This window comes from Pelodiscus sinensis, chromosome 18 (assembly GCF_049634645.1).
Source record: "Pelodiscus sinensis isolate JC-2024 chromosome 18, ASM4963464v1, whole genome shotgun sequence".
Lineage (NCBI taxonomy): Eukaryota > Metazoa > Chordata > Testudines > Trionychidae > Pelodiscus > Pelodiscus sinensis.
Window position 1 is genome coordinate 31,009,690 of NC_134728.1, and position 511,514 is coordinate 31,521,203.

General features: G+C 48.4%; 5 protein-coding genes and 1 long non-coding RNA gene across 31 annotated transcripts; 3 read left to right on the forward strand and 3 right to left on the reverse strand.

Annotated features, from left to right (window-relative positions):
- The first annotated feature begins 31,755 nt into the window (after positions 1-31,755).
- On the forward strand, positions 31,756-35,450 carry LOC142818798 (uncharacterized). The gene is made up of 3 exons (XR_012896450.1): positions 31,756-32,241; positions 32,802-32,932; positions 34,364-35,450. It is a non-coding gene; the product is annotated as an uncharacterized LOC142818798 (long non-coding RNA).
- A 13,028-nt stretch (positions 35,451-48,478) lies between these two features.
- Positions 48,479-145,020, forward strand: ERGIC3 (ERGIC and golgi 3). Of its 6 annotated transcripts, XM_075901423.1 has the most exons (16): positions 48,479-48,811; positions 50,929-51,062; positions 62,832-62,902; positions 64,883-64,970; positions 65,510-65,590; positions 70,887-71,006; positions 71,857-71,950; positions 75,205-75,370; positions 79,443-79,500; positions 102,574-102,588; positions 125,783-125,814; positions 126,265-126,361; positions 130,876-130,940; positions 139,851-139,987; positions 142,910-142,965; positions 144,220-145,020. In XM_075901423.1, exons 3-16 carry the CDS (start codon positions 62,855-62,857, stop codon positions 144,297-144,299), a joined length of 1,137 nt encoding a protein of 378 aa, XP_075757538.1. In that variant the 5' UTR covers positions 48,479-48,811; positions 50,929-51,062; positions 62,832-62,854; the 3' UTR covers positions 144,300-145,020. The 6 variants fall into 6 exon arrangements, with proteins under 6 accessions (XP_075757538.1, XP_075757539.1, XP_075757534.1 ...); XM_075901419.1 differs by lacking the exon at positions 50,929-51,062 and having other exon boundaries at positions 48,480-48,811; XM_075901420.1 differs by lacking the exons at positions 50,929-51,062; positions 102,574-102,588 and having other exon boundaries at positions 48,489-48,811.
- Positions 144,145-168,084, reverse strand: LOC102448658 (CMP-N-acetylneuraminate-beta-galactosamide-alpha-2,3-sialyltransferase 2-like). 2 transcript variants are annotated; one of them, XM_006126691.4, is made up of 8 exons: positions 167,932-168,084; positions 158,357-158,671; positions 155,587-155,777; positions 154,736-154,915; positions 153,720-153,765; positions 152,170-152,289; positions 149,374-149,541; positions 144,145-144,281 (listed from the first exon to the last, which is right to left on the reverse strand). In XM_006126691.4, the coding sequence occupies exons 2-7, from the start codon at positions 158,606-158,608 to the stop codon at positions 149,374-149,376; spliced, it is 957 nt and encodes a 318-aa protein (XP_006126753.1). In that variant the 5' UTR covers positions 158,609-158,671; positions 167,932-168,084; the 3' UTR covers positions 144,145-144,281. The 2 variants fall into 2 exon arrangements, with proteins under 2 accessions (XP_006126753.1, XP_075757540.1); XM_075901425.1 differs by having other exon boundaries at positions 158,357-158,717; positions 167,932-168,080.
- A 5,532-nt stretch (positions 168,085-173,616) lies between these two features.
- LOC102448900 (arf-GAP with SH3 domain, ANK repeat and PH domain-containing protein 1-like) lies at positions 173,617-274,392 on the reverse strand. 8 transcript variants are annotated; one of them, XM_075901426.1, is made up of 29 exons: positions 274,317-274,390; positions 272,639-272,856; positions 250,578-250,650; positions 249,001-249,146; positions 242,002-242,076; positions 235,607-235,656; positions 235,377-235,506; positions 231,309-231,394; positions 230,810-230,885; positions 229,464-229,550; positions 228,454-228,554; positions 223,172-223,241; positions 222,559-222,646; positions 221,000-221,048; positions 220,099-220,262; positions 217,531-217,664; positions 214,191-214,282; positions 210,470-210,656; positions 206,681-206,766; positions 202,232-202,347; positions 184,025-184,092; positions 182,883-182,990; positions 181,979-182,180; positions 181,190-181,366; positions 180,583-180,646; positions 179,944-179,999; positions 179,502-179,647; positions 178,102-178,224; positions 173,617-175,157 (listed from the first exon to the last, which is right to left on the reverse strand). In XM_075901426.1, exons 2-29 carry the CDS (start codon positions 272,774-272,776, stop codon positions 175,083-175,085), a joined length of 2,967 nt encoding a protein of 988 aa, XP_075757541.1. In that variant the 5' UTR covers positions 272,777-272,856; positions 274,317-274,390; the 3' UTR covers positions 173,617-175,082. The 8 variants fall into 8 exon arrangements, with proteins under 8 accessions (XP_075757541.1, XP_075757542.1, XP_075757547.1 ...); XM_075901427.1 differs by lacking the exon at positions 242,002-242,076; XM_075901432.1 differs by lacking the exon at positions 274,317-274,390 and having other exon boundaries at positions 272,639-272,866.
- A 5,581-nt stretch (positions 274,393-279,973) lies between these two features.
- Positions 279,974-448,008, reverse strand: CEP250 (centrosomal protein 250). 13 transcript variants are annotated; one of them, XM_075901439.1, is made up of 34 exons: positions 447,368-448,008; positions 446,900-446,982; positions 442,190-442,375; positions 440,117-440,176; positions 439,360-439,442; positions 436,706-436,871; positions 433,487-433,593; positions 430,033-430,278; positions 428,803-428,899; positions 425,399-425,476; positions 411,221-411,382; positions 410,405-410,583; positions 405,323-405,505; positions 385,785-385,929; positions 385,071-385,217; positions 384,288-384,518; positions 373,551-373,744; positions 370,471-370,598; positions 370,107-370,276; positions 359,123-359,302; positions 339,538-339,669; positions 339,052-339,195; positions 335,948-338,541; positions 330,364-330,523; positions 329,479-329,803; positions 322,597-322,724; positions 322,195-322,315; positions 318,713-318,867; positions 311,740-314,160; positions 297,946-298,053; positions 297,479-297,634; positions 285,046-285,159; positions 284,880-284,927; positions 279,974-281,019 (listed from the first exon to the last, which is right to left on the reverse strand). In XM_075901439.1, the coding sequence occupies exons 3-34, from the start codon at positions 442,373-442,375 to the stop codon at positions 280,726-280,728; spliced, it is 9,642 nt and encodes a 3,213-aa protein (XP_075757554.1). In that variant the 5' UTR covers positions 446,900-446,982; positions 447,368-448,008; the 3' UTR covers positions 279,974-280,725. The 13 variants fall into 13 exon arrangements, with proteins under 13 accessions (XP_075757554.1, XP_075757550.1, XP_075757553.1 ...); XM_075901435.1 differs by having other exon boundaries at positions 425,378-425,476; XM_075901438.1 differs by having other exon boundaries at positions 425,378-425,476; positions 446,879-446,982.
- A 22,012-nt stretch (positions 448,009-470,020) lies between these two features.
- GDF5 (growth differentiation factor 5) lies at positions 470,021-475,600 on the forward strand. Its single transcript, XM_006111596.4, has 2 exons — positions 470,021-471,499; positions 473,777-475,600. The coding sequence occupies exons 1-2, from the start codon at positions 470,866-470,868 to the stop codon at positions 474,643-474,645; spliced, it is 1,503 nt and encodes a 500-aa protein (XP_006111658.1). The 5' UTR covers positions 470,021-470,865; the 3' UTR covers positions 474,646-475,600.
- The last annotated feature ends 35,914 nt before the right edge of the window (positions 475,601-511,514 follow it).

The window sequence follows — 511,514 nt, forward strand, 5'->3', positions numbered from 1 at the left end:
CTTCAGTCTTTGTCCCCCATTTCCCGCTCTTCTGCTCCTGGATGTAGATAGCAGAAGATGTATAACACTAGGAGGTGGATGGAGAATGCTTCAGAGTTGGCTTCCTGAGTTGCATTTGCTCTGGCGGCACCTTTCCTCCTACAGTCTCAGCTCACTTGATAAACTTTGTGGGATTGACCAAATATTTAATATATTGCAGACGGGGAAACCGAGGCACAGAGTGGTGATATGACTTGCTTCAACGTTCATTGTAAGTGAGTAGCAGCTTGGGATAGAACCCCCCTCAGCTCTGACTGCTAAGCCACACTGCCTTTTTTTAGATTAGACTGGAGAGAGGAAAAAGATGGAGCTGTTTCTTCTTGCTCCTCCTCTTCTGACAAATAGTAGTAATGATCACTGTCTGACTATCTAGCTAACTAGTCTGGAGGCTTGAAACACAGAAAGATAGGAGATCCACACCCAACAGAAGTAGGTTCTGAGCCCAGTGGAAAGGTGTGGGATAAGCAAACTGTTCTACATTCAGCCTTGCTTTAAGTTGGAACCATCCCATGGCAGAAAGTTGAAAAATTTAGTGACAGCTGCATATGCAGTTGTTTCCCATGCAGTACACAAAACAAACAACACCCCACCTCCAGGATAATGGCAGCATCAACAAGTCTGGGGAAATTACCTGTAATGGAAAAATCCTTAAACAGCTGGCCCACTTGTTGTGAATTATTCTGAAAAGAGCAATTTAGCAGCAAAGTTTAAGGCGTTTGCCATCTCTATAGTGTACTAAAGAAAATGAAACTGATCATTTCATAATCTGTCGTGTTGTTGACTGTGGGATTTGTTTACAGGAGGTTTGGTGGTTGACCCATCTGGTAATAATCCTCCTGGAGGATTGCTGCAGGGGATTTTGACTCTCTGACTGACATATCTGGTTCCAGAGCCAAACTCTGCCCAAGGCTTCCCCTGTGTCCTAGGGGATCTGCCCAGCTGTGTCTCAGGGCAGAAACTGGTGTCCAGTTATCTGAGCCCGTTGGAGAACTGAGGCCTTGGACCCACTGATAACGGGATTTTGAACTGACCTGAATGTCCCAAAGGAAAAGCGCCTCCATTTTAAGGGGAGCTTCTCTGTCACCTGTTGATAACTAAAAGGCCCAACCTCAGGCTAGGTTGGTCCATGTTTACAGCTTCATGGCAAAGCTGTTTTGAGTGACCGTAGGCCTGTGCAGGGTTTCTCCTTGAAATGTAGCAGAGGTTTAACCTAACATCAGATGGAATTGGGCAGTTTCAGCCGAGGTTTGGTTCATGTTTGGGTGTGAACCCAACACTAGAAGCAAAATGCAGGGAGTGAGGAGGAGAAATAAAGTTGAAGACTGGCACTTCATTGTAATGTACATGCATTATGAGACTGTTAATAGCCATGGACACCTTATTTTCAGTTCTCCTTTTTAGCTCATGTAGAGGGACGGAGCCTGGCTCGGTGGATAGGTCAAAGGCAGCATGGCTTAGCAGAGTGCCGAATTGAGGGGGGGGAAGGGGAGGCTCTCCGCAGCTTTGCCATTGCCTTGCTGTATAACCTGGGTCAAGACGTTTAACCTTTCTGTGACTCAATTTCCACAGCAGGGAGAAAGCTGACAATGATGCTTCCCAAGCTGTGGGACGTGCAGGGCGATCTCTGGAAGAAACGTGTGAGCTATTGTCATCACTATTCTAGTTTCAAACTCACAACCACATCGTTTGAACTAGTGATCACGGCAGGGTGTGTCATGTGCATTGTTCTGAAGACAAAGAGCCTCTTGTCTTTTTCTGGAACCTCCCTGGGCTTAGAAACAACACAGGCCACCTGGGATCCCAGCAAAAATGAGATCTCCACAGTACTGGAAACTGAGTGGAATGAAAAGCGGGAGAGAAGTGCCTGGCAATAAACAGGCCTGTTTAGTATGGGCGGCGTTGCTAACAGGATGAAATCTGAACAAACAGAATTTCTGAGTCTTCACCGGGAAGGGGAAAGGCTCGGGGACAGATATATATGCTGGTCTGATTTGACTGAAAGGCTTAAATTTTACTGATGCCCGTTAACATGGGAGGAGCACAGGTATGCTCGTGATTCGATTAACTCAGCAAGGTCCCTAATAAACTCCAGAGAGACATCTCCTTTTCTCCACGTTCTGCTCAGGTTAGTGTTGTAGAGCCTCTGTTTATTGGGGCAGGGTGTGTGTGTGGGGGGGGGGGGGGGATTACACTGGGGAAGCCAGGGGCTGCTGGGGATGTCGTGTTGCTTAGGCGGAAAGGCTTGATGTGCCGTGTTCCCTCCAGATACTCAGCGGCGCAATCCGTCCCTTCTGCTCTGGCAGCTCATCCCGCAGCCCATTGGCTGAGAACCCGACTGGCTTGTTTGAGGCCCGGCTCTGTGCCTGGCACTGTGCCCCAGGAGCCCAGCTGGTTCCCGCAGCCGTGAGCCGCAGCGGAGGGCCTGTGAGCAGCTCCTGCGAGAAGCCCCTTTCCCCCAGTTTCTGAGACTCAGCTTTTAGTCTGCCCTGTGGGGGGGGGGGGGGCTCACCCCCGACTCCAGGTGAGGCAGGGTCAACACGGGCTCAGTGGCTCCCTTCCCACCTGCCCATGCTGCATTCGTTTCCCTGGGCTCAGCTGGGTCCGCTGGGGAACCCAACCCAAGGGATTCCGGAGCAGCGTATTTGTCGGCTGGGGGCTGGCAGCCAGGCCTTGGTCGGGGCTCTCCCGAGAAGGGGGCTGGCACTTTGAGGGACTCCTGGGTCTTTTTACAAGCAGGAGCTCAGTCCCAGCTCAGGCCTCGGTTGCTTGGTGCCAGGCAGGAGCAACTCCGCTGAAGTCAATGGCGTTCCACCTGGGGAAACCTGACCCAAGGGAGCTAGGGGCGGGGCCTGCATTGCACTACTACCCTGGGGCAAGGGGCAAGCCTTAAATGAGGGTGGGAACCCAAGGCCCGAGGGCCGGATGCAGCCCTTGGCTTGCGTGGATCTGGCCTCCGGAGGCTCAAGACTCCTTCCCCAGCATTGGGGAGCCTGTGTTGGCCATCCAACCCCTCCACTGCCCCCATGGGGCTGGAGCACACAGTCTACTAGCCTGGGCCCCCCAGGCTCTGGTGGGGGGGGGAATGTGGGGAGTGTCTTCTCCTCCTCAGTCGGGGCCATGTCAGTGAGGGTTTGCTTGGCTTTATTTTTGCTTCTCCTGTGCAGCTCCCGACTGATTTTTCTGTGGGTCAGCGGCCCCTGATCCAACCCCTCTGCCCCCACTGCCTTAAATCAATCTGTAAGGAATGGAACCTGCAGCGAATCTGCAGTGAAAAGGAGCCATTGCTTGGACGCTGCTTTCCAATCCAAGCATGACTGTTCCGGGAGCGTGACCCCCTGAGTGACCTGCTCTAGCACGTGGCCATGGGACACGAGCCACACCCCCTCCTGCTCTGCTGGTTCAGTTCTAGGGTCAGTTGGGTGCCAACGCAGAGAACAGTCGCCATAGCTCTGCCAAGCACACAGCCGGAACGGCAACACGCTTGTAGGGGTAGGCAACGCAGAGAACAGTCGCCATAGCTCTGCCGAGCACACAGCCGGAACGGCAACACGCTTGTGGGGGTAGGCAACGCAGAGAACAGTCACCATAGCTCTGCCGAGCACACAGCCGGAACGGCAACACGCTTGTGGGGGTAGGCAACGCAGAGAACAGTCGTCATAGCTCTGCTGAGCACACAGCCGGAACGGCAACACGCTTGTAGGGGTAGGCAACGCAGAGAACAGTCGCCATAGCTCTGCCGAGCACACAGCCGGAACGGCAACACGCTTGTGGGGGTAGGCAACGCAGAGAACAGTCACCATAGCTCTGCCGAGCACACAGCCGGAACGGCAACACGCTTGTGGGGGTAGGCAACGCAGAGAACAGTTGCCACAGCTCTGCTGAGCACACAGCCGGAACGGCAACACGCTTGTGGGGGTAGGCAATGCAGAGAACAGTCGCCATAGCTCTGCTGAGCACACAGCCGGAACGGCAACATGCTTGTGGGGGTAGGCAATGCAGAGAACAGTCGCCATAGCTCTGCTGAGCACACAGCCGGAACGGCAACACGCTTGTGGGGGTAGGCAACGCAGAGAACAGTCGCCACAGCTCTGCTGAGCACACAGCCGGAACGGCAACACGCTTGTCGGGGTAGGCAACGCAGAGAACAGTCACCATAGCTCTGCTGAGCACACAGCCGGAACGGCAACACGCTTGTGGGGGTAGGCAACGCAGAGAACAGTCGCCATAGCTCTGCTGAGCACACAGCCGGAACGGCAACACGCTTGTCGGGGTAGGCAACGCAGAGAACAGTCGCCATAGCTCTGCTGAGCACACAGCCGGAACGGCAACATGCTTGTGGTGGTAGGCAACACAGAGAACAGTCGCCATAGCTCTGCTGAGCACACAGCCGGAACGGCAACACGCTTGTGGGGGTAGGCAACGCAGAGAACAGTCGCCATAGCTCTGCCGAGCACACAGCCGGAACGGCAACACGCTTGTGGGGGTAGGCAACACAGAGAACAGTCGCCATAGCTCTGCTGAGCACACAGCCGGAACGGCAACACGCTTGTGGGGGTAGGCAACGCAGAGAACAGTCGCCACAGCTCTGCTGAGCACACAGCCGGAACGGCAACACGCTTGTCGGGGTAGGCAACGCAGAGAACAGTCGCCATAGCTCTGCTGAGCAAACAGCCGGAACGGCAACATGCTTGTGGGGGTAGGCAATGCAGAGAACAGTCGCCATAGCTCTGCTGAGCACACAGCTGGAACGGCAACACGCTTGTGGGGGTAGGCAACGCAGAGAACAGTCGCCACAGCTCTGCTGAGCACACAGCCGGAACGGCAACACGCTTGTCGGGGTAGGCAACGCAGAGAACAGTCACCATAGCTCTGCTGAGCACACAGCCGGAACGGCAACACGCTTGTGGGGGTAAGCAACGCAGAGAACAGTCACCATAGCTCTGCTGAGCACACAGCCGGAACGGCAACACGCTTGTCGGGGTAGGCAACGCAGAGAACAGTCGCCATAGCTCTGCTGAGCACACAGCTGGAACGGCAACATGCTTGTGGTGGTAGGCAACACAGAGAACAGTCGCCATAGCTCTGCCGAGCACACAGCTGGAACGGCAACACGCTTGTGGGGGTAGGCAACGCAGAGAACAGTCACCATAGCTCTGCTGAGCACACAGCCGGAACGGCAACACGCTTGTGGGGGTAGGCAACGCAGAGAACAGTCGCCATAGCTCTGCTGAGCACACAGCCGGAACGGCAACACGCTTGTGGGGGTAGGCAACGCAGAGAACAGTCGCCACAGCTCTGCTGAGCACACAGCCGGAACGGCAACACGCTTGTGGGGTAGGCAACGCAGAGAACAGTCGCCACAGCTCTGCTGAGCACACAGCCGGAACGGCAACACGCTTGTGAGGGTAGGCAACGCAGAGAACAGTCACCATAGCTCTGCCGATCACACAGCCGGAACGGCAACACGCTTGTGGGGGTAGGCAACGCAGAGAACAGTCGCCACAGCTCTGCTGAGCACACAGCCGGAACGGCAACACGCTTGTGGGGGTAGGCAACGCAGAGAACAGTCACCATAGCTCTGCTGAGCACACAGCCGGAACAGCAACATGCTTGTGGTGGTAGGCAATGCAGAGAACAGTCACCATAGCTCTGCTGAGCACACAGCTGGAACAGCAACATGCTTGTGGGGGTAGGCAATGCAGAGAACAGTCGCCATAGCTCTGCCAAGCACACAGCCGGAACGGCAACACGCTTGTGGGGGTAGGCAACGCAGAGAACAGTCGCCATAGCTCTGCCGAGCACACAGCCGGAACGGCAACACGCTTGTGGGGGTAGGTAACGCAGAGAACAGTCGCCACAGCTCTGCCGAGCACACAGCCGGAACGGCAACACGCTTGTGGGGGTAGGCAACGCAGAGAACAGTCGCCACAGCTCTGCCGAGCACACAGCCGGAACGGCAACACGCTTGTGGGGGTAGGCAATGTAGAGAACAGTTGCCACAGCTCTGCCGAGCACACAGCCGGAACGGCAACACGCTTGTGGGGGTAGGCAACGCAGAGAACAGTCGCCACAGCTCTGCCGAGCACACAGCCGGAACGGCAACACGCTTGTGGGGGGTAGGCAATGTAGAGAACAGTTGCCACAGCTCTGCCGAGCACACAGCTGGAACGGCAACACGCTTGTGGGGGTAGGCAACGCAGAGAACAGTTGCCACAGCTCTGCCGAGCACACAGCCGGAACGGCAACACGCTTGTGGGGGTAGGCAACACAGAGAACAGTCGCCATAGCTCTGCTGAGCACACAGCCGGAACTGCAACACGCTTGTGGGGGTAGGCAATGCAGAGAACAGTCGCCATAGCTCTGCCGAGCACACAGCCGGAACAGCAACATGCTTGTGGGGGTAGGCAATGCAGAGGACAGTCGCCATAGCTCTGCCGAGCACACAGCCGGAACAGCAACATGCTTGTGGGGGTAGGCAATGCAGAGGACAGTCGCCATAGCTCTGCCGAGCACACAGCCGGAACAGCAACATGCTTGTGGGGGTAGGCAATGCAGAGGACAGTCGCCATAGCTCTGCCGAGCACACAGCCGGAACGGCAACACGCTTGTGGGGGTAGGCAACGCAGAGAACAGTCGCCACAGCTCTGCTGAGCACACAGCCGGAACGGCAACACGCTTGTGGGGGTAGGCAACGCAGAGAACAGTCGCCACAGCTCTGCCGAGCACACAGCCGGAACGGCAACACGCTTGTGGGGGTAGGCAATGTAGAGAACAGTTGCCACAGCTCTGCCGAGCACACAGCCGGAACGGCAACACGCTTGTGGGGGTAGGCAACGCAGAGAACAGTCGCCACAGCTCTGCCGAGCACACAGCCGGAACGGCAACACGCTTGTGGGGGGTAGGCAATGTAGAGAACAGTTGCCACAGCTCTGCCGAGCACACAGCTGGAACGGCAACACGCTTGTGGGGGTAGGCAACGCAGAGAACAGTTGCCACAGCTCTGCCGAGCACACAGCCGGAACGGCAACACGCTTGTGGGGGTAGGCAACACAGAGAACAGTCGCCATAGCTCTGCTGAGCACACAGCCGGAACTGCAACACACTTGTGGGGGTAGGCAATGCAGAGAACAGTCGCCATAGCTCTGCCGAGCACACAGCCGGAACAGCAACATGCTTGTGGGGGTAGGCAATGCAGAGGACAGTCGCCATAGCTCTGCCGAGCACACAGCCGGAACAGCAACATGCTTGTGGGGGTAGGCAATGCAGAGGACAGTCGCCATAGCTCTGCCGAGCACACAGCCGGAACGGCAACACGCTTGTGGGGGTAGGCAACGCAGAGAACAGTCGCCACAGCTCTGCTGAGCACACAGCCGGAACGGCAACACGCTTGTGGGGGTAGGCAACGCAGAGAACAGTCGCCACAGCTCTGCCGAGCACACAGCCGGAACGGCAACACGCTTGTGGGGGTAGGCAATGTAGAGAACAGTTGCCACAGCTCTGCCGAGCACACAGCCGGAACGGCAACACGCTTGTGGGGGTAGGCAACGCAGAGAACAGTCGCCACAGCTCTGCCGAGCACACAGCCGGAACGGCAACACGCTTGTGGGGGGTAGGCAATGTAGAGAACAGTTGCCACAGCTCTGCCGAGCACACAGCTGGAACGGCAACACGCTTGTGGGGGTAGGCAACGCAGAGAACAGTTGCCACAGCTCTGCCGAGCACACAGCCGGAACGGCAACACGCTTGTGGGGGTAGGCAACACAGAGAACAGTCGCCATAGCTCTGCTGAGCACACAGCCGGAACTGCAACACGCTTGTGGGGGTAGGCAATGCAGAGAACAGTCGCCATAGCTCTGCCGAGCACACAGCCGGAACAGCAACATGCTTGTGGGGGTAGGCAATGCAGAGGACAGTCGCCATAGCTCTGCCGAGCACACAGCCGGAACAGCAACATGCTTGTGGGGGTAGGCAATGCAGAGGACAGTCGCCATAGCTCTGCCGAGCACACAGCCGGAACAGCAACATGCTTGTGGGGGTAGGCAATGCAGAGAACAGTCGCCACAGCTCTGCCGAGCACACAGCCGGAACAGCAACATGCTTGTGGGGGTAGGCAACGCAGAGAACAGTCGCCACAGCTCTGCCGAGCACACAGCCGGAACGGCAACACGCCTGTGGGGGTAGGCAATGTAGAGAACAGTTGCCACAGCTCTGCCGAGCACACAGCCGGAACGGCAACACGCTTGTGGGGGTAGGCAACGCAGAGAACAGTCGCCACAGCTCTGCCGAGCACACAGCCGGAACGGCAACACGCTTGTGGGGGGTAGGCAATGTAGAGAACAGTTGCCACAGCTCTGCCGAGCACACAGCTGGAACGGCAACACGCTTGTGGGGGTAGGCAACGCAGAGAACAGTTGCCACAGCTCTGCCGAGCACACAGCCGGAACGGCAACACGCTTGTGGGGGTAGGCAACACAGAGAACAGTCGCCATAGCTCTGCTGAGCACACAGCCGGAACTGCAACACGCTTGTGGGGGTAGGCAATGCAGAGAACAGTCGCCATAGATCTGCCGAGCACACAGCCGGAACAGCAACATGCTTGTGGGGGTAGGCAATGCAGAGGACAGTCGCCATAGCTCTGCCGAGCACACAGCCGGAACAGCAACATGCTTGTGGGGGTAGGCAATGCAGAGGACAGTCGCCATAGCTCTGCCGAGCACACAGCCGGAACAGCAACATGCTTGTGGGGGTAGGCAATGCAGAGGACAGTCGCCACAGCTCTGCCGAGCACACAGCCGGAACAGCAACATGCTTGTGGGGGTAGGCAATGCAGAGGACAGTCGCCATAGCTCTGCTGAGCACACAGCCGGAACGGCAACACGCTTGTGGGGGTAGGCAACGCAGAGAACAGTCGCCACAGCTCTGCCGAGCACACAGCCGGAACGGCGACACGCTTGCAGGGGGCAGTAGTGCGAGAGGCGAAGGAGAGCAGGCCGCACGGCCCAGCGGAGCGCTTACACAGTCCTGCCAGGCTGCCTCCTTCTACTTTAACTCGCTTGCAGCTCCAAGCTGGCAGGATGCCCCCGGAGGTCCACCAAGTGTAATTACAAACAAATAACATCAGGCTTACGTCTTCCATTTCCTGGCCCTGGTCTCCCAGCCGGTGAGAAAACCGTGCAGCTCTTTTGAGTGACCTGCTCCGGTGCTGATTTCATCCAGGCTCAGGCCTTGGCAGGTTGCTCTGCTCAGCAGTCTCAGGCATAACAACGATCCGCTCGCATTCTCTACAGCACCAGCCGGCCAGAAGAGCCCAAAAGCATTTTACAAAGGGATACCTCAAGGGCTTGCTTCATTTGCCACCAAAATGCAGCTACCTCTGGGCTAGAACCACACCCAGTGCTCTGCAGCTCCCAGGGACAGTGCGGCCGGGTGGAACGGCATGTGGTGAAGTCTAGGATACGTGTCCACATGTAAGGCCAGGGGGAGCTACGGGGGCAGGATTTAGTTGCCCAGATACAAACATGACCAGGAGATGGGAAGGGAGAGCTCTTCTTTTTCTAAAGCAGCATGTGCTATCTAATTATTGCATCTGAAGGAGGGTGGTTCCAAGTGCTCAGCGTCCATTGCAGGGATACTGGCTCCGTTTGGACTTGGAGGAAAGCCCCGTACCAGGCCAGTAGCCACTGCTGCTTTCTGTAGCATCTGGCTTTTGCCTGGAAGGCTCCTATCCTATCTCACCAGTGACCTGGCCCAGCCCTGCACGCTGGCAAGATCCCAGCCCCAGGGCACTCGCTAGAGCGGGGTCGAGAAAGGTAACGGTGCTTCACAGTGGCTCCAACTCTTCTGAAACTTGGTTTCACTCTGACTTGGACTCAGACCCCAACGGTTTGAAATCCTCGGTGGAAAGGCACTGGAGGTCCCGCTCTCCGGCAGTCCACCGGGTGGGCTGTCATAGAGTCAGGGATGCTGGACCCCCTGGAGCCGTGGGAAGCCCTGGGTTCCCACCTGAGCCGCGAGGCAACTTCGTCCCAGCAGAACCGTCCCACAGAACATTTTGATTTCAGCCGTCCGGCCAAGTCTTACCCCAAATGTTTGTCGGAATTTCTCTGACCAGCTGAGGCATCCGAGCTGCTGCAGCTACACTGCTGGCTTTAGCCTGCTGAGGGCTAGTGCTGTGTGTCTCCCCCAGCTGGGAATCCTAGAATCCTAGGTCTGGAAGAGATCTCAGGAAGCATCGAGTCCAGCCCTCTGCCCAAGGCAGGACCAACCCAACTCAATCAACCCAGCCGGGGCTTTGTCCAGCCAGGACTTAAAAATCTCTGGGAATGGAGATTCTACCCCCTCCCTAGGGAACCCATCCCAGTATTTCCCTAACCTCCTAGTGAAATACTTTTTCTAATATCCAACCTAGACCTCTGCCACTGCAACTTGCGACCATTGCTCCTTGTTCTGCCATCTGTCACCACTGAGAACAGCCTCTCGCCATCCTATTTGGAACCCCCTTCAGGGAGTTGAAGTCTGCTCTCAAATCCCCCCTCACTCTTCTCTTCTGTCGATTAAACAAGCCCAAATCCCTCAGCCATTCCTCGTAGGTCATGTGCTCCAATCCACTAATCATCTTGGTCGCCCTCCCCTGGACCCTCTCCAATGCGTCCACATCCTTTCTACAGTGAGGGCCCCAGAACTGGACACAATACTCCAGGGGCTCGTCTACATTGGCCCCTTTTCCGGAAGGGGCATGTTAATTTCACAAGTCGTAATAGGGAAATCCGCGGGGGATTTAAATATCCCCCGCGGCATTTAAATAAAAATGTCCGCCGCTTTTTTCCGGCTTTTAGAAAAGCCGGAAAAGAGCGTCTACACTGGCCCCGATCCTCCGGAAAAAGCGCCCTTTTCCGGAGGATCTTATTCCTACTTCAAAGTGTAGACGCTCTTTTCCGGCTTTTCTAAAAGCCGGAAAAAAGCGGCGGACATTTTTATTTAAATGCCGCGGGGGATATTTAAATCCCCCGCGGATTTCCCTATTACGACTCGTGAAATTAACATGCCCCTTCCGGAAAAGGGGCCAATGTAGATGTAGCCCAGATGTGGCCTCACCAGAGCCAAATAAAGGGGAATAATCACTTCCCTAGATCTGCTGGCCGTGCTCCTCCTAATGCATCCTAATATGCCACTAGTCTTCTTGGCTACAAGGGCGCCCTGTTGACTTGCACTTCCCATGTAGACGTATCCTTTGTGCAGCATTGGGGCCACTTGCTGTTTGTCCCCCTCTTCAGGTGAATGCAGACAGGCTCCTTACAAAAAGTGGCATTGGAAGGGGGCAGCGTGACACAATGGGACTTACATTTGGTACAAAAGCCCTTTTCTGGGGTGGTCCCACAGCTGCCACGAGTGAGACCTGAGTTAAAATTCTGAGCCTGCCCCTCGATTCTCAGCAGGGGTCAAAGGAAGGGGCAGATGGGGAGAGCATAGCTCCATCTCCTCCCCTGGGCACAGCTGAGCAATCCACCTCCTTCCTTCCTCCCAGGCTGGTGCCACTGGTTAGCAGGGCTGGAAAAAGCGCTCGTGGCAGCATGTGTGACTTCTGGGGATGGAGAAGGAGGAGCAACTGTCACTGCTCTGCCATGTCTTTGCAAGGGCAATGCTGAAAGGCAGGGTGGTCCCATAACATAAGAACTAGGGGTCACCAAATGCAATGAATAGTAGCAGGTTTAAAACAAACAAAAGGATGTTTTTCTTCATGCAGCACACAGTCAACCTGTGGAACTCCTTGCCAGGGGATGTTGTGAAGGCCAGGTATTTAACAGGGTTTAAAAAAGAATCCCAGATAGATTCATGGAGGTTCAGTTCATCAGTGACTATTAGCCAGGATGGGTAGGAATGGTGTCCCCAGCCTCTGTTTGTCAGAGACTGGAAACAGATCACAGGGGAGGAATCACTTGATGATTCTCTGTTCTGTTCACTCCCTCTGGGGCACCTGTCATTGGCCACTGTGGGCAGACAGGACACTGGGCTAGATGGGCCTTTGCTCTGACCCAGTGTGGCTGCTCTTATATGTCTAGTGAGTAGGGCACTGAATGGAACTCAAGATACCTGGCCTCTATTCCCGGCTTTGTCATTGCCTTGATCTCTGACTGAGGCATGTCACTGCCCTTCTCCTTCCCCACAGATCTCATGACAGCGTTCTCATAAGGGGCAGGGACCATCTACATCAGGCCTCTGACATTACCATCCAATTAGCCTTAATAGCGCTGCTGGGATCCTAGCCAGCCTCATCCTCCAGGAAGGAAGGAACCAGGAAAGGCGGAAACCAGACTGAAATATGGAAAAAAACATCCTTGGGGTCTGCAAAGAAACTGAGGAGAAGGGGAAACGAAGCCCTTTCTGCATGACCTCTCTCGAAAGGCTGGGTCCTTCCCTCCTCGTCGAGCAGCCCCAGGGGGCGGGACTGGCGCTCCGAGGTACTGCCGAGGCGCCCTGTGCGGCCGTCACCTGTTTCCAGCTCATGGTCACCTTCAGGCCAAGCCTCCAGCCCCACTGCTGGTGAGACACACGTGCGTGCACGGTCCCGGGGGAGAGACACGCCGGAGAAGCAGGCAGCCGTTCAGGCACCTGGGGAGCTGTAAAGGTCCAGGTCTGCGTAGCCTGCTCCACTGAAAAGGCAGGAAAGGAAAATTAAATCCCTCTCCTCACCCAGCAGCTGCTTGCGCTGTGAAGATAGGAGCAGAGCGTCTGTTGGGTGCGTCATGCGTGCTTGCTGGCGTGTGTGTGTGTGTGTGTGTGTGCGTGTGTGTGTGTGTGTGTGTGTGTGTGTGCATGCAAACTCCCTTCACGCACACCCAGCACACACATGCCCCCGCCCTGCCTGAGCAGAAAAATGTAGCACTGTGGGACTAAAATTAACTTTGGAGCGTTTGGCGTCGTGCCAGTGACATTTCTCAGCTGTAATAAAAATACCCGAGGAAATGCACTTTTAACCCCTGCTGAGCAGGGCCGGCAGGTCCTAAAAGGGGGAGATCACGTCTGTGGGTGTTTTTAAAGCGAGGTCCTCAAAGGGATTGGTCCTGCCTTGGGCAGGGGCTGCACTTAATGGCCTCCTGAAGTCTCTTCCAGCCCTGGGATTCCAGGAGCTGGGGGCCTGGTGGGCTGGCCAGAGGTTGGGGCCCAGGAGAGATGGTTCTGTCCGGACCCCTCACTGACTTGCTGTGTGACCTTGCATGGGCTGGGGGGGCCTGGACTCCAGCCTGGGGCGGAAACAGGGGGAGCCTTGGGTGGAAGGGGTGGGGGTGGGGCTAGCCCCCCCCCCCCACTGGCGGTTCATGCACTGCCCACGCCCAGGGCAACCATGCCCTGGTTGAGCCCCCAGGAGTCAGCCTCCGGCGATTTCCTATGCAGCAATGGGGGAGGTGGGGGAGATCCCGTGGGTGTGGCGGCTGGGGAGGTTGGTGGGCTGGGGCTGAGCGCTGGACAGTTTGCAGCGGTAGCTCAACAGCTCAGACCCCGGGCTAGGCCTGGCCAGGAAGAGTCACCCCGCAGATGGGCACACTGAGCCGGCTCAGGGTCTAATAGCCAGGAATGAGCCGCTGAGTCCCAGGCGGGCAGGTGAGTGGGGGCAGGCGATGCTGCTCGCTCACGTGGGCGAGACAGGCCAGCCGAGCAGCCTGAGGAACGCTCGCGCTGCAGCTGCCTGCGCTGGGCTCGTTCCAAGGAGAAAGCAAGGGCAGGACTACGTCTGGGCAGGGCCACATGGGGCCGCCCCATCGCCGGGTGTCGAACCAGCCCAGCTCCACACAGGTGGGGGCCAGACACCCCTCTGAGCCTGGGCTGGCCAGAGGACAAGCACCCTGGAGGTGGCAGCCTCCCCCATGGGCCCCTTGCCCGAGTCAGTGGAACAGCCAGGTCCCTGCGGGGACGCAGCCCCGCCCCACAAGCTGGTTCCTATGCAGCTAGGAACACTGGGCTCCCTGCACTCGCCTCTAGCACCCCAGGGTGGGACTCGGCCGCGGCCTGGGAGTCCCACGCAAGCGCCTGCTCAGCTCGGTGGCTGTGCGTGTGAAGCCCTGGACACCTCTCAATAGTTCTACCTGCAGACGTGGTGCTGCGGGGGGCCAGATGCGGGCAAGCTGCTGCCTTTGCCAGCCTTCCCAGAAGGACGCTCGAGATGTCGGGCTGTCCTCACGCCCCTCCTGGTGCTTTGGGCCCACTGGCCTGTTTGTCTCTTTATTTGACAGGGCCAGATCCTGAGGCCCAGGCTCAGCTGTTACTTGTCTCCTCCTTCAAAAGACTGGGACTTTTCGGCTTAGCAAAGAGGAGACTAAGCAGGGGGATGCTAGAGGTCTGTAAAATCATGTCTGGTGTGGAGAAAGTGAAGAAGAAAAAGTTATTTACTTGTTCCCATAACACAAGCACTAGGGGTCACCAGATGAAATGAATAGGCAGCAAACCAAAGGAAGGTTTTCTTCACACAGTCCACCTATGGAACTCCTTGCCAGAGGATGGTGTGAAGACCAGGATTTTAACAGGGTTCAAAAAGAACTAGATATGTTCATGGAGGACAGGTCCATCACAGGCTGTTAGCCAGGATGGGTAGGAATAGTATCCCTAGTCTCTGTTTGTCTGGAAATGGGTTACTGGGGGGATCATTTGAGGATTACCTGTTGTGTTCCCTCCCTGCTGCATTGGCCACTGTCGGCAGACGGGACTGGATGGGCTTTTGGTCTGACCTAGTGTGGCCGTTCTTATGCTCTTATGTTTGCCGGTCGACCTTGACTGTAGGGGACTTCGTGGGCTTTGGGATTTGGACCAGAGGGAACAACTGGACGGGGGAGGAGGCTGTAGATCACCCCAGCACTCCCCGGCCCATGGGGCGGACTGGCGGTGCCCCAGCTCTGGGACGCTGCGGGCAGAGAGTGAGCCCTGGGGACTCCCAGGAAGCGTTTTCAGCGAGCAGCGTTTGCACAGCTCTTCCAAGTGGATCCAGGCAACGAGATCCCGGACAGTGACTGTCCCTGGCACCCAGCAGCAGTGAGCGTGGGCCAGACTGCACAGGCCACCCTGCTCCATGGAAAGGAAACGTCTGGCCATTGTGTAAGGGCTGCCCCGGCCCTGACAGCTGCTGAGCTTCTCCTTCACAGGCAGGGAGGAGCTGATGCACCTGCAGAGCCGGGTGTGTGCAGTCCCTCAGCAGAGCTCAGCAGCACAGGGGGTGATACATGGGTCCCGCATCCTGCCAGCCTCTCTGCATGGGAATGGCAGCTACTCCCCATGGATCTGGAAAGGGGTCGGCCCTGTTATTAGGCACTGGCACCGAGCGCCCTTTTAGCGTGTCCTCTGCCTTGAACCCCGCCAATGGCTGTGTGTCACTGCGAGCAGGCTGACATGCTGTCGCCAGGTCTGACATCTCCGGCTGCCCTTGTGTGTTCCCAGCCAAAGCAGAAGTGTTCAGGGATTGAGTGTCCCCTGCGTATCCAGTGTCATTTCTATCAGCTGCTCGGCTCAGCCACCCAGAATGTGCTCTGGTAGCTTGGAAAACGAACATAACGGCCCTGGGAAAAGAGGGGGAGGCTGCTGCCCCAATTCTGGGCCCCTCACTGTAGAAAGGATGTGGCTGCATTGGAGAGGGTCCAGTGGAGGGCGACCAAAATGATTAGGGGGCAGGAGCACATGGCCTACGAGGAGAGGCTGAGAGATTTGGGCTTGTTTCGTCCGCAGAAGAGAAGAGTGAGGGGGGATTTGAGAGCAGCCTTCAACTTCCTGAAGGGAGGTTCCAAAGAGGATGAAGAGAGGCTGTTCTCAGCAGTGACAGATGGCAGAACAAGGAGCAATGGTCTCAAGTTACAGTGGGGGAGGTCTAGGTTGGATATTAGGAAAAAATATTTCCCTAGGCGGGTGGGGAAGCACTGGGCTGGGTTCCCTAGGGAGGGTGTGGAATCTCCATCCCTAGAAGTTTTTAAGTCCAGTTTGACAAAGCCCCGACTGGGTTGATTTAGCTGGGGTTGAACTCAATGACTGCTGAGGTCTCTTCCAGCCCTCGGATTCTATGATTCTATGCTGAACACAGTGGCTGCGTCTAGACTGGCAAGTTTTTCCGCAAAATCATCTGCTTTTGCGGAAAAACTTGCCAGCTGTCTACACTGGCCGCTTGAATTTCCTCAAGAACACTGACGATCTCATGTAAGATTGTCAGTGCTTTTGCGGAAATACTATGCTGCTCCCGTTCGGGCAAAAGTCTTTTTCCAAAAATTTTTGCACAAAAGGGCCAGTGTAGACAGCAGAGATTTGTTTTCTGCAAAAAAGCCCCAATTGCGAAAATGGCGATCGGGGCTTTTTTGTGCACAAGCGCGTCTCGATTGGCTACGGACGCTTTTCTGCAAAAAGTGCTTTTGCGGAAAAGCGTCCTGCCAATCTAGACGCGCTTTTCCGAAAATGCTTTTAACAGAAAACTTTTCTGTTAAAAGCATTTCCGGAAAATCATGCCAGTGTAGACGTAGCCAGTGTGTGCTCTCGTTCTTTGGGACACTACCGCGGAAAGGGATATTGAAAGGGCTGGTTGTGTTTGGTACAATCCAGTTCTTCCCCCGGGAGTCTTCTTAAGCAATTGCAAACGTTAGTCTCACGACATGCCTGTTAGCTGGGTAGGAAGGGGGAAACTGAGGCACAGTGTGGTGACATGGCTTGCCCCAGTCATGCAGCCTGGGGCTTAGCTGGAGGCTGAAAACTCCATTACCTGTTCTAACCACTGGCCTGTGCTGCTTCCTGTAACTAGCGGTGGCTGTCAGGGCTTCTCGTGACATATCCTGGAGCAGCCGGGACTTTGCAAACATGCCGTGCCTGGCTGGCAGGGGCTGCTCTAGACACAGCACAAGGCAGTTGCTCAGCAGTCGTTTTTCTCGGACAGCTGCGACCCATGGAATGCCGGTTGCCGATGTTGGGGCCAGGCTGTAGGAGCCAGGGTCAGGTGGTGGCTACGCACAAGCACGTCCGTGTTCCCAGGCCTCCCACATAACGCAACCCCGGTGCAAGACTGAACGCCCCTTCCGCCTACTGCCAGCCCTGGGGCATCCCCGGTCCAAGGGCCGGCTCAGCGCTGGTGTAACTCCTTTGGCGGCGCTGAAGTTACACTCGGATCCCGGTAGCCCCGTGTGTTTAGAATGGTGTCCTGGGAATGGCCACGGCCCATGGGGCTGCCATCGGTAGTGCTGTGGCAGGCCCCCTGTGGAAATGACGAGACAAGGGGCATGCAGGGGACACTGACTGAGTGCCCCGAGGAGAAACCCCAACACTCCTCTGGAGATTACCCACAATGCCTAGCGGTCTCACAGCGAATCCCTCTTTGGCCCCGGGGCAGAGCTGTGCGCGAGGGAGGCCTGCTGCTGCCCCTGCTTCCACGGACTCTGCATGGAGGAGTTGAGACTTAAAAAGCAAATGGGGGGGGCATGGGAACAGGGTCCTCCACCAGCCCCATGCAGGCAGCCCAGGGCGCTGCCCCCCCGGCGTGTTTGACATGGGAAGCTGCACTCCCCAGAAGAGCAGCAGGAAGTGGCGAGGAACTGGGTTATTAGCATCGTTTCTTGGATCTGAGAGCCACGGGGCCTGGGAGTGCTGCCCGGTTGCGCTCTGTCGCTTCCCTTACGCCCCTGGGACGTGTGTGAGCTTGTCACGGTCGGGGGCCCTAACATGACGACACTTACGTCCCTCCCGGTGTCGAGACACGCGCCTTTTTTATCCTGGGCTGCTGTGTGCGCCGCTGCAGCCTCTGAAACCAATGGCGAGCGAGCCCGAGATGTCGGGGGGGGGAGGCCATGCCCTCCCTGGGCCTACCATGAAGGTCACTAGTATGACAGTATCCCAGGAGACGCACCGACGCCATGAGGTGCAGCCCTCCCCCTGCAGAGCTTAGGACCTGAACAGAGGAAGCAAGGCCCAGTGGCTAAGAGAATGGCTTGTAATTTCCTGCTTCCCCACAGACCTTCTGCCTGGAATGGGGCCAGTCGTAGCCTCTTGGTGGCTCTGTTGCCCATTGGCCACATGGGGATGATCGGCCCCACAAATGGATGAGAAGTTCCAAGGAGCTGGGCTGGGGGTTGCTAAATGGGACAAGAACGTCTGGGAGAAAGGAAGTCAGATTTCCATTTTACCCCCGAGTGCGGGGCGAGCCCTGCTCTGCCGAGAACTGAACCGGGTTTATCCTGTGACGATGACAGGAGTGTTGCTATTCATGGCAGTGGAAGCAGGATCGGGCCCAGTGCTTCTCAGGATCAGGCCCCACAAGCTTTCACTGCCACTCTGTCTGTGAGGGCAGATGCTGTGATCCACGTGTGCAGCGAGGTCATCGCCGTGCAGGGCCCAGGATCTCAGCGAGACAAGGGGGCGGTGGGGATACTGTCTCCCAGTGGGGGGGGGGGGGATACTGTCTCCCAGCAGAGGGGGGGGGGGATACTGTCTCCCCAGCAGAGGGGTGGGGTGGGGATACTGTCTCCCAGCAGAGCGGGGGTGTGGGGATACTGTCTCCCAGCAGAGGGGGGGGTACTGTCTCCCAGCAGAGGGGGTGGGTGGGGATACTGTCTCCCAGCAGAGGGGGGGGGGGATACTGTCTCCCAGCAGAGGGGGGGTGTGGGGATACTGTCTCCCAGCAGGGGGGGGGTACTGTCTCCCAGCAGAGGGGTGGGGTGGGGGGGGATACTGTCTCCCAGCAGAGGGGTGGGGTGGGGATACTGTCTCCCAGCAGAGGGGGGGGGGTGGGGATACTGTCTCCCAGCAGAGGGGGGGGGGATACTGTCTCCCCAGCAGAAGCTGGTCCAATAAAGGACGAGCTTCCGAGCTGACGACCTATGTGGCGCTTGAGAGCTTGTCTATTCACAGCCGAAGTGGGTCCACGAAAAGACATTATCTCACCCAGCTAGTGCTGCTCCTTGGTATTTCAGAATGGCCACAGCGCCTCCCTTCACTTGCACAGAGAAATGTGATAATGAGGGAGGATGCAGCAAAACTCCCAAAGGGTTCAAGGTCAGTTTGAATCATGGGCTGATTCAAATTGTAACCAAATTACACCTACAGCCAAACTTTCCGACTTGGGCGCCTAAGGCAGGGCGCCTAGTTCGACCGTGGGAGCTCAGACTGGATTAAGCAGGAAGGCTTTGATTTTTTTTGTCTGCCTAAGTGACTTGGGTGCACAACTCAATGGGACTTTGCTCGCAAGTCGCTTGGTGCTTTTGAAAAGCCCATGCCAAACGGCTTGTGCAGGGGGCTACCTGCCACGCAGAGAGTCTCTGCAGAAGTTGGCACCTTTGCGTGCTGCATATAGAGCTTTATATGCAGGCACTGTCTCATTGGCACAAGACCTCTGGGAACCCGCGGGCTGTCACACTGCACTGAGGGACTCCGAAGCACAGGGACAGAAATCAGGCTCAAGGTCACAAGGGAGGTCTTGGCCCGGCTGTGATTAGAACGCAAGATCTCAGGGTTATTGACACTCTGGCTTTATAGTGTGACTGTTCAGGGCAGAGACGGTTACTTTCTGGCCCGTACAGTGCCTAGCACTGATTGTCACTGGGGTCTGTGACAGGGCATCTGCCCCGCACTGGCCCTTTAAGGGTTAAAACCCAGCCCTGGCAGAGGGCTGGGGCTGTGGAGCCAGCAGCTGAGGCAGGAATTAGCCAATTAGGGCCCAGCTGGGGCTATATAAATAAAGTGGAAAGACTGATTCATGTTGCTTCAGCTATGGGGCAGGGGGGACCTGGCTGCCAGGGAAGTTAGAGGCTGCCTAGTGCAGGGCTGGGGAAAGGCAGGTAGAGCTCTGGCCCGGCCAGCTTCTAGGCTGCAGGTTTAGGGTTGCCAGATGGTTTCAGAAAAAATACCGAATCCCCCCTGTAACTCCTTTTAAATCTGCATGGTGAGGCTTTTTGGCCTGCTTGCCTTCCTGCGCCAGGCCGGGCAGCTCCCCTGGGGAGCCCGGTAAGCACTAGGGTTGCCAGGCTGCCTCTGTATTGAGCCAGGCAGTACCGGACATCTTAGGTGTCCGGTATTTTCTGAATGTTTTTACCGGACAGGAGGTGAAAATACCAGACTGTCTGGGTCAGTACCAGGCACCTGGCAGCCCTAAGGGCCGGAGGACTGGCTGGGACCTTCCCCAGCCCTACTGACAGGGCCAGGATGCTGCAGCCTTCAAATCAAGAGCCCTACTCCCAGCTCTTTGTTGGGCTTTGGAGCTAAATAAAACACAGGTCCCCTCCCCTCCCACTTCAAAGAGTTTGCACAGCACTATCGTCCCGTCGCTGGAGCAAGGGTTGCTGGGTTAGTACCTATGATGCTGCCACCCTCCTAGTCATCCATAGGAACGTCCAGGGGAGACAAGGAACAATTGACTTCCTGTTTGGCCTTCTCTGTACATTATGCAGAAGCCCCAAACAGCACAGAGCCTATGTCCTCTTCCCCTGTCAAATCATTGCCAGGCGTTTCAATAGAGGGAGATTGGAAGGCCACATATGCTCTGGTACAAGGCAGCAAGGCACAAAAGGGCCAGTAAGCCGGGGGGGGGGGGGGGGACTGAAAATAGAACAAGAGGGTTATCTTAAAAATGCACTAAATATAGACGATCCCGTCAAAGCTCTAGCACTGAGGAACTCGGCTGCCTGCTGGCGTGCGGTGAAATGTCACTTGCACACACACACACCGATCTGCACACACACACCGATCTGCACACACACACCGATCTGCTGTACTTGTGTCCTCAGAGGGTAAACAAGAAGTTGTGAATGTGAACCATGCAGGGGTTTACTCATGTCCCCAGAGCCTCCTGCCGTAACTGGCGAGGGACGGGGGCAGACTGCAAAGTCACACCAGATACATCAAGCCGTGACGAGCAGGACTTTAACAAGGTTTAAAAAAGAGCTACATAGATTCATGGAGGTTAGGTCCATCAGCGGCTGTTAGCCAGGACGGGCAGGGACGGGGTCGCTAGCCTGTTTGTCAAGGGCTGGAAATGGGTGACGGGAGAGGGATCACTTGAGGAATCTGTTCCGTTCACTCCCTCTGGGGCATCTGGCACTGGGCACTGTGGGCAGACAGGAAACTGGGCCTCATGGACCTTTGCTCTGACCCAGGACGACTGTTCTTATGTCCTTACAAGGTTTGCTAGAGTTCACATCCCCGAGGCTGGGTCCCATTTCAAGCAAAGCTTGGATTGCTGAGTGTGGGAAAACCCAGCAGCTCCCTCCTGGAGCTTTGGGCTGAAACGGAACATGTGAATGCATGTGGGTCAAAACAAAAAGATCTTCCCAGGTGCCTGTATAAAAACATCTGATTTCGTCCCCCTACCCATCCCTCCTCTTGCCCCGGCTAACAGCAGTGGAGTTGATGGATGATGAGGGGGAGGTTTCAGAAGATTGTGTTAGGATAAGACCTGTAAAGCCACATACTGCTCTCACAACTGGTCTGAAATTAGCATTTCTCTGCGAGTTATCCAGCACTTCCTGGCAATGGTCGGAGCAGAAGGGTCATAAGTTGCTGTTTCACATTTTCATCCTGTGCTCTCACGCTTTTAACAACAGTGTCCCCATTTCACAGAAGCAGGGGGACAGAGACAGGCTAAGGCCCATGTTTGCCAAAGGAGCCACGGGTTTTGGGCCCCAGCGTAAGGCACCTTGAAACAGTTTGATTTGCTGATATTCTGAACTCTCCTCTTTGCCTCTCCCTGGAGCTGAGCTGTGTTCAACACATCTCAAAATCAGGCCCAAAGCAGCTCAAGTTGAGCGCCCAGAAATGGAGGGATTTTCAGAGACACTTGCCAGCTGTGACACTCACCAGACCTTTGGTGCCAACTACCAGAGGGCACAGAGGCTACAGGGATCCTCAAATTATAGTTCAGCAGCATATCATGCAAGTTTCCTTCTGAAAGCCTGTCTCATGCCACGTGTGACGTAGTGGGGGTACCTGGCTGGTTTCTATGCTGCTGGCTCTGGGGTAACCCCCACTGGCTGCCGTGGGTACCACGACCCAGCAAAACAGGATGAGTCACTATGCAAACCAGTGGCCAGACACCCCCCATGGAGAGGAACAAAGGCAGGTGGAATGCTGCCCTGGCTGGGGGGCAGAGCTGGAAGAGAGTTAGTTAGTTGCTGTCTGAGAGCATGGAGGAGACAGCTTAGGGAAAGGGGCTGGAGTTTAGGGGCCCAGTCTCCCCCATCTCAAGGGGGCCTGAGGCATCCTAGCCCAGCTCTGTGACCAGATTACATCTGTGCTGTGCTGTATCCTGGAGAGGCAATAAACTTCCTCTATTCCACCGGCTGGTGCAGTCTGTGTGTGCCATTTCGGGGTGCAGGAGACGGGGGACCCCCAACGCGCCGTCACACCACGCATCCCAACCTTTGCACAATGTTAATAGGGGAGCAGAAACGGGTCTGGCAATGGGGTTCCCAAGGCAGGTAATGCAGCAATAACAGGCATCATCACAGGTTCCACCGGGCAGGAGGTGGGAGACATCTCCTTGGCTGACCATTACGTATTGTGTGTGATTTATATACTGAGTCGTATGCCGGTGGAGAAATGACGGGGATTTCAAGAGAAGAAATGAACAAGAAAAGGTGACCAGCCAGGAGGGACCCCTGCTTACCAGTACAGAACAAAGGACTTGCCTAATACAGCAAAGAGTGCAGCAAGATGCCTTGGCAGCCAGCATCTTGGGAGCCAAGCTGCCAGCGGGCCTGATACTGAGAGAGGAGGGTCGCAGCACTTCTGGCTGAAAAACACAGTGGCTACGGCTAGACTGGCATGATTTTCCAGAAATGCTTTTAACGAAAAAGTTTTCCGTTAAAAGCATTTTTGGAAAAGAGCATTTAGACTGGCACGGACGCTTTTCCGCAAAAGTGTCCGTGGCCAATCTAGACGCGCTTTTGCATAAAACAGCCCCGATTTGCCATTTTGCGCTAAACAAATCTCAGTTGTCTACACTGGCCCTTTTGCACAAAAGTTTTGTGCAAAAGGGACTTTTGCCTGAACGGGAGCAGCATAGTATTTCCGCAAGAAGCACTGATTTCAGACAGTAGGAAGTCAGTGCTTTTGCGGAAATTCAAGCGGCCAGTGTAGACAGCTGGCAAATTTTTCCGGAAAAGCAACTGATTTTCCGGAAAAACTGGCCAGTCTAGACACAGCCAATGAGATGAGGACTTTGGGGAAGCAGGGCCTTATTAGACCAGAAGGCTGTGTCTACACTGGCATGAATTTCCGGAAATGCTTAAAACGGAATACTATTCCGTTTTCAGTTTTTCCGGAAAAGGATCGTCTACACTGGCAGGCTGCTTTTCCGGAAAAGCCCTTTTTCCAGAAAAGCGTCTGTGGCCAATGTAGACGCGCTTTTCCAGAAAAGAGCCCCGATTGCCATTTTCACGATCGGGGCTTTTTTCCAGAAAAGACTACTGGGCTGTCTACACTGGCCCTTTTCTGGAACAGTGTTCTGGAATAAGGACTTATGCCCGAGCGGGAGCAGAATAGTTTTTCCGGAACAGCGGCTGATTTTGTACAGTAGAGTGTCGTTGCTTTTCTGGAAATTCAAGGGCCAGTGTAGACAGCTCGCAGCTTATTCCGGAAAAGCGGCTGATTTTCTGGAATAAGTGGCCCAGTGTAGACACAGCCGAAGGGTTTGTGTTACTAGGCCTAGACCACAGTATCTCCCACCACTGACCTAACCTACATCACTGCAGCTACACATATATCCTAGCTGAAGTCAACGTCCCTGCCGGGGCGTATTCTGCATGGTAAAGTCGGCAGGGGCGGCTCTCCCATCAATGCAGCTACTCTTCTCGTCCTGGGGCGGGGGGGCATCGGAGTTGATGGGCGGTCGATTTATCGTGTCTAAGCAAACATCATAAATTGACAGCCAGTGGACTGATCACGGAGACAAGCCCTCAGTTCAGTTTAAGATCTAGAATGTGTGTTCAGCTTTGATTATAAATTTAACCCTTTGCTTCCCTGCTCCTACCCCTATTGTTTAATTCTCTGTTTGTTCACTAAACTTCTTTTGTTTTCTCTGTCAGCCGATCCAAGTGCTGCCCGTGGAGCGGAGTGGTCAGCCAGGTGTAGCTAGCAGCTGTGGTGTGTTGTGCCTCGGGAATGGTGACACTGGGAGTGTACAACGGGATGTGTACCTGGGTGTCCTGGAGAATACTCAGACTCAGATTGGAGTGTGTCCATCCCTAACCTGCATGAGGGCAGCAGAACCCCTGTGGGCTGAGGGGCCCAGAGACGCGTGGAGCTGAGCCCTGCCAGACACGCACGGGGGTTCCTCCCACGATGGGGCAGATGGTAGCAAGATGCTTCACTCCCCTGCGGACCCTTGGGAGCGTGACAGTAGCACAGTCAGCAGCATCAATCAGCAGATTGCTGGCTAGCTCAGGGTCACCTTCAGGCACCTACCTAGCAGGTAACCTACATGGTGAGAGATTCACAAGTGAGAAGGTTGGAATCAAAGAAAGAAAAATGCTGGGCTGTGTTATTTGCTGTGTGTTTATTCCAGGTCAGGAAATAGAAAAGAGGGAGACCTGGGCTGGGCAAACCTGAGACGTACGCTAAGCCAGCAGCCAGGAACTGCTGGGTCTCCTGCCTCCTACTGAAATGCTTGAGCCACTAGATCAGGGCTGGACAAGAATCGGCCCCAGGGCCGGAGCCGGCCCATCTAACACTGATCCAGCCCACGGACTGTATTGGATGCTTTCTGATCCTATCCTGCTGCTCATGCCACCGAATTCCCATGCGGTAACCACTCAGGCAGCAGGATCCTAGATAAATGGCTCCCGGCTCCAGTCACGGTGCTACCCTGGCGGAGGCTGGAGCCGCAAGCCCTTTAAATAGCTGCAGAAGCCCAGTGCAGCTGCCAGGGAATGCAGTAGCAATGGGGCCAGGAGCTGCAAGCCCTTTGCTGTATTTTTATTTCAAAGCCTCTGGCCCCTTCCACCTCAGGCCTCGCCCCTTCTGGGGTGGAGCAAGCCCATGACCACTTAGCAAAATTCATGAAGTCCCCCCCCCCCAGCAAATATTATTGCTCCCCCTGCACTGGATTCTTCACCTGCTTGCACTGGTTTTTAGCAGCCTTGGCTTCTAGTCCCAGCTTGCCCATGAAACGTTAAAGCCCAGACAGGGAAATGTTTCCTCAACCTATTAGCAACTCCCAGGGTTGGTGCCAATGTCTGCTTGACCTAGGGGTGTAGATCAGGCTGGTCCCCATTCTGAGTCAGTTCAGCCAGTCCTTCTACAGCATGTAACATCACCCTTTCCATATAGATTTCTGTTATACAACACACACAGTGCACGTCAACAGAGCCCTGGGCTATAGAGCCTCCAGTGCAGGAAATTCATCATAATCTGCACTGAGCACAAGGTAACTTTATGATCCTCTTTACGTGATTGTAAATAACTTTAAGGTGGCATTTCAGATTAGAGTCAGCTCTGCTGATTCTTTTGTCCCTTGGGGGATCAGCTTTCCGTGGCCTTATAAAGTTCCTATCCCCCCTCCCCCCCAGCTGTTCCATGGAAAACGTTGGTTTCCGCAGTTGCACGTTGGTGTATAGTTGTGTGGGACGCGCTGCCTGGAGGAGCAGAAGGATGCGGCGAGCTGCGACACAGCGCGAGCGGCTTTGCAATCAGAGGTGCATTTGACCTAAATAATCCCGGATGGCTGGGGCTGTCGGGGCCCTCTCTGCGGGGCTGGAACAGGAGCAGCTTTGAGTTTCTCAGGGTGGTTGGATTACAGCCCACAGGATGGCTTGCCTAGCCTCATCTCACCCCGCTCTGACCTGGCTCCTTATCTCTCCCTCCAGATGCCCCTTTGGCTGCTACCCAGTCATTGGAGATCCGGCTCCAAGTGCTGGGGCTGTAGGAGGCTGCGTGTAGAGACACTGGGCTGGATTGCCAAAGTAATTAGAGCCTGAAGATCCAGATCGGTGCTTGGGAAAACCCACCAGGCACTCAGCTCCCATTGAAATCAATTAGTGGTAGGTGCTGAAGTGCCGTTTGAAAAGCTGCCCCGGCCATTATGGGGCTCTTAGGTGCTTGTCAGTATTGCCTGGGTCTCAGTCCGCCTGTGAGTGCGGCTCATGTCAGCTGGGTATGGGATTCATAGAACCATAGAGCTGGAAGGTCATCAAGTCCAGCCCCCTGCCCAAGGCAGGACCCATCCCAACTAAATCAACCTGGCCAGGGCCTTGTCAAGCTGAGACTTAAGCACCTCTAGGGATGGAGACTCCACTACTTCCCTAGGTAACCCATCCCAGTGCTTCACTACCCGCCTAGGGAAATCGTTTTTCCTCCTGTTTCCCAGACAGCACGGAAGGCTTCACCTGGTGGAGGGTCCAGGTTCCTGTGGGAGAGCAGGGAGTAGCTACCCTGTGCAACCCGCCACCAGGATACGGCTGATTTTAGATTGCTAGCGGCACTTCCCCTCCCTCACATTGGTACAGCCCGCATGTGCTGGGGCTGTGCACCTCCATGTTGGTGCATATAACAAAATTCATTCTGCACATGGACAGTCTGGTGGGGGTGGGGCAGAGGGATTCAGAGTGTGGGAGGGAGCTCGGGATTGGGGGGATGAGGGCCCTGGCTGGGGGTGCAGGCTAGGGATGAGGAGTTTGGGCTGCGGGGGGGGCTCAGGGCTAGGGCAGAGGGTAGGGTGAAGGCTGTGGCTGTGGGTGTGGGATCTGAGATGAGGCTGGGGATGAGAGGGCTCCCCACCGACCTCTCTCATCACTGCATTCGCTCCAGGCCAGGTGAGAGGTGCTTCTCTGGTGGCCTTGGCAACTCTGATGATGCAGGGTTGAACTGGGGAGGGGCTCGTCTCTCTCAGCTCAGCTCAGCTCAGCTCAGCGCTGTTGGGGATGGTGGGGGAGAACTTGTTTCACGAGTTATAAGGGAGCGGTCGACAAAGGCATTCCCTGTCGACCGATCCACGTCTTGACTGCCGCGCTGTGCTGACGATCAGCTGAGCTGGCACAGCGCGGCAGCCATTTTTATTTTAACGTAGCGGGGGATATTTAAATCCCCGCTTCATTGACTATGTCGGGGAGTCTAATTTACGTGCCTCTGTCGGCAGATGCATGTAGTCTAGACATACCTTATGCTACCACTTATGTCAGTATAACTTTTGGTGTAAATAAGCCACCTCTCGGCGTGATGTAAGTGACCCTGATCTAAGTGCTGATGTTGACAGCGCTATGTCAGTGGGAGAAGGTGCCACCAACATAGCTGTGGCTGCTGGTTGGGGGTGGATTAGTTAATGAAGAGCTCTCTCCAATCAACAGTGGCGGATTCAGGGCAGGCTGAGCGGGGCGGCCGCCCTGGGCCCCGCTCTTCTAGAAGCCCTGCCCTGCGCATGCGCCGTGTCAAGGGGGGGGCCCTACGAAACTGTGCTGCCCTGGGCCCCGCAAAATCCTCATCTGCCCCTGCCCATCAGGTTAGCGCAGATCCATTGGAGAGCTTGCAACGGTGCCATTGTGTCGCTGTAAGCTCTCTGTGTAGCTCTCGCCTTAGGAGACAGACAGACAAGAGGGGGTGGTCTTTGTACAAATATTCTCTCTAGCAAAAGAGAAAGGGAAGGAGGGTTGCTATAAACTGGCAGCCTTACTTCATACTAAGGATGGTAAGAGGCAGGTAATTGGCTAATCGCCTGCCTCCTACAACATTTAAACTGCAGAGCCGCAGCACGATAGGTCCAGAAGCTGGCGCAAGCCGGGACTGAGTAGTCCTGGCTCACACCAGGTCCTGGACTGCTGCGCCTCTGCCTCTCCTGCCCCACCCCATGGAGTATTGGCACTGGCTTCTGCTTCCCCTCCTCTCTTGCTGCCTCTGATACAGAGGCATCAAGGGGAGGGGAAAAGAAGTAGCTGAGTAGTGACTTGACTAGTCATTTACATCCCTACTTTGTATCTTACATTTCAAACATTTACATTCTTTCCCCCTCTTTTTCTGACTCTTTAACCAAGTCGAAAAGCTCGCTAATGGTATGTTTGCCGTGGTACTAACCAGGCACCGGTCTCGGGGGGCCACACCGGGAAGATGCTGTGTGGTGTTGGACAGTCTCAGGGTCATATGAACAGTGTTGACTCTCTGGGGCCATATTCTCCCTCTGAATTGATACACCTCTGTGGCACCTGCTGAAGCTGTTAATCAGCAGGGCGAAGCCTTTGCCTTGAGACCCTATCCAGGGAGTTACAGCCGTCATGCCTGGCATGGATATTTTGACTGTGCTCACCAGGTCTGTGTCTGAGCGGAAAGGCGTGGAAAGTGCTGAGTTACTGGCAAGGGAGCTCCAAGGAGCTGGGGATTTTCAGACTTTCATCCTCAGCAGGCCCCGTGGAGGTGGGATCATTGGGCCTGGTGCGTCTGTTTGAGTCTAGTTGGAGGACAAGGATGGGTGGCAAAGCCCAGCCCTACTCCTTAGCCCTTATCTGTACCTAGTGTGTGCGCCTTTGCAGATGGCCCTTCAAATTCTATAGTCCACCCTGCAAGTGCCTCCTGCCTGCCGCTACTGCCTGTGTGCAGGAGGAATGCCTGGTTCCCTACAAAAGGGTCTCTGGGTCTGGTATGAGCTAGGGCCCTGGTGTTTGCAATGTTTCTTAATTGTAGCATGCATGAACACCTCTATACCAGGGAGTGCATTATTCGTAGGTTTGAAAGAATTAGATTATCATCAAATATCAATTTCATCATGCACACCCAAACGGGCAGGAAAATATTTCCATCACTGATCCTCAGAATGTTAGAATGTCAGATAGGCAAAGTAAGAAAAACGCTGCTTGTGAGCTCATCTGTGTTTGAGTTAAGGTTATTGACTTTGTATATTATGCCATGTGCTATTGACAATTTGGCTACGTCTAGACTGGCATGATTTTCCACAAATGCTTTTAACGGAAAAGTTTTCCGTTAAAAGCATTTTCGGAAAAGCGCGTCTAGATTGGCACGGATGCTTTTCCGCAAAAGCACTTTTTGTGGAAAAGCGTCCATGCCAATCTAGACGCGCTTTTGCGCAAAAAAGCCCCAATCGCCATTTTCCCAATCAGGGATTTTTTGCACAAAACAAATCTGAGCTGTCTACATTGGCCCTTTTGCGCAAACGCTTTGCACAAAAGGACTTTTGCCCGAACGGGAGCAGCACAGTATTTCCACAAGAAGCACTGATTTCAGACAGTAGGAAGTCAGTGTTCTTGCAGAAATTCAAGCGGCCAGTGTAGACAGATGGCAAGTTTTTCCACAAAAGCAGCTGCTTTTGTGGAAAAACTTGCCAGTCTAGACACAGCGTTTGTATTTTAACAGTTATCACCCTTTAACATTTTGATTCTCAGTCTCTTCTGGACTTCTAACACTCCCATCATCTGAAGAAGAGGGCTGTGCCCACGAAAGGTCATGATACCATCTCCATGTTTTGTTAGTCGTTAAAGTGCTACTAGACAATTTGTTGTTGTTTAACTTTTTCCTGTTACAGACTAACTCGGCTCCCCCTCTGAAGCTTTTACTCTCATTAACTAATTGTTGTTTGACACCACCCATGCTTCCCCACAGCTGTGACAATTTAAATATATAAAAACTGGAAAAAATTCTTAAAACCCAAACTCTTGCACAACTCTGAAAATGTAAAATCAAAAACTGAAAAAAACCCATATAAACGTCCATGGATCTGCTGCGATTTAAAAAAAAATCAAATTCTGCAAAGCTTCATTAACCTTTACTCTCAGTTATTTCCTACTCAACACTTTATGATTCCTCTGTTTAAAATGTTCCAGGAACCAGAGACAACGCCATGAGACTGAGGTGACCATTCAAGGGCGGCAAATAACAAACAGCTAATAGCAACGAGCAGTAACCCAGTAGGAGCAAATAGACCAACAGCCCAATGTCTGGAATTTGTTTACATGAACTGTTTGCTAGTGGATGATTGCCACCTGTAGCAATCGGGCTTGTTCCTTGAGTGAGTCAGAAACAGAGAGAGAGGCTAACTCAATCAGTTCCAGAGGGGGAAGCCGTCTTAGTCTGATTCAGCAAAGACAAGGAGGAGACCTGTGGCACCTTAAAGACTCACACTTTTATTAGGGCAAAAGCTTTCGTGGGCTGCAGCTCACTTTGTCAGATGCATGAAGGGGAAGCTTCAGCATGGCAGGGATTTATGTATCCAGACAAGGATGGGAGTGTTACACTGCTATGTGGCAGATCAATGGTAATTAGGCTAATGTTGAGACAGCGAGAATACCCAAAGGGGGGAATTACTTTTTGCAATGAGCTAGCCATTCCCAGTCCCCATTCAGACCCATTCTGCTGCAACTTACATTTATGTAGGCTCTTTACAAACCTATTTTTAAGGAAAGAAATCAGTCTAATTTGGACCATGCCATCTGCAGCCATGTCTTTTATATTGTCCTAAGCAGGCAGGTAGCGCTAACAAAACATGCATCCCCTTATGATAGCTCTCTGAAGATGGAAGCCCTGTCTGTGGACGGGGATGTTTCGGATGGCTCTGTATTCCTATACATTGGTTGAAATGTGTGTATACTAAGGAGTGAATGATTAGAGATGAGGAATGGGCAGCAGGCTCTGCTGAGATCTAATTCTAGCTCAGTGGTTCTCAAACTGCCTAAGATCCCTCTAAACTGCGCAGCAGTGCAGCTGCTTAACAAGCCCGACACAGGGGCTCAGAGCTCCCACCCAGAGCATGGCTTCTGCCCCAGCACTGAGCGCTACCTCTAGCCACCAGCTCCAGAACGGCTATGGAATTTCATGGCCTTCCTCCTGGCTGCGGCAGCTCAGTGCTTGGGCTGGAGGAGCATTCCTCTCCCCTGGCCCTGACGCCCAATCCGAAGCTGTCCCAGAACTGCTGCAGCTGTGGGACAAACTCCCCGCCCCCAGTGGTGACGCTGGAGCTGGGTGGCCATGGAGAGGCATTTCTCACCTGGCCCCAAGCAGCTGTGATGAGAGAGAGCTAGACTAGTCCCTTCTCCCTGGGGCACCCTGAACCCCTTATCGTTGGCTCCACCCCAGAGCTCACCCTCTAGCCTGGGCCCTCACCCCACACACCAACCCTTCACCCCCAGCCCTGAGCCACATCCTGCACCCCAACCCCTCAGCCCCACCACACATTGCCCGTGTGCAGAATGACTTGTTAGATGATACATCACCTCCATACTGGCGCACAAAACAAAAGTCATTCCGCACATGGACACATTGGACGCAATTGTCACGACACCCTTTTAATGGAGTTTCCAGAGCTTGCCTTATACTTGCTGAGGTGTAGGGCTCCCCACCCGCGGCAGTGGGGCTGCTCAGGCTTTGGCCCACATGCGAGGTGGCAGCCTGGGCTTGGCAGACCCTCGTGGATTCACTTGGCAATTTTTGTTGTCAAAAGAGGTAGCTCTGCAATGAAGTTTGAGAATCGCTGGTTTACAGCTTAGGACAGTCTGTGGTACTTGGTGCCCAGTCCACCTCTTTGCCAGAGTTTGCATGTCTAAAAGAGGGCGGATTTCCGGACCTCCCTGCTTGGAAGATGAAGTGCTCTGGGGATGGTGGTGGCGTTATTGCGGCAAGGCAAAATGTTTTGAATTCTGAAATTGCATTTTAAAAAAGCATCCAGAGGGAACAACTGAAGAAAAAATCCCCCCTCCCCTCGTTCTTTACCACCTTTTGGTAGCTTTTGGAAGCTTCTGCTGACCCTTCAAGCCCTGAAGGGCTGTCCCCACAGTTTGGCAGGAGGGAGGGGTTGTTTGTTCTTTTCAAAACCTCCTTGAGGTGAGGTGAGGATTAGCTCACACTCTGGGTGAATTCTGGCAGACATGCCTGTTCTTGTTCTTTCTGTCAACAGTGCAACGCCCTGTAATTATATGAACCCTAGGAAAGAATGTGACAGGAGGCAGTGGCTGTGTGGGCTGCCGCTTGTTACTGGCCCTGCTCACCTGCCAGTCACCCAGCCGCATTGTGCGTAGCCGAGTTACTGTCCCACAGGTATTTGACAACCAGAGGACATGCACCTGCAATAGGGAGAAGGCACTGGTGGAGAAAAGGGGAGATAATTCTTAGTCACTCTAACAAAGCCAGTGCAAATGTCTATGCCGTGACTTGCTGTGTGGCCACACGCAAATCTCTTCACCCCAAAGACAAAACCAGGAGTCTAAGGGCACGACTACACTGTGTGGAAGATTGATGCTGCCGTGGTCGATCTTCCAGGGTTCGATTTAGCAGGTATAGTATTAGACCCACTAGATCGCACTCAAAGGGTGCCCCCGTCCATGCCGGTACCCCTGCTCTTCGCGAGGAGGAAGGGAAGCCTCCCGCTGCGTGGATGGCACGAAAATGAGATGTAAGATACATCAAATCTCGCTAGGTACTTTACGGATCTTACTTTCCATGTAGTGTAGCCCAGACCTAAGAGCTTGACAGCACCCCAGGGTGCTGCGAGATTCGTTCCTGTTTGTGTTTGGGGATGCACGGGCCCACTTAGTGTGGGTGGGGCAGTAGCGTCAGTAAGTAGCATTGTAGGATGTGAAATTCTAGATGGAGAAGGGGATTGTCTGCAAAACTTTAACCAGTTGGGCTTTGTTTTTCAAAGCCAACACTTGGGGTGATTTGAAAGCTGGACTCTCTTCTATTCCACCTCCACCACGGGGGAGAGTTTTTTGGGGTGAAGGGTCAGGTGGGCTCTTGCCTTCCACAGAGTGGTTCGCCCGTCACTGGTTTCCACCCTGGTCCATCACTCTTTGACATTATCTCCCTTCTTCCATCTCACCTTTGCTCTCCCAAAGGGCGTGGTGCTGCGGTGGCACGCTACACGGAGTGGAATTGAGTAAACAGCAATGAAACTTGAAAGGCCTTTCCTCTGTGGAGCGCGAAGTGTTCACTGAGGATCCTCCCTGTGCCCTTGTGAGATTGTTAGGTATGTTGTTGTTATCGCTGGTTGTAGGCACAGGATGGGGGAGTGACTCACCCCCAGACACTCAACAAACGCCCACCTGAGACAGAAATAGAACCGGCCCCGACTCCTCCACCTTTGAAAAGTTGGGCCTGATTCTCAGAGCACTCTGGCCCCAATGCGGCAAAACACTAGCAAGAGCGTGATCCCTCGGAGGTGCTGGCTTCAGTGGGCCCACGCTCATGCTTGGTGGTGAGCAAGTCTGTTTTGGGTAGGGGCAGGATAGTTACTTCTCATTTGTCGTGCAATGGATTCTGCAAAGGCCAATGTGCACCTGCACTGTGCTTTACTGAGCTGGGGTAGAAAAAAGGGGCAGCCCAAAGGGGAAAGCGATTGCAAGAGAGATTCATTCAAAATCAGGGAGTCCAAAGGAAAAAGAAGGGCCCAGTCCTTGGCCCCCACTTCTGGCCATTTTATGCAGCTCCAGCACAAAGCTGCTGGAAAACTGCCTCTAATTATTCTGTAATGTGCTTTTCGAGTGTTAGCACGGACAGGGCTCGCCTCAGGGCTATTCGCTTTGCACATCCTCGGAATTAAAACAAGTACACTGGGGAGCTGCTGAAAGAAATGCACAAAACACAATTCCTGGGACAATACTGACTTCAAACCCTCCCACTTCTGAGCAGCGTTCCCTATAAGCTGTGCACTTCTGGCCACTCAGGTTCTGTGTCTACTGGTGGTGCACATTCGCACATGCCTTGGTGCATGTAAACATTTATATGCACATGGATGGAAAAAATCCGCCCATGCATGGATGGAAAACATTAGCGGAAACTTTGCTCTTGAGCCAGTGCAAGCACACGGGCATGGACCTGGAACACTGCCCTGCCATCCTCAGTTGGCATGTGCCCTGGGAAAAGCAGAATGGCCAACCCCAAATGTTCAGTAATCACGAGTGAAGCTCACCAAAAACCATGCGACCAGCTTGCCAGTCATCAGATTACGGAAAAATAAGAATTTGGTCTTTTAATTTGCCTTCTGATTTTTGAGCCTGTAGGGTGCACTGGGGTTGCATTTGGAGTCATAGAATCATAGAATACCAGAACTGGAAGGGCCCTTGAGATTTCATCTAGTCCAGTCCCCTGCCCTCACAGCAGGACCATGTACCGTCTAGACCAGTGTTTCCCAATTTTATTTGGCCACGGAACCCTTTTAAACTCAAAAGAATTTTGTGGAACCCCTAACAGCAGTCTTATATATGGAGCTGAAAAAGTAGACCACAAGTAAGTAAGGATAATAATGAACAAATGCTAAACAAAGTCATGAGATCAACACAAATGAAAACTGGTTTCAATAAAATTCATAAATGCTTAATATTTATTATTATTATTATTTTAATAACAACATGTTATTGTAATGGAATATTCTCGCAGAACCCTTATTTTTACTTCGCAGAACCCCAGGGTTCCCCGGAACACCATTTGGGAAACACTGGTCTAGACCATCCCTGACAGGTGTCTGTCTGACCAGAACTGGACACAATGCTCCAGTTGAGGCCTAACCAGCGCAGAGTAGAGCGGAAGAATGACTTCTTGTGTCTTGCTCACAACACTCCTGTTAATGCAGCCCAGAATCATGTTTGCTTTTTTTGCAACAGCGTCACACTGACTCATGTTTAGCTTGTGGTCCACTATGACCCCTAGATTCTCTTCTGCGGTACTGCTTCCTAGACAGTCACTTCCCATTTTGTGTGTGTGAAACTGATTGTTCCTTTCTAAGTGGAGCACTTTGCATTTGTCCTTATTAAACTTCATCCTGTTTACCTCAGACCATTTCTCCAGTTTGTCCAGATCATTTTGAACTGTGACTCTATCCTCCAAAGCACTTTCAGCCCCTGCCAGCTTGGTATCATCTGCAAACTTCATACGAGTACTCTCTATGCCATCATCTAAATCGCTGATGAAGATAGTGAACTGAACCGATCCCAATACAGATCCCTGTGGAACCCCACTTGTTATGCCTTTCCAGCATGAAACTGTGAACCATTAATAGCTACTCTCTATGGGTACGTCTACACTACAGCCCTAATTCGAACTAACTTAGTTTGAATTAGTTAATTCGAACTAAGCTAATTCGAACTAATGCGTCTAGAACTAAAAACTAGATCGAATTAGCATTTTGCTAATTCGAACTAGCATGTCCACATTAAGTGGACCCTGAAGGATGGCCGGAAGCAGTGCCGGCAGGGCATCAGAGGAGGACTTACAGCGTGGAGATGCTGTCTCAGGCTAGCCGAGGGCTGCGCTTAAAGGGTCCTGACCCCCACCCCGGACAGACAGTTCTCAGGGGTGCCCCGCTTGCAAAGCAGTCCTGGCTTGGATTGCCCGGAGTACCCACACTGGGCACATCGCAGCACTCGGCCATCAGACCGGCTGCACTTGCCGCAGGCTGCCATCTGGGGAGAGAGGGCAATTGGGGGGCTGCAGGAGAGCTTCCACCCCCAGAAGCCCGCAGAGCCAGCCCAGTCCTCCCCATAGGGGGCTCGTACCCCATTCCTCCCTCACCTCCTTCCACTTACCCTTCCCTAGCCCCTTTTCTTGATGTACAAAATAAAGGACAATTGTGTTCAAAAATGGAATCTGTCTTTATTGAACAAAACTGGGGGAGACTGGGAATAGGAGGTGGGAGAGGGGAAGAGAGAGGGTGGGAGAGGGGAGGGCAACTACAATGATCAGGGGTTGGGAACAGGTCCCATATGAAGAGAGGTTAAAGAGACTGGGACTTTTCAGCTTAGACAAGAGGAGACGGAGGGGGGACAGGATAAAGGTCTCTAAAATCAGGAGTTGGGTGGAGACAGTGCATATAGAAAAGTTCTTCATTAGTTCCCATAAAGAAGGACTAGAGGACACCAAAGGAAAGGAATGGGTAGCAGGCTTCAAACTAGTAAGAGAAAGTTGTTCTTCACAAAGCAAAGAGTCAACCTGTGGAACTCCTTGCTGCAGGAGGCTGTGAAGGCTAGAACTAGAACAGAGTTGAAAGGGAAGTGAGATCAAGTCATGGAGGTTGGGTCCATGGAGTGCTATTAGCCAGGGGGTAGGAGTGGTATCCCTGGCCAAAGTTTGTGGAAGGCTGGAGAGGGATGGCACGAGACAAATGGCTTGGTCACTGTCGTCGGTCCATCCCCTCCAGGGTCCCTAGGGTTGGCCGCTGTTGGCAGACAGGCTACTGGGCTAGATGGACCTTTGGTCTGACCCAGTACGGCCATTGTAAGCTCAGGGCTCAGGATCGGGGGTCTCAGTGGACCCCCTTGATTTTCATGCACACCTGCTCCTGGGTGGCCAGGCTGGCAGCTCTCCTGCCCTAGACGGCCACTTTCCTGTGCCTAGTGCGGAGATCGTGGATGAGGTCCACGATGTCCGCACTAGCCCAGGCGGGTGCCCGCCTCTTGCGGTCTCGGGCAAGCTCGCGGGAGCCGCCAGCCTGGTCCTGGGAAGAGGGGGAGGGCTGGGGGGCATCGGGTGGCTGGCTCGAGCCGTGCCAGGTGCAGGGTCTGCTGGCTGGGTGCTGGCAGGCTTGCACCTGGCATGGGCACTGTAGCCAGTCCGTGCCCCTTTAAGGGGTCTGGGGCCGGGAGGGGGGCAATAGAGTTTCCCTGGTGTTGGCCAGAGTGGCCACCAGGGAAACCTGGGGAGGGCTAGCCTCCCACTAGTTCGAATTAAGGGGCTACACACCCCTTAATTCGAACTAGCTAGTTCGAACTAGGCTTAATCCTCGTAAAATGAGGTTTTCCTAGTTTGAACTAAGCGCTCCACTAGTTCGAATTAAGTTCGAACTAGCGGAGCGCTAGTGTAGCGCCTATGAAAGTTAGTTCGAACTAACGTCTGTTAGTTCGAACTAACTCTGTAGTGTAGACATACCCTGAGAATGTTAATCCAGCCAGTTATGCACCCACCTTATAGTAGCCCCATCTAAGCTGTATTTGCCTAGTTTATTGATAAGGTCATGCAAGACCATGTCAAAGTGTAGGTATACCAAGTCCACTGCTTCTCCCTTATCCACAAGACTTGTTAACCTATCGTAGAAAGCTATCAGATTGGCTTCACATTATTTGTTCTTTACAAATCCATGCTGGCTGTTACCTATCACCTTATTATCTTCCAGATGTTTGCAGATGAATGCCTTAATTACTTGCTCCTTTATCTTTCCTGGCACAGAACTTAAACTGACTGGTCTATAGTTTCCTAGGTTGTTCTTATTTCCCTTTTTATAGATGGGCACTAGATTTGCCATTTTCCAGTCTTTTGGACTCTCTCCCGACTTCCATAATTTTTCAAAGATGATTGCTAAAGGCTCAGATACCTCTTCTATCAGCTCCTTGAGTATTCTAGGATGCATTTCATCGGGCCCTGGCGACTTGAAGACATCTAACTTTTCTAAGTAATTTCTAATTTTTTGTTTTATTTTAACTTCTAACCCTAGCCTGTTTCCACTAGCATTCACTATGTCAGGCATCCCGTCACCATCCATCTTGATGAAAACCAAAACAAAGAAATCATTAAGCACCTCTGCCATTTCCAAGTTTCCTATTATTGTTTCTCCATCTTCACTCGGCAATGGGGCCTACCCTGTGCTTGGAAGCTTTCCCTCCAGCCACGAAGGCTAGAAATTTACATTTTCTTTAACACTGAAGGCTGAAATCATCGCATCTCCATTTGACTCCAGGAACTGGGGTTTGAAAACAGTAATTATCATGTGACTCATGACAAAGCCATGAGAGATGGCAACACCGTAAGGGGTCAATTAGGTTTTCCCCTTGCCATGATCCACACACAGTGACTTGTCTGTGCAGAGTTTATCCAGCTGATATGGCCACAGTCTAATTGTTTGAGTGTACAACTTTAATTCAAGTCTCTGGGAAGATTCCTTTTGCTTCCTGTTGTTCTTTAACTGAAGCCCCACCTCAGGATTTGTCTTCGACTCTCTGCATGATGCAAGAAGTAGCTTTGGTTGCAGGTGTCAGAGATACACCAAGTGCGATACCAACCCGACTTTGGCAATCCTGGATTTGATTAGCACTGCAGAAGGCGAGTCCTACAACACTATAGTTCTCCTCTGTGCTGCTAAAGCTGGGGATAACCATGTGATCGACGCCATGCGTGAGGACAGACAATCTACTTCGGGATTTCTGATGCACCATGCATCCCATTACTCTTCATCTGGCCTCTGATTTCCTGAATGGCACTAGGCTCTGAGCAAATGTGGTATCACACGTGTCCTTTGTCCAGGGATGGGCACAGTGATCTGTTCATGCCACCTCTAGAGCCTATGAGCCTATCTTATTTTTTGCTTGCAATGTTTTATCTTGTTGTGGTTGCAGACCACAGCCTAGTAATGAACCAGGAGCTAGAAGGAGTGACACATGCATATTTATTTAATAGAACAACTCTAACTTGTGGCAGGAACTAGGAGACACATCCACCCCCAGCTAATCTCAGGATTAAGGGGGTGTGCAGTAACTTGCTTCCCTCGTTCTCTGCCCCTGTGCTAGGTCTAGTCCTATGCTCCTGAAGTGATACAAGCAAAGTGAACAATCCCTCGCTGAGGCTTTGATCCAACGCCCACTGAGTCAGTGGAAAGACTCTTGTTAATTTCGGTGGGCATTGGATCAGGCTCTCCACTAGCCAAGAAATGAGAGCACTTGCTAGCCTCCCTGCTTTGCACTGTTTTGCGCCCTACATGGCAGTGTTTTGCCGATGCCTCTAACCTCACAATACAACGGAAAACCAGACAAAACAAAAAAATCATCCAGTAACTGACTCCTTTCAAAATGCATCCGGGAATTGGTTTTGATTGACAGTGGAGCCAACACATGCTTCCGGTTACAGACTAACTCACTACCCCTCTGAAGCTTCTTCGTTCTGACAGGGCTGCATTATCTTAACCAGGGTCCTGGTGTGGGGTATAGATAGACATCTGTCTCAGCATTCGGCTAGCCATCTGGAAAGCGCCTGGATGTTTGGAATTAATCTAATGCAGCATTAATATGGGAGAGTAACATTTGTCACTTCCCGTAACATTGTCATTGGCTCATATTAGGCTAATGTCAGGAGCTCTTCAGAAGCCATCAGTGTTCAGAACAGCACTTTAATATATGCTCAGCGTTAAGCACATTCATATGACGCCAGTGGGAATTATAACACTTGCTTAAACTTAAGCTTGTGTGAAAGTATCAGCCTAAATCTCAGGCACATGCCATACAGAGCAATAATAGTGTTCATTGATGAAGCGTGTGTCTTTCCAAGATCTGGAGGCAAGCTGTAAGAGGAGTGAATTTCCAGGCACCCCCTAGAAAGTGTATCCAGGGTGTTTTTACCAGCTACCATGCACAGCGAGGCAAATGTCACAAAGCTAATTAGTGATGAAGCCAGGACTTTGAACCTAGTTACTAGTCACCAAACCAGCACTGCTACTTGGGGTTGTGTGCTGTTCAGTCTGTACTAAAACTTTACACATGGGCAGCCGCTAGGACACAGCATGAGCACATGTAACAATACCTCCATTTTCCCTTGTACAGCACTTGTAGGAAAGTCAGCATCATTATCCCCCTTTTACAGATAGGGAAACTGAGGCACCAGGAAGGGATAGGAACCCAGGTGCTCAGCCAGGAACAGAACCAAGCGCCCCTACAGGCCAGGCCAGCATGCTGGATCCTAAGCCATGTTGCCTCCCTGCTTCTCCGTGAATAGAACCAAAGTCCAACGACAGGCTCAGCAATGTCCTTTTGTTCCCCTCCTCCGTGGCAGTGCTGCAAACATTGACTGGTGCAGGCTTGGCATGCTGCCATCATCAGCTGAGAAATGTACCAACAGGGTCAGCTGGTTTTGGGTACGGCTGAATTTATACAGATGCAGGCTCATGCCCAATTTTCTATCTCCTCCGAAGGAGAAAATAAGCACTAGTGGAAACAGCTGTCCACCGCTGATTAATGACTTGTACTTTACGGCATCCGTCACCCGAGGCATGTGGTAAGCTGGGTCCCACACGGTGTCATAATAGAAGTAGCCTGCACTGCGAAGCCCTGCATTCTCAGGTAGCGCGAGCCTTCTTGTGAGTAACCTTCCCTGTGAGAGCAGGTCAGTGCAAGGGCGACAGAGCCAGGCCCTCAAAAATTAAACTTCACCCCGTCTGCGGGAGGGACAGCAGTATTATTATTCCCGTTTTACACGGGTGTAACTGATGCAGAGGAGCCTGCCGACCGAGTCAGTGGCAGAGACAGGCTTAAAGTGCTGGGATCCTGCCTCCCTTCCCTGTGTGCTGCACCAGCCACTAGGCCACACTCCAGTCCTGCCTAGAGGAATGTTGCGTCCTGATGTAGAACTGACATGCAGCACCTGGCCTGAGACCAAGCCTGCCTGCTCCTCCAGCTGGGACATAGATGTCACTGCTCTTTCCTCGAGGCCTCATCCCTCTGTCATGGAGGTAGTGGGGGGGGGGGGGGGGGGAACCCAGGCCCCGGCCTCCTGAGCCAAGGAGGATTCTCATTACTAATGGATCCCACTGGGTTTAATGTGCTGGGAGGCTGGGAGTGTCACACAGAAGTCCATCCAGCAGAGGGCAGCAGTGCACAGGCACCGTCAGGCAGGGCATCTTCCCACAAGGGCGACCGGACTGGCTCAGAGCAATGGTCCAGCTGGCCCAGTTTCCCGTCTCGGAGAGTGGCCGGGGCCAGCTGCTTGAGGGAATGACCAGAGCAGGGCACTTAGCCAGTGGTCCATTCCCTGGCCCAGGGGCACCCAGGCATGGGGCTGCCTCTCTGACCGTCTTGGCTAACAGCTGCCGATGGACTTGTCCCCCGTGAATGTATCTCCCCTCGCGCGCTCAGAGATCAGGCTCCATGGGCTTCCCCCTGGGGACCAACATGAGATTTCAGCTGACTGAGCCGCTGAGTCAGCAGGAGTCCCACATCCAGCTGACCTCAAGGCCTGCAAGGACACAGCCCAGGCTGAAACCCAATGCACATGCTTCCGCATCTCCTGGCTGTGCGGGCAGGAGTCCATGGTCGGCCTGCACAACATATTCTGGCCACAGGCAGGTGAGTGCCCAGAGCCATCTCCATTGCCCCCCAGGGGCTGGTGGGTGGATCGCCGCTGTTACTGCACAGGCCTGGTAATCACAACTCTGAGGAACATGGGGGCCGACGCGCCATCTTTGCCCAGTCTCTCAGGATACGTGACCCACTAAACATGTTCATCAAACCCTCACCCCCACACACCCCAGTGTATTGCTCCCCTGCTCGTGCATGTGGGTGGCTGTCTAAGAGACATGCCCTGCACAGTCCCATGTCCTGGGCTGGCTGCAGGAACTGCCCAGGGACATCCCAGGCCTGTGCTGTACGGCAGCTCTGACTAGATCCTTTCTGACCGTAGCACTGTTCTGTGGCTAGGAAGAGAACTCAAGGCCTGTTTCCCCTCAGTGCCTGTCCCTGGGAATCCTTTCAGTCCACCGCAAAGGGCTCCCCTGCCCTTGTGTGTCCAGCTCCTGTCCCAGCAAAGAGTCCGCACCCCAGGGTTCCAGCTGCGGCCTGTCCCAGGGCCAGGGGCCATTCCAGGGACTGGAGCTCGACTGCCCCAGCCCAGGTTAGGCAGCTCCCCACAGAGCCAGCCCACACCATTTTGGCACCTGAGGCGGGGAGCTCAAATGACGCCCCCAGGCCTCCTTGCTGCACCAGCAGCAGACACAACTTTCTACACTCTGGGTCCTAGTGGCACCCCCCACAGTCTGGCACCTCAGTTTACCTCACGGTAAGGCCAGCCCTGACTCCCCATGGGGCAGCGGGTAGCTGGGAACCAGGCTGCTGGGAGATCTCAGGACAGCCCATCCTCAGGCAGGAGAGAGACAGTGAGGAGCAGGCCAAGGAGAGGCAGGCTGAGCACACAGCGCCAGGCCCAAGCAGAGAAGGGCAGGGCAGGTTCGCACACAGTAGTCTGTGGCACAGCCAAGCTGCAAGAGCTGGGAGCAGGATGCCTAGGCAGAGCCAGGACCCCCAGCCCAGTACGCTGAAAGGAAGGGTTGCCCCATGAGACTGTCCTCATGCTCTGCAAGCCCAGCCCACAGATGGAGGGAACAGGGGCAGAGGCCGTCCTGCCCTGGGACAGAGGGGGAGGCTGCTGATCTGCCTGTGGGTGGGAACATGGTGCAGGGCAGCGCTCAGGACTCATGGTTGCAGCGCCAGGCCCAGGGCAGCTTCCGTTTGCTGGCAGGGGAGTGTGTGTGGGACCCTGAAGGGCGGGGTGAGACAGAGGGATGTTACATTGCATTTAACCAGCTAATCCACTAGTCAGTCAGTTGATAAGCAAGGGAGCCACAGCAGGGCCTGGAGCTAATCCCGCTGCAGCTCTGCCTGTCGGCTCTTAATACCTTTAAAAGGCTAAAGCACAGCAGGAGGCACCCAGCTTCCTGGCTCACGGCCAGTCCCCAGTGCCTCCCTGCCTCTGCTGCCACCTGCAGAGATGGTGCTGGGGGAACCAGCTTTTAAGCACCGGCTCCTGCTCTGCCCGCACTGCCTCTGACAGAGGCAGCAAAGGGGGGGGGGAGAACGACTAGTCAAGGGACTAGCTGACTATCCGTTAAGCTTTTGCTTATTGGATTGTTGTCTAGTCACTTCCATCCCTAGTGAGCCAGGCACTGCCCTGGGCACGGACATTTGGGGAGCAGAGCAGAGGCTGGGGCTGAGCCAGGGGAGCAGGGGCTTGGGAAGCAAGAGCTGAGGAGAAAACGCTTTTTATGGGGGGGGTCAGGATTACTCCCACTTCCGAGAGGGGGATGGGAGGCGCTAAGTGGGAGCAGGGCCTGGCCAGCTTGGCTGGGCATATCAATAATCGCTGCCAGGAAAGTGGAAAAGGTTTGAGGTGTCAGGAGATCATTCCCCAAGGAACTGGAGAGTTTGGGGCTGGCCAGGAAATGTGTCCCATGTGGCACAAACCAGCTCACCCTGCCCCCTCCCTGCCCTTGGAGCCAGGGCCTGTCTCCTGCCCTGAGGGGTTCAAGGCTCTTGCTCTCAGACGCACGTGTCAGGAGTTTGCAACACAAACCCCGTCTGTAACCCGGCTCCCTGGCCCTGCCACTAACTCCCCCTCTGACGCAGGGCCAGGAGCCCCACTTTCCTGCCATGGCTACACGCCTCTGTGCCCCGCAGACATGGCAGCTGCCATGGGCACAGGGGCTGATATGGGACCTGGATGCAACAGCCTTCCAACCTGTCCCCCAGCAATGGGCTTTGTCCCTCTCCTCCGTGGCTAGTATGACAGCCAGGTGCTTTCTGCTCCTTGCCCCAGCTCCTAGCTCCTGCATGGTCCTTTTCCTCCTCCTCCTGGCCACTGGTAGCCCCGTAGTGGCAGGCAACAGGCGTGGCCCAGCAGGTGTGGAAGTGGCATCCAGTGGAATCCCAGGAGCTGTGTTCATTGTATTGCCATGGGAGGGTGAGGGGAGAAAGAACCCCCCCACACACACCCTTTGCTTTGTGTGTGTCCACAAGACTGACTGCCTATGTGCTGGGATGCTTCTCTACCCCTCATTCATAAATTCTCAGGGCCGGTCCATCTCCCTCCTCTCCTGGGCAGATTTACACCCGCACATGCCCAGCCAGTGCCAGGGGCTCGTGGCTGAGGCGGGAGAGCTGGGGGTGGACATATACGCTATGGGAGGGAGCTATCGGTTAAGAAGAGAGGCATTATTAGGAAAGTACAGGTGATTCTCAGAGTTACCAGCTTCTTAGGAACGGGGATTGTTCATAACACTTTAATGGTCTGGTGGTTCTTTCAGAAGTTTTGAACTGAACGCTGATTTAATGCAGCTTTGGAACATTATGATGCAACAGAAAAATGCTGCTTTCCCTTTTGTTTTGCTAGTAGGTTTGGTTTAACACAGGACTGTCCTGCTTTTGCTTTTCTCTCTGTCTGTCTCCTGCTGTCTAATTGCAAATTGTTGGTTCCAAACGAGGTGTGTGGTTGATTGGCAGAGACGACACATGTATGTGGGAAGGCACAAGAGGTCACATTCCCCAAAACACCACACGATCCCAGAGGGGGAACTGTAGACTGAGCCCACCCGAACGGGGAACCAAAGCTCGAACCTTAGGGCTTCTGCCCTGGGCAGGGGGCATGTAACCGTAGCCCCAGGTGGGGGGGCATGGGCTTGGCTTTCAGACTTGCTGGGACCCAGCACCAACACCAGCCTTAGCGGCCCGCTTTGGGGTCCCGACGCACAGTGTGAGAACACCGGGTCCAGTGAGATCTGTGTGAACAAAGCCCGAGCAAGCCTTATGGAACTGGCCTTACCAGTTTTGTGTCAGCAGAGGGCACCAGAGCCCAGCCCTGGGCCACAGCAGGACCTAGGCAGGGCTTGGCAGGGCTGCTAGCACACTGCACGGGGTGGGGTGTGTGTGTGTGTGTGTGTGCGCACGCACGCAGGGGGGGTGTGAGTGTGCAGAGGGGTGTGTCTGTGTGTGTGCGTGCACGCAGAGGAGTGTGTGTGTGTGCGCGCAGAGGGGTGTGTGTGTCTGTGTGTGTGTGTGTGCAGAGGGGTGTGTGTGTGTCTGTGTGTGTGAGTGTGCAGAGGGGTGTGTGTGTGTGTGTGCAGAGGGGGGTGTGTCTGTGTGTGTGTGCACAGAGGGGTGTGTCTGTGTGTGCGTGTGCGCGCAGAGGGGTGTGTGTGTGCAGAGGGGTGTGTGTGAGTGTGTGTGTGTGTGCGTGCAGAGGGGTGTGTGTGAGTGTGTGTGTGTGTGTGTGCAGAGGGGTGTGTGTGAGTGAGTGTGTGTGTGTGCAGAGGGGTGTGTGTGTCTGTGTGTGTACAGAGGGGTGTGTGTGAGTGAGTGTGTGTGTGTGCAGAGGGGTGTGTGTGTCTGTGTGTGTACAGAGGGGTGTGTGTGAGTGAGTGTGTGTGTGTGCAGAGGGGTGTGTGTGTCTGTGTGTGTACAGAGGGGTGTGTGTGTGTGTGTGTGTGTGTGTGTGTGTGGGCTCAGCACGGCATCGCCTCCCCAGCCTGCTCGCTTTGGCGCCAGTGTCAGTGGAAGTGGCCTGAGACGTAGATCACATAGTCCAGCCACAGAAATGGCAACCGTTGAACGGAGCCTATTGCTAATGCTCCCGAGCCGGGCAGCCCCCCACGCGTGGGCGCCCGTAACCAGGCTCCGACTGGACTGTACCCACTACAGGTAGCTAATACTGAGTTAGCTCGGTTCGTTTGGGTCCCAGGGCCGCTGCCCCTTCGGGAGCCTGAGAGCCCAGTCTGTCTCACGAAGGCCCCACCAGGCCTTTGATTAGTAACCCAGCCCCTGGCACTAGTGAAAGTTACCCAAGCTCAGTCAGAGGGGCCCAGGGAGAGACACAAGCTGCTGCCGAGAGAGGCCCGAGTCCGGGAGCGAAGGGAACCAAGCGGGTGAGGGCTCTGGGGAACCCACCAGATTGGGGAGCCTACAAGAGGTGCCCTTTGAGTGGGAGGAGCCTCCTAGGTGGTCGGCAGGTGTCTAAAATGGCCTACTCCCAGCCAGCAGGTCTCCCTGGGGTTGGCTGGAAGCCTTGGCCAGGCTCAGCTGCTGTCCCTGGAGAAGCATCGCAGTGACAGATCTCCCCGACGGGGGCCTAACCCCAGGGGCCCGCGGAAGAGCCTGGACAGAGGAGAGCTCTGGCCTCCGGTGGGGGACGAAGACTGGCCTGGCCCCCCAGCTCAGCTGCAGGCGGGAAAGCTTTGTGTGCCTTGTGCATTAGTTCTTCTGTCAGGAAAAGAGGCCTGCAAAAGAGGCAGGCACCTAGTGGCCAGTCTGGACTTGATGCCCTAGCTGAGGGACTGTGATGGGCTGTTTGCTCCCTACACTGGCCCTGAGGGGGCAAATCAGGCCTAAGTAAGTGCCCAGGCTGTAGGTGGAGGAGGAGGCGGGGAGCAGGGACTGATTAGATCCGAGGCTCAGTTGGGCAGGGACAGGCAAGGCCTATAAACCAGGCAGCTGGCGCCAGATGGGCTTGCAGGGAAGGAGCCTGCAGTCATACCCTAGCAGAAGGGCAGGGTGTCTGGGCTGGAGGCACTTAGTCTCTGGTTAGTCCTTGGGAGGGCAGAGTCTGCACTGGCAAACCCAGAGAAGGGGGAGAGCCAGAGAGGTGAAAAAGGCTCAGGGAGGTTATGGGGTTGGTCAGTTCTTGGCTGCTGTTGAGAGGGCCCCTGAGCTGGGACAGGGATTAGAGAATGGGGCTTGGGTGTTTCAAGCACAGGCCTGGGCAAAATACTGAACGCAGAAACGCAACTGCGGGGCACTGTCTCTTTATGAGTCCGGAGGGGAGGGGGGAAGATTCAGATGCTGCTTCCACCCCCAAACACAATCTCATTGACCAGTTTCTGGCCAGAAACCGGCCAATAGGAGCTGCTTGTTTGAATAACAGGCAGCCAGGAAGCAAAACCCCTCTCCCCTCCTGCTCAGTTACTCGCTTAAGCACAGGGCTGAGCAGGCAGAAACATTTTAAGCTCTGCAGGTCTTTAGCTCTGCCGGCAGGCAGGCTGGTTTGGCTGCTGGCTGGTAAGTCTCCTGGCCAGAGCCTGCCTCCGGCACTCCAGCCCCTCCCTGCCCCAACCGTCTGCCCCCAGCTCCTGCCCCGCTACTCACACCCACACCCCTCCCAGATCTGGCACCCTAATATTCTGCCTGAGATTACAATCCCCTCCTACACTAGATCACATCTGGCTATGGAGATGAAAATCGATGATTTTCGTGGAGGCTCAGGTAACTGGGTTTACAAATTTATGAGATGAAACAACCTTTCAGTTCAAGCACGGACAAGTGTTGGGCAATGGCTTCCTGATGAATAGGAGAAGATGGATGATTTCAGAGATTTTATCCATCAAGAAATTAACCAGCTGGGCCTGAAACCAAATGGCAGCATTAACATGGACGAGGTGCCCATGTCCTTTGATATACCTGCAATTCGGTCGGTTGCTGCAACTGGAGTGAAGACAGTCAGTGTAGCAATCACAGGTAATGAATGCGCCTGTTTTAGTGTCGTATTGGCATGTAGGGCAGGTGGTGAGAAATTAAAACCGATGGTAATTGTTAAGAGAGTGACGATGCCTCAAGAAAAACTACCAGCCGGCATGTCTGTGGTCTGTAACAAGAAGGGATGGATGAACACAGAGGTGATGAAGATGTGGACAGATAGCTGCTTTCATGCACAAAAAGGCGGGTTTTTAAAACCCAAATCTCTGCTACTTTTTGATGCCTTGGCCGCCCATAAAGAAACTTCAGTTCAAAAACGTATAAACACTGATTAGGCCTCAGTTGGAGTATTGTGTCCAGTTCTGGGCACCACATTTCAAGAAAGATATGGAGAAATTGGAGAAGGTCCAAAGAAGAACAAGAATGACTAAAGGTCTAGAGAAGATGACATATGAAGGAAGACTGAAAGAATTGGGCTTGTTTAGTTTGGAAAGACTGAGAGGGGTACATGATAGCGGTTTTCAGGTATCTAAAAGGGTGTCACAAGGAGGAGGAAGAAAAATTGTTCTCTTTAGCCTCTGACGACAGGACAATCAGCAATGGGCTTAAATTGTAACAAGGGAGGTTTAGGTTGGACATTAGGAAAAAGTTCCTAACGGTCATTGATTAAACACTGGAATAAGTTGCCTGGGGAGATTATGGAATCTCCATCTCTGGAAATAGTTAAGAGCAGGTTAGATAGACATCTATCAGGGATGGTCTAGACAGTTCTGGGTCCTGCTATGAGGGCAGGGGACTGGACTCGATGACCTCTTGAGGTCCCTTCCAGTTCTAGTATTCTATGATTCCTGAAGAGAGGTTCCAAAGAGGATTGGGAAGTAGTGACGGATGGCAGAACAAGGCACAATGGTCTCAAGTTACAGTGGGGTGGTCTAGGTGGGATATTAGGAAAAACTATTTCACTTGGAGGGCAGTGAAGCACTGGGATGGATTACCCAGGGAGGTGGTGGAATCTCCATATTGAGAGGTTTTTATGTGTCGGTTTGACAAAGCCCTGGCTGGGTTGATTTAGTTGCGTTTGGTCTTGCTTTGGGCAAGGGGCTGGACTTGAGGACCTCTGGAGGTCTCTTCCTGCCCTAGGAGTCTATAAAGGAGTGTGGGTTACGAAGGGAGGAGACAGAGGCCTGAGGGGTTCTGCGGACTGGGAAAAAGGAGGGATGGGGCTGTGGAGAGAAGGCGGGGGGGCTGCAACTTTCCTGGCTGCTTTCTCCAATCCCTTCTCACCACAGTGGCAGCTTGGGCTGGAGGACACAGGGTCTGAGGGATCCCATGGCTGGCGGGGTAGTGGTGTAGGGGGAAGGGAGGGGCGGGGGTTGGGGCTGAGAGATCCCCTGAGATCTCCCACTTGCTGAGACACGCAGGTCACAAGGTTATCACAGCAGGCAGCACTTTGGAAACTACAACTCCCAGGATGCATCGCGGAACGAAGTGACTCCCCTGGCGTTCCGCGTCCAGACTGCTCACGTCACTTCGTCCTTCACCAACTTCCGTTTCGCTAATGGAAGCTACTCGGGGCGCCCAGGGCGGCAGCATAGGGAGGGAGAGTCCAGTGTGGGATTGAGGCTGCGCGGGGCCCGGCAGTCTGGGGGGGGGGTGATGCCCGAACCCATCAGGGCTGAAGCGGCCACCCCACTGCCGCACCGTGGTCCCGGCCACGCCCCAGCACAGGGCGGGCTCCCAGGGTGCCCTGCGCCGCGAGGGGCTCCGAGCGGTCCTGCCCGGAAGTAGGGTCTGGCGCCCGGAAGTGGTTTTAGTTCCGGGTCGGGGTCGCTTCACTATGGAGTCGCTGTGGAGGCTGAAGCGGTTCGATGCGTTTCCCAAGACCCTGGAGGATTTTCGGGTCAAGACCTGCGGGGGCGCGTTAGGTGAGGGGGGGGCCGGGCAGGGGGGGGGACGGGCGGGGGGACCCGGCCGGTCCGAAGTTGTTCTGTGGGCTCAGGCCGCCACTTCCTCCGGGCCCATGGCTGCTCCAAGCCGGCGCCCTGTGCGCGGGAACGGGCTTCCCGGCCTCCCGCCCAAGGCAGCGGCGTCGGGAGCCGCTGGAGTCTGGCTGGCTGCAGCGCCTCCCGTGCCCGCAGGGAGCTGCCGCACTGCCCTTGGAAGGGGCCCGCAGCCCCTGCCTGCGCTGTCCCTGTAGGTCACTTCACCGCCACTCACTGCTGGCGCCCTGCGCCTCCTCCCCGCCACCATTACAGTGCAGAGTGTTTGATCATCTCATATCCAGGCTGGTGTCCCCAGCTGGAGTTTGTGGGCTGGTGCCACATGGGGTAGGAGGGACATAGATCCCTGCTTTCAGTCTGGTATGCACACATGCCTTCCTCCTGACTGATTCTTTCTTCCCTGCTTCCTGTTCTTATTTTTCTCCATTCCTCTTGTTTTTACCACTCGGAGGCGTAATCTGACCAGTGCTAGCTCAGCCAGCGACAGCAACAAGGGATGGAGTAGGGTGGAAGCTGTTCATTCTTTATTCAGGCCCCAGAACTTGGCCTAGAACCTGTTTCACAGTCATATGGTTCCTATTTTAACTCTGAAGGTGATCAGTGGGCACAGTACTTGACTCCTCCTCAGCTTTAAAACTTCAAATAAAGGAAGCTTTGGGGGTAGCTGAGTTAGTCTGTACAGGATAAACTTAAAAAACCACAAATGGTCTGGTAGCACTTTAAAGACTAACAAAACATGTAGATGGTATCATGAGCTTTTGTGGACACAGCCCACTTCTTCAGATGACCAGAGTTTTACTTTACAAATAAATTGTGTGCTTCCTTCTGCCTATGTCATCCTTCCAGGCAAGATTCTGCAAGCTCTCGGTTTTTTTGTTAGTTGTTTTGTTTGGGACGTTTTAGGCAAACCATTGGTGTTCCACTTGCACCCTTATACATCTTACCCATTTGAACTAAGACATGAGAGACTGTGTTGTGCTTTAAGACGTGCCTATTTGTATCTGTGTAGAATACCCAAGTATTTATATGCAGAGGTTCTGTAGTGCAGAAATGTAGAGCAAAGTAGTGATTCAGTCAGTCAAGTAGCCTGTTGGTGACAGTAGCCAGTACAAACTAGTTCAGAGCAAAGAACAAGAAACCTCCCAATGGGTTATTCTGGAATAATCAACATATAGGGAAGTTATTGCTGAGTCTTGCCAGGTGTTGGCTGATGCCGTAAAGCAGGAGGGTTTGCCTTATGCAAATACATATGTTTAAATAATAAAGTCAAAAGCATCCTATAAGAAGAATATTGAAGTAGCAAAGTCAATTCCTTCAAAATTAGGAAATACCAGAGTCAAGGTTGCCCATGACATCTTAATGCTGTCACCTCCCTCCTCCCCTGCCAGTGGTCTGTTATGATACTGTCTTTAATTATATGAGCCCATATGGTTTTCCAAAGGATCCTGGCCTTGTTCTGGAATAAGTAGTGTAATGGAGCCACAAAATAAATGCTATCCAGGTTTGAACAGTCTCTTGGAGGAACCCCTTGGATGTACCAGATCCCCAGGAATCTCATCCTTCCCTCAGGGTAGGTCATTTGGCTTGACTGCCTTCAAAGATTGAACCATTGAGGCTTCAGTACTGCTGCTTTGTACTGTGAGTTCAGAGAGTTCACATCCTTGAAGATCTCCTGAGTAAGTCAGGGTTGTCTCTTGCCATCTTTCCAATGTTTCCTCCTCATTGGGATAGTTTTCTTTTGTGCAATTAATAATGTGTCTTTAAAAAACTGCCTGCTCTCCTGAGCACTTTTTCCTTACACTTGCTTCCCACAGGATAATCATAGAATTTGACGAGACCTCAGGAGGTCATCAAGTCCAACTCCCTACCCAAAACAGGACCAACACCAACTAAATCATCCCAGCCAGGGCTTTGTCAAGCCGGGACTTAAAAACCTCTAGGGATGGAGATTCCACCCCCGCTCTAGGGAATCTATCCCAGTGCTTCACCACCCTCCTTAGGAAATCTTTTTTCCTGATATCTAACCTAGACCTCTTCCACAGCAACTTGAGACCACTGCTCCTTTGTCTGTCATTTGTCACCACTGAGAACAGCCTCTCTACATCCTCTTTGGAACACTCTCCCCACCCAGAAGTTGAAGGCTGTTATCAAATCCTCCCTCACTTTTTTCTTCAAGGTGAATTTGATTTTAAATAAAATTTATTTAAATCACTACTCCAGGAAGACTGGATTTAATCATGGTATTCTATATCATAGAATCATAGAGCTGGAAGAGGCCCCGGGAGGTCATCAAGTCTAGGCCCCTGCCCAAGGCAGGACTCCATCCCAACTAAATGAACCCAGCCAGGGCTTTGTCAAGCTGAGACTTAAAAACCTCTAGGGATGGAGATTCCACCACCTCCTTAGGTAACCCATTCCAGTACTTCACTACCCTCCTAGTGAAATAATTTTTTCCTAATATCCAACCTAGACCTCTCTCACTATAACTTTAGACCATTTCTCCTTGTTCTGCCATCTGTCACTACTGTGAACAGCCTTTCTCCATCCTCTTTGGAACCTTGCTTCAGGAAGTTGAAGGCTGCTATCAAATCCCCCCTCACTCTTCTCTTTTGCAGACTAAACAAACATAAATCCCTCAGTCTCTCCTCATAGGTCATGCGCTCCAGCCCCGTAATCATTTTGGTTGTCCTTCGCTGGACCCTGTCCAATGTATCCACATCCTTTCTGTAGTGGGGGGCCCAAAACTGGACACACTAGTCCGTATGTGGCCTCCCCAAAGCCGAATAAAGGGGAATAATCACTTCGCCGGATATGCTGGCAATGCTCCTTATAATGTACCCTAATATGCCATTAGCCCTCTTGGCTACTAGGGCACACTGTTGACTCATATCCAGCTTCTCATCACTGTAATCCCCAGTTCCTATTCTGCAGAATTGCTACTTAGCCATTCGGTCCCCAGCCGGTAACAATGCTTGGGATTCTTCCATCCCAGGTGCAGGACTCTACACTTGTCCTTGTTGAACCTCATCAGATTTCTTTTGGCTCAATCCTCTAATCTGTCCAGGTCACTGTGGACCCTATCCTGCTCTTCAATGTATCTACTTCTCCCCCTAGCTTAGAGTCATCCGCGAATTTGCTGAGGGTGCAATCCATCCCTTCATCCAGGTCTTTAATAAAGACGTTGAATAAAACTGGTCCTAGAGCAGATCCTTAGGACGCTCTGCTAGAAACCGACTGCCAACCTGACATCAAGCCGTTTGTCAGGCCCAACGGGTAGTGATCATCTAGCCAGCTTTCTATCCATTTTACAGTCCATTTATCCAATCCATATTCCTTTAACTTGCTAGCATGTATATTGTGGGAGACCGTGTCAAAAGCTTTGCTTAAAGTCAAGGTCTATCATATCCACTGATTTTCCTATCTCCACAGAGCCAGTTACGTTTATTCTTGTTGTTTTTTCTACCCTTAATACATATTTTTCACAACTCAGAGATAGATGTAGGTTTCATTTTTAGAAGGTACACACTACACATTTTAAATAGTGATTTATTTTGAAAATTTCTCAGATAAGTTTTATAGCTACACCTGAAAATGAATGATTTCATTTACCAAAGGTAATTGAAGCAGACATTTATGAATCATTGGTGAGATCTTTTTGAAGCTTTTCACAGTCTGCTTTGGTCTGAACTATCTTGAGTAGTTTGGTATCATCTGCAAATTTTGCCACCTCACTGCTTACCCCTTTCTTTAGATCATTTATAAATAAGTTGAATAGGATTGGTCCGAGGACAGAGCCTTGGGGGGGGAACCCCACTAGTTATCTCTCCACTAGGAAAACTGACCATTTATTCCTACCCTTTGTTTCCTGTCTTTTAACCAGTTCTCAATCCACTAAAGGACCATCCCACTTATCCCATTATAACTTACTTTACTTAAGAGCCTTTGGTGAGGGACCTTGGCAAAGGCTTTCTGGAAATCTAACTATATAATATCTACTGGATCCCCCTTGTCCATATGTTTGTTGACCCCTTCAAAGAACTCTAGCAGATAAGTAAGGCGTGATTTCCCTTTACAGAAACCATGTTGACTTTCCCCCAACAAATTATGTTGATCTAAGTGTCTGACAATTTTATTCTTAACTATAGTTTCAACTAATTTGCCTGGTACTGATGTTAGACTTACTGGTTTGTAACTACTGGCATCACTTCTGGAGACCTTTTTAAATATTGGCATCATATTAGCTATCTTCCAGTCATTAGGTATGGAAGCCAATTTAAAGGATAGGTTACAAACCACAGTTAATAGTTCCGCAATTTCCCGCAAAACTCTTGGGTGAATGCCATCTGTTCCCAGTGACTTGTTATTGTTGTTTATCAATTTATTCCAAAATCTCTTCTAATGACACCTTAATCTGGGATAATTACTCAGATTTGTCACCTAAAAAGCATGGCTCAGGTTTGGGAATCTCTCCAGGTTAGTTGTGCAGTGCTGCCCCTTGAAATGCCTCCTCGGCATTTGAAAGGGATAGCGCCACATAGCTGAGCCAGGGATCAGCTGTGTGGCACTGTCCCTTTGAAACACCGAGGCAGCGTTCAAAGGGGCAGCGTCGCACAGCTTGTCCCAGGATCAGTCGTGCGATGCTGCCGTGTGTAGAGTCCAGGGTAAACTGGGGAGTCCCCAGCTAACCCCAGCTGCAGTCATGTAGGGACTCCCCAGCTAATCCCGGGTTCTACTGAAATGCCACACGGAGCCGGGGATCAGCTGGGGAGTCCCCACATAACCGCAGCTCTGCGTGGCATTTCAAGTCGGCAGCGAGGCATGGAGCCTAGGGGCTCCATGCTGTGCTGCCACTTTGAAATGCGTAAGAGCCCCCACTGGGGACTCTTGTACATTTCAAAGACGGCACACCATGTGCAGCCCGGAGTCAACGGGACTTCCTGCTGGCCCTGGGTATGACCGTGTTCCATTGATTGTCCTCATTCCACTAAGTTTCGATGATGCCTATTTTATCAGTATTTTCCTTAAATACGAGGCAATCTAATTCATCCATCTTATTATTTAGACTTCTAGCGTTTGTGTATAAGCACTTCAAAAATGTGTTGCTATGTATCTATCTGCCATTTCCTGATGTGTTAGACTTTTTCATTTGATTGTGTCTCATTTGATCTGATCTATACTTCCATCATCTCCTCCTGAATAGAATATAGCAAATCTCTATTAATAGACCCTCCTTTAAGAGCTGTCTCTGTGCAGTCCATGTGCTCCTCAACACCCATTGGCTTTCCCCCAGCCCTTAGTTTAAAAACTGCTCTACAACCTTTTTAATGTTAAGTGCTAGCAGTCTGGTTCCATTTTGATTTAGATGAAGCTCAGTCTTCCTGTACAGGCTTCCCCCATCCCAAAAGTTTCCCCACTTCCTAATGAATCGAAACCCCTTCTTTCTACACCATCATCTCATCCACGCATTGAGACTCTGAAGCTCTACCTGTTCCTGTGCGTGAAACTGTAAGCATTTCAGAGAATGCTACTGTAGAGGTCCTGGATTTAATGTTTAATGCACTAAACATTAAAAAGGCCATAGAGCAGTTTTTAAACTAAAAGATGGTGGAAAGCCGATTGGTGCGGAGATGCACGTAAATTGGATGGAGACTTCTCTTAGAGGAGAATCCGTTGATAAAGATTCTCTAAGCTGTAGTCAGAAAGAGAGGAGGGGAGAGGACAAACCATGGGCCAGAGAAGACAAACAACCGCATATAAAGGAATCCAATGCATCAGGGAAGGGCAGACAAATAAGCAGGGGCAAATTTCTAAAGTGCTTCTACACAAATGCTAGAAGTCCGATTAATAAGATGGGTGAACTAGAGTACCTCGTATTAAAGGAGGAGATTGACACCATAGGCATCACTGAGACCTGGTGGAATGAGGAAAATCTGTGGGACACAATCATACCGGGATATAAAATATATCGAAAGGCTAGAGCAGGCCGGCTGGGTGGTGGAGTGGCACTGTATGTGAAAGATAATGTAGAATCAAATGAAATAAATCTTAAATGAATCAACATGTTCAATAGAATCGCTATGGATAGAAATTCCATGCTCCAATAATAAGAAATTAGCAGTAGGGATATATTACCAACCACCTGACCAGGACAGCGATACTGACATTGAAATGCTGAGGGAGATTAGAGAGGCTACCAAAATAAAGAACTTTATAATAAAGGGGGATTTTAATTATCCCCATATTGACTGGATACATGTCACCTCAGGAAGAGAAGCAGAGATGAAAATTTCTCAATAGCTTAAATGACTGCTTCTTGGAGCATGGATGAGCATCGTTAGGAATAGTCAGCATGGATTCACAAAGGGCAAGTCGTGCCTGACCAATCTGATTAGCTTCTATGATGAGGTAACTGGCTCGGTGGACATGGGGAAGTCAGTGGATGTTATATACCTTGACTTTAGCAAAGCTTTTGATACGGTCTCCCACAATATTCTTGCCAGCAAGTTAAGGGAATGTGGATTGGATAAATGGACAGTAAGATGGTTAGAAAGATGGTTAGAAGGCCGGGCCTAGCAGGTAGCGATCAACGGCTCGATGTCAGGATGGCGGTCTGTTTCTAGCGGAGTGCCCCAAGGTTTGGTTCTAGGACGGGTTTTGTTCAATATCTTTATTAATGACCTGGATGAGGGGATGGATTGCACCCTCAGCAAGTTTGCGGATGACACTAAGCTGGGGGGAGAGGTAGATATGTTTAAGGGCAGAGATAGGGTCCAGAATGACTTGGACAAATTGGAGGATTGGGCCACAAGAAATCTGATGAGGTTCAACAAGGACAAATGTAGAGTCCTGCACTTGGGACGGAAGAATCCCAAGCATAGTTACAAGCTGGGGACCAACCGGTTAAGAAGAAGTTCTGCAGAAAAGGACCTGGGGGTTACAGTGGATGAAAAGCTGTATATGCGTCAACAGTGTGCCCTTGTAGCCAAGAAGGCTAATGGCATATTAGGTTGCATTAAGAGAAGCATTGCCAGCAGATCCAGAGATGTGATTATTCCCCTTTATTTGGCTTTGGTGACGCCACATCTGGAGTATTGTGTCCAGTTCTGGGCCCCCCACTACGAAAAGGATGTGGAAGAGGGTCCAGCGGAGGGCAACCAAAATGATTAGGGGGCTGGAGCATATTATTTATGAGGAGAGGCTGAGGGACTTGGGTCTGTTTAGTCTGCAGAAGCAAAGATTGAGGGGGGATTTGATAGCAGGCTTCAACTTCCTGAAGGGAGGTTCCAAAGAGGATGGAGAGAGGCTGTTCTCAGTAGTGACAGATGGCAGAACAAGGAGCAATGGTCTCAAGTTGTGGAGGGAGAGGTCCAGGTTGGATATTAGGAAAAACTATTTCACTAGGAGAGTGGTGAAGCACTGGAATGGATTACGTAGGGAAGTAGTGGAGTCTCCATCCCTGGAGGTGTTTAAATCTCGGCTTGACAAAGCCCTGGCCGGGTTGATTTAGTTGGAATTGGTCCTGCCTAGAGCAGGGGGCTGGACTCGATGACCTTCTGAGGTCTCTTCCAGCTCTATGGTTCTATGATTCTATGAGCTGATACAGGAACCCACAAGGGGAGAGGCAATTCTCGATTAAATCCTGAGTGGAGCTCAGGATCAGATCCAGGAGATAACCGTTGCAGGACCGCTTGGGAATAGTGACCATAATGTAATAACATTTAACATTCCTGTGGTGGGAAGAACACCTCAGCAATCCAGCACTCTGGCATTTAATTTAAAAAAGGGGAATTATGCAAAAATGAGGAGGTTAGTTAAACAGAAATTAAAAGGCACAATGACTAGAGCCAAATCCCTGCAAGCTGCATGGAAACTTTTTAAAGATACCATAATAGAGGCCCAACTTAAATGTATACCCCAAATTAAAAAACATAGTAAGAGACCTAAAAAAGAGTCACCGTGGCTTAACCACCATGTAAAAGAAACAGTGAGGGACAAGAAGGCATCTTTTAAGAAGTGGAAGTCCAATCCTAGTGAGATAAATAGAAAAGAACATAAACACTGTCAAATCAAGTGTAAAAATGTAATAAGAAAAGCAAAAAAGATTTTGAGGTACAGCTAGCCAAAAACTCTCAAAGAAATAAAATGTTTAAGTACATTAGAAGCCTGATAAAAAACCTGTGGGTCCCCTAGACGATTGAGATATAAAAGGAGCAATCAAGGACGATAAAGCCATTGCGGATAAACTAAATGATTTCTTTGCTTCAGGCTTCACGGCTGAGGACTTTAGGGAGATTCCCAAATCTGCACTGTCCTTTGTGGGTGATGAATCTGAGGAACTATCCTGGATTGAAGTGTCATTAGAGGAGGTTTTGGAACAAATAGAAAAACTTAATGTTAACAAATCTCTGGGACCGAAAGGCATTCATCCAAGGGTTCTTAAAGAACTCAAATGGGAAATTGCTAAACTATTATCTGTGGTTTGTAACCTATCCTTTAAATTAGCTTCCATACCTAATGACTGGAAGGTAGCCAACGTGACACCAATATTTAAAAAGGGCTCTCGAGGCGATCTTGGCAATTACAGACCGGTAAGTCTAACGTCAGTACCGGACAAATTAGTTGAAATAATAGTAAAGAATAAAATTGTGAATCATGTAGAAGAACATAATTTGTTGGACAAAAGTCATTCTGAAAATTTACCATTCATTCCTACCTTTTGTTTCCTGTCTTTTAACCAGTTCTCAATCCAAGAAAGGACCTTCCTTCTTATCCCATGGCCATGTAATTTACACAATGGCCTTTGCTGAGGGACCTTGTCAAAGGGTTTCTGAAAATCTAAGTATACTATATCTACTGGATCCCCCTTGTCTGCATGTTTGTTAACCCCTTCAAAGAACTCTAATTGATTAGTAAGACAGGATTTCCCTTTACAGAAATCATGTTGACTTTTGTCCAACAAATTATGTTCTACCGTATGCTTCACAATTTTATTCTTTAATATTGTTTCGACTAATTTGCCCGGTACTGACGTTAGACTTACCGGTCTGTAATTGCCCGAATTGCCTCTAGAGCCCTTTTTAAATATTGGTGTCGTTTTGTCCTAGCCTCAGATGCCAAGGAAAACAATTTGTCTCCCTCCTCTTTGTAACACCCTTTTAGATACTTGAAAACTACTATTATGTCCCCTCTCAATCTTCTCCTTTCCAAACTAAACAAGCCCAATTCTTTCAGTATTCCCTCTTAGCTCTTGTTCTCTAGGTCTTTAATAATTCTTGTTGCTCTTCTCTGGACATTTTCCAATTTCCCCATATCTTCTGGACACAATACTCCAATTGAGGTTAATGCATCCCAGAATCATGTTTTATTTTTTTGCAACAGCGTCACACTGTTGACTCATATTTAGCTTGTTGTACACTGACCCTTAGATCCTTTTCTGCAGTACTCCTTCCTAGACATTCACTTCTCATTCTGTATTGTGAAACTGATTGTTTCTTCCTAAGTGGAGTACTTCACATTTGTCCTTATTAAACTTCATTCTATTTGCCTCAGACCATTTCTCCAGTTTCTCCAGATCATTTTGAATTATTACTGTGTCTTCTAAAACACTTGCAACCCCTCCAGGTTGGTGGTATCTTTAAAATTAATCGTACTCTTTATGCCAATTTCTAAATCATTGATGAAGATATTGAACAGAAATGGTCCCAAAACAGACCCCTATGGAACCTCACTTTTTATGGCCTTCTAACATGATTGTGAACCGTTAATAGCTACTCTCTGAGAACGGTTATCCAGCCAGCTATGCACCACCCCATTTACGTTGTAGCCCCATTTACGTTGTATTCGCCTAGTTTATTGATAACAAGATCATGCAAGACTGTATCAAATGCCTTACTAAAGTCTAGGTATACAGTGTCCACCACTTCTCTTATCCACAAGACTTGTTATCCTACGAAAGAAAGCTATCAGATTGGTTTGACATGATTTGTTCTTTACAAATTCATGCTGGCTGTTACCTATCACCTTATTTTTCCCATAATATTTGCAGATGAATTCCTTAATTACTTGCTCCATTTTCTTTCCTGGCACAGAAGTTAAACTGACTGGTGTGTAGTTTCCTGGGTTGTTCTTATTTCCCTTTTTATAGATGGGCATTATATTTGCCCTTTTCCAGTCTTCTGGAAGCTCTCCTGTTTTCCATAATTTTTCAAAGATGATAGCTAGAGGCTCAGATACCTCCTCTCTCAGCTCCTTGAGTATTCTAGGATGCATTTCATCAGGCCCTGGTGACTGTGGACATCTAACTTTGCTAAGTAATTTTTAACTTTTTTTTATTTTATCTTCTAAACCTGCCCCATTCCCACTAGCATTCACTATGTTAGGCATTCCTTCATCATCGGACTTCTTGGTGAAGACTGAAACAAAGAAGTCATTAAGCACCTCTGCCATTTCCAAGTTTCCTGTTGTTGTTTCTCCCTCCTCACTGAGTAATGGGCCTACCCTGTCTTTGGTCTTCCTCTTGGTTTTAATATATTTATAGAACATCTTCTTGTTACTCTTTATGTCTGTAGTTAGTTTGAGCTCGTTCTGTGCCTTGCCTTTCTAATCTTTCTCCTTCATTCCTGTATTGTTTGCTTACATTCATCCTTTGTAATTTGTCCTAATTTTCACTTTTTATATGACTCCTTTTTTATTTTTAGATCATGCAAGATCTTCTGGTTATGCCAAAGCAGTCTTTTGCCATACTTTCTTTCCTATGCAGTGGAATAGCTTGCTTTTGGGCCATTAGTAATGTCCCTTTGAAAAATTGCCAACTCTTTTCAGTTTTTTTTCCTCTTAGTCCTGCTTCCCATGGGACCTTACCTACCAGCTCTCTGAGTTTACCTAAATCCTTACAATTATGAACACTATGATTTCATGATCACTTTCGCCCAAGCTGCCTTCCACTTTCAAATTCTCAACCAGTTCCTCCCTATTTATTAACATCATTTCTAGAACAGCTCCCCAGTAGCTTTTTCAGCCTTCTGAAATAAAAAATTGTCCCTCAGTGCAGTCCAAGAACTTATTGGATCGTCTGTGCCCCACTGTGTTAGTTCCCCAATGTATGTCTGGATAGTTGAAGTCCCTCATCACCACTAAATCCTGCGCTTTGGATGATTTTGCTAGTTGTTTAAAAAAAGTCTCATCCACGTCTTCTACCTGGGTATGTGGTCTATAGTAGATCCCCTAGCATGACATCACCTTTTTTTTTTAAAACACCTTTTAACCTAACCCAGAGACTCTCAACACATCTGTCTTGTATGTCCATCTCCACCTTAGTCCAAGTGTATACTTTTTTAATATATAAGGCAACACCTCCTCCCTGATTACCTCTGAGTAAGTTGTACCCTTCTGTACCAATATTCCAATCGTGTGTATTATCCTGCCAAGTCTCTGTGATACCAACTATGTCATAGTTGTGTTTATTAGCACTTCAAGTTCTTCCTGCTTATTCCCCATACTTCTTGCATTTGTATTAGGGCTGTCAATTAGTGGGCATTAATACCTGCAATTAACGCAGGGTAGAATTAATCTGTTAAAAAAATTAACTCTAATTAATCACAGAGATCAGCAAACCAGCATGAGCTGCTCAGGAGCCTGTCTGTGGTAAGGTGCAGTAATGCAAACCGCCACCAGAGGGCACATGGAAAATAGAAGTAGCGAGAAAGGGGAGAAAAAAAACCCTGAAGACATCTCAAATCCAAAGGAGAAGTAAACAAGAAAAGTAAAGATCCTGACACCCATCCCTCTCCCCTCCCGATGACCATATTTTTTAAAATAAAACAGCCTGGGTGGGGGGGGGGCGCTTGCCCAAGCTGTCCCCCCCCCCACAGGGCTCACTCAAGCCACCCTTTCTTTGCCTCTTTGGGCTGGGACTGACCCTCCCCCCACATCTGGTTCTGGGGCTGAGTCCTCCCTCCTGAACTCTGCACTGCCTATGGGGGGGAGGGTCTTGCCCCCCCAGTCCAGGGGCTAAACCCTACCCTGAGCTTGGGGGCTGACCCTGACCCCGGAGCCCTATGCCACCTGCAGTTGGGGGCTGAACCCTCCCCCCCCAACTCTGCACGGCCCACGGCAGAGTCTACCCTTCTCTGGCCCTGTGCTGTCCACAGCTGGGGGTGATCGAAAAAAGGATTCTTTTGAATAGGACACAAATATATTGATTATATAAAAGAATTTAAGTTCAGCTTTCATGATAGAATTTGCACTACAATACTTCAGTCAGGTGAACTGAAGTTTTTTTTTTACCATGTAAATGTTTTGTAATAAAATATAAATATAAAGTGAGCAGTATACACTTTGTATTCTGTATTGTAATTGAAATCAATATGTTAGAAGATGTAGAAAAAAATCCAAAAATATTTAAATAGATACAGTAGACTTCCGATAATCTGGAACCTTTGGGATCTAGGTGGTGCTGGATTATCAAATATGCCGGACTATCAGGAGGTACTGTAAGCTGGTTATATACTGTATCCAGTATATACTGTATATACAGTGTTTTAACCGTTTTTATTGTACATACTGGATACAGTATACTGTAATGTTTTATTTTTTTAACCCTTTTTGCTCTGTTCAGCTGCTGCTGCTGTGTTGTGACTCGGTTTTACCGAAGCTCACTCACTAGGCTCTTGCCATTTTGATGCCGGACTATGGGGAGTGCCATACAATTGGATGCCGGACTATTGGAGTTGTACTGTAGTATTCTTATTATTGTTTTACAGTACGATTAATTATGATTAATTTTTTTAATTGCTTGACAGCCCTAATTTGTATATAGGCATCTAAGATACTGATTTGATTTTGCCTTTCAGTTCTGCCTTGTCCCGCTTTTTTTCTCTGCTATTATAGCCCATGCTCCCTCCCATTTCCAACCCAACTCCCAGGTCTCCATGTTTTTCACTTACCTGTGGGCTTTGGTCATCTGCCCCCATCGAACCTAGTTTAAAGCCCTCCTCACTAGGTTAGCCAATCTGCATCCAAATATGGTCTTCCCCTTCCTCGAAAGGCAGGAGAGTCCCAACTATGGGATCATTTATCTTTGCTCCAGTTGACTGTTCTTCCCTGAGCATTTTATCCTCCTTAACAGCACAAGGGCAGTTTGAGTGGAGGTGGAACAGTTCTACAGTGTCCTGGAAAGCCTCATCTACTTACCTCTATGCCTCCCTTAGCTCCTTCAATTCAGTCCCCCTAGCCTCCAAAGCCCGTACACAGTCTCTAAGGGCCAGGAGCTCCTTGCACCAAATACATACATATGCCACCCACCCTTAGGGCAGGTAATCATGTAATCATATATGCTACAATGGGTGCAGTTAACAGGATAGCCCCACAATAATTAGATTATTGATAGGATTTTTATTTAAATTAGGTAGTTTGGGATTTAGTTTAGTTTAAACGTTTTAAAGAATGTCAAGTGTACCTAGCCCCTTCTAACCCCCCCTCTAAACTCCCTCACAAAACTCCATTAGCTGCCCCTGACTATATTCACTCTGGCTATGGATGGTCTCATCAAAATAAAGATTTAGTTGTGGTCAGGTTGGGGCTGCACCATAGTAGAAAGCATCTCTTCTATGTTAAATGTTTCCTTTCGTGGCTGGGAGAGGAGGATTGTGCCTGAATGAATGAAAAGAGCTCCTATATTGGGATTCAGTACTGGTTCACTTTCCTCTTTTATAACTTTGAAATGCAAGGATTAAAGATTCACTTTGTGGCTTCAAGATCTCCTGTCTAACTGATATTTATGTTGATTTATAAGTGTGGTTTTTTTATAGCGCACATGAGCAACCTAGTTTCTTCTCATCTGCTGTAATGCCAGCTGCTTTCTTCTCTGGAGTCAGGCAATGGATTAGTGAGTCTCAGGACTGCTCCACCGTAGCCCATGGTAATGCTTGTCATTCTCTATTTGCAGTGACAATAATCAGTGGACTTATCATGCTCCTGCTTTTCTTCTCAGAGCTGCAGTACTATCTCACCAAGGAAGTAAGTAGAGATTTGTATTGCTGTCTTTTTGGGTTTGTTTTCCCTGTCTCTTGTTGGAGCCCTACAAAACAGGTAGGGCCACATATTCAGCCAAGGTCCGCCATTTGTAATTTGATGCCAAGCTTCAGAGTTTTGTAAGACACGGGGCCATTCTGTATCTACAGACTGTCTTACCTTTTCCATAGTGTGACATGGCATACATACACCAGGCAGGAAAGAGCAAGTCCCGCCCCTCACACCATGTTGGACATATGCTAGTATAAAGGGAGACAGCCCAGTTTATTTTGGGTTTATCACTAGGAGAAAGGATGTTTGGTAGATGTTCCAGCTTAGGAGCCGTTACAGTCCTTGTTTGCCGGAGCTAGAGATCCTGAGACCTAATGGGAATCCAGGGAGTTGCTTGCACTGAGGAAGTCAGAGACCTTAACACTGAATGGACTGTTGCTTCAGGAAGCCCAGTAGAAAGTGACCCAGAGAGGTGGAGTGTGTGGTATCTCCCACCTGTAGAAGGTCAGTGTGTTGTGTTTGGATTTCCTCATTGAGTGGCAGACAATTCTGTCCCTGTTAGGGCCCAGGATCAGGACCAGGTGGAGTCAGGTAGGCTCAAATCCCACTACCCCAGCTGCCAGCCCATGTGGTGATGACCCAGGATATGGCCATGCAGTACACTCAAAGGCTGCTGTATCGACTTTGGCCACTAGGTCATGTAGCCCTGCACTCAAGGACCACTGTATTAACTCTGGCAACTCGCATGGTAGCTAGAATTTCATGTATGTTCCTGCCACAAAGAGCAAGATATTTCTTCTGTTTGCAGTGCTAGGTCTAGTTCTTTTGTGAACCAGACAAGAAAGCAGGATCAGTGACTTTCACTAAGATTTCGCTTTACTGTGTTTTGAGCTGGCACCAATCTGCTGGCAGCCATTCTGGTGAGATGAGTGAATTGTTCCTTTCTTCTTTACTCCCTGCATATTTCAAAGAAGATGGGAACTAGCCCTGCAGGGAGGAGACTCCTCACTCCCTCTCCCCCAACCCCCACCGATCACCCTTGTATTGGCTTCCTGTGCCTCAGATTGGGCTTGTTTTGTCTGTGTCCATCCACTAAGGCCTAGATCCCCCTGCTAGAGAAGACAGGAGAAGTCCTACTGGGCTGTTGGTTCCTCCAGCTTCTGCTGTGGACAGAGCACTCTCCTGTGTCACTAGTAGGAGATAGCCACCAGTTTCCTGCTTGTAGGCTCCCTAGTGGTGAAGAATTTGCAAAAAGTAAAATATTTTAAATTGCTTTTATTTAATTTAAACCCCAAAATTATCTCTTTTCTGGCTGGGAGCATCACACATCGTAAAAGCATGACTAGGGGTGTGTCTAGACTACATGCCTCCTTCGACGGAGGCATGTAGATTAGCCAGATCGGAAGAGGGAAATGAAGCCGCGATTAAAATAATCGCGGCTTCATTTAAATTTAAATGGCTGCCCCGATCTGCCGATCAGCTGTTTGTCGGCAGATCGGGGCAGTCTGGACGCGACGCGCCGACAAAGAAGCCTTTCTTCATCGGCACAGGTAAACCTGGTTTCACGAGGCTTACCTGTGCCGATGAAGAAAGGCTTCTTTGTCGGCGCGTCGCGTCCAGACTGCCCCGATCTGCCGACAAACAGCTGATCGGCAGATCGGGGCAGCCATTTAAATTTAAATGAAGCCGCGATTATTTTAATCGCGGCTTCATTTCCCTCTTCCGATCTGGCTAATCTACATGCCTCCGTCGAAGGAGGCATGTAGTCTAGACACACCCTAGGTGTGGAAATCATGTCAACTGCTCTGTCACAGCATCTTGTAAGGTGCCAGCTTGGGTCCCACTTGTAGAGGAGGCCTTTGGCAGTATGGTGGCATAGCACCTGTAGAGAAGCTCCTGAACCGGAGAGAAGGCAAGTGGAAAGGCCTAGCAATATATTTCTAGGTGCAATAAGACTTTCTTCTTTGTTCCTAGGTTTATCCTGAACTGTATGTTGACAAATCAAGAGGAGACAAGTTGAGGATTAATATAGATGTTGTCTTTCCACATATGCCTTGTGCTTGTAAGTAAGTCTGCTAAAGTGTTGGGGGGGAAAAAAGCAGTTTTCACCCTCTGCTAGAGATTGGGCATGCTGGCCAGTCAGTGCACCCAGCATTCGGATTTGTTAGTCTCCTGTCAATAGGAAGGAATTACATTTCCCAGTAGTTAGAGCAGGGGATTCAGTCAGGGCACCTGGGTTCAGATCCCAGAGTTGTCATTGGTCCAGTTGCTTTATTTTTCTTCAGGAGTTTCCTAATTTGTACAATAGGATAAAGCTCTTTATCCATTTCTGTAAAGTACTTTGAGACCTAATATGTGGAGAAGAGGAGCCTGGTATGAAAGGGATATCATGCCAACGTGCTTCCAAAGGCTTATCCCAGTTGCCATTAGTTTTTATAATGTGCATTCAGTGCATCCTATGGAATCACTGTAGAAGAGGTCTTGGGACCAGCTACTTCAGAGAAAGGTTTGTTATCCAGCACTCATGGGAAATGGGGGTTGCTAGTTAATTGAAATGTGCTGGATAACAAAGCTTTTTGCTCTGTCTCCTCCCCTTACCAGCAGATCCAGTTCCCATCAGCTTGAGGGGAAAGGAGGTGCCCGCTGATGAGGTTAGCAACCCCGAAATGGCCAGCTGGATAGGTAGGAGTCAGGTGCATGCACCTGAAGATGTGGCGGTATTGTGACTGGGGGCTGTGTTAGTTAACAAAGTGCCAGATGATAAAGCTTTCACTGTACAGGTTGGACCTCTCTGGTCTGGCACCCTTGGAGGGATTTTTCCCAACCAGGAAAAGTAATTTCTAGGCCCTCCCCCAGCCATAGCCTCACTGCCAGCCTCCCCAGCAGCACTTCAGTGTAGGGCTCATGGCCCCACCATGGTAGTCCTGCCTCAATAAGCACAGGGTCACAGCCCCACGGGGCAGCCTCCCTGCTGGGCTCCAGCTGCGCCACTGGGTGGCAGCCCCGCTTGGGCTTCAGCCTTCCTGGGCAACACTGCTTCCTCCTGGCCTCACTAGGCAGCTCCACTGGGCAGCAGCAGGGCTGCTGGGCTCTTTGCTGTGCCGCTGGCCAGCCCCATTCCCAGGTTGCGCGTTCAGGCTCCAAGCCCCACAGGGCAGCTCTGCTGCCTTTTAGTCCCACTGTGCAGCTGAGACATTGGTCGGCATCAGGGCTGCTGGGCTCCTTGTTATGCTGCCCAGCAGCTCCTCTGATGGGTTCCCGGCCCACAACACCAAGCAGCCCCACTGCTTTCTGGTCTTGCCTGGTAGTTTCGCTACTAGGCAGCAGCCCTGTTGCTAGGCTACCAGTTTTGCTGCCACAGGGTAATCCCACTACAGGGCTCCAGCCACTAGCCCTCCACGAGACTCTCTGGTCCTGGAACATCACTGGTCCTTCTGGACCAGGGATGTTGACAGACCAGAGAGTCACAGTTAAGAGAGGTTCAATATTTATTTCTTCACTCTTGTGTTTAAATTCTGATCATGTATTCTAATGGAACCAAATCAGTTATATTACTGATATAATCCAATGTTTCTTCTAATTTTTTCGATCCATGTGCGGTATGAATTTTTTAACGTGTACCAGTATCAAAGTAGTGTGGTGTTGTGTGCCACCAGTAGAAGTGAAACAAAAGAAAAAGCACATTCGGTATAATATATGTATGGTGACCATATTTTCTGAATCAAAATTAGGGACATGTTAGCTACACCCCCTGACTCCCATTAGGCATGCCTCCTGCCACAAGAAGTCCCACCCCTGGATGTAGTGCTCCCAGGATCAAGATAGACACATGACCAGTGTCTTGTGATCCCTCTAAAAACTCCTTTCACCGTCGTCCTGCCAATAGGGATGGGTTTGGTCCCTACAGAACCCTCCATGCAACTATCCTGCAATTGCATTAACCCAACTTGCATTGCATTAACTTGGAGGAAAGGCTGGGGGAAGTGTTCCCTCTATGATTTTCTTCCCATGAGCAGAGTGAATTTTGTCTTGTGCACCAGTATTGAGTTCATTTGTGCTTCTTTGAATGTGTGCCACTGGGGCACCCAAGTTATTAATAAACATCTTATAAACCTCTCCTCTGCTGCCATGTCTCCTCCCCTTCCCTCACCCCATCTGCTCTTCTGGTGCCTGCTGTCCTGTCTCCTGCCCTTGTCACTCCCTTCAGCCCTTTGGGGACCTGCTCTCCTCTCCTGCACCAGTTCTTCTCTTCCTTCTTGTCACAGCTCAATCCCCCAACCTGACACTATGCGTGCGGAGATGGGGGGGCCAGCTAACTGAATAAACTCTGCAATACTTGTCTCTGTGATTCCCAGACAAATTTATCCAGTCTCAGTCCCTCTGAGATTAAACAAACAAAACAACCCCAAGACTGATTCCTTGCTGCCACCACCCAAGTGATTCCAAGAAAATATAAAAATAAACCCTTTTTCCAGGGAAGAGATCTCTTGGGAAATCCCCTCCATAAGGTAAAGCCCTCTCCACCCTCCACCCCCCCGCCCCAACTTCCCTTTTGTTTGGAGTTGGGAAAAACAGAGGGAATCCACAGACAACAATGGACTCTACCCTTGTAACTAGGCTCCAAGGCAGCCCGGAAGAGGAGTAGGCAGTGCCACCGGACCAGGACCCTACGCAGCAAAGGCAGTCCTGTGGGGGGAAGGAGAGAATGGGGAGAGGGAGGAGCCGCATGACACTGGAAGCCAGCCTGGCTGCCCACTGTCAGAGCTCCAATGGAGCTGCCTACACGCCCTGCTGGGGGGGGAGAAGGTTGCTGCCCTGTACAAGGAGCAATGGCACAGTACCATTTCTTGGTTGCTCCTTCCCACAAGCCAGCGTCCCGATCAAGTAGTGAAATATCTGGTGGGGCTTTCCGGACATTTCACTACTTGATGGCACACCAGGACAGAGTATTTAAATTTGGGATTGTCCTGGAAAAATCGGAATGTATGATCAGCGTAAATACATGTGTTGGAGTGAGGTCACAGACGACCCCTTAGGGATGATTTCCGGGATGCTGACAAGGCCACTGCCACTTGCCTTTGTGCTCTGTGGAGCTTCTTGTTACTGGGCCAGCTCCCTGGTCTCCCCCAGCCAAGGCACAGAGCTGAGAATCATGTGCCCCTCCCACCCCCCCAAGAAGTAATGGAGACACTAAATCTCTTCAGGTCCAAGGAGAATGCAGTTTGGGCCCAGCTTCCTGGGATACCACTCCCCAGAAGTGATCAAAACCTCCGGTGAAATATTTAGGAAAGCCCCCTTTAACAACGAAAGGGGGAATGTACACACTGATTACTCCCCCAGGTAATTATTTACACTGGGTTTGATAGAAAATAGAAGTGATTTTTATTAAGTACAAGCAATAGGATTTAAGTGATAAGTGAAAAAAGGCAGAGCAAAGCAGAATACAAACTCAAAATAACAGAAAACACTTAGTTATATCTGCACTAAAACTTCAGTACAAATTTACTACAAACTCACCCGAAAACTGTTTCTTTCCAGGCCAAGCCTTCCAAAACCAGAGCTGTTCCTCACCCTGGAGTCTTTGGTTCATATCCTTGGGTGTGCCAGCTTAAGACCAAAGACTCCTACTTTCCTATTGTTTTTAAAGATTCCTTTATTGCATGGGGAGTCACCTGGACCGTTCCTACCAACAACGGCTAAGACTTAAGGACAAAAGGCTATTTGAATATGTTTGCCCAAACACTGAGGCCTCCCTTGATTACGGATGTGAAGGACTAGTCGTTTCCCCCTTCTGCTCCCCCGCATTGCTGCCTCTATCATAGAGGCAGCGAGGGCAGGGGGAGAGCATGGGGTACTTCAAAGTGGCAGCACTGCTTGAAGCCTGGAGCCAGACCCTGGGCTCCATATGGCACTGCTGCTTTGAAATGCTGCGTGCAGCCTGGGGCTAGCTGGGGTGTCCCCAGGCTGCATGTGGCACCTGGAGCCCAGTGTCAGGCTCATCATGGCATTTCAAAGAGGCAGCACCGCATGGAGCCTGGGCTCCGTTGGGGACTCCCTCACTGACCCTGGGCTCTGTGCAGTGCTGCCGTTTTGAAACACAGCGGGGAGCCTTGTGTCAGGCTTCCTGTGGCATTTCAAAAAGGCAGCACAACATCCCCAGCCCACTCTGGGCTCGATTGGGCATATTCACCTTTGAAGTGTAGCAAAAACCCTAGGGCAGGGGCCCTAGGGCAAGTTGGAGCCACCCTATTGACTAATGATCAAATAGTTGATGCAAAAATGCATCAACTATTTGATTAGTCAGTCGATACTTAACATCCTTACCCTTGATGATGACATTCATTCACACATTTAAAACGCATAAAGTATTCCCTACTCCATACATCTAATTTTACGCACAGAAATGATACATACACCAAAATAAGATAAACAGATCCAGCAGATTACTTGATGTAATCTATCAATCTTCATGTCTTAATTTGCTCAAAGCACCTTTGAGTTAAATATATTTACGTCCATAAGTCCATTTCATAAAGCATGGTGGTTGGTGAACCGTCACAATGTATATTTTTAAAAAGTAACCGTAGGGGTAATTACTCCAGGACAGATTTAGGCATTTTAGAACTCAATATTCAAAGAATTAAATTCAATCATAAGAGAAATAAAGCTATGAAATGCTTAGACCAGTGAAACTAAAATAACAGCACTTTGAAAGACTAAAATTACAGCGAATATATGTGCATTACAGGAAGTACCAAGAAGTAACAAAAATACAAATATGTGTTTGGAGGTGAATGTCAGAGACTGTGTGCGCACGTGTGCGTGCATGCTTGCTCTGAGAGAAACCGGGTGTATGTGAGAGACAGATACACATACAAAGTGTGTGTCTATGCTGGCAGCTGGGGAAGTCTGAGAGATCATGTGTTGTCTTTTTAAAGCACTCACACCAGAAACCTCAGACACCAGCAGCTGAGTTCTCCTGTTCGTGAGCTCTGTCCTTCCTTCTCCCCTGCTGTGTGGAGATAGGGTACCTTGACAATCATCACCTTTCTTCCTCATCCCCCCTGCTCCTCACAGCAAACAGGAGGATCCCAGGAACAGCTGGCCAGAGGCCCCAAGGCAGAGGACAGGAACTGTGTAAGAGCAGAGGAGGGGGTAGTGGATCCTGAACACATACTGTTGATATATTGCTAAAATATTTTTACACTTAAAAAAAAATATTTCAGACGCTTGATTAGAGAGAGCTCAAGTATTAGTACTGGAGTTTCACGTTTCCATTAAGGGGTAGTGATTTAGTAGTTTAAAACAAGTGCTCTGTCTCCGATCACCCCACTGAAATGTATCTGCAGAAGATACCGCCACTCTGGGGAGGATTCTTCTCTTACTCCAAGCCCAGACATCCTCTCCTATCATATTTAAGATGGAGTGTCTAGTCCAATAAGTCTAGCAGCTTCTTTCCCCTTCCCTGTAAAGATATTGACATTGTGTCCTCAAGTAGCTGGCGAGTTCCCTGAGTGATATATCAGGGCCCAGCAAAGACTCTGTGACACAGGGGACAGTTGCTGGGATTGGGGGAGTTCTCCACATGGATTCAAGGTTGATCAGCTGAGTGAGATATTTGCAAATGTTTGGTTTGGTTATTTAGCCTGAGATCTGTCTAGATGCAAATATAACAGCTAGCTGAAGACAAATCCCTTTTGGAAAGGACCTCAAGAACCTTGTTTGCAGAATAAAGTAAAATGTAGGGGTGCAGTTTTAAGTCACTTTGAGGTTCTCAGCTATCATGGTGCATCTTCTTATTCCATTCCTCTTCCACTCCTTGATTTTCTTGTAATCTGGAGATCTTCCTCTTAGACTCCTGCTTCTGTGCTCTTCCTCTTGTCAACAGACTTGTTGTTTCTCACTGCCTTGCTGCTTCAGTAAGCCATCTCAGAATCACAGACAATCTGCCTTAATTCTCTCTGCTTGCTGGTTTCAGATTTGAGCATTGATGCAATGGATGTGGCAGGAGAGCAGCAGCTAGATGTGGAGCACAATCTCTTTAAACAACGTTTGGATAAAGATGGAAATCCTGTTACCCCTGAGGCTGAGAGACATGGTAATTCAGTGTCCTGCTGTCTTCCTATGATAGATGCTCTAATAGCCTGACTGCCGTTGAACCTCCTCAGTTATCTTATAAAGGGAATCCCAGTGACTTAAGTGGCAACTGAAGAGTATTTGAACTCATTCACAGCAGTGTAATCTTGCTGTCTAAAGTGCAGTGATATGGGATTGCAGAGATGGTTGCTCTTCAAAGACTGAGCCTGCTTTTAGGTGTTCGTTGCCCCTTGACATTTGTTTTCTCCTTTATTTTGTCTTTGGGATTTTACAGGGCCTGGGCTTGGCATTGCTGGAGTACATTATTGGCTGCCCTCAGCTCTGGAGCTGATACAGCTGCACAGAAGCTATGGCCACTCACCTCTAAAATGTTTTCCGTTTGGTGCTCCCTTTACTAATGTTAGCAATGTGGACGGGATGTTGGCGGGCTTGGACCATTATTCCCAACTTTGCTCAGAGTAAATCTAGATGATGTGCTCATTATCTCTATGCGCATGTTCAAACTTTTGATACTGTCAGTGGAGCTCACTGAAGTTAGTAGTAGGGGAAATCTTAGGGATATAAAAGCTAATATGGGAGTGGCCCCAGTGCTTGAGTGTCCTTGAAAAACCAGTCATTTATGGGAATTGGTTCGCTGAGTCTTCCTGTGTTCGTTGTCCCCAGCTTATTATACATCTCAACAAACTACATAATCCCAACACAACTGACTCTACACTGGGCAAGAGTGGAATTTGATAAAAAGAGCATTCTAATCCACAGTGAGAAGTGTGATCATGAGTAATACAAATCATAAGGTGACAGACATGCTCATAAAATCATCACATCACTTGGAAGTCTTATTTTGTTTTTAGAGCTGGGAAAAGAAGAGGAGAAAGTGTTTGATCCAGATTCCTTAGATGCTGATCGCTGTGAGAGCTGTTATGGAGCAGAGTCAGAGGACATCCGGTAAATGAAGGCTTCTCTGATCCCCTAATCTAGGGAGTGGGGGGGCTGTATGCTAATCCTGATCTGACAGGAATGGGCTGTGTGCACATTCCTAATCTCCAGAATTAGAGGAGGAAAGTGGAATGACACATCTGTGGTGTTCTGACCTGGTGGAGAAGTGAGATACCAGTGTGTTTTTTCCCTAAGGGTATGTCTACACTACAGTGTTATTTCTAAATATCTTATTTCAAAATAGTTATTTCAAAATAACGCGTCTACACACAAAATGCATTTCGAAATAGCATTTCGCTATTTCGAAATAGCACATCCACACTGAGTGGACTGTAAATAGCATTTAAGGCTGGTCGGAACCAGTTCCAGCAGGGCACCAGGTCAGGACTTACTGTGTGGGGCTGCTGCCTGAGGTCTGTGCTTAAAGGGACCCCCGGGACAGCCAGTTCTCAGGTTTCCCTGCTTGCTTATCTACCTCGACGAGGGACAGCAAAGCATTTTGTCTCTGTGTGCTCTGATTGCCCTCACTTGGGACACCACAGTACTCTGAACATGGATCCAAAGCTCCTGGGTGCACTGGTGCTTCTCGTGGACGCATTGCTGTGAACCTGGCTGCACTTGCTGCAGGCTGCCATCCGGGAGGTCCATCGGGGGGCTGTTGGTATCTAGGAGGCCCTGTGGGAGAGCTTCCACCCTGAGGAGCACTAAGAGCCTCCCTGGTCTGCCCCACTGGGGGCTTGTGCCTCATTCCTCCCTCATGTCCTTTCACTTATCCCTCCCTAACCCCCCTTCCTGATGTAAAATAAAACACATGTATTTTCATGAACACAAACTCTTTATTTAACAAAACTGGGGAAGAAGGAATGAAATTCTAGCGAGACTGGGTAAAGGAGGTGGGAGAGGGAAGAAGAGAGGGTGGGAGAGGAGAGGGGGAAACCTGGGAGGAGGGAGCTGGAAGAGGGAAATAAGGAGAAGAAGGGGGAGGGGAAGCTCAGGTTGGGGGTCTCGCCGGACCAACTTGATTGTCATGCAAACCTGTTCCTGGGTTCACATGTTGCCATTGGTGGCCAAGCTGGCAGCTATCCTGCCACAGACAGCTGCGTTCCTCTGTCTAGTGCGGAGATCATGGACGTTGGGGGCATCCCCCTCAAACCTGAATAAGGTCCATGATCTCCACCCATGGAGGGCTGGGTGGCAGTGTTTTGGGGCCACTGGGTCAGGGGCAGTGACTGCTGGCTCTGGGCTGGCAGGCTTGGAGCTGGCACAGGTACTGTGACCAAATTCTACCCCTTTAAGGGCTCCGGGGAGGGGAGAAGGGATAAAAGTGTTCTTGCTTGAGGCCAGAGTGGCCACCAGGGCACCCTGGGAAGGCTGGAGGTGGAGGCCCCCTATTTCGAAATAAGTGTCTACACAGCACTTATTTTGAAATAGCTATTTCTAATTTGGCTTTATTCCTCGTAGAATGATGTTTACCAGATTCGAAATAAGCGCTAGAATTTGGCTGTGTAGATGCTACGAAAGTTATTTTGAAATAACTTTGCTGTGTAGACATACCCTAATATACTGATCTAGATAGCAGGTGGGTGGGAGAGTCCATGCTTCCATAACCCCCTGGTTTGTAATAGGCCTCACATACTTCCCTGTTCTTCTGATGTGAGGGTGGGGAAGAGTGTAGATGTATATGTGCCCCATTCTCTGGTATCCTAATCTCAGAGAGCAAGTTGGGGTACTTTTTCCATAACCTCTCAGCAGCTTTTGCCCCAAATGTTGAATGAATCCTTATTATGTGTGAGTCCTCCTTCAAGAATTCCCATAAGGATCTGTAGTTTTGGGCTTAGCACATCTCTGTGTGTGAGCTCAGAGCAAGCTGAATAAAAGTGTCTCTTGGGGGCTCTCCATTTTGATTGGGCTCCTAGAGTAGCACAGTCAGGGATAGTTCATCATGTCTGCCTGCAGCTGTCTTTGTGGGGTGGTCTAGTTCTGTATTGCTTTCTTCTCCCCTTGCTCATTCCTGCAAGAACAGATCAGAATCTTGCCTACAGGTGTCTTGGACACACTCCTTTCCTATTTTTCTTTTCTGGATTTAGAATAATCTGCAACCTGACAGACCTTCCTGGAGATGCTGTCCTCTGGAGTGTTAACTAACAGGGCCATGGATGAACAGGATAATGGATTTGCTTGAACACAGAGTTAATTAAGGATAGTTTGTTTTATTAGTCTCACTACGTCACAGCTACTACAGAGTTAATGTTGCTGAATTGTTGTTATACAGCTATTACAGAGTGCACATTAGCAAGCGCTGCAGAGCAATGCATACAAGAGTAAAAGGCACTTGGAATGCTTACTTCCCTTCTACTAAGGGGAGTCCCGTCCCTGAGCCTCGCTTCAAAGGCCGCAGTCTAGATCCCTGGTGAAACTCACCTGGAACGGTACTCCCCACACTAGTTATATCACAGTTGTTTACCGGATGTGCACACTGGCCGCATGCCACTCTTAGCATTCTCATGAATTTGAAGTCAAGGTCGACATGATTTATTCCTCACTACATTCCCAGCTCAGCTGCATGGTCTGCAGCTTATAAGGGCCATCTAGTGTTTGCGTTTGCAGGGTTCAAGGCTGTACTAGGCTGTGTAATCCAAGGCTGGAAACTTCCATCCCAGCCCTCTGGACTGCAGGCTCTGCATATGGCTACTTATGACATGGAGGATTCGACCCTCCAGCCTCCCCTTCTTGGGTAACAAAAACATAAAAAAGTAAATCAGTCCTGTGATCAGGATCCCCCACCATCAGGTCTTCATGATTGATGCAGTGGAGTGAAGGGGGTTCCCTCCTTAAATCTTTGGAAGCCTTGGCTAAAGACCTGTAGACTAGTGGGAGTGCACTGCAGGTGCATTAACAGACATGTTTATGGGATGTCTCTGGTTGGTTAAGAAGTGATATTACCATGTTCTATTGGGGGGGTCTAGTTGATTGGAAAGATCCTTAGAGTTGTTCTGTGAATGCAGAGATCCTCTGGTGGTGCAGAGGTTACAGTAGCAACTTCTCCTTCCTGCTGGGGTTACTAGTCTCTCTCAGCAGATAGTCTCTGGGTCAAGGGAAAACTAAACTCCCAGAAGTGAAGCTGTCCATTCACCTAGCTGAGCAGCTTTGAGTCCCCTCCTTCTGCAACTGATCAGAGAGATGGTTCTGGATTTTGTGGTGTCTGCTCTTGATTTGTTTGTCCTCCATTCAAGTGAAGTGAAATGATGCCTGTGCTTTTGCAGGTGCTGTAATTCCTGTGATGACGTGAGAGAAGCATACAGGCGGCGTGGCTGGGCCTTCAAGAATCCTGACACTATAGAACAATGCAAGAGAGAAGGGTTCAGCCAGAAAATGCAGGAGCAGAAGAATGAGGGCTGCCAAGTGTATGGATTCTTAGAGGTCAACAAGGTGAGAGAGAACTTCACTTTAACTGTGAGCTATGCCAGGCACCTGAAATCCGAGCACTGTCAGTGACCAGGAAGGGGCATAAGTTGGGAATTCCAATCCTTCCCCCACTTTGCATATCTCCACAGTTTGTACCCTAATCTCTGAATTTGTGGCTTTATTGCCTATCTTGGGCACTGAACAGTTTTGGGCCACTCACTGTTAACATGGTAAAAAAAATGAGAAGAAATGGACAGAAGGGCTATGCAGGACTAGGTGAAGGGGGGCCCAATGGAGCAGGGCAGGCAAGACTGGAGAGACTAGGGAGCTTCCTGAAGACCCAGAGGCAGAGGCTGGGGATTCTTTACAGGGAGAGTTCCCTACTCTGTCCCTTAATTTAACCTCCAGATTATAATTTTGTACTTGTCTGAGCAATCACTTGAAAGGCCCAGAACAGAACACACATGGCAGGTTCTTTCTGACTGTCCTTTGAATTAGCTTTTGTGTACCCAGGATGGTTGAAATGTTCATAACAATAGCCATAGTGGGTCAGACCAAAGGTCCATCCAGTCCAGTACCCTGTCTGCCAACAGTGGCCAATGCCAGGTGCCACAGAGGAAGTGAACCAAATAGGTAATGATCAAGCGATATCTCTCCTGCCATCCATCACCACCCTCTGACAAACAGAGGTTGGGGACACCATTCCTTACCCATCCTGGCTAATAGCCATTTATGGATTTAACCTCCCTGAATTTATCTAGTTCTCTTTTAAACCCTGTTATAGTCCTAGCCTTCACAACCTCCTCAGGCAAGGAGTTCCACAGGTTGATTGTGCGCTGTGTGAAGAAGAACTTCCTTTTATTTGTTTTCAACCTGCTGCCCATTAATTTCATTTGGTGACCCCTAGTTCTTATATTATGGGAACAAGTAAATAACTTTTCCTTATTCACTTTCTCCACACCACTCGTGATTTTATAGACCTCTGTGATATCCCCCCTTAGTCTTCTCTTTTCCAAGCTGAAAAGTCCTAGTCTCTTTAATCTCTCCTCATATGGGATCCATTCCAAACTGCTAATCCTTTTAGTTGCCCTTCTCTGAACCTTTCCTAATGCCAGTATTTCTTTTTTGAGATGAGACCACCACATCTGTATGCAGTATTCAAGATGTGAGAGTACCATGGATTTATATAAGAGCAATAAGATATTCTGTCTTATTCTCTATCTCATTTTAATGATTCCTAACATCCTGTTTGTTTGTTTTTTTATTGCCGCTGCACTTTGGCGGACGTCTTCAGAGAACTATCCACAATGACTCCAAGATATCTTTCATGATCAGTTGTTGCTAAATTAACCCCCATCATATTGTATGTATAGTTGAGGTTATTTTTTTCTAATGTGCATCACTTTACCTTTATCCACATTAAATTTCATTTGCCATTTTGTTGCCCAATCACTTAGTTTGGGGAGATCTTTTTGAAGTTCTTCACAGTCTGCTTTGGTCTTAACTACATTGAGCAGTTCAGTATCGTCTGCAAACTTTGTCACCTCACTGTTTACCCCTTTCTCTGGATCATTTATGAATAAGTTGAATAGGATTGGTCCTCAGACTGACCCTTGGAGAACTCCACTAGTTACCCCCCTTCATTTGAAAATTTACCATTTATTCCTACCCTTTGTTTCCTGTTTTTTAACCAGTACTCAATCCATGAAAATATCTTCCCTCTTATCCCATGACAACTTACTTTACGTAAGAGCCTTTGGTGAGGGACCTTGTCAAAGGTTTTCTGGAAATCTAAGTACACTATATCTACTGGATCCTCCTTGTCCACATGTTTGTTGACCCCTTCGAAGAGCTCTAAAAGATTTGTGAGACATGATTTCCCTTTACAGAAACCATGCTGACTTTTGCCCAACAAATTATGTTCTTCTGTGTGTCTGACAATTTTATTATTTTCTTTTGTTTCAACTAATTTGCCCGGTTCTGACATTAGACTTACCGGTCTGTAATTGCTGGGATCGCCTCTAGAGCCCTTTTTAAATATTGGCATTACATTAGCTATCTTCCAGTCATTGGGTACAGAAGCTGATTTAAAGGATAGGTTACAAACCATAGTTAATAGTTCCGCAATTTCACATTTGAGTTTTCAGAACTCTTGGGTGAATGCCATCTGTTCCCGATGACTAGTTACTGTTAAGTTTATCAATTTGTTCCAAAAGCTCCTCTAATGATACTTTAATCTGTGCAAATTCCTCAGATTTGTCACCTACAAAGGATGGGTCAGGTTTGGGAATCTCCCTTACATCCTCGGGCGTGAAGACTGAAACAAAGAATTAATTTAGTTTCTCCTCAATTACTTTATCGTCTTTAAGTACTCCTTTTCTATCTCGATCGTCCAGGGCCCCCATTGGCTGTTTAGCAGGCTTCCTGCTTCTGATGTACTTAAGACATTTTGTTATTACCTATTGAGTTTTTGGCTAGCTGTTCTTCAAACTCCTTTTTGGCTTTTCTTATTACATTTCTTCACTTAATTGGCAGTGTTTATGCTCCTTTCTATTTATCTCACTGGGATTTGACTTCTACTTTTTAAAAGATGCTTTTTATCTCTCTCTGCTTCTTTCACATGGTTAAGTCATGGTGGCTCTTTTTTAGTCCTTTTGCTGTGTTTTTTAATTTGGGGTTTACTTTAAGTTGGGCCTCCATTATGGTGCCTTTGAAAAGTGTTCATGCAGCTTGCAGGTATTTTATTTTAGTCACTCTACCTTTTAATTTGTTTAACCTCATTTTTGCATAGTTCCCCTTTCTGAAATTAAATGCCCCGGTGTTGGGCTGCTGAGGTGTCCTTCTCACCACAGGAATGTTAAATGTTGTTATATTATGGTCACAATTTCCAAGTGGTCCTGTTATAGTTACCTCTTGGAACAGATCCTATGCTCCATTCAGGACTAAATCGAGAATTGCCTCTTCCCTTATGGGTTCCTGTACCAGCTGCTCCTAGAAGCAGTCATTTAAGGTGTAGAGAAATTTTTTCTCTGCCTTTTGTCCTGATGTGACACGTACTCAGTTAATATGGGGATAATTGAAATCCCCCACTATTATTAAGTTCTTTATTTTGAGAGCCTCTCTAATCTCCCTTAGCGTTTCATAGTCACTATCACTATCCTGATCAGGTGGTCGATAATAGATCCCTACTGTTATATTCTTATTAGAGCATGGAAGTACTATCCATAGAGATTCTATGGAACATGTTGATTCATTTAAGATTTTTACTTCACTTGATTCTACATTTTCTTTCACATGTAGTGCCACTCCCACACCCACACGACTTATTCTGGCCTTCCAATATATTTTGTACTCGGAATGATCGTGTTCCATTGATTGTCCTCACTCCACCAGGTTTCTGTGTTGCCTATTATATCAATATCCTCCTTTAACACAAGGCACGCTAGTTCACCCATCTTATTATTTAGACTTCAGTAAATTCAAAGGGTCCTAAAGGAGTTAAGGGTCCAATTGCTATCAGAAGTTTGGGGAACTGGCATCTAACTCCCTTCAGCCCCTTGGCTGACCTTCTAGTTATCTATTCTTGTTTGTTCAGTGCTTTATTGTCACATTTAACCTCACTCTGGAAATATGCATTACCTTTTAGGGCCAACACACTTACTCTTCTTTAGTTTCTTTTCTTCCTCATCTTCCTTTTCTGTTTCTCTTCCCCTTTCATAGGGGTCTACTCTCATCAGCCCTGCAGTACCTTTCAGTTCCTACCACTGTGGACTTCACTCTCATATCTTCATGGTTGTGTCTGGCAAAAATGGTCAGTCGTGAAATAGTTAATGTTGATATTAACTTATTCTCTTGTTTTGATATTCTGGTGAAATTCTGGTGAAATTCTTGCCTCTCAGAGTCATTATTTCAGGCTTGCTGCATGTTGCATTGTTACTTTTTGGTCACATTAAGAAGATTATATCCATAAGCAGGAAATATTGTATGTATTTTAAATGTGAACTTAGATTCTGCTCAATCTGCATAGCCCCCACACACATCAAATTTGGTGCATGAATACGATGTCTGACATCTCGGCTCTATGCATTTCCTGCAGGTAGCTGGAAACTTTCACTTTGCACCTGGAAAAAGCTTTCAGCAATCTCATGTCCATGGTAAAGTATGTCAGTTTTTTTTTTTCTTTTGGCTTCCTGACTTTCTGGCGTATTTGTTTTCTCTGAATATTTCCCTCTGATTCCCATGTATGAACTAAGATGAATAAAGTTGTCTGAAGTAGCACTGCCATTAATTGGCAGAAGTGTCATGATAGGAGGGGAAAACCATCAGAAGCAAGTAGAGAAATGTTGGGTGGAGGAAGAACTGGGAGGATGTAGGACCAAAAATGAGCCACAACTAAGTAGAACCAGTTTGTCTCATCTAATTAAGCACCACTTTTCTGCTATAATAAGCTCTGTGTGTTCAGTCCAAAAATGTTACATGAAGAATTTTAAAGCAATTCAAGTTATTTTATATGGAAGTTAGGCAAGTTAGTATTTCTGTAATAATAGTGTTTTAATTTATGCCTTAATATATATGGCTTTCAAACAAGAATATTTAAAATAGATTTAAGATGAGAAGTATTTATGTAACTTAATAAAATGTTGCAGTTCCACAAACCTAATATTGTAAATTCTAGTGTTCAGAATTAAGTTTTTGACAAAGACTTTTAATCTCTACCCTTATCTGCTGCACCATGCAACAATCCATTATGTGGTATATGCAGATCCATATTTATAGATTTAAAATAATGTGAAGTGCCTTAAAAGCCAATATTAACTTCTCTGTGCACTTGGGGGGCCTTCTGCATCAGGGGGATGTGAGGCCTGGGCAGAGTAGGGGGGTGGGCACCAGCATGACTGGCTCCACTCCACTCCACCAGACTCCCAGCCTTGCTCAAAAGAGGAGGGGTCAAGGGCTTTGGGGAAGATTGGGAGTGGGGTGGGGCGGAGCAAGGGCAGGAAGAGATGGGACGGGACAAGGACTGGGACAAAGAGAGGGGGATTGTCTTGGGGGTTCCCGTGCATCCCTAGGCTTGGCCCTGGCATTAGGTGTGAGCAGAGACTAGTTGACCTACTCTAGTTAGGACACATAATTCCCTTTATATACAGTGGATGAATTCAGCATAACTATCTGATTATATGCGTCTGATGAGGTCTTGTACCCACATCAGGAGCATGAATACGATGATAATGGCTCTAGTCAGTATAGAGAGGGTGGAAGGGATAGAACAGTCTTGTAGAATGTTGGATAGGGCTGTGTAGTTATTGCAAACTGTATGCAGAGGATAAGCTTTATGAAACTATGCCTTTAACTATAATAGGAAGGTTGGGGAGGAGTTATTTAGTGCCACAGAATGCTGCACACCTCTTTCTTTTGAGGAGTTCCTTCAAATTAAAAATTGTTGAAGGAGAAGGGATTTGGTTGTAACTGAAAAACTTTTTTGTTAAAAGATTCTTTTTTTTTTCTTGGTCCAAAAAAAGAAAGGGGTGCCTATTTGAAATCTGAAAAGACTCAACTAGCCTATTAGAGCTCAATTCCACATGGTAACTGCATATCAGAATTCTCTTCGTAAATTCTCAAGATTAGTTCAAACACTTGTCTTTTCAGATAAGTACTTCGACACCTCAATAAGGCAGTTGCACTAGTGATGTCTCAAGTTCAGACTGAGGGATAATCTTCAAAACAACGTGCTAACTGCAGCCACCGGGGTTTTCATCAGATTTCTGGCATTGCTTGTGGAGTATATTCACTACCATGTGTTTTTCAACCTACCCAAGTTTTTACAGTTATAGGAGCAATCCTAGATATACATACTGCTTCAGTTTTCCTTTCTCCACCCCACTTTGAGCTTTCTGGAATCCATGTTGCTGCTGAAAAATGAGGATCCTGGAGCTAATGGCCTTATACATATTCATTGACAAGTGAGCCTGCTCCAGTTAGGTTAAACAGCCATTACTTGCCTGGTCTCAGTGTGGCGGTCAAGCTTCCTCAGCCAGTTCAGAAGGCATTAGGTGGTGGTCAGTTTCACAAAGTGTCTTGCAGAATTTCTAATGCTGTGCTTTCTCAGTCTTGAAGTGCTTTTGTTTTAGGATAGGGAGCTGCAATAGACCATCTAATTACTGAAAACTTATGAAAAACGAGACGTTGGGGTTGGTATACTGGCACTTGGGGCAATTCCGATGTCACTCAGCTTTCTCCCTGTGATTATGTACAGGCTATTGGATACTTGGAACCCAAGTTAAACAAATTATCGATAGGTTCTATCAGAAAACTGACTTTTCTACAGAAAAAGCTGAAATTATTTTTTATATATTAAGGCTAGAAGGAACCATTATAATAATCTAAACTGACTACTTTTCTAACCCATCCCAAAGAACTTTACCCAATCATTTCTGCATTAACAAAGACATCCAGTCTTGATTTATAGATCTGTTGGAGAATCCATGATACTCCTGTACACTTATTATGAATAATAAGAACATTATTTCTAGTCAAATGTGTCTAGCTTCAGTTTCCAATCATTGGATTTCTTCATGCCTCTTTCTGTTGGAATAAAGAGCTGGCTACTATCAGAAATCTCTCTGGGGACTGATGGGCTGTGCTCAAAGCACCCCTTGACCTTTTGTTGGATAAATTAAACAGATTGAATGTCTTTAGCTGCTGACTGCGTAGTAGGAATTCTGGACCGGAGCACATTATGTCAACACAGTTACCTTTATCAACCAAACTTGCAATCCAATCAAAACAAATACAGAGTTTTTATAAGACCTATTTTATATAAAATTATGTTGAATCACATTAATTATGCCACTATCTTTTATTCTTCATTCATTGCACCTCAAATTCACTTTTCCACGTTCCAGATCATGCTAACCAGCATATGTTTTCTGGATCATCCTGTTACCCTTTTAAAAAGCTGGCATAACAATAACTTTTTTTTAAAATTCTCTGGAACTTCTTCACTGTTCTAAGCTTTGTTAAAACTCAACATTAATGGTTCAGAGAGCTCTTTGGACAATTATTTTAATCCTGAATCAAATTTATCTCCATTCCTATAGATTGTTAAAACAGCAGTTATTGAATATTATAAAAAATCTCCCTAATTACTGATTGAATAGAAAGTGTTTCATCTTCTAATATATATTTGAGGGAGTTTGTGCATCTGTGTGTGTGTCTGTCTGTCTGTTCGTCCGTGAGTCTGTTTGTTCAAGGACTCTGCCTACATGGTAAGAGCTAAGACCATCAAATTTGGTATGCAGTTTCCTCTTCTTATAATTTAAAGCAAGGTCAGGGCTTGGTTATGCCAGGACAATGGGATGTTCATGGAATGCGATTGTTTCTCATCAAATGGAAAGGTAGGACTGTGGGAAGGGCATAATAAGTGGGATTTGACAGGGGTGTGTTTTGGGACCTGTTCTGTTCCATATCTTCATCTATGATTTAGATATTGGCATAGAGAGTATGCTTATTAAGTTTGTAGACGACAAGAAGCTGGGAGGGGTTGCAAGTGCTTTGGAGGATAGGGTCATAATTCAAAATGATCTGGACAAACTGGATAAATGGTCTGAGGTAAATAGGATGAAGTTTAATACACACAAATGCAAAGTACTTCACTTAGGAAGGAACAATCAGTTTCCCACATACAGCTTGGGAAGTGACTGTCTAGGAAGGTTAATTCTTTTGCTTTGCTCTGCACTGACTAGGCCACAGTTAGAGTATCCAGTTTTGAGAGCCACATTTCAAGAAATATGTGGAGAAACTAGAGAAGGTGCAGAGAAGAGAACAACAAAAATGATTAAAAGTCTAGAAAACATGACCTATGAGAGAAGACTGAAAGAATTGGAACTTGTTTAGTTTAGAAAAGAGAAGACTGAGAGCAGACATGACAGCAGTTTTCAAGTACCTAAAAGGGTGTTCGAAGGAGGAGGGAGAAAAATTGTTCTCCTTGGCCTCTGATGATAGGACGAGAAGCAATGGGCTTAAATTGCAGCAAGGGAGGTTTAGGTTGGACATTAGGAAAAAAGTCCTAACTCAGGGTGGTTAAACACTGGAATAAATTGCATAGCGGGGGTTATGGAATTTCCGTAACTGGAGATATTTAAGAACAATTTGGATAGACATATATCAGGGATGATCTAGATCAGTGTTTCCCAGTTTTATTTGGCCACAGAACCCTTTTAAACTCAGAAGAATTTTGAGGAACCCCTACAGCTGGGGAGGAAATTTGTCAAGCAAAAAAAAGAAAAACCCGCCACAGGGGAGTGGACCTGGGGGCCAAAATGCAATCAGTCATGTTCCGAGCAGGCTTTGGAAATGCAGCATGGCAGTGATGGAAGGGAGGTGCTGGTGGGAAACTGGAGAAGGAGCCGGCGTCTCTGTCTCTTTAAGGGGGGGGTGATCAGGTTCTCGCAGAATCCTTACTTTCACTTCGCGGAATCCCAGGGTTCCGCAGAGCACCATTTGGGAAACAGTGATCTAGATGGTGCTTAGTCCTGTTGTGAGGGCAGGAGACTCCAAAATGACCACAATGGGGCATCAAGCTTGGGGGCAGTTATACTGCTGAATACCACAGGGGGTAGCAAAGAAGTGCACCCCACTGTCCTGACAGCCCCAAGGAACACCACTACTGGCTGGTCGTGCACCCATCCTCTGGCTCTGAGCTTCCCACCTCCTGCCCTAACTTCTTCCCTCCCCAATCCCTCCCTGTGCCCGCTACACCTCCCAAGCTCTTGCCCTGACTCCTGAACTCCTTGTCCTGCCTCCTGCACCCCTCCCCCTATTCCCAGCTTCCTTCCCTGGAGTACCTAAGCAACACAGGTAAATCATCTAGTTACTTAAGAACATATAGGAACATGGAACAGCCATACTGGTCAGACCAAAGGTCCATCTAGCCCAGTATCCTATCTGCTGACAGTGGCACCACTACAGATGCCCTAGAAGGAGGGAACACAACAGGTAATCCTCACGTGATCGCTCTTGAGTCATTCATTTCCAGACAAACAGAGTAGCCATTGATGGATCTTGCCTCCATGAATCTATCTAGCTCTCTTTTGAACCTTGTTAAAGTCCTAGTCTTCCCAACATTCTCTGGCAAGGAGTTCCACAGGTTGACTGTGCACTGAGTGAAGAAAAATTTCCTTTTGTTTTAAACCTGCTGCCTATTAATTTCATTTGGTGACCCCATGTTCTTATATTGGAGGAATAAGTAAATCACTTTTCCTTATTTACTTTTTCCACAGCAGTCATGATTTTATAGATCTCTGCTATATCTCCTCCCCCTTAGTCTCCTCTTTTCTAAGCTGAAAAGTCCTTGTCTTTTTAATCTCTCTTCATATGGGACCCATTCCAAACCCCTAATCATTTTTGTTGCCCTTTTCTGAATCTTTTCCAATTTCGGTTACAACTGTAAGATGTGAATACATCCTTCAGCTTCTTTGTTTTATCCAGACAGAAATATTCATTGAATACTTCTGCCTTTTTTTGGTCATGATTGATAATTTTACCATCCTTGTCTCGTTTCAGATCTTTACCATTGTTAAGATATTGTTTATTCGTGATATGTATTTAAATACAGGCAGTCCCCGGGTTACGTACAAGATAGGGACTGTAGGTTTGTTCTTAAGTTGAATTTGTATGTAAGTCGGAACTGGTACATATTGTAGGGGAAACGCTAGCCAAACATTTCTCCAGAGCTCAGTTTTATTCTCCCACACCTCAATTCCCTCAGTCCTTTATTCTCAAGCTGAGGTGTCTGCTGAGAGAAGCTGCTCCGCGTCTCCCTGGTCTGCTGGGGGGAAGCAGCTAGTGCAGGGTTGCCTCACCCCGTTTGTAAGTAGGGATCCGATGTAAGTCGGATCCATATAACCCGGGGACTTCCTGTAATTCCTTCTCATTGTCCTTAACCCCAGTGGCCATAGAATTTTCATTGATACTTTTAGCTTCTCTTGTCAGTTGACTGCATTTTTAATTGCTCATTGGTATTCACTACTATCAGCAAAGCACTAATATACTCTTATATATTAAATTTCTGCTTTTGCCTCTCTTCTTGGCTATGGTGAGTTTTTAAACCAAAGACGCATTTTTGCTTCTTCATAATATCTTGCATTTTGAGAAATCCAGTAAAGCATTTCCAAACAGTTCTCAACTGTTCACATTTTTATGCTTAAATAGTTCTTAATTCTCATTTTACTCATGATTGTTTAAAGTTTTTGTAATTTTACCTATTGAAAGCACCAAGAATGTATTTATATATATTAGTGAACAGGGCACTGTTATATTCTGTTAGCATTTAGCAAATGAAATTAGATAGTGATCACTTGCCCCTAGACAACCTAATTTTTATTGCAGTCATCAATCTACCCGATCCATCAGAATAAGATCTAATAGAGAATTACCCTTCAGTGTTTGAAACACTTTTTGTGTTAGAAAATTATCATCCATCAATTTTAGGAGCGCTAAAGATGTTTTACTAGTGACTTCCTGAGCTCTTAAACATGGTTTTCCCGGATTGACATCCACCATAGTACAAATGGCACAAATGTAATATCTACACATTATAGATAGATGAGGGAACAGGGAGTAGCTCTTTATAACAGACCACTACCCTGACTTGTAATTTATCCTGTTCTTTCTAATTGTAAGTAGTTCTAAAGCAAGTAATGGCATTTTTTAAGGTACAGGCAGTCCCCGACTTACGTGGATCCGACTTACGTCGGATCCCTAGATACGAACGGGGTGAGGCAACTCCCGCACATGCGCAGCAGCATTCCCGGGGCTCGCTCACCTGGGTCCTAGGATCCTCCTCCTCCTCGGGCCGGCTCCGACTGGGGTCCCGCAGAGCTGCCGGGCAGAGGAAAAGTGCCTCCCCACGCCCACTGCCCCCCCCCACCCCTGTGCCAGCAACAGGCTGCCCCCTCCCCTGAGCAACAGGCTGCCGAACAGACAAAAGCAGCCTCTCTGCCCCTCCTCCCCTCTATACATGCCGGGCTCCCGGAGCGCAGCAGCGTCCCCGGGGCTCGCTCACCTGGGTCCTAGAATCCACCTCCTCCTCCTCTTCGGCCGGCTCCAACTGGCCTCTGCCTGCAGCAGCTGGCCACAGGGACAGGGATCCCGCAGAGCTGCCGGGCAGAGGAAAAATGCCTCCCCACGCCCGCTGCCCGCCCCCCCCCCCGCAGCCTCACATCCTGCACGCCTCCCCCCTCCCCCCCGCCAGCAACAGGCTGCCGAACAGCAGACAAAAGCAGCCTCTCCGCCCCTCCTCCCCCTATACATGCTGGGCTCCCTGGGCAAACAAAGACTCCACCAAAACAAACAAAGTGCTGGCCTCATTGTGTTAGCAAAAAAAGGACCCTCCTCCTAGAACCCTGGGTGGTGTGTGGAAATAAAGCTATTAGCTCAAAGCATGGTGCAGAGCTGTTTGGTATTTGATGAATTACTCCTTTAGTCCTGAGTTTGTCACAGGGACAGAAATAGATGTGAAATCTTCTGAACAGGGGAACAGACAGCAAAACAAACATTAGAGGGGAGTTAACCTTTCCCTATGCTATCCAAAACTAAAAAAAATGTTTGGCTAGAGTTTCCCCTACAATATGTACCAGTTCCGACTTACATACAAATTCAACTTAAGAACAAACCTACAGTCCCTATCTTGTACGTAACCCGGGGACTGCCTGTATAATGCCATCATACCTCTTCTACACACTCTTCCTTTCCTATCATACCCCAAGGGTGTCTAGACTACAGGCTTTTGTTGACAAAAGTGGACTTTTGTTGACTAAACTATACCTGCGTCTACAGTACTGCCGAGTTCTGTCGACATAATGTTGACAGAACTCGGCAGTTTTGTCGATGGCAATAAACCTCATTCTACAAGGAATAACGCCTTTTGTCGACAGAGTTCCATTGACAGAAGGCGTTATTGCATCTACACTGTCCTTTGCATCTACGCTCTCATGTCGACAAAACGGCTTGCTTTGTCGACAGAACTGGATGTAGTCTAGACACTCTTTGTTGGCAGAAGCTTTGTTGACAGTACAGGCAGTCCCCGAGTTACGCGGATCCGACTTATGTCGGATCCGCAGTTACGAACGGGCCCTTCCTCTCCCTGGTCTCCAGCAGACCAGGGAGAGGAAGCAAAGCGGCGGAACACGCGGGCAGCGGACAGGGCTGACCAGGGGGACGGGGGGGGGGGGGCAAAGCAGAGCAAAGCCACGGAACCCGAGGGCAGCAGGACAGTCACGGCGCGTCTGGGCTGTCCTACTGCCCCCGTGCTCCGCGGCTTTGCTCCGGACACCTGTGGTACAGTAGCTGGGGCGCTGCCAGTTGGTCCCGTAGCGCCGCTTTGGGCGCTACTGGACCAACCGGGCAGCACCCCAGCTGCTCTGCCCCAGGCGTCCTGATTCAGCCACTGCTGGTCAGTTTCAGCAGCGGCTGAATCAGGACGCCTGGGGCAGAGCAGCTTGGGTGCTGCTGGGTTGGTCCAGTAGCGCCGAGGAGCGGCGGCACTACTGGACCAACCCAGCAGCACCCCAGCTGCTCTGCCCCAGGCATCCCCAAGTCAGCCGCTGCTGAAACTGACCAGTGGCTGACTACAGGAAGCCCCTGCCCCGGGCTTCCTGGAATCAGCCGCTGATCAGTTTCAGCAGCAGCTGACTTGGGGATGCCTGGGGTTCTTAAGTTGAATCTGTATGTAAGTCAGAACTGGCGTCCAGATTCAGCCGCTGTTGAAACTGATCAGTTTCAGCAGCGGCCGAATCTGGACGCCAGTTCCGACTTACATACAGATTCAACTTAAGAACAAACCTACAGTCCCTATCTTGTACGTAACCCGGGGACTGCCTGTATCTGTCGACAAAGCCTTTGTTGACAAAAGCCTGTAGTCTAAACATACCCCAAGACAGATATGCCTTAAGGTGGAATCAATCAAGATTATTCTTTCTAGATTTCACTGATGACATTGCTTTTCTATATAATAATGCTTAAGGACTTCAAGCATGCACAAATGAAGTTAAAGAAATGATGGAGAAGGTAGGACTGTGATTCTATATAAAGAAATGTAAAACTATTGTAATTTGATATATGGGTTTAAACATCAAAATCGACAATGAATAAATAGAGAGGGTAGATTGACTGAAATATCTTGGAAGATTAATAAGGCAAGATGATAATTGCTCTGAGGAAACCAGAATAAGGATCAGAAAGTGAACACAGCCTTTGGTAAGCTTAGGAACTTTTGGAAATTTAATGCTTATCCCCACATACAAAACTAAGCATTTACTCAGCTGTCGTTGTAGCCATAGCAAGCTATGACAGTGAAACCTAGCACCTTAAGAAAACAGATGTTCAGAAGTTAAATGCATTTCATCGTAAGTGCTTGCAGAGAATATTAGGAATAAGCTATGAGGAAAGAAGAAAGAACAATGAGGTAAGAAAAATGGCTAAAGCATGATCTCTATCACAAATAATTTGTAAGATAAGTCATCAATAGCTAGAGCATATGTTATGAATGGAGCATAACAAATTTCTGATTATAGCTCTCAGTTGGAAGCCAGAAAATCCAGCAAGAAATAGGGTAGACCTAGATCAGGGTGGGCAATAATTTTTTGCCGGGGCCACTTCAGAAATTTTTAAAGTGGCCCTGGACTCCACCAGAAAGAGCAGGGCCTCAAGCAGAAGGGGCGGGGCCAATATACTTCCCTGCTTCCCTACCCACAGATCATTATTGGTCTGGTGGGGGGGAGGGGGGGCCCTCAGGCCCCGGGGGGGTGGAAGGAGACTCCCTACCAGGAGTGTGTGGTGCTTCCCCCCCAATTGGCCTCGGGGCAGGGGAGTGGTGGGGCCTCTGCGGGCTGGATCAACCCACTTGGCGGACTTGATCCGGCCTGCGGAGGCCCCTTTGCCCACCTCTGACCTAGAATGCCTTCGAAATGTACAATTATCAACAACATAGAAAAAATTAATTTGAAATGGCAGGACTTAGGTCACATGGCAGCTGATAAGCAAGTATGGAGAATGTGGATAGCTCAGTGTTCTGAAAAGTGCAGGATGGACTAAGGTCTAAGGCTCTAAGGATTCACTTTTTCCACACTTTTCATGATTTTGTAGACGTTTGTCATTTCTTCCTAATCACTTTTCTAAGATGATTAGTACCATTCTTTTTAATGTCTTCTCATATTATTCTTGGTGGAATTCTGGCCATTGCGCAAAGCAGAATTGGTGCAGAATTCCATGTTTTTCACACATAATTGGAGTGCAGAAATTCTGACCATCACTAGGGGCCACTGGACTATGCAAATCCCAGTTTTCAATGAGTGGAGCACCCAGCTCGTTGGAGATGAAAGATCTGCATACTCTGGCTGTCTTGCTTGATCCTTATTCTCTTGGAGATGGGAGAGAGCTCAGGAGATCCAGCTCAAGCAAAGAGTGAGGAAAAACAGGGCTACACCACACTATGTTCCCCAGATGGACAGTAAAGAAGCTGTGGGGAGGAGTAAAGGTTCTGGAAATATAGGTATCTGAGCTAGGGGCTGCCCCATGGCTGGGCTCTGGAAGGTCCCATGGCTGGTCTTGAGGCAAGGAGAGTGCTGGTGTCTGGACTCTGGAAGCTCCATGCCGCTCTGTCTAGCATCCCCAAACTGGAACTGGGTTGTCATAGGGGGTTTCTTTTAACTCTCTACTTTGTGGAGGGGCTCTTTTTATTTTAGTGTGATTTGTTGATATACTTGTTTTAAAGTATTTTAAAATAAATAACCAAAGTAATTAAAATTGGAGTGATTATATTGTTATTTTGATAAATGAATTTTTCCAGAATTTTCAATTTTTGGCACAGAATTCCCTTTCCTAATAGTTCTTAACATTCTGTTGAGATTATATTTTCCAATGTGTATTACGTCATATTTATCCAGATGGAATTTTATCTGCCATGTTGTCAGAAGTATGTTTATTCACAAAAGATCTGTAAGGGCATGTCTGCACTGGGAGCCAGCTTCCTAACCCAGGTACACAGATCCATTCTTGTGGGACTTGAGCAAGCACACTAACAAGAGCCATGTGGGTGTGCAGTTTGGGCAGCCCCATAAGCTTTGAAGGTTACCAGACTCCTCAGCTCTGAGCTCAGATGGCTAGTCTACATCAGAGCTACAATGTCCACACACCTATTTTTAGCTTGCTAGCTCAAGCTGTGCTAGCGCTTACCTGTGTGTCCGGAGTGGGAGGCTCACTCCCAGCTTCAATGTAGTAGACCCTAATAGTCACCTAAACATTCTCTGCTTAGTGACTAAAAGGGATGGCAAGAGCCAAGTCTTACTAACATCATACATCACTCATGTCTGTATTCTAGAATACAGACATACCTGGCAGGAATCAGTGACAGTCTTGTACTGGCAATTTGAAATAAATAGATGTATCTACTTCTGTGCACCAGTTTTTCTTTGAGTGATTGTTCATGTCCATTGCACATCAGCTGTGCGTGCTCACCACATGCGCTGTGCCAGAAGTTTTTTCCTCAGCAATATCTGTGGGAGAGTAGCTCTGGTATCTCCCTGGAATGGTGCCGCTATGGTGCGATATAAGGGGTGTTGCATGTTCCCCTCTCCCTCAGTTCCTTCTTGCCACCAGTGATGGTGCAACAGAACTGCTGTGGCGTCAGCCAGTCTTGTTCTCTACTTGTTCTTGCAAATGCTGTACTTTTCTTGTATGTAGTTCTACTTAACATTATAGTTTTAGTAATAGTTTGTAGTTGTCCTGCATTGTACTTAGCTTATGAATGGGCATGGCCCAATCCTCAGACTTCAAACTTTGCAAAGAGTGAAGGTGTCCTATATTTATTAGTGACCCACATAATAGTTGCCCGAGACATCTCAGTGTGGGGTACATTAGTGATAAGTGCCAAATTTGAAAATCATTTAAGCACTGGACTAAAGCGGAGAGAGACATTTGCCTTTGGGATCTCAATGGAGTTGAGGCTAACCCTGATGCTGGTGTAGAAGTCGACCTTGAGCACCATGGCTTTGGTGCACAGTGCCCCATTGCTGCTATTTTCAAGCTGGCATTGACCAAGAAACTGAAAGCATCATTGAGGGGTTGAGTTGACATCACATGGATAAGTCAGGAGGAAAGGTAAGACCCTCATCACCTCTGTTTGGGAATTGGGCCCTAGATCAAGTAAAATGGGCCAGTTAAACTTGGACGCAATGAAGGTCTCTGTCACTTCGACATGCTGTCAACCCTGGATGCCTTGTGCGTGGCACAGAACTCCAGTGGCACTAACACCGATGGTATCAGTCCATGACAGCTCCTGGGACCATTGAGGAAGTCATAGTGCGCAAGAACAGCTGTTCTTCTTCGAGTGGTTGCTCATGTCCATTCAAATTAGGTGTGCGCACTGTGTGCACAGCATTTTCCCTAGTGGTACCCATAGTGCCAGCAGGGCGCCCCCCTGGAGTGGTACCGCCATGGCGGGGCATAAGTACCCCTGCTGGTGTTCCCCCACCTCAGTTCCTTCTTACCGCCCGTGACAGTCGTTTGAGCGTGTCTCTCTGTTAGTTCAGTTAATGGTTTCCGTTTCTCTTAGCATTGTAGATAGTTCAGTTAGTTAGATAGTTACTGTCTCTTTGTTTTCTTCTCCCCCTTTGGGGGTGAGGAATGCCAGGGTCGCAGGGCTTTAAGGCGTGCGCTGTCTGCGCAAAGTTTATGCCCAAAGGAGACCCCCACGACAGTTGTCTGAAGTGTCTGGGCGAGCCCCATCTTACAGATGCCTGTATGATCTGCAAGTCATTTAAGCTGCACTCTAAGAAGGAAAGAGACTCTCATCTAAAATTTCTCCTCATGGAGGCGGCTTTACAGCCGGCACCGGCTGGACATTCTGCGGTGCGCAGTGCACCGGCGTCCACGCGTGAGGCTCCATCTCGAAACCGAGCCTTGGTATCAAGGGTTTGGTATCAGCCTCACTCCCTGGCACCGAAGAGGTCAAGAGCGTCCCATGGTAGGTCTCCGAGCCGGAAGTGTCTGGCCTACACTGCAGTGCGGAGTCTCCGGGGCGCACGTCCTCGTCCACCACGGTGCACCATAAGCAAGAGGGACGCCCATCCAGTCCAGGGCAACTACCCTCGCACCGCCCTTCCGTGCCGGACTCTTTTGAGGCGGCACATGATCTTATTAGCCTCACTACCTCCCCTCCGTCGTCGGTTGAGGTGGAGAGGTCGAGGTCGCCTCCACCAGAGGCCGTGTTGGCACTGGTTTCGCCACAGCACCAGCACAGCCGGACGGCACCAGTCGCTTATGCAGTGGGACCATCCCCTGTGGGACCAGTACAGCTTGCCTCTTCATCGGTGCCTGCCTCGACACAGGCCAACAGGCTTCACTCGGCGCTTGACTGGAGTCGACCTCCCTCGACGCTGGGACCTCTTCCAGACCCCGTCTTGGTTGCTCCGGTGCTGTGTCACTCAGACCTTGCAGCACAGTCTACGGTACCATCACCGGTATCAGCGCTGAGCCGCTTTCCCGGGGCGCCGTTTTAGTCGTCGCCACCAGACCCTTCAGCATCAGCCTCTTCAGCACCGATGCAAGTTGCAGCACCGTTTCAGGCACCAGCATCGACCCCATGGGCCATGCCAATGCCGCCATCACCGGTGATGTCGGCCTCTTCGGGGCTCGTCTCACAACCGATTCCGACTTCGGCACCACAACCGGCACCGGGACCTGTCCTCCCGGTGCAGCAACCTGCTCCAGTCCGACCACTGGGCTCTGTTCTCCTGGCACCGGGTCCGCTCCCGGCACCGGGACCTGTTTTCCTGGTGCCGCAACCGGCTCCACCCTTGGCACCAGGACCTGTCCTTCCGGTGCAGCAACAGACACCACATACGGCACTGGCACCGGGACTGGTTTTCCTGGTGCCAGCACACCCCTCATTGCGTGCACGCGGGCAAACCTGAGTCTATGGCCAGGTTTGTGCCCCCTTCTCCCTTCTCGGTGGCAGGATGTTCGTCATCTGCGCCTCCCAGGCCTGAGTTAGACTACTCATCGTATTCCGATGCGGCGTTGTTCAGGTCGGAGCCCTCAGGATCTTCCTCGACTCATAGATCCCATTCTCGGCACCGACGTGATCGTTCGCGGGTGCAGCAAGCTTGGCCACCTCAACCGCAATGGCCTTTCTGGACGCCGTGGGCTTACCACCAGTGGCAGAGGCCTGTGCCCTCCTCTGTGGTGTCTGTCGTACCTCAGTGCCTCCGGTGGTCTGGACTGTCAGTGTCAGCGTCGTCTGGTCAGGGTCGTCCTGGCGCGCTCCTGACAGGACCTCTACTCCGTCGGTGATGATAAACTTTCAGCTGCATGCGTAACAATCGGTACTCCCTTTATCTAGAGTGTTAGACCCCGTGCACTTGGGTCAACACAAGAGATCTCTGAGAGGCCCCGGAAACGACAGATGCAGGCAAGGTTTGAAATCAATCGAGCAGGTTTATTGTTAATGCGAAGCTCTACCAGTTGGTAACAGAGATCAGTACAATGTTACACCACTGGGCACTATGGCCCACGTTGACAAGGTACCAACACCGGGCAGGCCTATTGCCATATATCAGATATTAACAGCAGTTAGTCAAAGTTAAGCTACTGTGCAGTCTGTAAGTTTAGGCAATGACACCTGCCGTTCAGGCGCCTAGTGCACCCCCCCAAGGTCGGCCGGAGAGCACCCTCTGCGGTGTCCTTTTATAGACAGGTACAAACAACTTACATCACTTCTTTACGTACCAGGTTATCACCCTCTGTTGCCTAGCTACCACCCCTCACCTTATGGAAGGGGGGCTTACTTACTATCCTTCATGCTGTCAATCCCGACCTGGTCCTGAATGTAGGTCGGTATGTGCATTAGTTTTTAGGGAGTTTTTGTATCAAGACATTTCTTATTAAGATGTTCCATTACTCCCCTTTGGCTCACAGTCTGTACCCAGTGCATCCCTGTGTCCTTCCATGCTTGACCTAACTTACACAATCACACAGTTATCAGTAGGGCCTCTTTCTTGGCTCCTATGTTACTGAACCAAAGTTTTGCTCATTAGATTGCATGCCTGTTGCTGTTTCCATGTTGCAGGCCTTAGGCCTGCTGACTCCATGTTACTGACCCTCCACTTACTACAGTGTCCAGTGGCTTGGGGCACCGTGCGCAACCGTTGGCATCGCTTTCACGACCCTTTCCTTCCCCCCCAGAGGTCGGTTGCTACGGATGCCGCTGCTGAGCCACAGGCCTCGGTGCCGGATCCGCTTCCGCAAGTGGTGCCGCCTGCCCAGCCGGCTCTTCGACCGGGCCCTACACTGGATCTGGTACCTGTCCAGGAGTCGTCATCATCGTCTCCTGATGAAGCCTTGGCGGATCCCACACCGGCGCTGCCTACTATGGATGCTCAAGCGCATCAGGATCGGCTTAAGCGTCTGGCCTCCAATCTGGGTGTCCCAGTGGAGCCAGTAGTGGAGGACACGGATCCCATGATTGACATCCTCTTGGATGATGCGCCCGCCCGCTTGGCTTTACCACTTAATAAAACCGTGGCCAAGATTGCCAATGCCCTGTGGCAGATCCCGGCGACCCTGATCCCTACCTTAAAGGGAGTTGAGAGGCACTATTATGTTCCCCAGTTGGAGCACGAACACCTGTACTCCCAACCTGTCCCGGGGTCCTTGGGCGTTCAGGCTGCGGCTCAAAAGGAGAGGCTTCCCCAGCCGGGGCAGTCCCCAAAAGCTAGGGAGCCTAAGCGCCTTGATCTGATGGGCCGTAAGGTGTATGCCACTGGCGGGGTGCAACTCCGCATTGCGAACCAGCAAGCGATGCTGAGTCGTTATGCATATAATACTTGGCAGGCCATGGATAAGTTTAAGGATAAATTGCCTGCTGAGACCCGTCAAGAGTTTGCGGCCATGACTTCGGAGGGCAGAACCATTGCCTGCACGGTCCTTCAGGCTTCCCTGGATGCTGTTGACTCTGTAGCCCGCACCATGGCCTCAGGTGTGGTTATGCGCCGTGGTGCCTGGCTGCAGGTGTCTGGAATACCTCCAGACATCCAAACCACGATCCAGGACCTGCCATTTGATGGAAAGGCCTTCTTTTCGGAGCAAACGGACTCCAGGCTCCATACGCTTAAGGACACGAGGTCTACACGCCGGCCTCTCAGCATCGACAGCTGCCCTACAGACAGCAGGGGAGACAACCGGGATAACCTGGCCCCAAACAGGGGGCTAGGGTGGAAGGCTGGTGCGCGACTCTCTAGCAGCCCATCAAAACTGGTGCTTGGGTTGCTGGGAGGAACCTTGACCAACCCCACAGGGGTTGTCTCCTCTTGGGCAATGTCGACAACCCCTTGCAGACTAGGGGCCCGCAACCGCCCCCGCAACCGTCCTCGTGCCCACCGTGGGAGTGCGGGGGCGGTTGCGGGCCCCTAGTCTGCAAGTGGTTGTCGACATTGCCCAAGAGGAGACAACCCCTGTGGGGTTGGTCAAGGCTCCTCCCAGCAACCCAAGCACCAGTTTTGATGGGCTGCTAGAGAGTCGCGCACCAGCCTTCCACCCTAGCCCCCTGTTTGGGGCCAGGTTATCCCGGTTTGCCCATGCCTGGGTAGAAATCACCACCGACGCCTGGGTTCTAAAAATAGTCAGAAATGGCTATACCATCCCCTACCTGGGCTCGCCCCCTTCCAACCCGCTCACCCCGTCCCTTTTCAGGGACACCTTTCACGAAGGCATCCTCCGTCAGGAGGTGCTAGTGCTCCTCCAAAAGGGAGCCGTGGAGAGGTTCTCCTCACATCTGAGGGGCAGAGAGTTTTACTCCTGGTATTTCGTTGTCCCAAAACCCAAGGGCGGGGTTTGTCCCATCTTAGATCTCAGGGATCTCAACAAGATGGTGAAATCCAAGTTCAGAATGGTAACCCTGGCCTCTGTTATCCCGGTTTTACATTTAGGAGACTGGTACGCAACTCTCGATCTCAAAGACGCTTACTTCCATGTGGCAATAAGACCCAGCCACAGGAGGTTTCTCTGTTTTATTGTTTCCCGATGTCACTTCCAATTTGTAGTGCTCCCATTTGGCCTTTCAATAGCACGCAGGGTGTTTACAAAATGCATGGTGGTCGTAGCGGCATGTCTCCACAAAAAAGGAATACACGTTTTTCTGTACCTAGACGACTGGCTGATTCGTGGTCGTTCCTACAAACAAGTGGAGGCCCATGTTTCCCTCACAAGGGCCCTCTTCGTAAGGCTGGGGCCCATGCTAAATGAGGAAAAGTCATCGTTGACTCCCAGCACCTTGAATTCGTAGGTGCCCTCCTGGACACCAGGGTGGCGAGGGCACTCCTCCCCAGAACCAGGTTTCTGTCCATAGTGGAGTTGGTCTCTGAGTTAACCCGGTTAAGACCTATCACGACGGCTCGGGTCTGCTCGAGATTGCTGGGACACATGACGGCATGTACGTATGTGGTACGCCATGCCCGAATGAGGCTCAGGCTTCTCCAAGCCTGGTTAGCAAGGGCGTTCAACCAATCCAGGGGTCTCTGGGACATGGTTCTCTCAGTGCCCCCGGAGGTGATAGCCTCCTTAAAATGGTAGACCCAGGAGGCGGTGGTATGCTGCGGGGTTCCGTTCACTATACCTCCTCCCTCGCTCACGCTGGTCACAGATGCTTCAGACCTGGGTTGGAGAGCACACCTGGGGTGTCACAGAACCCAAGGTTTGTGGTCTCCTGCAGAGCGGGCTCTGCACATAAATATCCAGGAGCTCAGGGCAGTCAGGAGAGCCTGCGAGACCTTCCTGTCGAAGCTGTCTCGCCGCACTGTCCTGGTCCGCCTGGACAACACAGCAGCTGTGTTTTACCTCTACAGGCAGCGGGGAGCCCAGTTGCTTCCCCTCTGCCGTGAGGCTTTGTGGTTCTGGGATCTGTGCGTAGCATACAACATAGTTTTGTAGGCAGAGTACCTGCCGGGGTGCAAAAACTTGCTGGCCGTTGCTCTGAGCAGGTCCTTAGGAGCCCACGAGTGGTCTCTTAAAGATTTGGCACTTGGTCAAATCTTCCGCTGGTGGAGTTGTCCCCTACTAGACCTGTTTGCCTTGGCATGCAACACCAGGTGTCGGAGCTACACTCCAGGGGGGATGCCATGACCGTCCTGTGGCCGGCGGGCATCCTCTATGCTTTCCCTCCATTTCCCCTAATTCCCAGGGTTCTGACCAGGGTCAAGACCTTCAGGTCCACGGTCATCCTGATAGCCCCTCCGTGGCCCAGGCAGTTCTGGTTCCCTATCTTGGTGGATATGCCCAGCGAGGAGCCTGTAACGCTCCCACTGGTTCGGGATCTCCTTACCCAACCCTGGGACGGGGTACCATGGTTCACCTGAATCTCAGCTCTCTCCACCTGACGGCCTGGTTTATCCGTGGCTGACCCCACCGGAAAGGGAATGTTCCCAGGAGGTACAGATGGTGCTCCTACATGGTAGGAAACCGTCTACCAGGCAGTCGTACGCAGCCAAGTGGCAGCGCTTCTCGTCTTTGGCAGCCAGAAGGGGAGTGCACCTGTCCCGTCCATTCTGGACTACCTCTTTGAACTGAGGTCCAGTGGCCTCTCTACCTCCTTTATCAAAGTCCATGTGGCATCTCTCTCCGCCTTCCATGTTGGTTCGGCAGGAGTTTCTCTGTTTTCTGACCCTGTGGTCAAAAGGTTCCTTAAGGGTTTGGATAAGTTGTATCCCTCAGTTAGACCACCTCTTCCCGCTTGGGACCTTAACCTCGTGTTGTCTAGATTTGTGTCCCCTCCCTTTGAGCCACTGGCCACGTGTTCTTTGAAGCACCTCTCTATGAAGGTTGCGTTCATTGTGGCCATTACGTCGGCTCACAGGATCTCAGAGCTGAGGGCGTTAACTGTAAACCCACCCTACCTAGTGTTTACTGACAATAATGTGAGGCTCCATCCTTATCCGGCATTTGTCCCCAAGGTGGTGTCACCATTCCATTTGCCCCAAGAAATTTACCTCCCAGTTTTCTTTCCAAAGTCCCACGCCTCCCCTAAGGAGCAAGTGCTCCATTCCCTGGATGTTAGACGTGTGCTAGCTTTTTATATTGATAGGACTAAATGCTTTCTCAAATCCACACAATTGTTTATTGCTGTCTCTGACAGAATGAAATGGCTCCCAATATCGACCAAGAGGTTGTCCAATAGGGTTGCAGGGTGTATCAGGGAGTGTTATGTCCTGGTCGGGAAGGTCCTGCCCCGGGTTACAGCACATTCCACCAGGGTGCAGGCGTCCTCTGTAGGTTTGGGGGCGCAGGTTCCAGTCACTGCAGGGCGGCCACGTGGTCATCGTTCCATACCTTTACAGCGCACTACATGCTGGTACAGCAGGCCAGGGAGGATGCAGGGGTGGGTTCTGCGGTCCTCAGCTCTGTATTGTAAATATGTTTATCTGTGTCACATTGCACTTTCTACAGTTTTTTCTGTGTTCGCTTAGTTGAATAAATTTGTTTGCATTGTTCAACTTTCGTGAACTTCTTTTTCTGAGTGCTCCGACCCTTCCTCTTTGAAGTGGGGTTAGCTTGGAAGTCACCTAATTCGAATGGACACGAGCAACCACTCGAAGAAGAAAAGAACGGTTACTTATCTGTAACTGCTGTTCTTCAAGATGTGTTGCTCATGTCCATTCAACTCCCTCCCTACCTCCCCTTCATCGGAGCGTCCGGCAAGAAGGAACCGAAGTGGGGGAGCACCAGCAGGGGTACTTATGCCCCGCAATGGCGGCACCACTCCAGGGGGCACCCTGCCGGCGCTACAGGTACCACTAGGGAAAACGCTCTGGAAGACGCAGTGCGCACACTTAATTCGGATGGATATGAGCAACACATCTCAAAGAACAACAGTTACAGGTAAGTAACCATTCTTTTCTTGCGCAAAAACTTGCAGAACGTCTGCAGTGCATGCACGTTCTTGTGCAAGTAAATTTACAGTACAGTGTCAGAAAACACGAGGAATAAGCCCTCTTGCACAAGAGCTCTTCCACAAGAAGGCAGTGTAGACAGGCAACATGAATTTCTTGCACAAGAAACCCCTATGGCTAAAATGGCCATCAGAGCTTTCTTGTGCAAGAGAGCGTCCACAGTGCCATGGATGCTCTTGCGCAAAAGCACATGGCAGTGTGGACATGCTCTTGTGGAAGACCTTTTCCACAAGAACTCTTGCGCAAAACAGTTCTTGCGCAAGTAACCTGCAGTATAGACGTAGCCAGAGAGATCCTCCTAGGCCCGCACCACTCACCACCCTCCCATGCACATAATAAGTGCTAAGCCTCAGATACTGGCTTTGAGAAGAGCTCCTTGCCACTAGCTAAGACCTGTTGCCAATGGAAGAGCTTGAGAAGCTGGCAGATACCCTGTTTGATGTACTGAGCTCCACTGCTCCCACCCATGGCTTTACTTCTGCACAAGGGGGTTTTGAAAATCAGAAATGTCCTTTGGAAAATCCCTGTTCTCTTCAAAATCCTAGCCATGTATCAGTTCTTGGGTCTTCTAATCAGTGACACAAAGTCCGTGTTAGTACGTTTTCAAAGGACGGAATTCATCAGAGTGGTGCTCAACTCAGCTTGACTGAGTATTCCTGCCCATAGATGGATTTCAGGCACCAAGGAGCTCCATCACAGAGGTGTCCGAGTTTCCCCTGACCACAGCCACGGTCTGTAAGTGCCTGTTGGGCCATATGGCAGTGTGTATGTTGTGACGGTGTATTGGGGTTTTCCCGTCTCCTGCCCCGCCATAATGACACAGACAGACTCCACCAGCCAGTAGAATAGAGGGAGTTTATTGCTTCTCCAGGATACAGCACAGATGTAATCTGGTTACAGGGCAGGCCTAGGATGCCTCAGCCCCCTTGAGATGGGGGAGACTGGGCCCCTAAATTCCAGCCCCTTTCCCTAGGCTGTCTCCTCCATGCTCCCAGCCAGAAACTAACTCCCTCACTTCCAGCCCTGCCCCCAGCCAGGGCTCCACTCCCCTTCTTCCCATTGTTCCGCTCCCTGGGAGATACCTGTCTGACGAGTTTCGAAGCCCCCTTTGCATAATGACTCATCCCCTGCCCTGCTGGGCCATGCTACAGACAGCAGCCAGTGGAGGTCGCCCACTGCCCAGCATAGAACCAGCAAGGTACCCCCACTGCGTCACATATGTGCATGGTCCATCACACCAGAGTATACATGCAACTGCTTTAGCAGTGGCAGCATCAGCCTACTCCCATCCCCCTGGCAGTACTTACTTCCCTGTGGTGTTGGATTAGTCCAGAGAACATCCTGTTTAACACGTCCACTGGTGTCAGATGGCTCAAATCTTGGTTGGCTGGTGTATCTCAGATCTCAAGACCCAAAGGATGTGGACCCTGGAGGAGGTGACCTTACACAAAAGTCAAGGAATTCAGAGTGGTCTGGTTACCCTCAGGGGTCTTTCTGCTGCACCTGTCAGGAAAATAGTGAGTCCTTACTGACAACACAGCCTCATTGTTTAACATCAACAGGCAAAAAGGAGCATGCTCATTGGCTTTCTGCCAAGAGATACTGTTTCTGGGATTTGTACATCAATCATCACATCCATCGGGAACCAGGTCACCTCCCTGGAGCCAGAAATGCCCTGGCAGATCACCTGAGCTGGGACTTCACATGGACCTCCTGGTGGTCTAAGCTCTTCCAAAGGTGGAGTTTTCTCCTGGTGAACCTGTTTGGCCCTAGGCACAACAGAAAGTGCAATTGGTTTAGCTCCTCCAGGGGACTAGTCAGGGTTTCCATCTCCGATGCCGCCTTCCTGTTGTGGTCCGAAGATCTGATGTACACATTTCCACCAATCCCTCCCATCAGCCTGGTTCTGGTAAAGATCAAAATAGAGAAAGCTTGGATTACTATGATCGCCCAGTGTGGCCTCACTGGCACTGCTCTGGGGGCGAGGCTAATATTGGGGTCTGAGGGCTGGCACGTGGGGGAGGGATTTGGGTGCAGTGGGGCTCTGGAAACAGGAAGCTGGAACTGGGGTGGATGGTGGGGGGCTGGGGGATTCTGAAGGTGGGAGGCTGGCACTGAGGGGTTGGGTGCAGGGGACTCTGGGATCATTGGCTGGCACTCGGAGGTAGTGGAGGGGGTGAGGTCTCTAGGTATTAGGGCTAGCATAGGGGCTTTTGGTGAATTGGTAACATCATATTTGCATATTCATTATTTATGTAATGAATATGCAAATAAAATGTTAACGGTCTGCCAAAAGTTTGTGAATGGGTTTGCCAGTCCCTGGTATCAAAAAGATTGGGAACCACTGTTGTAAAATGACCACAGAGAGGCAGCAAGGAGCCAGAGATGAGGACTGTAACAGTTGTAACTCCATTGGGCCAGCAAGGGGGCAAGAGTGGAGAAAGGAATTAAGTTTGGAAAGGAGAAGACTTGAGAGGGGACAGGCTAGCGGTTTTCAGGTATCTAAAAGGGTGTCACAAGCAGGAAGGAGAAAAATTATTCTCCTTAGCCTCTGAGGATAGGACAAGTAGGGAGGTTGTGGAATCTCCATCTCTGGAGATATTTAAGAGTAGGTTAGATAAATGTCTATCAGGGATGGTCTATGCAGTACTGGGTCTTGCCATGAGGGCTGGGGACTGGATTCGATGACCTCTCGAGATTCCTTCCAGTTCTAGTGTTCTATGATTCTATGATATATTTCAGAATTTGTCACCCCTTCTCTGGTTGTGCCCCTGCAGTAGCCATGGATAGGCACTTCTCCCTGGCCCTAAACTGCTGCATTGAGAGAGGGCTGGGGTTTTCTCTCCCCAGGGCAGCCTGCATACTGAACCCCTCATCCCTAGCGCCACCCTAGAACAAAGATTTAAATGAAGAAAAACAAAACTTATTTGAGTTAAGGACCCAAGTAATGCCAGGCAAATCTAGTAATAGCATTAAGGCACAGATGCTAACATTTCGTTCTCCTTTTTAACTATTACTTTCTGGTACTTTCCCTTCTCCAGTAGTCCTTGGTAAAACACCACAGCTGATTTGTGAGACCAATTTACATGGGCTCAGTACTGGTTAGAAAAATAATTAGTTTTTGTCTTCTTGAAGATGTCATTTCGAAATTCAGCCTTACCTGAATATATGCTTTTCAGTATAAAAATCTGAATGTTTCTCTTTTCTTTCCCTATCCTGCCTTATTTGAAGTGCACGCAATTGAAAGTAAGTAATGCTTGCTTCTTTCCTTTTCTTACACTGTTCACTATGTAATTAATCTAATTTCTGTTATTTGCTATTTCCATAAATCCTCTTGGTGAGGGTATATAGTGCACTGGCTTAAGTTCTTAGACTGAAATTTGTGAATAGGTTTCAGAGGGCATGACCATTATCTCTTTCTTTATGGCTAGATAAGAGGGTACATCTGTTATAACTAGGGTCCCAATTTGGCAAGGTTGAAAAGCCTGGATTATTTTAATAAATCTAAGAGACAGTAGGTAGGTGTGTGTATTTAGGTTGGCAAACTAACTGAAAGGGGCCTTGTAACAGTTTGGAGGGGGTGAAGTGGATAGACTTTAAGACCAGAAGTGATGATCATCTAATCTGTCCTCTGTCCTCCTTCATACCTCAAGACAGAGAATTTGTGCCAGTGATTGCTGTTTCCAATCCGCTATTTTGTGATTCAGGATTGGGGTTAGAGCAGATTGAGGATTACAAATCATGTGTTTCATTTTTAGATGTTAATTACAAATAATTGATGTAGAAGATTTTTAATAGTAAAATGTTACAAACAATAAACACCCTCACTAAAGATTGTGGTGGATTATCAATCACTTAGGAGTTCTTAAATCAAAATTGGATATTTTTCTAAACATGTTCTAGTTCAAACAGCAGTTAATTCAGGGAAGGTCCTATGGCAATCCTGTGTGAGTTGTATAGGAAGCCAGAGTAGATTATCAATGTGATATTCCCCAGAGTGCTGTTTGAACCCCTGGACTGCATCCCCCTAGCTGTCCATTTTAGGGTGTTGTTTACACTGCACTGATGAACATCAGCTCCTCCAGGCTTTGATCACTGATGGCTGCCAGCGTGCAAAGTCACTCCCAGCTGAAGAAGTGGATTGTGCCCATGAAAGCTCACGATACCATCTACATTTTTTGTTAGTCTCTAAGGTGCTGCAAGACTCTTTGGGGTTTTTTTCAGTTACAGACTAACAGGTTTACTTACCCCTCTGAAACAGCTAAATACATGAATGCTAATGTCGAGCCATCCATGAATTACATACAGGATGATACCTGCATATCCCTCACTCCCAGCCTTGCTCCCCAGAAACGTGCATCGTGTACTACTCAGTAGCCCACCAGACAGTACAAGCTCACAGATTCTTTATTCCACTAGTGGGTCATGATTACACATCTGGCTTGTTGACCTAAGCAGAGATTCCCAGGCACTTCAGTCAAAATGCACTGGTTTAAATAAAATAAGTTTATTAACTAGCAAATAATATCAAGCGATTACATATAAGAAGATACCTTGGCATTGGAAAAATTTCAGAATAGGGCAACAAAAATTATTAGGGGTTTGGAACAGCTGCCGTTGGTAGACAGACTAAAACTGTTAGGACTTTTCAGTTTTAAAAAAAAGACTAAGAGGGGATATGATAGAGATCTATAAAATCATGACTGGTGATTTTTTTACTTGTTCCCGTAACACAAGAACTAGGAAAAATTATTTACTTGTTCCCGTAACACAAGAACTAGGGGTCACCAAATTAAATTAATAGGTAGCAGGTTTAAAAAAATAAAAGGAAGTATTTTCTTCATGCAACGTGCAGGGTTCAAAGAAGAACATTCATGGAGAATAGGTCCATCAATACTTAACAGGGCTTGACAAGCGGTGGCGAGCCCCGCTCGCCAGGCGCGCGGTTTGGCGTGCTGTGCATGCGCTGATCGCGCTGTGGCGCCATGCCAGGCTAAAATCTACTCGCTACAGGCGAGTAGATTGCCCTAATTGTCGAGCTCAGCTCATTAACTAGAATGGGTAGGAATGGTGTCCCTAACTTCTGTTTGTCAGGGGATGGAAATGGTTAATGGAGGAGGGGGGTAATCACTTGATTACCTGTTCTGTTCATTACTTCTGTGGCACCAGGCATTGGCCACTGTCAGAAGATAGAATACTGGGCTAGATGGACCTTTAGTCTGACCCAACATGACCGTTCTTATGTTAAGATAGGCAGGTGACTGCAGGAAGGAAAAGAGTGGTTAAAGTGGTTGGGAAAACTTGGTTTTGTATCTACTTCCACCTCTGTGATGTTGGGCCAGTAATTTAAACCAATATTTTATAAGTGGTCAGTGGACCTTTCCCTAGGTGAAAGTATGTGAACATTTTCTGGCATTAACACTGCAATCTTCACCTTGTATAAATATTGTTTTTTGCATTTAGTAAGCTCTTTTAAATTCATATAATTTAATTGGAATACTTCTATTATTTTACTTGAAAATCTTGAGTGTAAGATGTGGGTTTTTTCATATTAACACCAATTTAAACAAAAATGTAAAAAAAGGCTGTGAAAATCAACTTATCTTTGTGGCTTTTCTTTCCTTGAGATGCTGGGTGTATTTTGGTGGCCCAAAGAATGTATAAGGCAGGCAACATAGCTGCTCCCTTAACTTAAAACTTAACATAATTTAAAACTAACTTAAAAATTTCTTGTGGAATGGCACAATTTTATGTTCAGATTTAGAGTTTGAGAGTAGAGTTTTCCAAGAACATAAGAACATATAAGAACATAACGGTCGTACTGGGTCAGACCAAAGGTCCATCTAGCCCAGTATCCTGTCTACCAACAGTGGCCAGCACCAGGTGCCCCAGAGAGGGTGGACCGAAGACAATGATCAAGCGATTTGTCTCCTGCCATCCCTCTCCAGCCTCTGACAAACAGAGGCCAAGGACACCATTTTATCCCCTGGCTAATAGCCTTTTATGGACCTAACCTCCATGAAATTATCTAGCTTCTCTTTAAACTCTATTATAGTCCTAGCCTTCACAGCCTCCTCTGGCAAGGAGTTCTATAGGTTGACTACACGCTGTGTGAAGAAGAACTTTCTTTTATTCGTTTTAAACCTGCTACCCATTAATTTCATTTGGTGTCCTCTAGTTCTTCTATTATGGGAACTAATAAATAACTTTTCTTTATCGGCCCTCTCCCCACCACTCATGATTTTATAGACTTCTATCATATCCCCCCTCAGTCTCCTCTTTTCTAAACTGAAAAGTCCCAGTCGCTTTAACCTCTCCTCATATGGGACCCGTTTCAAACCCTTAATCATTTTAGTTGCCCTTTTCTGAACCGTTTCCAAGGCCAAAATATCTTTTTTGAGGTGGAGACCACATCTGTACACACTATTCAAGATGTGGGCGTACCATAATTTTATACAAGGGCAGTAAGATATTCTGGGTCTTATTTTCTATCCCTTTTTTAATTCCTAGCATCCTATTTGCCTTTTTGACCGCCGCTGCACACTGTGTGGAAGTTTTCAGAGAACTGTCCACGATAACTCCAAGATCTCTTTCCTGATTTGTCGTAGCCAAATTAGCCCCCATCATACTGTACGTATAGTTGTGGTTATTTTTCCCGATGTGCATTATTTTACACTTATCCACATTAAATTTCATTTGCCATTTTGTTGCCCAATCACTCAGTTTGGTGAAATCTTCTTGGAGTCCCTCACAGTCTGCTTCTGTCTTGACTATCCTAAACAGTTTTGTATCATCTGCAAACTTTACTACCTCACTGCTTACCCCTTTCTCCAGATCATTTATGAATAAGTTGAAAAGGATTGGTCCCAGGACTGACCCTTGGGGTACACCACTAGTTACTCCTCTCCAATCTGAAAATTTGCCATTTATTCCTACCCTTTGTTTCCTGTCTTTTAACCAGTGCTCAATCCAAGAAAGGACCTTCCCTCTTATCCCATGGCCATGTAATTTACACGAGCCTTTGGTGAGGGACCTTGTTAAAGGCTTTCTGAAAATCCAAATATACTATATCTGCTGGATCCCCCTTGTCCGCATGTTTGTTAACCCCTTCAAAGAACTCTAAGGCTACGTCTAGACTGGCCACAAATTCCGGAAAAGGGATGCAAATCAGGTAAGTCAGCATAGGGAAATCTGCGGGGGATTTAAATATCCCCCGCGGATTTAAATAAACATGTCCGCCGCTTTTTTTCCGGCTTGGGGAAAAGCCGGGAAAAAAGCGTCTAGACTGGCGCAATCCTCCGGAATAAAGCCCTTTTCCGGAGGATCTCTTATTCCTACTTTCTAATGACACTTCAATCCGGGACAGTTCCTCAGATTCATCACCCACAAAGAACGGTGCAGATTCAGGAATCTCCCCAACGTCCTCAGCCGTGAAGACTGAAGCAAAGAAATCATTTAGTTTCTCCGCAATGGCTTTATCGTCCTTGATTGCTCCTTTTATAGCTCAATCATCTAGGGGACCCACAGGTTTTTTAGCAGGCTTCCTGCTTCTAATGTACTTAAACATTTTGTTATTTCTTTGAGAGTTTTTGGCTAGCTGTTCCTCAAAATCTTTTTTTGCTTTTCTTATTACATTTTTACACTTGATTTGACAGTGTTTATGTTCCTTTCTATTTATCTCACTAGGATTGGACTTCCACTTCTTAAAAGATACCTTTTTGTCCCTCACTGCTTCTTTTACATGGTGGTTAAGCCACGGTGACTCTTTTTTAGGTCTCTTGGTATGTTTTTTAATTTGGGGTATACATTTAAGTTGGGCCACTATTATGGTGTCTTTAAAAAGTTTCCATGCAGCTTTCAGGGATTTGGCTTTAATCACTGTGACTTTTAATTTCTGTTTAACTAACCTCCTCATTTTTGTGTAATTCCCCTAATTGAAATTAAATGCCAGAGTGCTGTACTGTTGAGGTGTTCTTCCCACCACCGGAATGTTGAATGTTGTTATGTTATGGTCACTATTCCCAAGCGGTCCGGTAACGGTTATATCCTGGACCTGATCCTTCGCTCCACTCAGCACTAAATTGAGAATTGCCTCTCCCCTTGTGGGTTGCTGCACTAGCTGCTCCAAGAAGCAGTCATTTAAGCCATTGAGAAATTTTATCTCCGCTTCTCTTCCTGAGGTGACATGTATCCAGTCAATATGGGGGTAATTAAAATCCCCCATTATTATAGAGTTCTCTATTTTGGTAGCATCTCTAATCTCCCTCAGCATTTCAACGTCAGTATCGCTGTCCTGGTCAGGTGGTCAGGTGGTAATATATCCCTACTGCTAATTTCTTATTATTGGAGCATGGAATTACTATCCATAGCGATTCTATTGAACATGTTGATTCACTTACTATTTTTATTTCATTTAATTCTCCATTATCTTTCACATACAGTGCCACTCCGCCACCCACCCGGCCTGCTCTATCCTTTCTATATATTTTATATCCCGGTATGATTGTGTCCCACAGATTTTCCTCATTCCAGTAGGTTTCAGTGATGCCTGGAGAGATCCGCAACCTTCGCACCAGGCAGGCAAGTGACCATACGGTTCTCCCGGTCATCACAAACCCAACTATCTATATTTCTAACTATCGAATCACCCACTACTAACACCTGCCTCTTCCTAACTGGCATTCCCTCCCCCTCAGAGGTATCCTCAGTGCGAGAGGTTACCGCAACATCCAACTACGGGATGGTTTCCCTCTGTTCCCATTAAATGCTCTGTTCCCTTGAGACTTTCATCCTCCTTAAGAGCACTGGGGCTCTCAGACTGGAGGTGGGACAGTACTACAGTGTCCCGGAAAGTCTCATCAACATAGCTCTCTACCTCCCTTAGCTCCTCCAGTTCAGCCACCCTGGCCTCCAAAGCCCGAACTCGGTCTCTGAGGGTCAGGAGCTCCTTGCAACTGGTGCACACATATGCCACCCGCCCACAGGGCAGGTAATCATACATATTACACTCGACGCAATAAACAAGATAGCCCCCACTCTGCTGCTGGGCTTCTGTCTCCATTTTTCTAATGAATAAGTTTAAGTATAAACTGGAATTCTTTTTAAACCTCTGGAGTATAGATTATTCTAAGAGTTATGTTTTAAAGAAGGTCAGAAGTCACTAGTGCCCTCTAAACTCCCTCTCCAAACTCTCCTGTTAGCTGTTCCTGGTCGCACTCTCCCTGGTCGCTGAGTCACAGGCTTATATAGCTCTCGTAGCCCCTCCCCCTGACTGAGGCTCAGCCAATTAACAGAGGCTTCTAGATTTCAACCCTTTTAGAAGCTCCTTCAAACAAACAAAGCAAACAAACAAACAAACCAAACAGACAAACACAAGATCAGCACACTGCAAATAACTCCCCCACACACAAACACACACTCCAGACAGCCACTTACCACAAGGGTCCCGTTTTTACTCCTCTTTTACCTGGAGAACTCCCTCTCCAAACTCTCCTGTTAGCTGTTCCTGGTCGCGTTCCAAGAAGCTGAAAGGAATTAGGTACACAGCTCCCAATGACATCCAGTGGCATTTGGATGCCTCTTTCTTTCAGATTCCATTGGAAATCCCAGCCTGTGTGTTTCCTTCACATTTGAGAGAGTTAGATCCTGGGTCCCTATTTAGTGGAAACTTCCTCTTCAGACCTAAAGAGGTGACACAACCTGTTAAATGTCCATTTTCACTATGAGGAGTCACAGATTCTAAGGTCAGAAAGGACCAGTGTGCTGGTTCTCTGTGACCTTCCTCCAAGGAGAACGGCCCCCAAATAATCCCTAGAGCATAACTTGTAGAAAAACATCCAATCTTGATTTAAAGATTACCAGTGATGGAAAGACACTTCAGGGGGTAGCCGAGATAGTCTGTACAGGAAAAAACAACAAATGGTCTTATAGCACTTTCTGTTAGTATATAAAGTGCTACCAGACCATTTGTTGTTCTTTCAGAGATGGAAAGTCCATCATTACCTTTGGTAAATTGTTCCCATGGTGATGGTCCCTAACAGGCTAGAGATACCATCTCTGCCCATCCAGACTAATAGCCATTGATAGATCTATCCTCCATGAATCTACCCAGTTCTTTTTTGAACCCTGTTATAGTCTTGGCTTTCACAACAACCTCTAGCAAAGAGTTCCACAGTTTGACTGTGCATTGTGTGAAGAAATACTTCATTTTGTTTGTTTTTAAACCTGCTGCCCTATTCATTTCATTTGGTGACTTCTTGTTCCCCTTTTGTCCTTTTGCTTCCCTCATCAGCTTTCTACAGTTCCTAACTTTTGATTTATATTCATTGCTATCAACTTCTTCTTTCTTCCATTTGTTCTATATATATTTTTATTTTCATAGCTGCCTTTGTAAGCCCTGATGGACACATTTCATGAAAGAGATGCAGGAATTTAGACATAATCTGTGCCTCATTCTGCAACTACAGCTTGTAAGCCTAAGGAGATAAAGCTGAATTGGGCAACTTTTGGTTCCTTTTCATATTGGCAAAAGCATAAATAAAGTGCATCATGCTATTTCTGATTGAGCAGTGCTCCTAGTAATGTGGTGTCCAAGTTTTCTGTCAAGGTCTGGCAATGCTAAAATTATTTCAGATCAAATCAGATGCTGGTGACCACCCAAAGTCAGAACCCAATCTGTTTTCTTCTTTGAGTGCTGGTCCACCATATTTGTATTGGGATTGATTCTGTTTTGAGCAGGGGGTTAGATTGGATGACCTCAGACCTCCTGAGGTCTCTTCCAACTCTAATCTTATATGATTCTATTCCCCACATGGGTACACATGTGCTGTCTGCACCTGAGTCTAGAAATTTTTACAAGCAGTATCCATTGGCCCGCACATGCACGTTAAGTTTCTATGTACTCCTGACTGAGGGTTTAAGAGCCAGTGTGTATTGACACCTCTCCAGTTCCTTCTTACTGCTGCACTTGAGTTGCAATCCTGTGTCCTTTCTTCTTGCAGCTGCTTTGTAGACCTTATTAATACATTTGTAGATAGTTTTATTCTTCTTAGCTAGTTAAAGTTTATAGTACAGTAGTATAGTTTGTGTAGTAATTTTTCCCTGGCCGGGGTTCTGTCCCTGGGTCTAGGACTAAGCCAAGCATTTCAGGTTTCATGCATTGTATCTCTTGCCTTCACTCCTTCATTAGCTTCTGCAGTCTGAGTGAAATGCATATTTCCTCTTTGAGGAGTGTCCCTGTGGGTGTTCCACCTTAGGTGTTTTGGCACCGCAGCGCGCCTGGCTGGAAGAGTTTTAGTAGCAGTGGCTTTGACAGCTAGCTTGCCCATGCTCAGACGTGCCACAGTACTAGGCAGCTAATCGCATGTGTGAGATGTGATCCTTCAGTTCCTTCTCTGCCGCTGGCAGCATCAGTCGGAACCCGCAGTGCGTGCTGCAGTTCTTGTTAGAGAGACAGCTAGTCTTACTTTTTTCTTTATTTTCTTTATTTAATTAGCTTTTCTTTACTGATTATAGTTATACTCAAAAGAAGAAAACAACTGCCGTCTCCCTCACGGAGACAAGCGCGGACTCCGCACCTCCAGCGTCCTCTCAAAGGCAGTTTTGAGAGGGAGTTTGGAAAGTGAGTGGGAAGGCGGAGAGGTACACTCGCCAGTCTTTAAAACCTTTAAACTAAACTATAATCAAAACTTCCTGATTTAAATAAAAACCTATCAATAACCTAGGTAGCTGGAGACAATGCAGACAGAAGCCCAGCAGCTGAGCGGGGGCTATCCTGTTTATTGCACTCAATGTAGTATGTATGATTACGTGCCCTGTGGTCATGTGGTATATTTGTATGTATGCGTTTGGTGCAAGGAACTCCTGGCCCTCAGAGACCATGTACGAGCTTTGGAGGCCAGGGTGGCTGAACTGGAGGAGCTAAGGGGGGTTAGTAATGGGAGAGTCGATCATTAGAAACATAGATAACTGGGTTTGCGATGACTGGGAGAATTGTATGGTGACTTGCCTACCTGGTGCAAAGGTTGCAGATCTCTCCAGGCATCTAGATAGACATATGTGTAGTGCTGGGGAGGAGCCGGTGGTCGTGGTACGTGTAGGAATCAATGACATAGGGAAGGGTAGGAAAGATGTCCTGGAGGTCAAATTTAGGCTGCTAGGAAAGAGACTGAAATCCAGGACCTCTATTGTGGCATTCTCAGAAATGCTTCCAGTTCCACGCGCAGGGCCAGGCAGGCAGGCAGAGCTTCAGAGTCTCAATACGTGGATGAGATGATGGTGTAGGAAGGAGGGGTTTAGATTTGTAAGGAACTGGGGAAACTTTTAGGATGCGGAAGCCTATACAGGAAGGAAGGACTCCACCTAAACCAAAGTGGATCCAGACTGCTGGCACTTAACATTAAAAAAGGTTACAGAGCAGTTTTTAAACTAAGAGATGTGGGAAAGCCGATTGGTGCAGAGGAGCACGTGGATTGGACAGAGACTTCTCTTAGAGAAGAGGATTGATAGAGATTCTCTAGGTTTTAGTGAAGAAGAGAGGATGGAAGAATATAAAGTGTGGGACAGATCAGACGAGAAACATTCACATAAAAAGGAATCTGACACATCAGAAAAGGGCAGACAAATAAACAGTGAAAAGTTTTGAAAGTGCTTGTACACAAATGCTAGCAGTCTAAATAATAAGATGATCTTGGAATTATCGTGGATAGTTCTCTGAAAACTTCCACATAGTGTGCAGCGGCGGTCAAAAAGGCTAATAGGATGTTAGGAATTATTAAGAAAGGAATAGAAAATAAGACACAGAATATCTTACTGCCCCTGTATAAAACTATGGTATGCCCACATCTTGAATACTGTGTACAGATGTGGTCTCCTCACCTCAAAAAAGATATTTTGGCCGTAAAAAGGGTTCAGAAAAGGGCAACTAAAATGATTAGGGGTTTGGAACAGGTCCCATATGAGGAGAGGTTAAAGCGACTGAGACTTTTCAGTTTAGAAAAGGGGAGACTAAGGGGGGGGATATGATAGAGATAAATAAAATCATGAGTGGTGTGGAGAGGGGGAATAAAGAAAAGTTATTTATTAGTTCCCATAATAGAAGAACTAGAGGACACCAAATGAAATTAATGGGTAGCAGGTTTAAAACTAATAAAAGAAAGTTGTTCTTCACACAGCGCGTAGTCAATCTGTGGAACTCCTTGCCAGAGGAGGCTGTGAAGGCTAGGACTATAATAGAGTTTAAAGATAAGCTAGATAATTTCATGGAGGTTAGGTCCATAAAAGGCTATTAGCCAGGGGATCGGAATGGTGTCCCTGGCCTCTGTTTGTCAGAGGCTGGAGAAGGATTGCAGGAGACAAATCGCTTGATCATTGTCTTCGGTCCAGCCCCTCTGGGGCACCTGGTGCTGGCCACTGTCAGCAGACAGGTTACTGGGCTAGATGGACCTTTGGTCTGACCCGGTACGGCCATTGTTATGTTCTTATGATGGGTGAAGTAGGGTGCCTCACGTTAGAGGAGAATATTGATGTAATAGGCAACACAGAAACCTGACAGAGTGAGGACAATCAACGGGACACGTACTGGGAAACAAAATATATTGGAAGGACAGAAAAAGTTGTGCAGGGGGTGGAGTGGCACTATACGTGAAAGAAAATATAGAATTAAGTGAAGTAAAAATCTTAAATGAATCACCATGTTCCATAGAATCTCTATGGATAGTGCTTCCATGCTTTAATAAGAATATAACAGTAGGGAATCTATTTTCAACCTACTGACCAGGACAGTAATATTGACTATGAAATGCTAAGAGAGATTAGAGAGGCTATCAAAATAAAAAACTCAATAATAGTAGGGGATTTCAATTATCCCCATACTGACTGAGTACATGTCACCTCAGGATGAAATGCAGAGAAAAAAATTCTCTATACCTTAAATGACTGCTTCTTGGAGCAGCTGATACATAAGGGAGAGGCAGTTCTTGATTTAGTCCTGAGTGGAGCACAGGATCTCGTCCAGGAGGTAACTATAACAGGACCACTTGGAAATAGTGACCATAATATAACAACATTTAACATTCCTGTGGTGAGAAGGACACCTCAGCAGCCCAACACCGGGGCATTTAATTTCAGAAAGGGGAACTATGCAAAAATGAGGTTAAACAGAAATTAAAAGGTAGAAATTAAAAGGTAGCCCTGCACGCTGCATGGACACTTCAAAGGCGCCATAATGGAGGCCCAACTTAAAGTAAACCCCAAATTAAAAAACACAGTAAAAACTAAAACAGAGCCACCGTGGCTTAACAACCATGTAAAAGAAGCAGTGAGAGATAAAAAGCATCTTTTAAAAAGTGGATGTCAAATCCAAGTGAGGTAAATAGAAAGGAGCATAAACTCTGGCAAATTAAGTGTAGAAATGTAATAAGAAAAGCGAAAAAGGGGTTTGAAGAACAGCTAGCCAAAAACTCAAAAAGTAAGAGCAAAATGTTTAAGTACATCAGAAGCAGGAAGCCTGCTAAATAGCCAGTGGGGCCTCTGGATGATCGAGTTAAAAAAGGAGCATTTTAAGACGATAAAGTCTTTGCAGCTGAGGATGTCAGGGAGATTCCCAAACCTGACCCATCCTTTGTACATGACAAATCTGAGGAATTCTCACAGATTGAAGTGTCATTAGAGGAGTATTTGGAACAAATTGATAAACTTAACAGTAACAAGTCACCGGGACTAGATGGCATTCACCCAAGAGCTCTGAAAGAACTCAAATGTGAAATTATAGAACTATTAACTATGGTTTGTAACCTATCCTTTAAATCAGCTTCTGTACCCAATGACAGGAAGATAGCTAAGGTAATGCCAATATTTAAAAAGGGCTCTAGAGGCGATCCCAGCAATTACAGATCGGTAAGTCTAATGTCAGTACCGGGCAAATTAGTTGAAACAATAGTAAAGAATAAAATTGTCAGACACACAGAAGAACATAATTTGTTGTGGGAAAGTCAACATGGTTTCTGTAAAGGGAAATCATGTTTTACTACTCTATTAGAGTTCTTTGAGGGGGTCAACAAACATTTGGACAAGGGGGATCCAGTAGATATAGTGTACTTAGATTTCCAGAAAGCCTTTGACAAGGTTCCTCACCAAAGGCTCTTACGTAAAGTAAGTTGTCATGGGATAAGAGGGAAGATACTTTCATGGATTGAGGTAGAAATGTAGTCGTGTTAGTCTGGTGCAGCTGAAACAAAAAACAGGACTGTGTAGCACTTTAAAGACTAACAAGTTGGTGTGGGGGAAATCTCGCTCCCCTGGGGTACAGAGCCCCCAGAAGGGTCCGAGGCTGGACGTCAAAGCAGTGAAGCAGGAGAGAAACCTAGAAGGAAAACTTTATTATGCATGCATGCAGGCTGACAGCAGAGCAATAGCAGTCAGCCCTGAGAGACAGATTTAGGGGTCCTTTATACAGTATGCTCAGTTTAGTTGTTTGTTTTCTTTAACATCTCAAAGTCTCAGCAGAAGTACTCTGAGACGTTTCTGTTCACACCAGGAGTGCTAGAAGTAAGTTTTACAGTACAAAGCCACATCAGAACTTGACTGGAGAAGTCTACAAGGCAAACTGTGACAAAGATAAGGGTTTACATGACAAATTGTGACAGACTAGGAGTATCCATGAACTTGAAATAGGCGTTGTAAGGGTCTTGATTAGAGTTAATTTGATTTCAGTCTGATACAGGGAGAGAGGTCTGGAAAACTTTTAACCCTTACAGCAGTTTTCTTTTAGAGAGTTTTGATTTCTGCACAGTCCCCCCTTAGACACAATTGGAGTTCTTTGATTTTTTTCTCCCACAATGGTTTAATAGGTGATGAGCTTTTGTGGGCCAGACCCACTATTTGACCCACTATTTGATCTGAGGAAGTGGGTTTGGCCCACGAAAGCTCATCACCTATTAAACCATCTTGTTAGTCTTTAAAGTGCTACACAGTCCTGTTTTTTGTTTCATGGATTGAGAACTGGTTAAAAAACAGGAAACAAAGGGTAGGAATAAATGGTAAATTTTCAGAATGGAGGGGGGTAACTAGTGGAGTTCTCCAACGGTCAGTCCGAGGACCAATCCTATTCAAGTTATTCATAAATGATCCAGAGAAAGGGGTAAACAGTGAGGTGACAAAGTTTGCAGACGATACTGAACTGCTCAATGTAGTTAAGACCAAAGCAGACTGTGAAGAACTTCAAAAAGATCTCCCCAAACTAAGTGATTGGGCAACAAAGTGGCAAATGAAATTTAATGTGGATAAATGTAAAGTAATGCCCATTGGAAAAAAATAACCTCAACTATATACAATATGATGGGGGCTAATTTAATTTAGCTACAACTAATCAGGAAAGAGATCTTGGAATCATTGTGGATAGTTCTCTGAAGACGTCCATGCAGAGTGCAGTGGCAGTCAAAAAAGCAAACAGGATGTTAGGAATCATTAAAAAAGGGGTAGAGAATAAGACGGAGAATATCTTATTGCCCTTATATAAATCCATGGTATGCCCACATCTTGAATACTGCATACAGATGTGGTGGTCTCATCTCAAAAAAGATATACTGGTATTAGAAAAGGTTCAGAGAAGGGCAACTAAAATGATTAGGGGTTTGGACTGGGTCCCATATAAGGAGAGATTAAAGAGACTAGGACTTTTCATCTTAGAAAAGAGGAGACTAAGGGGGGAATATGATAGAGGTCTATAAAATCATGAGTGGTGTGGAGAAAGTGAATAAGGAAGAGTTATTTACTTGTTCTCATAATATAAGAACCAGGGGTCACCAAATGAAATTAATGGGCAGCAGGTTGAAAACAAATAAAAGGAAGTTCTTCTTCACACAGCGCACAGTCAACCTGTGGAACTCCTTGCCTGAAGAGGTTGTGAAGGCTAGGACTATAACAGGGTTTAAAAGAGAACTAAATAAATTCATGGAGGTTAAGTCCATTAATGTCTATTAGCCAGGATGGGTAAGGAATGGTGTCCCCGGCCTCTTTTTGTCAGAGGGTGGAGATGGATGGCAGGAGAGAGATGGCTTGATCATTACCTGTTCGGTTCACTCTCTCTGTGGCACCTGGCATTGGCCACTGTTGGCAGACAGGGTACTGGACTGGATGGACCTTTGGTCTGACCCAGTATCGCCATTCTTATGTTCTTACCCTCCAGTCAAAACCCCGGCTCCAGCCTGGCACCTCAATTTTGTCCTGACAGCCTTAACACAGAAGTTGTTTGAGCCTATGGTGACTTGTTCTCTGCTACACCTTTCCATGAAGGTGGCTCTACAAGTGGCAATAACATCCACCAGGAGAGTCAGTGAAATTGCAGCCTTTATGGGAGACCCTCCCTTCAAGACAAGGTGGTCTTCTGACCTCACCCTAAGGTCTTGCAGAAGGTGCTCTCGCCATTTCACTGCAGTGAACTTATTAACTTACCAGTCTTCTTTCCTAAACCTTACGCCAACCAGACAGAAGCCACGCACCACACACTTGACTTACAACGGGCCATTGTATGCTACCTGGAAAGAACTAAGCAAACCCAGAAAACCAACAGGTTATTCGCGTCAACTACTGGATGATCCCAGGGACCCCCCCTTCTCCTCCCAGAGGATCTCCAAATGGATCGTAGAATGCATAAGACTAGCATACTCAATTTTTGGCAAAGACACCTACTTGCACAACTTCGTGCACAGTCCACCAGGGCCATGGCGACATCAACTGCTTATACACAAGGCATCTCAGTGTCTGATATATGCAAATTGGCCACGTGGTCCTCTACTCGCACATTCGCTACTCACTATGCTCTGGGCTCTTACGCATCCAGGGAAACCACGTTCGGACACACAATCCTCACCACAGCCCAGAAGGGTACTACCCTGTCCGCAGCTCCCATCTCCAGTGGATAAACTGCTTGGAGTCACCTAAGGTGGAGCACCCACAGGGACACTCCTCGAAGAAGAAGAGAGGGTTACTCACCCTCTGCACTAACTGACATTCTTCGAGAGGGCTGTCCGTGTGAATGCTCCACCACCCACCCTTCCTCCCCTCTGCTTCGGTACTCCCCCTTTTTTTTCTCTGGGGCAGAGAAGGAACTGAAGGTATTGCATCTCGTGCACCTAGTCCTGAAGCGCGTCTGCACGTGTCAAAGCCACTGCTACAAAAAAATCTTCCAGCCAGGGGCATTGCAGCACCAAAACACCTAAGGTGGAGCACCCACAGGGACACCCATTTCAAAGAACGTCAGTTACTGCAGAGGGTGAGTAACCTTCTCTTCTGAAAAATGCAATATTTCTTCTTGTTCCTACACAGAATTCAAGAACTTCACTCAAGGAAATACCTGATGGGGAAAGGTGTGAGGCCCCTCTCCTGTCTGCACCAGGGAGACCCCCATCTACATCAGCCTCAACTGATTAGCAGTTTCCTTTCGCATACATGCTTAGGAGCAGAACCTCTAATACTTAAGCTCAAAGATTCTTCCTCTAGGACTTACCCTTAGCAGTACCCATTGGGCCAGCAGGGGAACCCCCTGGACTGGTGCTGATATACCGGCCAATATATACCCCTGCTGGCCCTCCACCCCTCAGTTCCTCTTTACCACCCGTGAGAGTTGTTGGAACATGCTCTTGCTGTTGCCTAGCAAGTGCCCTTTAGCAATCACTCGTTTCTAAAGTTCTTTGATCTCGTTTCAACAGTTAGAGTTCATATCAGTTCTCTAAATAGTTAAGTACTATTTTCTAGTGCTAAGGACCCACCGCGGTTCTTGCTCCATGTGCCCAGCGCGTGTGGCAGAGCATGCCCGGCCCTCGGCTTCAAACACTGTGAAAAATGCCCGAGGCCTGTGCCCTCTGGTGCCCCACACTCTGCTTGCCTTAAGTACATGGGAGAGGATCACTTGTCCAAGGCCTGTAAAATTTGTAAGGTGTTTAAACCGTGGACGAAGTGGGGGAGAGAGTTGTGCCTGAAAATCATTCTAATGGAGGCAGCTTTACATCTGGCACTGGCATCAGACCTGGCACCGACAACGCAGAGCACACTGGCCTCGGTGCAGGAGGCGTCAGGCCACTTGTGCACCTCCCTGGCACCACGCAAACCTAAGCACCTGGTACCTCAGAAGAAGAGGAGATATAGTAGGGGTAGCCCACCCCCACGACATGTGCCCTCCATGCGCCCTCAAGTGGGGCAAGTGGCACCATCAGGCAGCGAGCCCGGACCTTCTCGCCCGGGCAAGCAACCAAATCCACACCGGGACGCCAGCCCAGTGGGGGACTTCCCAGAGCCCTCAACTCCAGGGACTTTCAAGGCATCCAGGGATATGATTGAACTGTCCCCTTCTCCTATCCCGGGACCAACCACAGGAAAGGATCGGGACCCCCGGGCGGCACCAATCAGAGCCTAGGGCACTGGGCACCCTGGCACCGGATCCTAAGAAGCACTGCTCTGCTACGGTCACCTTCCACACTATTCCGGGCCCATGTGTGGCACCGCCTATGGGGCCAGCACTGACAGCGACCTCAACCCCGGCCTGTGCCTTGGCACCGGGGCAAGGGTCTTGACTGGCACTAAGCATGGCACCAGCTACCATGACCATCAGCTCCGATCAGAACTTCCCGGGCCTGGCCTGGCCTAATCCCCCACCTCATCCCTACCGGCACCAGTGTAAACTGGAGTAGATGGCTTGGCATGCCCTGTTAGCAAGATTACCAACTGAGTCTGCCTCCGCCCCGCCATGGTCAGCGTCTGAGTATTCAGCCGTCTCAGAGGTGGAGAACATGTGGTTGTCTAAGGGGTCCGGGCACTGGTTCCACTCCCACCAATCATGGCACCAGAATACCTCCGCTCATCAGCAACAGCATTAGTGGGCGCAGCCAGTAGTAGCAGCAGTAGTAGCACCCACAGGCTCCAGGCCTGTTTTAGTGGCTGTTTTGGACTCCATGGGCCTACCACCAGAGCCAGGGCATGGGCCCCTCTAGGCCGGAGTCGGTCCTTTCTGGGTCCAGGGTGCCCCCTTCGGCAATCCCACTGACCCGATTGCCTACGTTGGGGCAGTCACTTCCCCCAGGCCAAACCTCCCCACAGCCCTTGGAGACCGAGGGTCAGGTGCACCAGCCACCCACAGGGCCCTCACCGGCAGCCTCTCAGGTCTTCTCCCTTCCATGCCCTCAAGGGGACATCAGGACCTCCTTCGATGCCTGGCCCAGAGCCTCATGGTCCAGGCTGAGAGGGTGTCAGAGTACTCCGACCTGACTGTCGACATCTTGCAGTCTGATATTCCCACCAGATTTGCCCTCCCCATTAACAAAACGGTGGCCAAAATATCTAAGTTGCTCTGGCAAACCCTGGCCTCTATCCCACTGATGGACAAAAGGGCCGAGCATCCCTGGAGCCGTGTTCATTACTACACCTGTCCTACAAGGTATCTCTGCTGGTGGTCATCACGTAGCCAGGCACGTGTCCGAGTTGAGGGCTCTGACTTCGGACCCCCCTTATACAGTTTTCTTTAAGGACAAAGGTTACGCCCCCACCCTTCTTCCTGCCTAAGGTAGTGTCAAACTTCCATGTGTGTCAGGACACTTTCCTGCCAGTCTTTTATTCCAAGCTCCATGCATTGGGTAAAGAACAGGCACTACACACTTTAGATGTTAGGAGGGCTTTAGCCTTTTATTTAGAGAGAACAAAGCCCTTCCGCAAGTCACCTCAGCTGTTTGTTGCCATTGTGAAGTGGCTGAAGGGTCAGGCGGTCTCTGCACAAAGGATCTCTTCCTGGATCGTGGCATGTATTAGGGAATACTATGGGCTGGCAAGGATCTCAGCTCCTCCCTTCATGGCCCACTCTGAGAGCACAGGCCTACTCTGCAGCTTTTGTGGCTCAGTTCCCAATCCTGGACATCTGCAGGGCTACCACTCAGTGGAAGGCTAGAACTCTGATCCTGCCTCTTGGGGTTTCTGCCTTGGAGTCACCTACATGGAATGGACATGAGCATGTAGAAAGAAGATGAAAGAACGGTTACTTACCTCGAACTGTTCTTCGAGATGTGTTGCTCATGTCCATTCCAAATCCCGCCCGCCTCCCCTTCCCTGGAGTACTCCAGTAAGAAGGAACCGAGGGGGTGGAGGACCAGCGGGGGTATATATTGGCCAGTATACCAGCGCCACTCAGGGGGCTCCCCTGCTGGCCCAATGGGTATTGCTAAAGGAAAAATGTCTGACGCATTCACGCTGCATGCACATACCTACATGGAATGGACACAAGCAGCACATCTCGAAGAACAACAGTTACAAGGTAAGTAACCGTTCTTTCCCACTCCAGAAGGAAACACCAGAAGCAACCCTATAGGCCCCCTGCTCATAGGCATTTTATTAACACTTGCCTAATCCTTCATGAAAATGCCAGAGAGTTCAAAAGCCTTGTTTATTTGTCTCCTCTACAGCCATGACTTTAATCTGAGATGGCCTCCAAAAAATGATGGGGGAAAAGGTGAGTGGCATCAAAGGTAATAGATGGGTCTTGATCATATGTCAAAAGTGACCCTCAGCACATGGCTAGGAATGAGTTAGTCACCCATAACTGGAAGCTGATAATGGTAGAGAGTTGGGTCTTGAAGATTATCTATATCAGTGGTCCCCAACCATTTGGGGTTGCCGGGCGCCAGGGGGCGTGGCCGTTCGCCCGCTGGGCGCCCGGGGGGGCGGGGCCCCCCCATAGCCGCATTCCGGGGGCCGGCGCTCTCCCCTCAAGTGCTGCGCGCCCGGGGCCGGCGCTGGCGCTCTCTCCCCCCCCTCCCCCAAGCGCCGCGCGCCCGGCGCTCTCTCCCCCCTCTCCCCCAAGTGCCACGCGCCCGGCGCTCTTTCCGCCCTCCCTCCCCCAAGCGCCGTGCGCCCGGAGCCGGCGCTAGCGCTTCCTCCCCCCCCCAAGCGCCGCGCGCCCGGGGCCGGCGCTGGCGCTCTCTCCCCCCTCATGCGCCGCGGGGGGTGAATCCGCGGCGCCCCCGGGGCCGGCGCTCACCGTGCGCCACGCGCCCGGGGCCGGCTCCGGCACCGCGCATGCGCCACGTGCCTGGGGCCAGGCCAGCCCTGAGCACTTGGCGGGCGCAGACAAATGCCCCCGCGGGCGCCATGGCGCCCGCGGGCACTGTGTTGGGGACCACGGATCTATATAGTTCCTCTTCCTTCCTCACAACCTGCCTTCATGGACCATGAGGTGATTCTTCAACAGGAAGCAGAATCCCTCCTATGCTGACAGGCAGTAGAATGTGTCTGGCTTCAGTATCACAGGAGAGGGTTCAAATCATATTTCCTAGTCCCCAAAAAGAAGATCCATGATGGACCTTTGGCAACTCAACATGCTTATTCAAAAGTTGCAAGTCAGCACTAATCCTTTCCCTTCAGGAGGGATATGGTTTCAGCTCTCAACATGAAAGACATTTGCTTCCATATAGACATTCACCCCACCAGTAGGAGGTTTGTACATTTTATGGTGAGCTAGGAACCTTTCCATTTTTGAATCCTCCCTTTTTAACTTGTGACAAAACATAGTGTTCACAAAAAAACTTCCATGTGGTGGCAGTCAAGATCAAATGCCAAGGTTACTCGGTTTTACTTGGCTCCTGGTAGACTACTTCTGCCAGAGATTAAGTTGACAAAGAATTTCTCATACAGAGCCATACAATCCTGGATATTTACATAAACAGAGGGCCCACAAGGACAAACTTTCAGAGACATTGTACTCCATTATTTAAGTGAGAGTTCTCCCCATCCCTGCCGAAAAATTTCAAATAGTGAGCAATCTGATTGCACAAATTACCCTCCAGCATATGAAGTACAGTGTTGACACATCTTTCATTTTTAGGCCATATGGCCAGGTGTACCCACATGACATCATACACCAGGATACATCTATGATGTCTGCAGTCCTGGCTCTACTCAGTCTCTTTACCAGGCAAGGATCAACATCAACTTCAAGGTGGCTATTCCCACAGGCATTATCGCCTCCTTCTTGTGGTTGATCTCAGAAAAGGTGAGAGTGGAGGTCCCTTCAGTACTTCAGCCCACAGTGCCACATTGTGCCCACCTGAACAATCACACTTCTGGCAGGTACCGGAACCCCACAGGAGGCCAGGTTGTAAATCAACTTACTAGAACTGAAAGCAGTCTGCCTTGAGTGCAAAGCCTTTGTCCCACTAATATACTCACTCCACAACCAACTGATGTTGGACAATATTACCACTTGGGAGTGACATCTCTTTCACTCTGCCTGGAGGCTGTCAGACTCTGGAACTGGTGAATCAGAAGCCACATCACAATCCAGGCCACTTGCCTGCTAGGTATTGATGACTCTTTAGCAGACAACCCGACAGGGGTTTCTCAGTGAAATACAAGTAGTAGACCCACAAGTCAATCCTGACTGAAATATTCACAGTGGGGTACACTTCAATAGGACTCTGTGTCCCAAATGAAGAGAGAACTTCCACCGTATTGCTCCTGGACCAATGACTTTAAATATGCCTTTCTTCCCATTCCCCTGCTTTCACAGGTCATAAGAAAGGATTGTCACAACAGAGCCATTATCACCCATTTCTAGCACCCAGCTGGCACAGACAATTTTAGTTAACAGCACTACTGACCATTTCTGCCCTCCCCCCCTCAGCCCCATCAAGATCTTCACCTATTAAAATCTCCTGACTTAGGAGAGGGCAGAATCCAACACTTCAGTCAGAGGTCACTGCACCCTTCAGTCTGATGTTTGGATGGAACATTTCTGTTCAGCTCCTGTTGAGGCTATTCTTACCCAAACTGGGAATGATTCAACTGGAATCTGCTGCCTGGCCAAACAAAGGCTTTGTTCTGCCTCAGCACAGCACAATGAACATTCTCCACTTACTGCAGCTATTCCATTAACCCTAGGCTTTGTCTACACTGATAAGTTTAAAGTGCAGCCATGAGAGTGCTTTAATGTGGCAGTGTGGTCATGGCACCAATGCTGAGAGAGAGCTCTCCCAGCACTGTAAGTAAACCATCTCCATAAGGGGAATAGCTAATAGGAGTGGGAGCACGACCCCCAGCACTGGGAGCCTGATTACACTGGCGCATTACAGCACTGTAACTTGATGTAATTGGGAGTGTTTTTTCACACTGCTGAGCAAGAAAATTACAGTGCAATAAAGTGCCAGTGTAAACAAGTCCTTTGATTATCTCTTGTCCCTAAAAGCCTTTGGTGAAGGTCCACCTTGCAGTAATTAGTGCCTAATCAGGACCTTCCCACCACTGATCAAACCTACACTTATATGGGACTTTAATTTTATCTTGTTGACACTGACCAAGCCACAATATGAACCCATAGTGACACTGCATGTCTCACTCCCCCATGAAGGCAACCTTCTGGTGGCTATCATTTTGACAAGAAAGATGATCAAGCTGGGAGCCATTTTTTCACAGAGGTTTTTCTTCACTTGCATCCGAAATTTCTCTCCAAAGTTGTTTCTGAATTCTACATCAACCAAATTATCCATTTACTTGCTTTTTCAAGCACCATGCTTCTCCTGAAGAGACTTCACTCCCTTGATACCTGGTATGCCCTGGTGTTCTGTGTGCAGAGAACCAAACTAGTCAGAAAAATCACCAAGTTTTTTTATCACCATAGCAGAAAGATCACATGGGCAAGCTGTATCCTCTAAAAGGATCTCTGCGTGGGTTTTGAGATGCCTCCTACAGCACTACAAGATGGCATACTCCCGCCCTGTGGTGATGTCATGGCTCACTCCACAGCATCCCTGCAGGTCATGAGACAAGGCATTTGCAGGTGGCCACCTGGAGCTCCAGCCACACATGTTCACTACACGTATCGGTGGGATTAGAATCTGTGTTGCCAACTTCCTTGCACTCACCTCCAGTGTGAGCATTGCTTGCAAGTCACCTATGTATGGAATACACATAGGGACCGGTGCTTGAAGTAGTGGAGGTTACTTTTTGTAACTGGAAGTTGTTTGAGATGTATGATCCCTATTTGTATTTCACTACCACCACTCCATCCTCTCTGCTTTGGCTCCTGTTGGATTTGCAGGAAGAAAAAGAACTGGATAGACATTGCCCCACACTGGTGCTTATGCCTTTAGAGGCAGGAGAATGAAGAGACCTATGGAAAATATGCAAGGCTATGGACATTGCTTGTAAGATTTTCCAGACTAAGGTTTGTGGTGTGCATGCATACTCATATGCAGAGTATAGATAGGGACCACACATCTCAAAGAACTTCTAGTACAGTAAATAAATTCCATTTTTCCCTTTGTGCTCTCTTAGCTTCAGGGAAGAACAGATGGGGGCTGTCTGCTATTGGGAAGCTGACAGTCTGTTTGGATGCTTCATCTGTTGAATTTTTTACAGTTCTGTAGGCAAATGCTTTGTTCAGTCACTGGTGCAGAATGGGTGTAAACATTATTCTACCTTCACATTCTATAGCCATCTGAGGAGCTAAGAGTTGAAGCCAAACAAGTGAACACGGATACCAGCAGAACTCTCATAGTTGACCAATAAACCCTAAACATTTGCTTTCTAAAGCCATGGGCAAATAGTCTGATGATGAATGATGTGTCTTTTAAATAATGCCCCTAGTTCAGGTAACTCCATCAGTTTTTCTGGAGGCATTTAGTTAAGGTTGGTGTGACAGGGCGGATCCGCCCCACACTCAACTCGCGTTCCTCGGGAAAGGCCGGAGAGCACTGATCAGCTGTGCCCGTTGCTCGGCAGCAGCGGCACAGCTGACGGGCGGGGGCAGGGCGAGCATGCAGCATCAGGCGTATGCCAGGGCACGCCGAGGGTGGGAAGATGCCCTGCTCGTCGGGGGGGTCAGCGGGTGACGTTATCAAGGCTGCCGGCAGACGGAGGTTAAAAGGTTGCCCAGACACAGAGTTGGGGGAGGGACAGATGGTGAGTCGTGTGGTAGGGTGGGTGGAGACGCCGCTGGAACTAGCGTGGTAGGAAGCAGCCCAGGGCAGGACCTTTAGGTATAAAGGGGCCGGCAGGCTGGTGAGTTTCAGGCTGTTCCCCACTGGCCAGACAGGACTAGGTGAACCTGTCCTTAGGCCCCTGGGCTGGGGCCCGTGAGAGAGGGCAGGCCCAGGCCCTCCTACTCCGCGTTCCTGAACGGGGAAAGCGATGGAATCTGGCATCAGGACCGCCACTTGCCTTCAGGGCGAACAGTGATGCAGACAAAAGGGCAAGCACGGGGGCGAGCACAAGGCCGCCGATGTATAGTTGGGAAGTGGATTTTCAGTGTTGTTCTGTCACATGCCCTTCTGCATGCAGATGAGAAATCCAGGGTGTTTTCTCAATGCTTTAGATAGCAGTAGATATGATGGGAGTTCCTTTTTTTTGACAAATGTCCGTGGGTCCAGGGTCAAGATTATTTTAACATGCTGTTTTTCTATTGCAGTTCATGATTTACAGAGCTTTGGACTTGATAACGTAAGTGTTGTAAGAGCATGCATGTAGAGAGGGTGGGAAATGTTCTTTTAAAAGACTGCATGTCTCTCTTCTTCCTAATTTCTAGTCTTCTCTGTTCTCTTTTCGCTTATCACATGTCTTACAGCCATATAAATGCTGTTTTAGAGGGGACATGGACTCTACTGTGCCCCCAGTTGCATCTGAATTGGCTCTTCTTTGTCCTGCACTAGGAGAAAGGAGACACTTGCACCTCAGAGCCTCTCCCTAAAGGGAGGTTTCCACTGTGGGAAGGATGGGGAAAGGTGCCTACACCTTGGAATTTCAGGGGCATCAACATTGCAATTTCCCATGGGAAAGAGAGAAGAGATGCTCACCAAAGAAAGTGGTTCATGCTCTGCAAACCCAAGGCCATCATCCTGCCCCTGGGTAGATGTTGTGCCAGCTATATGAGTGTCAGTGTTTCTGTTTCAGATCAATATGACACATTACATCAAACATCTCTCATTTGGGAGGGATTATCCAGGCCTTGTCAACCCTTTGGATGGGACAGATGTCACTGCACAGCAAGGTACAGCCTTGAGGACAATTTCTTCTAACATTTTTTTTATCAAATAAATGTTTCAGAGCAGCCTAAAAAGCAACACAGACAGAGTAACTTGTACAGGCTGCTGGGAGAATCATGGTGGGGCTGCATAAGGGGCAAGACTTACTGTCCTAGCAAAAATTACACTTGTGCTCTCCCTGATAGTTGCTCATTTGCTGCTAGGGGCTGGGGCATACATAAATAAGTGTCTTTTTCCGGCATAGCATACTAGAAGATTACCTGTTACTGCTTGGGTCCTTCAGGTCAGGAGGCTTCGGGTGTAGGTGTTAGGGTTGGGAGTGACGAGGGGCTCAGGGCAGGGGTGGAGGTGCAGGAGTTAGGGCAGGGGTTGGGAAGCGTTGCGGGGGGGCCCAGGGCAGGGGATGGGGGTGGTGGGCAGCTGCTCCCCAAGGCCAGCCCGAGGCAATGGGGCCATGCTGCCCAGCCACTAGCTGCTCCCTAGGGCCGATGGGGGGCCAGGTGGCCCACTCACTGCCTGCTCAGGGCCATGCTGGCTGGCTGGTGGCTGTTCCCTGGTACTGTGGCGCTTGTTGCCCCCTGTGGTCATTTGGCAGTATAACTGTCACTGCTATCACAGCCCTTCCTTTCTGTTTGATGAGAAACAATAACATTCCTTGCACATCCTATTGTCTTGGCACAACCAAATCCTCACCTTGCTTTAATTTACAATAAGAGGAAGTTGCACACCAAATGTGGTGGTCCTAGCTCTTACTGTTAAGGAGGAGTTCTTGAACAAACTAACTCATGGACGGACACACAGATGCACAAACTCTCTCAAATATATAGTAGATGTGACTTTAAAGACCCATTTTCCCCCTTTCCTCTCCTCCAAGTTCTCATGCCATTTGTATTTTCTTACATTCCTCTTGCTTACAGAAACACACACCAGTTTCCTCTTTCCCTCCAATGGCTCATACACATTTCCCTGCACACATGTATGTGCTCACACAGTCCCTAGCCCCGCCCTCACTAATGAGTAGATCTGGTAATTTTTGCCATTATTTTTAATAAATGAAGAATTGTCTTCTTACAGAATAACTGCCACCTTCCATTGCTCTTAATGGGATTGATGTTTGAAACTGACTTCAGTTAAGATGCCTTCTTTCCAATTGGTGAGCACTTTCTATTGCTCCCAAAATTAAATCTACAGTGAAAGTAAGAAGTTCTTAGGCCTTGTCTTCACAGGAAAGTTATCTAAGTCACACCATTATAGTTGTACCAGTATAACTCCTCATTTGGACACTTGTATTCCACCATAAAGAGTATCTCTTTGATTTAACATAAGCCCCATTCACATTCAACATAAACTGAAAAGGACACTTATATACCAGAATAAGAAAGTCCACACAACAGTTATACTTGTAAACAGTATCAGTTTAAATTTTCATTTTGAATTATTCAAAAAATATTTTCTGTGTAAACAAGGCTTCAGGTGGCTATCTATGCATCAGAATGTAAAAGGCAACACTCAGACCCGTTGAGCTGGAAACCGATAAATTCCATTTTCAAAATGGAAAAAACAAACACACAAATGGTCTGGTAGCATGTCTTCAGATGCCTGGAGTTATGAGTTTGGGATATGTACACCCGTAATAAATAGAAGAGGGGAAGGGGAGAGGGAAGAAAAACGGAGAGGGGTGAAGACACAGCATTGGTAAGTATCTGTAGATTGGATAGTTAAACTGAAGCTGATAAAAATCAAACTCAATAGGCTGACTCCCATGTCAGGAAGGATATAATACAGAGAGCTGTTTGCACCTTCAATGGTTGTTAAATTGGTAGTGTCCCAACCAACTTTCGTCACGATTGAGTCCGTTAGTATGTGAATTGAATTTTCGGATGAACTCTAATTCCAATGCTTCCCTGTGGATCTGGCTTGTAGAACTGGTTTGTGACAAGACAGCTACTAGGAGATCTTTCAAAGAGTGATTTGAAAGGTTGAAGAGCTCTCCAATAGGTTTCTGTATGTCTCCTTGGCATATATCTGATTTGTGTCCATTGATTTTTTTTTTCCCGCAGAGACTGTCCAGTTTGTCCAATATATATAGCAGTGGGGCACTGATGGCATAGATCAGATTACTGGATGTGCAGTCAAATGACCTTTTGATTTGGTGGCTGATGTTGTTGGCGCCAGTGATGAATTTGCCAGTATAGACATGTGGGCAGAGTTGGCATCTTTTTTTGATTGCAGGGCTGAGTTCCTGGAGGTTTATGATGTGGTAGTGTGGCATGGTTACCAGAAAAAATTTGTTTCAGATTTGGGGGTTGTCTGAAAGCAAGAATAGGCTTTTCTCCAAAGGCCTCTGAGAGTGAGGGATCATTTTCCAAGATGGGTTGTAGATTGTGTAAAATGCATTGGAGGGGTCTGAGTTGTGACTATAGGTAACAACAAGAGGAGTTCTGTTGTTTACTCTTTTGGGTCTGTCTTAAAGTAGTTCATGTCTGGGTACTTTTTTGGCTCTGTCAATTTGTTTTTTCAGTTCTTCAGGTGGGTATTTCAGTTTTAGGAATGCTCTGTAATGATCCTGTAGGTGATTGTCTCTGTCTCTGGGGTCAGAACAAATCCAGTTGTATCTTAGGGCTTGGCTGTATACAATAGATTGGAAAATGTGTCTGGGAAATATCTCCAAGTCAGCGGAACAGCCATGGGCACTCGCATGGCACCACAATATGTTAACATCTTTATGGCTGACCTTGAACAATGTTTCCTCAGCTCTCACCCACTCACATCCCTACTTTACTTACACTACGTTGAAGACATCTTCATCATAATGGACCCACAGAAAAGAGACACTTGAAGAATTCCACAAGTATTTCAACAACTTCCACTCCACTATCAACCTCAGCCTGGACCAGTCCACACAAGAAATCTACTTCCTGGACACTACTGTACAGTTAAATAATGGACAAATTTCCACCACCCTATATTGGAAACCCACCAACCGCTACACTTATCTTCATGCCTCCAGCTTCCATCCCAGACACATTTCCCAATCTATTGTATACAGCCAAGCCCTAAGATACAACCGGATTTGCTCTGACCCCACAGATAGAGACAATCACCTACAGCATCATAACTCTGGTCATCTGAAGAAGTGGGCTGTGCCCACGAGAGATCATGATACCATCTACATGTTTTGTTAGTCTATAAAGTGCTACCAGACCATTTTTTTTTCTGTAACAGACTAACTCGGCTACCCCCTGAAGCTTCATTTTCAAAATGGTTACCTGAAGGCAATGTGTAGCTTTAGTCTTATCCAAACCAATGGGATACGGCAGTCATTTTGAAAGATGGCAGTTCTTCATGGAATTCTCTGTAATAGAATATTAATTCTTCAGCTCTTGCTGAAGGAGAAATTCTCAGTTATAACCCACCATGAGCCATAGGAAGTTTGATGGAGCATGTGTCCTCTAGGGAGGACAGGAAACATCCCCTGCTCTTTCCATCTTCCTTGCAGAATAGCTGCCTCCAGAATTTTTTACTAGGTTGGATAGACATATATCAGGGATGGTCTAGACAGTGCTTGGTCCTGCCCTGAGGACAGGGGACTGGACATGATTTCCTCTCGAGGTCCCTTCCAGTTTTAGTATTCTGTGAATTTGGCCATTCACTTTTTGAGACAAAGCTTGGAAAGTTTCATCCCCAATGATGAAAGCTTTCTAAACTAACTCTAGCCTCCCTGAGAGGGCAAGGTCCCTTGGGAATCCTCTGTGGCAACAGAGCACCCTCTGTGGCATGCGGGTACAGATTTATTTGGATTGTATTTCAAGCCCCAATCCTTTGCTCTAGGTGCCATTCACCAAAATTAAAATATTCCCTGTAAACAATTAAAAGAAATATCTGTATTAGTTCCTTCATCCTTTAGAGATTCAGCTCAGCTTACCATTGCCTCAGAGAGATATATGCCCTTCCTAGATCTTTCAATCTAACCCTCACCCTAAATGCCTGGAAAAAAGAGTGATCATGGCATACAGAAGGAGTTCCATGGCCAGTATCCTGTGTGGAAAATGTCCTCCCAGGACACTCATCTGGCTAAACTAAGGGCCTCTAGATTAAGCAATGATGTCACAAGGAGAGAAGTCCCTCTTAGGTAGGCAAGTTTCTAAGAATTTAGAGATCAGCATATTTTAACTTAGCTTCATGATTCTACCACCACCCTCAACTATAGCTAAGAAGTATGTCATGGCCATGCAACATGTCTTTTACAGCATGATTTGGCAATGCTTTGTTGTGTCTATTTTGTGTGCTGTGGTTATTCCACATATACTATAGCTAATCAGAGTTCTCCTGGCCTGTAACACATCTAGGTAGTTCATAATGATGTGGCTGTTTCTTCTGCTGTCTGTATTGGCCTTGCAAAGTATTTACATTAGCATTTAAAAGAAAAATATACTAATAAATGTCACTAAAGTTCAGTATGAACACCATCAGTGTCTTTTCTGATTATTCACAATGGCTCTTTGTCTTCTGCTACTAGCTTCCATGATGTTCCAGTACTTCGTCAAAGTGGTCCCTACCGTCTATATGAAAGTTGATGGTGAGGTAAGCACCAGTTTTTGTCTCTGTATACACAAGTGAATCAACAGGTCTCTTTCTGCAGGCCCAATTCCAGAAACACTTGCATGTATATATGCTTCCTGTACTTTAGTAATTTTGTTTTAAGGTCTCTCTTCTCTTTGAATGTGTGGAGCCATTTCAAACTGTGATTGGTGGAGTTCTTGCTGCAGAGCACTTGTTTGCTTTTCCTTCTGATTATCCATTACCTACACAGTAACAGCGAGGAACACAAACCATACATATCCTATTTGTGGTTTTACACCTCCCCTGGGAACCTTCCAGTCAGTTCCTGAATAGCTAAAAGTGAAGGCAGCCCAAAAAACAACAAGCCAATCCCAAAAGCAAAAATGATTGAAAGGTTAGTGCTTCCAAAGTGGAACAAGGAACACAAAGATGTAAATATGAAGAGCACCTCAGAACATTTCTGCTTCAAACTGAGAGGAACTATTTTCAGAGAACCAGAATTAGCAGGTGAGTAATTCTCATCTCAAAATACCATGTGTGTAAAATACTCAGTGCTTGCCAAAGGCACTGTACTTACAGAAGTCTCCACAATCAGAAGCTAAGCAATAAGTGAGAGGGCTCCTCTCTTAAATAGTCAGGTGCCCTCATTCTGATCAATCATCTGAAGCCACATTCTTATCATAGAACCAGAGGGCTAGAAGGGACTGCAAGGGTTGTCTAGTCTGCACCTGACAAGATGAAGGATTTGTTGTGTCTAAACCACCCAAGACACATGGCTATCCTGCGTTCCTTTGAAATTTTTCAGTGAAGAATTCCACAACCTCTCTAGGCAGTCTGTTCTATTGTCTTACTGTTCTTACAGTTAGGAGGCTTTTCCTGACACTTAATCTAAATCTGCAGTGCTGTAGTTTGTACCCATTGCCACTTGTCCTATCATCTGTAGCAAGAGAACAGCTTTTCTCCTTTTTTATGGCAGCCTTTCAAGTATTTTTCCTCTTAATCCCCTCTTTTCCAAACTAAACAAAGTTCCTTTACCCTTTGCTCATATGACTTGCACTCCATCCTTTAGATCCTCTTTGTTAGTCATTTCCTGATCCTTTCCAGTTTCTCTGCATCATTTCTATACAGTCTGTAAAATTGGAGACTTCAGCAATGCTTAACAAGTACTGAGTAGAGCGGTGCTATCATTGCAAAGCCTCTGTTAACACAACCCAAAATTGCATTGCTTTTTTTGCAGCAATATCATATGGCTGACTCGTCTTTTGCCAGTGTGCTGTCGTCTTGTTCAGTGAATGGTGAAGAGTATAATTCTGATGTTCTCAACTGAAAGTTCCAGAGACCGCTCATCATAAGGATCAGTCTCAGATCTGCTCAGGTTGTCTATAGACCTGGTCTCTTCAGCCAAGTGACCAGAGATACCTTGTAGGATGCAGCCCTCCTCCATATCCATAGGCTTCCTGACACAGAAGTGAACTCCCTAGTCAGATGGGACACATCTATGATCCTCACAATTTAAGTGGGAGAAATGTGGAAATCTCTTTGGCCAGGTCTACACTAGGACTTTACACCAAATATAACCCCCCACAGTCGATTATCTAAGTGATTCATCCACAGCACCAAGCCTGTTGCGCCATCCTTAGGGGCTGCGGAAGTTGAATCCTGTAGTCCTGCTTTTCCTGACTGTGCATGGCTGAAGTTATCTAGTGTAGATGCTGCATTGCCAGAACTCCAACCCCATTGGCTGCCAAGAGGCCTCCTGTAGCTGTCCACTATGTCCGCTCTGGCCACACTTTGCATCTCTACAGCTCTCCTGCTGAGCTCAAAAAGCCCCAGGAACTATAAAATGGCCTGTCTCATTTGGACAGCTTTGTGAGCCCTTTGTGAGAAAGCAGTACACTGTGAGATACGTGGAAATGACTTCCATCTCCAGTCCATCCAACACTGCGACAATCGCGACTTCTTGTACTTCCACAGTCTCCACTTTCCAGGAGCACAGAAGAACTCCAGTCTTGAGTGGCCAGGAGATCCTGGACTTCTTTGAGGTATGGGGGGGATGAAACCATCCTCAACGATCTCAGGACCAAAAAATGGAATGCCATATCAACAGCAGGATCGTAGCCAGCCTTGCAGTGAAAGGCCATTCCAGGACCTTCGTGCAGCGTAGGGTGAAAATCAAAGAGCTGTGGCAGTCCTATCAGAAGGCTAAGGAACAGAATGGACACTTTGGGGCAGTATTTCAAGTGGCCGAGTGCTGTGGTGTCCCGAGTGCGGGCACTCAGGGCACTCCAAAACAGGACTGCTTTGCTGTCCCTCATCGAGGTACACAAGCAAGCAGGGAACCCTGAGAACTGTCTGTCCGGGGTGGGGGTAGGGTCGGGTCCCTTTAAGAACGGAGCTCAGTTAGCCTCAGGCAGCAGCCCCACACACTAAGTCCTAAACTGATGCCCTGCAAGCACTGGTTCCGGCCAGCCTTAACTTCGGTTCAGGGTCCACTCAATGTGGACATGCTATTTCGACAGTAACACAGACAGGGTCAGTATTTAGGTGGCTAACCACGAATGGATGAGTTGGCCACAAGAAGGTACTTGAGAAAGCAGAGGTTCAAGAGACAGAATTAGCAGACAGAGAGGAGCCGGGGTTGAGAGGGAGAATTAAAATAACAGAGAGGCGGCAGAGTCAAACAGAGAGGGCTGAGGAATTTGTAGATACACACCATCTGTGTACAGTAGATGGTGCAGCCGAGCTTGCATAGTAAGTCATGACTCAGCAGGTTAACCGGAGTGGAATCAGACAACAGAAATGCATGCTCAGCTAAGAGGGAACCAACTTGAACAGGCAGAGGTTCAGAGAGGGGATAGGGAGTTGGAACCCCCATAATACCTACAGCAGATACAGTTTTTCCAGATTGGGGAACCGCAGGCAAATCGGTGGTATGGACTGCAGAAGGTGAGGCTCCCATGTTGACGAGGAAAGGAAGTGAAAGGTCATTGACAGTCAGGACCCGTAGGAGAGAGCGGTAATAAGGGAGCTAGAATTTCTTGAGGTTCCCCTAGATCCCATCATTGCCAGGGAGCAAAATATGGTTGGGGACCGGCGGGCGGCATGTAGCCTTGTTGATCGCTTATGGGGCCATTACGTTGGCTTGGACACTCGTTTTTCCAGTGCCCAGGTAGTTTACAATAATTATAAACACCTCCAAATCCCGAAAACCGAGACCCACGGCCTCTTCCCTGACCTCTTCCCCTTCCTTGGAAACCCCCATGGTCCCTGTATTGCCCGCCCTCTGCCTGAGAAATGCTGTATCTGGAGGGCCATCAACTTTTGTGAGGATTGTTCCTCCTTCCCTTTGAGTATGCTGGCAATGCTCTGCCACCGTCTGTAATTTATCCATGGTCTCAGTTTCCCAACCAACACTAACTCATTTTAACATGCTGCCAATAGCAGGGGGGAGGAGACCATTAACAAATGCATGTGCCAGGGCACCCTATCCATTTTCATCGGACTGCTATATTCCCGAATGCTGTTTGAAAACATCGGTCAGTCGTGCTCGGTACTCTCCCGGACTTTCCCTTTGTTTCTGTTTACAACAATATATGGCTGCCCAGTTCATTTTTGGGGTCCGCACTTGGGGAATGGCGTTGAATAGATTTTTTCCAAATTTCTCTACAGTGGACTCTATATGCGACTTCTGGACCAGTATCTTTCATGGTCGAATGGCGATCTGCAGCTGGCCAATTTGCTGCAGTCAGCCATTTCTTGTACTGGCTGGTAGAGACTAACAGTGTACACAATTGAAGGAGGTCCGTCTCAGAGGGTTCATAGGTTTCACAGACCAGTGAAAATTCTTCAGCGAACTTAGCAGGATTTTCCTGTGGCTCAGGGAAGCCTTTAATTATTGCCTAAAGTTCTGCACGAGTCCAGGGATTATAACTCCAAAAGGGACCAGCTCCCCTTCCCTCCACATGAAGGACCCGCAAGGATGCCTGAACAGCAGAAGGAGGAGATTGCATACGGGTAGGACGTGGAGTTGGGGGACCTTGAACATTTTGCAGGGCTGCAAGGCCAGTGAGGGTATTTTCCTCGTCTTCGTTATTGGAAATTAATGAAGGTCCTCCTTCGCCTTCCTTCTCAATGGGGTGAGAATACGGAGGGGGTCGGGTTCAATCCAGATCACTATGCAAAACAAGGTATAAGGGAGCACTCGGACCGGTAGCGGGAGAGGTTTCATCCAATTGGGTTTTTAGTTTATCATTAGAATTTTTAAGGGAGGCGAATTTCGATTCAGTCCATCTACAATTTGCCTCTTCCCACCACTGCATGAAACAGTCAACCTCCACCTTTGCCAATTTAGTTTTTTTGGTTGACCGAGTTTCTTTTAAGACGTCCACTTGGTCTTTGTCCCCTGATCCTAACAGTGGCCACTGCGTTTTGGGATCCCCTTTAGTTAACCTAATCCATCTTTCCAGAAATTTACAGGAGTCCAGACCCTTTCTAAAATACATAAACTGAGCCGACGTCCCCTTAGGGAACTGCCCCGACTTAGATGTCTGATTTCCCATACAGGAGGACTTAACACACATAACTCGCACAAGAAGGAAAATCGGGTTCGTCAGAGTGGTGCCCAGTGCAACACACAAAAGAAGCCCACGGGCTACTGCCTCAATCACCCTTGCGTTCACTCCAAGGATTTTATCCAAGGCATGGTGCAGCTGCAATTGCAGATTCCAATCACGCAGACCACTGGGACAGGAGCCCCTTGGTCGGCCAGTCCCCGGACATGGACGGCTCCCGGACTCACTCACACCACAGGGAAGACGGATAGACACAGAGACAAGACAGTCCTCGGTCCAGACCGAATACCAGAGGTAATTACCTGACCAGATTCCAGATCCCGGGATTCACCAGAATAGAGTGAGAACCAACAGGTTCAATGGCGTAGACTTCACTGCGGTCGCGCACCTTCCCGTTCCGGCGGAGGACCGTTCGGGCCAAACGCCCGGGTGCCAGCTACCACGATGGTCAGGAATTACATGGCCATGAATTACATGAAGACGGTTGCCATCTCAGTGGAACCTCCAAATTGGCAAAGTTAGACTAGGGACTCACAGTTTAGCTGACCACTCTGTTTATTAGCAAAGCGCTTCGCCAATACAGACAGGAGAGTGAGTCTCTCTAGCAACACCCAGGCTATCTCATTTATACAGTTAAAAAGAGCGCAAAACAAAGAGAGTGAAACTAACAAGATTACCTGGGGCCAGTCACGTACCCTATTTCCTTATTAAGTATCACCAATCACCTGTTAATGTCTCACTGCAACCTTAAATGGAGCCTTTGTTCACTGCCTAATATCCTCCTTTCTGCTCTTGCTACACGTAGGCACACGTGGCCTTACTTTGGTTCATTCTACTTTTTCAAAGTATAGACATACCCTAAGAGATTAGGGGTAGGCATCACACAAAGTATGTCATGTGATGTCTGCCCTTGTAACTTTTCCTTACCCATCTGGCCCAGTAGTATGTCCTACACCTCCTACTGCATCTGCCCGCCTGGTTCTCATCCATAGGCAAAAACGCACCCGGGATGAAATCTTCACAGAGCAAATGGATTGTTTGCACTTCCTTGTGCAGGAGATCCAGGCAGAACAGCAGGACCAGGTCACTGCATGTGAGGAGAGAAGGGCTGAGCGGGAGGAGAGGAAGGCCACTGGGGAGCAGCTCACACACCATTACGAGATAATGTTCTCCACCCTGACATCTGTGATGGGAGTGTGTGATGACCTGCCTGGAACAGGCCACCAGCTATAACCTTGCCCGCCCACCCTTCAGCATGGATACCCAGTTTACAGAACACACACACACACACTAAGCTGCATGGGCTAAAGGACTCCCACACCTCTCCATTGAAGGGCCACTATGCTACAATTCTCTGTTTTCATGGCTGCACCTGTATTAATAGAGCCTAAGGATGCCAAGATCCCAGCAGAAGCAGGCCTCTTGCACCACACTTGGGAAATGGACAACTTCTCTGTCTTGGTGGCAGTCCAAGTGTTGGCCCTGGCATGTGCAAGACACAGCAGAAAGCCAGCCTACCCCTTCTCACTTCCCCTCCCCTACCACCACTACCTGCAGGCTCCCAGACTGGCTGGGAAAGTTGCACTATCCTGAGAAGCCACGTGTGGTGTACACAGTGGGAAGCTACACTCTGGTACCACACCCCTCCCACCTGCAGGGTTGTGGCCTGGCTTTCCCCTTATCATGGCTGCCTGCCTCCAGACTGAGTGTGTCCCAATGCTCCCCTGAGACATTTGTGTACCTGCTCTAAAGTGCCCCTTTTAAAGCAAAAATGTGGCCTTGCATGAAACACATCGCCATTGTTTGAACCGAGATCTTTGTGTACACTAAGGGTATGTCTACACTCGCACCCTAGTTCGGGCTAGGGATGCAAATGCAGGCATTCAAAATTGCTAATGAAGTGGGGATTTAAATAACCCGTGCTTCATTAGCAAGATCTGGCCGGCGCACTAGTTCGAATCACAGCTGAATCGAACCAGGAAGTGCACGCCGGGACGCGTTAGTTCGTACCAAACCCCTTGATTTGAACTAACGTTACTCCTCAAAAAATGAGGAGTTAGGGTCCTGAATGGCGTTCTATGCCTCCAAAGAAAGTTCTGAAAGGAGGAGCCAGACTGTGCATGCTACATGGAGATGGCTGATGCCATGGAATGAGCTGCTGAGCCCCCTGAAGCTTTGCCACTGCTACTGAAGACCCTTCCTTCACCAGGGCCTTCCATTCCCTGCACGGCCCGTGCTGTAGGGAGGATTTGTACTTGACCAATGCCTGCATCGTATTAACTTCATAGCGGGTGAACAGTGCCTGGTGGTTCGCCATTCTCAGCTGAAAACTGGACAAAGAATAAAGTTTTCTGCCAAATAAGTCTTTATGAGGGTGTGATGGGCCGGGTCTGGGCACAGCTGAGGGCATCCACTCAGGACGAATTGCTCAGACTTGGGCTCTGTACAGCCCCAGACTGGAGGCCCTTCCCAAATAGGCCACAAACCAGTCACACTGAGCGCTTCAGCTGCCGATCTGGCCAGCCAGAAACCTCCCGAGCAAAACCCCTGTGATATCCCAGCTCTATCCGTACCCCAATCAGCCCCGGGGCTAACACACAGGTGTGGGGTTTTAGAACCCAATCTCACCTACCCAGAACGGGTTCTTCCAGTCCCAAGAAACTAGCCACAGGTCCCAATCAATTTACAGTCCGGATCTTACCCACAAATCATGCTAAGCCAATCCTTTAGAATCTAAACTCTAAAGGTTTATTACTAAAAGGAAGAAAAGCATGAGAGTAAGGTTGTTGAAGGATAATACATTACATGCATCAAATCACCCAGTTCTCTATACAGGCTCCTAGCAGAGATGTTATAACCACTAGTTTAAAAGTCTCTGGTGTACATCCTATGTCAGGATGGGTCCACAGTTCTTTCCGGCTCATCTTTTCCTGCAAGGCTGCATCTGGGATTAGGAGCAAAACTGAAGACAAAAAATGGAGGATGCCACATGGCACTTATATACTTCCTTGGTCTCTTCCAAGCTGGAGAGTCACATGGTCAGCGGCCAGGCCTATAGCTTTATTCCCCAGGTGTGTCTTTGGCATTTAGAGATCTATTGTCACTGGAGCCTCGCTCATCAGCATAATCATTGAGCAAACGTTCCTGGCCCATTGCTCTGCCTCAGACAGAGAATTTTCCAGCATCAATACAGAGGACATATTTATAACTCCACACACAGACAATATACAAGTATATGAATAGCATATACAGAATCAGTAAAAGGGAAGTCTTCGTTTGACACCTCGCATGGCCCCCTGAATACCTGCTTTTGGGGCAAACACCCCCCCATGGGTGCAGCAGTGAACTGGCTGCTCTCCTAAAATCCAGCAACGTGACAGAGGGGACTTGTCTCTGCCCGGCTTTCTCAAATGTTTCACCAGGGCCGCATCGATACCAGCAGTGCTCTGCATACCAGTGTTCAGTGCCAAGTCCTACCTTTGGTCTTGTGCAGCAAATGCGGACTCCATTAGTAGCACCTGGAGCCAAATGCCCCTTCCTTTAATGGTTCTGGGACAGAAGGACCTGCAGATATGACACTTGTCCAAAACTTGTCCTCCCCCCACTTCCCTCCAGGCAACACAGACAGCATGCAGATTGCTGACTGGCATAAGCCTGAAGCATGCAGTGTAGGCTTTGAAGCCAGGGGAGCTTGGTATATGTATGCCACTCCACGGGGTTATGAGACCCCAACCTCTAAGGTACTGCTTAGGGAAATGCTTCTGGCACCAGTGCATGTGGCAGACATGCACACCTATGTTGAATGGACATGGGTGACACATCTCAAAGAACACCAGTTATGGAACAGGTAACTGTCTTTTCTCCATGGCCTACAAAGACTAGAGGAACTACTAGCAGCTGGGGAACCAAAGGGTCACCAGAATAAAAATTCCAAAGACTGGAAGGCAGAGAGGAATGTTAGGGGAAAATACACTGAGCAGGCAAAGCTGAGGGGTTGAGAAGTGCTGCAATAGTGGCTGGAATGGCCCAGCTCCTGAAGGCAGCCCTAAAGAAAGAACTATTAGCAAGGTTCCAAAGATGTTGGGGGTGGAACTAGTTCCCACCCATTATCACCACCATAAGTGGCCAAAAATTGCAAAGCACTTGGGGGCTTATGCTTCTTGTTCCCAACTCTCAGTTCTGTAGAATCTGTCAGGGTATCGTCTTTAGCGAAAAAAGGGTTAGTACTGGGAGTATCCCTTCTGGTATGCTCTATGGACAGGATGGCCTTCAGCAGGGACTCCAAAGTGCAGTCCACACCATTCAGTCTTTTTGTTACTTAATTAATGAAATAAGATTTCTCCCATTTGTCTCCTGGCAGGTGGTGAGGACTAACCAGTTTTCAGTTACCCGACATGAGAAAATAGCCAATGGGCTAATAGGAGATCAGGGCCTCCCTGGTGTATTTGTGCTCTATGAACTTTCTCCCATGATGGTGAAACTGACAGAGAAACACAGGTAAGGGCATGTTTCTAATTGCCTCATTCACCTTACTTGGAAGATGTCTGTGAGGCCAGTTCTTGTGCAACCTGAACCTCTCCAGATTCCCCAACATTTTAGAATAGAGCCTGTAGTGATGGTAACATGCAGTGTATAAGCAATGTGTGCTTTAGGATGTTTTCAGGAGGGTTTCTATGAATTTATTACAAGAAGCGATCTTGGGGATGGCATATGTAGGTTTACAGTGTAACACCAACTATTCCTAACCAGTATTCATTAAGTAAAACACTGTCGGTGTTTAGCTTAATTCAGCCAAGCTTTTAAATCAGTTTTCTGGAGAATTCACAGCATCTGTGTTGCAATGAAATAGTTTTGATGGATGGATGAATTAAAGTTGCCATCAAATAAACTTTCCAGGAGTTATGTCTTTTGTGTTAAAAACATTAAAAAATGTGATCACAGTATACAGCATGGTTTATCTGTTTTGGGGAGTGGGCTTTTGTGGTGCTATCTCTCAGCAGAGTCTCTTATATTTGCATGCAGTGTTGAAAGTACAACAGCAAAGAGTTAAGATATTAATATTTGGTGGTAAATATCAAACACAATCACATCAATGCAACATGAAGATTGTATTCCATCCATTACAAGTAAATTATAACAGAAGTACTGAGAGTTCCCTTTTCATTGGAACACGCATTTTAAAGCCTGGCTTCATTAAACAAAATCATCCAGAATTGAGCAAACTGAAAAGCCAAGGGTCCTATTTTAGCTGCATTGAACATAGTCGTTCCTGAACCTATTTCTCTTATAAAAGAAAAACACGTATTACTGTTGGTTAAATAGACACCCTCAAACAAGCAGACTATGCACTGTTTCTTAGCTTTATGATACCAGAACTTTTCCATGGTCTTCATGTTAATCATATATTAGGGGGGTGGGTGGGTTGGTTGTTTTGGTTTTGGAATTTTTGCTTGTCAGTGCAAATCGGTGGTGCTGGTAAATTATTTGTGATAAAGACCTGTGTGGATTTTATGTTTTAAAGGAAGCATATGAATTCATGAATAGTGTCATTCAAATCAATGGGCCTATTTGCAAAATATGGCACTACTCAGCCTGAATACATTCTCTGAATGTACATCCACTCAATGTGCAGCAGCAGTCAAAAAAGTTAACAAAATGTTAGGAATAATTAAGAAAGGGTTAGAGAATGACAGAAAATATCTTATTGCCCCTATATAAATCTGTGGTACACCCACATCTTGAATACTGCATACAGATGTGGTCAATTTATCTCAAAGGTATCTTGGCCCTGGAAAAAGTTGAGAAAAGGGCAACAAAAATTATTAGGGGTTTGGAACGGCTGCCATATGAGAAGAGATTAATGAAACTGGGATTTTTCCGTGTGGAAAAAAACAACTAAGGAGGGATATGAGAGAGGTCTCATGATTGGTTTGAGAAAGTAACAAAGGAAAAGTTATCTAACTGTTTCCAAAATACAAGAAGTAGGGAATCAATTAAATTAATAGGTATCAGGCTTACAACAAGCAAAAGAGAGAATTTCTTCACACAATGCACAGTCAACCTGTGGAACTCCTTGCCAGAGGGCATTGTGAAGTCCAAGACTATAACAGGGTTTAAAAAAGAGCTTGATAAATTCATGGAGGATAGGTCCATCAGTGGCTATTAGGAAGGTGTGTCCCTAGCCTCTGTTTGTGTGAAGCTAGGAATGGGCAACTGAGGATGGATCACTTGATTACATCTGATAATTCTCATAATGTTCTGATAATTCTCTCTGGAGCACGTAGCATTGGCCACTGTCAGAAGACTGGTTATTGGGCTAGATGGATCTTTGGTCTGACCCAGTATGGCCATTCTTATGAACTAGCCAATTAGCCCATCATAAGAGGGAATTTTTAGGTCTCTCCTCCACGTCAGTTTTCTCTCCTGAGCCTCTGGTCTCTCACTAAGTCTCTCTCTCTCTCTTTCTCAGCTCTCCTCCTCCTCCTACCTCTCTCTCTGTCTCTTTCTCTTCTCCTCCCCCTCCTGCCTCTCACTCGGGGGACCGCGGAGCCCAAACGGCAGTTTGCGCCACTTGCTCCCAAGCAGTGGCCCGGCTGAGTGCAGCAGAAGTCAGCCGAGCACCACTGCGGGAGGCGAAGGGGGACAGGGTGGTGATGTTCACGTGCAGGGTGCGGGGCCCGGAGTCGCTGTCATGCCGCACGTCACTGCCCTGCCCCCCTTCGCCTCCCGCCTTGGCGCTCAGCTGACTTCTGCGCCACTCAGCCAGGCCGCCACGGAGGAGCAAGTGGAGCGAGCGGCTGTTTGGGCTCCCCCATGGTGGCCCGGCTGAGCGGTGCACAATTCAGCAGAGCGCCACGGCAGGAGGCCAAGGGGGGCGGGGCGGTGATGTACACAGCCAGGCCACGCCCCCAGGCCATATACGTCGCCGCCCCACCCCCCTTTCTCTTCCGCCATGGCGCTTGGCTGACTTCTGCACCGCTCAGCTGGGCTGCCGTGGGGGAGCAATCAGTGCAAGCAGCCATTTGGGCCCCGCGCTCCCTATGCAGCACGGGTGCTGCATGGGGAGCATTGACCCAAACGGCCGCTTGCGCCACTTGCTTCTGCGTGGCGGCCCGGCTGAGTGGCGCAAAAGTCAGCTGAGCGCCACGGCGGGAGGCAACAGCGCCGCCCAGAGGGAACAGCCAGCATTTCAGTGTTACGGAGTCACAGACAACGGGCTACTATATATATGATGGTGGTACCAGAATCTGACCTGTACTGATAGAATTTTGGGATTTCATTTTCTTCGCCTTCAAGCTCTTCCTTTTTTTTGGTTTAAACTCCATATTTAAAACTTTCAAGTGATCTGTTTAGGTATTGATCTATAATCATGGTGCCTGAAATTGTGGGGGTTTATTCAACCTGATTTCCTCTCCCCAGGCCCTTTACACACTTCCTGACAGGAGTCTGTGCCATTGTTGGAGGAGTATTTACAGGTATCAGAACTTTTCGTTCAATTTTTTTCCCCTAAAATGTACAAGCATGTCACCCTGCTTATGCTAGATCTGAAATGTAGGTTGAAGATCCTTTGGGCAAAGATTAAGGATTTTGTCACCTTCCCAGAGCTACTGCACATCATTTGAAGCGATAATCATTGGAATGAAAGTTAATTTATTTACAGAAATCCAGGTTACAGTGTAAGTATAAATACAATAATGTCTAATTCCCCCATAAGTGGCAGTACGAAAAGAAGCTGACTTTACACAGAATTTCCACTTGAAAGAATAACAGAGTTAAAGAAATATTACGGAATCTCTGTTGTTACTACATTTGAGTCATATTTGTCTAGAAAATTTGCTTGACTCAGGGAAAAGCTTTCCAGAAGCAATTCCTTTAGTAAACAGATCTCAATCTTGTTTTAAACAGGGTGGTTGGGTTTTTGAGGATATGAAAAAATGCTTGAAAATAAATATGCACAATGAAACACACAGTACTAGGAGCCCACCTGTCAACGGAGGGGCATTTTGTTTTTATTCTTTTGGCTCTTTAATTCTTCAGTGCATGTGTATCTGTCTTAGGGTATGTCTACACTAGCTCCTTAATTCGAGCTAGGTAGGCAAATCAGGCAACCGGACTTGCAAATGAAGCCCGGGATTTAAATATCCCGGGCTTTATTTGCATGTTCCCATCCAGTCGCCATTTTAAAATTTCACTAGCCCGAAGTAACTGCCGCACGGCTGCACGTGGCAGTCAAACGGTAATTAAAGGCTTAGTTCAAATTAACTGTTACTCCTCATTCCATGAGGAGTAACAGTTAATTTGAATTAAGCCCTTAGTTCAAATTACCGTTTCACTGCCGCGTGCAGCCGTGCAGCAGTTACTTCGGGCTAGTGAAATTTCAAAATGGCGACCGGACGGGAACATGCAAATAAAGCCTGGGATATTTAAATCCCGGGCTTCATTTGCAACTCCGGTTGCCTGATTTGCCTACCTAGCTTGAATTAATGAGCTAGTGTAGACATACCCTTATTGAGGATGCTCTTTGTTCTGAGAAGCATAATCACATCTTGTCTCCATTGGAGGTCAGGGTCTCCACACTTTTCCAAAGGGTTGTTAGGGTTCTAGTCTCTGTGCTGTGGAGCTGGAACTTTGTAACTGGGGAAGATTTCTATGCTTATCCCATGCGATAAGGCATTTTCTTCACTGCAGTGTGGAATGTCTGGGCTGATTCTTCTCTTTTCTTCTTTCAGTGGCAGGCCTCATAGACTCCTTGATCTATCACTCTGCTCGTGCCATTCAGAAGAAAATTGAGCTTGGAAAAACAACATAGATATGAAATTACTGCAGCCATGAAGAATGCAGAGAAGAAAGAAATCCTTCAAGACACAAGTGACCCGCTGAGTGTGCAAAAAGAAAATACCTGGAATTGCTGGATGGCCCCACCCATCCTTCCATCATTATCTCATCATGTTTTATTTAACATTGATTTGTGGATGGGACAACTCAACCCTTGTTCCTGTGAGGATTTTTCATTAGCCATTGTCAGGCTGCACAGACTCTCTTGAGGGCAGCCTTTCGTACTCTTCACTGTTGAATTGCTGTTGCAGGAGGAGCAGCATCCTGTCATGGGATGCTGAATGGATTGAAGTTGCCATTAAACAACCCGCTCTCCCCCATTATTACTTTTATGTTCAGAATATTTACAAATATGTTCACAGGATACAATATCAGATGTGTGAGAATAGGCAGACCCCTCTTGTTTTTCCCTGCAGAAGCTCTCAGGTAATAAAGTGTAAGGCCTAGCACACAAGAACCACATGTTTGCATAAGGGCAGCTCAAAACTGCTCTTTCAGTGCAAGAAAAGTGATCTGTGTTAATAAGAGACCGGTCTTGGCTGTTTTAAAAATATTTCAACTTTTTTAACTGGATCATATTTTCACTCCCCATGTCCTTACCTTTTTGTAATAAATACATCATCTGTGGTTTTAGTAAAGCATTTGGTAGAGTGACTCAATGTAACTTAATTAATTTATTAAAATGTATTCATTGACTTTGATCCAATAGTGGTTCATTAATTGAAAACTATGTGCAGGAGCACAAAGTTAATGATGAATGGCAAAGTATACTGGCAGGGTGACACATTGGGTCTGATCTGATTGTTTATATTAGTGATTGGCCAAACTGCATGTTAAAGAAGCTAGCAGATGATACCAAATTAAGAACAGTTGAAAAGCAAATTTAAATAGGGGTACAGGCATAACTCTGGGACAAACTGGAATTGTAACCGGGGACATCAAGATGGAGTTACGTTTGCAAGCACATAGCAGTAATTTAGTGTAGACTATGTTGCAGGGAATTATCCCTAAACCAAACGTTGCCAGCCCAAGAAATCTCAAGTATTTAAGTTAAAATAATATGGTCTGTTCAGGCTATGGGAATGCACCATTAAGGCACCTTAGAGCCAATGTGATGGCACCCTTAATTCAATTGTTTCCTCTCTGGGACCGATGGGAAGGAGTGACCCATGGCTCGAAGCTGAAGCTAGACAAATTCAGACAGAAATAAGATGTAAAAATTTTAGCTGTGAAGTTTAAATCATCCTACCTTCCTAAACCAAATACCTCATGTGGGGATTGGACAGTGTTCCAACCTCATTGAGGGTGTCTCTGAGCTAAGGAACATGGACTCTGAGCTGGGTATGGCAAATGCTCAGCAAGTGGGATGGGACAGAGGTGAAACCTATGCCAAGGTCTGACTCCAGACACAGAGGCTATGTCTAGACTGGCATGATTTTCCACAAATGCTTTTAACAGAAAAGTTTTCCGTTAAAAGCATTTGCGGAAAAGAGCATCTAGATTGGCATGGATGCTTTTCCGCAAAAGCACTAGAACTAGGGCTCTTGAATGATTAAAAAAAACCACACACACCGTTGCGAGACTTAACCTGCAATTATCTGCTACTTTTTTTTATTCACACTGCTAAGCAAATACCAGCTGAAATTTATTATATTTTTCTACAGTTTCAAATCTATTAATTTCAGTGTTTGCACTGTGAAAAAAGAAATAATATTTTTAGTGCACCCCATAGAAGTTCTGAAATGAAATCATTTTATGGTGCCACTTAAAATGTGTCTGCACCCTCAAAAAAGTCCATTGGTCAGAAGCAGCCCTCTTTCCCCTGACCATGACTGGTGGTTTTTCCCTGGATACTCCTTTCTCGCAGATTTTGCAATATCTTAATTGCCATCTGGTTCAATAGACATCACTTTGAGGCAGCCAAATGCTAGACAGGGATTTATGTCTGTCTCCACCTTCTCCCCCTACCCCAATAACCCTGTCTGAGGTGGCACCTCCAGGGGACCTGATTTCACATCAAGGCTTTAACATGGTAATTTCAGGTATGGATCTAGAAGGCCTTAAATATTATCCACCCATACAGGTCACAGTGCTGGTGACCAGAAGGGGTTACTGGTAGGTCTGGCTGCTGGAATGGTGGCCAAAGCATGAAGTGGCATACAGTTTAGCATATTTGGCAGTAAATACCTTCCATGCTGACTACAAAAGTGGTATTTGAACACCTGATATTACTTTAAATAAGAAGCAGATAGCCGTATCTTCCCAAATCTGTTTGCCTTAGTGAACCGTGGAACAAGAAGTAAGACTGAATGGAATGTCAGGTTCAAAAGTTTTACATGGTTTTGAGTGCAATTTTGTAACCAAATAAACAAAAAGTAAAGTTTGTACAGTTGTGCATTCATGAGTTTGCACTCCTGCACTTATGAGGTAAACTGAAAAATAATAATTTTGTTTATCATTTTACAGTGCATTTATTTGTAATAATATAAAGTAAGCACTGTACACTTTGTATTGTTATAATTGAAATCAATATTGAAAATGTAGAAAAACATCCACAACTGTAACTAAATGTTAGTTGATATTCTGTTGTTTATGCAGTTAGTTACAGTTAATTTTTTTAGTTTAATCACAGTTAACTATGAAATAATCGACAGCCCTAGTTCCTGGCTGTCTGTAAAGCATTTAGGCTATGTCTACACTGGCATGATCTTGCGCAAAAACTCTTCCAGAAGAGAGTGTCTACACTGGCATGTGCTTTTGCGCAAGAGCATCCATGCCAGTGTAGACACTCTCTTGCGCAAGAAAGCGCCGATGGCCATTTTAACCATAGGGCTTTCTTGCACAAGTAATTCATGTTGCCTGTCTACACTGGCCTCTTGTGCAAGAACACTTGCGCAAGAGGGCTTATTCCTGAGCGGGAGCATCAGAGTGCTTGTGCAAGAAGCACTGATTTCATACATTAGAACATGTATACATTCTTGCCAGTGTAGACAGGCAGCAAGTTTTTGTGCAAAAGCAGTTGCTTTTGTGCAAGATCGTGCCAATGTAGACACAGCCTTACATGCTGGCTATTAGTGACTTGCTATGCATACAGCTGACCTAGGGTTCCCAGTAAAACCCTGTGCCTCAGGGAATGGCTCATCAACTTCACTTTGCTGGTTCATATTCAAAGGAGCAAGCAAGCAGGTCATAGGCAACCTAAATGTGCTGCACTGCAAGGTTGTCCTTGGCAGCATCACATTGCATCGCTCCTGCTCTGCTGCAGCCTTTCTGCGTCACAGGACATGTCCTTGAGCTGCTGTTTCTCAGCTGTCCAAAGGGAGTTTGACCCTGTCCAACCTCCAGGGGCTGGGATTGGGGGTTGAGTGACGATAGCAGAGAGCGAGGGGGGAGAGAAGAGAGGCTTGCTACCCAGCTAGACAAACACCCTCCCCCGACAGCGTCTCCTCTTGGTTAAGCAAAACGAAAGAAATGAGGCATTATGAGGATAAATTGGTGCCACTGCAACACTGAATAGTCTTGTTCCCAGTGCCATTGGACATGCAGGATAGTCATACACCCATGAGAGGCAGTGCTGTTTCCTACGGTATGTCTATGCTGCAACACTATTTCGAAATAACTTATGCTATTCCAAAGTAACTTAGTCCATGTATACATAGCAGGCAGTTATTTCAAAATAGTGTCACAATACTGGCAAGCTGGAAGATTTCTTACTCCGACTCCTGTAACCCCCATTGTACAAGGAATAAGGGAATTTGGTGGAGGAGTGCTGTATTTCAAAATAAGTGCTGTGTGGACACTCCCTATTTTGAAATAAGATATGCATTTGATGTAGCTCAATTTGCATAGCTTATTTTGAATTAAGCCTTGAACTTGTTAAAAGACAGGAAACAAAGGGTAGGAATAAATGGTAAATTTTCAGAATGGAGAGGGGTAACTAGTGGTGTCCCCCAAGGGTCAGTCCTGGGACCAATCCTGTTCAACTTATTCATAAATGATCTGGAGAAAGGAGTAAGCAGTGAGGTGGTACAGTTTGCAGATAATACTAAACTGTTTAAGATAGTCAAGACAGAAGCAGACTGTGAAGAACTTCAAAAAGATCTCACGAAACTGAGTGACTAGGCAACAAAATGGCAAATTAAATTTAATGTGGATAAGTATAAAGTAATGCACGTTGGAAAAAATAACCCCAACTATACGTACGGTATGATGGGGGCTAATTTGGTTATGACAAATCAGGAAAGAGATGTTGGAGTTATCGTGGATAGTTCTCTGAAAACTTCGACACAGTGTGCAGCGGTGGTCACAAAGGCAAATAGGATGTTAGGAATTATTAAGAAAGGGATAGAAAATAAGACCCAGAATATCTTACTGCCCCTGTATAAAACTATGGTACGCCCACATCTTGAATACTGTGTACAGATGTGGTCTCCTCACCTCAAAAATATATTTTGGCCTTGGAAAGGGTTCAGAAAAGGGCAACTAAAATGATTAGGGGTTTGGAACGGGTCCCATATGAAGAGAGGCTAAAGTGATCGGGACTTTTCAGTTTAGAAAAGAAGAGACTGAGGGGGGATATGATAGAGGTCTATAAAATCATGAGTGGTGTGGAGAGGGTGAATAAAGAAAAGTTATTTATTAGTTCCCATAATAGAAGAACTAGAGGACACCAAATGAAATTAATGGGTAGCAGGTTTAAAACTAATAAAAGAAAGTTCTTCACACAGCATGTAGTCAACCTGTGGAACTCCTTGCCAGAGGAGGCTAGGACTATAACAGAGTTTAAAGAGAAGTTAGATAATTTCATGGAGGTGAGGTCCATAAAAGGCTATTAGCCAGGGAATTGAAATGGTGTCCCTGGCTTCTGTTTGTCAGAGGCTGGTGATGGATAGCATGAGACAAATCGCTTGATCAGTGTCTTTGGGTTAGATGGACCTTGGGTCTGACCCATACAGCCATTCTTATGTTCTAAGCCCTGCAGTGTGATGCACCTCTAGGCTGATGTGTGAGACAGCAGTGACTGAAGAGACCTGGATCAGGTCCTTTACCTAGTGGTAGAAGAAGATTTTTCCTTCAGTTGCCAGTTTCTTGATGAGGGTTATTTCGAAATCAGCACTGTGCACGCCGGTTCTGCGGAAGGCTCCTGCGTAACGGTTTCCTTCCCAGTAGTGGTGCCAGTTCCCACTGCTGTCTGCGCCGAAGCCAAATACTGCAACCTGCAGGGGATGGCAGCAGAGCCCCAGAGTTTTGCAATTGCAAAATTAATAGGAAAAAAACATAAAATTAAATATCCTGCATGGGTATGTGTGGCTGTACCCACCTGCACACACTGGCAGCGCTTGACCAAGCCAAACCAGAGTGACATGGAAACACTGCTCCATCAGACAGGAGCTGCCACTATTGAGTGAATACAGAGCAGGTGCATTCTGTTCCCCGTGCTAGGCCAGGTACCCTGCCCAGGCACCATTCTGAGATGCCCTGCACCATGCTGAGCAGCTGATGAAATAGATGTGCCTCTCAGATCTATAACTGGTTAAAAGTCAGGAAACAGCGGGTGGAAAGAAATGGCCAGTTTTCAGATTGCTGAGTGATAACTAGTGGTATTTGCTAGGGCAGTGATCCCCAATCTTTTGGGGCTGCCAGGCACCCAGGGGCAGGGCAGGGGCCACGCATGTGCTGCGTGCCTGGGGGCAGCACTGTGCATGCGCCGTGCTCCCGGGGCGGGAGCCGTACATGTGCTGGGTATCCGGGACCCGGGGTGCAAGAATGGCTCGGGCCGGCCTTGGTCACTATGTGGGCGCACATAAATGCCATGGCGCCCGTGGGCACCGTGTTGGAACCACTGCTCTAGGGGTCCGTACTGGGACCAGTACTGTTCAAAATATACATAACTGATCTAAAAAGAGGTGTAATCAGTGAGGTGGTGAATTTTGCAGAAAATACAAAACTACACAGGAGCATTAAGTGCAAAGTAGACTGTTAAGTGTTACAAAAAAGGATCAGGCACAACTGGATGATTAAGCAACAAACAGGCAGATGAAATTCAGTTGATTACTGCAAAGTAATACACCTTGGAAACCTTAATCCCAACTATATGTATAAACTTATGGGGGGGGGGGTCGCAATTAGCTATTACCACTCAGGAGAAAGATCTTAGTCACCCTAGCTAGTTCTGTGGCAACATCCACATAATGTATAGCAGAAGTCAGAAAAGCAAACATAATGGGAATCGCATTATGGGACAGAAAATACCAAATCTCTGGTATGTCCACCCCGTGCAGAGGCTGTTCCCCCTTCTAAAAAAAAGATACATTACAACTAGAAGAGGTTCAGAAAAGCACAACAAAAGCTATTGGGGGGGGTATGGCACAATTGTCGTGATGCACGATTAATGCGATTGGGCCTGTTCAGCTTGGAGAAGAGCCGTGTACGGTTGTATATGATGGAGGTTTATGAAATCGTGACAGTGTGGCAACAGTAAATTAGACTGCAAAAAATAGGGTCACCCAATGAAATTATCCGGAAGCAGGTTTAAAGCAAACAGAAGGAAGTATTTCTTCACACAAAGCACAGTCAACCCATGGAACTTCTTCCCAGGAGATGTTGTGAAGTCCTAGCTTATAACAGTGTTAACAAAGACCTAGGCAAGTTTCAGGCTAAGTCCAGACTAGGCAGGGATGCAGCCCCAAGCTCTGGGTGTCCCTTTTCTGTTTATTATAAGCTGGGAGTGGACAACAGTGAATGACTCACGTGACGATTTCCTATTATGGTCATTTCTGCTGAAACACTTGGTATTGGCCACTGTCACAAACAAGATACTGGATTAGCGGAACCATTGTTCTGACCCATTATGCGCTTCCTGGGTACCACAGTGAGCTGCCCAGGTACTTAGACAGAAGAATCCTATGCATTGCTAAAGCTAGCGACTGCCTGGCTAAGCAGCAGTTCTGCAGAAAAGGACCTGGGTATTACAGTGGCTGAGAAGCTGGATATGAGTCGTCAGTGTGTCCGTGTTGCGAAGAAGGCTAATGGCGTAGTGGGCTGCATTAGTAGGAGCATTGCCCGCAGATCAAGGGAAGTGATTCTTCCCCTCTATGTGGCACTGGTGATGCCACATCTGGACTATTGGACCAGTTCTGCTCCCCATTACAGAAAGGATGAGTCCAGTGAAGGGCAATGAAAATGATTAAGGCCTGGGGCATGTGATTTTTCTGAGAGGCTGAGGGAATTGGGCTTATTTAGGCTGCAGAAGAGGGCTGTGATAGCAGCCTTCAACTACCTGAAGGGAGCTTCCAAAGAGGATGGAGAGAGGCTGTTCTCAGTAATGGCAGATGGCAGAATGAGGAGCAATTGTCTCAAGTGGAGATCTAGGTTGGATATTAGGAAAAACCATTTCACTAGGAAGGTGGTGAAGCACTGGGACAGGTTGCCTAGCGAGGTAGTAGACTTTCCATCTCTAGCTGGTTTTAAGGCCTAGTTTGACAAAGCCCTGACCAGGATGATTAGTTGGAGGTTGGTCCTGATTTGACCAGGGGGTTGATCTAGATGGCCTGCTGAGGGCTCTCTCAACCTCATCTTCTATACCACGCTGAGCTGACCAGGTACGATGCTGCAGTTTGGGGGCAGAGGTCACCAAGCTGGGGGGGCAGGGGCAGCCTATGGGCAGCCAGCTGCATTGGCCATGGCATGTGAATTGGCTATCTATCTATGGGCTCAGCATGCAGACTCGACCTAGCAGCTTCTCCCCACTCCTCTGAGCCTAGTATCTGGCTGACAGCTGTCTCCAACTTTTCCTGTCCTCGTCACAGGCCATAGGTATTGGCTCCACCCACTTGGACTTTTACCTGATCACAGGTGTGCAAGGCAAAGAGCAATGCTGTGAAGCCAGTGGACGGATACCTCCCATGATGCTGTGTCCATTTGTCATGGATATATTTGAGAAAAGCAGGGTTCAAGATTAGCACCTGTGAAGAAGAGAACAGGTTGACACAATGCAATGGGATTCTGCTATTGTCCTACCCAGGGCTAACGGGCCCCTGTTCACCTCCACTTGCATCTCTGCTCAGAAGGGGCTAGCGACTATACCAGTGAGAGCCCATCTCTCACTGTGCAGAGCTGGGTGCTCACTGGCGGGGAACTCAGGGCAGGAGCTCTATTGGATATGATCTGAGATGAGAGCCCGTACTGGGTCGTGGGCATGCTGTGGGCAGTGGTTATCACTCAGTGCCTGGCAGAAGCACGTGCCAGAAGAGGGGCAGTCCCCTCCCTTGGACCTTCTAGGACACTGTAAGCAGCTACTTCTGGAAATGGCCAGGAAGCACTAGCAGATCTTGCATGGCCTGTGCTGTTTTTGAGGAGCGTCGGGAGTTTATAGTTCTGCACGGGGCAGCTAGGAAAGGTGGAGTGCTCCTGCACCCAGTTCTGGGGGGCTTTGAGACTGGGCTGGTTTCTTTCCAAAATGATTGGATGCCTGGCATGTTTCAGGGATCTCAGAGCACAATTGGCCCGTAGGCCTTTAACATGCTGGAAGCCACGTCACAAGCACCTGCCCCAGACTCCAACATACAGAGGTGGTGGCACCTACTGCCCATGCAGCTGGGTTCCAGTGTTAGCCCTTGGCCACTTTATGAATGATTTCCCCCACCCACCCCGCCACCCATTCAGAGCATCAAGCAATGGTAACGTTCTGGCAAGGGCTATATGAGAATCACTCGCCCTGAAGACCTGGCCATCCTCTCCCAGACTCAGGATGCAAGAGGCCAGAATGTGAGGTGGTGGGTTTGTCGCTGTTAGATGTAGGATGAGGTGTGGGCTCTGAGAGGGAGTTTGGATGCAGAAGGGGGCTCAGGGCTGGGGCAGGAGATTAGGGGGGTGGGCACTAATTTTTGTTGTGGGGGGGCACTCCAAGATTTTGGAATGCAGTTAAGGGCTGCACTTATCTGTGATGCTTAAACAAGATGGTTTATTAGATGATGAGCTTTTGTGGGCCAGACCCACTTCCTCAGATCAAATAGTGGAAGAAAATTGTCACAACCATATATACCAAAGGATACAATTAAAAAAATGAACACACGTGAAAAGGACAAATCACATTTCAGAACAGAAGGAGGATGGGGGAGGGAGGGTAAATGTCTGTGAGCTAATGATATTAGAGATGATAATTGGAGAAGCTATCCTTGTAATGGGTAAGATAATTGATGTCTTTGTTTAAGTTTAGGTGTAAAGTGTCGAATTTAAGCATGAATGAACTGTCTGGCCCACGAACGCTAATAAACTATCTTGTTGAGCAAAAAGGAACTGACCTAATAAACCATCTTGTTAGTCTTTAAAGTGCTACAGAGTCCTTTCAGCTACACCAGACTAACACGGCTACATTCCAGTCAAAACCCCTTACCTTGCTCCTGTCGGCTTCAACGAACTGTTTGACTCGTCTGTATGTGCTACAAAGGGAGAGGAAGCCCAGTCAGTGCAAAGCATGAGGGGATGGGAAGCATCGTCAGTGTAAAGCACTGCCCCCAGCAACATGGGCATGGCTTTCTTCTGGCCCCAACCAGGATAGCTACAATCCAGCAGGGGTGAGGCCAAGGCCTGTACAACCCTTCGCAGGAGCTGAGTTGCTGCCTTGTTATCAGTGCAGCTGCTGACCCTGGCTCAAGAGCCAGCATGGCTTTTAGCATGTCATGAAGCCACTGAGCCTACCCCTGCTCAATGGAGCATGCCTGGATGCCACTGCTGGTGCCAGCAGCTGTAAGACATGCTCCTTCCCTGAGGTCTGTGCAAATGTTCTTTCCCTCTCTACCAGCGGCCAATCTGCAGTCTCCTTTGGTCTGCAGTGAGGCAAGCCAAACACCATGTCTGAAGTGCTCCCAGCCAGGGGCGGATATAGGGCAGGGCGAACGGGGCAGCCGCCCCGGGCCCCGCGCTTCAAAAAGCCCCGCGCATGCGCCATGGCAAAGGGGGGGGGGCGCAGAATTATGCTGCCTGGGGCCCCGCAAAACGGTCATCTGCCCCTCCTCCCAGCTTGAGGGGAAGCAGACTCACAGAACCCTCATGGACAAGGGGAAAACAATCTAGCTGCCAGAGCAACCCCCCTCCCCCCTCCCGAGAAGAGAGGGCACATTAACCGGGGCTCTTCCAGCTCCCATTCTCTGGGTGGGCCTCCCAAGCCCCCGTCCATGGACAAAGGTGTGAACCATCTTGTGTGGGGATGTGGGCTCTGGTGAGCCGCTGCCCAACAGGATGAACCAGCACCTACGGAGCCCCCTAAGGCCCTGCACCATGGGACGGCTCCAGCGAAAACACAGCCTCCTCCAGGGGCAAGTGAGTTATGCCCCTCCAGGGTCTCCTATCCAGGAGACTGCCCCTGAAGGAGTCATACACACGTCCCAGCAGATCAGGCCCCACGCTCACTGGCGCAGCTCCCCCGTGGAGAAGGCACTTGTCACCCATTTCAAGTCCAGTGGTTTGAAGGGGACTAGCACCAGGTGGACCCCAGGCTGGAGGTCCACTGCGCTTTCTGGGTACATAAAGTGGTGAGTTGTCCTCATTCCAACATCCTCCTCAAACCCGACAGTCTGCGCCCTGTTCATCCTGGGGAGAGGAGGAGAGAGCACAGTTCAGTCTGCTGCAGCTTGCCTGGCCAGACATACTGGGACCTGGCACTCCCAGCCTCACAGGGGGCCTGGCGTGGCTAGCAGGAGTAAAGGGGCTTGGGCACCCACCCTGGCTGGCTGAGGGCTTGGGGACATGCCCTGGCTGCAAGGGAATGCTAGCACTCAGGATTTGCAATAGCTGGCAGGATGGGCTGGGGCACAGGACCCTTCCTGGCTGGCAGTGAATGGGGTGGGGGAAGGCTTGGAGCTGGAGTTGTCCATCATGGTGGCCAGTGCTCACAGGCTGATTTTTAGGTTTAGCTGGAGTCCCAGAGCTGTGCCCCACTCTCCTCCAGCAGTTTCCAGACAAGCTGAACATGGCACATGTGCCACAGCAATACAAATTCCAGGGCCTGCCTCCTGCCCTGCCTGGGAGCTCCCTCCTGCCCAATGTCTAGCTGGCCCAAGAGCCACTGGGCCTGAGCTGCCTGGCCGTAGTGGGGGCACCTCCTCCCTGTTTGTTGGCAGAGACCAGTGCCGTGAGATGCCCCCAGGGCAGGACAGGGTCCCGCATTCATCTGCACCCCAGGCCAGTGGGCAGAGAGTGGCCCTGCCTGAGCAGAGTGGCTGCAGGGGGCTGATGGAAGGCAGGAGGTGAGCCCCACTCACCTCAGAACCCAGTGGTGGGCATCAATCGCTCGCCCGTAGAGGGAGCCCCTCAACCACCCGGAGTTGCCCACCACGGCACATGTCCTGCAGCGGGAGATGGGCCGAGCATCCATGGGTGGAGATGGCAGAACATCAAACACGTGCGCGAGTATTTCCTGGAGCTGGGCGCTGCGCTCTGAGCCCTGAAGCCTCTGAAGAAACACAAACAAAGATAGGGTGTGCCTGGAGAGCCACCAAGCCCAGCGTCCAGCAGGGCAGGCAATTCGGGCTCTGACAGAAGGGCTGACACGTCCTTGTTCCTGCTGTGCTACATCCTCCGCTTGCAGGCTTGGGGCAGTTCTTCCCACCCTGCCTGTACAACTTTACCAAAGGCTGCCCCAGGTGTGTGCCTCAGGGTTTTTAATGACCCTGGTGTGTGCCTCAGTTTCCCTGATGCATTGCATGATTACCCCAAAGGGGACAAGGGTGAAGTTTGCTTTCAGGGCAAACCAAGGGACGTAGGACTGTGCGGCCACCTCTCCAGGCTGCGTGGCCTGAAGAGTCAATGAGGGACTGAAAAAGACCCAGTTCAAACGGGGCCAGAGACGCAAATCACGCCCCACTGCCTCATGGCTTTCACTGCCTCTCAGCAGGGGCGGCCAAAGGTAGGCATTCTGGAGGGAGCGGGGCTTTCACTCAGCTGGGAACTGCCACAGACGGTCAAACTGACAGAGCTGAAAACAGGTTCACTACAGCATGGCTGGGGCTCTGGGACTGTGCCCTAAACTTCACTTCTCCATGTAGGGCTAAGGGCTGCCCATGCTGTGGGCCAGGGAACTGGGGAGTGTAAGTACTTGGGGAGGGGAATGAATCCCTGCAGAGCAGATACGCCTCCGCCAGCAGGCTGCCTCGGCCGGACTCACTGAATTCTCTGTGATCACACAGAAGCAGCAGGGCTGACGCCCCAGAGGGTCAATCGTGGGAGGCAGGGAAGCCCATCCTGCATCAGACGGGAGCCCCGTGGAGCTCCTCCAAGAGACTGTTCCAAGCCTGACATGCTCATGGCGCCATGACGATTGGTACCTTGACACAGCTAATGCACCATCACATCCAGATGCAAACTAGGCCTGCGGCGCAAACAGGCTGAACTCCACGGCATGGGACTTTGGGGAATCCCTCCAAACAGCCCGGCCTTCCTGGGGCGCTACGTAACTCTGTGTGTGCTAACTCCTAGGCTACGGCTAGACTGGCAGGATTTTCCGCAAATGCTTTTAACGGAAAAGTTTTCCATTAAAAGTATTTGCGGAAAAGAGCATCTAGATTGGCACGGACACTTTTCCGCAAAAGCATCTGTGCCAATCGAGACGCGCTTTTGCGCAAAAAAGAGCCGATCGCCATTTTAGCAAATCAGCACTGTGCTGTCTACACTGGCCCTCTTGCGCAAATCATTTGCGCAAGAGGGATTTTGCCCGAACGGGAGCAGCACAGTATTCCCACAAGCAGCACTGATTTCAGACAGTAGGAAGTCAGTGCTCTTGCGGAAATTCAAGCGGCCAGTGTAGACAGCTGGCAAGTTTTTCTGCAAAAGCAGCTGATTTTTGCGGACAAACTTGCCAGTCTAGACACAGCCCTAGTGAAGACAAGGCCAGAGTTCCAGCTCAGCTCACACTCCCCACTGCTGCCCCTTTCAGCTTACATGCCACATGCTGCACTGCACCCCCAGAATTGCTCCTGGCTGAGCTGATTGCAGGGGGACTGGCAGCTGCAGGGGTGGGAGCAAGGAGCTGCATGCAGGGGCCAGAACTGCTGGTGATGGTGGCTACCTTTTTCCACCCCAGGCCGCTCTTCCCAGCAGCATCTTGAGGCATGTGAAAGCGCCCTGACCATAGTCACCCCAGCTATGGTGCTGGAACCCCCCTTCACCAGCCTCTGCCCCAGTCCTCTGCTTTGCCATGGCCCTGAGGAGCCCCAGGATGGGCTCGTCTGCCAAGGGTCACAGTAGGAGGAGGTGCAGGTCCACTGATGGGAGGGTAAGGGAGCAATTGCCCAGGGGCTCAGGCAACATGAAGGGGCTGTAGTGGCAGCTGAGAACCCCACTGGGCCCTTTTAAATTGCCCTGGCAGGTCAAAGGCCTGGGTATATGGATGGCAAATGCCCCCCCCCCCCATGGGAGGCTAGTCCCTGGCTCTTCTCCTCCCACCTACACTCTCCCCCCAAGTCCAAAGCTGTGAGCCCCCCCCCCCATGTACCCTCCCTCAGCTGGAGCCACAAGTCCCTCCCCCCCAGAGAAGTCCTGAGTGCCTCCTGCTGCAGCACAAGGAGCCCTGGGCTAGCTGTAGCTGCACCTCCCTTCCCTTCCCCAGATGCACTTTGCTCTGGGGAAAAGCTTCTCTTCAAAGATGCGTTTGAAATGCCCTATGCTGGTTCCAGGGTGGCTGAGGATCAAATACTACTGAGCTGGGCCTGGGGAAGAGAGGGAAGGAGCGGCTGCAGCTGGTGCAGTGTCCTCCAGGCAGGTGGGGTGGACGGGTGCCTCTGGTCAGGCAGGGGAAGGGGCTGTGGCCAGCCCAAGGCTGCTCTGGGCAGGTTAGAGAGAAGGGTTCCTCTGGACAGGCAGAGAAGGGGACTGCAACTGGCCAAGGGGCTCTCTACTCATGGGGCGAGCACTCAGAGTGGGCGGGGGAGAGAAGCAGAGGGCTCATTGATTGGTCTATCATGGGGCCCAGAATTGCTCATGGTGGGCCTGAAGAGGTGCCTTCATTGGTTTAATTGCTGTGACTCTGTAACTCACCAGCCACCATAAAAGGACATCTGGGGTGATCTTGGCAGTGTGTTTTGTCAGCAGAGGACTTATCGCTGGATCATACCGTTCATTAAACCAGGCTGAGCTGTTGAGTGCCACAATACAGCTGGCACAGCCACAGGACTTGGCCACCGAGATGGTCGCAGGACCTAGCCCCAGGCACATAGACTGGTAAACCTTCCACAGCAAAGGTACCATGCACAGGGCTGTAGCAGTCCACAACGTCCTCCAGCGCAGCATCCTTCACCCCACCAGCTCCTTACTGCTGCTCTTCAGTGTGACCAGTCAGCCTCACTTCAAACCCTGGAAAAATCATGGTGGGGATCCTTCAGGAATCAATTTTGAAGCACTTGGAAGAGAAGAATAGACAACATGGATTCACCAAGGGCAAGTCCTGCCTGACAAACCTGTTTGCCTTCTCTGGCAAGGTAACTGGAGCTGTGGATATGGGCAAAGTGGTAAACGTGAGATACCTTGACTTTAGCAAAGCTTTTGATACGATCTCCCACAGTATTCTTGCCAGCAAGCTGAAGAAGTATGGATGGAATAGATGTACTCTAAGGTGGATACAAAGCTGGCTAGCTCATCGGGCTCAATGGGTAATGACCAACAGATCGATGTCTGGTTAAGCAGTCAGTATTAAGCGGAGTGCCCCCCAAACTTGGTTTTAGGACTGGTTTTGATCAACATCTTTATTGGATGGGTTACACCCTCAGCAAATTTGCAGATGACACTAAACTAGGGGGAGAGGTAGATATGCTGGAGGGCAGGGATAGGGTCCAGAGTGGCTCAGACAAATTGGAGGATTGAGCTAAAAGAAATTTGATGAGGTTCAACAAGGACAAGTGCAGAGTTCTGCACTTGCTCCTGTCGGCTTCAATGAACTGTTTGACTCGTCTGTATGTGCTACAAAGGGAGAGGAAGCCCAGTCAGTGCAAAGCGTGAGGGGATGGGAAGCATCGTCAGTGTAAAGCACTGCCCCCAGCTGGGGACAAACCAGCTAAGTAGCAGTTCTGCAGAAAAGGACCTGGGAATGACAGTGGATGAGAAGCTGGACATGAATCAACAGTGTGCCCTTGTAGCCAAGAAGGCTAACCAACATACTGAACTACATTGGTATGAGCATTGCTAGCAGATCTAAGGAAGTGATTATTTGGCACTGGTGAGGCCACATCTGGAGTATTGCATCCAGTTCTGAAGCCCCCATTACAGAAAGGCTGAGAGAGTCCAGAAGAGGGCAACAAAAATGATTAGCGGGCTGGAGCACATGACTTATGAGGAGAGACTGAAGGAATTGGGCTTATTTAGTCTGCAAAAGAGAAGAGTGAGGGGGGATTTGATAGCAGCCTTCAGCTCCTAGAAGCGGGCTTCCAAAGAGGATGGAGAGAGGCTGTTCTCAGTACAGGCAGTCCCCGGGTTATGTACAAGATAGGGATTGTAGGTTTGTTCTTAAGTTGAATCCGTATGTAAGTCGGAACTGGCATCCAGATTCAGCCACTGCTGAAACTGATCAGTTTCAACAGCGGCTGAATCTGGACGCCAGTTCTGACTTACATACAGATTCAACTTAAGAACCCCAGGCGTCCCCAAGTCAGCTGCTGCTGAAACTGATCAGCGGCTGATTCCAGGAAGCCCGGGGCAGAGCAACTCTGCCTTGGGCTTCCTGTAGTCAGCCACTGGTCAGTTTCAGCAGCGGCTAACTTGGGGACACCTGGGGCAGAGCAGCTGGGGTGCTGCCGGGTTGGTCCAGTAGCGCCAAGGAGCGGTGCTGCGGGATCAACCAGCAGCGCCCCACCTGCTCTACCACAGGCCCCGGGCTTTGCTCCACGTCTCCCTGGTCTGCTGGGGGGGCACTAGCTGCGTTCCCCCCCCCCCCCCCAGCAGACCAGGGAGACGCTGAACAAAGCCGCGGAGGACCCAGCCGGACCCGCGGCACTTCCAGCTGATCTGGAAGCGGCCGCGGGTCCTCCCCGGGTCCTCCGCCGCTTTGCTTCCCGTCTCCCTGGTCTGCTGGCTCCCCCAGCAGACCAGGAAGACGGGGAACAGCTTTTCTCACCCCGGAGGAGGCAGGCGGCGGGACCAGGCGTCCCGCCACTCCAGTTTTCCGGGGCGAGAAAATCCCCGTTCGTAACTGCGGAAGTCGGATCCGCGTAACTCGGGGGCTGCCTGTAGTGATGGATGGCAGAACAAGGAGCAATGGGCTCAATTTACAGTTGCGGAGGTCTAGGTTGGATATTAGAGAAAAAACTCTTTCCCTAGGAGAGTGGTGACGTACAGAAATGGGTTACCTACAGAGATGGTGGAATCTCCTTTCCTAGAGACTTTTAAATCCTGGCTTGACAAAGCCCTGGCTGGAAAGATTTACTGGGGATTGGTCCTGATTTCAGCAGGGGGTTGGATTCGATGACCTTCTGAGGTCTATTCCAACCCTGATTCTATTATTTTGTGATTCTATGCTCCTACTAAAGGACTGACTGTATGCTCTGTTTGCAGTGGAATTTCACTGGAGACAGGTTGGCATGGTTTCTACCCCTCAAATCTACATTTTATGCAGAATCCAGGTGGAGAATTTAAACCCAAGCCAAGAAATTCAAACCTTATAGTTCCTCCCAGAAGCATTAATTCAGTCCTCTTTTTCAGTTGTGATATATGCACCAAGTGCAGTCCCAGCCTCAGAATCGCTGGGACAATCTCAGTCCTTGTCCTTGTTCTCAGCCTTTGTGTTCCAGTGATATGGGCTTCCCAAGCAATTTCCTTTGAAAAGCAGTGGCTTGCTCAGCTCTGGCAGAGTGAGATCCAAAGACAAGTCCCTGAACGGCCCCAGGAACAAATCGCCCCATGCACCTCCAGCCCAGATACATGTGTGTGATCCCCCCCGTCTCCTCCCAACAGAGGAGTTCAGTGTGTTACGTGACAACCCTGCGCTCCAAGCTTTGCAGTGGCAGGAACACTCAGCGATGCCACAGAGGCCAAGACTAGGGCTCGGCCATTTTAACTGCTAGTTACTTGGGGGCCGTGCCAAGGCCAATTCTCACCTGTTGACTCCTGACGAGTGTCTCCAGCCAATACTCCCCCTTTGAGCGGAAGGCCGGGCCTGAGCTTGCTGGGGCAGGATGAGTGAGATTACCACTGTGACACGATCGCACTGCTTCTGCTGTCCAGGGCTCAGCATCCCTTTACTGCCCCAGTGTAACACCCCTGCTGCAGCCTTCACCCTCGCCTCATTCTACCCCTTCTCCCAAGCCCCACCTCCCTTCTGCCCTGTCTCTTTCCGCCCCTTCCGGCTGCTGAGCTCCCTTGCCTGAGCTCCCCTCCCCAGAGTGATATGAGCCAGCGGATTACCTGCAGGGCCTGGCATGGAGCAGCAGCAGGGGTCAGCCCCACTGTGCTCACCACAGCGATGGGAGCTGGAGCTACCAGCAACCTGCTCGGCTCTGCTGCCCATCTCCTAGCCCACTGTGCTCCATGGTGGGAGGAAAAGGTGCACTCGGGCCATAGCTTGCTCCCTCTGCTCCATGCATCTCTCAGAAGGGTGGCAGAGCCCGGTCATTCTGCTTGTCGTCGCCACAGTGAAGCAGAGCATAGTGGCTGGGAGGTGACGGGCAGGCAGAACAGAGCAGACTGCCAGGTGACTCTGGCTTCTGCTGCCAGTGAGTGCGAGGTGGGACAATCCCTCCTGCCATCCTCCCACCTGCCCCCAGGTAACTCCCAGGCTACCCTTTACCCCCCAGCTATAGTGGGGGACTGTCCTGTCCATAGGATGGTTGAGGCGGCTGCTCAGGTGGGCCCCCCAAAGCACGGACCCTAGAGCAGCCACCCTGAACCAGCTTATAGATGGGACAGCTCTACTGCTACTGCTTCTCCCCAGGGCCTGTTCCCACAATGCCTCTTTCCACCCTCAAAATGCCACCAACAGCTCAGGCATCTCCGCCCCCTTCCTGCTTCCTCACTCTGCCTTAAGGACATAACCCTAACACTTTTAACCGTGATGGGGCCATGGCCTCCCAGCCCCATTCCTGCCTCCCTGCCTTGAGGAATCTCCATGCTGCCTCTTTCCTCTCTTGAGACGTTGCACTATGTATTTGCCACTAACAGGGTCATGGACTGAGGGTTTCCCAATGTTTTGTAGGTTGGAAGAGACTTTACAAGCCAGCAGTCTGTAACATCGCTGCTACAACCTGCTTGAAGGGCTTGAGCTCATAGTAGATACGTGGGTTGTTAATCATTTATAACACTGGTTTGTATATAAGCCTTTCGTGTCTAAGCACAAAAGGATTGGCAACAGCATGAATATTGGGTAAGATCTGGCTTCATAGAATATGAGTGTTGGCAGAGACGTCAGGAGATCATCTAGCCCAGCCCCCTGCCCAAAGCAGGACCAACCCCAACTAATCATCCCTGCCAGGGCTTTGTCAAGCCGAGACTTAAACACCCCTAGGGATGGAGATGCCACCAGGTAACCCATTCTAGAGCTTTACCAAACTTCTAGTCATTTTTCCCATTATCCATATCAGACCCCCACTGCTCCTTGTTCTGTCATCTGCATCCACGTAGAACAGCCTCTCTCCAGCCCCTTTGCAACCCACTTCAGGAAGCTGAAGGCTGCTAGCAAATCCTCACTCACTCGTCTCTGCCGCAGACTAAATGAGCCCAGTTCCCTCAGCCTCTCTCCATAAATCATGTGCTCCAGCTCCCTAATCATTTTTGTTGCCCTTTGCTGGGCTTTCTCCAATGCATCCACAGCCTTTCTGTAATGGGGAGCCCAAAACTGGACGTAATACGCCAGATGTGGCCTCACCAATGCCAAATAGAGATGAATAATCACTTCCCTCAATCTGCTGGCAATGCTCCTCTTAATGAAGCCCAATCTGCTTTTCTGGAGTCCAGGGTTTGGATTCTGCTGCGCTGCTTTCTCCAGTGGCATAGTCACAGTGGGCCCGAGTGGGCTGTGGCCCACCCCCTTTTCATCCAAGCCAAACCCACACAGATCAGATGCGGGGGCTGACCCCACGCCGCCTGGAGCTCCAACCAAGAAATGGGGCTTGAGTGCAGGGGCTGACTCCACTCCACAAGCTGCCCAGTGCTCCCGCTGCCCCCGCTCTGCCCTTGTTTTGGCACCTTCCACACAAAATTCTGGCCAAGGAGCAGGGCCAGGGCTGACCCCCCTCCCTCTGGCACTCTGACCAGGGAGCGGGGCTGAGGCTGATCCTGCTCTGTCCAGGGAGTAGGGCCAGAGTGTGGGAGCATACTACCCCCCTGTGCTCATCCACCCAATGTCAGGCCCTTCTGGATAGGCCACTGTTGTGAGCAGCAGGTCAAGGGCATGACTCCTAGTTGGTTCGGCCATCATTTGCACCAGGAAGCCCCTCCCCCCCCCGAAAACCAGGCCCTGTGATCTAGAAACTTGTTAGTTGTCTGAAGAAAGCTTCATCTGCCTCCTCCCTGTAGTCGTATGGTCTCTAGCAGGCCTGCAGCACAACATCACCCCTGTTGCTTTCACCTCTTCTCTTAACCCAAAGACTCTCAACAGGCTTTTCTCCAGCTTCATACTGGAGGTCTGAGCAACCCTACTGCTCTCTTAGGGTATGTCTACACTACCCCGCTAGTTCGAACTAGGGTGGTAATGTAGGCATACCGCACTTGCAAATGAAGCCCGGGATTTGAATTTCCCGGGCTTCATTTGCATAAGCCGGCCGGCGCCATTTTTAAATGCCGGCTTGTTCGAACCCCGTGCCGCGCGGCTACACGCGGCACGGGCTAGATAGTTCGAACTAGCAAGCCATTCCGCACTATCTGTACACCTCATTCCACCTCCGTACAGATAGTGCGGAATGGCTTGCTAGTTCGAACTATCTAGCCCGTGCCGCGTGTAGCCGCGCGGCACGGGGTTCGAACAAGCCGGCATTTAAAAATGGCGCCGGCCGGCTTATGCAAATGAAGCCCGGGAAATTCAAATCCCGGGCTTCATTTGCAAGTGCGGTATGCCTACATTACCACCCTAGTTCGAACTAGGGTGGTAGTGTAGACATACCCTTAGGCTGTGTCTATACTGCAATCCTCTTCCACAAGAGGAAATACGAATGGGGAGCTCATTTGCATATGTCACGCTCACATTTGCATTTCCTCCTCGGATCCCTTTTGCGTAAGAGGTTTTTGCACAAAAGCTGTGTAGACGGCTCCTTTTTTGCACAACTCCCCCGCCCTTTTGCGCAAGAGCCATTTTTCGTGCCAGGACTTCCTGTAATTTATCCCAACCAGATAGAGATGAAAGCCCACAAGAGGTTGTACCTGGTAGGGCTGAGTCAAGCCATGCAGGAGCACTGTGAAAACAGCTTGAGCTGCGCCTGCAGAAGGAACTTTGAGTAGAACACAGGACCTGCCTCCTGCTAAAGGAGCCCAGGTCTCCTTAGAGCGGATAGCACAGGGTCACTTGAAGGTAAAGCTAATCATAAATTCTGACTCCGAAGGATCGTTACACCAAGTTCCTGCAGAAACCCTCGAGTGCTACTTTGTCTCGCCTCTGGCTACTGAACCAAGGTGTTCAAGGGTCAGACAAGCCAGGTACCGATACTCATACCAACGCTATCATCTGTGAACAAACTGTCAGATACGGTTGTTCCTCCTTGTAAAAGTTCTCTGTAGCGAACGGGAACAGGGGAGGTTTTCGGAATTAAACCGTTGTTTAATACTTTATCCTTCAAATGCCTAATGGATAATCTTCCATTTGGTATTGTTAATAAAATGGTGGCATGATTTTTAATGATGTGCACCACTGACTGTTTAGAGCCGGTGTCTCAACCTCAACTTTCCTTAGGGCCAGTGCCAGTCCTCAAATCCTTGTAGTGGGCCTGCAGGCACCTCTCTGGCAGGACTTGGGGGGAGTCTCTGGGCCTTCCGTGTCCCCCACCCCCTGAATATCCCCCAGCCCCATCTGCCACCCCCAGCCAATTTGGCCCCCAGCAGTAGTGCAGCAGGGCTAGAGCAACTTCTGGCTGCTAGCTCTGCACCATTGCTGGCACCATTCTGTGGCCCAGAGATGTGTGCAGTGCTATCCTGTCCCTCAGCATGCGACTCATAAAGCCAGCCACCTCAGCCAGCCAGCAGGACATGCTGAGGTGGTGTGTGGGACATGGATCCAGCCCCTCTCCTGAGGCTAGGCGTCTCAGCCAGGTCAGCTGCAGCCTCCCTCCATAGCGTCAATAGTTAAAGCACTGAACCAGGGCATCTGGACTCAGAGTGGTGCCTTCCCCACCAACTGCAGGCTACTGGCTTGGAAGCAGTTCCCAGTTTCTCTTGTTGAAGCAATTCCACTTTGCATGTGTAAGCAGGGCCTGAATCAATACTTCCATTTCAGCCAGCTGGCATGGGAAAGGGTGTTCATTCAGCTGCTTAGCCCTGCAAGGTATTCAACTATTATGTAAATATAGTTCACACTGGAATGGGAAACAAATTCTGGGTGTGGTTATGTAAATAGAGTTCATTGAGAGCGCATCTACACAGTAGGGCTTAACTTGAAGTAAGCTAGCAAACTGAGCTACGTCAATTGCATAGCTTATTTCGAAATAGCTTATTCTGAGTTTTGGTGCTGTCTACACAGCACTTATTTTGAAATAGAGCGCTCTTCCTCCGACTTCCCTTACTCCTCATACAATGAGGGTTAAAGGAATCAGAGTAAGAAGTCCTCCAGCTTGACAGGATTTCAACATTATGTGGAAATAATTGCCAGCTGTGTAGACATGGACTGTGTTATTTCAAAATAACGCTAGTTATTTTTCAATAATGTTGCTGTGTAGACTAAGGCTGTGTCTAGACTACATCCCTCTTTTGACAGAGGGATTTAAGTTAGACGCTTCGAAAGTGCAGATGAAGCAGGGATTTAAATCAGTAAAGGATCTTTCGAAAAAGCAGGCTGTTTTCGAAAGAACCACATCTAGACCGTGGTTTTACTTTCAAAATGGCATTTTTTCAAAAAAGCGCCATGACACGATTATGCAAATAAAGCACATGATATTTAAATCCCTGCTTCATTTGCACGTTCAAAGTGTCTAATTTACATCCCTCTGTCAAAAGAAGGATGTAGCCTAGACACAGCCATAGTCTCAGTTGCTTAGGCCTGATAGATAGATAGTCAATTGTTAGAATGGTATTTTGCCTATTGTAACCACTTTGGCTGTTGTGGGGTCACAAACCACGTTAATCCTAAATGCAGGAATTGTAAAATATGGCCACCAATGCTTGCAGTTATTGGGAATGCAGAAAAGCAAACTGTGTTTAATTCAGTTCAAAAGAGAGACACTGTCATTGTAAAGAATCACGGATAGCAAAGACTTTCTCTTCCAAACTCTGTGAAGTCAATTGTGGGGAAGGGCAGTGCTCTGAACCAGCAGGCTAGATGCCCTCCATGCGTCGGCTGTGAGACTGGTTCAACCTGTCCACTCCCTATCTAATAATAGAACTAAAATAGACTCCATAAGGAGCCTGTTTATTTATTTTAAAATGTTATTCCAGTGGATACTTGAATCTTTTGGCTGGACTGTGCTGCAGCCCAAGAGTTGAAATCACTGAGAAGCTGACATCACAGAGAGCTGAAATCACTAGGTTTGGCCTAGAACCAAAACCATCACGAGCAGCTGGCAGGAGCAAGCAGCTGGCGGGAGTGGCAGGCGACTGGCAGGAGCAGCGGCAGGCAGTCAGCAGAGCAGTGCCAGAGGGCACCGAGCCAGTGGATGGTGAGTGACCAGCAGAGTGGGTGAAATGCCTCCTACCCCCCCCCCCCCCCCAAGATGGCAGGTGAATTCTGCAGATCACCTCTCAACACTGGTCTCCCCTAAGGGCAGCAACTTTGCGTAGGGTGCAGAGAAGGGCTGGGCATGTGAACGGGACACGTACATTGGGACCCTGAGGGGCCAAGGCCACTGCCAAACCTACTAGAGCTGGGATGTTGACTCGTGCTTTGGTTCTGAGCTGTGGTTGGGGTGTTTCCCCACATGAATGTCACGTTACTTCTCTCCCTCTTTTATGAAACGTTTCTTTTCTACACTAAGACTCTGTGCTTGCGAGTGGGGAAGCGTTGCCTCCCATGTGTGCCCGGGGTGATGTGTGCATTTGCCAGGTTACTGGGTGGGGGCTCGAGCCAGTTCTGTGAAAGGAACCTTTAGATATTGAACCCGGCCTTGGCTGCTGCCGGTGCTACCTGGCAACAGGGTTCCACGTGAAATACTCCTTGGAGCATAAGAACGGCCAGACTGGGTCAAACCGAGGTCCCTCTAACCTAGGTTCCTGTCTGCTGACAGTGGCTAATGCCAGGTGCCCCAGAGGGAGTGAACAGAGCAGGGCCTGGGCTCACTCTCTTGCACTGGCCTGGGGTGCTGAGGCTTTGTCTGCGCTACAGGACTGACATGGCATCCAGGAAACTGCTCCCTTTCCATGTGAGGCTGCAGCCTCCCTGCCCCGCTCCCCCAGCTCAGCCTGTGCGCTGGCACCCATCCCTGCGGCCTGTGCTGCAAAGACACGTCTGTGTCAGAGCAGAATGTAGGCTCCACACTGCGCTGCTACACACTCACCTGTGGGGTGGGGGAACTCACGGGGCAGCACTGAGATGCGAAGGCAATAAGTGAGCTTCTCAGCCCAGGGGTGGGTGCTCCAGTGTGTGTCGTGCAGCTCCCAGCGCTCTCCCTACTCGCTCACTGGGCTCAACGAGTGCACTTCCGCTCTTTGAACAGGAAATCTGCAGCCCGCACACCCCGACCACAGCTCACCCTGTGCAAAGAGCTAAGGAGCTATGCACTCTGGGGTCTGACTGATAGCCATGAGCAGGGCTCCAAAGACCTTATGCTGGGCTTGATAAGCAACAGGGGAGCTGGAGTGTTTACTGCATGTGCCACCTCTCAGAGCAAGTTCTACATAGGCTGGCCTCCCCAGGCTCCCTCAGGTCAGAAGCAGCCAGAAATCCCTGCAGAGCAACATGAATCTCAGACCCTCATCTGTATGGACCCATGCAGCAGGGCTCCCCAGACAACCGCATGGGGCCCTCTGCACTAGGAGGAGGTAAACCTTACTGCTCCTGAACCAGTCCTGCCCCCTCTGGTGATCCAGACCAAACAGGATCCCAGGAAACAGCTCATGCCTGGGAGGTACTGTCCCCTTCTCCAACCCCATGCAGGAGTGCCAGGGTGGTGGCTCCCGTGGCATAGTGTCCAGGCCTGTAGATGACTCCTGGGAATTTAAGCAAATAGGAGCTGAAGGCCTCAGTCCCACAGGGATAAACGTCAATATGCTCCTGCCCACAGGTGTCTCGCCTGCTCTTAAATATCTCCAGTAATGGAGATTCCACAACCTTCTCCCACTCCCAGTCAGTTTATTCATGTTTAACCACCCTGACAGGAAATTTTTCTTAATAGAATCATAGAACTATAGAGCTGGAAAAGACCTCAGAAGGTCATCAAGTCCAGCCCCCTGCTCTAGACAGGACCAATCCCAACTAAATCAACCCAGCCAGGGCTTTGTCAAGCTGAGACTTAAACACCTCTAGGGATGGAGACTCCACTACTTCCCTAGGGAACCCATTCCAGTGCTTCACCACCCTCCTAGTGAAATCGTTTTTCCTAATATCCAACCTGGACCTCTCCCACCACAACTTGAGACCATTGCTCCTTGTTCTGCCATCTGTCACTACTGAGAACAGCCTCTCTCCATCCTCTTTGGAACCTTGCTTCAGGAAGTTGAAGGCTGCTCTCAAATCCCCCCTCACTCTTCGCTTCTGCAGACTAAACAGACCCAACTCCCTCAGCCTCTCCTCATAGGTCATATGCTCCAGCCCCCTAATCATTTTGGTTGCCCTCCGCTGGCCCCTCTCTAATGCCTCCACATCCTTTTTGTAGTGCGGGGCCCAGAACTGGACACAATACTCCAGATGTGGCCTCACCAGAGCAGAATAAAGGGGAATAATGACATCTCTGGATCTGCTGGCAATGCTCCTCTTAATGCAACCTAATATGCCATTAGCCTTCTTGGCTACAAGGACACACTGTTGACTCATATCCAGCTTCTCATCCACTGTAACCCCCAAGTCCTTTTCTGCAGAACTACTACTTAGCTGGTTGGTCCCCAGCCTGTAACAATGCTTGGGATTCTTCCGTTCCAAGTGCAGGACTCTGCACTTGTCTTTGTTGAACCTCATCAGATTTCTTGTGGCCCAATCCTCCAATTTGTCTAAGTCATTCTGGACCCTATCTCTGCCCTTAAACATATCTACCTCTCCCCCCAGCTTAGTGTCATCTGCAAACTTGCTGAGGGTGCAATCCATTCCCTCATCCAGCTCATTAATAAAGATATTGAACAAAACCGATCCTAGAACTGAACCTTGGGGCACTCCGCTAGAAAGCGACTGCCATTCTGACGTCAAGCCGTTGATCACTACCCACTGGGCCCGGCCTTCTAGCCAGCTTTCTATCCATCTTACCATCCATTTATCCAATCCACATTCCCTTAACTCGCTGGCAAGAATATTGTGGGAGACCGTATCAAAAGCTTTGCTAAAGTCAAAGTATATCACATCCACTTTCCCATGTCCACAGAGCCAGTTACCTCATCATAGAAGCTAATCAGATTGGTCAGGCACGACTTTCCCTTTGTGAATCCATGCTGACTATTCCTAATCACTTTCCTCTCTTCCAAGTGCCTCAAAATAGATTCCCTAAGGATTCCTTCCATGATTTTTCCAGGAACCGAGGTAAGACTGACCGGCCTATAGTTCCCTGGATCGTCCTTCTTCCCTTTTTTGAAGACGGGCACTACATTTACCTTTTTCCAATCATCCGGGATCTCTCTCGATCTTCACAACTTTTCAAAGATGATGGACGAAGGCTCCTCAATGACATTTGCCAACTCCCTCAGTACACTCGGATGCATTAAATCCGGACCCATGGATTTGTGTACGTTTAGCTTTTCTAAAGAGTTCCTAACCTGTTCTTTACCCACCAAGGTCTGTCCATCTTCATCCCATCTTGCATCACTTCATGTCCAACCTAAACCTCCCTTGCTGCAGTTTAAGCCCATTGCTTCTTTTCCTATCATCAGAAGCCAAAGAGAACAATTTTTTCCCCTCCTCCTTGGAACACACTTTTTGATACTTGAAAACTACTATCCTGTCCCCTCTCAGTCTTCAATTTTCTAAACTAAACAAGCCCAATGCTTTCAATCTTCCCTTAGAGCTTATGGTTTCTAGATCTTTAATTATTTTTGTTACTCTTCTCTGGACCTTCTCCAGTTTTTCCACATCTTTCTTGAAATGTGAAAGAACTGGACACAATAATCCAACTGAGGTCTAATCAGCGCAAAGTAGAGCAGAAGAATGACTTCTTATGTCTTGCTCAACACTTCTGTTAATGCATCCCAGAATCATGTTCGTATTTTTGCAACAGTGTCACACTGTTGACTCCTATTTAGCTTGTGGTCCACTATGACCCCTAGATCCCTTTCTGCAGTACTCCTTCCTAGACAATCACTTCCCAATCTGTATGCATGAAACTCGTGGTTCCTTCCTACATGGAGTACTTTGCATTTGTCCTTATTAAACTTCATCCTATTTACCTCAGACCATTCCTTTAGTTTGCCCAGATCATTTTGAATTATAACCCTATCCTCCAAAGCACTTGAAACCCCTCCCCACTTGGTATCATCTGCAAACTTAATGGCTACATCTACAGTAGGAATAAGAGATCCTCCGGAAAAGGGCTTTATTCCGGAGGATCGCGCCAGTCTAGATGCTTTTTTCCGGCTTTTCCCCAAGCCGGAAAAAAAGTGGCGGCCATGTTTATTTAAATCCCACAGGGGATATTTAAATCCCCCCGCGAATTTCCCTATTCCCAAGTTCAAAATTAGCATGCCTCTTCCGAAGAAGGGGCCAGTGCAGACGTAGCCAATAAGTATACTCTCTACGCCATCATCTAAATTGTTGATGAAGCTATTGAACAGAACTGGTACCAAAACAGACCCCTGAGGAACCTAACTTGTTATGCCCTTCCAGCATGATTGTGAACCATTAATAAGTACTCTCTGAGAATGGCTATCCAACCAGTTATGCACCCGCCTTATAGTAGCTCCATCTAGGTTGTATTTCCCTAGTCTATTGATAAGAAGGTCATGCAAGACCGTATCAGATGCCTTACTAAAGTCTGGGTATACCACATCCACGACTTCTCCCTTATCCACAAGACTTGTTAACCTATCAAAGAAAGCTGTCAGATTGGTTTGACATGATTTGTTCTTTACAAGTCCATGCTGGCTGTTCCCTATCTTCCAGATGTTTGCAGATGAATTCTTTAATTCTTCTTTGAGTGGTTGCTCATGTCCATTCGAATCAGGTGTGCGCACCACGTGCACCGTGTCTCTGGAGAGTTTTCCCTAGTGGTACCTGTAGCGCCGGCAGGGCGCCCCCTGGAGAGGCGCCGCTATGGTGGAGCGTAAGTACCCCTGCTGGTGCTCCCCCACCTCAGTTTCTTCTTACCGCCCATGACGGTCGTTGGACTGTGTCTCTCAGAGTAGTTAATGATTCCCATGTCTCTTAGTATAGTGTTTGTAAATAGTTATAAATAGTTTGAATTATTTAGATACTTAGCGAGTTCTTTGTTTTCCTTCCCCCCTTCAGGGGTGAGGAATGCCAGGGCACCCCAGCCCGGCTCCCTCCCTAGCGTGGTGCCTGAGGGCTTCTGCCCCCCTGGCCTCTCTTCACTACGCCTCTGCTGGGTGAGCCCCATCCTAGTTCTGGCCTTTTGTTTAAAAAGTTCTAACTAGTCATGTTTCTCTAGGCATTTCAGCTGCCACTTTTGCTAAGGGTCCATTGAATTGTGGCTTCAGCTCCACCATGTACTGGTCTATGGAGCTGCTGTACCCAAGGCAGGCCCTTCTCTAAGAAGGCCTCTGCCTTGTACCCGGGTATCTCTTGGGCTGTGTCTACACTGGCCACGAGTTCTTGTACAAGAACACTGACGTTCTAATGTATGAAATCAGGGCTTCTTGTGCAAGAACTATGATGCTCCCGTTCAGGAATAAGCCCTCTTGCGCAAGGGGCCAGTGTTGACAGGCAACATGAATTTCTCGCACAAGAAAGCCCGATGGTTAAAATGGCCATCAGGGCTTTCTTGCACAAGAGAGCGTCTACACTGGCATGGATGCTCTTGCGCAAAGGCACATGCCAGTGTAGACGCTCTCTTCTGGAAGAGTTTTTGCGCAAGAACTCTTCCGCAAAAGAGTTCTTGGGCAAAATCATGCCAGTGTAGACATAGCCTTGGATTGGGAAGCATTAGCTGGAGGAGGGTAGTTAGCTGGTATAGCTGATGACTAGCTTCTCAGTTTTCTCCAATTCAAAGCACTTCTCTGTCTTTTGTTCTCCTCTGCCCCAAAGTGCCTCTGCTTTCCTTTTCCTCTGCATCAATTTCTAAGTGCCTCATCTACAGGAAGAACTCCACCTTCTCCTTGATGAGAGATCTACCTCTGTAAAGGACACCCTCCCCTCTTGTGCCTGTAGTATGGGAGGGACATGGATGCCACCATCTGCTTCTGCCCCCACAGGAACATTCTCCTGCTCCTCATCCCTGGGCCACATGGATGTTTTTGCCTGATCTGAGACTGTTTTCACGTTGGTGTGACTCTCCGGGAAGGTTGGTTGCTCTAGGCTACCCTGCCTCTCTCGCCCTGCAAATGCATGCACTGGGCTGCTTTTCTACCCTATTCTAGCCTAGCTAGCCCATTGCCACAAAAGCTAGAAAAAAATAAAAATAAACTGACCCCCCCCCATACACACAATAGGCAACAAAAGAAATAATCCCAAAACTTCCAAACAGCCAAAAAGGAAAAAAATAGGGTCTCTTAAAATCCCGAGGTTTGTGCTCATGGTTCATAATTCCACCAGTGCTGCCATCATGTCAAGGCTGTTCCTCGCTCTGGTACATTGAGTGCAGAAGGTGGAGGCCCGCAAGAGACTTTAAAATACACTGTCACTAAAGGCTTCTCTTAAAAACTCCCCAAGGTCATGGATTCCCCAACTTTAGATGAAATGCTGCCACCACCAAAATGCAGAACCCCTTTGAGTATCCAGGAAGACACATTGGGGAATTTCTTCCTGTGGGGTACCCTAAAGCTCCTTTCGAGAGAGCTTGAAAACAAACTATAATTTTCCTATTAGCTAACAGTGCAGTTTTAAGTGCATGCACACAAAAATGCTTGCCTTGTAGGATATAGGAATCAGATTATAGTCTTTAAAAGGTGATTTTTATTAACAAAACAAAGAAGACACACTTGGTAAAGCATTACTTGGTCGCTAGGTGTTATAGAGCAAATGAAAAAGGGCAAGATTTAAAACACAGAAAATGTTGCCTCCCTGGGATTCAGTTTAAAAGTTACAATGAGAGGGGGGCAGAGAAGAAGGCTTAGGAGGAAGAGGACATGGACTCAGCACAGAGAAGTCTGACAAACTCAAAGTAAAGAAAATAACCTGATCGCGTCTGACTACACATTCCCTGTTCTACTCACATATCTGGTGTTCCAAGGTTTAGTCCTTCTATAGGCATGGATGTCACTGGAAACGTTACATCTTTCTGCCTGGTTTAACTCATCTCCCAGCTTTTCTCTGCTCACACAAATAAGGTTTTGCTTTCAATTAAAAAAAATCCTACACTTCGGTTACATTGGTTCTCCTGGCTTCCTGCCAACACTTCCTGGAGACTTTCTAGACCCCATTGTCTGTGGTTTAACTTTTACAGGCCATTTAGATGTCCAGAAAAGGGTAGTACTCCTCCCATTCATCACAACTGCATAAATGCATTCAAGGAAACGCACGGGAGATCTCACTTCCCAGAGACGTGCAGTGTTCTAGATGCACGCACAATGATGTGGGTACCTATTTCCTGTAATCAGGCCTCATGGCTCTTATATGAAGGTAGAGAGGTGCCACTGTAGGATGTACTGGCATTATGTAGGCAGAATAGCAAACACATTGCTAAACATTTCATTTTACCAGGAGCGAATGTCATATTTTTGTTTTTAGAAATATCTTAGAAACTGACTTTAAGCCTGAGCTTGATAAGTTTATGGAGGGGATAGTATGACGGGACTGCCCACAATGGCGGGTAGCCAATCTGTGGCATTTCCATGGCTGGGGTAGTGGAAAACTTTGACTGAAATGGGGCTTGGGACCTGTTTGAACCCAAGTTAACATGTACAAATTGGGAGGAGAGTGAATATTAATCTGGACACTATGGGTGAGCGTGGAACAGATACTTATGGTGTGTCAAGAGTGGCATTTACTTCCCAGTTAACCAGCAGGCAGTTATCCCATGTTAAAACAGTCCTCAAACTCTGGTGTCCCTCAACTAGCATTCTCCCACCTTTGGTCACCCCAACCAGCCCCAAGCAGGAATGAGAGCCCCATGGCTGGGCAGAGGGAGGGAGAAGCCTGCACCCTTGGAGCTGAAAACAGGACTGAATAGTACCTAATAGGACACTTCATTGCAATTCAGGAGACATGAGAAGACATGGCCTGCCAAGTTCTGCTCTGGGCCCCATGGGCAGAGGCACCTAATATGGGCCTAAAGGTGAGAGTGACAGGGCACAAGAGATGAGAGAGCACAAGCGTGCAGCAGGAAGCCTGCTGAAAAGAGGGAGTCTGAGGGATCTGCACTTTGAGCAGCTGAAAACTTCTTTCTTCCATCAGGTCCTAATCACTGAACACGCGCACAAACGATGCTGGGAAGACACCTTTCCTGTGGGGTTGCCCTTCAATCCAGCCGCTCTGTGAAGAGAAAGGTCAGCAGAGGCTTAGTCAGCCGTGGCTCTTCCATGGGTTGGGTAGACAGTGGAAAGGAACTAATTATTACATTCCTAAAGCAATGCCGGTATGTTGGGTGCTCCATTACCAGGTAAGGAACAAAGCCAGGCCACATCTTTTGACAACCAAGAGCACAATGGCTACTAAATTTATCTGCAAAGTAACAAGCCTGAGGAGATAACGCCAAGCGTATTTTCCATGCTATCAAATGTATCTCCAAAAGGCTTGGCAGATGCCCCTCGATTAGCAGAGTGGGCTGCGACCCACACAGCGCTAGGTGCTATGGTGAACATGGGTTCCCAGGGAGATGCTGTGGCTAAAAGGGATGAACCAAGGGGAATTTCAAGCAGGACTAGGGAGGTAGTATAACCTCTGTGTATGGCAGACGCTCACTGACTTCTGTCCTGGACCCCCGGACAGAACAGTCAATGGGATCCCTTATCACCACAACCTCCCTCATGCAGAGAAGCCCCAAGTTCCCTGCTGGGCAGAGTGCCCCCGGATGGTTGCAGCCCCGTCTCCCACTTGCCTGGAGAAGCCCTGAGCCAGGCTCTGTCTAGACTACACTGATCTATCGGAAAAAGGTTTGCAAACTGCCCTCTGCTCATCTACACTGGGCCCAACTTCAGAAAAGCCTCCTCTTTCAGAAGAGCCCTTCTTCCTCAGGGAAGGAGAAAGACAGGGCTTCTGAAAGAGCGTATGTAGACATAGCCCCACTTGACAAACCAGAGGAGCTTCAGGCTGGCCACAGCTCCTCCCTCACCCTGCCTAGAGGAGCCCCACACCAGCTGCAGCTATGCCTCCCCTCCCTTCTCCAGGCCCAACCCAAGCCACTCAGCAGACCCCGGAATCTGCATAGGGCATATTAACAGCGTCTTTGGGGAGATGCTTTTCTCCAGAGCAGATTCAGTCTGGGGAGGGGCGGCAGCAGCCGGATGGGGCTCCTCTGGCGGGGGGCAGGTTTGTGGTTCTGGGTGAGGGAGAGGGTAGGGGGAGACTCATGGCTCTGGCCCTTGGGGGCTGGGGGGAAGAAGGGTATGGGTGGAAGGAGTGGAGCCAGGGACTAGTCTCCCCCTGCAGCCCACATGGGTGATTTTAAAAAAGGCCCAGCAATTGACGCCTTTGCTCCCCCCCGCCGCAACAGGCCTGGTATGGCACAGAGATCATGACTGGGACATTGTCCAGTATAGGTGTCCACACTTCAGTATGGAACTGTAAACCTGGAAAGAACTGAGAGAGAGCAACAAGAATGATCTGCAAAAGCGGCGAGGAGTCCTGTGGCACCTTAGAGACTAACTGAAGTGTTGGAGCAGAAGCTTTTGTGGGCAAAGACTCATTTCGTCTATTTGCATGCATCTGACGAAGTGGGTCTTTGCCCACGAAAGCTTATCCTCCTACACTTCAGTTAGTCTATAAGGTGCCACAGGACTCCTCGCCGCTTTTGCAGATTCAGACTAACACGGCGACCCCTCTGAAGAATGAGCTGAAATCTAGAAACCTGACCTAACCGGAAGAGACTAAAGCACCAACAAGACTTGATCGAGGTCTCTCAGCAACTTCCCAGGCAGAGTTCTGAGAACAGAGGGCTCTTTCATGTAACAGCCAAATACAGAACAAATCCAATGGGTGCTGGGCTGGATTGAGACATGCTGAGGTCCTGAGTTATGTTAAGTTTAAGAGGTCCCAGAGCATTACCAAAATATGTATATTATGCTATCAGAAAGAGCAATGAACACAGAAATAATAAAGTTTTACATTTGCATATATATCAGTACATAGGCAAAGGATGCAACTATAAACTAGCTTTTTTTTAAATGTAGAGGCCCCTTGTAATCTGAGGTCCTAAACTGTAGTTTATTTAGCTTATGTATAAATCTGGCACTGAATGGCTGGACGCTGGCGTTAGATAAATTCTGACTAGAAATAAGGAAAAAATGTCTGAGGGTAATGAAGCCCTGGAACAAGTTACCAAGGGACATAGTGCATCCTTGGTTATCTGAAGTCTGTAAATCCAGATTAGATATTTCTTTCAGGAAGCTCTGCTCTAGCACAACCCCAGGTTCTGGGCTGGATGCAGGAATTCTTAGAGGAAGTGCTCTGAATTGTGCAGGAGGTCAGACTAAATCACAATGACCCTGTCTGAGATCTACATTGATCAGCACTCCAGGTTTGTCACAGACACTGGTTCTGGGAATTGGAGGGTTTTTTCTAAGAAGTCTTGATCTTTGGCTTGGCAGCCAGCCTGCTACTGAACAAGACTTCACAAATCTTGACCTATGTCTGGCTAGTGCAATGGGGCACAGGAATTTGAATGGTTTAAAAAAAACCACCTGACTTTTCCCACATTCCTCCATTACAAACAACTTAGTGTGCATGAAAACAGCATGGGTCAGCTCTGCTGCTTTCTTTATCAAAATATTATTTTTAATAAAATGGTGACATTTGTCCTGTTTACCTTGGCAAAGCACCAGCCATACGTTAGATTTCTAGATGCCCAGGAGAGCTGAGACATGTGCAGCCGATTTCCAAGATTCTCACTTTACATTTCAAGTTTGTAGCTGGTTAGTGCAACAGGACACCCTGAAATGCTGCAGGAGAGTAAGGTGTGACAGGAGCAAGATGACTAATGGGTATCAATGCGAGTGTCAGAGGGAAAGAGGGAAAAGTGACTGCTTGAGTGCGTACATCAGAATGGAGAGTCCAGGTCTGATGCAGACTCCAGAACTTAACAAGGCAGGAGTAGAGTTGCTCAGCTCTGACCAGAAACTAGGAAGACAAGAGGGCAGTATTCCAGGGAAGGCAAGGGAGGAAGGCTTAGCTAAGGATCTGGGAGTTGTGGCTAGAGACACAGACACCTTTGAGTACAGACACCCTGCAGTGTCATACTACAGTGTAAGCAGATACCTACCCACCAATTGCAATCCTCCTCTTCAGCCACGATGATGATCTCTCCCACGCAGAAGGTCAGCTCATCCTCGCGGTCAGCCTGACAGTCGTACACGGCTCGGACCCGGCGGAGGCGAGGCTTACTCTGAAATCAGAACAGAAGAACACCATCAAGCCTGCATTTCTTTGCCTGGTGCATCCTGCACCATGCTCTTTGGTAGCCACAAACACAGCCTGAGTGTGGGGGGGTGCATATTGGCCCCAAGCTCCTGTGAATTCAGGGCAGGATAGAATCCCCTGCAGGAATATGGGTGGGGGCAACGACCAGCTTGGAATCACTGCACAGAGCATGTGAGGGAGGGACATGCTAAGGGCCACGGGAGATCAGGCTGGCAGAGGGTTGTGGGAGTTGGGCTGCAGGATCCAGACATGGAAGACCCTGTAGTGTGGTTCTGGCAGCTCTATTTGCAGGGTTCTTCCATATAATTGCCAGCTTTCTGACTTCTGAAAACTGGACCCCTGATCTGAAAACTGGACCCCTGATCTACCTGCCCCACTGCTTGTTACTCTCCCCCTTGCTTGATCCTCTCTACCTCTTCCCCTACAGCTGGGCTCCCTCTGCTCCCCCCGGGTTGGGACAGACCTGTGCCTGATTCAGTGCCTGTCACCGGCCTGCCGGCCTGCCCTTGAGATGCAGGTATGAAGCAGGCCTGGCTGGGCTCAGACTAGCATGGGTTGATTGCCCAGCCAGGGTTCCCAGGTGTATGGCTTTGTGTTGAACCCTCCCAAGGGCAGGGACCCTGGGGATAGGGTTGGTGCCAGTCATGATGCTGAGGGACATCAAGGCAGAGGCTCTGGCCTCCACAGGGCCCCAACGGGGCACTCCCAGGAGAATGAGGGCTTGATTTGCGCCAATCACTGCATGTACCTTTCTCCTCCCCCACAGCACACACCTGTATCTGCTCAGGTTCCCGGGAATACATGCTGGAGTGACTATCCCCATGGTAACTGTTCCCGGAGGTGGCTGGCATGTCCCTCAGCCCCTGAGAGAGGCAGAGCAGGGGTCTCCACATGCTGCCCTTGCTGCAGATCCCATTGGTCAATAATGGAGAACTGTGGCCAGTGGAGGCTGTGGGTTCGGTGCCTGTAGATGAGGGGCGGTGCACGGAGCTACTGGGGAGGGAGCAGGCCAGATGTATGGGGATACCAGTCCCTCTCTTCAGAAATTAAGCACTATGGAGCGGCTGGGGACTCAGGCTAGCGCTCTGCTCCCCACAGTGCTGTCCATGCCCCTGCAGGGTGAGGGCTCCATCCATTTCCACACAGCAGCAGGGAGGCCAAGCCCTGTCCAGGGCCATGGTGCCGGTGGGACAGTGCAGAAGCTGGAAGAGGGACCCAAGCACAACATCCCAGAGCACCTACCAGGCTGTCCCTCTTCTGGAGAGGGGGCAGCATGTTCCGTGCTGGGTCAGGGCCTCCGCCTGGCTCTCGCAAGGGCCCCTGCAGCCTAGGGCTCCTTCCTTTGCTGGGGCCAGTGTCACAGGGCATCTTCAATGTCTCCAGGGCAGCTAGAACACCAGCAGAACAGTCACCCTCTCTTGCAGTGGCACCACCCACAGGGCGAGCAGCACCACGCTGTGCCCGCCAGGCCCCTACAGCACACTGGGCAGCTGGTGAGGGAGACAGAACAGCTGGGCTGGGGTAAGAAGGTAGAGGGGTTGTGGGAGGGACAGGATGCCACAGGGATTTGCGGGGGGTGGGGGGAGGTTTGAACCAGTGGACGGTGGCAGGGCGGGCAGTGGCTGGGCCCGATGTGGCAGGCCACAGGGAGCTTCCATTAGCTGTGTAGGGCTCAGGTCCTTACCAGGATGGGTCACGTCCTTGGTGGCAGAGAGGCTGGTGCCCTGGTGGGACCCAGTGCTGAGGGAAGCATCAGAGAAGGGCTGGTCACTCAGACAGAATGAGGCAGGAGAGGGTGCAGAATGGGATCCAGATGCTCCCCACCCCGAGGCATTATTGCTGGGCACCAGCTCCCAGGTGGGGCCCAGGGCCACTGCCTGCCAGTCCCATTGTGGAATGGAGCATGATACTGGTTGAGGGATGGGCCTGGTCTTTCTCCAATGGTGGGGGCAGCCCTTCAGGGAACCCTACAGCATCCAGGAAGCCACAGGGCACCAGAGCGCCAGCCATGCTGCAGCCTCCATGGATGGCAGCAGGGCTCCTGCCCTGGGGAAGGTAGAGGAGGTGAGAGGGAAAATCAGGGCAGCCATCCCACACCTTCCCTAGTGCCATGGCCACCACCCCTCTTACGGGAAGGGGCCACTGCACAGGACTGGCCAGACACACTCGGACCAGGGCCATGGGACAGGCTTTTTAGTGGAAGCAGCACAAGGCAGCCAGCCCTCTCGCCAGCCTCCCACTGGGTCCAGGCACAGGCAGGACTCTCACTTGTCCCCCCCCCCCCGAGGAGTTCCCTCCAGAAAGCCCCAGCCCTATGAGTTACCTGTCACTCCTGGGAGGGGCTCCTGCTGCTGCAGGCCCTTTGGGAGGCAGGAAGGATCCAGAAGCTGAGCGGGAGAAGGGAAAGGGCCTGAGCAATGCAGAAGCAGGTGATGGTTTGCCCGTGGAAGGTGACTTGCCTCAGCTGCTGACCCATCACCAGTAGGCACAGCCAAGCCAGGCTCCTTCGCACTCCCCAGCACCCGGGCCCCCTTCCAGCCATGGACAAGTGCTCAGTCCAGCCAGAGCATGCCTAAGAGCTGAACTGAGGGAGGCTGGGCAGGGAGAGACCTGGCCCGGAGCTTGCAGTGATGGCCAACCAGAACAACCAGGGATTTCAAGATGCGGACACTGCGCTTGGTATATTGGGGCCAAAGGGAACAAGCCAGGATGGGAGGCTAGTGCAGGTCAAGTCACTGGCCAAAGTACCACTCAATCGGGATCCTCTCTGTCCCTTCAGGGGGTATCTCCCACAGGGGCTGACAGGAGAAGCCAGACCCTGCATTCTCGGGGAGCCAGACTGATGGAACAGTGTCTACCTCAGGCAGGGCTGGACCCCAAGGGTAACTGAGACAGAGCGAGCATCCTTGGCTTCCTCCCCAGTCCCTTACCTGGGGGCAGGCTGCTCTGGCTGGCCTGCACAGGGCTGAGCGGCACCCAGGGCATAGGCTCCGAGGAGGTTCGCTTATGCTTGATGGTCAGAGGTGGCAGCCGGCTCCTCCTTGCTCTGGGGCCCACAGCACTGGCTGGCGGGCTGGTGGGAGGAGCAGGTGGGGGCATGCTGGGAGCTACACACAAAATCAAAAGCAAGCCTGGCAGTGAGCGGAGGGCAAGGAAGAGAGACACTTAGAGGGTGGGGGATACTGACAGCTGCATGGACAGGGCCTCAGATGCTGCACATCAGAGGAGCTACGTGGACATTAACACAGCAATGCTGATTTACACCCGCTGAGCCTCTGGCCCGAGCAGGGCTGATACTGAAATGCATGAATAGGTACGAACATGACCCTGATACTTGGGGGCTGCTCAGGCACACAGGTCACCACCCCTTGCACCTGCTGGGGGCTGCCCCCCCACAGCCCCCAACAGGTCGCTGCCTCCCACCCTCCATACATGGAGGTAACGGAAGATATTTCCTCAGACATTTGCTGGAGGTAATGGGCCTGAGCTGGACTGCATTGACAGCACTTGCTCTGGGACATGGCCCCTTGTTGATCAGTCCTGGGAAGTGAGGCATGGGGCTGCTGGACCGAATTCTCACTGGGGCCAGCAGGACAATTAGCTGCCAGCTTTGCTTAGGACAAGGAGAAGACTCCACTGTTGCTTGAAACCTGCCCAGCCAGCCTCCCCTTCTGTGGCCTGGCCCTACCCACAATAGGGCCCCAAAGGAACCCTCTCACCTCGGATTACATTGCGGGGGGGAAGAGGCGGTCCACATGGAGCAGAGCCAGGAGCTGCTTGCATGGCAGGGGTGTGGGAATGAGCATGCGGTAAGACACACATGTCCTGCTGTTTCCCCTGGGGTGCTGGAATCGCTCCCATCAGAAGCCCTGCTGTATTTCCCCATGGTGGGGAGGCAGTGTGCTCCTTTGGGGGACCCGACTGAAAAGAAGAGACAGGTGTGTTATTTCTGTGGTGCTGTGAACTGATGTTGACTTTTGGTCACTGCTAACCTGGGCTGGAGTTAGTCCAGTGGGCTTCAAGTGGAAAGCAGGGGGGCCGGAACAATGTGTGTAGTGGGGGTGCTGAGAGCCATTGATCCCAACGGTAAACCTGGATCTAATGGAAGCCACTTCAAGCCAGGGGCTGCTGCAGCAATCCCCCCTACTTCCAGCACAGAGGGTGGAAGGCTCTTTCAGCCTGAACTACTAAGTTCCTTCAGCACATGATACATGTATGTGTCATGCCAGTTTCTAAGCAGGCAGAAGGATGGACAAGTTCCATGCCACAGTTAATTCCTGAAATAACAGTAACAGCAAGCAACGTGGCTAAAACTAATCCTATCCCAGCCCCATTTCAGTTCCTGCTTTGATGGCAAAACATGGATAGCTAAGAAGAGAAAGTGGGTGCCATATTTTTGCTTATTTCAGTGAAGCATTCAGGTCAGTTTCACCTGAAAACCTCAAAGGGAAACAAGGCATTATCAGAGGCAGCTACAAGAAGGTGGACAGGCAAGATCTGCTCATGCAGACTCAGTTAATGGCTCAGCAATGGGATGAGTGCTGGGTCTATCCTAGTCAATATCTACGTGGGCAAGAACCTCTGACTGAAGCTAGGGACTGCTATTGCATACTGGTGCCTCACCTGTTCATCCAGATCATCTTCGCTCTCATCCACTTCCTCCTGGCCCAGCCGCCACTCATATTCCACATGGACACGCATGTTGAACTGGTTGTTTTGGGCCTGCATCAGCTGGAACACCAAGAATCGGGTGCAAGTCAAACTCTCCTACCTCCATCTACAGGGCTCTGCATCCAGGCTGAAAGGGGAGTGGCCAGACCAGGATCCCAGAGACAGGTCCTGGGGAGAACACTTCAGTCTGAAACAATGATTTCCAGCTGGTAGACATGGTGCTCAGGCTGCCTCAGCCCTACCTGGAGACTTTACTGAAGCCTTCCTCCTCTTTCCAGAGCACTGCATTGGAGCCCTAACTCGTGACCCTGGGCCAAATAAGAGCATGATTTTCGGGAGATCAGCTCACAGCAGCCTGCTCTGAGCCTGGCAGATAGCCCCACAGACTTTCAGCCTGGCAAGCCCAGATCACATCCCATCAGTACCAACTTGGAATTTGCTAGCTGGGAGAAGAAATGCCTCTACCTCTGAAGTCTGCACTGCCACTAGTAGTGTCTCGAGACAGAATGTGCCATCCCCCAAATGAGTGAATCCAGTTCTTTTTCAGCAATGGTCGACCAGGCATCAGCCTGAAGCTACTTTACATCTTGCATAGCCTCCCACATGGACACCAGCAGAGCCCAAGCAACTTGACAAGGTCTTGGATCAGGGCACCACCTTTCAGCCAGGACCAGCAGAAGCAGCATTCACTGCCTGCAGCACCCCTAGGACCTCCAGTGGGAAGAAAAACTCCCATGTTTTCCCCAATCCATAAGCTCCAAACCCCTATCAATCAGGCAAGGTGCAGATCAGACCACCCGCACAGAATTCATCCAAGGCCTCACATCCAAGGGCATCCTTGGCCAAAGCCCATGTGTTTGTTGGCACTGTGCAAACATGGGCAATAAAACGGAGTGCTGTGGACCTCCACTAAGCAAGAGGCAAGACCTCAGAATGGAGTTATTTGCCCAGCACACTGCTAGATCTATGCTGGAGGAAGTGCAATGTACGCTCAGGGAAACACTGGCATAAACAGTTTAGTGGGGCTGCTGCCTTCCCTTTCTAACAAGGTCCAATCCCTGCTGGGCCTCAAGGGTGGAGAGGCCCTTTCTTACCAGCTCTTCACACAGGGAATGTCTCATGCGCCTGGCAACATCGAAGGCTGTTTCTCCAGCTTTATTGGCTGTAGGGAAAGAGTGGCTGTCATGAGCTCTGTTAGTGCGAAGGCAGTTAATGCTAGGGAGGTGCAGCAGAAACTTTCGCTAAGGTTGCCTTGGGAACTCCATCTCCTCTCACTCTGAGGGAGAGAGCTTCTTGGGCGCATCCATGTGGGATGCAGGATTCCAGAGCTCTTGGTGCAGCACTGGCATATTGAACTGGGAGTCTGGGTTTCTCTCAGTCCAGGCCACACTTGTAGACCCCTGACTGGCCCCAGAAGACCTTGCTGTTGAGCCCAGGGGCTGTGAAGAGGAAAGAACCACTAACTGGTTGCTGTCACAGGAGGCAGCATTTAAAGGTAAATGTGTGACACCACTGCCTAAGATACAGGCACTAACTAGTTCTCATGATTTTACTGCTTCCCAGGGCCAACCCAAGAGCTTCTGGCCCCCTCAGCAAGCTATGACTTTGGTGCCCTCTCCCCTCATTCCATATAGAGAAAAATGAGAAGTCTAGAATGAAATTCTACCATTATTTACTTGGCGTTTGAAATAAACACAATACAAATAAATATTATAATTGATTTTTTTCTAGTTGTCATTAATCAAAACACAATTATACTTTATAGGCTAAACTACCCCGTAGCTGACACTGTCATCCACCAGGCCTGTCAGGCTACATCTGCACTGCACAGTTATTTCAAAATAAGCTATTCCAGAATGTTATTCCAATGTTATTCCACCCTCGATGGTGCTCCCGGATGGCAGCCTGCAGACAGTGCAGCCAGGCTGTCGGCAACGTGTCCACGAGATGCAGCAGAGTCCCCGGGGGCAGGTATGGTTCCAGGTTGCAGAGAGCCGTGGTGTCCCGAGTGAGGGCAGGCAGAGCATGCAGAGACACAAATGCTTTGCTGTCCCTCAGCAAGCAGAGAACCCTGAGAACTGTCTGTCCGGGATGGGGGGTCGGGTCCCTTAAAGCACAGACCTTGGATCGCCTGAGGCAGCAGACCAATGCACTAAGTCTGACACTGATGCCCTGCTGGCACTGGTTCCAGCTAGCCTTACCTTCGATTCAGGGTCCACTCAGTGTGGACGCGCTATTTCTAATTAAAAAAACACTATTTCGAATTCGGTTTTGTGTCTAGATGTGTTATTTCGAATTAGCGAATTCAAAATAAGTTAATTCAAAATAGCGCTGTAGCGTAGACATACCCTAACAGTCCATCCAGCCCAGTATCCTGTCTGCCGACAGTAGTCAATACCGGATGCCCCAGAGGAAGGGAACACAACAGGTAATCCTCTGGTGATTCCTCCCGTCACCCACCTCCAAAGAAAAGGAGGCTAGGGACACCATTTCTACCCATTCTGGCTAATAGCCATTGATGGACCTAACCTCCATGAATCTATCTAGCTCTTTTTTGAACCTTGTTAAAGTCCTAGTCTTCCCAACATCCTCTGGCAAGGAGTTCCACAGGTTGACTGTGTGCTGAGTGAAGAAAAACTTCATTTTGTTTTAAACCTGCTGCTTATTAATTTCATTTGGTGAGCCTGAGTTCTTATATTGTGGGAATAAGTAAATAACTTTTCCTTGTTCACTTTTTCCACACCAGTCATGATTTTATAGACCTCTCTCATATCCCTCCCCTTAGTCTCCTCTTTTCTAAGCTGAAAAGTCCAAGTCTTTTTAATTTCTCGTCATATGGGTCCCATTCCGAACCCCTAATCATTTCTGTTGCCCTTTTCTGAACCTTTTCCAATGCCATATTTTTTGAGATGAGGAGATCACATCTGTATGCAGTATTCAAGATGTGGGCGTACCATGGTTTTATATAGTGGCAATAAGATATTTTCTGTCTTATTCTCTATCCCTTTTTTAACGATTCCTAACATTCTATTTGCTTTTTTGACTGCTGCTGTGCAATGAGTGGATGTTTTCAGAGAACTATCAACAATGTCCCAGTGGATGTTTTCAGAGAACTATCAACATTTTGTATGTATAGTTGGGATTATTTTTTCCAATGGACATTACTTTCCATTTATCAACAATAAATTTCATTTGCCATTTTGATGCCCAATCACTTAGTTTGGAGAGATCTTTTTGAAGCTCTTCAGTCTGCTTTGGTCTTAACTACCTTGAGCAGTTTGGTATCATCTGTAAATGTTGCTACCTTACTGTTTATCCCTTTCTCTAAATCATTTATAAATAAATTGAATAGGATTGGTCTGAGGACAAACCCTTGGGGAACCCCACTAGTTATCTCTCTCCACTTGGAAAACTGACCATTTATTCCTACCTTTGTTTCTTGTCTTTTTTTAATCCATGAAAGGACCGTCCCTCTAATCCCATAATAACTTACTTTACTTAAGAGCCTTTTGTGAGGGACCTTGTCAAAGGCTTTCTGGAAAGCTAAGTATAAAATATCCACTGGATTCCCTATGTCCACATGTTTGTTGACCCCCACAAAGAACTCTAGTGGATTAATAAGGCATGATTTCCCTTTACAGAAACCATGTTGACTTTCCCCCAACAAATTATGTTGATTTATGTGTCTGACAATTTTATTCTTAACTATCGTTTCAGCTAATTTGCCCGGTACTGATGTTAGCCGTACTGGTTTGTAATTGCCGGGATCACCTCTAGAGCCCTTTTTAAATATTGGCATCATATTAGCTATCTTCCAGTCATTAGGTACGGAAGCCGATTTAAAGGCTCGGTTACAAACCACAGTGAATAGTTCCGCAATTTCCCATCTGAATTCTTTCGGAACTCTTGGGTGATGTCATCTGGTCCTGGTGACTTGTTATTGTTAAGTTTATCAATTTGTTCCAAACTCTTCTCCATTGACACCTCAATCTGGGATCATTCCTCAGATTTGTCACCTAAAAAGAATAGCTCAGGTTTGGGAATCTCTCCAGTATCCTCAGCCGTGAAGACTGAAGCAAAGAATTCATTTAGCTTCCCCACTATGACTATCATCTGTGAGGGCTCCTTTAGCATCTCGATCGTCCAAAGCCCCACTGCTTGTTTAGCGGGCTTCCTGCTTCTTGTGTACTTAAATCAAGTGTAAACATGTAATAAGAAAAGCAAAAAAAGATTTTGAGGAACAGCTAGCCAAAAAATTAAAAAAGAAATAACAAAATGTTTTTTAAGTACATTAGAAGCAGGAAGCCTGCTAAAAAGCCTGTGGGTCCCCTAGATGATCGAGCTATAAAAGGAGCAATCAAGGATGATAAAGCCATTGCGGAGAAACTAAATGATTTCTTTGCTTCAGTCTTCATGGCTGAGGATGTTGGGGAGATTCCTGAATCTGCACCGTCCTTTGTGGGTGATGAATCTGAGGAACTGTCCCGGATTGAAGTGTCATTAGAGGAGGTTTTGGAACAAATAGAAAAACTTAATGTTAACAAATCTCCGGGACCGGATGGCATTCATCCAAGGGTTCTAAAAGAACTTAAATGGGAAATTGCTGAGCTATTATCTGTGGTTTGTAATCTATCCTTTAAATCGGCTTCCATACCTAATGACTGGAAGGTAGCCAACGTGACACCAATATTTAAAAAGGGCTCTAGAGGCGATCCTGGCAATTACAGACCGGTAAGTCTAACTTCAGTACCGGGCAAATTAGTCGAAACAATAGTAAAGAATAAAATTGTGAATCATGTAGAAGAACATAATTTGTTGGACAAAAGTCAACATGGTTTCTGTAAAGGGAAATCCTGTCTTACTAATCTATTAGAGTTCTTTGAAGGGGTTAACAAACATGCGGACAAGGGGGATCCAGTAGATATAATATACTTGGATTTTCAGAAAGCCTTTGACAAGGTCCCTCACCAAAGGCTCTTGTGTAAATTACATGGCCATGGGATAAGAGGGAAGGTCCTTTCTTGGATTGAGAACTGGTTAAAAGACAGGAAACAAAGGGTAGGAATAAATGGTAAATTTTCAGATTGGAGAGGGGTAACTAGTGGTGTACCCCAAGGGTCAGTCCTGGGACCAATCCTTTTCAACTTATTCATAAATGATCTGGAGAAAGGGGTAAGCAGTGACGTAGTAAAGTTTGCAGATGATACCAAACTGTTTAGGATAGTCAAGACAGAAGCAGACTGTGAGGGACTCCAAAAAGATCTCACCAAACTGAGTGATTGGGCAACAAAATGGCAAATGAAATTTAATGTGGATAAGTGTAAAGTAATGCACATCGGGAAAAATAACCCCAACTATACGTACAGTATGATGGGGGCTAATTTGGCTACGACAAATCAGGAAAGAGATCTTGGAGTTATCGTGGACAGTTCTCTGAAAACTTCCACACAGTGTGCAGCGGCGGTCAAAAAGGCAAATAGGATGCTAGGAATTATTAGGAAAGGGATAGAAAATAAGACCCAGAACATCTTACTGCCCCTGTATAAAACTATGGTACGCCCACATCTTGAATACTGTGTACAGATGTGGTCTCCTCACCTCAAAAAAGATATTTTGGCCTTGGAAAGGGTTCAGAAAAGGGCAACTAAAATGATTAGGGGTTTGGAACGGGTCCCATATGAGGAGAGGCTAAAGAAACTGGGACTTTTCAGTTTAGAAAAGAGGAGACTGAGGGGGGATATGATAGAGGTCTATAAAATCATGAGTGGTGTGGAGAGGGCTGATAAAGAAAAGTTATTTATTAGTTCCCATAATAGAAGAACTAGAGGACACCAAATGAAATTAATGGGTAGCAGGTTTAAAACTAATAAAAGGAAGTTCTTCTCCACACAGCGTGTTGTCAACCTGTGGAACTCCTTGCCAGAGGAGGCTGTGAAGGCTAGGACTATAACAGAGTTTAAAGAGAAGCTAGATAATTTCATGGAGGTTAGGTCCATAAAAGGCTATTTGCCAGGGGATAAAATGGTGTCCTTGGCCTCTGTTTGTCAGAGGCTGGAGCGGGATGGCAGGAGACAAATCACTTGATCATTGTCTTCGGTCAACCCTCTCTGGGTCACCTGGTGCTGGCCACTGTTGGTAGACAGGATACTGGGCTAGATGGACCTTTGGTCTGACCCAGTACGGCCGTTCTTATGTTCTTATGTTATGTTAAACATTTTGTTATTATTTTTTGAGTTTTTGGCTGGCTGTTCTTCAAACTCCTTTTTGGCTTTTCTTATTATATTTTTACACTTAATTGGCAGTGTTTATGCTCCTTTCTACTTACCTCACTGGGATTTGACTTCCACTTTTTAAAAGATGCTTTTTATCTGTCATTGCTTCTTTTACTTGGTTGTTAAGCCACAGTGGCAATTTTTTGGTTCTTTTACTGTGTTTTTTAATTTAGGGTTTGCATTTAAGTTGGGCCTCTATTATGGTGCCTTTGAAAAGTTTTCATGCAGCTTGCAGAGATTTTACTTTTGTCATTGGGCCTTTTAATTTCTGTTTAACTAACCTCCTCATTTTTGTGTAGTTCCCCTTAATGAAATTAAATGCCACAGTGTTGGGAGGCTGAGGTGTCTTTCAAACCGCAGGGATGTTACATTTTATTTCATTATGGTCATTATTTCCAAGTGGTCCAATTATATTTACCTCTTGGACCTGATCCTGCGCTCCACTTAGGACTAAATCAAGAATAGCTTCTCTCCAGAACCAGCTGCTCCAAGAAGCAGTCAATTAAGGTATCAAGAAATTTTATCTCTGTGTCCTGTCCTGAGCAGACATGTACCCAGTCAATATGGAGATAGTTGCAATCTCCCACTATTATTGAGTTTTTATTTTAAAGCCTCTCTAATCTCCCTCAGCATTTCATAGTCACTATCACTGTCCTGGTCAGGTGGTCGGTAATAGATCCCTACTGTTATATTCTTATTATTGGAGCATGGAATTACTATCCATAAAGATTCTATGGAACATTTTGGCTCATTTAAGATCTTTATTTCATGTATGGTACCACTCCCCCACTAGCACAACCTGTTCTGTCCTTCTGATATATTTTGTATCTTGGTATGACTGTGTCATGTGGGTATTGGCACTGGGGGCCCCATGAAGGCACCCAGGTCCCAGTTCTTTACTATCTGGGCCTTTTTAAGTCTCTCTGGGTATGTCTACACTACAGCGCTAATTCGAACTAACTTAGTTCGAATTAGTTAATTCAAACTAAGCTAATTTGAACTAACGCTTCTAGAACTAAAAACTAGTTCGAATTAGCGTTTTGCTAATTCGAACTAGCATGTCCACATTAAGTGGACCCTGAAAAGGGCTTAAGGATGGCCGGAAGCAGTGCCGGCAGGGCATCAGAGGAGGACTTATAGCGTGGAGATGCTGTCTCAGGCTAGCCGAGGGCTGTGCTTAAAGGGTCCCGACCCCCACCCCAGATAGACAGTTCTCAGGGGTGCCCCGCTTGAAAACCAGTCCTGGCTTGGAGTGCCCGGAGTGCCCACACTGGGCACATCACACCACTCGGCCATCAGCCCGGCTGCACTTGCCGCAGGCTGCCATCTGGGGAGAGGGGACAATTGGGGGGCTGCAGGGGAGCTTCCACCCCCAGAAGCCCACAGAGCCAGCCCAGTCCTCCCCATCGGGGGCTCGTGCCCCATTCCTCCCTCACCTCCTTCCACTTATCCTTCCTTAGCCCCTTTTCTTGATGTACAAAATAAAGGACAATTGTGTTCAAAAATAGAATCTCTCTTTATTGAACAAAACTGGGGGAGACTGGGAAAAGGAGGTGGGAGAGGGGAAGAGAGAGGCTGGGAGAGGGGAGGGCAACTACAATGATCAGGGGTTGGGAACAGGTCCCATATGAAGAGAGGCTAAAGAGACTGGGACTTTTCAGTTTAGAAAAGAGGAGACGGAGGGGGGACAGGATAGAGGTCTCTAAAAGCAGGAGTTGGGTGGAGAGGGTGCATACAGAAAAGTTCTTCATTAGTTCCCATAAAGAAGGACTAGAGGACACCAAAGGAAAGGAATGGGTAGCAGGCTTCAAACTAGTAACAGAAAGTTCTTCTTCACAAAGCAAAGAGTCAACCTGTGGAACTCCTTGCTGCAGGAGGCTGTGAAGGCTACAACTAGAACAGAGTTGAAAGGGAAGTGAGATCAAGTGATGGAGGTTGGGTCCATGGAGTGGTATTAGCCAGGGGGTAGGAGTGGTGTCCCTGCCCAAGGTTTGTGGAAGGCTGGAGAAGGATGGCATGAGACAAATGGCTTGGTCACTGTCTCCGGTCCATCCCCTCCAGGGTCCCTAGGGTTGGCCGCTGTCGGCAGACAGGCTACTGGGCTAGATGGACCTTTGGTCTGACCCAGTACGGCCATTCTAAGCTCAGGGCTCAGGGTCGGGGGTCTCAGTGGACCACCTTGATTTTCATGCAAACCTGCTCCTGGGTGGCCAGGCTGGCAGTTCTCCTGCCCTAGACGGCCACCTTCCTGTGCCTAGTGCGGAGATCGTGGACGAGGTCCACGATGTCCACACTAGACCAAGCGGGTGCCCGCCTCTTGCGGTCCCGGGCAAGCTCCCGGGAGCCACCAGCCTGGTCCCGGGAAGAGGGGGAGGGCTGGGGGGCATCGGGTGGCTGGCTCGAGCCGTGCCAGGTGCAGGGTCTGCTGGCTGGGTGCTGGCAGGCTTGCACCTGGCACGGGCACCGTAGCCAGCCCGTGCCCCTTTAAGGGGTCCGGGGCCGGGAGGAGGGCATAGAGTTTCCCTGGTGTTGGCCAGAGTGGCCACCAGGGAAACCTGGGGAGGGCTAGCCTCCCACTAGTTCGAATTAAGGGGCTACACAGCCCTTAATTCGAACTAGCTAGTTCAAACTAGGCTTAATCCTCGTAAAATGAGGTTTACCTAGTTCGAACTAAGTGATCCGCTAGTTCGAATTAAATTCGAACTAGTGGAGCGCTAGTGTAGCACCTATTAAAGTTAGTTCAAACTAACATCCGTTAGTTCGAACTAACTCTGTAGTGTAGACATACCCTCTGAGGGGCAGAGAGAAAAAATGAAAGTCACAAACCCCAACATATTCCTGGATATTCCCTCCCAAGGCCCCAGCTAAGGGGGAGGGGAAAGCAAGTCTATAGTGCACCAGCATATTGGGGTTTGTGGAATTGTTCTGGCTGGACCTCTGAGTTAGGCTGCCTGTCCAACTTACCCTGGGAGCCTGCTCTTTGGGGGGAAGGTCTCCTGGCTAGACATCCCCTCCAGGGCCATAGCTCAAGTTGAGGGCAATCCTGCTCCTCCTACATCCTGCTGACTGTAGTTTCCTCTCTTTTAAAGACCTAACCCTTACTATAAATTATTGGAAAGGCTAACAGTGTGGGGCTAGCCCTTCCTCATCTACATGGGGTTTAATAATAGTCCCCATCACAATCTGTGTCTACAGTCAGCAGAGCTTGCAAATATAGCCAAAAGGAATTTTTTTTTACTACTAATTCCATGGCCAGCTAATTAAAGAAATGTCATTAGAGACAAAGCCACCAACTGATACATTAGCAGAAAAAGATCAATACTCACTATTAACTCAGGTGTGACAGGGCATTCCATATGTTTTATGCTTATAAATATCACATAATTGGAATAATACAAAATGACTCATGTTAGCTATCACCAGAAAAGTGATAATGTACTGAATGTGATTTTTCCCATTTGTAGGAATGTATTTTTTGGTAGTCTCTAAGGGCATGTCTACGCTGGGGAGTTATTTCAAAATAAATATTTTGAAGTAACAAGGTGTGTGTCCAAACTAACAAGCCTGTTGTTTCAAAATAATAAGCTTGTTAATTCGAAATAACTCCTGCTTAGAATAATAGACTCCAAAGGCTGGAAGAGACCTCAGGACAGGGGTGGGCAATAATTTTTAATGGGTGGCCACTCCAAGATTTTAACAAGTACTCAAGAGCTGCATTTCTACCTAGGGGGTTTGGGGTCTGGGACAGAGGTTGGGTGCAGAAGGAAGCTTGAGGTAGGAGACTTGGGAGTAGCAGGGGGTGTGGAGTCTGAGAGGGAGTTTGGGTGAAGGAAGGGGACTGTGATCTGGGGCAGAGTGCAGGGGTGCAGAGTCCAGGAGGGAGTATGGGTGCAGGAAAGGATTCTGGCCTGAGGAAGGGGCTCTGCGAGGGGGTGCAGAGTCTGGGAGGGAGTTGTGACATGGGTGAAGAGGGTGCAGATGGTTTGGGTGAGACTTGGGGCAGGGAATGGGGTGAAAGGTCAGAGAGGGGCTAAGGGTGCCAGAGAGGAGTCTATCCTGGGGGAAGGGTGTAGGAGAGGGTGCAGAGTCTGGGAGGGAGTTGTGACCTGCAGGAAAGGTGTACAGAGAGTTTGGATGGAGGCCTAGCGCAGGTAGCTGAGGGAGAGGGAAGAGAGCGGGGGTGCCAGAGGCAGGCTCTGGCTGGGAGGCAGAGACTGGGCAGCTTCTAGTCAACAGTCCTACAGGAACCTAAAAGCTGCAGTTGTAAGCTGCTCCATGTGGCTCTGCTCCAAGCAGGGTGAAGGAGTGGGGGGGGGGGAGGGGGGAGGAGAGGTGAGGTAGGGAGGAGGCTTCATTGGCTGCCCCTGCTGCCAGAAAAATCTCTCAGCTGCTATTGATCAGAAACTGGCCAATGGGAACTGAGAGATTTTGCTGAGGGTTGGGGAAAAGCAGGAGGCCACCCTTCTCGCTCCCAAAATACAGCAGCCACATTTAAAGCGGCTGCCGCTGCGCTGAGCTTAAGAGTCCCAGTGAGGCAGCCGCGGGCCAGATCCGGTGGCTTGATGGGGTGGATCCGGCCCAATGGCAGCCTTCTCCCAACCCCTACCTCAGGAGTCATCAAGTCCAGCCCCCTGCCCAAGGCAGGACCCATCCCAACTAGATCAACCCAGCCAGGGCTTTGTCAAGCCGAGACTTAAACACCTCTAGGGATGGAGACTCCACTACTTCCCTAGGGAACCCATCCCAGTGCTTCACCACCCTCCTAGGGAAATAGTTTTTCCTAATATCCAACATGGACCTCCCCTACTGTAACTTGAGCTCATTGCTCCTTGTTCTGCCATCTGTCACTACTGAGAACAGCCTCTCTCCATCCTCTTTGGAACCCCCTTCAGGAAATTGAAGGCTGCTATCAAATCCCCCCTCACTCTTCGCTTCTGCAGACTAAACAGACCCGACTCCCTCAGCCTCTCCTCATAGGTCATGTGCTCCAGCCCCCTAAACATTTTGGTCGCCCTCCGCTGGACCCTCTCCAATGCATCCACATCCTTTTTGTAGTGGGGGGCCCAGAACTGGACACAATACTCCAGATGTGGCCTCACCAGAGCCGAATAAAGGGGAATAATGACATCTCTGGATCTGCTGGCAATGCTCCTCCTAATACACCCTAATATGCCATTAGCCTTCTTGGCTACAAGGGCACACTGTTGACTCATATCCAGCTTCTCATCCACCATAATCCCCAGGTCCTTTTCCGCCGAACTGCTACTTAGCCAGTGGATCCCCAGCCGGTAACAATGCTTGGGATTCTTCCGTCCCAAGTGCAGGACTCTACACTTGTCCTTGTTGAACCTCATCAGATTTCTTTTGGCCCAAACCTCTAATCTGTCCAGGTCACTCTGGACCCTATCCCTGCCCTCCAGTGTATCTACCTCTCCCCCTAACTTAGTGTCAACTACAAACTTGCTGAGGGTACAATCTATCCCCTCATCCAGATCATTAATAATGATGTTGAACAAAGCCAGCCCAAGAACTGATCCTTGGGGCACTCTGCTAGAAACTGGCTGCCAACCTGACATCAAGCCGCTGATCACTACCCATTGGGCCTGACAGTCTAGCCAGCTTTCTATCCATCTTACAGTCCATTTATCCAATCCACAATCCCTTAACTTGCTGCAAGAATATTGTGGGAGACCGTATCAAAAGCTTTGCTAAAGTCAAGGTATATCACATCCACTGACTTTCCCATATCCATAGAGCCTCAGCATAGAAGCTAATCAGATTGGTCAGGCACGACTTGCCCTTCATGAATCCATTTTGACTATTCCTGATCACTTTCCCCTCTTCTAAGTGCTTCAAAATGGATTCCTTGAGGATTCCCTCCATGATTTTTCTGGGACTGAGGTAAGGCTGACTGGTCTGTAATTCCCTGGATTGTCCTTCTTCCCTTTTTTAAAGATGGGCATTACCTTTGCCTTTTTCCAATCATCTGGGATCTCTCCCGGTCTCTACGAGTTTTCAAAGATAATGGCCAAAGACTCCGCAATTACATTTGCCAACTCCCACAGTACCCTCGGATGTATTAAATCAGGGCCCATGGATTTGAGTATGTTTAGCTTTTCTAAATAGTTCTTAACTTGTTCCTTCCCCACCAAGGGCTGCCCACCTCCTTCCCATACTGCGTTGCCTAGTGCATTGGTCTGGGAGCTGACCTCGTCCATGAATACAGAGGCAAAGAAAGCATTGAGTACTTCAGCTTTCCCCACATCATCTGTCACTAGGTTACCTCCCCCATCTAGTAAGGGCCCCACACCATCTTATTGCTAACATGCCTGTAGAACCCTTTCTTGTTACTCTTCACATTCCTTGCCAGCTGCAATTCCAGTTGCGTTTTTGCCTTCCTGATAACTCCCCTGCATTCTCAAGCAATTTATTTATACTCCACCCTAGTCATCTATCCAAGTTTCCACTTCTTTTAAACTTCCTTTTTGTGCTTAAGCTCACCATGGCTATCCCCGGTAAGCCAATCTGGTCCCCTACCTTATTTGCTTTTCTTGCTGTGCATCGGGGTGGTTTCTTCCTGTGCCTTTAATAAGGCTTCTTTAAAATACTGCCAGTTCTCCTGGACTCCTTTCCCCTTCATGTAAGCATCCCAGGGAATCCTGCCCATCAGTTCTCTAAGGGTACGTCTACACTACAGCGTTAATTCGAGTTAATTTAATTTGAAATAGTTAATTTGAATTAAGCTAATTCAAATTAATGGGTCTACACACAAAACCTATTTTGAAATAGTGCGTCCACACTGAGTGGACCCTGGACCGAAGTTAAGACTGCCCAGAACCAGTGCCGGCAGGGCATCAAGTTAGGACTTACTGTGTGGGGCTGCTCCTGAGGCTAACTGAGCTCCATGCTTAAAGGGACCCTTCCCCCACCCTGGACAGACAGTTCTCAGGGTTCCCTGCTTGCTTGTGTACCTCGATGAGGGACAGCAAAGCAGTCCTGTCTTGGAGTGCCCTGAGTGCCTGTACTCGGGACACCACAGCACTCGGCCACATGGAGCCAGAGCTGCCCCTGGGCACACCTGTGCGTCTCGTGGGGTCATTGCCATTAGCCCAGCTGCACTTGCTGCAGGCTGACATTCGGGGAGGTCCATTGGGGGGCTGTCAGGATCGAGGAGGCCCTGCGGGAGAGCGTTCACCCCGCGGAGCCCTCAGAGCTACCCCGGTCCTCCCCACCGGGGGCTCGTGCCCCATTCCTCCCTCACGTCTTTCCATTTACCCCTCCCTAGCCCCACTTCTTGATGTCAAACAAAAGACACGTATGTTCAAAAACAGAAACTGGGTTTACTGAACAAAACTGGGGGGGGGGGATGAACCTCTGGGAAGACTGGGAAAAGGAGGTGGGAGAGGGGAGGGGGAAACCTGGGAGGAGGGAGCTAGAAGGGTGAAGCAAGGGGAAGAAGGGGGAGGGGAAGCTCAGGGCTTAGAGTTGGGGGTCTCGCCAGACCAACTTGATTTTCATGCAAACCTGCTCTTTGGTGGCCAGGCTGGCAGCTATCCTGCCATAGATGGCCACGTTCCTCCATCTAGTGCGGAGATCATGGACGTTGGGGGCACCCCCCCCCCACAAACCTGAATAAGGTCCATGATCTTCACCCTGGACCAGAAAGGCGCCCGCCTTCTCCAGCCCCTGGCAGGCTCCTGGGGAGCAGTGGAGGGCTGGCTGCCAGTAGCTTGCTGACTCATGTTTTGGGGCCCCTGAGTCAGGGGCCCCAGTGGCCACTGCTGGCTCTGGACTGGCAGGCTTGGAGCTGGCACAGGCACTGTGGCCAGGGTCTACCCCTTTAATAGCTCCGAGGCTAGGGGAGAGGAGAGTAAGTTTTTCTCGTTGTGCCCAGAGTGGCCACCAGGGCTCCCTGGGAAGGGCTGGAGGCCCCCTATTTCAAATTAAGTGTCTACACAGCACTTAATTCGAAATAGGTATTTCGAATTTGGTGTTACTCCTCGTAGAATGAGGTTTACCAAATTCAAATTAAGCGCTCTGCTATTTCGAATTAATTTCGAAATAGCAGTTTGCATGTATAGACGCTATTAAAGTTAATTTGAAATAACGGCTGTTATTTCGAATTAACTTTGCAGTGTAGACTTGCTCTTAGGGAATCAAAGTCTGCTCTTTTGAAGTCCAGGGTGTGTATTTTGCTACTCTTCTTTCTTCCTTTGGTCAGCATCCTGAAATCTACCATCTCATGTTCACTGCTCCCCAGGTTGTCACCCACTTCTACTTCCTCTACTAATTCCTCCCTGTTTGTGAGCAGCAGGTCAAGCTGCATATGGCCCCTGGTCGGTTCCTTCAGCACTTGTACCAAGAAGTTATCCCCAACATTCTCCAAAAACGTCCTGGATTGTCTGTGTACTGCCGTATTGGTCTCCCAACAGACGTCAGGGTGATTAAAGTCCCCCACGAGAACCAGGGCCTGTGATCTGGAAACTTCTCTCAGTTATCCAAAGGAAGCTTCATCTACCTCATCCACCTGATCCAGTGGTCTATAGCAGACACCAACCACAACATCACTCCTTCCATGACAGTGCTCCAGTCATGTGAGTTGTCCCATCCGTTATTCCAATCAAATCATAGTTCTTCAACTGGGCCAGGGCTTCTAATTCTTCCTGTTTGTTTCCCAGGCTTCTCGCATTGGTGTACAAACACCTTAATAACCAGTTGATCGCCCTGCCTTCTCCATCCAAATCAGGGGTCCTCTGTTGTTGCTCGTTCCTCCTTGTGATTCTTCCCAGTGTCCGACTTCCTCACTTACCTCTGGGCTTTGGTCACTGTCCCTCAATGAACCTAGTTTAAAGCCCTCCTCACTCGGTTTGCAAGCCTGCCCACAAAGATGCTCTTTCCTCTCTTGGTTAGGTGGATCCCATCTCTTCCTAACAATCCTTGTGCCCGGAACAGAGTCCCACAGTCAAACCAAAGCCCTCTCTGCAACACCACCTGTGCAACCACGCATTTACTTCCTCAATTCGACGATGCCTACCCGGACCTTTTCCTTCAACCGGAAGGATGGACGAAAACACCACTTGCGCTTCAGGTTCCTTGATCCTTCTTCCCAGCGCTACATCATCTGCTGTAACCAGCTCAAGGTCATTCTTGGCTGTATCATTAGTTCCTACATGGAGAAGCAGGAAGGGGTCATGATCTGAAGGTTTAATCACTTTCGGAAGACTCTTGTTCACTGCTCCCAGTAAGCAGCACACTTCTCGAGACTGCAGGTCTGGATGGCAGATGGATGATTCAGTTCCTCTTAGGAGGGAGTCCATGACCAGAACCCATCTTCTTTTCAGGGGGTGGTCGTGGAACCCCCATCCCTAGGACTGCACATCCCATGCCTTCCGGTAAATGGTGTTCCCTTCTGATTTCTTCCATGAGAGGTTCCTGCCAAAGTATTTTCCACCGCAGTGCCTGTGGAGAGAGCCTGAAAGCGGTTACTTATCTCTACAGGTATGGGGGACACCTGAGTTGGCCTTCTTCTCCTTGTAGAGGTTACATGCTGCCAGTTTTCTTCCGTGTCCTGTACTGCCCTGACTGGCTCTTCAGCCTGCTGTGCCTGCAGGATCAAACGCTGCCTTCTATCGAGGAAGTCTTCATCCTCTCTGACAGAACGTAGGGTCCATACTTGGGCCTCCAGTCCTCTCATTTTTTCTTCCAAAATGGCGACCAGCTTGCACTTAGTGCAGATGAAATCCCTTCTTCCGGGAGGAAGACAAACATGCACATGCTGTGCAGATAACAACAGCAGAGCTATCACCATCCATACCTACCTTCCTTCTGAGAGATTCCTCAGATGTTATTAAATGCCTCCTTGAAGGGCAGGAGTGTAGTGAAAAGATATTAAAGAATGGCAAGTGTATCTTGCCCCCTTCCCAACGCCCTCTCTAAACTCCGTTAACAGCCCCTGTTCACCACCACCCTGGTAGCTGACTCACTCCTTTATAAAACCCCTTAGACTGCTTGATAGCCCCTGTCATGATTATGAGGGTTAGCCAGCAGCCTGGGGATTAAGGGGTTAACTACACCTAGCCAGGTGGAGTGACCAATAGGAATGTAGGTGGGATTTTTCAAACTGGGACAAAGGAATTTGGGTTTTTTCCTTTCCCCTTTTGTGTCTCTGGGAGAGTTCTCTGCAGCTACAGGGAGGGACAAGCATGTCTCTCTCTCTCTCTCCAAGACACCATTCTTCATTTTCTGTAAGTAGGGTAAAGTTTAGGTAGTTTCGTTAGGTTTTATTGTTTTATGGATTGGGTATGGGATCTGAGATCTGGCACTGTTTAAAAGATATTTTGGCTTTTCTTTGTAACTAAGTTCTAGGCCCATGGAGTTTCTCCATGAGTATATTTTGTTACCTCCCTATCTAGTCATTATGTTTGCAACAGGAATATTGTTGTAATAATAAAAGTTCTTTCTTTTCTTTTTATTAACCTGGCAGTGGTTAATTGTGTGCCTTGATTTTTATTTTAGGGATAAGATTTCCCAAATGATCTTTCCCCTGATTTCTTTATCAACATTTGGGTGGTGACAGCGGAAGTTTTATTCCCAAGATCTAGTTTTTTAAGATTTTGGGGGAATTTTTATACTAAAACCTGGTAGATAAGGCTTTGGGGTACACTTGCTGGCCCCCACTTCTGCATTTATCATGCCAGAGTGGGGAAGGAGCCATGACACTAGATCTTGGGAATAAAACTTCCGTGGAACGAGGTGTACCGGTAGTTCGGAATAGGAATCCTAGTTCGAACTACCTAGTTCGAGCCCCGTGTAGCCGCGCTGCACAGGGTTCGAACCAGCGGGGTTTTAAAAATGGCGGCTCCCCGCTTATGCAAATGAAGCCCGGGAAATTCAAATCCCAGGCTTCATTTGCAAGTGCGGTATGCCTACATTACCCCGCTAGTTCGAACTAGGAGGGTAGTGTAGACATACCCTAAGTCTTGATGAGCAACTGTTAAACAATCTCTTTTGTCCTTAAGTCTGAGCAGTGGTTGGTAGGGAGGGGCCTCAACTCCTTAACAAAAGGAGTAGGAAAGCAGAGGCCTGGGTCTTTTGGCTGGGCTGCACCTGAAGGAAGGAGCCTGAGATCCGAGGTGGGGTGGGGGAGTGGGAGGGAGACAGCCCTGGTTTACTGTGGCAGCTGGAAAAGAGGTTTTACGGTGAGTTTGATTAAGTTTGTACTGAGGTTTCAGTGTAGAATTAGCCAAGCGTTTTTCTTTCTTTTCATTTGTAACTGTCTTTGCTCTGTCTGTTTTCACTTATTGCTACTTAAATCCTACGGCTTCCACTTAATAAAACCATTTTTATTTTCTATCAAACCCAGTGTAAGCGATTGTTACTGGGGGGAGGGGGGGAGCAACCAGTGTGCACATTCCCCCTTTCATTGCTCAAGGGAGCTTACCTAATTCTTTGGGATTTGATCCCATCTGGGGAGGGCTCTCTCAGGAGGCTGGGCCCTAAACTGCACTCTCTTTGGACCGAAGTGGTTCCGTGTCGGTGCTGCTTCTCAGTGGCAGCAGGGACCTCAGGGCCTTGGCTGGGGGAGACCAGAGGAGCTGGCCCAGCAGGACCGGGCAGAGAGAAGCCCCAGAGAGCGGGAAGGCGAGTGGCAGTGGCCGTGTCAGCACCACAGGAGGCCCCCCCGAGGGGTCGTCTGTGACCTCACCCCGTCATACAAAGTAAGGAAGATTTCTCAGAAATTCAGGTCCCTCACAACACTCCTGTTAATGCATCCCAGAAACATATTTGCCTTTTTTTTTTTTTTGCAACAGTGTCACATTGTTGACTCATATTTAGCCTGTGGTCCACTATGACCCCTAGATCCTTCAGCAGTACTCCTTCCTAAACAATCACTTCCCATTCTGTATGTGTGAAACTGACTGTTCCTTCCTAAGTGGAGAATTTTGCATTTGTCTTTATTAAACTTCATCCTGTTTACCTCAGACCATTTCTCCAGTTTGTCCAGATCATTGTGAATTGTGACCCTATTCTCCAAAACTCTTGAAACCCCTCCCAGCTTGGTATCATCTGATAACTTAATAAGTGTACTCTCTATGCCATCGTCTAAAACATTGAGGAAGCTATTGAATGGAACTGGTCCCAAAAATAGACCCCTGCAGAACCCCACTTGTTATGCCCTTCCAGCATGTTTGTGAACCATTAATAACTACTCTCTGAGAACGGTTATCCAGCCAGTTATGTACCCACCTTATAGTAGCCCCATCTAAGTTGTATTTGCCTAGTTTATTGATAAGAAGGTCATGCGAGACCTTTTCAGATGCCTTTCAAAAATCTAGGTATGCCACGTCCACCTCTACTTCCTTATCCACAAGATTGGTTATCCTACCTCTGTCCAGGTATCTTCTGAAGGAATCAGGATTCCTACCACCCACTGAGTCATTGAAGATCAGCACCTGACTTCTCTAACCAGAGAAAAGCCATGATCCCTGTTCCACACCATGTACTGCAGACCCTGTCAGAGGCACCTCTGTACTGCTCCGGAGACATACTGTCCTGTGGCTATACAACACTGCACATTCTGAGTATAAAAGCCCTTGATTCTACATGCTCCCTCTATTGCATTTGGTCTAGTACCTAGTGCAAAGAGCTCCTGTTCTGTTCTCAGTAAGAGATGCAGGGTGCAGAGAGCAGACATTGGCCCCACGAGTGACACTGTACAAAATAGAAATGACAATGACTCCTGTGGCACCTTATAGACTAACAGATGTATTGGAGCATACGCTTTCGTGGGCAAAGACCCACTTCGTCAGATGCATGCACAGCTTGGATGTATTGGTGCATAAGCTTTTCATCTTTGCCCACGAAAGCGTATGCTCCAGTACATCTGTTAGTCTATAAGGTGCCACAGGACTCCTTGTTGCTTTTGCAGATCCAGACTAACACGGCTACCCCACTGATACTGTACAAAATAAGGACCCCACCCAAGCCCTTCTGTCGTGTTTGGAGATCACAGCCCGCGCAGTCACTTACTGATGGCAATGCTGGCTTTGGCTCTCACAAGGAGCTTGAGGCACTCAGGTTTATTGTGGAAGCAGCAGTAATGAAGTGGTGTGTTCCCCTTCTCTGTCTGCTTCTCAAGGCTCCCACTGTGGCAAAGGATAGTCAGCATGAGTATGCCTGAGACAGAACAGTTCTCAAGAGGTCATCAAGTCCAGGCCCCTACCCAAAGCAGGACCAATCCCAACTAAATCAACCCAGCCAAAGCTTTGTCAAGCTGAGACTTAAAAACTTCTAGGGATGGAGATTCCACCACCTCCCCAGGGAACCCATCCCAGTGCTTCACCACCCTCCTAGGGAAATAGTTTTTCCTAATATCCAACCTAGACCTCCCCCACTATAAGTTGAGACCATTGCTCCTTCACCACTGAGAACAGACTCTCTCCATCCTCTTTGGAACCTCCCTTCAGGAAGTTGAAGGCTGCTATCAAATCCCCCCTCACTCTTCTCTTCTGCAGACTAAATAAGCCCAAATCCCTCAGCCTCTCCTCATAGGTGTGTGACATTTGACCCCAAACCTCCGTAACTTACAGGAACATAGATCAGAAACTACAATATCCAGCATTCGGCTTCTAGCCAATGCACATGAACAGGGCTCGACAAATAATGTAATCTACTCGCCCGTGGCGAGTAGATTACAACCCGCAAGAGCCGGCGCAGAGCAATCTGCGTATGCGCAGAACGATCTGCGCATTCGCAGAGCCGCGCGACTGGTGGGCAGAGCTCACCGCGGCTTGGCCAAGCATCCAGTCTACTGTGTGGCTCTTGTGCATTGGGCAGCTCTGCTGACAGCTCTGCTGGAAACTTGTGCATTTCACTGCTGTGGACAGCAATTGAAGTTCATTCTGTGGCCACTAGAGGGTGTTTTGGCCCATGGCTTTAGGCAGGAGGAGACAACTTGTTATGGGTAGAGGATAACGCAGTGCTGACTGGCAGGGGCTGACTAGGCCCAGATTAAGGCAGGGTCTTAAAAGGGATAGGTCACAGCTGCCCTCATGCTTTATGAAAATTGGCTTCTGAATATGACAATACATATCTCAAAGACATTTTATGCAAAACAGATCATGTAACATAGACTTTTTAAAGTTACAATCTGCTGAATGAGTATATTCTATTTGTGCATGTCTCATGCTTGTGTATAAAGTTAGAAATATGGACTGTAAATCTGTTTTTAATTCTAAATTTTCTAATGAGGGCCATTACTGATACTTTAGGAACTTAATGGCTCAGTACTCAAACCAACGACCCATGAATGGTTTTATTTTCCAGTGAGCCCAAACTGTGGTCTCTCCTAGAAAGACATGTGACTGTACCACTTGGTACTGCCATCCATCTTGAATGTGATACTTTTTCAAGGGGATGGGGAGACTGAACAACGGGTTCTTGTCTATTTAAGGAATGGAAAGCAATCAGGTCTTTGTCTTCAGCTGGCTTTGGAAATTGCCTCCCCATGCTAAGAGGATATACACGAAGAGACCTGAAAACAAATAACTGTAGGGAAAGGGTGGAGGCAAAGCTGCTGGGCCCACGTCATTAAAAGATCAACTGTAGCCTGAGATAAGAACTGTTTAGGGTAAGAATTTGCATGTAACAAGTTTCTTAGGGTATATCTAGACTACACCTCTCTGGCGACAGAGAGATATAGATTAGGCACACTGACATTGCTAATGAAGCAGGGATTTAAATATCCTGAGCCTCATTAGATAAACATGGCCGCCGCTTTTTTTCAAAACGAAGTTTTTTTGAAAAAATGGCAGTCTAGACGTGGATCTGTCAAAAATAAACCCTTTTTTGACAGCTCCTGTAAACCTCATTTTTTGAGGAACACAGGAGCTGTCAAAAAAGGGTTTATTTTCAACAGAGCTGCATCTAGACTGCTGGGGTTTTTTTCGAAAAAACTCTGTTTAGAGAAAAAGCGGTGGCCATGTTTATGCTAATGAGGCACGGGATATTTAAATCTCTGATTCATTAGCAATGTCGATGTGCCTAATCTACATCTCTCTGTTGACAGAGAGGTGTAGTTTAGACGTAGCCTCAGTGTATTAGAATTAGCTGGCACATTTTATTTTAAATTAGTAACTTACTTTGATCTGTCTGTTTTCACTTGCATTCACTTATATCTGACTTTTTATAGTTCATAAAAACACTTTTGTTTACTATCCAGTCCCTTGAAAAGAAAGAGTTACTCACCTTGTGCAGTAACGGTTGTTCTTCGAGATGTGTCCCTGTGGGTGCTCCACTCTGGGTGCTGGTGCGTCCTCGCGCCGGCGACCGGAGACTTTTTCTAGCTGTTTCTGCCGTGGCGCACAGGTGCCGTAGCGCCCTCTAGTGTCGTTGGGACTGAAGGGGCACCTGCGCGCGCGCGGCTCCTCCGTTCCTTCTCTACCCGCCAGAGTATCAGGCTCCAAGCAGGGGAAGGAGGGAGGGTAGTGGAGCACCCACGGGGACACATCTCGAAGAACAACCGTTACTGCACAAGGTGAGTAACTCTTTCTTCTCCTTCGAGTGGTCCCCGTGGGTGCTCCACTCTGGGTGACTACACAGCAGTTGTCGGCTCGCGGAGGTGGGTTTGGAGCCGTGTGATAGTAACTGTGGATAGCACTGCTTGTCCAACCACCATAGAAGATGCTATTGAGGTGGAAAGAGCATAGTAATGCTGGCAAGGAGAAGTGGGGATTAGAAGTCAAGTGAAATGCTGACAATGCAGGAGGTGATGCAGAAGATAAGAGCCCACGAAAGCTCAAGATACCATCTACATGTTCTGTTAGTCTATAAAGTGCTACCAGACCATTTGCTTGCTGTTTTTTTCTATAACAGACTAACTCGGCTACCGCCTGAAGCTTCTACAACAGGTGCCACTGTTGTAGAAGCTTCTTCCACACCATCAGGATCTACTGGTAGATCTTGGAGCCTTTGACAGGTGATCCTGACTGGTTTGGCTGGGAGGCTATCAAGTGCTGGCACTTCAGCTGCTCCTTTCCCCACTGCCCTGCTGCTCCTACTTGTTGTGCAGAGTGGGGGAGACAGGGTACGGGAGAGGGGGACAGAGTGACAGGTGTCCCCTGCCTTTATCTCCACAGACCGAAGAGGACAGGGGTGGGTATTTGGGCCTCTGTGAAGGGGTGGGGCAGGGCGGGGGTATTTGGGTTTGAGGTAGATCCTGGACTGACAAATTTAAAAAGTGATATTGTGCTTAAAAAAGTTGGAGACCACTGTACTACAAGGAAGACAGTTTTGTATGCAGGGGTGATTGGTGAGAGGGGAGCTGGGGGGGAGGGGGACTAATGACCATGTTACCTCCCCCAGCCAGGGGAAGGGCTGGGAAGGGTTCCCTCTGTCCCAGACCCCAGCTCTCCACATCTCTGTTCCCTCCCCACCCTGCCTCTTCCCCCAACTGAGGCTGGTTGGGGGGATAACAGAGCCAGAGGCCTACGCTGGCAGCAGGGCTCTGCCAGACCCAGCTCACTGCTTTGCTCCCTGGGCTGCATTGCTCTACTCCCGATGGGGAATGTAGGGGGGTGTCACCCCCTCCCCTGGAGAGGTGCAGCTGGGAGAGCAAAGCAGCTGGGGCCGCCTTGCTCTGCTTCTCCCTGCTGCTGCCAGTGAGTGCAGGGGGGACAGACTAGCCCTCCAGCTAGTTACCCTGCTGGCTATTGGCTGGCTCCTCCCACCCATGGTGTTTGGGAGCACGTTATCCCCACACATTGTCCTTGTTTGTGAGGACAGGAATCCAGGAGAACTGAATCCATTCCCAGCTCCAAAAGGTGTCTCATGCCACCGTGCCCAAGTCGCTTTCTCCCTTTGAGCCTCCCTTCTCCCATCTGTAAACTGGAGACGATGATCATGGAGACAGATTACAAGGCTCAGTCTCAGTGAGGCACCCTCATGGAGATAGACTTGAATGCTATTTCCACCACAGTCAATGGTGCACTGGGCTCAAACGCAGAAGGAACCCTGCCTGCTCAGGAAGAACCAGACTCATTCTGAAAAGCAAGAGCTAGCCCTTGGGAAGCTCATCTTTGAGCTGGGCTGGGTCGCTTAATTTTTAATGGGTTATGGAGCCTGTGGGCCTCAGTCAGGGTGGGCATGCCCATTGCAAGCTGTTCAGTGATGGACATGAGAGGCATGGGCTGAACCAGCTGGAAAATTCTCATTCCCATTAGATCTCATTGCTCCCCTCAGCAGAGAAATCAGGGAAGGACCATGGTTGTGAATTCCCCTCTAACATTAAAGGTGGTTTCCCCAAGTCAAAACTGAGGCACTTTCACAGGGAAATATCCTGGTGCTCGTGGTACTTCAGGGGCTATTCAGAGGCATTTAGTGTCCAAAGCTATCCAGAACCTTCCAGCAGCACTAACTCCGCTGACTGGATTATGTGTCTTGGCCTGAGCCGCAGCCCTGTCCCTGCTAGAATCAGGTTACCTGTTCTGCACCAGAAAATCAACAATGTGCAGGGAGGTTCGGTCTGCTAACAACACTGCCAAGTGGAGAACGGTTTCCCCGGATTCCTATGAACAAGATACAAACAGCAAGTGTCTGGATATCTTTTCTTTGGTCTTCGTGGCTAAGGATGCTAGGAAGATTCCCACACCTGAGCCATTCTTTTTAGGTGACAATTCTGAGAAAGTGTCCCAGATTGAGGTGTCAGAGGTGGTTTTGAAACAGACTGATAAACTAAACAGTAACAAATCACCAGGACCAAATGACATTTTCCCAAGAGCTCTGAAACAACTCAGATGTGAAAATGTGGAATCATTAACTGTGGTTTATAATCTATACTTTAACTCAGCTTCTGTACCTAATGACTGGAAGATAGCTAGTGTGACACCAATATTTAAAAAGAGCTCTAGAGGTGATCCTAGCAATTACAGACTGATAAGTCTAATATCAGTACTGGGCAAATTAGATGAAACTATAGTTAAGAACAGAATTGTCAGACACATAGATGAACATAATTTGTTGAGGAAAAGTCAACGTGGATTCTGTAAAACAGTGTTTCTTAAACTTTTTAATATCAAGGAACACCAAACAATACATTTGTTTAATGAGGAACACCAAGGATTTTTTGTTGACCCCCTCCCAAAAAAGGAGGGGAAGGGTCAGGGGGACAGTTATTGAGCAATCAATCAATCAATCTCTTTAAGGGCAGCCATTTTGAATTCTGTTGTTGTCTGCGGCACACCTCTGACTGCCTCGCGGCACACCGGTGTGCTGCAGAACACTGCTGTAAAGGGAAATCATGCCTTACTAGAGTTCTTTGAGGGGGTCAAAATCACATGGACAAAGGGAGATCCAGTGGATATAGTGTACTTAGATTTCCAGAAAGCCTTTGACAAGGTCCCTCACCAAAGGTTCTTAAGCAAAGTTAGTTGTCATGGGATAAAAGGGAAGGTCTTTCATGGGCTGATAACTGGTTAAAAGACAGGAAACAAAGGGTAGGAATAAAAGGTCAGTTTTCAGCATGGAGAGAGGTAACTAGTGGTGTCTCCTAAGGGTCTATACTGGGACCGATCCTATTTAGCCTATTTATAAATGATCTGGAGAACAGAGTAAATAGTGAGGTGGCAAAATTTGTAGATAATCCTTAACTGCTCAAGATAGTTAAGAACAAAGCAGACTGTGAAGAGCTTCAAAAGGATCTCACAAAACTAGGTGATGGAGCAACAAAATGGCAAATGAATGTTAATGTTGATAAATGCAAACTAATGCCCTTTGGAAAAAATAATCTCAACTATATATACAAAATGATGGGGACTAATTTAGCTCTAACCACTCAAGAGAGAGATCTTGGCGTCATGGTGCATAGTTCTCTGAAAACATCCACTCTGATAGAGGCAACAAGGGGGGGGGGGAGTGAGCAGTGTAGGGACTAGTCGACTATCCGATAAGCTTTTGCTTATTGGATAGTCAACTAGTCGTTTACATCCCTAGTATCCAGTGGGGTGAGAAGAACAGAGTCATCTAGTTGCTGCCCACTCTAATAAGGAGTTTAGACGTGTGCTTATATTTATTTTATTTTGGAAACCACTCTGACTTGTTGCCTATCACTTACAGTCACTTGAATTCTAGCTTTTATTGTCAATACATTTGCTTTACTGTTTATTTTTACCAGTGAGGTTGCCTGAAGTGTCTCATAAATCTGCTCAGTTTGCAAAGGCTGCTGTGTATCCTCTTTCTATTAATGACGTGGTGAACCAATTCATTAACCTGCATAGCTTAAGAAAGGATCTTGAGCAGTGCAGGATGGTGCATATTTCTGAGATACAAGGCTGGGAACTGGAGGGTTTGCCTCCTGCCTTTCTCTGTATGATTCATAAGTGTATTCAGCCAGTCTAGCTGGGTAGGGGGCCCCACATGCTCTTGTGCTGAGTGATGATAGCCTCTGGAGGGATTTGCTGCTTATCACTGAGAGACAGCCCAGGCTGGAGAGTTAAGGGGCACAGTGGTCGCATGGTTCCAGGAGACATCCCAGGGAACCCATCACAGAAGGTTCATATACACTCTTACCCTAATCGTAAGGAATCAGCAATTAGGAGCAGCATACTGCAGTAGTGCATAGAACAGGGCCCCACTGAGCAAACACCAGACTGTACTGGTGCATCTACACAGCAGCCTAAACTCAAAATAAGATACATAATTTGTGCTATGCAAACTGAGTATCTTATTTTGACTGTATTTCAAAATAACTTTTCAAAATTTGGCACATCTACACAGCGCATAGATTCATGGAACGAGGACAAATGAGTTTCCCTGTCACTTCTGACTATTTGATTAACTAGTTTTTAGAGAACCCTCCATCAAAATTAGTACCTTATTAAGATATAAAATCCTTTTTTATTACTAAAATCTTTGGAAACATATTTTTAATGTACAAATATGGTAAAATTTCATAAGCATGTATTGAAATAGTGTTCCCTTTTTCTAAAAGCAATGGATTTTGTTATGAACACACTAAACTGCTCTGGTTGATTAATTTAAAACAATGTCCTTGTTTCAGTGAGTTTATATATGTAGTAATCTGGCATGATTACTTTAAATATACTCTTAAGCCTTCATAAAGTATAAAATCATCTTAGAAATGCCCATGAAGAAAATGTAAAGTAGAGAAGGGCTGCATCATGTATTCTGTAAGTCTAGCTCACAACACTCCTGTTGAAGCATTCCAGAATCATGTTTGCTTTTTTTCCAACGGTGTCATATTGTTGACTCATATTTAACTTGTGGTCCACTATGACCCCTAGATCCCTTTCTGCAGTACTCCCTCCTAGAGCAGTCACTTCCCATTTTGTATGTGTGAAACTGATTGTTCTTTCCTAAGTGGAGCATTTTGCATTTGTCCTTATTAAATTTCATCCTATTTACCTCAGATAGAATCATAGAATCATAGAATAATAGGACTGGAAGGGACCTCGAGAGGTCATCGAGTCCAGCCCCCCGCCCTCAAGGCAGGACCAAGCTCCGTCTACACCATCCCTGACAGATGTCTATCTAACCTGTTCTTAAATATCTCCAGAGAGGGAGATTCCACCACCTCCCTTGGCAATTTATTCCAATATTTGACCACCCTGACAGTTAGGAACTTTTTCCTAATGTCCAATCTAAACCTCCCCTGCTGCACTTTAAGCCCATTACTCCTTGTCCTGTCCTCAGTAACCAAAAGGAACAAATTTTCTCCTTCCTCCTTGTGACACCCTTTTAGATATCATTTCTCCAGTTTGTCCAGATCATTTTGAATTATGACCCTATCCTCCAAAGCACTTGCAACCCCTCCCAGCTTGGTGGTATCTGCAAACTTAATAAGTGTACTCTCTATGCCATCATCTAAATAGTTGATGAAGATATTGAATGGGACTGGTCCCAAAAATAGAACCCTGCGGAACACCACTTGTTATGCCTTTCCAGCGTGTTTGTGAACCATTAATAACTACTCTCTGAGAACGGTTATCCAGCCAGTTATGCACCCACCTTATAGTAGCCCCATCTAAATTGTGTTTGCCTAGTTTATTGATAAGAAGGTCATGAGAGACCATATCAAATGCTTCATTAAATTCTAGGTATACCGCACCTACCACTTCTCCCTTATCCACTTGTTATCGTATCAAACAAACATCAGATTTGTCCCACTGCCTCGTCTGCACTGTCTCTGCCTCGCTGTTCCTTTCCATCTACATTGTGGGTCTCTTGGGGTACCCAGTACAGGGGCATCCTTACCTCCATAGGCTCCAGAACAGGCTCACTTAAATCCACCTTTTCGGCATAGGCCTGGAGCAATGCAAATATGTCCTTCCACCTGATGGCTTCCTGCAGCCCCTGGGAGTGGGCAGCTGGGCTCCTGGCTTTCCTCTGGGCATATTTCCTCTCCATGTACTTGGAAATGATGAAATCTTTACGAAGGGCCCTGGGGTGGGAGGAGAGTTCGAATCCACATGAGACTGTGCAAGCCCTGGAGCACGATTGCTCCTGCTCAGACTTGAGGTTTCGAGGCAGGTATCAGCAGAGGGGCAGTGCTTCCTCTCCTCTATTTCTGCTGGCTCCTTCTTTATCTCTGCCCTTCTTTTCCTCTTGCGTGGCCGCCAACCTGCTGTACCACTCCCCACACCCTGCTCCAGAAGCACTGCCCACTCTGGAGACATTGCTGCTATCTTAAATCGCAGCTCCTGAAGTCACATGTTTACATGGAAGTATTTGGGGTTTTATCTTCCCAAAGGCAGTTTCTGGACACTGGAAGCCAGGTCATACATGTAGGTGAATAGACCACAAACTCAACAGCAAAGAACATTCCATGTTATCACTTCATGAGGTCTGGGCTTGACCCGTGATTTTGACATGTCACATTAGCAGTGCTGCCCTGACTGGGGGCACTCTGTGGATTTGTCAGGCAGAGTACAGAGGATTTCAATGCACTAAGCTAAGGCACGGTGCAGGACAAAAGGGGAGGGGGAGCAGAGCAGAGCACCAGCATGCTGCACAAGAGCACATCAACCCTACCGCCCCTCTGAACTGGCAGGCTTCAAGGGCTTTCACCAGAAGCCAATGCTATGGCTCACTGGATGGTGGAAACAAGCAATGGAGACACCTGCCAGCACCTCCAGCCTACCCTGGGCTAGGGCAGGATTGTTCCCTGGGGTTTGTTTTCTAGCATTTTATCCTATTTAGTTTTAAAAACCTCAAATCATGGGATTCCTTCCCTGTCCCCTGGGAGGTGCTTGCATCACCTCATATAGCTCACCACCAGAGGGCACTTTCTGAGATGCAGCTTCTTTTCCCTCTCTCAATTTCCTCCCATTCCCTCCAGATCACATTTGGACCACGCAGCACGTGGCCGTGCATGCCCCTCCCCCAGACAGTCTTGCATTAGCCAAAGCTCTGCAAATTGAGCTCTCTATTCTTTCCATATATAGCAGGGCCTCTTGCTTTACGTCCTCTGTAAGGTGGATAGAAAGCTGGCCAGATCATCAGGCTCAATGGGTAGTGGATCAATGGCTTGATGCCTAGTTGGCAACTGCTAGCAAGTGGAGTGCCCTAGGGGTCTGTCTTCGGACTGGTTTTGTACAGCATCTTCATTAATGATCTGGATGAGGGGATGGATTGCACACCAGCAAGTTCACAGATGGCACTAAGCTGGGGGGAGGGGTACATACATTCGATGGTAGGGTTGGGTTCCAGAGTGACCTGATTAATTGGAAGATCTTGCCAAAAGAAATCTGATGAGGTTCAACAAGCACAAATGCAGAGTCCTGCACTTGGGATGGAGGAATCCCAAGCACTGCTACAGACTGGGGACTGACTGGCTAAGTAGCAGCTTTACAGAAAAGGACCCAGGGATGACAGTGGACAAGTTATGAGTCAACAGCATGTCCTTGCTGCCAAGTAGGCTAACAACATTTTGGGCTTCATTAGTAGGTGCACTGCCAGCCCATCAAGGGAAGAGATTCTTCCCTTCTACTTAGCTCTGGTGAAGCTATATTTGGAGTGCTGCTCCAGGTTTGGGCTCCCTTCCCCCCCCCCCCCCCCCCCCCCCCCGACTACAGAAAGGATATGGACAAATTGGAGACAATCCCACAGACAGGATAAAAAATTATTAAGGGGCTGGGGCACAATTTAGGAGCAGAGGCTGAAGGAACTGGGCTTACTTAGCCTGCAAAAGAGAATGAAGGGGGACGTGATAGCCTTCAACTCTCTGAAGGGGGATTCCAAAGAGGATGAAGCCAGGCTGTTCTCAGTGGTGACAGAGGGCTGAACAAGGAGCAATGGTCTCAAGTTGCAGTGGGGGAGGTCTAGGTTGGAGATTAGGAAAAACTATTTCCCTAGGAGGATGGTGAAGCACTGGAATGGGTTGCCTAGAGAAGTGGTGGAATCTCCATTGCTAGAGTTTTTTTAAGGCCAGTCTTGACATAGCCCTGGCTGGGAAGGTTTAGTTGGGGTTGGTCCTGCTTTGAGCAGGAGTTGGATTGGATAACTTCCTGTGGTCTCTTCAAACCCTAGTCTTCTATGATTCAATGATTCATGGCTGTTTCCATTGCTCTTGGGCCTTTGTCTGCATCTTTCTGTCAGAGAAATGCCCAGAGCTGGATGCAGTGTTTACTGATTCTTAGATGTTAACACCAGAGGGACTATTAGCATCATCTAGTCTGACCTCCTGCAAACACAGGCTGGAGGACTCACCCAGGGGTTTCTGGATCCAGCCTAGAAATTTTGGTTAAACTAGAGCAGGGCTTAGGAAGAGACTGCCATCCTTGACTTCAAAGTCCAGGGAGCTTGAGAGGTGCCAGTGCTGTTGCCTTCCTGCTCGGAGAGTGGCACCTTTATCCATATATCCAGATTCACTTGGGCTGTGTCTACACTGGCCGTCTATTACGGAATAGGCATGCAAATGTAGCACTTTGGAAGAGGCAAATCGGCGGGGGATTTAAATATCCCCCGCGGCATTTGCATTTTCATGGCCGCCGCTTTTTTCCGGCTTGGAGATAAGCCGGAGAAAAGCGTCCAGACTGGTGCGATCCTCCGGAATAAAGCCCTATTCCGGAGGATCTCTTATTCCTACTTGCAAGTAGGGGCCAATGTAGACGTAGCTTTGGGGTACCTCAGTGTACTGGCTGAGCAGTGGAATTTGCTGATTGCTAGCTCTTCTGCAGCTGTGCCTAGTCTCACCTGCTGCAGGCTTTTGTGGTGTTATTTTCCCTACAGCAGTACATCCTTCCAGAATGAATCTTGCTGTGTTATTTCTGCTGTGGTTTCCACTCCCTTTGTCAGATTTCGGTCCTCACTAATATTGGGCCTGATCTCACTTTGAGGTGCACCAGGTATGGGCATTTACACCAGTGCTACCATTCTAATTCAGTAGCATGCACTGTTCGCCATGCCCTTGGGCCCAAGACCCGCTGTGTGCTGGGGCAATGGAGAGTGGGGCCCATGGTTTGAGCTGAAATGTAAGAGATGTCACGGTGATTACTAAGGGTTGGCCCCCAGGACACCTTCCCACGTGGAGGAGTATTTTCCAACGTGCTCAGCACTGGTGGAACTGCTCCCATTTGCACCCACGGGAATCCATCAGTAACATTAAAGGACACCATCCACCCATGCCCCAGGCAGCTTTGGAAATCTCAGCCCTGAAGTCAGTCACATCCTTCCTGCCTACACTGCCTCTCTGCTGTGTCTGTCCTTCAATGCCAGAGCAGTTCGGGGAATCCTCCAGAAAGAATTGCTGGCTGGCCCCTCATTCCCATGGCTAAGCACTGTGAGGAGTGGGGCTTAGAGGGGAACACTCTGACCTTCCCAGCCCAGAGGAACCCAGGCATCTGTTCCAAGAAAGCTGGAAGAGCAACTGGGAACACACAGCACAGGAGATAGGCTAATCACTATGAAGCTCTATAGCTAATGCCCAATATGGAGAGATTCGCCCTCACACCAGGCTCCCCAAGAAACTACTTACATATCACTGCCAGCTGTGGGCTTTGGCAAAGGGCTGGGAAGGTTGGCTTCCAGAATGTCGTTAAAGCCAGAATTGCCAATATTCTTGGCCAGCTGCAACACAATCAAGCAAAAGACAGGTTAGCACGACATACAGCATCCTGGTGAGAGCCGGGAGTGTGTGCCAGTCAGAGTACGGTGGGGTGTGGGCTGGGAAGGGCCAGGAAGGCATGGACATACAGAGTCCACCTCTCACTGTAAGCTGCTTAGATGCCCCTGCCCATGCTATAACTAGCTTCTGCCCATGCAATGCACTATCCAAGCTTCAGCAGAGCAGGGGAGCACTCCCAGGGAGCGTGTGTGGGCAGCGGCTGAGCGGGGGAAGGGGCCTGAAGGTGGCAAAAGGGTGGCAGTGGAGCAGGACGGACACCTCAAAGGAGGGCGGGCAGGCAGCAATGGAGCAGGAGGGCAGGCAGGCGGGAGGCAGTGGAGCAAGGTGTGCCAGAGGGGTTGTGTATAGGCAGCAGCTGACGATGGTGGCAGATAAAGATGTGTGTGTTGGCGGCAGTGGAGCAGGAAAGCACCCTGAGGGAGTGCTTCAGGGGTGGCAGTAGAGTGGGATGGATACCCCAACAGTGTGTGTATGGCTAGCAGCAGAGTGGGGGGCGTGCGTGTGGCTGGCAGCAGAGTTGGGGTATATGCGTGTGGCTGGCAGCAGAGTGGAGGTATATGCGTGTGGCTGGCAGCAGAGTGGAGGTATATGCGTGTGGCTGGCAGAAGAGTGGGGGTATATGCGTGCGGCTGGCAGCAGAGTGGGGGTATATGCGTGCGGCTGGCAGCAGAGTGGGGGTATATGCGTGCGGCTGGCAGCAGAGTGGAGGTATATGCGTGCGGCTGGCAACAGAGTGGGGGTATATGCGTGTGGCTGGCAGCAGAGTGGGGGTATATGCACGTGGCTGGCAGCAGAGTGGAGGTATATGCATGTGGCTGGCAGCAGAGTGGGGGTATATGCGTGTGGCTGGCAGCAGAGTGGAGGTATATGCGTGTGGCTGGCAGCAGAGTGGAGGTATATGCGTGTGGCTGGCAGCAGAGTGGAGGTATATGCGTGTGGCTGGCAGCAGAGTGGGGGTATATGCGTGTGGCTGGCAGCAGAGTGGAGGTATATGCGTGTGGCTGGCAGCAGAATGGAGGTATATGCGTGCGGCTGGCAGCAGAGTGGGGGTATATGCGTGCGGCTGGCAGCAGAGTGGAGGTATATGCGTGCGGCTGGCAGCAGAGTGGAGGTATATGCGTGTGGCTGGCAGCAGAGTGGGGGTATATGCACGTGGCTGGCAGCAGAGTGGAGGTATATGCATGTGGCTGGCAGCAGAGTGGGGGTATATGCGTGTGGCTGGCAGCAGAGTGGAGGTATATGCGTGCGGCTGGCAGCAGAGTGGAGGTATATGCGTGTGGCTGGCAGCAGAGTGGGGGTATATGCACGTGGCTGGCAGCAGAGTGGGGGTATATGCGTGTGGCTGGCAGCAGAGTGGAGGTATATGCGTGTGGCTGGCAGCAGAGTGGGGGTATATGCGTGTGGCTGGCAGCAGAGTGGAGGTATATGCGTGTGGCTGGCAGCAGAGTGGAGGTATATGCGTGTGGCTGGCAGCAGAGTGGGGGTATATGCGTGTGGCTGGCAGCAGAGTGGGGGTATATGCGTGTGGCTGGCAGCAGAGTGGAGGTATATGCGTGTGGCTGGCAGCAGAGTGGAGGTATATGCGTGTGGCTGGCAGCAGAGTGCAGGTATATGCACGTGGCTGGCAGCAGAGTGGAGGTATATGCACGTGGCTGGCAGCAGAGTGGGGGTGTATGCACGTGGCTGGCAGCAGAGTGGAGGTATATGCGTGTGGCTGGCAGCAGAGTGGAGGTATATGCGTGTGGCTGGCAGCAGAGTGGGGGTGTATGCACGTGGCTGGCAGTAGAGTGGGGGTATATGCGTGTGGCTGGCAGCAGAGTGGAGGTATATGCATGTGGCTGGCAGCAGAGTGGAGGTATATGCGTGTGGCTGGCAGCAGAGTGGAGGTATATGTGTGTGGCTGGCAGCAGAGTGGGGGTATATGCGTGTGGCTGGCAGCAGAGTGGGGGTATATGCGTGTGGCTGGCAGCAGAGTGGAGGTATATGCATGTGGCTGGCAGCAGAGTGCAGGTATATGCACGTGGCTGGCAGCAGAGTGGAGGTATATGCGTGTGGCTGGCAGCAGAGTGCAGGTATATGCACGTGGCTGGCAGCAGAGTGGAGGTATATGCGTGTGGCTGGCAGCAGAGTGGGGGTATATGCGTGTGGCTGGCAGCAGAGTGCAGGTATATGCACGTGGCTGGCAGCAGAGTGGGGGTGTATGCACGTGGCTGGCAGCAGAGTGGAGGTATATGCGTGTGGCTGGCAGCAGAGTGGAGCTATATGCGTGTGGCTGGCAGCAGAGTGGAGCTATATGCGTGTGGCTGGCAGCAGAGTGGGGGTGTATGCACGTGGCTGGCAGCAGAGTGGGGGTATATGCACGTGGCTGGCAGCAGAGTGGGGGTATATGCGTGTGGCTGGCAACAGAGTGGGGGTATATGAGTGTGGCCGGCAGCAGAGTGGGGGTATATGCGTGTGGCTGGCAGCAGAGTGGGGGTATATGCGTGTGGCTGGCAGCAGAGTGGGGGTATGTCTACACTAGCCCCCTAGTTCGAACTAGGGTGGCTAATATAGGCATTCGAAGTTGCAAATGAAGCCCGGGATTTAAATATCCCGGGCTTCATTTGCATCTTGCCGGGCGCCGCCATTTTTAAATCCCCCTTAGTGCGGACTCCGTGCCCGCAGCTACACGTGGCACAGAGTATGTAGTTCGTATTAGGCTCTCTCCCTAGGTGTACCGGTAGTTTGAATTAGAGAGCCTAATTCGACTACCTACTCCGTGCAGCGTGTAGCGACAGCCATGTTCATGCAAATGCCGCGGGGGATATTTAAATCTCCCGTGGCATTTGCAATTCCGAAGTGTCGCATTAGCATCCCTTTTACGGAAAAGGGCGCCGATGTAGACACAGGCTGGGGGTATATGCATGTGGCTGGCAGCAGAGCGGGGGGGGCATGCATGTGGCTGGCAACAGAGTGGGGGTGGGCCTGCGCGTGGCTGACAGCAGTGTGGGGGAGGTGTGTGCGTAGCTGGCAGCAGAGTGTGGGGGTGCGCGCGGCTGGCAGCAGAGTAGGGGTGGGCCTGCGCAGAGTGGAGGGCTGCCTGAGGAAGTGCATCTGTGCAACAGCAGAGGCGGGGGAACCATTGGGGCTAGTGGGGCAGCGGTGGCGCGGAGGGGGCACCCTGAGACCGTACACACAGACAGTTCCCTACCAAGAGCTCGGAGGTTGTCAGCTTGTCCAGAGACAGAGACTGGATGCGCGAGTGGTGCACGCCCATCTCCCGATGAATCCCAGAGCACTCAATGCAGATTAGGATGCCCAGGTTAATGGAGAGCCACGTTGGGTCTGTTGGGGAGACAGCACATTGCTCTGGTTAGCAACACCATTCTGCCAGAGGCGCTGTGGCTCGGCGGGAACGAAGCACCTCTCTGTCTCAGCCCCCTTAATACTTACAGTGGGGTATCTGAGGGTGGAGGCTGTGGACCTGCAGAAAGGAGAGAATGAAGGAAAGTGGACATGGAGGGCAGCCTGGCACAGGGCCAGGAAAGGAAGGAGGAGGAGAGGCTAAACCGGGAAAGAAGGAACATGAACAATGAGCTGATTCTCCTTCCCTGGTGCTAGCAGCAGCACTTTATTAAGGGAACCCTGGCTGGGCCTCGTGCTGTCATAGCTCCTCCGCGCAGCAGCAGGCACTTGGGGGGAAATGGCTGGAGGAAAATGAGCTCTGTGGGTCCCAAGCTGGTGGATGGTCTCTCAGGTGGCGCACATCAGAGCAGCGCCCCCAGGCTTCTGTAGTCTGCCCTGGGGCCAGAAAGAGAATCAAGGAGGCCTAACTGGGTTGTAGAAATAAATGTGAAAACAGGAAGGGGAAGTTCAACGGAGTTCAAGGAGCCTCTCCACTTGACTTGACATGGTTGGCTGAGTCAGGGACGGCAGAGGGGGATGTTTTATGACGCACAGATCGGAAGTATTTGAAAATATCCCCATTTTGGCTGGGGCTGGGAGCAGTGTGGGGAATCCCTTCTGCCCATCTAGGCAGGGTGCCCCACGCCAGCATTGGGTGCCATTACTCCCCAGGAGTTTGGTGCAGGAGCAGACAAGCGGCTGTGGCTGTGGGTTGTGCAGTGTGCACAGTGGCACTCTCAGAGCAGGTCTGCCCAGAAATGCTGCAGCAGCCGTGCTGCTCTCGCACATTGGTGAAAGTGCTGGTTCCCTGAGGAGCCGTACCAGCGACACCCAGGTTAGCCACCCTAGGCCCCTCAGGTGCTAGCTCCCTAGCAATGATGCTCAGGATCAGCACAGGGATGCCACATTTCGCAGCTTTTCATGACAAGGCCGTGCCTGCAGCCCTGTCGCTAAAAGGCAGAGGGGTGAACGTTGTTTGTCAGCACTTCTGCCCCCAACAGCGGCGTTTGCTTCTATCTACCCTGACAAAGCAGCATTCACATCTGCACATGCTGCAGCAAAACCTGCCTCACAGTGAAAGACTTGAGCGAAGCTCATGCCATTTAGCTTAACAAAGAGAAAAGGAAGGTGGTGCATGCCCCGCTCCTGTGGGGAGGGAGGGTGTGTACGTTAGGCACCCGAGAATGACAAATGCTTTCCTGATCAAGTGCAAGGGTAGCCATCTCCTCTGTCTCCAGTGCCTGGGAATGGCTGAGGCCCAGGGAGCAAGGAAGTGCGGGCGAGGCTAGAGCAGAGGACGTGGCTCTGGACCAGACAGACACTAACTGGCTGAGCGGGTTTGTAGGCTGCTGCAAGGGCAGAGAGGATTGCACTGCAAGTGGCCCAGTACAAAGCAGCTCCTGGGGCTTCTTACTGCTCAGAGGAAAGCCCTGTGATCATCTCCTCTGGCCTCCGGCTAGAGACCTCTCCATGATCCCTGTTCAACCAGAGCAGACCTTTCTGAAAAGAAGCCAGTCTTCAGTCAAAACTAGACAGGGATGGAGACGTTAGCACTTCCCTTAGCAAATCACCGGGATCTCCATCCCTTCTGAATGTGTCGCTTCCACTTCCAGCTACTGGACTGTCAGATCTTCCTTCTCGATCGATGAGCCACCAGTGCATATCTGTTGCCCCCGCAGGTACTTCTGACCAACCATATCACGGTACGCTAAATGGCGTGAGCGCCTTAGGTCTTTCACTAGCAGGCAGGTTTCTAACCCTTTCATCATTCCTGGGGCTCTTCTCTGACCCCTCAATTGTCAGAATCCTTCCTGAGGTGTGGGCACCAGAACTGGCCCCACGATTCCAGCAGACGTCTGGAGGATCTGACTAGGGAGACAAAGGGCTGAGCTAAGTGATGGCTAAGGGGGCGCAGTCCCCTCTCACTGGGCAGTTCCATAGCAGAATCCTTCCATTGATGCCACAGCTGGGTGAGCTTCTTGCCCTCGGGACAGCGGGTTCAGAGGGAGCAGGCACTTCCCCAGAACCCTGACTGGCTGCTCAGAGCTGTTCCAGGGTAACCCCCATGACAGGCTCCTGCCAAAATGGCTATTTCTGCTGGAGGGAGGAGTGCAGGCATTTTCCAGGGGAGCTGTAGAAAGCTCCTGAGCAGCGCTGGGGAGGGGGATAGGCGCAGCGGTATGCTGGCGGGGGTGGAAGCAGGGTGCCAAGACACTCCCTACCATCCAGGGATCCAGCAGCGCTGTGTTGTGACTGCAGTCCAGGACGTTTTCGGGACAGCAGCTGGAGAGGCTGGAGCGTGAGCATGGCATGACTGTGCAGAGAGTGACTCCAGGTACCTGTCCCTGTCCCAGCCCCCCGGGAACATGCTCACCAGGTGCAGAGCAGTCGCAGCACACACTGTTCCCTGGCATGCATCTGATTTCCTCTATAATGGCCCTGGTTAGCCCCTCCATGCTGCTCTCTCGGCTGCCTTGCGTCCGGCTGAATGCCACATTCAGAGCCTCTTCCTTACTGTTGCTAAGAACAGAAATCCAGCTGCGAGGAGGAGGAGGAAGGTGCAGTTAGAGAGGGCTGTGCTCCAGAGCTGTGTTCCCTGTCAGCAAGGGCATAGAGGCTCTGTACTCTGGTCCATGGGGGAGCAGCAGAGGCAAGAACTAGGCATGAGCCCCGGTATGCTCCAGGCTAATATGGGGAGACCTCAAATTCTGCTCATGCACATCGCTCTGATGAGAGACCTTGCCCCTTGACTTCATGCTGGCACCTGGCAGAGTCCTGGAGTGGCTGCAGAGCAGCATCTCCTGGCTGCAGGGGTGGGCATTGACTCCAGCCCTAAGCCCCCAGCATCTTGGACCTTGTGCCAACATTTCCAGCGGGGGGGGGGGGGGGGTGAGCCCTTTCTGGCTACAGGCCTGTGCAGGCTCAGTAGGGTGGGCTCACAGCAGGGTCCTTCTCACACCTTATGACTGGCAGGAGCTCGGTAGTGAAGGAAGGATCCCTGAACTCAGCCAGGCCATTGCTGGCTTCTGACTGCTGCATCTCTCTGCAGGGAAGACAGAGGCAACCCAACCGAAAGGCAAATCAGGCCTCAGCCTAGCTATGCTCCTGCCCTCCTTGCTGGAGGGGACAGGAGGACACAGGGCTGCAGCCAGGAGTAAGGTGGTCCAAGGAGCTGGATCCCATTCAGCAGCTCACAGAGCTAGCACTTGTTCACCTCAAGGACCTTTATGCTCTGCTCCCTGCTCAGTGCGGTCCGTCCCCACCCCAGTACTTACGCAGTGCATTCCTGCTCATCTTCGGCCAGAAAGTGGTAGGTGCGGTTATCTGAGACACACAGAACCATTTGTGTTTAGATCTGAAACAAATCAGCACCCAGACCGTCCCAACAGCCAGAGCCAGCTCCCTGCATTGCCAGGCAAGGGACGTGTGGCATAGCCAGCACACAGAGAATGCTAACCATTCACTCACTCAGCCTCTGCAGCCCATGTGCGTGGGCCAGCACCAGCTTGGGCACCCTCTCAGGAGAGATACCAATGCTGCCCAGCTGTTAGCAGAATACCTTCATCTAGGTTTTGTTTCTACTGGTGGTGCACATTAAAAGATTCAAGGGAATATTGGCTAGCACCCTGCCTGCCCCACCCAAATGCGGTGCCAGGGTGAGGCAGTAGGTCCCCAGAGGGATCAGGTGCAAGAGCTCCAGACCACATAGCCATAGGCTGCAAGAACGCTGCATCATTGAACTCTATCCCTTTTGCTCTTTCCATCTTTCCTCAGCCTCCTGTCCTTTCAGGTCGCTGTTTTACGGATCACACATGCAGCAGCAATCAGGGCCCTGACTCAGAGCACTGCTGCAATACCAATATCTAGGAACAACTGTGATTGGCTAAGCTGCCTGCATCACAATGTGATTGTTACCGTATCTCTGCTCTCCCCTGCCAGTGCCACCTTCAGGCAGACATCCAGCATGGGCACACACTGGCAGATCCCACTGTACTGACTCTTGTTCATCACAGACCCCGCCTCTATCTTCGTCAAGCAGCTTGAAAGCTCAGGACAGCTAACAGCCTTGTGAACCTGGGGTCATGATTATGAGGGGTAGCCAGCAGCCTGGGGATTAATGGGTTAACTACACCTAGCCAGGTGGAGTGGCCAGTAGGAATGTAGGTGGGACTTTCAAACTGGGACAAAGGAATTTGGGGTTTTTTCTTTTCTCCTTTTGTCTCTCTGGGGGAGTCCTCTGCAGCTACAGGGAGGGACAAGCATGTCTCTCTCTCTCCCAGACACCATTCTTCTCTTTCTGTAAGTAGGGTAAAGTTTAGGTAGTTTCATTAGGCTTTATTGTTTTAAGGGCTGGGTATGGGATCTGAGATCTGGCACTGCTTAAGAGATGTTTGGCTTTTCTTTTTAACTAACTTCTAGCCCATGGTGTAATTCCTCCATGAGTATATTTTCTTACCTTTCCATCTGATCCTTATGCCTGCAACAGGAATATTGTTGTAATAATAAAAGTTTTCTCTTTTCTTTTTATTAACCTGGCATTGGTTACTTGTGTGTCCTGATTTTCATAATAGAGGTGAGATTTCCCAAATGATCTTTCCCTTAATCTCGTTATTAATATTTGGGTGGTGGCAGCGGATGTTTTATTCCCAAAATCTCGGTTTTTAAGATTTTGGGGGAAGTTGTACCCCAAAGCCTTATCTACCAGGCTTTGGTATAAACTTGCTGGCCCCCACTTCTGCATTTATCATACTCATGACCCTGAGTCAGAAATCCAGCCCATGCCTGTTCATTGGGTCTTCCCAGGCACTACAAAATGTGTAATTATGGCACTTACGTGAGATGAGGTCAAAGCACTTCCTGTCATCTGGGTTTGGCTTCACTTGGCAAGTCAGCAAATTCAGCTTGGTAGGTAGACGGTTTAGCTGGTGGATGGGAGAAGGAGCTTTAGTACTCACAGCATCACTATGATGCATCCCCTGGGACAGGTTCCTGCCATGTTCCCAAGCTATAAGGTCACTGAGGCAGAAGCAGAGAGGAAGGACTTACCAGCAGCTAGGGACAAACCTGAAGTTGGGAGAACCAAGCTCAAGGCCCTGCTCTACAGGAGTCTGCCAGTGAGAGCCTAGTTTCCCTAACAGCTCTGCCTGGCCTTCCACAGGAGGAGAAATCCACTGAAGCCTGGCGGCTGGCTTGCCCAGCAACCCAGGTACTTTGTCCTTGCTGGTACTGTCATCAGTAACAAGAAATCACAACAATGACTTTCCCCTGAACCCGGATGCTTGGTGCACTCTCCAGGCAGACCCTACTGTCTTTTAGAGCAAAAGAACTTCTGCCTCAATGGAAAGACTCTGAGTAGGTCTGGGTCAGGCCAGCAGCATGGAGTTGGAGAAGATCATACCATCTCTTCTGAGCAGCTTCCATGAAGGTGCTAGCAGCACCAGCCCTACCGTGCTGTGATAGATGGTCAGGTAGCCATGCCGGATTGTGCACTTCCTCTTCTGCCACACCTTTCGCAGCCTGAAAAGAAACCGGGAATACTCTCATTTCCAAGGAGATGTTCAAAGTCCCACAGCCCCTGGAGCTAGAGACTCCCTCAGCCAGGGACCAGCCTGTCAAAAGGGCGTGCAGAGCAGCACCACTGCAGGGAGCAATGAGAAAACAGAGGGGGACACAGCTTCAGCTCCTGACAAGCTGCTTAGCTCGGCCAGGTGAGGACGGAGCCACCCTTGGCCATGGCGAGTAGATTTTAGCCCAGTGCAGCCACGCAGCGCGGTCTGCCATGTGCAGCGTGCGCTTCCGTGCAGCTGGCAAACGGCTCGCCGCCGCTTGGCGAGCCCTGCCTATCAGGGCTGATCTAAGCAGGGTTCTCAGCCTGTGGGTTGGACCCCAACAATGGTCACCACAATGTCTTAAAAGATAGCGTGACAGCTATTGCAGCTCCTGTCCCTTGGGGCTGGCCACCCTCTGAGATCCCTGCAACACTCAGGTCTGGCCCAGCCGCCACCCTGACATGAGTCTCAGTAGGCCAATGGCGAGTGATGCTGCCCCCAGGACCAGGTCACAAGTCCATTCTTAGAAATGTAGGGGAGCAGCCAGGGAGCAGGGCCAAACCCCTGGGATTGCAATGCTTGGAGCGCTGGGGTAAGGGCTGGGCTGCACCCAACTCCCTGGGGCAGAAGCTATGCTATGCACACCAGTGCTTATGTCAGTGTAAATTATGACACTAAAGGGAACAGCTTATTCACATCCCTGAGCAATATGTTTTGCCAACATAGCTGGTGGTGTAAACGTAGCTTTTGATGGTGTTGTCGAGGGTTCTGTTGAGAGCAAGAACTAAGAAGCCAAATGTGGAGTGAGCATTTTGTGAAACGTGTTTGTCTACATGTGATCTGGCATTTGCCTTTTTTCATTTCTCTGTGCGAGTTCATTCAAGAGCATAGTGACCTCTGCTTTCAGTCGCACTTGGGGGATTTGTTGTAGAGGGTGAGGTACACCTCACATACAACCCCTGGATCTTAAAACGTGTGGGGGGGAGGGCATTGGTCACCAGAGCAATTCAGATATGTCTGCAGGTTTCACATCTGTTGTTTTGGCAAGGCTTGGTGCTGCTTTGCGTTGTGACCTGGTCCATGGAAAGCTTGATCATGAGCTTGGTGAAGCTGGGAGGTTGTTTGAAGACCAGAAGAGAAGGCAAGAACTATTTCCTTCAGGATGGGGCCCCCATCACATATGGTTGTAACTGTTTGATGATACCCCATATGGATTCCAGTGTGAGGCAACAGGTGACAATGAGGGGTATGCAATCAGTGGCTCTCTCTTTTTCTATATTGAAGCGGGTTGGCCGCTGTCGGCAGACAGGCTACTGGGCTAGATGGACCTTTGGTCTGACCCAGTACGGCCATTGTAAGCTCAGGGCTCAGGGTCGGGGGTCTCAGTGGACCACCTTGATTTTCATGCACACCTGCTCCTGGGTGGCCAGGCTGGCAGCTCTCCTGCCCTAGACGGCCACCTTCCTGTGCCTAGTGCGGAGATCGTGGACAAGGTCCACGATGTCTGCACTAGCCCAGGCGGGTGCCCACCTCTTGCGGTCCCGGGAAAGCTCCCAGGAGCCGCCAGCCTGGTCCCAGGAAGAGGGGGAGGGGTGGGGGGCATCGGGTGGCTGGCTCGATCCGTGCCAGGTGCAGGGTCTGCTGGCTGGGTGCTGGCAGGCTTGCACCTGGCACGGGCACCGTAGCCAGCCCGTGCCCCTTTAAGGGGTCTGGGGCCGGGAGGGGGGCATAGAGTTTCCCTGGTGTTGGCCAGAGTGGCCACCAGGGAAACCTGGGAAGCCTTAGCCTCCCACTAGTTCGAATTAAGGGTCTACACAGCCCTTAATTCGAACTAGCTAGTTCGAACTAGGCTTAGTCCTCGTACAATGAGGTTTACCTAGTTCGAACTAAGCGCTACGTTAGTTCGAATTAAGTTCAAACTAGCGGAGCGCTAGTGTAGCGCCTATTAAAGTTAGTTCGAACTAACGTCCGTTAGTTCGAACTAACTCTGTAGTGTAGACATACCCTGGCTTCTGCATTCAGGTGGCAACAAATGTCAAATAATGCATAAGGAGACAGCACGGGCTTTGCCAAGGCAGAAAAGGCTCCGTTGTTCTCACCACTCACGGAGAAGGAGCGCAAGCACAAAGCAGTGTTTGAAGCTGAGCTGCTAGGGCAAGGGTGCAGAACCTCAAGCCTGGGGGTCAGATAGGGCCCTTAGCTTGCCTGGACCCAGCCCCCAAGACTCAATGCCCCCCCCCCAGGACTGGGGAACCTGCTTTGTGCTCCAGCCCCCCTGCTGCCCCTCTGAGGGCTGGAGTGCACAAAATCTACTAGCCTGCCCCCTCCCAGGCTCTGGTATGTGAGGAGAATGTGGAAAGTATCTTTCTCCTTCTCGGTCAGGAGCCAAAATGAGAATTTTTTCCCCTGCTTCTCACTTCTGTGCGTCTCCTGACTGATTTTCCTGTGGGCCAGTGGCCCCCAACCCAAAAAAGGTTCCCCATCCCTGTGCTAGGGCATAGTCCCTGGGTGGGGAAGCTTAGCCAGTAGGGAATATTATAATAACAAGAAAATACTATTGTAACTATACCCAAAGGTAGAACAATCAACTTGCTTAGCTAGGCTAAGAACATGGAAGAATATGGGTTTTGACTCTGCTCATGCAATGGTAAGAGGGAACTGGAGCAGCATGGGTCTACACAGCCTCTTCTAGCCTCGCCTGCGGACACAAAGACAATGCACAATGCACGTGCCGGTCAACGGACACTGCTACAGAATTGTTCCTGGTCCAGCGCCTGGCCCTCACTCAACAGGGGTTATAGGGGACCACAAGTTAAATATGAGTCAGCAGTGTGATGCTGTTGCAAAGAAAGCAAACATGATTCTGGGCTGCATTAACAGGTGTGTTGTGAGCAAGACACGAGAAGTCATTCTTCCGCTCTACTCTGCACTGATTAGGCCTCAGCTGGAGGATTGTGTCCAGTTCTGGGCACCGCATTTCAAGAAAGATGTGGAAAAATTGGAGAGGGTCCAGAGAAGAGCAATGAGAATGATTAAAGGTCTAGAGAACATGACCTATGAGGGAAGGCTGAAGGAATTGGGTTTGTTTAGTTTAGAAAAGAGAAGATTGAGGGGGAACATGACAGCAGTTTTCAGGTATCTAAAAGGGTGTTGTGACGGACCCGGCGGGGCCCGCACTTGCGTCCGCGGGAGAACCCCTCCCGCGGCGGGAAAAGTGGCCGCTGCGGCAGGCGAACACACCGGCGCGGCGGCGTTGGGTCCGGACGCCCCGCAGCGCCGACAGGGGCCAGGAACGGGAGGCGGGGCCGAACGCGAGCGACGGGGAAGCGGCTGGCTCTGCCACCCCGGCTGACGCTCCAGCGGAGGGCACGGGAGCACGCCGGGGCAGCCACGGGGGTGAGGACGCAGAGGGGGCGGAGCTCACCGCCCAGACATCATCCCCCAGCGACCATAAAGGCCGGGGACGTCCCGGCAGGAGAGGGGGAAGTGCAACAGCGGGCGCCCTGGCGTCCAGGAGCACCAGACCCCAAGCCCCCCGGGTGACGAGGAGAGACAGGCTCGGCAGCTGGCGGCTCGCCTTGGGACGCGCCCGACGACTCCGGCGTGGTGAGTGACCCCATCCTTGCTCCGCCACCGGGGCAAGTCAGCGGGGAGTGGAAGGAGCCCGAGGCGGGGCCCTTTTGGCGCCCGTGGGCGGACGAGTTGAGGGCCGCAGCCCCGTCCACCGTGGAGGGCGACAGCTGGTCACCGACCTACACTTAGGGCCTTGGGCTGGGACCCGGAGGTGAGGGAGGGCCCGGGTCCCCCACTCCCCTCTCCCCTCATCACCCCCCCCCCCACAAGCAATACTGTGGAATCCTTAAACCCGAGTGGCCAAGACCGCAGGAGGACATTGGTCCAAGGTCAGGCCCCACACCGACGCAGCGCCCCCCCCATCCCCTCAAACCCGAGGAGGGGGGAGGCCGACGAAGGGGCCGCCGAGCCCCCTCAGTCTTTAAGGGCTGAGGGGTGATCGCCCCCGCACCTGGACACCACGCATAGGACCCCGGGTGGGGGCCAAAGAGACAAAACCAGACGGTGGGTTCGCAGGGCCCCGCCCCCTCCCCGGGCTCGGCCTTGAGCGGACGTGGGGGCGCGAGGTGCTCGCACCTGCACAAATCCATCACAGGTGTCATAAGGAGGAGGGAGAAAACTTGTTCATCTTGGCCTCTGAGAATAGAACAAGAAGCAATGGGCTTAAACTGCAGCAAGGGAGGTTTAGGTTGGACATTAGGGAAAAGCTCCTAACTGTCAGGGTAGTCAAACACGAATAAATTGCCCAGGGAGGTTGTGGAATCCCCCATCTCTGGAGATATTTAAGAGCAGGTTAGATAAATGTCTAGCAGGGATGGTCTAGACAGTATTGGGTCCTGCCATGAGGGCAGAGGACTGGACTCAATGACCTCTCGAGGTCTCTTCCAGTCCTAGTATTCTATGATTCTATGACAAAGAAAGAGGAAAACAAGACCCGACAAGTATGAGTGAGTTACAGGACTCTCCCAGGGAAAGCTAGAGGCTGTATATCTGGAGGGTGCATTCAGAGAGCCGAAGTGGGGTAGGACAGCCAACCCCCATATCTCTGAGCATCCCAGCCCCTTGGGCTCTCCCACTGAACACTGTGTTCCGAGGTGCATTCCCTACAGGCTCCCAACCTGAACATCTTTTGCTTTTCTGACCAGTTCCACGTCTTCCCAGGCTCCCCCGCCCTCCCTGGAACTCTGCCCAGTTCCCTGCACCACCAGTGCCACTCCCCACATCATGAAGAAAGCTGTTCAGTGATGGAACCGTGCACAGACCTCAAAGCCATTCACAGGAGCTCAGCACCATGACCCCCCTATGAAGGGGCCACCACTGGTGCATGGCACATCTAGGAATAGAAGCCGGATCTCCTGCACCACTGCCCGAAACACTGGACTGTGCAGCCGGCCCTAAGCCCAGCTCCGCCCACCCCCAGAATGCAGCTAGACCCCACCTCCATGTTATTTCTCATTCCACTTGGTTTATGCTGATGCCCCTAGTTCTCATTGCATACAGCAACGAGTCCTCTGACCCAGAGAGAGAGACAGTATCAAGGGCAGCTCAGCTGAGGGGGTAGCAGGGTTGCCCTGGTGATGCTGCAGACTAGGGAGCTCTGCACTTACCCATCACTTTTCTTAAAGAGGCTCCCTGATTTCTCGGTCCCATACTGCTTGTTCCCCTGCAGCTGGTGCATGCTGTACCGTGGCTGCTTGCCGACCCCGTCCTAGCAGAGAGAGAGAGGCAGCCATTAGCTCATGCCCATCTCTCCTGAAGATGACTCCTGACAGCAGAGAGGCCAGATGGGCATCTCAGAAAGGTCCCATCCAAGAAGAGATGGGATCTTACTACAGGTTGGACCTGACTGGTCCTGAACGAGGGGATTTGCCAGACCAGGGGAGGTCCCTCCTCTCATGGCCCGTGCTGCCACCAGCCTGCCCCGCGGCTGCTGCCGAGCCCCTCCGGGGCCCTGTAGATGCTGCCGGCCGCACTACTGCTGGGGCCAGAGCCTGTGGACAGAGCTGTGCAACTCGGGCAGAGCTCCACAGCCGCCTGGCTCCGCTGCTGAGGCTGGAGCTCCACAGGTAGGCCAGAGCTCCCTGGCTGCCACTGGGCCTGGGGCTCCCCAGCCGCTGGAGTCAGAACAAGGCTGGAACTCCACGGCTGCTGCTGGGGCCAGAGCTCTACAGCCGCTAGGGCCAGGAAGCTCAGCTGGGGCAACAGCTCCCCGCCACGCTGCCTGTCCTCCCCCGCCACACAGACACACGTGGCTCCCCTACAGCGCTCCTGCCCCACTGCCAGAACTCCCTGTTCCTGGGCTCTGTGATCCAGGCACATCCACGGTTCATGCTGGACCAAGGAGTCCCGGTTAAGGGAGGTCCAACCTGCACACAGGGTAGTGACTGGCAAGCCTAGTTCAGCAAGCACAGAACTGAGTGGTACAGAAACCCACAGATCCTGCCATCACAGCCCTTCCCCTCTGTTCCTCACCCGCTCTGGGAATAGTGGGCTCCATTCCCCAGGGCTGCAACACCACCACCTTTGAGGCATGTGAAATTCTCTGCTTGGTTGCTCCCCATGGATTCTCCACCAGGCAGCTGCACTAGCAGTGCCTAGGAATGGGGACATGATTTACCTCTTTCTGCTCCAGCTGCAATGCTGTTTTCAGGCGATCCCGCAGGGAGCACAGCTGCTGCTTCTCCTCGTCCTGCCTGACCTTCATCTGAAAGGCATCACACCACAGTAAGTCACTGAAGCAGGGCCTTGGATTGCCCTCTGCTGCTGGCTGTACATCCCACTCATTCTTTCAGGCAAGACAAGCATTTCTCTCCCCTGCTACCTAACACAAGGTCCCATTCCTGTGGAAAGCACCAAACTGAAAACACAGGCCAGGCTGGGGTTCTCCCCTTGTGCAGCACCACATCAGAGGCCATGCAATGCTGTAATACAGGCTTCTCCAAAATCCCATCTCTATCAGAGCAGCTTGGACAGAGCTCTCAGCAGGTGGAGGGGGGAGGAGGAGAGAACATCAGTGGTTCCTGGATGTGCTTCCTCTGCCAGCTTGGTGGATGCACAGCGCTATGGTTTGACTGAATTATATAAACAATGTTTGCTCCAGACATTTTAAAACAGCTGTTTATGGTTCTGAACCGGGCACTGACTATCCAAAAGCCTGAAGCTTAATTTGTCCACCTCTTGAGTTGGGTCAGTAATGAAAACAGTTAATAGGATCAAAAGCGCTGCTTTCCAGAAAACAATCGAATTAATTTTCAACATGCTTGTAGGGCAGACACACAGCTGAAGGGTTTGGGGTCTATAGAATTAAGGGATACTATAAGAACTGTGTACTACACCTTGCTCGCCATTCCACCAGTTACAGATTGTGAATAAATTACTTTGAGAGAACGTATTGGAGGATTTCTTTAATTTTTTCTGGTATTAATGTGCTACAAGTATAAAGAGACCCAGAATGTTAAAAGATCTGGCACTGAGCCACTTCTGGAGAACTCACCATGAACTGGTAAACTCTGTCTTGATGGAAAATATCAAAGCTAACCAGCTGTACAGCTATTAAACTCAAAATTACTATGAGGAAAGCATATAAGAAAGGCTCAAAAATTATCTGCACTAAAGATCAATAAATATTCCACCCAAATGAGCACTACAACTTCATCAGAGAGATATAAAAAAGTAGCACTATAACAAGATGATAGTAGCATGGAAAATATAGTGGCATCCTCAGATCTTTTCATGAGCTGTATCGACTTATTCTAGCTATCAAGCTCTGGGAACTTTCCATTTAGCCTTTAAACCTTCTCAGAGATTGGCAGACCAAAACTGAGGTCATGACCCAGAAAAGCTGGACATATGGGAAGCCTCCTTAGGGGTAAAGAGAGACTTTAGGGGGTAGATATTCTTCCCCCAGGGCCCATGCTCTTCTCTTGCATTGGTCCCTGGTGAGCAGGCATGATGCATACTTACACTCTGTAGCTCAGGGGTCAGTTTCTTTATAAACTGCGTAAGCATCTCTGTTGCCTGTAAACATTCCTGGAAAAAACTAATAGGACAAGTGAATGTGAGACAACAGTTTGAAAGAAACCTTCTAGCATTGATGGTGCTGGGTGCAAACAACATGCCTTACTATCAGCCCTTTTGGGCTAGCAGGCCTAGCCCCACACATCTTACCAGAAATCCCAGATCCACATAATAGCCAGTGACCACAATCCAAGGCATGTGACGCTAGTGCATTCATTGCTTTTGTATTATAGTGTCAAAATGCAAGTACCAAGTAACTTGCAGGACAAACACAGAATCCTCTGGCTTCGCATCTCCAGAGGGACAGGAAGCTGACCCTGTGACCACACAATTGGAGGCTTATGATATTTGTTCACTGCAAAGTAAGGCAATACCTAGGACTGCTCAAACTGGAGACTTGGCAAAGCAAGGGAGGGTAGGGATAAAGATAAGCAATCTCTCTTACTTGAACTGGGCATTGCAATGCTTGATGTGACTCTGCAGCAAGTCCACCCCTTTCTTGCTTTGAATCTCATTCACTTTGATCAGATACTGAGGAGGAAACACAGCCAGGAATTGATTCCCGTTGTCAGCTAGGTCCCACATTCATTACATATCACTCTCCATGTTGCTAACACCTGCAAATAATGTGATTTTGCCCCCCCCCCCCCCCCCATTGCAATCTTGCCATTCTGTGACTAGCTACAGACTTCCAGGGAAGCAAGCCAGAGACCAGAAAGACAGCTTGACATTGCCCTGTTCCTCTGTTGTTCCACTAGCTCCATTAGCCACTCTGTGCCCCTTAAGCTCTTCTTGTGAGTCAAATTTTCATTTACATTCACTGATGTTTGGGAGCGAGGGCAGCTGATGCTAACCCAGGCCTCTCACATTAGAAGACCACCAAAGTCTCATTTACTTTGCCACATACCTCTCAGAACATGCATGTCAAACTAGGTTCTTGTCTCTTGCATGAGCTTGGGAAGTAGGGGTGTGGGGCATGCTCCTGTTGCCCAGAGTCCTGGCCACCAGGCCTGATGTTCTCTGGGGGCTCTGTTTCCAGTCTGGGTCCCACTCAACTGCTGTCTCTCTGCACATTGGTTTGGACACTGGCCCTGGGTCCTGCTTGGCGATTGTGCCCATGTAAATGGTCTCTGGGTCCCACTCAGCTACTAGCCCTGCCACTAGATCCTGTATGCACAGTCCCACTTAGTCACTAGGCCCAGGATCCTTCCCACAGCCCCACATGCAGGGGCTGCCATGCCCAGCTCTATGGGGCTGTGAAGGGCCCAGACAGAGGTAAGGAGGGGTGCAGTTCAGCATCCCTACTCCAAAAATTGTTCCTGCCCCCCCCCCCCCGGTCTCTTGTGTATCCCATGCTAACACAATGTGGTTCAGTCACTCTCTAGAACTGGGGTTTGTGACCCCATTTACTGGGCTTGCCATGCTGGCTTAGATGTGCTGGGCTCAGGACTGAAGCTGAAGCCTAAGCGCCCCTACCCCACCCCGCTCAGGACCGAAGCCCAGGCCTGGGGAGCAGGGTTCAGAGTATAGGTCCTGCCTGAGATTGGAATCTTTGGGCTTTGCCCCCCTTATACCTTTGCCTGGGGCCGTGGGGCCGGGACAGGCTCAGGCTTCGGTTCGCGCACCCCTGAGATCATGTGTGTCACCAGAAGGGGGGTGCAGTAGGATGAAGTGTGGGGCCACCTCCCGTAGAAGCTGGGCCATGCATGGAATGCTAGGACCCCGTTCCACTTCCAGGGTAAAGAGATCTGGTGTGAGCCCAGAGCTGGCCCAAATGGGTGATCTTACACTTAGCTACGCGGTCTGTCACCGCCACACTGCGATCTATGGCCAGAGCCAGAACCAAGAATCCTGACGCCGAGCACTCCACTGTCTACAAATCTCTGTGTAGCCTAACTGAGCGTGTGTGCAGTGGCTCCCTGTGTGGACAGCCCAGCATTGAGAATAGCAGCCGGCGTGTTCCCAGTTATTCCTGGCATTAGTGGGGAAGTGGTATATGCTGAAGAGTGTAACACTCTGAGGAAAGCCCTGAAGTAATTGCAGCATCTTGTAATTAGAACGAATGTGATACTGTGCTAGTTTGTTTTACTGTTGCATTTTCAGGGCATGCTTTGGTGAATGGGAGCTGGCCCTTTAAGAATGGAGTACAGCTGACAGTGTTTTCAAATAGAGGCATGTGTGGGAGATTTTGCCTGTGTGCAGAGGTGGGACCCAGCTTGCTTGGGCTTCAAAGTGGCTAGAGCATGAATTAATAAACTCATCTTTCCTCAAAGCAGCCTCCCCCTCCCTTTCCAGTTTCATCTTACGAGGTAATGGATGATTGAGAGTGTTGCTACAGAACCATTTGCCTATAGGGTTGCCAGATGTTTTAACCAAAAATACCGAACCCCTTCCTTCCCCCCCCCCCCCCCCCCCAAAAAAACAACACTGGGGAAAATATTCTGTTGAGGGGGGAAAAAAGGGGAGACCAAAGTTTTTTGAGGAGACCAAAAAAACCCCCAAACCCAGCATTAAAACAGCATGGCCCTTTCAGTGCGTGCAGAGTCAGAATAGGGATAGGAAAAGGGCAGAGGTTGAGCACTAAGACCCAGGGAAGGCATTGCTTCTCCTTGGTCTTTAGGCTTTTTGCCAGTGGCCACTTTGTTTTCTTGATCAAGCCAGAACACAGCTTCCCTGCAGAACCAGGTAAGCAGGGAGCCTGGGGGGAGGCAGGGGGCTGGGCCCAGTTGCCAAGTGTGTCGTAGGTTGCCAGGTGTCCAGTATTTTCGCCTCCTTGCAGGGAAAAATAACAGAAAATATCAGACATTTTAGGTGTCCGGTATTTTCTGAATTTTTTTTTTCCAGACAGGAGGCTAAAATACCGGACTGTCCAGGTCAATACCAGAGATCTGGCAACCCTATGGGTACGTCTAGACTACAGGCTTCTGTCGACAGAAGTTTTGTCGACAGATACTGTCGACAAAACTTCTGTCGACAAAGCGCGTCCAGACTACATTGAGTTCTGTCGACAAAGCAAGCTGCTTTTGTCGACATGGTAGTCTGGACGCAAAGGACAGTTTCCATTCAATAACACCTTCTGTCGACAGAAACTCTGTCGACAGAAGGTGTTATTCCTCGTAAAATGAGGTTTACATACGTCAACAAAACTGCTGAGTTCTGTCGACGTTATGTCGACAGAACTCAGCGGTAGTGTGGACGCAGGTATAGTTTTGTCGACAAAAGTCCACTTTTGTCGACAAACTCTGTAGTGTAGACACACCCTATCTGTGTGTGGCTGGTTTGAATCCTGCCTAGTTCGGCTGGGATACAAGCTTGTTCCTTTCTAATGGAAGCAGCTATTGCGTGGAAGTTACCTAACACATCCTGGGTGCAGTTACTAGCACGATGTCAAACTTTAACAATTTGCGTTGAACTTGTTCCTGCCAGATATGTGTCTCAGACTCAATAATTTCTAAAGATGAGGTCAATGACAGCTAAGAAATTTTAACAAATCTGACCAGCTTTCTGACCTTTGTAATTGATTGTATTTCTTACTGTGGGCACTGTGGCATTAGGGGTATGTCTAGACTACATGGCTCCATCGACAGAGCCATGTAGATTTGTTTTTTTGGCAAAGGCAAATGAAGCCGCGATTTAAATGATCGCGGTTTCATTTACATTTACATGGCTGCTGCGCTGAGCCGACAAACAGCTGATCAGCTGTTTGTCCGCTCAGCGCGCTAGTCTGGACGCTCCCCTGCCGACATCAAAGCCCTTTGTCGGCAGCCCTGGTAAACCGCATCCCACGAGGAATAACGGGGCTGCCGACAAAGGGCTTTGATGTCGGCAGGGGAGCGTCCAGACTAGCGCGCTGAGCGGACAAACAGCTAATCAGCTGTTTGTCGGCTCAGCGTGGCAGCCATGTAAATGTAAATCGCGGCTTCATTTGCCTTTGCCTATAACCCTCATCTACATTGCTCCGTCGATGGAGCCATGTAGTCTAGACACAGCCTAGGAGAGAGACCCAGCCCAAAGAGCATACAGCCTAAACACCCCAGAGTGGAGTTGTGAAAATAACTTACATTTCTTACAGGTACTGTCCTATCACAAACCGTCCCACTTTGGGGGGGGGATTACAGTTGTAATTTCTGTAAATTCAACAAGGTGTCGCACTATAGGACACAAGGCATCCGGTAAAAAATGAGCATTAAAAACATCTCTGTGCCACACAGGAACTGAGAAGCAGCCGCCAGAAGTGATGCTGGCTGGCAGTGGAGAAGCCTTGCTTATAACCCCATAAAGTCATTCAATTGGAGTTAGGGAAAATAGAGGTTAAAAATCACAGCAATGTCATAATTAAGGGTCTTCCTCTGCAAGTTTCCCCTTCCCACCTCCGAGCCCCTCTGTGGCCCATGGCAGGGACGGCCAAGTTCCTGTCAGGTAGGAGATGAGGAGAAGAGGCCACTGCTGCTCAATGCAAAGGGTCATTGATCCAGGTGTTTGTGATGCTGCTGCGTCCGTCCCACCCCCTTACCTCACACATGTTTAACTGGAACATCCTGCGCTCCTTCTCCATCTCCTCAGCAATCTCCCCTCCCATCACCTCACTCCGCACTAGCCCATGCTGCTTCGCCAGCTCCCGTTTCTCCTTTTCGATCTTTGTGCTCAAGAAAAAGGAGAAAACACCCTGAAAGGCTCCTTTGGGGCCAGGCTTTTCGGCTCCTACTGAGCTTGCGTAAAGAGGGCGGGAGCAAATCAACTTACAGTTTGTTCTCATAGTCTTTCCAGGCTTTATCAAAAGGCTTTCTGAAGTCCTGGTAAGAGATGGGTCAGTGCTTAGTGACAATGGCCCCGTACAATGCACCACCCCGTCCCCCTCCCCACCTTACCCACCGCATGGCACAGCTTTCTCGGCACACCAAACCACACTGCTAGCATGCCTTGCTCAAGGCCCAAAGGTGCACACTTCCTGTTTGCTATGGCCAAGTCTGCTGCCCAGCAAGTAAGTCACTTGGTCCACATGTCCCATGTGGCATCCTATGAACGTCATTCCTAACCTGCAGGGACTAGAAGCTCTACAGGGGACCCTGGAGTGCTGCTCGCCACAGCTGCCCCACCCTCATGCTGCTAGACTGAAACTGCCCCACTGGAGAATCTACCTCATCTCATTCTATACATTGCTAAGAGAGACTTCCCCGCCACTCTCACAGAATGCACAGAAGCTAAAGCAGGAGCGCGACACACACACACACACACACACACACACACACACACTTTTTAGCCAGAAGGGGCATATCTAAGCTGACCTCTTGACTAGGATGTGACACTCAGGCTATATCTACACTACAGAGTTTTTCCGGGGTATCCCAGAAAAACTGCCGTGTCCAGGGAACGCATCTGTTCTTCCAAAAAATGTTTTCGGAAGAGCAGGCGCGCTTTTTTGGCATCCCTGTAAACCTCATTTTACGAGGAAGGGATGTTCCAAAAAAAGGGGTTTTTTTCTTGACATTTGGCCCAGTGTAAACGGGCCAAATGTCAGAAAAGCCTCTGCCAAAAATAGCAGAAAAAGCTACACAAATAGTGATTTGCAATTTGCATAACTTTTTCCGAAACTGTAGTATAGAGACAGCCTCAGTTTCATCCCATTATCTTTGCATGAGGCCCAATAATTTGTGTTAGATTAACATATCTTCCAGAAAGGCAGCCAGTCTGGGTCTGATAACACCAAGAGATGGAAAATCCATCTCATCCCTCAGCGTTTGGTACAATGCATAATCACCCTTACGGTTACAAATTGGGCCTTATTTCTCATTTGTTTGGCTGCAGCTTGTAGCTGTTGGTTCTTGTTCTGACCTTACCTTAGATAAAGACCCCTTTGAAGCCTGGCATCTTCTTCCCAGGAATGCAGCACAGGCTTCAGCCAGCCTCCCTCCCTGGCTGCCCACTGGGATTGCTGTGAGGAAATCCATGCCGTGCTGTGGATTCCCAGCGGGTGTTAAGCTCCTGGAGTCTGAATGGAGTCCAGACACTGCCCAGACTGGAATCCCTTGGCACTGTCAGGCCGCGACCTTCTATCTGGCAACCCTCATGCGCTGGAACCTGCTGTTCAGCCATCTCGCCCCTCTGGGCGCAGCGCAGAGCCTTCAAACTCACCCTTCCCCCGCCCAGACTCCCACCAACAGCAAAATGCTCCTGGGCACACTCCAGCGCTGCTGAGGGCAGGCAGCAGTGGGGAAGCAGCTCCCCCCCCAGCCCCACACATTTGGTTCAATGTAGCTACTGTAGCCTCTATACTACAGAGCTTGATCAATGTAAGGCCACATCTGCACTGCAGTGGTGCTGCCAGCAATACCAGTCGCCCCGGCATTGACTTCACACCACCTGAGTGAAAGACGCAAGCTTCGGTCGATGTCGTTAGGGTGGGGGTGGCCTGTGGGTCAGATGTGTTTCCCCAGGGTTAGCCCCTGGTGGTCTGCCAGACACTTAATTTACCTGAGCATCCACAGGTCTAGCCACTTGCAGCTCAGTTCTTGCAGTTTGATGTTCGCCTGGAGGTGGGGGGAGCGCGTGAAGCCTCCTCACCCTACCTCCGCCCTGCGAGGAGCATGTGGCATTTCAAAGTGCCACATGCTGCTCGCAGGGCAGGAGGAGACGTCACGTGCTCCCCTGCCCCCAAGTCCTGATTGGCCTGGGGGCGGGAGAGCTTGCAAAGCTTCCCTCGCCCTGCTCCCGACCTGCGAGAACTTCCAATTGCCGGACGCTCCTTGCAGGGTGGGGGGGGGGAGGGTGGAAGAAACTTCGTATGCTCCTCCTGCTCCCAAGCCAATGAGGACTTGGGGGCGGGGCAGCACGTGCTGTCTACTCCCACCCTGCGAGCAGCATGTGGTGCTTCAAAGCGCTATGTGCTGCTCACAGGGTGGGAGGAATCTTTGCGCTCTCCCCAAGGCCCTAACTGGCCTGGGGGCAAGGGAGTGGCAGGGCCTCCGTGGACCGAATCAATCCGCTTGGCGGGTCAGATCCGGCCCACGGAGGCCCTTTTGCCCAGCCCTGATGTAGAAACTACGTGACCTACATCATCTGTCGGCCGTCAGCTCGGTGCGAGGCTGTCAGCTCCAGGGTAGCTCAGGCTGTCAATGCTGGGGCATGGGTAGCACTTGGCGTTGGTGCCCCATTTCAAGGGGTGTAGGCACCCCACGGACAGAAGGAGCATAGTGTAGCTATGAATGTAATTACTGCCGTGTCTGGAAGTTGACTTGACTTAATTACGCAGTGTAAATAAGCTCTTATTCCTGAAAAGCAGAGGAGAACCCAGATCACACAGAACATCCAGACCTTAATGTTCCTCACTAGCTCACCCATCCCTGACGGGACCATCTGTGTTCTGTTCGTTAAGTTGACAAACAAAATCTTTCACCCCACTGCCTACTCTGCCCCTGCAGCTGCCTTCCTCCTCTTACACTGGCCAGTCTCAGCTCCCCTTCTGCCCCCCTCAATCCCACTGCTTTTTTTGTGATGGCACTGCCCGGTATGCAGTACTGGCACTTCCAGACACAGCACCAGCACCTCCAGTCAGCGCTCAACAACTTTTCCCCTGGAGCACTGGCACCTTTTTAAAAACCAAAAACCAAAAAAAGCACTGCTCAGTCCTATTCATGACTCTTGCTGGAGGTCAAGTCAGCTGCTTCTTTTGTTCTGCCCTTCAGTGATGCTCCATTCCTGCCTCCTAGAGAGGAAGTGGGTTCGCCAGTTCGAGCAAACCTATTATCCCAAGGTGTTTGGCTCTGAAGAGAAGATCACTGAGTGCTGATGATCACCACTGTCTCTGGCCTGACTGCCACAACAAACCCCAGCAGTCCCTGGGGACCAATGGACGGTCACACACGCACACAAGCCTGCGCACTTTCCAGGATGTGATGCAATTTCATAAGATCACCCCCAAATCTGAAGTGGTACAGAGAGTTCCCCCAATTCATCACTTTTCTACCCCTTAAAAAAAAAAAAAAAGAACAGAGCAGGAGTACATGAGAAGATTCCAAAGGCTCTTCTGCTATCCACCCTGTTTCAATAGCACATCTACTTTGCTATTTCTTGATTTGAACTTCAGACATACAGTCAGTAAATAGTTCTAGTCACCCGTCCAAAAGACAGTTTCATTCCACTGCATGTCAGTTCTCATGTTCACACCACCATGGGGCAAGGTGTGTTTTCTTTCTCCAGCGCCATCAGGCTTAATTATACCTTATCAACACAAAATCATAGAGGAAGGGACAACTTTCCCTTCCTTAACCTCAAGACACAGTTGCTTCACAGCTCTTTAGGGATTTTCCCATATTCTGCCAAGCACCATCCCTTGGCAGCACTCTTTGGGTATGTCTACACTACCACCCTAGTTCGAACTAGGGTGGTAATGTAGGCAACCGGAGTTGCAAATGAAGCCCGGGATTTGAATTTCCCGGGCTTCATTTGCATAAAGCCGGGCGCCGCCATTTTTAAATAGATAGTTCAGACTAGGCTCGTTTCACGAGGAGTAACGGTAGTTCGGACTAGGAAGCCTAGTCCGAACTACCTAGTCCGTGCCGCATGTATCCGCGCGGCACGGAGTCCGCACTAGCGGACATTTAAAAATGGCGGCGCCCAGCTTTATGCAAATGAAGCCCGGGAAATTCAAATCCCGGGCTTCATTTGCAACTCCGGTTGCCTACATTACCACCCTAGTTCGAACTAGGGTGGTAGTGTAGACATACCCTTTATTACCCTGAATCACTCTCATTCTAGGGGAGCTCTGACATCACCTTTGCAGCTGTGCCTCAGTTTCCTTTTCCTTGCAGAGTTTTGAAACATGGCACCTATTAGCAGTGCCTAGTTTCCTAACTCTCAGGGGATTTCTGAGCCACACTGTCACCAGCATCCCACAGCTATTAATGTTCTGTTCCAGATCCTAGCAAGTGCCCCTTCCTGGCCTCACTCAGGATTCCCAGAGGCAGTGCTTTTTTTGTAAGAAAAAAGGTGCTGATACTCCAGGCTCAAAGTTGGTGAGGAGAAAAAAAAGGGGTGGGGGAACTTGTTGGGGGGGAAAAAAAAAAAGCTTCACTGGGGGCCAAAATGAGGTCACGGCCTCTTTAAGAGCCACATGTCCCAGTGGGCTTTCATCGGGAGCCAAGTTGCCCTAGGAAAATGCTAATAGGTGCCGGCAAGCCAGAAGGGAATCCCATTCCGTACTGTCACAAAAAAAGCACTGCCCAGAGGTATACCAAGACGCTGGAGCTTGATTAAAATTCAGCTGCGATTCCTGTCAGAGAAGGTATTTATACAGACAAGAGTTATTAACAATTAGCATCAGTGCACCAGAGAACTCCATCCTCAGCCAACTTCATAAGGCCTTTTGGGTACAATATTTATTCCTGGCAGTTCGTGTTACCATCCTCCTTGGTAACTAATGAATTTGGAAGGTATTTGTTCATGTGACACAAGCACATCATCCTGCTTCTTTCTGAATACAGAACAGAAATATTTATTGAACACTTCTACCTCTTTTGCACCATCTCCATCTAATAAAAGGCCTATAGCCTCAAACTTTCTTTTTTTCCTGGTACATTTGAACTTATCCTTAGTCCTGCCAGATATGCTGTTTGTTTTGATGCTCTTAGCCTCCCTTATTAGTTTTCTGCACTTAATGATTTCTAATTGACATCAGTTATCTCCATTTGTTAACCAATAAAGGTTGGCCAGTGTTGTCTCATGATAGTAGAACTATGGGTTTCTGGACATCTAAAAACTAACAATCCTAATTTCCATTCACAGTTTTCTGTCTACATTTTTCTTCTCAATCTGTTTCGTTCACAATTTTCCTCAGCTTTGGGCAACTGACCATTTTGAAGCACCAAATATATATTCTACTTGGTGGGACTGTCATTTGTTCGCTCATAATGAATGTAGCTGTGTCACATCACTGGTCCCCAGTCAACAACCAACTGTTAGCCCAGTGATCAACTCATACTCCTAGATATCCACATATTAGGCACAAGCACACACATACAAATACACACTAACATAGCACCACACAGAGACAGACAGGTACATGCACAGACTGACATAAATAAAGAGCAGCACACCTGAAAGCATCACACATACAGCGATCTACCAGGGGTCTTGGGGGATAATCCACTGCTGGCAATTTTTAAACATCATTGTATGTTTTTCTAAAAGTTCAGCTTTAGTGCAAAGAGGAATTGATTTAGGGAAATTCTCTGGCATATGATATACAGGAAGGCAGATTACGTGGTCACAGTGGGCCATTCTAGCCTTGAAATCTATGAATCTAGGAGAGTCATGGACACCCAGCAACACATCCAGACACACATGTACAGGCACACCCATTTGTGCATGCACACACACACAGTCCCTGGCTGAGGACATATTAGAGATGGGGGGGGGGGGCAGGAAACACTAGAGGAAAGGGGCCAGGACGCCAAAGGAGGCTCACATTCATTCCCAGTGGTGGCCACTATATAGGCCTAGGGAGTCCAGGATCCAGGAATATTTCTGGTCCAGTCACTTGGGAGGGTAGCTGGGAGACCATGAGGGACACCCACTTGCCTAAGAGGGTCAAAGGTCAGCCACAGGGACATACATTCACCTGGAGGATTGTGGGGAGGTCAGTGGGGACAGCCACTCATCTGGGGGCTCCCTTGGAAGCCATGGCGACATGTAGTCACCTAGATGAAAGCAGAAGCTTTCTGGGAGGCCATACAGACTCAGTGCAGGGAGCTGATGGGGCAGCCAGGGAAAGTGCTCAGCCGGTGATGTCATGGGCAGGTATGAAGTAGCTGGGGGAAAACGAGTTATCTTGTTCCCTAGGACTCTCATGATTCTCCTCAGGCCAGCCAGAAATGCTGCAGGCAAACTGGGTGCGAGAAGAGGCGGGAGAGGGTAGGTGGATGTGATTGACAGCAGCACAAACATCGCTGACTGTGTCCTGCTCAGAGGCTGGGGCAGGCTGGAGAGCAGCTGTGGCAGGTGGCTGCATGCAAGTGCCCTGAAGAGAGAGGTTTCTGGAGCGATGAGGAGCACTGCTGGGCCCAGCCAGCTACTAGTCAAATCAGTTGGTGCAGCCACTCTCCCAGGCGCTGTCTTGACAAGTGCGCTCAGCATCTACTCACCCCTTTGAGCTCTTTTAAGTCCCGCTTTACTAGTGAGTCCAAGGGGAAGTTAATGTTGTGAGACAAGCTCTGCAACTGGAAAGAAAGGAGAGAGAACCTGAAGCCTGTGAATGTCCTCAGCAGAAAGCCAGGTAGTTCACACCCACTTTGCAACCTGCAAAAAGATCCCTCAGTGCTGTCATTCTGGACAATGGCAGAGCTGGTCTTACCACACAGCCCTGCCTGGTGCTACAGCCCTGGACTCTGCTCTCCACGCATTCAACCCACTCCCCACCATCCCTGCACACTTTTGGGGGAAGCACTTTTCTTCTGGATTCTTATGGATTTTCCTTTGGGCCCTGTGTCATGGGACTATCTAGATGTTTATGGAAACATGCGTAGGAATATGAATATGAATATGAATAACGAAATGCTTTCTGGAAAATATTTTGTGTAAGGGATCATTTGAAAATGTGTAATTTACTGAATAGGATTTTCCCACCTGTGTATACGTATCATTCCTGAATTTGAAGTTAGAAATACGAAGTATAAACCTGTTCTGCTAATACAGACATGCTAAATGAGGGCTATTTCAGAAACTTGATGCTCATTGATAAGATTGATGATCTATAAATGGGTTTGTTTCTCCTATGGACCAGTCCGTAGGAGGGGCTGAGAATGCCCACAAGGACATGTGTTTACTAGGTCACCTGACGCTGGGTTTCATTTTGATCCTGATACTTTTCCACTGAAAGTGAGAAAAAGTTTAAAGGGAACAGAAAGGAGTCCTGCTTTGGGCAAAATCTATATAAAAGTGGGAAGCCAAATAATTGGGGCTGCTGCTAGACATCAGGACACCCCTGCTTACCCCTGCTTCAGCATCTAAGGCTGAATAGGTAGAAGGATCAAGCCCAAATTGGGAGAGTTTCCAGGCTGTGAAAAAAGAACTACAGTTACAGTAAAGTATTGCATGTAACAAGTTTCTTAGTGTACCAGAACAAAATACAGGACTATGTAGCACTTTAAAGGCTAGGCAGAGTAAAGAGGCGCTCAGGAAGGCAGGAAAGTTGGCTCAGTGGTGTTTCAGCATATCAAGTGACAGTCTCAAGGGATCTCTGACCAAATCCATCACACTCCCTGATTCTGCAGCTGGAAGACAAGCACAGCAACCTCCGTCTCATCTAGAGTGTGCAGGGAGTGGACGTGCTAGGAGAAGCCCTGTCTCATCACACATAGCCCTTGTCCCACAAGCTGGAGGGTAAGTCCCTTGGTGATTCCTCACAGCATATGGATAGCAGGGAGTTTGTGAGGGGAAGGTCAGGGGTGCATGGGCAAAGAGCAGGGTAGACAATATTTGTCAAAACCAAATCCAACAAGATTTTCACCACCAGCCTTCTAGAAGGCTCACATCTGTCCCACTTCAAACACAGAGCCTCTAAAGCAGTTTAGACAGAAAGAGTTTTGACACAGACAAACAACATTGGCTACTTTTCATTTTCTTAATTACCAAAAAACCAAGTCTGCTCATATTTTACAGAGAAAAAAACCACTCAGAGAGATACCACAGCTGGAAAATTCCAGCCTGAAAGTTGAAACATGACCAAGTTATAAGCAATTAAACAAGGATACATTTAGCCAACCATAATAAGAGAAATCACATGCCACTTCTAATTCCCAGACAGGAAACCTCACACGCTATGAGTTATCACTATTCAAGGAATTTTTGAAACAAGGCAAACACTGCAAAATCAGTATGAGTTTCAGAAGTATTAACTTTTAAGTTAAATATAGTACAAATGTAAGCAGTTGAAATAACTTCACAAACATTTTAGGAAACATAATACCAAATGATGTATTGATTCCATATTAAAGCCATCAGGCTTACCAGTGGGAGGAGTGTGTTTATCTTCTCACAGTCCAAAGTAGTGGCATTCAGGGTTGCAGTGTGGAAAGAGACAAATTATCTTCAACAGAAAGCTGGGGGCATGATTTATTTGGATTGCTGTTAATGTGGAGAAGCCTGACTGGCATAGGTAGGTTTATGGAAAAGGAACGAGGGCTTTAAGAGCCCCAAGTGTTAACTCACTAAACTCTGATCCCACTGATAACTAAAAGTCTGCAATTGTCATTTGTGAACTTTTGTGCTTGCCACTTGACAGGTCGACCAGGCTTTCCTCGTCTTGTGAAGGCAATATATCTGTGGGGTTCAGCTTTGAGCTGAATGGGGTCTTGATCCATTGAGTACATCGGCCTCTGCACACTTTGGGAAAGAATTCACCAAACTGCTCCTGCAGACTCCCTAAGCTTTGAACAGTTACATCCTGGATGCTGTCAGCTGCCAGATCACCCACAGTTGCACAATGCCCTGCAGTGTTTAAAACATGGGACTAGAGCCCTGCTGCACCCGTGAAGACCACAGTTCAAGTTTGTTAATGAATGCTGCTAACCAATCATTGGTAATGAAACCATTTGCATCTCATTCCAGAAATGCCACAATCGGAGAATTCAGTCACTTGAATATGTCAGCCAGATATGACAACAAGGATATCCCATGAGTGCCACTGAAATGCTGAACAGACTCTCCCACAGTTCACATAGTCACATCTGCACCTTGCCCCTGGCCAGCCAACAAACTTCTGCATGTCACAACTGCAAAATTTGCCCCCATTTCTTCACATAAAATGACAAAACCCCTTGAAATAACTGGACTTTATACATTTTATAATTTTTACTGTAATTGAAAATATTGCTGAGCTCCTCTGGCATTGCCTTAACAGCCAATAGATGTCTGTGGATCATATAATGCCAGGTTGCCATAAGAGTCACATCTTGTATCTCTCATATAATCCTGCTATGCCATCCTGTCATACCCCACTCTTAGTTGCTGCAAATTCCAAAACAACATCCCCAGGTTGCTTTGACAAATTACTTAATAGTTTAGAAAGCTCTTTTCCAGTTGCTTGTGTTGGACATGAAAGGCAAAACAGAAATTTCTCTTTTAATTCTGTTGCTGTAGCAAAATGAATATTTACGAGATGTAGTGCAGCATATGACAGATTGGTAGACTCATCTGAGTGGAATAATATGGGCCCTGACAAATACTTTGTAGGAGCTGTTCATTTACCTCGGGACCTTCTCTGCAACACAGAATGAAACTCTGTCATTGGAAAGTGGACTCACAGCTCAACGTGATTCTGCTTTCTCTCCTCTCATTGCCACACACATGACCTTTGCAGCCACAAGTAGGAGTTTCTCATCTATGTCATATGGTCTACCAGCTTTGACAGCACAAAAAGGACTTAGTTCGAATTAACATTTCACTGCCGTGTGTAGCCGCGCGGCAGTTACTTCGGGCTAGTGAAATTTCAAAATGGCAACCGGACGGGAACATGCAAATAAAGCCTGGGATATTTAAATCCTGGGCTTCATTTGCAACACCGGTCGCCTCATTTGCCTACCTAGCTTGAATTAACGAGCTAGTGTAGACATATCCATAACCACATGATAAGAAGCCTCCATAGCCTTCCTGTTAACAGTGATGCACATCAACAGCTTTTGTCTCATTAACTCTTTAAGCTTTCTCTGAAAAAATGCTTGGCGTTTAAATACTCAGGTAGCAGATCTTGTTCTGAGATACCAGGAGAGCTTGCAGGGCTGTATACCATAGTTTGCTGGAACTTCGCCATATACAACACATTGAGGCCTGGTGCCTGGCTAGACCTGCTCCAGGTAAAGCCCAATTTGAAATAGGTTTTGTTAGATTTTCTACTTCTGTGTTTTGTTGTAACATCTGCTGCAGCTGTCTCTTTAGCTTCTGTTGTACCCTCTCCTCCCTTGGGGACAAAGTGACCCATTTCACATGTAAGCGGTTTCTCGCTCTAAACATCTTGCTGATAATAGCTCAAGGGGTACATCTAGAGTAGACTGTGTTCCTCTTTCGGGATACCAGAAGTATCCCAAAATAGCAACGCTGTGTTTTTAAAAGTGCCTACTATTTCCTGAAATAGTGGATGCGATAATACAGCGTCCCTGTAACCCTTGCGGAACGAGGGTTAAGGGATTTGTTGGAATAGTGCCTTATTTTGAAATTTGGCGCTGTGTGGACAACGCCAAATTTCAAAATAAGCTTTTTCGACTTAGACTCGGAATAAGCTGCGCAATTTGCATAGCTCAAATTGTGCAGCTTATTCCGACAGAAGGGTGCTATGTAGACACACCCGAGGTTGTCTAGAGGAAAAACACACAAGAGACAGCTGACCTGTCACAGCTGCTAAGAGAGCCCTGTGTGCAGTTAGTGAAGAGCCCTGCAGAGCCCAGTGCAACACCTGTCAGCTCGGGCACCTGCTATCAGACTGGGACATGCTGCAGCTCTTGCATTAGCCCATTTTCCTGCTGTCCCAGAGGGGGGAGAGGACTGCAGCTCTCATAGTGAGAGCTCAGAGCCAGAGCCAGAGCCAGAGCCTACCCCACTGTGACAGCAGAAGCCCGAGCTGAGAGCTGGAATTATTAACACACACACACACACACACACACGCACGCACACATCTGCACACACATACACATGCACAACTTTCACCTCCCTTTCTGCATTCCTATGGCCCCCCTTGGGAGGCATGCCCTGCACTTTGAGAGCTGCTGTTCTATACCAGTTAACTCCTGGGCCTTGTTGACAGTGGTAACTCTCCCATTGAGGTGACACCTCAATACAGGTTATGTCCTCTTTCTCTGGAACTGTCCGGAACATTCTCCTATATGCTTCAGGGGTCAGTTTAAACTTTGGCAACAAAGTTTGTTTTCAATCATCATAATCTTTATAGTCTTCCAAGGCCTTTGTCCAGAAAGCTGTGGTGCCAGGTCCATACCATGTTCCTTTGTTCCCACTTATTCAATTCACACCATACCACAAAAGCAGCAGGAACACATCAATGTCATCCCACTTCCTAGAGCGAGGAAGCCTGCCACGCTCTGGCACAGGTCCCTGGTGTCTGGCTCCATCTTCTGGACAAAGGTTCTGCTGGCACAGGTGCTCCATTTTTCCCTGGCATTGATGCTCCCAGTCCTTTTTGCTCTCTGGTGCTGGTACTGGTGTTCCTTCTCTCTGTGCCATGCCAGTTTGTTTCTCTCGTACTGGCCATGCTGTCTCTTGCTCCAGGTCTGCAGAGTTCCAGGCGCACCCTGAGCTCTCCAGCTGAAGCCTCTCCTGCTCTAGCTCCTTGCACTGGGGTGACCTTGGTCTGGGTGGGACACAGTAACTTCCTGTCAGCTTCCCTGTTGCTTTCCAAAATTCTTCCTGTCTGCTGGGCCCTCTGTCAGTCAGCTGGAGGGTCTCTTTGAACATGGTCCAGAGCTCCCTCTACCTTTTCCTACCCACGTGCAGAATGAATTTTGTTGTCACTCATCACCTCCATATTGGTGCACAGAACAAGAGTCATGTCCCAGGGTGAGGCTGAGAAGTTTGGAGTGTGGCAATGGGCTCGGGGCTGGATGCAGCCCTGAGGTGCAGAGGGTGAGAGCTCCAGCTGGGGATGCGGGCTCTGAGGTGAGCCGTGTTGCCCCAGAGCTACGGCAAGGAAAGAGGACTCCCCCCAGCTCTCTTCCCGCACCAGCGCCTGATCGGGGGAGGAGGGGGGAAGAAGAGAAGAGAAGAGGCGCTTTTTTCTGCCATGGCAGCTCCAGGAACGGCTGGGTCAGGGCCTGGGGAGAGATGTCGTTCTCCCAGTCACAGCAGGTCCATGCCATGCTGGACTGGGTCGAGGGAGGGGCACTTCCCCCTTTTTTCCCCTGGCTGCAACAGATCTGGGGCTTGAGATGGAGTGGGAAGGGGCAGCTGTCCTTCAGCAGTGCCAGGTCAGGGGAGTTTGGGGAGAGGCATCTCTCCCTGCCACAGCCCTGAACACCTGCACAGCACTTAATTTCATTTTGCCCACGAAAGCTCATGATACTATACAGTCTCTAAGGAGCCCCAGGACCATTTGTTGATTTTATAGAGTGTGCCTGTGTAGCTGTTGCACCAATCTCAGCTATCCATCATATCCCAGACTGGACAGCACTATTTCAGCAGCTCCTTTGTGCACTGCCAAGACTGTAAATGATTAAATCGGAGAGGGTCGCTGATTAGCATGAAGAACTGACCTTGAACAAGGGCTCCGCCCTTCCCAAAAGGGAAGGGCCATTCATACCAGAAGGGCTGTCATGGACCTAGCAAAAAGAAGGCAAAAGACTGAATTGTGTTCTGCCTCCTCGCAGTACAGATGAGCCAGGTAAGTGGACTCCTCCCATCAGCTGAGCTGAGTTTGCAGCTCATGGCACATGGTTGGAGGCAGATAAAAATGTCTAACTTAACAATGCTTGGTCTCTGGGGAGGGGTCCAAAGTTTTTAAAAGCATAAGCAAAGCATCCCCAGGTGCTTAGACTGGGTTAGCTCTGAGGAATATGTACAGCTGAATATAGAAGCTTTTATTTCCCTCTGGGACTTAAGACTGTAACTCATTCATGTATCCAGGTGTGCAGCTTTTTTCTTATCAATAACTCATTTCCTTTTTCAAGTAAACGTATCTGTGTAGAGCTTAGTATAGGGTTGATACAAGCCTTGTCTTTGGTGCGAGAGCAAAGGTGCAACTACCTGGGGAAAGCAATTGGTCCTTTGGGACTGGGGCTAGCCTTGGTGAAAGGGAGCGGCTCTCTCAAAGACAGGCTCACCTGGGAGACAAGAGAGATGGGACTAGCCAAGGGGACTGTATCTGACTCCATGGCTAGGCTGTTGTCAGACCTGAGTGTTACACCTGTGATAGCTAAGAACAGCACTCACCACCAGTCTGCAGTGATGTTCAGTGCTGCAGGCAGCCTTGCAACCCCTGGTCCGCAATTACACCCCTACCTCTCCACAGGCTGCTTTTCCCTTGACAGTGGCTTCATTTCTGGGTGAGGAAACTAACTGGGTCCTTTGTAGTCTTGGCAGCCCCTTTACACCCCGTGGCTGGGCGAGCAGCCAAGCCTGGCCACACAGGCAGCAATTCTTACCAGACTCTTGACACTGGTCAGCAGCTCCCGGGAGAAATTGGCAAAGGAGGTGAAGGCCCCAGCCAGTTGCTCATCACCATCACTCTGGTAGTTCGCAGAGAATCTCTCCTGGGCTGCAATATGAGCTTCCATGTGGGTAGCGAGATCTAGACACACAAACACCAAGCCCCCATCAACAGGGTTAAGGGGAGCAAAGAGAGACGCTACCATTGGCTGTCCCATCAGCCACACCTAAATCTCTTCCCCAGAGAGCTGCCAGGGCCTAGAACAGGGCTGGAAGGGAACTTGGGGAAGGTATGAGCACTGGGGCGGGGGTGGGGTGAGTGCAGGTGAAGGTGGGTACTGGGGGTGAGAGGAGCAGGGACAGGAATAGAAGGCTGGGCAATGCAGGGTGAGGGGGTAGTTGAGTGGGGCAGACCAGGGGCAGTATTGAGGGATGAGGCAAGACCGGGCTGGGGGCAGAACCAGGGAGTGGGGCACAGCTGTGGCCAGCCGAGGCCGGGCGGGTGAGTGGAGCAGAGATGAGGCTGGGCCGGGCCAGTCAGTGGGGCAGAGCTGCAGTTGGGCTGGGGCCGGTGAGTGGGACAGAGCTAGTGAGTGGGGCAGTGCTGTGGCGAGGCTGGGCCAATAAATTGGGCAGAGCTGGGGCCGGGCCATGGCAGGGCCAATGAGTGACAGCATGCGTGCCCCCTACAGACACTTGCCTGTCATGTGGGAGGACCTTGCGCCAGAGCGGTGGGAGTCGATGCACTTCTGCTCTAGGCACAGAGGGGCTGGAATTGCAGGAGGCAGGATGGGGCTCCAGAAGGTGCCCTTGAGAAGCAGGCTCTGGCAAGGATCCAGTTGCTGCTGCCAGTGCTGGCATCACCCCTCAGCAGCATGACTGCCTCTGCCTCTGGTCAGTGCAGGGCTGGCAGGGGAGGACGAGCTGGCTACAGTGAGGGAGTGCGGCTGGGCCATTCCTGTCTACTTGCCATTCACCCCATCAGCTCCAAGCTCACCAGGCAGAGCAGACAGCACCAGGGCCTTTGACCCCAGTCCCATCTGGGCCGATATATGTGGAAGGAGCAGGGTGCCACAAACAGGGCTGTATAAGCCAAGTGGGGTTTGGTGATGCCCTGGCTACTAGTTACTCAAGACCTTCCATGTTGCTGGGGTGGCCTCTGTCCCTCAGCTCTCACCAAGCAGAGAGCGCTGTTGTGGGGCCATAGGTGGGGTGCATGCTGTTCATAAGGGTGCTGCCTGGCCTGGTGGGGCCTGCCCCATTTCCCACTCATGCCCAGCACTCACTGCAGCATTTCTGGGAGCAGGGCAGAGTTTGTGCTGCAGCCAGCCCTGGTGTGTCACTGCAAAGCTGTGGGAAGAAGGCTCCAGGCTAGAGAGCAGATGGCCGTGGGGAGTGTGGAGAGAGCAGTAGGTCGGGGGCCTCCCTCATATTCTTTGCAAAGAGAGGCATTCCAACAGCCCTAGAAACATGGAGCCACGTCTCCAAAAGCCCCGCCCCCCCGCCCACTCTCCAGTCCACACGACAAGCCACCCTCCCCCGGCCCACACTGGGCCTCCAGCTCTGCTCTGACCTTGCCCAGAAGCATGCTCTGCTTTGGTTGCCTTCCTCATGTTCTGCAGCGCAGCTCGATCGGAATCCAAGGCCTAGGAACAACCAAAGAGGTTTGGTGGGCTTCTACCTGCCAAATGCTCTGAACAGGAGATTAGACCTGGCCATGCTGTAGATGGGCTGCACAGCAGGAGGAGTCGTAGTCCTGGAAGAAACCACCAGAGCTAGAGACCTCCTGGACTGGGTTCATCCCGAGCACTCAGTCAGCACATGGGACTCTCCCCCTTCAGACCCCCATGCATTCTTGAGGAGGTGGGGGTGGTCCTATCACTCCCCTCTTGTTCTCCTGAAGCAAGCCCCACAGCCTGCTTGCTCCAAGCCCTCAAGAACTTGTTATTGGAGCCCCTGTTCCACAAGCCCCTAGCCTCCTCCCTTTTATAACCTGAGCCGGCAGCTTAACCTGACCCACCTCCAAACCACACCCAGGGACCACTATACGCACTGGCGTGCCACACGTTCCATTTCTGCCCTGACACCAAAGGGGAGTACTACCCCCCCGTGGAGGTTGAGGAACCCCAGTGGGCCAGCCCCCACTTCCCTCTGGTCCGGTCCCACAGCCCACTGGGGATATCAGTTGATGGCTCCTCCCCAGAGCCGTGTGCACAGGCGCATACTTGGTGCAGTTCAGCCACATTCCTGACACCTGTCGCTTCTTCAGCATGAGGGAGAACCTGGTGTTTGCCAGGTTGCAGCTCCTTTTTTGGCTCCTTCAGAACCTCTTGGTGAGGTTCTGGCTGCATATTTCCCTGCGTCTGTTCATTTTTGCAAACCCTATCCATGACCCCACAAAGTCACCAGACCTCGTCATCACCCCGCTCTTGGGCCTGGCCAAGGCCGCTATCTACAACACCAGGAGGATGCCTGACAAGGGGATGCTCTGCAACTGCCGGGCCAATTTCTGCTCCTCCCTGGTTTCATGCATCTGGGCAGAGTTCTCCTGGGTGGCAGCCACTGGCTCCCTAGACAGCTTTGAGGAGCAGTGGGCACTGCCTGGTGTTCTCTGCTCAGTGTCCCTGTCTGGATCCTGGCTTTTCAACCCATGGTCTGCACCCATTTGTCCCCTGTATTCAGTCCATTTCTGGGTCAGGTGGCTCCTCCCCCTAGGCAGAGGGATGGACGTATAGAAATGGGCTTGTGCATACCCACCTCTCGGTATTTCAAAATATGGCTTATATAGCCCATGGGCACCAGACAGCACAGACTCTGCTCATTTGTCCCTCCTACTCAGTTGGAGGGAAGCTGCTAGAAGAGGAGGTTACTCACCTATTCAGTAACTGATGTTCTTCGAGAGGAGTGTCCCCGTGGGGGCTCCACATCAGGTCAGTGTGCTGCTGCCATGCTGAGGATCAGAGTCTTCAGAGCAGTGTCCCTGGAGGCATGTATACACGTGCCTCTAGCTGCACGCTTGTAGTGTGCAGGCATCATGCATATGCAAGCCTCCCCTTCCCTCAGTTCCTTCTCAACCTCAGAAAAAGACCTCCTGGAGAGGCCAGAACTCTGAAGTAGAGTGGAGGGAGGAATGGTATTGGAGCACCCAAGGGGACACACATGTAGAAGAATGTCAGGTACAGCACAGGTGAGTAACCGCCTCTTCCTCTTCGAGAGATGTCCCTGTGGTGCTCCACTCCAGTTGACTACAAAGCTGTATCATTCTAAGGAGGCAGGGACTTTGGATCTGGAATCACTGCCTTGAGAGATTTAATGGCCAATGCCCAGGTAGCAGCCCTGCAAATATCTGCTATTGGAATCTTGCATATGAATGCTATTGAGGTAGACGTTCTAGTTCTTGTGCAGAGAGCCATCTAGGACCCATGCCTTGAGGTGTAGTATGTGCAGATTGGGGTGGCTGGTCTGGGTTCCCAGTTGGAAGAGGAGATCCGGCTGTGTGGTAGGGGAATTGGAGGTATGCGAGACATCCTCTTCAGGAAGGGAAACCAAGGCTGTCGTGGCCACAATGGGGCTATGAGAATTAGTCATGTGTTGTCTGTCCTTGCCTTGTGTACAATCGTGTTCAGTGGACGTATGAGAGGAAAGGCATAGAGGAGGTGAGATGACCAGCTGATTAGGAAGGCATAATCCATGCAGCCCTTCCCCATTCCCGCTTTGGAACAGAAAAGGTAGCACCTTTTGTTGGTTTGCACAGTGAAAAGATCTATGGTGGGATGACCCCACTGGAGAAGGATCCACAACAGGATGTCTGGGTTGATTTGCCACTTGTGCTTGGTGGGGAGGGCCCTGAAGAGTGCATCGGCCATAGTATTGTGACGGCCTCGAAGATGGAAGGCAGTCATCTTTATACCGTACTTTAGACACCAGTTCCAGAGGGTTATGGACTCTGTGCATAGTGTATGTGATTGGGCTTCACCCTGACAATTTATATAAAAACATAGCTGCTATGTTGTCGGTATGGATCCTGACATGATTGTTGACAATGAAGGGAAGGAATCACTTGCATGCGTATCTTACAGCTTGACATTCCAGAACATTGATGTGAAAGTTTCTCTCTGTGTTGGACCACAGACCCTGAGACGTGTGGTGTTGCAGATGTGTTCCCCTCCCCGTGAGGGAAGCGTCTGTTGTCACAGAAGAAAATGGTTACTTATCTCTGTAACTGTTGTTCTTCGAGATGTGTTGCTCATATCCATTCCAATTAGGCATGTGCATGCACCTAGCAGATTCCAGAGCTTTTTCCCTTAGCAGTACTGGTTGGGCCAGCCGAGAGGCCCTTGGAGTGGCACTGCTGTATCAGCACATGTATACCCCTGCTGGCCCTCCGCCCTCTCAGTTCCTTCTTGAGGGAACCCTCCAATGAAGGGGAAGTGGGTAGGATTTGGAATGGACACGAGCAACACATCTTTAGGAACAAGAGTTACAGAGGTAAGTAACTGTTTTTTCTTCTTGAGGTGCTTGCTCATATCCATTTCAATTAGGTGACTCCCTAGCAGTGTCCTAGGAGATGGGGTCAGAGTCTATCAACATCTAATTCACAATGGACTGCAGCACAGCACTCCCAAAGGCTGCATCTTCCCTGGCCTGCTGAGCAATTACGTAGTGACTGGAAAATGTGTCAACAGAGGACCACGTAGCTGCTCTGCAAATGTCAAGAATGGGCACCTGTGCAACAAATGCTGGGGATGACGCCTGTACCCTCATGGAATGAACCATCAGCAGGGGCGCAGGCCTACCCGCAAGGTGACAGCAGGCTCTAATGCAGGAAGTGAGCAGCAGGCTCTAATGCAGGATAAGCACCGAGCCGATACTGATGAGCCCTTCATCCTCTCTGCTATGGAACTAAAGAGTTGTGGGGATCTACAGAACTCTCTTGTCCTCTCTACATAAAACGCTAGTGCTCATCCAATGTCTAGGGAACATAGCACCTGCTCTCTAGGCGTAGAGTGGGGTTTCGGGAAGATAACCGACAGGTAAATGTCCTGGGACATATGGAAATGTGAGACAATCTTAGGGAGGAATGCAGGATGGGGGATGCAGCCTAACCTGGTCCTTAAAGAAAACCGTATATGGAGGCTCCGATGTGAGGGCCCTCAGCTCAGATACTCTCCTGGCTGACGTGATTGCAATTAAGAATGCCACCTTCCACGAGCAGGTGGCCAAGGGGGCCCACAGGAGTCCAGTCCGAACTAAATTCAGATCCCATGTGGATAAGGTGGGCGCATATAGGAGAACAGCCTGTCCACCCTCTTCAGGAAGCGCTTCAGCATTGCACTCATGAACACTGTCCTGCCTCCATTGGTTGAAAAGCTGCAATCGTGGCCAGGTGAACCTTCAGGGAAGATGTAGAAAGGCCCTCGTGTCTGAGGTGTAGGAGGTAATCCAAAATGAGAGGAACTAAGGCACCAATCAGGTCCGCCTCCTCCCCCCTCCCCCCCCGCGCTGCCCACAAGGCAAAGCATTTCCATTTGGCTACATACACTGTCCTGGTGGAAGGCTTTCTACTCCCCAGGAGGACCCTACATACCTCCTCCGAGGAGAGTCACTCTGAAGGTTCCAGGCTGTAAGGTGGAGGGATGTAAGCAGGTTGCCCTCAGGGAGTGGTGGCTCCCCATCGTGGTCAGTGGGCGGCCACTCTGACCTACGACGTTTTCCACTGTAAGTTGGGGAATTAGCAGAGTCTGCGAGTGTCCTCCCACTGGGCAAGCAGCAACTCAGTGTCTAGACACGGCTGCAGTCTAGGGTGAGTAGCAAATAGACAGTTCACAGGCCCGGCCTCAGTTCAGGGCTGGCAACAAATAAGCAGTTTATAAACCCGGCCTCAGCTCAGAGCGAGCAACACTAGTTCCAGCACCCGGCCTCAGTTTGGGGCGGGCAGCAATTAAGCAAAGAGTTCAAACCCAAGCCATGGTTCAGGGCATGGCAGCAGGCAACCAACCAGCAATTCTAGGCCAAACCTTGGTTCAGAGCGTGGCAGCAGTTAAACAAACAGTAAAGAGTTCCAAAGCCAAACCCTGGTTCAGGCTGTGGCAAAAGGCAACAACAGCAGTTTAAAGCCAAGCCCTTGCTCAGGGTGTGGCAGTAGTGGGTGTCGGCTGCAACTCAGACACAGCCGGGGGGGGGGAGAAGGGGAGTCTGCACCCCAAGAAAGGAGTAGCAAGAGGGATGCAGGACCACCCACACCGCTGTGTCCCAGCCCAGGGCCCTGGTAGCAGCAGGCAGTCTGCTGCTCGGTCAGCGGGGATCCACTCCGCAATGCTGCCCAAGCTCTGCCTCAGCTCACAAAGCACCAGCTGTCCCTGGGCTACTTCCAAACTCCCCTGAGGCTGTACCTGGGTTCCGGGCAAGTCTTCGGGGCTCCAGCGTGTGGCTGCTCGGGTCAGGCAGAGAGTCCATCTGGGTCATTTGGGAGCAGCGGGCCCAGTGGACCAGGCCAGTTCTCTGCTTCTGCAAGATCTTGCTCCTCCGGCGAATGCAGAGTGGAGGCCTCTTGCTCCTTCTGCCACCGGGGCCTTTCTGGCCTCCTTGGCAGGCTTTTTATCTCCCTGGCCCCTCCTCCTGATTGATAGTCAAGTGCTTCATTAGAGCCAGCTGTTGCCCACCAAGGCTCAGGGAGGCGTGGCTCCCCCTCGTAGTCAGTGGGTGGCCACTTCGACCCACTACAAGGGACGACAGGTTTGGGCGGCATAGCTTCCCCTCCCCTGGGTCCTGAGTAATCAGGTCCGGAACCAATGTCAATATTATTGGTTCTTCCACTGCCAGGTCTAGTAGAGTGGTAAACCACTGCTGCCAGGGCCATGCCGGCACCACCATAATGATTGTGGCCCCAAGGCCCCAATCCTGAGTAGGACCTTGTGTATCAGTGGGAATGAAGGGAAGCGTACAATAGCTCATGAGGCCACTGAATCTGTAAGGCTTCCCCTGGGAACCTCTCCCCTTGACCCATGTAAGAGCAACAGTTCTGGCACTGGGCATTCTCCTGAGTGGCAAACAGATCCAGACAGGGATAGACCCACCTCTAGAAGACCTCTGATATGATATCCAGTCTGATGGACCACACATGGGCCTGAAAGAACCTGCTGAGCTTGTCCGCCAGAATATTGCAGGCTCCCAGAAGGTAGGTTGCCTCGAGATGGATATTCTGGGTGATACACAACTCCCACAGATGTAGGGCTTCCTCACAAAGGGGAGAGAAGCAAGCTCCACCCTGTTTGTTGAAATAATACATGGTCGCCATGCTGTCCGTCAATACTGAGACCATCCTGTTTTCCAGTTGGGGAAGGAAAGTCTGGCACGCCAACCGGACTGCCCTGAGCTCTCTGATGTGTATGTGCAAGGAACTCTCTCCAGAGGACCACACACCTTGAGTCCTGAGATTCCCCAGGTGGGCCCCCCAGCCCGTGTCCAATGTGTCCATGAACAGCTGCACTGACGGGCTCTGTCTGACAAATGGGACTCCCATGCAGACTGTCCTCTTCTGCAGCCACCAGTCCCATGAGCGGAGCATGAGCCCCAGAAGCGTGATCACCGTGTCTGGGTTGAGTGTGCTCAACAACCACCTCTGTAGGGGTCGGAGCTTCAGCCTGGCATACCTCTCCACATATGTACATGCTGCCATGTGACCCAGAAGCTTCATACATGTTCTCACTATTGTCATGGGGGACCTTTGGAGGCCCTTGATCATGGAACTCATAGTCCTGAATCTGGCCCCAGGAAGAGATGACACCCTTGCCACAGTGGAGTCCAGGTGGGCCCCCTTGGGGTTGAGCATGGATTTCTCCTTGTTTATGAGGAGGCCTAGGCTGGAGAACAATCTCCCAGGTAGGGCTCTGCGTCTAATACTTGTTTTCAGGATGACCCTCTTATCAACCGATCATCCAGGTATGGAAAAACCTGGACTCTGTGCCTCCTCAGGAAGGCTGCTACTGCAGCTATGCATTTGGTGAAGACCCTCGGGGCTGTGGAGAGGCCAAACAGTAGGACCACAAACTGGAAGTGATCCTGGCCCACCGTGAGCCTCAGAAATCTCCTGTGGGCAGGGATCACTCAGATGTGAAAGTATGCATTCTTCAAGTTGAGGGCAGCATACCAGTCTCATTTCTGGAAAAAGGGCATGATAGACCATCATGAATTTTGCCTTCTTTACAAATGAATTTAGGTTCCGTAGGTCTAGAATGGGACATAGTCCCTCTTTGGATTTGGGGATAAGGAAATAGCGGGAATAAAATCCCCTCCCCCTAACCTCCTTTACAACAGATTCGACCGCCCCCAGCTGCAGAAGCGAGGACACTTCCTGCCTCAGCAGATGCTTGTGAGACAGGTCCCTGAAAAGGGATGGGAAAGGGCGTGGGAGGGATGGAGGGAAAGGAAGGGAATGACATAACCCCATCCTATGAGGCCTAGGACCCACTGATCGGAAGTAATCCAGAACCAGGCCTGGTAGAAAAGGGAAAGCCAGCAACCAACAGGGGGTGATATGGCAGAGACTGTAACACTGTCCTCGAGTATACTGTCAAAATGAGGACTTGGGCTGCTGGCTGGAAGGTGAGGCAGACCCTCTTTCCAAGTCCAATCTCGAACCCCTGCACCTGTGGGCCATATGGCTCCCCAGGGGCCACGCCCTACCTCTAGGGGACCACATGGAAAAAATGGAACATTAGGTAAATTATGTACCTTTTTCTCCAACTAACAGCAACTATGAGGGGGCCACAGAGGTAAACGAGGCTCAGAAGGGGGCCATGAGCAAAAAAAGGTTGAGAAACATTGGGGTAGGGGGAAGGGAACGAGCCACAGACATAAAGGGAATAGCGTATCCGTGTTTTATTATTTGAAGCACCCATCTAGCTGATAGTGATAGAAATGTAGCCGTGTTAGTCTGGTGTAGCTGAAGCAAAATACAGGACTCTGTAGCACTTTAAAGACTAACAAGATGGTTTATTAGATGATGAGGTTTCGTGGGCCAGACCCACTTCCTCAGATCAAATAGTGGAAGAAAATAGTCACAACCATATATACCAAAGGATACAATTAAAAAAAAGAACACATATGAAAAGGACAAATCACATTTCAGAACAAAAGAGGGATGCGGGGGAGGGGAGGTAAATGTCTGGGAGCTAATGATATTAGAGGTGATAATTGGGGAAGCTATCTTTGTAATGGGTAAGATAACTAGAGTCTTTGTTGAGACCCCCGCGCAAAGTGTCGAATTTTAGCATGAATAACAGTTCAGAGGATTCTCTTTCAAGTGCAGTTTTAAAAGGCTTTTGAAGCAGGATGCAGGTAATTAAGTCGTTGAGATAATGTCCTTTCTGGTTGAAATGGCAAGAAACTGTTTTTTCTTTGTGATCCTGTCTGATATCTGTTTTGTGGGCATTGATCCTTTGGCGAAGTGTCTGAGACATTTGTCCAATGTACATAGCAGATGGACAGTCTCGGCACATGATAGCATAAATTATATTTCTGGATGCGCAGGAATATGTGTTCTTGATCTTATAACTCACTTGGTTAGGTCCAATAATTGTATCAGCAGAGTGAATATGTGGACAAAGCTGGCAACAGGGTTTGTTGCAAGGGAAGGTACCAGGGTTGGTTTTAGTGTGGTATGTCCTGTGGTTGTTGGTAAGAATCATCTTGAGGTTAGGTGGTTGTCTATAGGAGACTATGGGTCTGTCTCCCAGAGCCTCTTGGAGTTTAGTATCCTGTTCCAGTATAGGCTGTAGTTTATTGATAGGGTATGTCTACACTACCCTCCTAGTTCGAACTAGGAGGGTAATGTAGGCATACCGCACTTGCAAATGAAGCCCGGGATTTGAATTTCCCGGGCTTCATTTGCATAAGCAGGGAGCCACCATTTTTAAAACCCCGCTGGTTCGAACCCCGTGCAGCGTGGCTACACGGGGCTCGAACTAGGTAGTTTGAACTAGGATTCCTATTCCGATCTACCGGTACACCGAACTACCGGTACTACCAGTACCAGTAGTTCGGAATAGGAATCCTAGTTCGAACTACCTAGTTCAAGCCCCGTGTTCCATTTACTCTGCCAGGAGGGGAGTTGTGTGGAGAAAATACAACGTCCATGTCCTTGTCTGAATCAGTGGAAAATCTCTCTGGTGAGATGGTTGGTTGTGGTGCCAGGATGCCTGGAGAACAATTGGTGCTGAGAAAAGATGAATTAAATGTCGATGATACGAGCAGGTCTCATGTTGCATGTATTGTTGGGCCAGTATTGATGGTCCAGTATTGGCTGCACAGAGACAATCTGCAGTGCTGGATGAACTCTTGGCACCAAGAGCATCAGTGATGCTGTCAGTGCTATTGAGGTTGATGGCACAGAGATCATGCTTGGCACTGAGGTTGGTTGCGGTGCCAGCAAGGTGTTATTGGTGCCAGGCAGTACTGCAGGGTGGGAGGCAGGCAACTTAAAGCCTGTGGCCTAGGTGCAGGGTTTTGATGGACCCACTCTTGTGGTGGTGCAGGCAGTGCCAGACTCAACTTGTGCATCATGGATGCTAAGGTGTAGCACTCCCATTGTTCTTGGCACCAAAGGGGTTGGTGAGAGCCTTTTGGGTGCCATAGCATCCTGAGGCAAAGTAGTACTCTTTTTCATGGCCTTTTTGTCCTTATGTGCCTATGGTGTCTAAGAATCTTGCCCTAGGTCAGAGGCAGGGTGTAGAGATTTTTCTAGGAGTATGAGCTTAAGCCACAAGTCTCTACCTCGGTGAGCTCTGGTTTTTAATTTCACACACTGGGGGCACTTCAGTGATACACGTGCCTCCCCAAGACACTGTGCATGTCCATCAGACATCAGGATAGGGTCGTTGCAGGAGGAACGCCACTTACATCTTGGTGAGCTGGACATAGCACTAACAATTTAACTAACTAAGGGTGTAAATGGAGGGAGGAAAACTTTTTCTGAAAAACAAACAAACCCCAAACAAAAAAACCGAACTATTAACTCCTAATTACTAACAGGGGTAAAAACAGGGTTCAATAAGAGCATTATTTATCTCAACGCAAAACGAGGTAAGGAACACCACCGAACTCCATCTCTAGCTGGAGACAGTAGAGCGAAGGAACAGAATCTCTCTCGTCCAGCAATATATGTGGTCCAGCATGATTTCAGTTAGCCAGATGTCCACTTATAGTTGTGGCCAAGTTTCCCACAGTCCCATAAGTTTGTTTACAGTCACCAGTCCAGGCTCTCAATGTTCTGTGTGCTTATTTAGCTCCAATTTACAGAGAGAGACTCTGTGAGCTGGTTTCTGAGGAAATCTCAGAAAGAAGGCACTGTCTTTTTAAGAAACGCAGACCGTCCCTTACACTCAGGACTGGGATCTCAATCTTCATGGCTTAGGCTTCCCCTGCATTAAACCTTAAGCAGATCTGAGATAAAAAAAGCTCTTTTATACAGGATTCTAGCATCCATCCGGCCATGTAGTCCGGGGTAACCGATAGGCTTTTGATATAAGTCTGTTTTCTTAACACCACCAGTAATTAGTTACACACATTAACATAGGACAATTTATCCATGAGGCAGTCTGTCACTTCAAAGAGACATCTAGACCAGTGGTCCAAACCTTTTTGATACCAGCAATTGGCAAACCCATTCACAAACTTTTGGTGGACCAGCAATATTTGCATATTCATTACTTACATGATAACCATTATGCACGCTCTTAATTGCTTTGAGAGTCAGCGTATCCAGGCCTTGCAGGAAAAGCGGAGGATCCGAAAAGAACATACAGCGCCTGCAGTTCGCAGCTTTTTATGTGACATCTGTAATCAGCTCTGTCGATCAAGGACTGGTTTAGTTGCTCACCAAAGGCATCATAGAAGATGAGCTCCGTCGATTGATGGCTCAGTCCAAGACTTACATGATGAATATTCAAATAAAATGTTACCATTTCGCCAAAACCTCATCCCACGAGGAATAACGGGGCTGCCGACAAAGGGCTTTGATGTCGGCAGGGGACCGTCCAGACTAGCGCGCTGAGCGGACACACAGCTGATCAGCTGTTTGTCGGCTCAGCGCAGCAGCCATGTAAATGTAAATGAAGCGGCGATTATTTAAATCGCCGCTTCATTTCCCTTTGCCTACAACCCTCATCTACATGGCTCCGTCGATGGAGCCATGTAGTCGAGACACAGCCCTAGAGTCCCCCCACCCCTCCACTACCCCCCAGCTCCAGCCACTGACTCGAGTTCTCTGCACTGAACCCCCCCAATTCCAGTCTCCCATCCTCATAGCCCCCCAGTGCCAGCCCCAAGCCCTTAAAACGCCCCCTCCAGACCACCAGTGCCAGCCTTGTGTTTCCGGAGCCCCGCAGCGTCTAACCTCCCGCGCCTGCCCTCAAGCCAGCTCCCAGTTCCTAATATTAGCCCCATCCCTGGAGCCCCCCAGTGCCAATCCCCCACCCCCAGAGCCACCCTGAACTAGCCCTGCTTTCCTCACCTAGCCCTGCGCTGCCTCCCAGCCACCAGCTAAGCATTGCTGCCTGGGTCACGGCTGCCTCAAGGCTGCTGTGTCAGGCTCCGCGAGGCCCTCCTGCAGCCACAGCAAAGCGCTCTTCGGTGGCCAAGAAGAGACTCTGCCCCTGCTCTGCCAGGCCTGGTGACAGCCCAGCCCCTGACACATACATGGGCTCGGCGGTGTCTGCGGCACAAGCAACAGAGGCGCGTGCACGTTTCTGGTGGCTCGAGAGTTCCTTCTCAGGCCATTAACAGTCAGGGCCTAGAGGCACAAGGTCACTCAGCCCATGTGCGTCTTGGGTTTGTGGCACCCACCTGACAGCCAGGCAGTACTGGCTACCCTGACACCTGCTGGTTTGAGTCAGGGATCCTGGCTGCCCCCACACAACTCCAACCAGCGCTGCAGGCTTCAGCATCTCAGGACATTGGGAAGTGGCCAGACACATGGTGCAGGCTGGAGCTAGCAGCGGAGACTCCGCAGGGGAAGCCAGGGCCTGCTGGAGGAGGAGCGGAAATCGCGGACACCCAGCACGGCTCCCTGATCCTTCTCAGGATGCTTATGGCCATGAATGCTCCCTGGTCCCAAACACACCACCCGCAATGGAAAGGTCATGGAGCAGCTGCTCGCCCTGCGGCCCTGCCAGCCAGGCTGTGTGGTTCCTGCCAGAGCTGGAACTAGGGATGTTAAATTTAGTTTAGTCAACTAATTGATTAGTCGACGGCTTTTCCATTGACTAGTTTATTAGTCAGTAAGTGGGGGAGCCACAGCAGGGTTAGTTCCCAGCCCAGGAACTAACTCAGCTGCGGCTCTGCCTTTTAAATGTCCGCTCTTAATACATTTAAAAGGTTAAAACTCAGCAGGAGAGACCCAGTGCGAGCTAGGACAGCTGGTTCGCAGCTCATGCAGGGTCCTCCTTATTGCACTTCTGCTTTTTAAATGGATTAAGGGCTGGCGAGTTCTTGATATATTTAAAAAGCAGAGGTGCAGCTCCCGGGACTGGCAGGCTTGACCTTAAGGCAAGGGGAGAAAGGTGGTTGCCTTGGGCCCCGCGCTGCCTGGCACCCGCCCACCCGGCTGCTCGCTCGCTCGCTGCTCTGCTGGGAGCCGCCCAGCCACACGGTGCAGCCACCCACAACATGCCGCCTTGGGCCCCACACACTCTTTGGCCGGGACCAGCGACTGGGCACGAGCCAGAAACCAGCTGATTCCGGGCTCATACCCAGTCCCCATTATCCCCCTGCATCCTGTGGAGATGGTGCTGGGGGGGACCAGCTTTTAAGCTGGTTCCCTCCAGCACTAGCTCCTGCTCCCCCCCTTTGCTGCCTCTGACACAGGCAGTGGGGGAGGCGGGAGAGAAGGGAGAGCGATTAGTCGAGGGACTCGTCACTATCTGATAAGCTTTTGCTTATCGTATAGTCAACTAGTTGCTTACATCCCTAGCTGGAGTTGGGGTCCATAGGGACAGCCTCACCACGGCCTGGCTCCAGCCACAGCGCCACTCACCAGGAGACAATTTTTAGTATGTGCACAGCGTGCACCTTATAGGGAACGGAGCTCCCTAGTGGGGGCTCATTAGCAGGTGGGGTGTGGCCTGGCAGAGTGCCGCAGCCTGGCAGGAGGGGCTCACAGCCCACCAGTGGTTCATGGACCAGTGGTTGGGTTACTTCTAACGCCTAATGTCTGGGTTTCAATGTCAAAGCTCTAGGCTCTCTCGCACTGAGCGGCCCTAGTTATCATGCACATGCTTTTCTAACATGTCTCCACAGGCTGACTCTGGGTCAGCCAGCCTGGAAGCTACTTAGACGACTGAGGAGGGATATGAAGGAGGTGTGGAGAAAGTGTTACACTTAACACACAAACAAGGGGTGCAGAGGAGGAGAGGTCACCCAATGAAATTAACAGGCATCAAGGCAACAAACATAAATAGTATTTCACATGAAACAGTCAACTTGTGGAACTTTTTGCCAGGGGATGTTGGGAAGGCCAAAAGTATAACTGGTTAAAAAAAGAAAGAGACAGGGCCATCAAAGGCAATTCGTCAAGCTGGTCAGGGATGCAACCTCATGCTCTAGGTGTCCCTAAAGCTCTGAGTGCCAGAAGCAGGGACTGGATGATGCATGGGTCATTTCAGAACTGTGCTATTCTCTCCCTCTGAAGCAGCTAACACCAGCCACTATCAGAAGACAGGATCCTGGGGCTGTGTGGACCATGAATCTGACCCACTATGGCCATCCTTATGAGGTGCAGTATTCTCACAGGACAGAGTCCTGCTCTGTGAAGCTGCAAGACTCAAACCACAACGCTGGCACCATCTCACAGACCCCTCTCCAATGCCCTGTTTGTGTAAACAGGGCCTGTAGCTATTTGTCATCACCCTTGGTTCCAGAGAAGTTGTCTTCCTTGAAACTTTGGGGGAACATGCCCTCAATGCCAAGGTAGAAAGGGTGGGAAGGCTCTGGCTATTTGTCAGATCACTTATGTCTGTCTCTGATTCTGCCTTCAGATTTTAGATATCAAGGCCAGATAGGACCATGGTGATAGCCTACTCTGACCTCCTCCAGAACACAGACCAGAGAACATTTCCCTAGCCCAGTGCATACATTGTAGAAAACCATCCCGCAGTAGGTTGCTCCAGTGGTCAATTACCTCAGTGTTCAAAATCTGCACCTTATTTTCACTTGTTAAACTTCACTTTCGAGTCACTGGATTTTTGCTCTGCTTTTTCTGCTGGATGAAACAGCTGGCAGAATTGTGTCTGGGTAGGTGCTGATAGCCCATGATCAAGTTTCCACTTAACTTTCTCCTTGAGAAGCTAAACAGAGGGAGCTCTTTATGTACCTCACTATATACCAGGGTTTCTAGACCATAAGTCGTTCTTGTAGCTCTTTTCTGCAACAGTCCCATTTTTTTCAATATCCTGTTTATAGTGTGGACACAGAACTGGCTGCTGTATCCAGGAACTGTGACCATCAATCTGTATGAAGATAACATCACCTCCCCACCCTCACTCAAGATTCCTGCATTTATACTGCCAAGGGTCATGTCTGCTCTCCAAGTCACAGGGTCACACGGGGAGCTGGGTTTTTTGTTTTCTGCTTTGACTGCTCAGTCTTTTTCAGAACACAATCTCCAGCCCATACGTGAAGTCAGCATTCTCTGTTCCTACATATAGCTACAGCTAAATGAACATTTATTACACACCTTGTTCTGAGTTCTATACACGCATGCCCAGTATGATCTTGGGCAAGCCACTTCCCTTTGTCCATCTCAACTTTCCCCTGCTTGCCCCCCAAGGACTATGATCCTCTCATGCCCACATAAGGATTGTGCAAGAAAAGTGCTCTGCTGTTTAGTACAGCTACGTGTTAATGTACACAGTTGGGAACAAAGAGGGAGGCTGCACTTCTAGGGTGGGTGACTCTGCTGTCAGGGTAGAGATCTGGGGGTTGTGGTGAATATGCATTCCCAGTGAGACTCAGACCAACAAGGCGCATGTAGCCCTGGGATCGAGAAAGAGGGGAGTGAGATTATTTTCCTCTGTATTTGGCTTTGGTGCAACTGCAGCTGCAAAATGGGGTCTAGCTCTGGTATTCACAGTTCAAGAAAGATGTTGAAAAATGGGTGAGGGTTCAGAGAAGGGTTAGAAAACCTGCCTGGCAGTGATAGACTCCAGGAGTTCTAGCTAGCTAGTTTAACGAAGAGAAGGCGGAGGGCTGAGTGGGTTACACTCTATCAGTTCATACACGGGGAACAAACATTTAACCACCAGCTCTTCACTCCAGCAGTGAAAGGTGCAGCACAATCCAATGGCTGGAAATTGAAGCTAGACAAATTCAGGCTAGAAATAAAGTATAATTTTTTGACAGTGAGAGTAATTAACCAGGGAAACAATTTCCCAATTACTGTGATAGATTCTCCATCATTGATACTTTTACAATACAGATTGGATGGTTTTCTACAAGATGTTCTGTGTTACACAGGTCAGTCTAGGTGATCACAGTTGTCCCTTCTGGTCATAGGATCTATGGGTCTACTCTGGAGAATGAATGTTATTTAAATAACAGGCTCCATGTCAAGTACCATCTGTGCAACACCTCTCCCCCACAACCTTCTCATCACTGTACTTCAATTTGTATTGGGCACCAGAGTGCGAGGTTCACATCTAAAAATGTACATTCCCATTCAGCCCAGTGGCCACATTATCAGTCCTCTCCACAATACTACTTTAGTACCTCCAGCAAAACCAGAAAAGTGATTAGTCACCTTTCTGACCTTCCTAAGGTAAAAAGAAGCTGCAAAAATCATGTTAAAGCAAAAACCAGCACTTTCCAGCTATCATATACCATAAAGCAGCACAGAAGGGAACAACCCCACTGGAGTTCTAGTTACCATGTATTTCCTACTGTCTGCACAGACCTAGGCATGGGCTCTGTAGTAAACAGCATTTTCTGTAACCACAATTTCCTGATGTAGCAACTCTGTTTTAAATGAAAGATTCTGGATTTGGATAGCAGTACAGGGAGTGACAGTTGAGAATGAAGCAACATACAGAAATTGTGCCATATCCCTTCTTAGTCAGCAAGTTCAATACCACTGGAAATGGGTAAGAAGGTGAGAATGAGCTCCAGGGAGCCCAGACAGGAAGAATGGGCTGCAGACTCAAGGCATGCACAGCTACTGGGAGTGCTAGCCAGTGTTTTCTTAACATTTTTTATAAATACGGTGTGTGCCTCAGTTTCTCTGTACTGCACATTTACCTAAATGGATGGAAGAGTGGGTTAATATTTGTATAGATCCAGAAGTCCAGGCTTGAATGTTTCCTGACTGCTTGGGCCTAGACAATGGCTGGACACTTTGGCTGGGAGAGGGGTGGGTTCACGTCTGCAAGAAGCCAGCCAGTTAAAATTATACAATCATAGAATTATAGGGTAGGAAGAGACCTCAGGAGGTCATCAAGTCCAACCCCCTGTTAGATAACCCCTGGACCAACCCCAACTAAATCATCCCAGCCAGGGGTCTGTCAAGCTGGGCCTTAAAAACCCCTAGTGATGGAGATTCCAACCCCGCTCTAGTTAGCACATTCCAGTGCTTCACCACCCTCCTTGTGAACTAGTTTCTAATAGTCAACTTAGACCCTCCCTCCACTGCAACTTGAGACCATTAGCTGAGAAAGATCAGGGAGTTGTGGGCAATCACAACCTCAACATGAGTCAGTAATACAATACTGTTTGGAAAAAGAATGCAATTTTAGGTTGCATTAATAGAAGCCTAGAGTCAAAGTCATGGGAGGTGATTGTACCACTCTGTTGGTGCCAGTTAGGTCTTAGCTGGAGTTGAGTGCCAAAGATGATCAAAGGGATAGTACATAAGCCACATGAATGAAGACTGATGGAAGTGGGTATGTTTATGTTGGAAAAAGAGGCGATTAAAGAGGGACATGATAGTGGTTTCATAGAATACTAGGACTGGAAGGGACCTCGAGAGGTCATTGAGTCCAGTTCTCTGCCCACATGGCAGAACCCAGTACTGTCTAGACCCTCCCCAATAGACATTTATCTAACCTGCTCTTCAATATCTCCAGAGATGGAGATTCCACAACCTCCCTGGGCAATTTATTCCAGTGTTAAACCACCCAAACAGTTCAGAACCTTTTCCTAATGTCCAACCTAAACCTCCCTTGCTGCAGTTTAAGCCCATTGCTTCTTGTTCTATCCCCAGAGGCCAGGAAGAACAAGTTTTTTCCCTCCTCCTTGTGACACCCTTTTAGATACCTGAAAACTGCTCTCATGTCCGCTCTCAATCTTCTCTTTTCCAAACTAAACAAGCCCGATTCTTTCAGTCTTCCTTCATAGATCATGTTTTCTAGACTAGGGGTCTCCAACCTTTTTATGCCCAAGATCACTTTTTAAATGTCAGAACAAGCCTAGATCTACCCCATCCTTCCCCCAAGACTCCACCCCTTTCTTGAAGCCCCGCTCTCTCTGTTCTCCTCCTCTCCATCACTTGCTATCCCTGGCCCTCATACACTCTCAGGCTATGGCTACACTGCTGCTTTTTTTAAAAATTCTGCAGGGAGAGGTTTTTCCAACATTTGGCCTGTCTAGACTGGGCCAATTGTCAGAAAAACCCTCTTCTTACAGAAGCCCCCTTATTCCTCGTGGAATGGGGAATACAGAGGTTGCCGAAAGAGCGTGTTTGCTTTTCTGCTAAAAAAAGGGGGAAGAACAAACACATCCCTGGATTCAGAAGAGTTCTTCTGGGATACCTCTGAAAAAAACTCCTGCAGTCCGTACCCTCACTGGGTTGAGACAGGAGGTGTGGGCTCTGGGGTGGGAATGAGGGATTTGTGTGTGGGAAGGGGTGAGAGGTGCAAGCTTTGGGAGGGAATTTGGATGCAGGAGGAGGTGGAGAAGGTGATGCTGGCTTGGGGAGGAGGCTTCGGCCTGAGGAGTGTTGGGGTCCGGTGAAGTGTTGGGGTACTGAGCAAGCCACAGGCTTGTGGATGTGAGGGTGCAGGATTTTGGGTTGGGGTATATAAAGGGCTCAGGGCAGGGAGGCTGGGAGTATGATGGGCTCAGGACACAGATATGTGGTGTGTGGATGGTGCAGAAGTGTTGTGGCAGAAGACTGAGGATGTGGGGGGTGCAGGAGTTTGGGGATGAGAGGCTCAGGACAGGGGGTTCCAGTGTACAATAAGCTCAGATTTGGGGCTGAGGGTGTTACAGGAGTGTTACTATTCTGCAGCCAGATGAGGGTTTGTTGGCCGGACTTCATTTTTAAATAAAATTTGTCAAACATAAAGTTTCAGCATTGTCTTTACTTATGAGAGGGGCGGGGAACCTGTTTTGAGTCAGGGATCATTGACCCCAGAAAAGTCAGTTGGGGCCACACAGGTGAGATGCCCCAAAAAAACAACCAACCATCACACCACCCTGCTCCAAAACCCCCCAAGCCTCATCACTGTGGCCCCAACTGTGCTGATGGGAGCAGGGGACAGAGTACTGGGGAAGGGTGGTTAGGACGGGGTTCCAGTGGGGGCAGGTGCCAGTGGGTGCTGAAGCAGGGGACAGGATGTTGGTGGGGGTAGGGAACAGGCTGATGGGGCAGGTAGCAGGCTGCCAGTGGGTGCTGTGGCAGGGTGTTGGTGGGGGTAGGGGACAGGCTGATGGGGCAGGTAGCAGGCTGCCAGTGGGTGCTGTGGCAGGGGACAGGGTGTTGGTGGGGGTAGGGGACAGGCTGATGGGGCAGGTAGCAGGCTGCCAGTGGGTGCTGTGGCAGGGGACAGGATGTTGGTGGGGGTAGAGAACAGGCTGATGGGGCAGGTAGCAGGCTGCCAGTGGGTGCTGTGGCAGGGGACAGGATGTTGGTGGGGGTAGAGAACAGGCTGATGGGGCAGGTAGCAGGCTGCCAGTGGGTGCTGTGGCAGGGGACAGGATGTTGGTGGGGGTAGAGAACAGGCTGATGGGGCAGGTAGCAGGCTGCCAGTGGGTGCTGAAGCAGGGGACAGGATGTTGGTGGGGGTAGGGGACAGGCTGATGGGGCAGGTAGCAGGCTGCCAGTGGGTGCTGTGGCAGGGGACAGGATGTTGGTGGGGGTAGAGAACAGGCTGATGGGGCAGGTAGCAGGCTGCCAGTGGGTGCTGAAGCAGGGGACAGGATGTTGGTGGGGGTAGAGAACAGGCTGATGGGGCAGGTAGCAGGCTGCCAGTGGGTGCTGAAGCAGGGGACAGGATGTTGGTGGGGGTAGAGAACAGGCTGATGGGGCAGGTAGCAGGCTGCCAGTGGGTGCTGAAGCAGGGGACAGGATGTTGGTGGGGGTAGGGGACAGGCTGATGGGGCAGGTAGCAGGCTGCCAGTGGGTGCTGTGGCAGGGGACAGGATGTTGGTGGGGGTAGAGAACAGGCTGATGGGGCAGGTAGCAGGCTGCCAGTGGGTGCTGAAGCAGGGGACAGGATGTTGGTGGGGGTAGAGAACAGGCTGATGGGGCAGGTAGCAGGCTGCCAGTGGGTGCTGTGGCAGGGGACAGGATGTTGGTGGGGGTAGGGGACAGGCTGATGGGGCAGGTAGCAGGCTGCCAGTGGGTGCTGAAGCAGGGGACAGGGTGTTGGTGGGGGTAGGGGACAGGCTGATGGGGCAGGTAGCAGGCTGCCAGTGGGTGCTGTGGCAGGGGACAGGATGTTGGTGGGGGTAGAGAACAGGCTGATGGGGCAGGTAGCAGGCTGCCAGTGGGTGCTGTGGCAGGGGACAGGATGTTGGTGGGGGTAGAGAACAGGCTGATGGGGCAGGTAGCAGGCTGCCAGTGGGTGCTGAGGCAGGGGACAAGATGTTGGTGGGGGTAGGGGACAGGCTGATGGGGCAGGTAGCAGGCTGCCAGTGGGTGCTGTGGCAGGGGACAGGGTGTTGGTGGGGGTAGGGGACAGGCTGATGGGGCAGGTAGCAGGCTGCCAGTGGGTGCTGTGGCAGGGGACAGGGTGTTGGTGGGGGTAGGGGACAGGCTGATGGGGCAGGTAGCAGGCTGCCAGTGGGTGCTGTGGCAGGGGACAGGGTGTTGGTGGGGGTAGGGGACAGGCTGATGGGGCAGGTAGCAGGCTGCCAGTGGGTGCTGTGGCAGGGGACAGGGTGTTGGTGGGGGCAGGGAACAGGGAATCCCTGGCACTTGTCTCCTCTGAGGACTGCTCCCCCCATCCCCCCACAGGGGAAGCAGGTCTCGGCACTTGCCTGCTCCGGGGACTCCTACTCCCTCCTTCTCACAAAGGAAGCTCGTCCTGGCACTTGCCTGCTCCAGGGATTTCTATCACTGCTCCCCCCCCACCACCGTCCCTGGCGCACACCTCCTCGAGGGAGTACTACCCCATCCCCGTCCCCCATCGCACAGGAAGTCCCCGGCACGCCACAGATCTTGGTCTGGTACCGCGCCGGCTGTTTGGTGAGGGGGAGCAGCCAGTGCACTCCCTGAAACCCTGGAAGTGGCGTGCAGCCGTGGCACTTCCGTCCACCCTGCAGGAAGCCGGCACTACCTCCATTGTCGCTGAAGGTAGGCAGTGGGGAAAAATGGGGGGACCCCAAATGCCTCGCGGTCGACAGGTCGGTGACCACGGCTCCAGACCTTTAATCATTCTTGTTGCTCTTCTCTGGACCTTCTCCAATTTCTCCACATCTTTCTTGAAATGCGGTGCCCAGAACTGGACACAATACTCCAACTGAGGCCTAACCAGCGCAGAGTAGAGCGGAAGAATGACTTCTCCTGTCTTGCTCACAACACACCTGTTAATGCTTCCTAGAATCATGTTTGCTTTTTTTGCAACAGCGTCATACTGTTGACTCCTATTTAGCTTGTGGTCCACTATAACCCCTAGATCCCTTTGTGCCGTACTCCTTCCCAGACAGTCACTTCCCATTCTGTATGTGTGAAACTGATTGTTCCTTCCTAAGTGGAGCACTTTGCATTTATCCTTATTTCAAATACTTGAAAGGGTGCAATAAAAAAGATGGAGAAAAGTTTCTCTCTCTGGACATAGAGGGCAGGACAAGAAGCAGTGGGTTTAAACTACAGCACAGCAGATTCAGATTGAATCTTAGGAAAAAATAGTAGGACAATGGAACAGATGCCTAGAGAAGTTGTGGAAGCTCCTTTGCTGGAGGTTTTCGAAAGAAGGCTGGACAGCCATCTATTTGGGATGGTTTAGACACAGCAAATCCTGCATCTTTGCAGGGGGTTCTACTAACTAGATCAGGGCTACTCAACTTTGGAAGCTCTGGGGGCCACAAATGATACCCACAGCATATGCCGAGGGCTGCAACTTAAGCGCAGCTGCATATATATGCAATTATTTATGCAAATATATTCAACTAGATCCTTTCACAGTGATGGGCACAATTACAAAGATTAAGGCAAGACTGCACAACACACAGGCCCCATTGAAGTCAGTTCTGCTGATAATAATAAAATTCAGTATTTACCCAATTTCCACCCATATGACAGCACTTTTAATGAGCAATGACAGTTCAGCAACTTAACTACTAAAACACATCTCTACAGAAGACCATTCTATTGATTACTTTTTAACAAATCAAACAAAAACTATCAATACAATATTTACAGAAATAGCCCCTCTCCTACCCTAATGTCAGGCACCCCAGCCCACCACTTTATCCCAATGCACCCTCTCCTTCCCCAGAGCCAGGCACCCCAAGATCCCCCAAACCAAATCCCTCTCCCACAGACCCAGGCACTGGAGATATGGGACACCCTACCTTTAAAGTGGCTGCTTCTGCCGCCCGGCCCAGCCACCTTGGAGACTTGATTGTAGTTTGCATGTGGCCTGCCAGGCGCTCCCAGCTCACCGTAATGCGTGATGTTGTGGGCTCCGCTCCCACCCAGCCCGGTGCTCCCCCTCATGTGGTGCCCGGGGGCAACTGTCCCCCTCCTCCCTACACCTCTGCTCGTGCACACGCAGCTGTAGCTTTTATCAGAGCCGTGCTGAACGGCTCTGCTTGTGGGGAGGCTCCACCGACTCTTGCTGCCCCTCTCCCCTGCCAGCCGGTAGCAATGAGGCAGGTAGGCGGCCTGGGAAGTGGCTCAAGGCACCGTGGGCCGCATGCAAAGGGGCCTCAGGCTGCATGATGAGTAGCCTTGAACTAGATGATCCCAGCAATCCAGTCAAACCCTATGATTCTACATCTCTGAGAAGAAAAGCTCTTAGAAAACGTCTCTGTTAAATAAAAAGACACAGCCTTTACCACAGTGATGTGACTACCTCTAGTCTCATCTTCCCTGTATCCAACTTTAATTGCATCCATTGTTCTAGTCTAGGCAGTGCCGGACACAAGGCCAGGATATTCAGTTTAGGCCTTACTGTGGAAAACTTAGTGGGGGAAGCAGCAAGTTGATGCAAGCAGATTGTGGAAGAGGAAGTCAAGGTCTGAAGGGTGGGGAGGTACGAGATGGCTGGGGACAGCGGCTGATAAAGTGCAGGAATAAGCCGAGGCCTGGCAGACCCCACCAGCTATTTAAGCTTCAAGCCAGCAGAGGGCAGGGAAGTGGGACCCTTGCACACCTTCCCCGGCTCCAGCCCACGGGCCGCAGAACTGCCCCAGCCTCCTTACCTCCTCCAGGCTGCAAATGGTGCCTCGGCACTTGCCCATGTGGCTGGTGAAAGAGGAGGTGGTTGGGGAGCTCAGGTCCTCCAGAGTCTGGGAGATGAAGTCTTGGACAGAGATGAGCTCTGGCATCCTGACAGGCATGTGCAGGGTGCTGCAGGAGGGTGGTAAGGGCTGTCCAGCAGGAGTGGAGTGTCTGGCTCCAGGAAGGGGAACTGCTGAGACTGTAAGGAAGTGGCTAGGGCAGCTGCTTTGTGCAGGGAGAGTGAAAGACACACAAGAGCAAATCTGCTGGCCCACCCCAGCCTCATGCCAGAGCTGTCACCTTGCCCTACCCCACCATCCCCACAGCCCGGCGCTGCTCCCAACCCACATCCCCGAGACATACTCACCCATGGAGCTGTCCTATGATCCCCCATCAGAGTCATGCATTACCCAGAGCTTTCCTCTCCCAGCACCCTCATTCATCCACACATATACACCAAGGGCCTGCCCCCCCTTTCTGACTCAACCACCACCCCAGGCTGCCCCCATATCCAATCCCTTCCAAGATACCCTCTGCTCCCCAAAGGGCTACCTGTGACCCCCATCCTTACTCAGACATACACCTGCCTTCACAGCCCAATTCTTTCCAGACACCCCACATAGATATGCTACCCCCATCATACCCTAGAGATGCCCCCAATCCCCTCCAACCCAAAGTGCCCCCCAGCCATCCAAGATACCCCTGAAGCTACCCCCATCCCATCCCAGGCATCCTGCACAGAGCTGCCTCCTGACACACAAAAAAACAAGATGCCCTCCATCCCATCCTATATACACACAGCCCAGGAAGTGTCCCCTCAGCCCAGACCCCCCCCCAGAACTGCCACCTACACCTCCCAGCCCTGCCCCCCCCCACACACACACTGGCCCCTCCATCCTAGACACACATCCCCTGACAGCAGCCCACTGACCCATCCCTTCACAGATAGACCAGGCTGCCCTCCCAGTCAGACTCACTGAACTGTTCTTTCCTCCTACCCAGTTCTGTCCTCCATACCAGACACCACATGACAGGGTGGACTAGGCCCTGAGGCCCCTGCTGGAGGCTTTATGACCCCACTAAAACATGCCCAGAAAAGGGCCCAGAGCAGTTGTGTGGAAAGCAGCCCAGCAGGCTGATATAAGAGGGCAGGACCAGTGCAGTGGTTCCTTGCTAGAGCTGGGGGACTCTGAGCAGTGCTTGGGTTGCCTGCTGGGAATGCATCAGGCCAGGCCCTGAGGGAAGAGAGAAAATGTGCTGGAGTAGGTGTGGGCAATAATTTTTGATTGGGGGGGACCACGCCAAGATTTTGGAAAGTGGACAAGGGCTGCTCTCTTCCATGATATTAATGAAGATGTGGGGTCTGGAATGGAGGTTGGGTGCAGAAGGGAGCTTGGGGTAAGGGACTGGGGTGCAGGAGAGAGACGAGTCTGGGAGGGAGTTAGGGTGAAGCAGGCGGTTGTGACTAGGGCAGGGGACTGGAGTGCAGGGGTCTGGGATGTGACCTAGGGTAGGAGGGGATTGTGATCTGGGGTAGGAGTTTGGGGTGCCAGATCTGGGAGGGGGCATGGGTGTAAGAGAAGGACAGAGGGTTTGGGTATGTTGGGGGGGGGGGGAAGGGCCAGGATGCCAGAAGCAGGCTGTGGACAAGAGACTTACTTGTCAGCTGCCAAACTAGCCTGCCTGCCTGCAGAGCTTTAAAATATTTCCCAGCTAGCCTGCCTGCCTCTCCCGGGCTCATGAATAACTGAGCCCAGGAGAGGGGGCGTGATCCTTCTTAGCTGCCTGTTATTCTAACAAGCAGCTCGCATTGGCTGGTTTCTGCCAGAAACTGGCCAATAGGTATGTGCTGGAAGGCAGGGTGGCTCCTAAAACTTCCCCCCTCCCCTCCAGTTTCAAAACAGAACCGGAGCCCTTTTCTGTACAGCGTGGTGGGGCTGCGGGGCAAGCAGGGGAGACTGCTGCCTCTGCAAGCCGGATCTGGTGGCTTGGCGGGCCGTATTTTGCCCAGGCCTGCAGTAGAGAGATCCTCCAAGCAGGCTAGAGTGGTTGCAGGGGAAGCAGCCAATCAGGGCAAAGGCCATATAAAAGGAACTGCAGAACAGAGCAGAAGTTAGTTGCTGCGAGCAGCTCAAGGAGTGAAGAATGGATGACTGGCAGTTCCGCAGTGAACTCAGTGGAGAGCTCACAGCAAACAGAACAGAGCCCTGAGATAAGGGTGAAGATGGTGCAGGGCTATGAGGAAATGGCCCAGGAACTTAGCGCACAGCAGACATCTGTGATCTACAAGGTCCCTGGGCTGGGACCTGAAGTTGAGGGGAGCAGGTCACCTCCCAAACCCTCATCAGTCACTGGAGGAAGTGGCCTGGATCTTGAAGTATCCTGAGGATGGGAGGGGAGAAATTAGACTATTGTGACCCAGCTAAAGGGTTTGAGCTAGAAAGGCCTGAGAGGAAGAAGCCCTGGGGCACTGCTCTATTTCAGAGTGGGAATAAACTAAGGGATATTAGAGGGCACTGAGAGAGGCCCCTATTGGACTTGTACCCTGGAAGAGGGTTGTTTTATTTCACACAGACTGTGGGTGATTCAGCCGGAGGACTGAAACACCAAAGACCACCATAAACAATAAGTGCAGACATGCACACTCAGCCACAGGGTGCTTGTGAGAGGTGAGTGCAATCCTGTTACCGTATCATTAAATAAAAGGTAGTTTTGTAAAAATAAAATGCAAAACTGCTGGAAAAGATTGAAATATGTTTTGACATAGAAAGGAACTGAATCTCTCCCTCTTCCTGCCAGTCCAAGGTTGGTGCATGCCCAATGGCAGGAGTCAGATCTTTCACACACATTATTTGAACCTTCAGACCCACTAGTTCCCAGGGAGACCGGGGAATTGCTTGATTCACACAAGAGCAACGGGGGAGGAACCATGCTTAATCTTTTGGATAGGTGATCATGACTTTCCATAACATAGTTTTCAGGGCTCATTGGAAGGTCTTGTTACCCAAAAATTCCCACTGGAGACCACTCAGGGTTACACTAGTATGAATTATTGATTGAGGAATTAACACTCCACTAAATGCACTATATGGTTAAAGTAAAGATGACAGAGCTGCCACTAAAGGTTTAAACTAAAGGGGAACTAGTTCTCTCTCTCACACACACACATTCCCCTTCATTCATTCACACACATTCATTCCTGCCCTCAGACACTCGCACACTTACACAGGTATATGAGTTGCAGAAGGAGCCAAGGCATGTTGATTTTGGAGGGTCAGTCTGCTGATCATGGCTGGGGAGCTGGTCAGGAAAGAGAGCTTCTGCCACATGCTCTCTCCTTTTATTGCCTCTGTACAACTCCTGTGACTTATCCATATTAGTCACTAGGGGTATGTCTACACTACATAGTTAATTCGAACTAACGGACATTAGTTCGAATTAACTTTGATAGGCGCTACACTAGTGCCCTGCTAGTTCGAACTTAATTCGAACTAGCGGAGCGCTTAGTTCGAACTAGGTAAACCTCATTCCACGAGGACTAAGCCTAGTTCAAACTTACTAGTTCGAATTAAGGGCTGTGTAGCCCCTTAATTTGAACTAGTGGGAGGCTAGCCCTCCCCAGCTTTCCCTGGTGGCCACTCTGGCCAACACCAGGGAAACTCTTATGCCCCCCTCCCGGCCCCAGACTTCTTAAAGGGGCACGGGCTGGTTACGGTGCCCGTGCCAGGTTCAAGCCTGCCAGCACCCAGCTAGCAGACCCTGCACCTGGCACGGCTCGAGCCAGCCACCCGATGCCCCCCAGCCCTCCCCCTCTTCCTGAGACCAGGCTGGCGGCTCCCAGGAGCTTGCCCGGGACCGCAAGAGGTGGGCACCCACCTGGTCTAGTGCGGACATCGTGGACCTCGTCCACGACCTCCACACTAGGCACAGGAAAGTGGCCGTCTAGGGCACAAGAGCTGCCAGCCTGGCCACCCAGGAGCAGGTGTGCATGAAAATCAAGGTGGTCCACTGAGACCCCCGACCCTGAGCTTACAATGGCCGTACTGGGTCAGACCAAAGGTCCATCTAGCCCAGTAGCCTGTCTGCCGACAGCGGCCAACCCTAGGGACCCTGGAGAGGATGGACCAAAGACAGTGACCAAGCCATTTGTCACGTGCCATCCCTCTCCAGCCTTCCACAAACTTTGGGCAGGGACACCACTCCTACCCCCTGGCTAATACCACTCCATGGACCCAACCTCCATCACTTTATCTCACTTCTCTTTAAACTCTGTTCTAGTTCTAGCCTTCACAGCCTCCTGCAGCAAGGAGTTCCATAGGTTGACTCTTTGCTTTGTGAAGAACAACTTTCTGTTGTTAGTTTGAAGCCTGCTACCCATTCCTTTCCTTTGGTGTCCTCTAGTCCTTCTATTATGGGAACTAATGAAGAACTTTTCTTTATGCACCCTCTCCACACCACTCATGCTTTTATAGACCTCTGTCATATCTCCCCTCAGCCTCCTCTTTTCTAAGCTGAAAAGTTCCAGTCTCTAGCCTCTCTTCATATGGGACCTGTTCCAAACCCCTGATCATGGTAGTTGCCCTCCCCTCTCCCCCCTTTCTCTTCCCCTCTCCCACCTCCTTTTCCCAGTCTCCCCCAGTTTTGTTCAATAAAGAGAGTTTCTATTTTTGACCACACCTGTCCTTTATTTTGTACATCAGGAAGGGGGGCTAGGGAGGGGTAAGTGGAAGGAGGTGAGGGAGGAATGGGGTATGAGCCCCCAATGGGGAGGACTGGGCTGGCTCTGCGGGCTCCTCGGGGTGGAAGCTCTCCTGAAGCCCCTTGATTGACCCCCCCCCCGGATGGCAGCCTGCAGCAAGTGCAGCCGGTCTGATGGCCGAGTGCTGTGATGTGCCGAGTGTGGGCACTCAGGGCACTCCAACTGCTTTGCAAGCGGGGAACCCCTGAGAACTGTCTGTCCGGGGTGGGGGTCGGGTCCCTTTAAGCACAGCCCTCGGCTAGCCTGAGACAGCAGCTCCACGCTCTAAGTCCTAACCTGATGCCCTGCCGGCACTGCTTCCGGCCATCCTTAACCTCGGTTCAGGGTCCACTCAGTGTGGACATGCTAGTTCGAATTAGCAAAACGCTAATTCGAACTAGTTTTTAAGTCTGGATGTGCTAATTCAAATTAGTTAGTTCGAATTAGTGCTGTAGTGTAGACATACCCTAGGGAGCATGCCCAGACTTACCTTGATCAAGGTCTCAGAGCAGCAGTGTCTCCTTGATTGGTCTGATGACTCACCACATGGCTCAACATGCTCAGCCTTGCAGTTTGTAATCCCAAACACACAATAGTCTCCACTCACACACCCACATTCATATCTCAGGGGAGAATGAAGTTTAGAGCAAGTTACAAGCAGAGTGGATGAAAGTTACAAAAAGTTACAAAGTTGCAAGTTTTTACAAAGATTACAAGGAGTTGCAGAGTTTAAAAGGCAATGAAACTGAACCAATTACAACACTTCAGAGAATAATTTACAAATCATCAGTAATGAAGTGATTTAGAAGACAACTGCCCTCCTCCCCCACCCACAATTCAGTCAGCAGGAGGTTTTTGTCAGTCTCTAAGTCATGTGTTGGCAGAACCATACAGTTTAGTGTATTTCTAGGAAATCCATGTATAAAATCAAGTAATGGCTCAGATGGAGGCTTTTATGCAACAGGTCTCAGCAAAGTGATGTAATCCTGTGGCAATCCCACACATCTTGCATTAGACAGTGAATTCTATTGCTTGTGGACCAAGGGAAAAATTGCATCTGAGTCAGACCCAACTAAGCACTTGGGACTTCTTCTTTGGCTACAGCTTGAGAAGTTATTCATCTCAGAGGAATGACTTCAGAACGGATAAGTGAGGGAGGAAGAACTCAATTATACTAGCACATCCTTAAGCTCTTCTGAAAAGATCTGTCATCCACTGCTAGAAAATGCACCTGCTCACTACTCTCCCACAGGGCAAAGACCATCTTCTTTGACCAAATCTAAGTATTAATTTAAAGAGTAAACTTGTAGCTCCAGCAGCTATGAAAAACCTTACAAACAGGATTTCAGAATAGAGCTATCTTAGAATCATAGAACTGGAAGAGACCTCAGAAGGTCATCAAGTCCAGCCCCCTGCTCTAGGCAGGACCAATTCCAACTAAAACAACCCGGCCAGGGCTTTGTCAAGCCGAGACTTAAACACCTCTAGGGATGGAGACTCCACTACTTCCGTAGGTAACCCATTCCAGTGCTTCACCACCCTCCTAGTGAAATCGTTTTTCCTAATATCCAACCTGGACCTCTCCCACCACAACTTGAGACCATTGCTCCTTGTTCTGCCATCTGTCACTACTGAGAACAGCCTCTCTCCATCCTCTTTGGAAACTCCCTCCAGGAAGTTGAAGGCTGCTATCAAATCCCCCCCCACTCTTTGCTTCTGCAGACTAAACAGACCCGACTCCCTCAGCCTCTCCTCATAGGTCATGTGCTCCAGCCCCCTAATCATTTTGGTTGCCCTCTGCTGGACTCTCTCCAATGCGTCCACATCCTTTTTGTTGTGGGGGGCCCAGAACTGGACACAATACTCCAGATGCGGCCTCACCAAAGCCGAATAAATCTTCCCCAATGCCTGTCCACATAGGGATGTTGTACCACTGCAGCTAGGTACAAGCGCACCATTGTGGTCCACCCGTGTGTGGACACAGTTATATTGGCATAAACAGGGCATGCGCAGATCGCCTGAACCCGGCTCTTCCGGGTTGCAGTCTACTCGCCATGAGTGAGTAGATTGCATTATTTGTCGAGCTCTGGGCATAAATAAGATAAATAGTTGCTCCCATACAGGAAAGGTATTAACTATGTCAACAGAACTATACCCACAATGCAGCTTATATCAGAATAATTATCTTAGTAAAAATAACCCCTAGCCAACAGCTCTACTGGTATAACTTTCAGATGTAGCCAGACCTTGCTGCCACTGCTTGTCACAGCTTTATATAAATTGCACCAGCAAGTCTCCAGTTTCCAGACTCCACCATTTCCACTTCAGCTATCTATTGTCTTCTGAAGCTATGTGTTTGGGGTTTGTTTTTCAGAGGTGCCTTAGCTGCTTTTTCCTATGAATAGTTTGTGGTACCTGTGTTTGTTGCCTGTGCTATAGGAGGGAAGCACAGGCACCAAACAGCTGACCCTTTTAGATACTTGAAAACTGCTATAATGTACATAAAACATTTTTAGAACTGGAGCCACAGGGAAAGAGGTTTTGATAAGGGGAAAAGAAGAAATGAAGAAAATAACCCTTTTTCATGGGGAATAAATTTATTGTAAAATCTGAAGATACATATCCCAATGGAGTGCTTACTAAAAAGGAAACAGCACAAAAGCCCTTTGGGAGCAGTTCTCCTAGCAGCAGGAGGCAATCTCTGCGGCAGGGGAGTCCCTGTAACACAGCAACATTTTGGGGGCAGGCAGCAATGGTGCGCTTCAGTAAAGGAAAATTCCACCAGTCTCCTGCTGCCAGTCAACCCTAGAGCCTTTATTCATCTGGCCTCCAATCTCTGAGCCCTACCAGCTCCAGCCTCTGGTCCTGCTGGTACGTTTCCATGGTGAACACTACTGCCTACCTGTCCCTGTGCCTCTAACACAACCCCATGCCTATGAATTCACTTTGCACAACAGATCTCTGCTCTGAACTAGCCCCGCCACACACTCTGAGGACATTCCACAGGATACAGGCTGTGAAGAAAGGGAAATACCCATGCTCTGATTTGTTCCATACAGTGTTCCTGAGAACTAATATTCAGATGCAGCTATGAAAGCAGGCTAGACTCTGAGAGGGTATGGCCCATGCAAATGGAACGGTTGGCTCTTGAAGGGATAAACACCACCTTTTTCACTGCCAGATGCAACTCTTCTGCAAGATAGGCAAGTGTCTATTGTTCGTGGCACTTTTAGAAAATGGCATTGTCAAACCATGTTTAGGATTGGACCTTGCACCTTGCTCCTGCTTTGACCCATTAGCTGAATGTTGATCGAAGACACTTCCTCCCTGCTACCTCAACTCATTCTGCTGGGCTGCTCTGGGTGTGGAATTCAGAGTGTGTTTCACAGAAGATTGGCCATCCCACTCTAGAGCCAGTAAGGCCAAGCTGTGGTTCAGGGATTCATCCAGCTTCCGCGTTTCTGCTTCTAGAACAGCAGCCTTGGGCTCCCTAACCACAGCTGCTAAGGAGTGAGAGAGCTCCTGGTGCAGGCCTGACAGATCTTGGCTGGTCTTTGCACAGCACTTGATGTAGTCCTGCTTGTGCTTCCGCTCCAACACCAGCTGTGTTTGCAGGAAAGACACCTGAAAGAAGAGAAAGAAACCACAAACAAATCGGCCCACTCTGCAACATTCACCCGCAGAACCCACAGCATTTCTGGATGAGCAGGACACAACAACTTCCCAGACCCATTACAAAGCACTGCCAATTGTACATAATATATGTGAGCCATCCAAGAGCAAACAACAGAATAACCCAGAGTGTCATCCCCACTGTCCACTCTGCACTTGGAATTTGAAAGAGGGGGAGGGAGAAGCTGTCAAGGTTTACAGGTATGAGAGGCACAAGCAGGAGAAATAAGGCAAGGTCTTGAGGTATTAACAACTCACAACTTTCCTTAAGCATAGATGCTCTATTTCAGCAATAAGACATTACATGTGGAATGAAGGCTACAGAAAAATGACACATGGTACAATTGCCAAGTACCTAAGCAATGCAATTTCAAAGGATATATTACTTTGGAAAATAGGATTTGGACTAGGGATGTGAAGGACTAGTCAACTATCTGATAAGCAAACACTTATCGGATAGTCAACAGACCAGTCGATTAGTCTCCCCGCTCTCCCTTCTCGCCTCTATCAGAAAATGCAGCAGGGAGGGGGGGAATAGGAGGGGTACTTCACAGCGGCAGCACTGACTGGAGCTTGGGGCCAGACCCTGGGCTCCATGCGGCGCTGCCGCTTTGAAACACTGTGTGATGCCTGGGGCCAGCTGGGGTATCCCCAGGCTACACGTGGCATTTCAAAGCGGCAGCGCTGCGTGAAACCCAGGATCAGCTGGGGAGTCCCCTGCTGACCCGGGCTCCACGCAGCACTGCCACTTTGAAACGTCGCAGGGAGCTCGGTGTCGGGCTCCTCGCAGCATTTCAAGGCAGTGGCTCCACGTGGCGCTTTCACCTTTGAAGTGTAGCAACAGCCCTTTAAAGGAGGAGGTGCCCTATCGACTAATCAAATAGTCTATGCAAAATGCATCAACTATTCAATTAGTCGATATTTAATATTCCTAACTTAGACTCCTACACCACGTAAATGTGTCTGAACACATTCCTTGTTGTCTAGTATTTTTCAAGTGGTATGTAATACAGAGCTGCAAGCAAGGCCAGCACACATGGTGGCAGAGTATAGGCTGATAAACTTTAGCTTTCCAAACTTTTGAGTCTTTACTTGTGTGACCAGAGCACCACTTAGCAACAGAGCTCAGGGACAGCAACAGCTTTATGTCATCCTGACCTTCATGTAGCAGGATCCCAATCTGAACCCTGGTGGAAATCAGAACTTCAGGGCTTCTTTAACTTTGGTCTGTTTTCAGTGGCACTCTAGAAGTTCTTGTGCTGGCCAAGAATCACAGCAAGCTCCTGCCACACCCTCTCTTAAACCTGGCAAACCCTGTTTCCCAGGCTGCCGCTCTGTTGGTACAAGGAATCTTGCCCTTCAATTGGTCTGGAATACAACAGACACCAACACACTGATGCCACCGACAGCATCTCTCCTGAGTACTTGACGTGCACTGCCTCTTAGTGAATACAGGCTGGTCAAGGATTCTATCTTCCCCTTCAAAGCCCTCCAGGAGATAATCCCTTGTTCCTCTCACTGCAGACCGTGCCCTCCAACAATAGCTATTCCTCAGAACAATGCAACTATCAACCTCAGCAGCATGTGTTTTCTTGGAAGCTGAACCAAACCCATAAGACTAGCTTGCCCAAGAGATTAAAATGCCCACAAATCCTGCCTCCTTCGGAACACCCGTTGCCTGCAGCCGGGAGCTTGCCCTCAATAAAGGAGAAAACAGCTACAAACTGGAGGAGAAACACAGTGCCTGGTTATTTGAAGTCTAGTGGGAAAATCAGAATATCAGTGATAAATCAGTACCGTTCTCAAACGCTGCATAGGCCAGAATCATGTGTATACCTCATCATCAACTAAGCGGGATCCTGGTTGGGGACTGCTCCAGCCCACCTGTTGGGGTGGGCTGTTGAGTCCTGACCCCAACTGCCAGATGCATGGGGCTGACTTATGAGTTTTACTATTTTGCAAGAATGCTCTGTATGCCTCAGTTTCTCTGCATAGTGCCCCAAAGCCTAGATGGTAGAAACAGTATGTGGCTTTTGCTGAAACCCTCATGGCAGGTGAGGGGGCTTGAGCTGCCTGCACATAAGTTGTGCCTTTTGTAACCTGTGATCCAGGAGGGGGATCATGCAACCAGGTGACGTTGCTCAGGAAGCAAAGACAGACCAGAGAAGGGTAACAGGCGTGTCAGGGACCAGGCAGTTGGAAGCAGGTCAGTCTTGGATGGATAGGAGTGCAGGGTTTCCCCAAGATGTACTTGAAAGAATGTTCCTGTTTTCTAAGCTACCAAGATCTGTTCTACACTGAGTCTCTGTCAACTACTAAACCTTCTGTTCTACATGCTGGCTGAGACACATACTGGACTGCAGAGTTGGGTTGCAGGGCCCTTTGGTTTCCCCAGGAACTCAGCCCGGGTGGACTAGCTGCAGGAAGTGAACAGGGGTGCTGAATATTCAGAATTCAGACCCAGCAAAGCCGGTGCTGAGTAAACTTCTTGCCCTGGCGACAGAGAGGAGGTGCTGCACCAGAGTCCTGGCTGGGCTCTTAGGGGACAAGTCCAGAGCATTTTCCCTGTAGCTCCATGACAACCTTCAAAGCCTGCAGCCATGCCACACCAAGCGCACGAGTGCTACAGGTCCCCTCACAGCCTGGCCTTGCCCCACCCCCTGTGCTACTAGCCCCTCATAGTCCAGCCTTGTCCCCACCAGTGCTACCAACCTCCTCAGAGCGGTGCTCCACCTACTGCCCCAGCGCTACTGGCCCTCTCACAGCTCTGCCTCACCCCCATTCTACCAGGCCCCTCACAGCTCAAGTGAACCAGTGTTATCAGTCTGCTCAGTCATGTCCCACTCCAACGTGACCAGCCCTATCACAGCCATGCCATGTGCCCCCATAGCCCCTCCACTCAGCACTCATGCTACACCTCCCTCCCAGTGTTGACCCCCACGCACAGCACCCCAATGCTACAGCCCCTTCCTACATCAACTCCCCCAGCATTACAACCCCCTCCCAGAGGCACCCCCGCCCCGCTTGGCACTCCAGTGCTACAACCCCATCCCTGCTACAACCACAGTGCTGCAACTAGGGATGTGAGCGGGTAACTGCTTAACTGGTAAGCATTACCCTTATTTGCTGACGTTTATCAGGTACTGGTTAAATGGTGCCTGGGAGCAGCCTGTTACCCACAGAGGACTGCCAGCGGCCGCTTCTTGGCCCTGGGGCCAGGAGCCTCCTGGTGCCAGCGGCAGCAGCAGCCCTAGCTCTGGGCCAGGGATCCTGGTTAATTGGTTAAACGTTAGGTTAACCTAACATTTAACCAATTAACTGATTAATTGGGATTTTACCTCCCTAGCTACATTCCCCTCCCAGCAGCATCCCCCCGTTCAACAACCGCAGTGCTACCACCCCATCACAGTGGTGTCTCCCCCCCATTCAGCACCCTTGTGCAATTACCTTCTCTCAGCAGCTCCCCCAATTAGGCACCCTTGTACTACCCCACAGCGAGTGGCACTCTTACTTGTTGCCTCAGCACCTGGTAGTTTTACTGCCATGCCATGCTTGGCATGGGAGCCAAGTGCTTTGAGTGACCTCAAAGCTCTGCCCAGCAAAGCACTAACACCATTCACAGCTGCTCCTTTCCTGGCGCCGAGTTCCCTCAGTGCTGCTCCTCCCTGAGGCCTAGCACGGCACCCAGTGCTCCAGGGCCATGACACCCCTCAGAACCATGCCTTTCCCAACCCCCCATTTCTAGTTTCTACACTGCTGTGCCACACTGGTGCAGAGGTGACCATCTGGATGAAAGGTTTTCTACTCCTAACCTGCTTCTGCAACTCAGCAAGTCGCCTACGCAAAGTCCGGGCCTCCTCCTGGGAAGAAAATAAATTAAAAAAAAGGTGTTTAGTTCTCAGCTTTCTTGAGGCAGGACTAGACTAGAGCTAAGCCAGTACAAGCAGAATTTTGAGGAGCGATATGCTCAGTTCAGACCTGTCCTGAAGTCGGAGCCTTATTCTGCCCAGAGTCAATAATAGGATGTTCACAGGCATCTGACAGTGAGGGGTCAGGATGGCCCCTCTTCAGCCTCTTGCGCTCACACTCCACCTGCACACAGGACACACAGAAAAGGTCACAGCAGTTTGCCAGGGAGCAACAAGCTAACAATAGGACTGGTACCTATTTGGTAACTGGTGTTCTTCAAGATGTGTTGCTCATGTTCATTCCACTTTAGGGGTGTGTGCTTGCCACATGCATTGGTACTGGAAGTTTTGACCTCGGCAGTATCCAAAGGGGAGTGGCTTTGGCGACCCCTGGTGTGGCACCCTCTTGGCATGATATAAGAGGCACTACATGTATTCCCCTGAACCTCGGTTCCTTCTTGCCAGAAACTCCGAATTACCAAACAGGCAACTACCTCCATCTTTGAGTGCTTACTTGTGACCATTCCATATTAGGCGACGCTAAGCAGTACCCATGGGCTACGTCTACACTGGCCCCTTTTCCGGAAGGGGCATGGTAATTTTTGAGATCGTAATAGGGAAATCCGCGGGGGATTTAAATATCCCCCGCGGCATTTAAATAAAAATGTCCGCCGCTTTTTTCCGGCTTTTAGAAAAGCCGGAAAAGAGCGTCTACACTGGCCCCGATCCTCCGGAAAAAGCGCCCTTTTCCGGAGGATCTTATTCCTACTTCAAAGTATACTCCAGGTAAAAGGCAAAACCTCCAGATGTCCAGGATGTAAAGATGTGTCTCCTCTGCCAGCTTGTGAGGCTTGGGGCAGAACACAAGCTGGAATATGTCCCGCTTTCATAGCAGAAACCACCTTTGGCAGGAAAACTGAGTGAGGCCACAGTTGGACCCTGTCTTTGTAGAAGATTCCGTAAGATAGTTCAGAGCTCAGAGCCCTGATCTCCAGGACTCATCTCACCGACGTTGCTGCCACTAGGAATGTAAGCTTCCAGGACAAGCAGGAAAGGGAACTGGATACCAGTGACTTGATGGGTGGCCCAGTGAGTCACTGAGAGACAAGGTAGATGCAGGTAGAGCCACTTGAGGGCCTTTAGGAATCTGTCTATCCTATCATAGGAGAACACAGTCTGCCCTTGGACCAGCTCATGGAATGTGGAGATGGCTGTAAGATGCACTCTGATGGAGGAATGCACCAGATTCTGATTTCTGAGCTGCAGCAGGTAGTCCAGCATAGATTGTGCTGTAGAACATGAGGGGAAGGTACTGCGCTCCGACACCCAGTGGGAGAATCTCCTCCACTTGGCCGGGTACATGAGCCTCACAGATGCCTTTCTGTTTTCTATAAGGACCTATTGGACTTCCTTCAAACAGATAGATTCCTCCAGGGCCAACCATAGAGCACCTATGCCAAGAGATGCAGAACTCAAGGGTGGGGTGCAGGAACAGACTGTGGTCTTGTCATAGCAGGTCTGGTTGGTTGGGAAGGGGCCAGGAAGGGCACATGTTCATGAGCATGCTGAACCAGTGTAGGTGAGGCCATACTGGGCAATCAAAATAACCCAAGTTTTGTCTCTTTTTTATCTTTACTCTACACATGTCCTGGATTGCTACATGTTCCAGGAAAACTGCTGAAGATGCCTGAGCCCTGATTGAAGGGCGTGGACAAACAGTGGCAGTGGGAACTTTGCGAGCTCATAGCAGGCTGTTTGCAAGAGGTGATCCAAATGGGAAATCATTGCTTTACTAGCACCCAAGGTTGAGTCAAGCACTGCTCTACTATCCTTTGAACCAGTACTAACATGGACTTTGTGTAGATGACTATGAAACGCAAGGACTGGCCTGCGGCTAGGAGGATTTCAGTGACATATTGTATCTGTGTTCTAGGGCTGCCTTTGACCAGCCAGTTATCGAGGTCTGGCTAAATCTGGATACCTCAGTGTCTGAAGTAGTCCATGACTCACACCATGCACTTGATAAAGACCCTTAGAGTAGTAACCAGGCCAAACAGGAGGACCATAAACTTGTAGGCTGTGTCTATGTCTAGACTGGCCACTTGAATTTCCGCAAAAGCACTGACTTCCTACTGTAAGAAATCAGTGCTTCTTGTGGAAATACTGTGCTGCTCCCGTTCAGACAAAAGTCCTTTTGTGCAAAACTTTTGCACAAAAGGGCCAGTGCAGACAGCTCAGATTTGTTTTCCGCAAAAAAAGCCCCTATCACGAAAATGGCGATCGGGGCTTTTTTGCGAAAAAGCGCGTATAGATTGGCATGGGCATTTTTCTGCAAAAAGTGCTTTTGCGGAAAAGCATACGTGCCAATATAGACGCTCTTTTCCGAAAATGCTTTTAACGGAAAACTTTTCCGTTAAAAGCATTTCCGGAAAATCGTGCCAGTCTAGACACAGCTGTAGTGTGTGGAACCCACTATAAAATAAAATGGAATTTGATCTTTCTTAAGTATCACTGAGGTCTCACGGATTTAGGATGGGACAAAGGATTCCCTTGGCCTTCGGGATTAGGAAATTTCAGGAACAGACTGCCCTGTTTCAATACTCTGGCATAACTTCATCTATTGCCCTCGGTCACAGCCCCTACTGCACAAAGAGACACTCATGAGAAAGGTCCCTGAAAGAGGCAAAGAGAGGGAAGTGGGTGGAGGTGGAAAGGATCTGAGAGGTATAACCCTGTGAGATTCTGTTCAGGATCCAGCAGTCTGACACTATGGCAGAAAGAAAAGGTAGAAGTGGCTGCCAAACAAAGGGGAAACTGGTTCCACGGGAAAGTCCAGTGTGTCACCCTTGGGCACAACCTCAAAATGATTTCTTAGCTCCCTGCTTGAAAAGGGTCGAGGCCAATGGGCCCAAGGGGGGTGGTTGACTCAACTGGTGCTTGTAAGCCCCTGGTTTTTATGCAGGTGGCTCCTAATGCAATTGGCTCCCGAGTCAGAGGGTGTTGGGGCTGTAACCTTTTCCAGCCCAGGACAGGGACATATTGACTTACAATTTTTAGAGTGGCGTGGGAGTCCTTAAGCCTGTGTAGTTTGGTTTTCATTTGCTTTGCAAACAGAGCATGTCCATCAAAAGGAAAGTCTTACATTGACTAGTGAGTCTCTGAAGACAGGTGGAAGAGGAGCAGCCAGGATGTCTAACACATTGCCAGAGGATGTTGTGAGAACCAGGACTTTGCCAGGGTTCAAAAAAGAACTAGAAAAATTCATGGAGGTTAGGCAATTCATGGCTATTAGCTAGCATTCGTAGGACTGGTGTCTCTAACCTCTGTTTGTTAGAGGCTGGGATGGAGAGGGACCACTTGATGATTACCTGTTCTGTTAATTCCCTCTAGGGCATCTGGCATTGGCCACTGTTAGAAGACAAAATACTGGGTTAGCTGGATCTTTGGTCTGACCCAATATGGCCATTCTTATGTACATAAGAACATAAGAATGGCTGTACTGGGTCAGACCAAAGGTCCATCTAGCCCAGTATCCTGTCTACCGACAGTGGCCAGCACCAGGTGCCCCAGAGAGGGTGGACCGAAGACAATGATCAAGCGATTTGTCTCCTGCCATCCCTCTCCAGCCTCTGACAGACAGAGGCCAAGGACACCATTTTATCCCCTGGCTAATAGCCTTTTATGGACCTAACCTCCATGAAATTATCTAGCTTCTCTTTAAACTCTGTTATAGTCCTAGCCTTCACAGCCTCCTCTGGCAAGGAGTTCCACAGGTTGACTACACGCTGTGTGAAGAAGAACTTTCTTTTATTAGTTTTAAACCTGCTACCCATTAATTTCATTTGGTGTCCTCTAGTTCTTCTATTATGGGAACTAATAAATAACTTTTCTTTATCGGCCCTCTCCACACCACTCATGATTTTATAGACCTCTATCATATCCCCTCTCGGTCTCCTCTTTTCTAAACTGAAAAGTCCCAGTCGCTTTAACCTCTCCTCATATGGGAGCCGTTCCAAACCCCTAATCATTTTAGTTGCCCTTTTCTGAACCCTTTCCAAGGCCACAATATCTTTTTTGAGGTGAGACCACCACATCTGTACACAGTATTCAAGATGTGGGCATACCATAATTTTATACAGGGGCAGTAAGATATTCTGGGTCTTATTTTCTATCCCTTTCCTAATAATTCCTAGCATCCTATTTGCCTTTTGACCGCCGCTGCACACTGCGTGGAAGTTTTCAGAGAACTGTCCATGATAACTCCAAGATCTCTTTCCTGATTTGTCGTAGCCAAATTAGCCCCCATCATACTGTACGTATAGTTGGGGTTATTTTTCCCGATGTGCATTATTTTACACTTATCCACATTAAATTTCATTTGTACTTATACATATAGCAGATGTCATTGTGTATTCTGCAGAGTTGCCACATCTAAAACCATACCAAGGGCCACTATAGCAGCAGCCATGCCCTCCTCCAGAATCACCTTAATCTCTTGTCTGAAGCCATCAGAAAGTGATTCCTCAAATTTGGCTATGGTCTACCATTATTGTAGTGGCCAAGGAAGTCTTGGTGTTTGACCACCCACAACGGGAGGCCAGAGGATGAATACATATTTCACACAAACAAATCTAATTTCTCAGAGTCTTTGTGCCTGCGAAGGGCCATGAATAATTGTACACCCACCACCAAAGAACAAAGTATTTCTGTTCAGCACTCTTAGAAAAGGGTAGTGAGGACAAGGGGGTTTGCAGAGGGCATTTGTGATTTTCAAACCCCCTCATACAGGAGTAAAGCCACCAGGACCAGAGCAGGGAAGTTCATTTCATCAAATAGGAAGCTGGTGGATACCTCGAGCTCCTCTGCATGCAGCCCCAGATTAGAGGCTTGGTGTAGCTTTGCATTATCTTGCTGCACTTGGTGAGGGAACTCATGATGGCCTTGTCCAAGGAGGGCAAGGATGATGCCAGTGCCGTGAGTTGCGCCCTCCCACATCTATGGGGAGAATTGCTGACCTTCTAGAGCCTCCTGGATTTGGGAGCATTCCTCCATTAGAGAATTACACCCGCTTGGTGTGGGCCAGGACACTGAGACTGATGGTTTCTCAGGCACACCTGAAACCTTGGGGCAGCCTTAGATAGTTGAATGAACCTGCATGGGTTCCAGTGGTACCAGGATACCCGCCATTTCTCTGTGGCCATATGGGAAGGCACAGTTCTGAAGATGAGGATGGCACTGTTGGCACTGGCACCTCAGCCAGTGGCAAGGAGCCCTGCTCAGTACCAGCTTTCTAGGCCACACATTCACTGTGCAGAGACCAGGAGCAGGAAGGTCTCTCTCTGACTCCTACACAGTGGTGAATACTGATAGCACAGGAGGATCTCTCTGAGGGTACGTCTAGACTACATGCCTCTGGCAACATAATGTTGACTGCGGAACATCCAGACTACCGCACTGAGCCGACAAACAGCTGATCGGCTCAGCGCGGCAGCCATGTAAATTTAAATGAAGCGGCGATTATTTAAATCACCGCTTCATTTTTCTATGCTGGGTAGTCTAATCTACAAGCCTCTGTCGCCAGAGGCATGTAGTCTAGACGTACCCTGAGTGAAGTGAGTCTCTGCCATGGGATCTCAGAGATCACTGGGGGGAGGCAGACGGATGCCTGTCATCACTTGCTGGGTACCAGGACCACTGCACAGGACTGGGAGCTAGAGCAAGTGTAGCAGCCCAAGGACTGTTGAGACCATGACAATCTGCTTGATGGGGAGCTGGTATTGGCGTAACTGTTCGCCTCATTGGTCCCAAGAGCAGTACTGAGGACTCTGAGATGCAGGGGGTTTGTCCTGATGCCCAAGCCTGCAGATATATGCCTTGACTGGTCTGCACCACAGTTCTAAAGAGCATCACCCCATCTCCTGCCCTTAGCACCCAGAAGTGGGGGAACTTAAAGGGCATTCACAAAGCCTGCCTCCCCATGTCCAAGGTCTGAAGGCTTTTCATGGGACAGCACTGGCGGGATGGTCCCTTAGACAGTGAATGAGGCCCTGGAGGAGACCCTGAAAAAAGCCAAACTTGGGCTTGCCCAAGGACCATAATGCCACCAATGTCAGTGCCACTGGCACCAGTAAGGCCTGTACATCCTGTTCCACCCGCAAGACCTCCAGGGTTAATGGCACCTGCAGCTGGGTCTCTCTACTTGAGGTTGGGCCCTGATTCCCAGATGAAGTTGATGAGCCATCCATCATGGGTATTAGCTCTCTTCCCAACTTGTCCTTTCCCTTACAGGATATTGGAGTTCATCCCCTCACTGATGCCTTCTTGATTGGAGCAGATTAGGGGTAACAGTGCCAGTGTGAAGATGGTAATCCTGGGGCACTGCACACCAATGCCATGGTGCTCAAAGCTGAGGCTGTCCTCTGCTCTAGTGCTGGACTTAGTGCTGACTCTATTAGAGGATGGGCTCCACCTAAACCAGGGTGGAACCAGACTGCTGGCACTAAACATTAATAAGGCCGTAGAGCAGTTTTTAAACTAAGAGATGGGGGAAAGCCGATTGGTGCGGAGATGCACGTAAATCGGAGAGAGACTTCTCTTAGAGGAGAATCCGTTGATAGAGATTCTCTAAGCTGTAGTCGGAAAGAGAGGAGGGGAGAGGGCAAACCATTGGCCAGAGCTGACAAACAACCGCATAGAAAGGAATCCAATGCATCAGGGAAGGGCAGACAAATAACCAGTGGCAAATTTTTAAAGTGCTTGTACACAAATGCTAGGAGTCTGACGAATAAGATGGGTGAACTAGAGTACCTCGTATTAAATGAGGAGATAGACATAATAGGCATCACTGAAACCTGGTGGAATGAGGAAAATCTGTGGGACACAATCATACCGGGATATAAAATATATAGAAAGGATAGAGCAGGCCATGTGGGTGGCGGAGTGGCACTGTATGTGAAAGATAATGTAGAATCAAATGAAATAAAAATATTAAGTGAATCAACATGTTCCATAGAATCGCTATGGATAGAAATTCCATGCTCCAATAACAAGAAATTAGCAGTAGGGATATATTACCGACCACTTGACCAGGAAAGCAATACTGACATAGAAATGCTGAGGGAGATTAGAGAGGCTACCAAAATAGAGAACTCTATAATAATGGGGGATTTTAATTACCCCCATATTGACTGGATACATGTCACCTCAGGAAGAGAAGTGGAGATAAAATTTCTCAATGGCTTAAATGACTGCTTCTTGGAGCAGCTAGTGCAGGAACCCACAAGGGGAGAGGCAATTCTCGATTTAGTCCTGAGTGGAGGGCAGGATCAGGTCCAGGATATAACCGTTACAGGACCGCTTGGGAATAGTGACCATAATATAATAACATTCAACATTCCTGTGGTGGGAAGAACACCTCAGCAGTCCAGCACCCTGGCATTTAATTTCAAAAAGGGGAATTACACAAAAATGAGGAGGTTAGTTAAACAGAAATTAAAAGGCACAGTGACTAGAGCCAAATCCCCGAAAGCTGCATGGAAACTTTTTAAAGACACCATAATAGAGGCCCAACTTAAATGTATACCCCAAATTAAAAAACATAGCAAGAGACCTAAAAAAGAGTCACCGTGGCTTAACCACCATGTAAAAGAAGCAGTGAGGGACAAAAAGGTATCTTTTAAGAAGTGGAAGTCCAATCCTAGTGAGATAAATAGAAAGGAACATAAACACTGTCAAATCAAGTGTAAACATGTAATAAGAAAAGCAAAAAAAGATTTTGAGGAACAGCTAGCCAAAAACTCAAAAAGAAATAACAAAATGTTTTTTAAGTACATTAGAAGCAGGAAGCCTGCTAAAAAGCCTGTGGGTCCCCTAGATGATCGAGCTATAAAAGGAGCAATCAAGGACGATAAAGCCATTGCGGAGAAACTAAATGATTTCTTTGCTTCAGTCTTCATGGCTGAGGATGTTGGGGAGATTCCTGAATCTGCACCGACCTTTGTGGGTGATGAATCTGAGGAACTGTCCCGGATTGAAGTGTCATTAGAGGAGGTTTTGGAACAAATAGAAAAACTTAATGTTAACAAATCTCCGGGACCGGATGGCATTCATCCAAGGGTTCTAAAAGAACTTAAATGGGAAATTGCTGAGCTATTATCTGTGGTTTGTAACCTATCCTTTAAATCGGCTTCCGTACCTAATGACTGGAAGGTAGCCAACGTGACACCAATATTTAAAAAGGGCTCTAGAGGCGATCCTGGCAATTACAGACCGGTAAGTCTAACTTCAGTACCGGGCAAATTACTCGAAATAATAGTAAAGAATAAAATTGTGAATCATATAGAAGAACATAATTTGTTGGACAAAAGTCAACATGGTTTCTGTAAAGGGAAATCCTGTCTTACTAATCTATTAGAGTTCTTTGAAGGGGTTAACAAACATGCGGACAAGGGGGATCCAGTAGATATAGTATACTTGGATTTTCAGAAAGCCTTTGACAAGGTTCCTCACCAAAGGCTCTTGTGTAAATTACATGGCCATGGGATAAGAGGGATGGTCCTTTCTTGGATTGAGAACTGGTTAAAAGACAGGAAACAAAGGGTAGGAATAAATGGTAAATTTTCAGATTGGAGAGGGGTAACTAGTGGTGTACCCCAAGGGTCAGTCCTGGGACCAATCCTTTTCAACTTATTCATAAATGATCTGGAGAAAGGGGTAAGCAGTGAGGTAGTAAAGTTTCCAGATGATACCAAACTGTTTAGGATAGTCAAGACAGAAGCAGACTGTGAGGGACTCCAAGAAGATCTCACCAAACTGAGTGATTGGGCAACAAAATGGCAAATGAAATTTAATGTGGATAAGTGTAAAGTAATGCACATCGGGAAAAATAACCCCAACTATACGTACAGTATGATGGGGGCTAATTTGGCTATGACAAATCAGGAAAGAGATCTTGGAGTTATCGTGGACAGTTCTCTGAAAACTTCCACACAGTGTGCAGCGGCGGTCAAAAGGCAAATAGGATGCTAGGAATTATTAGGAAAGGGATAGAAAATAAGACCCAGAACATCTTACTGCCCCTGTATAAAACTATGGTACGCCCACATCTTGAATACTGTGTACAGATGTGGTCTCCTCACCTCAAAAAATATATTTTGGCCTTGGAAAGGATTCAGAAAAGGGCAACTAAAATGATTAGGGGTTTGGAACGGGTCCCATATGAGGAGAGGTTAAAGCGACTGGGACTTTTCAGTTTAGAAAAGAGGAGACTGAGGGGGGATATGATAGAGGTCTATAAAATCATGAGTGGTGTGGAGAGGGCTGATAAAGAAAAGTTATTTATTAGTTCCCATAATAGAAGAACTAGAGGACACCAAATGAAATTAATGGGTAGCAGGTTTAAAACTAATAAAAGGAAGTTCTTCTTCACACAGCGTGTTGTCAACCTGTGGAACTCCTTGCCAGAGGAGGCTGTGAAGGCTAGGAATATAATAGAGTTTAAAGAGAAACTGGATAAATTCATGGAGGTTAGGTCCATAAAAGGCTATTAGCCAGGGGATAAAATGGTGTCCTTGGCCTCTGTTTGTCAGAGGCTGGAGAGGGATGGCAGGAGACAAATCGCTTGATCATTGTCTTCGGTCCACCCTCTCTGGGGTACCTGGTGCTGGCTACTGTCGGTAGACAGGATACTGGGCTAGATGGACCTTTGGTCTGACCCAGTACGGCCGTTCTTATGTTCTTAAGAGCCCTAAGTTAAATGTCTCTCTCTCTGTTTGTCTGTTGAGACAACTACAAACTATTACTAAAACTATAACGCTAAGTAATAAAAGCTATGTAGAAACGTATACAAGAAAAGTACTGCATTCACAAAATGAGTGGAGAACAAAACTGGCCAAGGCCATAGCAGTTCTGTTGTACTATCACTGGTGGCAAGAAGGAAGGAAGAGTGGGGGAAGCGTGCAGTCCCCCTTATACAGACCCACGAGAGTACCACTCCAGGGATTGCTAGAGTCATTCCCCTATGGATACTACTCAGGGACAATCTTCCTGAACTCCTGCATGCAGAAAATACACACATCTAATGTGGATGGACATGAACAGTCACTCAAAGAACATGGAGTACCGGGGGCAGAAAAGGTTCTCCATCACAAGCAGTTACTTTCAAGTGGTGGCAGGCGAGAGGGAAAGGAGGCAGAAAGGGCTTTACCCTAGGGCAGTAGTCTCCAACCTTTTTACACCTAAGATCACTTTTTAAATCTCAGAACAGGCAAAGATCTACCGCCCCGCCCCTTCCTTGAAGCCCCGCCCTCTCTATTCTCCTCCTGTCCATCACTTGCTATCCCCAGCCCTTACTTACACACTCTGATAAACAGTTTATTTTTAAATTATGCGATACATACAATTAAAATCACGTGTTTATAGTTATGAAATAAATGGTCTGTTTTTTATTCATGCTATTTAAATCTAAAATGAAGCATTTATAATTATACATTTTGTGGAGACAGAGTACTGTGGCTGGGGGCAGAAGAGAGGGGGCAGGGTGCTGGGAGGGCAGAGGACAGGATTCTGCAGCAGGGGACAGACTGCCAGTGGGGACAGAGTTTGGAGAGTGGGGACGGGAGTGGGGACAGAGTTCGGAGAGTGGGGACGGGAGTGGGGACAGAGTTCGGGGAGTGGGGACGCGAATGGGGACAGAGTTCGGGGAGTGGGGACAGAGTTCTGTAGGTGGGGACAGGAGAGTGGGGACAGGGGAGTGGGATGCCAGTGGAGGCAGAGAGTCCCCTGCATCTCCCTCCTCCCAGCATTCCCCTCCCCCGGAAACCAGCGCGTGCCTGCCTTGGGGCTAACACCCCCCCCCCAGGGAAGCCCTGCGCACGCGCCTGCCCACAGGGCCGACCCCCCCACCCGTGCAGGGAAGCCGCACGCGCCTGCCCGGGGGTCGACCCCCCCACCCGCGCAGGGAAACTGCGCACGCCTGCCCGGGGGTCGACCCCCCCCCACCCGTGCAGGGAAGCCCCGCGCGCACTTACCCCGGGGCCAAATCCCCCCGCGCAGGGAAGCCCCGTGTGCGCGCTCACCTTCCACGGGGCGAACCCCCCCACCCCCCTCGTGCAGGGAAGCCTCGCGTGCCTGCCCAGGGGGCCAAGCCCCATGCGCGCGCCTGCCCCCAAGGCCATCTCCCCTCTCCACGCAGGGAAGCCCCACGCGCCTGCCCCAGGGCCAATCCCCCCGTGCAGGAAAGCCTTGTGCGCGCCTGCCCAGGGGGCCAACCTCCCCATCAGCGCAGGGAAGCCCCGCGGGTGCTTGTCCCAGCGCCAACCCCCTCCCCGCGCCAGGAAGCCCTGGGGCCAAACCCCCGCGCGCCGGAAGCCGACACTACCTCCGGCTTCTCTCAAGGTAAGTAGTGAGGCTTCTGGGGGGTGGGAGGGAAATGGGGGCAGGGCCGACAGGACACCTCGCGAGCAACTGGTCGAGGCCTCGAGATCGACCAGTAGCTCGCGAGCGACCGGTTGGTGACCAGCGGAGCTGGTATTGGAGTTAATGTATGCGAGTGTAATGGGCAGGAGGTGCCAAATTGCATGGGGAATGGGCAGACAATGCCAGAGAGAGGGATGGGCATATACCGGTGGTGCCAGTGCATGAGGTATAGGGGCAGCTGGTGCCTGAGGGTGCGGGCATTGTGACAGAGTGGCGCCCCGCCACTCCTGTCCAACTCCCAAAGTCCCCACTCTGTCGCTGCTGCTCTGGGGTAACTGCAGTTCCAATCTCCCCATACTGACCGGGGAGATAGGGGGGTCCGGGCCCTCCCTCACTCCCGGACTCCAGCCCAGGGCCCTAAGGTCAGGATCGATTAACCCTGCCTTGCTGGGGGGGGTGCTGGCCCGCAACCCACCAGCACGCTGGATCCTCGCCCTGCCCTGGGCTACTTCCTATCCCCCTCCCGCGGGCCTCCCTACCCGACTCGCGGCACCACTTTGCTGCCGCGCTCCCGGTCTCGGCTTGCCTGGGGGTGCCCGGGCCCCCCCCAACGCCTGCCGCTACGCCCCGTTCACCTCCGCCCTCCCGCTCCGCTCCACTCTGCTCCGCTTCCTTCCCCCCTCTGCCGGAAACCGCCAGCATTTTGAACTCCCCACCTCCGGCGCGCCGGCGTGGTTACGTCCCATGCCACGCACCCGGGCTCTGCCTCCTCGCCCCCCTCCCCCCAGCCCACGGCCAACAGGGAATCCCTGGCGCCGCCGCTCAGCCGAGCGTTGGCGGCCGAACATACGGCGCACGTCCCCCTCGGGGGGGGGGGGAGTCACCCCGAGGCTAGCCAGGGCGACCGCGGGTTTAGTGCGGGGCGGGCTCGCCTCCCGGGGGGGGGGGGGGCGGACCCGCTCCGTCACAGCATACACAGACAGCGATGTAGCACGTGGGATTGGTCAGGTGGTGATGGAATATGTAGGTGTGGCTGTCATTCCTAGTGTCAAAGGGACCTGGGGAGTTTCAAAGAGAACCTGGCTCACCTGCTCTAGAGTCTTCCTGAGTTGGGTGTTGAGCTGCTCCAGCTGAGTTTTGTCATGTTCCAGCCTTGCAACAGCTCGCTGTAGACATGCTAGGCGCTGCTGCAGAAGTCTCCTCTCTGCCCCCACTGCTAGCTGCTCCTCTTCCTTTCCCTTGTCCTGAGGGGTGCACAGTCTCGGTGAATCAGTGTCATGTGGGTGTGGTAGTAGTCATGCTGCCCCAGATGCTCAGGGTGGGGAATCTGTACAAAGTTAGCTAGGGAGGGCTACAGATAAGTACATTGTGTCTGATAGGGACTGCTCATTAGTTGCTGCCAAAGGAGTCACCAGTACCCCATAGAGCTAAGGGGCCACCCCCAATCACAGCCACCAGTGGTGCTCTATGCTAGGACCCTGACAGAATTAATCTAGATTTCTTACTTCTTCCCTCCTATGTGTACCTGTGACCTGCTCACTCTCCCCTCCCTCACCTGCCATTTTCTTGCTGTTGTGTCCCTAAGCAACAGATCCACATGTCCATTCAGAGCCTTGTTTGGAACCCTCTCCTCTAGGTCTTTGAGAGCTGAAGCAAGCTGCTCCTGTAGTAATGACAAAAAGCACAGGTCATCCTCTGGAAGCTGGGTTGCAGTGCTTCCTGCTGGAGAAGACACTCACTGCTGCACTTGGCATCTGCCTTCAGGTATATGGCTTGTGATTGAGGTTTCATTGATACAGCTGGGTTAGTAAGGGAAGGTTACTCATCTATGCAGTAACTGGAGTTCTTCGAGATGGTTGACACCATGTGAGCTCCACCTTAGGTGTGTCAGCGCCGCTGTGCCCTGATGAGAGATTTGTGCTAGAAGTGCCCATGGCTGGCAGCGCACATGGAGTGCTGGAGCAAGCGGTCTGAGTTAGCTACTCCACATGCACAGCTGGTCATCCTCTGTTCCTTCTATGACCTGTATACATGTAAGTCCGAAATCGAGGGAAGGAAGGGTGCATGATGGAGCACTTACGGGGACAACCATCTTGAAGAACTCCAATTCCTGAAGAGGTGAGTAACCTTCCCTCCTTCTTCAAGGAGTGTCCCTGTGGGTGCTCCACTTTAGGAGATTAGAAGCAGTGGTCCTGTTAGGAGGTGGAAGCTTCGGTGTGTGTGACTCTGACTGATGATATTGTTTGGCCAAATTTTGTTTCTGAGTCTGCAAATGTCTGGATGGCATAGTGTGGTGTGCATGTGTGTATAGATGCCCAAGTGGCTGCCCTGTAGATGTGTTCCATTGAAACACCTTATAGGAATGCAGTAGTAGCCGCCATGGCTTTTGTGGAGTGAGCTCTTATGTTAGGAGGTGGCTCCTTTTGTGCTAATGTATACACCAGATAGCCTTTATTTTGATATGGGTAATCCCTGTGATCTCTCTGTGGATGAGATGAATAATTGTGAAGATTTGTGGAATGGCTTTGTGCGTTGTAAGTAAAAGGCAAGTGCCCTGCGGATGTCCAAAGTATGAAGCACCTTCTCCCTTTGGCAGAAGACAGGCAAGTCTGGTTCATTGCAATGAATGGAGGTAAGTACCTTTGGGATTAATTTAGGATGTGTTCTCAAAACTACTTTGTCTTTGTGGAATATCGTGTATGGTGGGTCTGAAATGAGAGCCCCCAATTCTCCTATCCATCTTGCAGAAGTAACTGCGACAAAGAATGCAATCTTCATCAAGAGACATAATAAAGAGCATGTAGTTAGCAGCTTGAAGGGCCTGCACACGAGCACTGTCAGTACGAGATTTAAATCCCATGCTGGTGTTGGGTCTTTAAGGGGTGGGAACATGTTTTGTAGACCTCGCAGGAATCTTTTGACAGGTGGGTGGGTAAAGACAGAGTGTAATTGCAGTGGAGGGTGGAAGGCTGACATGGAGGTGAGGTGTACACTTACAGAGCTCAGTATGTACACATACTGTAGTATGTGTGTTATGTGTGTGTGGACTGGCTCATACTTGTGGGTCGAGCACCAAGTTGTGAAGTGCTTCCATTTCTGTCTGTGTTTTTCTCGTTGTAGGTCTCCTGGAATTTTTGAGGATGTGTTGTACTGGTTCTGGTAAGCCCATTCCATATCGTTTAGCCTGCTAACATCCACGCTTGGAGATCAAGTGTTCGTATGTCAGGATGGTGAAGCTGACCATTGCATTGTATAAGCAGAGCTCGGACTGGTGGGAAGTGATTCGGTGATTAGATGCTCATCTCCAAGAAGTATGGATACCATGTTTGTCTGGGCCAGTTGGGTTCTATAAGAATTACTCTGGCCCTGTCTTGTTTGATCTTGAGGATTACATGTTGTATCAGTGGAAATGGGGGGGATGTGTAGTACAGATGTGCCTTCCACGGTATGGCAAAGACATCCCCAAGGGAGTTGTACCCTATGTACACTCTGGAGCAATACTGTGGGAAACGGGCATTGTTGTGTGTGGCAAATAGATCCACTGAACCCCCACTTCTTGAAGAGGAAGGTCAGCACTGAAGGGTTTATTTCCTATTTGTGGTTTTGCGGGAATTACCTGCTTAGGATGTCTGCTAGAGTATTGTCCTTGCCTGGGATGTAAGTTGTGACAAGGTGTATATTCCTTGGAATGCACCACTCCCATAAGTGGACTGCTTCTTGGCAAAGTTCGTATGACCTGTTCCCTCCCTAGCTGTTGAAATAGTACATTGTAGTTATATTGTCTGCAAGGATCTGGACTGTTCTGTCCTGCACGAGCGGGAGGAAATGTGTGAATGCATTTCTTACTGCCCTGAGTTCAAGCAGGTTGATGTGTTTCCCTGTATTGTATTTGGTCCATTGAGCCGGTATTCCTCATTAATGAAATGTCTGTAGTGCTCGTTACTGATGGTGATCACTACTCATTAATGAAATGTCTGTAGTGATCATTACTGATGGTGGGGTTCTTTGGAAGGGGACTCCAGCACATATATTGTCATGTAGGGTCCACCATGTGAGGGAGGCCTTTATCCTGATTGGTATTGTGGAGGCAGGAAAAGGGAATAAGAGAATTTGTGTGCAGCCATCTTGGTCTTGTTAACAAGAGAGCAAGTGTCAGGCTAAGTCTGTGGCCTGACAATGCGAGATCTGTAATTAGACGCTGCCTTTGCCTCTTGCCTCTATACGGAGATAGGGATAGAACGCTGACTCTGGCAGGGACCTTGAGATAAGGAGCATCTGGGTGGAACTAAATACCTGTTAACTATTGGTGTTTGTAATGGGAAGGAGACTAATTGTTATTGTTGTTATATCTAATAGACAGTATATAAACTGCTTCATAATTGCTTGTATTCGAAGATCTACCTCGGAAGGGGGGGGGGCTCCCCCCGTCCGAACCATTTTTTCCCTTGCTGCAGCTCGTAATAAAACTGCCTCTGGCTACTTGTTGCTTAAACACAATGCAGAGTGAAGGCTTGTTTTCTTCCACAGTATGGTGAGTTGTTTATGTGATGGGTGCATGGCTTGTACACTGTGTGAAGCCATGCTTGTAGAGGTCTCATGTGGAGGCTGGCTGTTACTACTGGGCTGGCCTGTGCCGTTGATATAAGGTCTTTTATTGTTGTGAACCTGTGTTCTGGTAGAGAGGCTATGGACTTCATGCAGTCTAACTGTGCCCCTATACACTCTAATGTAGGAGTTGGGGTCTGTGCACTTTGCTATTTTTATCTGGACTCCGAGGTTGCTGAATAGGTCTCTGATGGTGCTGACTGCCTGTGTTGTATGTTGCTCTGTGGTGCCTGTTACTAGGCAATTGTCTAGGTAAGGAAATATAGTGATGCCCCTTTTCTGTAAGTGTGCAGTTACTACTGATAGAACCTTTGAGAACGATCATGGGGCTGTTAAAAGTCCTGTACTGGAAGTGCTTGTCCTGTACTGGAAGTGCAGCTGGTTAAAGGGTGTGGATCTGTATCTCTGTGTAAATAGTCTGTCCTGCTTTCTCTTTGTAACAGGTGCATGGATGCCCAGAGTCTTTAATGTTGCTCGTGAGTCCTTTAGGGTGGGTAAGAAGGCATTTGTGGACTTGGCGAAGAGCTTGATCCCGTCAAATGGCAGGTCCTCGACCACTGACTGCACCTCTCTTGGGAATCCTGAGAGCTGAAGCCAGGATGCTCACCTCATCACTACTGCAGAGGCCAAAGATCTGGTTGCTGTGTCTGTGGAATCCAGCATAGCCTGTAAGGCTGTTCTAGAAATTAGTGCCCCTTCCAGTAAAATGGACTTGAATTGAACCCTTTTGTTATCTGGAAGGGATTCGATAAAGACAGCTAATTGATCAAAAGTGTGATGTGTGTATTTTGCTAATAATGCCGTTTAATTGGCTATACAGAGCTGGAGGCTTGCCGATGAGTATGCTTTTCTAACCATCATGTCCAGCCTCTTCCAGTCCCTGTTGTAGGGGACAGTTCGGGGAGCTTGCCTCTTCGGTTAACTGCATCCACCACTAATGAATTCAGAGATGGGTGGGAGAATAGGAATTCTGCTCCTTTAGGGGCGACATATTATTTTCAATCTGACCTCTTGCAGGTTGGTGATATTGTGGCTGGCGTTTGCCAGAAATATTTAGCCGGGTCCACGAGAGCCTCATTTATTGGGAGAGCTAGTTTCATGTATGGAGATGTATGTAGTATGTTTGTGAGTTTGTTTGGCATAGTAGTCAAGTAGATCTCCAGTGTGTCAGCAACTCTTAAGAGTTCTTCAAATGACCTGAAGTCATCCCCAGCTGTCAGTGGTGGCAGCATGATTGTATCATCAGTAGAAGCTGATGGCTTGTTCACAGGAGGAGAAGGGGGTGTGCGATCATTGCACATAATGTCTACTTCCTCCTCCACCGTGTCTGAACTGTATTGGTCTGGAGAGTGTTCTGCTATAGTGCTTGATTTTGGTGCTGGGGATGGGTGCTGTGGTGGCTGCATCTGCTGTGGTCGGTATGGTGCCCATGCGTCCCAGTATGGCCAGTTTGCTGGGATAGGAGATGGGAGCCATTGCTGAGGTTGCCAGTGCTGGTTGGGCTGGGGCGAGGAGTACCACTGTAAATATGTATGGATGAGTACCTCATCTTCATCATAACTGAATACTGGGGCCATTGATGTGGCCGGAGTGGATGATAAAGCTATGCCTCGAGGTATGTGGAATGCCATTGCTACCAAAAAGGGGTGTTCCCGGTACTGATGTCACTAAGAATTCCCCCACGGTCGTGAACTGCTGTGCTGGTGGCAGGTGACAGGGCATTAGCAGGACTAGTAGTGCTGCTGGTGTCTATAGCGGCATTAGACTTGGTGTCCTTTGCCTTTTGTGCTTTGCCGGCGCTGAATGCTTTGTTGGTGCCAATAGCGCTGCTGAGCTGCCCATTGCCGCTTCCAAGCACCGCTTTGTTGCTGCCAATAGAACTAGCTGTACTGTCGATTGCCATGGTCGGTGCGAGTGGCTTTTTGCTCGGTGCTGGCATGGAGGGTTTGCATTTCGCCTCCAGCTATACCTCTGATGAGGCATGAGCATTTTGCTTGGGAGTCACTGCCTTGTCGATGCCAGTCCCGGTACCAGACTGCTTGTTCAACCCTTTTAGTTCTGAGGGCATGCGGGCAATACTGGTGAGGAGGGGATGCTTCCTCGAGGGAGAGTCTGTCCCTGATGAGAAGTGGAACCTCTTTTTTGGCTGTTGATTCTTATGGTGGTCCTTTGAGCTGACATAGTGGTAGCTCTCCTCTTTGATGCCACCTCAGGGGGTGGATGCTTGCGGGGGGAGGGGGGTAGTGCTCGGGGTCTGAAGCTAGATGAGTCTTTTTCTCCAAGTATATCATCTTTAATTTCATCTTTCTTGTTCGGGATGTCAGTTTTTTGCAGTGAGGGCACTGATCGGTAGGGTGCTCCTCACCCAGACAGCGGACTCACAGGTCATGTACATCTGATATAGATAAGGACAGTTTACAACCTGTTCACTTTTTAAAACCGGGCGAGCGCGGCATGTCCCAGAAAGGCAAGATTTCAGCATGTGTTATCGCCGAGAGTTCAATTACCTGTCTATTCCTAATATAATATTCTAAGTAAGAAATGAAAATAACAAAATAATTTTTTTTTAAGTACAAAGGTAATGAAGCAATAACTATCTTCTAATACTATAAACTATACTGTAGTTTAGTAGTGAGGTAAAGATCGCAACTGCTGAGATGCGACTGAAGTCAGCGGTGGTTGAGAAGGAACTGAGGATGGATGGCTGCGCACACGGAGGAGCTAACTCAGACCACTCGCACCAGCACTCTCCATGTGCTGTCGGCCACGGGCACTGCTATCACAAATCTCTGATTGGGGTGTAGCGGCGCTAATGCACCTAGGGTGGAGCACCCATGGGGATACTTCTCAAAGAACAATATATATTACACTCAGTAGCTGCGATCCAAGAGACACTGGTGTCCAATTTGCAAGAGTAGCCTTTGGAGCTAATGATTTATTGTTAGGAATAGACACACCCAGCAAAGATCTGAGAATAAACACATTATGCATCTTAGGGACTGAAGCATAAATGATATTTATTCCAGGATTTCTTTATGATGACATTACCCTGGCTGAACAGGCAGATGAAATCAATGACAGTAAAGACCCTACCCCATGCTGGAGACTGAGATGGTACTCTTCTTATTTCCCTTTTTTCTCTTTGATAATTTAATAGATGGATCTTGAAGAACAAAGTTACTTGGAACTTTCATCACACATTCTTTCAGATGTTTCTTAGATTAATACAATTTAGAAGGTGTATGATTGAGTAATTTAAGCAGATTTTTTAGAATAGGACAAGAAGGTTTATCAATTACCAACTAAATTAGGAGTAATATTGGAGAGGAATCTCATTATGACCTCATCAAGATACAGGTCAATATTTTCAAAAGCAAGACCATTAGCTCCAAGTAGCTCATTCTGTACTGTGGGAAAAAAACTCAAATTGATTTTTCTAAATTTCTTTTTTGCTGGAGTCCGAGTAGACCCCAGCCCTCTTTAGAGTTTGGTTGGGCTCTGTGAATTTTACTGGGTTGATTTCAAAGAGTGATTTATATGAGCACATGGGGAAAAAAGATACTTAGTGTAAAATTAGAGTTCCTTCCTCCCTCCCCCACTTCATTTAGCTGCAGCCCCAGGTGGTTAGTCACTTCATTACCTGGTTAAAAAAAAAAAAAATCATAAAACTTTAAGCCTCAATCCTGCAATCACTTTTATTTGTGCTTACTTTTACTTAAGTGAATTGCTCCCATCAAGCCAATGAGAATACACAAGAAAAGTTAGTTATTCACAAGCTTGTTTGCTTTTCTTACAAACTTACATGAAATTGTAAAAGTTAGTACTATTGCCTTGTCAAGAAGGAAAAGTGATGAAATTACTGAAAAGGCTAAACAGCTGACTATCAATCTAATTGTTTCCTGCATACCTGCATGTTTACTATTGCTTATCTATATATAGAGAGAGATGTGTGCATCTGTCTGTGAGTTAATTTGTTCAAGAACTCCTCATAAATGGTAAGAACTAGGCCCACCAAATTTGGTATGAAGCTTCCTCTTACCCTAACTTAAAGCAAGGTCAGGTTTGGTTGTGCCAGGAAAATGGGAAGTGCCGGGAATAGGACTGTTTCCCAGAACATGGAAAGGGAAGGGGCAGAGAGAGCAGGGACACGATACTCAGTCATCATTGGAGGCAGCGAGTGCAGGGGATAGCATTACTGCTGAGTGAGTACTGAGGGGTGGCCATACCATTAAGAGACTGGCCAGCTAGGATGGGGTTCTGCAGTGGAGCATGTAAGTGGCCCCTCTATCCCAAAACAGCATGTACTAGCTGTGTGTGTACTAGCTCTCCACATCTTTTTTGCAGTGGGGGGCCCAGAACTGGACACAATATTCCAGATGTGGCCTCACAAGAGCCGAATAAAGGGGAATAATCACATCTCTGGATCTACTGGCAATGCTCCTCTTAATGCAACTTAATATGCCATTAGCCTTCTTGGCTACAAGGGTACACTGTTGACTCATATCCAGCTTCTCATCCACCATAATCCCCAGGTCCTTTTCTGCAGAACTACTACTTAGCTGGTTGGTCCCCAGCCTGTAACAATGCTTGGGATTCTTCCGTCCCAAGTGCAGGACTCTGCACTTGTCCTTGTTGAACCTCATCAGATTTCTTGTGGCCCAATCTTCCAATTTGTCTAAGTCACTCTGGACCCTCTCTTTGCCCTCGAGTGTATCTACCTCTACCCCTAGCTTAGTGTCATCTGCAAACTTGCTGAGGGTGCAATCCATTCCCTCATCCAGCTCATTAATAAAGATATTGAGCAAAACCAGTCCTAGAACCGAACCTTGGGGCACTCCGCTAGAAACAGACCGCCATCCTGACATCGAGCCGTTGATCACTACCTGCTGGGTCTGGCCTTCTAGCCAGCTTTCTATCCATCTTACCATCCATTTATCCAATCCACATTACCTTAACTATCTAGCAAGAATATTGTGGGAGACCGTATCAAAAGCCTTGCTAAAGTCAAGGTATATCACATCCACTGACTTTCCCATGTCTACAGAGCCAGTTACCTCAACATAGAAGCTAATCAGATTGGTCAGGCACGATTTGCCCTTTGTGAATCCATGGTGACTATTCTTGATCATTTTCCCCTTTTCCAAGTGCCTCAAAATGGATTCCTTAAGGATCCCTTCCATGATTTTTCCAGGGACTGAGGTAAGACTGGCCTATAACTCCCTGGATCATCCTTCTTCCCTTTTTTGAAGATGGGCACTACATTTGCCTTTTTCCAATCATCCAGGATCTCTCCCGATCTCCACTTTTCAAAGATAATGGCTAAAGGCTCCTCAATGACAATTGCCAACTCCCTCAGTATCTTCAGATGCATTAAGTCCGGACCCATGGATATGTGTACGTTTAACTTTTCTAGATAGTTCCTCACCTGTTTTTTACCCACCAAGGGCTGACCATCTTCATCCCATCTTGCATCACTTAGCGCATTAGTCTGGCAGCAGACCTTGTCCGTGAAGACAGAGGCAAAGAAAGCATTGAGTACTTCAGCTTTCCCCACATCATCTGTCACTAGGTTACCTCCCTTATCCAACAGGGGCCCCACGCCCTCTCTGATCACTTTCTTCTTGCTAACATGGCTGTAGAAACCTCTCTTGTTATCCTTCACATCCTTCACTAGTCACAATTCCAATTGCGCTTTCCCCTTCCTGCTAACCCCCTGGCATTCTCGAGCTATACATTTAAACTCCTCCCTGGTCATTTGTCCAAGTTTCCACTTTTTGTAAGCTCCCTTTTTGTGCTTAAGTTCACCAAGGGTGTTCCCTGTAAGCCAATCCGGTCTCCTACCAGGTTTGCTTCTCTTGCTATGCATCGGGATTGTTTCTTTCTGTACCTTAAATAAGGCTTCTTTAAAATACTGCCAGTTCTACTGGACTCCTTTCCCCTTCATGTTAGCATCCCAGAGGATTTTGCCCTTCAGAGGGAGTCTCTGAGGGAGTCAAAGTCTGCTTTTCTGAAGTCCAATGTGTGTATTTTTCTACTCTCTTTTCTCCCTTTGGTCAGGATCCTGAAATCTATCATCTCATGATCACTGCTTCCGAGGTTGTCACACGCCTCTACTTCCCCTATCAGTTCCTCCCTGTTCAAGCTGCGCACGGCCCCTGGTCGGATCTTTCAACACATGTACCAAGGAGTTATCCCTAACATTCTCCAAAAACTTCCTGGATTGCATGTGTACTGCCGTATTGGTCTCTCAACAGATGTCAGGGTGATTAAAGTCCCCCACGAGAACCAGAGCCTGCGATCTGGAAGCTTTTCTCAGTTGTCTGAAGAAAGCTTCATCTATCTCATCCACCTGATTCAGTGGCCTGCAGTAGACACTAATCACAACATCACTACTGTTGGTTGCACCTCTAAACTTAACCCATAGACTCTCAACAGACTTTTCTCCCTCTATATACTGGAGTTCAGAGCAATCGTAGTGCTCTCTTACATATCACGCAACTCCTCCTTTTCTCCCCTGCCTGTTCTTCCTGAACAGTTTATACCCTTCCATGACAGTGCTCCAGTCATTTGAGTCATCCCACCAAGTCTCTGTTATCCCAATTAAATCATATTTCTTGGACTGGGCCAGGGCCTCCAATTCTTCCTGTTTGTTGCCCAGGCTTCTCACATTGGTGTACAAGCACCTCAGATAACCAGTTGATCGCCCTACGTTCTCCATTCGAATCGGGGTCCTCCTTTTTTGCTTGTTCCTCTTTGCATTTCTTCCCAGTATCTGACTTTCCCACTCACCTCAGGGTTTTGGTCACCTTCCCCCGACGATCCTAGTTTAAAGCCCTCCTCACTAGGTTTGCAAGCCTGCTCAAGATGATGCTCCTTCCTCTCTTTGTTAGGTGGATCCCATCTCTTCCTAACAATCTTTGTGCCCGGAACAGAGTCCCCTGGTTGAAGAAACCAAAGCCCTCTCTCCGACACCACCTATGCAACCACGCATTTATGTCCTCAATTCGACAATCCCTGCTCAGTCCTTTCCCTTCAACAGGGAGGATGGATGAGAACACCGCTAGTGCTCCGAATTCTTTGATCCTTCTTCCCAGTGCTACATAATCTGCAGTAACCCGCTCAAGGTCATTCTTGGCCGTATCATTCGTATCAATTGCTATAGCTGTGGCCCATTCTTGGTAGAAGGGTCTCAGGCAGTGATGGAAGATGACATTTGGATGTACTGGATCTATAGGGTGGTCACTCACCCTCCTCCCCCCAACCAAAACTTCAAATTTTTTGTTTGTGTGAAGTCGACTGGCCATTAGAAGACAGGTTCTGTTGAGTCCTCTTTCTGTTGGAACGTTGCTTGGGCCTGTTCTCGTATAGCCTCTGCTGTTGTCTGTAGTAGTTATAGTCTCTTGGTCTTTGGTAGCGAGTGTATTTGCATCTCTAGTTTGGTGGGGTGTACATCCCCACAGTGCAGAGTGTGGTACGTGAGTCCTTCATTGAGTGTAGGACTTCGTCTGTCTTTATAGCGAACAGCTGGTTTCTATCAAAGGGGAGGTCCTCCACTTTAGATTGTAATTCTTTGGGGGACTCATGATTGTAGCCATGAGACCCTATGCATTACAATTGCTATAGCTGTGGCTCTGGCAGCAACATCCACTGCAGTCTGTAGGGCAGTTTTTGCTATGGATAGGCCCTCCTTGATAATGGACTGGAGGTGTGCCCTCATTCTCAGGATGGTCATGTACCAGTTCCTTTATTCTAGTGTAGTTGGCATGATCATAGTTAGCCAGGAGGGATGTATAATTCAATATTCTAAATTGTAGGGTGGCAGAAGAATATACCTTGTGGCCAAAGATATCTAGCCACTTATGTTCCTTGTCTCGAGGTGTAGACTTACATTGTGGTTGTTTGGACTTGTGATTAACCGAGTCTACAACTAGTGAGTTCAGTTGGGGATGCGTGAAGAGGAAGTCCATGCCTTTTCCTGGGAAAAAGTATTTTCTATCCACCCTGTGATTTGTTGGAGGGGGATAGAGGCTAAGGTTTGCCAAAGTACCTCTGAAGGTTCCAAGATAGCTTCATTAATGGGTAAGGCTATCTTTGAGGATGCTGTGGGTTGTAGTATCATAAGTAATTTGTATTGTGTGTCTTGAACCTCTTGGAGTGTAATGTCCTGTGACTGAGCCACACATTTAAATAATTCTTGGAATTGTTTTAGGTCATCTGTTAGTGGAGAGGGTGATATCTGAAAAACTGCCTGGTCTGGTTTAATAGATCTCGGAGTGTGAGGAACTTGTGTAGCTGTGTGTTGTGGCAATGCTGATACTGTACCTCTTGGGTGGTAGGCATGGGTGGCTGTGCACATTAACATGAGAGGACAGAGGAGCGAGGTAAACAAGCTCCTGGTCTCAGAGGAGTACTTGGCTGTGGGGATTTTTGTAAACAAGAAGTCTTACATGATGTTTTCTTATGTTCTGGTGTTGGAGTGCGTTCGGGTTCAAATTGCCCAGGGACAGCTTGCTCGGGCATCATAGGGGTGCCTGTAGGTGCTGGCAATGGTGGCATATGCAGCTTTGTCAGTGCCGTTGCCTTAGTGTGGCACCAGCTTGAGCAGAGCGCTTAGGCTCTGACTCAGCTCCCCTGGCTGATGTAGTCTTGCGTTTCTCTGCGGTGCCAGAGACTGACAGCACTGGGGAATGGGAAGCTTGGGGCAACGCTAGTAACGAGCATGCTGGGGAAGCCCGCGAAACTTGTGAGCCTCTACATGATGGTGAAAAGCAGCTCTGTCAACAGGCCTTTACTGTCCCCGTATCTTCTCAGACTTGTCCCCTAATGGTTTAGGAACTTCTCCTAAAGGAAGTTTTTTAGCCAAATTTTGCGGTCTTTTCTTTTCTGGCCCCAGCTGTCATATTTTGACAATGCAGGCACTTCTATGCTGCGTGAGTCTCTGAGACATTTAATACAGGCGGCATGTCCGTCTGAAATAGGCACTGAGCCATGGCATGAGTCGCATTTCTTAAAGCCAGGAGAACTCGGCATGTTGAAAGAAAAGCCATGGGTTTGGGTTTTTTTTTTTTTTTTCGGGTAAACATTGAAACTATTGTTAACTGACTAAACTATGAAGCATTACTGAACTAACTATGCTATTTGTTTTGTTTTCCTGTCAGAAAAGAAAAGCACTGCTCTGACTCCGTCTTCAGCTGAGGACAGTAGAAAAAGAACGGAGGGGGCCTGCGTCGCGCGCACACTCAAAGAACAGCAGGAGTGCAAGGCACGGAGTGCACAGACAAAGCACGAGGGTACACTGCTCACCAACAAATTCTTTGATCAGCAGTGCGAGGATGCACCAAGACCTGAGTGGAGCACTCACAGGGATACCGCTCGATGAAGAACCTGCCCACAGCACAGCATGGCCCCGCATCAAAGAATCCCCCTCCTCTGGTAGTGAGCTCACTCTTTTGCGGGGTTCCTGGACTCACTCCGGGACAGTCAGTCAGTGTTAGGTATGTGAACAGTAGGGATGTAAGCAACTAGTTGACTATCCAATAAGCAAACGCTTATCGGATAGTCGACTAGTCCCTCAACTAGTTGCTTCCTCCCACCCTTGCTGCCTCCAGCAGCAGGGGGAACAGGAGCAGGTGCTGGGGGGAGCTGGCTTGAAAGCCTGCCAGCTCTTAATACATTTAAAAAGCAGAAGCACAGCAGTGGGGGAACTGGCACAAGTCGGGACATCTGATTCCTGGCTCATGCCAGGTCCCTCCTGCTGTGCTGTATGTTTTTAAAAGGCAGAGCTGCAGCAGGGATAAGCTCCCAGGGCGGGAGCTAACCCCACTGCAGCTCCCCTGCTTATCAACTAATTGATGGAAAATCCATTGACTAGTCGATTAGTTGATTAAACTAAATTTAAGATCCCTAATGAACAGTGCATGTATTTACAAGGTGTCAGGGCAGACAAAGTGTCTAGTGTTAAAAATGAGCCCTCTGTAACATGTTGCAGTTTTGCCTTGGCATGCCATCTGAACTGATATCCTCTGCAGAAAAGCTCTACAAGGCAAGAGTATGGCCCCAAGAGAGTCATGCTGCAGCTGAAAAAGAATTGAAGAAGTGAAGAGACAGCGAGAGGAGTGAGTAGAAGGAGTGCATGGAGCAGCTCTTAAACATTATGGAGTAACAAGTGGAAATGTTCCAGGTGCTGCTAGCACTTCAGACAGAGTAGCTGTGCTACTGTCTCCCACAGCTGGTGTCCCAAAGCTGTTTTCCCTACACCCTCCTTGTCACTGCCAACACAATTTGGCCACCAACCTATCCCTGGATGGCATCCACTGCACTCCACATCTGAGCCCTCAATCTCCAGTGGCTGAATACTAAAGAAGAATGCTTGCTGAGGTACTCGGGGATTGGGGTGAACCTAATGTTAATCTGCAAACCAGAGTGAGAGCTAGCAGAGTCCTGCGGAGGTTTACCACTAGAATGACCATCAAGGAATGATGGATTCTCCATAATTTGGAGTCTTTACACTGAGATAGGATGTCACTATCTAAAAATTCCCCTCTTGACTCAGCCAGAATCTACAAGGTCAATGAAGGAAAAGAACTGGATGAGATTCTCTGGCCTGTGCTATGCATAAGGTCAGGGTAGACAGTAATAATGGCTCCTTCAGACTGATCATATATGAATCTAAGCAAAGTGCCATTGGATTCCTAAGACAGAAATAGGTGTCCTTTTCATGCAAGTCATCCACCAGACTGCTTACCTGAAGATGAAGCCGATCTCTATCCCGCTCTGACACCATGCTCTGTAGGACAGCCATTTCTTCCTTCAGAGTTCTACCAGCTGCTTTGCTCTGGGCCAGGCACAGAGACAAGGATTGTGCTTTCTCCCTCCATTCTATCTCCACACTCTCAGTCTGCTTCAGAACAGCCATCATATGCTCCAACTCTTGATCCATCACTTTCCTCTCCTCTTCCAGTTGATGGATCCTCACCTCCTGCCTTTCCAATTGTTGGTCTCTCTCCTGGAGAACCTTCCTCCTGGCTGCCTCCTCTGTTTCCAATCTTAAGAATTTTTGGGTTTGACTCTTTAGGATCTCCCCTTCACCAGCTCTCCTTTGGAGAGTTGAGGTGAGCTGCTCCAGAACCTCACTCTGTGTCCTCAGCTCCTGCTCTCTACCCCGCAGAGTCTCTTCCAGGTCTCTGACTCTCTTTCTCTGGTGTTTGATCTCCTCATCCTTTTTTATCAGTGTCTCTTGAAGATGCTGGAGATTTTCTTGAAGACCCTTCACCACCTCTTCTTCCAACTGTTTTTGCTCATCTTGGGCTCTGATCACCTGTTCCCTCCTGTTTATGGCTTCTTCTAGAAGATGCTTCCCCTCTTTGTGATATCTCTCCTCCTTCTCTGCCAATGTAAGCTGGAGATGGTGCAGGGTCTCCTGCTCGTTGTCTTGGTGCTGGTGCCATTGAATAAGAGTCTCCATCTCCCGTTTTCGTTCTCTTACAACTTCCTCTAGACAAGTTGCTTGATTCTGGTAAGATTTTAGTGCCATCTGCATGCTTTCTTCTTGAAGCTGGTATATGCTAATTTGCTCTGCCTGCTTCAGGAGCTCTACATCCTTCCCCTTCACTATTTGGCTCATTCTGTCTAGATCCTGCTGTAAGCTCTTGACACACTTTTCTTCTAGCTCTTTCTGCCCTAAGAGCTCCTTGACATGCCTTTGCAAAGACTCTATCTCCTGGTAACGGGCTTGTAGACAAGATTTGGTATATTCAAGTGTCTTCAAGACAGCCTTAGTCTGTGTCACTGCATCTTCCTTGTGCTGCTGAAGCTTATGGATTCCCTCCTCAAGGGCTTCTATTTCCCTCTCTTTCTCCCTCGGAGTCACCTGTGTTTCTTGAAGATTTGTTTGCCTGTCTGTTGCCTGCTTCTCCTCCTCTGTCTTGTGCTCCTCATATTGCTTTTGTGGGGATTCAATTTCTTTCTCTCGTTCCCTTAACACTGCTTCAAGATAGTCAAGAGTTTTGACTTGTTGCTTAATTTCTCTTTCCTGCTTTTGGAGTGTCCAGATCTGTTCTTTCTGAGATTTAAGCACTCCATCTCTCTCCTTTAGTACTACCCTGGCATTTTCTAAATCTCTGTGTAAAACCTTTATCTGCCCTTCTGCTTCTTCCTTACGTTTCTGTATTTGCTGCGTTTGGAATTCCAGCTCTATGTCTTTTTCTTTTAAGGTTGTTTGTATTTGATCCTGATGTTCACAAAGAGCCTTTAGTTTCATTTCCATCTCTTCATTAATATCTTGAATTTGTTTTTGCTGTAACTCAAATTCTTGATTTCTCCGAGTCAGTGTGACGGCCATCTCTTTTACTTTCTCCCGCAGGTCTTGTAGCTCTTTCTCCCGCTGATCTTCATATTGCTGCAAAATCTTTATCTGCTCCTTCTGCGACTTGACCTCACTCTCTCTGTCCCCAAGAATTACTTTCATATGTTCAAGGCTTGTGCGCAGAACCTTCACCTGCTTCTTCTCCTCCTGTTTCAATTCTTCAGCTACCTTCTTGTAAGACATAAGCTCACAATCTTTTTCCCTCAAGTCTGTTTTGATCTGATATAGATCCTCCTGCAGAGTTTTCATTTGTGATCTTTCATGTTCTTCAAGAGTCTGGATTTTCTCTTCCTGGAATTTAATTTCCTTGACTTTCTCCTCTAGGTTTAAAGTCAGTTGTTTTAGAGCAGTCTTCTGCATTTCCCTCTCATCTTCTAGTTTCTGAATTTGTTCTTGTTGGGATTCCACCTTTCTGTCTTTCTCCTCTATATCTTTAGAAAGATGATCTATACTTGTTCTTTGCATTTCTCTCTGCTGCTCTAGCTCTCTAATCTGTTCTTGCAGTACTTCCATTTCTCCATTTCTCTGGCTTAAGGTGATGGTCAGGTGATCCAGATTTTCCTGCAAAGCATTCCCAAATGCAGCCTCCTTCTGTAATATCAAGATTCCCTCCTGCTGTGTCTCTGCTTCTTCACTTTTCATTTTCAGGACAGAAAGGGTTGTTTGTAGCTCTTTTTCTAGGGAGTAGGTCATCTTTGCTGCTATGTTTGCCCGCGTTTCAGAGGCAGAGACTGTTTCCTGGAGAAGATCTATCTCTCGCATCAGTTTCTCCTGAACTGCTTGTAGCGTGTCCCGTTCATGCTGAAACAGAGAAAAAATGAATTAAAAATAAATCTAGGTAACTCTTCCCATCTCAGAACTGAGCTGTAGCTCTACTGCTTAGATGACGTGACAAGCAAGATCTGTAAGTGTGGCTCTTAACAGAATAACTCTTGTTGCTGGGGTGGCTTCTCTCTCCCATCTACTTTTTCTTTTGTCACTAGTGTAAACTCAAGAATTGCCCTCTCTCCTCTAGGACTTGTCCACACAAGGATGTAACACTGTTTCAGCAACTGATTTACTTGAGATGATGCTATATGTGCACACATGATCAAGCTGTGGTCACCAGATTCTGCTGAAATCATTGATGAAACAGCACTATTTTGGAGTGTAGAGGAGGCCTTCAAGTTGCTTCTGGCTATCGCTCATGAAGGGTTCCTGAAGTTACTTTCTTAAGTAAGCAGAGATAATTAGAAATGGGGAAAATATCCCAGAATCATAACTCAAACATACATGAATCAAGCAACTTCACCTAGTCTATATATTTTAGAGTGTCTATCTGCAAGTCCATTTATTCAATAATTCCTCCTAAACAGTAAGAACTAGGACCACCATATTTGGTATGCAGATTCCTCTTCTTCTAACTTAAAACAAGGTCAGAGTCTGGTTGTGCAAGAACTACTGGAAACCCCAGGAAAGTGACTGTTTTCCATAACATGCAAAGGGAGAGGCTGCTGTTTAGAGAGACGCGATACTGAGAGTAAGCACTGGGGGTGAGCCAGCATGGGACAGCTTTCCTGCAGTGTTCAATGGAGAAAGCCGTATTACCAAGGGAGGGGCCAACAGGGCTCGGGCTCCATCATCTTGTCTGCCAGCACACCAGTTAGTAGCCCCTCACCCTGGCCTCAAACCATTTTCTCCCTTCCCAGTTCTTGTGCAGCACCGGCAGGATGGGAGGGGGAAGGGTTAGAGAAACCACCCCTGGCAGCCAGAGGGACAGGGGGGCAGACAAAACACCCTGGTGGCTGGAGGGACAAGGGAGCAGAGAAAATGGCCCTGACAGCCGGGGGGAATGGGGCAGAGAAAATGCTCCTGGTGGCCAGGGGAAGAGGGCAGAGAAAACCCCCCTTATGGCCGGAAGGAAGGAGGCAGAGAAACCTCCCCCCTGGTGGCTAGGGGGACAGGGGCAGAGAAAACCCTCCTGGCGGCCAGGGGGGAAGAGAAAACATTTCTGAGAGCTGGTGGAGATCTGGGGAATGGGGGGAAATGAGGGGGAAAGACAAAATGTTTCTGGTGGCGGTATGGGGAGTTGGTGGGGAAAGGCCTGTGGCAGCCAGGGGAGGGATTAGCAGGGGGAAGAGAAAAGGCTCATGCTGGATAGGACCCTCCATCCTGAGCTCCTCCTCGCCCCTCAACTTTCACTCTCACATACCCACACCCCAGCCTCCTGCACTGCCTCCCCACACATCCCCAAGGCCCTACCATCACTTCTATTATAAAAGTTAACCTGAAAAATTGCTGCCAATATACAGTGGTAACATTGTAACATACGTATGGCTAATTCCCTCATTGACCTCTTTCCTCTTCTTCCTGCCTACTATACCGTATTCACCTCCTTTCAACCTCTCTTCCTATGAAAGTTTATCCAGATCTCTAATCATTCTCATCACCTGTCCTGAACCAAGCATATAAGATGGGTTGACCAGAACTGTGCACTGTACAGAGTACGGCATGCTCTTAATTCAGAGAATGGCATTACAATTTTTAAAATATTCTTTTTGCATTGATCAATGTGGAATTTCATCTGCCATCATTTTGCCAATTTTTCTAACTTGATTAAACTAAGGATGTTAAATTTAGATTAATTAACTAATCGAATAGTTGATGGGATTTCCATCGACTATTCGATTAGTCTAGAAGGGCGCCTCTGCCTTTGAACTGTAGCAAGAAAACTGCTGGGCTCTTGCTACAGTTCAGAAGCAGAAGCCCCACAGGGAGCGTAAGGCCAGTGGAGAACTGGCCCTGCACTCCCTGCAGCACTTGAGTCTTTAAAATTTACAAGAGCCCCAGTGGGGCTCTTGCACATTTCAAAAGCAGAAGCACCACAGGGAGCACAGGACTAACGAGGGACTGGTCCCACACTCCCTGCAGTGCCTCAGCCTTTTAAATGTACAAGATTCCCAGTGGGGCTCTTGTACATTTCAAAAGGAAGCTACGCAGGGAGCGTGGGGCAGGGAGTGCAGGGCCTGCGGGGCTTCTGCTTTTGAAATGTACAAGAGCTCCACTGGGGCTGGAGCAGAATCCCAGGAGAAACAGCCCTAGTGAAGACTGATTTAGTCCACACACAAGCCGTTTCCCGTTGTGGCTCTACTTTCCCTGACCCCTGCGGAGATGGTGCTGGGGGAACTAGCTTTTAAGCCGGCTCCCCCCAGCACCAGGCCATGCTCCCTCATTTGCTGACTCTCTCTGATACAGGCAGCAAGCGGGGGGAAGCAACTAGTTGCATAACTAGTTGACTATCCAATAAGCTTATGTTTCTTGGATAGTCGACTAGTCGCTTACATCCCTAGATTAGATCCTTCAGAAGTCTGTATTCTCAGCATTCATTAGTCTTAATAATTTTGTGTTATTTGAGCATTTGGCTGCCTCAATACTTATACTTTTTCCAGATGACTTGTATATTAAACAACACTGTCCCTAACACAGAGCCCTGGGCCAGCCAACTGTTAACCATTTTTCAACTATGAAAGTGAACCAAGCATTCCTTCTCTTTGTTTTCTGCCTCTAAAGCTCCAATGATCTCAGTAAGATACTTCAGAAAAAGCATGTGTAAGTCTTTGCTGAGTTGGTACCTTAATCAGATGCTGATCCATAACATACCATTTCCTTAAAAGCCCTTTCTGAATGACACTGTTGAAGACTTTGAAAGTCCAATAAATTACTTAAACCTATTCCCTGTTACCCATTACTTTAATGACAAAATTCTAATAGGTTAATGAAGCACAGTTTTCCTTGGCAGAAGCTATGCTACTTAAACATTATGACAGGCTTTTAGATTCCTGAGCTCCTATTGTTGCTCGTACTGATATGTACCATGGCTACAGCCTACTCCCCAGAACATTTGGGATGTCTGTCCAGAGTTGCACAATATCAGCCAAAGGGTTCTCATAGTCACCCCTTGCCCAGCTATTGATATTTATAGTGAACAAACCAACCTTTCTTTCCCAACTGTAACCCCTTCTTCCTTAGATCACACTCCTCTGTATGTGAAGATTATCAGTGGCTCATGAAAATCCCAAGCCATGAACAGTAAAAGTATGTGTGGACGGACATGAAGTGCACTTGAAGAACTCTGAGGGTGGAAATCAGTCTGGAATAGTGACAGAGGGCGAGGTGGAAAGCCTAGGATTGGATAGCAGGGGATGACAGAGGGCCAGGCGGAAAGCCTAGGATTGGATAGCAGGGGATGTCAGAGGGCCAGGCGGAAAGCCTAGGATTGGATAGCAGGGGATGTCAGAGGGCCAGGCGGAAAGCCTAGGATTGGATAGCAGGGGATGACAGAGGGCCAGGCGGAAAGCCTAGGATTGGATAGCAGGGGATGACAGAGGGCCAGGCGGAAAGCCTAGGATTGGATAGTAGGGGATGACAGAGGGCCAGGCGGAAAGCCTAGGATTGGATAGTAGGGGATGACAGAGGGCCAGGTGGAAAGCCTAGGATTGGATAGCAGGGGATGACAGAGGGCCAGGTGGAAAGCCTAGGATTGGATAGCAGGGGATGACAGAGGCCCAGGTGGAAAGCCTAGGATTGGATAGCAGGGGATGACAGAGGCCCAGGTGGAAAGCCTAGGATTGGATAGCAGGGGATGACAGAGGCCCAGGTGGAAAGCCTAGGATTGGATAGCAGGGGATGACAGAGGGCCAGGCGGAAAGCCTAGGATTGGATAGCAGGGGATGACAGTGGGCCAGGTGGAAAGCCTAGGATTGGATAGTAGGGGATGACAGAGGGCGAGGTGGAAAGCCTAGGATTGGATAGTAGGGGATGACAGAGGGCGAGGTGGAAAGCCTAGGATTGGATAGCAGGGGATGACAGTGGGCCAGGTGGAAAGCCTAGGATTGGATAGCAGGGGATGACAGTGGGCCAGGTGGAAAGCCTAGGATTGGATAGTAGGGGATGACAGAGGGCGAGGTGGAAAGCCTAGGATTGGATAGCAGGGGATGACAGAGGGCCAGGCGGAAAGCCTAGGATTGGATAGCAGGGGATGACAGTGGGCCAGGTGGAAAGCCTAGGATTGGATAGCAGGGGATGACAGCGGGCCAGGTGGAAAGCCTAGGACTGGATAGCAGGGGATGACAGAGGAGCTGCAGGAGAGAAAGGGAAACTTACTCAATGTCTGCACACTTTACCTCATTACACATGCTTTGCTGGTAGCACTAGAAATTAGAGGGTAGCCATGGGAGATGACAGGGAGTTTCTATCTAGTGGCTCTGGGGTCAGGGCAGAGTTGTTCCCGAGAATGCAATGTTAAAAGTGCTCCATCCAGACTCTTTGAAAGGACATTATCTAACAAAGCTTCAAAACCATATGCCAGCCTCACCACAACATCCCTTCTATGCTTCTCGGTGCTCTCACGGCTTCGCTCCAAGGATGCAACCTCTCCACGCAACATCACTACCTCCTTCTTTAGGGCAATGACTTCTTCTTGCAGCGTGGCCTGGAGTGAGCCCTGCTTCCCTTCTGCCATCTGCATCTCTGCAATAAGGAGGAGGGGGAGAAGAAGAATCAAAACAAAAGGGAACAATGCTAGACAAGAGCCATGGTCTTTCCATTCAATTGTCTTCTGCTTTCCAGGCTCCAAGCCACAAAGCAAAGATTGGATTATGCCCAAAGACATCTCTTTGTCTGAGGTATTTGGCTTAAGGAAGTTCATGTGTAACCAGAATTCACAGGCACAGGGAATGAACAAGGAGCAGTCAATAAAAGTATATCAACAGAGTGAGGCAGGTTAGCATCATCAGTATAATAGTGAGAGCTGAGGTAGATAAGATTACAAAAAGAAAATACCGAGGAAGGAAAAAAATGGCATAGGGCTCCAACCAAGGACAAAGGAGCTGCTACCACAAAGGAGGGAGCAGTAAGTTTGCAAAAGGATTCTGTAGAATCAGAAAGAGTTCCTAGATGAGCAACAAGGGGCTCTCCCATAGAGACTGAAAAAACTAGAACTGTTCAAGTAGGCCTAAGGACATGATAGAAGCCTATAAAGTACTGACTGGTATAGGGCAGGAGGATGTGGCACTTTTGTTCTCTCTGTTTCATTACACAGAGGACAAGCCATTAAATTGAAAGGCAGCCAGTTCCAAGTGTTTGGTGGATATGATTGGTGCCATGAGAGATGGGGAAGTAAAGATGCCTTAACAGCTGTGGTATGCTGGGGTCCATAATACTGGAGGTCACAGGAAGTGAGAGAGGGTATGTCTACACTACAAAGTTAAAGCAATGAGGAGTCCTGTGGCACCTTATAGACTAACTGAAGTATAGGAGCATAAGCTTTCGTGGGCAAAGACCCACTTCGTCAGATGCATGACTACATGCATCTGACGAAGTGGGTCTTTGCCCACGAAAGCTTATGCTCCTACACTTCAGTTAGTCTATAAGGTGCCACAGGACTCCTCGTCGCTTTTGCAGATTCAGACTAACACGGCTACCCCTCTGATACTTGACTACAAAGTTAGTTCGAACTAACAGACGTTAGTTCGAACTAACTTTCATAGGCGCTACACTAGCGCTCCGTTAGTTCGAATTTAATTCGAACTAACGGAGCGCTTAGTTCGAACTAGGTAATCCTCATTCCACGAGGATTAAGCCTAATTCAAACTTACTAGTTTGAATTAAGGGCTGTGTAGCCCCTTAATTCGAACTAGTGGGAGGCTAGCCCTCCCCAGCTTTCCCTGGTGGCCACTCTGGCCAACACCAGGGAAACTCTATTGCCCCCCTCCCGGCCCCGGACCCCTTAAAGGGGCACGGGCTGGCTACGGTGCCCGTGCCAGGTGCAAGCCTGCCAGCACCCAGCCAGCAGACCCTGCACCTGGCATGGCTCAAGCCAGCTACCCAATGCCCCCCCGCCCTCCCTCTCTTCCCGGGACCAGGCTGGCGGCTCTCGGGAGCTTGCCCGGGACCGCAAGAGGCGGGCACCCGCCTGGGCTAGTGCGGACATCGGGGACCTCGTCCACGACCTCCGCACTAGGCACAGGAAAGTGGCCGGCTAGGGCAGGAGAGCTGCCAGCCTGGCCACCCAGGAGCAGGTGTGCATGAAAATCAAGGTAGTCCACTGAGACCCCTGACCCTGAGCCCTGAGCGTACAATGGCCGTACTGGGTCAGACCAAAGGTCCATCTAGCCCAGTAGCCTGTCTGCCGACAGCAGCCAACCCTAGGGACCCTGGAGGGGATGGACCGAAGACAGTGACCAAGCCATTTGTCTCGTGCCATCCCTCTCCAGCCTTCCACAAACCTTGGGCAGGGACACCACTCCTACCCCCTGGCTAATACCACTCCATGGACCCAACCTCCATCACTTTATCTCACTTCTCTTTAAACTCTGTTCTAGTTCTAGCCTTCACAGCCTCCTGCAGCAAGGAGTTCTACAGGTTGACTATTTGCTTTGTGAAGAACAACTTTCTGTTACTAGTTTGAAGCCTGCTACCCATTCCTTTCCTTTGGTGTCCTCTAGTCCTTCTTTATGGGAACAATGAAGAACTTTTCTGTATGCACCCTCTCCACCCAACTCCTGCTTTTAGAGACCTCTATCCTGTCCCCCCTCCGTCTCCTCTTTTCTAAGCTGAAAAGTCCCAGTCTCTTTAGCCTCTCTTCATATGGGACCTGTTCCCAACCCCTGATCATTTTAGTTGCCCTCCCCTCTCCCACCCCCTTTTCCCAGTCTCTCCCAGTTTTGTTCAATAAAGACAGATTCCATTTTTGAACACAATTGTCCTTCATTTTGTACATCAAGAAGAGGGGCTAGGGAAGGGTAAGTGGAAGGAGGTGAGGGAGGAATGGGGTACGCGCCCCCGATGGGGAGGACTGGGCTGGCTCTGCCGGCTTTTGGGGGTGGAACCTCTCCTGCAGACCCCCAATTGCCCCCTCTCCCCAGATGGCAGCCTGCGGCAAGTGCAGCCAGGCTGATGGCCGAGTGCTGTGATGTGCCCAGTGTGGGTAGTCCAGGCAGTCCAAGCCAGGACTGCTTTGCAAGCAGGGCACCCCTGAGAACTGTCTGTCCGGGGTGGGGGTTGGGACCCTTTACGCACAGCCCTCAGCTAGCCTGAGGCAGCATCTCCACTCTCTAAGTCCTCCTCTGATGCCCTGCCGGCACTGCTTCCGGCCATCCTTAAGCCTGGTTCAGGGTCCACTTAATGTGGACATGCTAGTTTGAATTAGCAAAACGCTAATTCGAACTAGTTTTTTAGTCTGGATCCGTTAGTTCGAATTAGCTTAGTTCGAATTAACTAATTCGAACTAAGTTAGTTCGAATTAACGTTGTAGTGTAGACGGACCCTGAGAGAGAAAGGATAACTAACTACATGCAGGGAGTAGTTACTGTGCTATAGCCTAGGGCAAGACCCAGAGTGAGATCTGTTTGAGGGGCTATTGTATGTGAGAAGTGACTGGGGAGATGAGAGACAGTGTCTCTGTGAAGCATTTTACTGAGGGTGGGAAGTTCAGACACATCCTGTGCTCAGAGATTATGTTAGAGCCAGGTAGGAAGGGGCAAGTTGAGAAGGAAGCAGATGCAGCAGATTGTAGAAAACTGGGGTGGGAAGCACAACTGCAATAATGTAAGAATCCCAGGGAAGAAGACAGAGATAGTGCACTGGAATGTGGAGGAGATGGCTTCATGACTCAGGAAGGCCCCAGGTTAGCAAAGGGCAGGAGGAGAGGATTCCTCAGGTACTACAAGGAGCACCATAGGGAATCAGCGCTGTCTCCTCTACTCAGGAGAGCTAGTCTGTGGATTCTCCTGGTGACCCTTCCTTTTCTCCAACTGCTGAGGAAGCCTGGTACAGTAGGAAGGAGGGTAGACATACCTTCCTGGTTTTGGACCAACCACTTCTGCAACTCTTGGTTGCGGGCACTGAGACAGTCCCTCTCAGCCGCCTCTTTCCTCAGCTCCTGCTCAAGCTTCTGAACCTTGTTCCTGGCATCATCCTGGAAAAAGCAGAAGCTAAATGAAGCAGCATATGCCCAGTGCCAGGAAAACGGATGGGTGTATGTGGAGGAACCTAAGGCGTAGACAGGAAGGGCAGGGCCAGAACCAAGAGCAGTAGTGAATGAGGGGGTATTCTCTTCTACCCAGGATGGAATAGTCTAGGTTGCACTGGCACAAGGAACGAGAGCCAGCTTGGCCAAAGTATTATTGGCCACCTTATTTTGCTGCTTACTCTCAGCAGAGGGACAGGAGTAGTGAATCCAATGAGGAGAGAAATTACCCGATCCTGCAGAGTCTGTTTCAGGTGCTGGTGTAGGTCCCGGAGGGCTGTTGCCACTTCCTCTGCTGTGAGCTCTGTGAGGAGGGCCTTAGGCTCAGGGCCAGTCAGCCCAGAAACTGGATCCTGGTCTGGAAAAACAAGCCCTGGGGATCAGTGTTTTGCCAATGGTCACCAACTTTCAGGAGAAGTTTGCAGCATTTGGAGACCGCCCAGAGACAGGTACCATAAATGTGACAGTGAATAAGTGACACACTGAACATTAAATGTCACACCAGACGTGGTATCCTCCAATAGCTGCAGGGGCTGAGGTCACGTCCCCTACTGCCCTAGTTCTCTCTGCAGTGAGCTTTGTGGGGTTTAGGCCTGCCCTCTGGGCCCCAAGAGGCTTTAGAGCCAAAGGCTGCCCCATGCTTGCCAACAACCCCATGTTTCTGCTCTGTGCCCCACATTCCTATTTGTTCCAGCAAATGGGGCTGAAATATAGCTTGGCTGAAGATCTCATATAGACCCTAGATGCAGTTGCCAGTCATGCAGCTAGCCCTGCTGCCTTTTCTTTCACTCAGAAGTGCTCTGCAACACTAAGCTAGAGAGATAGTTCCCTCCCACAGCACCAACTCCTCTCAGGAAGTGGCAACGTGTAGAGGGAGAGGAGATGGCAGAGACCCCTCCTGAAGGCCCCAGAAAGGGAGGGAGAAATGGCCCTGGAGAAAAACAGGGGAGGTGAATAAAGCACATGATGCAAGCCCATAGATCTAATGAACCTTCCCCTAAAAGGGCATGAGGGTGGGGGAGAGAAACAGGCCACAGGGTTCCCCTCCCAGAAAACACCTGTGATGAAATGAAATATCTTTACAAAATGCATGTAACCCCTCTGTCAACATACCAAAAACAGGTACCAAGCCTGGGTGGTAGAAGGCCAAGTGGGTAGAACCATTTGGGGATGCTCCAAAGTTTCTCAAAGCTGAGAAAATTGCCCCCAAGTCTTCTGCTCCTACTCCTTCTGCTCCTAATCCTGGCTCCTTACTGGCAGGTGTTTTCTGGTAGGGGAGACCTGTGGCATGCAAAATTATCTGGGAGCTTCTTGAAACAATTGTCCCTTTGGACATTTCTACGTATTGGTAACCATGTCCTGTGGGACTCCATGCAATCAGCAGCACAGGTGGTCTGATGACTAGCCCTGGACTCTCTTCTGGCTTGCAGTGCCTCCTGCTTCTTGCACAGTACCCCATAATATGTATAAACTCATTCTCCATGGTGTCTGCTATTGAGGCCAGCCACTTAAGATCTGGAGCCCCTGACTGTCTCACACCAACCCTAGCACCATCTCATTCAGCAGTTTCAGAAGAAGTGGAAGGAGAATTTGAAATGCACATACTGTCTGTCTAGAATAGAGGGCCAACATGTCTGTGTCAAAGACTGAGGTTAAATGCAAGAGGAGGAAATTACTCACCTCTGCAGGAATCAATGTTCTTTGAGCTGAGTGTTCCGATGAGTGCTCTACTCCAGGTGCTGATGCATCTCTGTGCCTTTGCACAGAGATTTCCACAGTAGTACTCATACCAGCCGCATACATACACAGTGTCTGCTGCTTGTACCAGCTCTGTCTCAACAGCAGGTGTGCAAAAACAGTTCTCCCTCCACAACAGAGGCTGCCTCAGCCCCGAAGTAGAGAGGAGAAAGGTGGTTAGTGGAGCACCCACAGGGACACATGTCTCAAAGAACATCACTTTCTTCAGTCTCAGAGAGGTAGCCATCTTAGTCTGTAATTAAAATACAATACAATAAAAAAAACAGTGGTCCTGTAGCACCTTAAAGGCTAACCAAAAATTTACACTAATTTACACTAACACCCCTCCTAATCTTCGACCAGGAACTTTCTATCTGCTATCCAAAATACACAAACCTGGAAATCCCACACAACCCATCATCTCAAGCATTGGCACACTTACTACAGGATTATCTGGCTATACTGACTCCCACTACAGACCCTATGCTACCATCATTCCCAGCTACCTCCACGACACCAATGACTTCCTGAGGAAACTTCAAAATATCAGTAATTACCTGAAAATGCCATCCTGGCCACTATGGACGTAGAAGCCCTTTACACTAACATTCCACATGAAGACGGATTACAAGCCATCAAGAACACCATCCCAAATAACAGCATTGCACACCTGATTACAGAGCTCTGCGACTTTGTCCTCACCCACAACCACTTCCAATTCGGAGACAATCTGTATCTCCAAGTCAGCAGCACAGCCATGGGCACCCGCATGACACCACGATATGGCTGACCTTGAACAAAGTTTCTCTCGCCCCCTAACATCCATACTTTACTTATGCTACATTGATGATATCTTCATCATATGGACCACTGGAAAATAAACTCCTGAAGAATTTCACAAGGATTTCAACAACTTCCACCCCACCATCAGACTCAGCCTGGACCAGTCCACATGAAAAATCTAGCTCCTGGACACTACAATACAATTAAATAATGGACAGATTGCCACCACTCTATACCAGAAGCCCACCGACCGCTACACTTACCTTCATGCCTCCAGCTTCCATCCCAGACACATTTCTCACTATTGTATATAGCCAAGCCCTAAGATACAACCAGATTTGCTCCGATCTCACAGACAGAGACAAACACCTACAGGATCTTAATAGAGCATTCCTAAAACTGAAACACCCACCTGGAGAAGTGAAAAAACAGATTAACAGAGCCAAAAAAGTACCCAGACATGAACTACTTCAAGACAGATCCAAAAGGGAGAATAACAGAATCCCACTTGTTTTCACCTACAGACTCAACCCCCTCCAATGCATTATACACAATCTGCAACCCATCTTGGAAAATGATCCCTCACTCTCAGAGACCTTTGGGGAAAAGCCCATTCTCGCTTACAGACAACTCCACAACCTGAAACGAATTCTTTCCGGTAACCATGCTACACAACCACATCATAGGCATCCAGGAACCCAGCCCTGCAATCAGCCACGGTGCCTACTCTGCCCACATATCTACACAAGCGAATTCATCACTGGAGCCAACAACATAAGCTACCAAATCAGAGGATCATAAAACTGCACATCCAGCAATTTGATCCATGCCATTAAATGCCAACAATGCCCCACTGCTATATATATTGGAGAAATTGTACAGTGATTATGGGAAAGAATCAATGGACACAAATCAAATATACATAAAGGGAACATATAAAAACCTGTTGGGGAACACTTCAATATGAATAATCACTCTTTAAAAGATCTCCAGGTGGCTGTCTTATCACAAACCAATTCTACAAGTCAAATAAACAGAGAGGTGTTGGAATTACAATTCATCCACAAATTCAATTCTCATGCTAATGGCCTCAATCCAGATAAGGGATGGCTGGGACATTATGAACCTAACATTTAATGAAGGTGCAAAAAGCTCTTTGTGTGGATTCTTGCTATTGCTATCCTTTGATTCTTATCAGCTTCTTTTCAACTATCCAATCTTCAGGTATTTATAAATGCCAGTTCTGCCTATTTGTTTTGCCCTTTGATATTTTCATACCCGCTGCTCCTTGTTTCTCGCCCCCTTCTTTTTTCGCCTTCCCTGCTTTCCCTTCTTCCCTATTTATTTTGGGTCTGCACATTCTAAACTCAGAACTCTAGTCATCTGAAGAAGTGGGCTGTACCCACAAAAGCTCGTGATACCATTTATGTGTTTTGTTAGTCTATAAAGTGCTATGAGACCATTTGTTTTTGGGGGGGAGGGGATTGTTTTTGTGGGGTGGTTTTTGTGTGTGTGTGTAATTTACAAAAAACATATAGATAGTATCATGAGCTTTCGAGAGCACAACCCACTTCTTCAGACATCTGAGCTCCAGGTGACTGAAAAGCAGTGTCTTTCAAGGCATTTGGGACTTTGGATCTGGTAGGAATGTAGTGGACAAAAGCTCTGCCCATAGCATATTGGTAAGGGGTCCTTGGGTAAGAGTACAGAATTTTGCAAAAGTGTATTCAGAAACCTAAGTGGCAGCCTTTCAAATACCCATGAAGGGAACATTATGTAGAAAAGCCAGCAAGGCTGCAATACATCTAGTAGAGTGACCCCTGACAGAAGTTGGAAGAGTTGTGTTCTGCAACTGATAACAGAGGCAAGAAGTAGCTGAGAAGTGGGATATGAGTCAACAATGTGTCCTTGTAGCCAAGAAGGCTAAGGGCATATTGGGCTGCATTTGTAGAAGCACTGCCACATTGAGGGAAGTGATTATTTCCCTTTATTTGGCACTGGTGAGGCTATATCTGGAGTACTGTGTCCAATTCTACTTATGAGGAGAGGCTGAAGGACCTGAACTTATTTAATCACAGAAGAGAAGAACGAGGGGGGAATTTGATAGCAGCCTTCAACTACTTGAAGGGGGGTTCCAAAGAGGATGGAGAGAGGCTGTTCTGATATGACAGAATGAGGAACACTGGTATCAAGTTGCAGTGGGGGAGGTCTAAGTTGGATACTAGAAAAAGCTATTTCACAATGGGCTTGGTAAAGCACTGGAATGGGTCACCTAGGGTGGTGCTGAAATCTCCATTCATAAAGCTTTTTAAGTCCCAGATTGACAAAGCCCTGGCTGGAATGATCTAGTTGGGATTGGCCCTGCTTTTAACAGGGGATTGGACTCAGTGACCTCCTGGGACTCTTCCAATCCTAATCCTCTATGATTTTATAAAAAAGGCAACTGTAGTGCCTATCTTTAAAAAAGAAAAGAAGGAGAATATGGGGAACTACAAATTGCTCAGCCTCATCTCAGTCCCCGGAAAAATCATAGAGCAGGTCTTGAAGGAAAGTGATCAGGAACAGGCGTGCCTGACAAACCTAATTGCCTTCTATGATGAGATAAGTGGCTCTGTAGATATGGGGAAACCAATGGACAAGGTATATAAATATAGTCTCCCACAGTATTCTTGCCAGCAAGTTAAAGTAGTATGGCTTGGATGAATATACTGTAAGGTCGATAGAAAGATGGCTGAATCATCAAGCTCAGTGAGTTGTGATCAACAGCTAGATGTCAAGTTGGTAGCCAGTATCAAGCAGAGTTCCCTGGGGGTCAGTCCTGGGGCAAGTTTTCTTCAACATCTTCATTAATGATCCGGACAGACTGCATCCTCATCAAGTTCGTGGATCACACTAAGCTGGGGGGACAGATAGATACACTAGAGGGTAGGGATAAAATAGAGTGACCTAGACAAATTGAAGGGTTGGGACAAAAGAAATCTGATGAGGTTCAACAAGGACAAGTACAGAGTCCTGCACTTAGGATGGAAGAATCCCAAGCACTGCCACAGGCTGGGACCAACTGGCTAAGCAGCAGTTTGGTAGGAAAGGACCCGGGGATTACAGTGGATGAGAAGCTGGATACGGGTCAACAGTGTGCCCTTGTTGCCAAAACTAACCACATATTGGGCTGCATTAGTAGAAGCGTTGCCAGCAGACCGAGGGAAATAATTATTCCTCTCTATTCAGCACTGGTGTGACCACATCTGGAGTACTGTGTCCTGTTTTGGGCCCGCCGCTACAGAAGGGTGTGGACAAATTGGAGAGCTACAAAAATGATCAGGGGTCTGGGACATATGGCTTATGAGGAAAGGCTGAGGGAACTGGGCTTATTGTCTGCAGAAGAGAAGAGTAAGTGGGGGGCAGAGGGAGCAGATATGATAACAGCCTTCAACTACCTGAAGGGGGAGGTTATAAAAAGGATGGAGCTAGTCTGTTCTCAGTAGTGGCAGATGACAAAACAAGAAGCAATGGTCTCAAATTATCACTAAGTTGGATATTAAGAGTAAGTATTTCACTAGGAGGGCGGTGAAGCAATGCAGTGGGTTGCCAGGGTGGTGATGGAATTTCCATCCTTAGAGGTTTTAAAGGACAAGCTTTACAAAACCCTGTCTGGAATCATCTGAAGAAGTGGGCTGTGCTCACGAACGCTCATGATACCATCTACATGTTTTGTTAGTCTTTAAAGTGCTATTATACTATTTGTTGTTAATGAAATCATTTAGTTAGGCTCACAACACTGCTAGTACAGGTTAAAGGCAGTGGGGCTGTGTTTTGATGAAAAGCCTGCACCTGGGTGAGAGGCAGGTCCAAGGAACTTCTGCATTAACAGCAGTTTAAGCTGGAGTTCTCTGTCCTTGTGTGCCCGCCCTGGCTTTTAACGATGCAATGGGTACATTTTTGGGGGATGTGGGACTCCCCCAAACATTTAATATATTGTGAGTGACAATCCAATATTGGGATAGCATGCATGCATGTAGTGCAGAACTTGGGGAACTTGTAGTGCAGAACTGGGGAACCAGGCATAATAAGCATTGTTGGCTAGATGACAAGTAAAACGGGAAAGAAGAAAAACCATTTGTGAGTTTGATGGATTTAAAAAAAAAAGGGATAGAACTTACCTAACTAAGGAGAGGGTAAAAACTAAGGGAAAAACTTACCTAAAATGGATGAAGACAAAAGTGTCTCAGACCAGTCTACTAAGCTCTGTCTCAGGCTGGAGATAGTAGAAAAGGAACGGCGGTGCTATTAAAATATAACAGACGGCTCTGGTGTGCCAGACTAGTACAAGTACTGCTGTAGAGATCTCTAAGTGAAGGCACAGGAGTGCTCTGATACCTGGATTGAGCATCCACAGGAACATTTCTCAAAAAAGAATAAAGTCTGTTCCTAGACTTCCCCAACCAGAGCAAGGGAACTGAGAAACAACATGGGCCAGGAAAACAGACTGGGAGTTGAATGCTAAGCTGTAAAGCCTTCTCAGCCTAGGGACAAATCTACGTGGCTTCTGAAGAAAAGCCTCCAACACACGCAGTCAAACACCAGCCACTCACCTGCACACCATGTGACAAGGTCTCCACTTGCCAGAGTGCTGCCACGCAGTGCGTGCTGTAGAACAGTGTACAACCTGACCAGCTGGGACTCTGCTTCACAGCGGGCACAGCTGGCAAGGCGGTACTCCACAGCCAGTGCCTCTGCACGGCTCTCTGTGCTGCAAAGTCTAAGGTGCAGCTGAGACACCTCAGTCTCTAGCGTCTGCAGCAAATTCCTCAAATGCCGCTCGCCTGCCCGTGATTCCTCCAGATCTTGCGACAACTGCTTCTCGAGGGCCAGTAAGCCAGCCTCTTTCTCTAGCAGAGCTTGCCTGAGTGTGAGGACCTGCAGCAAAGAGAAACACAGACTCTTGGAAGCTCAGAATGACTACTCTTCCTATAACCAAAACCAATGAGAGCAGAGGTGAGGCTGGAAATAAGCACTGGAATCTTCAGGAGCAAAGAGCTTGCCACCCACAGGAAAATGCCAATTACTGTTCCCGCCGCACCATCAGAAAGAAACACCAAGGGTGAAAGAGGCTCCTGAGGGGGAGCCAGTTATGCCACAGTGTAGAGACACTACCCAGTAAAAACAGGCAGGAAGAGAGAGAGAAGTTAGTGCTTTGTAGGGCTAGGCACAGCCACCTGGACTCAGTAGTTGCATTAGAGGCACTGAGATGTGCTAGAAGAATCTAATCTTCTTCTCTTAGGGCTCAGGGTCTGCTAGTGGGGCATGTGACATAGGGAGGACAGAGCAGATCCAGGCTTTGACACCACAGCTACAGGGCTGCGAGCAGGTGAAGGGAGAGGAGACAGTGGGAAAGAGACCACTGTGCACTCTGTGGGAGGTGGGCAGAGAGAAGCTGGCCCCGGGAAAGCCTGATGTGTGAATGCAGAAGGGAATACCTGGGTGTTGAGCTCCTGAATCTCTCTCCTGTGCTCAGAATGAAGCTGCTGAGCCTGGTGAATGGCTGCACGCAGGCTGATGATCTCACTCTGTTGAGCAATGTCTCTCTCTTGGAGGGTCCTAAGTTTCAGCTCCTTTTCCTTCAGGGCTAAAGACAGGCTGAAAAGAAAAAAGGTTCCATGATCCTGGCAGCTCAGTGCCTGGAGTGAGGAGAGGTGACATGCTGATAGTAATGTGATGTGGAGGAGGGGGGGACCTCTGTGATAAAGGTGGGGAAACTCTCTCTTAGCCTGGCAGCACACAATGGGGAAGGTCCATGAACTCAGTAATATTGTCACTGGAGGGGCAGAGGAGGGATCTCTGTAAACAGGGCTTTGTGTCATTTGGTATAATATTTAACAAGCCCTCCCGAATCAAATATGACAGGAGAGAAAGCCCAGCCCATTCTTAATTCCATGAACACTCTGCTCATTCTGTCTCATGTGAGCACTGCAGCCTTGTCTCCTTATTAGCAGTGCCAAAATATCTGCTGTTTTTAAAGGGGGAGAAATGATCTCACAAGAATGACCATGCTGGTTCAGACCAATCATCCATCTAGCCCAGGATCCTGTGTGATGGCAGGGGTCAGTGCTACATGCTTCAGATGGAATGAACAAAATGGAAAATTACCAGGTGATGGATCCCTATCATCCAATCTCAACTTCTGGCACTCAAAGCTTTATGGACACATAGATCATGGGGTTATGTCCCTGACCATCTTGGCTACCAAGAACTTACCTAATTCTTCTTTGAACTCAGTTATACTTCTGGCCTTCACAACATCTCCTGGCAACAAGTTCCATAGGTTGATTGTGTGCTGTGTGAAGTACTTTCTTTTGTTTGCTTTACACCTGCTGCCCATTATTTTAATCAGGTAATTCCTGATACATGCATTGTATGAAGAGGTAAAGAACAGTTCCCTATTCACTGTATTCACGATGTTGTAGACCACTAGTATATGTCTCTTAATTATCTCTTGTCTATGCCTTTAAATCTTTTAAAACAGCCCCAGTCATTTAAATCTCTCCTCATAGGAATCTGTTCCATAAACCTAATAATTTTGTTGCCCTTCTCAGTACCTTTTTCAACTCTAATATTCTTTTTAGATATGGAGTGACCACAACCAATTTACATAATGCCATTATCATATTTATCAGAGGGGTGGTCATGTTAGTCTGAATATGCAAAAACAACAGGAAATCCTGTGGCCCCTTATAGACTAACAGGCTACGGCTAGACTGGCATGATTTTCCGGAAATGCTTTTAACAGAAAAGTTTTCCGTTAAAAGCATTTTCGGAACAGAGCGTCTAGATTGGCATGGACACTTTTCCACAAAAGCACTTTTTGCGGAAAAGCATCCGTGGCCAATCTACACGCGCTTTTCCGCAAAAAAGCCCCAAACGCCATTTTCGCGATTGGGGCTTTTTTGCAGAAAACAAATCTGAGCTGTCTACACTGGCCCTTTTGCGCAAAAGTTTTGCACAAAAGGGACGTTTGCCCGAATGGGAGCAGCATAGTATTTCCGCAAAAAGCACTGATTTCTCACAGTAGGAAGTCAGTGCTTTTGCAGAAATTCAAGCAGCCAGTGTATACAGCTGGCAAGTTTTTCCGGAAAAGCGGCTGATTTTCTGGAAAAACTGGCCAGTCTAGACACAGCCACAGATTTATTGGAGCATAGAAATTGGAGAAGGTTCAGAGAAGAGCAAAAGAATGATTAAAGGTCTAGAGAACATGACCTGTGAAGAAAGACTGAAAGAACTGGGCTTGTTTAGTTTGGAAAAGAGAAGATTGAGAGGGGACATGATAGAGGTTTTCAGGTATCTAAAAGGGAGTCACAAGAAGGAGGGAGAAAACTTGTTCTTCCTGGCCTCTGAGGATAGAACAAGAAGCAATGGGCTTAAACTGCAGCAAGGGAGGTTTAGGTTGGACATTAGGAAAAAGTTCCTAACTGTCAGGGTGGTTAAACTGCTGCCATTGGGTGTGATTCCTGTCCATTGTGAGTGGTGGGGTACAGTGCTGGGGGGAAGAGGGGGAAAACAATTCCTTGTATAGCAGACCCGAGCAGAGTCACTTCTGTCCCCACCAGGAGCTGCACCAAGAGTCCCAATTGCCCAGACCCTGCACTCCCACCTGCCAGTCTGCTCCTGCACCTTACCTCCTGCACAGACCCACCCTGAGCCCCACCCTGCTCCTGGACTCCTACCTTCCAGACTTGCATCCCCATCCCCATTCTGCTCTTGCATCCTCCATCCCATCCTGCTCCTGCACCCCTCCCATCCAGACTCTGTACCCAAACCTTGCCCCTAGCATCCCCCCCCCACACTCTCTTCCACCCAGGCCCTGCATCTGCACCCCACCGCCTGCCAAAACCCCACATTCCCAGCCCACACATGCATCCCTCCCTGACCCTGTATCCTCACCTGCACCTACATCCTGTCTGACCCCCCACATCCATACCCAGCCCACTCCATAGCAGCACCCTTCTCACACTGAACTTCTTATTTTTAGGCCCTACAAAATGTAGTAGCCCCAGACCCACAAGAGTTAATCTGATCCTTGGGGCAAGCCTTGAGCCTCAGGGCCTCCCCCCGTCCCATTTCCATTCTCTGTGGGGCCAGATCTGTGAGGGTTTTTTTCCCTCTCTCCCATTTGTGTGTGGCCCCTGACTGAAAAAAAGGTTCCCCACCCCTGCCCTACTGCTTGTGTTTATCAACTCTAAAATCTCTAGGAAGTAAGAGTGAAAATTATCTAACACTAAACAAGTTCCTCTGAGCTATTGGGATGGTCCTATTGGGATTTCATGATCCTGCATACTCCCTGATTGATACTTTTTGAAGGGACTACATGCATCACTCTCAGTTCTCATGCCTTTGATCTGAGCATTCATCCCAAGCCAGATACTAAAGAGATGGACTCAATATAAAAACCGAGACAAATGGACAACAATCTCTCTGTCCCTTTGCTTCTCCATGTTTCACCTCTAGGCAGCTGTTGTATATTAATGGAACACTTTTTTTTCCTCAACACTGCTAAAACAATCAGACTTTCTTCCTTCAGCAAAACTCTTTCCTACTCTTTTTTTCTTCTGACATTGTTAATACTCTCTTAGCTTGGGGCTAACTCTTCTCTTACTCTGCACTGGCTTTGCAAGAACATTCATTCCATTTGATACAACACTGGGAATAAGAGTTTGAAATTCAGATTGTTTGGAAGCAGTCATAGACCTCAGCTGCCTCAAGACAAAACTCCCAGATCACTGTTGGTGTTGGTGAGCCTCCTCCTGATGCCCAGTAAAGGCCATTTGCTGTCCTCACTAAACTTACTTGGGAGACCCTGTCTTTACAGAGTAAGCATCAGAATCTGGATTTCAGGAGTGTTTTCTGGTAGTAGCTCAAATGGAATGAAAATTTACTTGTACCTTCTTCATTAACTGGTAGAGGAGAGGATGGAACGACATAAAGCCTTGTTCCAAGTGTTAAGTGAAAACTTTGATTTCCTATGAAAAAGAAAGCAACAAAGGAAACCATCTCAAAAAATTGGAATTGGAAAAGACATTGGCATTGGAAAAGGCTCAGAAAGGGGCAACAGAAATGATTAGGGGTTTGGAGTGGGTCCCATATGAAAAGAGATTAAAAAGACTTGGACTTTTCAGCTTAGAAAAGAGGAGACTACAGGGGAATATGATAGAGATCTATAAAATCATGACAGGTATGGAGAAACTGAATAAAGCAAAGTTATTTACTTGTTCCCATAACATAACTAAGGATCACCTAATGAAATTAATAGGTAGCTGGTTTAAAACAAACAAAAGGACTTTTTCTTCACGCAATGCAGTCAGCCTATGGAACTCATTGCCAGAGGATGCTGTGAAGACCAGGACTTTAACATGATTAAAAAACACCTAGATAAATTCATGGAGGTTAGGTCCATCAATACTTATTAGCCAGAATGGGTAGGAATGGTGTCCCTGCCTTCTGTTTGTCAGGGACTGGAAATGGATGACAGAAGAGAGATCATTTGATGATTCCCTGTTCTGTTCACTACCTTTGGGACATCTGGCATTGGCCTCGGTTGGAAGTTGGATACTCGGCTAGATGGACTTTTGGTCTGACCCAGTATGACCATTTTTATGTTCAGGAGTCAAAGGAAAAGGAATGGCCTTAGTTATTCTTTCAGTAAAGCGTGATCCTTCTATAAGGAATTATCGTTATCCTTCATGCAGATTACTCCTTGTCTATTCCTCATAGGTCCTGCAGATTAGTCTGCTGATCAGGGAGTGAAAGAGTGAAAGCCACCTGGCCAGGCTTTAACTCTGGCAACCTCTTGGTCAGGAGTTGAAGCCTGTCCAGGTGTCTTTCACACTTTCACACCCTGATCAGCAAGGGGGAGTGCTTTGGGGACCAGCTGAGACTGCATTCAGCACAAGGCTTCAGGACTGGCTTCAATAGCAACACAGTGGCAGGTTATCTGACACACTGGGATACACTTGGCAATTAAAGAGAAAAAAATGAGTAACTGATCTTGAATGCCCACAATCCTGGGTAATTCTGATCCAGACATGCTAGCCAAAGAGAATTCACCACTTTGAGTCTCTCAAGGCTAAAACTGTCAAGGTTTTCTGGGACTGTGAGGTGGATTACTGAAAACACTGAGATGACCAAGGAGAACTTCTGGGTACTCTCTACAGGTTCTGAGAGTGAGATAAACATCCTGCAGCTAAGTCAATCACAATCCTTCTGGTGCATAAGATACCCGTGTGTGTGCCTGTGACGGGTACTGTTCCTGAAGCCCTGTTATGTATCCCATTCTCCAAGTGCACAAGAAGAGGCAACTAAGAACAAATACAACAAAAAAGCAGCATTAACTGAAGCTGGAAAGGGGCCAGAACAGATAAATCAGGCTGAAAGCCACAGCTTAGTGCTTGGATGGGGTCAATGACCTGAGACCTACAACCTCAATTACACAGTATGTTGCAATAAAGTTCCTGTGTACTAAGGAGAGCAGCCAAATGCCTCATTGATTTAGAGCTTGAGTCAGGTAAGAACTCTTACATTTCAGCTGTGCCAGCTATTCAGACTCAGGAAGTCTGACTTAGCTGCAGCAAGATGTTGGAAAGTAGGGGATCAAGTCTTGGGAGCACCAACAAAGTCTGAGGCTCCAAAACTTCAACAGCAGCCAGGACCTTCATGCATGTCAATACACTCAGACATTAGAATTCCATTAAAAGCAAACAGTTAGGTAAAGCAACTGGCTAATCATGCTGAACTGTGAGAAATCTAGCAATCTCCAGCGGGCACACCAGAGCAAAGTGAGTACAACTATAGTTGTGTCTCTAAGGAGTGTCCTGCCGACTGCTGCCAGAAGGAAACTGACAATTCACAGTACAGTACAGGCACCCCAGTAGAAAAACATAAGAGCAGGCCCCTAATTGTGCCAATACCTCAGATGTTTGGAAGACACTTCCAAATCAGTGTGCATGTGAGCAGATCTGAGTGAAGAAATCAATTAAAAGGGGAAAGAAATACATGACATCCAAGACCTACCTGGCTCTTTCACCCTCCAGGGCTCTGAGCGTGGCCTGGAGCTCTGCGATCTGACGCTCTGCCTCCTCCCGATGGCTCCTCTCCCCCTCCAGGGTTCTGAGCGTGGCCTGGAGCTCTGCGATCTGACGCTCTGCCTCCTCCCGACGGCTCTTCTCTCCCTCCAGGGTTCGGAGTGTGGCCTGGAGCGCTGCGATCTGACGCTCTGCCTCCTCCCGACGGCTCTTCTCTCCCTCCAGGGTTCGGAGTGTGGCCTGGAGCGCTGCGATCTGACGCTCTGCCTCCTCCCGACGGCTCTTCTCTCCCTCCAGGGTTCGGAGCGTGGCCTGGAGCTCTGCGATCTGACGCTCTGCCTCCTCCCGACGGCTCTTCTCTCCCTCCAGGGTTCGGAGCGTAGCCTGGAGCTCTGCAATCTGACGCTCTGCCTCCTCCCGACGGCTCCTCTCCCCCTCCAGAGTTCTAAGCGTGGCCTGCAGCTCTGAGATCTGACGCTCTGCCTCCTCCCGACGGCTCTTCTCTCCCTCCAGAGTTCTGAGCGTGGCCTGGAGCGCTGCATTCTGACGCTCTGCCTCCTCCCGACGGCTCCTCTCCCCCTCCAGAGTTCTGAGCGTGGCCTGGAGCTCTGCGATCTGACGCTCTGCCTCCTCCCGACGGCTCTTCTCTCCCTCCAGGGTTCTGAGCGTAGCCTGGAGCGCTGCGATCTGACGCTCCACCTCCTCCCGACGGCTCCTCTCTCCCTCCAGGGTTCGGAGCGTGGCCTGAAGCTCTGCAATCTGACGCTCTGCCTCCTCCCGACAGCTCCTCTCCCCCTCCAGAGTTCTGAGCGTGGCCTGGAGCTCTGCAATCTGACGCTCTGCCTCCTCCCGACAGCTCTTCTCTCCTTCCAGGGTTCTGAGCGTGGCCTGGAGCTCTGCGATCTGACGCTCTGCTTCCTCCCGACGGCTCCTCTCCCCCTCCAGAGTTCTGAGCGTGGCCTGGAGCTCTGCATTCTGACGCTCCGCCTCCTCTCGAAGGCTCCTCTCCCCCTCTAGAGTTCTGAGCGTGACCTGGAGCAATGCGATCTGACGCTCTGCCTCCTCCCGACGGCTCCTCTCTCCCTCCAGAGTTCGGAGCGTGGCCTGGAGCTCTGCGATCTGACGCTCTGCCTCCTCCCGACAGCTCCTCTCCCCCTCCAGAGTTCTGAGCGTGGCCTGGAGCTCTGCAATCTGACGCTCTGCCTCCTCCCGACAGCTCTTCTCTCCTTCCAGAGTTCTGAGCATGACCTGGAGCTCTGCGATCTGACGCTCTGCCTCCTCCTGACGGCTCCTCTCCCCCTCCAGAGTTCTGAGCGTGGCCTGGAGCTCTGCGATGTGACGCTCTGCCTCCTCCCGACAGCTCTTCTCTCCTTCCAGAGTTCTGAGCGTGGCCTGGAGCTCTGCATTCTGACGCTCCACCTCCTCCCAACGGCTCCTCTCCCCCTCCAGAGTTCTGAGCGTGGCCTGGAGCGTTGCGATCTGACGCTCTGCCTCCTCCCGACGGCTCTTCTCTCCCTCCAGAGTTCTGAACGTGGCCTGGAGCTCTGCATTCTGACGCTCCGCCTCCTCCCGACGGCTCCTCTCTCCCTCCCGAGTTCTGAGCGTGGCCTGGAGCTCTGCATTCTGACGCTCCGCCTCCTCTCGAAGGCTCCTCTCCCCCTCTAGAGTTCTGAGCGTGACCTGGAGCAATGCGATCTGACGCTCTGCCTCCTCCCGACGGCTCCTCTCTCCCTCCAGAGTTCGGAGCGTGGCCTGGAGCTCTGCGATCTGACGCTCTGCCTCCTCCCGACAGCTCCTCTCCCCCTCCAGAGTTCTGAGCGTGGCCAGGAGCTCTGCAATCTGACGCTCTGCCTCCTCCCGACAGCTCTTCTCTCCTTCCAGAGTTCTGAGCGTGGCCTGGAGCTCTGCATTCTGACGCTCCACCTCCTCCCAACGGCTCCTCTCCCCCTCCAGAGTTCTGAGCGTGGCCTGGAGCGTTGCGATCTGACGCTCTGCCTCCTCCCGACGGCTCTTCTCTCCCTCCAGAGTTCTGAGCGTGGCCTGGAGCTCTGCATTCTGACGCTCCGCCTCCTCCCGACGGCTCTTCTCTCCCTCCCGAGTTCTGAGCGTGGCCTGGAGCTCTGCATTCTGACGCTCCGCCTCCTCCCGAACGCTCCTCTCCCCCTCCAGAGTTCTGAGCGTGGCCTGCAGCTCTGCGATCTGACATTCTGCCTCCTCCCGATGGCTCCTCTCCTGCTCCAGGCTTCTGAGCTTGGCCTGGAGCTCTGCGTTCTGACGCTTCACCTCCTCCCGCTGGCTCGTCTCGCCCTCCAGAGCCCCAAGCATGACTTGTAGCTCTGCATTCTGACGCTCTGCCTCCTCTCGAAGGCTCTTCTCCCCCTTTAGGGATCCAAGCTTGGCCTGGAGCTCTGCGTTCTGATGCTCCACCTCCTCCCGATGGCTCCTCTCCCTATCTAGCACCTTCTGGATGTGAGCAGCCTCCAGTACCTTCTGGTTGGATAATTCTTGCACCTCATTCAGTTTCCGCTGAGTCTCCAGGCCAATCTGTTGCCAGGAATCCTTGGTGACCACTAGGTCTTGTATCTGAAATAGGACAAAATAGATGAGAAGCCAGAGGTTAAAACACGCCACAGCGTTCCTGTATTCTATGGGGAAAGCAAACAAGCAAGTTAAAGTATCGCCTAATCTTCAGAGTGCCAGGTTCAGATTAGATGTTGCTTATATATTTGGAAATCTAAGTAGAAGAGTTTGGTCCCTGAATCCACCACACCCTTAGATGTAAAATCACCAGCAGCATGACAGATGGAGATATGCCACCGTGCAGCTGGGATCAGGTGAGAACAGCAAGGTGATAGGCAGAGAGCCTGTGCTTGACAGCCAAGATTAGGGTACTATCAGGGTGAGAAGCACAGTGGCAGGGAGAGGGACTGTTTCCAGTGCACTATGAGCAACAGAAAAAGTGCAGAGCAATCCTGCCCAACCAGGATCTGGGATGAGTAGGAAGGTGAGGGTCAAACTGAGGGTGAGTGACAGGCATGGGGCCTTCCACCCTTCTGGGTGCAATCTCCATTTTCTTTTGCTGGGGGCAGTCACCTGGTTTCGCAAGGTGTCTTGCTGCTGAAGTAGAATGTCTATTTCCTGTTTCAGGGCTTTGACCTCCTCTAGATGCTTGCTCTCCACTGCCTCCATTTTATTCCGAGATTCCTGGAGCTCATTTTGCAGTACCTCCACAGTGACCTGTAGCCAAGCCAAAAAGTGAATCTCTGAAAGCTGTGAAATATTAAACCCTGTGTCCCAGAGTCCCTCTCTTCAACCACATCTTCCTGCCTTTGTTCTACCTGCACAAAACCCACACAGCTGCCATCTTTGCCTCTAAGTTCCCTTTCCTTCTACTGAGCTCTCTGGCTTACAAGGCCTCTGACAAGGTGCAGACCTTTCTGCCCCATTCCTCCTCTCCCAGCTCTGCACTGCCCTTGGTCCCTGCCTCCATCCACTTTCTCCTCCATCTGTTCTGTCCTTTGTGTTGCTTTCTAACAGCCTGTTCCTTCCTCTCCGCTGCTCCCTATTGCTCAAACCTACCTGCTCCTTCTGTTGCTTCTTCACCTCCTGGCGGAGATGCTCCAGCTGCTGACAGGCATCTGTCAGCTCTCCCTGTGTTTGGAGCAGTGCCTCCAGCAAGGATTTCTTCTCTCTCTCTTTCTCTAGTAACATCTGTACAGAGAGGAAAGGGGAAAGCATTCACAGATGTAACGTGTTTGCTGAGTCTTAGAGACTAGTACTCCCATATAAACTGGCTACTTGTCTCCACAGTCTCCACTTTACCAAAGACCTAAGTTTTATGGTGAGATTACCAGTGAGAGAAATCCAGCGTTGATGGGCATTGCCTCTTACATAGTGCCAAACCACATGGCACCTCCCAATTGCCATAGGTCAACACAAACATCTCGCTTACTCTGCTGGACCATCTTTAGTGAGGCATCCACAGGTGCAGCTATGCTGCTTAGTTCTTCCCACACAGCCAGGAACAGAGCAAATCAGAGCTCTTGCACACTGAGTTGCAGTAGAAGAATGCCATGGCCCAAAGAAGACAGGAATCTTTGGCTCCCTTGAGAAGAGGTGGTGGTTAAATGAAAGTATCCAGTAGAGCTTTGGAAAAATCTCTAAAGTGTCATGAGCATATTTCTATCCCTGAGATCTGGTACAGTCACTCTGGGCATATCTAGACTATGCGGAATAGTCGAAAGAGGATATGCAAATTCAGCAGAAATTTGCATATCTTTTTCATATCGCACTTTCGAAAGCTCTGCTTCTGGATCACTTGGTATGCTAGGTGCATACTTGTTTTAATATAGCCAGATGTAAAGTTACACAGTACACCCTAAGACAGGGGTGGACAAGAGGCGGCTAGCAGGCCGAATCCGGCCTGCCAAGCCACTGGATCTGGCCTGCTGCTGCCTCGCCGGCACCCTTGCTAGAGATCAGCTGCAGCTGCTTTAAACAGCAGGCTGCTAATTGCTATATAGTCTGCTATATAGTCTATATAGTCTGGTATATAGTCTGCTTTGCGCGCTGTCCCCGTCCCCAAGCAAAATCCCCTAGCTCCCATTGGCCAGGAACTAGCCAATAGGAGCTGAAAAATATTTCTGAAGTCAGGGGCAGTGAATGAAGCCTCCTCGCTCTCCCTTCCCTGAGCTGGAGCATAGCCACATGGAGCAGCTGCCCAGCACACTGGCAGGGAGTCTGCAGAGCTGCCAGGTAGGAGCCACCTAGGTAAGTGCCTCCCAGCAGGAGCCTGCCTCTGGCATCCCAGCTCCTCTCTTCCCCTACCTACCCACCCTAGGCCTCCATCCAAACCCTCTGTATCCCCTCTCTTCAATTTCTCCACGTTACAACTCCCTCCCAGACCCTGCAACTCCTCCTCCATCCCTACCCCAGGCCAGAATCCTCTTCTGCACCCATAACCCCTTCCTGACCCCCATTTCCCTGCCCCACATCACCCCCAAACCCTCTGCACCCCCTTTCCACCCTTTTCCCAGGTCACAACTCCCTCCCAGACACTGCACCCCCCTCCTATATTGTTCCCCCAAGCTAGAATCCTCTCCTGTACCCATAAACCCTCCTGTACCCTGCACCTGAAGCCCCTGCCCCAGATCATAACCCCCTCCTTCATCCAAACTCCGTCTCAGACCCCACATTTGCCTCCTGCACCCCAGTCCTCTATCCCAAGCTCCCTTCTACATCCCACCTGCTATCCCAGACCCTGCGTCCCCTCTACCACGCCAGACATGCATCTGATGAAGTGGGTCTTTGCCCACGAAAAAGGGAGTTACTCGCCTCGTGCGGTAACGAGTGTTCTTCGAGATGTGTGTCCCCATGGGTGCTCCACTGTAGGTGAAGGGTTGCCCTGAGCCGCAGATCAGAGCTTTGTATAGCAGTTTCCCCTGTTGAGCCACGCATGCCCAGGAGGCGCCTCGAGCCCTTCCCATCTCCTGAGGAGTGTGACTCAACCCCCTCCCTTTCAGTTCCTCGTCTCCGCCCGAGAATTTTGACTCCGAGCAGAGGGGAGGTAAGGAGGGTCGTGGAGCACCCACGGGGACACACATCTTGAAGAACACTCGTTACTGCAAGAGGTGAGTAACTCCCTTTTCTTCTTCGAGTAGTGTCCCCGTGGGTGCTCCACTGTAGGTGACTACAAAGCAGTATTCAGTGTAAGGCTGGAGGGAGCCGGAGTCATTGTTTAGCAGTGGTAGAGAGTACTGCTGTGGCAACTGCTGAATCACTCTTGAGTTGTGGAAGGATAGCGTAGTGTTTAGCAAAAGTATGGTCTGAAGACCATGTCGCTGCCCGGTAAATGTCTCTTAAGGGGACATTGCCCAGAAAGGCTGTAGAAGCAGCCGTGGCTCGAGTAGAATGCGCTCGTGGTGGGCGTTGTAGCGGTCTATTGCCCAGAGAGTGGCATTTGATTATACATGTCAATATCCACTTTGAGATTCGTTGCAATGATATTGGTGTCCCTTTGGATCGTTCAGCAATGGAGATAAAAAGTCTTTCAGATTTACGAAATGGTTTTGTTCTTTCTAGGAAGAAGGCCAGAGCCCTCCGGATGTCTAGAGTGTGTAGGCTGGCGTCTGTCTGCGAAGTATGCGGTTTTGGGAAAAAGGTAGGTAATACGATCGGTTCGTTGAGATGGAATTCTGTACAGACCTTTGGCAAAAACGTGGGGTGGGGTCTCAGTATGACCCTATCCTTTGTGAAAACTGTGTAAGGAGGTTCTGACATTAATGCTCTGAGTTCGCTCACCCTCCTGACGGAGGTAATGGCTAAGAGGAAGCAGACTTTCATAAAAAGGAAGGGAAGTGGTACTGTTGCAAGTGGCTCAAAGGGAGGTCTGGTGAGGCAGTTCAAAACAAGATTTAGGTCCCACAAAGAGGGTGAGGCCTTATGTGGTGGGTACACATTCTGGAGTCCCTTGAGGAATCTCTTCGTAATAGGATGGTTAAAAATGGAGAAGCCGTCTACTGAGGTATGAAATGCTGCTATTGCAGAGAGGTGTACTCTTAGAGAGGAGATTGACAGTCCTGATGCTTTAAGGTCCAGAATGTAGTCTCGGATGGTATTTAGTGGTGAGGCACGGGGCTCCACTTTGGCTCGCTGACACCAGTGACAGAAACTTGTCCATTTCTGTTGGTAAATTTTCCGAGTAGACTGTCTCCTGCTATGGAGGAGGACGTCTTTTACTCGCTGGGAGCAGCGCTCTTTTACCTCCGAGAACCAGAGAGAAGCCATGCGTGAAGATGCAGGGTATTGAGTTGTGGATGCAGTATCCTGCTGTTGTCCTGAGATAGTAGGTCTATCTGGTATGGTAGTGGGTGGGGACGCTGGACCGCTAGCCTGTGAAGGTATGGGTACCAGGTTTGGCGAGACCATGATGGCGCAATCAGGATGACTAGGGCTTTGTCTCTCAGGATCTTGCGCAGAACTCTTGGAATGAGCGGTATGGGAGGAAAGGCGTAGTGTAGGGGGGCTGTCCATTTGATTAGGAAGGCATCCCCCAGAGAGTGTTTGCCAAGTCCCGCACGTGAGCAGAATTGGGGACATTTGGTGTTCTGGGTAGAAGCAAAGACGTCTATCAATGGCCATCCCCACTGGTGGAAAATTGAGTTCGCCACCTCCGTATGTAACTCCTATTCGTGGTCTGCGGTGAAGTTTCGGCTGAGAGAGTCCACTTTGGTATTGTTCACTCCGGGCAGGTAGGATGCTATAAGGGTGACTTGGTTGCGGATGCACATGTTCCACAAATAGCCTCTGCGCATAAAGAGCGGGAGCGGGCTCCACCCTGTCTGTTTATGTAGAACATCGCGCAGATGTTGTCCGTTAGGATGTGGACTGTGTGATTGGCGATGTCAGAGGCAAAGTGTGCACAGGCATTTCTTACTGCCCTCAATTCGAGAAGATTGATATGTAAGAGTGTCTCGTTTGGGGACCACCTGCCTTGAATTGCCATCCATATGTGCCCCCCAGCCGAGCAGGGAAGCATCAGTGGTGATTTGAATAGTGGGTTCGATTTGTTGGATCGGAACCCCCGCCAGAAGATTGTTTGGCACTGTCCACCATCGTAAGGATCTGAGCACGTCTGGTGGGATAGTAACCGTTTTGTTTCGAGGGTGTCGTGATGGGATATAAACGGTTGCAATCCAGAACTCAAAAAACCAAAAGTGCAAACGAGCATGGTGGACTACGTAGGTGGTGGAAGCCATGTGTCCCATTAGTTGGAGGCATGTAAGTACTGTAGTGGTAGGGACTGTGAGCATCCTGTTTATAATTTCTTGCATGGTTGCAAAGCGTTGCTGAGGTAGGTATGCCCGGGCTGTAACTGAGTCCAGGCGTGCGCCAATGAACTCTGTATCTTGAACCGGGTGCAGAATTGATTTGTCTTGATTGATTAGAAGGCCTAGACGACTGAGGAGGGCCGTGGTCGTATGTATCATAGAGGCGGTTTCGGCGTATGAGGATCCCTTTAGAAGGCAGTCGTCTAGATAGGGAAATATGATGACATTCTGCCGTCTGAGATACGCAGTTACAACCGCCAGTACCTTCGAAAATACCCTCGGAGCTGATGAGAGACCGAAGGGAAGAACCTTGTACTGGAAATGGTCCAGTCCCAACGTGAAGCGTAGGTAGCATCTGTGGGAGGGGCGGATGGTTACATGGAAATAGGCATCTTGGAGGTCGAGGGCTGCGAACCAGTCCCTTCGATCTAGCGCAGGAATGATAGCGGAAAGAGTGACCATCTTGAAACGTTGTCTCTTGAGAAATTTGTTCAGTTTGCGGAGATCCAATATAGGTCTCCAACCCCCTGTTCTTTTCTCGGTCAGGAAATAGTTCGAGTAAAACCCTCTCCCGTGGAACTCTCGGGGTACCCTTTCTATAGCCCCAATGACAAGGAGCCGATTGACTTCTTGTTTTAGAAGGGTTTCATGAGAGTGGTCCCTGAAAAGGGATGGAGTAGGGGGAAGGGTAGGGGGGACAGAAATAAAAGGGATGGTATAGCCCACTCGAATTATCTCTAGGACCCAGCGGTCCGATGTTATGGATTCCCACTGTTGGAGGAAGGCGCGCAAACGGTGGTTGAATAGATGGCCATGTTGAGGTGCGAGATCGAACGGGAGGTCTTGCAGACCCTCGACCAAATGTTCAAATTTGCTGCTAGATGGTTGGTTAGCTAGCAGGCGGGCTTGGTTGGGTCGCCTTCTGGGACCTCGCTGTCTTGGTCTGTTGTCTTCATAAGGTCTCTGTGGTCAATTGTATTGTCCATACCAATATCGATTATATGAATTATATGGGGTGTATCGCCTGCGTTTATAGGGTGGCGTGCACATACCTAGCATGCGAAGTGTGGACTTAGAATTTTTGCTGTTGTGGAGCATTTCGTCTGTAGTGACTGCAAATAGCTTTTGTTTGTCAAATGGCAAGTCCTCCACTTTGGGCTGGAGTTCGCAGGGAACTCCAGACGACTGGAGCCAAGAAGCTCTACACATCACCACCGCTGTAGCTGTAACTCGGGCTGCAGTGTCAGCTATATCCATTGCCATTTGGAGAGCGGCGCGGGCGATCATATGGCCCTCATGAACTATTGATTTTAAGATGGGTCTTTTGGAGTCGGGGAGATGCGCCATTAGTTCTCCCAGTTTTGAGTAGTTGTCAAAGTTGTGATTTGCTAAGAGAGCAGAGTAATTTGATATTCTGAGTTGTAGGGTTGAAGAGGAGTATACTTTCTTGCCAAAGGAGTCCAACTTTTTGTGGTCCTTGTCTGCATTGCCCGTCCTATACTGTGGAAGCTTCGCTCGTTGTTGTGCTGAGTCCACGATTAGTGAGTTAGGTTGTGGGTGAGTGAAGAGAAAGTCATTGTCTTTTGAGGGGACAAAGTACTTTCTGTCAATTTTCCTGTTAGTTGGTTGGATGGATGCAGGTGTCTTCCACAGATCTTCTGAGGTCTCCATGATTGCCTCGTCTATGGGTAGGGCAATCTTGCCCTGTAGTGTCGGATGTAGATTCTTTAACAATTGGTATTGTTTCTTCTGCACCTCTTGCAGGGAGACATTCTGGCTTGTCGCTACTCTCTTGAATAGTTCTTGGAACTGTTTTAGATCGTCAATCGTTCCAGTGTTTGATGGTACTACGGCGTCCTCTGGTTGTGCATCAAGGGCATCAGAGTGTGTGACATTTACTGACTGAGTATCTGAGTCATTGTCTGAGATTTGTCCCACCTCGTCCTCCAAAAAACTTGCTGGAGGTAAGGGTTGTGGCCGAGGCAAACTTCTCCAGGATGCAGTGGAACGAGGTGGGGAGCGGTGTCCATATGGCTCCCAGTGTTCCCACGGTCCCCACTGCGGTGGATAAGGTGGAGGTAGGTAAGGCCAGTATGAGTGCCATGGGCCATGTTGTGGCGAAGCCCTATAATGGTGGGAGCGAGCCTTCCCAGGTGACGGATGTCACGAGGAATAGAGCGTGTGGTGGTCATCATCAGGAAGAGGAGCGTCGTAAAGAGAGAACGGTGATATCGACCTGGGAGGGGATTGCCTTGATGGAGACCTCCCAGGAGAGTAAGAAGTAGAGGGCAGGCACAGATAATGATGCCTGCTGTATGGATCAGTCTCTTGTTGGGGCTGATCCCTAGGAGCCTCATCTGGCTGCTTGTCTGGCTGTGGGAGGACCAGCGGAGCATCAGTTGGTGTCAGTGGCTTCGGAGGCTGCCCATCCTTTTGCTGCCGTGCAGTGACTTTAAGAAGCACCGCAGCTTTAAGCCATGGTGTAGCTTTCGGCGCTGCAGAGGCTTGAAGCGGCGCCAGGGCTGAAAGCGGTGCCACGCTCTGGAGCGGCACCGTGGTTTGAATCGGCGCCGGCTTTTCATGCCGTGCCGGCTGGTTAGAGCGCTCCCAGGGCCGCCCAGCTGTTGAACGCCCCAATACTGGCACGGAGTGGGAGGATCGCCCCGAAGCCTTAGTGGCAGGGGACTTCCCAGCCTGGTATACCTCTCCTCTGTTTTTGGGAGAAGAAGAGGCTGGAAGAGAGCGGGATGGAGAGCGTCTCGATCTCGGGGCATTTCTGGAAGGCGGCGGAGGCTCTTGCCGCGGTGCAGATTGTTCTCCCGCAGGCTGTAGAGCTTTTTCAAATAAAATCATCCTGAGGCGCAGCTCACGGTCTTTTCTGGCTCTCACCGTCAGGGAATTGCAGTGAGTACAGTTGTGGGAAGAGTGGGTCTCCCCCAAACACCGTATGCAGTCTGAGTGGCCATCTGAAGCTGACATTGGGTCCCGGCATTGACCGCACTTTTTAAAACCTGAGGAGCCGGACATTGCGGGCTCTCTCCCTCTTGAAATTATTATATTTATCTTCTATATTGTTATAGTTTATGTGGTTTTGCTTCTTTTTCTTTTTTTTTTTTTTTTTTTTTTTAAAGTCTTTATGTGTTTCTTGTTTTGACAGGCGGGAGAAAGCCGGTTCACCGGAGTCCCGGTCTGAGGTAAGTTCAAGCCCCGAGGGGGGGATTTAATCAAGTCTATTTTTCCTATTTCTAGTTTTTTTTTTTTTTTTTAAATAAAGAAACAAGGAAAGAGTAACTAGGATAAAACAGGGGAATCTAACTATGCCTAAATAACTAAAGGGAAAGTAGTCAGTCTGACAGGGAGCTCCTGGCTGCTCCGTCCACTGACGAGGGCGGTTAAAGAGGAACTGAAAGGGAGGGGGTTGAGTCACGCTCCTCAGGAGGCGGGAAGGGCTCGAGACGCCTCCTGGGCATGTGTGGCTCAACAGGGGAAACTGCTATACAAAGCTCCGATCTGCGGCTCAGGGCAACCCTTCACCTACAGTGGAGCACCCACGGGGACACTACTCGAAGAAGAAGCTTATGCTCCAACACTTCAGTTAGTCTATAAGGTGCAACAGGACTCCTTGCCGCTTTTGCAGATTCAGACTAACACGGCTACCTCTCTGATACTTGACACCAAAATCTTGGAGTGACCCCCCCCATTAAAAATTATTGCCCACCTCTGCCCTAAGAGTTACAAACACTTCGGGCTCGTCTACATTGGCCCCTTTTCCGGAAGGGGCATGTTAATTTCAGAGGTCGTAATAGGGAAATCCGCGGGGGATTTAAATATCCCCCGCGGCATTTAAATAAAAATGTCTGCTGCTTTTTTCCGGCTTTTAGAAAAGCCGGAAAAGAGCGTCTACACTGGCCCCGATCCTCCGGAAAAAAAGCCCTTTTCCGGAGGATCTTATTCCTACTTTGAAGTAGGATTTGAAGTAGGAATAAGATCCTCTGGAAAAGGGCTTTTTTTCTGGAGGATCGGGGCCAGTGTAGATGCTCTTTTCCGGCTTTTCTAAAAGCCGGAAAAAAGCGGCGGACATTTTTATTTAAATGCCGCGGGGGATATTTAAATCCCCCGCGGATTTCCCTATTACGACCTCTGAAATTAACATGCCCCTTCCGGAAAAGGGGCCAATGTAGACGTAGCCAGCAGGAATGGTCTCTGTTAATGTGAAAACTAGAGACTAGTTTTCTAAGAATCTTGAGGTGAGACTGGAGACAAACTTTACCCTTATAAAAACTGTACTGGAGTGTGGGGGAGGTTCTCATACCAGAGGCCCAACTCACCAACCCTTGTGGCTAAAGCAACAGCTATCAGAAATGACAAATTCAGAGAAAGAGAGAGAGAGAAGTTGCTAAAAAACTCATTAAAAGGGTCTCATCCAAGTTTCCATGACTAACTTGAGATCCCAAGGAGGATTGGGTTCTTGTATTTGAGCATACATGCTGGCCAAGGCCTTCAGGAATCGAGTTAACAATGGTGTTGGAAAAAAAGGGATTTATTATCCACCTATACCAAATGCACCATTCTAGAACTAACCATCAAATTCTGGTTTTAAATCTAGAAAATAATCTAGCACAAAGTCCACGTGTGCTCATCAGGGGGAGACATCTTCTCCAATAGCTCAAATGGAGAAGTGATCCTACTTAGCCAGGGAAGTGATCCCAGATCAGGTTTTCTACTATTTAGAACAGATTCCAGGCAGCCTTTAAGCAGGAATTTTCAAAAGGCATCAGTCATGAAGCATCCATGCTGTGAGATAGAGAGCTTGGAGGTTGGACTGAAGTATGCAGCTGTGGTCTTGGGAAATTATATCTGGTTCCAACACAAGATAACTCTACTAACCCTGTTGGCCAAGCCCTAAGTACCAATGTTGCCAGGACCATCCAGGTGCTATAAGGATGAGGTGAGCATGGTCCAGTTTTATCTGGAACACAACTTTGCAAAGCAAAGGAATCTGAGGGAAGATGTATAGAAGGGTATTCTCCCAGGATAAGAGAAAAGCATATGTCAGCCTTGGATGAAATACTTTTGGGAATAGAATTGATGGCATTTTCTGTTGGTTCTTGTCACAGACAGATCTTCTTGGGAAGTTCTCCAGAGTTTGGACGTGGACATGGCTACAACAGAGCATAAAAGATAACTCATGTTCATGAGTGAAGGATCTGCTCATCTGATCTACCAATGTATTTTATTTTCCCAGAATGTAAATAGCTTAAAGGTGAACTGACTGGGTTACATAGAAGTTCCAGAGGTGAACAGCGTTCTAGCACAGTTGGTTTGACTGTACTGCTTCTTGTCTGTTTATGTAAAACATGGTCACCAAACTGTCTGTCACAATCAATAGATTTTTTTTTTCCTGCTATGTGGAGGAGGAAATTCACACAGGCTACAGGTACACCACTGATTTCTCTGACATTTATGTAATCCTTCAGATCATGAGATGACTAAGTACCTTGAAATTGTAGTGACCTAATCTGAGCCCCCCCCCCAATTAAAGATGACATCTGTGACCAGAAGGAGAGTTGCTAGCATGATAAGCAAAAGAACCCCTACACAGACTTCTAGATTTCTATCCACCAATCAAGATAACAGAATCAGCTCTGGTACTCAAAACTACTTTGGTCCAAGTGGTGATGGTTTGGGGTACAGACGAAAGTCTATGTTTGTAGTTTCCTGGTGTGTAGTCTGGTGCATTGTACTACATAGATACATGCTGCCATGTGACCTAGCAGACTGAGACACATACGAGCAGCTGTGACTGGGTAAGCTTTCATTTGTAGCACTAGGTCTTGAATGGTTTTGAATCTGGCTTGTCAGAAAGTGCCTTTGTAGAGTAGAGTACTGCTCCAATTAACTGCATGGCCTTTAACCAGCATCAGGATTGATTTTTCTCAATTCACTAGGAGCCCTAGCACATTGAATGTGGACAGGATGATAGATAGGTTTGATAGCACTTGATCTACCTTTGGATCTACCTGAGATCAGTCAGTCATCCAGACACAGGAACCTATGGACACCTCATTTTTGAAGATAAGTTGCCAAGCACTTCGTGAATAACCAAGGAGCGGCTACCAGGCTGAATGCAAGAACTGTGAACTGACAGTGGTGACCATTCACCATGAACTTCAGAAACTCCCAACAATCATGATGTAATATATACATAGTATATAGGGGAGCTGGCATGCAAAGACACTGGCTCAGTCTCTGTTCCCCCACCTCTCTTCCCCCTCCCCTGCCACTCAGCATTCTTTAAGGGACAGAGTAGCCTGTCCTGTGGGTCTCAGCACAAGCCTCCCCCACCCACACACACACTCCCCCTGCATCTCTTCCCTGCTGCCACTCTGCTTTCTTAAAGAGGCAGAGCTGCTGGTCTAATGGGTCTCAGCAAAAGCCCTCCGCCCCCTGTTGCCACACTGCATTCTGAAAGGGACAGAGCAGCCGGTCCCAGGGGTCTCTGTACAAGCCCCCCTGCCTCTCCCCGCCACCACTCTGCATTATTAGGGACAGAGGAACCAGCAGCGAGAGCATGCTGGTTCACTGTGCTGGACCCACATACTGCAAATGCTGCAGACCAGAGGTTTCACTGTATTTCACAAAGACAGACACAGAGGCTTACTAGGCAACCTTTCCCTTCCCCCAAAGGAAACAGATCACTTTAACACATTGATGTGGAGATTGCTTCCTGCCTTGAAAGACCTTGTAATGTAAATAAGGGCTACATCCTGCAAATGCTAATCCCAGTTGTGCTTGTTACTTTTCTTCATTTATGAGTCATTGAGGCACTCTGAGGAACCAAGAAACTACACTAAAAAACAAAGACCTGGCATCCACCCTTAATGACTTTCAAAGTCTGGCCCTGTCCCCAAGCAAATTGTAAAACCTAATGGCAATCACTTGTATGGAATCCATAGAAATTATTTGGGAACAGGCAACTCTCCTAGTCACAGTGTCACTGCAGCCCCTGAGTTTGGGCTCAGAGTCAGGCATGTCAGGTTACAAATACTTTGATTCCTTTTAAAAAAGACGAGGAGTCCTGTGGCACCTTATAGACTAACTGAAGTGTAGGAGCATAAGCTTTCGTGGGCAAAGACCCACTTCGTCAGATGCATGTAGTGGAAATTTCCAGAGGCAGGAATAAATATGCAGGCCAGGATCAGGCTGGAGATGATGAGGTGATCCAATCAAGGAGGATGAGGCCCACTTCTAGCAGCTGATCTGGAGGTGTGAATTCCAAGAGAATAGAAGCTGCTTTTGTAGTTAGCAAGCCAAAAATACCCCTCTGATATTTTAAAAAAGACACTCTGGTTACTGGAGTTCTTGTCCAACCAGAACTTGCCTTTCTTCTCCCAGCCTCTTCCCCCCAGTCCTCTGAGGCTCAAAGGGAATCCCATTCCCTTCTCATGCTGCCCAGTGCAGCTGGAGATCAGACTTTCTGTTTCTCCCAATCCCCCGCCCGCTGAAATGGAAGTGGATTAAACTCTACCTGCTTTAGTGGGTAGCCGAGTTAGTCTGTACAGGATAAACTTAAAAAACAACAAATAGACTCACAAAACATGTAGATGGTATCATGAACTTTCATGGGCATAGCCCACTTCTTCAGATGACTGGAGTTTAGTGTTCAGGATGTGCAGACCCAAAATAAATAGGGGAGAAGGGAAAGGGGGGAAGGAAAAAAAAGAAGGGTTTGGGAAACAAGGAGCAGAGGGTATAAAAATATCAAGGAGAAAAACAAGTAGGCAGAACTGGGATCTATAAACACCCGAAGATTGGATAGTTAAAAGAAGCAGATAAGGATCTCAGTATCCTTCCTATCTAATTGCTATCCTAACACAAGAATCTACATAGAGAAAGAGCAGTCGGCACCTTCATTGAATGTTAGGTTGATCATGTCCCAGCCATCCATTACCTCGACTGAGGCCATCAGTGTGAGAATTGAATTTGTGGATGAACTGTAATTCCAACTCCTCTCTGTGTATCTGGCTTGTAGAATTGGTTTGTGACAAGACAGACACCTGGAGATCTTTTAAAGAGTGATCAGGTAGATTGAAATGTTCTCCAACAGGTTTCTGTATGTTCCCTCTATGTATATCTGATGTGTCCATTGATTCTTTTCCGTAGGCACCGTCCAGTTTGTTCAATATATATATAAATAAAACAGTGGGGCATTGCTGGCTTATGATGTGGTTGTGTAGCATGGTTACCAGAAAGAATTCGTTTCAGGTTGGGGGGTTGTCTGTAAACGAGAATGGGCTTTTCCCTAAAGGTCTCAGAGTGAGGATGGGTTGTATATTGTGTATAATGCGCTGGAGGGGTTTGAGTTGTGGACTGTAGCTAATGAAAAGTGGAATTCTGTTATTTTCTCTTTTGCATCTGTCTTGAAGTAATTCATGTCTGGGTACTTTTTTGGCTCTGTCAATCTGTTTTTTCACTTCTCCAGGTGGGTATTTCAGTTTTAGGAATGCTCTATAAAGATCCTGTAGATGCTTGTCTCTGTCCATGGGATCAGAGCAAATCCGGTTGTATCTTAGGGCTTGGCTGTATACAATAGACTGAGAAACGTGTCTGGGATGGAAGCTGGAGGCATGAAGGTAAGTGTAGCGGTTGGTGGGCTTCCAGTATAGGGTGGTGGAAATTTGTACATTATTTAATTGTACTGTAGTGTCCAGGAAGTGGACCTGCTACCTGAGCATAGCTGGAGGTCTCTTCCAGTCTCTCACAGTTCTGCCCCCCCCAGCCCGCCCCACCTCAACCAGCCCAGCTGGGGCTGCATGGAATGGAATGTTCCTCTGCCAGTGTAGCACCAGGGACTTCCCTTGGCTGTCAGGCTGGAATGCTACAGGTGAGCAATCAGGACTGAGCCAGCATCTTTGCACACAGGCTCCCCTGTCCATAATAATATGGAGCACAGGGCGGAGGGTTGTGCTGAGACCCCTGGGACTGGCTGTTCTATCTCTTTAAGAAAGAGTGGGGGGATGGGATGCAGGCGGTGGGGGGGATTGTGCAGAGACCCCTGGGGACCGGCTGCTCAGTCCCTTAAAAAATGCAGATTGGCAGCACAGGGAAGGGTTGTCCTGAGACCCGGTAGGGGAACAGAGACTGAGAGTTAGCATCTTTGCGTGTTGGTTGCTCTCTGTCCCTTTAAGAGTGCTGAGCAGACTTGGACTCTTTCAGGGAACTGATGGGCAAGATCCCCTGGGATTCTCATAAGGAAAAAGAATCCAGGAGCATTTGCTGTATTTTAAAGAAGCCTTATTGAGGGCAGGAACAAATCATCCCGATATAAAGAAAAATAGCAAATATGACAGGTAATCAAATTGGCTTAATAGAGAAATCATCAATAAGCTTAAACACAAAAAGGAAGCTTACAAGAAGTGGGAACTTAGATGACTGGTTAAGAGTATAAAGACATTGCTCAAACATGCAAGTTTGTAATTAGGAATGCCAAAGTGCATCTGGAGTGGCAGCTAGTAAAGGATGTAAAGGATGAAAAGAAGGGTTTCTACAGGTATATGTTAGCAACAAGAAGGTGGTCAGGCAAAGTGTGGAATCCTTACTGAATGGAGAAGGCAACCAAGCAACAAATGATGTGGAAAAAGCTGAAGTAATCGATGCTTTTTTTGCCTTAGTCTTCACAGACAAGGTCAACTCCCAGACTACTGCACCAGGCAGCACACTATGGGGAGACGGTGGGCAGCCCTCCATGGTAAAAGAACAGGTTAAGGACTATTTAGAATAGCCGTACATGCACAAAACCATGGGGCCAGATCTAATGCATGTGATTGCAGAGCCAATGACTATTATCTTTGAAATTCTGTGGCAACTTGGGTGGTACCCCAACAACTAGAAAAAGCCAAATGTAGTGTCCATCTTTAAAAACGGGAAAAAGGAGAATCCACGAAGTACAGACTGGTCAGCCTCACCCGAATCCCTGGAAAAATCATGGACTAGATCATCAAGGAATCCATTTTGAAACACTTAAAAGAAAGGAAGATGATTGGGAACAGTCAACACAGATTCACCAAAGGCAAGTCGGACCTGACCAAACTAATCTCAATTCTATGTTGAGATGACTGTGTGGAAATGGGAAAAGCAGTGGATGTGATATGCCTTGACTTTAGCAAAGCTTTTGATATGTCCTCCAACGGTATTCTGGCTGGCAAATTCAAGAAATATGGCTTCTATTAATAGACTATAAGGTGGATAGAAAGCTGGCTACATCGTCTTGCTTAACAGGTAGGAGTCAACAGTTCACTGTCTAGTTGGCAGCAAATATCAAGCAGATTGGTCCTGCGGCTGTTTTTTTCAACATCTTAAGTAAGGATCTGGATGATGGGTTGGCTTGCACACTCAACAAATTTGCAGATGATATTAAGCTGGGGGGAGAGATACATATGCTGGAGAGTAGGGATAGGGTCCAGAGTGACCTAGAGAAACTGAAGGATTGGGAGAACTGAAATCTGATGAGTTTCAACAAGGAGAAATGCAGAGTCCTGCACGTAGGACAGAAGACACCAAAGCACTGCTATAGGCTGGGGACCCACTGACTAAGCAGCAGTTGTCTAAAATGGGACCTGGGTATTACAGTGGAAAAGAAGCTGGATGAATCAAGACGGCTAACAGAATAATACTGGGCTTCATTAGTAGGATTGCCTACAGATAGAGGGAAGTGATAATTCCCCTCTATTTAGCACAGGTGAGGCCATATCTGGAGTACTGCGTCCAGTTTTGGGCACCCCAATACAGAAACCATGTGAATAAATTGGAAAGAATCCAGCAGAGGGCAGTGAAAATGATTGGGGGCTGGGACACATGACTTCTGAGCAGAGGCTGATGGAACTGAGCTTATTTAGTCTGCAGAAGAGTGAGGGGGGATTTAATAGCAGCCTTCAACTACCTAAAGGGGGGTCCCAAAGAGAATGGAGCTAGGATGTTCTCAGTGGTGGTAGATAACAGAACAAGCAGCAATGGTCTCAAGTTGCAGTTGGGGTGATTTAGGGTGGATATTAGGAAAAACTATTTCACTAGTAAGGTGGTGAAAAACTGGAATTGGTTACCAAGGGAGGTGATGGAATCTCCATCCTTAGAGGTTTTTATGGCCTGGTTTGACAAAGCCCAGGCTGGGATAGAATCATAGAATGATAGAACATGAAGGGACCTCAAATCTAGTCCCCTTCCCTCACAGCAGGACCAAGCACCATCTAGATCATCCCTGATAGACGTCTATCCAACCTGCTCTTAAATATCTCCAGTGATGGAGATTCCACAACCTTCCTAGCCAATTTACTCCAGTGTTTAACCACCCTGACAGTTAGGAAGTTTTTCCTAATGTCTAAACTAAACCTCCCTTGCTACAATTTAAGACCATTGCTGCTTCTCCTATCCTTAGAGGCTAAGGAGAACAATTTTTCTCCCTTCTCCTTGTAACACCCTTTTAGATACTTAAAAACTGCTATCATGTCCCCTCTCAATCTTCTCTTTTCTAAACTAAACAAACCCAATTCTTTCAGTCTTCCCTCATAGGTCATGTTCTCTAGGCCTTTAATCATTTCTGTTGCTCTTGTCTGCATCTTCTCTAATTTTTCCACATCTTTCTTGGAATGTGGTGCCCAGAACTGGACACATACTTCAACTGAGGGCTAATCAGTGCAGAGTAGAGCAAAAGAATGACTTCTCATGTCTTGCTCACAACACTCCTGTTAATCCATCCCAGAATCAGGTTTGCTTTTTTTGCAACAGCGTCACACTGTTGACTCATATTTATCTTGTGGTCCACTATGACCTCTAGATCCCTTTCTGCAATACTCCTTCCTAGACCATCACTTCCCAATCTGTATGCATGAAACTGGTGGTTCCTTCCTACATGGAGTACTTTGCATTTGTCCTTTTTAAATTTCATCGTATTTACCTCAGACCATTTCTCTAGTTTGTCCAGATCATTTTGAATTATTACCCTATCCTCCAAAGCATTTGCAACCCCTCCCAGCTTGGTATCATCTGTGAACTTAATAATCATGCTCTCCATGCCATCATCTAAATAGTTGATGAGGATATTGAACAGAACTGGTCCCAAAACAGACCCCTGCAGTACTCCACTTGTTATGCCCTTCCAGCATGATTGTGAACCGTTAATAACTACTCTGTGAGAATGGTTATCCAGCTAATTATGCACCTACCTTACAGTAGCCCCATCTAGATTTTATTTCCCTGGTTTATTAATAAGAAGGTCATGCAAGACCGTATCAAATGCTTTACTAAAGTCTAGGTATACCACATCCACCAGACTTGATATCCTAGCAAAGAAAGGTATCAGATTGGTTTGACATGATTTGTTCTTTACAAATCCATGCTGGCTGTTACCCATCACCTTATTTTCTTCCAGACGTTTGCAGATGAATTCCTCATTCACTTGCTCCATTATCTTCCCTGGCACTATATTTGCCCTTTTCCAGTCTTCTAGTATCTCTCCCAACTTCTATGACTTTTCATGATGATTTAGTAGGGGTTGTTCCTGATTTGAGAGGGCAGCGGCTAAATGACCTCCAGAGGTCCCTTCAAACCCTAATATTGTATAATTTAATAAAGATAGGTACCACTGCAGAATCTGTGCATTCAAATATTTCATGTTGTTGATCCACCTTGGAGGTGCCTGGTATATCATGAGGCAAAAGGTAACATCTTAGGGCTTTACTTCCCCACTCCACTGCTAAAGATTCCTCCTCAATGGTGGAATACTTCCCTTCCCCAAGAAACAGTTTCTGGCTCATAGAAGACAGGGTGTTCTTCCCCATTTTGCTCCTTCAACAGTACAGCCTCTAGGCTCACTTCTGAAGCATCAATCTGTACAATGAATGGTTTTGAAAAATATGGCTTATATAGGACTGGCTGTTGGGTTAATCATGCCTTCAGATTCTGGAAGGCTCTCAGAGTCCTACAACCACTGGATTTTGCATCTCCTTACAATTCTTTGTCAGGTTGAGGAGGGGCGCTGCAACTGTATCCCAAGTAAGTTACCTCCTGTCATCTGAGATGGCCCTTAGCAGTCCAACTTCTCTCAAGGTTTGATGCACTGTGATGAGATGTTTGTGTGTACTCCTTGCAACTGGACTGAAGACTGCAATATCATCAATGTGCACAACTAAGTATTTCCAATGGAGTTGTAAGAGTTGTGTAATTAGCTGCTGGTATATAGCTGTGGCTCCATGCAAGTCAAAAGGCATGGTGACCAAGTGATACAAGCCGGATTGCAGTGGGAAGGCTTTCTTCTTGTAGGATGCTGAGGGCTGGGTATCTGCCAGTACTCCTTAGTTTAGCTGAGAGTTGGTATAAACTTTGCATTTTCCAGCCATTCCAGCAAGTCATCCACCCTTGGTACTGGATAGGAATCAAAGCAAGAGATAGCATTGACTGATCTGAAGTCTATACAGAACCTCACTGTCCTGTCAGACTGAGATCAGGACTATTAGGCTTCATCACTCAGATACTCTTCCACAGTTCCCAGAGTCAATGTTGGTGAAACTGGTACCAAGAAGCTAAGCAAGTCTCTCATGGTAACACATGCCTCTGGAGTGGATGGCACAGGCATTATTTATTGACTCCTTAAATGTCTCTTGGGACAGACTTGATGGACCTGGCACAGGGTCCAGAGGCAATGACCCTTCTTAGGAGGTGATGCCTCTGAGGCAGCTTTCTCTTGATATGTGCTGAGTGGAAGCACCAAGGTCTCTCCTTGGTACTGATGCTGAAAATGGAGACATAACCTTCTGATAACAGTACTGAAAGAGAAAAAATGGTCCAAAAATGATGTCAAATCAGAAATGCTTAGCCCTGCCATGAGGGCAAGGGACTGGACTTGATGACCTGTCAAGATTCCTTCCAGTTCCGGTATTCTATGATTCTATGAAACATACCAGGCTTCAGCTGATCGCCATATTTGGTGTCGGGCAGGAATTTTTCTCCAGGGTAGATTGGCAGAGGCCCTGGAGGTTTTTCGCCTTCCTCTGTAGCATGGGGCATGGATCACTTGCTGGAGGAGTCTCTGCATCTTGGGGTTCTTAAACCATTTGAGGACTTCAATATCTGAGATATAGGTGAGAGGATTATTCTAGGAGAGGGTGGGTGAGATTCTATGGCCTTCATTGTGTAGGGGGTCAGACTAGATTATAATGGTCCCTTCTGACCTTAAAGTCTATGAGTCTATATCACTAATTTATATATAAACTAACTATCCAACACTAACAATTACTATTCATAACTGTATGCAAGTGAGAAAAGCTCTTAAATCAAGAAGTCTGGAATGATTCCAACAACCATCACTGGTGATGAGAAGAACATGAGAGGAGATGGTGACAGCTCTGCTGTCTTTTTCTCATAAACCCACAGCAGTTAAAAGCCTGGTGAATTAATTGCTTCATGTTACAATGGGTCATCTAATATCAGGTTCCTTTTGTACAGTGAAGATACAAAAACCGTTGACACTCCTCTCCCCATACACCTGAGCTAACCCTTTCTCATCAGACAGCTCAAAGCCAGGAGTCTTCACCCTAAAACAGAATAAAGGTAAGTGAAATACAAACCCCTCATTTATTATTATCGCATTTAGCAATGATAAATGTAAAGGCACTCACACGTGCTCCTTTGGACATAAGCATTTCAGAAAAGATTTCCCCCATACCCTACTCCCGTGGTCACCAACCAGTAGATCGCGATCTACCGGTAGATCTTGGAGGCTCTAAGAGTAGCTCTTGAGCCCTCTCTGAACTGTGCGCCTGCACAGTACATTTATATTAGATTTCCTCATTTGAGGAGCAGCTACTCACCGATCAACAGCACAGGTGAGTAGCTGCAGGAATGGTGGGAATTTTTTTAAAGTAGCAGTATAAGGATTGGGGATAGCAAGTGATGGAGAGGAGGAGAATAGAGAGGGTGGGGCTTCAAGGAAGGGGCGGGGCGGTAGATCTTGGCTTGGTCTGTCATTTAAAAAGTGATCTTGGGTGTAAAAAGGTTGGAGACCACTGCCCTACTCTGCACTGCACAATTACCCAGATGTAGACATTTCAGCTTCTTTGCAGTATCAAACAGCCATCGCTATCAGAGTTAGGTCACAGACTTTTGTGGGCAATGGACTCTCTCATTTATTAATCCTGCATTCCTATTAAAAGACAAGGTATTTTATCATCTTCAATAGGCCTTTTACTTTTTCCTAGACACCAGTGTAACTGGAAGCTTCACCAGTCATGAGACAAAAGATGTCTGCTGTTTAAATGTACAAGTTTCCCTCCCAAACGCTTTACCTCTTGCTGGGCATTTTCAGCCCTTGTTCTCTCCTCTTCTTCCTTAGATTGCAGAGTAGCTACCTCCTGCCTCAGCTCCAACATCTTTTTCTCATAAGCACCTTCTGCCTCTGCTTTCTCTTGGGCTGAGTGCTCCAACAGCTCTTCTAGTTCTGCACGGTGCCGTTCCTGCTCATTCTCCTAACAATCAGAAGAAGTGGTATTAGGGTGCTTCAGACTTAATCCACCTCTTCATATCACAAGTAGATGTGGCGCCAGCCAAAGGCTTGGGTCAGCATTACCTCCACCAAAATGAAGCATCAACAGCTTACAACATTCCTGGCACTGCTGTAGATTATAATTGCTTCTATCCCATTTTCCACGAGAACTCTTTTGAGGGGAAACTGCATCCCACCTCCCCTCCACCTGTTGCCCCTTCCTCCTGTGAGGATTGTCTCCCATCCTGTAGGATTCCCTGCATCACAGCATCTGTTTCTATCTCCTGTGATGCTATATCTTAATTCAACATTTTGATTAATGCACAATATGTGTCTAGAATGACACCCCACATCATTCAGACTAGGCCAGACAGTATGGACCCACTCCATAGCCTACCTCAGCCAAAGTCCAGCTAGAACAGAACAAAGCTTCCGGCAGCTCTTCTGACTCCTCCTGATTCCACACTATTACACTCCCTGGGCAACTCGCTGCAGTGTGCCAGAGCCTCAGGTGGATGCTTCGTACAATCAAATCAAAGGGGTGGAAAAGATTTCAGATGGACATTGAGTCCAACCCCCTGCTCCAAGCAGGACCAACCCCAACTAAATCATTCCAGCCCGGGCTTTGTCAAGCTGAGCCTTAAAAAACTCTAGGGATGGAGATTCCACCATCTCCCAAAGCAACCCATTCCAGTGCTTCACCACCCTCATAGGGAAATAGTTTTTTTTAATATCCAACCTAGATTTCAGAAGAAAAGCTGGGTGAGGATGAAGTTGGACTTTGTCTGTATGGAAAGCTACATATAGGGGTTCTGATGTCAGAGAGCAGCACTCCAACAACCACCAAGCAGAGATGATGGCAACCAGAAAGGCCACCTTCCACAAAAGGTAAAGAAGACAGCCAAAGACTCAAAGGGAGGAGGGGACCCATGAATACCATAAGTACCAGGATGAGATCCCATGTAAGGACAGGATGCTGGGCCAGATGATGGAGTCTGCCCATACCCTTGACAAAGCACCCCATCAAAGAGCTTGTGAAGACAGAGGCTTCTGGAAAGGAGAGATGGACACCATCTTTCAGCAATGAAGTCGCCAAGCCTTGTTGCTTTAGGGACACCAGATACTCCAGCACTTTTGGGAATAGAGGCAGAAAAGGGGGCCAGGTTATGTTGCAGACACCAAATATGAAAAATGTCATAATCAGGAGTGATGTCCAGCACCTGGCGACTAAGGGGTTCACCAATGCCTCCTGTACCTAGCCAGGTCAGCCAATAACAATCCAGGTAGGAATTTCAAAAGGGAAGAGAGGCTTTTTTCTCTCTCTCTTCTGGATTTGAGAGGCAGAGCAGTTTCTTCCAAGACTGAGGGAGCTGAGAAACACTTCTCTCTCCAAAAACGGACTTCTTACAATGTGCAAAAGTAGGGAAAAGTTTAGATAGTTCATCAGGATTTGTTGTTTTCCTGGTTTGGGAACTCAGAAATAATGTCTGAGGTGTTAATTGTATTTTCTTTCTTTTGTAACTAAGCTTTTAGCCCTGGGGCTTCCCCTAAGTATCTAGATCAATTGGTGGCTCTTCCCATACAGCCACTTTACTATGCTTGCAACTGTAGTTTGGTTCTGATAATAAATTATTGTTTCTTTTTCTAATTAACCGGTATTGGTTGATTTTTGTGTCCTGAAAGGTCTGTCTGTGTGTGTGTCTGCATGCCTGACTGAGGGGTCAACTACCAAAGACTGCAGCTTGTTTTTCTATTTTCTTTTTTTCAAGCTCTTTTGGGGAAAGAGCTTGAGGTATCCCTGGGGTTGGTTCCATCATTCCTTGATGTAGTACATGGCAATCATTTTGTCTGATGTGGCTGCCGTGCACTGCCCCTGAACATGGGGTAGAAAAGCAAGAGACTTGAGGAGGCTGGTCCAGAGCTCGCAAACACTGATGTGGAGAGATAACTCTGCCTCTGTCCACATTCCCTGAATAGTGAGGTCCGCAAGGTAAGCCCCCAGCCCAAAGCAGACAAGTCTGTGACCAGAGACACCATGATTTGTGAAGCATGAAAAAGAACCCCAACCATTACCAACTTGGGGTCCAGCCACCATCAGAGGGCATGAATCACGTGACAGGAAACAGTGCTCACCATGTAAATGCTGTCACATCCCGGACGATACATCAATGATAACCAAGACTGGACAAGCCAAAGGTGAAGCCTGACAAATGGGACAACATATGAGCAAGCCACCATTTGCCCAGAAGATGGAGGCATATCCTGGCTGTGGTGACTGGAAAGCCGGCAAGTGACCACAACAGCTGGGTTAACACCACAAAATGCTGCTCTAGCAGGAATGCCTAAGCCACGGTGGCATCTAGTATTGATTGCCCCAATGAACTCAATCCTTTGTGTGAGCATGAGGGTTGGCTTCCTGGGTTTAAGCAGCAGGACTAGCCTGCTGGTTCACTATCCTGAATGGCAGGCCCACCATGAATTAAATCTTGTGGCTGAATAGATCAAAGCGCTTGACTATCTTTTTATTCTGGCACTGGGGCGTGGTGGCCCTGTCTCTCCTTTCTCATTCACTGTCTCCACCACTAGAAAGCATGGCAGAGAGTATACAAAGTACAAGTATACAAAGCCCTTGACAGGGACAAAATATTTTCTCTCCATCCCTTTTGCCATGGGAGGGCTGGAGGCATGAATCTGCCAATTAGTTTTGGCCAAGGTCAGGATGGAGTGGACCACCCTTAAAGGACCTTCAGGAGCCAGGATATCAACCGTGGGGTTGACATGCTCAATTCTCTTCTACACCTGGAGGTTGAGGCCACCTTACAAAGGAGATCCTGTAAAGCACTGTATTCCATGGGAGAAAGGCCTGTGATGGATGTGCCCTCTATCACCTCATCTGGGGAGGAAGATGAAGAGGCCAGCAGAGAGGTCACATCCCAGTCTGGGTCCAGTCCTTGGATAGGGTGTTTTCTTTGGCCATGGCAAGTTGCGTCGCAGGTGGCCCTTGGTCTTGTGGTGGAAGGCAGCCAGACATCACCTTGGAAACTCACAACTTGTAAGAGACTGACAAAGGTCCAGCAAGCAAAGTGCCCTGGGGTTGGCAGAATGCCCACAGTGTCCAATATAGCCACTGCAGCAGCTACTGAAGGGCTGCCAGGTGCCTAGGAAAGCCCGCTGGCATCAACCCACCAGAGACTTCCCTCAAAGGTGACAAGAGAGCCCAAGGCAGAGCAGGACCAGTCAGGACTGAAGGAGAATCCGGTGCTGGTTCGCATTGCCCACAGCTTGTCAAGTGACATGACCTGGACTACTCACGGGACCAGAACAGGTGCAAAGATCACAAACATTGTCCAGCAAGTGAATAGTGTCAGGATCAAGACCGGTGCTGGGTCAATGCAAAGACAGACTATCATGCTCCAAAGAGTGGCAGTGAAGTGAGGTTCAAAAGAATGGGGCTGAGGCAGGACTACACACTCTGAAGAGCAGTGCCAAGAAGGGTAGTGCTGAGGCTCTAAGCATGCTGATGGTGCTCATAAGAGCATAAGCTTGAACAGTGCCAGGATCTCTGATGCCATGAAGTGCTTTGGTGCCATGTGCTGCAAGGGCGGCTGGACTGCTATGATCACTCCAAGCCAGACCAGTATCTGCTCACAATAGATGCACTCCAAAGGGAATGGCTCTAAGAGGTCTGGCTGAGAGAGTGGTGTCACGAGTCAGACCATTCTTTGGAGTGGTGGCAGGACTCTGAGCTGTGCCAGGACTCGAACTGGGGAGACAATGGAACCAGAGCAGGTGGGCCCAGCATAACTGCCTTCCCTCATTAAGAGTGCCAGCAAGCAGGTGGCCTGTCGATGGGGACCTGAGCAGCCCTGAATGTGTCTAGTGTGAAAGATGGGCCGACCGCCACCACTTCCATTCTTGGAGAGCCCATGAAGATAGGGCTCAGAATACAAGACCAGAACAACAAATGCGCACTGATAGGGCCTTCAGATACGGCTGGCATGGGCAAAGCGGGGGTGCTACTGATGCCAACAAAGAGGATTTTTACCATTCTGGAGAAGAGCGTTGGGGAATAAGATCAGTACAGAATGGAGGCCTTCAAAGAGTGCCAATGATAGGAAGAGTGATAGAAATGTAGCCGTGTTAGTCTGGTGTAGCTGAAACAAAATACAGGACTATGTAAAGATCTAACTTTAAAGACTAACAAGATGGTTTATTAGATGGTGAGCTTTCGTGGGCCAGACCCACTTCCTCAGATCAAATAGTGGAAGAAAATAGTCACAACCATATATACCAAAGGATACAATTTAAAAAAAAAAAAAAAAAAAAAGTGAACACATATGAAAAGGACAAATCACATTTCAGAACAGAAGAGGGATGCGGGGGGGGGGGGGGGCGGAGGAAGGTAAATGTCTGTGAGCTAATGGTATTAGAGGTGATAATTGGAGAAGCTATCTTTGTAATGAGTAAGATAGTTGGACCTACCAGATCCCCCCTATCAACACAAAAGGAAAAATAATTCTATATGGACTCCCCCTGACGGTCGGAATTACAATCTGGATTTCTATATACAAAGCTTCCGCAACAATGCACAGACTGACATTTTTCGCAAACAACAAGCGACGTACAATCTCAGCCACACTGAACACCATGACATCCAGAGTCTCAAAAACAATCTGGACATTATAATCAAACCAGCTGACAAAGGTGGTGCTGTGGTCATTATGAATAAGGCCAACTATAACCAAGAGGCAACCAGACAACTCTCCAACACCACATTTTACAAACCTCTCTTCTCTGATCCCACCTTGGAATACCAAAAGAAATTACTCCTTAAAAGCCTCCCTACAGCTACTCGGGAACAAATCCACACAGAAACACCTTCTGACCCTTGACCGGGATTGTTCTATCTGCTTTCCAAGATCCATAAACCTGGACTCCCCGGACGCCCCATCATTTCTTGTACTGGCACACTCACTACTGGTCTATCCAGCTATGTAGACTCTCTCCTCAAACCCTACGCAACCAACACCCCCAGCTATCTCCGAGACACTACTGACTTCCTAAGGAAACTACAAAACATCGATAACCTCCCTGATAACACCATCCTTGCCACCATGGATGTAGAAGCACTATACACTAACATCCCACATGAAGATGGATTACAAGCAATTAGAAACACTATCCCAGAGGACACCACTGCCAACCTGATAGCAGACCTATGTAACTTTGTTCTCTCCCACAATTATTTCCAGTTTGAGAACAACTTATACCTCCAGATCAGCGGCACAGCCATGGGTACACGCATGGCCCCACAGTATGCTAATATCTTTATGGCTGACTTAGAACAACGTTTCCTCAACTCCCGTCCCCTTTTACCCCTTCTCTACTTACGCTACATCGATGACATCTTTATGATCTGGACGCATGGCCAAGAAACACTGGAGACATTCCACAGAGATCTCAACAACCTACACTCCACCATTAACCTCAGCCTGGACCATTCCACACGAGAGATCCATTTCCTGGACATCACAGTACAAATCAACAATGGAAAATTAGACACCACCCTCTACAGAAAACCCACTGACTCATACAGTTACCTACATGCTTCCAGCTCCCATTCAGCACACACCATACGATCCATCATCTATAGCCAAGCCCTTCGTAACAACCGCATCTGCTCTAATCCCACTGACAGAGACCAGAAACTTCAGGATCTCTACCAAGCATTTATAAACCTCAACTACCCACCCGGAGAAATAAAAAAACAAATTGAAAGAGCCAAACGAATACCTAGAAACCATCTACTACAAGACAGACCCAAGAAAACCAACAATAGAACACCACTTGTCATCACCTACAGCCCCCAACTTAAACCTGTCCAACACATTATCAATAAATTACAGACTATACTGGAACAGGATACTAAACTCCAAGAAGCTCTGGGAGACAGACCCATAGTCTCCTATAGACAACCACCTAACCTCAAGATGATTCTTACCAACAACCACAGGACATATCACACTAATACCAACCCTGGTACTTTCCCTTGCAACAAACCCCGTTGCCAGCTTTGTCCACATATTCACTCTGCTGATACCATTATTGGGCCTAACCAAGTGAGTTATAAGATCAAGAATACATATTCCTGCGCATCCAGAAATATAATTTATGCTATCATGTGCCGAAAGTGTCCGTCTGCTATGTACATTGGACAAACGTCTCAGACACTTCCCCAAAGGATCAATGCCCACAAAACAGATATTAGACAGGATCACAAAGAAAAAACAGTTTCTTGCTATTTCAACCAGAAAGGACACTGTCTCAACGACCTAATTACCTGCATCCTACTCCAGAAGACTTTCAAATCTGAACTTGAAAGGGAATCCTCTGAACTGTCATTCATGCTAAAATTGGACACTCTTCAAGGGGGGCTCAACAAAGACACGAACTACCTTACCCATTACAAAGATAGTTTCCCCAATTATCACCTCTAATACCATTAGCTCACAGACATTTACCTTTCCCCACCTCTAATATCATTAACTCACAGACATTTACCTTCTTCTTCCTTCCCTCCCCCCCCCCCCCCCCGCATCCCCTTCTGTTCTGAAATGTGATTTGTCCTTTTCATATGTGTTCTTTTTTTTAATTGTATCCTTTGGTATATATGGTTGTGACTATTTTCTTCCACTATTTGATCTGAGGAAGTGGGTCTGGCCCACGAAAGCTCATCATCTAATAAACCATCTTGTTAGTCTTTAAAGTGCTACATAGTCCTGTATTTTGTTTCAATGATAGGAAGAGTTTTTCTTTGGTGTCAACCCAGGACCAAAAGGAGTAAGATATGCACCAAGGCACTTAATACCGGGTCCTATCTTCGAAGCTGATAAGAAAATTCCATATGGAGCTGCTTAAGGCAAAAGTCCTGCTCCTTTCTGATGTGTGGTTTGAAGGGCTTGCAGATCTTGCACCTATCTGCCTGACGAGCTTCCCTCAGGTACCAAAGGCATAGATTTGAGGCAAGACCTGCAGGGTTGAAGCTCTGGGACTTTGGCATGATGACTGTTCCAGATCACCTTCCTCTCCTCAAGTCTTTCAAAATGGATTTCTTGAAGATCTGCTCCATGATTATTCCAGGCCCGAGGTGAAACTGATTCTCTTTTTTTCCTTTATTAAAGATGGGCACTACCTTTTTCCAATTATCTATGATCACCATCAGTTTTCAAAGATAATGACCATTGGTTATGCATTTGCATCAGCCACCTCCCTCCGCACCCTTGGATACACTGCAAACAGCACCATGGACTTGTGCATGTTCAGCTTTTCTAAATAGTCCTTAACCTCTTCTTTTACAGCTGAGGGCTGCTCTCCTCTTTCTCCTCACACAGTGCTACCCAGTGTAACAATCAGAGGGATGACCTTGTCTGTAAAGATGAGGCAAAAAAGGAGGACTGCTTGGATCTATCTTGGAAAGGCTAGTTCTCCCTGGGAGAGCCACGGAGGAGCCATGCTGTTATATGTAGCTTGCGCAGAACTGGGTAAGTTTACCCTGTCTGCCCCAGAGTGATCAAACTATGTTGGAGGGGGACATTGATGGGTGTGCAAATCAACATTTTGAGGAGAAAAGGATACCACAGTTGTCTAAGCAAGGTGGAGGCTATCAGGATGATTGTGGAGCCATTCGTCCTGATCTTCTGAACAACCCTGTCCAGAAGTGGTATAGGGGTAAAAGTATAGGAGAGGTCCTGATCGCACTGGATGAGGAAGGCATACCTTGGAGATTCTGTCCCGATGCCCGTTCTCGAGCAGAATTGAGTGTATTTAGGGTTGTGCAATGTTGCAAACAGATCTATTGATAGTCAGTCCCACCTGTGAAAATGGGAGCGTGCTATCGAGCAGTTGAGAACCCAATCATGATGTTGGGGGAAATGCCTGCTGAGAGCGTTGGCCATAATATTGGAGACACCTGGTATGTGGATTGAGGAGAGGTGAATATTGTGTCTGATACAGCAGTTCTACAATTTTATGGTTTTGGTGCAAAGGGAAGGAGATCTGGCTCCTCCCGGTCTATTGATATAGAAAACACAGGTAATGTTGTCTGTGAGGACATGGAGAGAAGGCAAGAAATGCTGGCAAGCATTGTGTATGGCGTGCAATTCTAGGAGATTTGTGTGTAAAGACATCTCTAGGGTTGACCAGAGGCCTTGGGCAGTCTGATCTCAGAAATGAGCACCTCATCTGGTGAGGGAGGCATTGGTTGTAATAGTGCACGAGGCGGAAGCCTGGAGGAAGGGGACGCCTGTGCAAAGGTTGGCTGATTCCGTCCACCAAATGAGTGATGTTTTGACCTTGTGTGGTATCGTGAGTGAGAGCAACATGGCGTGTTTCCAAGGTTTGTAAGCTCTGGAAAACCAAATTTGTAGACAATGCATGTGAAGTCAAGCATGCGGTACTAAGAACGTTGCGGCCACCATGTGGCCAAGAAGCTGTAGGCAAACTCTGGCTGTGGTGCGAGCGGCAAGGTAGAGGGCCATGGTTCTAGCAGCAGTTTAGGCTGCATCAAGTGCCACCTGGAGGGCAGCTCTAGAAATGGCGTGTCCCTCGGAAAGTAAGGCAGAAAATTTAGGTCTTTTTGCCTCAGGGATATCAGCGATGAAGTGCATGAGCTCGGAGTAATTGCAAAAGTCGTATTTCACTAACAAAGCAGAGTAGTTTGAGATTCTGAACTGTAAAGTTGCAGAAGTATAAGTCTTACACCCAAATAAATCGAGGCTCTTTGTGTCCTTGTCCGGAGGAGTGGTATGGAAGCAATGCTATTTTCTCCACTGGTATGCGCCTTCCACCACTAGTGAATTCAGTGTGGGCTGACTGAAGAGGAATTGCAAGGTATTGGCGGATACCTAATATTTTTTGTCCGCACGCTTGCACATGGGTGGAATCGATGCAGGCGTTTGCCAAATTGTGTTGGCCAGATCTAAAATGTCAGGATTGATGGGGAGGGCAATTTTGTAGGATGGAGATGCCTGGAGTATATCAGTAAGCTCATGCTGGGGTTGCACCAGTTCCTCCGGGGTGATTTTGAGGTCAGCCACAACTCTCTTAAAAATATCATTAAACTGCTGGTAGTCATCCGCTGGTGGCGGTAGCATGATTGCCTTGTCCGGTGATGAACAGTTGGTGGGCGGTGACGAATCCGGGGGGGGGGGGGGGAGGGGCGACTTCTCTGTTGCTTGTGGAGCCTCTGATTGTTGCATCGATGTGGATGCTCAAGGTGTAAGAGGCAGCGTGTTTATAAAGGCTCACATGCAGGCTGTGGTATCTCCTATATGAGCCCCAAGGACTCCAATAAGGCCATTATGCCAGACAGTACTGGAGGAGGCGCCAGCGGTATCCATACCAAGGAGGAATCACTCTTGGATCATATTTGGGCTTGTAATATTGCATCGGAGGGCTGCGGTGCAGCGAGGAGGCGGCCTGTACTTCCTCTTCATCATTGCTAGAGAACTGTGACTGCACCGCGGATAAAGCCCGTGATGACATTGGTACCGGCGAAGCATCGGTACCAAAGAGTGGTGATTAAGGGGCTGATGTGACTGCCAAGTCAACACTTCGCATGTACAGCAATGGTGCCAGGAGGATTGGTCCTGGGGTTTGTAATGTGTGCCTGAATGGTGCAGATGGAGTGTTCGGTATGGATGGCAGAGATCACTGGTATGTCAGCGGTACCAAGTATATGAGTGGTACCAATGATCTGATCGGTGCCGACGGTGCCAACAAAAGAGAAGGTACCATCGGTGCAGTGGAAACGGTCGGTGCCGTAGAGCCCGGTACAGATAATGGCGTTGCTGCTGTAGTCGTTGGTACCAGTGGTGCCTGAGCTGGTACCGATGTGGATGACAATACTGAGGTCCGTGCCAGTACAGTCTTAAGGCAATGGTTGAGCCCTTTGCAGTCGGTGCCTGGACACCTGAGGTACCTGGCACACCATAAATGCTGACACAAGGCCTCTGAGCTGATGGTTTGGGAGGAAACCGTTTTCTCGAGGGCTGATAATGGGGCAGAAAGAAACTCCTTTTTGTGTGCCTTCTTACCCTGAGGTGATCCTGGGGGTGAACATACCTCCCTAGGCTGTCTTCCTGGGTCCAAAGCCAGATGTACCTTCTTTTCCAAAAGGACGAGTTTGAGGCAAAGATTCCTGTCCCTATGAGTTCTGGTCCTAAGTTTGGCGCAGTGGGGACAATCTTGAGAGGAAAGATATTCTCATAGACATCTGACGCATTGCGATTGTCTGTCTGAAATAAGCATTGCATCTCTACAGGAGGCGCAGTGTTTTAAACCCGGAGAGCCAGGCATGACAAATTTTTATTTTGGTAACTACTACTAACTATCAAAACTGTTAACAACACTAACTAAAACTAAGAATTAATAGCTAACGAACGATGAAAGGTATGAACAAGTCAGAGAACTGCAGAAGTCCGTCTCAGGCCGAGGGCGGTTGAGAAGGAACTGGAGGTGTGGGCCACGCATGCCCAGGGCCGATTAGCACTGTGCGTGCTGGTTGGTGCTGTGCATGCACCACCCGGCAGGGATTGCTGCAAAATCTCCGATCCAGGCGCCAGGATGGGACGGCATCGATACCAAGCATGGAGTATCCATGGGGACCTCTCGAAGAACAACATTCATTTACGTGAAAACATCAAAATGGGACGAGGGGCTGGGCTGGCCTTAACCATCCAAACCCATTGGCTTTGCCCTTTGATGATGGCCATCATCTTTCCACCTACCAGGTGTTGCAAGAGTTTGTTCATTTCCTCCTCATACACAGCTTGCTGAAGGCTAAGGATATCTTTATATTGCTGCTCCTTCCTTGAGAGCTGTTGTGCCATCTTCTCCCGCTCTTGCTCAGTTGTGGTTCTCTCTGTTTCCAGCTCACAACAAAGGCACTTCACTTCTCCTGCGAAAGAGAAGACAAGGCAAGCGATTAAACCCCTCTCCTTTCCTTGAGCTATTAAACACTCAACTGCAACCTGCCAAAGCTTTCTCTGTCCCAGAAAGGTAGTGGGCCATCTCCATCTTTTACTCCATAAAAGCCCTTCTGCCCCATCCACAGAAGGGATATTTTTGGTTAACTGTGCTGCTCAGCTTTACCTTGTATCACCTCTTTGGCTTGGGTGACAGTCTGAATGTTGACTTCCAGCTGACTCCTAGTTACCTCCAGCTGAGACACCTGCTGATGAGCCTCAAATAGGCAGGACTCCAGGATCTCCTTTGCTGATCTACAGGATATAAATGCAAAGCAATAATGAATCTCTTGCATTTGCAGTGTAGTTGTAGTCATGTTGGTCCCTGGATATTGGAGAAAGAAGGTGGGTGAGGTAACATCTTTTATTGAACCAATTTCTGTTGGTGAGAGAAACAAACTTTTGAACTTACACTAAGTGTTTCTTCAAGTCATGGATTTCATACGTAGCTATATAAATGGTGGAACACATTGTTTAGCAGAAGCCGTTAACACATTTCACAGGACCATTTTAAATGAAGTTAATGGGCTACTAGTAAAACATGTGCAAGTTCAGGTAGTTGGACCAACAATATCTGTATTAATAAGCAAAATAATTTCAATGCTTAGAGACCACCACTCTTAACAGTACAACTCAGCTATGTAGGCTGACAAAAAACATGAGCTTCCCTGGCTAGCTAATGATAACATTAACAAAGGAACAGCTATACTGGATCAGACTAATGGTCCATCTAGCCTAGTATCCTGTCTTCAGACAGTGACTGGGACCATGCACTTCGGAGGGAATAAGGAGGAAAGGGCAACAACAAGTGATTTTCCCCTTCATCTGGCACTCAGACGCTTAGGGACACTCAGAGCACGGGGTTGCGTCCCCTTGGCTAATAGCAATTGATGAACTTGCCCTCCATGAACTTATCCAATTCTTTTTTTTAACCCAATTTTACTTTTGGCTGTCACAACACCCTTTGACAACAAATTCTAAAGGTTGACTGTGTTGTGTGAAGAAGTACTTCCTTTTGTTTGTTTTAAACCTACTTGCTTATTATACTCCTGGCAACTTTCTGCATGAAAAAATTAAAAATTCTGCATATTTTATTTGTCAAAATAATGCAATACAGTCACACCAGTTTCAGTTGTTTTGGTAATTTATTTAAACTACAATACAGGAAAAAAGTGACAATAACTATTCAGCATTTCCTTAACATATGAAAATTAAGTTACAAACACTTGGTAACTCATACCCTGCATTCCAGTTGTAAATTATATTGCTGAACAAACAAAATAAATACATACATACATAAAATGTCATTTAAACTGTGCATACATGGAAGTCATATACTTTTGCTAAACGTTGCCATAGCACTCACTGGTACTTGGGAAAGTGCTTGCTTCTGATTGTTCTAATATTTTATTGATTGCTTGATGTTTAATTTGTCCTCAAAATCTTTTTTTTAAAATGGGTGATAAGCAAAATTAATCCTGAGCTACACCCATTGTGCTGCTTGGGCACAGGAAAGAAGAGAAACACATAGATCTTCCTACCTGATTCTATGATTGTTATTTGTAAGGCTTTGCTTTACATCACTCTGGCAATGTAGGGGACTTTCACCTTCATAATAAAAAAACCCATATGCCTCTACAGATCTCTCTGGTCCGCTCCCCAACCGCAGGACCCACAGCAGCAATCAAGAGAGACAGAGTTGGTAAGCATGCATGCCCAGCCTCTCTCACAGTGCCTGAGTGGCTGCTCCAGCTATGCCAAAACGAACCCACTGCCTGTGCTGCTAATGAAGAGGTGTGTCCCCCTGCAGATTTCTTTTGAGCAGGAGAGAAGGGGACAAAAATATGTGGGTCATGTGAATTCTGTCAGAAATATTAATTTCATTGCATGACCTTTGATTTGAATATTATGTGAATTGAGTAAATAACACTTCCGTATTCATTTTCTCCACGTCATTCATGATTTTATAGACATCTATAATATCCTCCCTTAGTCATCTCTTTCCCAAACTGAACAGTCCCACACATTTTAAAGTCTCCTCATAGAAGCTGTTCCATTCCCCTAATTGTTTTGTTGCCTCTCTCTATACCTTTTCCAATTCTAAGAGATCTTTTTTCCCCCCTGAGATGGGGCAACCAGAAATGCACATAGCTTTCATAGTGTGGATATACCATAGATTTATATTGTGGTATTATGATATTTTCTATCTTCTTATCTCTCCCTTTCCTAATGGTTCCTAACATTCTATTATTTTTTTCCGAAAAACTAGCAATAACTCCAAGATCTCTTTCTTGGGTGGTAACAGATAATTTGGACCCCATCATTTTGTATGTATGGTTGTGTACGAGGTTCCCCTCGTCCCCGAGTACCCCTCTCCCGGTTTCCCTTCACCAAACCCACTCAGTCTGGTCAGTGTCTATAAGTTTATCACGCTTAGGTCGCGTTATAGATGCGCCGGGGCCAATTTTCCCCCGCCCCGATTCACGTCGACTGGTATGCCGGCTCACTGGGCGGGGGGAGAAGGGAGTTCGGACCCGCCCTTGTTCTGAACCCCGGCCCAGGGCCCTAAAGTTCGGACACCGGTCCGAACTAGCGGAGGGGGTTGGAAAACCCCTAAACTCCTCCGCTCTTGGGGTCCACTCCCCCGCCCTGGGCCACTTCTTCCCCCCGTGTTTCCTACCGGGTAGTCAGAGGACCCCGGGGTTGTGCCTCACCCCAAGGCCTCCAAAGCTTTGGATCTGCTTGCCGCCGACTCCCTTCTCTGTTCACCAGGGAGCTTCCCTCTCCCCCCGCGCTGGCCAGGGTCCTCTATTTAAATTGCCCGCCCGGATAACGTCCCCTCCAACGTCATCCCCCCGCGTCACTTCTGGGTCGCCTGAGGGTGACGTCACTACGTCCGGCCCCTGGCCGCTCCGGCGTTGTCCTTCCGCCCTGCCGCCCGTTACCGGCCCCGGCGCTCCCCGCCCGAGACTCTCCGCGGCGTCCTGTGCCCACCCCACCCCCGTCCTCCAGACACAGCGGGGACCCCGGGGCTTCCGGAGGGGGCGGGTCCGACCCGCCACAGGTTGGAGCACCCATGGGGACGTCACTTGAAGAACACCACACGGTGATCCAGAGATGAAAAGCACTGTCTCGGTGCCAAGTGTCATTACAACTAGATTTAAATATATCTGTGTGCTGCAAAATGTCCTTTTACCCCCACCTCACCTGAGCTCTGCCAGCTGTTCTGAAAGGCCCTGTCTGTCCCGTTCCACAGCCCCTATTCGCACCTCCAGTGCTGCCTTCTCACGCACCAGGGCTTCCTTTTCTCTGGATACTTTAGCCAGTGCTTCTCCACGGCAACTTGACTCCAGGCGTATTTGCTCCAAGTCAGTGGTGGAGGACTCCTCCTGACGACACATCTGAAAAGAGCGGAAAAGAGGAAATGAGCTCCTGCTACTAATCAAGGTACTCTCCAGAACTCATCAGCTTCACTTTGAGTGAACCAGAGGAGGGTGCTATCATGTCACAAGCTGAAGAACTAAAATAATCTGCCTTAATGATGTCACTGTGCACTGATCCACCAGAGACAAACAGGCCTGAAAATGGAAATTAGAAATGTTGTCCATGCCCATATTGAGTTGCTTGGGATAGTACTATACTTTTGATCTCTGGGTACATGGGACCGCAGTAATGAGCAAGTGTTGCAGGAATGCAAAATTGGACAGCACTATGTTTGGCTGATGCAGCAACTCATGGTATTGGACGCTACCAGGTTATCAAGGGATATCTATTTAGAAAACATTGCCAGACATCAGCAATATTAGAAGAGATGAGCTGAAATGCCATTGAGAAGCAAAGCAATTAAAGTAAATACTGAAGGACAATCTCTACTCATTGCTACATTAACTTTCCATAAACTACTCTTAGAATATCTTCTTATGAATGATGTGTCTGAATATTCGGATGCTAATAATTTTACATAAGAACAACCGTACTGAGTCAGACCAAAGGTCCATCTAGCCCAGTATCCTGTCTGCCGACAGTGGCCAGCACCAGGTGCCCCAGAGAGAGTGGACCGAAGACAATGATCAAGCAATTTGTCTCCTGCCATCCCTCTCCAGCCTCAGACAAACAGAGGCCAGGGACACCAATTCTATCCCCTGGCTAATAGCCTTTTATGGACCTGACCTCCATGAAATTATCTAGCTTCTTTTTAAACTCTGTTATAGTCCTAGCCTTCACAGACTCCTCTGGCAAGGAGGTCCACAGATTGACTACGCGCTGTGTGAAGAACTTTCTTTTAGTTTTAAACCTGCTACCCATTACTTTCATTTGGTGTCCTCTAGTTCTTCTATTATGGGAACTAATAAATAACTTTTCTTTATCCGCCCTCTCCACACCACTTATGATTTTGTATACCTCTATCATATCCCCCCTCAGTCTCCCCTTTTCTAAACTGAAGAGTCCCAGTCGCTTTAACCTCTCCTCATATGGGACCCATTCCAAACCCCAAATAATTTTAGTTGCCCTTTTCTGAACCCTTTCCAAGGCCAATATATTTTTGTAAGGTGAGGAGACCACATTGGTACACAGTATTCAAGATGTGGGCGTACCATAGTTTTATACAGGGGCGGTAAGATATTCTATGTCTTATTTTCTATCCCTTTCCTAATAGTTCCTAGCATCCTATTTGCCTTTTTGACCGCCACTGCACACTGTGTGGAAGTTTTCAGAGAACTATCCACGATAAATCAGGAAAGAGATCTTGGAGTTGTCATAGCCAAATTAGCCCCCATCATACTGTACCTATAGTTGGGGTTATTTTTACCAATGTGCATTACTTTACACTTATCCACATTAAATTACATTTGCCATTTTGTTGCCCAATCACTCAGTTTGGTGAGATCTTTTTGGAGTCCCTTACAGTCTGCTTCTGTCTTGACTATCCTAAACAGTTTGGTATCATCCGCAAACTTTACCACCTCACTGCTTACCCCTTTCTCCAGATCATTTATGAATAAGTTGAAAAGGATTGGTCCCAGGATTGACCCTTGGGGGACACCACTAGTTACCCCTCTCCAATCTGAAAATTTACCATTTATTCCTACCCTTTGTTTCCTGTCTTTTTACCAGTTCTCAATCCAAGAAAGAACCTTCCCTTTTATCCCATGGCCATGTAATTTACACAAGAGCCTTTGGTGAGGGACCTTGTCAAAGGCTTTCTGAAAATCTAAGTATACTATATCTACTGGATCCCCCTTGTCCGCATGTTTGTTAACCCCTTCAAGGAACTCTAATAGATTAGTAAGACATGACTTTCCTTTACAGAAACCATGCTGACTTTTATCCAACAAATTATGTTTTTCTATATGCTTCACAATTTTATTCTTCACTATTGTTTCAACTAATTTCCCCGGTACTGAAGTTAGGCTTACCGGTCTGTAACTGCCAGGATCGCCTCTAGAGCCCTTTTTAAATATTGGTGTCACGTTGGCTACCTTCCAGTCATTAGATACGGAAGCCGATTTAAAGGATAGGTTACAAACAACAGATAATAGTTCAGCAATTTCCCATCTGAGTTTTTTACAACCCTTGGATGAACCATCCAGTCCCAGAGATTGGTTAACATTAAGTTTTTCTATTTGTTCCAAAACCTCCTCTAATGACACTTCAATCAGTTCCTCAGATTCATCACCCACAAAGGACGGGGCAGATTCGGGACTCTCCCCAATGTCCTCAGCCGTGAAGACTGAAGCAAAGAAATCATTTAGTTTCTCCACAATGGCTTTATCGTCCTTGATTGCTCCTTTTATATCTTGATCATCTAGGGGACCCACAGGTTTTTTAGCAGGCTTCCTGCTTCTAATGTACTTAAAAAACATTTTGTTATTTCTTTGAGAGTTTTTGGGTAGCTGTTCCTCAAAATCTTTTTTTGCTTTTCTTATTACATTTTTACACTTGATTTGACAGTGTTTATGTTCCTTTCTATTTATCTCACTAGGATTGGACTTCCACTTCTTAAAAGATACCTTTTTGTCCCTCACTGCTTCTTTTACATGGTGGGTAAGCAATGGTGACTCTTTTTTAGGTCTCTTGCTATGTTTTTTAATTTGGGGTATACATTTAAGTTGGGCCTCTACTATGGTGTCTTTAAAAAGCTTCCATGCAGCTTGTAGGGATTTGACTCGAGTCATTGTGACTTTTAATTTCTGTTTAACTAACCTCCTCATTTTTGTGTAATTCCCCTAATTGAAATTAAATGCCAGGGTGCTTGACTGCTGAGGTGTTCTTCCCACCACAGGAATGTTAAATATTATTATTTTATGGTCACTATTCCCTAGCGGTCCTGTAACGGTTATCTCCTGGACCTGATCCCGCGCTCCACTCAGGACTAAATCGAGAATTGCCTCTCCCTTTGTGGGTTTCTGCACCAGCTGCTCTAAGAAGCAGTCATTTAAGCCATTGAGAAATTTTATCTCTGCTTCTCTTCCTGAGGTGACATGTATCCAGTTAATATGGGGATAATTAAAATCCCATTATAGAGTTTTTTATTTTGGTAGCCTCTCTTATCTCCCTCAGCATTTCAATGTCAGTATCGCTTTCCTGGTGGTTGGTAATATATCCCTACTGCTAATTTCTTATTATTGGAGCATGGAATTACTATCCATAGCAATTCTATTGAACATGTAGATTCATTTAAGATTTTTATTTCATTTGATTCTAGATTATCTTTCACATACAGTGCCACCCCGCCACCCACCCGGCCTGCTCTATCCTTTCGATATATTTTATATCCCGGTATGATTTTGTCCCACAGATTTTCCTCATTCCACCAGGTTTCAGTGATGCCTATTATGTCAATCTCCTCATTTAATACGAGGTACTCTAGTTCACCTATCTTATTAGTCAGACTCCTAGCATTTGTGTATAAGCACTTTAAAAATTTGCCACTGCTTATTTGTCTGCCCTTCCCGGACGCATTGGATTCCTTTATATGCGGTTTTTTGTCTGCTCTGGCCCATCGTTTGTCCTCTCCCCTCCTCTCTTTCTGACTATAGCTTAGAGAATCTCTATCAATGGATTCTCCTCTAAGAGAAGTCTCCCTCCGATTTACATGCATCTCCGCACCAATCGGCTTTCCCCCATCTCTTAGTTTAAAAACTGCTCTACGGCCTTTTTAATGTTTAGTGCCAGCAGTCTGGTTCCACCCTGGTTTAAGTGGAGCCCATCCTTCCTGTACAGGCTCCCCCTCTCCCAAAAGTGTCCCCAGTTCCTAATAAATCCAAACCTCTCTTCCCTACACCATCATCTCATCCACACATTGAGACTCTGAAGCTCTGCCTGCCTACCTGGCCCTGCGCGTGAAACTGGAAGCATTTCCGAGAATGGACCATGTTAACTGTATCATTGAATTTATTAACCCTAGTTTGAGATATTGCAGATTATGTATTATATGTATTTTATTACTTTTACACCAAACTTTGTATTTGTAGATAACTTAAGCATTATATCCAGAGGCACAGAAACGCTTTCCTTAACCTGAGTATTAAATAATTCTAACGTTAGCTCCTGCACTACCAAGATATATGACTAAGGTTACCTACATGTTTCCATGCAAAAAATCCTGTATTAAACTTTCCAAAGTTTTCACTTTTCAAAATGAAACCTTTGAAAAGTCCTGGTCAAAGTGTCCCTCAAGGTGGTTTTTCTAAAAGTCTGAGCAAAGACAGTTTGCCAGTGGTCTCCAACCTTTTTACACTCAAAATCACTTTTTAAATGTCAGGACAATCCAAGATCTACCTCATCCCTTCCACAAGACCCCACCCCTTCTCCTCTCCAACAGTTGATGTCCCCAGCCCTTACTCACTCTCACTGGGTTGAAACAGGTGGTGCAGGCTCTGGAGTGGGAATGAGGGATTTGGGTATGGGAAGGGGTGAGAGGTGCAAGCTATGGGAGGGAATATGGGTGCAGGAGGAGGTGAAGAAGGGTATGCTGGCTCAGGGAGGGGACTCCAGGCTGGAGAGTTTTGGAGTCAGGTGGAGGGTTGGGGTGCTGAGCAAGCCACAGGTTTGTCAATGTGGGGGTGCAGGAGTTTGGGTTGGAGTATATGAGGGGCTCTGTGCAGCGGGGTAGGGAGTATGATGGGCTCAGCACACAGATTTGCGGTGTGTGGATGGTACAGCAGTGATGTTGCAGAAAACTGGGATATGGAGGTGCAGGAGCTTGGGGACGTGAAGGAATCAGGGCAGAGGGTTCAGGTTATGATAAGAGTCCTGGTTGGGGTCTGTGGAGAGTGCAGGAGTGTTATGATGCTGCAGCTAGATGGGGGCTTGGCCCCAGCTGGGGACTTGTTGGCTAGGCTTCATTTTTAAATACAATATTATGTCCAACACAAAAAGTTTCAGCATTATCCTTATTTATGGGAGGGGCGGGGAACCTGTTTTGGACCAGGGACCATTGAACCACAGAAAAAAATCAGTCGAGAACTACACAAGTGAGATGCAAAACAACAATCCCTCCAAAACAAGTGGGGTTGCACAGGGGTCTGTTTTGGGACCGGTTCTGTTCATAGAAAGTATGCTTATTAAGTTCACAGATGATACCAAGCTGGGAGGGGTTGCAACTGCTTTGGAGGATAGGGTTATAACTCAAAATGATCTGGACAAACTAGAGAAATGGTCTGAGGTAAATAGGATAAAGTTTAATAAGGACAAATGCAAAGTACTCCTTGTAGGAAAGAACAAGCAGTTTAACACATACAGAATGGGAAGCTACTGTCTAGGAAGGAGTACTGCAGAAAGGAACCTAGGGGTCATAGTGGACCACAAGCTAAATATGAGCCAACAGTGTGATGCTGCTGCAAAAAAGGCAAATCTGATTCTGGGCTGCATTAATAGGAGCAAGACACGAGAAGTCATTCTTTCATTCTACTCTGCACTGATTAGGCCTCAATTGTGTGCAGTTCTGGGCACCACATTTCAAAAAAGATGTGGAGAAATTGGAGAAGGTCCAGAGAAGAGCAACAAGAATGACCAAAGGTTTAGAAAACATGACCTATAAAGGAAGACTGAAAGAACTGGGCTTGTTTAGTTTGGAAAGGAGAAGACTGAGAGGGAACATGATAGCAATCTTCATATATATAAAAGGGTGTCACAAAGAGGAGGGAGAAAAATTGTTGTTCTTGGCCTCTGATGATAGGACAAGAAGCAATGGGCTTAAATTGCAGCAAGGAAGGGTTAGGTTGAACATTAGGAAAAACTTTCTAACTGCCAGAGTGGTTAAACTGGAATAAGTTGCCTAGGGAGCAGGTTAGACAGATATCTATCAGGGATAGTCTACTCTAGATGGTACTGCGTCCTGCTGTGAGGGCAGGGGACTGGACTTGATATCCTCCCAAATCCCTTCCAATTCTAGTGTTCTATGATTCTATGAACCTATGAAAAACCCCCAAGCCTCACTGATATGGCCCCAACTGAGATACCTCACTCCCCTGGCACTCCAGCCCCATGGGGAGGGTAGATAAGACTGAGGTTCAAGGCTTCAGGCCAAATTAACTCTTCTGGGGTTCCAGTATTAGTGGATTTTGTGGGCCCCTCTACACTCTGAGGTAGGGCCAAATATGAGGGATCCAGTGTGCAGGACAGGGCTGCCAGTGAATGGGATAGGGGTAGAGAATCTAGGTGGAAAATAGGGTACAGGAGCAAGCTGGGGGGAGTTGTCTGGCTAAGAGGTGGGGGCAGAAGCAGGATGCTGGTGGGGGGTCTGCCCAGTGGTCACGGTGCTGGTGGGGGGGGGGGGTCTGGCTAAGGGGAAGGTGGCAGGGGGGCAGGGGCAGCTCGGCCCGTACCTGGGTGTCTCCAGGGATGAGGATCTCTGGAGAAGGACCTGTGGGCAGCGTTGAACAAACCTCTCCTATAATATATCTAAAATTAGTATAGCAGATCATAAAACAAACATACAAATGAAGGCAAATTCCTCATTCTACTCCATGACACAATACTCATAAATTTTCTTTTAATGTACTAAAATTAAATTAGTCCAGTGTCAGTTGTCTCTTCATTAATTTCTATATTTTCTTCTTCCTCAGGGCTTGAGAAAGGTCTTCCATACAAATCCAAGATGTGCTACCAATCAAGCTGATTATTTTTGAAAACAACACATCCAGTGCTCCATTTCCACCTCTATATGGGTATGCTGCTGGCCCTTTAAAGGCTCCCTCACCTCAGTAAAGAAATGCTCAGGAAGGGAGTAAGATTTGCCATGGGTTTCTCTTTAGTCATGGATAGAAGGAGGAGACAGTCAAGTACAATGAGCTTAAAGTACAATGAGCAGGAGGAGTTTCCCTAAAGACTCAGACCCTGGGAACCTGAGGGTTTGTGGCAGAGTGAAGAAAGTAGCCTTGAGAAAGAGAACCTGGGCGGGTTTCAATTTGACAGCCAAATAACTAGCCCCCAAGGCTGGAGCTTTCTGAAACAAGAGCAAAAGCTGTTCTTCAACTATGGGGCTGGCAGAGCTGTGGTGATAGTGAAACAGGACCACAAGGAGGGATGTGATCTAGAGGAGGAATATAGGAGCTGATTTGGATAGAAAGCTAAAATCCACTCACCATCAACAGAAACTGAACATGGACATTGTCTACCAAGACAGATGAGCCACTCTCCAATCACTAAATACTATTCTAGTGTAACAAACCACTACAACACTATGGGTATTGGGAGACCCGGATTTCCAAGCTGTCACTATAATGTTTCCCTGCTGGTGAGCATTTGACAAGACTTTTTTAAAAAGACATTTGCTCCTTCAATAGGATTGACAGCCAAGATGGCGTCCCACGGGAGAACTCAATAAATGTCATTCCAGTGGTATTTTGGAAATATAAAGCCAGCATTGCTTTTTAACAACTAATCCTCAGTGGTCCAAACAGAACTTGGCTGTGCCCAAGTGCATGGAGAAAAGCTAATAGCAACCCTCTAAATGAGGCTGGACTCCAGGATAACTGGAAGGTGCAGCAAATCAGCAAACAATGAAAGTACAATTCATCTGGAACAGCTACCAATATGTACCATAAAGACGTGTCAAAGATGGAAAGCAGCCACTCCTCCCAGACAGCATTGAAAAAATACTCTTAGAAAGGGGAGCGCACTGAACAGCTAACCAGCTCTTACAAGGCAAGGGGCTGCAGCTTTAAACCAGCAATGAGCAAATCCACCCAGTACTAGATCTGGATTGGATGATGGCAACTCAAAGAAATAAGATGGCCCATCTTGCAGCCAGTGGGCTGAGGGTGATAATGGGGTGGGAGAAAGGCATGATTTAGGAGACAGGTTGCTGAAGACAGGACAAGACAGTAAGAGGATTTGAGAGAGTGAAGTTGGGAAAGGGAGAACCAGGTGATGAAGAGGAAGGAGTGGATCCACAAGATGAGTAAAGAAAACCTGGTAGTGACTGGACAGTGGCAAGCACAGACAGAGGAGAAAATGTTAAAATGACAAGTTATTTATAACAGGCACTGAAATACTCAGTTATGACAAGTAATCAAGGCAGGGTCCCTCGAAGGAATTAATTATCAAGACAGCTCCTAGTAATATGGCAGCAGCATCCTCATCAGCTTGAAGTAAGTAACAGAAGCTGCTTAAAGCCAGCTGCCCTTGTCATGGAAGCTCTTCTAGAAAGCACAAGCATTTATAAACCATTACTAGGAGCTACAGACAGCGATAGTGAGGAGCAAAGGCCCATGGGATCCCCAGGGCCAAAATAATCTGTAGGAACACAAAAACTGCCAGAGTGGAATAGACAAATGGTCCATCTAGGCCACTGTCCTCTCTCTGATAGTGAGCAATACAAGTTGCTTCAGGGAAAGGTGCAAGACACACCAAAGAAAAGCACAGGAACCCACACTATAGGATAATCCCCCTGGGGTAGTCTCCTCCAAACCCAGAACTGATAGAGATTAACTTCAATCCCAATACAAGAAGATATCCTTAGTAGTTACTATTGTAACACTCAATATTCTGGTCACCTGTATAAATGTTCAATTGTTCTCTATATCCTGCAAAATACTTGGCCTCAATGGTGGTATCCTGTCGTAACTGAGTTCCATACTCTATATGCTGTATGAAAAAGCTTTTCTTTTTTATTAATTTTACCACTGGTCTCATTTCATTGAATCTGCCCTTGTCCTTGTGTTATGAGTCAGAATAACTAAATCTCCCTTCTCTAGACCAGTGGTCTCCAACCTTTTTAAACATGAGATCACTTTTTGAATTTAAGTGCAATCCAAGGTCTACCTCAAACCCAAATACCCTTGCCCCGCCTCCTTTGTGCCCCTTTGCTGAGGCCACACCCCTGCTCACTCTGTCCTCACTTTCACCAGTCTGGGGCAGAGGATTGGGGTGCAGGCTCTGGTCTTGAATTAAGGGATTTGCAGTGTGAGAGGGGCTCTGATCTGAGCTTGGGGCAGGAAGTTGGGGTATCAGAGGGGATTCTAAGTGCAGGCTCTGGGAGGGCATTTGGATGCAGGGGTGCTCGGGGCTAGGACAGAGGCTTGGGGTGCAGGAGGGGGTTCATGACTAGGGGAGGGTTTCAGGATGTGGGCACCAGCTGGGCCCTACTTACCTCAGGTGGCTCTTGGGTGGTGATGCAGTGGGGCTAAGGCAGGCTCACCCCTGTCCCGACCTTGCACCACTCCCAAAAGCAGCCTGCAAACTCTATCCCAAGTCCTGCTGTACCCCCTCTCTGCTCTGGGGAGATAGGGCACAGGGTGGGAGAGGGCACAGGGTGGGAGCGGGGACATCTTGATATCAGCACCCCTCCCCTGCCCTGCACAGAAAGCAGAGACTCCTGAGGGGACAGCTCCAAAGCAAAGGGTAGGAGATGTGCAGCAGTCTGGGGGGGGGGGAGGGCAGCTGAAGTGGTGCTGGGATTGACAACCTCTTAGCCAAACCAGTTAGGATCCCCTGTCAGAGGTTCCAGGATCTACCAGTAGATCCTGATCTACTGGTTGGTGACCACTGCTCTAGACCATTAATTATTTTTTATATTTTTATGTCGTCTCCTTTCTAATGTAAACAATGCCAATCTTCTCAACCTCTTTTCTTAAGAGTTTTTCCAGGCCCCTAATAGTTCTCATCCACACCCACCTCGGAGCCCCTCTAATCATGCAATATTTTTTTGTAACGAGACCAATACTGCACACAGGATTCACTGGAGACAAGGCTGCACATTTTTACAAGGGCATTACATTTACCATATTCTGCATTCCATTCTGTATGCCTGCTGACATTTTGGACCTAATACAGAACCTTGCATTACATGCTGCTATCCTAGTATCATAAGACTGCAGAGCTGCTCAAGCCAGCCCCTGAGGAATCCCCTAATAAGAACTGGTTGGGAATGTTTCAACAACGTATTTTTCAGAAAAAGCAAATTTGCTGGATGCAGGGATGAAATGGGTCACTATTGCAATATACAGAGCTTCCAAGTGAGCTGTCCTTGGAGCAATCACAGGGGCAGCGGCAGTGTTAAAAGAATGTTTCTGTTGTTTCTGGATAAGACTGGTCCTACTCCATGATCTGCCATGTGTGCAATTTGAAGCCTCATATTCTTCATCTGTAACATGTGGCTAGTGTTCCTCCCCCTCATGGAGGTTGTGAGGCTGAACTCATTAATATTTGAAAGCACTTTGGGTTCCTGGGGTGGAAAGTGACCTTATTCATTACATTCTCCACTGGATAATTCAACTCTCAAGAGAACATGAAGAGGCATTGCAAAACCCACCCTTCACCACCCATCTGAGATATGCCCAGCAAGAGTCATATGAAGTCTGTTCCTGTTTTGTTTCCAACAGCACGGGATGTCTTAAAACCGAGGATTTTCTAAAACCCAACAGCACCAAGCCCAGCCTCAGCACCAGTGTGAGTGCTGCCAGATTCCTATGGAGGACAACTGCAGTCTGCTCTCACCTGACTCATCACTTCCTGAGTGTCTTTTCTCTCATCTCTCAGCACATTCAACTCTGCCTGCAGCAACTCTTGTGCCACATCAGCATTCTGCAGCAACTGTTCGAGATTAGTTTTCTCTGTACAGAGCTCCTCATTTGCTCTTTGTAACAGGCTCAGCTCCTCCTGAACAGAAGTTGCTGCTCTTTTCATGTCCTCCACTTTGCTTGACAAAGCCTGATTCTCCTGCTCCAACTACAGTCAAGGAAAGAACAGAGAAGAAATAAAGGAGCAGAGAACAAAGACATAACCTTTTATGGTGCCCAGGCCCCTTGCCTTGGGACCCCTCCTTGAGTCACAAATCAACCAGAGACCCTTTCTGGTGCAGCCACCTGTGTCTTTTCTTGTCAGTACCAATTTCCCACCACCTTCTATTTACAGAACTTTTGTTCACATCAACCTCAGCCAGCCTCTCCTTCAGGCTTGGGAGCACCTCAGCCTCACCCTGGCTCCTTGCTCCTCCCCTTTCATTTCTCCTGTGGGTGCCTCTGGCTAATGTGGCTCACAGCCGCTTGCATTAGCCCTTCAGGACTGGACTTACTCAGCTGGCTGCAATGGCCTTTTCAGCCGGGTTGTCATGGTAGAGCTCTGGCTTAGCCAGCAGTCTGTCACAACGGGCTCCTGTCCTGGGCAGAGAAGACTGTGTCATGTCCTCTCTCAATCAGCCCTAGTATTCCCTAGAGAAGCCTGAAGGAGACCTCACCAAAGTAATCCCTTCTACTAACTCCCATGGAGACCTCTACTCACCTGAAGGACAAGCTGATTCAACTGCACTTTGTCCAAAGCTAGAGCCTCATTAATGCAACTCATCTTTTCAGCCACATCATGCAGATCAGCGATTTCAGCTTTCACTTTATTCTGAACTCCTGTCAACTCAGCAATTGACTGTTCTGCCTAGCAGGGAAAAGAAGAAAAAAAAATGAAAACAAAACTCCAGAAAAGCTTCCTTTGCTTTAACTCAAGGATACCCTTTGCCATACCAATCCCCTGACAAAAGCTGTGTCCAAGAGTCCTCCCTTTCTCATACCCAAAATGCATCCCTCTTACATACACACCTCTAATCCTCTAACAATTCCTATTTCCATATAGTTAGTGTCCCAATTCTCTCTCAGCCATCCCTCCATGCACATGCAGGCTGAACTCCCCAAAGATTGTTTCCTGACATCATTCTTGCGTCTTCTCATGGGAGATAACACTACCTATCATTTTTATATTGCAACAAGCAGTGTATGGTGAGCCTGCTATTTGAACTCTCTTGAAATAACTCCAGTCATTTGAAGAAGTGGGCTGTGCCCACAAAAGCTCATGATCCCATCTACATGTTTTCTTAGTCTTTAAAGTGCTACCAGACTATTTGTTGTTTTTTAAGTTTATTCTGTACAGACTAACTCGGTTACCCCTCTGAAGCTTTTGAAATAAGCTGGGTTTGATGCTGCCTAAGAATACCAGATGAGCCCGTACCCTCTCCAGTGCCATGGCAAGCTCATGTTTCTCTTGCTTCATCAGCTCCCCATCAAGGTGAGATTTCTGCAGTGTCTCCCTCATGGCAACCAACTCACTTCTTATCAACGAATGCTTTGCTTCCAGTGAAGCTAAAGCCTTCCGACTGAGAGGACAAGAGGGGAGGAAGGGAAACAGACACATACACACAATGTGGAAGATGGGGGAGGGAGGAGAGAGGTGTTTAGACTTAAAGACATTATCATTTCAAAATCCAAGGCAACAAAAGACATGTCCAAATGACTCCGGTCACAGACCCCATTTCAGCCAATTCCATTACTTATTCTAGGCCTGAGCGTCCCAGCACATTGTTGGCTTGAGCCACTCATCCCTTGTCTCTGTTGTGGGGGAGAGGTCCTGAAGTTGAGTGCTTTTATTGAGGTAAAAAGAATACAATTAGGACAATGTTTACAAAAGGGGTCAAGGTCTTGAAGCATAGTAAGTAGCCAGAAAAGCAACATCTCAAAACCAGAGGCCACTTCTCAAAATATTGGCCTTTGTGTACTCTCACTTTGTAACTTTTGGGATCCCTCTTAACTGTTCCTTGGAAATTTCTTCCTAGCTTTCTAACACACAAATCCCCAGCGTGAGTGAAGAAAGAATGCTTCTTGCTGCTAATACTTGTATTTCTTCATTCCAAATGTATTTTCCAACATTTTGAATGAGTTTGCAATCCAGTGTGAAAGAGGATGAACCTGTGGTCTTCTCCCAATGCGACTCTATTTTATGAAGTATAAATTAACCGAGTCTAGAAGAAATACAAGGAATTGGCTGCTGTATATAGCATGGCAGATGGAAAGGAAAGAAAAGGATTTCCAAAGTGGACAGTGTTTCTCAACCTTCTTTTATAAAGTACCCTTTAAAAAACCCCCACACAACACATACTGTAAGTACCCCCACTACCTACAGTTTTCAGACACAATTTTTTTCTACCATTGCAACACGTTTGTTTAAACAACTTAATTGTAGCTGGGCAGGCAATTACATTTTTGGGTGTAAAAAGTACAAAAATAATAAAGAGCTGTAAAACTTAAAACAAAAATTCAGTTTTCTCCAAATTTCAGTTGTGCTGATGTACCCCCCATACTTCTGTTGAGTATCCCGAAGGGTACTTGTACCACTAGTTGGGAAACACTGGATTAGACCACTGGACGCATCACAGGAAAAAATCCTGTTGTTCTTCAAGATGTGTTGCTCATATCCATTCCAATAGGTATAAACTAGCTACATGTATTATCATTGGAAGGTTTTTCCCCAGGCAGTACCCATCAGGCCAGCTATGGAGCCTGGAAGAATGGCACCAGCCCAGGGTGGCCCTCCACCAACTCAGTTCCTTCTTGCTGGCTTTCCAACACATAAGATACAGATGGAATTTAGAATGGACACAAGCAACAATCTCAAAGAACAGCTACAAAAGTTAAGTAACCTTTTGTTCTTCTTTGAGTGATTGCTCATGTGCATTCCTATAGGTGACATGCAAGCAGTTTACCTGGAGGAGGGTTCAGAGATCACCACACAGCTGTCTGGAGTACCACCCTGCCAAATACTGCAGCATCCCAGGCCTGCTGGGTGATGGCATAGTGTGTCATGAACATGAGGATGGAAGACCACATCGCTGCCCTGCAGATGTCCTGAATAGGGACCTGTGCAAGGAATGCCACTGAGGAAGCATTCACCCTTGTGGAATAAGCCATCAGGGCTAGACCTAGGCCAGGTCATAGCATGTCCTGATACATGACATGGTCCAGGAAGAAAGACACTGGGATGAGATGGGCAGCCCCCTCATTCATGCTACAATTGCAATAAAGAGTTATAAGGATTTACGAAAAGGGGTAGTGCATTCAATGTAAAAGGACAATGCTCTCCTGACAGCTAAGGAGTGCAGGATTAGCTCTCTAGAAGTGGCATGTGGATTGGGGAAGAACAAAGGCATAAAATGTCCCGGTTCACATGGAAATAGGAGACCACTCTGGGCAGGAAGGCCAGGCAGGGACAGAGCTTCATCTTGTCCTTATAAAATACCATATATAGGGATACAGAGGTTAGGGACCAGAGCTCTGAAACTGTCATGGCTGAAATTATGGCCACAAGGAAAGTGACCTTCCATGAAAGATAGGACAAAGGACATGTAGCCATAGGCCAAAAGGGAGGCCCGTGAGATGGGAGAGGATCAGGTTGAGGGTCCATGGAGCCTAATCAAGGACCAAGGGTATAATGGCCTCCTGAGGCTGAATCCCCTTCTGGAGAGACCAAAGCAAAAATTGCTTCCACTCAGCTATGCATATGACCCTAGTGGATGGCTTCCTGGATACCAGGACGACCTCCTTAACTGAGTGAGTACTGATGCTCTTGAGAGTAGGGATGTGAAGGACTAGTCGCTTCCCTCCCTTACTGCCTCTATCAGAAAGAGGCAGTAAGGGAGGAAGTGGAAGGGGTACTTCAAAGCAGCAGTGCCACTTGGAGCCTGGGGCCAGACCCTGGGCTCTACGCAGCACTACCACTTTGAAATGCCACATGCAGCACAGGACCAGCTGGGGCATCAGGCTCCTCATATTGTTTCAAAGCGACAGCACCACACAGAGCCCGCAGTCAGTAGGGGAGTCCGGGCTACTGCTACACTTCAAAGGTGGAGGCACCCTATCGACTAATCGAATAGTCGATGCATTACGCATAGCCTATTTGATTAGTCAATTAATCGATATTTAACAACCCTACTTGAGAGTTTAGCAATGGAGTTTCCACGCCAGAGATGGAGAGACTAAAGGTTGGGGTGCTGAAACCGACTGTGGCTCTGGATGATGTTGGGGAAGGGTAGCAGAGCTATGGATAAAAACAGCAAGCAAATGGTCTGGTAGCACTTTATAGACTAAGAAAACATATAGATGGTATCATGAGCTTTCGTGGGCACAACCCACTTCTTCAGATGACCAGAGTTATGACTAGTGGATAAGAAAACTCGAAACAAAACTTTTTTATTTTGAGTTTTCTTATCCACTAGTCATAATTGGGTCATCTGAAGAACTGGGCTGTGCCCACGAAAGCTCATGATATCATTTACATGTTTTCTTAGTCTATAAAGTGCCACCAGACCATTTGCTTGCTGTTTTTTCTGTAACAGACTAACTCGGCTACCCCCTGAAGCTCCAGAGCTATGGATGTGTCTACTGAGAGGCTGAGCAGCATTGTGAACCAATGCTGCTGGGGCCATGCCAGGGCGATGAGTATCATATCCACTCTGTCCTGCTGAATTTGCTCGGACGATATATGGACACCAGCCAAAGTTGCAGGCACCTGAGGCGTAGTCTGGCATGCTGTACAACATATGTCATCGCTGCCATGTTTCCCAAGAGTTGGAGACAGGTAAGTATTGACACTTTTGGGCTCAGGTACAGCGTTTGTGTGAGGTTCTGTATTTTGTAAAATCTTTCTGTAGGAAGATAGGCCTCGGCCGTTATAGAATCTAACCATGCCCCAATGAACACGAGGGATCTGTGTGGTACAAGCAAGGACTTTGGGACATTCAATACAAGGCCCAGATCTGTGAATAAGTCTCTTGTGACTTGAGTGGGCAACAGTGCACTTTCGAACGAATGAGCCTTGATCAAGCAATCATCTAGATATGGGAAGATCATTATGCCTTGACGATGAAGATATGCTGCCACCACCGCGAGGGTCTTTGAGAAAACTCTGGTTGTGGAGGAAAGGCCAAGTGGGAGGACTTTGTACTGAAAGTGCTGTGTGCCTATAAAGAACCTCAGAAAACGTCTGTGCGCTGGGTGTATTGTCACGTGGAAATACGCATTTTGCAGATGGAGGGACGTGAACCAATCGCCTTTGTTCAATGCTGGGAATATAGACGTTACAGTTACCATCCTGAATCTCTGCTTCCTGAGGTACTGATTGAGATTGAGAAGGTCCAGACTGGGTCTTCATCCTCCCGATTTCTTCTCGGTGAGAAAATAGCGGGAGTAAAATTCCTTGCCCCAAAATTGATCAAGTACTGCCTCCACCGCACCAATCTCTATGAGACGGAGAACCTCTTGCATTAGGAGATTCTTGTGAAAAAGGACGAGGATGGAAGGGAGATGGGGGGACGGAAAAAAAGAGGGATGGAGTATCCTGATGTTATTAACTCCTGTACCCAGCGGTCTGTGGTGATGGCAAACCATCTGTACTAGTACAGTCTTAGTCGGTGATGGAATAACTTCTGTGTTCCCAGGTCGTATATTAGTGGAATGGTTCTCAATCCCTCGATCGGACCATCAAACTTGCTGTCTATTGTTTTGGGAATTAGGGTTTTGTCCAGTTTGCGGTCTTCGCTTTTGTTGACATGGTCTGGGATGTTGTTGCAGTTGTGGATGGTCCTGTTGTCTGAATCTGGGCGCTCCATTCGAGAAGGGCCTCTGTTGGGAGTAGGGTATATACTGTTTGCGACGATATGGAGGGTGTATACATCCCTAACATTTTCGGGGTTGTTCCAGAATCCTTCCCAGAGTGCAAAACTTGGTCTGTTTTCTCTACAAATAGACTGCCTGCCAAAGGGCAGGTCTTCTACCTTAGATTGTAAATCCTTAGGTGCGGATGCCATTTGTAACCACGAAGACCACCTCATAACCACTGACGTAGCCATGGCCCATGCTGCTGCATTGGCAATATGCAGGGAAATTTGCAAGGCCGTTGTTGAGGCCGTATAGCCTTCCTGGATAACTGATTTTAAGAGCTGCCATTTGTCGTCGGGCAAGTTCTCTAAAACTGGTACCATCGTTGAATAATTATCAAAGCTATGGTTAGACAGATGAGCAATATAGTTCGCCATTCTCAGTATAAGTGTAGCTGAAGAATAAACTTTTTGTCCAAAAAGGTCTAAGCGTTTAGATTCTTTATCAGCAGCAGCATTCCTATGTTGTGGCATCTTGGATTTTTGCTGAGCCACATCCACAACTAGTGAGTTCGGCTGAGGGTGCATAAACAGAAATTCCATCCCTTTGGGGGAACAAAATATTTCTCATCTGCCCTCTTATGAGTGGGCTGAGAGGACGCCGGTGTTTGCCATATATCGTCAGCAATTTCTAGGATTGCCTCATCAAAAGGTAATGCCATTTTGGATTTTGGGGATTTTTGAAGGTTCTTATGTTGCTTTTGTTGAACCTCCGCTACATGCATGTCCTGTGATTCTGCCACTCTTTTAAAGAGCTCCTGAAATTGATGAGCGTCATCTACTAGAGAAGAACCACCAGGGAACACCGCATCATCCAGAGAGGAAGCAGCAGCAGAATGGTCCACTGAGGATGCTCCTGCGGTTGTGGCTGTTCCGGTGTCACTAGCTACACTGGTTCTGAGCGTGCTTGAGGAAGAAGCACATTTGCAGACAGTGTAGAGGGTTGAATGGAAGGGCTGGTGGCATGGGAACTCTGGAGCGGTCACGAGAGCGATACCAGTAGCGTCGTAGAGATCAGAAAGAAGAACGTCCAGAAGAGTATCGTCACTCATTATGATAGTCACTACGGCAGCGATGATGATCACGATAGTAACGAGAAGATGAATATGCAGGTGAGTACCATCATCTGTAATCGTGACGATATTGAGAAGAAGATGAGCGCGTAGGCGATTTAGGTGAGCAAGATCTGCGTCTGGTGTATGAAGGTGATCGAGAACATCTGCGATAATGACGAGGTGATGGTGAGTATTGTTGAGAGTGTCTTCTTGAGATAGTGGTAACATGAGCTTCATGTCTATGTGGCTCAGAGAAGAGAGAGGAAGTGAACTGGGCTGCGAACAGAGAGCTAGTTGTTCGGGGCTTGGTGAAGAATGAAACCTTGCGCCCTTTGAATGGTCAGGTGTTGCATGCAGCATTGATTGATGTGACCTTGGGAAGGAGCCCTGATGCTGCGGTGCCGATGAGTAGTCAAAGAGCTGGCACAGTGCAGCCCTGGAGGCTGATACAGTAGCATTTCAGCACTTGACAATTTCAAATGGTGAAGCCAGTGCCTGCGAAGAGCCTGGTGATAGGAAGCTCGGCGCCGGTGAGAAGCGGTATTGATCCCGCACCAAGACAGCTGATGGTGCACTTGATGCCGTAATAGCTGGCACCAAGGTGGTCAGTGCCAAGATGACTGGTGCCGCAGTTGCTGGCGCGGAGGCAATTGGAGCTGGCATGGGCAGGGTCGGCGCTGTAGGAGCCGGCGCAGAAGTAATTGGAGCCGATGTTAGCAGGGTCAGTGCCGCTGATGCCAGGATCGATGTCAGAGCCGCTAGGGCTGAGGCACCCGCAGCCACGGGTGTGTAAGAATGCCTGTGACCCGGAGCCGGTGCGGATTCCAGTCTGGGAGGCACAGCCATTGCCCAATCTGTCCCCCCTGCTAGAGGTGGGGCTGGGCTCTGAAATACTGTGGCTCTTTCCCTGTCACGTGGCCTGCTGCAGTAGCCCAGTCGATTTTTGCCCCCTGCTTTTTGTGGAGAAGTTTGGGGTTTTCACTGCCACCAGGGTATTTTGTGCTGACTGCCCCTGCGCTTGAGTATCATGCGGCTGAAGCACTTTGCTGTATAGGAGCAGCTTCAGCCGCATCTCACAGTCCCGTCTCACTCGGCTAGTCAATTTCAGACAGTGTGGGCATTTGTGGGGTACATGCCCCTTGCCCAAACACTTTACAGATAATGAGTGCCCATCAGATGCTGGCATAGCGTCATGGCACTGAGAGCACTTTTTGAAGCCGGAAGAAGCCGGCATTATGAACGGAGGAAAAATGTGGTGGTGGTGTTTTTTTAAAGATAACTATTGAACAAACACTAACTTAGTAATTAATAACTATTGGCTGACTAATTATTTACATAAATCTTTAACAGATGAAGAGAAAGGAGTTGCTCCGCCTGCGACTGTTGAACGGTAAGGAGGAACTGGCAGGAAGCCGGACTGAGAGCAAGCTAGTAATCAGCGTGAGCAGCACGAACCCGACACCTCAAGTGGAGCACCCACAGGGATACCATCAAAGAAGGATACACAGTTAGCCAATTACCTGAATTTTTAACATCACTAGCAAGGAGCCCTGTGACACCTAGGACGGCTTGTTATTTTTACAGTTAAATGGCTAACCCTCAAACTTTTTACTTAGAACACTAAACTGACTAACAAAAAAAAAATATAGAGAGAAAACAAAGTTCAACTAGGGAAATGTGCAACAGCTAACACTAAGATGAGTAGGTACTGCTAGGGGGAAATCTTCTGGCACCAGTGCACATGGCAACCACACAAACCTACATTGAATGGACATGAGCAACCACCTGAAGAAAAATGGACAGTTTTCTGTACGTGTATTATAACTGCTGCTATCAAAGACCACAAAAAAAGTGGGTGTAGGCAGCTCTTATAGGTTTTATTTAGTTTGTTCTAACAGGCTGATATAAACACCACACCTAGAAAGAGGGGTGTTTACTCAGCAAAAGCATTTGGCATATCTGTTGCCAACAGGGAAACCAGCCTTGTTTAAATAAGTGGGCTAGGAAAGAGGTCATAGAGACCTCAATGAAGTCACAGCTGACTCCAATGGAGAGAGTTTTTAATACCATCATGGACAGTGAAATAATGCAAAAGGGGTTCAATGAAAGTCAATTGTGAAGATAAAATAAGAGTTCTGCATAAGTTTGAAAACTTGTCTCTTGGAGAGGCCACCATTGTCTTGTACTATAACCATTAAGCAAGGGGACCCTGCACTACAGGCTGTATACCCAGGCATAACATCCCAAAGCAGGGGTGGCTCCTCCCAATGCTTCTGCTCTTCCACCAGGATCACTGCTCCCACTTATGGGCTTTCATTCACTGACCAATGGAGGAGATGAGTGGGAGGGATTGATTAATGAGGAAATATTCAGCTCTTTTCACAAGGAAAGCCTAAGTGCCCATAGACTATGAGTTTGTGTGTGTAGGGGAGAAGGAGAACAAGAGTCTTCTGTAAATGTTTGCAGAGTGCTGATGTGGCAGAATGAGAGGGGTTATTTAGTGTACTCTGGGGGAGAGAACTTTCTGCAGAACTGCCACTTAGCCAGTCAGTCCCCAGCCTGCAGAAATGCAAAGAATTCTTCTGCACTAAGTGGAGGACTCTGCACTTGTCCTTGTTGAACTTCATCACATTTCTTTTAACCAATCCTCTAACTTCTCTGGGTCACTCTGGATCCTATCACGCTTCCTACTCTGGATCCTATCCTACCAGCTTTATCATCTCTTTCTCCCCACCCCCACTTAGTGTCATTTGCAAATTTGCAGAGGGCACAATCCATCCCATCATCCAGATCATTTATGAAAATATTGAACAAAACCAGCTCTAAGACTGGCCTCTGGGCCACTCTGCTTGACACCGGTTGCTTACTAGATAACAAGTTGTTGATCACTCCCACTAAGCCCAACACCTAAGATAATTAGCCAATTGCCCTACTTTCTTGGTAGGGATCAGGAGGCCTTCCCTGTGGCATCCTTCTCCTTATGTTTCCTCCCAGTATCCCACTTCCCCACTTAACTCAGGGTTTAGATCATCATCCCCTACAGAACCTAATTTAAACCCCTCCTCAATAAGTTAGCAAGGCTGCCTGCAAAGATGTTCTTCCCTCTCTTTTTAGACAGAGCTCATCTCTTCCTAACAACTCTTCTTTCTGAAGCAACATTCCATGGCCAAAGAATCCAAAGTCCCTCTCCAACACCACCTGTTCAACCACGCATTTTTCCTCCACAATTCCATGGCCCCTATCTGGGCCTTTTCCTTCAACAGGGATGATGGATGAAAACACGACTTGTGCCTCAAATCCCTTTATTTTTCCAGAGCCATGTAATCTGCACTGACCCCTTCAAGGTCATTCTTGACAGTATAATTGATGCCCACATGGAGAAGTAGGAAGAGGTAGTGATCCAATGGCTTTATCAGTCTCAGCAGACATCAAGGCCTGAATTCTAGCTCCAAGCAAGCAGCACACTTCTCGAGCTTTTTGGTCTAGATGGCAGATGGATGACTTTGTCCCCCTTAGGACAGAGTCTCCAGCCACCACCACTCCTCTCCTCCTCTTGGAGGTGGTTGTGTGGAACCCTCAGACCCACAACAATGCATTCCATGCCTTCTGGTCGATGGTGTCTCCTTTCGATCTGTTTCTTGAGATAAATTTTCCAAACCATTCTCAGCTGTAATGCCAACGCAGAGAGCCTGAAAATGGTTGAAACAAAATACAGGACTATGTAGCACTTTAAAGACTAACAAGATGGTTTATTAGATGATGAGCTTTCGTGGGCCAGACCCACTTCCTCAGATCAAATAGTGGAAGAAAATAGTCACAACCATATATACCAAAGGATACAATTAAAAAAATGAACACATACGAAAGATGGTTTATTAGATGATGAGCTTTCGTGGGCCAGACAATGAAAATGGTTGTTTACTTTTATCTGTATCGGCGGTACATGTGACCTCCAGAAGAAGAAAGAGGCGAATTCATGCTGACAATTTTCTTCCCCACTCTGCACTGCCCTCTCTGATACTTCAGCATGCTGTGCCTGCAGTACCAAACATTGACTTCTATCCAGTAAGTCTTCATTTTCTCTGATGCAACGTGAGGTAGATACTAGGCTTCTTGTCCTTCAACCGCCTCTTCCAGCAGTTGAGACCAGCTTGCACTTACTTCTATCCTCTAGGAGAAAGACAAACATGGTACATCTTTTGCAGGTCAAAATAGCTGATCACTCACTATATTGTCTTCCTTCTAAGAGCTTCTTCAGACATATTTACTGCTCATAAAAGCCTGAAAAGGTGTGAAAAAAAATCACACCTCTGTGGGAACTCCCCCAGTTTCATTAATGATACGATGATGGGTTACATAGCATGGTCAGCAAGTTCACTGATGACACTAAGCTTCTGGGAGAGGCTTCAGTGTATGCTGGAGGATAAGGATAGGATCCAGAGTAGCCTAGACAAATTGGAGGGTTGGGTCAAAAGAAATCTGATGAGGTTCATTTAGGACAAGTGAAGAGTCCTCCACTTAGGACACAGAAGAATCCTAAGCACTGCTGCAGGCTGGGAACCAACTAGCTAACAATAGTTGTGCAGAAAAGGATCTGGGGATTACAGTAGACAAGAAGCTGGATATGAGTCAACCATCTTGCCAAGAAGGCTAACAACATATTAGGCTGCATTGGTAGGAACACTGTCAGCAGAGGGAAGTGCTTATTCCCCTTTATTCAGCACTAGTGAGGCCACATCTGGACTATTGCATCTAGTCCCCTTTCCCCAACTACAGAAAGAATATGGACAAACTGTAGCAAGTCTAAAAGAGGGCAGTGTAAATGAATAGGGGAATGGGGCACATGACTTATGAGAAGCTAAGGGAACTGGACTCGTTTAGTCTACAGAAGAATGTGGGGGAGGGGATTTGAGAGTACCCTTCAACTGCCAGAAGTGGGATTTCAAACAGGATGGAGCTAGGTTGTCCTCAGTGGTGGCAGATGACAGAACAAGGAACAGTGGTCTCAAGTTGCATGTGTGGGGGGGGAAGACTAAGATTGGATATTAGGAAAAGGAAGTTACTCACCTGTGCAGTAACAACTGTTCTTTAACATTTGTCCCCCCATGGGTGCTCCGCTGTAGGTGACAGGTCATCACACTGTTCGCTCTTCAACACTGCCCACACCCCTCCCGCCCCGTTCAGTTCCTTGCGTATGCCCGAGTAAAGCAAACTCCAAGCAGTGGGGAGGAAGAGAGGATAGTGGAGCACTCATGGGGGGACACATCTCAAAACAATAGCTACTGCACAAATAACTTCCTTTTCTTCTTCGAATAGTGTCCCCGTGGGTACTCCACTCTAGGGGACGACAAAGCAATACTCCACCAGGATGGTAGGGTTCAGAGTCACTGTTTGGCAGCTGTAGATAACACTGCCATAACCACCGCTGTATCTTCAGTGAGCTGTGGGATACTGTCTAGCGAAAGTATGATTGGACGACCAGATCACTGCCCAGTAGATGTCTTTAAGGGGCATGTTCTTTAGAAAGGCCATAGACGATATCGCAGGACAAGTAGTGTGTGCTCTTGGTGGAGCTGATAAAGGCCTACTGCAGATAGAGTGACATCTTACTATGCAAGATGATATCCATCTAGAAATACGATTAGTTGAGATTGGTGTGCCTCATGAGCGCTCTGCGATAGACATAAAGAGGCGTGTAGTTGTACAGAAAAGTTCGGTTCTGTCAATGTAGAAGGCCAATGAGTGCCTGAAGTTGAGGTTATGTAGCATACAATCTCTAGGAGATGTATGGGGTTTAGGAAAAAACATGGGTAACAATATCGGTTCACTGATGTGAAAAGAGGTGCAGACTTTGGGCAGGAAGGAGGAGTGTGGGAAGGGCTTTGTCCTTCATGAAGATGGTGTAGGGTGGTCCCACCATCAGTGCCCCAATCTTGCTAACTCTCCTTGCAGAGGTGATGGCAATAAGGAACACCTTCGTCAATAGGAATGGAAGAGTACAGGTAGCCACAGGTTCAAAAGGAGGTATCATAAGGCAGTGGACGGTGGGACAGCTTGTATACTGTTAGCCAATGTTGTAAGGCACGAAAGTGGAGCCTCACACGTTGTACAACGTAAGTAGTGGCGGCAATGTGGCTCATGTGTCTGAGGCAGTTAAGTATGATAGTAGAGGGGCTTGTGGAAAGAATGGATACCAGATCCTGCAGTGCATCGAAACAGTGATGTAGAAGATAAGCTCAAATTGACAAGGAATCAAGGAGGCCCCAACAAATTCTATGTCTTGAATGTGCTGTAAGGTAGACTTGTTTTAGTTTATGAGTAGGCCTAGATGCTGAAAAAGGTGTGGGGTCCTGAAGACCATATTGATGGCATCTGCATGGGCTTGTCCTTTTATCAGTCGCCCAGGTAAGGGAAGATGATCACACTTTGCTGTCTGAGGTAAGCAGCTAGCACCACCAGGACCTTTGAAAAGACCTGAGGGTCCAAAGAAAGTCTGAAGGGGAGGACCTTGTATTAGAAGTGGTCCTTGTCCACAGTGAATCTGAAGAAGCGTATGTGGGAAGGATGAATTGCCACATGAAAATATGCATCCTGTAGTTCAAGGGCTGCAAACCAGCTCCCCTTGTCCAGTGCTGGGATTATAGAAGCCAATGTGACCATCTTGAACCATTGTTTTCTCAGGAACGTGTTCAGGTTTCAGAGATCCAGAATCAGTCTCCAACCCCCGTGCGTTTCTCAGTAAGGAAGTATTGGAGTAGAAACCCCTTTCCCTGAACACATCTGGGACCCTCTCTATTTACTCCTAGATGGAGGAGATGATCAATTTCTTGCCTGAGAGGAGTCTCATGAGAGGGGTCCCTGAAGAGGGACAGGGTAGGGAGAAGTGTGAGGGGTAGTGAAATGAAGGGGATGGTGTATTTTGTATGAATGATCTGCAACATCCACCGTTCTGATGTTATAGAGTCCCAGTGATAGAGGAAGGGACGTAGCCTGAGGGTGAAAAGATGGCACTGACTTGTTGGCACTGAGTGAGTGGGGAGGTTGGGCAGACCCTCAACCAAATTCTCAAATCTGCTGCTTAGCAGCCTGGGAGCCTGTAACAAGGTTCCACCCTTCATGCAAGTGCCCCTTGGTGGCTGAGGGAGGTCTCACAGTATTTACTCGCCTGTCTGCAGGCGAGTCAATGCCCAGTCAGTGGCCAGAGATCAGGCCTCTTTTTTTACCTCTCCCGGGTGTGGTTTGCAGGGAGTTTGGGGGGGGGGGGGACTTCAAGCCCACCCTCTCCTCTGGGTCCCAGCCCAGGGATCCTGTAAGTAGCAGTTACCTGCTGAATTTCCTCGTACTTAGTTATGTCATGTCCCTGGGCCACTTCCCTGGGATGCTATTCCATCAGCCCTTCTCTAGGGCACTGTGGCTACGTTCCCCTTGTTCGGGGTTCAGCAGGGTAGTCTTTGGCTTTTTTGCTAGCCTTTACCTACAGGATCTGGCTCCAATCACGTACGATGCCCAGCTCCCACTCAAAGCTGTCCAGTGTGCTGGTTTTCCCCAGTCAGCTCTGAGGTCTGCCTGGGTCAAGCTCCAGGAAGCAACTGACAAGCCTTACCTAGCAGCTCCTTTTATAGCAGCCTGCTGCACCTTGATTGGCTTCAGTGAAGGCTTCCACTCTACTCTGCCCGGAGGACCTCTCTACTGGTCCTGTTGCTGGCAGGATGCTGAAAGGCCTCCAGCGGGGATCTTGGACTTTGTCCACTCCATCACAGAGCTTGGGGAGGCGTGAGACTGGGAAGGACGCTTCCTCTGGGGGCACTGTCTGTTTCAGTTGAAGTCACAGGGTTTCTGCTGTGAACGGCTGAAACAGCTGTCCTTGTTTCTATTATAAGATGTGTAGTGCTTCCTGCAATATGGCGGGGTGTACATTCCTAGTGTCCTTAAAGTAGTTCTGGAATCTTTGCTGCTTTGTAGGACATCATTTGTCTTGGCTGCAAAGAGCTTCTGTTTATCAAAGGAGAGGTCCTCCACCTTGGACTGCAGTTCTTTGGGCACTCCCACTGCCTGGAGCCATGAAGCCCATCTCATGATGACTGCCATAGCTGTCACTCTAGCAGCTGTGTCCACCACATTGAATGAGGACTAAAGAGCTGTGCGGGTGATGGTATGGCCTTCATGAAATGATTGCCTTAAGTACAGGTCTCTTGGAGTCCGGGAGGTGTTCTATTAACTCAACTAGCTTAGAGTAGTTATTGAAGTCGTGATTCGCTAGGAGTGATGAATAGTTTGTGATTCTAAGCTATAGTGTAGAGGAATACACTTTCCTGCCAAGCAGCTCCAACTCTTATGTTCTTTATCAACAAATGTGGATTTAAATTGTGAAATTCTGGATCGGTTACTGGCAGCGTCCATTATTAGCAAGTTGGGCTGCAGATAAGAGAAAAGGAAATCAAGATCTTTAGGAGGTACAAAGTACGTTTTTATCTGCTCTTTTATAGGTTCTTTGGATAGAAGCCGGAATCTGCCACATCTCATCTGATACTTCCATAATAGCCTCATCGATAGGAAGTGTGACTTTTCTTTGAGAGGTGGGCCAGATATGTTTAAAGAGGCAATGTTGGTTTTCCTTAACCTCCCTGTAGTTATACCTCCTGGGTGGCAGCCACTCTCTTAAAAAAGTTCTTGGAATTGTCTGAGGAATATGTATCCTCTGGAAGAGAGAGTTACTCACCCTGTGCAGTAATGTCTGTTCTTCGAGATGTGTCTCCCCGTGGGTGCTCCACTCGAGGTGCGTGGCTCGTCCCGGCGCCGCAAACGGAGAATCTTTCTTAGCAGTAGCCCTGCCGGCCCGCGCATGCACTCCTGCTGTCTCGCGCCGTTCGCGCCGTTCCAGCTGAGCACAGGCTGGCTTGTCAGTTTCCTCCCAAGCGGAAGCGTCTGGAAAATTAAACAGAAGCTCCAAAGCAGGGAGGAGGGTGGGTCGTGGAGCACCCACGGGGACACTCATCTCGAAGAACAGTCGTTACTGCACAGGGTGAGTAACTCTCTCTTCTTCGTCAAGTAGTGTCCCCGAGGGTGCTCCACTTGAGGTGAGTACACAGCAGTGGTCCAATGATATCGGTGTGCTTCGGACTTATGGCCTCTGTGCTGTGGCCAAAACAGCTAGCGCCACCGCTGAATAGTTCTTCAATATTTTCGCGAGGGCATAGTGTCTGGCAAATGTAAGAGCAGATGACCAGGTTGCTGCACGGCATATGTCCAGCAAGGGCACACCTCTAAGGTAAGCAGTGGATGTGGCCATGCCTCTGGTGGAGTGAGCGTGAAACCATCCCAGTAAAGGTTCATGCCGTAGGGCATAACAACGTGTGATGCAAGAGGTGATTAAATTGGAAATATGTTGTGCGGAGAGCTGTTGGCCTTTCGAACGCTTGGCCATAGCTATAAAAAGACGCCAAGACTTCCTGAAAGTACGTGTTCTGTCCAGGTAGAAGGCCAGCGCACATCTGACATAGAACGTATGTAGACGTGAATCTTCTGGTGAAGAGTGAGGTTTTGGATAGAATGTTGGCAGACTTATGGGCTCGTTTATATGGAAAGGAGAGTTCACCTTCGGGAGAATGGGAGGATGGACAGAAAATAACGTGTACGGCGGGTCGGAAGATAGAGCTGCCAATTCACTAACTCGACGTGCTGAAGTGATTGCCAGCAGGAATGACACCTTCATCGTGAGCATGAGCAAGTTGCAAGTTGCTAATGGCTCAAAGGGGGGACAAGTTAATGTGTCCAGTACTAAGGCCAAGTCCCATGGCTCTGGTGGAATTGTGTAGGTAGGGTACAGGTTCCCAAGCCCCTTTAGGAATCTTTTAGTGAGCGGATGAGCGAACAGCAAATGACCGATCGGAAGACAGAAGGCCAAGATTGCTGCCAAGTGAACTTTCAGAGAAGCAATTGCCAACCCCCCCACATTTTTAGGTGGAGGATGTAGTCCAGGACTTGCTGCACTGGCAAAGAGAGAGGGTCAAGATTCCTCTCCACACACGATTGGAACCGATACCACTTGTAGAGGTAGGTTTTGCAAGTGGTCCGGCGTCTGCTGTTTATCAGCACGTCTCACTGCCTAAGAGCAAGTCAAGGTCTTGAAGACCGTGGTGAAACAGACCTCATGGAGTAGCGGGAGGGAGATCTAGAATAATGTGCTCGATAACACTGTGGTGAATGACGAGGCGATCTGTAATGATGGTCCCTAGTCAGGCGATGAGCACGGTCATGGCTGTCTGCATAGAACGAAGCGGGTGACAAAGGTGGAGGAGAAAACACAGTGCGGTCTGGGGTAAGGGATGGTGTCCGAACCCCTCCCGACTTGCGTTGTATGGCACCGAGCAATTCAGAGGAGAGGACGTTGCCGTCTGCAATGGGCTAGCAGGCAGTGAAGCAACCTGCATAGCCTGGCCACAGTTTGAATGAAGAGCCAGTGCCACTGGCTCAGCGGATTGTGGGGCTGAGGGAGGTAATGCCAGTACCGAGGGCTGCAAGTTGACGGTGCCCTCCTGCGGTACCGAGACCAGTGCCGGGGCGTCCGACACAGAAAGGAGCAGAGATAAAGCCGCTGGCACCGCTGCTGTGGGTGCTGGCACAGCTGTGCTCGTTCACGTATCCGCTGAGAAACCCGGTGCCGGGGCAGCCATTGCTGGCTTCGAACCAACCGTTAGAGCCGTTGTCGGTGCCGACTCAGCCCTGGACCCCTTTGCAGAAGCCCGTATCGGATCCTTAGTGCGGGCTAGGGTAGGGGCAGAAGAGCTACGGCTCTTGCCCATTTTCTCCGTGGAATGCCTTGGCAGAACGCCAGAGGTTCCCAGTCTGTCACCCACACTAAACCCTCACAAAGGGTTTAACGGCTCTGTGGGGAGTCTCTGTAGGAAGAGTCTCATGCGTCCCTGAAGCAGCAGAGAGTGGCTCAGGTATGTCGGAGGTCTGGAGGGCTTTATTGAACAACAGAACCCTCAGCCTCAGCTCCCGGTCGTGCCTGCTGCACGCAGTCAATTTCGTGCAATGAACGCACTTGAGAGGGACATGTCCATCCCAGAGACATTTAATGCACCGCAAGTGCCTGTCTGATGCTGGCATGGCATCCTGGCACTGGGTGCACCTTTTAAAACCGGGTGATCCCAACATAATTGTTCATTTAGATTTGGTGAACAATTCATGGAAAAAAGGTTTTTTTTGTTTTGTTTTGTTTTTTAACAAACAGAACTATACTACTAAGCACAATTACTCTAACACAAACTAAGAACAAGTAACTATCTAACACTAATCTCCCTTTCTCCTAACAGGAGGGGGAGCGTATGTAAAGTCCGTCTGCGGCCGCAGACAGTTGAAGGAAACTGACAAGCCGGCCCGAGCTCAGCTGGAACGGCGCGAGACAGAAGGAGCGCATGTGCGGGCCAGCAGGGCTACTGCTAAGAAAGATTCTCCGTTTGCGGTGCCGGGATGAGCCCCGCACCTCGAGTGAAGTACCCTCGGAGACGCTACTCAACGAAGAATAACTGCTTCATCGGGTAGCAAACATGAGTTGTCATTAGGTGAACACGCAGGGACTTGTACGTCAGTCTGCTCATCTTCCTTCTCAGAATCGATCACGGTAGGGAATGTGTGGTGGGGCAAGGATGTTCAGTGCGAGTAACATGTGGAGTGATGTTTATCACAGTGATAGTAGTAATGCCTAGATGCAGTCAGAGAGGAGTGTTGTGGAGAGAAAACACTCCTCCTATAATCTTCTCTAAATCCCATGCGCTCTGATAGCCCGACAGAGCTCAATAATCTTGGTGAGTCATATGGAGGGAGGGAGGACTGTCACTCTGTCCCTACACAGTGCCAGTGGGATGTAAGCAAGTTCAGGCAGTGGTGATTGGCAGTCATGCAACACGTCCTCGTCGGATGCTGAGACTCTGGATAGGGGGAGCATTGTGTCAGGTGTTGGCTCTCTGAGAGCCAGCACTAGTGGTTTGCAATGTGTGAGCTTAGGCGTCTGTGCCGAACTCTTAGTCAGCACCAGGTCACATGCTAGTGCCGGTGCTGGGGATTGCCTTTGAGGTCTCTCTGGTGCTGATGAGCGAATCATGCAGCAATGGAGGCGGTGCTGGAGGGAAGTCTCGGTGCCACTGTACCCACAGATGCCGCGTTCATCTCCCTTGCAACCCTCAGAGACGGGACAGACAAGAGGGACCTTGCAGGGAAGGTTCTCTTCTTTGGGCACTTTTGCAGTGGAGAAGCAGCCCTTTTCTCATTAGCCTCCCTGGGAGGTCGGGATGGTTCGGCTCCTCTGAGGGCTGCATAGCCTTTTCAAATAGAATCATGCAGGGCTGAAGCTCTCTGTCCTTTCTGGCTCTCGCGGTAAGACTGAGACTATGCTCACATTTTTGTGTAAATGAGCCTTGCCCAAGCAGCATATGCATGGGATACCCTTGTGCCTCACATTTCTTAAACCCTGGCAAGCCCTTTTTTTTTTTAAACAGAGCAATAAACGTATGTAGTTAGAAAACAATACTAGACCTAATAAAACTACTAAATTTGAAGAAAAATAATCTGAGAAAAAACACCAGAGGCAAGAGAGGAGCTCCATCCATGACTGAGGGCAGTAAGCAAAGAACTGAAGGGGGAGCAGCATGCACACGTGAGGCCCACGCGCAGCTCGGCTGATAGCTGCACTGAAAAGCTCCAATCTGTGGCTCCAAGAATGACCCGTCACCTACAATGGAGTGACCAAGGGGACACCACTCAAAGAAGAAAAACTATTTCACTAAGAGGGTGGTGAAGCCTTGTTTCTTTAGAAGGTGATAGGATCTCCATTCTTAGAGGTTTTTAAGGTCAGGCTTGACAAAACGCTGGCTGGGATGATTTAGTTGGAGTTGGTCCTTCTTTGAGCAGAGGGTTGGACTTGATTACCACCTGAGGTCTCTTCCAACCCTAACCTTCTATGATTCTGTGAAGTTGCAGTGGGGTTACAGGGATCTCAAAAATACTAATACTCAGGTACATACTAGTTTCCTGTAAATGCATAGTTTATATACAAAGTGACTTCCTGTTCACCTACCCCATATGATGCATGGGACCCTTGCACAGAGTGATCTCTGCAAAGTAAAATCATGAATTATGGTATTGAACAGGGAGAAGTGGCTGAGCCCCTTGCAGTTACACTACATGTGTCACTCTGCCGTTTGGACTGCTACAGCTGAGCCAGATATAAGCTAGGTCTACTGATTTGGATATCTTATAGTGCCTGTTCCAGTGATCTTCTAGTGTAGCATTAAAATCCAGAACAAAAGGGTTTTTTCAGTCCATTCCTTTGTACTGAGTCACACTCCTCGTCCATGCAGGACTCATTAACTACTGGTAGCGTCACTATTTGTACAAAGCCAAGGACAGCAAGACAAAAGAACTGATTCTCCCATTGCTTGCACTAGTATTTCATGGGTGTAACACCACTGTCTTTTGGGCAGTTACTCTTGATTTACACTGGGTGAAAGAAGAGAACACGGTTCAGCAGGTTCTCACAAGTTGTCTCAAAAGCCCAGAGCTGCAGCAACCACTGCTTTTAGTGCATTTTTACCCAGTACAGGCTCACTAAAATGGGTGAGCCCAGGGAAAAGAGAGAACAAATGAGGAGTAATCTCTGGAGGGAAGAACCATTTTCATGTAAGCAAAAACTGAAGTGTCAGGCCAGCAGGGATGATCGAATAAAAATCCTGCCCTCCAAAGACCAACTGTGAAAAGAAGGGAGGAAGGAATACAGCTACAAGGAAGATTAGCAATAATCTATTATTATGGAAATAAAAGCCACCAATTGTAGTAGCCATCCCAACTCAACTCTATGTTCCCTTCCCTGGTGCTTCCCTTCAGCTGCTAACTTCCACGTCCATGCCTGTGCAGCCACCCATCTCTAGCATGTCCAGCTCTCAGCCACTATTGCCAGCATGCTCCCACAGTAACCCCCCTTGCCCTGTGGAGGGATCACAGCTCACAGGTGCTCCCTCTCCTGAAGGATCCTCTCCATCTCCAGCTGCTGCTCTTCCTTCTCCCCTTGAGCCAAATCTTCCTTCAGTTGTAGCTCAGTATTGCTTCGGCGCAAACGCCAAGCCTCCTCCTCGGATGCCTTCAGCTGTTGCTGTAGCTCTTCCCTGGACTTCTCCAGGTTCACACGGTCACTGAAAAAGGCAGGACCCAGTCAGCAGGACAAGGAGAATCTGGCATAAGCAGATCCCATCCACAACAGTTAGGATGGAACTAGATGTGCTTGCTGCACGTGAAAACTCTTTTCCTCTCCTGGCAACTGAGGTGTGGGGGAAAGGGTCTGGAGAGGCCGTAGCTCTCACTCAGTGGGAAGCAGTGCTCAACAGAGGGCTTCTGTGCAATCTGGGGATGCAGGATCCACCTGGGGAGCTTAGTTAAGGGGTGGCAGAGGTTGCACTGGACACACACTGTACTTGGGCAGCTCCAATTCCCTCAGGCACCAAGAGCAAGGGGTCATGGCTATAAGCATGAATTGCCAGTAACGGGGAAAGACTAACCTGACAAGCAAAGACAGACACACTATGGGGCTGGAGAGTGTGAGGCTACACCCTATATTCTTCACATCGATATTATTATGATAGGATTATGTAATCAATATGTTTTATGCAAGATATTGAAAAGATTATGATTTTCTGAACAGGATTATCCTATTTATATGCATGTATCATTTTGATATGAAGTTAGGAATATTGACTATGTATTACAAATGAATGCCCACTAAACAAGGCACTCGGTCTAGTCAGCTGGGAAGGGCCCATTCAAGGCAATGAGCCATTAGAGAGAACAACAAGGCTTAGAAGAAGCTTATCTTTCTGAAGCTGGGGAGCCTTCCTGAGAACACTACAAACTAGGAATGTTAAAAAGCGGTTACAGTAAACTTCCAATAATCCGGCACCTTTAGGACCCAGGGGGTGCAGGATTATCAGGTTTGCCGGACTATCGGAAGGGGGAGCTATAAGGGGTCTGGGGTGGGAGGGGATGCCACTCCAAACCCCTCATAGCCCCCCCTTCCGATAGTCCGGCTCTGCCCCAAGCGTCCCTGATTCAGCAGAGCAGTTGGAGTGCTGCCGGGTTGGTCCCGCAGCGCCACTCCTCGGCGCTACTGGACCAACCCAGGTGTACTCAAGTCAGCCGCTGCTGAAACTGATCAGGGGCTGATTCCAGGAAGCCGGGGCAGAGCACCTCTGCCTCGGGCTTCCTGGAGTCCACTGGTCAGTTTCAGCAGGGGCTGAATCGGAGACAGCTGGGGTGCTGCCGAGTTGGGTCTCGCAGCCCCGAGGGGCAGCGCTACGGGACCAAACCGGCAGCACCCCAGCTGCTCTGCCCCCGGCTTCCCCGATTCAGCCGCTGGTCAGTTTTAGCAGCGGCTGAATCTGGGAAGCTGGGGGCAGAGCAGCTCCAATGGTCTGGCTGCCTAGAGCACTTCCGGGTTCCTGATAGTGCCAGACCATCAGGAGTGCCGGACCAACAGATGCCGGACCATCGGAGTTTTACTGTAATTAAGTAACCATGTAACTGCTGAAAATCTCAGCAGTTAGAGTTACATGCTGTGAGCTCTGCAGTATAAAGCTTATATTGCAGAGCCTGCAGTGAAGCCAGCCCCTTCTCTGCCCCCAAGAGTGAAGCCAGCAGCTAGGCAGGCCAAGAACTGGCTCTCGGCCCCATACCCAGGGCGCCGGCTACACTACAAGCTCTCCAGTATAAGATTTAGACTTCAGAGCCTGCAACGCAGGGCAGCAGCCAGCTACCTAGGAGCCGGATGCTATCCCACTACTACCTCCAATGCAGAAGCAGCAACACAAGGTGGCTGCTGGCTCCGCAGGAGCAGGGCTGGGAGTCCATGTGTTACCATTACAGTAACCAATAAACTCATGCTTATCCATGTTCCGTTTAAATGGTAATACTACTACAAAACAGCCTTTGAATAATGGCTGCTGTGACACTTACAGGGACATGTGACCAGATAACATGGTGCTGGACTTAATCTTGGGGTAGCAGTGGTTCACCATTGACTGATGTGGGAACCAAGCTTTGAGACTAAGCATTCCCAACACATGCAAAAAATATAAGGCCAGGGACTGACATCAACTTTGTTCTTCACAGATTCCCTATCCAAGCCAACTCTTGGAAATACCTGGGGGGGAGGGAGGGGGAAAGACTGCACTGGGAGAAGTACTGAATCCAGGCTAAAGTGATATCTAATCTGTGAATGCAACACCCTAGCAATTCCAAGTTGTAAGCAAGTGCAGTTTGCCCCTTAATAATCTCATAGACTCATAGACTTTAAGGTCAGAAGGGACCATTATGATCATCTAGTCTGACCCCCTACACAGTGCAGGCCACAGAATCTCACCCACCCCTCCTAGAATAATCCTCTCACCTATATCTCAGATATTGAAGCCTTCAAATACTTTGAAGGCCCCAAGATGCAGAGAATCCTCCAGCTGTGATCTGTGCCCCATGCTACAGAGGAAGGCGAAAAACCTCCAAGACCTCTGCCAATCTACCCTGGAGGAAAATTCCTTCCCGACCCCAAATATGGCGATCAGCTAAACCCTGAGTATGTGGGCAAGACTCATCAGCCAGACACCCAGAAAGTTCTCTATAGTAACTCCTATCATCCCTCCATTGACCTATTTCCCGCTGATAATGAATGGTCAATTAGTTACCAAGATCATGTTATCTCATCAAACCATCCCCTTCATAAACCCATCTAGTTTAATCTTGAAACCAGATAGATCTTTTGCCCCCACTACTTCCCTTGGAAGGCCGTTCCAGAACCTCACTCCTCTAATGGTTAGAAACCTTCATCTAATCTCAAGTCTAAACTTCCTACTAGCCAGCTTATATCCATTTGTTCTTGTGTCCACATTGGTATTAAGCTTAAATAATTCCTCTCCCTCCCTGGTATTTATCCCTCTAATATATTTAAAGAGTGCAATCATGTCCCCCCTCAGCCTTCTTTTGGTTAAGGTAAACAAGCCAAGCTCCTTGAGCCTCCTTTCATAAGACAGGTTTTCCATTCCTCGGGTCATCCTAGTGGCGCTTCTTTGTACCTGTTCCAGTTTGAAGTCATCCTTCTTAAACATGGGAGACCAGAACTGCACACAGTATTCCAAATGGGGTCTCACCAATGCCTTGTATAATGGCACTAACACCTCCTTATCCCTACTGGAAATACCTCGCCTAATACATCCCAAGATCGTATTAGCCTTTTTCACAGCCATGTCACAATGGCGGCTCATAGTCATTCTATAATCAACCAGGACTCCGAGGTCCTTCTCCTCCTCCGTTACTTCCAACTGATATGTCCCCAGCTTATAACTAAAATTCTTGTTATTAATCCCTAAATGCATAACCTTACACTTCTCACTATTAAATTTCATCCTATTGCTATCACTCCAATTTACAAGATCATCCAGATCTTCCTGTATGATATCCCGATCCTTTTCTGAATTGGCAATACCTCCCAACTTTGTGTCATCCGCAAATTTTATCAGGACACTTCCACTTTTGGTGCCAAGGTCAGCGATAAAAAGATTAAATAAAATTGGCCCCAAAACTGATCCCTGAGGAACTCCGCTAGTAACCTTCCTCCAACCTGACAGTTCACCTTTCAATATGACCCGCTGTAGTCTCCCCTTTAACCAGCTGCTTATCCACCCTCTCAACTTTCATATTAATCCCTATCTTTTCCAATTTAACCAATAATTCCCCATGTGGTACTATATCAAATGCCTTACTAAAGTCAAGGTAGATTAGATCCACTGCATTTCCTTTATCTAAAAAATCCGTTACTTTCTCAAAAAAGGAGATCAGGTTGGTTTGGCACGATCTACCTTTTGTAAAACCATGTTGTAATTTGTCCCAATTGCCATTAGCCTCAATGTCTCTAACTACTTTCTCCTTCAAAATTTTTTCCAGGATCTTACATACTACAGATGTCAAACTAACAGGCCTATAGTTACCCTGGTCACTTTTTTTCCCTTTCTTAAAAATAGGAACTATATTAGCAATTCTCCAGTCAAATGGTACAACCCCTGAGTTTAGAGATTTATTAAAAAATTTTGCTAATGGACTTGCAAGCTCATGTGCCAGTTCCTTTAATATTCTTGGATGAAGATTATCTGGGCCCCCCGATTTACTCCCATTAAGCTGTTCAAGTCTGGCTTTTACCTCAGATATGGTAATATCTACCTCCATATCTTTAGTCCCATTTGTTATGTTTCCATTATCCCTAAGCTCTTCATTAGCCTCATTAAAGACTGAAGCAAAATATGTGTTTAAATATTGGGCCATTCCTAGATTATCCTTAACCTCCACTCCATCCTTAGTAATTAGCGGTCCTACTTCTTTTTTTGTTTTGTTTAATCTGTAGTATGCAGCATTACTTTGGATATGAACAGCAGATCTTTGCCCCATATATCTATTTATTATATTAAGCTTAGTTTGCCTTTTTTGCTTGATAATCTGCTTTGACCTGTTCACTCTCCCTTATCAATAACTTAAGATCTATCTTTTGTAGTTATAAACCTGTTTTTGTTTTATCTAAATCCACTGTATGGGAATCACAACATAGGGGGAGAATGTTGCTGCATATTCTTCTCCACATTAAGGGAAGGCGTGAATTTCATGATCCTGCAGCGTACAGTTCCCAGTGCAGCAGAAGTTTAATTTTGGGTTTAAGACTCCAGAGAGGTTGTTTGCCTTAGGAACTGGGAAGTGCCTAGCTGAAGCTTTCCTTTGCAGAAGCTGGATAAAGAACCTGCCTCCATGTGCTGCCACTGGTTATGTCCCTATCTGGATGTATGCTGGTGAAGGGGCAGGTTAGAGAGAGCTTTGCAACTTGTCACAGCAGTACAGTGTTAAAAGAAACCCCCAGGCTGGTGGATCTGGAGGGCTCAGAAGTACCCCAGTGCCAAGTGGCACCTGGGCTGAGCCTGTCACAGAAAGTTCTTAGCCCAAATACTGTTATTGACATCCCAAAGCAGCTAACAGATTTCCTTTAGGATGTGGAAGGATAGAAGGCTGACCTGCTGAGAGTTTCCACCAGGGACTGGAGGTGCTGCGTCTGGCTGTTGAGTGTCTTCTCGTTCTCTTCCAGATTCTGAAACCTCTGCCTCAGCATCTTGCTTTCTTCTTCCTGCTGTCTTTGCTGATGTAGCAGAGAATGGACAGAGTCCTGGCTGGCTGAAAGTTGCTCCTTTAGGGCCTGCCAGGGGAAGAGGTGGAATGAGTATGTGAGCAGGAAGGGACTAAGAGGATAGGACCAGGTGGACCAGCTGGGAGGTGGTCAACAATTATGCGTGAGGGCAACAGCCGCTGAAGAGTACAAGGAGATAGTTCAAACACAATCAGCTAGGAGAGTCAGGAGAGAAACAGATCACAAAAGGGCAAAAGTTGACATCCAGTGTGGGAGGAAGAATTACAGAAGGAGCATGGGCAAAGAAGAGGCAGTCTCAGTGCAGAGCAGTGTTTCTTAAACTGTGTTCCGCAGCACACTGGTGTGCCGTGAGGCAGTCGGAGGTGTGCCGCGGAGAACAGAATTCAAAATGGCCACCCTTAAAGGGACAGGCAACCTTTTATTTCCTCAATAACTTTTCCCCGACCCTTCCCCCCCTCCCCAACCTTATTTTTTTTCCTCTCAACAAAAAATCCTTGGTGTTCCCCATTAAAAAAAATGTTTGGTGTTCTCAGTCTTAAAAAGTTTAAGAAACACTGATGTAGAGTGAAGAATGGCTAGAAAACAGGAATTAGTGGGGGGAGAAATGCTGAATGAGGCATAGGCAGACAGAGTAGGCTGGCAGTGCTACTAGTGTCAAGAGAGTTTTGCACCAGATCCCTCTCACCTGTACTGCCTGGCACCTCCTGGACAATGCTTCATGCACCAGAACGACAGCCCTTTCCATGTCATCGGAGCTCAGCAATAAGGAGAGGTTGCTGGATTCAGGATGCTGGGACCTCTCAGTCCATGAAATGCTGACTGCATTGTCAGTATCATTTAACACTGCCTGAAACCCAAGAGCAAGCTGTTACTTCTTCCCTCCTGAAACTCTCTCATATTCACCCAGTTCTCCCTCCTCCTCCACACCAACCTTTAGTCAGAAGGTATAGGCCAAATGACTTAAGACAACAGGGAAGATTGGCTCTGGTGGCCATGACCTCCTGTATTTCAGATATGAATGATTGCAGAATAAGTGATAAAGCAGGGACAGGAATGGATGTTATGTTTGTATTCCCTACACTGTAGGCCGTCTGGGGGCTTGCTTTACCCAGTGCTCAGCTTCTTGTGATTTGCAGGTACTGTTTCTGCCTCCTTTAAGGTTTCTTTATGCAGAAAAAAATGGTACGAAGACCTTTAATGTAACAATCAGGCCTCTAGTGACCAAAACTATGAAAAATAGTATTAACTCTCCCCAGAGGAGAAAGCAATTGATGAATTCTGGAGTATATAGTAATTGAAGAACAAGTTAGCATAATTACTCTGAAACAGTAGTATGAAAGGCGTAAGAATTGGCCAAAGAAGCTTCATGACAGTCTATGTCAGGGCTGGGCAAAATACGCCCCAGGGACTGGATCCGGCCTACCAAGCCACTGGATCCAGCCTAGAGACCACCATACCGGGTCCCCTCAGGCACGCAGCTGCCACGGTTTAAGGCATAATCCATGGGCTCTCTGCCATGCAGGGAGAAGGAGGCTGTGTGATCTCCCCACCTTCAGCCCAATCCTCAGCTCCTATTGGCTGACTGTTTCTAGCCAACAGGAGCTAAGAGATTGGCCTGGGGATTGGGGCAATGCAAGTCTCTTCCCCTTCCTGAAGCTGAGTGCGCCACATGGAGGGAGCAGCCTGCATTTTCAAGCAGTTGGGGGCTGCAGCAGGCAGGGAGTCCACCCTGCCTTGGGGGTGCTGCAGGGATACTGGCCAGGAGATGCTTAGATAAGTACCTTCCAGCCAGAGCTTGCCTCTGGCACCCCAGCCCCTCCTGTACCCCAACTCTCACCCCTAGGTCACCATCCAAATCCTCTGCACCCCTTTGCCCCAGGTCACAACTCCCTCCCAGATCCTGTACCCCCTCCTACTCCTCTCCCCTAGGTTAGAATCCTCTCCTGCACCCAAACATCCTCCCAGACTCTGCACCCCATTCTCTTCCCCCAGGCCAAAACCCAAGCCCTCTGCAGTCTAAATCCTTTTCCCCTTCTCCCAGGTCACAATTCCCTCACAGATTTTGCACCCCTCCCCCAGGCCAGAATCCTCTCTTGCACCCATACTCATTCCCTGACACTACACCCTAATTCCCTGACCCATGTCACCACCCCCCTCCTTCATCAAACTCCCTCTCAGATCTCATACTGTCTCCTGCACCCCAGTCCTTTACACTATGCACCCAACCTCCATCCTAGACCCTACATCTCCTCCAGGGCTCATCTAGACTACACTAAAGCATCGAAAGACGATATGCAAATTCCATGAGAATTAGCATATCTTCTTCACAGAATCAGAGCTGGAAGAGATCTCAGGAGGTCATCAAGTCCAGCCCCTGCCTAAGGCAGGACCAATCTCAACTAATTCAACCCAGCCAGGGCTTTGTCAAGCCAAGACTTAAAAACTTCTGGGGATGGAGATTCCACCACCTTCCTAGGGAACCCATTCCAGTGCTTCATCACCCTCCTAGTGAAATAGTTTTTCCTAATATCCAACCTAGACCGCTCCCACTGTAACTTGAGACCAGTGCTCCGTGTTCTGCCATCCATCACTACTGTGAACAGCCTTTATCCATCCTCTTTCGAACCTCCCCTCAGGAAGTTGAAAGCTGCTATCAAATCCACCCTTGCACTTTTCTTCTGCAGACTAAACAAACCCAAATCCCTCAGTCTCTCCTCACAGGTCATGCGCTCCAACCCCCTAATCATTTTTGGTCGCCCTCCACTGGACCTTCTCCAATGCATCTACATCCTTTCTATAGTGCGGGGCCCAGAACTGGACACAATACTCCAGATGTGGCCTCACCAGAGCTGAATAAAGGGGAATAATCACGGAATTTGTATATCCTCTTTCGACACTTTAGCATAGTCTAGATGAGCCCCCAGAGAAAAGTGAGGCCCTTGACCACTTTCCAAAATCATGGAGCTTCTCCCCACCAAAAATTATTGCCCAGCTCTGGTCTATGCAAAGATCTCAGGTTCAAATTTCTGTGCTGGGAAAACAGCAGGGAAGGTAACTTAAAAGGAACAGCCAGTCAACCAAAGTTTGCAAATGGCATTATGAAAGAAAAATGACATCTCATGTGGCACCTTAAAAAACACATTTATTTGGGAATAAGTTTTCTTGGAAAAAAACCATTTCATCAGATGCTTATTAGCCAGGATGGGTAGAAATGGTGTACCTAACTTAAGATGTGAGCAGACCATGGATTATACAGAGGCAATAAGTTATTCTCTATCCCTTTTTAACAATTCCTAACATTCTATTTGCTTTTTTGACTGCTGCTGCATATTGAGTGAATGTTTTCGATTAGTCTAGTACGGCGTGGTAAAAGAGGACTTCTTGCACAAGAGCTACGCTCTTTTTTAACAGGTGTAAGCCCTCTTGCGCAGGAGCTCTTGCGCAAGAAAGCCCTATGGCTAAAATGGCCATCAGAGCTTTCTTGCGCAAGATCACGTCCACACTGCCATGTGTGTTCTTGCACAAAAGCACACCTCCCACATGGCAGTGTGGACGTTTTCTTGCGCAAGATGTTCTTGTGCAAGAAGCCGTGAGTGTAGACACAGCCTTAGATTCTAAAGGATTGGTGCAGCATGGTCTTTTGGGTAAGATCCACAGTATAAACTGACCTGGGACTGTGGATGGTCCTTTGGAATGTGGAGAACCTGTTTGGAATTGGTGAGATTGGTTTTATAACCTTTCACCTGCAGAAGGAGTGGTTCTGGTTGTGGCACAGGGAACACTGGAGCATCTAGGAAGTTTTGCCTGTGAGACTTCCTGCTGGCTAGTGTGGCAGCTCAAGTGCTCTGTGAGATTGGTTTGGTGCCTTATAGAAGAGAACCCCAAATCGGGCTGTAAGTAGCCCTGGTTCTGAGCAATTTGTCCTGATTTGACACACACACAGTAGTGCCACCAGATAACCTGGTATATTACAAAGGCTTAGCCCAGAGGAACCTAAGGAAAAGAGGGGACACAGTAAGGCCCCCAATTGTGAAAGAGCAAAAGGTGCCCAGAAGGCTGGCCACCTAAAGAGCCAGTGCCCTCTTAAAAGAAGAAAGAGCTAAGAAAGAAGGGGCTAGGATGAAAGCCAAAGTCATGATAATGGCCCAATAGAGAGCAAGGCTTGTCTGAAAGAGATCTCCCCACACAATAGGTGGTGAGAGAAATAAAGGGACTGGGACAGAAAGGACCCAGGAAAACATGTAGATAGACCTAGAGATGCAAGAGGCTTCTGCCCTGGTGGACAAGGACAATGGGTCGAGGGACCTCGAGGAACAGGTGCAAGACTTGCAGGGAAAGCTTTCCTGCCATGGAGAAGGCCCTGCACCTAGCAGAGGTGTGTGTGTAATTTCAGAAAGACCAAGTCCACGATACAAATAAGTGACGGTCATATCAATACCACCCTGTCTTTAAAAAGTTTCCATGCAGCTTTCAGGGATTTGGCTCTAGTCACTGTGCCTTTTAATTTCTGTTTAACTAACCTCCTCATTTTTGTGTAATTCCCCTTTTTGAAATTAAATGCCAGGATGCTGACTGCTGAGGTGTTCTTCCCACCACAGGAATGTTAAATGTTATTATATTATGGTCACTATTCCCAAGCGGTCCTGTAACGGTTATCTCCTGGACCTGACCCTGCACTCCACTCAGGACTAAATCGAGAATTGCCTCTCCCCTTGTGGGTTCCTGCACTAGCTGCTCCAAGAAGCAGTCAGTTAAGCCATTGAGAAATTTTATCTCCGCTTCTCTTCCTGAGGTGACATGTATCCAGTCAATATGGGGATAATTATAATCCCCCATTATTATAGAGTTTTTTATTTTGGTAGCCTCTCTAATCTCCCTCAGCATTTCAATGTCAGTATCGCTGTCCTGGTCAGGTGGTCGATAATATATCCCTACTGCTAATTTCTTATTATTGGAGCATGGAATTACTATCCATAGCGATTCTATTGAACATGTTGATTCATTTAAGATTTTTATTTCATTTGATTCTACATTATCTTTCACATACAGTGGCACCCCGCCACCAACACAGCCTGCTCTAACCTTCCAATATATTTTATATCCCAGTATGATTGTGTCCTACAGATTTTCCTCATTCCACCAGGTTTCAGTGATGCCTATTATGTCAATCTCCTCCTTTAATACGAGGTACTCTTGTTCATCCATCTGATTAGTCAGACTCTGCACGTGGAACTGGAAGCATTTGCGAGAATGCCACCAGAGAGGTCCTGGATTTCAATCTCTTTCCTATCAATCTAAATTTGGCCTCCAGGACATCTCTCCTACCCTTCCCAACGTCATTGGTACTTACATGTACCACGACCACCGGCTCCTCTCCAGCACTACACACAAGTCTATCTAGATGCCTTGAGAGAAGGCATTTATGTAGAAGCACTTTAAAAAACTGCCACTGTTTATTTGTCTACCCTTCCCTGATGCACTGGATTCCTTTATATGCGGTTGTTTGTCTGCTCTGGCCCATGGTTTGCCCTCTCCCCTCCTCTCTTTCTGAGCACAGCCTAGAGAATCTCTATCAATGGATTCTCCTCTAAGAGAATAGTGATAGAAATGTAACCGTGTTAGTCTGGTGTAGCTGAAACAAAATATAGGACTATGTAGCACTTTAAAGACTAACAATATGGTTTATTAGATGATGAGCTTTCGTGGGCCAGACCCACTTCCTCAGATCAAATAGTGGAAGAAAATAGTCACAACCATATATACCAAAGGACACAATTAAAAAAAAATGAACACACATGAAAAGGACAAATCACATTTCAGAACAGAAAGGGAATGGGGGGGGGAAGGAAGGTAAATGCCTGACAGTTAATGATATTAGAGGTGATAATTGGGGAAGCTATCTTTGTAATGGGTAAGGTAGTTTGGGTCTTTGTTCAGCCCCCTGAGGAGAGTGTCGAATTTTAGCATGAATGCCAGTTCAGAGGATTCCCTTTCAAGTGCAGATTTGAAAGTCTTCTGAAGTAGGATGCATGTGATTAAGTCATTGAGACAGTGTCCTTTCTGGTTGAAATGGCAAGAAACTGTTTTTTCTTTGTGATCCTGTCTAATGTCTGTTTTGTGGGCATTGATTCTTTGGTGAAGTGTCTGAAATGTTTGTCCAATGTACATAGCAGATGGACACTTTCGGCACATGATAGCATAGATTATATTTCTGGATGCGCAGGAATATGTATTCTTGATCTCATAAATCACTTGGTTAGGCCCAATAATGGTGTCACAAGAGTGAATGTGTGGACAAACTGGCAACGGGGTTTGTTGCAAGGGAAAGTACCAGAGTTGGTATTAGTGTGGAATGTCCTGTGGTTGTTGGTAAGAATCATCTTGAGGTTAGGTGGTTGTCTATAGGAGACTATGGGTCTGTCTCCCAGAGCTTCTTGGAGTTTAGTATTCTGTTCCAGTATAGGCTGTAATTTATTGATAATGTGTTGGACAGGTTTAAGTTGGGAGCTGTAGGTGATGACAAGTGGTGTTCTATTGTTGGTTTTCTTGGGTCTGTCTTGTAGTAGATGGTTTCTAGGTATTCGTTTGGCTCTTTCAATTTGCTTTTTTATTTCTCCGGGTGGGTAGTTGAGGTTTATAAATGCTTGGTAGAGATCCTGAAGTTTCTGGTCTCTGTCAGTGGGATTAGAGAAGATGCGGTTGTATCCAAGGGCTTGGCTATAGATGATGGATCGTATGGTGTGTGCTGAATGGGAGCTGGAAGCATGTAGGTAACTGTATGAGTCAGTGGGTTTTCTGTAGAGGGTGGTGTCTAATTTTCCATTGTTGATTTGTACTGTGGTGTCCAGGAAATGGATCTCTCGTGTGGAATGGTCCAGGCTGAGGTTAATGGTGGGGTGTAGGTTGTTGAAATCTCTGTGGAATGTCTCCAGTGTTTCTTGGCCATGCGTCCAGATCATAAAGATATCATTGATGTAGCGTAAGTAGCGAAGGAGTAAAAGGGGACGGGAGTTGAGGAAACGTTGTTCTAAGTCAGCCATAAAGATATTAGCATCCATTACTAACACCTACTTCTTCCTGACAACTTACAGAGGGACAGCGAGGAGAACATCCCAGTGGGCTGTGGACTGGTCAAAAACACTCGCCAACCAAGCCTGGAGAAGCCATAGCCTTAGGCTGGCATGGCGAACGACATAGATACATGCCGCAACCTCATACAGGTACGGGCTGTGGGGAGGGAGGAGGGGGAAGAGACGTTTGAGGTGGTTCACCATGCTTAGTATAGTATTGAACCTGACTGTGGGAAGAAAAACTCGCGAAACCCTGGCATTGAGGAGAGCTCCCACAAAACTCTGTCCTGCTGGGGAGGGGGGGGTCAACATCAACTTTTCGTCCAGCATAAACCCTAACATCCGGAAGAGGGTAATTGTAAAGCTTACATGCACTACCACCAGCGCTTGGAAGCACCCACAAATCAACCAGACATCCAGGTAAGGGAAAACCTGGATCCCATGAGTCCTGAGGAATGCCGCCACCATTGCCATACATTTTGTAAATACTCTGGGGGCCACAGACGGTCCAAAAGGGAGTACAGTAAATTGGAAGTGGCTGTGGGACACTATGAAACGTAAAAATCTCCTGTGATTCTGTCTTATTGCTATATGAAAATAAGCGTCTTTGATATCGAGGACCACGTACCAATCGCCCAGCTCCAGAACCGGAATGATGGAGGCCAGGGTTATTCTGAACTTTGTGTCTCAGTTCCTTGTTGAGGTTTCTGAGGTCCAGAATAGGCTGAAGCCCACCTTTTGGTTTCAGGATAACAAAATAGCAGGAATAAAACCCCTTGCCCTCCAAATGGGAGGGGACCCTTTCTATAACTCCCTTCTCAAGGAGCGCGAGATCCTCATGAGATGGGTCCCTGAGGAGGAATGGGAAGGGAGGGAAAGAAGGGGGGGAACCCAGAAAGGGAATGGAGTACCCCATCTTTACCAGGTCGAGCAGCCATCTGTCCGACGTGACCCCAGACCAAGCTGTGGCAAAGTGGGATAATCTGTCCCCAAACAGGGGGGAAGGGAGGGGGCTTGGCACACAGTCCTCAAAGGTGATTTCAAAACAGTGGCTTGGTTTGCTGAGAAGAAGGCTGACCCACTCCCCTAACATTATCCGGCCGCGGGCCGCAACGCCTTGTGCAATTGGAGGCTGAAGAAGATGTTGCCGCTGTGCCCCCACTGGGAGCCCAACGCCAACGCCTCCAGTGATCCCCACGGGAAGGCTGGAATTGTGCTCTGCCCGGCTGTCTATAGGGGAGGTGCTGCCTCTGAGGGGCCAGTGTGTGAATCCCCAACGACCAGAGAGTGGATCTAGTGTCCTTCAAAGTGTGCAGCCTGGAGTCTGTGTGCTCCAAGAAGAGGGCCTTTCCCTTGAAAGAGAGGTCCTGAATTGTAGACTGCACATCTGTCAGTATGCCAGATACCTGCAGCCAGGCACTGAGGCGCATAACCATGACAGAGGCCATGGTCCTGGCGGCTGAGTCCACCGCGTCCAGGGAGACCTGCAAAGCAGTAAGAGCGATTGTCCTGCCCTCCATAGCCATAGCGGCGAACTCCTGCCACACATTAGGGGGAAGTTTGTCTCTGAATTTGTCCATCATCTACCAGGTGTTATAGGCATAGCAGCTAAGCATTTCCTGTTGATTCGCAATGTGAAGCTGAACCTCCCCGTAGCATATACCTTACACACCAACTGGTCTAAGCTCTTGGGTTCTCTGGCCTTTGGGGGTCGGCCCTGATTGTGGCAGGTTTTCTTTTTGCGCTGCGGCCTGGACTACCAGGGAGCCCAGGACAGAGTTGGAGTACAAATGCTCATGCCCTGATTGCGGGACATAACATCTCTCGACACCTTTCAGGGTAGGGGTCAGTGAAGCCAAGGTCTGCCAAAGCATGTTCATAATTTTGGCTACCGTCTTGTTGAGCAGCAAAGCCAATTTGGCAGGAGTATCTTTCAAGAGGATGTCCACCATTGGATCTGACTCCTCTGGCACTGGTTCCACTGACACACTCAAATTGGAAGCCAGGTGACGTAAGAGCTCCTGATGGGACCTGGAGTCCATTGCTGGCATGGACGGAGCAGGGTCCGTAAGAGCCTCATCTGGGAATGAGGATGAGGACTCTCTAACAGGCTCTGGAGCTAGGAGCACCTCTGGCGGAACAGACACCTGGGGAAGCTGTGGACACGGCTGAGGTGGCACGACCTCCAAAGATAGGTGACCCGAGTCCTCCATATGGGAAGCTTCCTCCGTTGTTGGTGGAGGGGGTCTGGAGAGTGATGCTGAAGGGGGGAGGGGGAGGGAAGGAGATGCATCACCGAGAGGAGCTGGAAGCCCATGAAAAAAGCATAGGCCCCTGCCACTGGTGATATGCCCAGAGCATCCAGAAGGGCCAAGGAGTCTGTGACTGTGGAGGCCAGGTCTGCTGGAAACTGTGCTGTTCCATCCGGTGCCAGGAGCAGGAGCGGTACCTGGATGAAGACCTGGATGAAGCCACTGAGTGGAGCGACTTGACATCGGACTCCAATGAATAGTCGGAGGCAGACCAAGGCGGTGCTGGGCCAGGCTGTCCCAGAGCCACGGTGGGTTTAAACCTGGCCATGGACTGCGGCTTGCCAGCATGGGCTAGTGGAGGAAGCCACAACGGTGCCGGTGCTGAAACCCCGGTGCCGAGAGTCTGCTGTGATGCCATAACCACAGGCATCGGCGTAGGCGCCGGTGCCTGCCCCAGAACCCATGCTGGCGGCAATGTTGTCATAGACGGAGCGGATGTATATGCCAGTGCCAGTTGATGGTACGGTACTCTCGTCAGTGCCAGTGTTGGTACTGTTCCCGGTGGCAGTGCCAAAGGTGGTGCTGGGCATGATGAGCCTATCGGTGCCGATGCCACAGTCAGCACCGATGCCGTCAAGGAAGACCGAGCTAGTGTCACTACATGGTGTGGTACCAGTCGGTACACAGTCAGTTGTCAAGGCAGTGCAGCCATAGGGTGCGGTGCTGATTGGTCCAGCAAGCGGTCCAGGAAGTGGCAGCAATGACCTCGATGAGGTTGAGGCTGGTGCCCTCTCTGCTTCTACTGTCGGTGCCTGTAGAGGTGGTGGCATAGGCAGCAATACTGGCGATGCCTGTGGAGCGGTTGAAGGCCCCAGTGCGGACCATGGCACCCACTCCAGGGGGGCAACCGGTGCCAACGTGGCCCCCGGTGTCAGAGGGTGCGACCCCTCCAAGTCCAACGAAGACTGTGGAGAGACCATGAAGTGGATCAACTCCTGGGCCGCCTCAAATGTCTCCGGCGTGGATGGTCAGTGCAGTGGCATCATGCCTGGGCTATTTGGGTGGTCAGCAGCCTTTTTCTGGGTCCCTGAGGCAGCGGCACCAGGAGGGCTCCAGTCGGATGGCCGATTCCGGTGGTGCCAGCCCACGTGGGACTTACGGTTCGGCGAGTGGTGGCTTTGGTACCGATGCCTTATCCCATGCCGGAGCGCCACATGTCAACGCCGGTGCACTGAGTACTGTGGCCTGAGGAATCAGTGCTGATTGAAGCACCGCTTCCATTAATAAAAGTTTTAAACGAGAATTTCTCTCTTTTTTAGTGTGCGGCTTGAATGCCCTACAGATCTTACAGGTGTCTGCCAGGTGGGCTTCCCCAAGACACTTTAAGCAGTCATCATGGGGGTCACCCTTGGGCATAAATTTCACACAGGATGCACAAGTCTTAAAACCCTGAGGCCCTGGCATTCCCCACCCCCATAGGAGGGAGAGAACAAAACAAACCTTAACATAACCAAAACGTACCTAAGTACGTTTGTAATGTGAACTATTTACACAAGAAAGCCAACTGGCGAACAACACTACGCTATCTATCACGCTCCAACAACCTTCACAGGCGGTAAGAAGGAACTGAGGAGGGGGAGCGCCAGCAGATGTACTTATGCTTCGCTATAGCGGCGCCACTCCAGGGGGCAACCTGCCTGCACTATGGGTACCGCTAGGGGAAAAACGCTCTGGAGAACCGTGCATACGGCACGTGCACACCTCATTCGAATGGACATAAGCAACCACTCGAAGAATTGCTCTTTCTAGCTTCAACATACGATCGATGGCAACACAATGACCTTTTTTCAAACGCGTTCCCTGGAGTAGGAGTGATGGCAGTCGTAGTAAGTACGACCATAGTGACATTCACAGCATGGAGAATATTTAGGCGAGTATCTACTTCAGTGTGCATAATGGTATCAGAGTAAGATGAGAGCGTAGGAGATCTTGGTGATTGTGATCTTCCCCTTGGATGCACAGGAGACAATGATACCTGCCGATGTCAATAAAGAGTAGGGGAGGCATGTGTGGATGGGTAATGATGTAATCTCGGAAAATGAAACCTCAACATGTTTCCGGACCAAACAGAGCAAACCGACAACAGTGAAGGTGGCTCCGGGGAAAAAGCAATATGGTTATGGTTGGAGAGGGAGTAAGTGGTCTCCAAGACTTTTGTCTAGACTTAGTCGGCACCAGGGATTGGTTACGTGGCACTTTGGCTGCAGTAGCTTGCAGAGCCGGGGTCAGTGCCAGGCACAGTGCCAGTGCCCTGCATGGTGCTGGTGCTGGATCGGTTGGTGCCAGCGCTTCAGTTGACAGCTGACGGCGCTGCTTGAGTCATCAGTGCTGAGACAGGAATCGGCGCTGCTCTAGGTGCCTTAGAAGCCAGCAGTGCCAATTCCCTGGGCAGGGCTGGAATCGGTGCAGATGTGCTTCGGCTCGTCTTCTGCTTTTTGGGATGGTGGGTGGTAACCGCACCTTAGGTGCCCAGCTTCTCTCCCGTGCTGACCTGCAGTGGTGGTAATGAGCAGGATGGCAAGGGCCCTTCCTTGAATGAGCTGCCTGTCGGACTCTGGAGATTTCTGGGAAATATGCCCCTCACCAAGGCACTGAATGCAATGGGCGTGCCCATCTGAGGCGGGTATAGGCTCCCAGCATGAGCCACACTTTTTAAACCTGGGGGATCCCAGCATACTTGAAATGATGCAGTTTACTCACGTGACTTGCTTTCTTTTTTTTTTTTTTTTTCTTAACACGAACAAAGTACAACTACCACTACTAAACAAACTATAAGAATACTATAACTACCTACCTACCTACCTACATCTTCAAGTCCTGTCAGGTTTCCTGAGGAGAGGGAGCTCACTCCATCTGCGACCAAGGACAGTTAGGAGGAACTGGCGGGAGCTGGACGGTGCAAACAACATGAGATGGCAGGTGCGTATGCGCAGTCCAGTGGACCACTAACAAACCTCTGATCTGCAGTGCCAGAACCAGCCCAACACCTACAGTGGAGCACCCACAGGGACACTACTCGAAGAAGCAGCAGTCATTTAAGTATCAAGTAACTCTCTCTCTCTGCATCCCACCCTGAGGTGATATGTACCCAGTCAATATGGGACCAGTTGAAATCCCCCCCACTAGTACTGAATTTTTTTATTTTTATAGTCTCTTTAATCTCCCTTGCACTTATTTGAGTTAAAGGGGAAAAAGTACTTTCCCTAGAATGTAAGCACAGTGAGTTCAAATCCTCTACCTAAGTGATTTGGAATCTCTCCCACTAGATGGCAATATTGCACAGTGCTTGCTCCAGAGTCAGGTGCTGAGAATGGACATGCTCAGTGCAAGGTGGCAAAACCAGGATTGGAGCTCAGAATTGACATGGTTCACGTACAGCACAAATACTGAAACTGTATTATCTCCATTGGGTGCTCTCATCTAAATGAAAATATTTCATTGAGATTAATGGGACAGGTCACAACTCTGAGGCTCCTCTGGTGCATTGCGCAGAGATCTGGGATAAGTATTCTGGATCTCCACTCATTACACCTGCTCCTTGTCTCATAAGGAGGGCCAGACTGAATCAAACCAAAGATTCATTTAACCCAGTGTCCTGTCTTCCAACAGCCACCAATGCCTGGTGCCCCAAAGGGAACGAACAGAACACGAATCATCAAGTGATCCCTCCCTGGTCACCCTTTCCAGCTTCTGGAAAACAGAGACTAGAGAAACCATCCCTGCCCACCCTGGCTAATAGCCATTGATAGGACCCACCCAGCTAATACATGCACTTCTCAGATCTCACTATCTGCCCTCCTCTCTGAGGCGCCTCCAAGCTTTCCAGGGATATGCAGTGTCAAGAAGGAGAGTGCAGTTAGTAGGAGCTGGCAGCCTCAGGGCAGTGAGGTGTGGAGAGGATGGTCAGAAGAATGGATGAACAGGAGGGAATGTTGGAGCAATGTGAAGGGGCCCATCCAAACTCTGTTTTTGAAAAGCAGTTCAATGACTAGCACATTGAGAAGGGAAGATTGGACTGGACTGGACAGGCAAAGAGATAAGATATTGCAGAAGCGGTAATGTAACTAACATGCAGCCAGTGCATTCTGGGGTAGGGGTAATTGTTGCCAAGTAGTCAGAAGCAGTGGAACATAGAGATAAGAATTTTTTTTAACTAAAGTAATTAACTGTCCAAAAACATTATTAACAAAGAAGTAAGGTTACTATTGTGCCCTTCAAAAATATGAAGAGAAGCTAAACATAAACATCTGAAAACCAGGAAATACAAAGTTAAGGATACATGTCACTCCTCCAATACATTGTGAGTGGGGCGTAGTATCCAGTCAGAAGCATCAGGTTTTAGCCATGTCTGGATGCAGCATGTTAGACTTAATAGACTGCTTCTGTGTGGAAAATACTAGTTTTCTTTTATCCTGTTATCCAGGAAATTAAGTTGGATTGTTGAGCAAGAATTTCAGCAAAGCCAGGATAAGGATAAAAAAGTACTGGTAGTATTCCAAAAGACATGATCCCTACATTCCTTCTCAAGCAAAACTCCCAGTGACTTCAATATTTTTGAGTAAAATCTAAGCAAAGTTTACAGGATCTAGCCCACAGTAAGGGCAATTTACAGGCAAGTGAGACATGAGAGGAAGTTAGATTTCCAAGTCAAGGTAGCTTCCCAGACTGCTGTCCTTTCGACATGTACATATACATTATGCACTTCCCTATTCCTTTCCCAGATATTTCTGCAGCAGAATGGCTACACTGCCTGTGACAAAGCTCCTCCTCTGCCTAAGCAGGTCCTCCAATTTTGGATGGATTGCTCAACTCACAAGCTCATGGCAGCCCTCAGTTTAGTCCTTTCAACGGTGGCACAAATATACTGTTCATTCAGCTGTCCTCACCATTGGTCAGCATGAAAAAGGAAGAACAATTCCCACACTCTAGGCTGCCCCTAGGCTCCCCACAGGTCAACTCTTCTGTGGCTAGCAGGGAGTTGGAGGGGATGAGGGTAACCCAGGCCCACCCTATACTCCAGGTTCCAGCCCAGGAGCCTTGTGGATAGTCTACAATATCTCCTGTACCAGCTGTGAGACAGCAATGATTCCCTGGGCCATTTCTCTACTGCTCCTCCCCAGTACCTTCTTTATCCTCACTGCAGGATCACCTTCCTGATACCTTAGTATTTTTTCTGCCAGGTCCTCCACAGCACACCTTCTTAGCCCCAAGTTCCTTTCATGCTCTGAACTAAGTGAAAGAAAGTTTTTTTAACCAATACTGGGTGTCCTGATTAGCCTGCCTGTCTTAACTGCCTCTAGCAAGTTCTTGATTGGCTCCAGGTGACTTAATTGCTCTGGAGTAGCCCGTTAGCTTACCCAGGGAAAAGAGACCTGTTTAATCTGGGGGTAAAGTACCTGTTTTCTACCACTCTTCTGTAGCTATTTGGCCTGACCCCATTACACATCAGAACAGATATACCTGAGTTATGTCTTTTATCACCTGATGAAGGGAAAGGGTCTCTTCTTTGGCATCCCTGATCAGTGAAGCTTTATATTCTACTGCCAATCGACTGGCCTCCTAGAAAGAGAATAAAAAGAGGATGAGTTGGAGCATTCCCATCTCCCCATTTGCCACTGCATCTCAGCACCAAACTGAAGGGCCAGCTCTAATGATGAACGAGTACAATGGCAAAGCTCTGGCCACCCTCTGTGGGTCTTGTGCTACTGGCAGATAATGCTAGCCTCAAAGGCTCGCTGTGCCCCTCCACACATCCTAATTCTCTTTACTTGAAACAGGAGCCACAGCCTACTGAGCCATACTCATCACAAGTTAGTGCATAGTTTTTTGGGGGAGAAGACCCCTCTGGAGCCCTGATCTCCCTTCTCACAGGTAGATTTTGTGATGTTGTGGGGAGGTTTGGGAGGACCCGGGCCCACCCTTTACTTCGCTTCCAGCCCAGGGACCCTAAGGCAGTGGCAACAGGCAGGGCTACTGCCACTCCCAATCTGGCAAATTCCCTGGGCCACCTCCCCAAGCATTCCCTCCCAGCACCTTTCCTTTGGCACCTGCTAGTCAAACCTCAGCTCACACCCACACAATTCTTCTACACTGTCCTTCCTCCTTTCAGTCCTTCGCTCTTTGCTACCCCATTCTTTACTTGGGAGGAAACTTTTTAAAGAATAATAGAATCATAGACTACTAAACTGGAAGGGACCTTGAAAGATCATTAAGTCCAGTTCCCTGTCCTCATGGCAGGATCAAGCACTGTCTAGAACATCCCTGATAAAGGTCTATCCAACCGGCTCTTAAATATCTCAAGTAATGGAGATTCCACAACATCCCTAGGCGATTTATTCCAGTGTTTAACCACTCTGACAGTTAGGAAGTTTTTCCTAATGTCCAACCTAAACCTCCCTTGCTGCAATTTAAGCCCATTGCTTCTTGACCTATCCTCAGAGGCCAAGAACAACAATTTTTCTCCCTCCTCCTTGTGTCAGACACCCTTTTAAATACTTGAAACCCGCTATTATGTCCCTGTAGTAGTTTGTGCCAGCGCAAGGCCACACTGACGCACTACAAGCCACCAGAGTTCAGGGCCTCAGGCCTGACTGCAGGCTGAATATCAGTTTTAGAGGCTTCACCGTTGTTCAGGGCGGGGCAGAAAACAACAGTTAAGCAGTTTAGAGTAAGCTTAGCAGTTTACGAGCCCAGGCCCTGGGTTAGGGCAGGGCAACAAACTGGTAAACAATAGTCTGCTAGGCTGCACAGCAGTTTATGAGCCCAGGCCCTTGCTCAGGGCAGATCAACAAACAAACAGTTAAACAGGTAAGTAGTCCAAAAGGTTCAAGGCGCAGGCTGAATCAGGGGTTGCATCTCCTTGCTGGCAGAGAGCTGACTCGTGCAGGGTTTTTTCTCCCTGTAGGGGGGGAACCTGCCACCCAAGGGAAGGGATGGCGGGGGGGCGCGCAGGCCCGCCCGCTCCACAGCATCCCAGCCCAAGGCACTAACAGTGGCAGTGCAGCAGGCACTGGGTCACTGAGGATCCAAGCCACAACACACTGCCCAGCTGACCTCCATTTCCTCAGCCACTCTGGGGTTGGCTGTCCCTGGGCCACTTCATTTCCCTTGGGGGCCCTGGCTCGGACGCGGCTCCTCAGGGTCAGCTGGGGACAGAGGTGCCTGCAGCATGTCCATCAGTTCTAGGTCCTGGCAGTCCAGCCCACTTGTCTGAGCGGGACAAGGGTCAGAGGGGGTCCAGAGGAATTTGCAGGCCTGGGCAGCAAACTCCACAGACTGGTCTTCAATTATCAGGACCCAGCAGTGGCCCAGGCAGCCCAACCCAGTACTCCCGCTGAGGGCAACGTAGCAAAGCCTTTCTCCTCTGGGGCTGGGATAAAGCCTCTGGCCTGCTTGTCAGCCAAGCTCTAACTGAGCTTGGAGCTCCTCTTTTTATACCTCTAGCCCCACCTTCCTGTGGGCTGGGCTTGGTGGTTCTGGCACTGCCCACCAAGGGATCCTTGGGGGAGTTTCCAGGTCACCGGGAGGTCACGATGACTCACTACAGTCCCCTTCTCGGTCTTCTCTTTTCCAAACTAAAGCTTGTTTAGTTTGAGAAAGAAGACTGAGAGGGGACATGATAGTGGTTTTCAAGTATTGTGGCAGAGTCAATCCCACTCTTTGGCCCCTAGCCCCTCGTCAGGCCACTGTCCCACAATTTAGGAGTCGCAGTATAAGATTCACTCGCCTTGTTTTGGTATTTGGTGTCTCCCTGCAGCCTTTATCAGGGCTGCTGCTGTTGCTCTACTTGGTTCCTCTGGTCTCCTTATTCGTTGTCTTTCTCCACACCCCAAACCGCTCCTTCACTCTCCCAAACTCCTTCTCAACACTCTTTCCCCTCCACCTGCAGGGAGGGTTTTTAAAAGAGGCCTGGTGGCAGCTCCAATCAGCTTCACCTTGACCTTAATTGAGTCGCAGTTGCCCTGTCTCAGCTGCCCCTAATTAGCCAGGATTGCTGCCTCTTTCTGCAAGAGCTGCCTCTCTCCCCTTCCACGAAGCCCTTTAACCTGCTGTATTCCACCTGCTCTGTCACGGTATCTAAAAAGGTGTTACAAGGAGGAGGGATAAAAATTGTTCTTTGTCTAAAATCTGCCTCTGATGATAGGACAGGAAACAATGGGCTTAAACTGCAGCAAGGAAGGTTTAGGTTGGACATTAGGAAAAATTCCTGTCTGGGTGGTTCAACATTGGAATAAATTGCCTAGGGAGGTTGTGGAATCTCCAACTCTGGAGATATTTAAGAGCAGGTTAGACAGACATCTATCAGGGACGGTCTAGCCGTGAGCAAACACAAAACTGCTGTGTCTGATCCCTCAGAGCAGATCTTTCCAAAATGTTAGATTCCCAGTGCTGTGTACCAGTGCTCTCAAGGTCACTTCCAGTTCTCATATTCTATTCTATGATTATTCTTCATGGCCATTCAATCCAAATCCAAATGTTCTCTGCAGAAACTACAAGGACACCAAGTTCAACGTGAACATACGATAACTCTGTATGAGAGAAGCCAGAAACTCATTCTGGATAAATAGAGAAGCCAGAAACTCATTCTGGATAAATAGAGAAGCCATCACATGCTGACAGCTAGTGGTCCCTGGTGACCTAATAGGATTACAAGTGCCTGAGATGGAATGTTCCATTACAAACTCTCTGATGCTGAATTAGATGTGCACACAGTTCCCCTGCTACTGCCAGCCTTCAGTTGACAGTTGCCAAACATATAACACATTTTAGGCCAAATGCCTTAAGGTCCCATATATGGAGAAAGCCTCAACATCTTGGGGCTGGAGGGAAAAAGCAACTCAAACCCAATAGATGTTAGGTTCCTTATCCACAAATTTCTCACACACCAGAATCTCCATCGTGTCACTAAGTGTCTTCACAGTCTTTTCTTTCTCCTCATTCTGCTTCTGGGACTGCTCCAGCAAGGCTGAGAGCTCCATCACCCTGAGAAGAAAAAAGTCTGGGCAATATTCCAAAAACTTAGCTCACCATCAGCTATATAAGATATGTGCAGCAACTCCATGAGATACACCACATACTCAGCCCAGAGGGAGAGGACAAAGATGGCTTTAAGCCACCTTTGGGCCTTAAGAATTCTGAGTCTCTCTGTGGGCTGGAATAGTAAGTTACACCAGCCCCATAGAATGCTGATTACAGGCTGTATCACAGTCCAGGAACCCTGTAACGTTGAGCACTGTGTAAGTGCCCCTAACATGACCCTCTGCACCTGAGCTTGCAAGGGGTCAGAACAAGTAGAAGCCTCATGCAGCATCTGCTCTGTGTAGATGGTCTCATCAGCTCCTTGTGGCATAGGTCTGGCTCATATAACAGTCCACCAGCATAGGGAACAGAACCAGTCCTTTTATAAAACTCAGCATTTCTCTCCAACTACTTAAACTACAGTAGAACCTCAGAGTTACAAACACCTCAGGATTGGAGGTTGTTCATAATTCTAAACAAAATATTAGGGTTGTTTTATCAAAAGTTTACAATTGAAGTCAGTGGACTTAATGTAGTTTTGAAACTAATATGCAAAATAAAAATGCTGCTTTTAACCATCTACATTTAAATGAAGCAAGCACAGAAATAGCTTTTTACTTTGTCAAGTCTTTTTTTTTTTAAACAGTTTCCTTCCCCCCTCTCCCCAATAGCTTAATATAGTTCTGTACTGTATTTGTCTTTTGGTGCAGGGGATCTCTGCTGCTGCTTGATTGTCTATTCCAAGCTCCAAATGAGGCAAGTGCTTGAGCGGTCAGTTTGTAACTCAGGTGTTTGTAACTCTGAGGTTCTACTGTAACTGTAAACCCAGCTCTGCCTCCCACACTCTAAGAAAACCCCATTACACACACATAATTACTCACAGCTTCATTTCACTTAGCCCATTTTCTTTACATTCAGGCTCCTCTCCGAGTAATCGATGCCTATATTTTTAAAGCCAACAATAGATACCCTTTCGAAAAAAACGAGCTTGATACAATGTGGCTATGCTTTGAAGGATAATGCAGATTGAATCCAAAGGCCTCTGTGATAGTGAGAAACATTCCCCAAAGGTTTGTGGTTTTTTAAGACTAATTTACCTGACCTGAAGCTCCTCTTTCTCTACATCCCCTTTGACCTGCAAGCGCATCACTTCTTGGGTTTTCAGGTATACTTCCTTCTCCATCTCCTGAGCTCTGGCACAAAGCTGCTGTGTCTGATCCCTCAGAGCAGATCTTTCCAAAATGTTAGATTCCCAGTACTGTGTACCAGAACTTAGATGGAAGCAGCTGACAAGTATTGATCCAGAAAGTCTTATCTGGTCTGCCTTCATTGCTGACAAGTCCCTGAAGTAAAACAAAACAATAAAATAGACCCTCAAGAACATCTGCAAAATCACTTTTTAAACGTCACACATGACAATTACAACCCTTTGTCAAGGATCAGTATTCACATTTTCTAAAGATATTCAGCCATCTCAAACTTTGCCTATATGTTCAAGTTAAAAGCACTTCCGAGGCAGCATGTAACAACAAGAGAGTTGTGAGAGAGTTTTCTCCCTGTGCTCTAGGTAAACCACCTGCATAAGGGGTATCACTAATTGCACTAGGAGCTTGTTTACAATGGTGCTTTATGGCTCTGTAACTTGCTGAGTTCAGGGAGTGGGAAGATCACACCCATGAGTGAGAAAATTACAGAGCAGTAACTTGCCAGTTATAAACAATACCTCACTTAAGAGGATCGGTGATCTGTTTTTTAATCCACTAAGGTAGAAAGATGGTTCAGTGGTTACAGTGTGCTGTCTAGGACTAGCTAGTCTAAGAGACCCATCTTTCATTCACAGATGTGCCACAGATTTCCTGTGTCTCAGGTCCCCATTTGCAAAATGGGAATAACATCACTTCTCTGCTTCACAGGAGTGCTGTAAAGGGCCAGATAAGTATCTAAGGCAGGCATGGGGAACCTATGGCCAATGGACTAGATCTGGCCTCTGGCTCGCCTTAGTCCGGCCCTTAGCAAGGTTCAGGCCTTCCTCCCGCAGAGAGGCAAACCAGCATTGGCCCTCCAGTGCCTCAGTGAGTCTCCGAGCCTCAGCATCCTCCCACGTGGCTGAAGCATGAGTGCCAACAGTACCTGAAAGGGGAGAGGAAACAGCTCTGCAGGCTGTCATTCCCCCTTCCTCGCAGCTGGAAGAATGGCAGTGGAAGAAAACTAGCACACTGTTCGCGTGCTTTCCTGCAGACTCCAACTCCTTCACTCCCATTGGCTGGGAATCCTGGCCAATGGGAACAATGGGAGAAGGTGCCTACAAGCACACGATCCCACAGAGGCACCTATTCTCTCCTGACAAATGGTAACGGGTCCAAGTAAGCACCGCAATCCCCTGTACCCTCCTAAACCCTGCATTTGAACACCACTCCTACACGCTACTGCCTGCCCAGACCCTGCATCCCCACCCTCAGCCCACTTCTGCACCCCTGCTCCCAGCCCACTTTCCAGCAGCCACCTCACACACAAGGAACCCTTCATTTCTGGCCCCACCCCAGAGCATCACAAAATCTACTAGCCCAAGACCTTCAGAAGAATTAATATGGCCCTGAGGGGATGCCCTGGGCCTCTGTGCTCCCTCCCTGGGAGGACTGGAGCATGAGGGAGCAGGCACCCAGAGTTCCATGAGAGAAACCAGTGTCTCTCTTTTTTCTGCTTCTCAGTAAGGGCAGATCAGTGAGGGGATTTTTCTCACTTATATGTAGCTCCCAACAGTTTCTGTGTGGTATTTGAGGAAAAACAGATGATGAAGTCTCATCATATAGTATAACAACACTCTTGCCATTCCTCTGTTATCTCTAGAGGATATTAAACAGACAGTATTAAAGTTTAACATTTTTAAATCAGCAGGTGCAGATAATTGATCCAAGAGTTCTCAGCCTGAGAACTGAAGACCTTGCAGACCATTAATATTGATTTTCAGTAAGTTGTGGAGCACTGGGGAAGTTCTAGAAGACTGAAGAAAGCTAGTGTTGTACCAATAATATCAGTAATTATAGGCCTGTCAACCTGACATGGATCCTGTGCAAGAAAATGGAACTAAGGATGTTAAGAATCGTGTAATTGACTAATCGAGTAATCAATGCATTTTTGCATTGACTATACGATTATTCGATAGGGTGGTGCTGATCCTTTGAAATGCTGCCTTAGCATTTCAAAGGGGCAGCGCTGCACAGCTGATCCCAGACTCTGCATGGCACTGCCCCTTTGAAATGCCACAGCTGCGTTTCAAAAGAGCAGCACCTCATGGAGCCTGGGTCATCCTTCCTCCCCTTGTTGCCTCTCCCTTATAGAGGCAGCAAGGGGGGGGGGGGGAGCGACTAGTTGACTATCCTGTCGACTATCCAATAAGCATTTGCTTATCACATATTCGATTAGTCCTTAACAACGATAAATGGAACAGCTGACAACAGAACTCAAAGAATTGGAGCTGGTTAATGCAATTACTGCAAATCAATGTGTTTATGGAAAACAGATCCTGTCAAATTAACTTCATGTTCTTTTTTTAAATGAGATTACAAAGTTTGGTTGATGAAGGAAATAATGCTGAAAAGATAAGCTTCCCTATGGCATATGACTTGGTACTGTGCAACATTTTAATTAAAAAACTAGAATGACATAAAATTAACATTATTAAGAAATCCTTTTAGATATCATGGAAGAAACCCTATAACTATAAAAAAAACCTGTTTTCCTCAGCCTTCCTGTTCACAGCAAAAAAGGACTGATGATAACTGCAGTGTCCTCAGCATGCTTCCATTACCCTGCTCTAGAATGCTCAAACCTAGCATTTGGCTCAAATAAGTTTAAGAGGATCTAGTCCTCATCTTTAGTATAGTCTCCCAAGAGATGCTGTGGAAACCAATTCAGATATTTACAGCTATAAAACAGAGAGTACTAAAAATACACATGGAGATGAACAAGTCTCTCTAGGACTAGATCAATCAATCACATCATTCCCATCTCTAACCTTCATGATTTTATTAAAATAACAGGGGAAGGATGAGGAGCAAGAGAGGAAGTGGAAATGGAAATGGAGTGGTACAAATCAAACCCATCTGCTGGAATGACTACGAGCATCAGATGCCTATCTTCCACTGACTGTCTCTGGGACTTGGCTACTTAACTCATTGAGGAAGTTTTGAAAATCCAGGCCAAAACTTTCCATTCTTATTGAACAGCTGGTGTGTGCTTCAGGCATTTTGCTGAGCAGTGTGACTTTTTAATGAGGCAATTCATTCTTATAGGGACCTTTCACAGTACTCTAGCAAACTTAACCCATCCTCATCACTATCTCTGTGTGGAACCCCATATCTGCCAAACCAGAGAATAAGATCCCTAAAGCAATCCAGGTCTTCCAAGAGGAGTGCCAGAACATTCATTTCCAGCTATCAGAGGGAACAATGCATACTTTAACTGTAAGCCCAGTGCCACCAGGGCTCAGAACAAGGTGTGAAGAGAAACACCCATTTTTCCTCAATAGCTTAAGGTTCCATATCTGCTCACCTGTCAGTCGCAGTCTTCATCTCCAGGAAGTGACGGCGGAAGGTTACCACCTGTCGCCACAGGCTGATAAGTCGATCATGTTCACACCTGAAGTACCCGTCAAAGAACTAAATGTGCAGAAACAAAAGCCAATAGCAGTTCAGCCAAATGATGCTGATCCACTGCATACCGCTCATGCCATATGAAGTGCCCTTTTTCCCCCAGGAGAGAGAACTTCTGTGACAGCAGTTCCAGCAGAAAGGCCAAAGACTGAATGGGCCACTTACTGTGAGTAGCTTTCCTAGGGCCACCACCAGAGCGCAACTAACAGTAGGCCCAAACCTCAGTCAGCTTTTACCAAAATAATCACTTAACAACCCTACAGAGATGTCCCATAGCAAGTCTTGAGGGGTGCTGATGATTATATGCTGATTAGCATATATATTTATACAATATTAATCATAGGTATTATCCACACCATGTAGATCTATTTTAGTATGCATGAAGCACCAATATCATAACAAGTGATACAGCCAAACCTGGACTATCCCATAATCCCATTTATTTATGCTAAGCATTCCATAACTCCTTCCATTTGTTGAAGTAAACATTTTACATAAGCAGACACAAAACTTGTCAAAATAAAGATATACTAAGACATAGAATGAATGTAAGTGAGGGAAGTACCTTCATGGATCACTAGCATCCAAAACAAAAAGATATGGAAGAAACAGAACAGGAAGTCAGGAACTGAGACAAACTGACTAAATGGATTTTAGTGATCTTTAAAGGGGTATGTAATTGTAAAAAATCATATACAGTAAACTTCTAATAATCCAGCACCTTTAGGACCGAGGGGGTGCCGGATTATCAGATATGACGGACTATCAGAAGGGGGGGGCTATGAGGGGTCTGGGGTGGGGAGGAATGGGGGGGCAGTGCTGTGGGACCAACCCAGCAGCACCCCAGCTGCTCTGCCCCAGGCATCCCCAAGTCAGCCGCTCCTGAAACTGACCAGTGGCTGACTCGGGGAAGCCTGGGGCAGAGCAGCTCCAACTGTCCGGCTGCCTGGAGCACTTCCGGATTCCAGGTGGTGCCGGACTAGCAGGAGTGTCAGACCACTGGATGCCGGACAACTGGAGTTTTACTGTAAACAACAGCTGAAATATGTAACTTGGGAAGCACACCTTCTGCATAAAGTGAATGTAACATCATTGCACCAAACTGCTCTTTGGAGACTGGTACTGTGTAGAACCTTTTTTTTATACCGTATTAATAAATCCAACTGACATTGCCCTCAAGCATATATCATAATAAAATAATGAACCAAAGTGTGGTCAAACAACTGGCTATGTAATTTATCAACAGGACATAGGACAGGCACAAGTCTCTCAGAATCAGGAGTGAGACATACAGGCAAGAGGAAAACCTGCAACACTGGTACCAGAGTTCTAACAGTTCTGGAGATGCATAGTTCTTCAGTCTATAAAACTCCTGATCTAGCACCTTTTACGAGAGTAAATGTAAAACTAACTCCAACAAGGCAATAACCAAGAGTCAGGGTCTAACAAAGACAGGGCTCAGCTCCCAGTCTCTCTCCCCGCAAATCTCAGCATCCATAATGAGCTTGCTAATATCTGCCCCCACCCAGCAGCACAGCATTGCCTCATCAGCATTTTCTACCAATATAATCTTATCCCCTCCACTCTTCCAGCTAACATCAATACATACCCCAAACTAGGGATGTTAAATATTGGTTAATTGAACAACTGAGTAACCTCACGAATTCTTATTGCTTAGTTGACTATTCTATAGTCCCCAGGTGTGGTGTCAGCAGCTACTGTATCAGAGGCTGCAGCGCAGGGTGTCAGGCAGGAGCTGGTCCATGAGGGGAGCCAGTTTAAAAATCAGCTCCCCTCATGGACTGGCTGCCTGGTGCCCAGTGCAGCTCTCTCTGATAAAGAGGCAGCACCACAGGGTGGCAGCAGCCCCTGTCTAGGGAGGGTCTGAACTCCTTGACCCGGCGTGAGCCAGAACTGAGCGTGGCTGCCTGCCCACCCTGTTCCTAATACACTTTAAATGCAGAGCTGCAGCAGGGGTAGGCCCTGAACCCGGTGTTTGCTAGGACTGACAGCAGCAGGGAGGGGAGGGGAGGGGAGGAGAATGCGTGTAGTCCCGTGGTCACCAACCAGTAGATCACAATCTACTGGTAGATCTCAGGGGCTCTAAGAGTAGCTCTTGAGCCCTCTCTGAACTGCACGCCTGTGCAGTACATTTACATTAGATTTCCTCATTCGAGGAGCAGCTACTCACCGAGCAACAACACAGGTGAGTAGCTGGGATGAATGGTGGGAGCTGGGAGGTCAGGAGGGCTGAAACACCCCAGCAAGCTGACTGTGGCCTTCAGCTGAAAGCAGCTGCCCCGTGCTCCAGCTGATCAGCGGCTTCTCCTCTGCACCTGCCCACGTGGAGCTTGGTGCACCCTGGCTGAGCGCCATGGCCAGCTGGCCGGGCAGCCGCTTCTCTTCCCTCCAGCCCTGCTGCCCTATGCTCAGCCCAGGGAGGCTGCGTCTAGCTCCAGCTGTGCTGGAGCAAGCTTCCCAGGCTGAGCACAGGATCACAGATGCCCATCTGATGGACTGTATACGACTAGCAATCTCAGACTAGCACCCAGACTTCAAGACACTGGCAGATACTGTTCATTCACAGGTGTCACACTGAGACTTTGTTATTGGAAGAAAAAAATATATAATTATCAATACTTGATTTTAGATTTACAAAATAGCAGAGAACAAAATGTATAATTGTAACTGCTTCATTTGACATTTAAATAGCATGAATTAAAAACAGACCATTTATTTCATAACTATAAACATGTGATTTTAATTTTATATATTGCATAATTTAAAAATAAACTGTTTAACAGAGTGTATAAGGGCTGGGGGAAGCAAGTGATGGACAGGAGAATAGAGAGGGCGGGGCTTCAAGGAAGGGGTGGGGCCATAGATCTTTGCCTGTTCAGAGACTTAAAAAGTGATCTTGGGCGTAAAAAGGTTGGAGACCACTGGTGTAGTCTATAGCATTAACCTATAAGCTTTTGCTTATCAGTTAATCAGCTACACTATTACATCCCTATCCCAAACTGCAATAACTTCCACAAATGGTCTTGGTTGGAGGAAGAGAGAATTTAGTGTTTATTTTTCCTGTATTGCATCTCGTTGCTCCTCATCCCAATCCTACCTCTCGTTCCATACGCCATTCACTCTCCTTGAGCTCCAGTTCATCCCGGGCCCTTGTCCAATCAGCTGTTAGTTTTCGCACATCCTCGCTAAGAGCTGTATTCACCTCATTTGCCTTGGTCAGGTGCTCCCGTAGCAGAGTGTTCACTTCAGCTAGGTTCTCACATCTGAGGAGTACAAAGAACAGTGATGAGCACATCTGAGTTGCACCAGAGTTGTAACTATGAAATCACCTTGGGATCAGAGTGTAACATCTCTGGGCTACACTCTTAGATTCCTCCTCCACCACCACCAAGACTCCTGAGTCACACTATCATGACCTTCTCACCAGAGTGAAAGATGGGATGACCTCCCTCCAAGATCTCTGAATCTCCTGCCATTGTTGACTCCCCTCTCCTTGCCCCACGCATCCTGTCCTTCACCATATTATGCCCTTGCTTACCATCTGCAAATTTCATCCTTTGCTCTCCACCCCCACTGCCAAGATACAAATCCATGCTCTCAATGATTGTAGCCTTCTTCTCTTAGCTTACACAAATCTTCACACTTCACAATTCAGTTGCTATAAAATCCTGCTGCCATGAACACCCTTCTGTCTTCCCGCTGACCTTCTTTCACTCCACCTTTGTATCTCTGCAGCGGCTGCTTCTGTATGAAATTTATGTTTCTTTGCTCCTAAAAAACTTTCTATCTCCCTGCCCTCTTCTCCTCCTACAGCAACTATCCTTGTGCTCCAAACCAAGATGAGAACTACAGTCTACAACTCACTCCCTCCAATGCATGTAATTATTCAATACCAGGGTAAAGAACAGAGAGAGAGACAGAGACAGAGACAGAGAGCTTTTCTTGGAGCTCAGTTTAAGATTGCAGTATGAACTCCCATAGGATCCAAAAATCACCATAGGCATCATCCCTTTCCACTCCAAGGCTATGTGTACACTGTAGCCTTCTTCCAGAAAAGCTTATGCAAATGATGAGCGGATTGGAATATCATCGTGCTTTATTTGCATAATTAATTAGCAGCCATTTTGCGCAAAAGCCTCTTGTGCAAAAAGGAGCTGTGTAGACAACTCCTTTTTGCGCAAAAAAACCCTCCTGCACCAGAGCCGTTCTTCCTCATTTTTTCAAGAATGGCTCTTGCGCAAAAGGGGGTTTTTGCACAAAAAGGAGCCATCTACACTGCTCCTTTTTACACAAAAGCCTCTTGTGCAAAAATGGCTGCTAATTAATCATGCAAATGAAGCACGGCACTATTCCACTCTGCTTCATTTGCGTAAGCTTTTCCAGAAGAAGGCTACAGTGTAGACATAGCCCAAGTGTGTCAGGCACACTTCTTCCACTTATTCTGAAAATATACAAATATGAGGGTTTTTTTTTTAAATTCAAGTACCATGTTTTTCCTGGGGAGAGGACAAGACAAAGGAAAGAAGAAAATGTAACAAAGACTAGTCACACTGCCAGACACACTACTGGAAGACACCCAGACTCGGGATGTTAAATATTGGTTAATTAAATAGTTGATTAACCTTATAAATTCTTATCAGTTACTCAACTATTCTATAGTTCCCGGGGGTGAGGCCAGCAGCCAGTGCTCTCCAGCCCCACTCCTGAGGAGCCTCCCTGCCACTCTGTGTTGCTACCTCTGATACAGAGGCAGCAGCGCAGGGCAACAGGCGGCATGTCCACAAGGGCAGCTGGTTTTCAGAGGGGGTCAGCATGGAAGCTGGTGAGCAAGGGGAGCCAGTTTAAAAACCAGCTCCCTTCGCAGACCAGCTGCCTATCGCCCTGTGCTGCTGCCTCTGATACACAGGTAGCAGTGCAGAGTGGCAGGGGGCTCCTCAGGAGTGGGGCTGGGGTGCACTGGCTGTCGGCCTCACTTGGGGACTATAGAATAGTCAAGTAATCAATAAGAATTCATGAGGTTAATTGACTATTCAATTAACTGATATTTAACATCCCTAATGAGAACAGAAAAAAAATATTCCAGTGTTTCATAAATGCTGACCACTGCAGTAATTATCTCCCTACTTAAATGAGAGGCAGCAGCGTTGGGTGGCAGCAGCCCCTCTCCAGGGAGGGAGTCTGAGCTCCTGGACCCAGCATAAGCCTGCCTGCCTGGCTTCTAATACACTTTAAATTCAGAGCCACAACAGGCGTAGGTCCCAGGCCCGGTGCAAGCCAAGACTGAGCCGGGCTGCTGGCCAGCCTGCTAAAAAATTTACTAGCAAAGGGCAGGGGGAGGAAAATGCATGTAGTTTATGGCATTAACCTATACTTTTTTGCTTATCAGTTAATTGACTACACTATTACATCCCTAACCCAGACAACACAGTGCTGGACACAGCAAATGAACCTGAATAGAATAGAAACCACATTCATTCCAAAAAGCACTCAATATAATAAGCTTAATTTTCAGTTTGAAGTAGTAATCTGTTATTCATTTGGCACTCTCCATTACCTTGTCACACTATGCTGTTCACATAATGGCACCACATAATGGAGTCAGAATATTTCTCATTTCAGGTTTATCTACTCAGTCTCACTGCCATCATCTTCTGCACAGTCCCCCAGGTTAAACAAACAGAATTGCTCGGATTGTCCTCATCTCTTCACACATCATTATGAAAATCCAGAATAATATGGTTTTAACTCTACCTCTGCTGCTCCTCCTCCAACTGGACCAGTGCCCTCTCCAGGCTATGCTCCTCCTTGGCTTCTGACCTGTATGAAAGGACCCCCTTAGAGAAAGAGACAGAGTACTTTATCAAACCAGCTCAGCCTTTTGAGTTCCTTTTTCTCCCCAGTTAAACACCCATTTTTTCCCCTATCCTCTCTCAGCACCACAGATTTTGGGGCTCCTACCTCAAGAATGCCATGACAGAACAGAATGGGACACAACTGGTGTGTGGTTCCACGTTCCTTACAGTTCCTGTTTATTTGTGCAGCACACAACTAGCCAGCCAGCGCAGGGGCAGATAGTGCTATTGGGGAGGAAAGCTAATTAGGCTTGAGACCCAGGAATGTGCACTCCCTCTTTGCCACTAAGCAAAAGTAGCCAGAGCAAGCCACATGTTGAAGATCTAAATGTCATAAGCCCTAGGATGTGACCATTCCTGTTCTGAGATAGTAGAGCTAGATCAACAGTTCTGCCCACTCAAGGCTATGCAGGGAGGGGGACCCACAACATTATAATTCAACTGTTCCTTTATAAAATTAACACTCTGCTTAGTAGGACTTTTGGAAATGATACAAGAAACTACTCTGGTGGCAGAGATTTAAAAAGTACCATAGGAAAAATATATAATGTCTTTTAAACTTTAATGCCAGTAGAAACGTATTTCCTTCTTGGGTCTTATATCAATATTAACTGCCTCTGCACCTCCTTTCTCAGGCAGCTACCTGCACAACTCACCCCTCTTTCTATTTCCAGCCTCTGTTGCAGCTCCCGACACCAACTCCGGTACTGTAACACCTGGACAGACAAGGAGAATGAGTATGAGTCATTACTAATACATCCCAGAATTACATTTGCTTTTTTTGCAACAGTCCTACATTGTTGACTCATATTTAGCATGTGATTCACTATAACCCCCAGATCCCTTTCTGCCGTACTCCTTCCTAGGCAGTCATTTCCCATTTTGTAAATGTACAATTGACTGTTCCTTCCTAAGTGGAGTACTTCGCATTTGTCTTTATTGAATTTCATCCTATTTTCTTCAGACCATTTCATCTATTTGGCAATATCTTTTTTAATTACAAACCTATACTCAAAGCATAGAAAATTAGGGTTGGAAGAGACCTCAGAAGGTTAGTTAAACTAACCCCCTGCTCAAAGCAGGACCAACTTCAGCTAAATCATCCCAGCCAGGGCTTTGTCAACCCTGGCTTTAAAAAACCTCTAAGGATGGAGATTCCATCACCTCCCCAGATAACCCATTCATGTGCGTCACCACCCTCCTACCAGGGCCGGCCTGAGCCATTCATGCGCCCCAGGCAGCGGGCGGGCAGCACATGCACAGCCCCGTCCTGGGCGCGCGGCACCTGATTGACGTGTACGGGATGCCGCGCCCCTGGGGCAACTGATTGACATGCATGGGGGCGCCACATCAGGCCCCCGGGTGACAACCTATGGGGGGGCGCCTGATGCGGCGCCCCTTACCACTTCAATCAGGCGCCCCCATAGGTTGGCACCCCGGGCAGCTGCCCGGCTAGCCCCCCCCTTAATCCAGCCCTGCCTCCTACTGTAACCGTTTTTCCTAACATCCAACCCAGATCTCCCACTGCAATTTGAGACGATTGCTCCTTGTTGTCATCCGCCACCACTGAAAACAGCCTCACTCCATCCTTTTTGGAACCCACTTTCAGATAGTTAAGGATACAATCAAATCCCATCTCACCCTCCTCTTTTGTACATTAAATAGGCCCAGCTCCATCATAAATCATGAGGCCTCTCCTCATAAATCATGTGTCACCCAACTCCTTACCATTTCTGTTACCCTCCACTGGATACTCTCCAATTTGCCCACATCCTTTCTGATATGGGAGGCCCAAAACTGGACACAGTACTCCAAATGTGGCCTCACCAGTGCCAAATAGAGGGGAATAATCACTTCTTGCCATCTTCTACTAATGCAGTCCAATATGCCATTAGCCTTCTTGGCAACAAAAGCACATTGTTGAGTCACAGCCAGGTCCTCATACACCATATAGTACTCCAAAGTCTTTCCAAAGAACTTGCAAAGCATCTCCGAAGCATCTTCAGTGAGGGATGAAGGTGGGAGACAGAGTCTCCTGGTAACCCTGCTCCTTCTGGCTGCTTCCCCCCTGACCTCCGGAGAGTAGGGGGGACAGGCATCCCTCTCCCCTGAAGAGTAGCCTCCCCACCTCAGAAATGCAGTTTAATAAAATATACGTGCTATTGTGTTTGTGTGTATGATTTAGTTTTTACCATTACTAAGGTACTGCTGCTGCATCTGCAGCTTGATACAGGTAATAAGTATTATGTGTTATTTACTAAATTAATTTTAAAAAAATCAAATTATACATCAAAATTACATAAAGTATGCCTTCTTAGATGTTACAAAATGCTGTACTGAGCTGTAAATTAACACATTTTGGTTATCAGATTTGCATCACTGATTGAAGAAATGTGAAGTAGTAGTGGGAAACTTGATTTAAATCCAGTCCATCAGCACTGTTGACATCTCATTCACCTTGTTAGTGATTTTGTTTTAATTTCTTCCCCCTTCATCACTTTTCTGCCATGTTTGCACTTTCTACCCTTACTTTTTCTCCTTTTTGGCCTCTCCACATGTAAAGAGACTCCAGAAGAAAACTAGCTATCAGTTTCAGTGGTGGACTTCCCTCCTGATGCACAACACCTCTTTCTCTTCCACTCCTGATCTTCCCACATGTCTACCAAAGCCCCTCACTCCTGACCCACTGCTTCCCTGTTGGGATACTCATGGCTATGCTTTTGCTTTACCTTTCCTTGTAGTTTCTGCACAAGCACTGCCTGCCTATGTTGTGCCTCCTGGAAGCTCTGCAGCTTGCGTTGATAGGCTGCCTGGCTTTCCACCATCTGCTGACGTAGTGTCGCTACTTGCTCATCAGGTAGTAACTGTAATGTCTGCAGTTTCATGCTGCCCATCTCCCGGTCTCCTGCCTCCATCTGAGGATCAAAGAATGGTATATAGATAATTCAGGAAAAGGATAATTGCCCTGCAGTAAGTCAGAAGCCTCAGCTATTAGCGGAAGCAGGGAAAATAATGAAGAAGCCTAACACTAATTAGCATTGCCTGCCCATCGACTCTGGCTGCAATACTAGCAAAATAGCCTAAGTATCCAATCAGGAGGTTCCCACACTGGAATAAGCTGAACGAAGCAAGCTTTAGGCTGTATCTAGACTACACAGTTCTTCCGGGAAAAGATACCAAAATTTGCATAGCTTTTTCCGCTTTTTTTCAGAAGAGGCTTTTCCAACATTTGGCCCACCTACAATGGGCCAAATGTCAGGAAAAAACCTTTTTTTGGAACATCCCTTCTTCCTCGTAAAATGAGGTTTACAGGGATACATCTGCTCTTCCAAAAAAAATTTGGAAGAGCAGACGCGTTCCTTGGACATGGCAGAGTTTTTCCGGGATACCTATGGTATGCAAGCAGCGCAGAATCATAGAATATTAGAACTGGAAGGAACCTTGAGAGGTCAAGTCCAGTCCTCTGCCCTCATGGCAGGATCATGTACCATTTCGCTCATCCCTGACAGATGTCTATCCAACCTGCTTTTAAATATCTCCAGGTTTAGAGAGTCCACAACTTCCATAGGCAATTTATTCCAGAGCTTTAACCACTTTGACAGTTAGGAAGTTTTTTCTAATGTCCAATCTAAACCTCCCTTGCTGCAATTTAAGCCCCTTGTTTCTTGTCCTATCATCAAAGGCCAAGGAAAACAACTATTCTCTTTCCTCCTTGTAACACCCTTTTAGGTAATTGAAAACTGCTATCATGTCCCCTCTCAGTCTTCTCTTTTCTAAACTAACCAAATCCATTTCTTTCAGTTTTCCCTCACAGGTCACATTTTCTAGATCTTTCATCATTTTTATTACTCTTCTCTGGACCTTCTCCAATTTCTCTACATCTTTCTTGAAATGTAGTGCCCAGAACAGGAGACAACACTCCAGTTGAGGCATACAATGGAACAATTACTTCTTGGCTACATCTACACTGGCCCCTTTTCCGGAAGGGGCATGTAAATTTCACCAGTCGTCGTAGGGAAATCCGCGGGGGATTTAAATATCCCCCGCGGCATTTAAATAAAAATGTCCGCCGCTTTTTTCCGGCTTTTAAAAAAGCCGTAAAAGAGCGTCTACACTGGCCCCGATCCTCCGGAAAGGGAGGAATAAGACCCTCTGGAAAAGGGCACTTTTTCCGGAGGATCGGGGCCAGTGTAGACGCTCTTTTCCGGCTTTTTTAAAAGCCGGAAAAAAGCGGCGGACATTTTTATTTAAATGCCGCGGGGGATATTTAAATCCCCCGCGGATTTCCCTACGACGACTGGTGAAATTTACATGCCCCTTCCGGAAAAGGGACCAGTCTAGACGTAGCCCTTGTGTCTTGCTCGCAACACTCCTGTTAATGCATTCCAGAATGTTTGATTTTTTGGCAACAGTGTTGACTCATATTTAGTTTGTGGATCACTATAATCCCAAGATCCCTTTCTGCAGTTCTCTTTCTTAGACAGTCATTTCCCATTCTGTATGTGTGAAAATGATTGTTCCTTCCTAAGTAGAGTACTTTGCATTTGTCCTTATTAAACTTCATCCTATTTACCTCAGACCATTTCTCCAGTTTGTCCAGATCATTTTGAATTATGACCCTATTCTCCAAAGCACTTGAAACCCCTCCCAGCTTGGTATCATCTGCTAACTTAGTAAGAATACTTTCTGTGCCAATATCTAAATCATTGTTGAAGATATTGAATAGAAGCAGTCCCATGAATGACCCCCTAAGAAACCCCACTTGCTATGCTCTTCCAGCAGGATTGCGAACTGTTAATAACTGCTCTCTGAGAGCAGTTATCCAGCCAGTTATGTACCCACCTTATAGTTGCCCCATCTAAGTTGTATTTGCCTAGTTTATTGATAAGATCATGCCTTACTAAAGTGTAGGTATACTACGTCCACCACTTCTCCCTTATCCACAAGATTCGTTATCCTATCAAAGAAAGCTATCAGATTGGTTTGACATGATTTGTTCTTTAAGAACGGCCACAATAGGTCAGACCAAAGGTCCAGATAGCCCAGTATCCTATCTTCCAACAGTGGTCAATGCCAGATGCCCCAGAGAGTGTGAACAGGTAATCATCAAGTGATTCCTCTCCTGTCACCCATTTCCAGCCTCTGACAAGCAGAGGTTAGGAACACCATTCCTACCCATCCTGGCTAATAGCCATTGATGGACCTAGCCTTCACAGATTTATCTAGTTCTTTTCTGAACCCCATTACGGGATCGAAGCTACTACTGTCTATCTTCCAGAGTTTGAATTAGCGGGTCTAATGAAGACACGCTAACTGGAACTGAGAGGGCCACTCCAGTAAATGCCGTTAGTCCTTCTTCCATGAGGATTAAGGGAAGTCAAATGGAAAACACTCTCCCTTCAACTTCCTGCAGTGTGGACAGCACCAAAAGTTGAGTTAAGGTACTTCAACTATGCAATTAATGTAGCTGAAGTTGTGTACCTTAATTCAATCTTATCCCATAGCGTAGACACACCCTTAAAGTCCTGGTCTTCACAACATCTTCTGGCAAGGAGTTCCACAGGTTGACTGTGTAAGGTGCAAAGAAAAACTTCCTTTTTACATTTTAAACCTGCTACCTATTAATTTTATTTGGTGACCCCTAATTCTTCTGTTATGAGAACAAGCAAATAACTTTTCCTTATTCACTTTTTTCACACCAGTCATGATTTAACAAAGCCATGCTGGCAGTTATCTGGAAGATAATAAGGTAAAAGGTTTTGAGGATGAATTCCTTAATTATTCACTTCATTATCTTTCCTGGCACAAAAGTTAAGCTGACTGGGCTATAGTTTCCTGGGTTGTTTTTATTTCCCTTTTTATAGATTGGCACTAAGGATGTTAAGTTTAATGTAATTCACTTATCAAATAGCGGATGCATTTTTGCATCGACTATTCGATTAGTCGATAGGGCGACACCGCTGCGGCACTTCCAAGGGGAAGTGTCAGATGCAGCCTGGGATCAGATGGAGTCCCCAGCTGACCGCAGGCTTCATGCGGTGCTGCCCCTTTGAAAAGCCGCCATGATTTTTCAAAGGGATAGCTTCACACGGAGCCCAGGGTCAGCGCCATGAGGTGTTGCCATTTTGAAACACCACTGCAGAATTTCAAAGGGGCCCGGGATCAGCTGTGCGGAGCTTGCCCCGGGCTCAGTGTGGCGCCACCTCTTTGAAGTACCCTCTCTTCCCCCCACCCTTTGCTGCCTTTATCTGATAGAGGAAGCAAGGGGGGGGGCGAAGGAGGGAAGCGACTAGTCGACTCAACTATCCAACAAGCATTTGCTTATCGGGTAGCCGACTAGTCCTTAACATCCTTAACTGGCACTATATTTGCCCTTTTCCAGCCTTCTGGACTATCTCCCCACTTCCGTAACTTTTCAAAGAGGGTAGTTAATGGCTCAGATACTTCCTCTATTAGCTCCTTGAGTATTCTAGGATGCATTTCATCAGACTCTAGAGACTTGAGGACATCTAACTTTTCTACATAATTTTAACTTGTTCTTTTCCTATTTTAAGTTCTAAACCTACCCCAATGCCACTAACATAATGAATACTAGGAATCCAGTCACCATCAATCTTTTTGGTGAAAACTAAAACAAAGAAGTCGTTAACCACTTCCGCCATTTCCAGGTTTTCTGTTATTGTCTTTCCTCTCCAAATTGAGCAATGGACTTTTCCTGTGCTTGGTCTTCTTCTTGCTTCTTCAGTATTTACAAAATGTTTTCTTGTTACCCTTTATGTCCCTGGCTAGACAGCTCATTTTGTGCCTTCGCCTTTCTAATCTTCCCCTTACATACTTATTTCCCTATATTCATTCTTTGTAATTTGACCTAGTTTCTACTTTTTAATACAACTCTTTTTTTATTTTTAGATCATATAAGATCTCCTGGTTAGGCTAAGATGGTCCCTTGACACATCTACACAGTAGAATAATTTGCGTTTGGGCCCTTAATAATGTCCCTTTGAAAAACTACCAACTGTCTTCAGTTGTTTTTTCTCTTAGTCCTGCTTCCCATGGGACCTTACTTACCAGCTCTCTGAGTTTACTGAAGTCTTGCCTTCCTGAAATCCACTGTCTTTATTTTGTTGTTCTCCCTTCTACCATTCTCCAATTTGTCCAGGTCATTTTGAAGTACACAAAGCACTTGCAACCCCTTCCAACTTGGTACCATCCATGAACTTTGTAAGTGTACTCTCTAGGCCATTATTTAAATAACTGAAGATACTGAACAAAAGCAGATCCAGAATGGATCCCTGCAGAATCCCGTCTGCTATGTCCTTTCAGCATGACTGTGAACCATTGGTAACTACTCTCTCAGCATGATTATCCAACCTAGGTTGTATTTCCAGAGTTTGTTAATGGGAGACTGGATCAATCACCTTCCTAAAGTCTAGACATACCACGTCCACGGCTTCTCCCTTATCACAAGTCCTGTAGCCCTGTCAAATAAAGCTGTGCAGCTCCTCCAGCTCCTTTCTGTGTCCTAGGCAGGAGGGAGAAAAAGAAAAGGTGAGAAGAGGCAGTGATCAGGAATCTCCCAGTCCCACTCTGCCTCCCACCCACCCAGGCATGTGAACGGAAACCAGTTACCGGGCTTCCCGGCCTCGGTTGTGAACTCCAGTGGCCGCCAGCAGGGATGTGACTAGGGGGGGCTGAAGTAACCACAAGGCCGGGTCCAGGGCAGCCCCTCCCGCCCCGGGCCCCAGCTCCACCCCCGTGTGATTCCGGGGGCCGCGCCAGAGGTCACCCCCCCCCCCCCATGGCAGAGCCCGCCCCGCCCCCAAGTCCCGTTACAGCCACACGGTTTAACAGCCCAGCCCAGCCCCTCCCGCCATTTCCCGCGCTCCCGGCGCGTCTCCCGCCCCTACCCTCAGCCCTGGGCGCTGCGAGCCCCCGCCCCGCCTCAGAGCGGCAGCTCCCGGCGCGGAGCCTCCGGCCCTTCCCGCCCTACGGCACCGGCGGGCGAGCGATGCGCGCTCCCGCCTCGAGCCCGCTCTGCGCGCGGCCGGGCCGGGCCCGCGCTTGTCCTCGCGCTAGGCCGTGGCGGCGCCTCAGCCCGAGCCCAGGCCGCGCCAGGGGGCTCTGAGCCAGGGCCCCGGGAGCCAGGCGGCGCGGAAGCCGCTGGGTAAACGCGCTGCGGTCGCGGAGCGAGGTGGCGGGAGCGCGCTGCGAGCTTGGCTGGGCGAAGAAACGGGCGAGAGCCAAGGGCGGCCCCGCAGCAGCGGCTCGAACTCGCCCCGGAGAGCGGCGGCCGGCGCCTCAGCGAACGGATTCGAGCTAGCGACGTGCCTGGTGCGGGACGCTGCGGGGAGCCCAGTCAGCCGCAGGACAACCCTGAACACCGCAGACGGGCTGGCGGCCCCAGGCTCCCCGGACATGTCGCTGGGGTGCGCTGCCTGGCCGCTGACCTGGTCCCTCCGTGGCTATTGACTAGGGTGGGCAGGGGTGTAGCACCATGCCCTGGGGCTAGGTCTAGCTGCAATGCTATTGCGGGCAGGGCCGCGTTATGACTTTCGTGGGCCCTAGGCACTTTTGCCTTCGTGGACCCCTTCCACCATAAAAAAAAATATTAAAAATGATTGTTGATATAATCTGAAATACTTCAACGTTTTATTTTTTTCTGTTTTAGGCAAAATTTAATAGAGTTTCATGGGCCCTAAACGTTTCATTTGTTTCTGATGTGAGAAAAAAATTAACATTTTCTTCCACCCTAAAAGTTCTTTTTTTTTCTTCTGATTTTAAAAGAAATTAAAACATTCTCGTGGGCCCCTAAAAGTATCGTGGGCCCTAGGCACTGTGCCTAATGGATAAGTCGGCCCTGATTGCGGGATACCAGAGTATCCTGAAATAGCTATCTGCGTCTTAACAGCAAGCTCATTTTTTCAGGCTCTCTATTCCAATGTCACTGTAAACCTTATTCCATGAGGAGTAAGGGACGTTTCAGAATAGCAGGTTATTTCAAAATTTGGTGCTGTATAGACAGTGCCAAACTACAAAATAAGCTATTTTGAAACAAGATTGAAATAATATACGCAATTTACGTAGCTCTAATTGTGTATCTTATTTTGAACTACAGTGTGTAAACACAGCCTGAGTGTCCCTAGAGACCATCAGAAGCTGGTCTTCTGAAGCACCTGGCAATAACCACTGTTGAAAGACAAGATACTGGGCTAGATGGACCTTTGCTCTGACCCAGTATGGCCATTCTGATTATAAAAAATTAATTGTAATAAAAATGTTGAGTACAGAAACTCCCCAAGATAATAACCTCTCAAGATAGCAATGATGTGAAATAACAATCTTGGAAAATAATGCATTTTAAAATCTTGGCCTACTTGGAAACGTGTATTTATTATAAGATTCCCAGTCACAAATCCAGCATTCTGGAGTAAAGTCACTAAAACAGAGTCAATAAATAAATGTTCCTTGAACGTGCCCAGCACCCTTCCCCTCCACCACACCCCATTCACAGTTGTTATGGTTGATCACTGGAGTTCAGAGGTGTTTTCATGTACGTTCACGGCACAGACATGAGGGTAGAAAAAGGGAAGGTAACTCACCTTGTGGAGTAACTGGAGTTCATCGAGATGTGTCCCTGTGGGTGCTCCACTTAGATGTGTCAGCACCGCTGTGCACACGGCCTGGATATTCTTACTAGCATTCCTCCCCAGCTGCTGGCGCATGCTGCAGTATTGCTCAATCGCTCAGAATGACAGTTGCACACACACCGGCGGCCGTTCCCTCCGCTCCTTCTCTACACCGGACTCTCTTATCCTGGAGCACAGGGGAGGAAGGTGGGTGTGGCGCACTCACTGGGACATATCTCGAAGAACTCCAGTTACTGCACAAGATGAGTAACCTTCCCTTCTTCTTCAAGGGTCCCCGTGGGTGCTCCAGGGTGACTATGCAGCAGTGTTCCTGCTTGGCGGTGGGAGCTCCATGATGCAGGACTGGATTCTGGACGGGACCGTACATCCAAATCTAGTGTCTGAGTCCTCAAAGATCTGAATTGTGTGATGTTGTGCAAAAGTATTGGCCGAAGCCCATGTTGCCACCCTGCAGATAATGTCTATGGGTAGACCCTTAAGGAAAGCGGTCGTGGTAGATACTAATCTTGTGGAATGCGCTCATATGACTTTGGTGGCTATCTATGTTTCTGGGAGTAAGCCAGCTATATGCCTGCAGAGATCCACTTGGATAGTCACAGTTTGGAAACGGAATACCCTTGAATTGGTGGGTGTAACACTGATATACCTGACAAATGTATATCGATGGAACTATTTGATAGTCCTGTGTCCTGCAGGTAGAGGATGTACCATGTAGTAGCCTCAGTACCATGCTCACCGCTCTTCAATACTGATGGCACACGAAGGTCCAGGAGCACCGACACCAGCATCGCTAATATAGAGAGATTTAGCATTCAGGAGGAGAAGGAAATAAGATGCCAGTGCATAGCCCCCCAATATGCTGCAACACAACAACAGCAATCCCAGAGCTGGCAGATGACACAATGGATACCTCCACCATTTCCACCACAGTGGCCCTACTGGGGCCCATGGGCGCCCTACAGAAGCCAACAAACCCAGGGCACAGTTGGCCGACATAAACAGGAAGAAATGAGCTAACTATAGCCCAGACAACTAGGATAGTGATTCATCTACAGAGGAAGCAACAGAAGATTCACCTTTTCCTCCCAATACAACATACTCCACAATGGACAAACACAGTGTCCCTGCAGCACCAATCAGAGGAGTAACAGAGAGGTAGCCGCGTTAGTCTGATCTTGGAAAAACAAAAAAAAGCAGTCATGTAGCACTTTAAAGACTAACGTGATGGTTTATTAGGTGATGAGCTTTCATGAGGCAGACCCACTTCTTCAGACCATATTCTGAAAGTGAATTGGCATGACAATTATATAACAGAGGGATACAATGAAGAAGTAAACAAATTACACAGTAACGAATCAAAAGGTGGGGAGGCTGTCTTTGGAATGTGTCAGCGCTCTATAGTGCATGATGTGTTTGCACTCTATAGTGTTCCCATAGCCAGGGCCGGACGGAGGCATGGGCGAGCCGGGCAGCTGCCCAGGATGCTAACCAATGGGGGGGGCGCCTGATGGCAGCTGTAAGGGGCGCACGGTGTCCCTTACAGCTGCCATCAGGAGCCACATGCCCGGCTCCCACAGTGCCAGACAGCAGTGCACTTGCTCCCACGGCTGTGGGGCCCTGCACATGCGCCAGCAGTGCTGCCCGGGCTGGGCTGGGCAGCGCATGTGCCGTATGCCCCGGGGGCAGGCCCCGGGCTGTGTGCCAGCGGCCGTGGCTGGTGCGTGCATGCGCCGTGCCCCCCAGGGGTGGGCCTCTGCACCCTGGGGTGGGGAGGACGGGCCCGAGCCCCACGGACGTGCCTGTGCATGCACCCTGCGCCCGGGGGTGGCACTGCACGCCTGGGCCCAGGGCGCCAAAATTGCTCGGGCTGGCCTTGCCCACAGCACACAGCTTGCAAGTTAGAATATAATAATGGCCACTTTTAGTCAGACTAAAGGTCCACATAGCCCAGTATCCTGTCTTTCAACAATAGCCAATGCTAGAGGCCCCCAAAGGGAATGAACAGAAGTGATCCCAATTCTGTCACCCATTCCCAGCCTCTGACAAAGTTGCTGCATGAATTAATCTTACTTGTGACGCCGAACTTTTGAAACCATGAAGGTGTTATGTGCAAGAAAGCTTGACCACAAGCCTGAATTCTGGAAGAAGAAATAAAAATGGCTGGCATAAAACCTTTTATCTTTGCTAAGCGAAGTTTCATAAGACTGGAGCTGGAAAACAAAAGCAGAGATCCCTAGGTTCAACCTGGATTAGCCTTAGAAGCCATTAAATGCCAACAGATTACTACAACAGTGTCATCTTTTGGAATCATACATTGTAACTCATTTGTGTATTTATGTTGCTTATTTTAACCTGTAAATGACTCTCATTTCTTTTTCTTAGTTAATAAATCCATAGCCAATTCTACAGTAAACTACAAGCATTGTCTGTCACATTGCTGGATATTGAGGGGAGCAGCCAGATCACTGATGCACCCATAGGTGGGGGTGTTGGCCCCAAAAATGGTATAGGAGGGGGCCAGGTGAGGTATTGAATAGAAACTTATTATCTGATAATCCTATGTACGCTGTTCTTATGTTTGTATAATGTCTGTGTGTGCAATTATGAGCATGTACTTGTATGAACACTGAAGATTTCCCTGCATGTGGTTAAGCATTGGGCAGGGCCGAGCCTGTGGAACAATGGCTCTCAATGGGCTATGGACACACCTAAAGAATGGGGGCTGTCACCTGAGAGCAGCCAGCAGAAAACACAGATATTGGCCTCTGTCCAGGTGACCTGCTACATACTAGAAGAGGCCAGGAAGGAGGTATAAAGAGGCCATGCAGTCGATGCCATTTTTGTCTTCAGCTCAGCACTTCATCCCAGAGGCAGCATTGCAGGGATTGAAGGGCCCGAAAGACCTGTGGACCCATCCTGATCTTAGGATGTGCAATAAGAACTTTTAAACCAGCAGCTGCAACATCTCTGCTAGAGCCTGCATCGAGAACGGGGAGATTCGGTGCATGTAACGTACTGTACTTTAATAACCTTACTCTCATGTTTTTCTTTCTTCTGTTAATAAACCTTTAGTTGTTAGATGCTAAAGGATTGGCCCAGCGTGATTTGTGGGTAAGGTCCAAAGGATAAATTGGCCAGAGATCTGTGGCTGGTTTTCTGGAACCGTACAGAACTTGTTCGGGGTAGGTGGGATTGGGTGCTAGGACCCCCCACCTGTATATGAGGTCTGGGGCCATCTGGGGCACAGATATTGCTGGGATGTCAGAGGGGTTTTGCTCGTGAGGCTTCAGGCAGGCAGCTGAAGCGCTCTGTGAGACTGGTTTGTGGCCTATTTGGAGAGGTCATCAGTCTGGGGGCTGTAAGGAGCCCCGGATTTGAGCAATTCGTCCTGAGCGGACGCCCTCAGCTGTGCCCAGACACGGCCCGGTCTGTCACATTGTCTTTTGGGTGAGATTGGGGGAAGTGACTGATTTCTTAGCACTGGAAGCAATTTGAATGTGTTTCTGATTACTGGTGCTTCAGGACTTCACATTTGTTACTGCACTGATGATATCTAATTATGAAACATACAGCCTATTTGGAGTGTATACCCTGCTTTTTGGCAGGCTGCCCTGAGGTTGGCACTCACAGTTGTGAACCACTCCAGACAGTGTGACAACCAGAAAGTGCAGTAGTCCCAGAGCCTGGGCTCCTGCCTGAGCCCAAACATGCTACATTGCCACCTTAGTTTTGATAGTTGTTCTTGATGGTAGGGGGGGAACCACTCCACCTGCATAGATCCACAAGTTCATGGCAGGCAAAATCTGCTCTCTTGCAGAGGAAGGATCAGGATTGCTCCTGGAGGAATTATGCACCACTGTGCAAGTGCGGAATTAATGCCCCCATGGATTTTTCTCCCTATAGAACAGAATAATTCATTCTGACAGAGAGGCAAAGGGAAACCACAAAAGAGGTAATATGCCCCGCTGATGCAGCAGTCCTGAGCAGATGCATTAGTTTGGGCATCAGAAGCAGCTGGGAGAGACAAGTCACCATCTCGGTGCGGGTGGAGGGTGAGAGTGCGCATGTGTTTGAGCGACAAGGAGTCCTGTGCCACCTTATAGACTAACAGATGTATTGGAGCATAAGCTTTCATGGACAAAGACCCACTTCATCAGATGCATGTAGTGGAAATTTCCAGAGGTAACTATAACTATGCAGGCCTGAACAAGGATAGAGATAAGGAGGTTAATTCAGTCAGGGAGGGTGAGGCCCACTTCTAGCAGCTGATCTGGAAGTGTGAACACCAAGGGTACGTCTAGACTACAGGCTTTCGTCAACAGAGGATTTGTCGACAGATACTGTCGACAAAGCCTCTGTCGACAAAGCGCGTATAGACTATATCTAGTTCTGTAGACAAAGCAAGCCGCTTTGCTGTAGCTCAGCAGTTTCTCTTTGAAGTCTGGTCTTGAAGTTTTTTTGCTGCAGGATGGCAGGGAGATTGACATGTTCTCCTACAGGTTTTTGTATATTGCCAGTCCTAATATCTGATTTGTGTCCATTTATTCTTTTACCTAGGGACTGTCCAGTTTGGCCGCAGTATATAGCAGAGGGGCATTGCTGGCACATGATGGAGTATATTACATTGGTAGATGTGCAGGTGAATGAACCACTGATGGTGCGGCTGATCTGGTTAGGTCCTGTGATGGTGTCGCTGGTGTAGATATGTGGACAGAGTTGACACCAAGGTTTGTTGCATGGATTGGTTCCTGAGTTAGAGTTACTGTGGTGTGGTGTATAGTTGCTGGTGAGAATTTGCTTCAGGTTGGCGAGTTGTCTGTGGGCGAGGACTGTCCTGCCTCGCAAGGCCTGTGAAATGAGGGATCATTGTCCAGGATGAGTTGTAGATCATTGATGATGCATTGGAAAGGTTTTGGCTGAAGACTGTAGGAGATGGCCAGCAGTGTTCTGTTGGTTTCTTTCTTGAGCTTGTCTTGTTGTAGGAGGCTTCTGGGTACATGTCTGGCTCTGTTAATCTGTTTCCTCACTTCCTCGTGTGAGTATCGTAGTTTCAAGAATGCTTGGTGAAGATCTTGTAGATGTTGGTCTCTGTCTGAGGGGTTGGAGCAAACGCAGTTGAACCTTAGTGCTTGGCTATAGATGATGGATTGTGTGGTGTGTCCAGGATGGAAGCTGGAGGCATGAAGGTAGGCATAGCGGTCGGTAGGTTTTCGGTATAGGGTGGTGTTTATGTGACTGTCACTTATTTGCACCGTGGTGTCCAGGAAGTGGATCTTCTGTGTAGACTGGTCCAGGCTGAGGTTAATGGTGGGGTGGAAGCTGTTGAAATCGTGGTGGAATTCTTCCAGAGTCTCCTTCCCATGGGTACATAAGAATGGCCGTAATAGGTCAGACCAAAGGTCCATCTAGCCCAGTATCCTGTCTGCCGACAGTGGCCAGCACCAGGTGCCCTAGAGAGGGTGTACCGAAGACAATGATCAAGCGATTTGTCTCCTGCCATCCCTCTCCAGCCTCTGACAAACAGAGGCCAAGGACACCATTTATCCCCCGGCTAATAGCCTTTTATGGACCTAACCTCCATGAAATTATCTAGCTTCTCTTTAAACTCTATTATAGTCCTAGCCTTCACAGCCTCCTCTGGCAAGGAGTTCCACAGGTTGACTACACACTGTGTGAAGAAGTAGTTTCTTTTATTAGTTTTAAACCTGCTACCCATTAATTTCATTTGGTGTCCTCTAGTTCTTCTATTTAGGGAACTAATAAATAACTTTTCTTTATTGGCCCTCTCCACACCACTCATGATTTTATAAACCTCTATCATATCCCCCCTCAGTCTCCTCTTTTCTAAACTGAAAAGTCCCAGTCGCTTTAACCTCTACTCATATGGGACCCATTCCAAACCCCTAATCATTTTAGTTGCCCTTTTCTGAACCCTTTTCAAGGCCAAAATATCTTTTTTGAGGTGAGGAGACCACATCTGTACACAGTATTCAAGATGTGGGCGCACCATAGTTTTATACAGGAGCAGTAAGATATTCTGCGTCTTATTTTCTATCCCTTTCCTAATAATTCCTAGCATCCTATTTGCCTTTTTGACCGCCGCTGCACACTGTGTGGAAGTTTTCAGAGAACTGTCCACGATAACTCCAAGATCTCTTTCCTGATTTGTCATAGCCAAATTAGCCCCCATCATACTGTACATATAGTTGGGGTTATTTTTCCCAATGTGCATTACTTTACACTTATCCACTTTAAATTTCATTTCCCATTTTGTTGCCCAATCACTCAGTTTGGTGAGATCTTCTTGGAGTCCCTCACAGTCTGCTTCTGTCTTGACTATCCTAAACAGTTTTTTATCATCTGCAAACTTTACTACCTCACTGCTTACCCCTTTCTGCAGATCATTTATGAATAAGTTGAAAAGGATCAGTCCCAGGACTGACCCTTGGGGGACATCACTAGTTACCCCTCTCCAATCTGAAAATTTACCATTTATTCCTACCCTTTGTTTCCTGTCTTTTAACCAGTTCTCAATCCAAGAAAGGACCTTCCCTCTTATCCCATGGCCATGTAATTTACACAAGAGCCTTTGGTGAGGGACCTTGTCAAAGGCTTTCTGAAAATCCAAGTATACTATATCTACTGGATCCCCCTTGTCTGCATGTTTGTTAACCCCTTCAAAGAACTCTAAGGGTATGTCTACACTACCCCGCTAGTTTGAACTAGCGGGGTAATGTATGCATACCGAACTTGCTAATGAAGCCCGGGATTTGAATTTCCCGGGCTTCATTAGCATAAAGCCGGCGCCGCCATTTTTAAAAGCCGGCTAATGCAAACCCCGTGCCGCGCGGCTACACGCGGCACGGGGTTCGCACTAGCCGGCTTTTAAAAATGGCGGCGCCGGCTTTATGCTAATGAAGCCCGGGAAATTCAAATCCCGGGCTTCATTACCAAGTTCGGTATGCATACATTACCCCCCTAGTTCGAACTAGGGGGGTAGTGTAGACATACCCTAATAGATTAGTAAGACAGGATTTCCCTTTTCAGAAACCATGTTGACTTTTCTCCAACAAATTATGTTCTTCTACATGCTTCACAATTTTATTCTTCAGTATTGTTAGACTTACCGGTCTGTAATTGCCAGGATCGCCTCTAGAGCCCTTTTTAAATATTGATGTCACGTTGACTACCTTCCAGTCATTAGGTACGGAAGCCGAATTAAAGGATAGGTTACTAACCACAGATCATAGCTCAGCAATTTCCCATTTCAGTTCTTTTAGAACCCTTGGATGCATGCCATCCGGTCCCGGAGATTTGTTAACATTAAGTTTTTCTATTTGTTCCAAAACCTCCTCTAATGACACTTCAATCCAGGACAGTTCCTCAGATTCATCACCCACAAAGGATGGTGCAGATTCTGGAATCTCCCCAACGTCCTCAACCGTGAAGACCGAAGCAAATAAATCATTTAGTTCTCCGCAATGGCTTTATCGTCCTTGATTTCTCCTTTTATAGCTCGATCATCTAGGGGACCCACAGGTTTTTTAGCAGGCTTCCTGCTTCTAATGTACTTAAAAAACATTTTGCTATTTCTTTTTGAGTTTTTGGCTAGCTGTTCCTCAAAATCTTTTTTTGCTTTTCTTATTACATTTTTACACTTGATTTGACAGTGTTTATGTTCCTTTCGATTTATCTGACTAGGATTGGACTTCCACTTCTTAAAATATATCTTTTTGTCCCTCACTGCTTCCTTTACATGGTGGTTAAACTACAGTGACTCGTTTTTAGGTCTCTTGCTATGTTTTTTAATTTGGAATATACATTTAATTTGGGCCTCTATTATGGTGTCTTTAAAAAGTTTCCATGCAGCTTTCAGGGATTTGGCTCTAGTCACTGTGCCTTTTAATTTCTGTTTAACTAACCTCCTCATTTTTGTGTAATTCCACTTTTTTAAATTAAATGCCAGGGTGCTGGACTGCTGAGGTGTTCTCCCCACCACAGGAATGTTGAATGTTATTATATTATGGTCACTATTCCCAAGTGGTCCTGTAACGGTTATTTCAGGACTAAATCAAGAATTGCCTCTCCCCTTGTGGGTTCCTGCACCAGCTGCTCCACGAAGCAGTCATTTAAACCATTGAGAAATTTTATCTCCGCTTCTCTTCCTGAGGTGACATGTATCCAGTCAATATGGGGGTAATTAAAATCCCCCATTATTATAGAGTTCTTTATTTTGGTAGCCTCTCTAATCTCCCTCAGCATTTCAATGGCAGTATCGCTGTCCTCGTCAGGTGGTCGGTAATATATACCTACTGCTAATTTCTTATTATTGGAGCATGGAATTACTATCCATAGCAATTCTATTGAACATGTTGATTCACTTAATATTTTTATTTTATTTGATTCTACATTATCTTTCACATACAGTGCCACTCCGCCACCCATCCGGCCTGCTCTATCCTTTCTATATATTTTATATCCCGGTATGATTGTGTCCCACAGATTTTCCTCATTCCACCAGGTTTCAGTGATGCCTATTATGTCAATCTCCTCATTTAATACGAGGTACTCTAGTTCACCCATCTTATTAGTCAGACTCCTAGCATTTGTGTACAAGCACTTTAAAAATTTGCCACTGCTTATTTGTCTGTCCTTCCCTGATGCATTGGATTCCTTTGTATGCGGTTGTTTGTCTGCTCTGGCCCATGGTCTGCCCTCTCCCCTCCTCTCTTTCTGTCTACAGCTTAGAGAATCTCTATCAATGGATTCTCCTCGAAGAGAAGTCTCCCTCCGATTTACGTGCATCTCCGTACCAATCAGCTTTCCCCCATCTCTTAGTTTAAAAACTGCTCTACGCCCTTTTTAATGTTTAGTGCCAGCAGTCTGGTTCCACCCTGGTTTAGATGGAGCCCATCCTTCCTGTATAGGCTCCCCCTCTCCCAAAAGTGTCCCCAGTTCCTAATAAATCTAAACCCCTCTTCCCTACACCATCATCTCATCCACGCACTGAGAATCTGAAGCTCTACCCGCCTACCTGGCCCTGCTCATGAAAATGGAAGCATTTCCAAGAATGCCACCATAGATGTCCTGGATTTCAGTCTCTTTCCTAGCAGCCTAAATTTGGCCTCCAGGACATCTCTCCTACCCTTCCCTATGTCACTGGTACCTACATGTCCCACGACCACCGGCTCCTCCCCAGCACTACACACAAGTCTATCTAGATGCCTCGAGAGATCTACAACCTTCATACCAGGCAGGCAAGTGACCATACGGTTCTCCCGCTCATCACAAACCCAACTATCTATGTTTCTAACGATCGAATCACCCACTACTAACACCTGCCTCTTCCTAACTGGCATTCCCTCCCCCTCAGAGGTATCCTCAGTGCGAGAGGATACCGCAACATCCTCTGGGAGGAGGGTCCCAACTACGGGATGGTTTCCCTCTGCTCCCATTGAATGCTCTGTTCCCTTGAGACTTTCATCCTCCTTAAGAGCACTGGGGCTTTCAGACTGGAGGTGGGACAGTACTACAGTGTCCCAGAAAGTCTCATCAACATAGCTCTCTACCTCCCTTAGCTCCTCCAGTTCAGCCACCCTGGCCTCCAAAGCCTGAACTCGGTCTCTGAGGGTCAGGAGCTCCTGCCACATGGCAGGTAATCATACATGTTACCCTCGACGCAATAAACAGGATAGCCCCAACTCTGCTGTTGGGCTTCTGTCTCTATTTTTCTAATGAATAAGTTTAAGTATAAACTGGGATTCTTTTTAAACCTCTGGAATATAGATTATTCTAAGAGTTATGTTTTAAAGAAGGTCAGAAGTCACTAGTGCCCTCTAACCTTCCCCTCTAAACTTCCTCTCCAAACTCCCTGTTAGGTGTTCCTGTTCGCAAGCTCCCTGGTCACTGAGTCACAGGCTTATATAGCTCTGGTAGCCTCTCCCCGGGTGTGTCTAGACTACATGCCTCCTTCGACGGAGGCATGTAGATTAGCCACATCGGAAGAGGGAAATGAAGCCGCGATTAAAATAATCGCGGCTTCATTTAAATTTAAATGGCTGCCCCGATCTGCCGATCAGCTGTTTGTCGGCAGATCGGGGGAGTCTGGACGCGATGCCCCGACAAAGAAGCCTTTCTTCATCGACACAGGTAAGCCTGGTTTCACGAGGCTTACCTGTGTCGATGAAGAAAGGCTTCTTTGTCGGGGCATCGCGTCCAGACTCCCCCGATCTGCCGACAAACAGCTGATCGGCAGATCGGGGCAGCCATTTAAATTTAAATGAAGCCGCGATTATTTTAATCGCGGCTTCATTTCCCTCTTCCGATCTGGCTAATCTACATGCCTCCGTCGAAGGAGGCATGTAGTCTAGACACACCCCCCCTGACTGAGGCTTAGCCAATTAACAGAGGCTTCTAGATTTCAAACCTTTTAAAAGCTCCTTCAAACAAACAAACAAACAAACCAAACAGACAAACACAAGCTCAGCACACAGCAAATAACTCCCCCACACACAAACACACACTCCAGACAGACACTTACCACAAGGGTCCCATTTTTACTCCTCTTTTACCTGGAGAACTCCCTCTCCAAACTCCCTGTTAGCTGTTCCTGGGCCCAGATGATGAAGATGTAATAGCGTAGGTAGAGAAGGGGCGTTAGTGGACGAGAGCTGAGGAAGCGTTGTTCCAGGTCAGCCATAAAAATGTTGGCATATTTTGGGGCCATGCGGGTGCCCATAGCGGTGCTGCTGGTTTGGAGGTATATATTGTCACCGAATCTGAAATAGTTGTGTGTGAGGATAAAGTCACAGAGTTCAGCCTCCATTTGTGGCATGATCAGGGATACTGTTCCTGACAGCTTGTATTCCATCTATGTGTGCGATGTTTGTGTAGAGAGCTTCTACATCTATGGTGGCTAGGATGGTGTTTTCTGGAAGATCACCAATGCATTGTAGTTTTCTCAGGAAATCAGTGGTGTCACGGAATAGCTCGGAGTGCTGGTGGTGTATGGTCTGAGTAGTTTGGTAGGTTTGAGTAGGGTCTCATATGTTTGAGAATCTGGCTTGCTCACTATTACAGTGCGCCCAGACCGAAGGGCCATGGCCTTGGGATGTTTCTAGAGCAGCCCCATTTTTTGTGCTATGTCTGGACTGGGTGCAGCCTCACTGTGTCAGAGGAATGCAGGGTGATCCTATAACTTTGTGCTGCTAGTGGTCTGTACTCCTCACTAGGAGGTAGCCCCATGCCCTTGTTGCTGTACCTGCCTTATTTTAGGTGTGGGGCTTACACAAGCAGCTGTGGAGATGCCACGGGGATTTAGGGAGTAGGGGGCACTTGTCCCCTCCAAAGTTTTGTATTGGAGGTCTGTTTGCCGTGCCTATCCAAGACTCAGGTAAATCTCTCACTGTAGCATTGCCTTTAAGAGTCTTCTGGGAAGTAAATAGCTTTAAATAGAAATTAAAATGACTTAAAAGTGTCAGTTTTACTCCTGTTTCAAGTCAGCTTTTCTAGTTTATTAGAAACTATTGAAGCCAAGGCTAAAAAGTTATTCCTTTGTTGTAAGGATCTTGATTTTAGAAGAACTAAAGATTTTGAATAGTGCTTTAGAAGAACTGCAAAATGAAAACCTGAAGGCTACGTCTACACTGGCAGCTTCTTGCGCAAGAACTGTTTTGCAGAAGAGTTCTTGCGCAAAAAGTCTTCCACAAGAGCAAGTCTACACTGGCATGTGCTTTTGCACAAGAGCATCCATGGCAGTGTGGACGCTCTCTTGCTCAAGAAAGCTCTGATGGCCATTTTAGCCATACGTATTTCTTGCGCAAGAAATTCATGTTGCCTGTCTACAAGAGCTCTTGTGCAAGAGGGCTTATTCCTCATGAGGAGAGGAATAACTCTTCCGGAAGAAGCCCTGTTTTCCAACGCTAGACTGTACATTTACTTGAGCAAGAACATGCGTGCAGTGTAGACACCCAGCAAGTTTTTGCACAAGAACAGCTGTTCTTGCTCATTAAGCCACCAGTGTAGATGTAGCCAAATTGTATCAAGTGCTAAGGATTAGTAGCAAGTAATATTGCTGCTTTTCAAGAAATAGGAATGTCTGAAAGAAAATGGAAGGAGTTATGTGATGAAGCTGAAATCATTGCCAAGGAATGATTCAGTCACAACAGAAAAGGCATGACCACCGAGCAAAATATCCTCCAGGTTAGTCTTGGTTTTTGTTTCTAGTACACTGGGTCAGTCACCTACACATGAAGTTCACAAGAACACAAGAATCTATAAAACCTGATTTCTACTATACAGTTTTGGACTGAATTCTTGATGAGCTTTGACTGATTAATTGCCATCGATTCCAGTTTCCTTTCTGCACTAAGTTCTTGTGACCCAAAGCGTGAAACATTTCTTGATATTGAGATATTAAAAATAATTGCAGGAGATCACTATGGCTCAACAGGCACCAATTTTGACTATGCAGATGTTGAAGTTGCCAAGAAGCACATAGCACCAAAAACTTTGCTTCAATTTCTGAATTTTGGAATGTTCTCAATGACTTACAAAGGAGTTACCAATTTTTTATGTCCTTTGTAGATATTGTGTTGGGCCTTCTGATTTTTACAGCATCAGATAAGAAGGATTTTGAGGGAAAATAAAATGTTAGAACTACTAACTTTGATCTTTTATCTCTTTGTAAATATTAGTAAGTCGGGTTGTTTAATCTTTTCTTATTATCCAGCAGGGTGTAACTAAAGAGATTAAACCTATTCAAATTTAGCATCACACGTAACATCTGTGATAGTGTGTAAAAAGCAGAGGGAATTTACATGTTGAAATACAGGAAAAATTCATCTGAATAAACTTAAATAGCTAAAAGCACTTTTTTGGAAGTAGCTTTTCTGTAAAAGAGAGATGTACAATCCTCATCTTTACAGCCCACCAAGCTAATATATTCTGTCAGCTAACTAATCTGCTCTCTATGTTCTTCCCCATATCTCCTACTAGGGTAATTTATACCTTGATTCTGAAGTGAGGATGCATGTGAGCACAGAGGTGTGCCTACTTACAGTTCATGTTATCATCAGATCTAGAATATGTATACAGGGATCGGTGGGCCAGTTTTATTCAATATTTTCATTTGGGATGTTAGTTAGTGGGTAACAGAATAGTTGACTAACCGCATGAATTCTTAGCTGTTAGTCGACTATTCTATAGTCTCTGGAGACGGGGACGGCAACCAGTGCAATCTTCCATTCTGCATCAGGTGGGAGCCAATCGGCAAGGGGAGCCAATTTAAAAACCAGCTACCTCCATAGACTAGCTTCTTGCTGCCCCGGGGGTGACAGCAGCCCCTATCAGTGTGGGGTGACAGTAGCCCCTATCAGCAGGAGGTCTGAGCTCCCCACAGAGAAAGTCTACTGGGGCGTGGGGAGAGAAGGCAGGGAAGGCTGCTGTGAAACAGTCTCTGTCCACGGTGGCTCAGGCTGGCCACAGACAGAAGCTGCTCCAGCAGCAGCCCCTGGGTAGGAGCTCCTCATAGATAGAGGTTGCTCTGTCTGCAGGGAGCTTGGAACCTCTGTGGACATGAGCTGCTGCCGCAAAGCAGCCTCAGTCCACAGCAGGCCCAGACTCACTGCAGACAGAAGCTGCTCCTGCAGCAACCTCTGTCTGCCGGGAACCTGGGCCCACCATGGGCAGGGGCTGCTGCTGCAAAGTAGCCTCTGCCCACGGCGAGCCAGGGCCCACCCCAGCAAAGGCTGCTTCTCAGCAGCTTCCCTTGCCTGATAGAGGCGGCACTGACTCCTGCCTCCACCCCTTGCTGCTTCTGATATAGAGGCAGTAAGGAGGGGAATGTGAGTAGTCAACAGATTAACTGATAAGCCTAGCCTTATGGGTTAATCATCTACACGACTACTCATTCACATCCCTAATTTTCATTGATCTGGGTGATGGCTTGGTTTGCACTCTTGGCAAGTTTCTGGATGACACTAAGCAGGGGGGAGAGGTAGATATACTGGAGGGTAAGAATAGGATCCAGAGTGGCCTAAATAAACTGAAGAATTGGGCCAAAAGAAATCTGATGAGATTCAACAAGGACAGAGCAAAGTACTGCACTTAGGACAGAAGTATCCCATGCACTGCTACAATGGATCAACTGGCAATCAACTGGCTAAGCAGCAGTTTTGCAAAAAAGGACCTGGAGATTACAGTAGGTGAGAAGGTGGATATGAGTCAACAGGGTGCCTGCAGATGTGTGTAAGGGTATGTCTACACTACAAAGTTAGTTCGAACTAACGGACGTTAGTTCGAACTAACTTTCATAGGCGCTACACTAGCGCTCCGTTAGTTCGAATTTAATTCGAACTAACGGAGTGCTTAGTTCAAACTAGGTAATCCTCATTCCACGAGGATTAAGCCTAGTTCGAACTTACTAGTTCGAATTAAGGGCTGTGTAGACCCTTAATTCGAACTAGTGGGAGGCTAGCCCTTCCCAGCTTGCCCTGGTGGCCACTCTGGCCAACACCAGGCAAACTCTACTGCCCCCCTCCCGGCCCCGGAGCCCTTAAAGGGCCACGGGCTGGCTACACAGTTTGTGCCAGTTGCAAGGCTGCCAGCACCCGTGCCAGCACACCCAGCAGCTGACACCCATGAGCCAGCCACCCGATGACACCCAGCCCTCCCCCTCTTCCTGGGACCAGCCTGGCGGCTCCCAGGACCCTGCACGGGGCCGCAAGAGGCGGGCGCCCGCGTGGTCTAGTGCGGAGATCGTGGACCTCATTGAGGTTTGGGGGGAAGCCTCCAATGTCCATGATCTCCGCACTAGCCACAGGAACGCGGCTGTCTACGGCCGCATGGCTGCCAGGGGCCACCAGCGCAGCCGGGAGCAGGTGCGCTGCAAGATCAAGGACCTGCAGCAGTCCTACTCCCGGGCCTGGCTGCCAGGGGCCGACCCAGAGGCATGCCCCCATTTTCTGGCTCTGGACTGCCTCCTGGGGGCTCATGCCGTCCCTGCCCCCCGGGACGTGATAGACCCCGGGGCAGAGGGACCGCTCCCAGACACGGAGAAGGAGGAGGAGAAGGGCTCCGAGAGCCAGGAGCCTGCCGGCAGCCTGCCCAGGACCCGGGACCCTGAGGCACCCCACAGAGCCGCTCGCCTGTGTCGTCCGAGGCCGGGGAGGCGTCCACATGTGAGTACCATCATGCTCCCCTTTTGTGTACGGGGGGCTGGGGCGAGAGGGAGCCCAGGGACCGTGCATCTGGGCCTTGTCCACCACGGAGCAGCAGCTGAGGATCCTGCAGGGGCCCAGGCCTTGCAGAGGGGAGCTGGGTTTCACACACCTGGGCCCCTGGGGTAATTGACCGCTGGTCTTGTTTCACCACAGCTGCAGCACCTGGGACTGCAGGGCGCACCACCCCGCCTGCAGCAGCCGTCCGCGCCCGGGCCAGCAGGAGAGCCAGGAACCAGGAGGAGTACCAGAGACAGCACCTCCGGTTCATGGAGCAACAGCTCCGTATCCAGGAGCACTGGGTCCAGGAGGACCTGAGGCTGCGCCGGAGGAGCTTGGAGGCACTGGAGGAGCAGGGCCGTGCCCTGCGAGGCCACCTCCAGAGCCTGTTCAACCGCTTCCCAATTCCTCCTGCTCCTGCTTCCCCTGCTCCCCCTCCTGCTCCCCCTGCTCCCCCTCCTTCTCCCGCTCCTGCTTCCTCCACACCCCCCGTCCCTCCTGCCCCACCCTCCACATCCATTCCCCACCGATGCCCCCGGACCCGCAGTGTTGCGAGACAGGAGAGGCAGCCGGACCCCCACCCCTGAGCTTTCCTTTCCCTTCCTCCCTTCCCTCCCCTTCCAGCTCCCTCCTCCCAGGTTTCCCCCTCCCCTCTCCCACCCTTCTTCCTCCCTCCCCCCACCCCAGGTATGTGAAATAAAAAGACTTTTTCTTTGAAAAACAGGTGTCTTTATTTGACAGTAGGTAGGGAGGGGAAAGGGGAAGGAGGGGGGGAGGGTGGAAGAAGGCCCCAGTGGGGCATGCAGGGAGAGGTCAGTCCTCCTCCTCCACATGGAAGCTCTCCCGCAGGGCTTCCCAGATCCGGACGGCCCCCCGCTGGGCTTCCTGGACGGCGGCGGTGCGGGGCTGACCGTAGTGTCCAGCCATGCGGTCAGCCTCAGCCATCCAGGCTGGCAGGAAAGCCTCCCCCTTTCTCTCACATAAATTGTGGAGCACACAACATGCTGCCACCACGGGAGGGATGTTGTGCTCGACCAGGTCCAGACGGGTGAGGAGGCATCGAAAGCGGGCTTTCAGTCGCCCGAAGGCCCCCTCCACCATGAGCGGGCCCTAGTCAGCCTGGCATTCAAGGCCTGGCGGGAGAGATTGAGGTGCCCCGTGTAGGGCTTTATCAGCCACGGCTGCAGTGGGTAGGCGGCATCCCCCACCAGGCACACGGGCACATCCACGTCCCCGACCCCGATGTGGCGGTCGGGGAAGAAGGTCCCGTCCTGTAGCCGCTGGCACACGGAGGAGTTGCAGTACACCCAGGCGTCGTGTGCTTTGACGGACCAGCCCACATTAATGTCCGTGAACTGTCCCCGGTGGTCACACACGGCCTGCAGGAGGATGGAGAAGTACCCCTTGCAGTTCACGTAACGGGACGCCTGGTGTTCCGGGGCATGGATGGGGATGTGCGTCCCGACGATGGCCCCCCTCCCCCCCCCGCAGTTGGGGAAGCTGAGGGCGCCGAATCCCTGGATAACGGCATCCGGGTCGGCAAGGCGGACCACCCTGCGGAGCAGCACCCGGTTGATGGCCTTGACCACCTGCGGAGAGAGACACAGCAAAGCGCCAATCAGTGGGGCGCCCAGGTGGCTGGGAGCATTCGTGCCCTGGCAGTGCCCCGCGCCCCACTCCTGGAAGCAACCCCCCTGGCGGCGTGTAGTACGGCCGGGACAGACCGACCCCTCCGGTGCGGGGCGCTTTCGCCTCCTCCCGCCCCCCCCCTTTATCCCTGGGGTGGCCCATCCCCTCCTTGCAGCCCCCCTCCTCCTCTGGCGTTGTGGCCGGCGAGTGCCGTACCTGCATGAGCACTGCTCCGATGGTGGATCTCCTCACGCCAAACTGGTTCCCGACGGATCGGTAGCTGTCCAGCATGGAGAGCTTCCAGAGGGCAATGGCCACCCGCTTCTGGAGGGGGATGGCGGGCCTCATGCGAGTGTCCCTTCTGCGCAGAGCAGGGGCAAGCCACTCGCAGAGCTCCAGGAAGGTGTCCCTCCTCATCCTGAAGTTATGGGTCCACTTCCCAGCGCTCCAGGACGATGCGGTCCCACCAGTCGCTGCTGGTGTCCAGACGCCAGATGCGGCGGGGCACGCCGGTGCCGGGGCGCCGCCACGGCTCCTCCACGGCCCCCAGGGCGGCCAGGTGGAGAGGCAGGGGGCTGACGTGCACCAGGTGGTGCCAGGCAGCCTCGAGCCATTGCTGGCAGGCTTGCAGCAGCAAGTCCAGAAAGTGCACCAGAAGGTGCAGGGTGAGCTCTGGCTCCATGTTGCCACCTGCGGCGGCGGCCCCGAAGGGAAGCACCGACACAGACGGGCACAGAGACCAACGCTTTGCTGTCCCTCAGCGAGGATGGCAAGCAAGCAGGAAAAGCTGAGAACCGGCTGTCCAGGGGGGTCCCTTTAAGCACAAGCCTCAGATAGCCTCAGACAGCAGCCACACAACGCAATTACTGACCTGATGCCCTGCCAGAACCGGTTTCAGCCGCCCTTAAATGCGCCCCTGCGTCCAATCAGTGTGGACGCGCTAGTTCGAATTAGCAAAACGCTATTTCGAACTAGTTTTTAGGTCTAGATGCGTTAGTTCGAATTAGCTTAGTTCGAATTAACTAATTCAAACTAAGTTAGTTCGAATTAGTGCTGTAGTGTAGACGTACCCAAAGATTTAAAGAAGAGGGCTGAGTAATTGCTACATTTCTCACCTGTACAGTCGTGTTGCAACCCACTTTCCCACCTCCACTCCTACACATTTAGCTTCCTGGTTCCCTTTGCATGACTTTAATTCACGATGTGACGAGGTGCAGTCACAGACAACCCTTCGGAGGTGGCTCCCAGGGTGCTGACATGGCCACTGCTACTCACCTTCCTGCTCTCTGGGGCTCCTCACCACTCAGTGTCCTCCCCCACCCGTGAGCAATGCAAGTTTCAGCACTGTAAAGTGGCAGTGTAGACACTGCTTCAGCAATGGGAGTCACTCCCCTCATAGAGATGGCTTTATTACAGCACTGGGAGATCTCTCTCAGTGCTGGAGCTGTGACTATTCAGCTACAATAAAGCCCTGCTGCAGCAGTGCATTAAAGTTGGCTGTGTAGACAGAGCCTTAAAGCTACTTCAGCCACTTTCTTACCAGTACCCTATCCCAGCTTATTTTCACCTCTGGTCTCTCCTAAACCAGGCCCAGCATTGTGTTTCCATCTATTGTGACTGGAATAATGTTATCCTTTGAGCTGAAAAGCTTCTACTGGGTTTGTGAGGCACAGGCCTGGGAACAGTCACATTGCATTTGAGATCAATCTTTTTACCCGTGGCCTTCTCCTGCCCACAAGTAATGCAAATTATGGGACCTCCTCCCTTCTTTTCATTCCTCCAAGTGTGATCTTTGGCATATTATTCAGCCCCAAGGCCATCCCTGGGGAGAATGCCAATGTGTCCCGTGCCTGTTGAAGTTGTGTCCAAAGGGGCTGTTGCAAGCTGTAACCATCCTCTCATGGACTCCAACGTAGCAGAGATGGGCTTCTTGGGCTTTCCTGACAACTCACAATCTAATTTTGCTTCCAGAAAATATTCTGAGAGGTGGACTGCCTCTTTCGCACTCATAGCCTGCTGGTGATGGACCCACCCCTTGCTCAGATGAGCTGGCTGAATTGTTGAAAGGTTACCAGCTTCACAGTTTCCATCAGATAGAAAACCTCTGGTTGTTGTTGTTGCGGGGGGTGAAAGTAAAAGGAGGACTTACTGGTGCACCTGGAGCCGGGGTCCTGGGCGGCTCTGGGGCCCCAGAGGGGTAGGGCATTGGGCAGAAGGGGCAGGCTCCTCCAGACATCCCTTTGTGCCCCAGGGCTTCAGCAGTAATTTGAAGGGTTTGGGGCTCCCAGCTGCTTCTGTGGTGGCCGAGAGTCCTGGGCACTTTTCAATTACCAGGTACTGGGGCAGCACCCCCTTTTACTCCCCCCATCAGCGGCCCAGCCTTAGGGTCCGGCAGTGCTACCGTGGCAGTGTTTCTCTGCCCCTTTTGGGGCAGCAACATCAAAGTACTGCCATGGCAGCATTTCTGTACCTTACCAGCAGGGCTTCTAAAGGGTGAAGGACTGAAAGAGGCAGCAATGTTAAAACAAGAAACAAAAATGCAAAAAGTAACAAACACAGCTGTCTGTGTAGGGCTTCAGCAGCTACCAAATCAGGCCTTTCTACCTTGTGGTTGGACCCATGCGGTACTTTGTGGGAACCCTCTCAACCTCTCCAATTGAAGCTGTTCCAGTTGATATAAAAATTAAATATGAATGGGGTCACAGAGTGAGTCAGAATGGTCAGCACTGAATAGCTGTAAGGCTTTAATCCAATGGCTTTGTGGCCAGGGTCCCCATCCAAGGCCCATTGGACACAAGTGCCTAAGAGTTCCATCCGAGGGACCATCAGACACAACATGGCAGAGAAGGAGTTCTATCCAGGGACTCAAGGGGCCTGGACTCACCAAGCTGGCTAAATGGAAGTACCCCAAAGGAATCTGCATGGGTGCCTTTCTTCTCTGCTGGCCCCTGGATATTTTTCCTGAGCATCCTTTGCCTCCTCTCTCCATTTTGGCCTGTATGACCCCTCAATAAGGGTATGTCTACACTACCCCCCTAGTTCGAATTAGGGGGGGTAATGTAGTCATACGGAGTTGCAAATGAAGCCCAGGATTTGAATTTCCCGGACTTCATTTGCATAAAGCTGGCCGGCGCCATTTTTAAATGCCGGCTAGTTCGGACTGCATGCCGCGCGGCTACACGCGGCACGAACTAGCTAGTTCGTATTAGGCTTCCTAATCCGAACTAGCTGTACACCTAGTTCAGATTGCTGGGACTGAGTTCAGTTTCACTCTGGGGCAAGGGATTGAGTTCAATCTTATTTGATCTCAGACAGCTCTTCCATCCCAAGGTCTCATTTAGAAACCCATTTTCTACAATTTACAAGACAGATTTGTTTGTTCTGCAGTATCTTTAAAATCAGAATACAAACTGGTTTAGTTTGACACATCGGACAGTTCCCATTGCTAAGTCCCAACACGGTGATTATATGCTATTTCTGTGGAGGTTTCAGAATGGATCATTAAAGTTGCGCATTTCACTATTTAGTAAAGGATTGACATGAAGCCATTAAAAGAACGAGGGCTTGTCTACAGTAAAAAGGTGCTGCAGCGCATAATGCAGATGCTGCCTAGAACAACAGGACAACAATGTAGTTACACCCACATCAGTTGCTAGCATAGACCAAGCCCGTGAACAGTAGTTTTAGAATCCTATTTTTCTGGCTCCCCCAGTGCCTTAGGTTGACAAAAACTCTATTTTCCTGCAGGGGACACTGCTGCTTAATTCTGGACAGAAACAGAACTTGTAGGTAAGTTCTACTTCAAGGAACATATTACAGAAATGGAGAAATCTGAAGAGAAATGAAATGCTGTCTACAAAACAGGGAAACAATCCCAGTGTATTTCATGATGCTTCAGTTCATTTGTTCAAGTGTTTGCATCAAACTGAAATTAACTTTATTTTCTAAATGTATAACAATTAATGCTTTCAAAATATGTTAATTGTGTGAGTAGATGTACAAGACATTAAACTTTGTCCTTGTTAAAAACTTGCTTTGTTAACAAAGTCCTTCAGTTAGCAAATGACCAAGTGACTTCACTGTTGCAGTTATAAAGAAAAGATTCCAAATCTAGAACTATATGAAATGTAAGACACTTGAATATGATTATTCTAACAGATTCTATACAGTATTAATGCTGTTAATTTGTTCTATTTGAATATGAAGTTCATCTAAGGCTAATGTAAAGGTTGTATGGCCACTTTAAATGGCATCCTCTGGAGTTTTGATCCTACAGAGTTGTTTCACATGAAGCAGAGTATGACTCATGCTAATGCAAAGAGTAAAGAGGATTTTTTTAAAGAAATATATCGCAGTTAAATTAGTTTAGACAGCATGACATCAGAGAGTAATTAAATAGGTTTTTGTTGGAATTCCGTTTCCAATTCCTGAGTTCAGGTTTGCAAAAAAAATTCTAAGCACCTGCAGGTCTGTGTGTGTGAAATATTTTCACTGGAAGGGATTCAAAACTTAAAAAGAAAAAAAGAAAAAGAAACTTGTAACACAGAGGCAGCATTACGCCATTCTTCCTTCTTGGAAAAAAAAAACACAACCCACTCAGATTTAAACAAGTCTCCTTCAAGCTTTCAGTCAGTTTTACAGAAGAAAAGGGGGTGGTAAACCTTCTCTTTTCAAGAACAAGTTCTTTTTAGCTGCTAACTGAGGACAGGAGAAGATTGGATTGGAATAAATGAGCATTTCCACTATGGGACTGGATACAAATGTTAAACAAACAGATTTAAAATGTTTTAAGCTTAAAAGAAATCTGTTTCTGCTGACTTCAGTTTTTAATTTCTTTAATGTTTTTTTATGCCAAACTGGAGGAACCTTTTCTGATTTTTTCTTTAGTGGCATTCAAAGGAAGACCAGAGGATGAAAATCTTGCACTTTCTCACTTTACTGCTTTGGCATATGACTTGGTTCTATCTGGTTCTAGTTTCTGTATTGTTTAGTAATTCTGTAGCAGGTCAGAGTAATCCAGGATCCAAGTTAGGATTGTTAAAAGCAGAAGGAAAACAGACAAATCCCTCACCAAGGGCAGGTACCTTTAGGACTGGAAACCATGGATATAGTGCTGGGACCTTAAAGGCTAGAGCTAAAAGCAATACTGTTCAAGCTGGAGCTCTCTTGGCAAAGAATAATGAACCAAAGAAGAGTCTCTCTAGAGAAGGGACCACAGACACAAAGGTAGGGCAGTCCCCATACAGACAATCTGGAGTAAGGACAGTGACCCCAAAAGCTCTGAACCTTGGCATCAAAGCTTCACTCAGAAAAAGTAGCACAAGTAATACTGATACCAGTTCTTATAAAACCAAAAAGGCTAATGAGCCAGTAACACAAAGGGAACCTAAAGAGACTTTCAAACACCCCCCTATAACGCCACATGAATACATGCTCTCCCTCTACAGGACTCTCTCGGATGCAGAAAGAAAAGGCATTAATGGAAGTGTAAAACTGGAGACTGGACTTGCCAACACAATAACAAGCTTTATAGATAAAGGACAAGGTAAGAAAGGTGCTACCACATTTGAGTGTGCATGTCACGTCAGTATGTATGTGGTGCATGTCTGTATATACTGTTACCTGAAAAATAACCATTACTAAAAGAAAACAGCTTGACTGATTCATATGTAATCAGAATCACGTAACTGAAAGGCAATTTTTCTCTTTTCAGTTTAAGTTTAGAAGATTCTTCTGGCAGCAGGCTATAGTATTTATATGCTTGTGAAGCAAACCCTTTAGGGACAGGTTTTCAAAGGCAGATGCCTAATCGAATTTTCAAAAGCACAGAGGCACCTACCTCATATTGAAATTAATGGGTGTTAGATGCCCAGGTGGTTTGAAAACCCACTGACTGCCTACTGGCATGTTTAGGTGCCTAAACACCTTTGAAAATCTAACTCTGGGGCTTTTCATACTTCAGCTACAGTAGTTGGTAAAATATCTTTTTCTTTCTTGCGAGCCGTATGTCTACAGGCACATGGTGCCACAAAGACAGTGCTATTTCTGTGCTTTTCCAGGAGCCAAACAAAGAGGCTCTTTGTTAAAATGCTGGCCTCTCCAAGGAGAGACCTGAGACGCTGTGGCATGAGTTTTTGATTGTGGAAAAATGAGAGAAAATTGAGATAGATTTGGGCACCTCTTCCTCCAATAAATGAACAGGCTTTATTTCCTGATCATCATTTAGCTCTTCTGATTGGTGAGATGGACAGTGTCACAGATCAGGTATTCACCTGACACTTCTAGTAGCATAATTTGAGCCCGGTGCTGCTCTCCTCCATGTCAGGATGAGTTTTTTTCTGGGACTGAAGGGAGTATGGATGGTGCCCATAAAGAGCAGCTCCTGGGAATGCGATGGAGGAGGGAGCAATTTGAGGTTGTCACTGACAATCTCCTCTGGAATGGACACTCAGAAGAGATTTAATTATCACAATTTTGCTGCTATAGTGAAATGGGATGCTGCTCAGCACAGCTGCAGTCCAGATGAAATACTTGATTCTCCTTTGGAAGGCCATGTTAATGTAACATGGTGAGTTTAAATAACCATGTTTCTTAATAGCGTTTCTTATGAACCTTACCAGGCAAATGGAACAATTTTTCAGGGGCGTTATATTTTTTGCACTGTCAGAATAAGTTGCGAGCCTTAATAAAGCAGTTACCCTGATGTCTGGCAGTTTCTGGAGGATTTGGGTTTGAAGGGACAAACCATTTCAATATCTCTTTGTGAAATTCACCACTGTGCAAGGAACAGCATGAGTCCCAGGCACCACCTAAACCCCACTTCAGTCCTATTTCAAGAATGCAAGTGGTAGCATTAATTGTGAGGGCTCAAACCTGAAGGAGGAATTCTGCCAGTTGGCTAATTGATACTTTGGGGCCAGAAAACACCCAGGCTACGTCTACACTGGCGTGATCTTGTGCAAAAACTCTTTAGAGCAAGAGTTCTTGCATTAAAGTAGTTGCGCAAGAGAGTGTCTACACGGGCATGTGCTTTTGCACAAAAGCATCCTTGCCAGTGTAGACACTCTCTTGTGCAAGAAAGCTCTGATGGCCATTTTAACCATAGGGCTTTCTTGCGCAAGATATTCATGTTGCCTGTCTACACTGGCCTCTTGTGCAAGAACAGTTGCGCAAAAGGGCTTATTCCTGAGCGGGAGCGTCGGAGTTCTGGCGCAAGAAGCCCTGTTTTCATACATTAGAATGTCAGTTTACTTGCACAAGAACACGCGGCCAGTGTAGATAGGCAGCAAGTAGATAGCCAGCCGCTTTTGCGCAAGATCACACCAGTGTAGACACAGTCCCACAGGTGAGAAGATGAAATTTCTTTGGCTGAAACAAGAAGAGTTCAGAATCCATTTCACTACTGAATCATTAAGCTCCTCTGAATCTCAGTTCAGATTTCTGAAAAGGCTCTTTATTACAGCCTCTCCCTGAGATACAAACAAGTTACGGTCCAAACACTTAGCCGTAACTTGATCCGTTCGTAACTCAGACCCCACTGAGTTACACACGACCGCGCTGTTCGTAAGCGTGGGTCATGTTCATAACTCAGGGACCGCCTTTATGACCGCTCTATGGGACCTTTGGTCGTAATTGCGAACGGTTGTAACTCAACCATTCGCAACTCGGGGAGCGGCTGTATTACTTCCAAGATTGTGAGCTAATAATTTGTGAATTTATGGGCAAATGTTAGAAGTAAAGGGAGGAATTTTAGAGCTAATACTCATTCTTTTTTACAATAAACTTAAAAATATGCATGGTTGTTTTTGTTTGTCTTTTTTAGATGACAGAGCTCCAGCCATAAGAAAACAAAAATATATTTTTGACATCAGTGCTTTAGAAAAAGATGGTTTGTTGGGGGCAGAGCTGCGGATATTAAGGAAAAAGCCCTCTGAGACCTGGAAGCCTCATTCTCCTGGGAAAACTTTTCAAGTAAAATTGTACAGCTGCCCCACAAACAGGCAAGCGGGAACTCTACTGGACTCTCGCACTGTCAGCATTGCAGATACGCCAAAGTGGGAAGTATTTGACATTTGGAAACTTTTTAGGAATTTTAAAAACTTGATTAACTTGTGTTTTGAACTTGAAGCTTTTGATAGGGGAAGAGCTGTTGATTTAAGGAGTATGGGATTGAACAGAACAGGAAGGCAAGTCAATGAAAAGGCTCTCTTCTTGGTATTTGGGAGGACCAAAAAAAGGGACCTGTTCTTCAATGAGATCAAGGCAAGATCAGGCCAAGATGACAAAACTGTTTATGAATACTTATTCAATCAGCGGAGGAAGAGAAGGGCTCCCTTAGCAACAAGGCAAGGGAAGAGGCCCAACAAGAACCTGAAGGCAAGGTGTAGTAAAAAAGCTCTCCATGTGAATTTTAAGGATATGGGCTGGGATGACTGGATTATAGCCCCTCTGGAATATGAAGCTTATCACTGTGAAGGGCTTTGTGAATTTCCTCTTCGATCTCATTTAGAACCTACCAATCATGCAGTAATCCAAACATTAATGAACTCAATGGACCCTGAATCTACTCCTCCAACATGCTGTGTTCCAACCAGACTGAGTCCTATTAGCATTCTCTTTATAGACTCTGCAAATAATGTGGTCTACAAACAATATGAAGACATGGTAGTGGAGTCGTGTGGTTGTAGGTAGCAGCACAATCCCACCCATTACTACATTAACAAAGATAATTATAGAAATTGACAAGAACTTCTCAAGCAAGAGTAACTAATCCTCTTAGCCCTGGCACAAGTACAACAATAGTAACAGGAAACAATCCTCTATAATCTCAATGTGTCTGTATGTCTCTTAGCTATATATACACTTTAGCAGTAGTTCAATACTGACACATTCCAAATTTAGCCTAGAATGGGGCTTTGAGTAAAGAATACCATAATCACAAGAAAACTGTTCTTACTAAAGATCATTTCCAAGAAAATTAAAATTCCATACCACAAAAAAACCTGCAGTTGTAATCCCTAAGAATATTGTTAAATGTAAGGCCAACAAGCAGCATATACACCTCTACAAAATGTTTACTGTTCCTTTGAACATTGTTCTTAAGACAAGTCTGAGTCCATATTCCAATATCTTCCTCCCCATGTCTAGTAGGGAATTTTTGAAGAGCATACTAATGTGTGTAAGTGAAAGGAATATCCCTAAACACTCAGAGCTTGGTGTACATAGTTACACTGTAATATGAACTTTTCTGATTAGCTCTTAACATTATGTGTATATGAAAAAATCATTAAATATAATATGTTGATTTAGTATTAAATTGTACATGAAGCTAGATAAATGCAGAAGCATATTTGTTTCAATGTATGCTTTGTTCCAAGCTTCATTTCTTTCTTAAGTATCCACCCTATCCACTGGTATGTTGCAAATTGTATTACTCTGTATAAGGTTCAAGCTGTTTTCAAGTGCTCATAGTAAAATTACTCTATCAGCATAAACAGTAATAAATTATTGATACTGTGGTGTTGCTAGCTGTCCTAATCTACCCCATTATAATTTAACTAACATCAATTGTTTTGAATATTGTTGTACAATTTATGTAATGGAAAAGGAGTGTTCAGTAAGGCCCGGTGATAAAGGTATGTTTGTGTGTACACCTTTGAGTGCCTCCAGTGCCTTGTTCGCTATGGAAATATCAGAAGAAATATTTACTGAGAGAATGCATGTTGGCAGGGTATCGGGGAAAGGACTCATTAGGCTTGAGTTTGGGATGAGACTGATGATTGCAAATAAGAGCCATTAACATTTACTGTGTTGTATTTTGTACATGCCACATCCATTTTAGAAATATTTTAAGGTGTGAATTTGTCTTGGAACTATTTTTTATATCCCTCCTTTTGGTGGGTGACTCAATGAAGTGAAGAAGAATCTTATTCTGTCCACCTTGCCCCATGTGCTATATTGGGCTAGGGCAGATGGCACAGATTCTGGCTTCATGCCAGATGCATGTCGTCCCTCTGGTGAAATACACCAAGGCTACGTCTAGATTGCATCCCTTTTTCGTAAAAGGGATGCAAATTAGACGTATCGCAATTGCTAATGAAGCGGGGATTTAAATCTCCCCCACCTCATTAGCATAAAAATGGCTGCCGCTTTTTTTCAGCACGGAGCTTTGCCGGAAAAAAGCGCCAGTCTAGATGTGGATCTTCCGGAAAATAAAGCCTTTTCCGAAAGATCCCTTATCCCTCTTAAAATAAGGGATAAGTGATCTTTCGGAAAAGGCTTTATTTTCCGAAAGATCCGCGTCTAGACTGGCACTTTTTTCCGGCAAAGCTCCGTGCCGAACAAAAGCGGCAGCCATTGTTATGCTAATGAAGCGGGGGAGATTTAAATCCCCGCTTTATTAGCAATTGCGATACGTCTAATTTGCATCCCCTTTACGAAAAAGGGATGCAATCTAGACGTAACCCAAGATTCCAGCTCCAATTCAAAGTGGCCTGATCACAATGGAGAATCTGAAGAGGAAAAAAAGATTGCAGATAATTTCCCAATGAATGAGCACATTGCAATGATATAAAGCTCCTGCTTCTACCTGCAGGATAGGGTATGACCTGCCTCGAACAAGTGTGACTGTTTTACAGGGCTGGGGGAGATGTGAATTCTACAACTGGGGACTAAAGAGGGAAACCTCACTCAAGAGCATGTTGACTAAAGAGGGAAACCTCACTCAAGATAGCCATTGTTAAGTGATGACTGCCCACCATGGCCCAGGACTTTGTAATAGTAGACTCAGTCCTGGAGAGAGGGAGCAGTGAGCAGATGAGGCACAGCTCTATAGTGTATCCCATAGTTCTGCTTCCTGGCTATAACCCATTCAAGTAGCTATTAGAAAAGGAAAAATGCCATTGTCCTGTTCTAATGGGCAAATGGGTTTGTCTTAAAAAATCCAGACATTCCCCATCCCTCTGACTGAAACCAATATAATATTTCCGGAAGTCAGAAAAATTTGGTGAAGTTTCTTATTCTGTCTGGTGGAGGCTGTTGGTAGAGCTTGCAACTTGAGACAGGGCAGAAAGCAGAAGAAGCTCAGTACTACAGCAAAAACCATGCATAGGAGATTTGCAGCCTAATTATGTACCTCAAAGAATCACAGAATTGCGTACTTTAGACATGAGCAACATCAGCTTATCTTCCCAGCCAGTGCAAGATTGATCTCGGCATCCATTTGTAGGGAGAATGCAGCTTAATTCTCCCCTTTCTTAATCTCACAGTTTCTAATTCAAATAATTTTGATAAGCAACTGCTGGGAGCTTCTTCACACCAAACCGCTGAGCTATACCCATTGCTACCTTTCACTGCAAAGCTGGAATGTTTAGGTTACATTACAAAGAGATTTGCCAAGAGTTCCAAGGGCCACAGATTTCAGGCTCTTGCTCACATGTCCAGTTACAAGCACCTATCCATCTTGCTTTGTCCCTGATTTCACACTGCCACAAACCTTTGTACTTTTGTCACACATGCTGTGTGAGAAGAAGGCAAGGAGAAGAAACATTGTACCAGGGAGCATAGCAGCAGGAGACATAATGGCTGGAAGCATGATAAGAATAAGACATGTATTGTATGTTGGTGATGCTATTGCCATCCTACAATTCTTCCTGATTCCATCTCTTTTTGCCATTCCACCTGCTGTTGTTTTTACTGACATACTTCCTCATGTTGTGCCTTCTGCTGCAGCATTCTCCTGTCAGGCCTCTTGCAACTGTTCTGCATCCTGCCACTATTCTGCACATGACAGGTAATGGCATAAAGAACACACTTATACAGTCAGGAAACACACCAAGTTGGTCATGATTGCAAGTGCTTTGCAGGATAAAATTATAACTCATAAGGACCTGGAGAAACTGGAGAAAGGGAAATAGGATGAAATTCGATAAAGACAAAGTACTCTGCTTAGGGAGGAATAATCAGTTTCACACATATAAAATGGGAAATAACTTGCTAGGAATGAGTCTTGCAGAAAGGGATCTAGGGATCATGGTGGATCAGCAGTTAAATATGAGTCAATTGTGTAAGACTGTTGCAAAAAAAGTAAATACTGTTCTGGGATATTTTAGTAGGAGTGTTGTAAGCAAGACATAAGAAGTAATTCTTCTGCTTTATTCCACGCTAATATGACCTCAAGAAGGGCATGTCTACACAGCAAGGCAAAAGTCAAATTAAGCTACGCAACTTGAGCTATGTCAATTGCCTAGCTTAAGTCGAAATAGCTTATTTTGGCTTTTGACGCTGTCTATACAACAAGAAGTTGAAGGAAGAACATTCTTCCTTTAACTTCTCTTACTCCTAGTAAAATGAGGGTTACAGAAGTCAGAGTAAAAAAGTCCTCCAGCTTGCCATTATTTCAAAATAATGGCTTGCAGTGTAAACACACTGGCTACGTCTACACTGGCACCCTTTTCCGGAACAGTTTTCTGTTATAAGTATTTCCGGAAAAAGCGCGTCTACATTGGCAGGATGCTTTTCCGGAAAAGCACTTTTTCCGGAAAAGCGTCCGTGCCAATGTAGACGCGCTTTTCGGCAAAAAAGCCCCAATAGTCATTTTCGCGATTGGGGCTTTTTTGCAGAAAACACTACTGTGCTGTCTACACTGGCCCTTTTCCAGAACAGTTTTCCGGAAAAAGGACTTTTGCCCGAACGGGAGCGGCATAGTATTTCCGGAAAAGCGGCTGATTTCTTACAGTAGATCATCAGTACTTTTCCGGAAATTCAAGGGGCCAGTGTAGACAGCTGGCAAGTTATTCCGGAAAAGCAGCTGATTTTCCGGAATAAGTGGCCAGTGTAGACACAGCCACTCTTTATTTCAGAATAACATTAGTTATTCCAAAATAATGCTGCTATGTGGACATAGGTGGCGAGGAGTCCTGTGGCACCTTACAGACTTATAGAAATGTCCAGAGGCAGGTATAAATATGCAGGTCAGAATCAGGCTGGAGATGATGAGGTGGATCCAATCAAGGAGGATGAGGCCCACTTCTAGTAGCTGATCTGGAGGTGTGAATTCCAAGAGAGGAGAAGCTGCTTTTTTTTGCTGCAGGATGGTTACCTTTAGATCTGCAATTGTGTGTCCAGGAACTCAAAAAACTTCAGGACCAGACTTCAAAGAGAAACTGCTGAGCTACAGTTCATCTTTAAGTTTGACACAATCAACTCTGGATTAAACAAAGACTGTGAATGGCTCGCTAACTACAAAAGCAGCTTCTGCTCTCTTGGAATTCACACCTCCAGATCAGCTGCTAGAAGTGGGCCTTATCCTCCTTGATTGGATCCACCTCATCATCTCCAGCCTGATTCTAGTCTGCATATTTATACCTGCCTCTGGAAATTTCCACTACCTGCATCTGACGAAGTGGGTCTTTGCCCACGAAAGCTTATGCTCCTACACTTCAGTTAGTCTATAAGGTGCCACAGGACTCCTTGCTGCTTTTGCAGATTCAGACTAACACGGCTACCCCTCTGATGCTATGTGGACATAGCCGGTGAGTAGTGTGACCAGTTCTGGGAAAGATTTCAGGAAACCTATGGGCAAATTGTAGAAATTTCAGAGAAGAGCAACAAACATAATTAATGGTTTAGAAAAAATGACCTATGAGGAAAGGCTGATAAATAACTGGTCTGTTTAATCTGGAGAAGAGAAGACTAAGAAGGAACATCACAGTTGTAAGCACATAAAAGGTTACCAGTTCAATGGTGGACAAAAAAAATCTCCTTAACCTCATAGGAGATGATTAAAAACAAAGGGCTTAAATTGCAGCAAGGGACGTTCAGGTTGGACATTAGGAAAAACTTCCTATCAGAGTATTTAGCCTTGGAACAAACTGACTAAGAAGGTTGTGGAATCTCCATTACCATGACCAAGGCCAAATCTACACTGGCAAGTTACTGCACAGTAAATCAGTCACCAGCACTGTAGCTTCCAAGGTGTCCACACTGGCAAGGCACTTGGTGTGTACTTGCTCTGCAGTTGTGCTCTAGGCAAACCACCTCAGCGAGAACCGTAGAGCTTGCTGTGTTCTGGAGACAGTACTGGGAGCCAGAATGGACACTGTGATGTAGTACTGCATCCTGACTAGCCTCCGGCAGCCTTCCCACAGTGCCTGTTCTGGCCTCTCTGATCATGTGTTTGAACTCTTCTGCCTTGCTCAGGTGACCAAGACCTATCCTTGTGTTCTTTTTTAAATTTGAAAGTCCCCTTCCTATTTGACTAATGATGCATGGTGTGTTCTTGGTGCATCTCTCCAGCCAGCTATGCCTGGTCCACGCACCAGGAGATCGCCGTGTAGCCGCGCGGCACGGGCTAGATAGTTCGAACTAGCAAGCCATTCCACACTATCTGTACGCCTCGTTCCACGAGGCGTACAGATAGTGCGGAATGGCTTGCTAGTTCGAACTATCTAGCCCGTGCCGCGTGTAGCCGCGCGGCACGGGGTTCAAACGAGCCGGCATTTAAAAATGGCGCCGGCCGGCTTATGCAAATGAAGCCCGGGAAATTCAAATCCCGGGCTTCATTTGCAAGTGCGGTATGCCTACATTACCACCCTAGTTTGAACTAGGGTGGTAGTGTAGACATACCCCATGAAATGCCCACAGTGATTCACAAGTGCCTGCAGAACCACAGAGAAATACCCCTTGCAATTTATGTACACAGCGACTAGGTGGTCTGGTGCCAGAAGTGGGATATATGTGCCACTTCACCAGGTAAGTCGTTCGGGTAGATTCCCTTCTACTGTGCATCAAGACATGTTTAACTTGCTGCAAGCAGAGATCTTCTGACACTTTGAACCAGCTAGGAGCCAGGCCGTTAAGTGCAGGGTCTTGGGGTTCAGATGAAGTAGAGAGCTGTAATTCTGGGGGAGTAGGTCCGGTGGAGGGTAAGGTGGTTGTAAGGACTTCTGGTGACGGAATAGAAACCATGGTTGTCATGCCCATGCACAGGCTATGAGGATTAATCCAGCTGAGTCTGTGTTGACCTTCTCTAGGACTATGGGTATAAGCACGGTTGGGGGAAAATGCATAGAGTAGAGAAGTTCCCCAGCAGATCAGAAATGCGTCTCCCAGTAATCCCTGCCCAATGCCCACTCTGGAGCAATAATAACAACATTTCACATTGTTGTAGGTGGCAAATAGGTCTGTTCGTGGGGACTCCCATTAATGGACAATGTGGCGAATAGGTCTGTTCATGGGGACTCCCATTAATGGAAGATGTCCGTACAAATCTCCCACTCATGCTCATGAGGAAAGTGCCTTCTCAGCGAGTCTGCAACAGCATTGCTGGTGCCAGGTAAGTAGGATGCTATTAAGGTGGTGTCATTTCGAATACACCAGTTTCATAACTGGACTGCCTCTTCACAGAGAGACTGAGACCATGCTCCACCCTGCCAATTTACATAATACACTGTTGCGACATTGTTGGTAAGTATTCCGGTGGTCGTACCAGATATGTTGGCTTGGAAATGTCTGCATGAGTAGAAGACTGCTCTGAGCTCAAGAAGGTTTATATGAAGAGTCTCTATTGTTGACTATTGGCCCTGCACTGTCATGCCGGCCATATGGGCATGCCAGCCGGTGAGGGAGGCACCTGTAGTTATCTGGTTCAATGATTGGGGCCGATGGAATGGCATGCCTGCCATGAGGTTGCTTGGTTTGGTCCACCACAGTAGGGATCTGCAAACGTGGACTGGAGGAACTACTGTCTTGTGAATACTGTGTGTTGTTGGGTGCCGGGGAAAATGTCGGAGAGGGAGATATAGGACTCGGGAGAACGCATGTCTTTTCAGAGACTTTCTTCAGTGCCGAATCAGTACCGCCTCCTGCAGGTATTGATGGTGCCTGTGGTGCTGGTGCCAATGGCACCAGATGTGCTGGTGCTGACGGTGCCAGATGTACCGGTGCCAACAATGCAAGAAGCGCCTGTGGTGGTAGTGGCACCAGCAGTGCCAGTGGCAGAATGGGAGTCCTGCCTGCCAGAATATCCGGTGCTAATGCTGATCTCAGTGCCGGTGGTTCCTTAGCAGTCGGTGCCAGGGTTACCATTTTTTAAAGTTTGGCACTCGTAGATGCCTTACACATTATAAGGGCCGGTGCCAGATGTGCCCGATTTATCCCCCGTATTGATTCTACTAGCCGGAGCAGCAGGCAGAGAGTGCACTGGAGATGCTCTTATCTTTCATGCTGGGGCCATCCCTGGAGACGACGCGCTGTGTTTCTGAGGCACGGGAGACTCCAGCCTCGTTGTTGGCGTAGTTTCCAAAATTTGAAGCGCCTTATCAAAAAAGATCATTTTGAGGCACATTTCTCTATCTCTGTGCGCCCTGGCCATGGGCATGGAGCAGTGGGGACACGTTTGCTGCACATGAGCCTCACCCAGACACCAGATACAGGTCACGTGGCAGTCCAAGACTGCACTTTTTAAAACCTGGTGATCAAGGCATTGTGGAGACCGAATGAAATGTGTCTCCTTCTCACTCTCTTTTTTCTTTTTTTTAAAGGTGGCTAATTAAGGTGGGGTTTTTTTGGTTTGTTTGTTTCTTTTTAAACTAACTAGAAATGGTAACAAACATACAACTAACTACTAAACTATCAATTATTTTACTATTCTAACTATTCACAGGAATAACTTCTGACTGGAATGAAGGCTCCGTCTACGACCGGGGCTGATTGAGAGGAACTGGCGGGAGCCAGACTGTACGCAACAGGCAAAGGGTGCAAACAGTGCGAGACGCTGCTGGTGCATGCGTGGTCCAGCTGACTACAGCTATTGAAAGTCTCCGATCTGCAGTGCTGGGATGAGCCCAACACCTAGGCTATGTCTACACTGGTGGGTTCTTGCGCAGGAATATCTTGCACAAGAAAACGTCTACACTGGCCAGAACCGCATTGTAAGAACGCTGAGCTCTTGCGCAAGAAAGTGTCCACACTGGCGGGAAGCCCTTGCGCAAGAACGTGTCTCCGGAAGGAAATCGGCCATGTCAAGAGGTCCTCAGCAGCGTCTGTGGACATGCACTGGACCCCCACTGGGAACCATACTTAAAGGGACTCCTGGACGGCCGTTTCCCTGTGGCTGCATGCTCACGCACCCTTTTGAGGGAGCAAGAGCCAGAACAGCACCTGTTACCTCTGTTCCTGGCAAGCGCCCCTGGGCACCCTCGCTGCCACCGTCACAGCCATGGAGCTGGAGGAGGACCCCAGCCAGCAACATCTGCTCCTCATGGCCATTACAGAGGCTGTTGAGCTCCTCCACCAGGGAGCCACATTGCTCCAGCAGAAGCTGGAGACTGGGCAGCAGGTGCAGGACCTTGCCACGGCTGCAGCTGGGCTTGGGCACCTGCACCCCACCACTGACAGGCACCTCTGGAGCTACGACACCAGTGGGGACTGGTGGGAGCGCCTGGTGCGAGCGCCTGGTGCTGGGACAATGGGGCGACCAGCACTGGGTGCAGAACTTTCGGATGCTCAGGGGGACATTCCATGAGCTCTGCACCTGGCTCACCCCTGCGCTCCAGAAACAGGACACCTGCCTGCGCCCCGCCATCCCCGTGGAGAAGAGGGTTGTGATTGCCCTCTGGAAACTGGCCACCCTGGACAGCTACCGCTCCGTGGCGAACCAGTTCGGGGCGGGCAGGTCCACCATCACCATGGTCGTCCGGCAGGTAAGGCCCTCCGTGGACCATGGGCTCATCCTGGGAGAGGGAAGGGGCCAGACCGGGCGGGGGAAGGCTGTAGGGGCAGGGGGAAGCCCCGCATACAGCGGGTCATGCTGTCCCTCCTGCACACAGCCCCGCTGGTGGGGGAGGGGGAGATCCCGGGGGGCAGAGGGCCCTGGTCTGCGTGGGAGGAGGGGCCATCAAAGGGAGGGTGAGCACACCCCAGGGGCCCATGTACTCACTGTGTCACATTCCATGCATCCCTCTGCAGGTCGTCAACGCTATCAATGACATGCTGCTCCAGAGGGTGATCCGCCCCCCAGGACGTGGACACCACCATTACCAGCTTTGCCAGCCTGTGGGGGAGCCGTAGACAGAACCCACAACCCCATCCAGGTACCAGAGCACCAAGCGGCCCGGTTCATAAACTGGAGGGGCTTCTGCTCTGTGGTGCTCCAGGCGCTAGTGGACCTCCAGGGCCGGTTCCAGGACATTTATATGGGGTGGTCAGGGCGGGCCCACAACGCTCGCATCTTCAGGCACTCAGGCCTGTGCCATAGGGTGGAGGCGGACACCTACTTCCCCCAGCGGGAATTCACCATTGGGGATGTCAGGATGCCAATGTGCATCTTGGGGGATGCAGCCTACCCCCTGATGGCCTGGCTGATGCGGCCATACACCGGCCACCTGGACCACAGCCAGGCTACATTCAACAGCCACCTGGACCGGGACCGCAATCCCATCGAGTGTGCCTTTGGCCGTCTGAAAGCACGGTTTAGGTGCCTCCTGACCCACCTGGACATGGGGGTGCACCACATCCCGGAGGTCATCTCGGCATGTTGTGTGCTCCACAATATTACTGAGGGGAGGGGGGAGACCTTCCTCCCAGGGTGGATGGTAGGTGAGAGCCAGGCCTACCAGCAGCCCCACATGGCCGCCACCCAGTAGACCAACCGCCACGGGGTTCGGGTCCGGGAAGCCCTCCGGGTGATGCTGGACCAGGCCCCACAATAGGCTACTCCTACACCTCTGACCACAGGGATGCCCCTGTGCCCCAACTTCCCGCTCCTATCACCACCCCTTCCTGCCACCCTTCCCTCACCTCCCAATAAATAAAATGCACTTGCTGTACATATGGCACTTTTTTATTTACATGGGGAAGGGAGTGCACTGTGGGGAGGGGGGAGGAGGGGACCCTGAACTGGGAGGGCCTCATGATGGACAATGGAGGCCTCTCCCACCCCCACAGGTGCAGGGACGCCTCTGCCCTTCGTGCCAGGTTGTGACAGGCTGCACCAGGAGGTGCCGAGCATGGGGGACCTCGGGAGTGGGCATGGGCAAGGCAGGGAGAGAAGCGGGCGGAAAGCTGGGAGTAGCAGAGGGGGACCTAGCAGCATTAGGCTGCTGCACGGGGCCCAGCCGGTCGGCAATGGTGCCCAGGAGAGTGCAGACACGGTCACAGCGCTCCAGGTACTAGCCCCACACCCACTCCCGCCACTCCGCGTCTGCACGGATCTTCTCTGTCAGAGCACGCTCCATGCACTCAATCACGCAGACGTGGCAGCAGAGCAGGTGGTGGTGGTCCCAGAAGGGCTGCAACAGGCCCTGGATCCTTTGCACTGGCGGGATGGGGCTGGAAGGTCCCTTGCTGACTGGGGGTCCCACTGCAGGAAAAGCAGAGGAGAGCAACATGGTCAGTGAGACCTGCCCCAAATGGTGTTCCAGAGCCCCGTGCTCTCCTCCCAGCACGTCACAATGCCGGGGACAGGTGTGGCTGGCGAGGGGGAATTCCCCTGGAGTAGCAGGGGGGGCGGGGTCCCAAGGTGGCCCAGAAGCCCCCAGGGGGACTGCATGTGCTTGGGGGGAGGCTGTTGTGCCTTCCCCAGGGGAAGCTACAGTGTCCCAGAGGTGGCCATGGATGTGTGCTGTGTGCAGCACCCTTTAGGCTGAGAGGGGTTAGGCCTGCAACCTTGAGGCTGGCCTACTCCTGGCCAAACCTCTCTCCGGCCCTCCCCCCCGGTCTGGTCGAGCAGAATCCCTGGGGTCCCAGGCATGTGCTGGGACTAGCTGCCGCTTCTCTGTGCCACTTGGTCTGGCTGCACGTAGGGTTGCCGGATGGTTTCAACAAAAATACTGGACACGCTTGACATTACATGACAGTCTACATTACATCTTAGTTAAAAAATCCCAGACATGTATATTTTCTCATTTTTATCCTCTCAATTTGTTTCCTGAACAGAAAGCTCAAAGACTGGACTGTCCGGTTCTAAACTGGACACCTGGCAACCCTAGCTGCACGAGGCTGCACGTGCTGCATGCCTCTACGCAGCATGTGGCCAGGCTGTGCAATGTGCCGCTACCTCTCCCCATCCTGTGGCCCTTATCCCCCTTCTCCAGCACACTTGCAAATGGTAGCCACTGCACTCACCAGACAATCTGTCGCCGGCTTCGGAGGATGCCCGGGACACATCCTGACTGATTCTGGGCCGGGATGGTGAGGTCTGGATGCTGTCCTCTGCCACCTCCTCCTCCTCGTCCGAGGACCAGTCTCCCGCCTCCTCCTCCTCCTTCTCCTCCGGTGGCCTGGGTCGGACCACTGGGGTGGCCACCGCCATGTCCACCTGGGACAGCAAGGGAGTGGTCCCTTTGTCCCCCAAGATCTGGTGCAGGAGGTGATACTAGGGACAGGCAATGGCTCCGCCACCCCCACGCTTGCTGGCCAACACGTAGGTGAGGCGTAGGTCCTTCACTTTGGCCCGGACCTGTTCCAGGGTCCGAGACGGGTGTCCCTTTGTGGCCAGCGCCTGGGCCATCTGGGCAAAAATGTGTGCATTTCTCCTCCGGGACTTGGTGTCCCAGAGGGCCTCCTCCTTTCCCCAGAGGTTCAGGAGGGCAGTCACCTTGGCGGTTATTTTAAGAAGGATAAGGGATCTTTCAGAAAAGGCTTTATTTTCGGAAAGATCCGCGTCTAGACTGGCGCTTTTCTCCGGCAAAGCTCCGTGCCGGAAAAAAGCGGCAGCCATTTTTATGCTAATGAAGCGGGGGAGATTTAAATCCCCGCTTCGTTAGCAATTACGATATGTCTAATTTGCATCCCTTTTACAAAAAAGGGAAGCTGTCTCAACACAGCCGCAGTGTTCTATTGTGGTCAGCACTTCTTTGAATGCCACAAGAAATCTCGTATTATACGAATACTGCATGGACTCTTCATCGTCACTTTGCAGCTCCAGGAATAACTTGATTGCCATGCATGACAAGCTAGTGAGACCTATCAGCATTTTCATCAACAGCTGGGAATCCAGTACTGCATGGTGTCAAATGTGGACAGAAGCACAGGAGTTGCTGGGATGCAATGCAATGCACTATGGGGCATTGGGATAGGACCCAGGATACCCTGCTACTCCCCACAAATCTCTGCAATAGAAGAGGAAGAGGTGCTTGGTGGGATAGCTGCACCACTCTAAAAAGTGCGGTCACACTACTGTGCTGGCAGCCAACAGTGTGGACATCCAATAGCATTTTTGCTGCTGCGCTCCGTGAGCAGTGCTGTAACTACCAACGCTTTACATCCCCCAGATGCCTAGACTAGATTACCCATTGAGGCCCCTTCCCGTTCTACACTTCTATGGTTCTAGGATTTCTTGCTGCCACACCTCTTGTTACTGTATCTCTCTTCTACTGCTAAGTGCTGCTGAGAAGGCTGTAAGCTCACAAACAATATCTACTGGACTTGCTGGTAATAAGCAGGCATGAGGTGAGGTTCCATAGTAAAGATTGAGATGAATTTTGCAGTTAAAGCAATTCTCCCCAAATTTACAACAATTACTATTTGGGAACAGAATAAGTTTTCTGAGAATTTACAAGTATACCCAGTAGTTATTTTACAAGCTAAAGTTAACTGACATTGAGCTCTTTGACAAATTTAGCACCCACTGTTCAAGAAGCCGCAAGTGTAGACATAGCCTTGGGATGTTGGACTTTTGGTGATTCGTGGCTGGGGGGTAGGTCTTTGCTCATGTTTGGTCTATGAATCCGAGTTGTGGTGTTTCCCCAAGTTAATGTTGATGTCAGTTACCTCATGTTATTAAAGGTTTGCTGCTATACTGAGGCTCTGTGTGTGCGAGAGGGGAAGAATTGCCTCTCTGAGGTGCCCAGAGGTGTATGTAAGATTTCCCAGGTCACTGGGTAGGGGCTCGAGCCGGATTTGTATTACCTTGTTGGAAGGAGACCCCTAGATACTGAACCCGGCCCTTGCTGCTATTAACTCAGCCCGGCAGAAGGGTTACATACATACATATACATATACATATACATATACATATACATATACATATACATATACATATACATATACACACACACATTTTGTCTTTTTGGTCTTTTCCCTAAGGTGACCAGATGTCCTCCTTTGAGGAGGACAGTCCTCCTTTTGAGGGGCTTGTCCTCCCCAATAATTATGTCCTCCTTTTGTCCTCCTTTGAAAAAGACTGTCCTTTTTGTCCTACTTTGCCAAAAAAATATATCCCACTGTTTTTTAAAGTATCATTATACTGCACTCTAGTAACATCGCTGCAAAGTTGGCCAATCCGTGCATCTATCGAAGTGCTGGACGTGCGCACTTGTCAGAAAAGCCGGTAAGTTACAAAACCAATTGAACCCCTGTTAAAAGGCTTAATATACAGTAAAAGTACACTTAGAGGGTATTTATGAAATGTTATTGTTTAATGTCAATGTGATTTTTTAGTTGACACAATTAACCCTAAAAATGTCGAAGAAAAGAAAATGCCATTTCAACGAGAATTTAAAAAAGGAATTTCCTTTCATCAGAATTGTAGATGAAACAAGAGATGATTCATTAGTGAAGTGTCCTGTCTGTTCGGTGGAATTCAGTGTGGCAGTAGGTGGCTGATCCAGCATAACGAAGCATGTTTCAAACAAACAAACAAACAAACAAACATCAAAATTCTTTAACATCGGCCTCAATGTCCCAGAAAGTTACAGACTTCTTAGGAAGTACATCATTTGGAGAAGATGAAAAGAATTTAGCAGCTGCTGAAGGTCTGACTGCGTACCACACTGTGATGTACAATCAAAGTTTTCGGAGCATGGATTGTACGTCAAAACTGAATAGAGTACTTTATAATAAAAAATTCCATTGTGCCAGAACTAAAGGAGAGGCTATTATTCGCGACGTTTTTCAAACTTACGCACAAAAGAATTTGAAGAAAGATTTACATAAAGCTAAATTTGTTACACTTCTTTCGGATGCTTCAAAGCACACAGATACAAAGTTGTATTTGGTGTTAGTTTAAAAAAAAATTAAAAAATTTTTTAAATGAATGGAGATTGCCTATGTCCTAGAACTGGAAGGGACCTTGAAAGGTCATTGAGTCCAGTCCCCTGCCTTCAGTTCAGTTCGTTACTACAGTTTTGAAAATGGTACTCAAATCAAAGTTTTGAATTTGAAAGCAATTGATGGTGAGACATCTGAAATAATATACAATCATACCAAAAAATTAGTGGATAATCATCATTTGAATGATAAAGTTATTGTGATGTGTGCCAGTAACACAAATATTAATTTTGGCAGTGTAAATCATAAAGGCAATAAAAATGTTCATAAGAAAATGATGCATTTAATTGGGAAAACGATTATTGGAATCGGTTGCAATGCCCATATTGTATCTAATGCCATCAATACAGCATCAAGCTTAATGTCCACCGATGTTGAAGTTGTGATACCTCAAATTTATTTACATTTTGAACAATTCACTGTAAGAGTTACATCATTAAAGACTTTTTGTGAAGAAGCCTCAGTTGAATATAAAAAACTGTTGGGATATTCGAAAACAACATGGTTAGCTTTAATGCCAGCCTTTGAAAAAGGGCTGCAATTGTTCGAGCCTTTAAAATAATATTTTCTAAGTTTGGAAAAATGTCCACTGATCTTGAAAAACTTTTTTAAGAATGAATCTTCTGAAGTAACTCTGTATTTTGTTCACAATCAAGGACTTTGTTCCAGTCAGTTATAAAAACCATTGAAAAAGAGCATATAACTTCTACAGAAGTGGGATTGCATATTAAACAATTAAAGGTGCAACTGCAATCACGGCTTGAGTCCAAGTTCCTTCCATTCCTTGTAATTACTAATTTAAACAAATTACAAGAGAGCAATCCAGGAATGAAGACAGAATTTATGAGGGAGGCAATGAGCTTTTATAAAAATGCTCTTGAATATCTAGAAAATTGGACTAAGCTTGACGAACCACTGTACGTGTTTGATTGGATTCTGCTGAATGAACAAATTCAATGGAATAAAATCCCTGAAACAGTTTTTCAGTTAAAGAAAAATTTTGCATCACAATAAATGACAATTTATTGTTCGATGAAGTACGAAGAATTAACAATATAATCATAAAATACTAGGACTGGAAGGGACCTCGAGAGGTCATCGAGTCTAGTTCCCTGCCGCCATGGCAGGACCAAATACTGTCTAGACCATCCCTGATAGACATTTATCTAACCTACTCTTAAATATCTCCAGAGATGGGGATTCCACAAATTCCCTGGGCAATTTATTCTAGTGTTTAACTACCCTGACAGCTAGGAACTTTTTCCTAATGTCCAACCTAAACCTCCGTTGCTGCAGTTTAAGCCCATTGCTTCTTGTTCTATCCTCAGAGGCCAAGATGAACAAGTTTTCTCCCCCATCCTTATGACACTCTTTTAGATACCTGAAAACGGCTATCATGTCCCCCCTCAGTCTTCTCTTTTCTACACTGAACAAACCCAGTTCTTTCAGCCTTCCTTCATAGGTCATGTTCTCTAGACCTTTAATCATTCTTGTTGCTCTTCTCTGGATCCTCTCCAATTTCTCCACATCTTTCTTGAAATGTGATGCCCAGAACTGGACACAATACTCCAACTGAGGCCTAACCAGCGCAGAGTAGAGCGGAAGAATGACTTCTCGTGTCTTGCTCACAACACACCTGATAATGCATCCCAAAATCATGTTTGCTTTTTTGGCAACAGCATTACACTGCTGACTCATATTCAGCTTGTGGTCCACTATAACCCCTAGATCCCTTTCTGCCGTACTCCTTCCTAGACAGTCGCTTCCTATTCTGTATGCGTGAAACTGATTGTTCCATCCTAAGTGGAGCACTTTGCATTTGTCTTTATTAAACTTCATCCTGTTTACCTCAGACCATTTCTCCAATTTGTCCAGATCATTTTGAATTATGACCCTATCCTCCAGAGCAGTCGCAACCCCTCCCAGCTTAGTATCATCTGCAAACTTAATAAGAGTACTTTCTGTGCCAATATCTAAATCATTGATGAAGATATTGAACAGATCTGGTCCCAAAATAGACCGTTGCAGAACCCCACTTGTTATACCTTTCAGCAGGATTATGAACCATTAATAACTACTCTCTGAGTACGGTTATCCAGCCAGTTATGCACCCACCTTATAGTAGCCCCATCTAAGTTGTATTTGCCTAGTTTATTGATAAGAATATCATGCGAGACCATATCAAACGCCTTACTAAAGTCTAGGTATACCACATCCACCGCTTCTCCCTTATCCATAAAACTCGTTATCCTATCAAAGAAAGCTATCAGGTTGGTTTGACATGATTTATTCTTAACAAATCCATGCTGGCTGTTCCCTATCACCTTGCCACTTTCCAAGTGTTTACAGATGATTTCCTTAATTACTTGCTCCATTATCTTCCCTGGCACAGAAGTTAAACTAACTGGTCTGTAGTTTCCTGGGTTGCTCTTATTTCCCTTTTTATAAATGGGCACTATATTTGCCCTTTTCCAGTCTCTTGGAATCTCTCCTGTTTCCCATTATTTTCCAAAGATGATAGCTAGAGGCTCAGATGCCTCCTCTATCAGCTCCTTGAGTATTCTAGGATGCATTTCATCAGGCCTTGGTGACTTGCAGGCATCTAACTTTTCTAGGTGATTTTTAACTTGATCTTTTTTTATTTTATCTTCTAAACCTACCCCCTTCCCACTAGCATTCACTATGTTAGGCATTCCTTCAGACTTCTCGGTGAAGACCGAAACAACGAAGTCATTAAGCATCTCTGCCATATCCAAGTTTCCTGTTACTGTTTCTCCCTCCTCACCTACCAGTGGGCCTACCCTGTCCTTGGTCTTCCTTTTGCTTCTAATGTATTTATAAAAAGTCTTCTTGTTTCCCTTTATTCCCATAGCTAGTTTGAGCTCATTCTGTGCCTTTGCCTTTCTAATTTTGTCCCTGCATTCCTGTGCTGTTTGCCTATATTCATCCTTTGTAATTTGTCCTACTTTCCATTTTTTATATGACTCCTTTTTTATTTTTAGATCATTCAAGATCTCGTGGTTAAGGCAAGGCGGTCTTTTGCCATATTTTCTATCTTTCCAATGCAACGGAATAGCTTGCTTTTGGGCCCTTAACAATGTCCCTTTGAAAAACTGCCAACTCTCCTCAGTTGTTTTTCCCCTCAGTCTTGATTCCCATGGGACCTTACGTACCAGCTCTCTGAGCTTACCAAAATCTGCCTTCCCGAAATCCATTGTCTCTATTTTGCTGTTCTCCCTTCTATCCTTCCTTAGAATTGTGAACTCTGTGATTTCATGATCACTTTCACCCAACCTGCCTTCCACTTTAAAATTCTCAACCAGTTCCTCCCTATTTGTTAGGATCAAATCTAGAACAGCTTCCCCCCAGTAGCTTTTTCAACCTTCTGAAATAAAAAGTTGTCTCCAATGCAGTCCAAGAATTTATTGTATAGTCTGTGCCCCGCTGTGTTATTTTCCCAACATATATCTAGATAGCTGAAGTCCCCCATCACCACCAAATCTTGGGCTTTGGATGATTTTGTTAGTTGTTTAAAAAAAGCCTCATCCACTTCTTCCACCTGGGTAGGTGGCCTGTAGTAGACTCCTAGCATGACATCACCCTTGTTTTTAACCCCTTTTAGCCTAACCCGGAGACTCTCAACACTTCCGTCTCCTATGTTCATCTCCACCTCACTCCAAGTGAGTTCATTTTTAATATAAAAGGCAACACCTCCTCCCTTTTTTCCTTGTCTATCCTTTCTGAGCAAGCTGTACCCTTCCATAGAAACATTTCAATCGTGTGTATTATCCCACCAAGTTTCTGTGATGCCAACAATGTCATAATTGTACTTATTTATTAGCACTTCCAGTTCTTCCTGCTTATTACCCATACTTCTCACATTTGTATATAGGCATCTAAGATACTGATTTGACCTTGTCTCCCAGTTTTGCCCTGACCCGCCGTTCTCTCTGCCATTAGAGCCCACGCTCCCTCCCATTTCCGACCCATCTCCCAGGTCTCCATGTTCTCCACTTACCTGTAGGCTTTGCTTACCTCTCCCCATCGAACCTATTTTAAAGCCCTCCTCACTAGGTTAGCCAGTCTGTGTCCAAATAGGGTCTTCCCCCGCCTCGAAAGGTGGATGCCATCCCAGCTTAGCAGTCCTTCCTGGAATAGCACCCCATGGTTGAGGGAGCCAACGCCCTCCTGGCGACACCATCCTCGCAGCCAGGCATTCATCTCCAGGATGCACCAGTCTCTGCCTGGGCTCCTACCTGCGACAGGAAGGATCGAAGAGAATACCACCTGCTCTCCATACTCCTTTCCCCGTACTCCCATCTTTGGGTATGTCTACACAGCAAGCATAATAAGAAGGACCCATCTAGCTCAGCATCTTGTCCTCTAACAGTAGCCAACGCTAGGTGCTTCAAATGGATAGAACAAGCAATGATTAAATGATCTATCCGCTATCATCCAGTCCCAGCTTCTGGCAGTGAAAGAGTTAGTAATACCCCCAGAGCATGAGGTTTACAGGGATGCTGAAAAAACGCGTCTGCTTTTCTGAATTTTTTTCCTGAAAAGTAGACACATTCTTTGGTCGTGTAAATGGACCAAATTTTGGAAAAGCCTCTTCCAAAAAAAAAAAAAAAAAAAGAAGCAGAGACTTTTCTTTGCTGTCTAGATATAGCCTTAGTTATTAGTTGACTGTATCCTTTCTCCCCTTTATTAAGAGCTCTAGAACCTGGAAATTTGGCCAAAATTTCTGGCTGCTTTGTGCTGTTCCATAGAGGTGCAAAACAGCCTGAATGTACTCATGTATTTGGTCTTAAAAGTTAATATAACATATGTAAGGTAACTTCTTTGGATTTTTCATTTCATCTATGAAATTTTCAATACTTTAAAAAAAATGTACAAGGAACATAATTTAAAAACAAAGAAAAAATCTACACTAAACAGGACTTAAGGTTGAGAGTACATATCAGTATTTTAATGGTAAAATCATTACAGGAATGTTGTACTGTAATTATACCAAAACCAAGCATTACAAACCTAGGGAATTCAGAGTTAAGGTTAAAGATGAAAGAGATAAAAATATGGTATTTAAGGTACAGAAAAGTCATTTTAGGCATCCAAAAAATCACAACTCAGCCATAAAAGAACCATAAAGAAAGAAACTCCCCACCATGTATTTAAAAATCAGTTTAATCTAATCTGGAGCTACAAATGCTAAAATGCATTTATTATAATTGGATATTTATTGCATACTATCACCAAAGGATAGAGCTAATGTTTTCTTTTAAATTTTACTTCAACTCTGAACTTGTTTGGTTCGTAGTGCTGTTTTGGGGAATAAGAAGAATATCCTTGTAATGGTTTTATCCTTAAATGACTCAGCCTTATTTTTTATTTGGGAATACAGGCAGTCCCCGGGTTACGTACAAGATAGGGACTGTAGGTTTGTTCTTAAGTTGAATTTGTATGTAAGTCGGAACTGGTACATGTTGTAGGGGAAACTCTAGCCAAACATTTCTCCAGAGCTCAGTTTTATTCTCCCACACCTCGCTTCCCTCAGTCCTTTATTCTCAAGCTGAGATGTCTGCTGAGAAAAGCCGCTCCGCATCTCCCTGGTCTGCTGGGGGGGGGGGGGGGGGGGGCGCTAGCTTCGCGTCTCCCTGGTCTGCTGGGGGGAAGTAGCTAGTGCAGGGTTGCCTCACCCTGTTTGTAAGTAGGGATCCGATGTAAGTTGGATCCATGTAACCCGGGGACTGCCTGTACACTGTTGACTGTTAAGTGGCCTCACTGGTGGTAGAGAATACCCACTAGAATATATTTATTTGTTGTTGTTAATATATTTGTTGATATACCATATCTGCCAGAATGGGGCATATGGAATAGACCTAAATCTCTATCACTGATTATCAGATATTTGCAGTCAGAAGATCATTGAAGTCTGCAGTATTGGAGGGACCATCTTCTTCATCTGAAGTTCTGAAAATCATTCCTGTATTCCTTATATAGTTAAAGTTTTGAGAGACACTTCTAAAGTGAGGTGCGGTGCCCATTACATCATTTTTTGATTTTCACAACATTTTTAGTCTATTTCTATTCACATTTGTAAATCTTGCCAGGGTTTCTTATAAAAATGCGCACAGTTTGTGATATTTGGAGCTAGCACAGAAACAGACATATTACAAGCTCAAAAGTACTGTTAACAGAGGCCCTCTCTCTAACTATTATAAATAATAATAATCACAGAAAAACTCAAAAATATATCATTCAGCCAACTTCCTTTCTGAATGCAGAGGGTCAGGTCTAGGGCACCATAGGGAGAATAACACACATTGGAAAAGGTGGGGCATGGGGAAAGGAGAAGCCTTTGGAGTCACAGCTCCACACTTTTTTCTACTGGTAACCCTAATACACTATACAAAGGGTGGCACCCCTAATTACTGCAACTGCCAACTGTCCTACATCTTAAGGCTGAACTGGCGCTCACAGCTCAGTGGCAAAGTGTGCAGAAACATGGGTGATAAAATGACAGAGGTTAAAAATTCAATTTTCCACATTTATGTCAGCAGGTTTCACTTTCACTAAGAATGCCTCATTTGTATTTTCTTTTTAAAGCCATTATCTGTCCCTTGAGAGTCTTTGTAAAGGTCCAAATTTCAAATAAACAGAACACTCTAAGACAGGTATGTACAGCTAATTTTTGTTGTATTTGGCTAAAATATGAGCACTAAGCTAATAGGTAAACATAAAAGTATGCCATTTAAAACAATGCATTCCCATTAGAGTTTGAAAATGTGCCTATACTCCATGTACACTTTTACTTGGTTATGTCATTTCCTGTGTAAAATATGCTTGTTTATACAGCAGCCATATGAAAGATGCAGGAACCCGCTCTGTGGGCTATTTGAAGCTGTCCTTAAGAAACATAAAACCCCTTGACCCTTGTATAATAAAAGGTGTTAAAAGATACTGCTTTTACAACATCTTAGCCAACCCTAATAAGAATGTACAAACCAAATAAAACATTTTTACCCTAAAGGTATGGTCAATCACGTGTTATTTTATGAATTACTATTGCTATTGGGTAGTAAAATGGTATTTTCAAAAGACAGACACAAAATGACACCAGATTTCACTGCTTCTCAGCATCTTCTAAGAAAAAGGGAAATTTATTTTTGGAATAACTTATTGATAGTAAATGCCCTTTGTTGGGTATCAGAACAGTCTATTACTGGAATTTATCTAACGTTCATTTATCCATTTACCATTTCGTCTGGTAATTATCCCCTCGTCCCCTGAAACCTTATATAGGAATCATGCTAACTGCAGTAATAAGGGGTGACCTGTTCAAGACAAAAGCTCCCAGACTCTGGACTCTGGACAGAATACAGCCTCTGACTAAAGAGCTACCCTGAAAAGAGAAGATTAGGGCTGCCAGGTGTACGGTATTGACCCGGACAGTCTGGTATTTTCCCCTCCTGTCCGGTAAAAAAAATTCAGAAAATACCAGACGCCTAAAATGTCCGGTATTTTCTGATTTGTTTCCCAGCCAGGAGGCAAAAATCCTGGGTGCTTACCTAGTTCTGCAGGGGAGCTGTCGGGCCCAGAGCAGGAAGACAAGATGGCAGACGGCTGCCAGAAGCCTGTTAGGGCCAAAAAGCTTCAAAAGCATTTCTTAAAGGGGCCATGCTGTTTGTTTGTTTGTTTGTTTTCTTAATAACTCTCAGGGTCCTTTTTCCCCCCCCTCTTTCCTCAACAACTTTAGTCTCTCTCTTTTTTTTCCCCCCTCAACAGAATTTTTTTCCAGGTGTTTTTTTTGGTGGGGGAGGGGGGAGGGGGGAGTGTTTGGTATTTTTGGTTAAACCATCTGGCAACCCTAGAGAAGATGAAGACAGCAGATTGTGTTAGGAGAGCAAATCATTTGTTGCAGTCTATTGCAAAGTGCTTACAGAAACAATTTACTTTACTGTGACTAAGCTGTCTCGCAAAATGATCAGCAATAATAATAATGTGACCTGTCTCTAGGAACTTGAAAATGTCTTTGTTTGTCAGGCCTGTCCAGACGTCTCTTTCCATATGACACAAAATGTCATATCCCAAGTTTTGCAAGACCTGCTGGCTCTGGTGCCCTCATGAAGCTGCTGTCTAGAGGACTAGGGTTACCAAATTTCCAACTTCTGAGAAGTGGACACCCCTGCTCTGCCCCGTCCGACTGAGGCCCCACTCCCTGTGCCTCTCCCTCCTCCAAGGTCCTGCCCCTGGCTCAATCCTCCCCCACGCCCAGCAACTGTGGCACTCTCCCTGCCCCACCAGTTACCCATAATTCTCTCCATAAGACACTAACTTCAGTCACACTTCAAGTCTGCCAAGAAGCTGGGAATAGAACCCAGAGGTCCTTGTTAGAGAAAGAAGCAGGCGACCCAGGAGCAGTTGGGGGTAAACGGAACTACTTTATTGCCCACACACATTTACCTCGGACATTCAACACAACGTCCGAGTGGTAACAACCTGCTGCCAATCACACCCTTTTATCTATTTTAGTATGTTAATTCACACAACTGTCACTACTTTTCCTAAAACCTTATTTAGTAATGTGAACTCCCATAAAATGAATATTAATAAACAAACAATGAATACAATTATACCTACCCCTAATTACTATTTACAGAATTTCTAATTGAATCAACACGTTCTACAGTACAAACTTTCTAAATCAGCAGGTTACAGAGATTACAAGAAATTTCTCCCTGAAGATATTGTATATAGCAGCAATGAGGATAAGCAAAAGACACAACAAAGATCAGCTGCACGCTTATCTATTTTTCTAGGCTGCAAAAATGAAGGGAAAGAGCATATTCAAGGGGAATGCCTGCTGTGGCTGAACTCCTTACTACTATCCCAGACCCCTATTCATTTTATATATCTTAACAGTCCTGACTTTCAGCCCCTCCCTCCAATTGCAGCCCCCATTCCTCTCCCAGAGCCAAAGTTCAGGGCTAGAACCTAGCTCTCAGCCAACCCTCTCTAACCACAAAACACCATTCTCCTCTCTGAGCCAGGAATAATGTTCAGGAGCTGTGATTCCCAGCCCCACTGCTCTATCCACCAGCCCCAGCCCCCTGCCAGAGCCAGGAGAGAATCCAGGAGTCTTGGCTCCCAGTCCCACTGGTCTAACCACTAGTCCCACTCCCTTCCCAGAGCCAGGGAAAGAATCCACCCAGGAGTCCTGACTCCCAGCTCCACTTCTTCCACTCCTCTGACACCCAATATTGAGGAAAGGGGCAGTCCTAAAAACACCCAGGTGTCCCCTGCCCATCTGAGTCCATGCAGAGGGCTGCTTGCTTCCATCTGGTGAACTTGCCCCTTTGTTTGCAGCCATACACATACCCCCCACGCTCGCTGCAACCTGCTCATGCTGACTAGTTCCAGACAACTTACACAGAAACATTGGTTCCAGGGTCTTCCTGCTTCTCCCAAGCCTCTACTCCTGGTTCCTCAGTCTATAGCGCATGTGAGGGGCTTTTTGGGCCAGGGCCCAGAGTACTTCAGCTCTGGCACCAGTGTTCACTCCTCAGGCCCTCCTGGAGGCCTCTCCAGCCATACTCTGCGGGATCATTCTCATGCGGTCACAGCTCATCGTTGCTGATCTTCACAACCAAAAGGCCTGTGGTGGCTTGGTGGTGAGGACTGGCCTAGCAACATAGACCTTGGTGGCTTCTTAGCAGGAGCCCCACCACACCACTGCTTCTTGGATCTATCAGTCCTGACTGAACTGAGCTGCTTTCTTTTGAGCTCAGCCTTCACTGTGAGCACACCCAGCAAGAGTTGCTGGGGAGGGCTTCCTGGGTCCAGAGCTGCTCCTTAACCCTTACCTCCCCAGTATGGGGTTTGTACATTCCATTCACTCCCATTTTGCATTTTGACCCATTAACCATCAAACAGCATCCTTCACACTTGGCAACACAATACCCACATCATTTTTGTGGCCTTGTTCCTAAAGACAGCAATATCATCAATATAAGCATGTGCAAAGACCAGTAATGTATGTAACATCTGGTTAACAAGGCTGTGAAATGTGCCCTAAATATTCCAGTCAATAATAAACTGAATTCCTAAAGACCGAAATAAGTTATGAAGACAGGTTTTTAATCAAAATGTTGTGTGGTACCAACTCAAATGTCTTTCAGAAGTCTAAGTATGTTACATCAAAACTATTACCTTCATAAACCAAATTTGTAATCACATAAAAAAATCAAATTACTTTAACAAGATCTATTTTCCACAAACCTATACTGGTTTGCATTGATTACAGAAACCTCTTTTAATCCTTTACGAATTAAATCCTTATATCAGCCATGCTGTTATCTTGCCTGGAATGGCTGTCAGGTTGACAGGCTTATAGAATGATGCAGGTAATTACAGGACTTTTAAAAATTAGCACAACATTAGCTTGCTTTAGTAGTCTGGAACTTTGCCAGTGTTCCAAGAATTATTGAAAATCAACATTAATAGTCCACCAATCTCCTTAGCTAGCTCTTTTAAAACTCTTAGATGCAAGTCATCTGTACCTGCAAGTTATCTTCTGATTTTAAAAATGTCTTACTGGCCTTAACATCTATGAATCAATGAAAGACCAGCATCTATGATGATAACACTCATGTATCAAGGACAGAAAATTTGCTCATCTATGGCTATGATGTAGTAATTAAACTCCACACTGGACATCAAGAGGTTAAAAAGCTGCTTTGGGACACCACACCTGTAAGATGTATACAGACGGGAAGAGTAGTTTAAAAGAGGAGCAGAACAGCTCATTAGTGGGCAGACTTTGAACAGCCTTCAATCCTCAGTTTCTGAGTAAATGGCTGATTGAAGGCAAGAGCTCTGATAAGCATTGTCTGAATTTCCCTCCCTGAAGAATGGGAGGGCCAGACCTGGATGCACCCTGAGAGGGAGACATTCCATTCTCTCTTTTACTAACCCTATTTACTTGTGTTACTTCCCTTTGGTTTCGGTTTAGGGGCTGTCCCAGTGACATGTCTGGAAGGCCAAAGCACAGGCTGAGGCAGGCAGCTGAAGAGACAGAGAATCCAGTGGTCACAGTCCCAAGGAAGACAGAGCTGCTATACCATAGCTGGCCACAAGGAGGAACCAGCAGTGAGTCCGCCCTTTTACAACTGGTGGAGATAGAGGGAAAAACTGACCCAGGGGGTCTGGTACTCTAGATCAGTGTTTACCGATTTTATTTGGCCACAGAACCCTTTTAAACTCAAAAGAAATTTGTGGAATTCCTAATAACAGTCATATATATGGAGCTGAAAAAGTAGTAGTGATATCATCGTCCCCTCTCTCTGGCTAAGCTGGCATTACACAGAGACACTTATGGCAAATACAAATGAAAATTATTTTCGATAAAATTAATAAATGCTTAAATATTAACTATTATTTTTAATCCTAAAATGTTATTGTCATGGAATTTTCTCGATTAACCCTTATTTTCACTTTGCAGAACCCCAGGGTTCAGCAGAACACCATTTGGGAAACACTGCCCTAGATCAATAGGCAAGGGTTGGTAAATCAGAGGACATGGACCTCAAGTGTCTTTTCACGGGGATCATGAGAAGTAGCAGCAGCAGCAGCTGCAGCCCATCTGACATCAGAGGCACAACAGCAGCAAAGGCTGGTCCAGCAGGTAATAGCTCTGAGGTAGCTTCAGGGTCTCCTGGAGGAGCAACTGTAACCTGGCTCAGTGGTTCCGAGTGTGTCAGTAAAACTCAAAGGTTGGCCTAAAGACAACCTGGAGACCTTCCTGATAACATCTAAGTGAATAGAGACAGTCAAGTGGCCACTCAGTTGGTACCTTGCCTGACAGGACCAGCATAGGCTACGTACTGTGGACTACAGGTAGCATCTGACCTTCTAATAGACATCCTGTGGAGAGAAATAACCTTGGGAGCTGAGCCCTGCTTGGTCTCCCAGAAATGAAGAGGCCTATCCCAGACATGGTTAAAGTTGGAGACTTGGACTGGAGTTGAGCGGCTGAGCTCATCACAGTGAGGTAGTTCTCTCCCATACTTCAGGCTGCAGGGAGGGACTGGATGCTCACCCAGAGTTTCTAGCTGGTGGAAAATTACTTAGCTGCAGAAACTGCTCTGGCAACATTATCTAAGCAACTGCCTGAGACCAAGGGAGGGACTAGCCATGGGATTTGGCAGTCCGACAGGGGAGTTGCTGAGGCACAAGCTTGCAAGGGGCCCAGACCAGACACAAGCCCCTTATTTTGTAAAATCTTTGTAAAATCCCTACCTTTCAGCCCCCAGACCAGACACAAGCCCCTGAAACTCGCATAGGCTCCTCCATTGGAAAGTTAGGGGTTTGGAGCAGACAGCCACATAGGGATGGGTTACCTTAAACCAGGGGTGTCCAAACTTTTTTCAAAGAGGGCCAGATTTGATGAAGTGAACATGCGTGAGGGCCGACCATTTTGCCTGACATTCTTTGAACCATTAAAATTAAATGCAAATTAACTATTTTATGCAAACTTTATTGCAAACGGCAAACGACATAACACCAACTATACATGTTGTGTCCAAATATATTTATAACTGATTTAGACCAACTGACATTAACTGAGATTTTACAATGTATTCATCTCAATTGAAAAAAAAAACTTGCCTACACTAATGTGAAGGGTGAAACTGAGATCTGGACTGCAGCACATAGGCTAGGTCTGGTTCAAAGGCAGTGGTTTTGATGCGCAAAATGTCACGCAGGTGAGAGTCACTTAGTCTTGTCCTCACGCGGTTCTTGTTAAAGTTCATAGCAGAGAATGTCTTCTCACACATATGTTGAGCCAAACAAGCTCAGCATTTTCTTAGCCAATGTTCGAATCTTTTGAAACCGGCTCTTATCCAGTTGGCGGTAAAAGTTCACAAGAGAGAGCTGTTGGTGACAACTGCATAACTCGCTGTCACAATGCAGCTCAATGAGCTCGAGCTGCAGCTGATCTGGAGCATCCTTGGGGTCAACAGAGAATGGAGAGGAGAAAAGGCTGATCTCCTTTTCAATAGCTGCAAAGTCCTGAAAGCGCCGTTTAAACTCCCCAGCCAGAGATGCAATGTCTGCTGCATACCTGCTCATTTGCGCACTGATATTGTCCTGTGGAAAACTGTTCATTATTTCCTGCAACGCTGAAAAATGTATGGTATTGGGCTGTGTTTGTGACAACTGCCTTATGAAAAGTTGCAGCTTTGTCCCAAAGGCTTTGAGGTGTGAATAAAGCTGGTTCACCGCTGCATCTTTCCCCTGAAGACTCATGTTCAGTACATTCAGATGCTTTGTTATGTCAACTAGAAACCCCAAATCAGCCAGCCAAATAGGATCAGATAGTTCTCGCATTGGTTGTCCCTTTGTTTCCAAGAATTCTCCGATTTCCTTTCTGAGAGAGTAGAAACGCTGCAGTGCAGACCCCCGACTGAGCCATCTTACATCGTTGTGATATAAAACATCTTCGTATTCAGCCTGGATGTCCAGTAGAAACTGTTTAAACTGGCGGTGGCACAGGGCTTTAGAGCGAATAAAATTAATAGTCTTTAGCACCGGTTTCATAACATGATCATATTTGAGATGTTTAGCACAGAGAACTTGTTGATGAATGATACAATGGAGTTTAATAGCTTTGCCTCCTTCTTCGATCACCTTGTTACAGATTAGGGTTGATAATCCACTTCGTTCACCAACCATGGCAGGTGCCCCATCAGTAATAATCCCAGTAACTTTGTTCCAAGGCAGTTTCATGTCGTCTATGGCGGAACTAACAGAAACAAATAAATCTTTTCCTCTTGTTTGGTCCGTAAGACTCTGGAGGTCAAGTAGCTCTTCAGTCACATTCATTTCATCGTCCACCCCTCTCATAAAAATCAGCAACTGAGCTGTGTCAGATAGGTCCGTGCTTTCATCACAGGCTATTGAAAAGAAGTCAAAATCCACTCCTTTGGATGTCAACTGTCTCTTAATATCTGATGAAATCTCTTCAATTCTCCGTGCTACAGTGTTACGAGCCAGGCAAATGTTGGCAAACTCTTGCTTCTTCTCGGGACAGATATTCTCAACCATTTTCATAACGCATTCTTTGATAAAGTCACCCTCAGCAAAAGATTTGCAATTTTTAGCAATTAACGTTGCCACCTTATAGCTCGCCCTTGTGGCATTTTCATTTGACTCACGGGCTCTTATGAAAAATTTCTGTTGTGACATTAAAACAGCTTCAAGTTGCTTCAACTTTTCACTGCGGTCGTGCCCTGTAAGCTTGTCGTATGTGCTATGTCTCGACTGGTAGTGTCTCTTGACATTAAATTCCTTATAAACAGCCACAGTCTCTTGGCATATCAGACAAACACAGTGATTCTCTATTTCAGTGAAGAAATATTCCACTTTCCACCTGTCCTGGAAGCGGCGGCCCTCACTGTCAACTTTCCTTCTCTTATTTACAGTTGCCATTTTTTTAAATTGACCAGAAGGGGAAGGGATCATGTGAGCGCAGTGCCAGAGGTTTAATACACTGCCCAAGTAATACACTGCACTAATACACTGCCCAACAAGAATTCTCTTGCCTTTGTGGCTGTTTGTGGCGAAGTCTCTAATGATGAGCTCCACGTGCCTGAGCCCGTTTGTGGCGAAGTCTCTAATGTTCGCAGCTCCACGTGCCTGAGCCCGCCAGGAAGCTGACAGTGCGCAGGGCCAATCACAGATACTGAGCTTGAGCAGCTGCGGAGTCCGTCCCTGATCTCAGCAGCTGCAGAGTCCGTCCCTGCACTCTCAGCCCCAAGGTAGAGGGCCTGCAGGGTCAGAGGCGGGCGGAGAGCGCAGGGCACGCTGGCCTCACGGCGGCCCGGGGGCAGGGCGAACCCGTAGCCAAGCGGGGGAGCGGGGCTGCGGACGTGCCCTACATGGAAGATTTTAGGACCGCAGCGGCCGCCATGGACGGCGGCGGCGCGGCCGGAAGCGGCGCCAGTTCAGAGGAGCGCCAGGGAGCCAGGAGAGGGGGAGGAAGCGGGGGCTGTCCCCGCACTCTCAGCCCCAAAGCGGAGTGCAGGGGCAGGGTTTGGGACCGCGGCGGCGGCGGCCCGAAGCGGCGCGCTGCGCGCGCCAGTTAAAAAAAGCACCAGGGAGCCGGGAGAAGCAGGGGGCCGTATTAAATCCGACCGCGGGCCGCATTTGGCCCGCGGGCCGGACTTTGGACATGCCTGCCTTAAACGTTAGACTTAGGTCCAGCCTGCAGGGAGGATTTTCATTTAGACACCGAGGTAATCAGTACCACTGTCATTATGGACAAGTATGCCTGACAGAAAACCATGTCTGTATTTGAACCCCTGTTCAGATAAATAGAACTGAGCTAATGGGCCTGATGGATTCCAGTTGTGAGCAGACCTTGCTTCACAGTGATTTTATCCCAAACCCTGAAGCCTCTGGTGAGACTATTTTTTCTACAGTGTATCCCTGGAGAGGTTGACTGACAGGGCTTATTTACTCTGCAGAAGAGTGATGGGGGCTTTGATAGCATCTTTCAACTACTTGAAGGGGGATTCTCATTGATGACAAATGACAGAACGAGGAGCAATGGTCTCAAGTTGCTGTGGGAAAGGTCTAGGTTGGATATTAAGAAACAGTATTTCACTAGGAGGATGGGGAAGCACTGGAATGTGGTACATAGGGAGGTGGTGGAATCTCCTCCAGAGGGTCCCCTAGATGTAGTCATGGCAGAAGAGCAAGGTGTAGGCCTTCCCCATGTCCTACCACTGCTGCATTGAGGGAAAGGCATGCCTCTGCCCTATCTGGCCAGTCAGAACTGCCGGAAGGATGGCTTGAAGACCAAGTACTCCATCAAGGTGTTGTTGAAATGCCAATGAGCCATGCCCCCATCTCTGCAAGATGAAAGGCCATCATGGCCACTAGATGATGGTCTGAGAATGGAGCCCACCAGAAGTGGAAGCAAAATAGATGTTATCTAAGTGGGAGGGTGTGACGGGGCAAGGCAGCCCCGCACTAAGCCTGCAGGGCCCAGCCAAGGTTACCTGGCTGCAGATGCCCCTCCCCCGGAGCCCTACCAAACATGCCCGGGCTGTAGCTCCATTATAAAAGCCTGGGGAAGGACTCAATCAGGGGTGGCAGCTGGAGGAGAAGGACCTGTGAAGGGAGCTCCTGCACAGCTGTCACCAGAGACTCCAGAAGAGGCCAGTGGGGACGTGGAGGCGAGCTGGTGCATCCCAGAGGCTGCCTGCTGAGGAGACGCTGGCCCAGAGGGCACAGCAAGCTGGATGAGTACGTAGGAAGGAACCCCAGTGAGCCAGGTAGGAAGTGGCCCAGGGCAGGAGCAGGAACCGCCTCTCCCGTGCTGAGAACCTCGGTGCGTTTTGGCCAGATTGCCCAGCTGAGGGAGTGACATGCTATCTGGTCACTCACAGGGCTGTGGGCCAGGACCCGGTGGAGTAGGGTGGGCCTGGGTCTCCCTACTTGGGGTGCGTCCTCGCTACAACCCTGAACGGTGTTTTGGACTCAGGCAAGAGGGCCTGGGACTTGCCTGAAAGGGCCAGACTTAAACTGTGTTTTGGACTCAGGCTGGAGGGCCTTCGACTTAAGAGGTCCTTCAGGAGGGCCAGGTGGGAGTGGCTCAGCACAGAGGGGTACAACTGTGTGTCCTCTACCAAAACTTCCCCCTGAAGATATGAGTGTTGTTCAGAAAGCAGCACAGCTTGTCCTGCAGCACCCTAGGAGCTGGGTCCACAACTTTCCAGATGCCCTCTGACTAGGTCCCTGGGATAACCCATCACAGCAGCTGAACTAGCAGTTCTGGTTTGGCTGAGTTTGCCTCACAAAGGCCCTCGACACCTGCTCTCTTTCAACCACGAAGAAACAAGTTCAAAGGGTTTTTGATTCCAAAATGACTGCTTCCAATTTGTGCCAGGATTTTGGGTGATGACAGTCCCTCCTCACAGACTAAACTAAGAACAATAGCCCCAAGATGGGTCATTGGTCTGAGGCCTGCAAAAAGTCCTTTTAGAAATTGAGAGACACTTGTTAAAAGAACTGTCCTGTCCAGTTCTAATTTCTCAAAGTGTTCATTCTGCAAACCAATGCCTCTGACATGTACTAGGCTCAGTATTGCCCTAGGAAACGTCTGCAAGGAACATGTATAATCTATCTGAGCCACAAAGGGTTCCCTCAGTAGCAGGCATATTCCATGGTAGAAAAGGGAGGACTCATTTTGACAGTCTCTCCAATATTACTGCCTGGGAAATCCATGCAAGCCCCTCACTAATCATACCCCCGCAATTAATCATGAGGTGGTTAAGTGTCAAGAAGGACAAGAACCCCCAGCTTATCCACCAGTATCTTCCCCTTCTGCCACATTCCTTTCAAATTCAGCATGGAGTGAAAAAAGCTCACAAATATGCTTGTGAGGAAGACTGAGTCAGGAGGTCTACAAACCCCATATTGCAGAGCAAGGAGTGAAAGGGCTGCTCTGCGCTTAGTCAGCCCTGCCCTGCCCTGCCCTGCCCTGCCACGCCACACCTGCAAAGCATGCAGGAGGAGTTGTAAGAGAAGTTGAACAGCTCAAAGGTGAACGGTGAACTTGAGGGCAGGGGGCTGGACTCGATGACCTCTTGAGGTCCCTTCCAGTCCTATGATTCTATGAGAACAAGCCTTCAGGCCGAGGAAAGAGCTGACTGAGGCAGGAGCTTCTCTGAGAGAAATGAGGGCCTGATCCTGATGTTTTGTTTTTCACTGCCACTGTGCCTTTAAGGTACGTTGGGTTTTTCATTTCTCACTGGCTGGGTTAGAAAGTGAAACTTCTCTGCGATTTCTCCATTTCCCTGGTTGACAGGGAATTGTCTATCTTTCAAATTGAGTGTCTGAAATGCTCCTGCCCTTACACTCCTATTTACACAGGACAATACCAAAATCTAACTTGGGTTAGGGCCACACTTGAAGCTGGAAGTGTGATTTCCAGCTTGCACTCATGTACCCCTTCCTAGTCTGGCTTGAGAGAGCATAGCAAAATCAGCCACATAGGCAAGTTAGCAAGAATGGCAGCTGAGGCTTAATTAACCAGAGTCAGTACTTTTGAAATTTAAACCCTTTCGTAAAATATGTCACTATGTTTACTTGCATAGTTGTCCAAGAAACTCACGCTGGGTCAGATGAACTCCTGTTGGCTCTGCTTGCCCTAGCCCACTCCAAATAGCAGCATAGCCAGAAACAGACCAGTTTTTTAAGGGGGTTTAATTTCAGCAGCACCTACTCAGTTTAATTAACTATGGGAAATATGCTAGTGCCATGAGATGTGGTAGCTAAAGGTTGAAAGTGTGGGTATGGATCCTTCTTTCTCTTTCCCTTTTCAAGGTACAAGAGGAACCAAAATCAGCTTAAGTTGTGGTCTCAGCCTTAGTGGTACTTGGGCAATCCCTCTACATAACAAAGCCAACCTCATGTGCAGCCAGGAACAGAAATTCTGATCCTTCATTCTCAAAAGCTCAACTTAAGGTAGATCTCTGACAGGAGCCACCTTTTAAAAACCTACTAATCTCTCTCTATATATATTTTAAAAACAACTTCCTGAGGGAAGACAGAGTGACTTCATACATCACTCTGCATTGTCTCTCCCTCTGCCCCCCAGCAGCATGCCCTTCCCACTCCCTTGCACTCCAGGGAGCCATGAGACCATACCGCTACCCCATGCACCGGGAGGGGAGCTGCATGGCCTCTAGCCAGGCCTCCTGAGGAGCAGCCTCAGCCTCAGCCTGGCCCAATCCTCTGGTAGCCAGGGGGAAGAGAGCCAGGCCTGCCACAGAGAGGCCTTGGCCCGGCCTTTCCCAACGCCCCAGCGGCCAGGGGGAGAGAGCCGAGGCTGGATAGAGTACCACACCTCAGCCTGGCCCAACTTCCCGGCAGCTGGTGAGGAGAGCTGAAGCTGCCTACCTCCAGAGAGAAGGGGATTAGGGAGTATAGCAAGCAGGGGGTGCAGCCCCTAGTATTCTTTCTAAGCAGCAGCTGCCCAACACAGAGCCACAAGTGCTCTCTTACACACACTCCTTGATCCTGCTCACACTAGAAATCCTATTGACATTAGTGAGAGTAGGGTCAGGCCCATAACTAACCTTAACCAAAAGAGCTAACACATTTGCTTTACTATTTTCTTCAAGCAGAGCCATCCAGTGAGTTTCAAAGAAACTGAATCTAACTCTCTGGAGTTTTTTAAGGCAGGTTATCACTGAAGTGTCTGGACTGGGAGGAAAGGTTTTCAAAGGTGTTAGGCACCTACATATGAAGTTACGTGCCTCTTAGGACTTTCAAAGTGCCTGACCAGGTTCACTGTCTAAATCCAATTGACTTTGAATGGATGTGCTATTATATGACTGAAATATTAGACAGTTGATTAAACTGTGGTCCATGGCCAGGAAGGGTTGACTGATTCAGGGTTGTCCTTTAAAAACTTGTTGGGAAGAAGTGTAAATGATAGTTGGGCTGTTACATTGGGATGGAAAAGAATTTGAAATGCAGACTTGCATTGTTAGAGCTTTGGAATGGTAGGTGTTTTAAAGGATGAGGTTCCAGGAGATCCTGGTTCCATTATTATGAACACTGATTTAATAACTGGACTGATCTGAAAAGATCCATCTGCAACTACAAAATCACCATCTTTATTATGTTTTTTAACCTCAAGAATTGATCTCATGTCTGTATGTATATTTTAACCAATTCTATCTCTCTGTTTCCTTTAATAAATTTTAGGCTAATTAAAAGCATATATTTGGCATAAGATCTAAAATATTAATTACCTGGAAGATAATGTGTCTGATCCATTGGATTGGTACAGCCTTATCTGACTGGGGTGTTTAGGTGGAAGCCTGAGGCTGGGTACTTTAACGGAACTGCATTGTTTGGACTTCAATAAGGTAATCCAGAAGCTGTTTTGTGCCGCCCACCCCGTTGCTGCCTCTATCCCATAGATGCTTATCGGATAGTTGATTAGTCTTTAACATTCCTAAGATGATCCCAAATTTTCTTCCCACTTAGCAGAAAGTGGCCTGCAGAGTAAACCTGGCAATGTTCAGGGCAAACTAATTTTAAGGCAGACTTACAGAAGGGATAAATCAGACATTTAATGGGAGCTTGGTGTATTGTTAACTATTGAAAGAGGCTACTGTCTCTCCATGGTATTGTATAATCAAACTACAGTGCCTGTGTGAACAGTACTGTCCCTTCCAATATGCAAACTTTGAAGCTGCATGGGGCACCACAAAATTTGGGCACCAAACTGCCCCAAATTTTGTGGTGCCCTAGAAGCAGAATGGTGTATATCAGCTCCAGTGATCAGTCCCATCCCCTACCCACCCCCCTTGCTCCCTGCGAGTTCAGCACCAACTCCTGCTGCCAGATCCATCCCCCAATGAGAAAGCAGCAGCACTTTTCCCTTCCACAGCAGAAGGGAAAACCACTGCTTCTCTCTAGCCAGTGGTGCAGCCACCTGCTGCTCCTTCAGCCCGCAGGCTCACACCTCTCGCTGCTGCCCATGCCACCTGCCTATTCCCAAGGTTGCAAGTGAGCATCCTTGCTCTCCAATCCTCCTGCATTCCATAGCTTCTGCCCCTGCATCATGCCCCTCCCCATGGGGACAGGCCACTACAAAGCAGCTCTCCTCCAAGCGGGTGCAGGTTCTGGGCTGCATAGGGCACCAGCATTGATAAGGATAGCCCTGTGTGTGAGTACTGTACTCTGTACTGCCAGCTTTCTGAGCTGGAAGTTTCTAAATAAAAAAGCCTCAAAACATAAATTGGAGTATTATTTATAAGGAGTTTGAGAGCATGCTTGCTTTCCAAAATGGTATGATTAACTCTATCAACTGGACTCTTAGCTAGAGACAGCTCAACTCCCCGGTCCACTCCTCTCTTGTGCCCCTTCCAAGCTCTTCACTTTGGGCTGAAGCAAAAATGGGTTTTATGCTGTTTAGATTATGCCATGCTCATTTCCAACCAATCAAAGCAGGGTTCCCACAGGCATGTCTACAAAGCTTTAACCCCGAAATGAATGCTGTAGGAAAAAGTGGAAAAACACCAGGCTAGACTGGAAATTGGGACCCATCCTTACATCTCCTGGCAGGTTCTGCTCCTGTCGGGTATGTCTACACAGCAACATTATTTCAAAATAACTAGTGTTATTTCAAAATAACTTAGTCTGCATCTACACGGTAGGCAGTTATTTCGAAATGTTGAAATACTGTCAAGTTGGAGGACTTCTTGCTCTGACTCTTATAACCCTTCTTGTATGAGGAGTAAGGGAAGTTAGAGGAGGAGTGCTCTATTTCAAAATAAATGCTGTGTAGATGCTCCCCATTTCTAAATAATAGAACTCAATTTGCACAGCCTCATAGAACACTGGAACTGGAAGGGGCCACGAGATCGAGTCCAGGCCCCTGCCCTCATGCTTTTTCGAGATAAGCTCTGCTGTATAGATGCACCCATCCAGACCAATGGTAAACAAGTTCATTTGTTTATCTTTAGCTAGATATCTATGATTGTTCCATTTGCCACTGCCTGCTCCCCATGTTGCCCCTGCATCCCCTCCCCCCCATGCCTACTTCTGAATGTACTTTGGCACAAGGCCTAGTTGGGAGCCTGGCAAGCTGAAGCAGACAGCTATAGGAAAAAGACGCTACAGTAATTCAGCTGCCTTTACCTTCATGAGCTTTTCTTCTCATTTGTGTGTTTTTGAAGAACATGTTTGCTGGTCAGAAAGGTTTTCCATTTGTGCCTCTTGCTGAATAAGAGGTTAGACTGGGCACAGCACTTGACACTGAAAAGCACTATATGTACAGAGGTGTTTAGACTTAATTTATTCCCTGCTCCTGGATAAAGATTTTTGCAGCTGTGTGTTTTGGAAAACTATCAATGAAGGGAGTTCAGCTCCTACAACACACTTTGAATGGGGCACTGTATTCTGTATTTCCAGGTTCTGTTTTAATTACACTTGCATATTACCTTGGAGGAAGCTGAAATCTGGAAAATGTTTTCTCATATATGGTGCTTCAACCTTCCTGACCTGTTTTATACCAAGTACATATATGTGTTTAAACGAGATCATCAAGTGTGGGGGCAGAGTCTGACTATCAGAAGCAGATGTGTTGCTGAGAGCTATCTAAGAAAGTGCACATTTGCCCTTGTGGGGTTCAGAAGTGACCTTCACCCCTTTCATGTGTGAGGATGCAACAGGACTTAGTGAGAGAAGGTAGACTCTAGTATCATCACTATGGCTGCGTCTAGACTGGCATAATTTTTGCGCAAAATCTTGCCGCCTGTCTACACTGGCCACGAGTATTTGCACAAGAACACTGACTTTGTAATGTACAAAATCAGTGGTTCTTGTGCAAATACTCCTCTGCTCCCGCTCAGGGATAAGCCCTCTTGCGTAAGTATTCTTGCGCAAGAGGGCCAGTGTAGACACCAACGTTAATTTATTGCGCA

What these genes read in the sequence shown, in the direction of transcription:
- LOC102448900 (XM_075901426.1), bottom strand. Translation starts at nt 272,776, where the DNA reads ATGCCTGTCAGGATGCCAGAGCTCATCTCTGTCCAAGACTTCATCTCC. An exon ending in CCAGAGCAGCCTGCCCCCAG is followed by an intron (nt 180,647 to 181,189) that starts GTAAGGGACTGG and finishes TCTCCCGCTCAG; the next exon opens with CTTCTGGATCCTTCCTGCCT. An exon ending in CAAGGACGTGACCCATCCTG is followed by an intron (nt 179,648 to 179,943) that starts GTAAGGACCTGA and finishes CTGGTGTTCTAG; the next exon opens with CTGCCCTGGAGACATTGAAG.
- LOC102448658 (XM_006126691.4), bottom strand. Translation starts at nt 158,608, where the DNA reads ATGCTGCGCTGGAGGACGTTGTGGACTGCTACAGCCCTGTGCATGGTA. An exon ending in GCCCACCACTGGGTTCTGAG is followed by an intron (nt 154,916 to 155,586) that starts GTGAGTGGGGCT and finishes TCCTCTCCCCAG; the next exon opens with GATGAACAGGGCGCAGACTG. An exon ending in CCTTGCACACCTGTGATCAG is followed by an intron (nt 149,542 to 152,169) that starts GTAAAAGTCCAA and finishes CATCCCCTGCAG; the next exon opens with GTTGCAGTATTTGGCTTCGG.
- ERGIC3 (XM_075901419.1), top strand. Translation starts at nt 48,724, where the DNA reads ATGGAGTCGCTGTGGAGGCTGAAGCGGTTCGATGCGTTTCCCAAGACC. An exon ending in GATTCTTAGAGGTCAACAAG is followed by an intron (nt 75,371 to 79,442) that starts GTGAGAGAGAAC and finishes CATTTCCTGCAG; the next exon opens with GTAGCTGGAAACTTTCACTT. An exon ending in AGAGCTTTGGACTTGATAAC is followed by an intron (nt 125,815 to 126,264) that starts GTAAGTGTTGTA and finishes TTTCTGTTTCAG; the next exon opens with ATCAATATGACACATTACAT.
- GDF5 (XM_006111596.4), top strand. Translation starts at nt 470,866, where the DNA reads ATGAAAATCTTGCACTTTCTCACTTTACTGCTTTGGCATATGACTTGG. An exon ending in CTTTATAGATAAAGGACAAG is followed by an intron (nt 471,500 to 473,776) that starts GTAAGAAAGGTG and finishes TGTCTTTTTTAG; the next exon opens with ATGACAGAGCTCCAGCCATA.
- CEP250 (XM_075901435.1), bottom strand. Translation starts at nt 442,375, where the DNA reads ATGGAGGCAGGAGACCGGGAGATGGGCAGCATGAAACTGCAGACATTA. An exon ending in AATGGCGTATGGAACGAGAG is followed by an intron (nt 433,594 to 436,705) that starts GTAGGATTGGGA and finishes CTGCACATTTAG; the next exon opens with TTCTTTGACGGGTACTTCAG. An exon ending in AAAGAGGAGCTTCAGGTCAG is followed by an intron (nt 428,900 to 430,032) that starts GTAAATTAGTCT and finishes TTTTCTTCTCAG; the next exon opens with GGTGATGGAGCTCTCAGCCT.